Consider the following 520869-nt stretch of genomic DNA (forward strand, 5'->3'; position numbering starts at 1 on the left):
AATCTGAACCGACCAACCTACGATGGAGGGGAGGAAGGCCTTGACCACCAGCCAAACTGCTTGCAATTCTAGAAGGTTGATATGAAGAACCTGCTTTTCCAAAGAGCAGAGCCCCCTGATCTCCAGATCTTCTAGATGAGCTCCCCACCCCAGGATGGCAGCATCGCTCACTACCATAGTCACAGCTTGAGGAGTAAAGTCCCTCCCAATTGTCAAGTTTGCATTGTTCCCCCACCAAGCCACATCCAGTGCAGCACTGGGGGATATCATAACGGAATCAGACAGGTCTCCTGCATACTTTAGCCACTGCCTGCTGAGGCAACACTGCAGAATCCTCATGTTCCAATGTGCATGAATTACTCAGAGAATGTTGGAAGCCTACAGACCTAGGAATCACGCGACTGAAATGTTCACGTCGGACTGGAATCATCTGGATGTCTGTTATCTTCTGTATAAGAGGAAAGGTGTGGTGAAGGGTGGTGTTCAGTACCGACCTAATGAACTGGAATCGTTGGTAGGGTCACAGGTGTGATTTGGGCTCATTGATCGAAAAGCTCAGGTCAAACGACAGACATCATCGACAACAGGTGGCACAACACCATCTCTGGCAAGTTGGCTTTGAGGAGCCAGTAGTCCCGGTATGGGAAGATCTGCACACCAGACTGTCTGAGATAGGCTGCAACTCCTGCCACCAACTACGTGAAGGCTCAGGGTGTCAATGTAAATAAAAAGGGTAGTACTGAAAACTAGTAATGCATATAACTGACCACAAAGCGCAAGTACTTCCAATGGGATACTTCTGATGGAACACTTCCGATGGGACTGAAGGATAGGGATGTGGAAGCAAGCATCCTGCAAGTCCAGTGACACCACTCTGTCTCCAAGTTCTAACACCAATAGAACTTGAGCTTGGGACAGCATCTTGAACTTCTCTTTTTTGAGGAAGAAATTTAGGCTCCTGAGATCTAGAATGGGGCACAGGCCCCCATTCTTCTTGGGCACTAGAAAGTAACATGCGTTGCAACTTTGGCCTATTTCTAGGTCTGGTGTTAAGTCCACCACTCCTTTTAGAATGAGAGCTGCCACTTCTTGCTATAGAGTAGTCAAATGGTCGGAAGGGGGTGGGGAAAGACATAGGAGGTGAGATGGAAGGCGGAACTTGAAGTAAGGGAAGGGTGTAGCCCTGTTTTGTTTTTTATAATTTAAAGGACCGACTGGTCTGAAGTAATGGCCTTCCAGGCTCAAAGAAAATGGGACACCCAGCCTCCAACAGGCTTCGTGTGGGGTTGGAGCGAAAAACTAGGCCTGCTTTCCTTGAAACTCAGGGTAATAAGAGGAAGAGGAGGGTTGTCAGATGGATCCACAGCCTCGTCTCCTGGAACAACTCCTGTATTGACGAACAAGGCAATTAGGTTGTTGCTGGGGAGACTGCTATTGCCTGGAATGGAAGGATCCTCTACCAAAGCCATGAAAGCGGCAAAAGGACGAAAAGTCCTTAGCTGTTGGTGGTAACCAAAGGATCAGTGAACATGCCGTGGACCTTGATGCTTTGAACCTTTGCACTGTCAAATCTGTCTTATCGCCAAAGAAAGCGGTACAAAAGGGGGTGGTGATGGACAGAGCATCAGAAGACGGTTGAAATGCCAGAAACAGGTCCTAGGAAGCTTGTTTCCGGTCCAGGGAAGGCATGGCTTGGCAGTTCGGGCTGGACTGTTCCCATGAGGCACAGGGTCAGACTGATTTGCATATGGCCATGTCTGAACTGGGGTGGCAGAGTGGGCTAAAGAACGGTGACGGATCAAACCCAGATCTGTTGATTGGGTGTGAGTGCTTGATTGGTTCTGATGCTCCGTCCATCACCACCCCCTTTTGTACCGCTTTGTTCGCCATAAGTTGGCAGGGTATGCTCAGACGTGAGTCCCTTGCTCACTGGATTTAAGCAAGCCTGGCTGAAATGCCAGAAACCGGTCCTAGGAAGCTTGTTTCCGTTCCAGGGAAGGCATGGCTTGGCAGTTCGGGCTGGACTGTTACCATGAGGCACAGGGTCAGACTGATTTGCATATGGCCATGTCTGAACTGGGGTGGCAGAGTGGGCTAAAGAACGGTGATGGATCAAACCCAGATCTGTTGACTGGGTGTGAGTGTTTGATTGGTTCTGAAGCTCCGTCCATCACCACCCCCTTTTGTACCGCTTTATCACCGAAGAGGCACACTCCGTTGAAGGGAAGATCCATCAGATTGAACTGGATGTCAGAAGAGAAATTAGATGTCCAAAGCCAAGCATGGCAACAAATGGAGACAGAGGTGCTCATGGCCTGAGCGACACAGCCAGCCATGTCAGGACCTGACTTAATAATGTGGTCAGAAGCATTTTATCCATCTATGATGACCTGCTGGAAATAGTCTTTTATTCCTGGAGGGATATGCGGCAGCATCATGGGCCATGCCTCTCAATGCATGGTTATATGTGGCTAGCAGATGATTGACATTTAACAACTTCAAGGAGGAATGTCAAGTGCCCCAAGCATGGAGATGCAGATTATGCAGGCTCGCGTGCAGCACTCTATTGTACTGCTGCAAAGTAAGACCCTTCCAAAGTGGCAAGACTGATTTGCATATAGCTGGGCCTGAACTGCGGTGGCAAAGTGAGCTAAAGAATGATTATGGATTCAACTCAGATCTGTGACTGGGGGCGAGTGTCTGAAAAGTTTCAGCGCTCTGTCCATCTTCTCCTTGTGTTTGCTTTGTTGCCCTAAATTGGCAGGGTATGCCCAGACATGGGTCCCTTGCTCACTTTACCACTGGATTCAAGCTAGCCTGGCTGATGAAGGGTGTTACCCAGAAACCGGTCCCAGGATGCTTGCTTCCGGTTCAAGGAAGACCTGGCTTGGCAGTTCGGGCTGGACTGTTCCCATGCGGCACACGGTCAAGACTGATTTGCATTTAGCCGAGTCTCAACTGAGGTGGCGAAGTGAGCTAAAGAATGATGATGATTCAACCAGGATCTGTGACTGGGGGTGAGTGTCTGAAATGTTTCAGCGCTCCATCCATCATCTCCTTGTATTTGCTTTGTTCGCCATACGTTGGCAGGGTATGCCCAGACGTGGGAATCTTGCCCACTTTGCCACTGGATTCAAGCTAGCCTGGCTGATGAAGGGTATTATCCAGAATCCAGTCCCAGGATGCTTGCTTCCGGTTCAAGTAAGACCTGGCTTGGCAGTTTGGGCTGGACTGTTCCCATGCGGCGCAGGGTCAAGACTGATTTGCAAAGATGGGTCTGAACTGAGGTGGTGAAGTGAGCTAATGAATTATGATGCATTCAACCCAGATCTGTGACTGGGGGGCGAATGTCTGAAACGTTTCAGTGCTTCATCCATCATCTCCTTGTATTAGCTTTGTTCGCCATACGTTGGCAGGGTATGCCCAGACGTGGGAACCTTGCTCACTTTGCCACTGGATTCAAGCTAGCCTGGCTGATGAAGGGTGTTACCCGGAAACCAGTCCCAGGATGCTTGCTTCCAGTTCAAGGAAGACCTGGCTTGGCAGTTCGGGCTGGACTGTTCCCATGCGGCACAGGGTTAAGACTGATTTGTATATAGCTGGGTCTGAACTGAGGTGGCAAAGTGAGCTAAAAAATGATGATGGATTCTACCCAGATCTGTAACTGGGGTGAGTGTGTGAAAAGTTTCAGCGGTCCGTCCATCATCTCCTCGTGTTTGCTTTGTTAGCCCTATGTTGGCAGGGTATGCCCAGATATGGGTCCCTTGCTCACTTTGCCACTGGATTCAAGCTAGCCTGGCTGATGAAGGGTGTTACCCAGAAACCGGTCCCAGTATGCTTGCTTCCGGTTCAAGGAAGACCTGGCTTGGCAGTTCAGGCTGGACTGTTCCCATGCGGCACAGGGTCAAGACTGATTTGCATATAGTGGGGTCTGAACTGAGGTGGTGACGTGAGCTAAAGAATGATGATGGATTAAACCCAGATCTGTGACTGGGGGTGAGTGTCTGAAACATTTCAGCGCTCCGTCCACCATCTCCTTGTGTTTGATTTGTTAGCCCTAAGTTGGCAGGGTACGCCCAGACGTAGGTCCCTTGCTCACTTTGCCACTGGATTCAAGCTAGCCTGGCTGATGAAGGGTGTTACCCAGAAACTGGTCCCAGGATGCTTGCTTCCGGTTCAAGGAAGACCTGGCTTGGCAGTTCGGGCTGGACTGTTCCCATGCGGCACAGGGTCAAGACTGATTTGCATTTATCCAGGTCTGAACTGAGGTGGCAAAGTGAGCTAAAGAATGATGATGGATTCAACCCAGATCTGTGACGGGGGGTGAGTGTCTGAAACGTTTCAGCGCTCCGTCCACCATCTCCTTGTGTTTGATTTGTTAGCCCTAAGTTGGCAGGGTATGCCCAGACGTAGGTCCCTTGCTCATTTTGCCACTGAATTCAAGCTAGCCAGGCTGATGAAGGGTGTTACCCGGAAACCGGTGCCAGGATGCTTGCTTCCAGTTCAAGGAACACCTGGCTTGTCAGTTCGGGCTGGACTGTTCCCATGCGGCACATGGTCAAGACTGATTTGCATATAGCTGGGTCTGAACTGAGGTGGGGAAATGAGCAAAAGAATGATGGATTTAACCCAGATCTGTGACTGGGGGTGAGTGTCTGAAAAGTTTCAGGGCTCTGTCCATCATCTCCTTGTGTTCGTTTTCTCCCTTTGTACTTGGCTTTGGGGGCTAATAATCCATGAATTTTCTCAATAAGCTCATCGATTTCATCAAGGGTACAGTTTTCAGGTGCATGCCTGGGAATTTTCTTTGTACTTTGTGCTCCAGGGGTTTTAACTGATGCCTTCCTCTTTACCATAACTAACGATGTTTTAAGATTTCTCTATAACAAAATACGTTAATTTAACGTTTCAATAACTACACTATTAGGGGGAAACACTACACACAATATGGCTCTAGCACTTGGTGGTCCTACTTCTCTGTAGAAAGCACGCTTTGAGGATCACGAGGCCTAGGCCCTTTTCCCACCAACTACTACAAGATAGCAACGGTCTTACAGTCAGAACCAAGGGAGGTTGCCCTACCTCTTCCTGTCCCTGATGGGCACAGGACGGGGCTGCCCTTGGCCCGGGCTTTACCCATGCGCGCACGGCAGGAAAGCAAAGAGCGCTTTATAGCGCTGATCGTCCTGCCCCCTGTGCAATGTCAGCGCCTCTTAGCGTGAGGATTCCTGGAGTTTTCAGCCCCTCAGCAAGATTGGTGGCAACAAGGAAAAGAAAACAACGGGCATCCCGCGCGGCAGTAAAGTGAATAGCGCTGATGGTCCTACCCTGTGTGCGATGTCTGCGCCTCCTGGCACGAGGTTTCCTGGGGCTTGCAGTCGCCGCAACAAGAGTGGAAGCAACAAGGAAAACAACCAGTGGTTATTTGATGCCATGCTTGGATGTGTGCCTCCAGATGTTTCAGAGATATTCAGGCATCCTTGATGGACATGCTGTTTTCCAGTACATGGCTCATAGGAGAAAATACAGACTTCGCCCTGGATCGCTTTAAGGATAGCTAGGCCACAGACTGTTCACTTGAGCTGCTCTCTTCTGCCCATCAATTCCACTACAATGTACCTACATGCTTTGGGGGCTATTCTCGGGGCTTCTACTACAGATACAGAAAGCAATCCTAACCTCTCCAGCAACCTACACAACTCTTTCATGGCCCCAAACCCAGACAGATGCGGGCAGACTTCATGGACACCTGAAGATTCAGGAGTCCCCCTCTTCTTCTTTGCCAGCTGCAGCTGCCACAAATTTGCTTTAGTTCCCTTTCCAAAGATCTCTGGGTCTAGTAGAAGGCAGAATTAGATTTTGTCTAACGGGCTAGCTCAATTACCTCAAAATAATGGGTCCTGCCACTTTTGTAATTTGGTTACACCCTCCTCTTTTTGCACACACCCCTCATGAGCCCCAGTTTGTGGTTATGTGTAAGGGAAACAAACATGCCCTACACTGACTAAAGATGTTTAGACACTTCTTTCCAGAAGGGTGATTGAGTTCTCGAGACTGAGAATGGCAAGGGGTGCTACTCTAGATACTTCTGAGTACTCAAAGACAAGGGACTGAGACCAAGCTTAGAACTCATGTTTCTGAAAGCCTTTCTTTGGATGGACAAGTTCAAGGTACTGACTTTGTTCAAAGTCTTGTTTGCCCTGGATCCTATAGTTTGGATTGTGTCCTTGGGTTTTGCAGAATGCCTAAATCCATGTGCCTGTCCTACAGTCCCCCAGTTTTCTTGTGGTTTATTGTGGGGTCAGAACACTGCCAACTAACGATCTGGGCCTTACTCTTCAATTCTGGACGCTGGGTGTTCACAAAGGTGATGTCGGTGATTACGGCTCATCTTCTAATGTCAGGAGTACACATATTCCTTACCTCGACGATTGACTGCTGAAGGCAGGTTCACCTCAGTCATCTGTGAAGCATCTGTAGACAATAGCTTTCTGGGTTCCCCATCAATAAGTCAAAATCACATATTTAGATTGTGCACAGGATTCTCTTTATTGCAGCTATCCTTAACATGGTGGCTTTAAAGACATTTCCCTCTTTGCAATGAGCCTGGGAAATTCAGACTATGATCCTGATGTTTCAGATTTGTACCCTAGTTCAGGCCCCAAGGGCTTTGAGGCTTTATGGTATCCTGCCCGTGTGCATCCTGCTGGTGTCCCATTCCCAGTGACATGTGCGGACTCTGCAGTGGAACCATAGCCTCATATGGGGTCAACCCAGGAGGTGGTTCTCTAAAAACCTGTGTCTCGGACAAGGAATCTAGAGTCGTTCAGTTGTGGGTGATTGGTGCCAACTGCTAGAGACAGTTTTCCTCCAGGGGCTCATGGCGGAAATGGACACATCTCTGGCCTCAAGGTGTGTGTGTGTTGGGGGGGGGGGGGTTCTAGAAGATGAAGATGCAGTGCTTAGTGGTCTAGAGTCTCCAGTGGTGCAGAAATACAATATGAATCTCTGGAGCTGCATGCCATTCAGCTGGCCCACAAAGCCTTTGTGCCTTCCATAAGGGTCTGTTATGATGGCCAACACATCATGTGGTACTGCAACTGACTGAGTGGCATGGGGTCTTGTGCGCTCTGTTTAGAAGTGCAGAGGCTCTGGCGAAGGCAAGACTGTAATGGGATAGCCTTGACAGTGGATCACCTGGCAGGTTTTCTCAACAAAAGTGCAGACAATCTCCGCAGGCATCATTTTGCTGCTCACAACTGGCACGTAGTGGTGGTTTGAGACATCTTTGCCCAGTGGGTGTGGCTTGTGGAAATCTTTCTGCTTTCACAGAGAACATTTAGTGTCACACCTTTTGTGAACTAAAGTTCCCCCTCACCTGCAAACTTCAACCAAGACTCACTCATAAATTAGTTCAACCTTCACTGGGATTCCTGTTTCCTTCCTCGGTTCTCAAGTAAGGTATGTAGGCCAATAGCAATTTGATGGTCCAGCATCAGTATTGGAGGGGGGTGGGGGGCAAATTGTCCATCTGCTCTTTGTCATCCTTGATGAGGGTAACATGTTTGAGTCTCTGCAGTAGTACTGGCCTTGCGGCATAGGAAGCACTGCGGAGTTTTCCAAGGCCATAGGTTGTGCATCAGTGATCTCACAGTGTAGCCTAGGCTAAGAACTAGCTCTGGAGTTGGGATCGGATCTGGAGCCTCTGACACAGAGACTGGTTCTGAACCATCACTGCCTGAGGCAAGGGTGTGGAGGAACAGCTTGTTGCCTGTAAGAAATTGGGCATAGGTTGAGCACGGTCAGTAAGTGCTAAGGAAGGTCCCAACCAGATGCCAGACGGCTCCAAGATGCACAGAGGCGTACTAGAGAGACCCAGAACCGGCCAGAATAGCTTCTGCCTTGCATCCTTGCAGGCCACAATCTGCTTCAGAGTAGCTGATGGCATGGGGAATTCAGGGTGCATCAGGTCCAATATCAAAATCAAATGACAGAACGAAGAGGGGTCTTCTGTATGCCGACTGCTTTTACTTGTAATGGAAACAGTAAGGAGTAAAATCCTTCTTTGATTTTTTTTTTGTGTGATACATCAGGACTTGTCTTTCGACTTTATCCAGTACTTATCCAAGGACAGGGACATTGACTGAACCATGGGCTGCTACAGAGACTGATCCCACTTCTTGTGTTCAGTGAAATACCTCTTCATGCTCCTAGATGGCCTTCAGATGCATCAGGGCGCATTTACCACAGAACTTGTCATGCTTGAGGGCCCAGCACCAAAGACAGACATCATGTGTCTGTGACTTACATCTGCTAACTGCAGGCTCGGCACGGTTACATTCTTACCACCTTAGAGGAAGACATATTTCTTACATACTACTGTGTTTTAAATTTGGAAGTGGGTAAAGATTGAGGACAAAGTTGGGGGTAGAGCATCAAAGAGCACAGAAAATAAGGAACTGATCACTTTGCAAATGCGACTCCAATATGTAACACTGCATCCTTTCCTCCAGACACAGGACGGATTAACAGTAGACCTCAGTGATGACTGTGAGAAGGATTTGGACCACTTGAAACCTTGGTGGCATTCAAAACCAGCTGGACCATGGTTGCTAGAGAGTTTCAGTAATGATTGAAAATACTAATGCTTGAGTGTACACATAGATAGCTGTCCCAGCAAGACAGCTGAGCTGCCAAACATATCTAAAAGAAAAGATTGAGTGGTGCACAGGTACTGATGGGTTACTAAGAACTCTAGAAGATTTCAGCAGCTCACACATATGGTTCACACATCTTGTTCATTCAATTAAGATAGCCAGTTGCCCCTCTTTGAAGCGAATACCCATACGTAAACCATAGTAGTAATCTAGAACTTACCCAGCAAAATACTTCCAGTCTTCGAAGTCTGACATGGTCAGATCCCACAGACTCAACATAATCTCCTACGCAGCCGATACTCAACTGATCCTCTCGCTCACTGAGAACCCCTCCAACATCACAACGTCAAAACCAACTTCTGCAATGTAGCCAAATGGATGAGAGATAACTGCCTCCAACTCCACTCCGACAAAACCGAAGTACTGATCTTAGGGAAGAAAACCACTGCATGGGAACACAGCTGGTGGCGTCCAGAACTCAGCCCTACACCCACACGACCGACCATACACACAACCTCTTTATCATCCTAGACAGCCACCTGACCATGAAATGACAAGTCAATGCAGACAGCTCCTCCTGCTTCCACACACTTCGCATGCTCTGCAGAATCTTCAGATGGATCCCAAACACCACCAGAAAGACCGTCACTTGGGCCCTCGTCAACAGCCGCCTCAACTACAGCAACCCCCTCTACACTGGCATCTCTACCCAGCTCCTCCGAAGACTCCAGACCATACAGAACACTGCAGCCAGACTCATCCTGGACCTCCCCAAATGAACCTGCATCATCCCCCACCTGAAAGAGATCCACTGGCTTTCCATCCAGAAGAGATACCAGTTCAAGATTCTCACATATGCCTACAAAGTCCTCCATGACCTAGGACCCATCTACATCAACCATCGACTGAACTTCCACCAACCCTCTAGACACCTGCGCTCCTCTTTACTCGCCCTCAGACACACCCCCTGCATCCATCGCAGCCGCATCGGTGTCTGCTTCTCATACATCGCTACCAAGACCTGGAACGACCTTCCCCTTCAGCTCATTTAAACCACTGACTGACTTCAGAAAGAGACTGAAGACCTGGCACTTCGGTGAAGATACAGTGCCCAGATACCCCTAGGGGTGTCAGTGCTGCGCTTTACAAACGCTATTTGATTGATTGACAAGTCTCAGCTTTCGTACGTTTTATATGATCATAAAGAACAAATTACTTACCTTCGGTAACGATGTATCTGTAAGAGACATATATAATTATAGATTCCTTACCTTTAAAATGACCCCAAGGCATCAGACTGGATCCGGAGATTTTTTCTTTAGCAGTACCCCTGCACGTTGGTAGGTGGCGTTGTTAGAGTCTACGTCTGTCATTGGCGTCGTGGTCACCGGAATGACGTCACAGTGTCTACTTTGCCGCCCCTGTGCGCTGACATCCGTGCTAAGCACAGAGCCATAAAAGACACTGACCACTGGTGCACATAACTAGGGCCCTGCAAGGGAGTCCCTGTCCCTAGAAGTCAGTTTGCAGAACGGAGTGGATGGGTGGGGCAGTAAGGAATCTATAACAACATATATTCTCTTACAGATACATCGTTACTGAAGGTAAGTAACTTGTTCATCTGAAAAAGCCTGTAGTTATAGATTCCTTACCTTTAGAATAGATACCCCAGCAATGCCAACCCTGGAGGTGGGTCTGCTAACCAAGTTCACACCAGAAAGTCCTGGAGAACAGAACAGCCAAAGTAGCCATCTCTCTGGACTTGGCTGTCCAGGCAATAATGTTTGGTGAACGTGTGCAGAGAAGCCTACATGGCCACCTGACAGATGTCAAGGAGTGGGCCTCCACGCCCCAAGGCAGTAGTAGCTGCTGTCGACCTGGTGGAGTGGGCACGCAGTCCCACTGGGGCTTCCTTCTTTGCCAAGGAGTATCAGATTTTAATGCGCAGGACAACCCATTGAGAGATGGTGCGCATTTGCACAGTCCGACCTTTCTTGGCCCCCACATATCCAACAAAGAGTTGATCGTCCACCTGGAAATGTTTTGTGCGGTCAAGATAGAAAGACAGCACGTGTTTTGGATTCAGACGGTGGAGTCCCTCCTCCTCCTAGGAAGGGTGAGGCAGTGGGAAGAAGGAGGGCAATATGTCCTATATGGAAAGAGGTAACAATCTTTGGAACAAAAGAGGCCTTTGTGCGAAGGACTACTTTGTCTGGATGAACAGCAAGAAAAGGAGGTTTGATAGACAAAGCCTGAAGCTCACTCACTCTGCAAGCAGAGGTGATGGCAACAAGGAAGGCTGTCTTCAGAGTGAGGAGCCCAAGAGGACAGTTGTGAGGAGGCTCAAAGGGAGTACACATAAGATAGGTTAAGACCAGGTTCAAGTCCCACTGAGGCATTATGAATGGAGGAGGAGGAAATAGGGGAGTAATGCCCTTTAGAAATCTATTCACAATAGGGGACTTGAAAAGAGAAGGCTGATCAGGGAGACAAAGAAAGGCAGATATGGCTGAAAGGTAGCCTTTAAGAGTGCCCAGGGCAGAGCCCTGCTGGGCCAAAGAAAGTATATATAGGAGAACCTCCGAAAGAGGGGCAGAAAGGGGATCCACAGCCTTTGCTGTGCACCATGCCACAAACTTATTCCATCTGCAGGCGTATACCGTTTTAGTGGAGGGACACCTGGCTGCCAAGATTACATTAGACTTCAGGAGGAAGTTCAAAAGCTGTCAACTGTCACCGCTCAATCTCCACGCAAGGAGGTGGAGGCTGGACAGATTCGGGTGGAGGAACCTCCACTGCTGCTGCGTCAGAAGATCCTCCGAAGAGGTAGTCTGACCAGAGGACCGATTACCATGCTCAAGTGCACTGGGTACCAGACTCTTCGTGCCCAGTCCGGAGCCACAAGAATGATTTGGGCTTGTCGCGCTTGATCTTCAGCACTCTTGGTACAGGCGGAAAGGCGCACAAGAGGCAGCAGTTCCACTCGCGACGAAAAGTGTCGCCTTGGAAATTCCAACTGGCAGAATTGCACGTTCTCTTTGGTGGCGAACAGATCTAACCAAGGCTCTCCCCACCGCTGAAAGAGACCTTGCACCACCTCCAAATGAAGACACCATTCGTGATCCACCAGGCACCAGCGGCTGAGTTTGTCCGCCATGGCGTTCCAAGAACCTACCAGGTGTTGAACCACTAGTGACATGCCCTGATGTCCCAGCCATGTCCAGAGATGAAGTGCTTATTGACATAGGGTCCACGACCCCACCCTGCCATGCTTGTAGCAGTACCACATGGCGGTGGTGTTGTCCGTGAGCACCTGCACCACCTTCCCTTTGAGAGAGGGAAGGAATGCCTTCAGTGCCAGATAAATCTCCCGGAGCTCCAGCAGGTTGATATGGAGCCCGGACTACGCTGGGGATCAGACGCCTCTGATCTCCGCCTCTCCCAGATAGCCATCCCAGGAGTGACACATCTGTCACCACTGTAAGGTCTGGTTGGGGAAGGGAGAGGGATCAGACTCTGACCCAAGCTTGGTTCGCCAGCCGCCACTGCAGTTGACGCTTAGTCTCCTCCGATATCAGGATGTAGTAGAAACGATTCCCCAGATGCTGCACCCACTGGAACTTCAGCTTCTTGGATTCCCTATCTGGAGGAGCAGTAGGGAACGCGCCCTAAGAGGACAAGGCTTAGACCACCAAGCTCTTGAGATTCGGGTGTTGGGAGAGGAAAAGTGAGTCGCCGGGGGTGTCGGGCAATCATCCTGTCCACAGGAGCCCCTGTGCTGGGCTTGGACCAAGTGCCCAGAATGACGTCAGTGAGGGCTTCCTTTAAAGGCAGAAGGGACTCCTTTGCCAGTTGAAGCACCTCTGTCAGGAGGTTAGTCCTGACTAGCACTGTGGGAAGCTCAAGGCCCAAGGACACAGCCGCCCTATGCAACACCACTGAGTATGAAGCTCCCTCCTCCGTAGCTACAGCGGGGACGGGGGGAAGAGAGCATGCCAAAGTCTGGGGATGTATCCAAACCACTGGCATCACCTAGTTCCTCTCGCCAGTCCTGCTCTTCAAGCTGGTAAGCCAAAGGGTCCACAGTCCCCCTCCCAGTCCTCCTCACCCTCCTCTGGTTGCCACTCAGGCCTGAAAGGAACACCAGGAATGAACAGAGACACAAACGTACCTTCTGGCGCGGATACGGACGTCGGTCCGGTGCCGTGTCGAAGTCAGGGGCGAGGCTGAGGTCGGCGCCAGGGGCACCGTTAATGGAATGGGCGCCTGGGAAGGTACCGGGAAGTAGACCGGCATCGATCCGGATGCGGATCTGGATCCTCGGAGGCCCTCTAGCACTGGAGCTGCCGGCATCGAAGGCAAAGGGCCCCCAGCTGAGTCCGCAGGGCCCGAAGGTGCACCGGCAGAGTCGGGCTGCCCAAAGATGCCGTGAAGCTCTCCATAGAAAGCTTGAAGCTGGGCAGGGGACAGGCTCCAGGAAAAGGAGGGAAGCACTGAGCCATTCCAGAAGCAGTCTCAGAAGACTGAGCCGGAGAGCGACAATGCTCTGGGTCCCGCATCACGAAGGCCGATGAGAAGGCAAAGAGCAACGGTGCTTCTTCGTCTTCTTGTGCTTCGACTTACCCGAGGAGAGCAAAGGCTTGGATGACGAATGGTGATGGTGGCTCCGCGGCCGCCCCCGAGACCTTCCTCTCGACCGGGACCTTGAGCAACGTGGAGCTGACTGCAGGGCTCCAAAAGCTTTTCGGACCGCTTCCGCAGAGACTTCAGGTTCATGGCCTGACAGTCGCAACACAACTTCTGAGACGTGGGCACACCCCAGGCACCAGAGGCACACGAGGTGCAGATCCGTAACAGACATCAGCTTGTGACAGGAGCCACAAGGCTTGAATCCGGTCCAATGAAGGGACATCCCTCGTGCATTAGGAGGTGAAGACTTGAAAAAGACGTAAACAAAAGTCGAAAAAGTTTAGTCAAAATATGACTGCGTGGCAAGCTCTCTCCAGATCTGCACTAGACTGGCGCGGAAAAAGAAAGAACTGACGTCAGCATGCAGGGGCGGCGTCTAAGTAGACACTGCAATGTCACCCTGTCAACCACGATGCCAACGACTGACGTTGAGTCGACTGACGCCACCTACCGACGTACAGGGTTACTGCTAACAAAAAAATCTCCGGATCCAGGCTGACGCCTGAGGTTAATGCTAAAGGTAAGGAATCTATTTCTACTGTCTCTTTCAGATATCATGGGTACATGTGGGGAACATGTGCGCTACATGGCTAACAGTCATAGGATTTTGTATTTCCTCACAGGGGTTAGGAAAACCACTCTGACTCTTGTTGTGCAAGAAGAACATGATGGGAGTATCCGAAATCCACATCTTCTGCTTACAGGAATAATTGTTGTTTAAAACTGGGTGATGAAGGAAGGTAGGATTTAATTAAACCTTAGCAGCCTTAGGAGGGAGGCTAAGTAAGTGTCTTCAAATCTAATTTACTTCAAGACAAGTGACTTCTTGATATGCTAGCTGAAGGTGAATGACCTTTCCCTAAATTGGAAATTATTCTTCTTTGACTGGGATCTTGACCTGTCAACCTTTCTGACTTTGTAGACATGGAAGAACAAAGGAGTAATGTAAAATGCTTAAAGGTTAGTGTCAAAACAATGAGATTGTAAAACCTTAGGCATGGCAATTTATGTCTCAAACTGACCAAGGATCCAATCTGTGATATGGGAAAACAAAAGGACCAAAATAATTAAAGATCTACAAATCCTTCTTGAGCATCATGGCTCTGGCGGGACGTCAAATACTCCTCTCAGCTCAAAGTAAATCTAATAGACACGCCTTTAGCCATTAAAAATGCAAAACCAGAAATGGTATATTGTATTCTGGTGCAACAAACTATACAATCCTGTTAATTTTATCCTAGAGTATATCACACCAAAGAAGAACTTCAAAAGCAAGAACTGATTTACAACAGAATAGGTCGTTGTTAAAAATGATGTTATTCAAGATTTTGACCCATCTGTCTAGTGAGAAAGAAAGCAGCAACTAATGTTCTGTCCCAAACAACAAACTTAGTATGGACTGCTTGAGTGTTCGTTGTGGGACTCTGGGTCCAAAGTTTGAACCATTAAATCATAGCCAAGACTTTTTCAGTCCTATCCCTATGGTTTGGAGTATGAAATAGGCAATGTCTGAAAGCTATATTTTAGTAGGAAGCATGCCTTTCTTGGAACCTTACCGGAATTTTCTTCGGAATTATGGCTTTTGGATGCAACTGACTTAGAAGGCAGGCAGGGAAGCTCAGGCAGTCTAACATGGAGGGTGTTTTGAGTTAACCAACAGAGGCTGGGTAGTAGCTGGTACACTCTTTTGGGATTGATTGCCTGCACACATTTGACTAAGCACGTTCTCACTAGCCATCCCTTGTGGAAGTAAAGAACTAACCCAGGCAGTTACTTCTATGCACCTGCACATTTAGGGCCTTTAAGACAGCATTCGCTGGGTAACAGTTTTTCTACAATCCCTCAGGGGAGGGATAAAACTTTATTCTAGCTGTGAAGTTAAATGCATCCTAAAAAACTGAAAGCGAGGCAAGAGAGGTGGCGAGAGAGTGAGGTGGAGTAATGACAATAATAATGTAAAATATCTCTAAAGGCCCAGTAGACAGCAGACACAAATTATAAATATTCAGATACACATCTGTACTGATAAAGCAGTAGTCTGGTAGAGTTCCTGCAGCTGATACAAGATATACTGAGAGTGACATTCTTGAGAGACAAGTGAAAGCACCATACAAGGTTGTATGAAGGAACAACGCAGGGAAATACTTTGCATGCCTTTACAATGCATCTTTTACCCCGCGTTTTTTTAAGAACACATCTGGTTTTATAATGCATGCCATTACCAATATTATATATATATATAAAAAATGCTACTTACTCAGTAAGCATCTGTTCTTGGCATGTACAGCTGTAGATTTCATATGCTTTGCATACTCCTGCCATCTAGTGTTGGGTCTGGATGTTTGCAAGTTGTTTTTCTTCGAAGAAGTCTTTCCATTCACAAGGTAGGTGACTCCTCCTTTCGGTGATAGTGAGCTTGGGCATCGACTCCATTGCTAGATAGTTTTCCCGCAAAGGGTGAGAATGGAGTTAGTAAGTGTAGAATAAAGATGTCCACGCGTATGTATATGAGTAAGAAGCTGCAACACATACCAAGGGAGGCGGGTAGGCGCATGGGAATCTACAGCTCTATCTGCCAAGAACAGATGTCTACTGGGTATGTAGCATTTTCTGTTCGAGGCATGTGAGCTGTAGATCACATCCTTTGCATAGACTAATCAGCAGTAATCTCCCCTAGTGGTGGCTAACCTGTAGCTGTTGCAGTTGTTTGAAAGAGTGTTCTAAGAACTGCCTGGCCTACATTAGCTTGTTGTCTTGCTAACACATCTACATAAAGGTGCTTGATGAATGTGTGCGGTGTAGACCATGTTGCAGCTTTACAGATGTCAGGTATGGGGATGTTTCTTAAGAAAGTCATAGTAGCCCCTAGTTTGCGGGTGTAATGCTCCCTAGGGGGTATTGGTAAAGTCCTCTTTGCTTTTGCTTAGCATGTTTGGATACATGTATCAATCCAACGAGCAATACCAGATTTAGAAATGGGATTGCCTTTGTGTGGTGGAGCAAAAGCCACAAAGAGTTGTTTAGTTTGACGAAATTGTTTTGTCCTGTGTATGTAATACAACAAGGTTCGTCTAACATCTAAAGTGTGTAGAGTCTGTTCTGCCACTGAATCTGGTTGAGGAAAGAACACAGGCAACTCAACAGATTGATGTGAAAGGCAGATACCACTTTAGGGTAGAATTTGGGGTTAGTCCAAAGTACCACTTTGTTTTTGTGGAGTTGAAAAAATGGTTCCTCTATAGTTAGTGCCGGAAGCTCACCCACTCTCCTCAGTGATGTGATAGCAATGAGGAAAGCAACTTTCCAAGTGAGAAATTGCAGTTCACATTTATGCGAAGGCTTGAAGGGTGGACCCATTAATCTGGTAAGGACAATGTTAGGATTCCACACTGGAGCAGGTGGAAGTCTTGGTGAAATAACTCTTTTGAGTCCTTCCACAAAAGCCTTGGTACTCTGAAAAGGGACAGATGCTGTCTATTTTGAAGGTATGCTGCTATTGCAGCGAGATGTAAGCGTGTGGATGTGTAAACCAATCCTGACTGCTGCAAGTGTAGTAAGTAACAAATTATATTTTGAATGGAAGCATCTAACGGGTTGAAAAGGTTACTACAATATATAACAACCTGTTTCGATTTAGCTGCGTAGCAAGCCCTTGTAGTAGGCCTTCTGGCCTCTTTATTGATGTTCATACAGTCTGGTGGAAGGTTCAGATAACCAAACTCTATGATTTCAGGTGCCAGATCGCTAGGTTGAGTTCTTTGGGATCGTGATGTCTTATGTCTCCATGGCTCTGTGTGAGGAGACTGGGTGTGAGTTGCAGTTTTTGATGAGGAACAACTGAGAGCTCCAACAGGGTAGTGAACCAAGACTGGCCCATGTGGGAGCTACTCGGATCAGTGTGAGGGATGTTTGTCTGAGCTTCCGAACTAATAGTGGAAAGAGTGGGAGAGGCGGAAAAGCATGGGCAAATCTCCCTGACCAGTTCATCCATAGTGCATTGCCTTTGGACAATGGGTGTGGATACCTGGAGGGGAAGTTTGGGCATTTAGCGTTTTGGTGTGTGGCGAACAGATCTATCTGTGAAAAACCCCACATTTGAAAGAATAGGAGGAGAACTTGAGGGTGAAGTTCCCACTCGTGAATGTGTTGTCCCTGCCTGCTGAGAAGGTCTGCGACTTAATTGTTTCTACTACTGGGAGGTGTTCTGCCAGGAGAGCAATATTGTGATGTATGGCCCACCTCTAAATGGCTTTTGCAAGGCGTGACAGCTGGAGATTGCCCCCCCCCCCATTTCTGTATGCAATATATGGCTGTCATGTTGTCGGTGAGGACTAGGACAGCTTTGCCTTCAAGGTGTCTGGAAGGCTTGGAGCGCTACAAATACTGCTAGCAGCTCTAGATGATTTATATGAAGTTGCTTTTGACTCCATAAACATTGACCGGAGTGAGTTTGGAGACGAGCTCCCCAACCAGTGAGCGACGCGTCTGCTGTTAGCACGGTCTATGGAACTGGGTCGATGAAGGGCCGCCCTTTGGATAAGTTTTGTGGATTCCACCACTGCAGAGAGCGATGGGTGCGGCCGTCTACCAACAACAGATCTGACAACTGACCCCGAGACTGATTCCACTGTCGGGTTAAGCATTCTTGACGGGGACGCATTTGAAGTCTTGCATGGGGAACTATCATGATGCAAGACGCCATCATTTCCAGTAGCTGCATGTATACTCAAGCTGGTAATGAGTGGTCTGGCTGAAACTGAGATTAGAGCCTGAATATTGCAGATTCTGGCTGCACTGAGACGGGCTAGAGCTTCTTGAGTATTGAGAGTGTCTCCCAAATATGTTTGTGTTTTGGAGGGTTGGAGATGGGACTTCAACACATTCACTGTGAACCCCAGATTGTGCAGTAATTGCAGTGTTATTTGAGTGTGCTGAAGACACTTTGGGTAAGAGCTGGCTTTGATGAGCTAGTCATCCTAGTATGGGAAGACATGAATATGCTGTCTTCGCAGGTGAGCATCGACTACTGCCATGCATTTGGTGAATTCTTTGGGAGCAGTGGTGACTCCGAATGGAAGCACTTTGAACTGGTAGGGTTGTCCCGCTACCAGAAACATGAGATATTTGCGATGAGCGGGATGTATTGGAATATGGAAGTATGTGTCTTCAAGTCTAGAGTAGACATAAAGTGGCCTTGCTGTAGGAGTGGGAGCACTTGTTGAAGAGTGACCATATGAAAGTGATCCGAATGAATATATTGATTTACCTCTAATACAGGCCTGAGAGAACAGTCCTTTTTGGGTATGAGGAAGTATAGGGAAAACACACGATCCTTGATATTGTAATGGTACAGGCTCTATTGCTCCCTTTTGCAGGAGAGTGAACCTCCTGTTTGAGGTGTAGATGTTCTGGTGACATTTTGTGTGAACGTGGAGGAATGTTTGGGCGATTGTTGGTAAGCTCCAGGCAATAGCCAGATTAGATCATTCCTAGGACCAATCTGTCTGAAGTTATTGTATGCCAGACAGGGAGGAATTGAGAGGGACGTCCCCCCAACAGGTGTGGTATGATCGGGGAGAAGGGGAGGCAAGTTACTGTTTGTTGAGGGGGAGGTGCGGACCCTTACCTCTTCCCTTGCCATTGTTGCCTCTAAATCCGCCTAGAAAGTAACCTCTTGAAGAGGATGACTGACTGTTGCCTTTATACGATGTAGCGGTATTGTCTGTAGATATGGTTTTGGAGCCCCTCCTGTAGAAGGAGCGACGAAAAGAACCCCGATTGGATGGGGACTGTACGGCTCCCATAGATTTTTCCACGTCTGTGTCCACCTTCATCTTTTCTAAGGAAGTGTCTACAACAGGACTAAAGAGATGCTCTTGATCAAAAGGTAAGTTTAAGATAGAAGCCTGTACTTCGGGTTTAAACCCTGAAATTCTAAGCCATGCGTCCCGCCTTCTTAGCAAGACACTGGGGTTGATTGCACGAGCCGCAGTGTCAGCTGCATCTAAAGCGCATCTAATAGATGTGTTTGAAATTAGCTTTCCTTCCTGAACTAGGTTGTGTGCCTTAGACTTATGTTCATCAGGTATAAATTGGAACAATTATTCCAATTTGTCGTAGTGTGTTCTGTCGTATCTAGCTAAGAGAGTCTGAGTATTGCCAATACGCCAGTGATTAGCTCCCTGTGCAGCTACTCTTTTTCCTGAGGCATCTATTAGTTTAGATTCCTTGTCTGGAGGAGGGGCACCCACGGATATTTGTGAGTTTGCCCGTTTACAGGCATTAGAAACCACTAAGGAATCTAATGGTAATTGACCCTTGATGTAAACTGGATCTGATGGTGCAGATTTATACTTTTTATATACCCTTGGTGTAAGAATTCGTGTGAGAACCGAATCTTTAAAGATGTCGTCCGCATGTTTTAGCATACCCTTAGGCATGGGCACTGTGTGAGTGGATCTTTGGGGAGAGCTTAGTGTTTCTAAGAGAAAATCCTCCTAAAGTGACTATTTATGAAGCTGAACTCCATGATATTCAGCAGCCCTATTTATTAGTTCTATGTACCCTACATTATCATCCGGTGGAGAGGGTTTTGTAGGGTATAGATCTGAACCGTTATCTGTGTTTGGATATGTGTTATAATTGTTCCATGGATAAGGACTATTATCATCAACCCCATCCCCGTCATGCTGGTTGTCAGGTGTTTCTGGTCGTGGTGAATTTGTGGGTGTTATCAACAGATTTGGGTTAGGTGGGGAAGGAGGTGTTAGAGGAGGAGGAGGAGAGGAGTAAGTACAGACATGTTTTCTCTCAAGAGGAAAGTGGTAAGTGTCCTCCGTTTCTGGTTTGCGTTTTAATGGCAATTTTTGCTTGAATAGGTCAAGTTTTGGGATCGATGACCAGTTCCTTTTGTTTCTAGTATGGGTTTGAAGGCGGGACGTCGAAACGAGGCTCCTTTGCTGGAGTAGGAGCCATTTTATCTTCCGGTGCCAATAGTTTTGGAGCCCAGGTTTTCAGTGCCGAAGTATTCGGATTTGGAGATGGTTTCAGTTTCGGTACCGAAGGAGTTGACTCCGAAACATGTTTCGGCTTCGTGCCCGAATGTGGGCGACTTGATCCCGAGCCGGAAGGCTTTAATATTTGTTTCGGTACCGGGGCCCGAAGGCAGGGCGTTGGAAACGTGTTCTCGGTGCCGACCTTGGCCCGAAGGCAGAGGAGGGGCTGGGGCCTTTTTCTTGGGCACAGGTGGAGTTTGGTGCAAGGGAGGATCGGTACACACAGTACGCTGACCCTGCGGAATCTCTTCGTCCATGTCGGAGTCAGCTTCTGACACGGAAATGAGCTCCGCTTCTACCTCGGCTCCTTGCGCGTCATCAACGTCTTGTTTGGAATCTGCTCCGAAGAGATCCGGAATGGAACAGCTGTGTTGTTGTTGCATTTCGTAACGTCGAGCCATACGGTCAGGGAGCATCTTCTTTGATCGGAAAGATTTACACGCGACGCAGTCTTGTTCATTGTGCCCCGGGAAGAGGCACAAGTTGCACACTTTGTGCAAGTCGGTGCGTGGGTACTTGGCTTGGCACCCGGGGCAGAATTTAAATGGAGTCCGTTCCATCGACTGCGAGATGGCCCGACAAGGGTAGGCCTGACGGTCTTCCACGAAGTTTCCGATCGAGAGATTTTCCTAAACCGATACGATACGCGGAGGATGGGAACGCGATTGAATAACAATACCGTTGAGGGTAAGTGAACTGAGCACCGAGGGGAACCAGAGGAATGGTTTCAAACCGGAGCGCAGCAATACACGTCCAAACCCGATGGCGTAAAAAAACAATAACAATGAGGTTGATGCCCATGCGCACTATCACTGAAAGGAGAAGTCACCTACCTTATTACTGGAAAGACTTCTTAGAAGAAAAACAACTTGCAAACATCCGGACCCAACACTAGATGGCAGGAGTATGTAAGGCATGTGATCTACAGCTCACATGCCTCGATATATATATATATATATATATATATATATATATATATATATATATATATATATATATATATATATATATTAAAACCTTTCATTGTGGGAAGAGACCACACACACACCTCAACTAACCTTAAATGTTTCGTAAAGGCACAACGTGGTAAAAACCTTGTTGTAAAGGCTGTTTCCCCAATTCAGTAATCCAGAGTGAAACCACAGACTTCTCCAGACAGATTACAACCAAATCATTTTCCCCTATGGCGCTTTCTCCAAGCAGAGCGTAAACTGATTTAGATTGCAATTAGAATCTTTCCAAAATATTTAACAGGGCAACAGACTGCTTCTATCATTCGCAGATGACGAATTTGGTAGAAATACTATCAACTTCAACTGAAGCAAGACCAGCACACACGGATTTGAAAGGATCCTGATGAACTCTATTCAAGGATTTGGCACAGTGCCTGTTATAGCCTAGGAGAGTGCATGCAATGATGTAACACATGTGGTGACAGGAGAATGCTTTTCGAACCTGTGATTTTTACCCTGAATATACAAGGTCTAACAGTTATTTGACAAGGATAGCTTTCATGTCACGGAAGAAGGTTCAAAGCTGAAATGGAGAGGTCACTACGGTAACACTAGTTACTGGCTGACACATAAAATTCTACTTACTTAATCTGGTCTTCTGAGGAGCCCATCATAAAACCTGTGTCTCCAATATATGACACCAAAGAGAATCTCCTTTCCCCATTCATAGCTAATTGAGGCCGAGTCCAGTCCTTTAAGGGACAGTCAAAGGAAACTCGCAGTGACACTACAAATTCTATTATGATGGGCTAAAACAGCAGGTCACAGATTACCCCAAAACATACAAGGATGAAGAACAATCATCTGCTTGACAGACAAAAAAAACACAACCACAAAGAAGTAAGAGACTGAAAGTCATCAGGAAATGCCTAAGTACTGACCAGAGTGGCATCTGATAATCCACACTGGCTAGAAAAAAGGCGAAATAAACGTTAGACAGGTCAGCATGAATGGTTCTGGGGCTACACAGGAGCAACATGAATGAATGGTCCGTTGGCTTCAAACATTTTACATGCTATTTTACATGCTATTTGCATGGAATACTACCTAATGGCATCACAGTGGGAAATCTGAAGTTTGCAACCATTATATTCTCATATTATAGACCTCATTTGGAGATGCTGCAGGAAAAAAAACTGACAATCATGATTTTCGATAACACACATATACCACATTCCCACCAACATCAAGAAGGCCTGTGAAGAAAGAGCATTTTCCCTCTATTTTCAACTCTTGCTGAAGGCTGTTTGCTGCATCTCTATCACTAACACCAATGCACCAGTGTTACAAAGATCACAAAAATATAGGACTTTACATATATATTTTGTAAATAAAAACAAGAGACGTATTCTTTGTTTATTTACTGTGGCAGCCCAAATATAGAACCTTGCTGAATTACTACATTTGCCTGACATGACAAAAGCAGTGCATACTATGCTCTCTATACAACACTAACAAAGAAGAATGAGTTGCTACATTATGGGCACTTTCATTGCTTAAACATGTGAATTTAAATATATATTTTTCTGTATCGAAATAATACACTTCGGCTATTTCTAGGAGTAAATCATGTATCAGATAAGGAATCCGTTGTTCATTTAATATTATAGATTATCAGATGCAAGAAAAATCAAGCCTTGATTTCATGTTATCTTTTGTAAGAGGCCAAAGAAGGGAAAGATTTATAAATCCTAGGCATGTTCAAATTCAAAGAGAACAGTGACAAATAGTCTTATATAAAGGCATTCAAAGTCAAAGTGGAAAGAGTGATTTTGTGCTTTCAAAGCATTTGTATTTGTTGCTTAACGCACAAATAATGAAGGTGAGAGGGCTAGACCGTGACCTCTATGGCAGACGACAAGCAATGCTCCTATTTTTATACAAAAAGTGGTGAAGGAGAGGGGCTGTACATGATCGGTCCTTTACAAAGGTGATTTGCCTTTAAAGAAAGGTTTGCATCAAAAATGGTTCCTATCATACAGATGTCAGACTACAACACGGAACAACAGTAAAAGCCAGCACGTAAAGCCGAAGGAGCCCAATTTTGAGGTTAACAAGGAATTTTAGAATCCGAAACAGATTCCTACAATTACTTAAAAATGTGCAAAACATAACTGTCATTTCTAACTAACAAACAATAAATATTCTGAAAAGCTCTGGCAATTAATTTTCTATTTCAGAGATTTTTTGAAATGTATTCAACCACACATAAAACATACAAGTCCGCAAAGTTAAGAAAACAAACTTCTTCCTAGACAATTTTTGGGGAAGATTAAGCAAATCACAGATTTTGTTATTAGCTATCCGTAAAACAGTATTCACTGTTATTGATTTCTGCTTCCGTTGGAGAACACTTGATTAGAGTTCCCTATTAGACAAAATTGAAGGAATTCGATATGAACGGTTTCAAACTAAGCATTGCCTTTACAGTGATAGTTTTTTCAAATTACATTATATTTATCTACAATACAGGAAATATATTGATAATTTGAGCTAATTCAAAAAAACTTATTTGAGATCACAAAAATAATTTTTTAAATTAGTCAGTGGCCACCCTTTCAAGGAAACAGATTTTTGTGTTATCTGTGTTTGACAAAAGTCCTAGATTTCCAATTTGGGTGCCACAAACACACACATTGCTTCAACTTCTGACAAAACAAAATGAGGGACACTTAAGCCTGCCACTCATTTACATTTTTCTTAACTACATGGAATGTTGGCACAAAACAACAGCTGAGGTGAAAACATTTTCATGTTACACACAGATGCTGTCTGGGGTTTGAGACTAGAGACACTCTAGCATGTATTCAACCATACTAATTTAGATTTTGATAAACAGGCTTCTAAATAATAACTAATAAAATAAAATGTTTGTTTTATTTGTAAATTATGTACACAATACATCTGTAATATGGTGAAACAGCCATCATTTGAAACTTAGGCTGTTGACTATATATTCTGTGGATGACACATTTGCTTTGCTCATGATGTGCAAATAGGTTGGTATCAATGGGATTACATCATGAACTGTCAAAGTCAACTTGTCACCAGCATGAATGTCTTCAGCAAAAGATCTATTATTTTTGGGAGCATCTCACAATATTGGCTTAAAAACGCTGCTAATAGAATTTTATTCATACGTAAATGTTGCAACATAAAACTGAAGAAAGTGCGTATGTTCAAAATTATAGTTTTGGTCAAAGATACAAACTTAAATGTTTTTACAAGTCCATCAGCAAAACTATATAAGTATTTTGAGATTACAAAATACTATCTGCTTTTAAAGTAGATCTAACAATCATCACTCATTTTTAGGATGTACTACTAATTTAATGTCAAATGGTAAAAGATAATCCTTCTAAATTGGTTTAAGAAGTGAGATTTACAGACACTATGTCTAAAAAAGCAACAACAGTATTAGAAACTTGAATATTAGGTGACAGCTTGAATGTGTACACTTAAATACAAAGGCTGATCATCTGATTCTAATACACAGATATTTCAACAGGAATAGAAAAAAGGTTCCTCATGACCACAAAGCTAAGGACCTTCACAAGGTTGATGGTAAAAAAACAACAAAAAAACAATGACACTATCTTACTGTTAAGCGGGCCTGTCTGAATTTGTATTTTATAATGACTCATGGAGAAAAGGCAAATCAGAATTCTCAAAATAATCATTAGCATACGAGGGAGATATATGGTGACCAATAAAAATATATGTGGACAATTTTAATAACACTGAAAATATATTTTATGTTACTATGTAGCCTCATTTTAAAATTACTGTAAACTTGCATAAATTATTGGGAGCTTGGTCGACAATGAAAATGTTTATACTTCTTAAATTTACTGAATTTTAAAGAAACATAACAATTCACAAATGTTGTGTTTACAAGTATATTTCCAAGATCAGCCAACTTAGAAAATCCAACCATTGCACATCTTAAAGTCCCAAACCTATACTGTAGGATTTTCATCGGGAGGTTTTGTTTCTTGTTCATCTTCCTCCTCCTCATCACAGTCCTCCTCATCTGTTGGCTGATCAAGTTCCTCTTTTGTTATCATTTCGAAATCATTTCCATTTCCGCTACTGTGCTGGGAACCCTCATCCTCCCGCCTATCACTATCCGTGTCTGACTGCCTCTCTCCAGCTGAGCCATCTGTCCCAGATCCTTCTCCTTCTGCTGCTTCTAGCCTTTTCTCCTCCTCCTCTCTTTTCTCGGTGTCAGACTTTTCTTCACCATCAGGTTTCTGTTGGTTTTTGGTCTCTGGTTTCTCTTCTTTCTTTAGGTCGGTTTTCGGTCCTTTGTATTCATGGGTGTACAGGGGTCTGAATGAGTCAATGAATCCCACATCTGCAGTCAGATTTGGCAAGAACCAGAAGTGATGCCGTCCTCCAGTTACGAGCCAAATTATGAGGAAGAGTATACATCGAGCTAAAAGGAATGAAATCCAAAGGAAAAGGAAATATTAATTCCAATAATGAGTATTTATGTAAAACTTCTAACATGATCAGACATATTAAAGGCCAAAATAATTTGAAATCAAATAGGATTTACTCATTACACTGTCTCTTGTACTCCAAGTTCACTTTCTCTCTCCCTTTTGCCTTATAAAAGGGGCCTAGGCAGCAATGCAGTGGGTAACGTTTTGAACAGCAAAGAAATAAAGTTGGCTAGTCGAGCTCAAACCCCCATCTCCTCTTCCCCTACTCATATGGCAATCCTATAGTAGGTTGTCCAGAAGAAAGAGGGTTTTAGAACAATGAGGAGCGTAGTCACTACACTGAGTAGCTTCAATATGCTTTTTCATTCACGGTCACTTTTTTTTGATTGATGTACGTTCTGCAAAAACAGATCACAAGGGGGAAGCACTTTCCAGTCAGATTATCCTTACCTTACCACTACTTGGCCAACCGTAGCCCAGGCTTTACAACTTACAGTGCATAAACCCTTGAAGAAAAGTTCACGTTTGTATTTTTTGTCAAAGTGGCGGCTTTGCAGAGAGCATCCATAGAAAAACGTTTCACACTCAGGTTGCATTAACAGACTAAGCATGACTGTTCATGAAGTGTGAAGCTGCAGAACAGAATAGCATTTTAAAAGCCCCCGCCTCCAAAGAACTATAGTGGCCATGGGTGCTTCCAAGGGTAGAGTTACAGATGCAACACAAGTATTTTCATATTCCAAGTACAAGTGTAATGCCCTCCTGAATTCAGGGTTAAGAGTGAGTGTTCTTTCAGTATCTGAAGTGAGACTCAGAATGTCGGAAGGAATATTTCCAGGTTCAAATGGTACAGTGACAAACCTTTCATAAGACAAAGGTGAATTGAAGGACAATGTCTAATTAAAGCACTGTCTAAGGTTCTGCATGAGAGACCTAGTGCAATTCACTCTTCTTGTAGAAGTCACAGCATACAAAAAGTTGTCCTCATGTGTGCCCATTTAATATCAGTGATTGTCAAGTTCTCAAATGTTGTATAAGCACAATCAATTCACCCCAATCAGGAAGGAGCACTCCAACTTGGTTACACAAGATAAGGAAATCTCTGAAATAGGTTTTAACAACTGCACCTTACAGTAAAATTCACTCATCACAATTCTCATAGGACCTACATGGCTCCACCTACAAAGCAAGACTTCCATGAAATTAAAACAAGCATTGGCATAGCCAATAGGTCTCGCCTTTGGGACCTTATAAGTGTTTAGCCATGCAACAGTTGCATAACTAAATACTTATAAGGTCCCAAAAGCGAGCCCTATTGGCTATGCAAAGCGGCCGTGCGGCCGCGAAAGTGAAAGTGATCGCGATCACGATCAAACATCAAAGGGGCCGTGAGGCCCCGAAACCGAAAGTAATGGTGGTAAAGCGCGGGGCGTGCGCCCGCGCACATGCACTGTGGCTCTAGGCTGGCCTGGTAGCACTTTTTGGAGCCCTCTCAATAAGTCTCGCCAGACCAGCGCATGCGCTGGGTCAGGCGAGACCTAAAAAACTGTTAGTCCTGTCTACAGTAATACTGGTTGATAGCGTTTTTCCAAAGTCTAAACACAAACAGGTATTAGGTTTTATACTTGTTCCTGGTGCATTGCAGGTTCTGAGTAAGACCTTGTCACAGGCCAAAGTTTCGGGTGCCAGATGCTGAAACACAGTGATTGACAGCAGAAATAAAACACAAGTCTCTCTTCCTGGAACAGGGAATCCGTATACAGAATCACCATACATGCACATACTTTTAACTTCCCTCTGAACCCTGATCAAGCTTTAAGGCAGAATAAAAACAAATCATGTTAGAGTTACCAAAATCATGTGAACTCCTGGCTGCTGAATAATTTGTTTGGCAAGTTCACGGTTATTGGAAGGTATTTGGTGTTTTTACCTTGACATGATCAGATACCAATTTGCTTGTCAGTGGGGTCCATCTGTACTCTGATGAATCAGATGTTTTTAAAACATACTACTGTAGATTATCAACGGCAATGCTTAGCGGACAAGGAAGATTCCCACAAATGACTGGGAATCCAGAAGCAGAACAGGCGGAATAAAGGCCTTTTGAAGAAGGCCTTCCCAGCACATTATCCAGGTTATTTTGTTAAATGTATGTAAGAAGACAACACAATTTTACTTGGCTAGAAAACAAACTTGGGTTGAACAGCAAACCTCAGAATATTTCGGAGACTCCCTGATACACCTCAGCGAAGAAAGGACTATCAATTCTAAGCTCAAATGAGTAGCTACCACCATATGTCTCATAAAAATGTGTTGGGAAAAGCCAGGATAAGAATCACGAATCATTACTGTTGCTAGAATACGGAGGAATAGGTTTTGTGAATACTAGACTACAGCACATGATCAACCCTTCCATATATGGATGGAAGAGAAAAGGGTGAATGACAACCATTGTTTTGAAAGTCGAGGTCAAAGCTTGTGTGAATCCCTACACCCTGTTGGTCTACTGTAAAGAGTATAAATACAATATCTGGACATAAGCTTCTGCAGTATATTTTGTATGACAAAGCCATCTTAGAAAATGGTTAATGGAATGGAAAAGATCAGTTACAGGATATTGAAAAAGTCTGAAACCTGGTACAATTATAGAGTACTAAAGTTAAGACTTGTTCACCGATAAGATAGGAAAAAATAGATAGTATTTAAGAATTTGAGAAGATGACTAGCTTATCAATGTCCCAACAAACTTCCTTTTAAGAAGATGGCTAAGATTCCACAAATATCTCACCATAACTGTAAATTGCATCTCGAAAGGGATTACTTGCTTCAGGCAGCAGGAACCACACTGGACTGAGCGGGAAAATTGATACTTACCTGTCCAAAGCGGCACTCCATGTGTTCATTATTTCAAAGAAATATTACTAAAAAAACGAATCTTTCTTCAAGGTGCATCTATTAGTCCAAGCATATAATCATGAATAGCGGTTGAGGATTTATATATATTCTTGTTGGGAGTATTGAGACCAGCACTTCTCTTTCTAATGAAGAAGGCTTTACCTCTGAGTCTCAGATTACATTCTGAGACCAGGCAATAAAAGAGTTGCACTTGAATGAGGAATAAGAGGAGGGCTACTCCCGCTAATAATGTGCATTACGTAAGGACTACACGAGTGGCTTGGATTGACTGCTATCACAGTGTACTAGTTGTACCAACCTATAGCACTTTTAAAGATAGCTATTTATGAGGAGAGAGCATACTGATACCAAGTAACGTACCAACTACCTGGAGCCTACACACCTCACGCTCTTGATAGAGATAGAGTATTCCACGTATATGTTATATATTTTGCGATGCTTATCTCTTTACCTTAGAGGGACCGTTCCAGTGGTCCGGTTACTACTCCCTTACCTATGAAGCTTTGAACCCCTCACTCTGAGGTAAGATATATATTGCGTATATTGGCTGCTCGATTATATTGATAATTGTAAGGAGAATAGAGTTTCATATCACTGCTTGAGTATACTTGGTTGTATTTTTTATGTACTAGTCACAACTTCTTTTATTGTCCTCTCTCTAACAAGTTCGTTAGTGTTGGGTGGAATTGATGGTCCCTTGAAGAAGTTAAAAGACACCTCATTTTGACTTATGGACCCGTCATTTTTTGATGTAGCTACGAATGTGTGGCTTATGTTTGTCCTCTACATATATTTTTGTCTCCTTCTGTTTAGGCGGAGCCTTTTATTCTGAACCATACTTAGGTCCAGTTGGTATGTGGTTGACCTGTAATACCCCGTTATAAGGAAACTGAGGTATACGAATTCCTTACTGGTCCCACGGTCCTGAAGAAGTGTCGCTCAATCTTGAGCACCGTGACACGAAACATGTTGACCCTTGTCAACTATAGGCTACCCCGATACCTTGCATCACATAAGTAGCCTCCCTGGTTTTATTTAGTCCCAGCCCTATTTAACCTTATTAAAACTATTGAGGGGCCAGGGCCTATTTTAATTTCTCTTGAATCCCCACATTCTTAGGAGCTATTACCCTCCATAATCATTCACATGGTCTTCATACAAAACGGCGTACTCAGATCAAAAGACCTCCGAAAAAGAAGCCACCAGGCCCGTCGGACATTGCACCGCCGGTCCGACGAGGAGCACGCCCAATGATGAAGCATGACACCCTAACAGGTGTGTGAGGGCAACAAGATCTGAATTTGAAATTTCCCTTCTCAGATCATAGTAACTACTACTATACTTCCAAATTGGCCAATTAGAGGAACTGCTCTTACCTGTCTTTTCCTACGTAGACCACTGGGAGCATTAGAACAGGACCTCTCTAAATATCCAGCTCTCGTGTCCCCCCTCCTTGATTACACGCTTATGCACGGCTTCATTGCCGAGGGACATAATTACCTACACTATTGAATTATTCCCACATGTGACTCTGTACTATCTTTCACTCTAAGTCTCAAGTCTATACGAACTCTTGATTCCAAACGTTACGAATCCTCCAACACCTTACCATGGATAATCATGGGCTAAGTTTTTCTGACGACATGGTGTCGGAAATTCTACGAGCTCCCTCGCTACTACAGACTGACAGTAGCACGCCTTCCTGCAGCACTACCGAAGATTGGAACTCAATCACAAATCAGAAGAAATTACAAACCAAGATTGCACTTCACGGTGCAATGATGACAGAATACCTAAGGGCAAACATCGCCCCCAATGGCCTACTGGTCACCAACGCACCTAGGATCTTTCTGGAAGATATTGGATTCAGAAAAGAATGGTCCCTGGTGGCTTGGAAGTGCACCAGGGACTGGTTGATCCTGATTATTAACACTGCCAAACGTCTAGCGGACAAACTACTTATTGAAATTACCATCGCGGAAAACAACTTAAAAGCTTCCATTAACATCACCGCTTACAAGAGTAGATTGTCAGAAATCAATGCTGAAATAGATGATCACAAGAATCACCTGATGAGACAGAAAATCACGAAACTGCAGAAAGATATTAAGAAATTTGACAAGGAGAAAGTATATCCCTATACAAAGGAAGATTACCAAGCGCCCACTGGCGAAGACTCCTCGGACGGCAGTTCAGTAGAGAGCAGACCACGCTATAACTCCAATAGCAGTACATCAAGCAATGAAAGCCGTTCTAGCCTGAAGAAGAACTGGGGACAACCACCACCACCGATGTATGGATACCCAATGAATCCCTTCTATGGTCAACAACCACCATGGAATCCTATGTACCACATGCCTGCACCCATGTATCACTTTAATCAAAATCAACAGCCTTTTTTAGGGAGAGGCCGGGGCAGGGGAAGAGGCAGAAGACGAGACGGTCAATCGAAACAAGTCCAATGGCAGGACCAACCCGTTCCCCAACAACAAGAACGAATGGAACTGAGGAGCAGGAAGAACAACAAAACCTAGTGGTCAATCTATCAGAAAAAAACCTAACACCTACTGAAGTGAAAGTTCTCAACAGGGGACTAGGGTTTGTACCCACTCCACGTGTGGACCACTTTCTCCAACACAAAGAACTCCACAACTTCTTTAGGAAGATACGCCTAAGGGCCTACTTTCAAGACAGGACCCCCCAGGAATCCATGGATTCAGGCCTGCGTCCACCATCAACATTTACACCACACGATGGGATGGTTCCACCTGAGGTGTTAACTTTTGAACAAACAGTGTTGAAGGAGATGAATAACATTCCCACAAGGTCACACTATGACAACTTCCCTAAAGCCGAGAGAGAGGCCATAAAGACCCTCAATGAAGACCTCACCATTACAATCAAACCAGCAGACAAAGGCGGTGCGATTGTCTTAATGAACACCATAGATTACGACAACGAGTGTCTACGCCAACTCTCACAAGAGAAATACTACAAGAGAATAACATCTGACCCAACAGGGAAACTGATGACGAGGATTAAATCTATTGTGGAATCTGCAGAGACCCAGGGCTGGATTTCTAAAAACGAGGCAGCATTCCTTGTGAACTCACAACAACGCGTACCAGCGTTTTATACGCTTCCCAAGATTCACAAAGGCCAGAACCCACCCCCTGGACGACCTATAGTATCAGGGATCGGTTCAGTATTAGAGCCTCTCAGCAAATTTTGTGACCATTTTCTTCGTCCGCTGGTGAAGCGTATACCATCGTACCTACAGGACACCAGGGATGTTCTGAATCTAATATCTGAGTTCAACACTAACAGTCAAGTGGATCTTCTAATGACATTGGACGTAGAGGCACTCTATACTAATATACCTCAAACCGAAACCCTTAGAGTGATTGAAGATCTGCTTCTTAATGAAGACTGGACCTCTACTACACCAGTGTCGTTCATTATGGAGTGCGCAACAATAGCTATGTGTGAAAACTACTTCCAATTTAAAGACCAGTTCTTCCATCAAACCCAAGGTACTTGTATGGGCAGCACCTTTGCTCCAAGTCTGGCCTGTCTCTATGTAGCTAATTTCGAACACCTACACATGACAGATAACATCTTCAGTGACAACATAGTGCTGTGGAAACGCTACATAGATGACATTCTGATTTTTTGGAAAGGCGAAAGTGAGACGTGTGACAGATTCTTCACATGGGTTAATTCTCTGGACCCATATTTAAAATTCACTCGGTCTGTCTCACCCACAGAGATCCATTTCCTAGACCTGACCATAACCCTACAAGATGGAGAGTTGTCAACTAAGACTTTTAAAAAACCAACAGATCGTAATAGCTTACTACTATATGGAAGCTACCATCCTAAGGCCTTAAGAGATAACCTTCCCTTTGGACAGTTTCTCCGCCTCCGCAGAAATTGCGAAAAAACCAGTGAGTACAAAAAGGAAGCAGCTGCTCTCAGTGACCAACTCAAGGTTCGAGATTACCCTACATCTATTGTAAAAAGATCTTACAAGCGCGCACTAAACAACAACCGAGAATCTTTGTTGGAAGCTAAAATCAAATCAACCGAAGAGTCACTAATATGCGTGACAACATTCACACCAGAATCTAACACGATCCAGAAAATTATAAAAAAGAACTGGAAGATCTTAAATACGGGTAAAGTGGCCATAACCCCTCCAAGATTTGCCAACAAACGCACTAGTAATCTACGTGACATCATAGTACATACACGTCCCAAGACAGGAAGACTAACAAAACAAAGGACCCTGTGGGATATGAATCCCGTACGTGGACACTTCCCTTGCGGACAATGTGGAGTGTGTGATCTTACAAAGACAACTAAAGAACTCACTCTTGAAACAGGAAAAGTCTGGATTCAGAAAAACCATACAAACTGCAACTCCCATAACTGCGTCTATCTAATTACTTGCCCTTGTAAACTAAGATACGTCGGCATGACAACACGCCCAGTGAAGACAAGAATTATGGAACACCGCAGCAATATACGGTGTGGGAGATCCACGACTAAATTGAGCACACACTATCTCACTCATCCGCACGGACACAATGACCTACACTGGACCGTGATTGAAAGCAATCCCTCATGGTCACAAGAAAAACTCTTTGAAACTGAACAGAGGTGGATTTTTCGCTTATCAACACAGGAAAGGGGTCTTAACGACGAAATCCCATGGACAGAACTTATGTACTAATAGTCCCACCTACAGGGGTCTGCAAACACGACATCTCCATTACCAAGACTATGATGCATGGACTTCATTGGTAGAACACCACCCATTTTCTTGGATGTTTAATGAACCAACATATACATCATTATGTTCATGCACCCTGACTATCATCACAACACCACTTTGTGTGTTATTTACACATATATCCTATTTCATCTACATTTCTCACTCCGGATTGTTTTTGTAACACATTCTGATTAGATACGTTCCATGCAGGGCGACTGTTGATGATACAGGTTCCAAAAAACCCATTTCCCTATAAGGTCCTACATAACAGTCTCTAGTATCATCTGGGCTTAACACTGTGGAAGACTGAAGACCCACTTCCCTATTAGGTTTATTATACCAGTTACGAGCACCATCTGGGCTCACTGCTGACTTATTAGTTATTGAACACGTCTAGGTACCTAATTCTTTTCGGAGGTATTATATACCAGCGGAAAATATGGATCTACACCCTAATTAGTCTAGCAATATATTCTTCATCTTATGTATTCTCCATGCCCCATATCGATCAGCTCAGTCTAGCGTTCGATTTCCAAGGTCAGGCAATCCTCGTGTGACAATATGGCGCCTCTCGCAATCTCGCGAGACTACGCCATCGAATACTGTGGTAGACTTAAGACCCACTTCCCTATTAGGTTTATTATACCAGTTACGAGCACCAACTGGGCTCACTGCTGACTAATTAGTCATTGAACACATCTAAGTACCTGTTTCTTTTCGTAGGTATTATATACCAGCGGATAATATGGATTTACACTCTAATTAGTCTAGAAATATATCCTTCATATGTATTCTCCATGCCCCATATCGATCAGCTCAGTCTAGCGTTCGATTCCCAAGGTCAGGCAATCCTCGTGTGACAAAATGGCGCCTCCCGCAATCTCGCGGGACTACGCCACTGAATCGAGGATATATACAGGAAGTGAATCCAACACCGGTAATATCCAGGTGAGGAGTAGACACGTCCTGTTGTGGCCTGCCCCCGTCAACGTTCGGGTAAGTTACTGTTTACGTTTTCTGCCCGCAACTTCGGCGGCACTGATTCGTCACCGGAACGTGTACGGAGAGTGATACGAGCACTATGCACTCGCCGTTAAGGTCAGTTTGAATCGTTACGAGAAACACTGACAGCGGGTGATATGAGCACGACGAACCCACCTTTGGGGTTGTTTTGTCAGCCACACGCCACCCTTAAGGGACATCTATTCACTACGGCACCTATTCACCATGTTATTTATTATCACACACAAATAGACGTAGTCTGTCAATATCATGCACTATTAGAGGGGGATTTAACACACCGCTAAATACACCTCCCGCTAATAATGTGCATTACGTAAGGACTACACGAGTGGCTTGGATTGACTGCTATCACAGTGTACTAGTTGTACCAACCTATAGCACTTTTAAAGATAGCTATTTATGAGGAGAGAGCATACTGATACCAAGTAACGTACCAACTACCTGGAGCCTACACACCTCACGCTCTTGATAGAGATAGAGTATTCCACGTATATGTTATATATTTTGCGATGCTTATCTCTTTACCTTAGAGGGACCGTTCCAGTGGTCCGGTTACTACTCCCTTACCTATGAAGCTTTGAACCCCTCACTCTGAGGTAAGATATATATTGCGTATATTGGCTGCTCGATTATATTGATAATTGTAAGGAGAATAGAGTTTCATATCACTGCTTGAGTATACTTGGTTGTATTTTTTATGTACTAGTCACAACTTCTTTTATTGTCCTCTCTCTAACAAGTTCGTTAGTGTTGGGTGGAATTGATGGTCCCTTGAAGAAGTTAAAAGACACCTCATTTTGACTTATGGACCCGTCATTTTTTGATGTAGCTACGAATGTGTGGCTTATGTTTGTCCTCTACATATATTTTTGTCTCCTTCTGTTTAGGCGGAGCCTTTTATTCTGAACCATACTTAGGTCCAGTTGGTATGTGGTTGACCTGTAATACCCCGTTATAAGGAAACTGAGGTATACGAATTCCTTACTGGTCCCACGGTCCTGAAGAAGTGTCGCTCAATCTTGAGCACCGTGACACGAAACATGTTGACCCTTGTCAACTATAGGCTACCCCGATACCTTGCATCACATAAGTAGCCTCCCTGGTTTTATTTAGTCCCAGCCCTATTTAACCTTATTAAAACTATTGAGGGGCCAGGGCCTATTTTAATTTCTCTTGAATCCCCACATTCTTAGGAGCTATTACCCTCCATAATCATTCACATGGTCTTCATACAAAACGGCGTACTCAGATCAAAAGACCTCCGAAAAAGAAGCCACCAGGCCCGTCGGACATTGCACCGCCGGTCCGACGAGGAGCACGCCCAATGATGAAGCATGACACCCTAACAGGTGTGTGAGGGCAACAAGATCTGAATTTGAAATTTCCCTTCTCAGATCATAGTAACTACTACTATACTTCCAAATTGGCCAATTAGAGGAACTGCTCTTACCTGTCTTTTCCTACTCAGTACTCTCCTCATTCAGATCGTTTTTTAGAGGGGAACTATAAATGAGGCGACCCAGTAGTTTGTGGTCCTAAAATAGATACACCAAAAGGGCTCCGATGCACCCAAACCAATGTAGGCTTTTGCAGCATTGGGAGCCAGAAGCAGGCGAGCTGGAGGCACATACTCTCTAATAGTGCAGTAACAAGATCACAGACTTAAGAAAGTCAATGAAGGTAGTCTGTTTCTTTCGACTGAATGGCTATGGAATCATAAAGACTCAGGAATCCTTACAACCTGAAATTGCAGTTAGCTTCCCTACAATAGCACATGCTCATCGGAGATTCAAAGTGAGAAGCCCATCAACACTTCATATCCTAGGGTGTGTATAGTTAACTTCCATGTAATTTCTTTTCAGTCTTCCTCATGTTGTTTTCCTGAAAAGAATCAAACTGGACTGGTGCTCTTCAATTAGGGCAAGCCCTAGGGGTGTGTGTGTGTGTTGGGGGGTGGGCTTCGTTGTTCGTTGAAAGCAATTAGCAGAGTTGTTACACTTATTTTAGGTTAACTGGACTGGGACCAGGAGTGTGAGGTAAGTTGAAATGAAATGCTGCACACTGAACTATGGGAATTGCTGCTCCTGATCATGATTTGATCTAGTGCTATGAAAGGAAATGAGTATGTGAATGAACATACGTAAGTAGGGGCATGATCTGGTAAATTAAATCTGGGAATTAATTTTGAAAAGGCTTTATAAAATGCATTTTGCTAATCAATTTTGATAAGGATTAAATCATGCTATCAATTGAGATGTAAATACATTGTTATAAAGGATTTAGAAAAAGAATAAATCAGAGAAATGAATTGCCAAATTGTATTATGTGGGATAGATCAAATTGATTATTAACATAATAAAAGAAATACAAATTGAGTGTCAGTTTCTTTGTACTGTGATTGTCTTATTATCATTCTCCCGAACCTGAAAATACCTATTGGGGTTCCGTTGGTTATATTTATTGTGTCTAAAGTTGTTACAGTTGACAGATTTGTGAGTGAGCATAATACATTTGATTTGGATGTCTAATACACGAGTCGCTAAGTTGTTACACTTGCCAGGTTTGCAAGTGCAATACCATTGATTTGGACAACTAAACAGGTGGAACCTTCTGCTGGTTTCCGACTAAAGCTCTCCATTGTAGCACTGGGAAGACCCCTAGTGGATATGTTTTTAAAAGTGCTGGTAGCAAGTTCATAAACCTAAGAAGCCCGCTATCTTTTTTTGTTTCAACATACTTTATTAATGACCTTCATATCAAAGCTGATGCAATGAAAATTACAAATAGACAGTCTTTTTGTATTTATAATGGATACAACATATACGTTTAGTGAGGCTGCCATATTTTCCCCTTATTATTGAACAGGAAACGAAGAATAAATGGTCTCAGTAGACAACGTAAATATCAAATCATTGCAGTCATGGCAGATAAATGTACATCACAAAGTAGTTATATTTCCATTTATCGTAAAAAACAGGTTCAACCAAGTCCCCGCCCTCCCTAACCCACCCCCCCTGATCCTGGTCGTTCGGTGTCTACGGTGTCTATTGTAATCTAACGAGGGATGCCAACAGTGCCATACTAGGGGATCCGCAGTGGGACTGGAGTACAATGTACGAGTCTAAGTCCTGAAACCTACTATGAAAGAGTCACGCATGGGCTCTGTGTGTTATGAGGTTGGGGTACCCCGTGGGGGTAAAAGTCAAGTGATTCAAACTCATGCAGCATGGCCTCCCACTCCAGTGAAATGGGTTGTTTACGGAGCCCCCTCTCTTCTTCCCTCCGAAGGGCTGCACCTTCGGCCTTTCCCCATTGAATCATGTCATCTTGCCAGCTGGATACCGCTGGACATCTAGGGGATTTCGACCTTATGGTGAGAGCTCGTATCGCTAAGATGAGGGCTAGGTCCACAAAACTCAGTCGTACCTTCTGGACCTTCGAGCGTCTACGGAGGCCCATGAGGCAGGTCAGGGCGTCATCCGGTACAGGGAGCTGTGTGACTTCGCTCAGGGATTGCCGTACTCCCTCCCAGTAGTCCTGGAGACACGGGCAGGACCACAGCATATGGAGAAAGTCCGCCTCGTCCCCTTTATAGCGGGGGAAGCAATGTGAAGCGTCTGGGAAAATGCGGTGTATCCGCTTGGGGGTGAGATATGACCTATGAAGGATCATAGCCTGAATGAACTTTAAATTAGCATTACGGGAAACTCTTTTAGGGTGTTCTAGCATACCCTGCCAAGCTTTATCTGTGATTTCCGTGGTAGAGTCCTCAGACCATTGTCTTCAAAGTGAAGTAAGTGTGGTCGCTGCGTGTGCCCTTATACCCGTATATGGCCAGTGGACCAGGTGTCCCCCATTACCCATGTAGTATAAGAGGTGTACTAGGTTGTGCTGTGGAGGTTCGCTGCGCTGCGGGGCCCATGTGTTTTTTATGTAATGAGATACGGTGGCGTGTAATAAATATAGTCATGTCGGTGCTCCCGTAATCTGTAGAAAGGAGTCGTGGTCTAGCAGACCACCATCACCATAGAACGCCCCAACATCCTCCACTCCCGACTCTACCCAATCATGTATTCTGGTCTTCGTGAGTCTACCTTGTGGGGTTGGGATACCTAGGAGGGGGATATCAGTCGAGTAGGGGACCATCGAGGAGGTATAAGATAACGCCTTCTTCCAGCAGGACAGTCTTTAATAGGGGGGGGCATGCCATGGGAATTTTGGCTTTAGGTAAGAGTAGGGAGTGTAGCGCTCCCTGGTCTAGTTACCTAAGTGTGTACCCGATTTCTCCTAAGTTTCTCCTAGCGGTCCAGAAGGATAGCCATTGGAGTTGACCAGCATAATAGTAGACCTTGAAGTCAGGAACTCCCAGGGTACCACTGCCGGCCTCCAGTTGGAGTTTCCGTAGGCTTAGTCATCTGCGGCCCTTCCCCCAGATAAGCTCTACCAATATGGTATTCAATGTATTAAAAATAGATTGCGGGACCACTACCGGCACGTTCACAAAATAGTATAATAGGCGAGGGAGCATCGCCATCTTTGAAATCCCATCACCGACAATGGCAGGGATGACCAGAAGGCCACGCTAGCACGAAGGGCTGTTATGGCTCGCACTATATTACCTTCTATTTGGTCTGCCTGTGTTCTATAAACTTGGATACCTAAGTATTTAAAGGTAGTGGTGGCCACTGGCAAAGCATAGTCACCAAACCGCAGGTTATGAGGGTATTGTGTGTCTCTGAAAAAAAATGGCTACAGATTTTCCCGGGTTTATGGCCAGACTCGAGAGACGCTTGAAAGTGGTAAAAATATTGGGAAGGGGAGCATTCTCGGCCGTCAAGTCCCTTAGGTACAAAAGGATGTCATCAGCATAAATGGAAGTTATGTGGGTCGCACCATCGATAGGAATGCCAAGCCGTTACCCTGACCTCCTGAGCGCTATTGCCAGGGGTTCCAGTGCAAGAACGAATAATAATGGAGATAACGGACATCCCTGTCGCGTGCCCCTATGGATCGTATATTGGTCAGAAATGTGGCGCCCCATGCGGGCTCGGGCTGTGGGGGATGTGTATAGTAGGCGTACCCACTTAAGATATGTGTCTGGGAACCCAAACCGTTGGAGAGCCGCAAACAAAGTCCCATGAGAGAGAATCGAAGGCCTGTCGGAGATCTACTGCTATGCATCCCGCATTCTGATAAGCCTGTGGAGTGGCCATCATTACATAATGCAGTCGTCTGATGTTGAGAGACGCGCTACGGTTCGGCAGGAATCCGCACTGGTCAGTATGTATAAGTGTATTGAGGTAGGGCTGTATGTGATTGGCGAGGGCTTTACTTAAGATTTTATATTCAGTCGCTAGCAGGGAGAGGGGTCTATAATTGGACAATTCCAGGCCATCGCGCCCTGGCTTAGGTAGGGATGTGACCAGTGCTTGCATGGTGGAGTGTGGGAGATGGCCAGTTTCGAAGGCAGCTTTGTATACTGATTCCAGTGTGGGTACCAGGGCCTCCGAATATGTGTGGTAAAATTCAATAGGTAGCCCGTCTATCCCAGGCGCATTATTACGATTTAGTCCTTTTATCGCAACTCGAATTTCTGATTGGGTTATGGGGCCATCTATACCCTTTTGTATGTCGTCGGAAAGTATTGGAATAGGTAGATCCTGCAAGAATTCCGCAATGGAGGAGTGTTCCACAGACGTGGGTGCCGCATAAAGCATGTTAAGGTAATCATGGAAGGCTGTGTTTATTTCTCGTTGGGTATGGGCTATATGTCCATTAGGTGTGCGGATGTTAGTTATGACTGGTGTGTCAGGCCTATCCCGAACTATACGGGCTAGCAGTGTGCCAGACCTGCCTGCCTCAGTTTGTTTGCATTGCAGGAAAGCCCTATGATCAATTATTCGTAATGTTTCTAGAGTTTCAGCATGTTCAATACGGGCGGTCTGCAACTCCTCTTTTTTGTCATGGTCTGTCACTGCTTCCTGTTCTAGCGTAGTCATCCGGTTTTCGACCCCGAGTAATTTTTGGTGTGTTTCCTGTCGGGCCCCCACTAATTGTCCAATCGATGCTCCCCGTACCACCACCTTCAATGCGTCCCATTTGATCAAATTAGAAGAGGCCGTGTTCCAGTTTTCAGCTATATATGTAGTGATAGTGTTGGAAAGGGCTGTTCGAAATGGGATATTATCTAGTAGTTGCGGGTGTAGTTTCCAGGTGGGCACTGGAGTGGGCACCGTACCCCAGGTAAGTGTAAGCTCTAGGTGGTTGTGGTCTGAGAAGGTCTTAGCTAGGTATGTGAATTGGCTGGCCTGAATGACATGAGATCTAGAGCAGAGGATTCTGTCAATTCTCGTATGAAGACCATGTACTGGAGAATAAAATGAGTATTCCTTATGAGTAGGATGTAGACATCGCCACACATCTGAGAGCGCCCAGCCGTCAGCCCAGGTAGCAAACAGTTCAGTCAGTTTACTGGCATTCGTACCGTGAAGGGGAGGATGAGATCTGTCTAGGGTAATGTCCAATATAGCATTCTAATCTCCCCCCAGCGCCCAGGGGATACAATCCCAGTCTACCAGTGCAGCGCCTAGCCGGTGTAGGAAGTGGTCCTGTTCACAATTAGGGGCATAAACACTGCCTAGGATCACCAGGGAACCGTCTAGTGTGCCTTTGAGCAGTATGTACCTTGGAGTCTTCACAAAAAGCCCCGGCAGCAGCCAGAGCCTCTTCCTGGTCCTGACGTTGTTCCCGCGAAGGTCCTACATTCTCTTTACCCTGATTTGAGGTCTGAGATCGGCGAGATCCTGGGTGCGAGAGTTTGCCGGAGCCGTGCGAGAAGGATACTGAGTGGCTGCGCTGACTAGATCCAATGCACATAACTTCGAGCCATTCTTCAGCATCCGCGGAGCTCTCGAAGAAGTGAGTCTTTTTGTCATAAATAACCTTCAGCCGGGCAGGCTATAGGAGTGCATATTTGAGTTGCGCTTTTTGGAGTTTCTCCTTTACTGCTTGGTAGGATGACCTCTGCCTCTGAACCAGGATGGTGTAATCGGAGTACAATGAAATGAGGTGGCTTTCAAACTGGATCAGTGATATTTCCCTTGCTTTCTGTAACAGGTCCCTATAATTCAGGAGTCTCACTATTAATGGTCGAGGTGGTGCGCCCGGGCTGGGGGTCTAGTTGGTATTCTGTGGGCCCGTTCGACACAAAAGAAAGGGGAGAGTCCCTCAGGTGCCACATTGTCTCTGAACCATGCCTCCATGAAGTCTGCCGCCCTGGCACCCTCACTACGCTCCGGCAAACCAATGACGCAGATGTTGTTGCGTCTATTTCTGCCCTGCGCATCTTCCACCCTGTCCAGGAGGCCTGTCATCTGTTGCTGTAGTTGCCAGATTGTCGTGGAGTTCGCAGTGACTCGGGGGTCCAAGTCTGTGAGGGATTGTCCGTGGTCCTTGATGGTGTCGGACAATTTTCCGCGATCTGCTCTAAGTAAGGTAAGGCCCGTGGTGAGCGTACCAATCTGTAGTTCAAGTGCAGCCATGGAATCACAGATTTCCTTGAGAATTAGACCCAGTTTGTCGGGAGCGCCCTCCATGAGCTCCGAAGACACGGCCCTTGGTTGGGAAGGCCGCCTGGAGGGCTCCGCCGTGGCAGAGGAGGGGCCTGGTCCCCATTGGCCATCCAGCGTCCTAGCCTTGACCCTGCCCATGATGCGATTTTACAGCGTTGGGGTAAGGTAATCTCCTCCAGGTGGGCGACTGGAAGGGGGTGTTAGCTGTGCTCTGTGTGGCTATGGGGAGAGGTTCAAGCCCCCCGCCGGTGGATCGGAAGTATATGCCACTGCCAGGAGAGCGGGCAGTCAATTGAGAAGGTTCCACGGGGATGTCGACAAAGGTACACCCCCAGCTGAGTTACCGGCCAAGGGAACGCGCTATAGCTGGCAATGTCCAGCGCAGGTCTCAGATCCAGACACGGGCAGACACTAGCTCGAGAAGGGCCTCTGGCGCCGGTCGATCCAACCCAGTCGCTCTCTTCCCCCATGCGCACAGCCCGGGTGTGCAACGGGGATTCCCCTGTGTGCTCAAGCCGGCCCGAGTCCCAGCACTGGCGAAGTAGGCCCCAGCTCCGGGCGCACGCGTGAGTGCTCAGCAGCCAGCCCCGAAACAACACATGGTCCCAGTAGCCGTGAGGGGGGAAGAAACCATCAGTGTCAGTGGGGCGAAATCCAGGGCACACAGTCACTCCGAAGGGGGCCACCGGCCCACACGCGCGAGAGCGGGACTCAGAGGCGTCCCCCGTCACAGAACACGGGAGCGGAGTGTTCACTCCAACACGGGCCAGAGCAAGCGTCGCCACTCACCGACCAGATCCTGGCGGGTTCCTCTGGTGCACTGGTGTGATTTGCAGGCCGCGGGGTGCTCTAGGGGGTGATCAGGGCCCCAGGCCATGCTGCCACCCGCGATCGTCTTGCGGGAGACGCTGCGCGGCGCGTCTGCCCTCCCGCAGTGCCTCCACGATGTAGCTCGGGCCCTGTATGAGGCTGAGCGCCGTTTAAGGGCATTGTTATTTGCCCGTCACCGTGCTCGGCCCGGTCCCTCCGCTCGCACGATGACTGTGATCTGTGGGCGGGCCTCGCCCCACAGCGCGCAAGGCTGGTCGTGCCGCGCACATGCCCGCTCTGCACTTCAGGCCCAGGCACCCGCCCGAGCACCACGGCGGGCCGGCACAGCTTCCAACTCTGCTGCACCCCTGTCCGGCGGCCCCTCCCGGGCACTCAGCGAAGCAGGGGGCTCCGGTGTGTCAGTCTCGTGGTCTCCGGTAGTCTGGTGGCCGGGGAAGGTAGCACAGGATAAGTAAACCCCCCCCAAGGGTCTGGAGCTCTACCAGGACTCGACCGCCATCTTAGGCGGTTAGCCACGCCCCTCAAGAAGCCCGCTGTCTATAATGAAGCCAGAAGGTAAGATCTCAGTTTACATACTGGTTAATAAAGGTCAGATTCCAAAAATACCTCAAGTATTCATTCATACTGGCATTCAATTAAAAACACATTACGTTCCAAACACTTATTTATGAATGTGCGACATGAATGAGTTTGCTTTCTGACTATTGCAGAGCATGTAGGAAAGTCATGCGCTTATTAGATATGTTTTCTCCAGATGAGGCTACATCATGTTTAAAAAACAAGTATTGTCAATATCAATATATCAGGTTTATGCCCGAAAGTCTCAAGTAGGGGTGGGCGGAATTTTAACTCCGCCGGCAGAATTGGAAAAATTGAGTAATTACACGTTACTCTTGTAACACAGAATTACTTATAAATTCCGTTGCTCCATCAACTGAACTAATCAGCACTGGTTCGGATGCCTCTTTTTTAGGTCAAACCTGGGCAGCGCATCCACTGCTCTGTGAGGTATGCTGTATTTGAGTATGGATTTAAAGCTCCACCCACTCTCTGCCCATATTTTTCATTAGCTTGTGTCACTGGCCTTTGTAAATGCTGGCTTCTGATTCGTTAATAGGCTTGTTACTCCCTCCTTAGTAACGCCTTGTCTTCATTTGTAGCCTTCCATGAAGAGTGGCCCTTTTACTTCTGATGTTACACTGTATGTCTTATTTAGTCTGTAAGCATAATTTTCTTTTACGAGTTTCTCCTCCTGCAGGCACAACATGCTTTCATGCAACACTCAGCGCGCCATGGTCACTTTCAAAAGCATAAAACAAAATTACAGGAGTGAACCCGTTAACCCACTAGAGACTGGGTAAGTAACGTATCAAAACAACGTCTCAACCGGTAATCATTTGTAAGGACCATTAAATAATGTACTTGAATCTAGTTTACAGGGAAAGCAAAACAAGGGAGACCAAGGAAATTGGAAAGGGCAATATATTATTTGCAAGTAGTTTAAGCAGCACTACAATACAAATATATTGAAGTAATCACACAAACCCAAATGTGCACTGGTCGTGTTAGTGCTTAATTACTGTCACTAAATTGTAAGCAAACCTGGTTCTTCAATCGTGCAGTCTATAATGTAATAAAATGAAGAAATGGCACAATCGCACCCACACCGATTAACAAAGTATGGAGGACAATCAGTTAAATTAGTTCTCTTGGAGTATCTCCTTTAAGTACTGTACATCACAGTGGGGGGTTGGCACAACTAACATTTTAGAAAGAGAGCCTGTCGTCTCGTTGTCTTGTCCAGGAGGGGGTGAGGAGCCCTACCCCACCCTGGAAGAGACCAAGATGATACTAGAATACTGCATGCCCACCCCTGTGCCCACCCTGGTGGATCCTGTGACGGCTCCCCCCCCCCGTGACGACTCCTGTGCCCCCATGTGGTGGCTCCTGTCCCCCCCTGTGATGGCTCCTGTCTCCCCCCCACCCCCCCCCCCGTGGTGGATCCTGTCTCCGCCCTCGGTGGTTTCTGTCCCAGTCCTGGAATGGCTCCTGCAGCAAGGGTGAAGTTCTTGATGGGCCTCTTCTCAAAAAGGAACAGCTCAAAATTAATATGAAAAGGCGAGCAAGTGAGTAAGTGAAGGGATGGGTGGATGGTTGGATGAATTAGTAAAAGGGCGAATGAAAGATTGAATAGATGGATAATGAGAGAGTACGGATGGATTGATGAGTGAGTGGAAGGATGGATGAGAGAAAAGGTAGATGATGAGTGAGTGGGTGGATGGATGAGTGAAATGATGGATGGATTGATGAATTGATAAGTGCAAGGGTGAATGGATGGACGGATGAGTGAAAGGGTGGATGTGAAGATGGATGAGTGAGTGAAAGGGAGGGTAAGTGGACAAAAGGATGAATAGATGAGTGAAGGGATAAATGGATGAGAGAAAGGATGGACGAGTGATAGGGTCAATGGATGGATTCATGAGTGGATGAGTAGATGGATGGGTAGGTGGATGGAAGGAAGGATGGCTAAGTGACAGGGTCGATGGAGAGAGAAAGGGAGGATGGATGGATGACTGAAAGGGTGGATGGGTGGAAGGATGAGTGACTGGGTGGATGGATGAGTAAGTGAAAGGATGGCTGGATGGGTAAAAGGGTAAATGGCTGGATGGATGAGTGAATGGATGGATGGGTAGAAGAGTGGATGGATGAGTGTACAGATGGATAGGGTGAAAGGGTGGATGGATGGATGAGTGAAGGGATGGATGAGTGAAATGATAGATGGAAGGGTACATGATGGATAGGTTTGCAAATGGTTGAATATGTTTGGATATGGCTGGGCTTACTTATATACTATTGCGCGACCTCCTCTGATGTGTCTGTAAAACTTACCTATTGTCCTGAATTTTGACCTCCTGTCCTGAATTTGTGTCCTGAATTTTGACCCTTTGTCCTGAATTTTTACACTCGCCGTCCTGAATTTGCACCAATGTCAGTTGGTCACCCTATCAGGAATCCATAAAACATATTGAGTCACTGCATAACCAACATATCACCAACGGCTTCATTCCTGTACCTAAAGAATCTAGGAATGTGTCGTCACTGGTCACATGCTTGCACTCCATATTATTTTGCTGCCGGCAACTGTTAGGTTACCAGACTTTCGTGGTTTATTTTCAGTGCCTGTCAAGGGTTGTTGCAGTTCGCGGGGAGTCCTGTCTTTAGTGAGGCGGAAGGGGTTTGGGTTGAAACGATGGAGGTGAATCAAGCGAAACCCGAGCACTTGCTGATGTTGAAAAGTAACAGTGCTAGAAGTCACTGGAAAAAGGGAGAGATCTCGCTGAGTAGTCAAGCTTCTCACATTGGCAAGGGCTTTCAGAGATCACCCAGAGCTTATGTACTCGCACACGACCTGTCAAAAGCAGCTCTCTGCTAACTGATGAAACCGCCCGGGTTAAAAGTTCTGCTTTCTGGTAATGGACTCAGCAGGCTTAATGCATGTAATGGACTTGGGCGTTATAAGACTTGCTAATTGTTCAATAAGCACACTGCTTGCATTCGGACATGGCCTCAATAAAAACACACTGTTATTTCTGACAGCAAGGAATTGGGCAAGACATTCAACTTCACTGCATGTTTTCAGTGCAGCATAAAATGACATTTGCTCACAGTTTAAAAACTTAAAATTGTGAACGTTTTAAAAACATGTACCACATATTCCGAAATTGATGCGCGAAATTTCAGAGATGTGACTGAAATCACAGAATTTCGAATCACAAATTGGGTTCTGAGGGAGGAAATTTGTGGAGATTGCCTTGTTCAGTGTGTGGTCTTTTACCAGAGAATGAAGGCATGTGTGGCATTCTGTTGTAATTGGCATGGGATATAAAGAAAAGGAGTGCCTTCCAGCCCCAGTAATCATCCCATAGCTGCTTAGGACTATTGCGGGGCTGTCTCCAAGACCTCCAGACTGCAGCATTCTTAGAATACTGTGTTTTTCACACACTAGGAAGCACTACCTTCGAGGAGTGCGAAGTCAGGGTCCTCCCCTCTGAAAAACCAGTGTCCCGGCTTAAAGTGCGTTCTTTTTAGGTCTCCCCTGACCCAGCGCATGCGCTGGTCTGGCGAGACTTATTGAGAGGGCTCCAAAAAGTGCTACCAGGCCAGGCTAGAGCTACAGTGCATGTGCGCGGGCACGTGCGCCGCGCTTTATGTTCACTTTCGCGGCCGCTTGGCATAGCCAATAGGTCTCGCTTTTGGGATCTTATAAGTATTTAGTTATGCAACTGTTGCATGGCTAAACACTTATAAGGTCCCAAAGGCGAGACCTATTGGCTATGACAATGCTTGTTTCTTTTATTAACAGGATCCAGTTACTTGTAGCACTTGGATTTCAGGCTCTGGTCTGTAAAGGTCAGTCAGAAATAAAAACAAGGACAGTTTGACTGCTTACTTGAAGCACTAAGCTCAGTAGACTCAATAAAGACCAATAACACAATTAGTGGCGTTAGAAACAGGTCCTATGACATAACTGTAAGTAAGTAGACTTGTCTCCACGGCGGTACAGTTGCTCTGCAAAAACCTACACAGTAAGGACAGCACTGGTTGGTTTAATTTTTCTTAACAATCAGAGCAAAACGTGCAGTGACAAATAAGGAAACGAAATGTTTAACAAGTGCTCTTTCTGTCAACCCAGACAACACCACCAGTGGCAAATGCAATTCTTCGGGAACCTGTTTAATGCAGACTGGACTAATTTTTAGGTCTCGGCTCGAAGGCTGCGCTTGCGCAGTCTCGGTCCGAGATTTAATGACTTGGAGAAGAGGGGCTTGAACCTGCCCCTCTTCTCCCCTGTTCTCCATTGGCTGGCCTCTTCAATGCTGGCCAGCCATTGGAGAAGAGGTCCCGTCACTCCGATCAGGCCCCGCCCTTTTCGGATCGGGGGGCGTGTTTTTTGCAGAAAGTCTAATTATCTCCTCCAGCCAATGGCTGGAGGAGATAACAGCAAAACACGCCCCCGAATCCGAAAACGACGCTGCGTCATAAGGTCTCCCGTTGAAGAGCCGATATCTCGCGGTAGCAGGAAAAAAAAGCGAAATAGTGGTTTTACAGCTCGTTTTCCGAGGCTTTGAACTGCCGACGTCCATTACGGGAAGTGAGAAAACCACAGGACGTCGGCGCCAGCCTCAGCCAGCAAAGTTTTTTTTGTAGGAGGTGTTGGCTTGGGGGCAGGATGGGGTTCAAAAGTGCTTCAAAGGTACTTCTGCACCCTCATCATACTGTGAGATTAGTAGGTCTTGCCTACACAGCGCGCATGCGCTGCTTAGGAGACCTTTAGCCGTCGTGCAGCTCTTTTTCAAAGCACATACTCGTGCTTGTGGCGGCATACGCCTTGCGGGAGTGCGCAGCGGTGCGCCACAAGCACGAGTATGTGCTTTGAAAAAGAGCAGACTGCTCTCTCCAGCGCGCGCGTAGCACTAGCGGGTGCACCCCTCCGCCTCGCTCTCCTGCTGCAGCGCGAGGCGCGCGCGCGCTTGTTTTTAATGTTCTTCTTCTCCTTCAATGCCTAGCATTTTTCTTGCAGCAAATAGTGCTCTTCAGTTTATGTTGCTCTCGCAAAATTTCTTCGTATTCCGCATCATTCTATTAAAAATTCTTGCACCCATCTCCTCTTGTCTATCGTACTCAAACTTCTCCTTCCCTGGCCGAGCTTCAGTGGCTTCCATCACTATTCAGCGTAGATTCCATCATCTCTCTATTGTCGTCAATGTCTATACTCGCTTGCCCATCTTATCTACGCTCCAGGCTTTCTAAGTGTACCTTCTTGCTTTCTTCACACTGGCTCTCAATTCAGTCTTCCTGTCTTCCGAACACCTTGTGCAAATTTGCACGTTTCCATTTTTACACAAGGCTTCTGGAACATTTGTCTTAACGCTATTCGCTCGGGACATAACCTAACTCTTTTTAGGAAAGTTTAAAGGAACTCTTGCTCACTGTAGCAGCGTGAAAGTATCCTGTAACACCTCTTGAGATTAGACGCCTTTATTTCTGCCGTTTCATATAGCGCGGACTCGGCTTGAAGGTACTGGATCGCATTACACGAGGAGCAGGTACATTTCACAAGCACATATTCATTGTGGGTAGGCATACGGAGATGAAGTCATTTGTCCAGAATCACAGGGTGTTGAGTCGACACCGAGACTCGAACCTGGTTCACCAATTCCAAAGTCAGAAGCTCTGGCTTTGCTCCACACCCCTATTCAGTACTGTGCGATGCAAGGGCAGATTGCGCTCTCTCACGGCGCAATCATGTAAACAATTTTGTGGAAATGGCCAGCCTTGTTTAAGTGACTATGACCAGATACACAGGCAACAAGAGACCGCTCACATTTAATTTCTAGTCAATGGGCTGAACACCATGACTAGACATAGGATGGGGGAGGGGCTGGCTTTGAAGCTGGGGAACCAGGTTCAAGTCTCGGCAGGGACACTCAAACATCCTGTGATTCAGGGCTAATCACTTAATCTTCCCGAGCATAAAAATGAATGTTAGTCTGTAATGCAACTGGTGCTCATCTAAAGCGCTCGGATACCTTCGGTCCGAGTTCGCGCTATATAAAACGTCAAAACAAAACTGATTTCCCACGGTTATTCTTCATACTATACTTCATACTGCTGCACAAAAACACACATTGTGTAACCTGCATATGATCAGCAGGAGCACAGCAGTTCCCATACTGATTTCAAGTAAAAACACAGGCCCACATTTAACTCGCAGAAACCAATGTTTAGCAGTCCTTCCACTGACTTCCAAAGAAGCACAATATTTAGTCAAAAATTAACTGCACAACATGGTTAAACAAGCATTGGCATAGCCAATAGGTCTCGCCTTTGGGACCGTATAAGTGTTTAGCCATGCAACAGTTGATGTTGTTGCACCAGGGATATTGTGCTGCATAACTAAATACTTATAAGGTCCCAAAGGTGAGAACTGTTGGCTATTCCAATGCTTGTTTATCAAGTTGGCAGTATGCATGCGGAGGTCAGGATCAAGGTTTGGGGGAGGGTATGTGGCATCTGGTGTGCCAGCACCCTCTGGATGGTGTAGAGGGCGCCGCTTGCTGAAAGGAGAGGGCATGTTGCGGTGCGGACCTTCAAGGCCTAAATAAAAACTCTGACACCTAGTGTAGTTAAACTGGGGTGGGACGCAAGCAGTTTCTGATGACACGCCTGTTCCCTTATTTATTAACTTGGGGACACATGGTCATGAGGTGATACCACATATATATAGCACTGTGAGGGGGTCGCAACAGGGAGATCCCTTACAGGATAAATGAGGTTGAATAGTCCATTACTCCAGTTGCGGGGGGTGCTGGCGATCCTGACGTTTGCCGCCCCGATATGGCCACAGGTAAGAGCAGGGGGGGGGGGGCACTGCCCCAAAACCTGTACCACCCTTGGCAGACTGCCCCCGCCCCTCTCCTTTCTACGCCACTGTGCATCACTGGAGAAACAATGCAGCGTTATCTGGAGTCTGCAGTAATGGAAGGCAGGTTTTCTGCACAGAGTGACTCCGGTCAGCCTTGTGCGCACCGAACTCTACCCAGGTATGGCTGGAGAGCGTGACTCGGTGCATGGCAGGCAGGAGCTTCCGATCAGCTCAGCAGAAGCTACAGGTAGTCAGGCAACCGAATTGAATTGCAAGGAGAAGAGTGTCGCCACGCATGAGCAACTGCTTTCAGAGCTCCTGTGATCCATGCTGCTCCAGACGATCCGAAAACCACAAGGCAGTGTAACACGTTTTCCATGCAGACACTGCCATAGTAGCAAACTTAACAGGTACTGAACACCAGAACACAGCTCATGTACAAGACGTCAAGTAACTCTGTGGTGCAGGGCGTTAATAGACCCACCTGACAGCTTCAAATTCATTCACATTTATCTGCAGTAGCAGAATACATGTTAAATACGATACTGCATTACCTCATCGTCCCCTCCCTCACTTCCCTTTCATTACATGGAGGCATTCCTGCCTCACCAGACATACCACGTGATTTTTTAATTCATCAATAAAAACTACCCTTCCCCCTCCTGTTTAATTTTTGTCTTACCTTAAGACACGTGTTCCACAGTCTGGCTGTGTGCGGTGCTGATGTCGTTTATCTTCTATTTCTGGCATTGATGCTTTCGCTGGGGGTCGGCGAGGCGCGAGTGGTGCTTATCGGGCACTGCGGGCTTGCCTGCTTGCCTGTTGCAAGCCGGAAAACGGTGTTTACTGTCTTGCGGGGCTGTGCTTTCAGGTCGGCAGCCAGACAGGGGCTGCAGCGATTGTGGCTCCTCTGGTGACAGTTACTTTCACCTTAACAGTAAGAGCCTCGCATGAGGTCATTTGTACTTTCTTTTGCTGCACTTGTGTACATTGGGTATTGGTTGGTTCTTTTACAGCCATCCTAACTGATACTATGGCTGGTTGTTTTGTTTCTTTCCTTTGGATTGGTTCCTTGTGGTGTTTGCTGCCTATTTGCATATAGCTGGGTCTGAACTGAGGTGGCGAAGTCAGCTAAAGAATGATGATGGATTCAACCCAGATCTGTGACTGGGGGTGAGTGTCTGAAAAGTTTCAGTACTCCATCCATCATCTTTGTGTTAGCTTTGTTCGCCCTAAGTTGGCAGGGTATGCCCAGACGTGGGTTCCTTGCTCACTTTGCCACTGGATTCAAGTTAGCCTGGCTGAAGAGGGGTGTTACCCCGAAACCAGTCCAAGGATGCTTCTTTCTGGCTCAGGGTAGATCTATCTGGCTTGGCAGTTCGGGCTGGACTGTTCCCATGAGGCACAGAGTCAAGACTGATTTGCATATAGCGGAGTCTGAACTGAGGTGGTGAAGTGAGCTAAAGAACGATGATGGATTCAACCCAGATCTGTGACTGGGGGTGAGTGTCTGGAAAGTTTCAGCGCTCTATCATCTGCTTGTGTTTGCTATATTTTGTGCAGCAGCACTGACAAAACAGTCTTAGAGAAGTCCGTCCGTCATCTTTGTGTTTCCCATTGGAAAGGCGCAGCCTGTTTCTTGCTCATTGTTGTAATGATGGTGGGGAAGCTATCATCCAAGCGAAGGAATGTTTTGTCTTCTTCTGAGGAGGATGAGCCTATTCCTGCTTGCCAGAGCAGGTCCAGGGACCCAGCTGAGCCTTCGGTTTTGCTATCTGCCACTGAGGTCCAGGCTATGATTGAGGCGGCTGTGGCCAGGGTGTTGGATTGAAGAGCTAAACCCAGGCGCAGAGGCTCATGTCCTGAATATGTTGAATCCAGCCTTAACCCAAAATACCAGATCAATCACTAAGAGAACTCTCAAATATCTGAAGGCGCACTAAATGATAAAAGACCAGAGAACTCATAGTTCTATTTCACTAGCGCTTCACCATGTTACATTTTGAGCCTCACTGCTGAGACTTCTTTACTAAAGCTTCTTTTCTGTCGAGGACATTCGCTGTGCTTAGGATATCCCATGCGTAATGAAGTGGGCTGAGCATCTCTAGATGTTGATACACTATCTCAAGGTCGAGTTTTAAACTGCGTTTTCAACCTGGTAAATAAACCTTTTTTCAGGCCTTTATCTTTCTTTTGAATACATATGAGTAGAAAAAAACAAACAGTGAGGAACTGGTGGTCTAATGAAACAAAACTTGTAGGGAACAGAACTACCAACATCCCAAACACAAAGATGAACTTAACTACATGGGATTAAACCTATGTACAGCAGAGATCACAAAAAGTTGTCAGGATTTCCATCAACTGCCAAGAGAGGCCAGTGTCATCATCTGGTCATCCTTCAATCTTAGCCACTCTTCCTCAAATCCTTGAGGGAAATCGTGTAGCAATAAGATTGCAACTGAACAAACAAAGTCTAGTCGCAGAAGGAGAGAAGCAAAAGGTGGCTGATCAGTGTGATCACGAAAGATAGTAAATTATCTCTTGCTTGATGGAAATAGTATTAGTGCAGTGCAGGACAGTGAAATTTAAAAAGGAGTTGGAGAAGAGAGAAACAGCCTTTAATCACCATCTCTGTGCCAATCCTATTAAAAACATATTAAAGCAACTTTGAACAGATAGGTTGCTTCACAGTGGGTCAACTAGTTTCAGCCTAGATGGAACTGTGTCCGGCTTTCTTCAGGACCTATAGGTCCCGAGTAGCCCAGAGGGCGGGGTGCAGAGTATTTGAAAAGTTGGACATGTACTTTTAAGTTTTACTCTTAACTCCTAAAAGGTCTTGAGGTCCTTCCTGAATTGGGTCAGCAACAGGGATTGCCTGAGGTGGGGGGCAGTGTGTTCCAGGTCTTGGCTCCGAGGTAGGAGCAGGATCTTCCTCCGGTCTGGTCTTGTAAATCCTTGGGACGGTGGCCAGGGCAAAATGGGTGGAGCGGAGTTTTCTGGCCGGCAGGTGGAAATTGAGGCGGTGGTTCAGATATGCTGGTCCAACGTCTGAGAGCTTTGCAGGAATGTGTGAAGAGCTTAAAGGTGATTCTCGCGTTGATTGGGAGCCAGTGGAGTTGTCCGAGGAGGTGTGTTATGCGGCTGTGGCGGGTATGTCAAGGACCAGTCTGGCTGTGGCGTTTTGGTCGTTCTGTAGTTTCCTGAGCCGTTTCTGGGTGACGCTGACGTAGAGTGCATTGTCGTCAAGTCTGCTGGTGATAAGTGCGTGGGTGACCGTCTTTCTATATTCTGTGGGCATCCATTTGAAGGTGTTTTTAAGTAGGCAGAGTTTGTGGAAGTGGGATGAGGATATGGTGTTGATTTGGCGATTCATTATGAGTGAGGAGTACAGAATGATCCTGCAGCTGTGGTCTGTAGGGGCCGAAGGGGTTCCTAGTGCGGTGGGCCACCAGGAGTCGTCCCAGGCTGAGTGGGCAGGTCTCAGGATGAGTACTTCGGTCATGTCCGAGTAGAGCTTGAGGCAGGTTCTTTCATGCAGGTGGCAACGGCCTTCATTCCACTGTGAAAGTTGATTTTGGCAGCGTTGGTGAGGGAGAGGATCAGCTGGGTGTCAGAGGCGTAGGAGACAATGTTGAGTCCGTGGATTCTGATGATGACTGCGAGGGGGTCCATGAAGACGCTTAATAGGGTGGGGCTCAGGAAGGGGCCCTGGTGCACTCCGCTGTTGATCTCTGTAGCTTCTGAGAGGAACAGGGCAGTCTGACTTGCTGTGTTCGGCCAGTAAGGAAGGAGTGGATCCAGTTCAGTGCCTTGTCGAGGATGCTGGCATCGTAGAGTCTTGTGATTAGAGTGCGGTAGGGGGGCGGTGTAAAATGTGGCCGAGAGGTCCAGTAGGACGAGGGCTGCGGTTTCGCTCCGGTCGAAGAGGGAGCGCTTGTTGTCGGTGGCGGCGAGGAGTGTGGTCTCGTTGTTGTGGAAGCCGGATTGGATGGTGTCCATGACATGGTTCTTTTAGATGAACTCAGAGTTGGGGGTGATGGCCTTTTTGATGACCTTGGCAGGGAAGGGGAGGAGGGAGATAGGTCTGAAGTTCTTGAGGTCTGTCGGGTCGGTAGATGCTTCTTCAGCAGGGGGTTGATCTTGGCGTGTTTCCAGTCATCTAGAAAGATGGTGCTGCAAAGCTCAGGGCGATGTAGGCCACTGCTCTACGGAAGATGTGATACAGGCAAGGATCTGATGAGGCTCCAGAGAGGATGCTCTTCATGGTCTCGAGTGTGTAGTCTGTGGCGAGCGGAGTCTAGTTGAGCACGATCTGTTGGGGTGCGGCCTGGTTGCAAGAGGGTGTGGTGGGCGTTGTGGCAGGGTCTTGGGTGTCGAAACTGTTGTAGATCTGCTTGATCCTCTGGTGGAAGAAGGTGCAGTGTTTGCTGCGGAGGTCTTCGGAAGGTGGGACGTCTGTGGTTGCGCTGTTGGGCCTGGCAAACTCCTTGACGATGGCGAAGTGTTCTTTGCTGTTGTGTGCGTAGATGTTGATTCTATCCTGGAGGGCCGTTTTCTTTGTAGTTTTGAGGAGAGGGTGGTGTGTGTTGATGGAGGTTTTGAAGGTTGCGTGGGTTTCCGGGGTTTTATTGATCATCTATCTCTTCTCAAATCGTGTGCAGGTGCATCTGGATTCGTGGAGGGCGGAGTGAACCAGCTGGCTTTCTTGGAGTGTTGCTTGCCATGTGTCTTCTTGAGGGGTGCCAGAGTGTTGGCGCAGTTGGAGATGCATTGGTGAAGGTTGTGTGCTGCGGTGTTGGCGTCTGTTGGTGGTATGGTCATGCTGAGGAAGTCGACGAGAAGTTCTTCATGTTCTTGTGGACGATGGCGATGCCTCCTCCTGGCTGTTCGGTGCAGTCCTTGAGGGTGATTTTGTAGCCATCTGGGACAGCGGTGGCGATGGTCAGTCCAGAACAGGGGTTGGTTCAGGTTTCCGTGAAGAAGGCAATGTTGGGAGAGGTGGCATTGAGGAGATCCCAGATTTCTGGGGAGTGTATGTTGAGGGAGTGCGTGTTGAGAAGGATGCAGTTGAGCCAGTCGGCGCTGTTGGTTGGCTGGGCGGTGAGCGGAGCTGCCGTGTTGGCGTGGGTGAAGGTGTGGCTGCAGTTTTGGCAGGAGAAGGGGCTTTGGTCTCCTTCGGCAATGCGAGGTGGCAGGCGGCGTGACTTCCTAAGATGAGGGCGAGGAGGGTGCTGGCATTATAGCGGTGGAAGGTCCGAGAACCAGGGTCCCTGGCGCTGGGCTTGCCTTTGGCGCAGCTGCCATTAAACAGTGCTGTGGGGGGAGGGGGCTGGACAGCTGGAGGCGGGAATCACGGAGAGCGCGAAGGGTCACTGAAAGGGGTGGGGCATCCCAGCAGCAACGGCGACGAAGAAGCAAAAAACACAGGAAAAGGAAAGCAAAAAAGGCAGAGGCAGAAGAAAAATTAAGAGGCAGAGAAAAGCAGAAAGAGAGACAGAAGGGAAGGCAAGCAGCAGAGCAGTGACACTCTACCACTAGACCAACAAGGATGAAGCGCAGGCCAGAGCCTGCGGTTGGAGGAGGGCCTTGAACTCCTGACCAGAGGGTCAGCAGCAGTGATGGGGCATGATCAGTTACCAAGTGGAGCTGTGCAACAAAGGGAGCAGCCCACTTCAAGGTCAGTAGACTGAGTAGGATAACCTTGGGTTGCCCTATTACCTTTAATAAGTGCTAACTTTTGGGGAACATGTCTAAATGTCTAAACGTCATGTTTGGTATCTAAAGGTTTAACACTGTAAACCCTTTTCAATGGTAAAGTCAGATTTTAAGTCACACTTCAGAAAATGCAACTTTCAAAAGTTGGCCATACTCTTGTTCTAATCATTTGGTGCCTGGTGCCAGTGTTCTGGGTCACAGGACTGTGAATAGCTTTGCTGTTGGGGGTTTGTGTATTCCCCCCTGACAGGTAATACAAAAGGGAGCAGGTGTGTGCAGGATGGGCCATCCTGTCCCCCTTAAATTTCGAAGGGCTTACCTCCAGCACACACAAAGGATTTTGACACTAGCCTTTTGTTACCCCAGACATCTTGGAGCCTTGGTAGGAAAAGGAAAGAACTTTCCAGTATCAGATCTGGGGGCAGTATAGGGAATACTCCCCCCCCCCCTCACTTCAAAGGCTAGCACTAGGTGTAAATATTGGACCCTGAGAGCACCTCTTCAGTATACTCCAGGACCTGTGAAGACTTCGAAGGCCTGCCCTGCCTGGACCCCCTGAGGACTGCACAGAGTGCCTTGCTCCTTGAAGGAGATCTAGACCATCTCCTTGAACCCAGCACCACTAGAAAAGACTCAAAAGGCAAGGTTGGCTGGCCTCCTTTGTGAGCTAAAGAGACCTATCAAGCTCCAGCGACCTTGAACCTTGCACATGGCCTCCCCTGAAGTAAGTCTTTACATCCAAGTGGATGTTCTCCAGGTCCTGGGTCCTTGGAAGCAGTGACAGAGGTGCTGCTCCTGCCTAACCCTAAACCTGGGACTCACATTTTTCACCAAAACGTCCTGGAGAACCGCCAGAAGACTGGGACCTATCTGCCAGCCGATACACCCAAGGTGCATCGCTGGTCGGCCTGACTTCCCAGTAGCTCCGGTTATGTTCTTCTCTGCAAATCCTTTTTAGCACGACCTCTCAATGAAGGTATCCGGCCTCGCGGCGCCCTTTTCGGCTACAGCCTGCAGCTTCGTTCCGATATAGGTGTTAGACTTCGAAAAAGTTGTCCAAGTCAAATGATACAAGTCTTTGCTAGGGTTAACAGCGACCAGCTCCCCATTAGCGAGGACATCATCGGCCTGGATATCGCTTTTTCCTGTCATTGTCGACTGCTTCACTGAGACTTCATGCAAAGGCTCCCAACCAATGACTCCTCTTTGGACACAGCCTGCTGAACTATCCATCTCCTGGACTTCTCCTGCGGCCAGAGGACTGATCTGCAGCCTGCTCTCTGACAAGGAAGACTCAAACTGCTCCCTTTATCCCAGGCAGAGTGACAACAAGGGTCAGATGGCAGACCTCCTGTTCTGAGCTAAAGGAAGGAGAGGCATCCTTGTAACTGCCAAGCTGACCTGCTGCACTGGACCTCCCTGGAGTTGCAACTGGACCTGCCAGAGTCCTGCAGGCCTCTGCTGGAGTGAGTTTCCGATCCTCTGTTCCCCATCGCGGGTAGCATAAACGTTTGACTTTCCCCTGGTCTAGCACGACCAGATAACTGCGAGTGGCACTTTGTCTTTTTGGGCACTATACTTACCTAAATCTTTGAAACTGCATTTCTTTTGTTCTACTGATTGGATTTGTGTTGTTTTGGTATCAAATTGTTTATTATTATTTTTTGATCTATTTTTCTAAATTGGTTCGAGATTTTTATTGTGTTGTGTTTTCACTTTATTACTCTTGGTGTGGTGCATAAGTACTTACTCTAAGTTAAGCCAGCCTGCTTTTGTGCCAAGCTATCAGAGGGTCAAGCACAGGCCAATTTAATGACTTCTATGGTTCACCTCAAAAAGGATTGTTTATTGCTTGAGAAGTTGTAATTCCCCCTCAACCAATAACCTAATTCCAAAAGGAACTGAGAAAAATCTCCAAAATATAGCTATTTTTTTTCTTGGGGGGAAAATGGATGAAAAATGCTGTACAAGAAAACTCATTTTTTCCTACAACGACACCAACTCCACCACCCTGATCGACAACCTCGCCAACCTCTGACTCAGACAACTCGTCACAACACCCACCCACTCCGCAGGCCACACGCTTGACCCCATCTTCTCCGCAAGCCCCCACGTCCTCTTCAACCACACCACCGAGCTCCACTGGACCGACCACCGTTGCATCCACTTCACCTCCCAGAAACCCACCACGCACCACCGCACCCAACAGATGCTGCGCCGCTGCTGGAGCAAAGTCACCGAAAACCAGCTTTCCACCTCCCTAGCCCGGAGCACTCCCGCAGACCCGACAGACCCTGACGCCGCCGCTCGCAACCTCAGTCAATGGATCAACAACTGCGCCAACACCCTCGCCCCGCTCAAGAAGCTCTCCAAGAGCCACACCTGCAAGAAAGCCAGCTGGTTCAGTGAAGACCTCCAGGCCTCCAAGGAAACCTGCCGAAAGCTGGAAAAGAACTGGATCCGCTAACGTACACCGGAAAGCTACACAGCCCACAAGAACGCCACCCGCAGATACCACCACCTCATCAGATCTGCCAAAAGGGCTTCCTTCAAAGGGCTTCCTTCAAAGACCGCCTAGACAACAATGCACACAACAGCAAAGAGCTCTTCAACATCGTGAAGGAACTCTCCAACCTCAGCTCCAACACCAACGACATCCCACCCTCACAAGACCTGTGCGACTCGCTGGCCATCTTCTTCCATCACAAGATCGCAGACATCCACGACAGCTTCAACACCGTGACCACCCCAGCAACCACTGAGACCCCCGCTCCCACGACCACCACCTGCACCAACCGCCTGCTCTCCCTGACCAACATCAATGACGACGACACCATCAAGATCATGAACACCGTCCACTCCGGATCCCCGGCAGACCCCTGCCCACACCACATCTTTAACAAAGCCAGCAGCACCATTGCACCCCATCTCCGTAAAACCATCAACATCTCCTTCGAGACTGCGACCTTCCCGGAGAGCTGGAAGCACGCAGAGATCAACGCCTTACTCAAGAAACCCAAGGCGGACCCCAAGGACCTCAAGAACTTCCGATCCTGCTCCCTACTCCCGTTCCCGGTGAAGGTCATCGAAAAGGCCGTCAACAAACAACTGACCAGCTTCCTCAAGGAGAACAGCATCCTGGACCCGTCCCAGTCCGGGTTCCGCAGCAACCACAGCACCGAAACTGCCCTCATCGCCGCCACCGATGACATCAGGACCCTGCTAGACAACGGAGAAACCGCGGCCCTCATCCTCCTGGACCTGTCAGCCGCCTTTGACACGGTCTGCCACCGCACACTACGAACACACCTGTACGACGCCGGAATCCAAGAGACGGCCCTGGTGTGGACGACCTCCTTCCTCTCGGGCAGAACACAGAGCGTCCGCCTCCCCCCTTCCGCTCCGAAGCTACCGGGATCATCTGCGGCGTACCCCAAGGCTCATCCCTCAGCCCAACGCTGTTCAACGACTACATGGCACCGCTCGCCCACGTCACATGACGGCACGACCTCAACATCATCTCCTATGCCGACGAGACCCAGCTGATCCTCTCCCTCACCAAGGACCACCACAGCGCCAAAACCAACCTCCACGAAGGAATGAAGGCCGTCGGCGACTGGATGAGGAACAGCCGACTGAAGCTGAACTCAGACAAGGCGGAAGTCCTCATCCTCGGATCCACCCCCTTGGCCTGGGATGACTCCTGGTGGCCGACTGCACTAGGAACACCCCCAACACCGACCACGCACGTAACCTAGGGGTCATCCTCGACTCTACCCTCTCCATGACGAAGCAGGTCAATGCCGTCTCCTACTCCTGCTTCAACACCCTCCACATGCATCGCAGGATCTTCAAGTGGATCCCCACCGAAACTAGAAGGACGGTCACCCAGGCCCTCATCAGCAGTAGACGGGACTACGGAAACGCCCTCTACGCAGGAGCCTCGGCCAAACACCTGAAATGGCTCCAACGCATCCAGAACGCCTCCGCACGTCTGATCCTCGACATCCCTCACTGCAGGCACATCACACCCCACCTGAGAGACCTGCACTGGCTCCCTGTCAACAAAAGGATAACCTTCAAACTCCTCACCAACGCACACAAGGCACTCCACAACACCGGACCAGCGTACCTCAGCAGCCGACTCAGCCTCTACACCCCCACCCGCCAGCTCCGCAGACCCCGCCCTCGCCACCGTCCCCCGCATCCGAAGAGTGACCGCCGGCGGCAGATCATTCTCCCACCTCGCCTCCAAGACATGGAACACCCTCCCCATCCACCTACGCCAGACCGAGCCCTTCTGACCTTCAGAAGACTTCTCAAGACCTGGCTCTTCGAACAGTAGCAGCTCCCCCCCCTAGCGCCTTGAGACTCTCACAGGTATGTTGTGCGCTTTACAAATGCCATGATTGATTGATTGATTGATTAATTACAAGTGGCAATGGCCAAAGGTGTGCTATGCTAGGATCACCATCTTCTCAGCTTTCAAGAACAAGCAGAGTTGCATTAAAAAATAAAAAAAAGAATAACACTTTTAAGCCTTTTTCTAAGAGATGGACAGTTTTTCCTAATTTACGTGGTTTCAGCCTATTTGTGAAATCCATTGAGGACTCCCGGAAAGCTATACATTTCGTAAAGTACATATAATTCTGAATTCAGTAAGGGGTCATTTGTACAGATTTCTGTAGGCGTTCCCAAAGAAACTGTTGAAATAAAAAATTAAAATGAGCAGAAAGAAATCAGCCACATGTAACAACGTTATCTGTTATTTCTGGTCACGATGGCGGATTTACAAAAACTATATAAGTTTACGTTCGACAGACCATTTCGGTCGTGTGTGAATATATAAGGTTTGTAGGTTCTCCAGAATCATGCGTTACTCAAGGCCAACAACTGAATTGCACCTTACAATGATTTTTTATTGTGTACTTGCTATCTGTCAATTAATATGGGGATATTATAGAAAGAAAAATGGGTATGCAGGTAACCCATGTATTTCTGAAATATGTACAAGATACTGACTTTAGGGATAGTAGGTATTTGTACACTTCTGACTTTGTGCTTACCCATACTATCCTGTAAAATACACAGCATTTTACAAAAAGGTCTTCTTTCTAGTACACTGCTTACATTTGGGAGCCACAAATCCAATTGGTAATAATAAATGTTCTACTACTTTGTTCCTACATGTCTCCCAATAAACATGGTACCCCAATTGTGTGTCTGTGTCTTGTGCTTGTGACATTTAAGGCCCAAAATGTGACCTGGAGACAGTGCAACAAGCAAAATCAGTACTTTTTTGTGTGAAATGTGGGTAGATGCAGATTTTAGGCATTGCTTAGCCAGCACCAAAGAAACCTACCAAAACCGGACATTTCTGAAAACTAGACAAAAGGTGGAGTCCAACGTGGTGCCACAAGCGAGGACTCTCATTTAATTTGGTTTGATCCGTTCCTTTCACAAGCACTGGACCCAATCAGTGGAGTATTATTTTTATCAGTACAAGTGGGGGAAATGCTGGGTGGTAGTAATTCTGTAGATCCATGTGGATTCTGAAAGTTTACGTCACAGAAATGCTAAAAAAAATTAAAAAATAAAAAAATTGGTGATTTTAGGCATACGTGAGATTTGCAGGCCTCACGTAAGTAGATGATGTGGGGGGAAAACCCGCAACCTGCTCACTTTGGCGGTAGAAAGAGTGACGGGCCCTTTTTGGGGTAGGAGCATGGCTGTGAGAATGGTGAGACACCCACACACCTTTTTAGGTCTCGCCTGACCCAGCACATGCGCTGGTCTGGCGAGACTTTTTGTGAGGGCTCAAAAAAAATGCTACCGCCGGCCTAGAGCTACAGTGCATGTGCGCGCGATTACGAGCAGGGGCTTTCCTCATGCTCATTAAGCGCATCGCTCGCCGCACTTGATCGCAACGCGATCACTTTCGTGGCCATCAGCCTCCTAGCGCGATCACTGCTGCGCGCACAGAGCGCATCCTCGCTATCACGATCACTTCTGCTTTCAGGGCCGCGCGGCCGTTACTTGTACGGCAGCGCGACCAATGCTTGTTTTTTTCATTCACCGGCGTTCCATTAATGGTGGACTGGCGCCTGCACGCCTCCAAAAGCAAGCCATGAAGCTTAGTCTAAAGAATACGAGTCTGAGTCACAGCACCTTGCCTAAGACAACGCACGCCATTCAAGGCAACAATACCTCTTTTCTACCACGCCACCCTCCTCGCCGCCCTGGCATCGTATTTACCACCACCAGTGCCCACGCTGGCATGGCGGAACCCCTGCACACTGTCCTCGTCACCAAATACCCGCCCCTTTTCTGCGTTTATTCTGCGTGCCCAAGTGACGTGACCCCATCCTCACTCTCTTATCTGCCTCGAACCGGGGATAATTATTCGCTCTTCGTCACGTCCCATCAAGCCGGTAATGACGTTCTATCTGCCACTAAACTTTAGACGGCAGCGATGCCAATGTGGGGCTGCGGCTGTTGGCTTCTTTTAATGAGCCGTTTCTGTCGCCCGAATGGGAAATAACACAAATGCAGAACTGTACTTAATTATACTCCGGCATCTTCTAAAGGGGAACACGTCCCTCGCAGGGGCTCTCACAAGAGGAGAAATCAAGACAGGCCTCTCCTCACATCCACCGCTCCAGGAGATGTTCACTTTTCTTTCAGAAAAATGCTGAGGCCGCGCTTTCTTCCGCTGGCCTTCCACGCTCGGCACCGCAGGAAAGAACTGCTTTGTGCTGAAGCCTGCACTGGCCCTGGGGAGATCTGGATGTGGGTGGCGCGCACGGAGAAGATAGAGTTAACAACTACCTCCCCGCCTCCTCCCTCCACCCCAGCTACGGGTGAAAGGGTGAAAAGTACTTGTTGGCTACTGTCAAAGGCATAGCACTTCCCCTTGTATCTCGAAAGCTTTAACAAAGAACACAGTAATAGCTTTCCTCCTCTCATGGTTTCACAAGCTCAGTTTGTAGCACGTGCTACCCTGAATCGGATAGCACGGTGTGCTGTAAATACTGCACTGTTCGTGCAGTGTGCTTATGTTTCACGTGCTATAGCCTATAAGTACAAGCACTATTTGTATTGTAAGGTTCCCGTATTGTCTGAAACACACACTGTACACACCGCACTGGTTATACGGTGCACTGAGCGGCTCATTTGTGACCAAGTTACACAGTGCAGCAGCAGCACAGCAAGTCACCTTTATGTGCTGTGTTACAGGGAAAGGGCAGGTGTCCTGGGAAAGGCGCTGGTGTCCTTTCGGCTGCTTAGCGCCCGCGCAGGTAGCCCTGCACCATGGTGCAAGGATGCCTGTGTTGCATACTGGATTGTTTTTGTGCAGGAAGTGACACCTTCCTCCACAAAACCAATCCTGGCGTATTTCTCTTCCTATGTGTGCTGTACACATAGAACGAGGAAGAAACGAGGTGTAATAGACATATTTCTCCTCGATAAGCCTCCCTTGGGAAGGTGTAAGATGTTGGCGCATTCCCAGGTTTACAAGTTCTTGTAAATCTGAGAATCTGTCAAAAACCATGGAGCAACGCCTATGGAACCCCCTTCCAGGACAGAGTAACGCAACGATTTGCGCTGCATAGCGGTACGCTACTCCAGATGTTTGGAGCCACTCACAGCCACGCAATGTAGCTTTGCATGGCTTAAAAAATCTAACTTAGAGGTTTGCATCACGCATGTACCACGTTGCCTGGTGCAAAATTGAGCCTCTCATAAATGTGCCCCTATGTGTAGGTAAACACTTTGACCATGTGGTATTCAAATGATGTGCTCAGTGCAGCCAGACGAAGATCAACTGTAAAAAATGCTCCATCCTATTTGTGCCCCTTATTATCACACGTGTAAAATAGGCAGGAGTTATTTTGGATTATGATCTAAAAGGGTTATTTAACCCAGGAATGAGTGTAAAAGTGAGCACAGGGGATACGAGTAGGATTTCACACTAGCGTCCATTAGGAGATGCGCGTAAATTACACTCACTTCTGTGTTTACTTGGGCAAGTATCACCAAGTCCTACCTGGTGGTAAATTACATGGAAATTACAGAGGCTGGCGTGATAATACATGCAAGATGAGCACACTTCGTTTTTGGGAACGTTTTTCACATTTTCCATACTGTAAGATGCGTAAATTGGGCGCGAATAACACTCTTCTTCCAGCAGGTGTTTCAACTGCAATTTTCCTAGGTGTAAATAATCTCGTTTTTGTAGACAGACGCAAGCAACGTCCGCAAAATCTTCACACGGTTACTGTGGTTAATAAAGACAGACAGGAAAGAAGACCACAAGCCGTTCTAAAGTTCACAGACGTCCGAAAGCGATATTATTGCACTCCTAACTCTGCCTGCCTTTTGGTGCCACCCCATTCTGACCACTGCGGTCAATGGTCTCAAAGGTAATGAACCCAGCGACAAGAGCAAAACAAGCATTTGCAATGCAATAGGTCTCGCATTTTTGCTAGTTTGAGCTTTTGGCATTGTAAATGACAATGCCTTTTATTTATGTTTTTAAAACCAAAGCATAAATAAAAGGCATTGTCATTTAAAATGCCAATAGCTCAAACTCGCATAAATGCGAGACCTATTGCATTGCAGATGCTTGTTTTGTTTACTCAAGTGTCTGGTGGTATTTCTGTCAACCCTAGAGAGAGAGTGCTTTTTATGAGTGTCCATGCCCATGGAATATTCTTCGCCAGTGAGTGTTTTTAGGCAGTACATCTGCTACATTTCCACCTATTTTTTATTTTAAAATAGTGTTTTAACATTATGTATGTTGTTTAAAAGAAAAACAAATTCAATACAAATGTCTTTATTTAGACATTATAGGTTTTCTTTGGAATTTTTATTACAGTTTAAAAGCCATTCGGTATCCGACAAGTTGACAAATATATATTTTTTAAAATTATTTTTATTCGCATTTTTTTCCTTATCACAAAGCAAGAACAACCAAACAGACAGGTCAGCACTGGTCATCACACCCACTTTGCTGGTCTCCCACCACCCCCCCCTCCCCCTTCACACGAGGAGCCAGGGCAGTACTTGCTCCGCTGATTGCACCATCGTCCTTAGTGTTCATATCCGCCCATATTCCTGGACTAGCCATGCCTTCCGTATACCGCGCAGGAACCCCCTCTCAGTCACCCTTCTAAAGACCCCCCTCCAGGCCATGATATTTCCTCCACCGGGACCATACCCTGCTAAATTTCTTGGGACATCCCCGGGCCCTGTACGTAACCCTTTCTGCCGCCATGTATAGGTCGAAACCCCTCCTCCATTCCTCCAGTCGGGGCGTCGCGGGCGCTCCCCAGTATTTCGCCACGTCCCTCTTTGCTACCACTAGGGCCAGAACCAAGAAGGTCAGCAGTGGGCGGGTGAGATCTACATCGTTCGTCATACCCAGTAACACCAGTTTGGGATCTTCCTGCAGCGGAACCCCTAACACTTTGCCTAATTCCCCCAGGATCCCCCTCCAATACGTCTGAATCTGTGGGCACATCCATAGTATGTGATAGAAGTCCCCCCCTTCCCTTCCACATCTCAGACAGGACGTGTCCCCTATCTTTCCCATTTTGTACAATCTTAGTCTGTCAAAATAGTTCCTATGCAGGATATTAAATTGTATCAGCCGCAGCCGAGACTTAATCGCCACTTCTCGTGGATGCATGAGAACTGTGTTCCAATCCACATCGTCCATCTCACTCACCTCTGCCTCCCAGGTAACCCTAAGCGCCCCCAGAGTGTCGGGCATGTTGTTCATGAGGGTCCGATATGTGAGGGACACCGCTTTCTCTACCATGTGCTCCTGTAACAGGCGCCCCTCCAGGGGTGCGTATTCCGGGAGTGAGGCCGCCTGCAGCCCTCCCGCCCCCATGCATGCTTCAGCTGGGCATATTTGTAATATTGCGTGGGGAGTAGGCCAAAGTCCACCCTAAGTCCCGAGAATGACTTCAGTTCCCCCCTGACTAGCACGTCCCCCAATGTCGAAATCCCAATGGTGTCCCAATGTTTGAACCCTCTCAACTTATTCAGTTCCGGTAACCACGCGCAGTGCCATAGAGGCGTTTGTCTAGTAAGTTTCTGATCCCATCCAATCACCCGGTTCGCCCTCTTCCATATCTCCAGGGTTAGTCTAGTTGCCGGCAGTAGCCGTCCCGTACCTTTACCACCATAGAGGTAGTGATTGTATGAGTGTGCGCTCATGGCGAACCGTTCTAAAGCATACGTTGGGTGCATGGCTGGGACATGGAACCAGTCGTTAATGGACACTAGGTGTTCCGCCCAGTAGTAGGTTTCAACGTTAGGAAGTGAGATCCCCCCCGCTATATTGGTGTCGTTGTAGGGTCTTTAGCGCCACCCTGGGTTGCTTGCCTAGCCAAAGGAAGCTACGGACCTCCGAGTAAATCTCTCGGAAGACCCGTCTGGGAACTGGGTAATATTCATTTTGGAACGCGTACAGGAACCTGGGCAGCGTCATCATCTTAAACATGGCTGCGCGCCCCAGGATCGTAAGCGGCAGCCGTCGCCATCTGTTCCCGTCCTCTATGAAGTTGTTTAGAACCCTTCCCACGTTCCTGCTATAAGAGACGTTCCGGTCAAGCGTTAGAAATATTCCAAGGTATTGAAACCCTTCCGTCGTTGTCTGGAGCCTGTCCGGGAGACAGGGCCATTGCTCCTGCCCCTGTGGATCGTACAAGACCGACTTGTGCCAGTTAACCCTATATCCCGAGTGGGCACCGTAGCGCTCCAGCTCCGAAAAGATTATCGGAATCGTCGTGGCCGGGTGGGAAATATAGAGAAGGACATCATCTGCATAGAGGGATATTTTTTCCTTCATCTCGTCCCGTGGACCCTTCCGAAAACCCCTAATCCCTGGGTATTGCCGGACTAGTGCCGCCAGTACCTCTATTGTCAGTGTGAAAAGCAGGGGGGACAAGGGGCACCCCTGCCGTGTGCCCCTACAGATAGGGAAGTCCCCGGAAGTGCCCTGGGATCCGTATACAGTAGTCGCACCCATTGGCGGAAGACGGGTCCAAAGCCCATGCGCCCCAGGACCCCCTCCAGGAAGGGCCAATGCCTTCTCTGCGTCCAGTGAGAGAAACCAGTGGGGATCCCGCCGCCCGCTCACCTCCTGCAGCCAGTTATGCGATCTCCGGAGATTCAGTCTCGTTGTTCTGCTTGGGAGAAAGCCCGTCTGGTCCAGATGAACCAAGCCCGGGAGCACCTTCCGCAGCCTGAGGGCCAGCACCGTCGCCATTAGTTTCACTTCAGTGTTAAGTAGGGATATCGGGCGATAGGAGGTGCACTCCTCTGGCTGCCTCCCTTCTTTAAAGATCTGGATAGTCGTGGCCAATCGCAGGTCCGGTGATAGGCTCCCCTCTTTTCTCGCCCCCTCAAAGAGTGCCAGCAAATGGCGAGCCAGAAGATCCGCCGTTGTCTTAAAGAATTCCGCCGGGAACCCGTTCGGGCCCAGTGCTTTCCCCACCCGTAGCCTGGTCAGCGCCTGTTTGACCTCGTCTAACGTGAGGGGAGCCTCCAGTTCCTTGAGGTCCCCATCTGTGAGCACTGGTAGGTCCAAATCTGCCATGTACTTCAGTGCGTCATCTTGCGTGCCCAGGTCCCTTGCCGCATAGAATGCCCGAAAGTGCACCGCGAAGGCCTCCGAAATCTGAGTATCGGAACGCACCAAATTCCCCTGTGCATCTCTCACCTGCTCTATCCACCTCGCGTCTCTCTCCTTTCTACTTAACCACGCCAGCAGCTTGCCTGACTTATCTCCGACGTCATATAGGTGGTGTAGCGTTGCCATCGCCTGTTTTTTGGCTTCTCCCGTGGCGAGATCCCGATATTGCCGTTGGACGTCGAGTAACTGGCGGAGTGTCCCCCTTGCCTTATCAATGAGATAGACCCTCTCTAACTGTATTATGTGACGTTCCAGTGTCAGCAGTTCCCTCTGCATCTCCCTATTCTCCTCTGCAATCCTATCCTGGACCCTACCCCTCATAACTGCCTTCACGGATTCCCAGAAGGTCACTGGCGACGAGACTGAGCCCTCATTGTCGGCTAAGCAGACTTTAACATCCGCCCATATGCCCTTCAGTACCTTCGAGTTCTGCAGGTCCCACGCCGATACTCGCCAGTGCCCCTGTCCTCGAGGCCGGTCTCCTATCCTCACCACAAGGGGGGAGTGATCTGATAATCCCCTCGCTTTATACTCTGCTAAATCCCCCCTAGTCAGCATATGGCGAGCCATGAAGATATAATCCAGCCTGGAGTACACCTTGTGGGCACCAGAGAAAAATGAATAGTCTCGCCGTTCCGGGTGTAACCATCGCCATAGATCGGTCAGACCTATGGCCTCAATCATGTTGGCAAGGGCAGTCGGAGGTAGGTCTCTCCCCCTGTCTCCCGTCCTGTCAAGCGTCAGGATCTTCCCGTCTGCCCGCACTCCAGCCACCGATTGGGGCGAAGGGCCCAAGCCCCCGACTCAGGCACCGCGAGGGGGGAGATATCCGGGGTCCATCAATCAGGCTCTATGTTCTCCCGGGCCCGCTGCAGCCCGTGGTCCCGGAGTCCCCTGTGGCAGCTCCTCCTGTCAGCGGACTTCCCACCGACGGTTCTCCCATGTCTACCCGGGTCCTATGTAGAGTATCCCTGTTGCGGACCTCGTCCGTCCGTCGCGTGCACTTGCGCCGGGGGTAGGCGACGATCGCCACAGCCTCTCCCAGGCCAGCCTGCCTCCGGTTACCGGGGATATGCGAGGGTTGCGGCGGCCCTCCGTCCGTCCACACGATACGGGGAGGCGGTTCCTGGGATCTCTAAGCCACACTCCGCCCGGCTGTTCTGCCGTCCTCTAGCTCTCCTAAAGCTGCCGCCATCTTGCTGCCCCTCGGCCTCGCTCGCCTCCCGGGCATCGCCTCGCGTTCTCGGGGGTCGTCGCACTTCCCGCCTCTTCCCCCAGACTCTTTAGCAGTCACCGATCCGATGGCATGTCAATCTCTTCTTCTCCGGACCGCCAGACATGTTTGGAACGTCGGATTTGGAGCAGCTCAACCGGAGCCAGCGCGGAGCACGTCTCACTCGGCCATGTTGCTGGCCACGCCGCCAAGTTGACAAATATTAAGGGGTCTATTCACAAGGGTAAGTTACACTTGTGAGTACACATGTAGGTTTGCTAGTAAACTTGTAGTAAATTTACTACCATGGTCCAGTCCCAAAATCTGAGTGTAAAGTTACTACAAAGTTTCGCTTTACACGTCTCCACCCGCTGAAAAAGAGGAATGTGTCAAATTTACAAATGTAAAGTTACCACTGCCAAAAATTCAGCTATAGTAAGTCCAGCACCACAAATGGCCAACCACTGTAACACTCTCTAATAGAATATAATGGAGGTAGGGACTAAAAATAAAAATAAAAACATAGGAAATAATGTTAACTTAAAATATTTACAAATATGAATAGATATAATTTAATGTTAAAAATAATATAAGTTTGTATTAAAATATTATTAGTTTAAAAAAATATATATATCTTTATTAACATTTTGCATTACCAAGACATTTAAATGTTCTTGTGGACACACATACGGTGTATCAAAACTGAATAGACATATCATCTATAGTCTGATTACATCGTATAATATCTTCCAAACCAATCATATTCCAAAAACGCTCCATTGGCATACATGTCCCCTTGTCCCATTCCAGGCCCACGAATTATCCCATGTTATCTGCAATGCTAAGTTTTTTAGGCCGGCCAGTGTCTGTGTGTTCCCTTCCCCCAACACACTCCCGCCCTCAACTACAAACACCCCTCCCTCGCTAAGTCTGGTATATTCTCTTTCAGTATAACTGTTCATCTCATAGCCATACAGTCCGTATCAATTTGTTGCCCATTAAATCCTAATGGGCTGGCTCCCTCGTCTCCTGGATATCCAATGCCCCGTGCCCTGCCAGTGCAATCCCACTTTCTTCCTCATTTATTTCACTGTCCGCATTATCATTTGACAGTTCACTTAACATGGCCTGCCATGCACGCATGTCATCCTCCACCTTTTCATCCCTCCTAGTCTGTTTCATTCTGAGCAACTCGGCTGTCGCCCATTCCGTCATATCTCTTTTCCATTGCATCACTGTAACCACAAAACATATATTTTTAAATATACAGGAAATGTGCAGAAGATAACTATCATGGAATACTGTCTAGCCCTCTACCGCCTCTCACAAATCAATCTCACTTAAGTGGGTTATAGTATCACACAAGAGAGGAATAGATCAAAACTATATCTCTGTGGATTATTTTGGATGCACTATCTGTAGTTAAAATTTAGGAATCCCTGCACACAGGGTAAAGTACAAACTTCAGACATTTTCATAAACTATAGACACCGAGTATCCAAGTAGGTGTAGCTGGCTTTGTGTTGGTGTCTGGCCGCCTGGACGGCAGGGATGTGACATTTTGCAGTGTATATGCCCCGAACTCTGATCATTCTGCATTCTTTGTGCGGCTTTCTGGGAAGCTGGCGGCTTACTTAGCGGGCACGGTGTTTATTGGGGGGGACTTTAATTCTGTAACGGATGTGGAATTGGATCGATCCCACCCCCCGCTAGCTCAATCAGCGGTGCGTAGAGTGGCCAAGGTGAGACGGGATTGGCAGGAGGCGTGGGGTCTTGTGGATGCCTGGCGGGTACACCACCCGTTAGACAGGGACTACTCCTTTTATTCTGTGCCGCATGACTTACATGTTCGACTGGATGTCTTTTTGTGTACCCCAGGGGCCCTAGAGCTTACGCCCTATAGTGAGTACCTGGCAAAGACACTCTCGGACCACAACCCGTGCTTGATTACGATACTCTGGTCGCGGCAACGACCGGCGATCCCAACGTGGCGTTTGAACCCGGTGATGCTGGAGGATCCCGTGTTCAATGCGGAGTTGGGGGACGGCGTGGAGCGCTACTTCCTAAGCAACTCGGGGACGGCGACGAGTAGAGCGCAAGAGTGGGACGCGCTCAAAGCGGTGGTGAGAGGGATTTGCATCTCGTCGGTGGCTGGCACGCGCAAGGTGCTGCTACGGGATGTTGATCGGGCTGAGACGCGGCTGCGCAAGGCAGAGTTAGACGACCACGCGGCTGCGGGCGCTCGGGGGGAGCTGTTGGCGGCGCGGGAGGAGGTAGCCCTTCAGGTTGAGCGGCTTCGCTGCTATGACTATAAGGAATATATGGTGCGGGCACAAGCTGAACGGGACATGGTGGGGTCGCTTTTGGCCTGGCTGGCTGATCCAGCGGTTCGGGGCTCCCCGGTGGCGTCGCTGGCTGCGCCAACGGGGAACCTGGTTCACTCGCAAAAGGAGATTAATGACCAGTTCCTGGGTTATTATTCGTTGCTGTACCAGAGTAGGATGCGGGGTCTACCAGATGGACTAGACGATTACTTGGAAGCTGCGGGGTTGCCCCGCCTGGATCCGCAGCAGGGCTCTGCACTGGGGTCAGAAATCTCTCTCGGCGAAATCAGAACAGCGGTTAAACATATGGCGCGGAAGAAGACTCCTGGGGCTGATGGCCTTCCGGTGGAGTGCTATGCTGCGTACTTGGACGCTCTGGCACCGCGGCTACAGTCGGTATATAGGGAGGCGTGGGGTCTGGGACGGCTTCCGGTCACTATGAGAGAGGCGATCATAGTGCCATTGCTGAAGAAGGGCGGGGTTCCCACCTCCACGACGGCATACCGGCCGCTCTCTATGCTTTCGGTTGACTATAAAATCCTTAGTAAGATCTTGGCCACAAGACTTTTGGGTCACATGCGCTCCCTGGTACATTCGGACCAATCGGGGTTCATTCCGACTAGGAATACTGCGACGTGCATCCGGCGGTTGGTGAGGATAATGGGAGAGGAGGGGGAGGGTATATCGGACGCTGTGGTGCTGTCGGTGGACATCGAAAAGGCGTTCGACAGTGTGGAGTGGCCGTATCTGTTCCGGGTGCTGCGGGAGTTTGGCTTAGGTGATAATTTTGTGCGCTGGCCCGGGCTGTTGTATAGCTCCGCCACGGCTAAGGTTCGTACGGGACGTACTATATCGGCGGCCTGCCGGGTGGGGAGGGCACGCGTCAGGGTTGCTCTCTCTCCCCACTGTTGTTCGCACTGGCAGTGGAGCCCCTGGCGGCCCATGCCCGGCAGGGGCGGTACTATGGGGGCGTTCGGTTGCGAGGAGAGTTGCATCACATCTCGTTGTATGCGGATGACCTCCTGTTATATCTGGCCGATACGGGGGTTCCCCTCCGGGTGCCAAAACCCTGCTAGAGGAATTTGGTCGCTTGTCGGGGTTGCGGGCGAATTGGACTAAGACCTGACTGTTCCCTTTGTCCCCGGGAACGCAGCAGCCTTCGGAGTTGGCTGATCTGCGGTGGGAGCCTGTCTGCTTGCCGTACCTGGGCGTTCGTATATTCCACACCCCCAATGACCTTTTTGAGGGGAATGTGGGGGGCGCGCTGTGGGGGCTCAAGGGTAGTATGGCGTTCTGGCGCACCCTTCCTCTTTCGGTTGCTGGACGGGTAGCCCTGTTGAAGATGATCGCGCTGCCGCGGCTGCTCTATTATTTCCGTACTTTGCCGATATGGATCCCGGTCACCTTTTTCAAGACGCTCCGGACATTGATGACAGGGTTTATTTGGGGAGCTGGGAGGCGACGAGTGACGCTATCGACGCTGATGAGGCCGCGGGAGGAGGGAGGGTTGGCAGCCCCAGATTTTGAATGGTACTACTTGGCGGCACAGCTGCAGTGGCTGACACAGGCCGTGGCGCGTGAGCTCCGAATCCCAGGGGGCCCGCAAGATAGGGTCATCCCGCGACATGTTTTGTCATTCATTGTGCTTCGGCAGAGGCTCAGACTGGACCAACTTACCCTCGAGGAACGCACACTCCGGCTGTGCTGGATCCGTAGTCAGAAAAGGGCAGGCTTCGCGGTGCCGTATGCCCCGGAGATACCCCTGGGCATGTGCACGGCCCTCCCGCATGGCGGGGATTGATCGGCGCTGGCTCACTGGGAAGAGTGTGGGGTCCACATGATTGGGGACTTATACAGGGATGGCGTCTTGTTGTCATTCCAGGACTTGCAGGGGGCGTATGACCTGCCGAGGGGGGACTATCTTTTGCACTCCGCCTTGGTGTCTGGGATCCAGAAACAATGGAAGATGGGGCTGTCAGAGCCCCCAACTTCTCAGGGATGTCAGTACGTCACTATGGCGGCGGGTACAGTCAAGGCCATCACTTGTCTCTACAGGCGGCTGTCCACGGAGAGGTTGGCACCCATGGATGCCTTGCGGGGTAAATGGGAGGGGGATCTTGGTAGGCCCATTCCCGAGACGACGTGGGCGCAGCTTTTGCGGCGGGCCTGGAAGGGCACGCGCAATGCTAGATTTCAATTGATCCAATTTTACACTCTCCATAGGGCTTACTTAAACCCGGTCAAAATCCTGTGGTATTTCGGAGGCTCCCAATCGCCGTGCCCACGGTGCGGGGTGGAGGGTGCTGATTTTGGTCATATGTTTTGGTCCTGCCGGGGACTGGGCTCGTATTGGGCGGACGTGGTGGTGTGCCTGAATCAGGTGACTGAGCGCGAGTTGGAAGCAGAGATGGGGACTTGCCTTTTGTTGTGGTTTCCGCACACTCCCAGTACCAAAATTACGAGCAAGTTTTGCGATTTGGGTCTGATACTGGCGAAGAGGGAGCTCACTCTGCCTTGGAAGGCCAGGCCCGGTCCGAGCTTTCGGAGATGGAGGGCGAGTTTCTTGTCCTGGGCGGGAAGCGAAGGGACGCTTCGGCTTCAGCTGGCCCGCCGAGCAGCTAACGATAAGGCGCTGGAAGTGGCGAGGACGTGGGGGATGTTGGTGGAAGAGGTGCGATCTTGGGAGACGATGACTGAGGAGGATAGGGATTCTGTAGACATGGACCGGAGGGTGGAATCTGGGACGGGGTCAACTGGGGCTACTGGGGAGTCCAGGCAGGGCGGGGCCACTTAGGTACACTCATGGAGGATTCGGCGTCTGCACTCTACATTGACAGCTGTTGAGGAGCCAGGGTGGGAACAGGGGGCGCAGAGGGAGGTCAATGCGGGGCCCCTTCTCTCATGAGAACACTGTCAGGGTTTTCCTGTTTGTCTGGCGTTGGGATATCTCAGACCATGGGGCCCGACAGGCAGAGGTTGATGAGGGGTTGCCGTGGGCACACTGACAGGGGGGGCTGGGGGTAGAGAGGGTGGTGGGTGGGGATCCTAAGGCGGGAACATAGCAGAGTTGATTTCTCCTAACGTGTACTTCGATGGTTGGATCCTTTTATGATGCTATTGTGTGTAGTATTGGTCTTTAGGATTATAGTTTTGAAAATTCAATAAAAATCTTTACAAAAAAAAAGTAGGTGTAGCAGGCTGGATCATGCAAGCTGTCCTGATGCTCCATGGCACACAAATATAAAACATTTTCAGAATCTAAAGACACAGAGAATGCAAGTAGTTGTGGTTTGCTTGGATCATACAAGCTATCCTTACGCACAATGGCACACAAATATAAACAAGCATTGGCATAGCCAATAGGTCTCGCTTTTGGGACCTTATAAGTATTAAGTTATGCAGCACAATATCCTTGGTGTACCAACATTAACTGTTGCATGGTTAAACACTTATAAGGTCCCAAAGGCGAGACCTATTGGCTATGCCAATGCTTGCAAAAGCTGTCACAATAGCCTCAATTAGTGTGATACGATGTGATGGAAAACTAATGCACAAGATACTGTGGTGATAAATCAACATAGCATCTTCTGAGAATGAGCTCAAACACATGTCAGCAAATCTACCAGCCTTGAGAGCTGCCTTCCAAACCTGAGCCCTTACTCTGTTGTAGGAAGCTAAGTATAGTCATGGGGATCTAGCTGCAGGGCTACGAGGGAGAGAAAAACCACACAGAGAAAGCCCAATAAACAAACGGGTTTCAGCGAGGTTAGCCTATGCTCGCTTTGTCAGCAATAACCATATCAGACGTCTCAACAGAAAATATGTGAGGTGTATAGTAAACTGACCCAAATAACAGAACCAATAAAGAAATTAAAATTCCCAAAACAATTACATGGATAAAATAATTTATTAAGAACAAATATACAATAATTAATCTAACAATAAAGTTTTTCAATGCAGGAGAGTGGTATGGGTGTGGTATGTAGCTGGTGGTGCATTTTGGAGCACTGGTGTGGCAGCGCACTGTAATTTACAGCCAGCACATCTCCTCTTGAAATGGCCACAAAATCTGCATGGACATGCAGTTTTACTGGTAAACTATATAGTGCAAAAACGATAATATGTGGAAATCGGGTTTCAGCGCATATTTAGCATTTGTGCATCACCAAGTAAAGTGCCTTGATTTGTTTTGTTACTATTTAAATCTTTGTTTTTCTCAGACTATACAAAATAACCTCCCACTGACTTCATAAACAAAAATATTCGCTGGTGCGATATTTATAACGACAAACTAAACCAATTTTGTGGCAGATATTGGAAACAAAATGGTGCAAGATTTCCAAAAAGGAAACATGTTAGTGTTAGCAAGCTGGACACTGATAGTCAGCATATATAATGTATGTTACACGAATCCCGACTCAAAAACATGCCAAGGGCTAACCCCGCTGCAAACCTATCCTAGCCCCTCCCATCTAGATGAAACCGGAAACACAGGTACAGACCGAGACAGGAGAGCTAATAACAGAGTGGAGCGATTTAAATAGGTGTCCTTTAAATCAGCAGATGTTCAAATGCAAGATTAGGGCACTATTCGGGACAGTGAACATTTCAGGCAATAAACACAATAGGCAGCGTGCAAAGGGGCGGCCATGTTGGAAGCGTGCAGTTGTAGTTGCTGCTACTGCTGTCTGTCTTTATGAGTGAACATAATGTACAGCTTAACAGCTACAGTGGTAAAGCCTCGGAAGGAATCTTGAAAAACGTGCTGCGGGCGCGGCGTGTTTTCTCAAGGCCTGGCGGGTGTGCTGCGAAAGATTAACGGTAAGATTAAGTAAAGGTAAGATTAACGGTTTTTCCAAAGAGCGAAAAGGATGTAAACATCACCCTGTTCAAATAGGATGCGGGAGGGGGAGTAGATTCTACACAGGGTAAAGCAGTTTAATGTGGCGAAATAGTAAAACAAAAATGCAAACAAGCAAATTTTGGTCATGAATATTCATGTCTATTATTCACTGTGTCGGACAGTCGTCATTACGAATGGAGCAACAGTACTACGTGTGGGACTCTGCCACGTGCACAGATTTCAAGGAAAATAAAGGGATGTTTCATGAATATTAATAAAAATTGCTCATATCATAGGTGCAAATCTATGATGTGAATCTATGATGCAAAAATTCACAATTTTATCAAGGGAAGCTTTGTAAAGCAGACACCAGGCATTTTATGGCTAACAGTGAAAGCGATCGAAAGTAATCGCGATTGTAACAAGAAGCCCGAGCAAAAAAAGTATGGGCGAGGAGAGAAGCGCGCGCGCGCTTGGGAGAACGGTTTGCTCTTTTTCAAAGCAGACACTCGTGCTTGTGGCGCGCCGCTGCTCACTCCAGCAAGCTGTATGCCGCCACAAGCACGAGTATGTGCTTGGAAAAAGAGCTGTATGACGGCTAAAGGTCTCCTATGCAGTGCATGCGCACTGCGTAGGCGAGACCTAAAAATTGTTTAAAAACAAATTTTTTTCACAATTAAGCAACAGAATCCATTGTAATTTGATATCATTGGCAATCGTCCTACGGCTATCCATCCCACATGCATCCACTTAAACTCTGTGCTCTACATGTGAGGATGGGCATACTGCCTAACGGAGGAAGGACTTAACATGAATAGATAAAGTGCCCTCCATTTGGCCGCTCAAAACATGGAAAACCTGTCAAACCCAAACCTTTTTTAAAACTATAAAGACCTGGGAAAACACAGCAAGGTTATGTTGCTAAAACAGACTGTGCCAGCTTTCCATACCAGAAATGGCATGCAAACATCAAATATATATATATTTTTTTAAAATATTTTTCTTTGGGTAAACACCAGAATTTGCTGTCCACAGTGAATGTCTTATTAACCTGCATTGCTACGCTACCCCTGATAAAAACAGTATCTATCCCAAATTGTGAATTATCACAGCGCCCAGCAGCAGAAGCAGCTGGAAATGTGGCTATGCCAACTGCTATTTGGAGTTGCTTCCTTTTTCAGAAATGTGTTATATGGTATGGCTGCAGTGTATTCCCCAGAAGAAGGAAACCTATCAATCTGACAAGTATCTGAAGACTAAATACCGAGGAGAATCTAAGAAGATGAGATTTGCAACACTTGACAAGTTTCCTTATCCATAAGGCCTTCTAACCATCAAATATTGGTAAAAAGCAGAATTTCCTCACATTACATAACAGTGGAAGAGGCTTTCAATGTCACTTAATACCAACATGCGCACCTTCAAGCCACATGATAAAAACAAGCATTTACAATGCAATGGTCTCGGCAATATTATAGGTAGAGCTATTGGTATTGCTCATTATTTTTTTTATCATTTTTGTATCCCTAAATAAATGGCATTGTCATTTCTATTGGCATTAGCTTTTTTTTTGCATATGTGATACCTATTGCATTAGCAGAGAGAGAGTGAGGTAGTGAGATAGAGAGAGAGAGTGAGGTTTTGAAATAGAGAGTGAGGTAGTGAGAGAGAGTGAGGTAGATAGAGAGTGAGGTAGTGAGATAGATAGAGAGTGAGGTAGATAGAGAGTGAGGTAGTGAGATAGAGAGAGTGAGGTAGTGAGATAGAGAGAGTGAGGTAGTGAAAGAGTGAGGTAGTGAGGGAGAGGGATGTTGTGAGGTAGTGATATATAAGCATAGAGTGATGTAGTGAGATAGAGAGAGAGGTAGTGAAAGAGAGAGTGAAAGTGAGTTAGTGAGATAGAAAGAGTGAGGTAGTGAGATAGAGAGTGATTGAGGTAGTGAGTGAGAGAGAGTGAAGTTGTGAGCTAGAGAGTGAGGTAGTGATGTTTTGAGAGAGAGAAGTTGTGAGATAGTGAGGTAGTGAGAGAGTGGAGTAGTGAGGTAGAGAGAGTTATGTAGTGAGAGAGGGTGAGGTAGTGAAACAGTGATGTAGTGAGGGAGAGTGATGTTGTGAGGTAGTGAGATGTAAGCAGAGTGGTACTGTTCCTATTTGGTATGTACGTATAATAACCTTGAAATCTGTGCACGTTAAAAGCGCTGTTAAAATTAAATAAATCTCTGTGAAAAGTGCACGGAAATAAACAACATATTACAAATACAGGCTAGCCTGCCATTACTCAGCATTATGGCAGTGGGTGGAGGGGGGGAGGTGTGCTGTGCAATGAATTGGAGCTAACATTAATGGCGGCAGCACAATCAAAATATAAAGTCTACGTAAGGCGCTAAATTTTCTATGCAGCACAATTAAAATTTAAAGTCTTCGTACTGTTCCTGTTTGGTATGTACGTATAATAACCTAGAAATCTGTGCACGTTATAAGTGCTGTTAAAATTAAATAAATCTCTGTGAAAAGTGCACGCAAAAAAACAACGACGAAATGCACTTGCACATATTTTATAGAATGCGTTGGTATTTAATGAAGGTGTGCATTCTGGTTTATTTAGAGTGCATTGTAAGGTATATGTAAAACCACGCATTAAACAGTAAACGGTACCGGGGCAACATTCCTTGGGGGGCGAAAAGCATTATAAAAAAACTGCCCCGGTCTTGGTAAGGCTCGCGCCAGACCTAGTGAGGTTTAGTAAACATGGTGTATATATAATATGTGTCAGGTAGGAGTTTACAAAGACAGCCATGTTCTTCTCAAACATAACCCACACTAATGAAACACATTACAAATAAAACAAGCCCAATTGCCCGAAACTCCGAGATATGTTAACACATTTGTAATTTCCAACTTCGAATGAGTACCGTAAAAACACGTGTCATTTACAAGTGCTCCGTCTGTCTATTCAAATGCGCCCTGAGCTGCAGAACGCACTAACGTAACACCGTGAAAAGGAAGGTCCATCAGGCATAGTGTTAGATCAGAGCGGAAGAGACAGTCCTGAAGCTTGCAAAAGGCAGCTCCCCTATTCGAGACAATGTGGCGAGCAACAGACAACAAATCACAAATTAGGAAACATCACCATTTATTCTATTCAAAGAACACTCAAAACACAGAAAAATGTTGGGGGATTTCACACTTAAGAAGAAACATGTTTGATGCTTATGAACGTCACGTTCTCCCAACACCCCTGACGCAACCGTTTCTGGAATGCCATGCTCCGGGAGGATGAACACACAGTGACAGCAACCGGTCAGCAGACGGCCTGGCACCCTCTGCCCCCACGCACACTCCCCGCTCGCGCCTCTTTGGGGCCGGGTCAGAGCGTGGCAGAGGTGGGTAGCTATGGCCCGCAACGAGGATGGCACTGAGATGGTCTCACACAGGGGCTGGTTCAACAGACAGCGCAGCGCGCGCACGTACACACGCACACTGCTGGGATTCGTGGACACTGCGGTGTGTGCACCCTGCATAAACCACGCACACAGACTCCAGGATATTAAATGACTGCATTTTAATGTGTATTAAAAAATGCGCAACGTAGGACGCAAAAGGGTTACGGAGTCTTTGTCGTTCAAGATTCTGGAAGTTATTTTTTTACATATTTGGGAGTGAGATAGATCAGGAGGGGGGGGGGTTTTCACGTTCACAAAGTATTTACCATCCGCCCCCCTCACTACGGACATGCGAAATGCGTGTGCCCGGCGCAGAGATCGCTCTTTTTAGGCACCCAAGAAAGGTGCCCTGCATTTAAATACGGAGGCACTTTCCCCAGTCAAAATCCACACAAATACCCGTCAATAGAAAACACACTTAACTACAAAAGAAAACCGAGTTTATTTCAATTGAACACACAATAACAAGCACACCGCTGCCTTTCTCCGAGGCGAAGCAGAAATGCCTCGGAGAAACGCAGCGGCGGTTTCGGATTCGGGGGCGTGTTTCTTTTTCTCTCCTCTTGCCATTGGCAGGAGGAGAGAAAAACACGCCCAAAAAGGGCGTGGCTAAAAAGTGGAAAGAACAGCACGGAACACGCCCCCGAATCTGAAAAAGACGGAGCCTATTTGGAGGGACGGCTCTCTCCTCCAATGGCTGGCCTCCGTTTAGGAAGCCAGCCAATGGAGGAGAGCCAAAAAGAGAGGCGGGCTAAATAGCCACTCTAAGAAACATTAAATCTCCGGACTTCCGGTTCTGCCTTCGGCAGACCGGATGGTCCCTCGACCTAAAAAGGTACCAGATATGTGGATTATTATACTACACAGAAGAGGAACAGGGCAATTAGTGTATGCTTTTTTAGCGTCTTTTCACACACTTTCAGCAAGAAGGATATCAGTATATTAGTGACCTGGGATTTTCAAACACCCTGTATAACCTACCAAAAGGAAACCTTTCTTTTAAACCTAGAGATCCGGGAGAGTTTAAGGAGGGTTCTACATGGATCACACAAGCCTTTTGCCTCTTAATGCCCTGCAACTGTTGAACTATGGCTTAACAGGCAATATTTCTTCACATCTTAGTAATGTACAATGCCAACATTTGCTGTCAACAGCAAATGTACTAATGGTCTGTTCGCCTCCATTTCTCCTAATAAAAACATAACAGTTAAGAGAAACAGGAAAAAAATAGTGATTATGAAAGTCCATTTCGCAAGGGTACTGTATTGAAACAGTAGCAGTTTTGTACCGTTCCTTCCTCATACCGTAAGAACTTCGACAAGTGTGGGCCGCAGTTTAAAAAACATAATCTGAAAAATCACGAGGCATAACACTGATTACTGGTAGCTCATTTTGTTGCTTTTACCACATAAATGAAAGGAAGGATTTTCTATCAAGTTTTACATGTACATTAGTTTTACATTAGCAGTACATTCGGAGTAAGACAATCTGGCATGCTCCGTGCAAGTGAATCCTCCCTGGATCTGCTCAGTATCTGGTGCAAGAAATCATTTTCTCGTAAATTAAAGCATTTCATTCTCTTAAACTTAGTTAGGAGACACAACCAAAAAACCATACCCTACATCAACCAGGTACACACAGGTATGCACTCATCATGTGTGTATTCCTGATCCATTTAACATGGACCAGATATTGCAGTATTTAAATTTGTGGGGTTTCTTGTTCCCAGTCACTGTCCTTCGAAGACGTGGGCCCATTACAGCACCAGAAGCACAGGGTTACTCAAGCTGCCAGAACAGTGCACGGACCAAGCCATTAACATGTAAGTAGAGCAGCAAATAAAGATGCTAACGGTCAAGAACTACCTCTATTGACAAACAGTTAGAGAATCATAGACAGGGCATAAGGCCTATTCACTCACTGGCTTAAAGTGAAAGGAGACAACGCTAAGTAAATTTGCTAATGTACGAATGATGTATTAATAATACTAGGTTAATACATTACCAACGAAATCGATTTTCTTGCACCATCCATTAAAAGCACTTCCAGCCTGAAACAGCTGTACATCTTGATAAATTGTGTATAATTTAATTATAGCAAGCACGCAAACCAAGCAGCTATTGCTACAAGCATTGCCAGCAAACAAGCTTACTTAAAGAACAAATGCTTACCAACAGCAAGGAGGAGAATGCTGGCTACAAAACATCCAGCACCAACACTAAGGTAGTAAACACCGACTCGCATTTCAGGAGGCCAGAGTGGGAAGAGTGTTGCAGCTATCACAGCAATCACTAAAATACAGAACCATGGAAGATTAGTGTGAGGCAAGAATGTGGCATAATACAAGCACTAACACATTAAATATTACCTTCATGTTTACACCTCTTTAAGTAACATTCTGTTTGCTCAACTAAATGCAGAACTTATAAAAACAGAATCAAAAAATGTTTACTACAAAGCACTTTCCACTCGGGTTTAGCATTATAATTAGGATGTGAATCATAGATGTTACTATTATCAAATTTATTCGGAGTCAATATATTTTCCTGAGATTGGTGAAGGGCTGAATAGACCCTGTCAGGAATCAATACTGTGATCTGAAGTCAGCAGTGAACATTTAGCCCTGCAGGACGTTAAACTAGTAGTCTCTAAATAATGCTATGCATTTTATCTCCACATAAGAACCATCTTAGAGAGTGCATCAGTCTGAAAGAGTTGGCATCACTACTTTAGGTTTTTTTACTCATTCATTATCAGTGTTCTTGATAATGAATGAGCATAGTTGTTTTAAGCAGCTAGCATGTCATTTTATCATAACAGTAAGGTTTAACCTTTTCTCTACCAGTGTGTTTTCCACAGCTATGTAGGGGAGCTGGAGGCGTTCAAGTGCATCTACCTCTTTGGTCTCTGTGCTTACACATACATTATATAGGGACAGTTTCAACACATCTAGGGCAATGCAACATTCAAAACTTACATCAATATGCCACTGAACCCTGAAGATATAATGAAAATCGAGATACTTTAATCTTTTAACAAATGTATACAGTTTTTTGCTGCTTCTCTCAAATGGACAAATAAACAAGTTAATTACCTTCGGTAACGCCTCAGCTGATAGAGACTATAACTGCAGAGCACTTACCATAGAATTATCCCCAAGCGTCAGAACCAGAAATTTTTCGTGAGCTGTACCCCTGCACAGCAGTAGGGGGCGTTGTTTAGCATTGTCCGCGACGAAAGTAACGTGTACGGTGCCTATATGGCACCATGCCAGCGCACTGCCGTCATTTTCTTATTCCAACTTTCCACGGCAGAAGCACTGAGCCACGAAGAACATGGACCACTGGTGTGGAAAAAATAGGGCCCGAAAGGTGTCCTATCTTGGCCCTAGAAATCTGTTTACACATCGAGGAGGATGGGTGGGTTGGCAAGGAATCCGCAGCAAGATAGTCTCTACCATAAAAGGCACTACCGAAAGTAATGTACAAGTTACTTACTTTCGGTAACGATGTATCTGGTAGAGACGCTTCTAGCTGCAGATTCCTTAACGTAGAATTATCCCCAGGCGTGAGACTGGACCCGGAAAACTTTCTTGCCCAGCATGTCTGTGCGCCGGGGGGCGGTGCCTCGTGACTCCGCCCCAACGTCCTCCGCGGGTGTGACGGCAGCAAGGTCACATAAGCCCCACCCAGGCGCACTGATGTCAGTTTGCGTCGGAGAACTTTTCCGCGCCACAATGCGGAGCCATCACAACAAAACTGAGGAGAGCATGGGAACATTGTGTTAAAAAAACCAGAGAAACAGAGAGAGAGAGAGAGAGAGAGAGAGAGAGACAAAAGGTGGGGAACAGCACCAGGTGGCACCGAGGCGCCAGGTGGCTACAACAGGAAAGCCAAAGCAGGAAAAGAGCAGACCACCTCGGAGGAACAACTGTGCAAGCCAGGTGGTAGCACCAGGCAGCACAAAAGTACCAGAAGACCACATCAGTAAAGTCACAGTAGGTAGAGCGGAAAGCACCCCTCCGCTAAACCACCGTGCCAGCCAAGGCGAGAGCCGGGCTGGAGGCACAAGCAGTGGAAAGCGCTGTAAGAGAAAGAGAGAGACTGCAACCATAGACCACACAGCAAAGGGCCACAAGCCCGGAATAGAGAGGCAACAGCAATCCACCCCCAGACTAAACAGTCAAAAAGGGCCAGAGCCTCTGAAAGGAGCAGGAGGTCAAGGACAGGCAAAAGAACCTTCAGCGTAGAAAACTGCAAGGGGATCAGAAATTGTAACAACAAAGGGAAAAGAGCAAAAGCAGGCCCCTACACTGGAGAGAACCCAGCTGGAGGGAAGTCCGACAGGCAGAAAACTAAAAGGACCCCCACAGAAGACAAGCCACCAAGAGGGAGGCGAGTGCAGAAAACCAAGCTGAGGGTCCTCGCAGAACGGGGAGGAAGGGTGGGTCGTGAAGGAATCTGCGGCTAGAATAGTCTCTACCAGATACATCATTACCGAAGGTAAGTAACTTGTACATCTGATAAGAGACTACTAGCCGCAGATTCCTTAACGTAGAATAGATTCCCTAGCCATACCCAGACGGGAGGAGGGCCTGCGAGAGAACCTCCCCACCAGGAGAGACTAGGGCCCCAGCGGGGGACATGGCACAAGAACAATAAGGAAAGGGCCAGGATATCCAAGCCCAACCAAGATAAAGAGAGCGCCCAACACCCCACAGGGGCAGACAGCGCCCCAAAGGCCTCAAGGAACGCAAGGGCCACCTCGAACCCAGTGAGAAGAGGTAGAACCAAAGGCAGGGCCCACCATAAGAAACACAGGCATACAGATAGAAAAGAGCTGAATACACCTCGGCTGCAAAAAGCGGGCAAGGCCGGAACGGCGCCACTGCCAACAGCACAGGTAGAAGAAGAAAAGCACCGTTGCGCGAAGCCACAGCGGAACCAGAGGCAGGGGTGCAAGGAAACACATCAAGATCACAACGGAGGAGAACAAGCAGGCCTGCATGGGCGTGCGCCACCAGTAACAGGCAACACCACGGAACAGCGCACCCCGGACAAGGCAGACGCCAGCCTAAGGCAGAGGCCAGTGAGGGCCAGGACACACACTGACCCATGAAGAAGTGGAGGAACCGGCAGAAAAGAAAAAGAGACGGAGGACGGCCTAAGCCTGCCACCAGAACACAGAGGCCAAGGAAAGCCAAACTCTCTGGAGCATCAGACAGAGGACGAAGCCAAAACACAAGACAAAAATGCAGAACCGCTACAACCCGATGACGCAGACAGCAAGCCAGCCCGGCCAAGCGATGTAGCGACAAGGGGAAGGACGGATCTAGCGCAAGCTGCTCCAAGACTATTGGCAAGAAGATCGCACCTGCGACATTCCGTGACGCCACGGAGAGCAAGGAACCCGGAAAGGGTGACCACCCCTCCACAGGACAGAGCTATGCAATAGCTACAAGTACCCCACATAGGGTAGGTAACGTCCCAAGAACCATGGGAACACCTCTTAGGAAAAAATTTCCGCAGCAGAGGACAAAACAAAGAACTGCAGAAAAAACCCGCAGACGGCTTACCAAACAGCCAGTAAAGAAGACACAGAAGGCCTAATCTCAGGGCCTACCAGGCTTACCAACAGCCAAAACCACAAGTCAACAGAGGGCCGGACCAGCAGCCAACAGCACCAAGGGCCCAACAAGAGGACCCCAAGGGCAAAGGAACCATACAGAACACACAACCCGTGCTACCCGTTACAAGGCCCTAGGAAAAACAACGGGAGAACACCTCCCAAAACACAGACCGACAGGTCACTGAGGGGGAGGAGGAGGACGACGAAGCTCCGCAAGAAACCTCTGAATGGCAGAATCCGCAGGGGCGTGGAACAACAGAATGCCATCAAAGGGAAGGTCAACCAGCCGTTCCCTAACGTCTCAGGGAAAACACTATCCCGTAGCCAGGCATGGCGACGAAGGGCCACCGAAGTAGCCATGGTATGACCAAGTACCTCCGAAACGTCCAGAGCCGAGCGAAGAATAAACGCCGCCAGCTCCCGGCCATCCAACACATGGTGCCGCAGATCAACGCAGGCACCCTCCTGAGAAGCAGAAGACATAAGGGACTCCACCGAATCCCACAAGCAAGAAGAGGCCCTGGCCAACACACAAAGAGTGTTAAGGGCCCGCAAAGCAGCACTGGAGGAGGCGAAGATGTTGCGCTCCCAGAAATCTAACCACGGGCCTCCCGTGACGGGGGAGACAACACTGATGGCAAGGAGGGACAGGCAGTCTGTAAAAGAGGGCCCTGGTAGAAGGGTGGAGGGAAAGACAGACAGGATCATGTGGAGCAGGACGGTGGCGGTGCAGAAGAGGCTGGGGCACCGGGTCCCCTGTGGCAGGACGCCCCAGGCCCATAAAAGAGAATTGTGGAGTGCAGCCTCGAAGGGAAGAAGCAGCTCCCGTCCACCAGAGCCCTGATGGAGAACTTCCAGCAGATGATCCGTGGGGAAATGGGCAGCTGGATCGCCCATGGGCAAGATTCCTGCAGCCGTGGAAACAGCCCGAGCGAAGACAGCACTCGCCTCCGTAGGGCCCCTCGGAGGGGAAAGCAGTCCTCCGTGGGAGACGGCTGCAAGCTTAGGCGGCCGTCTCCCAGCCCAACCGGAGGAAGGAAAGGTCAAGCTCGAAAAGGAGGAGGGTAGACTGATGAATGGGGAACCTGAGGCGCCTCCGGCGAAGACTGCGGGTGCGGTGACGGCGAAGAGCCGTCCTTAGAAGACGCCGGGAAAAAGGCCACGACGTGGCGACCCGTCTCCGGAGAAGATGAAACCAACAACCGCTGAACCGCTGGAGAAGAGGGGGCGTCTGAAGACGAATCAACGATCTGACGTCGGCCCGGTGCCGTAGAGTCCGCCACCGGCGTCAGGTCAACGTCGACTGGCACCGAAGGGGACGCAGGAATGACCTCCGCCACAATGAGCGGCGCAGGAGACCGAGGCGGGCCGGGGTGGCTAAGGAACGGCGCCGAAAAGGCGTTGACTCGACCTCCGACGAGGCAGCCGCCTGCATGGAGGGACGAGAGGGGTTCGGGGACACGCCCAGACCCCTAGCCGGCCCCTGCGGGGCCACCAGCCGCCGGCGCCTGAGCAGCGTCACCTCTGCCTCGGACAAGGCCGCTGCCAGCCCAGAGGACCGAGGGGGACTCGAGGACACGCCCGAGCACCGGCAACCTCCCACAACACCACAGGGTCCCCTGCGGGGTTTGCGGCAAGGCAGAGGTGCCGTGGTCCGAAGGAGGGAACACCAAAGGGCTGCACCCCGACGGCACCACATCCTCCGAACCTGGATCCGAACCTGTTGGCCCCGGCGCTGCCGGCGACATCGCAGGAGTCCCCTCAAGCAGCAAGGGATCTGCAGACGTCCCAAGAGGAGAAGAAGGAAGAACCAAAGAGGCCTGCAGGGCCGCCGCATAGGCCTCCATCTAGGCTCTGGTCGCCCCCGCGCCGGGGAACGGCGGATAGGGTGGCGACATGCTGGCTGCACCACCCGCGGAGAACCCATGCCCCCAACAGGCCAGGGACCTGGCCTCGGGGACAAACTGTAACACTTACCAACAGGTGAGCGACGCCCTTGCGGCCTGGGAGAAGGACGATGTCGGAGACGGAAGTGGCGGTTATTGAAGCCGTACGCGGGGGACGGACGCGGCGCCGACCTGGACATGCGTGATGAAAGGAGTTTCATCCGGCGCTCCCGCCGGGACTTCGGCGTCATTTGCTGACACGCCACACAATCTGTGGAGTCGTGGTGCTCCCCCAAACACCACTTGCAGATGGGGTGAGGATCCGTTGCCGACATCTGGCGTGCGCAAGACGAGCACGTCTTGAAGCCCGAAGGCATTTGCACACTGTTCTCAAGAAAGCACTCAAAGCGGAAAAAGAAGGCCTGAAACAGGCCAGGAACACAATCCGGATCCGCGTTGCACGCGGAAAAGAGGAAAACTGACGGAAGCGCGCCGGGGTGGGGCTTATGTGACCTCGCTGACGTCATGTCCGCAGAGGACGTCGGGCGGAGTCGCGAGGCACTGCCCCCCGGCGCGCAGAGATGCTGGGCAAGAATGTTTTCTGGGTCCAGTCTCACACCTGGGGATAATTCTATGTTAAGGAATCAGCGGCTAGTAGTCTATCAGATTAACTTGTTAATCTGATAGAGACTTTAAGATGCAGATTCCTTACAACAACTCTCGGAGGTTACAGTTGAGGAAGACTAACGAGTGAAAGGAAAAGTGGAGGAGTAGAAAGAGAACAAGCATTGAAGAGAAAGAGAGAGAGAGAGAGTCCGCGAGTGCTGCGTGCGCACGCAGTCTGCTCTTCGAAGCACATACTCGTGCTTGTGGCGCACCGCTGCGCACTCCCGCAAGCTGTATGCCGCCACAAGCACGAGTATGTGCTTCGAAAAAGAGCTGTGCGACGGCTAAAGGTCCTCCTATGCAGCGCATGCGTGCTGCGTAGGCGAAACCTAATAAAGGGCCTGATGTACAAAGCTTTTACTGAACACAAATACTCCAATTTGCTGAAAGAGAGTGTTTACAATCGGTAAAAAGCTTTTTTTAAAGTACTAAACCCATTTAGCAATTCTGAATTGTTTTTCAAAATTTTTAAATGAGTTGCACATCACTGTTCGAATGGGCGTGTTCGTACCTTGATATATCAACGGTTTTAAACTAATTCTGGTTGCAAACAATGGACCAGCTACCGAAACCCAAGCTGACATGGAAATCTATTTGCAAAGGGGAAGGTGTCCGCTTTGAATCCATCCTCCTTTTTGAACTGGTGTGCAAGTGGTCCAATGTCCTGCTTAACATTTTTTTTTTTTCAAGCTTTAAAAATCAATCACCGTGATGGTGATATGCTGTCCACTGCAGGCTAACATTCCTTTGGTTGTAGTTAATTACAAGGTGTCACAAATAGTGGCCTGCCAATTATTATTATTTAGGCTGGTTGTTGAGCAACCCCCTTGAATTCCGTATCTTGTAAACTGACCAGAAAGTACATAGGTTGGTTCGCAAAATCAAACTGCATTTCCAAAAAGTCAGTGTAAAATTTCTCCAAATGTAATCTTTGTATATCAAGCCCAAAGTCAATTAAGGAAAATAAAGCACATGTATAAGGGATACTTTTTCTTGGACTTGACTCATATTGGAAAAACAATTCTTTATTATTTGGATAAATGAAAGGTATCCCTACAAATAGCTTTTTTAATATTGAGTTATGCATCACTAGGGTAGGGGTGCTAGTAACTACGCTAAACTCATAATAGAGTTAGCCTTCAATTTAAGTCTTCATGGTGTTCACATACTACCACTTACCAAGTATAAGTCCCATCGCAAATGTCTTGAAATGGACTGGGTCATAAATCCACACATATACCTGAAATCATTTAAAAACATTTAAAAGTCAATCAACAACATTGGAGGAAAAAAGGTTAAACAATTTACCATCAAGCACAACTTAAAGTAAACAAAAAGTAACATTTAGGTGAATTCTGTAATGCTCATATCTTTTCTACTACAACTGATACAAAATGTCACTAAACAAAGTTAAACAAGCGTTGTTAAAGCCAGCCAATAGGACTATGCTATAAAAAGCTGAGCTATTTGGTTTGCCATTCCTTTTCGCCAAACACTTACGAACGTATGCTTCAAAATGCATGTGCATGAATGGCCGTCAAAATTTCAATGGGTCTTCTACTTGACAAAACCAAATTTCAAGATGGCTGCTGATGCGCACCAATTTTTTCTTACACCACACATGCTTTATGATTGTGCTCATGTGCTAGTGATGTGATGCATGGGAGGGATTTTCAGATTATCATTCTAACACGGAAGACAGTTATGTTAGAAAAGTAAATAGAAGTGAATATTGTGGAAAACAAGTGCACACGTGAAGCAGAAAAACGGTAGTCACTGGCCGGGTTGCACTTTGCAGTTGCCAGAACAGTGTAATTGAGAAGGGGATTAGGAACATGGGAGTGAAAAGTGTGCGAGTCGGTGAGACAGATGAAACAGCAGGGGGGACAGAAAGAAAACAAATGCACTCTTAAGGAGTGCTGAAAAAAACAAGCATTGACAAAGCCCTAGGTTTCGCATAGGCGAGATCTATTGGCTTTGTCAATGTTTTTTTTTAGACGTGTTGCACAGCAGCTCTTGCTGCTGTGCATGGTAATACAGTTAATAAAAAAATAATAACAATAATTCTCATCACATTTTTTTAGGTCGAGCCTGGGCAGCGCAAGCGCTCCTCTGCAAGGCATGCTGTATTGAGGTACGGCATAGAAGCTCCGCCCATTTCCTGCCCATCTTTTTAATTGGCTCCTATTACTGTCCTTGTGAAATTGTTGCTTTTCATTTGTGAATAGGCTTAGTAGTACCTCCTTGGTACCACCTTGTCTGCATCTGTAACCTCCCATAACGATGAGACATTTTACTTGTGTTTGTTACACGGTCTGCGTTATGTAGTCGGTGAGCACTATTTTCTTCAATGATCTAACCCCTATTCCACCCACGACATCGCAGCACGTAGCATTCTTTTATATTATTAGTATTTTTTTTATAGCACGGCACACCACAGTTGTGGCCACGCCTTTGGTTTAATTGTGGCACCAAATGTGGCTGCATGTTTTTTTAAACTATTAATTCACTTTTTGGTTGTTTTCAAGAGTCCCATGCTGGGCTTTTACATTAATATAGGCCACGCCCCTTTCTTTAGACAAGCCGTGTCTAAAGGAAGGTCCGCAGCTGCTATTGAAGTGAAGCCACAGCAAGGGGTGCTTTTACAAAAAAAAGCATTTGTTTGTCAACTTCGACTCCACTCTACTCCAAATCACCCAAGTCCAATTTACCCCACTCCACTCCAATTTGCCCCACTCCACTCCAAACTTCACTCCAATCTATCCAACTCATCTCCACTCCAATCTACCCCATTCCACCCCAATCCACTCCACCCCAATCTATCCTACCCCACTTCATCCTAATCTACCCTACTACAATCTATCCCACTCCAACCTACCCCATCTACTCCACTCTAATCTATCTCAATCTACTCCACCCCACTGCAATCTACCCCATCCTACCCCACCCCTCCCCAAACTATCCCACTCCATTCCACTCAATTCATCCAATCTACCCCAATCTACCCCTAATTTACCCCACTCTACTCTATCCCATTTTACTCCAATCTCTATTCCACTCCAATCTATCCAACTCCACTCCACACTACTCCAGCCTACCACACTACTCTATCCCTATCAAGCACACTCCAATCTACTCACTCTAATACTGCCAATCTACCCCACTCCACTCTACAATACGCATTAGATTCTGCAGACACCAGTCCAAGAGAAGTTAATACAAATCTGCTTAATGTACCCTTTGATGACCAGAATTTAATTGGCCCACAAGTAGATGAAATGGTGTTTTTTAAAAAAATTTTTAAGAAGACACAGAAACAGCTAAAGCAATGGGGCCCTGCAAACATATCAGTAACGGGGTTTCTTTCGTAGGGGTCAATACAGAGGTACAAACAGAGGACATTTCTCCCCTACCTCAAATAATACCAACAAATAGCAGGGTTCCTATCAAAGTCAATTTAATAGGGGAACTTCCTACAAAACAAATGATAGAAACAGAGGTAAACGCTGTGCAACCACTGCCTGAACCCCTACCCCTCCAAAACAATGACAACCTACACCTCCCCAACACATACAACACCAGTGGGGGGTGGGGGGGAGGAGGTTAAAACTTTATCAACATTGGCAACAGATCACCACAGACTAATGGGGGTTATCCAGAATACAAAATGCGTATTGTTTAGCACTACCCTCACAATTCCACCCAAAACAAACAAAAATGCCAAAAGATCATCATACACTCTCAAAGGAAAAGGTTCTTGCTCTCCTTCAAAAAGGAGCAATAGAAATATTACGAATACAACATCGGGGACACAGAGTATAATCCCTTTATTTTCTCAGTCTGAAAAAGGACAAAACATGAAGAAAAAGAACAAATAATGGATGGAAGGCTGAACAAATCGAACATTAATCCCCCTATTCACAGATCTGGGTTTAATCCATTGTTTTCTTGCTCACCACGACACCCTAGTTTTGACCCAGCCATATACAAATCAGTCTTGACCCTGCCTTCCTATGGGAACAGTCGAGCCCAAACTGCCAGGCCAGGTCCTCCCTGGTCTGGAAACAAGCATCCTGGGACCTGGCAGTGGCCTTTCGGGCTGGACTGTTTTTATGAGGAACAGGGTCAAGACTGATTTGCACATGGCTTGGTCCAAATTGGGGTAGCATGCTAAAGAAATGATGGATTTAACCCAGATCTGTGACTAGGGGTGAATGTTTGATTTGTTCTGCATCCCGTCCATCATCTGTTTTTTGCATTTGTCATCCTCCGTGGGAAGGGTATGCCCAGACGTGGGTCCTGTGCTTGCTACGTCACCGTATTCAAGCTAGCCTGGCTGATGAGCGGTGATACCCTGAAACAGGTCCCAGGATGCTTGTTTCTGAACCAAGTTGGACCTAGTTTGACAGCTTGGGCTGGACAGTTCTCATGGGGAGCAGGGTCAAGAAAGATTTGCATTTGGCTCTGTTTAAACTGGTATGGTGTGGCATGCAGAAAAAATGATGGATTTAACCCAGATCTGTGACTGGAGGTGAATGTTTGATTTGTTCAGCATTCCGTCTATCTTCTGTTCTTTTTGCATGTGTCACCCTTTTACCTGCAGCTTCTTATTTTCTACTCTCCTTACCAGTAGGAGGTGAGTCTCCTGTACCTTGAGAATTGGCTCTCTTTCTGGCAGTGTGGCTCACCAGTAAATCTGGTGTAACCTGCCCCTTAATATACTGAGGGTCCAGCAGACATGGCGTATGATTACCCTAGATTTAACAGGTTGTTTAAATATCTCCTGTGTGGATGCTGTTATACCTTTAAGCATAGGTAGTGTTTGCATTACTATGTGTGACCTATTAAATGTTTCTACAAGGAAATCGTCTGTGTAACAGTGTGTAAATTGACTTTATGATATGTAGCAGCCCTAGTAATGATGTCCTGATAAGCTGATGTATCATCTGGTGGGGAGGCCTTGCATGGATAAATACTTGAATTGTATCATCTAAAGGATCAGCATAATAAATATCCCATGGATCAGGGGATGCATTGGGATCACCCTGTGGATCCATAAGTAAGGGATATTATCCTCCTGATTTTTATGTTCACTGTGACGTGACTGATTTGGTGATTGATATGGTGAAGGCATTGCCTACTCTGAAGGAATGTGTTAGGTTGTTCAAGGTATAAAAGGAGAAGTTGGAATAGCAGGTGATTGTATAGAGAGGGAGGAGGAAAATAAATAGTGCTGTGCCTCTGTCCAGTTTTTTATTCTTTTGTTGGTGGGTTTGTTGAGGTCCAGCAATGTCCTCCTCAAAAGATTTGTTCCTCTTCTGTGGTGTTAGAGAACCAGGTGGTAGTGTTTTTGTGCCCACCTTCCCAGTATGAATGTTTATAAAGTATTATGTCCTTTATCTAGCATGTCCTGCAAGTGCTCAAGAATGGGCTTTATTTGTTTTTTCTGTGACCCTGTAGTATCTTTGTTGATTTTGACCCTGAAGATGTCGGCTTAGAAGAGCCCTACTTATTTGTTGTTTTTTGCATCTTTGTATGTGGTGCCGACTGCTTGTGTGTAATTTTGGACACTGAAGCTTTTGCGGCTGAACTAGGTCTCAGCTACGAAATGTTTTTCTGTTCCGATGTGTGTTTTTTCAGCTCAGAGATCTTTTACGGATCTGAGGAAGACTTCTTTGTCTCAGAGTCCTTATGTGAAGCTTGTTTCGGTGCTCAAAATGTATTTAAATGCTTTGAATTTTTCTACGCTTATCAAAGGCTTTCCAGGCGTAGTGTACTTTTGTTTGTTTACCTGTTGATGGAGACCACCATGGCCCGAAGGCAGTGGAGCTCCTAAAGCCGGTGTGGGTGTTTATGTAGGATTTTGGGTGGCTTTCACTAGGTGCTCACATGCCCTTGTATGGAGTCGGGCTCGGATTTCAAACTGCCTCCACTGCTAGCCAGCAGTATCTGTAGGCACCGTCTGTGCTTTCAATTCTTCCTGTTCTTGACTGGGGTCTGGCGACTGATCCCCGAAGATATCTGAAGCATCTTCTGTGCGTCGCTTGTGTTCCAGAGATAAACATAGATTACATACTATATGCAAGTCCTGTCTGGAATATTTAGTGTGGCGGTTAGAACAAAAACTGAAGGATGTATTTCTCATCCCTCGTGGACTTCTTCTTGTAGAATGAAGGCAAAGAAGTCGAGTAACGGCGGGCATTGTGAATACAGAGATATCACCAGTTCCGGTCTTCCGTATCTGCGATTTATCGGTTCAGAGAGAATACCGAAAGCCTAAAAAGACGTTGGTGTGGATTGAAGCTTCGGTCCCCGGGCAGCAATAATGACATCCGAACCGGATGGTGGAAAAAAACAATCTAACAAAGGATTAGAGGAACATGCTCAATACATACCAGAGGAGGGGTCACTATACCTTGTGACTCAAAGGTTTCTTTGAAGAAAAACAACTTGTAATTGGCTGAGCCCAATACAAGAATGCAGGATAATGCTAAGCATATGTATCTATGGCTAACACATGCTACAAATTTGACGTTCGCAGTGTCTATATAGGCCCAACCCAGGCGCACTGACATCAGTTACTTTTCACAACTTTCCATGCCAGAAGTGCACACCACAGGGTAAACAGGCCACTGGTGTGGAAAACTAGGGCTCTGAAAGGGGAAAGCCCTGTCCCTCAAAATCTGTTCGCAGAAAGGTGAGGATGGGTGGGGCAGTAAGGAATCTGTGGCTAGACAGAGTCTCTACAAGATAAGGTGTTACTGAAGGTAAGTAACTTGTTCATCTGATCAAGACTTCTAGTCGCAGATTCCTTACCTTAGAATAGATAACCAAGCATTATCTCTCTGAAGGGTCAGTTTGTAGACTAATTTCACATGAGGACGTCCTGTAGGGCTGTACAGGCAAAATGCCCATCCCTACGGGCCAGACTGTTCAGGCAGTACTGTTAAGTGAACGTGTGCAAGAAAACCCACGTTGCAGCCTGACAGATGTCCAGGACCTGAACTATGCGTGCTAACACAGTGGTGGCAGCTTAAACTCTGGTGGAATGAACGTTTAAACTCTCTGGGGTTTGCTTTTTAGCCAATGCATAGCAGATCTTTATACAGAGCACAATATATCAGGAGACGGTCCGCTTCTGCACGCCCCGAACTTTCTTCACTAAATGTCCCATGAAGAGTTGGTCATCCACCCGGAACTGTTATGAGCGGGCAAGGTAGAAAGTCAACACTCTATTTGTGTCCAGACTGTGAAGTTGCTCCACTTCCTTGGAGGAATGAGGCAGAGCATAAAAAGTAGGCAGTGTAACGATTTGGCCTACGTGAAATGGGAGTGACAACTTTCGGAAGAAAGGAAGCCCTCATACGAAGCACCAGTTTGTCAGAGTAGATGCTCAGGTAAGGAGGCTTGAATGGCAAGGCCTGAAGATCACTGGCCCTCTGGGATGATGTCATTGCAAACAGGAAGGACGCCTTGATGGTAAGGAGGATGTAAGAGCTAAAACCGAGTGCACATCAGGAACACGAGGGCCAGATTAGGGTCCCACAGAGGCATAACAAAAAGAAGGAAACATGTTGCAAACCTCTCAAAAACCTAGGTACAATATGGGGATTGGAAAAGGGAAGGTTGGTCAGGGAACCTCAGATATTGCAGAAAGATATCCCTTAACAGTGCACAGAGCAAAGCCTTGCTGGGCAAGGCAAAGAACAAACAGAAAAACTTGAGCTACGGGAGCTTATTTCTCTGCCCCCCATGCCACACATTTGCCCCAATGGCAGCTGTACACCGTCTTGATGGAGGGATGCCTGACTGCCAGAACAACATTGAAGACTTCGTCGGTAGGCCAAAAGCTGTCAACTGTCGTCGCTGAATCTCCACGCAAGAAGGCAGAGGGTTAACAGGTTCGTGTGGAGAACCTTCTCCTGCTGCGGCAACAGAAGATCCTTCCAATGGAGCAGCCTGATCGGAGGACCGATGGCCATGCTCAACAGATCGGAATACTAGACTCTCCGTGCCCAATCAAGCACCACAAGGATGACTTAGGCCGGTCGTTCCCGATCTTCTTGAGAACTCTGGGCCACAGTAGTATGGACAGAGAGGCGTACAGGAGGCCTGAGCTTCACTGGAGGCGAAAAGTGTCTCCGAGCGAGAGCCATCTTGGAAACTCCAGGGCCCACTGGAACTTTCGATCTCACTGCAGAGCCCACCTATGCCAACGGGCATGAGTCACCAGCAGGATGCAGGAAGCCATGAGGCCCAGATGCCTCAGTCTGTCTCACCGAAAACCAGGACAGAGGGTGAAAAATCGGTATCATAGTCTGAATATTGTGGACTTGCAGTTCTGGAGGATAGGCCCAAAACTGCACTATGTCCAGAACAGCTCAGAGGAAAGGGAGCGTCTGAGAGAGAATCAGGTATGGCTTCAGCACATTGATAGTGAACACCAGCAAATGCAGGGGGTCCGCCATAGTTTGGAGGTGGAAGAAGACAGCCTTGGGCGAGCACGCCTTCAACAGCCAGTCGTTAAGATACGGGGAGACTGGCACCCCGGATCTCCGCAGATAAACTGCAATCACTGCCATCAGCTTTGTGAACACCCGATGGGCGCTGGTGAGGCCAGGGGGGAGCACAGCAACCTGAAAGTGCTCGTGGCCCACCATGAAACGGCAGGTAACACATGTGGGCAGGCAGGAAAGGAATATGAAAATATGCGTCCTGCAAGTCCAATGCTACCATCAGGTTTTGTGGTTCTAGTGCCGATAGGACCTGAGCCTGAGTGAGCATTCTGAACTTCTCCTTCTTGAGAAAGACATTCAGAGAGCGCAGGTCTAAGATAGGACAAAGGCTTCAGTCCTTCTTGGGCACCTGAAAGTAGTTGGAATAACAACTACTTCTGGTTTCGGCACCCTCTCCATGACTCCTTTAACCAAAAGAGCAGTCACTTTCTGGCAGAGAAGAGATTTGTGGACCTCCATCAGCCTGTCATAAGTAGGTGGCATGAAGGCAGGGGAAGTCTCGAAGGGAAGGGAGAAGCAGTTACGGACAATCTCCCAAACCCACCTGTCTGAAGAAAGGGCGGAGGAAATAGTGAATCCTACCACCCACTGGACGCCGATGATGGTAAGTCAACAGACTAGGAGGACTTGGAGGCTGCGGCTGAAGGGGTGGGGTTAGTGGACTGACCTGACCGCTGGCCACCCCGCCCACAGGCCGGTGGAAGCCACGTCGCAGTGGCTGGATGGGTAAGGATGCAGCTGTACGCCCCTTCTGTGGCCACAAAAGGCGTATTGAGGGTGATGAGGGGCCATGGGAAGAATACAGGACCGGGACATAGCCTTGCTGTTATAAAAGCACTCCAGCACCGAATCCACCTTCTTTCCGAAACATCTCTACCGGTGGTATCTAGCTCACAGCGGATGGTGAACTTTGCTGTCTCTCTCCAGTCGGCACCAGCCAGAGAGAGTAAGGCCCAGGCCTCCTCCGGAACCGAAGGCAGCACATGTGCAACCGTAGGAGTAGCGGCCCAAAAGAAATGCAGCGTTCACCGACTGCAATGCCAAGCTGGTGGAAGAAAACATTTTCTTGCCAAAAGTTTCCAGTTTTTTGGATTCCTGGGGCAGTGGGGTTGCACCATGATTTACTTGTGAGGTGGAGGCTTGGACCACCAACCTCTTTGTGGTGGGGTGTTGGGGGAGAAAGTTTGGGTCCCCTGAAGCAGGGCAGTGGTGGAGGGCAATAGTCCTGTTCACAGGAGCACATGTGCTGGGCTTGGACCAAGTACCAAGGAGGAAGTCCGTAAGTGCCTCATTGAAAGGGATGAGGCAGATCTGATCGGGACACTCCTGGCTGAAGCACTTGTGTCAAGACATTAGTCTTGACTGCTACTGAGGGCAAACCAGTGCTTAATTTGTGCCGGTGCTTTCTGGTGCTTAGCACCGGCACTTATTCATCAGGGCCAGGTCTACAGTAAGCGTCTGCCACAATGCCATATGATGTCCAAGGTAAATATAATTACCTTACCGATTCACCGCAGACAGTGTTCTTCTCCCGAGTCTCCTTGAAGAGTATTGTGGCTGTGAGAGCCAATAAAAGATTCCAACCATAGATATCCATGATGCGAGTTTACCTTACGCCCTTTGTTCAGTGTGGTCGGTGGGCGTGACACTGATTGGGCTCAATTTGGTTCTACGACTGTGCGTGCGGCAGCGCATGCGTAGATTTTTTCCAAAATGACACACGCACCAGATGAGTCACCAGCAGTTCAACTCGACGTCGAGGGCAGGCAGCAGCAGGCCTATTAATAAAGGCAGTGCCGCCCACCAGTAACTGTAAGTAGCCAAACCAACGCTGCTTGCTAACAAACAGACTGACTTGGTATGAAGTGTGAGTGAACTGAGTCGGAAGCCTGCCATGAGCAATCATGCCTCCTGCGCAGGACACCGTGCTTAAGTACAATGCCACGGCCAGGGGGAGGCTGAAAGGTTAGGACTTTTAACTTAACCCCTGTCGTTGACTCATACAAAAATAATGTTTTTTCAGTGTGTTTCATCATCTCTTAACTTTACCTCATGTGCATTGCAAAATGGTGGTATGCTGCAGTTAGAAAGTTTATTTCTTTCCTACTGTCATCATCAAGCCTCGTGGTTGTTTCTGCATGCAGCAGTGCCGTGGTGGTCACTGGTTCCTGATGTCACACGGACCTGATGGGCGGTGGGCTATGCCATCTGTTTCTGCATGGCCTCTTTCACTAAGTTTGTGGTTGATGTTATTTAACTTTACTTCATTCATTGTGCACGTTTAGTTTCAACCCTTCAGTGATGTTCGCTGCAGGCCACGTATTGTCTGTGTTTGTTTTGCTGTATGTCTCGAGGCCCCAGAGGTCTGCTCTCTGCAGAATTAGCAGAGTGTGGCAATGTCACTATTTACGGAGTCTGAGACGCCTAATGAGGCAAAATTGGTTCAACTGCTCAAAACTGGGTATGGTTAACTGGGCATACATGCGAACATGTATGTATGTGCCCAAAACCTTCATGAGTCCCATTATTATTCACTGTTTATAAGATCGTTTTGATTCTGAAAAAGTAGGAGAGAGAGTTTTCGTACGGGTCAGTACCTGGGTTGTATTAGATTTCAAAGTGCATGTGTTTTAATATTTTTTTTATATAGCGCGTACTCAATCCAAAGGTACTGGAGCGCTTTTACACTAACACATTCATTTTTGGTTGTCGAGGCACAGGTAGATTAGGATTTGACCAGAATCCAAAGATGTTGCGCTGACGCAGAGACTTGAACCTGGTGCTCCCACCCCGACCCGGGGCCCCCCAGCTGTAAAGTCGTCCGCTCTGGCAGTTACCCACATCCTTTGTCCTCTACTCTAATTTTGGCGGCATAACGCTACTGCCCGCTGTTTATTGTTTTTCTGGAGCGCTGTTCGCGGACAGTCTTGGCGCTAGGAGCAGTGATGGCATTTAAAGAGCAACCATGCACTGCCCAGAGTTCATGATGTGGCAAGTAATAGCCAGTGCCAGAGGTAGGGGTCCAAAACTCTTAAAAACCTGTCGCTATAAAGGGCCCACCTAAGACGAGTAATAAACCCTCAGAGCTCAGGGGCCTTTCCATGAAGCAAGTAATAGGGCGATTGGACAGAAACACATGGCCAGTCCTATGGTTTGAGGCACCAAAGATTTTTAAATTACTCACGCTGCTTCACCCGCTGTAAAAGGAACAAGGCAGAGACATAGCCAGAGCAGCAAAGACTAGAGACTGGTGCAAGCTTCTCTAAGGATTAGCTTTTGAGCTTTTGGTAGTTATCCAGTGTTGCAGTGGGATGGGATTTCCACCATGCAGATCCTAGGCGCAAACTCATGTACAAGCTGCACTTGAGTAGTGGACCTTTAGTTCCGGTTTGAGACTTAACCAGTGCTTAATTTGAGCCGGTGGTTTCCACTGCTCGGCACCAGCACCTAATCATCAACACCAGCGCTCTTGATCAAAAGTATTGGAGCACTTTTCATGTGCACCAGTTAAGGACATATTCATTTTTTTATAGGCACAGGGAGATTAAGTTATTTGCCCAGAATCACAGGATGGTGAGCCTATGCCGAGACTCGAACCTGATTCTCCAGCTCCAAAGTCCGCAGCACTGGCTGTTACGCCACATTGTCTCCCCGCTTGTAGGGTTTCATAGTTACGAGTCAGTTCTGTTATAGGCGGCATTAATAGGAGCAATGGGCTGGTGCAACTACCTCTTAACGAGAGCCCCAGCACTTATTCTACCACAAATTAACCACTAGGTGCACCCACAACACTATTCCACCTTCAGCTCGGGGAAAAACACCACCTACCACCGTATACTACCTAGTGTTGCAGGATAGATTATTTCACACCATTACATCTGGCTTTCAGCAGTGCCAGTCTAGGATGTGGGTGAAGCCGATGGAGTAAGTAGGTGGAGCCAGTGGAAGAAGTGGGTGGAGTCGGGGAACTGGGTGTGGCCTCTTAAAAAAATTTGAGTACCTGCACTTAATATTTTACAAATTAAGCACCGGGGCAAACTAAGGTCAAGGACCTCAGCAGCCCTCCGCACCACAGTCGAAAATAAAGCTCCCTCCTCCGTTGTCACAGTAAGGGGCGAAGGCATACCAGCATCTGGAGAGGTGTACAGTTCACTGCCTTCACCCAGATCCTCACACCAGTTTACAGGGTCTTAATAAGCTGGTATTCCTCAGGGTCCAGCAATCCCTCCCATTCATCCCAGAGTCCCAGGTTGTTAGAATGAGGCTGAGGTCTGGATGGCACGGCGCCAGTCAGTGCCGGAGTCCGCAACAGATGCCGCCCTTCCAGCTCCGTGTCAGGAATGAGGATGGCGCAGGGAGAGTCAGCCTCTGACCAGAGCCGGAGAAGGTCCGGATGGTACGACCGGCGCCAGTCCAGATCTATCTGTGGATCCTGACTGGCGCCGGGGCCAGAGCCACCAACGTGGATCCAGAAGGGGCTCCTTTCGAATCTGCGAGGCCCAAAGGATCGCTGGCGGCAACAGGCAGCCCAAATATGAGGTGCATGGCCTCATAAAATTCTCAAAGCTGAGTTGGGGTCGCTCCGGCTCCCGGAATTTGGGGAGGCGCAGAGCCGACACAAACACTTGCTCAACAGTAAAGCCAGGCCTCGAGTGAAAATGCTCCCTTGTCTCATCAGCCGAGAAGTCAAAGCACGGTTCGACGACTTTTTGTGCTTGGACTTCCCCCAGTGGTTCGAAAACTAGGGGTGCGACAACAACCTTGGACTCTATGACCACTCCCGATACCTTCTCTCAACCGGGAACTCAATCGTCCCTGCTTCACATGTCAAGTCACTAGGACGTTGAGGGATCGCTCCCTCAAAGCCTTCGGGTGTATGGAGAAGCAGTCAGGATAGGCCTTTGGGTTGTGATCCTGCTCGAGGCACCAAAGGCAAACAAGGTGCGGGCCTGTCACAGACATCTAGCGATGACAGGAGCAGCATGGCTTGAAGCCGGGCTCCCTGCCACACCAGGAAGGTAACCTCAAAAGGAGTTCAAAAACGGTGAGGAAAAACCTAGTCAAAAAATGACTAAGGGGTAGCTCTTACATGATCTGCGGTCACTGGTGCAGAAAGAAAATAACGGAAGCGGTCGTGCCTGAGTGGCGCCTACATAAGCACTGCAAATGTCACTTCTGGTGAGGACACCACCAACAATGACACGCGGAGCCAGACAATGCCACCTATCGGTGCGCAGGGGTACTGCTCTTGAAAAATGTTCAGAGCCAGTCTGAAGCCTGGGGATAATTCTGAGGTAAGGAATCTGCGGGTAGAAGTCACTATCAGATGTAGGTGATCCTGCCCTTGTAGAAGGAAAGACCAAATCCGAACAACAGATCTGTGACTACAAAGCATGTGCTTTGGCTAAGCCATGAAAAGCTATAATATAGAATATTAGATAGGAGCAAACATTCAGTAAACTGTGGGATTCAGTACTCAACTATTTAAACAAAGATTATAGATGCCTTATGTGCTCAAAGAGATTGAGAGTATCCATGGATAAGGACAGCCATGTTTAGAAGCGGTAAGTAGGGTGGTCCTTGGGAATAAGGTGAATACTGAAACTCAGTAGGACGAAATGTGGTTTGGGAGGAGTGCAATGGGGTGGGTGAACTTTCTTTTGAAGTGGGTGTGATGAGGAGCGGGAGTTCAGGTTTGAGGAATGCTAGTTGGGTAAGCCAGCTTCATGTTGTAATAATATTGATTAAAAAGATCAATAGAAACAATTGAAACTGGTTTGCCCAAAACCCAAAAGGGCAAGCACTATAAGATGAACTCAACATAGTAAACCCCTCTTTGGTGCCATGGATAACAGTTAAATACATAGAACCAATTTATAGTAAAATCAGAGCTAGTAATAGCCTTTCAGTTGGTAACACGCATATTTTTGTCCTACTAAAGTGACAGAACTTGATTTACTTAATGTTTGCAATAATGACTCACACAAACAAAGTTTCTCGTACTGTGATGCTTTATCTGTCAGCAATATCGGACACAACAGACCCCCAGGATCATGCAATAAAATCCATGTATGTCACATGGAGACACCTGTTGTATTTTTCTGTGGTGTACCACTGGCCTCTTCACTGTTATTACCATTTGATTGAAATTTAAGTGCGAACATGTCATTAATTACTATCTCTCCAAGAGTTGCGTTGTTGACAAATCAATTCACTTACCTAGAACTACAGTTCTTCAGTGCTGGTGTTCCACTACAATTTTAACAAGCATTGGCAAAGCCAGCAGGTTTCACTTATGCAAAATCTTTTGGCTTTGTCAATGTTTTTTACATGTTGTACAGCAGCGCAATCTGGCTTAAAGAAAATAAATAAAATCATTATGAGAGGGCCAGCACGGAGCCTGGCAAAGTGCCTTTTTTCACTTTAAGCTATGTTGCACAGCAGCCCAGGCTGCAGTGCAGCAAGTAAAAAACACAGTGCAGGGGCTTGGGACACGAGGGAGGAGGGTGGGAAACACAACCGAGAGCAGGGGAGGGGGAGCAGCAGGCATTTGGAGTCATGAGAAAAACAGACTGCTACATTGGAAGAACAAAATTAAGTAAAATACAGAGAGATATTCCCTTTAAAGTACAAACTCTCCAAACCAAGCAAATGATCTTGTGTGTAGCTGCTGGTGGCAATCAGTCACCACAGCTAAAGCCTGAGAACGGGCAGCAGGAGTGGGTGGGGAGCAAAGGGACAGCGAGAAGAAGGCAGGTGCAGGTAGAGTGAAACAAACAACAGAAGTCAGGGGGAAGAAGGCACAGCAACAGGGGAAGGAGGTTTTGGCGGGTGAAGAAGAGGCGACGCCGGGCAGGGCTATAGCAGGAACAATGTGGGAAGCGCACCGGGGAGGACAGAGGACAGCCTGCAGATGAATGATTTTTTAAAAAGCACCGTCAGTAGCCAGTAGGAGGACACTGGCCACCAGCCAGTGACTGGAAGCTGCACTTCGGGCACGCTCCACGCAAAGGCATGTACATGCAAAGTACAGCAGGAAGACGTGCAAAGTGAAAGCAGACCACGTGCTGGCCAATCAGAAGCATGTAAATTAGAGCGCCGTTGGAATGAACGGATGGTAAGTAAAGAGAACTATTGGGCGGACTGTAAGCCCCTTTTAGGTTTAGTTTTTCTTTTAATTATAAAAGATTTCACAAGCACAGTGCAGGTGAAACCTAAAAAGCAGTATAATGCTAAACAGAGCTTGAAAGTGTGAACACATTGTCACTTTAGCAGCAAAACTGCCTAATTGGAATAGACCTAAACATTAACCAATGAGGAGAAATACGGCTGAACACCAAGCCCCCACACCCTTACTGGCCAGCATATCTCAGAATTCATACATACAGCAAAAGGATCTGTCTGGTAAGTGTTTCTCAGAGGGGGCAAGAAGGTCCACATGAGAATATATAAAAGATAAGAGCACTAGAGTACTGAATTTACAGAACTTGAGTAACAAGGCTGCTCTCCACCAATTGATCTTTAATAGACTTACATGTTTGAATTAGAATAAAGGAGCAGTTTATCATTATTGTGAATATGCAAGACCAAGGACAGCGGAAAAACACAAAACTGATCCTACTTTAATTGATGGCGAATGTTCCCCTGAAGCATTCTGTTGCTTCCAGGCAGTAGTGTTTGTTGCAAGAAAGTAGTGTGATTCTTCCAGGTAGCAGCTGTGCTGCTGCTAGTGGCACTCCGGCATAGTGGGCTGTCGATGTTGCCAAACTTCTTGTCAAATGACCCATCACAGTGCCCTTAAGAGGCTGACTTACTTTTGCAAGACAAAGTGATAGTGGTCTCTGCCCATCTTGGGATCCCTTTATTTGGAGAAGGGCTGACCATTCTGCGGATTCTCAAAGGCTTAATGCTCTCTGCACTACACTGTTTTAAGTCAGGAAAACGTTTTTAGAAGCATTTGCTTGCTGAAGTATAACTCAGCCACTACTTTCGGGATTAATCATTGGTCTGCAAGCAAAATTACCCCGTCTGTTATGACATTGCAGGAAAGTATCCTTGATGGTGCATGCCTGTGTCTCACACTCTCTTCTGGCAGATTAGAGTGCATAAACTTGAAGATGTCAGCGCTGTGCATTTGTTCAAAATGTCTCCTCGTCAGTTGCTTAAGAATAGTGCTCAGCTGCCAAGTTACTGGCAAACAGTGAACTGGAGGAACAGTCCGAAATAACCCTGGGCAGAGTACACAGATTGCTACTACGTGGAGTTCCACAGAGTTTAAAAAAACTCAGTGGAGCTCCACTCCACCCTCCCACACTTAAGAATAGTTAAAAAACCCCACTTACCAGCTCTGGCGTCTCGGGGTGCCCTCCTTCTCGCTGTGGTCTCTCCTCCTCGACGTCCTCTTCCTCGCCGGTTGCAAACCCCTTCATTGTACGTCTTGCGAGGACTACGCAGGCATAGTCCTTGCAAGACGTACAACGTAGGGGTTTGCGACCGGCGAGGAAGGGGACGGCGAGGAGGAGAGACCACGGCTAGGAGGAGGGCAGCCCGGAAACCAGAGTAGGTAAGTGGTGTTTTTTTAACGATTTTTTTAGCGTGGGAGCTTAGTCCTAAACAGCTCTTTAAAAAAAATCTTTAATGTCTAAGTCCATAACAACAACTGATCAGAGGTGTGTCTAAAGCAAGAGACAGCCAAGAGTTTACATCTGATGGAACAGTATTTTAATCCACTAGGAGTTAGGTGTAGTAAGTACAGAAAAAATGGAGGAGCATTTGTCACTATTGTTCTAGCCCCTCCTGGAGTGGCTGTATCCTGAGGTGTTAAAAAGGAATGATGGGGATGCAGAACCACATAATTCCTGAGAACAGTTACTGAAACCAGTTGATTTTGACATTTGACGTGCTATAGTGTGCAGTCGAAGAATCCATTTCTTTAAAGCCGTCTAGGTATGTGCGTGTCTGGGATAAGCAAGAACGAAACTAGTTACTTACCTGTAAGAATAGTTTTGCAGCCTTGACTCTTCTAGATTCACATACTGTGCATATTCCGCCACCTAGTGGTTGGAGTCGAAAAGGGCCTTTTTTAATGTTCTTTTTTCTGTTGGGAGGCTGTGAAACCTGATCCCCTGGTCAGGCTACAATCCCCTTTGTGTGTGTGCAAGCTCTCAGGTTATTTTTCCCCTTTTTAGGTCTCGCTGAGTCAGCGCGCATGCGTTGCTCGGAGAGACATTTAGTATGTGAGTTTTGAAAGTACTGCTGGCTGGCGACAAGCTTGCGTTCCCGCGAGCGTGCACGCGTGCAGCCGGCGGCTTTGCAATATGTACGGCCGCGAACACTCACTTTCACGCGCGCAGCCTACTTTCACTTTTCACGCGCGCACACCACTCCGCGCGCAGCCTACTTTCACTTTTCGCGCGCGCACCACTCGCGTTTCTTGTTTCAAGTCGGTAGTAATTCAGTAGGTCCGACTCAGAGAGAGATTGAAAATATATTTCAACAAAATGTCGCCCACTTCACAGTAGCTGCACAATCTTGAGCTGTTTTTGCCACTTACACTGCAGTGCCTACACCACTGGTTTTAAAAAGAGGGGATACCAATTGAAACGTCTCTAGGCTCTGACTGTGGGTGTTTTTGACATCCAATTTAACATTTTATCGAACTCGGAAGGATGACAGGTGAGCTGGCCCTGCATAATCCCAAGCTGTGAGCTTTCCATGCACAGTTCCACAATGGATCATTCGCTGGTGGTTTGCACCTGATATATTTGATGGCATATGGGTTTTAGGCAAATGTTGAAATGCTGTGGGTAAAATCCCAGCAGATTCCAGTTGCACCCTGGAAGTGTCTTCTGGTTTCTCATGGTGTCTACGTTCATTGCACTAAATGGTGCTGTCAATATTCGTGTACTATATAAACAGTTCACCTGGGACAATACTATTGCAACAACTATATATGTTTCCTTGCTTAAATAATTTGTCAACCTTTATGAACCATACCAATAATGGATTGTTGTCAAATTGCAATTGTTAATTGTTATTTATGTATAATTATGTATCTTGACATCGCATATATGTTGACTGATATTTTGCTCTGCCATGGTGAATTTATGATGAACTGTTAACTTTGACATCTGACCTCTTTACATATCTAGTTCTGCTCTCCCTATTTGATATTTGTATTGCTATGACCTCATATGCATTTTGAATGAACCTGTGTTATGATAACTCATGTATGACTAATGCCATTGGTGCCTCATGTGAAATATCCCTTGATCCTCACAGTGTGCTTCACGAACCTTGCTCCCATTGGGTTGGGGAGTTTTGAATTTGGTTTCTGACATCATGCAATTGGTGCTCTTCCCTTTGTTCTGTCTGGTTTTCCTCTTTTCAATTATTTGATAATTTGTCTTTTGATACTATGATTTATGTATTTTCTGGTATGTGGGTCACAAACGCTTTTTATATCATCAGCCTTCAGAAGGCCCCAGGCATGGGAGCCGAGAAGGAGCAAAACACGTGTTGGCTGTCTTTTCTACTAGCAGAACTCTCTTGGATCACGAGAGAAATAAACGTATTACAAGAAAGACGTTTTGACTACTCTGGAGCTTTCTATCCATTTTGGATTCAGAACAAACAAGCTGATTTAGCTGTCCAGCTCTGTCCTTCCTACAGTCCATGTCTGGTAATTTCAGTCTGTTTTTCTCTTTAATCAGTAGGGTTTACCTTTCATTCTTTCACGAGACATTTATAGCCTAAATTTCAAAACCATACAGCATCTCTGCATCCACTGCAAAACACTTGTAGCTGGTTACTTTTGAATCTCAAGAGAGTGCCTGCTAAGTGACATCACTGGCAGCCCCTGTTAAACAAGAGAGCAGGTCACCAGCGCGAGCCTGGCATCGGCTGCTGGGCTGTGGTTTCCTTAGTAGTACTGGGAGCTGTTTTTCGTCTGCAAATCACCTTTCTGCTTTCAATTTCAGGGGACAATAACAGCAGCACAGTCCACAAAGTAAAGGAGGAATAATGTCAGACAAGGTCTTATGTAGGTTGGCCTGTTACAGAATGTGTGGATTATGTAGGACAGAGGGACAGGCACTAGACTGTATGGATGGTGTTTCACTGTGGAACGTTTTTCTTCCATGTTTAAATGTCTGCAGAAAAGCTCTGACAAAATCTTCAACCCCAAGTCTTTTATGAATTTAAAATATTGTATTGAGAATTATGAGAATTATACCAGTATCACAAAGAGGAATGCACATAAGGACAAAGGAAACCAAAATCAGATTATCTGCCACACGCACCTCTGAATCTTTAAAAAACAAAAACATCTGAAGCTCCTGTTGCAGCAGTGATGGAGAGATTGCATTGTTGAGGGTTCCATAACACATATGTAACCATTAACCATACATGTGCGCATTTTAGCAGCGAAAAAAACCCATCACAGGTGTTAAATTTCACCTTTACCTTTTCAGTCACGTGAAAGTAACTTTAATTGTGATGGCTTGCCATATTACCCTTAAAAATGGGGGATATTACATATGCACATACTTGAGTTTAGAGGTGTACGCAATGTGGGAAAGGTATTGCAAATGTTGGCAAATACCCCAAAACACACCACTTTGTGTATGTGCACCACATTTGTCTGAAACAAATCCTATATAAACTCCCAAACCCTTGCATCAGAGTAACGGTTATGGTGAAATTCCATGTGTCGCATTCGTCATGAATGTCACAACATGGGATTTTACGATAACCGTAATACAGCGCAACACAATCTTTTTAATAAAAAAAGCAGCAGATACAGACTTTGGAATCACAATGTTGCCCGCAGACTTCACGTAGTGTGTGTTCAAGTCAGAGTTGCGCACATATTTGTAAGACTCAGGCATTGTGATGCACTCGAATATATAGTTCCCGTGGAGCTTTGTCGGCATTTGCAGCCATGCCTTGAATACAAACAAGCATTGGCATACCCTATAGGTCTCGCCTTTGAGGCCTTATAAGCGTTTAACCATGCAACAATTAATGTTGTTGCACCAAGGATATTGTGCTGCATTACTAAATACTTATAAGGTCCCAAAAGCGAGACCTATTGGCTATGCCAATGCTTGTTTGCCTTGTGATTGTGTGTGTCTGTTGAATAAGTATAACATTGATTGTTTATAGAGCTGAGAGTGCAGGGACACTTGTTGACTTTTAAAAGGTGATTATATATATATATATATATATATATATATATATATATATATATATATATATATATATATATATATATATATATTCACTTAAAAAACCATAGGTTTCACACATGTTATAGTTAGCTGGACATTTCACTCGTAAAAAACCAATGAAATTCCCCCGTTATAGTTAGTGCAGGCAACTATAACTCTCGCGACCGCAATCCTCTGCTGATGACGTCAGATATTACATCACTGATGACATATGTGTCTTTATGAAAAATAAATATTTGTAATATATGTATAGCTAAAGATACAGTATTAGCATCAACAGAGGATTGCGGTCGCGTGAGTTATAGTTGCCTGCACTAACTATAACGGGGGAATTTCATTGGTTTTTTACGAGTGAAATGTCCAGCTAACTATAACATGTGTGAAACCTATGGTTTTTTAAGTGAACTTGCAAGGTTTTTTAAATGCTAATTCCCAACTATAACGTGTGTGAAACCTATGGTTTTTTCAGTGAATTTGTACGGTTTTTTAAATGCAAATTTTTTTGGGAGAATTTTTGGAAACCTATGTATAAAATAATATATGTACTATATCCTGCATTATGGAAAGGTTTCTTTTTTTTAAATGCATTTTTTTCCGTGCGCGTACGGTAAGCTGACGCTACGCGCTCCGTACGTCATAAGTACGGTGCGCGTACGTAATAGGATACGCGTACGGTAAGCTGACGCTACGCGCTCCGCACGTCATAAGTACAGCGCGCTAACGCGATACGTACGTGACGTACGCGTACACGCGGAAGCAACGTCGCGGTTACGCAGGGGCGTGTAATGCGCATGCGCGAGTGCATCTTACGTACGCGCTCCGTAAGCGTCACGTTTGCGCATGCGTACTTGTTTACGAGCGCGTACCGTAAGCTTACGGAGCGCGCACGGTAGGTCATGTGATCCACAAAGAACACTTTTTATTGGTTGAAATTACTTTCAGTTCCAGAAACTTCCCACACCACACCCATTCCCCTCATTACTGCTTGAAAGAACACTTTTCATTGGTTGAAATTACTTTCAGTTCCAGAAACTTCCCACACCACACCCATTCCCCTCATTACTGCTTGAAAGAACACTTTTCATTGGTTGAAACTACTTTCAGTTCCTGAAACTTCCCAAACCACACCCATTCCCCTCATTACTGCTTGTGATTCTCTAGGAGAAGGAGCTGAATTGTCTTTGGGATACAATGGCAGAACAGCAGACCTCTTCTGAGAGTGAGGCTAGCAGCACCACCATCATCCAGAGAAGGAGGAAACAGAAGAATTCTTTTGTATGGGAGTATTTTACTTTTCCAGAGGGGGAGAAAAAGGTCAATGCTCCATTGGTCACTTGCACACTTTGTGACCGTGTTTTATCAAGAGGAAATCCAAGGAAAAAGTATTCCTTTGGAAATCACTCTATGAAGAGACACCTTAGGGATAAACATCCCAGGACCTTTGCTCGACATACTGGAGAAAACTCTTCAGTAAGTCACCAGAGCCCAGCCTCAGAAGCTCAGCCGAGTACATCATCGGCAGCTCAGCTGAGCCCTTCCTCTGAGGTGGGAGCATCACCTTCTTCTGCTCCTCTGGACGTTAACCCTTGATTTGGGAGGGTTGTAATGAGGTGTATAAAATGTTCTGGTCTTATTGTTTTTGGGGAGACCAGTGTTCCCCTTATTAACAATAAGTTAGACCAGCACGTTTGTAGACGCTCATAATATTCCCATTCTTTCTTTCCTCCATCCCTCTATGAACCCAACGGCTCTTTTAGGAGCCAACCTTACCTCACAAATTTTTTTTTTTTTTTAAGCTTTCCTTTTTTAAAATATTTTGTTTACCGTGCGCGCACGGTACGCGTAATTCCGCGAATTTCGCGGAATTTCTCCGTTTACGCCGTGCGCGTACGCTACGCGCATTCGGCAATTTTTAAAAAAAAAAATTAAATTAATTTTTTGCCCTTGGGGGGTCCTTCTGAGACCCCCTGAAAAGGCTAGGGGGTCAGGAACTGTCCAGCCTGCCCCCTTTTCACGTTATCCACCTTTGTTTTTCACCCCCTCAGACTGCGAGAGACAAAATGGCGGCCGACACTTCCTGATTTCGACCGATTCGAATGTTTACTTTGATCTAACAACCAATCAGAATCGCGCTCGGCACCGTGCGGGTACGGTAAGCGTACGGTAAGCTTACCGCAAGAGCACGGAGCCCGCCCACAGATATATATATTGATTTAAATGCTATTTTCTCAGGAAATACTAAACAGATTTACACAAGACCTGCAAAAGGCACATCCCTGACCTGAGGGCTACCTCTCTGCCAAATTTCAAGTAATTCTGTTCAGCCGTTCGGGCTGTAGCTGTGTCTAAAGGTCCTATGGAAAAATGCATGGGGAAAACGCGTTTTGGGACCCCCCTTTTTTCTCAGCCCCCGCTTGACGAATCACCCCGAAACTTTCAGGGTAGGAGCGGAGCGTAGCGCCCCATTAGTTTTGAAAAATTTGCGAGGATTCGTCAACCGACGCCAAAGTTATTCCAAATAGAATGTTGCGGATTTCCTATGGAAACACGGTCCTAACTATAACTATCTACTGGCGACCGCCAGTAGATTATATATATCTATCTATATCTATATCTATATCTATATCTATATATATATATATATATATATATAATCACAAAGGTTGCCCTGGTGAGGAGGTCACTCCTGAAGGGGTACTGCACACAGCCACCGGCAGCAGAAACGTTCAACCAGCCCTCCAAATCTCGTAGTGTCCAAGCAGCTATGGGCAGTACTACAGAGACCAGCATGCCCTGCTTTGCTGACGCCCTCATGGGCGGGACTATACATTTAAATAAATACATGTTCCACTTTAAACCGCTCTCCTTGTTTGATTGAAGAGAGCCAGTGAACAAGAGCATTCATTGCTTGAAACGCGTATGGCAGTCACACTACGAGATTTGGAGGGCTGGTTGAACGTTTCTGCTGCCGGTGGCTGTGTGCAGTACCCCTTCAGGAGTGACCTCCTCACCAGGGCAACCTTTGTGATTTTGTTTATGGCGGCAAGCCTAGCCGCGAGGAGGTCCCGCCGCTACTTTGCGGTTCCGTCGCGTCTGCATTGACAAGCGCTGCCAGGAGTGAAGGGGGCCTAGCTACTGGGCTCATATTGACAGGACCGTGAGCTGCCTCTTCATCTTTTCGTGCCCACTGGGGTTAATATTATTTTGTGTACTTTTCAATTTGGACAGCGATACCCAACCGGGTTTTAGATGGAACTTTTGTCCAAGCAGCTATGGGCAGTACTACAGAGACCAGCATGCCCTGCTTTGCTGACGCCCACATGGGCGGGACTATACATTTAAATAAATACATGTTCCACTTTAAACCGCTCTCCTTGTTTGATTGAAGAGAGCCAGTGAACAAGAGCATTCATTGCTTGAAACGCGTATGGCAGTCACACTACGAGATTTGGAGGGCTGGTTGAACGTTTCTGCTGCCGGTGGCTGTGTGCAGTACCCCTTCAGGAGTGACCTCCTCACCAGGGCAATCTTTGTGATTTTGTTTATGGCGGCAAGCCTAGCTGAGCGGAGGAGGTCCCGCCGCTACTTTGCGGTTCCGTCGCGTCTGCATTGACAAGCGCTGCCAGGAGTGAAGGGGGCCTAGCTACTGGGCTCATATTGACAGGACCGTGAGCGTTCTCTTCATCTTTTCGTGCCCACTGGGGTTAATATTATTTTGTGTACTTTTCAATTTGGACAGCGATACCCAACCGGGTTTTAGATGGAACTTTTGTCCAAGCAGCTATGGGCAGTACTACAGAGACCAGCATGCCCTGCTTTGCTGACGCCCACATGGGCAGGACTATACATTTGAATAAATACATGTTCCACTTTAAACCGCTCTCCTTGTTTGATTGAAGAGAGCCAGTGAACAAGAGCATTCATTGCTTGAAACGCGTATGGCAGTCACACTACGAGATTTGGAGGGCTGGTTGAACGTTTCTGCTGCCGGTGGCTGTGTGCAGTACCCCTTCAGGAGTGACCTCCTCACCAGGGCAACCTTTGTGATTTTGTTTATGGCGGCAAGCCTAGCCGCGAGGAGGTCCCGCCGCTACTTTGCGGTTCCGTCGCGTCTGCATTGACAAGCGCTGCCAGGAGTGAAGGGGGCCTAGCTACTGGGCTCATATTGACAGGACCGTGAGCTGCCTCTTCATCTTTTCGTGCCCACTGGGGTTAATATTATTTTGTGTACTTTTCAATTTGGACAGCGATACCCAACCGGGTTTTAGATGGAACTTTTGTCCAAGCAGCTGTGGGCAGTACTACAGAGACCAGCATGCCCTGCTTTGCTGACGCCCACATGGGCGGGACTATACATTTGAATAAATACATGTTCCACTTTAAACCGCTCTCCTTGTTTGATTGAAGAGAGCCAGTGAACAAGAGCATTCATTGCTTGAAACGCGTATGGCAGTCACACTACGAGATTTGGAGGGCTGGTTGAACGTTTCTGCTGCCAGTGGCTGTGTGCAGTACCCCTTCAGGAGTGACCTCCTCACCAGGGCAACCTTTGTGATTTTGTTTATGGCGGCAAGCCTAGCCGCGAGGAGGTCCCGCCGCTACTTTGCGGTTCCGTCGCGTCTGCATTGACAAGCGCTGCCAGGAGTGAAGGGGGCCTAGCTACTGGGCTCATATTGACAGGACCGTGAGCTGCCTCTTCATCTTTTCGTGCCCACTGGGGTTAATATTATTTTGTGTACTTTTCAATTTGGACAGCGATACCCAACCGGGTTTTAGATGGAACTTTTGTCCAAGCAGCTATGGGCAGTACTACAGAGACCAGCATGCCCTGCTTTGCTGACGCCCACATGGGCGGGACTATACATTTGAATAAATACATGTTCCACTTTAAACCGCTCTCCTTGTTTGATTGAAGAGAGCCAGTGAACAAGAGCATTCATTGCTTGAAACGCGTATGGCAGTCACACTACGAGATTTGGAGGGCTGGTTGAACGTTTCTGCTGCCGGTGGCTGTGTGCAGTACCCCTTCAGGAGTGACCTCCTCACCAGGGAGAGAGAGTGAGTGAGAGTGAGTGAGAGTGAGTGAGAGTGAGTGAGAGTGAGTGAGAGTGAGTGAGAGTGAGTGAGAGTGAGTGAGAGTGAGTGAGAGTGAGTGAGAGTGAGTGAGAGAGTGAGTGAGTGAGTGAGTGAGTGAGTGAGTGAGTGAGTGAGTGAGTGAGAGAGTGAGAGAGTGTGAGAGTGTGAGAGATAGACAGATAGATAGACAGATAGATAGACAGATAGACAGATAGACAGATAGACAGATAGACAGATAGACAGATAGATAGATAGATAGATAGATAGATAGATAGATAGATAGATAGATAGATAGATAGATAGATAGATAGATAGATAGATAGATAGATAGATAGATAGATAGATAGATAGATAGATAGATAGATAGATAGATAGATAGATAGATAGATAGATAGATAGATAGATAGATAGATAGATAGATAGATATCCTACTGGCGGTCGCCAGTAGGTAGTTATAGTTAGGACCCTGTTTCCGTAGGAAAACCGCAACATTCTATTTGGAATAACTTTGGCGCCGGTCGACGAATCCTCGCGAAATTTTCAAAATAGGTGGGGCGCTACGCTCCGCTCCTACCCTGAAAGTCTCGGGGGGATTCGTCAAGCGGGGGCTGAGAAAAAAGGGGGGTCCCAAAACGCGTTTTTCCCATGCATTTTTCCATAGGACCTTTAGACACAGCTACAGCCCGAACGGCTGAACAGAGTTACTTGAAATTTGGCAGAGAGGTAGTCCTCAGGTCAAGGAAGTGCCTTTTGTAGGTCTGGTGTAAATCTGTTCAGTAGTTCCTGAGAAAATAGCATTTAAATCAATATATATATCTGTGGCAGCTTACGGTGCGCTTACGGTAAGCTTACCGTACGCGTACGGTGCCGTGCGCGAGCGCGAATCTGATTGGCTGTTAGATCTTAGTAAACATTCGAATCGGTCGAAACCAGGAAGTGGCGGCCGCCATTTTCTCTCTCGCACTCTGAGAGGGGTTGAAAAACAAAGGCCAAAAACATGTAAAGGGGCTGTTTAGACAGCTCCTAAGCACCTTGCCATGTTGAGGGAGTCCCCAAAGATCCCCCAAGGCCAAAAAGGGAATTTTAATTTTTTCTACAATTTCGCCGATTACGCTTACCGTACGCGTATGGTAAAAATTATTAAAAAAAAAAAAAATTATCCATACTCTCCCCACCCCATGTGCGTGTAAATGGCATATCAGTGCTCCGAAAAATAAAAATATTACCTTTCACAACGAAGCGCATCATATGTCCTCCATCGTGCTTACATGGCCCATCTAGCGTAACGTGGGCACGCGGTGCGCGTAGCGCACCGCGTGCCCACCGTGCGTGCACGGCACTAACTGCGTAAAGTGGGCGCGCGGTGCGCAAAGCGCACCGCGTGCTCACTGTGCGCGCACCGTGCACGCACGGAACGAACTGCGTTAAGTGGGCGCGCACGCCACGAATGGCGTAAAGTAACTTAGCATTTAAAAAAACGTACAAATTCACTGAAAAAAACCATAGGTTTCACACACGTTATAGTTAGGAATTAGCATTTAAAAAACCTTGCAAATTCAGTGAAAAAACCATAGGTTTCACACATGTTATAGTTAGCTGGACATTTTACTGATAAAAAACCATTGAAATTCCCCCGTTATAGTTAGTGCAGGCAACTATAACTCACGCGACCGCAATCCTCTGCTGATGACATATGTGTCTTTATGAAAAAAAAATATTTGTAATATATGTATAGCTAAAATTTAATGGAAGAAGACATGGGCAAATAAGTGTCTAAATACAGTATTAGCATCAGCAGAGGATTGCGGTCGCGTGAGTTATAGTTGCCTGCACTAACTATAACGGGGGAATTTCAATGGTTTTTTATCAGTAAAATGTCCAGCTAACTATAACATGTGTGAAACCTATGGTTTTTTCACTGAATTTGCAAGGTTTTTTAAATGCTAATTCCTAACTATAACGTGTGTGAAACCTATGGTTTTTTCAGTGAATATATATATATATATATATATATATATATATATATATATATATATATATATATATATAAATCTACTGGCGGTCGCCAGTAGATAGTTATAGTTAGGACCGAGTTCCCATAGGAAATCTGAAAATTCTATTTTTAATAACTTTGGCGCCGGTTGACGAATCCTCGTGAAATTTTCAAAACTAATGGGGCGCTCCGCTCAGCTCCTACCCTGAAAGTCTTGGGGTAATTCATCAAGCGGGGGCCGAGAAAAAAGGGGGGTCCCAAAACGCGTTTTCCCCATGCATTTTCCCATAGGACCTTTAGTCGAAGGTACAGCCCGAACGGCTGAACAGATTTACATGAAATTTGGCAGAGAGGTAGTCCTCAGGTCAGGGAAGTGCCTTTTGCATATATGGAGTCAATCTGTTCAGTATTTCCAGAGAAAATTGCATTTAAAAGCACATACATATCTATAGCCGCGCACCGTGCGCGCACCCTAACGTGCGCGAGCGTAATTCTGATTGGTTGTTACATGTTAGTCAACGTTCGAATCGGTCGAAATCAGGAAGTGTCGGCCGCCATTTTGTTTGTTTTCAGTGCGAGAGTGGAAAAGGAAGGTGGCGAACGTGAAAAGGGTGCAGGGTAGAGAGTTCCTGACCCCCTAGCCTTTGTCAGGGGGTCCATGAAGGACCCCGAAGGCAGAAAAAAACATTAATTAATTATTATTTTTAAATCGCGGGGGTGCGCGCACCGTGAAAAACCATACAAAAAAAAAAAATTTTAATACGTAGTTTATTGAAAAATAAATATATAAAAAAAATAAATACACATACATAACTTAGCATTTTAAAAACCATACAAATTCACTGAAAAAAACATAGGTTTCACACACGTTATAGTTAGGAATTAGCATTTAAAAAACTTCGCAAATTCACTTCAAAAACCATAGGTTTCACACATGTTATAGTTAGGTGGATATTTCACTCGTAAAAAAACAATGAAATTCCCCCGTTATAGTTACTTCAGATAACTATAACTCGCGCAACCGCCACTCTATCACAAGGATGATGTCAAGAGTGATGTCAAGAGTGATGCCACTGACCATGTCAAGAGTGATGTAATATGTGACGTCATGAGCAGAGGATTGCGGGTGCGTGAGTTATAGTTATCTAAAGTAACTATAACGGGGGAATTTCATTGGTTTTTTACGAGTGAAATATCCACCTAATTATAACATGTGTGAAACCTATGGTTTTTTAAGTGAATTTGCAAGGTTTTTTAAATGCTAATTCCTAACTATAACGTGTGTGAAACCTATGTTTTTTTCAGTGAATATATATATATATATATATGTATGACTTCAACTCCTTTACACGCACTCGCTTTGCCGCTGCAGTTAGGAGCTCGGACCACAATTTTAAAATTCGTTTATTTTCTTGCTCACAAGCACAGCACAGCCAGCGTTTCGAGCCAACAGGCCCTTGATCACATGACGCAAATAGCAGTCTCAACTGGGTTTTTAACTGTTTTTTTAAAAGTGCATTTTTTTTCTTTGTTAAAGTGACAGGTGCTTAAACAAACATTGGTGGTATCGCATTTGAAATCAGGATGGACATAGAAAAGCTACTTAATACATGAACACAAGCGTAAAAGCATAAATTAGTGATCATGGTTGTAAAATCAGTCTGGCAATAAATATATAAATATATAAAACTGACATTGGCTTAACTACAGTAAATAAATAACACTTTAAGAACTACATAAAATGTTGTGTGACAAGTCCCATGTTAAAATATGGTTTGCATCTGGCATAGTGTTACATTTTATATCCTTGACCAATGAGTGTAGAGTGGGTATTTCCCCCAATGGACTTGGATATTTATAAATGGGACTGTGTTGGTAAATTACGCTGTGTGATTTAAATCATTCGCAAAGTACTTATGATTACTGTGGCCATGTCCTAATTTTGTATATTGGTCTTTTGCGATATCACTAAAATGATTGGTATGTGTAAGTTGTGACGTGTATATTGTTGGTTGCTTAAACCTGTGCTACCTTCTTTTAAACCCATAGGTGTGACTGTGATATGGACAGAGAGACAGTGGTCGTTGGTTACTTCTAGCAGCAATGTTAATTAGTATTCTTTTCAGATTTAGGTTAAGACTCTTATTGTTACGACTATTAAAGGCAAGTATAGAGATCCTCCGTTCCGTTGAGGCCCAAAGGTTGTTTGCTGTCTAGTTGCAAAATATACCTGGTTTCTAACATTCTTAAGGCTTTTTCTCTGTTGCCCCCTCTCTTATTGTGTGGCACGCAATCGATCAAAAAATATTTTAAGCCTTTAGGATCTCCCTGGTGTGACTCTTTGAAATGGCGTGCTACGGGGTACAAGTGATCTTTGTTTTTTATGGCTCTCATGTGCTGGAGTATCCTTTTGTGGCTTTGGAGAACCGTGCTCCCAACGTATTGAAGGCCACATGGACACTCCAGGATATAGATCACATATACGGTTTTAGATGTCAAATTTCTATGTATAGAAATTTCTTTGTCACTAAAAGGAGTGCTGTATGAGGTTTTGTTTACTCCATATTGACATGCTTTGCATGATGTGCATTTGAAAAAGCCTTTTCGCTGGTTTAACCAAGTGATTTTTTTGCTATCCCAAGGGTCATTGTTGACCAATTCGTCTTTCATGGAAGGCCATATATGTATATTTATCACATCAACAAAGGTGCCTGCTGAGGAAGAGGCCCGCAACAGGTGAGTGATGTCCTACATTCTTTATTGGAGGCAGCGATGCAAACAAAAGCAGACAGGCCCACAAAGTACAACAGTCCAACCCAACGCGTTTCGTGGTAAACACTTCATCAGGGGTACTGGGCATGAATGTCAAAGACATGGTGATTTTGGAGGCAACTTAAGTACCAAACTCCCTGCCACAGTGGGCGTGGCCACAACCGCGGCCTTCTGGTAGTTGTAGTGCCGCCGTACTGCTACAGTGAGCTACCGGTCCTTGACTTTCAAAATTGTGCAATTTCAAACTTCATGTGGAGGCGGTGCAATGTCTTAAAGTCGTGCACCAGCTGATTTTCCCCTCCCTACGCGGTCTGCCGCGGAAGAGAGCCCCGTGCCGTTTGCAGCAGCCCTGCTGTGTCGTCAACCGGCGGCACCGCGTAGGGAGTGGGTGCCATTTATGGAGGAAAATCAGCTGGTGCACGACAGCAAGCAAGACATTTGAAAGAGAGAGCAGGGAAACCTGCTCTCTCAAAATCCAAACGATTTTGCTTTTCCACACGGGGAGCTGCATGTCAGCAGCTCCCCATGTGGAAAAGCAATGCTGGCTCCCGAAGGACGCGGGGAGCTGGCTGGGACCGTGGGGGCGTTGGGGCTCCCCCCACGGTCCCCAACATTTTTTAATAAATCCCGGGGGATGGGCTCCCCGGGGATAATAAAATTTAGTGATAGGGGCTATTTTTTTTTTTTTTACGGTAAAATTAGGAGTCACGCATCCTAACGCGTTGGGTGCACGATTTCTCTCGCGTAGGGTGCGCGGTTCCTAGCGCGTTGGGTGCGCGGATCCCCCCAAAAATAATAATAATAATAAAGTATTGAAAATATAATTTAAAAAATATTTGAAAACATATATTAATTTTTTTTTTAATGTACAATCTTTTTTTTTTAAACAAATAATTTTTTACTTTTTAAAAGAATTAATTGTAAAAATAAGTTAAAAAAATGGTGATCAAAAAATATTTTAAAAAACAATTAAAGGACTTGACACACCGAAATAGAAAAATTTAGAAATCCAATGAAAATCATTAAACATCATAGCTTTAGAGATAAGTTATAGATAGGAATTAGCATTTAAAAAACCTTTGAAATTCACTGAAAAAACCATAGGTTTCATGCACGTTATAGTTAGGAATTGGCATTTAAAAAACCTTAGAAATTCACTGAAAAAAACATAGGTTTCAGGGGTATAGTTAGCTGGACATTTCCCTCGTACAAAACCCTAGAAATTCCCCTGTTATAGTTAGTTCAGCTAACTATAACTCGCGCCCCCACAATGCACTGCTGATGACCTCACATATTACATCATTCATGACATGGTCAGTGACATCACTCATGACATCACTGATGACATCACATGATCATTTGATGCTTCTTGTCACACCCTAATATAACCTTTCATACACTCACTCTAAATTACATACTGCAACTCTCAAAACCATAGACAATCCAACACCAATAAGTACATACCCCATCACTGACTCTTATATCTAAACACTCATCCACTCACTCATCTGTACAGTCACTCATACTTATGGTCATTCAGTACAGGACTATCATATGCACTCATACACCTATATAGACACTCCCACACCGCTATTCATCCATAGTTACTCACACATATACTCAGTCATCCAAGTAATTAATCACACTGCCATTTATTCACCTAGACAATTATACACGCACAAGCTCAAATACTCATACAAATAGTAGCAAATTGTTATGGTCTTATACAATCAATGATACAAACTTACAATCATCCATACAGCCACTCACACTATCACACACTCAGTTATAGTTATTTCTGTACTCCAACATACATATATACTGCCGTTCACATATGTAGTAAATTACACATGTACTAATGAAATATATATTCACTCACTAACACAACCATACATACACCCATACAGTCCATCACAGTTGCACTCTTAAAATCATGCACCCACTGAATCACCCACTCACACATCTATGCAGAGTCACACACACTCCACCCACTCAAACACTCAGGCGCCCATACAGATACTTAGACAACCAATCAATAACCCATATAGACACTCATGTAGCTGTTCACAAACCCATGCAGCTGCTTACACACCAACAGACAGACAGACACAGATACAGACATTCACACAGTTTAGTCACTAGTCCGCAGTTACATAGATTTAATCACTCACTTATAGAGTCAGTCATGCATCTACTAAATCATCCATTCACACACTTATACACCCACTCATTCTTCCATAGGCCTTTCCCTATATATATAAAACATATTTAAACTTTACAGAAACACACAGGCACTGGATGATGTCATCAGTGATGTCATTTGAGATGTCATCGGTGATGTCATCAGAGATGTCACTGACCATGTCATGAGTGATGTAATATATGACGTCATCAGCAGTGCATTGCGGGGGCGCGAGTTATAGTTAGCTGAACTAACTATAACAGGGGAATTTCTAGGGTTTTGTACGAGGGAAATGTCCAGCTAACTATAACACCCCTGAAACCTATGGTTTTTTCAGTGAATATATATATATATATATATATATATATATATATATATATATATATATACACACACACACACACACACACACACACACACACACACAAACACACACACAGATACTTGTATGTTTTACAAAAATGTTGCTGTATATAGAGTATGAAAAGCATAGTAACTTATGCGTTATGCTTTTTTTTACAATTTTATTTAATTGTTTATGAGCTACGTAGGTAGCTCGGTGTCACCTTTTTCAAACAGGTCACCTGTTGTTACAATTGGACAGATGTACCATATTTGCTATGGTTTAGTTCTTATACATTACGTATGTAATATTGAAAGAGGAGATGTATAACTTTTTGCTATTTGTTAGTCCTTGTAAGAACTTATGTACTATGTTTATTTAAGGACTATGTCCTGAGTCTCCTTTTTTTTTTTACTATAATCAATTTATCCATTATTAATTTTTACTCCTTCAAAGGGGTGGAGGGAGGGTCGTATGTAAATCTAGAAGAGTCTAGGCTGCAAAACTATTCTTACGGTAAGTAACTAGCTTTGTTTTGCAGCATAGACGTCTTCTAGATTCACATACTGTGCATAGATTGTGTAGCGGTATTTAGCGATTGTGGAGGAGGGAGCAAAGTGTAATCTCCACAGGAAAATAAAAAACAAAAATGGTGTAGTGTACCACTTTTGAGAGAATATGTGTTCTCCTGCTGTGTGTACATAGTAGGTATCCATATAGTTGTCCTTTTAGAAACGTATAGACATATATACACCGTTATGCATATTTGCCTTTGCGAGTGTGCTAAATATTTATAGACGTGACCAGGTAAAACCCCTTGGAATGTATATTGAAATAGTTATATTTTATAGGCCCATTCATCTTTCTGTACGCCAACGCCTGATTTGCTTCTTTTATTTTGTGAGTGCTATTTTGATATGGTCTTTACTAACCACTAGCTCTTGTTTGTATATTGACTGGGTTTTTTTGGGGGGGGGGGTTTTGGGACGCAACAGGCAGGATTTAATGCCTTGAGTAGATATGGCTTAAGTGTTTTTTGGGGTGCCTAGTGGCTTTATGTGTGTATGTATTCCTTGTTTGATTCTCGCTTTTGGTATCGACACAAAATGCTATGCGTATACTGCTGATGTGCTGAAGTCAGCTCTTACCTTTTCCTGTTTATGGTATTGCAGAACGTGGATGGTATCATATGATTACGTGTTCTGTCCATGTCCTTATGAGCAAATTGAGGGGAGAGGAAAGAAGGCTTTACCTTGTTATATGCAGAGTGCGTTTGTATAGTAAGACACTGCTGACTGAAATTGGGGCAGTTTAGTTTATACATATAAACATACCTAAAACTATACTATATATATATATATTTGTTGGGGGAACTCGGGCAAAACAGGATTGTGGATATCTGTATCTATTTTGGTGAAGTTCGGCTGTCTTTACCCATACGGACTCTCCCATCGAAAGAGGCTGGAAGGGACGCAGCCGACATCGCTGTGGCGATTCAGTGGAAAACCCAGAAGGAGTATTCGCCGAGCCAGCTCCTTGCTACGGAAACAGGAGGAGATGAGCTACACTCAAGAGGTCCTGCGGCTCAATAGACAACTTCGAGGAAGTCGGAGGATGCCGACGAGCTGTTTGATCTCCGTACGGGTAAGCTGGGATTACTCTACCTCACACACAGAAAATAGGAGCGGGTGATTGGGATAGTGTTAAGAAGAAAACGTGCCCAAAGGAACTTACCCCAACAAGTGGGCGCGCAAAGTGCGGAATCTATTGTTGCTATACAGCATAAAGAAATGTCAACATCAGCAGATGCGCTACGGGCTAGAGAAGCCGTAGCAGACGCTTTATTTTTAATTCTACCAGAAACTAATAGAGTGCAAAGTGGGCACAGTACAACTACAAGTATTAATAATGATGTTAAAAGCATGTTAAAAAATCTGGAAAAAATGCTTCGGACAGAATTAACCAAATGGTGGTAGAAGAAGAGTCTAGAAAAGTAGGAAGAAGTTGGTAGGGTACCTCGAGGCCTTACGAGTACTTATTGCACCATCGTTTGAAAAACGATACCTGTTAATGTTAAAAGAATGGGCCAACAACAACCTAGAAGCTTCTATGAACATGGTATCGATTTTAATAAAATACGCTGAAATCGATAGACAGGAAATTGTTAAAGAAATTGACAAATTAAATGAAATACTGGATGCTCACGACCAAAAAGAACTCATCAAAAAAGGCCGCGAGGATATTGACATAAGACTTACAAAAACACGAGGAAACTATTAAGGCTGGTAAAATCTGGAAGTTTGCTCGTGATGAAAACGATTACGAGACGAGGCGAGTATTCACATTTTCAAAGAAGTTTGATAATGCTAAGAGACAAGCCTTAGCCCCGAGAACACCAGCTAACAATACTACAGTCCAATTCAACAATGATCCATCCAGTTCAGAAATCAGTTCCTTAAGCAGCAATTATGAATCCAATGATAGTAGTTCTAATAATCAACTGACAAAATTATCCACTGACTACACACCGTCAGAGGAATTGGGGTATCTTATAGAAGATCGCCGCCAAACACTTCGCTCGTACAATCAAACGAGGAAAAACGGCGACGCAACAACAACCGTAGAAAACAAAGGCGCAAAATCCAAAGGCAGAGGAGCAGAGGCAAGAAGTGGCCCCAACAATAAGTGAATCTGAGATACCTGACAAAACAGTAATAAATCTTTCTAATGTCGAACTCACAAATGCGGAACACCAGCTTCTATCCTTGGGCCTTTCATTATGTCCAGGTAACAACTTTAAATACGCACAATCACGGGTGGATGTATTCAAATTCATTCGAAAATTGAAACTCATGAAACATTTCAAACTGAATAAAGCCAATGAAGTGATGATTACAAACAAACCCACCGGGACAACAGATAAACATCTACAAGTTTCAGACATTCACTTACTAAGATCTATGAATGCATTAGTACAAGAGGATGACATCACAACTAGTTCTACCCAACAAGATCCGTCGGAACTAGGGATGCAATGTAACTTTGGCGACCTAACTCCCTTCCGACCACCGTCAGTATTTATACCCATGATGCAATTGACATCTTCAGTGACTGTGTTGTGGATGATTTAAAACAACTAAACAGAACTGTGTTGCAAAAAGACAAACAAAGGAAATACAAAGAAAAACAATACTCTGCACTCATGCGCAAGTTACAAAATAATGGCAACATCATCATTAATAAATCTGACAAAGGGGGAAATATAGTGCTTTGTCCTCGTGAATTCTACATGCAGGAAGCGGAAAGGCACTTAGGCGACGCAAAATGCTACAGAAAGGCTGCATTCAGTGATCTCAAACGCATTAAGGAATCCATTTTTAAAGAACTCTCCCACTGGAAAAGAATGGGACTCCTCAGTAAAAATGAATTTTGCTTTTTAAAGAATGACTATCCTACTACTCCAGTATTGTATTTTATCCCTAAGGTGCACAAAAACACAACTCCAGTACCTGGGAGGCCTATAATATCGGCGCAAAAAGGATTATTGGGACCAATGTCCAAATATGTGGACTACTTCCTACATGAATATGTAGAGATATTACCATCTTATAAACGTGACACTGGCCATTTTTTATCCAAAATACAGGAAATAGCGTGGAAACAAGAATATGTCTTGTTAGTTATGGACATATGTTCACTCTATACAAGTATACAACATGTGGACGGAGTAGCAGCTATTAGACATTTTTTTTATCTAAGCACAATATTGAATATTATAAGCACAATGAAATGCTTTTGAGTATGATCAAATTATGCCTGAATAACAACTATTTTATTTTCAACAAAGAAGTGCATCAACAGCTACGTGGAGTGGCGATGGGGGCGTGCTTTTCTCTCAGCTATGTGTGTCTCCACGTAGGCTGGTGGGAGGAGCACGTCCTCAGAACCACCCACAAGGAACTGTTTGAAGCACATGTCAGACAGTGGTGGCGTTTTTATCGATGACGTGTGTGTCATTTAGGAGGGATCCATTGAATCTGCTTATGAATTTGTCGAGGCAATTAACAATAATGATCTCAATTTACGTTTTACAGCTGAAGCTAGTAAAGAACGAGTACAATTTCTAGTTGTCGAAATCTATATCAAACAGAATATCATTCATACTAAACTGCATAGAAAAAGCACTGCAGGAAATGTAGTACTACATGTCAGTAGCTCCCACCCTAGCCAACTGATAAAAAGTATCCCCTATGGGGAATTTTTAAGGATAAAACGCATATTCAATTCAGATGGAGACCTCAAAAACTGTCAGAATGAGGCATTCCAGAGATTTAGGAGTCGTGGATATAAGGAGAATGATCTAAAATTGGCCATGAGCAAAGCAAACCACCTCACTAATGAAGGAGACATATACAGGCCTATGAGTACAGACACTCCTGGCAGGGACAACAGGGACCAACCAAAACAAGGAGATACAGTGAGACTTATCACATCTTACAGTCAGCAAGAGAAGCAACTCAGGAAGATCATATATAAAAACTGGCCCATTGTTAAAAGATTTGACAATGTCACAATTGGTGCCAGAGTTACCCACGATTACTTTTAGACGGGCACCCTCTATGACGGATGCACTGGTAAAAACCAGTCCTGAGGTTGCTGCTACATCCAACTGGCTATCAAACAGAGCAGGCTTTTTTAAATGCAGTTCATGTAGAGCGTTTAAGTTTGGGAAAAATACAAATGAAGTGATAACAGCATTTGGCCCTAAACCCATGAAAATCACGAATCTGTTAACGTGTCGTACTGAGTTTGCAGTCTATGTATTAGAATGTTCATGCAAACTCAAGTACGCAGGCAGTACCAAACTACAAGTTTTTAACCGCATACTTCAGCATTTAAGGGCCATAGTGAACTCTGATCCTAGTTACCCGGTGGCCAGGCACTTCAAACATGTACATAACAACGATCTTAAAGAATTGAGTTACTTTGTAATCGATTCAGTGCCTAGATCGCCCAGAGGTGGAAACAGGGAGAAAAAACTCAGACAGCTAGAGTCTCAATACATATTAATACTCGACACAAAAATGCCGAATGGTCTTAACACAGGAGAGGATCTGCATAATTGTTTGTAACTGTATCATGTACAATGCACTGGATTCTTAATTGTACCTGCATGTAACCCATTTTATCGTTCCATATTTATGCCGTGGTTTTAGCCTAGTTTTAGACAAGCTTTTACTATTGGTTTTATCTGGATTCTCCAGTGTTACCCTTTGGTTTTACTTGTCTTTTACATGGCTGATGCCGGGGTTTGATTATAGGCGATTTTATAGTGAGTTTTAGGTCTCGCGCCTAGCGTTGCAGTGCGCAGTACTGCTCGCGCAACGCGAGACCTCTTGTACGGGGTTTAGAAAGCTACCCACAAGCTCGTCGTGCGTGTGGCTTTGCTTTCCCCGTCTGGCATTGGCTTGCGTGTGCTTTTTAATTAAAAAAAAACAGCACGCGATTGGGCAAAGGCGGGACAATGTCCCGCCTTTGAAACGCCCATTCCCGACGGTGGCTAGCACGAGCAGCAGCGCGCGCTCACCTCGCTGCCGCACTCCCTTCCCCCGCTCCTCTGTGGTGCGCGCGCACCACTGGTTTCGATGCCCGCGTCGGCTCCTCTGTGGTGCGCGCGCACCACTGGTTTCATTTATTTTGGTGCAAGACTGGCTCATGGGCACTAGAGTGCCTTACAACAGAACCAGGCTATTACGAACCACTGCTAGAGCGGTCCTGCTTTTGGACTAATGTAACTTTATTTTGATGGTAGTCTTTCTGGAAAGGCTTCAGGGCGCAGACCTTCAGATTGGCTTTACATGGTTTTTACGCTTTGCGCCACAGCACTATTTTTGCATCGTGTTAGCACACACTTTTGATGCGGTTTGATTTGTTGCAACTCCTGTTTGACACCACTGTGACACAATTTCTGCACAATGCTTACCCATTATTGCTATTATTGCTTAAGAAGTGTGAAAGTCACTTAAAAATGCTATTGACATGCTGCATATTCATGTGGAGAACACCTTTATTCAATGCTATCCATGCGCATAAATGGCAATAATTTATTTAAAATTTTTCACGTAGCGCATCATGCCACATTTTGGCCATTTCCAAGCACTGTAAATGCCAGACATCCCTATTACTCAATGTAATTTACAGACCTCAAAAGTATTGAAGGCTCAGGGCGCCTTATAAGCATTTAAAACTTGAGACCGCCAGATCACTGCATGTTTCAGGACTAAAGGTTCGACTCACTGATCCACCCTTGGTGGTTTATTAACCAATTCAGTGGTATTCAGATTAATACTCAGAAAGTATCAACAGATACTTTCGGTCTACTTAGGTCCGAGGCTGTCATTTAAAGTTTACAAACAGATCACTTAGGAGGGTGTTCCACCTGCTGAGCTACCTTAGCAACCATCTGAAACAGGCTTAGAATTTGGGGGTGTTGGTACGCCTCTTTCTAACATAAGGGATTCATATAATAGATAAACATTGTAAAAATGTTAAACTATCCTATTATGAACATGTATATGGTGATGAGTGAAATGCCAATAAATATATTAAATAAAAAAAAAAGTAAAATAAAGGAGGCATGCCAAAGGCGGGTGTGATGTAAGCTACTGTATAGCAGATTGGCTTACAAAGCTCACCAGCTTTCCCATAGGAAGGGAAGCGTGAGCAGCTCAGCTGTGCCAAGAGAGCAGAATCCGTCCCCAGGGCACAGGCAAAGTAAATACTATATAATAAATTGTTTGACTTAGACTCCCAGCGAACAGTAAATTAAATAGATCAATAAAATGACTTATACGAACTGCAGAAGTAAAATAAGATCAGCCATCTGGGCCATTTCATGCTCCCCATCCCTCTGTGGTGCCTCACATTTGTGTTTAGACTTTTGTAACTGGCCTCAACCTAACTAAGTGCCAACCATATGACATGCTAGCTTTGTACAGGATCAAAACATTCAGCTACTGCACACCACTATATGCCTGACACTTTATATTTATTTACATTAGCAGAATGTATGGGAAGATTGGAGTGGAAATTCATGTTTTTATTTTCCTTTTACATTTGTAAATGAATATTCGTACTTGGGTTTAGAATACATTTCCATTTTAAGTAATTCCTAGACATTTAGTTTATACTTATTCATATTTTTTCTGCCCTGTGATTGGAGTTTACATTGTTTTATAGCAAAATGTTCACAAATTTTTTAATATCATTCAGCAAACACTTGTTGAACTTCCTTGGCATTCTATCATAATCACATGAATTCATTCCACTCACAGTGGTTTACCGAGCCTCCATCTGGACACCATCCAGTGCACTACAAGAATACGGAGTTTTACATTTCGTCTTACAGAAATAGATTTACTATTCTTGCAGCTACGTACGTTGTCGATATACAAATCTTCAAGGAATATTTTTCAAGGTAACTGAAATGGAACGCTCATTCAGAGGAATGTCAAAGGTCTTGCTAAGTCATTTCCTGATGTGGTAATATTTCCTGTGATGTTATTGCAGGCTCGCCACATAATACAACAAGCATTTGAAATGCAATAGGTCTTGCATTATTAAAGATTGCGCTATTGGCATTGCTAATAATAATGCAACACCAATAGTTCAAACTTTAATAATGCGCGAACTATTGCATTGCAAATGCTTGTTTGTATATGTTTTTAGGTATCTGGCCAAGTCATTTCTCCTTATTGTGATATTGTAAATAGTGATTGCCTCATATGAGTTTATTTACATAATTTTTTGCACTAGCTATTTATGTCGGGCAATCGGTGACAATGTCAATCCATTTTCATGATTACCTATTACCATGCTCATATGTTGCACTAATTTGGATTGAAAAGGATAGCAATAAGGCACTAGCACTTTATGACATTTGGCAGATTGAACTTTTTGTATAGCATCTTACGGTCTTGTCTTAAAATTTACTAGCAGTTATGGTTTTTAAATAACTGGTGATTAATGAGGACTTGATTTTATTATTTAAGCACTAGCACTTTATTGTTCACTTTGTATTTTGCACATAATATTGCCCAATATAACATTCAATGTGATTTTCACATTGTATGAACTTGAATTGTTATAGTATTTCTTCTAGCTTCATGCTTTTAGAAAAGGCGGGCGAAGTACACGTTTTTTTCACGATTTGCACTCCTATTTATTGCTGATTGGCCCTTGGTACGTCATGTGATCAAGACAGTGTTTCACTGTCGAAACGCGTAATGCTGGGCACTTGCTGTCGAAGAAACTGCTGATATCTATGCAATAAACCGTACTGAAAATAGGAAAAAAACACGTTGTGGTCCGTACCTGTTTGTTGGGGGGAACTCGGGCAAAACAGGAGGACGGACACACACACACGGACACACACACACACGGACACACACACACACACACACACACGGACACATTCCCTTATGGAGAGTACTCAACCCACCTTGTATACCAAAGATGTTGACATGTATAGGCATGTATGTGTGCTGTGGGTATGCTTACAAATGTGCATTCTTGCTTTGGGGTCACCTCCGTGTTAATCCTTCTGTGGGTTTGGAGGTATTTTGGTGATAGGAGGATTGACCTGGGTTGTGGATGAAGGGTGTGTTCTTTCTGTATGCATGGGACATTAATGGCCCCAGGCTTAGGAATCTGGGTTATAGCCCTTAATGTGTACTGTGCACAGTGGGCTATTTGCAATAGGGCTACCATCTTTTAGTAGGCTAAGGCCTACTGTTAATGGTATTGAGCTCCCCTGTGATAAAGTGCAAGGGAGAGATACAGTAACATTTGAGTGTGCTGTGTGCAGACTATGTGCACTCTCTATAACTTAGTAAGGAAGCCTGAAAAAACTGCACCTTGCTTTGTTTTCATTTTGCCTTTATGCAAGTTAATAGCTGTTGTAAAAGAAAACCAACCTTGTAAGGGGATGTGTTATTTTTGCATTGTCAGGAAAACATTCTGTTGAGTAGGAGGCCCTATCTGGTGGACCAAATGTGAGGTATGGGCCTTTTCCTTGTTCCAGTTAACCGGTTTTGCTATATAGTACATATATGCATGTTTTAAGGTGCTGATTATTTTTATTTCACTGTGTATAGGTGTTTTATGTGGTGGATGGGTGTTAACCCCCCCACACTTTATTTGGCGAACTTAAGGGTCGCGGTCAACCCCAGTTGCCGGCCATATGGGATACCTTTGGAAGTCGCGGTCAACTCCTATAGAAGAGTTGCTGTCTCCTTTAAGGTGTCCAGAAAGTTTGCTGTCAACTCCAGTTGCCGGCCTTGTGTGCTAGATTTGGAAGTTGTGGTCAACTCCCCTTGAAGAGTTGCCGGCTCCCTTATGGTGTCAAGATCAATCTCCGTTGTAGGAGCCGATTCTCACCTTTTGGGTTTGCCACACCCATAATGTTTGTGAGATCAGTCTTTTCAGTGAAGCTGTCCCAAAGAATATTTATTTTATATTATTGTTTGGTTGTGTTGTGCTATGCTCAGCTATATGGTGGTGATATGTCCTTTGTGATTGAAGCTGACTCGCCTTTGTCGTTGGGCAAACTCAATGTTGTGTTGCAAGTACATGCTGTGTTGGTGAAAAAGATGCTGTGTAGCGTCTGAAGATATGTACTTGTATCTTGGGGTTTGTAAGTCTTGTGTGTGAGACTTATTTCTTTATTAGCAGTATCCCGTATGCGTAAAATTGTGTATATTGCTCTATGTGCAGCCCCATTTTCTTTTTAAAAAGGAAGAGGTACGAAGAAATGTACCTGGCGCCCACAGGGTTGTGAAGCATATTATAGCCTTATAGCCCGCCGTAGCGGGCTATACGGCTATTAAAGGCTCGCTCCCACGTTAAAGGCCAGAGCCGAAGGCGATGGACTTTAACAAGGGAGCGGGACTTTAATAGCCGGTATAGCCCTACTACGAAGGGCTATAAGGCTATTAGAACATTCTGCCACTAGAGGGCAGAATGTTCTTACAAATAAAACAAAGGCTTCTCAAAGCTCGAGGAGATTTAAATCCACTCGAGCTCCGAGAGGCCTTTGTAAAATATTAGAATGTTGCTCTGCGGGCCTTTACCGACCCGTAGAAGCAGGGAGCACTCCATTGTCTACAATGGAGCTCCCAACATTCCAGTGTTCTAATATTGGTGAATGGAGGAGAAAATTTGGTATGCGTTCCATATGTTGTGTGACTGGCTTCATAAAGAGACAATCTCTGTGCTCTTTAGGAATAATCGGTGATTGGCTCCTGCATTTACAACAGGTGTAATGTGATGTGTGTCACTGGTACCATTGCAACTGTATAATTTGTAGTGGCTCAATAGGTAATGCTGCACTTGTGCGTTTATGTATTAGTACTTGTAGTCTGATGTTCTGTCATCCTATTGCATGTTGCAAATTGTATGCAGCAAAAGATAGTTTTTAGCATAATTTGTTTATAAATTTGCTGTGGCTTATTGAACCAGTCACCTGTGTGCATGTATTAGTTTTATGCAAACCCTGTTTATTTATTGCAAATGTGAAATGATTGTCAGGCATCATGCTACCCAGTGACTGTGTTAACTGCTGCACTTGCACATGTTAGTGTGTTTTTTAGCATGCACTGTTGCTGCTTAAAAGCTAAATGCCCCTGCATTAAATTCTTTTATGGGGGGGGCTGTATTAATTTTAAATTGTAGCAATTTTAATCCTGGTTATCGTGCTTTTAGGCACATGGGTTGTGGATGCTATATGCTCTATAGCATAGCCTTGGGAATTGCCAACGAAACAACGTACGTGCTTATAGACGATAAGCTCAATTTCTTGTCCTGGAATTTGCAGAGCAAAGTTCTGTTCTCTTTTATGTTGCTGGAACCGTAAACCTGCCTTCCTGTGTCTCCTTAGAGGGCAGCTAAGGAGTGTGCTTGTTGGAGATAAGCACCAGATTTATAGGGTCTTTGTGTTTGATCTGTAGGCCATTTTATGATCCTTACAGTCTCTTGTGTCCGTCCTGGAAAGGAGTTGGGTGCGGGGACAGGGTTTATGACCATCCCGTCCGCTTTGCAGAAACCTTTTAAATGTGGACTGCATTTGGTGCCGCGCTAGAAGTGTTGTGCCCAGCTATTTAATGGCTGGGAAGGAAAGGGGGCTTGGTTTTGCAACCAGCCATAATGTTATCTGATGGCTTAGTGAATGTATTTTCTGTTGATATGTGTTAAATTTGGGGGTCTCTAGTTGGCACAGGTAGGTACTTGTGACAAATAGGGACCCTTGCCTCTAGTCAGGGTAAGGGGGTACACTCCTAAAATAACCCCTGCTCACCACCATGGTAGCTTGGCACGAGCAGACAGGCTTATCTCAGAGGCAGTGTGTAAAACATTTGTGACCACATACAGTAATCCAGTGACAACACTACAAATGGACACCACCCAGGTTTTATATAAAAAATAAGTATACTTTATATAGATTTCCCACAAGACCATAAACGACAAAAATACACAATACTATTACTTTAAGATGTACCTTACGATGCGTTGCGCTTCCATGACAAGCAATGTCGCAGCGATGGAAATGCGGCAAAGTTCTGGTGCAAAGAAATAAACACGTGAAGATCTTCCAGATGCGGCACGCTGCTCCGGGGATGCGGGAAGTTCTCGGTTCGATGCGTGGACTGCAGCGGCGACACCCTTGTTCAGAAGTGCGACGGCAACAGCTTCAGCTGCAACACTCTTCTCCCAGTTTGCGAGCAGCTTCCGCACAATGCGACAACTACAGCGGCGACATCCTTGTTCAGAAACGCGACAGCAGCAGCTCCGACGGCGGCACGCTTCTCTTGGGATGTGAGGCGCTTTCCTCGATGCGGTGCAATGCGACAGTTCCAGCCGCGACATCCTTGTTCAGACGTGCGACGGCAGCAACAGCGACGGCAACACGCTTCTTCCTCGTTGCGAGACCCTTCTCTTGATGCGGTGCAGTGCGACAACTCCAGCAGCAACACCCTTGTTAAGAAGTGCGACGGCAGGCAGCAGGGACGGCGACACGCTTCCTCTTCGTTGCGAGACGCTTCTCTCGATGCGGTGCAGTGCAGTGCGACAACTCCAGCGGTGACACCCTTGTTCAGAAGTGGGACGGCAGCAGCAGCGATGGCGACACGCTTCGGCTTCGTTGAGTCGCGCTTCCAGCTCCTTGCGACACGCAGTCCCTCAGAAGGCCCAAAACAGCAGCAGGCACTTCCAAAGAACTCTGGGGAGTTGGGGGTTATAGTCTGTTGTCCCTGAGACTTCAGCAGGAGGCAAGCTCTGTTCCAAGCCCTTGGAGATCCTTACAAGTTGAAATAAGCACACAAAGTCTCTTCTCCTTCCTTTGGCAGTCAGGCAAACCACTGCAGGCCAATCCCCTAAGCAGCACTTCAGCTTAGGGATAGTCTCTCCTCAGTTTCTTCAGGTTCCGCTCCTCAGTAAAGGTTTCTTCTTGTTCCAAAAGTGATCTAAATTCTTGGGATCAGGGTCCCACTACTTATACCCCAAAATCCTTTGTTCTCTGAGGGGAGAGGGGCCTTTGCCTTGTTCAAACCGGTTCTGGTTATTCCTGGAGCACTTTGTTTACCTGACTCCTCCTTTCCTTTCAGAGTGCAGGGCAGAAACATCAGACACCCCACAGGAGGTGGAGCCAGCATTATAGAGGGAAAGCACAGCCCTGGAGCACATTGTTGACATGATTCCTTCTCTCCTGTCACAGTGCAGGGCAGAGACATCAGACGCACCACAGGGGGTGGAGCCAGCACTGTGGGGGGCAGGCACTGTCCTATTCAGGTCCCAGGTGCAACTCCTCCTTCCCATCTAGATGCAGAGCTCTCTATTCACCACTGGGCGGACTCACCCTGTCTCCTGGAATCCCCCAGCCCTGTCACTCAAACTCCAGACAAGGAATACACAACCTAGCAGAGGCAGGTTTGAATAGTTAGACAAGAAAATACCTACTTTCTAAAAGGGGTATTTTCAAACACAGAATGTTAAAACCAACTTCACTAAAACATGTATTTTATCAGTTCAGGCATACTAAATTCGAATTTCTACCATGTTCCCTGAGTCAGTTAGGATTATAAGATGTAATAATCAAACTGCCCATTCTGGCCTATGGAGAACAGGTAGCCTTGCAATAGTGAACAACGAAAATGGCTGTAATTCACTATTAGGACATGCCACACACACCAGGGCATGCTTACAATGCACCCTGCCCTTGGGCCTACCATAGGGGTGTCTGATATGAAGAAAAGGGAAGGTTTAGGGACTGACAAGTGGGTGCACTTGCCCAGTCAGCATGACAGTACCAGACTGCACACAGGCTCTGCAATGGCAGACCTTAGACACATTTTACAAGGCTGCTTCTGTGGGTGGCACAACCAGTGCTGCAAGCCCACCAGCAGTATTTGGATTTACAAGCCCTGGGCACACTCAGTGCACTATACTAGGGTCTGACAAGTAAACCAAATCAGTCAATCATGGAATCACTAATCAATACATTCATTTACAGTAGGGAGAGCATATGCACTTTAGCACTGATCAGCAGTGGTAAAGTGCCCAGAGTCATAAAACAGCAAACAACAGGTTAGATAAAATACAGGAGGAAGGCAAAAAGTTCAGGGATGACCCTGCAAAAAGGGCCAAGTCCAACAATATGCTAAATATTTGGGAAGTAGAACCTCCCGTAGGTCTGCATATTGTTTAAGAGATTCCTAGAATCTCCTTTAAAGCCAAAAAAATAAAACTTTTTGGTAACCCTTGTAAACATAGCGCACTATTTGAGTCCTAAGCTATGTTAGGAACCAAGAGGAAGACAGGAATATTTCGTTTTCCAGAAATCCTGTGGTATATGGAAGCGCCACCTTACGTGCGTTGCCAACCTAATAGTAAAAACTATGAAAGTATGTTTAAATAATTTATACACTGTATACCAAGTGTGTAAACAGCACATTGACACACTTGCTGTAAGCACAGCCTGGTAGAAGTGCTTCTATTTTCCAACTTGGTAAAAAAAACACAACGGCTGTGCTGCACTATTTAAAATTTCACAGAAGTAAGTGGAGCAATATCAGGTTTCACAACCTCTCAACAGAACAAGCATTTGCAATGCAATAGGTCTCGCATTTATACGAGTTTGAGATATTGGCATTGTAAATGACAATGCTTTTTATTTAAGTTTGGTTTTTTAAAACATAAATAAAAGGCACTGTCATTTACAATGCCAATAGCTCAAACTCGTATAAATGCGAGACCTATTGCATTGCAAATGCTTGTTGTAGTTCTAGGTTTCTGTTGTAACCTCTAGGGGTGTGAGAAGTTGTGTTGAAGGGGTAAGCGGTTGAGGTAGGTGAAACCTGTCAGTGCTAAAGTCTTTTGCTAAACATTTTGGACCTGCCAATCGTGAGGATGTGACTTAATGGCTAGAGCGGGCGACTTTGAAGTTGGCGAACTGGGTTTGAGATTGGTGTCGGCGCAAACATCCTGTGATTCTGGGTAAATCAATTAATCTCCCCGTACCAAAAAAACGAATGTGTCCTACAACTGATGCTCATGTAAAGCGCCCTGATACCTTCGGGTCGAGTTCACGCTATATAAGAAAACTGCAAAAAAATAAACTCTCAAACATTTTTTCCGTGAGAAGTTGTCTTCCTTCAGAACTTGGCGTTGTTTACTCCGGGGTAGACTTTCTACAAAAGTGTTTATTTCGCATAATGGAGACTCCAACGGCATTATATGCTTCGTAGCCCAATTTTGTATTCAGGGAAAGGGTGGGTTCCGTGCCCTACCATGTATTCCTGTGGAGCACTTTTTTTCCAGTCAGAGGCACTTACAGAAGGTACATGCTCTGGCGTGAGAGGCAGCTGCCATCTCTAGTGAATATGGCACTTTATTTTAAAGCAAGCGCCTTATGCCTCGCCTCAGCTGTGGAAAGCGCTACATAAATAGGAACGCATTAGTGAAGGCTTGGAGCGAGGTGAGATCGTGTGCTGCGAATGAACGCGCACGCTTGGTATTGTCCGTTTGATGTCACCGCACCCCATACAGGCCCTTTTGACAAGTGAGAGTTCTTTGTCCTGAGGGCTGGGGTCTGGGAGGCCTTGAGGCTTCCCTCGGGAATCTCTGGGGGAGGGAAGCTTTCCCTGCTGCTGCTGCACACGCTGTCCCTCCCTTTTGTCCTCGAGCCTTGAAAGGAGATAGGAGTCTTGACTCAGCACCCGGGAAGGAGGCGTGAGGAGCATCTGGGGCCACCCTTGCCAACACATGTTTCATTCGTAGCGCACATGCAGACAGTACAGCTTAAAGACAAAGTTCTGAGCATCCAATATATAATTTTCTCCCGAAGTCAGAAGTAAATCGAGACCTTCAATATGACTAGGAAGGACCCGCGCAAGGCCAACACAACAAGCATAAATTGAGATTCCGCCCAACAATGTGGTGGGCGACTGTAAGCAAATCAGATGCAGACCGGTCCAAGTTTGATAGCCGTATACTTTTGGTGATCCTGGCGGTCGGGTGCCAGAATTGTCGGGCACTGTTACAGAAGATTTTTCCTGCGTTCGCAACGGACCGGCCATTAAGCTTGTACCGTTCTGCATCTGACTTGCATTGTCTCCCACCACTTTGTTGGGCAGAATTTCATTTTTTTCTCTCTTTCCTATTAAGTTTTGAAGCAATTAATTCTCTCTGCACTGTCTATTATTTAATAAGTGTTAAAGTAATTCTGTCCCTGACAGAACCAACATTACTTTACATTCTACTGTTTCTGTGTCTGTCATTTGTTCATGTTTTTGCCCTAGTCCTATTTCAGTAGCTGTGATTGTGTGTATAATAAGCTGTTGCAGCAAGACGATGCTCATAGGAACAAGGTGATATCCACATACGAGGGGAAATGTTGGGGCAGCCTCGAAAAATAACCATTGAGGTTCTAGGTTTTCTTTCAGGTTCTGTGGCGATATGACTCAGATAGCTTCAACTGAATTTTAAAAATACTCCCCTGGTGTACTTGGACTTTGTGGGTCTTGTTATGCCACAGTTGGTAGTGATCTCTTCCATTTACCATCAGCTTCCATACACACAAACCTCTGACTCTTTCTGGCTTAGTTTCTGCAAACCATACATATGTATGCCATGCCCGCAAATATAAATGAGGCCTAATAGCTCGTTATTTACAGCACGTTTACTAATAAACGCATGTTATCTACAATCCCAAAAATGCATTTTCATTAGAAAGTGCGGCTGAACCTTCACCACATACTCATTGCTCCAATAGATAATATATGTTAAGAACGCTGGAGCAGTGTATCACCATCTAGGTGCAGAGGACCCTGTATACACAAGGCTGCTGCTTTGTTACCTCACCTTTTATGGACTGGGTAGGGTTATTAGGCTATCCTTAAATGTGATGGATTGTCAAGTATATGCAGAAGCTAATTCCAGAGTGAGTTTATTTCAAGGTCCCCTTAACCCATGACTTGTGAAGTGGTGGTGGCATGAACCTGATATGCTCAGTTTGTAAGGTATGCGTTTGATACTAGGGTCTGGGCCATACAGGTTTGGGGGGGGGGGGGGTATTTTTGACACTCATTCACAATACACCCTGTGTTGTTCATGAAGTAGTTCATTACTGTGTGTGCGCACAGGCACACCCCATTTATTTGAATGCCTCAGTTTACTAGTAAGCAAAGAATGAGCAATCGAATGAGCTTTCCATGAAGGACTTTGCCGCTCCTCTTTCTTACAGAGATTTAAAGGTCAAGCAAAATAGCAGAAATATATACATCTAGTTGGCCTTTCTGCCTTTTGGGATTCCAAGGTGGCTGGAAAGTCTGAACCTCAAAGCCAGGTTGCTGAGCTGCTAAAGGGGCGATGAAAGTAATCCTGTAGAAGGCCACTCTTTGCTTGTACCCTTGTTCTTGTGTGAGCTTAATAGCTTATGAAAACTTTGTTGCTACCCTGAAAAGGCATTTTGGTCTCACACTGACCATTTGAAGTTCATACTCCGAGTGTCTTCCAAACTTCTTCCTTGATGACCAGCACACGCTCAGTCTAATCTTAAAATGCGTTATTCTTTTTACCTGGTTATTGTCTGTAAAAGTGGCTGTAAATATGACATGCCAGTTTATGCTGTTTAGAACCCGACTGGCTCCCGCTCGGCCAGCTGGCTGTGTCTTGTAATTCACAATGTGTTATGTGCTCCGGAAATCTGAGCGACCCGAAGAATTCACAGAACACGCCCAAACCTGTCACCTCTGGCCAGGCTTAAACTTTCCCAGGCTGTGCCAATCTGACAGTTTTGGCACTGCCCACGTTTGGGCCGCAGCTAATGACCGAGGTGAAGTGGGTGCTCTGTGCCCGGCGTGCAACTGACGGACAACACGCGGCGTCGAGCGCCTCGCCACATGTTCTGTGCCCAGAAGGCTCTGCTAATTTCCTGACGGGCTGGGAAGTTTGGCTGCAGATTAAAGGCATGACTTCATATTTCCCATATTCATTTAACAAGGGGGGAAAATGATGGCTTTTGCAGATATAAACATCCCGTCAGAAAGATAAACACTCGCGCCGGAGCTGCTTATGGTCCAGCCCACAGGGGTAGAACAAGGACGGGTTCACAAAACGTATTTCGTTAAGGATATGTGCGTTACGATTGTGAGGCAGTGAAACAAGCGCGCACTGAAGTTTACGAGGAGGGAGTGGGGGCGGGCACAGTGCAAATGGTGTGCACTTTGATGTCCTCCGTGGCCGCGCGGCTCACTGAGGACATCAAAGGAAGTGATCAGGCAGTGCTTTTCAGGCTGCCAAATGGTGTGCGCGCCCGGCGCACATGCACTGTAGTTGGCGGCCTGAAAAGCACTGTTTGCACTTCCAAAACTCGCTTACTATAAGTCTCGCCAGAGGCAGCGCTAAAGCGCTGTCTCAGGCGAGACCTAAAAAACAAAAAAAAACAAAGGACTTTCCGACTCCAACCACTAGATGGCGGAAATGCACAGTATGTGAATCTAGAAGACGTCTATGCTGCAAAACCTGTCTGTGTTGAGAGAGAGACCCAACCAGTGGAAAGCCATAGACCAGTCAGCCTCCAGAAAAGTATTCATGCTGCAAAACGTTATGTACAGGTGATGCTTGGTGCGGATCAGGATGTATAAATCAGCATCTCACAGTTGCAGAGATTTCATTAAGTTCTGCAGCATAAGTATGCTCAGCAACTTATTTAAGATACCCATTAAGGCTGGCAAAAGTCAATGATAGGTGACCACTTGATTTCTTGCAGGCGACGAAAAATGCCCTTGTTTTGCTGTGAATTGGGACTGAGTGCCACAAAATGGGTATGAGCTCCCCTCGTAAGGGCTCGATATTTGGGCTAGTTTCAGTAACAACATTTGGATCCAGAGGGGGCAGATGTTGTCGATATCCTGAATTTTCTTGCTTTCTTGGCCATGGAGGGTCTGGCCGATAGCTCTATAAACACTTTTAGGTCCACAATATCTGCTTGCCATACGCCGATAGGAGTCCATCAGGAACACCCATTGGTGAGGAAACTCTTGAGGCGTATCCGTTTATCCCTTACCCCAGAGCCTAGATTTCGGCACGTTGAGACGTAAACAAAGTACGCAATCTCTTCTTGTCATGGCAGTCCAATAACTACCTTTCGAGGAAGGAGTTATCAGCCAAGCTGGTTACTTTGTTACGCTTGATCTCATGTCGAAGAGTATCGTACACCAGCGCACTAAACATTACAGGTAGATTATTCACCCCAGATAGGTTACTTTCAGTATTTTTTGACATACTAAATGTAACACACATATGGTTTCTTACCCTTCTTGTCCAGATTACCCTAAACTGTGTGTAATGAGGTGCATTAAATGCTATGAGACAATGATGGCGGATATTCACCCCCATGGTGGGAGAAGACACTTGATCGCTCTCTGGAAACCATATAAGGCAGTTCTTCCTAACTATCGCTAGTTGGGTTCTAATGGCGATGCATGAAGCAGGAATTGACACTACGATTTTTGGGGCCCACTCTGTTCGAGGGGCCATGGCTTCGAAGTCGTTTTCGTTAGGGGCCCGCCTGGAGGATATCCTCAAAGCAGCAGACTGGTTTTCCAATTCTACCTTTAAATGGTTTTACTTCAAACCAGACCCTAACATGGCAACACAGGTTGTGGAGAAACTTTAAACTAGCATAATCATCGCCTGGGGTCCTGGCATAGAATGAAACATTTCCTAGCGATCGTAACAGAAAGTTTCAATTCTATTAAGGCCATGGAGGTGAGGATTAACCCCCACCCATTATTGTAGAAAACATCCTCCCTGATTTAAGGCAATCTTTGTGAAGGTGGGTACAGTTGTGATTCCTTGATTGTATCTCGTTGATATCAGATTGATGCCTACTGTGATGAAACTATATTGGTTTACTGCAATCTGTCATGACGTTACAGGTATGGAAACTCATTCGCATGTGTTTGTTTCTATTTAGGATCTAACGGGTCCAAACAAGAATGAGGGGGCTATTACTCAATTTCAGTCACAAGAAGAAAGAGGAGGTGGGAACATCGACGAGGGACTATCAAGGGATCCTGGAGTGCTGATTGGACAATGATTTACTATTTATTTGATGACTTTTTCACAAGGTGTTATGAGAAACGTAGGCTTTATTGTGTTTACCTGGCTGATGCAGTAAAAAAATTAAGAAATTACAACATAATCCTCGCATCTGTGCCCTTAATAGAATTGAAAGTTTCCTTTACGACAGCTAGGACATTTTTCACTATAGCAGACAATAGGAAGACACCCAAACTGAAGTGCCCAAAATAGCAAAGCCTACTGGTCTAACTGACTACAAGTGGCCAACTCCCACAAAGTAGCAACAAAAGTAAAAGCCACCCAATAAATAACATGCATTTGCAATACAATAGGTCGCGCATTACTGAAAGTTTGAGCTATTGGTGATACATTATTATTTGCAATGCTAATAGGTCAAACTTTCAGGAATGCAAGACCTATTGCATTCCAAATGCTTGTTTAACCCCTCGCATGCTGCACACATTTTCGCGCTGTGCGGGCTATTTAAATAGTGGGCAGGATTCGGACTGCTCCCAGCCGTCCTCCGCACATGCCCACCGTGATGTATGACGACCGGGGGCCGTCCGGAGCATGCAAGGGGTTAAACTTGATCTTACCTCTGAGATCCCAAGACGTTCTGCAACAGCAGGCCAGAGGCCTGTAGAAAAAAGCCTAATAGCTCCCGCCCCAGATAACGACATGGATGGACGCTACATTTGCGCTCTGAGGGAGGGAGGAGAGCTCACAAAATTATTTTATTGTAAGGGCTGTTTTATTTATTTCACCTTTTTGTATACATTATTTTACCAATGTCAGTTCTAGTTGATGGCAAAGTTTGCAACACCCCACTTTTTGGACTGTTATCAAATATACGATTTAGTTTTTACTCCTTCAGATTTTCAGACTTTGGGAAGCAGCCAAAGAGCAAGTTGTGCTGTAAAAATAAACAAAGGTGTACGCTTAAGGCAGATCACCCTGCAACTGCAGAGAGTGCATTTGAATGTACCCACCTTGGCAATGTAGTCCACCTTCACCCTCATGATGGTCCAGTAGCAGGGGTCTTTGCTCCTCTGCGGATCCCCATCCACCTGAAGCCGAAGTGCCGCAGTCCGCTAAGCAGGGAGAAGAGGAGGCTTTTGTTGTGAACGTCCTCCAAGCCAGCACGGGTAGTCGCTTTTCAGTGAAGGGTCAGGTCATGGTTTGATAATCCAAGGCATAGCGCTGCGAGTGACGCAGGTGTTTCTTAAGAGCCCGATACTAAGAATAAAGCAACTACAAAAGACAAACTGAGTAGCCATTTTGGAATGGGGGAGGGGAGCGTATGGTATCCTATACTTCAAGAGAAGGAATTCCCATGATTTTTTTTATAGTCCACAAAAACACCCTAATAAGAACTTGTAGCTTTCACTGATCAACAGACTGTGCTGTTAGAACAGTTACCACATCAATAGTTTCATGCTAGCACCTATGATGGGGGAGGGAGGGGGGGGGGGGGAAGGTGTGTGCGAGCGAGGAGTCAAGAGATGACCAGAGCTGGCCAACCAAAATAATCAATTGGAGATGTCCATTGGGAAGTTAACAAGCAAGAAAGGCGGGACAGGTGCACAATATTAACCAACCAGAGAAAAGGAAGTTTAAAAAGCAGGCCAACTAAGCAACTGAAAGCGGTGGGTGTGTCCAAAATCCCCGATAGCCCATATACTGAATACAGCATATCTCGCATAGAAAAAATGTGCTGCACAGGCTCAACGTAAAAAAGGGAGGAGAGGAAAAGGGTTGCATTCCAGGCCTCATTGATCCCAACCAAAAAGTGGCAAGGACAGAGAAAAGGACCATAACAAACACTAACTCCAGAAATGAAGAATACCAGGCCAGGAAGGAGTGTGTAGAAGGGCTTTTTTGGTGCATTGCCTTAACAGTGGAAGACATCAAAAATCAATCACAGTGCCCAGGCCACTCAATAACCAGAGAAAAAAAAAAACAACCAACACTGTAAGGGCAAAGGGATATAAAACTGTAAAAACAAGAAAGACCAAAAGAAAAGACCCCACAGAATTGCCAGGTAAAAGAGTTCGATACCCTAAAGTGAACTACCACCCACCCACCAGGAGGAAAAATGGTTGACACACAAGGTACAAAACCATAAGTGGTCACCTGCCCCTAGTCTGACGTCATGAACCAAGAACGGCAACAGAAGTAAGCCGAAACCTCATAAGAGTACTGCAGGTGCAGTACTCAATACTGCCTTTCGTAACGTACCACAATGCACTGCAATGGCCTTTGGGTAGAATCACTTAAACCTCTTGCAGAGAAAAACCAACTGTCTATACTAAAGTAAGGACCATCAGCAAAAAGAGGCTGGAAATGGAGTGAGGAAGTTCAAAATAGTAAGCAGTATGCTACAGGCTGATTGGTACTGGCATGGGGCATTCTACTACTACATTCAGCGGTAGGTCACACAAAAGCATCAGAGGTGCAAACCACTGGCTATAGAATCACCGAGCCTGATACAGTTCTCATTCACCGACAACAGCAGTCCATGGTGGAAGTACACAAGACCCTTACGTCTGAAGCATAGCCCAGAGAAGGCCAACACAAAGGACACGAGGACAGAGATATATCCATAAAGGGCAAAGCTAAATATCACAGAAAGGACCAATGAGAAGGAAGAAGTCAAGATACGTGATAATATGCCAGCCAAAGCTTACAGGAAGGGACTCCACCAAAACCAGGGCATCACCCCTAACAATATTAGGCAAAAAACATTGCCACAAATGCTGCCACAAACACCAAGAAACCCCACTCCATAACATACAAGGCTGCGTAAGCAATAGATCTGTGTAAATGGGAGCGTGAAGCTCAGAAGAAACCCCCTCCAAAAAATACTGAGAAACCCCAAAAGCAAACCACACCTCCTCTAGCACAAGGGAACATAGAAGGGTGGTGGTGAACGGGAATAAAGCTTTAGCATCGGGCTGAAGCCCTAAATAACCGTTGGGATGCCCGTGCAACCACTGAAATCTCTATACAAATGAAACTAACTGCTGCCTGTCCACAGCTCCCCAGGACCTGCGCAGTATCCGATCCAATGGGAGTCCCACAAGTCTGCGACAACATCCTGGGGGAAACGGGAGGCACCCTAGCAAGCACTACAGTATTGTGACACAGTTACCCATGGATGCTGCTAGTGAATACACTGTGTTGAGAACAGACCTAAGAAGCTGTTCAAGATCTGGAAGCAAAGTAACTATCTCTGCTATCTCCCAAAGAACAGAGTTGGAGCAGGCCGACAGATAAGTAGCATTAGAAAAGCACAAAGCCACTGCAACAATTGAGAACATTTTCTTGCATCAAGTTAATGCAATACCACATTCGATGGAGCAGATTAAGACCAAAGTGGAGAGATGATAGCAAACTGCGACCTAATGGGAATGACCATACAGCATATTAAGGATTCAGATTAGAAGATAGAAACCAGGGTGTTCAGCAGTAACAGCGCAGGCTTGCTGCTGACTAAAAATACATGTAATGGCTCCTTCAGAGCCAAGTTCAAGGGCAGCAAAAAGAGGAAGGTGTAGTCTGAAGAACCTCAGTTAACAAAATTGTCTTGACAGCTGTCAGGGTTAGCAGAAAATTCAAGACCTCTACAGCCTTGCACTGAAGGTCATGCAAGGAAGAAATGGCATCCAATAGGAGACCTGTAGCCCATTCAAGTTTGACTCCAGCCTTAGACACCCAGCCACAGGTGTCATAAAAGGCCCAATAATAATCTCTAACTCTGAAAAAGAAAATGTGAAAAACGCCTCCTTTACATCATCCATAACCTAACACACTCTCCCTAAAGCCAAACTGAATGAAGTTGCAGATACAGAAATGTGAGGACAGAACTCAAGAACTTGAGGTGCGAGATTACATCACCAGGAGGAGTCCACAAAGCTCTGCTTAATTCTGGCAGGCAGGGCAGCCAACACGTGAGGGGCCTGGTATGGCCCTGCACTGGCACCATCATCGACACCAATGACGTAAAAGCTGGCTAGACCTTAGGAGATACAGTCAATTGCTTTGGGCCAGGGAGGAACCGACCAGGTGATCAAAGTCAACCTGCACAAAGGCAGAAGCCAGTGGAAGAGGGCATAACATAACAACAAACAGATTGAAGCTGACAAACTGCTCTAAGCCAGCCGGTACCGGGGCAGTGGCTGCTAGCAAAGGGACATACATTTGGCCTGGAAACTCCTACGGGCATTAAAGCACAGGAGTCAAAGGTGGCCTGAGAATCATCAGCATGGCCTCGCTGAATACTGCCACTTCAGCAGGGTCAGCACCAGGTACCAGGAGTGGATCATGAAGTACTGGCATAGTGCCACAACAGAGTCTAGTACTGGTGCCCAACCTCTACCTAGCCAAGCAGCAGTCGCATCCAAAGAAGTTGGAGTTGAGGAGTGAGCTCAAACAGACTACCTACCCGAATGTTGAAAGAGATGTTAGATGATGTGAGGCAAGAGGAACATCTCTCTGCTGGATGGAAATAAAGTGTCTGAAGGAAAGTTATCTGAACTAAGATGACAAGTACTCAAGTTTATCTTGGGGCCCAGGATCCAGAATGAGACCAGAATTGACAGCACTCCACTGTCCTTTGGAGGAACACCTGAGTATACAGGGTCAAGGAGGCACAAAACACTAGAGGAAAGCAGAGACATTGCCAACCAAGGGTGTCAGCGACAAGACCAATTCCAGCACTGCAACTCTTGGAAATCCAAAGAAATCTTTAGCGCATATCCAATCCGCATCAAAGAGCACAGAAAAAAAAGAGACTAGTGCCAGAGCGCCTGATGGCACCAAATACAGCTCTGCAACAATCACATCCGAAAAGGAGTCTGGGAGCCTTGTTGCCCATTTACCAGAGCAGGAGAGCAATTGCAAACTTCCCAGATGCAGTCTAGCACAATGGGAGGTGAGGAATCTTCAGTAAAAATTACTTATTTATAGTGACTTACTCACCGATGAAAACCGCCACTTACGCCCGCAGCCTCCCTGTATCCCAGGAGGGACTGACCGCCTGAGGCCCGCGTTAACAGCTTGCAGCACCCGCTTCGCGGGTGCCGCTGCGCGGCGCTCAGGTGCGGGGTCGAGGCAGCAGGTCTACTCCCAGCATCCAGCACCAGGGAGGAAGAAACAACCGTGTAAGGCAATTGGGGGAGAGTGAAGCAGGGACCACAGAGACCAGGAGCCCCTGCGCCGCACAGGTGTGCACGGCCGCACCCCCAGCAAGCCACGCCCCCGGCCGTCCAAGCGCTGCAGAAAAGCGGATCCTCCCAGAACACAGTGGGACTTACTCACCGATGAAAACCGCCACTTACGCCCGCAGCCTCCCTGTATCCCAGGAGGGACTGACCGCCTGAGGCCCGCGTTAACAGCTTGCAGCACCCGCTTCGCGGGTGCCGCTGCGCGGCACTCAGGTGTGGGGTCGAGGCAGCAGGTCTACTCCCAGCATCCAGCACCAGGGAGGAAGAAACAACCGTGTAAGGCAATTGGGGGAGAGTGAAGCAGGGACCACAGAGACCAGGAGCCCCTGCGCCGCACAGGTGTGCACGGCCGCACCCCCAGCAAGCCACGCCCCCGGCCGCAACACCCCCTACAAACAAAGCGCGGTAACGCTTAGCGGGACGCGAGCGGGACGCCGAGCGAAGCCCGGGCAAAGGGCGGGCCCTCTGTGGCCCTCAGGGGCCAGAAGAGGCTGGGCAGGGCCAGCCCCCTAAAATTGCCCTCCCAATAATACACCGCTAATAGTCCCACGACAGTTAGCCGGACCACTGGCTATCCCCTCGACACAACCTATATCTGCCCGTTACCACCCAATATAGTACTCCCCGTAATGAGGAAAATTACCAAGAAAACAAGGATGCCTACCCTAAGATCGAGCACAAAAACTAAATCGGATCATCCATCCCCACTACCGACCTTTACTGCCATCGACAAAATGCTCAAACGGACTATAGGGGCGGTTTCCGATGCCATAGCGAACACCGAGAGAAGAATGTCCTTACCTCCTGTAACTATCATTCAAGATACTCAGGATTCATTGATTAACCTATCAGAAGCTACCAAAGACTTGGCAGAGGAGATGGATACTAGCCGGCCCATAACCCCACCATCCTTTGTGGACCTTCCTTGTGCCCAGCCACCCGCCGAAATCAGCAGGGACAGACATGGTGCACAAACAAGCACTCAAATAAATACTCATGATAAAGATATATTCTCTGCGGAAATAACGCCGCACAGGGAAGCCCACAAACAAGGGAGGAAAAAAGGTCATGTCAAACCCAGTAATCACAACTTGATCACGCCCATAAACCCATCTACACCGGGAATACCATGCTGGATAACCAACATGGTGGCGGATCTTAAACTAGACCTGGAGCACTCCATCTCGGTGCTGCTAAAACCCCTCATAGCAAAAATAGATAGACTGACTTCATTGGTCAATAACAAGGGGATTAGCCCGAAAACCTATCCTGTGCAGGAACGGGATTTGACAAAACTAAAGGACCCTACACCAAGAAGTTTACCAAGAGATAAGGCCTCTCTAGCAATCAATGGGGGGGATAAGCTAAATAATATCAGTGTCACGCAGAAAGGAGCCCAGGAAAAACAAAAGGTCGCCTCTACCCCGCAAGCAGGCAAAAATAAAAACCAAATATCCACGAGCAATAATAAACCTCCATCCGTACTTTTACAAACGTTAGAAAAACATAAGGCCCCAACCCACAAGGTGGTTTCTAAGTCCCCACGGCTTGCCATCGCGACAACCACTGACGATAAGACCACTGCAACACGCTTCAGGACAATCAATCTTCCGCCTGAGGCTCTGCCCCTTGTAGTTGTCCTAACAGGAATTCCCCCTTTAAAGGAGGGTCAACGGGAATCACAGATCGAACTAAAAAATAAATGCATACAGTGGCTGCAAATACATAGACCCTTGCCCCCTAATATCCACGGGGAAATCCTTGCAGTGAGAAGGGGTGAGTGGATTGGCAAAGGTATTAAGACCATCGCAGGGGATATCATTACGGTCAACTTTAGAGACAGGGCGGCTGTTAACTTCATCTGCAATGCCCCCCCCGAGTCATACTCATTCACAAATTCACCCGGTTCGCCTATCCTACTTTTACCCCTTCGCACCTCAAAGGCCCAGGCAGAATATTGGCCCTGACAGAACACCGCATCTGAGTTTCCAACCTGGCCCACCGCAATGGCAAAGGCCAAACCCTGTATTCCCAACTTATGACTCCTCCATTACACAGTACGCCCACTGGAACAGGTTTAGTACACTTGAAGGGGTGGACTGACTGAGATTGGGCCGATCATCTTCAAAAATCAAATATAGGAAGGAGCCAACTCTACCACCAACAGGGATAAAAGATGGAGGCGACCAGGGCCAAACTGACGCTCTGGATCCTGTGCACACCATAGGAGGCAGCAACACACCGTCGAATACTAACCGGGGAAAAGGGGAGGGGATAAATCCCACAATAGACAACTCCCTTTCTACTCATAGAAGAATCGCTACCCCCCACAGGCCGCAACTAAGCCGGGTCGCTGCACCCGCAACGGAAAATCAATTAAAGATTTTGCAAGGCGAGGGAAAAAGAACACCCAAGGTCATGACTCATGACAATCTACTAATAGCCACCTGGAACATCGCAGGGCTAGCGGCCAAGTTCGCATCTCAGGACTGGCGCAGCTATATAAGTAAATTCCATATTTTGTGCCTGCAAGAGACCTGGGCTACTGAACCGCACGCTTATAGCCTGGAAGGCTATAAAAGCTTTTTTGTCCCTGCAAAAAAAGCCACCTCGGGGAGAGCAAGTGGGGGGCTCGCGGTCTATGTCAATCTAGACATCAAGGGCACTTGGTCCAACACCAAATGGGCCACACCCAACCTCCAAGTACTAAGGTTCATCTCACCAAGTTTAAAATTCCTGCTTATGAACTGGTACAATGCACCGGCTATGACGGACAAGGGAATAGCCATAAATGAATTAGAAAACTGTTTGAGCTCTCTATCCAAGACACCAAATATTACGGATTTAATACTAATGGGAGATTTTAATTGTCACCTTTGTGAGAAACTAATACCTTTCAACAACGACTGGTCAAGATGCACGATCATGAAAGGCCCTCACTTTACCCATTCAACTGAGGGCTGGGCTTTAGAAAGACTCATGAAAAGGTACAACCTAATCCAAATCCTAGACCTTGTCACATTTAACGAGAAAGGAGAATTAACTCCAACATTCAAAGGAAGAGGTTGTTACTCTTACATTGATTTTGCACTAGTCTCTCCCAATCTAAAAAGAAGCATCAGTACAATCATCATAGAGGCCAGTAGTTTCAGTGACCACAATCCGGTGATCATTAAAATGGAAGGTTTTGTTTTTTCACTTCAAAAGAGACCTGCCATTACGGAAAGAGTAGTGGACCAGGGCAGAAGAATTAAATGGGCCAAAATTGATGCGGACAGTTTTCACAAAAAACTATTACTCGAAGCCCCAGCAGCAATTGATAAATGTCTTGACCCCTGTGTAACCGGAGCTGAGGTGGTGAAGGCATTTGAAGAAATCGCACAGGTTGTAAATAACTCCTTACACACCCCAGGAGCTAAGAACAAAATGCCCCTAAACCCCCGCTGGTTTGATTCAAATTGTACAAAGGCGCTGAAAAACCTGAAGGATAGCCTTCATGCCCAACCAAGGGACAAAACGAAGGTGGCACGGAACAGAGCTGAATACAAAAAAGCTCTGAAGGCTCGAAAGCAAAGCATACAAAACCAGGCCTGGGAAGACTTAAGGGACGCCGCAGAAAGAAAAGATTCTATTGCCTTCTGGAAAGTGATCAACGCCCCCTTCTTCCAGGACCAAGGGGCTCCTAAAATCATGAATACTATTCTGCCGGAACAATGGCAGAAACACTTCCAGGGCTTATACAACCATTCAAACAAGGAATCCCAGGAGGAGCTAGTGGAGGCCCACCAGCCCGTAAAGCTAAATTTTACCCTGAAGGAGGTCGAACTAGGAATAACCGGGCTCAGCAAAAATAAAGCTGCGGGCCCGGACGGAATTCCACCAGACCTATTCCTAAGTAGACCCGAACTATGGGTTCCGTTACTTATGAGGGTGCTTAACGAGGCAGGGGAGGTAGGCCTCCCCCAGTCCTGGTCAACGGCGACCATAGTCCCCCATCTATAAAAAAGGCAACCGTGATGACCCCCAATGCTATCGACCTATTTCCCTCATCGACGTGTCAGCCAAGGTCCTGGGGCGAGTCATCCTATCGAGATTGCAAGATTGGGCAGAGGAGCAACAAATCCTCTCAGAAATCCAATACGGCTTCAGGAAAGGCAGATCTACCACCGATCAATGCCTAAATTTATACCTCCCGATTGCAAAATATACCATCGCCGGGAGGGGGTCAATACACATGGGGTTTATGGACCTTTCAGCGGCCTTTGATCGCGTAAACAGGAGAAAGCTCTGGGCTATGCTAAAGGAGCTAGGTGTGGACCAATCTCTAGTCGACACTCTACAAAACCTACACCGGAACACCTCTGCAAGTGTAAGGTACAGTCAGGAAGGCAAAAAGACCGATCCCTTTACCTGCAATAGTGGAGTTAGACAGGGATGCATCCTTGCGCCCTTCCTTTTTTCTATTTACATTAACGCATTGGAAAAGGATCTCCTTAAGCTCCAAGTTGACTCACCCCAAATTGGTCATCGAGCAGTGCCCGTACTACTCTACGCCGATGACGCGGTCCTGCTCTCTAGAACACCTTTGGGACTGCAAAAATTAATTGACGGGTTTGTCAAATTCATGGAGAAACTGGACCTGGCAACAAACCTGGAAAAGTCCTATATTATGTCATCTGGGAAACCCACAAAAGGAACTTTCACCTACAATATCGGGTCACACAAAATAGATCAGGTCAAGTCTTTTACGTATTTGGGGGTGTTATTTGATCACGCCCTATCGTTCAAACCCCTGATTGAGAAGCATTCTACTAAACTGGCAGCTGCAGTTGGGGCAATCATGGGGTATGGGCAAAGATTAGGGAAATGGTCCCCCGAACAAATTCTGACCTTATACAGATCCATCTGTTGTGCGAAAGTAAGCTATGGGGCAGAAGTGTGGGGCTTTCTGGGCAAAAAAGCACAGCTGCTCCAGACTGAAGAAAACAAATTCTTACGAAGAATATTAAAAGTCCCACAGAGCGTTTCGGCCCACATTATACACGAAGAGGTAGGAGAACCCTTTTTAGAGGATAAAATTAAATCCAAACCCCTCCTGGCATGGGTGAAAGTATGGACCAACCCTGAGGCGGCCCTTACGAGACAAATTATCGAGGACTGCCTCAAAAGAGACAAAGGCCACGTAATCCCCTGGCTGAAATTTGTTAAGAAGTCGCTAACAGAGATTGGCTGCTCTCAATACTTCTCAGCCCCACACTCTCTGCCCCGGGAGAGTAAGACCCTGGTTAAAAAACTTTTTCTCACACATTTAAAGACATCAAGGGCAGAAAAAGAGAAGCACAAAATCACTAATCACTTGTACAACTACCTCACTGTGAAGCAAGGGATGGAACCTTATCTGAGGGTCATGTATAATGCGCAGGATCGCTACCTCATGACCCGCTTCAGATTTAACATGTTACACCATATCCTTGCAGTGCCATCTGGGTTCACCCACACAGTGGAAGAGAAGGGTACCTGCGGCTGCGATCTTAGATCTCCGCAGGATACCCTTCATTTTGTTTTACTGTGTCCTTTCTATACAATGCCAAGACGCAAGTTCCTGGTGGGAATCCTGAAAGAGCTAAAATTCAAACAGGCAAAATTGGCGCTGAGATTCTTACAGGAAGCGGAGGACGCTTACACCCTGTTTTGCACGATAAACTTTATTCGAATTGCAACAAGACTGAGGAACACCAGAGACATTGGCCCCTAAAAGTGATCTGAACATTTAAATCTCTACAAATCCCCTGGCCCTCTACCTGAGTACAGAAATTTTAATATTTATATCTTTTAAACTGAATATCACTTGCTGTGTTTTTAATTTGCGCATATTTTTATTGTATTTGTGCTTTTATGGTGTCTTTTTAAGAACCGAATAAAGATTATAAAAAAATTGAAAATTGACTACCCTTTTGTTGTAGTCTCAAAAAATTACTGAATGATTTACACAAAATCACCAAAAGGATGTATTCTGGTCCAAAATTCACTTTCAAGCTGTCTATGATGTAACTTCGAACAGCTGTTTTAATGCAGCAGAGAACAAACATTTAGAGTGTATTTTTATATGCACATTGAAATCTTTACACCCTCCTGTATCATTTAACTCCTTGAACCAATCTACAATAACAAAAGGGAAAAAAGCCTCAAACACTGTGATTGCAAAACCCATCTTCTACTGATGAACGAGTTACTTACCTTCGTTAACGATGTATCTGGTAGAGACATGGTCTAGCCGCAGATTCCTTAACTTAGAATATCCCCAGACTGGATCCGGAAAACTTTCCGCAGCAGCACCTCTGCGAGCCGGGGGCGGCGCCACATGGCTCCGTCCTGACGTCATCCACGGACATGACGTCTGCGAAGCCCTATATGCCCCTCCCGGTGTGCTGACGTCAGTTTTCGTCGGCGAAACTTTTCCGTGCCGCAACACGGAGCCATCACCAAAAAACTGTTAGAATATGGCAACAATGTGCGAAAATGATGAAAAGACAGAATGATGAAAAACCGCACCATAAATGAAAGTGCCAGGCACTGTATATTGGGAACTAGTAAAGGGAACGAGCAGAGCACCGCTCTGAGAAGCAACCCCGCAAAAGTGAAGGCCAACCACCCTGAGAGGTAAAGGAAGATGTAAACAACATCATGGCAGGAGACAGAAAGTCCGCAACCTTAATGTATAACCGTGAAGGACAACAAGTCCGGAACATAGGATCTAGGACAATTGACCACAAGACGTCACCAGAAAGAGACACTGTATCCCCAATAAGAGATTTAAAAAATGTGGCAGAGCCAACAAACCTCAAACCAATGGAGCATAGGGGTGGTAAGAGACCCCAAGGTGATAAAGAAAGGGAGAGCGGGGGGTGGGAAAAAACGCGAATAGAACCCACACTGTACAACTCAGGGCGTAGGGTTGGAAAGGATACATGACACATGAGCATACAGCCCAATTACGAAAATGGGCGGAGTAGAGCTATGAAAGAAGAATGAAACCTTCTGTTTGGGAGTGAAGCGAAAGCGTCCCCCTGCAGAAGGATCAAGCCACCCGAAGGGAGGCGAGCTGAGAAAGCCCAACCTGAAAAGGTCCTCGCAGAATGGGGAGGACGGGCGGGCGTTAAGGAATCTACGGCTAGACTATGTCTCTACCAGATACATCATTACCGAAGGTAAGTAACTTGTTCATCTAATAGAGATGTCTAGCCGCAGATTCCTTAACTTAGAATAGATACCAAAGCCCTACCCATAGAGGAGGCGGGTCTGCGACTAAGCCCCTCCAAGTTCTAGAGAGAACTTGGCTGTCAAGAAAGTGACTAAAACAGTGCCATCAATCATGTGATGAAGCACAGCGGGGACAGTAATGTGAGCGCAGCTAACTCCTAGACCATGAATCTTAGAAGAGAACGAAGAACAATGGAAGGCAAAGGTACCACAAGCCGACAAGAACAGCATGAAAACCCCTTTTGTGTATAACGGGTTGAGAGAGGGAAAGGCCAGAGCCAGAATGCGCGTGCTGGAGTAAGAGTTCACAACTTCAAAAAAGGAAGATGAAACAAGCCTAGGGCCTGAGGGATCCGCAGGATCAGAGGTGTCGATAGAAAGCAAAAAGTGATTATCGGTCGACCAGGCAAAGCAGTGGAAAAAACACTGTTGAACCTGCGCCTGCAAGATACAGGGGGCAACGAAGGCAAAAGGCTGACTCCTGGCCAGCAAGTGCCGGTATGGAACAAGAAAACGCATACTAAATATGCTGGAGTTAAAAGGAATCTGATGACACCGCCAGAAGAGGAACTGGAACTAGGGTGTGAAAGATCCACCAGATGTAATGTGTCACCTGTAAGCAAAACCCAGAGAGATGGCAACTGGTATGACAGAAAGCGCATACCGGCCCAGTATGTAGACTAGCAAAAGAAGCACTGTTCAAGCTGCATCAGCTAGACACATGTGACAACATTGGCAGGCGACCAATCCATGGCCAAAAGGCCGGTAGTAAAATAGAGAACACGCCAAGACATAGGCGGTCTGTTACAACTGGCTAAAAGGCCACCGGCGCACAGCCTAGCGTCAAAGTAGGAGCGACACTGTAAGACATCGAAGCATACCAGAAGGCACCTAGGCACATCAACTGGACGTTGGAACCACACTAAGAAAGGAAAGGTTTGGGCTATGCAGATGACATTGCTATTGTTACAGGCGACCCCATTGAAGCGATGGAACATATAGAGCAAGAAGCATTGGATTTCGGTCGAATTTCCGGGTATAAATTGAACTCCAGCAAAACTCAGATAGTAGTAAATAATAAAATCATTATGAACGATATGAGGATTGTTGATAAAGCAATATATTTAGGGGTAAGCATTAGTGCTAAAATTGAAAATATTGTTGATGATAATATTCAGCCCCTAATAATCCAGACTAAAAAAGAATTATCTCGGCTGCACAATTTACATTTAACTATTGGTGGAAGATCCAATGTGGTTAAAATGTTATTTTTTCCTAAATTTTTATATTTTTTTAGAACTATTTGTCTTGAATTTTCCCCATTAATTTTCAAAAACATCGACTATGTTTTCACATTTTGTTTGAGGATACAATAAACCACGTAGAGCATTTAGATGGATTACTTTACCTAGAGAACGTGGGGGATGGTCATTACCAAACTTTAAACTATATTATTGGGCCACAGTATTAAAGTATAGCAATAGCCTCTTAATGGAGAATTCAATGGGTCACAATACACCCACTCAGCAAGAACTTATTCTGGGTAACAATAGCATTGGTTGCCTGTGGCGCCATATGAACGATGATTATTTTAAAAAAGTAAAATTTAAAACTATTTCCAGCATTCTCAAAGTATGGAGTAGTACGAAAAAACTAGTCGGTTTAGGTCATTATTCATACTATACCCCCGTACTTCAGAATGCGGATCTCCCAGAAATATTTCAGGATATATATATACGGAGATGGGCTGAACTAGGTGTTAAACGACTCGGGTGTTTTTTTTCTGGTAGTGGAATAAAATCATTTAATGAATTAAAAACTGAGTTCCATCTGACAAATCGGGATTTTTTTAAATTTCTTCAGGTGAGGGACTTTTTATGTAGGAAAATGGGTGGCCGCATTAAATTTCATCCGTGTGATATTATAGATAAACTGAGACTAGTCAAAACTCCGAGCATTGGGGAAATATATGCAGGACTAAACGCTTTATTACCCGATGATATGAACAAACATTTGATGAAATGGCAGAGCAGGTTGGGAATTACATCTCAAACCCCTCGCGATGCCTATGATATGTCATTAACTCATTTAATGTCTATGAAACTTCAGGCACAATTCTTTAAAACATTTTTTTCACTTTACTACACTCCCGAAAAAATGGCAAAATGGGGGACGGGGAATGGAACGTTGTGTCCGCGATGTGCTCTTCCAGCAGCAGATATAACGCATATGTTTGCTTCATGCCCCGTTTTAACCAAAGTCCTTTCTGAAATCTCCGACTTTCTATCAAAGATTTTATACTGCAAGATTAACATTGGGAATACAGAAGTAGTGTTGGGCGTTTCTAACAACATTCGATCCAGCGAGCAACAGGGGCTGATTTTTGTTGGTATGGCCATCTTCAGGATGTGTGTTGCTTCAGCTTGGATAGATCCAATACCCCCCTTCATTCTCTGAATGGAGAGCTCGGCTATTGGCGACTTGCAGTCTGGAGGTTGCCATTTATAAGAATAAAGGGAGGGATAAGAGGAAGAGGGGCATGAAGATCTGGGCACCATTGATTGCTTTGACACAAGAAATTTGATTGTGGAAATTGGATATTGGTGTATACCTGCTCTCCGGGTGAGGGTGTGGGGGGGTGGGGGGCTAATGCAATGTTTTGAAAAAATAATAAAAATATTTAAAAAAACAAAACAAAAGGAAAGGCCTCCTGCAGTGCAGCGTGAGCAGTTCAGATGCGTATGACATGAAGAGGGCAACGGCCCAAAAGGGGAACCAGGCAGCCGAGCATCACATAGAAGTGGTGGCACAAGCAGACTGGGTCAGCGCATGAAGGAAAGAGCAACATCCCCCCATGCTCGGGAAGAACCACGGTCCCATGCAAGCTAGAGGCACAACAGTGGAAACAGTCAGGATCAATGTAAGTGCCCAGGACCAGAAGAAATACGCCCCATGAAAAATCACAGTATGATCCAAGCAGAAGTGTGGAAACACGTGTGCGGGGCAGCAGGGAATGTGGAAAGAACTGCTGTAGGAGAAGTGGTGAGAAAAGAGGCCACACACAGCAGAGATATAAATGATAAGCTAGTACCTTGGAGGACGAGCCCAATAAGGGCTGAGTGCCCAAGGTTGTACTAATAGAACTAAACATTGCCGCGCGGAGACGGTGTGAGCCGTAAAAACAAGGACAGAAGTACTAGACAAACGGCACCCGAAGCGCGACAGGAAGATGCTAATAAGGATTGCAGGACAAAAGACAGGGAGGGACTCCCCGAAGGATGTTGTTGTAAAGTTTATGCTTCAGATTGTCAGCTGTCTATCATGGCTGTGATGACATCTGAGGGTTCTGGAATGGATAAGAGAGCTTGGTGTGGGAGAGAATCTTGAGGAGTGGAGTAAGAGGCAGTTGGGTGGCTGAGCTGTTGTACCTTTATACTTATGAATAAAGAACCTATGGAAATCTACTTACTCTCATCTAATCTTTGATGGAAGAATCCACCTTTTAACACTGGCGACGACTGGGAAAAGCAGCTCAACTCCAGCCTGGAAAATCTCCGTTTTAACCAAATCTACATTTCTTTAAAAAAAGACAAAGAGGGAAGACTGGCTTGATACTGAAGTTTTATCTGAGATGCCGTACTGTGAGGTAAACTACAGATACAATCAAGTACTCTCCGTTCCAGGAGCTCTTTCAAGGTTTTCAAGTAAGACTTTCACTTTATTTGTAGCGCGCCCTCCAAGACTCACTTCGTAATCATCTCAAACTATTCTTGTCAGCTTTTGACTGGCTTTCAAGTAAGACTTTCACTTTATTTGAAGCGCGCTCTCCAAGACTGCCAAATATCTAAGTTTTTGTTTTCTTTTGTGTTACTACCGAACTTTCAACGGTTAAAGTTGGTTACTTTAAATTACCTTCTGTCTCACGCGCGTAAATGCTCCGTGAGTCTTGTGATGCGTGTGGAAGTCCCGTGAGCCCCTGATGCGCGTGGATCCCTCGTGAGTTACTGATGCGCGTTCATACTTTAGCATTCTCTTATGATGTCTCTTCATTCGATGCCCTGTAACCCTTTGAGGTTTGTGGTCTGACGACGTCTTCCCATTGTCACTGGAACGCAACGTTACGCTACCTAGGATTCTTCTATGACCTATGCGCATGCTCGCGCTCTCATTGCAGATTGGTTGGTGTCTTCTCCGTGGTTACTTAGCAACGCAGACGCTCAGTGTTTGTGTTTCATTTGCGTGCTCTACGTAATCCTTCACAGTGAATTTAGCGCATACTGTTGGAACACGTACATTGAATGATGAGCCGTCTCTTACAGCGCTGATACGCACAGCTTATATATTTACTGCGTGTCTTATGTACTGCGTGGCACAGAGACCCTCAACGCAATCTTCAAGCAAGAGATACTTGGAATAGAAGTGTCTCCAAGTTACACACCTGTGTGTGTCAACATCACGCTGATACGCACAGCTTAATTAGCGCTGATACGCACAGCTTATATATTTACTGCGTGTCTTATGTACTGCGTGGCACAGAGACCCTCAACACAATCTTCAAGCAAGAGATACTTGGAATAGAAGTGTCTCCAAGTTACACACCTGTGTGTGTCAACATCACGCTGATACGCACAGCTTAATTTAAGGTTGTAACTTTAAAGTGTGAAACGCGTTTCCTTGAACATTATTATTCATTCGCAGCGCTGATACACACAGCTTATATATTTACTGCCTGTCTTATATACTGGTTGCCACAGAGACTCTCAACACAATCTTCAAGCAAGAGATACTTGCAATAGGAGTTTCTCCAAGTTACGCACCTGTGTGTGTCAACATCACGCTGATACGCACAGCTTAGATTAAGGTTGTAATTTTAAAGTGTGAAACGTTTCGTTGGACATTATTGTTATTTGTTTTTCTTTTTCTCACTTTTCTTTCTTTTCTTTTCTTTATTTCTCCTCTTCATTGACATTCATCAAATCTCTGCTAATTATAACAGCTATATTTACCTTATTCACTCTTTTATATACATAAGCTCATACTGTCAATTTCTGATATGCAAAATGTAACTGCAGCCCCGTTTTTCTTACAGTCATCAGGGGATCCTCCCATAAAATGGTCAAAATGGAAAAAGGTTTTTGAACGGTATGCCCGTGTGTGTGGTACCTCTCTTAGCGTAGAGAGGAAAACTGCGTTACTTATGCATTGCCTGGGTTCAGAAGGTCAAGACGTTTTTGATCACCTTCCGGATGTTCCCAACAGTGCTGCAGCTAACCTAAATGAATTTGAATTATGCATTTACAAACTTGATGCCCACTATTTGCCTAAGGTCAGTACCATTTTAGAGCGTTACCATTTCGGTAGACGTATGCAGAAGGAAGGTGAGAGTATTGAGAATTATGTCACAGACCTTAGACGTTTAGCGTCAACGTGTAAGTTCGATACGCTAATTGAAGAGAGAATAAGAGACCAATTTATGTTGGGCTGTGTTTCAGAAAAGGTTCGTGACGAACTTTGGCTCAAAGATGAGCCGTCTCTAGATGAAGTTTTAGTCATAGCTAAAAGAATTGAGCACTCTCTTGAGTGTGTTAAGGAGATCAAGAAAGATCTCAGTAAAGATGTATCGGTGGTCAGTACTAACACAACTTCTAATTTGAGGCCTAAAGAGACCCAATCCAAAACTCCAGTAAAAGGAAAAAAAGAAAATAAATCTCGATTACAATTTGATAAAGGAAATAAATGTTACAGATGTAACAATGCTGGTCATTGGGCCAATGATAAATCCTGTCCCGCGTTAAATGCCATATGCACGTATTGTAAGAAAAGGGGACATTTTTTAATTGCTTGCAGAATTAAATCGTCCAAACAAAGTATTAATGAAATTGCGGTGGACAATTCGAGTGACCAACATGATTTTGAGTGTGGTCAGATTATTGTCCAGGTTGGTAGTGATGGACCTTTGGATTATATTCTTATTGAAGGTCATAAAACCAAAGTATTGTTTGACTCTGGTGCAAAAATTACCATTGTATCAAGCACATTTTTTGGTGATAATTTAAGGTCAAAAATCAATCTGTTAAAACCTGACATTCGCCCCACAGCCTATGGTGGGGACCCTATTGATTTGAGAGGTTACTTTATGGGTTTGGTTGAATATGAGGGTCGCCTTACGTCTGGGAAAGTATATGTCTCTAAGAAGGGCGACAGTATAATCAGTTGGTGGCATCAGAAAGATCTAGGAGTCATGTTGGATCCTAACAGCTCTCCTCCTATCTTACTCAAAAAGAGGGAAACTGTTGAATCTGTAGATCATCATTCCCTTCTGCAAACTCAACTGATGGAGGAATATCCACAAGTGTTTGGTGACAAACTTGGATGTTTGAAAGGGTATTGTCACAAAATAAAACTGTCTCCGGGGTCCGTCCCAGTGTCCAGTAAGGTACGTAATGTTCCTTTCACTGTTAGGGAGGAGATGTTGAAGGAGTTAGAGAAGCTCAAATCACAGGGGATTATTGAGGAGGTTGAAGGAACGTCATGGTTGGCTCCGGTTGTGGCCGCAAGGAAGGCTGATGGTTCTTTGAGATTGTGTGTGGACCTCAGACAACTCAACAAATGTGTTCTTGTTGATAAATATCCTCTTCCAAATATAACAGAGCTGTTAAGCATGGTGAGTGGTGCTAAAGTGTTTAGCACGATAGATTTAACATCTGCGTACCATCAAATTCTGCTTGATCAGTCCTCCAGAGATTTAACTGCATTCGTTACCCCGTTTGGTACCTTTAGATTTGTAAGACTTCCTTTTGGTCTTGTCTCTGCCGCTTCTGTTTTCCAAAGAGTCATGGAAAAGGTGTTAGTCAACGTTTCTGGGGTTTGCGTCTATCAGGACGATATTTTAGTCTATGCATGTGATGAATTAGAACATGGGAAAAGGGTCCGACAAGTGTTGGATAGACTTTCCGCTCACAATCTCACTATTAAGCGTGAGAAGTGCAAGTTCGGCCTTGATAAAATTGATTACTTGGGTCACACGGTAACAGCTGATGGTGTTGTCCCCAAGGCCGAATTGGTAAGCACTATTAAAGATCTAATTGCCCCCTCTTCAAAGGAAGAACTCATGCGCTTCCTGGGGATGGCGGAATATTACAACAAATTTATTAAGAATTTTGCAGAAGCTACTTTCAACATGAGAAATTTGCTTAAAAAAGGAGTAAAATTTGTCTGGAATGATTTGTGTGATAAGGAATTCATAGATATAAAGTACAAGTTACAGAATGCGCCTAATCTCCGTAATTTTGATCCAGCTAAATGTTCAATTATCTCGACTGATGCTAGTCTCAAGGGTCTTGGTGCTGTCTTATATCAAGGTGGCACGAATCCTGACAACACCATTATGTTTGTGTCAAGGAGTCTGAAGGGTGCAGAATCTAGGTACTCGGTCATTGAAAGAGAAGCCCTTGCTGTCTACTGGGCTATTAAGAAGTTTAAAAAATTTCTTTGGGGAACTTCGTTTGTAGTTAGGACGGATCACAAACCATTGTGTGAGGTACTAACGAGTAAGGGTATTGACTCAATTTCTCAGAGAATCTCCAGATGGAGTGTTGGGTTGCAAGGTTTTAATTTCTCAGTTAGGTATGTTCCAGGTTCAGAGAACTTGGTTGCCGACACACTTTCAAGATTGGTCCCTGTTACCCAATCTAGTGACAGTTTAGATTCTGAATTTAGTCATTCCCATGATTTTGTGTGTGAAATTGATTACAAAGTAATTTCTCAAGATTCCTGGCTAAACGCTTGTCATGAAGATCAAGTTATTCAAGAGGTTTTGAAACTTATCCATGAGGGTTGGCATTGTAAGGAAGAAGGAAGTCAAGCTGTTAAAGATTTTTGGTCAGTTAGGGAACAGTTGTCCTGTTGTGAGGGAATGTTATGGAGAGGTCACCGACTAGTTCCTCCTTTGTCTCTAAGGAAATCTCTTCTAGATCTAGCTCATGAGGCTCACTTAGGGATTTCTAAAACCAAAGAACGAGTGCGTTCTACTTACTGGTGGCCTGGGATGGACATTCAAATTGAGCGTTTGGTAAGGGAGTGTGTCCAATGTTCTCTAAGTGAGAAGAGTTTAAAGATCAGGACTCAGCCCATGGAAAAAAGGTCGCGCCCCAGTGGTCCTTGGAAGGACATAGCTCTAGATATTTTGGGACCAGTGCATGGTGATGGGTCGGATACTTTTGTTATTGTTGTCATGGATCTCTACTCTAGGTGGCCTGAAATTTCTTTCACTAGAAACACTAATACTAAAAGCGTTATCGATTTTCTGAAAGTGTTAATTTCAAGGGAAGGTATACCACAGACTTTGCTGACTGACAATGGTGTCCAGCTGGTGTCGAAGGAAATGGAAGACTTCCTTGTTAATTGTGGTATTGTTCACAAAAAATGTGCCTTATATCACCCTGAATCTAACGGCACTGTTGAAAGGTTTAATAGGGTCCTAAAAGACACTATTTCCCTGGCTAAACAGAATTGTCTTGACTGGAAGGAGGAGGTTTTTAGGAGAGTTGGTGTCTATCGCTTTGCGCCTCATACCATGACTGGAAGGTCTCCCTTTTCCTTGTTCAGGGGGAGGCAACCTGATACTTTTTTGGAACCACCGTGGGTTAATAAATGTATCTCGGCCAAGGGAGGTGTTCCGGATGTAAGCTCGTGGGAGGAAAGGGAGGATTATAAGTGTTTGAAAAGTAAAGAAAATTATGATGCGAGACATGCTGTTAGATCTACTAAAGTTTCTGTTGGTGATTTTGTCATGATCAAAAGACCTGGTTTCTGTGTTTCTGGTGCCAAATTCACGAAACCTTTAAAGGTAATTAAGGTCTTTGGCAATGCTGTGAGGACTTCTGACCACAGAGTGTGGAATTTAAATAGAGTCGCTGTATGTGGCAAGATGCGTCATGTGAGTGATCTTTCAAAAAATATTGATAGCAATGATGGCTCACGAACCTTAAGGAAATCTAACAGAATTTCTCATACTCCTTCATATTTGAACGACTATGTAGTAAAATGATTTAGTCATATTTATATGTTAATTGTATAGTGTTCTTTTCTTTCTTTGACTTTTCGTCCAAATGTTAGTGTGTAAAGGAGGGAGATGTGTTGTAAAGTTTATGCTTCAGATTGTCAGCTGTCTATCATGGCTGTGATGACATCTGAGGGTTCTGGAATGGATAAGAGAGCTTGGTGTGGGAGAGAATCTTGAGGAGTGGAGTAAGAGGCAGTTGGGTGGCTGAGCTGTTGTACCTTTATACTTATGAATAAAGAACCTATGGAAATCTACTTACTCTCATCTAATCTTTGATGGAAGAATCCACCTTTTAACAGATGTCCGCGAGGAATACTCCATAGGAGCGTACTAAGGCAAGGCAGTCACCCAGCACCAGCATATACCCCACATAGGGTAAGTGTCAACCCCTGATAAGGGGATGCTCTTGGGTAAATCACGCAGTCAGAGGACTGAACAGAAGAAGAAACCAGTCATACGGCTGAAATCTAACAAATCAGAGAAGGCTGAACAGCCGTGGACAGCAATCGGGGATTAACCCAGCCATACGGTTGAAATCTAACAAATCAGAGCAGGCTGAACAGTCGTGGACAGCAAACCGGGAACCTACTATACACGTTTGTGATAGAGGTGTAGGAAAATAAGGCACAGAACAGTGCAAAAGTTATGACAACCCGGACAAGAGCCAGGAGACTGCCAAATCTGCGTGGGTATCAAAAAGGTCCACACCATTAAACGGTAGATCCCTGAGGGCATCCCAAACATTATCTGGGAAGCAACTGTCGCGCAGCCATGCATGGCGGCGCAAAGCCACAGACCGAGCAAGAGCTCGTCCCACAGAGTCAGAAGCAACTGTGACCGCGGCTCCTCAGGAATAGAAGGGAGAAGGGTCTCGACCAGGTCCCAAAGGGTTGAGGATGAACGTGCGAACACACACGCAGTATTCAATGTGCGGATACTCGCACTGGTAGAGGCAAAAAGTTGGCGAGCACACACGTCCAGCCACCTAGACTCCCTAGTGGGAGGTAATAATGGCAAGGTGGATGAAGGCTAAGTTAAAGGCCGCTTGAACAGCAAGTTCCTGAGCCGTAGGGTGAGTGGACAGGCAGAGTGGATCACCCGAAGCAGGATGGTGTCTACGGGCAATAGCCCGATCAACAGAGTCGCCAGAAGAGGGCCCTGCCCATGTGCCACGCAAAATGTCAAATAAAGAGCTGCCAAATAGCAGCAAAGGCTCCACCTCAATAGGCTCCATATGGGGCTGATCCAGTAAGGAATAAGACAGAAAGGGTGGCCACAGGAGGCTGAAAACCAAGAATAGCAGCCGCCATGTGAATGGCACGTGCGTAAGCAGCACCAGCTTCAGTTGCCATCCGGCTAGGCGATAATAAGCCGTCGGTAGGAGACGGCTGAAGACTAAGCCGTCCACTGGAAAACAAAAGTGGAGGAGCCTGAGACTGACCCGAAGGCCAGGCAACACAAGGCACTTGCACCATGTGCCCCTGATCCGGGGGAATCCAGAGAAGTGTCAACCTCTTGACCAGGAGGCGTTAATGCCGGCACCGGCATCGATCGACGCCGTGTGGAGGTCGCAGCGACGTCCGAGGAGTCGGGAGGAGCAGCAACCTCGTGAGTGAGCTGGGACGGTGGCACCGGTGTCGATCGACGCTGGGTTGGAGTCATCTGGACGTCGACAACCTCCAGAGGAGACTCGACCTGGACGCCGTCCAACGTCGACCCCACTGCAAAATGTGCCCGTTTGGTCAAGCAAAGCGTCGAGCCGGGCGTCACGGACGTCGACGCAGGAGGCCGCTCAGGGCTATGCGAAGACTGACGGGGTGGGCTGGACGGGTGACTGGGAGGACCCACTGGGCCGTGACCCGTCGGCGTCGTATCATCTCCGGAACCGGAGTCGATGCACACACCCGGCGTCGAGGAAGAACCTGCCGGCGAGGACCCGACATGAGTGCCCTCCACCTGTTTGGGACCCGAAGGCGCTCCAGGGAGAAGTGGGGACCCAAAGTACGCCTGTAGTGCAATAGAATAAGCCTCCATTTGGGCACGCGTCTCTCTAGCCCCCGGAAAGGGAGGGTATGGAGAAAGCGACTGACGGGCGCCCTTACCTGGCAAAGAGCGAGAGGAGCGGGCGCCAGCAGTATGCGAATGGAAGGAGGACCTCCATGCTTGCCGCTTGTGCTTACCTGCCCTCGAAAGACGTTCGCGGGAACGACCTCTGGACTGAGCCTGATCCAGAAGGGAAGAGCGGCGATGCGAAGGTGCTGGATCGGACAGCCGTGCGGCCAGCGGTTTCATGCGGCGCTCTCTGAGGTTTGGGCTTCATCCTCAGACAGGCGTCGCACTCTTTGGAGTCGTGGTGCACGCCGAGGCACCACATACAGATGAAATGCGGGTCAGTGCCAGACAACTGACCCGCACAGGCTTCACAAACCTTAAAACCCGAAGGCAGTGCACACTGTTCCGGCGACACCGAAGTTGTCGAAAAGGCCTAAAAACCAGGCCAAGGAACTGCTGGTTTTCCAGGGTCCCCGTTGGGACACGGAAAAGGAGAAAACTGATGTCAGTGCGTCGGGGGGGGCATAAATGGCTCCGCTGAGGTCACGTCCGTGGATGACGTCAGGGCAGGGCTGTGCGGCGGCGCCCCCGGCGTGCAGAGGTGCTGCTGCGGAAAGTTAGGAACACACTGAACATCTGCAGGCACAAACAAAAGTTTCTCAAATACGGGTGAAACTTAAAACTCCATGACAGAAGTAAGCACTCAATGCTGCATCATTTAAACACAACTGTTTGCAATTGCCAAATGATAATTTCTTGAATATATATCCACTGAAGGATATGGTTTGCACTGCCAACAGCTTAGTTTGACTAAATTACAAGGAGCTTAAATAAAAGATACTTCACCTCATTGCCATCCATGAAAACCTGTTCTTCATGTGGTTCCAGTTTAAATTTTCGCTTAGTCTCCTTTTTCTTGGGCGTTCCTGGGGTTTCATCCTGAGACTAAAAACAAATATGAAGGGAGTAAAAAGCTATTTAAAAGAAAGAACATAACTCATAATTGTTTTATACAATAAAGAAAACAAGCAACTATGTATGAGGCTGCGCTCAATAATAAATAAAGAATAATAAAGAAAAGTATAATGTGAGAGAAACTGGAAAGCACGGACCAGTCAGAAAAATGGAACGTGTATCTATCTGTAGACAGAATGGAGAAGAACTCAAAATTAGTCATTCTCAACAGACAAGAGCACATTAACTGTTCTGCTTACTTGAATGCTATAATTAAAGTAGTAAGGTAAAATAAATAAAACTGTGGCGCAGATCATGTCAAAGAAGAAGAGAGACTGTGTATTATTTTATTGGCCCATGCTGGACAATGCAAACATTGACCCCGAGTCACAAGGATCTGGGTTTAATCCATCATTTCTTTGCTCACCACACCAGTTTGGACCCAGCCATATGCATATCAGTCTTGGCCCTGTTCCTAATAGGAACAGTCAAGCCCGAACTGCCAAGCCAGGTCCTCCCTGGACCGGAAACAAGCATCCTGGGACTGGTTTCAGGCCATCACCCTTTATCAGCCAGGCAAGTTTGAATCCAGTGGTGTATTGAGCAGGGAACCACGCCTGGTCATACCCTTCCCACTTAGTGCAACATATGCAAAAGAAACAATTGATGGACGGAATGCTGACAATGCAAACATTCACCCCAGTCACAAGGATCTGGGTTTAATCAATCATTCTTTTGCTCACCACACCACCCCAGTTTGGACCCAGCCATATGCAACTCAGTCTTGACCCTGTTCCTTATGGGAGCAGTCCAGCCCGAACCACCAAGCCAGGCGAAGTAAGTTAAAGAACAATGATGGATTCAACCCAGCTCTGTGACGGGGGGTGAGTGTCTGGAAATTTTCAGCGCTCCGTCCATCTCCTTGTGTTTGCTTTGTTTGCCCCAAGTTGGCAGGGTATGCCCAGAGGTGGGTCCCTTGCTCACTTTTCCACAGGATTCAAGCTAGCCTGGCTGATGAGGGCTGTTACCCCGGAACCGGTCCCAGGATGCTTGTTTCCGTTCCAGAGAAGACATGGCTTGGCAGTTCAGCCTGGACTGTTCCCATGAGGCACAGGGTCAAGACTGATTTGCATATAGCTGTGTCTGAACTGGGGTGGTGAAGTGAGCTAAAGAACGATCATGGATTCAACCCACATCTGTGACTGGGGTGAGTGTCTGGAAATAAATGTATTAATGGGCTAGAATATTGATTCACACCAATGCCCTGCAATGGATACCCAATCACTGTGAAGCCTTTTTAGGTCTCGCCTGACCCAGCGCTTGCGCTGGTCTGGCGAGACTTATTGAGAGGGCTCCAAAAAGTGCTACCAGGCCAGCCTAGAGCTACAGTGCATGTGCACGGGCGCGCGCGCTGCGTTTTACCGCAATTACTTTCACTTTCGCCTTGCCGCCGCTTTGATGTTGATCGCAATCGCGATCACTTTAACTTTCGTGGCCTCAAGGCCGCTTGGAATAGCCAATAGGTCTCGATTTTGGGACCTTATAAGTATTTAGTTACGCAACTGTTGCATGGCTAAACACTTATAAGGTCCCAAAGGCGAGACCTATTGGCTATGCCAATGCTTGTTTGTATTCAGATTTGTTGAAGCAAATTAAGCGGGCATATGTATTGTTCTGGAAAACCAGTTGATGCCGACATAAGCAGCCAATTGTTTAAAGTAACCCTTTTTTGTAACATTTCATGCGTTTTATTAAATCTAGAGGCTGATTCAACCTTGAAATTGTGTTCTCAATAGGATTCGACCTCTATTTTGTACCTTTATTTAAGGGAGATGATTGGATTGGGTGTGTGCTTGAAAAATAGATGGGATGCCCAAAAAGTCACGAAATAGAAGTTATACCCTAAGAAGATGGTCTCCAACTACCAATTGGATCTAGTCCTTTCTCAGCTACCAAAAAACGCATAAATCATTCCCATACACAGGTTTCAAATAGGACAAGGTCCTTGTAGGTACTCTCAGTTTCGTATGTAGCTTTGATTTTAGGATAGATCCCTCAAGCTACTGTATCTCCATTCTGATATCTGTAACACCAACTCCACTGTTCACACTGAAAGAACAGACAGTTTAGTGACTTTGTTGTAGATGTCTATGTGGAAATAGTACAGCTGAGTCTCGGGTACTGAAAGGGAAAAAAACATTTCTAAACTCGCGATTGTGACCAATTAATGGCCATCTCATTAAGACTCTTTTTGATCCATGCTAAGTGCTATATAATTACTCTTACTCCTACTCTTTTTGTTGGGCCTTCTGACATCTGCAGCTTCAACAACATTTTAGGAAATCTCATGGAATACTTCTTGGTTACAATTGAATTGTGGTTTGGGAGGTCGATGGATTTGCAAACAAAATTTCAAACCTGTATCAGAACTCTCAGAATGAGGACTGTACTACCTGAAGTTGTTCAACTGTCGGGAAATCCAGATGAATCTATTATGGTATTCCATCATGACTCTGTAGAATGCATTCATGCAATTATGCTTTCCTCAACTTGCCACTGTTTCACTATTACCACCAATATTGAATTTGCCAGGGATTGCCTCTCACAAATAGAGGGCTAGGTGAAGGCACCACATTTCCTTTCTTCAAAGTGGTTTACTAGAGGAGTGCTGACAAGCAAAGGTTACTCTACTCCTGACATGCCCCGAGGCAAACTCTAGTTGTAGAGTTCTGAGGTAGACTAAGCTCTCCAACTGATTTTCATGAACACTCGGCAACTGTTATTATCATGCAATTTAAATAGTTTTTTTCTTCTCCCATTGACTTCTACATTGCAACTACATGTCCAGAAGAGATTAGGAGACTGATGTAATATTGGGAGGCAAGTCTGTGAGAACAGGTTTTAGTGGGGTTTCTGTACTTTGGGGTGTGGGAGGAGGGAGTGATTTTTTTTTCATTGCTAAAATGTCTACTGTGCCTACATCTGGACGACTTCTGAATTTTCAAAGTCCCGCATCTTTCAGTATCTGTTTAGATGTCTGAGAAACTCCTAATAGCAGGACAAGAAGAAGTGAAGATGGAAGGTGCATTCAAACTCCAACGTGTACAAACTATGCTTTATTCTATTTTCACAACTCACTCTTACATTCTTTCTATTTTCATAGGGGAAAAGGACAGATTTGTGCACTTTCAGACATTTAACAGATTAGTTTTGTACCCATCTGTGCCATCACTTCATGTGATGTTACTGTTTTGTACACGGCTTTCAAGAAGGTAAGCATAAAAAGCTTTTAGAAGCCGGAGTATGCTCTTACGTTTGAAGGTGGTCCAAAATCTTAATTATGTTGTATTCCTCTATACAGGCTTGAGGATGTTATGCCTATTGCTGAGCCCAATTCTTTCACAAAAGCAGATGTTACATGCACAGAAAGCATTATTTATAGTGCCCACAAGCATCTGTGAACATTTGTTATTGCTTGTATATTTTTAATTATTAAGAGTATTGATAACTGAATGGCTAATTTAGAAGTGCTGCCTGGAAGTGTTTTTATCAATTTTAGTAAATTAAACTTAAAAGCGTTCATCAGTTTGGTGTGCATAACGTTCTGCAAATGCAATGAATAATTAAATTACCTTTTTACTTTCTTCTTTTTCAGTGTCCTTTTTCTTCTCTTTATCCTTCTTTGGCTTGTCATCCTTCACAACTTCTTTTTTACTTTTCTTTTCATCTTCTTTGCCACTGTCATTCTTTCCTTTCTCTTTCTCCTTTTCCTTCTTTGTGTCCTTTTCAGGCTTCATCTTCATCACTTTCAGAGCACGGTGAAAGAACTGCTTCTTCAAAAGCCTTAAATGGAGAAAATAGAAGAAATCAAAATGGCACTGTGTGAGAGGTATGTTGTAACACAGTATAACTCAAACCTATCATATGATACAAAGTTTAGAGCAGCAAATATCACTAAACTCATACATCCCTAATTTTAGTGAGGGAAAATATTCCGCTTGCTTTAAACACTAGCTCAATCCTAGCCAACCCTATCAGATATTTTTTTGGGGGGACTGCACTTTAATGTCACTTCCAACAACTTACTGATGATATTTTATTTTTTACCCCACAATGGTTTTAACAGAAGCTTTTTACAATTACTATTTTCCCTAATTATGATGATGCTCAGGTTCTTAGTAATTTACAAGATTACTCTTAACAGTAGTCAAATAAAAAGGAGATTACTTGAAAGTACTCCTTGCTTGTTGAATGCACCATAGTAACTCCAGACGTGGAAGACACACCTCTGCAAATATTACTTAAAGGCCCACCACTCGATCCCCAACTCAATTCACCACACTTTTGACCAAAGACAAGAAAGCTAAACCAGGAAATGTTTTGGGACAGGTCACCTTCACATCTAGCATGAACATTTCTTGTTCAAGAAATTGAAAAATAAAGAGCTTCAGAGTATGGGACAATCATGAAGAATCCCCACAGTTGTCTCCAACAGAAGTAGTTTAGGAATGGAGAGAAACCATAGTTCAATGAGCTATACAAGACACCAAATTTCTAACAAACCAGAACGTGAAACATAGCTTATATTTAAAACGCTTACACACTGGGAGCCAATGAATAGAGCAGAAAACATAAGATATACAATCAGTCTTTTTTTTTTTTTAAATCAGTAAACATGCACCAGCATTCTGAACAAAGTGAAGACTGGCCTATAATATAATGGAAGCCCACCCAATAATGCATTAGCAAAATTCAATTTCAGATTAATCAGAGACTACAATACCAACATAGGTCTGCCTCAACAACTAATTTCGGAATACCAGATAAAAATCAACGTATACATAGTCCATAAAAGGAAGAGTGGATGGTAGCCAAGAGGCACACATACTGGTCAATATGGTTTTACCACACTTGCTCCTATTGCCTGGGAGACCAGCATCCTCACAGGAATTTTTAATCAGGAATGAAGAAACCAATTCAAAACAAGATCAGTCAGCCAAGACCAGTTTATATCAGATAAGAGATATACAAGAAATGAACGCATCATTTTAAAAATCAAATTTTCACAATAAATCTCCTTACTCAGATATTACAATCTGATACAGCCAACTGTTAGAAATATCTACCAAAACTAATCAATACAGAGCAGCATGTAAATGTTGGTCAGCAGCACAGCCAGTAGACAATCTAGTACAATTTAACAACCTAAAATTACCAAATTGGTATATGCAAAACATAATTTACATAAAGCCAAAGATAAAAATAAACTCATCAAAGTCATAATCAGTAAGGGAATGTAAGACAACTAAGATCGGTTAAAATAAATTAAAGTCCTAAAAATGTATAATGTATTGTTAGTGTATTAACGCAGACAATTCTATACTTACCACGTATTTCATACTTTCTTTAATACAAAAGAGGAAGTTACTGTCCAATTCAACAAAGCGATTGGATGGGGACTTACATCACCCAAAAGATAGATCAGAATTTTAACCTTGGAACCTCAGGAGGAGTGCATGCAGGTTTGCAGCCCTCCCTAAGGAAAGTCACCATAAAGTGCTGCATGCACACGGGTCTCAAACAGACCTCTACTCTCCCGACTAATCTGAAGGACAAGGAGACACTGTTTGCAGTTGTCCACACATCATAAAGGAAAGTGACCTACAAGGAACATTAACGTGGGAAGTCAATGGGCAGGTTCACCTAGTGGCACAGGTTAAAAGAAAATGGCCCCGTCCCTTAGATATGGATTTGCTGCCACCACGATAGGCCCAGCATAACATGGAGTGACGTGGCATCACATACAGTCACTCAAATTAAGTGTACAGCTGAGATGAAGACCCACTCATCAGAGAATGGCTCTGGTGAGAAACAGAAAAGCAGAAGGATGAACATCTGCAGTGGACTTTCCAGATTGTTAAGTACACAAGACAGGAAAAGGGGTAAGCAAGAAAAAACAAACAAGCAGAACTGCATAGCATTTCAAAGTTGTGCAGACGATGTTCGCCAAGGGCACTACAGCTCATTTGTTAAGAGACGTGGATGAGGTCTGATCATTGTCAGCATGCAACTGTCAACATACTGACTCCAGTAAAGTACAGTGTGTAGTGTAAATCAGCCACTCACAAAGAAAAAGAAGTAACAGAATATGTAACCTAGCTCTATGTACAGGTGATGAAGGCTATGAAATAGTCGTACAAGAGGAATGCTCACACAGAACACCCTGGAGTATAGGGGAACTTTCAAAGTATAAAACAATTCACACAACCATAATTCAAACATTTTTTTCTAATTTTCTAAAGTGCATTGGGTGAGAAATAAAACGCTTATTATATAATCCTAGTCACCCATCAGCCACAACGCCAGCTCAGATACCATCTTGCAGGACTTACCCACAAAAAACACACAAATTTCCCTGATCAGCTATGAGGTAGGAGGAGCAGAGGATGAACTATACCACTCAGCCAGGCCCAACCCAGTCAGCCGAGCCCCTCTTCAGCATAACGAGTCTCAATCAAAAACGTGTCCCAAAGAATTTTGGATACTGCCACTGAACAGCCAGGGTCACCAGCAATTTCAGAGGCTTGTCACTACCTTCAAACTCCTCTGAAACATGAACAGAGGAGAAATTTTGATTTTGGAAAACAGGGTGTTTTTGCCGTGGTATTTACCCTATAGACCCATAAGACTGCAAAAATACAGTTTTGTGGCAGCAAACCCACGGGATTAAATAAGTTGCAAATCAGAAGAAATCAAACAAATAACTTCCTTATCTTTGCTATTCATTGGGACGGGTTTACAAGAGAAAACAACCAAGGCCATACCTGTTGCAGTAGTCAACAACCGACTCTCTTGTCGTAAATAAGGCTTCTTCACCTTTTTTAGCTTTTGCCCATTTGGAGTCCATCAGACATTCCACTGCTTTCGAGGCTGAAAATACAAAAGGCACTGTATATAAAAAAGTTTAAGTATTGTGTTTATCTCACGGTATGCACAAACTAAGACATTTTGTTTTCATGCCAGCAAACTGAATTGCAGGTTCCTGATAAAGGGCTAAGAATTCCAGAGTAATATGCAAGGACCTGTGGGACTAGTCAGCAACTGAAACATTACAAGGGTCCTCTCTCTGCTTCTCTTAAATACTAAGAACGTGTACACAAATAGATACACATTCATGACTAAGCTGTATTCCTGCAACCCTAATAACTCCAAGCTACTTTATACAATAATTTCAAAAACTAGTAAACTAATTATATTTAGACAAGGAAAACAATTAACAAGTAGTCTTATCTGTTAGATGTGTGTCTGCAACAGGGTAGAAGAGACTCCAGAATCTGATAGCAGGCAGTTTTCAGAGCTCTAGAGAAAAAAACTAAATCAAGGTCTTGGAGGGGCAGACTACACTCATTGATCTAGTGAAGCTTTCCAGAGTAAAGAATGTCTTCTTGTAGGAGGTACCTCATTGATAATGAGAGGAAGAATTAACGGAAAAGTTCTGACTTTGGATATTAATGACATCCTCCTCTTTAAAATTAAGAAGGTTCCTTCTGTGAAAACTTGGTATTAATATGAAAGATAAATAGGCTTTTATCTTTGGTACTCCAAGAGAAACGTTTGAGAACTACTGCCCAACGCAACAGTAATACAGCTAAGTTACTGTTAAACTATCTTCGAGTGGCTTTGAGGTAAGCGAACAAATGTAAGCCCTTACCAATAGCTACAAAGTTATAGGAAGAAACAAAATAGACAAGGGTCTCCATAAGAGAGCGAGGTGAAAGTACGCCTTTAAGAAGTCTTCACATGGAGAAGCAACGAAACATAGATCTCTGGTCTAGAGGGAAACGGAAAGAAAATAAATAAATCCCCCGTTCAGCAAACTCCATTTTTAGGTCGAGCCTATAGCGGCAGCGCACATGCGCTGCTCGCTCTGCGAGGCATGCAGTAACGGGGTATGCAGTGGAAGCTCCGTCCACTCTCCGACCATGTTTTTAATTGGCTCGTGTCATTGTCTTTCGTAAATGCTGCCTTCTGATTGATTATGAGGCTTGTTAGTCCCTCTTCATTATGGCCATGTCGTCATTTGTACCCTCCCATGGCTACTGGCCCCTTTACTTCGAGTGTTACACGGTAGGGTACGTGTTATTTAGACTGTGAGCACTACTTTGTCCGTGCCTTCTCGCCCCCCTCCTACTCCTCTGCCCGCCCGCACTCCCGTAGTACGTGCTCCCCTCTCCCGTTGTCCGTGATGCAATGCAATAGGTCTCGCGTAAATGCGAGTCCTATTGCATTGCAAATGCTTGATGACTTAATGAGAGAGCACAAATATAATCACAGAAGCAACCAATACATTCTGAGGAAAAAAAGAAACTAGCACCATAAGTAATAGCCACTGCTTTGCTCTGCCCTAGTCATCTCTTATCAACTGACTATCCACACACCTGCACTGACTTCATGGCACTGTATGATGTAACTCTCAAACTCTCTCTTTCCTAACTCCCTTATTTTCGTCTGACTTCCCTTTTTCCCCCACAACTGAGAAGGATGTAAAGAAGTATCATATTATATCAACATATTGAAGTAGGAAAGCAGGGGCCAAACTATCTGCTTCAAGCCTCTCACCGTCACATTTGTGAGCCTTTTATAGGGTACAGACAAGTGGGAGGAAAACTGTGCTAAGATTCCAATATTCAGATTCAGGTAGGAGACAAAACTACCTAAAAACCATTCACAACTTTGATGCTCCCCAGCAGCCGTACCACCTATACTAGCCTTAATGTCCTATCACCCATGCCTCTGCCTTTTATATTTTGGTACAACAGAACACCTCAACAACTTAGTCACAACAGTTGCATTTACTCTCTCACTGTCTCAACTCACCTGCGGTTATCGTGTTATGAGAAGCAGAGGTTAGCAGTGTGACAGATAAAGTGTGAGAGGCAGGCGCACAGTTTAGGGTTTGCAGTTAGCTGACAGCTCTGCAGTACCATTTATGATATATCATATGTTATAGTTCACTTTGCTGATTACTGTACTGGTGGTCCATTCTTGGATATTTCCTTTAAAGTGTAGGTCCTGAGCAGGCATAGGTTAAAGCATTAGCGGTTGTTGCAATAAGGCACCCTTACTTAGAACTCTGATTTGGCAAGACAGAAAGGGTAAAGGTGGACTGCAGGGAGCCTGTTGGCACCAATACATGCCAGATGCCAAAGAATTTAGGGTTAGCCTCAATTGGGAAAGTGATCTTGCACATTATTCCATCCCCAAAAAAATGACTTCCAGTCGAGACAAAATTTGCTGGAACGTTTTTTATCAAGCTTTACCTTCAATAAGAGGTTTTCTAGCACTGTTTCCAACCTTCATGGACAAAGAGAAAATTAGGGCTATCTTTATAAAGCCATGTGTACCCACAGGGCATACATTTATTCAACTTTTTTTCTAATCCCAACTGGAAAATGTAGACCTCATGGAAGGCCTTCAGTATCCCGAGTGGGCTATCACTGTGTGGATACAGAAATGGAGCCATGCCTCATTTTTTGTGCATATGTCCACCCATTACAGGAGTGTATTAACAGGTTAAACTCTTCTTCAGGCTATTCAACATTTATACAGACGAGGCAAACGGATGGAGAATCAGGGACTTCTGGAAAGTGTCAAATGTTAGTGGGGGCTGCACCGAATATAATATTGCCATCTGTCATTACTATCTAAACTGTGTAATGCAAAAGTACCGAGAATAGCCAAACTTAATGGCCAAATGGCTTTTTTTCATGTGCATAAAAGAATACTTTTATCAAACTACTAGGCACAATGCGTCTAGAAGTAGGTTAAATGGATAAGATGGTTAGTGTGTATAGTCCAATTTGGGGATTTTGGTAATCAGGAAAACATTTGTGGAATGATACATTAGTGCATGTCGAATACAGTGTGTATTCTGGAACTAGAAATATTTTATTACCCGCTCCTTTTTTTCATCCCTCCCTCTAGATTGGACATCTGTTGAGATGTCGATAATAGAGGGACCAGAAGCAATTATCAATATATATATATATATATATATTTTTTTTTTAATTCTTTTATTGTTAAATCAAAACACCGTCACAGTTTATATTGAACATAAATTGTAAGGCATGGTAGTTAGTGATACATTATACACAGTCCCACAATAACCTGCAAAGTATATTTTACAGTGCACAATAGAACATTAAGTGGTCAGTTCCTCTAGGGGCGGATGTGCCGGTAACACGGGTGGCTCACATATGGAACCTCTATAGTCATTCCATTTCCCCCATATTTGTATCCATTTTCTAGGGCATCCTTCTTGTGACATATACTGTTTTTTCTCAAAACATGGATCAATCCATGTCTCCTTCCCATTCCCTCAGCGTCGGGGCTGTGTGGACTCCCCACTTCCTTGCAATGTTGCTTTTAGCGACCATCAAGCCTAGTGTCACCCAGGTTTTTTCTTTATTGCTCAAGTCAGTTGGTTCCCCTATATTTAAGAGACATCACTTGGCCTCCACTGTTATTGCCTGCCCCAGAACTTCCCCCATATATGAGGTAACTGCACTCCCATATTGCGCTATGTGAGGGCATTTCCACAGTATATGAAAAAAAGTGCCTTCTCTGCCACATCGTCTACAATTAATGTTATTTCCATACCCCATCCTGACCAGTAATATATATCCTGTGCAGTATTTTCAGCTGCACCAGTTTCAGCTTTGAGGATATCGCCCCCTCCCTCGGGGATGCCAGCGCCTCCATCCACTCCTCCTCATCAAGTTCTGTTAGGTCACTTTCCCACGTTACACGGAGCCGTGGGAGGGGATCAGGTGAATGATTTATAAGTTTTAGGTATGTCAGGGAGATCGCCTTTTTGGGCATATAGCCGTCCAGAAGCCTGTGCTCAAGGGGAGAGGCCTCAGGAGGAGTCTCCCCCTTTGGGATAACAGTGTATAGTCCGTGAAGGGTATTACTTCTCCTTTTTTCCACAGATCGCCCACTCGGGAGATCCCTATCATGTCCCACCTATCAAACCCCTTAGTCTTCCAGAGTTCTCCTAATCGTTCAGAGTCCCATAGCGGGGTAAACTGCGTTATGGTATTTGCCCATCCCATTTCTTTCTGGACCTGGTGCCAAACCTGTACAGAGTGTTTTGTAGGGCCTGTCAGGGGGAGTTTGACCAGTTTAGAATATAATGCTCGTGTATAATTACCCCCCGGGGAGGAGCCACCATCCATGGCATAGCCAGGATCCACAGGGGGCCGGTATATACAGTGGTTGATAGCTGCTAGTTGTGCTGCCCAGTAGTATTTCTTAATATTTGGCAAACCGATTACACCATCATACCAGCTACGCACCAATTTCGAGAACGCAATTCTCGACCGACCACTCCCCCAGAGCAGCGCTCGTTGTGCACTTTCCACCTGTTTGAAATATGATGTGGGAATCAGGGTAGGTGAATTTTGTAGGACGTATAAGAACCCAGGCAGAGACATCATTTTAAACAACGCGGCACTCCCCAATAGTGACAATGGAAGAGATTGCCAATGTACCACGTCAGACTTCAGTCACTGCAGCAGTGGTAAGAGGTTAGCATTGTAAAATAGTTTGGGATCTCTAGTAGTAATAATCCCCAAATACTTAACCCCCGTCACTATCTTAAGTTGATATTCCTTTGGTAGGACCGGCTGCCTGCCCTGAAGCACAAAAATTAATGACTTTGACCAGCTGATAGTATACCCGGTGAATGTACCGAAATTAGTATAGATATTAAGGACTCTATGCAGGGATCTATTTGGAGAATCCAGGTATAGCAAAATGTCTGCGTAAAGTGATATACGGTCCTCCCAATCATCATCCCAGTGCAGCCCTCTTATTACGGGGTCTCGACAGATCCAGCAGGCCAGGGGTTCTAATGTAAGAGCGAACAGCAGGGGGGGGACAAGGGGCTTCCCTGTCTAGTCCTCCTGTGGAGGTGGAATATAGCTTATTTTTTGTTATTGACCACCACCTGTGCGAGTGGGTCAGTGTATAAAAGTCAGACCCAGCTGATCAATTTAGGACCGAATCACAACCTCTCCACGTGTTACGCGACGGCATAAAGCCGGATTGGTCTGGATGAACCAGTTCTGGAAGAACGCGAGTCAATCGGGTGCCAAACAATTTAGCCAATATTTTGGCTTCAGCATTCAGAAGCGATATGGGTCGATACGATTGACAGCTGTCTCTTGGTTTCCCCTCCTTGGGTATCACTACCAGGGTGGCCAATCTTTGGCCCTGAGGAAGGGATCACTCCTCAAGACTTTCTTCGAACATTGCTCTGAGGTATGGGGCTATCTTATCAGGTCTTAATTTGTACAGTTCTATCGGGAGGCCGTTAGGTCCCATTGCTTTTCCGGTCTGGAGGGAACGAATAGCCTGTGCTATTTCCTCTGGGGTAATGTCCCCCTCCAACGAAGTTATGTCAGCATCCGCCAGAACCGGCAGATGAATCTCCGCCAGTAGTTCTTTAGTTTCCACCTCCTGTCTGCTGGACCTAGAAGTGAAGTATAGAACAAAATGGTCCCAGTACAATGGAAAGACAATGTAAAGGATACATCAACAAAACGTTCAAGTGTTGTTTAATCACACCGAACAACATTTTCATGTATTGAACTGGTACAATAGGTAAAGAAACTTTTTGAAGAAACAAAATTGGTGTGCCCAAGTGAACAGGGAGGGAAGGGGAAGGGACAGTGAATTAGTGTGAAATTGAGGGATGCGTGAGCAAAATATTATAAGCACTTGTTTACAAACAAATTGAGAGGCATGTCTAAATTAGTGCCACATATTTTAGACAGAAAATTAATTCTCAAGATACAATACAATCCAAATGAGTATCGCCATGTAAGATAAAGATCACAGTGCTGCATGCGCTGTTGAAGTTACTGGCAGTTGTAGTGTGTCGACGTTTCGACCCCTGGGTTCGTGTAGGTGTTCGTTGAAACCTTACAAGTGGGGTCTTCCTCAGGACGGAAGTGCGAGTGGGGGAAGGGGGGGGGCACCGTGTCTGCCACATGGGCAGTTTATCTGAGGCGCAGTCAGTCGTCTAAGAAAAGGTGGTAATTACCTCCCAGCGGAAGGATGTAGAGAGGTGGGCACTCTGCCAACAGAGAAAAACAGTCCCGAATTAATTTTCTTGGAAGCAGTCCAAAGGCAGCTAAAAAACAGCTGTGGTTGAAGAATCGCAGGCTGAAGCATCGAGGCTAAGTCTCAGCTTAATCAACATTGAGGAGTGAATCCTCTTTGTGTAGCCGCCATTCGGAGGTCCTTTCGCATCTCCGTCCTGAGGAAGACCCCACTTGTAAGGTTTCATTGTACTGGGACCATTTTGTTCTATACTGTCCTACACCCAGGTCCCAGAGATTTTTGGGTATACCCTTTCTATAAGGACCTAGAAGTGAAGACCAAGCCTTGTCTGCCATGTCTGGCGGATCAGTGAGCTTTTCCCCGTTTGCCGACCAAAGTTCCGTGACCAATCGGTTCGCTGCTTTCCTCCTGTCTAACCAGGCTAACATTTTCCCAGCCTTGTCCCCCAGATCGTATACGCTCCCCATCTTGTGGGTTGGGCACGGTTTTGGCAGCCTCTCTCGCCTCGGATCTATACTCCTCTTGTGTCAAGTGGAGAATATGTCGGGCTCCTCGGTCAGCTGACGTTGCGAGGCTCTCCTCCAATCTGAGAATTTCCTCCTCCAGTCGGAGAAGTCTAGCTTATCAGTCTTTTTTCATCCTGGTGATCTGAGATAGAGTGTGTCCCCTTTTCACTGTTTTAAAGGTTTTTCCAAAGGACCCAAGCTGAGGCAACTGTGCCGTCGTTTTCAGCGAAGTACTGTTCAATTTCTTGTTCTAACTTTGATTAAATTGCAGGGTTCCAAAGATGCCAGGGGCTAATAGGTGCAACCCGAGTGCAGTCACCCTTCCCATACTCCATGTGAAGCCGAACTGGGGAGTGGTTGCATATTCCCCTAGCTAGGGGTCTTACTTACTTGGTATAGCCAACTTGTGCCGCCAGGGTGAGGATGTAATCTAGGCAAGAAAAGCTCTTGTGGACCCCAGAGTAAACAATGTATTGTGTCTCTGTAGGGTGATATACCCTCCACATGTCGACCAGACACATGGCTTCCAGGAAATGCGGGAGGTGCAGATGTGAGGGCTGTATGTCTCTAGGGGGGTAGCAGTCCTGCATTCCAGAAACTACTGAGTTTAGGTCTCCTCCTATTACCAATCTACCAGTGGGAAACGTAAGTAGTACCCCGCCAATTCTTTACGGGTAATGTCCTGCAATCCTGGCGGCAAGTACAGTGACAGCGCTGCACCCTCCCACTGACCAGACACAGCCGCATATCGCCCCAAATTATCGGTGTAAACCTGCTCTATTGCCATTGGGAAGGCACATTTTTTCAGTATGCCAATGCCCTTGGAGCCTGTCGTGAACCCGGAGTGAGCCACTAGTTGGTAGCCACCTCTAGCTAGGGCCTTGAACATGTTTCCTATGAGATGCGTCTCCTGAAGTAACACCACCTCTGGGGCATGTCGTCTGTGGTAAATAAAATCTTCTTTACCGGACTGAATTTCATACGGAATCTTAAAATAAAGTAAAATAGCTCAAAATAACAAGAGGCAGAATCCGTGGTATAAGAGGTTTTCTAAATGGGCTTTATTCCATTCAAAATGGCCGACTCGAGTCGCGGCCTTCAGGTTCCGTCACCACGAGGGTTCAGGAAGTGAAGTACAATACTTTATTGACAGACATGCATTTTTATAATAAGTACATTACAATGAAACGAATGTAGAAGGCGTAACATTTGATAAGAAAAGTGACATAACAGGTGCGTAATCGAAACTAGGCGTAATAAGGAATAAAAGAAACATGATTGGTTAGGATTATCAGACATAGGTGGATCTATAAGATAATACTTGGCATAGATGCGCGCGCAGCAGCATGACGTGTGAGTAACGTGCAACTAGGGGGTGAAGGGGACTTGACATTTAGCTCTACATGTGGAGACGAGAAGTCTGGGGGGTCAAGTCAACCTAATCCCAAATCATATCTAACATCCTATGTTTAGAGAACTATGTTATCCACAAGGAAGGACTCTCGGACAGAATCTAGTCTATACTGACTGTGTGCGTGCAAAAACGCCTAAGTGTCTATATGAGATGCGAGGGGCAGAAAACTTTCCATGGCAGCAGGGCTATGAATCACTTGCAGGAGGACGGAAAGGCTGAGTCCTTTGCTTGTGAGCTAAAGGAAATGTTTACCTAAATCACTAGACAGGAATGCATCGGCTGAAGAGCAAAATAGATAATTCGAAGGTGAAATACAGCTTCTTGGCAGGCAGGCGAAAACTGGCCGAGGCAGGCACCGTTAGCTGCACAGGGAGTAGGACAAAGTTCATGGATACAGATGCGAGCTCAAGCTGAAGCTGTCAGAGACAGAGAGCAGGGAAAGGCTTTGAGGACAGAATCGGGCCTACTTGCCTGAACTGTAAAAATGTAGTAACTTAGCCATATAAAGTCGGTGGCCTTTCATACTTAGGAATCGAATATCCAGCCCATCGATGGCGGATCTGACAGAGAACATGTCGACGGTAGACACACATATGTTTGCGTCTTAGAAACTGGAACTGGAGGGAACATACATGTACTTGTAACATGCATATAGAACCGTTGGGGTCCAAGATAGGGGACATAACTGATCAGGAAAATCCACATTTCCACATTCCCTCCTTGTCCCCTACTTGCCCTTCAAGAGATATCAATCTTCATCATTCCATCGATTTGCTCATGGAGCATCATTTCTTCTTCCTTCTTCTTCCGGTATTTTGAACGAGAACTGTGATATGGAATGCATGATGTTGCACACAGACCACAAATCGCTGGTCCACATTGCAGGCATAAACAACAACTGAAAAGCATAAGAAGGCCAATACCTAGGAAGGATAGAACTCTCCATCCCCAGGCTGATATCACACTCCAAAACCACTCGGACCACGTCCAAGTGCCTGGATTCTCGTGTATCTGGCTTACAATCTTATGAAGGCGTGTTATAGCTTTATATACAGATGGCGAATTTTCTGGTATAAATATGCAGCAGCTGGATCCGATGACCCTGCAAGCTCCGCCCCTATCGGCCAGGATGACGTCAAGGACAAGACGATTCTGGAGAACAACAATTCTCATCACTGATTGTTCCTCTGTCAGATTGCCTAGGGCGGCTATAGTCTCGTTTACTACAGCTTCAAGAGTCTTGGTGAGTCTGCGTATCAGCTTACTATTTGATATGGTACCTATATAGGGAAAGATACCTTTATTGAAATCTGCATACTTGTCCCATGCCGTCTCAGTATAATCGACAACTGGGAGATCTCTTCGCTCTCTATTGTGTACTAAATGAACATTTCGATAATAATCAGGGGGAGCTAGGAAAACAGGTGGCAAAAGGAATGCTATGTAACAGGTACCATCCCAATCTAGAGGCAGACGCATATATGCAGTCTGACCACATATAAAGTAAGAATGGCGAGAAGCTCTAAATGAAGATTTACCTTGATCACGATATTCTACTGTAGTAACGCATTGGCTATGGCCCATATGTATGGAACCAACTTTTCTTACACATAATTCACCCTTAACTGGAAATACTGACATAGTGGGCAGAATTAGTTCAACTTCGGATTTGACATTCAAAATCATAAGATTAGGCGTAAAATTACCTAATTTATACACTTCATTTTCTAAATCAGTTCCTGTTCTACTGGGGTGACCCTCCTTATTAGGGTGACAGACTTTGAATAAAACTAGATTCAGATTTCCCCATATCCAATGTTGTTGATAAACTGCTGTGTCTGGGTCTATGGAATTTAATAAACTAAACCATGCTCCACAGGAGCCATTGTGTGTGAACGGATGTGGAAAGAAAGGCAGAACTCCTTTGTTATTCTGATAGGGAGGGAGTCGGCCACACACCCAACAATTGGTGGCATTACTAGTCTGATGGGAATGATGTAACATACTAATGAAGGTGTTGTTGCGCAGCGCAAGTCTATAGGACAACTCATGTGGGGGTAATTCACTAAAAGAATGTTCATCAGTTATATTGAAAGCACGTTTAGAAACAGGATAATACATATGCAACAATATACTTGCAGTAACTATTAAAAAACTCAAGGAAAACAAAATTAATAAAGTCACAATACAGTGGCTACGCAGTAATTTACAATAAGCATGTCGTTTCATTATGATTCTGGACTCTACATCATTCAGACCTAAGGGATACATGTCGGGACAGATTCAACCGCTTCACCTTGGAGAGGACTTAAACAATCAAATCGTCCGACAGTTTGGATCTGGACCTGAGTTTCTGCTTATAGAGTTCGGTGCTACTGGCCTCAGCCAAAGGTAGCTTTGAGTCAATGGGGGAAGACACACGGGGAGTACTGTTTGTGTCAGGAGGAAGTCCATGAAATTTCTTGATATGGCTGGAATGCACCCAGCCTTTTCTCCCTTCGATCTTCACAGCTGTTCTGGTTGTCAGCAGGACCAACTTAGGAAGCCTCCACCTTGGCTCCAGTTGGGTTTTCCGATCAAAATTCCTGACGAGAACATAATCGCCGGGAATTACATCATGAGGTTTCACCTCGGTGTTGTCGGGAAAAGCTGCGACTACCTGTGAACGACAAGATTGTAGTGCAGACATCAAGGAAGCCAGGTAATCTGTCAGCATATTACAGTCAACATCAGTTATTTTACGGGGTATAGGCGTCCCCCACATATTCGGTGGTCTACCAAAGATCACCTCATAAGGGGATAGCCCTGTTCGAGAGTGTGCTACCATCCTCATGTAAAATAGCGCAACTGGTAAAGCTACTATCCAGTCCACACCTTTTTCCTGACATATTTTAGACAATCTGATTTTTAAAAGTTGATTATGTCGTTCCACGAGACCTGCTGCCTCGGGGTGTCGGACACAGTGGAATTTCCACTGATATCCCAACAAAAACGAGACATGTCTCATTAATTCGGATGAGAAAGGCTGGCCGTTATCTGAATATACAACACGTGGTAAACCGTACCGTGGGAAGAATTCTCGAACTAGCTGCTTGGCAGTAGTCGGGGCAGTGTAGTCTGATACGGGATACGCCTCTGTCCAACGGGAGAGAGCGCAGACAACTACGAGAACATATTTGAATCCTCGACAACGTTCCATCTGAATATAATCCATCTGGAGGACTTCAAAAGGATGGTCAGGAGGCTGAAATCCACCCTGCTCTACGGGAACACTCTTTCCTGGATTAAACTGACAACATATCATACAGGTACGAACTTTTTGTTTAGCTGCTGCTCGTAAATGTTTGTTGAACCAAATGTGCTGAATGCTGTCTAGCATAGCCTTCTCTCCTAAATGTGCTGGACTGTGAACTGTAGCTATAATGGCTTGAACCATGGAATCAGGGAGAAACCATACAGATTTCTCCTTCGTCATCCATCCTTGATCTGTCTGGATCCCTCCTAGTTCAGTCCACTTCTTTATTTCTTCTGCTGTGGCATGTGTCTGTATGTCAATTACGTCAAGTGCGGGATCCTTAATTGTCATACACTGTGTTGGTGTCTGAACTATTGGCTTTGTCATGTCTAATGTGCGATTCTGAGCAGTCTGTTTAGCTGTTCTGTCAGCTAAATCATTGCCTTGAGAAATGGTATCAGTAACCTTCGTGTGTGCTTTACATTTCATAATCGATATAGCAGTGGGTAGATGTATTGCGTCTAACAAAGCATGAATGAGGGGTCCGTGCTGAATGTGGGCACCATGGGAAGTTAAATAACCTCTCTCTCGCCACAGCACGCCGAAGTCGTGTACAACTCCGAATGCATAACGTGAGTCAGTGTATACATTAACTTTCTTATTTGTGGCTTGAATACAGGCTTGTGTTAGAGCAATAAGTTCTGCTGCTTGGGCTGACAAAGTATCTATACAATTTGTCTCAATAACTTCAGCGTCTGTTGTGACTGCATACGCGGCCACTAAATCTCCTGTACTTGTTCTCATGCACGATCCGTCTACATACAACGTCAGGTCTGGATCTAACAATGGAACGTCTGTCAAGTCTTGTCTAGGTTTCGTCTTTATTTCAATGATTTCAACACAATCATGAGCTAGTGGGTCTGTTCCAATTACAGGTAATAGTGTAGCAGGATTCAATGTATTACACCGTCGGATCTCTATGTGTGGTTGAAACAATGTCCGTTCATAACCGGTAAGTCTTGCTATGGTCAAGTGTTGTGTTTGTGTTCGGTTCACAAGAACCTCTACTGCATGTGGTACTTGTACTGTCAATGGGTGTCCTAATACTATGGCATCGCTTTGTCTGATTGCTAAAGCTGTCGCTGCCACTGATTTCAGGCATGCAGGCAAAGCCTGAGCTACGGGATCTAATGTACTGGAAAAATAAGCACATGGCTTGCGTAATCCTGCTTGATCCTGAGTGAGTACTGACAAGGCAGTACCTTCGCGTTCTGTATCAAAGAGTGTAAAATGTTTGCTATAACATGGTGTTGCTAAAACAGGTGCTTGACATAAAGCTTCCTTTAGGCTTTCAAAAGCTTGTGTATGTTCCTGAGTCCAAGGGAGAACAGTCGATGTGGCTGCCTCCTGTGTGGTTAACTGAATGAGTGGTTTTGCTAGAAATGCGTACTGAGGGATCCACTGCCTACAATATGAAGTGAGGCCTATGAAAGCTCGCACCTCCTTTTGTGTCTGGGGTATTGACATGTTAGCAATTAACTGGATACGATCTGGTGTAAGCTGCCTTCCCTCCTTGGACAGCGAGTGACCAAGATAAATAACTCGCTGGACACAGAATTGCAGCTTAGAAGGAGACACCTTGTGCCCCTTGTCGGCTAGAAAATGTAAAACTGTCAGAGAAGCTTTTTCACATTCTGGCTCGCTTCTCGCTGTGATCAGCAGATCATCGACATATTGAAGCAGTGCAGTATTGACTGGCATGTGGATACTGTCAAGTTCTCGTTTCAGTGCTTGGCTGTAGATGCTGGGGCTTTCTGTGAATCCTTGGGGAGCGCGTGAGAATTTAAAGCTGCGCCCATTTAAACTGAATCCGAACAAATATTGGCTTTCCGGATCTATTGGGACGCTGAAAAAGGCATTCTTGAGATCGATTACAGTAAAGAATGTTGCTTCGGAATCAATTGCTGTCAACAATGATGATATATCAGGGACCACAGGGAATTGTGGTACAATGCACTTGTTTAGTTCACGCAAATCAATAACCAATCGGTACACTGGTGGGGCAGTAGGAATTACATACATTGGAGTCTGTTTCTACAACTACTCCCTGGGCAATCAGCTCATCAATGATTTTCAGCAAAGCCACTACAGCATCATGCGGTAACTTGTATTGTCGCATTCGTGGTAGTACCACTCCTGCTTTCAGTGTGACTCGATAGGGTGTAATGTTCATGCAGCCAACATCCGTAGGGCCTTGTGCCCATAGATGTACTGGTAAAGTCTGTAGTCGGGGATCCATGTCTCTAGACACATAGTGACCTTTGAAATCACGTAAAAACAACCTTACTCCTTCCGGAGAACAACATATTATGGCTCCTAGTGCTTTCAGAGTTTTAATTCCTAACAGGTTTTCTGGGCATGATTTAGTAAGCAATAAATCTGTAGTTCGTGTCAAAGGTCCTATCGTAAGTGGTAGAGGCTGTGATACTTCATTAACAATAGGTTTTCCTGAAAAACCAAGGGAAACATTTTGAGAGCCTGAGAGGGGTGCCCCTGGAACTTCACTACGTTTTATGGTTGTTCGACTTGCCCCTGTATCGAGTAAGAATTTTCTATCTTGACCTAATAATTCACTATGTACATAAGGTCCTTCTTGATCTACAGGAATCTCGATAAGCGGTAAGTCAACTTCCCTCTCTAGGCTTGTTCATGCGTAACGCTGATACTCAGGGTATTCATACTGTGCAGTCTGATACATTTGTCGTGTTGTGGTTTGTGTGGCAGTAGCAGGCAACGGTGGTGCAGCTGGCACAAACTGTATGGGTTGCTGTGAGGCTGGCATGGACTGTTGTTGAACTGGCATGGACTGTCCATGCTGCATAGTTCCTAGTTCATTCTGATCTTGTCTAACTAATCGTGGTCTCTCCTTTGCAATGCCTGTAGCTATATTACGTTTCAGGACTGGACAATCGTGTACATAATGGCCTAGTTGTTTACAGTAATTGCAGGTTCCTTTTACAGGAACTGCAGAATCACCAGAATGTGTCACACCCTTTTTGTGACCATCTGCTGGTACTGTCTGAGAAACTAGCATTTTCATTTTTGTATCCTTCATGCGTCTATGCTCGTGTTCTTGTTCATCCCTAATTCTATTGTGATGATACTGTAACATTTGTAGCATTTGTGACGGAGTGTTACTTTGCCAGGTACTCTCGAATTTCAATATTCTATTCTTCACTGGAGGCAATGCATTTTCCACTAATTTTGTCACAAATAAATGTGGATATGAGTCACTACTTGCTTTTATACCACTATTTATACCAAAACATTTTTCAAATCGAGCATAATAATCGCTTGTGTCTTCATCTTGCTTTTGTTTGCAGGCTGTGATTGCACCCCAATCTTCCTTTTTTGTAGTTAATAAACGTGGCAGTACCTGTACTAGTAAACCTGGTAACAGTTTAACTTTATCCCCGAGCCCTGAACCTGCAGTTCGGCCCCTTTCTTCCTCTGCTAATGCTGTCCAGTCTATCTTTTGGTCACCCACTTCCCACTCTTTTTCTTTCAGTTTTTCATAAATGCCAGCAGGCAAAAGCACCTTTAATATCGTCATAATATCAGGAAAGGTGTACTCTCCCATCAGTAACATGTCTTTAATTTCTCGGTGGAAACCCGCTGGGTCTTTGTCATGACTAGGTACTACTTTCTTCATTTCCAATAATTCCATTTTTGATATGGGTGTGTAAACAAATACACGGTGAAACTCATTGTCTTCGCCTTTTATTGGGTGCACTTCTCGTAAAGGATTTTGTCTATCCATATAGTACGGCGCTCTCTCTCTGCGGGGCAGCGAGAGAGAATCCGGACTTACAAAAAGGACATACTGCTTACGTGACACTAATATCTCTTTAATTAGCTTGTTACTAGAACCTCTCCATCTGTTCGTGAGTAGTTCCGTTAATATATCAGGTAAAGGACCAGGGTCAGCATGGTGGCTCTTATATAATATGAGGAGTTGCTGAATCATATAGATTCCAGCTAAACGTTGTTCATCTGTACTGAGATTAAAAAAACGTGTGTGCTACGGTCTCATCACCGTATTTTTCAGGACTGTCAATCCAGTGAACGGCTGATCTGGCTAATTCTTGCTCATCCATGGAATCGAGGAGGTGGTAACCCCTTCGTTCTCGTAGTATTTTATCTGCGGCTTGAAACGAATGTTCAGGAGACTTCAGATTTATTATAGGCGTCGGATACGTTCTGCTATTATTTGGGCATACTGAGTGTATGGGATCAGAAAAACATCTAGTATTTTCACAGGATCTTCCTCTGCCTACATAGGCTATGGTCTCTGACTGTCTTGCGGAATTCCCTGATTCGGACACTTCATCTTGCTCAAACTCGTCTGTTCCCAATCTCTCTTCATGAATACGCTCTATTTCTTTACGGATTTTTCGGCACATGGCTATTATACAATTTTGCTTATCGTGTCTCCCTTCTGATATATTCTGACTCCATCTTGTAAGAATAAGCATTGTATTCGGGTCTATCCCCGGACGGTCTTGATTTCTGATCACACAATTTATGAGGAAACGTAACAGTTCCCCCTGTATTTCTACTTTCTGGAATTCCATAGCTCTGTTAATACATCCTGGATCTCGTCCTGTTTGAACAAAATGATATATGTTATCTAGATGCGTAGTCATTCCTGGTAACCTTGCTAAATACTCTGCGGCTCGCCTGATACGTAATGATGCCAGGACCATTTCATCCTCTTTACCAACCACCGGGTCATATCTACAATTTACAAGGAGTTCCTTAAGCGTACGTTCACTTACGAATTTAGGTGTACGTGAATGTGCTGACTCTTGAAAGACAAGTTTATTTATTCTAGGTGGTGTAAAGGTAATGCTAGCACCTCCCGTGGCCCCATCTGGGGCGTCGGGTGTGAATGGGTTCGTTGAACGTGACACAGCAACTATGGGTGTCGATACCTCTGTAGAGTCGACTGCGGAGACAGATGCGGAAACAGATGTGCTTGCCGAAGCTTGTGTCGGGACTTGCTGTTGCACGGGGACAGATACCTGATCCTGACGTTGAACCCCTACACCAGACGGTCTATGTGGTGCGGCGTTAGCATACTCGGGAGCTGCGTCGTCTAGATATGAGGAAAGAAAAACATCTTCTGCGGTTCTGGGATGCCCTTTTGGATGTACCTTAATTGGAAATAATGGGGGTGGCAAGTCTTTTGGCATCTCTGGAGCAGCCTTAGGTAGTCCTTCGGCTAGAAGGGGATACATACCATTCATAAGAGCATTTCTTTGTCTATTTACTTGTTCTGATTTCACTCGGATACCTTCCTTAATTAATAGATTTTCTTGAACTTTATTTGAACTTTCTTTACTCCTCTCTTCTTGTCTACGTGCTTTTTCTGTACGTCTATGAGATTCTTTACGCCATAACTCAACAGCGTCTTTCTGTGACTGTCTGACCTTTCTTTTCCATAACTCTTCCTCTACTTTCATGATGCACTCTGCATCCCAGGTTCCCGCTGCGGGCCACCTTTGACTTTCCGGCAATCCCTTGGTATAATCTACCCATAGATCAAGAAACAATATGGCATCTAAGCCATGCTTATGGTACATGAAATGCCCTGGAGTGTCCCTAGGAGGAATAGGAACTGCTTCTTCAAGCACCCCTTTTCTGGTAGTAATCTGTCTTAACTTCGAGAAGAGCGGCATATTGACAACTGATCTGATACTTACTCTTGAACTCACTTAATACGAAAAAACAGAATAATGAACAGTGAACAATGAACACTCATTCATACCACAATATTTGAACACTTTAAACATTAAACATTAAACATTTTAACAACGACCGACAATGATGACAGTCTGCCTAACTAATCACCACGCTGAATTCTTGACAATAACTGCATACTTCGGAATACTTGATATACTGCTAAACAGTACATATACACTGCTAAACAGTGCAGACCGGATTTGTGTACCCAAATCCGTCTTGACCGGCACAACCTATGTGCGCGTCAACACGCCTCCCCGGCGATGGTACTCACCGAGTAGCTCCTTGAAACGGAAGGCCTCAGAGAATGGACAGGACTCGATGACTGCGGACAGCGGACCCTCTGGACATCGGGATTTCGAAATATCTGGTGGGCCTCTGTATACCTCGGATCTTGCTCTCTCAGCTAGGCTCTGGTCGGGATACTTCGCACTTCTCACCGCCTCGTCTGGGTTGATCGCAGCCTCAGTCGCCCCCGCTTGACCGGAGGGAGCTTACAGGAAATCCTGCTGGTACGCGTTTATGGTCCGTCCAGCTGTGGCAGGAGACCGGGCCTGCAACGCACCGCCGGCGCGTGAGATGAGAAAGTGTCCCTGTTCGGGCGCCATTATGTGGTAAATAAAATCTTCTTTACCGGACTGAATTTCATACGGAATCTTAAAATAAAGTAAAATAGCTCAAAATAACAAGAGGCAGAATCCGTGGTATAAGAGGTTTTCTAAATGGGCTTTATTCCATTCAAAATGGCCGACTCGAGTCGCGGCCTTCAGGTTCCGTCACCACGAGGGTTCAGGAAGTGAAGTACAATACTTTATTGACAGACATGCATTTTTATAATAAGTACATTACAATGAAACGAATGTAGAAGGCGTAACATTTGATAAGAAAAGTGACATAACAGGTGCGTAATCGAAACTAGGCGTAATAAGGAATAAAAGAAACATGATTGGTTAGGATTATCAGACATAGGTGGATCTATAAGATAATACTTGGCATAGATGCGCGCGCAGCAGCATGACGTGTGAGTAACGTGCAACTAGGGGGTGAAGGGGACTTGACATTTAGCTCTACATGTGGAGACGAGAAGTCTGGGGGGTCAAGTCAACCTAATCCCAAATCATATCTAACATCCTATGTTTAGAGAACTATGTTATCCACAAGGAAGGACTCTCGGACAGAATCTAGTCTATACTGACTGTGTGCGTGCAAAAACGCCTAAGTGTCTATATGAGATGCGAGGGGCAGAAAACTTTCCATGGCAGCAGGGCTATGAATCACTTGCAGGAGGACGGAAAGGCTGAGTCCTTTGCTTGTGAGCTAAAGGAAATGTTTACCTAAATCACTAGACAGGAATGCATCGGCTGAAGAGCAAAATAGATAATTCGAAGGTGAAATACAGCTTCTTGGCAGGCAGGCGAAAACTGGCCGAGGCAGGCACCGTTAGCTGCACAGGGAGTAGGACAAAGTTCATGGATACAGATGCGAGCTCAAGCTGAAGCTGTCAGAGACAGAGAGCAGGGAAAGGCTTTGAGGACAGAATCGGGCCTACTTGCCTGAACTGTAAAAATGTAGTAACTTAGCCATATAAAGTCGGTGGCCTTTCATACTTAGGAATCGAATATCCAGCCCATCGATGGCGGATCTGACAGAGAACATGTCGACGGTAGACACACATATGTTTGCGTCTTAGAAACTGGAACTGGAGGGAACATACATGTACTTGTAACATGCATATAGAACCGTTGGGGTCCAAGATAGGGGACATAACTGATCAGGAAAATCCACATTTCCACACGTCGAAGAAACTGTGAGACAATTCCTCTTAATTTTATCCTGCAAGCCGTTCACATTCCAGGATAACAACTTAATCCGTTTCTTAGTCGTAGTGCATATCTCCGGCTATCCTGCGCTAACGTGGGGACGCCCTGCCATGACCCCGGAACACCTTCCCGCAGATAATAGAATCGTGTGCAAACTGTCATGATCTCAGTCCCTAGTTCTCGGTCATTGCAATACCCATGCTTAGACTCGACAAATACAATTCTGTGACAAACTAAAAATACTCTTACAAGAACGAACCTCCCAACACCCCCCACCCTCCCTGCTCTCCCGCACTCTGGGCCCGAAACTGCCCAGGAACCCAATAGTGCAGAGTGCCTCTCGCCCTACCCAAAAAGAAAACCTTAACTAGAAACTGAATGGGGAAGAGGCAGTAGTCTCCCGCCCGATGGACCTCCCACCACTATTGTGTGCTCACCATTAACCATATATGGACATGCATCACATACAAATACAATCAAATTATGCAGAAAATGTTCACTCGGCCTGCTCAGCGCAGCGTCTCAGTCAATCCCGTGTCATTAGGGGTGAGGGCGACGTAGAAGTCCCTCTGTTAACAGCTTTGGGCGTGGCAAACCGGTTTCTGGTCAGTTCCAATGCCTAAGTCTTATCTGGCGTTGTGAATCTACGCTGGTCTCCAGCCCCTCAACCAGTCTTGTGCTGCTTCCGGCGAATCAAAAAACCAAGTCTTGCAATCCGCTTCTACTCGCAGTTTAGCCGGGAATAACATTGCATAACGAATGCCCTTGTCTCGCATCAGTTTTTTAACATCTAGGAAGGTGCGACGGTGTTGAACCGCAAAAGGGACAGTTCACGGTTGTCAATCCTTAGAGGAGGGTTAGCACTTTCTGTTTGTAGAATACTGTCCCGGTCCCTGAAGTTAAGGAGTTGTGCCAGGCTCGGCCTTGGAGGGACACCGGGCCTAGGCTTTCCCCCTGGCACTCGGTGTGCCCTTTCAACCGTAAAGAATTTCGACAGCGGTTTGGGACATAGGTGATTCATAATTAGGTCTTCCACAAACAGGTTCGCGGCGGGCCCCTCCGCTCGCTCAGGGACCCCAATAATTCTGACGTTACGTCTTGCCCGACCTTCATAGACATCCAGTTGGGCAACTTTTTTTGCGCCAATTGGAGATGCTTGATCTCTTTACCCATTCGGTGGGTGTCGCTACTTAGTTCCTTAGTCACACCTTCCATGGTTTTCACTTTTTCGTTAGTGTTTTTCAAATCGGTCCTGAGCAATTCCATTTTGATGGATATGGTGTCCATTCTGTGTTCCAGGGACGTACGCACCCCCGCTATGGCTGCCATTACGTCCACCAGTGTTGGTTCCCATGAGGATGGCGTCGACTATTTCTCCGTCCCTCCCTTGGTCGCCCCCACCTGTTCGCACCCTTTACTCATTGTGTATTTATCCAGCTTCATCTGGAGTGTAGACCTCTGTCCTTTTGGTCCTGACATGACGAGTGGCAGAAACAGAGTATTGCTCAACAGCACTATGCACTTGTGGTTCAAGTTTCACACTCAGCACACCGGGTCAAACATTCGAGAGGCTATCAGAGAGCCGTCATGCAAGGGTTGCCAATCGTAGGGTGCACTGGCCTCAGCGTTTCAGAGATGAATTAGCTTGTAAGCACACCTTCCTCCAATGAAGTATATGCCAGCCAGTGGCTACCAACCATGAGTCAGCGTCCCCAATGTGTGTGTGCTACTTCCCCTGTGGTTTTGGACCAGGGTAATCAGTGCCCCGAGTGCTACTTGACAAGAATGTAGCCAGGATGTATTGCCCCCAAAGTGAATTTTGCCATTGCGTTTTGGTGCGGCATACCCGCCTGTCAGTCCGGTCCACTGCCGTTGAGCCGATCGTTTATGCAGGTCCCAGTCCTCAAATCTGGAGATTACGATGCGTGCGGGCTCTCCGCCTTAAGCTGCGGCCTGAGTACTAGGCTGCGGCCCAGCCTGTCCGTTTCCGCCAGGGCCTCGTAGCAGTGGGCAGGTCGGGAGATGCGGGGCCGTGTGACGGACTGCTGAGGCGTCTCTGATCCCTGTGGCAGCCACCTCGGTAAGGATTCTGTTGGCGGGAGGGGGGCAACAGGAGAGACCCCACTGTGGCCCCCCACACCTGCAGGGGTCCAGATGCAGAACATTGGGCTTGGGCCTCCGGGGCACCGCCATTCTCCGATAACTGCGGCCGTCCCACACGGAGGTCTCACCCGGACGCACAGTCACTCAAGCCCGGGGATTCCGGGCCCGATCCTCACTCCGTTCCACTTCTGACCAGAGTCTCAGTGTGAGCCTTATGCAGCGCATGGCGTCACAGCAGACGTACCCCACACACCCCAATGATCATCTGGGGGGAGAAAACGGATATTTGGTGGATCTTAAGGTGGCTTCAGGCCATCGGCTTCAGGAGCTTCACCGCCTCGCAGACATCGCGTTCGACTGTCAAGTCACGCCCTCAAATATCAATATTTTTAATGAATGGAATTGTCAAATGTGCGATTAGAAAACTAGTTTTGGGAGCTCTAGGTTTCTTAGTTTCTCCTTTTTCTTTTGATCTTGCATTTGGAAGTAAGATTGCTGCGTCACAGAGTGTGTATGAAGGTGTTTAAGACTCTTTCCATGCTTAATGGTTGAAGATCTATGCATACACAATACAATGTGGATGTTTATATACTCTCACTTAGAGGACACATTGCTGTTTTGTACGGAATTTACTGATACTTACCTGGCTGGAGCTCCTCACAAATGTATTTTGTGATTGCACAGTGGTGTGAGAATGTTATGATATGCTGCATAGAGTTGGAATAATGGTGGATCTGTATTATGTAATTTCTAGACGTGAAGAAGTCGTCAGTGATGAAACGTGTTGGCTTGGAAAGAACAATATGGGCTATTAAAATGAAGAAATGGACGATAACTGAAACTGACTATTGTATTTATCAACTTGAGAGAGTGCTCAAGGGTCTTTTTGTTATTTTGTGAGATTTCCTAACTAAGAATGAATTGGTGGCTACTCACTCCTTTCGGAACGACCGGATTTATATGATAAGGAAACATACTGTTGACAACACTAGGGAAGTAAGTCCTCACATCAACCTAACCACCATATATTGCTTCAAACTAAGGGTCAATTAGTGATTATATATGTCTCAGCTTTTTTTTTATATATCATACAACAAATAATTGATTTTCAATTACTTTTTTATTTTCTGTATTTGAGGGTTCAATCAACCCAAGTCTCTGGTGGCATCATGGTATTACCTCCAAAGGTAAATTCCCAGTTTGATAGCATAGAACATATGTGAATGACTCTCTCAACCGATCAAACCAAGATTAAATTAAACCCACGGTTTACAGATTTCCTCTTTAGTTCTGGCACCATGTCTGCTTATGCCTGTGTGGTAGATTTATAAAAGTATATGTTATTTTTAGTACTTGTGGTCTAAATCAGTCATAGCATATTCCAGATTTTAGAAATTTAATTTTGACACTTTCCTGAAATTATGTGTATTCTGTAGACTACATCAATGAAAACAATCAGTATCCAGTGTTTCTTCTTTTTGGAGTATGTTTAAAGTTATTTGAGTACACTGGTTTTCTGGGGTGCTCTGTCATGCATTCACCTCTAGTTACTTATCTTCCTTTTGAGTTTCCTTACTAATCTCTTGATGAACAATGTGACTTTTGGCAATAATGAGACAATCAGATCCGGCAGTGATTTATATAAATATTTAGAAAATGTTTTTCTAATCATTTGTTGCACTATTGTAAAAGTTTTAATTATCCATCAAAATGCATTGCTTCCTATCTATTGGGACTAGTCAAGGTGAAGTTATTTATCATGAATCAACTGACTTCGAAAAAGTTAAAAACCTTTTTGTGCTTAAAAAGGCACACAACCACAGCTTCGCAGCAAGGGTATAGAGCAACACACTGCACTCATAATGAACTACTATTATGTATTAGGCGCACGTTCACTGAAGCATCTTGGCACTAGAACAGGAAAAAAGATAAACAACAAATCAGCCAAGCAAGTGGGTTTGGAGGGAACGTTTATGCAAATTAAAACAATTAACCATGCAAAGTTCCAGCCATTCCATAGCTTTAGATAATACAAAGAAAAGCCAGTTTTCTAAAATGATTTCAACAATTCAGAATACGTGTAGTAAAACATGGTACACCTTCCACATTCAAGGTAATGGGAGACCAATGAATTTGACTACCAGTTAAGATTTCGACCTCACTAGGATATCGTAGCCCTACCTGGTGTCAATACATCAATTCTACGTATCCTCAAAAGAGGCTGATTTGGTCATGTTAACTAACCTCTCCAAACCATTCAAAACCGTTGATCACCTTCCTGTACAGTTATCTAGCTTGCTTCCTTCCTGGGTATAAAGGATTCAGGAAATCATCTTCAACTTGCTTAGGTCAGTTGTTGAGTTCCCCACAAAACCCATCCTTTTTGCCTGTACTTTTTAGCATCTAGATTCAGCCACCTTATCAATGTACAGAGTAATGCCAACAACTTGCATGCCACTTAGGCTTTCTCAAGCCTTTTTAAATATACAGAACCACAAACATTATGTTCTTAATGCATTACCTGTTGACCACATATGTTGTATGGTACGAAACATGGAAATTAGGAATTTACTATTTCATTGTTTTGTCCAAAATGACCGAGTGCACTGAAGCATTGGAACTTTTTCGGACCCGAGCTGGTGCTTTTGATGTAGCTATTAATGGGGAGTGACTGTTAGGTGTCAGAAAGCATAGCTGTTCTTTACTTTGCAATATAAGTGAGCCCACACGCAAACATTGAAGAAGAATGCATGTGGAGTGGATGACAGCATCTTACCATTCCCAATACATTTCAAGAAGCAACTGTGTAAATTTGAGGAACTGCATTTGCTAAAGTGGCATTTTAAAGGAGTAGGTATGGGGTTCATATTTTTTAAATTTGGACCATGCATTCTAGGAGTTGTAGTGAACTCCAAAACATGATCTAGCTGCAACAGAATGGGGACACTATATTTGTTATTTTGGCACCAGGTACTAAGACACCAGAGCAACATGGATTGTGTTAAAATATGGCTTGCGATCAGGGATGAGACACAGCTAGCCGAGGTGGACAAGACAGTCAGGCAAGTGTATGCTGAGACTGCTATAACTGTCAAGATCTGGGGACTGTGATATACTAATACTAGTTCCTGGTGGCTGTGAAGGTTTGAGGTATGGAGTAGAAAGTTACATCAGGGTAGGCCTTAAGGAAAAACATACACAGATAAGTGATTTTATATATAGTAAGCCAAGTTCAAGTCTGGGGGATTTCACCATTGGACTGTACATTACTGTGAAAGGCTCTTCAGGCTAGGGAGCTATGGGACGAATGTTGGTCCAGTCTGGAGCAGACCTTTCTTAATACTGTATACAAAAAATAACCTTTTACATTATTTTGGAACTATTATGCTAAAGTGTGTGTGTGGGGGGGGCGAGTGAGTGTGTGTGTGTGTGTGTGTGTTGGCTGTATAGGTTTTATATATTGTTTTTCTATACAGACTATGTTACTGGAAGCAATTTATATAATTTTTCACTAAATCAAAAGAAGCTAGTTTGATCATAAGAGCCAGCATTAAGCTGTTTTTACTGGAAAACATGCATTCAGCCAAGTTGCAGATGGTGAGAGTTGTTTTGAAGAACAGAGGCAAAATATTAGTTGCACCAGGCAGGAAATGAAAGAACAGGTGGTGAAGGATGATAAGGTGGTGAAGAAGATTAAGCTTCCTGAAAAGAAAATGTGTTGGTTTGAAAACAGCTGAAGCTGAAACAGCTGTCTTCCGTACAAGCGAGGCGCATAGGGTGCAAAGAGAGAAACCTAGGAAGTTTATGCAGGGCAGCCTTTGAAATGTCAATTCAGGATGGACATTCTTGATGTAGGAGACAATATCTGCAGATACGGACTTCAAACAAACATTTTAATCGGACGTATTTCAGATAATAGTAGTCAATTCAATATTTTATTAAAGATTTGGAGCTCCTAAGAGGTCCACATAAAAGTACATGCATATTATTACAAATAATAAAACTTAACAGAACTCATTCCACAAACCAACATAAAAATATCAAAGGCTTGCATTAGCAAGGCTAGAAATCCTTTAGATAACATCAGTCAATATTGTCAATTATCCCAATACGCAAAATACTTACGATTTTCAACAATAAAACCATTTAGCTCACGGCAGAAACAGAGGCCCAAAACCTCTACTGTAGATAGATAGTGTTTGTTTTGGACCATATTAAACAATAGCAGGTACCTTTAAGTAAAAATAATATGAATAACCTCAGTACTTCGAGAAATATTTTTCAATGATTTGGACAGCAGCACATAGCCATTTCGACAGAAAACAGCATTTAAAATTAGCAGCATAAGGATTGAAGTAACAGAGCATATCCTAGAATGTGCAAAGGGCATACGTAGCTGCCAATTCGGATACTAAATAAAGTCCAAAATTCAGCTTCATCTAAAAGTTCAATTTAGAATTAGCAGCAAGAAGAAAGGAATAACAGAGCATATCCTAAAATGCGCAAAGGACAGTAAATAGCAGCCAGTTCATATGCAAAATTGAGTCTAAAGTTCAGCTTCAGCTAAAAAGCTTCAATTTGGAATTAGCAGCAAGGAAAAGGAATAACAAAGCATATCCTAACCTGTGCAAAAAGCAATTCAGTAGCAGCCAGTTCATGTGCAAAATACATCCAAAATCTCACTTCAATTAAGTTTTAAAGTTAACAACAAGAACGTAGTGGGAAATGAACGCAACATATCCCTAGTGTGAAAAATAGCAGTAAAAAGCAGCCAATCAATGTGCAAAATACAATTTGACAAAGGAGAAACTACTAATAATTCGTAAGAAGATGACAAACAAGGGGGTTAACCGCCCAATTAAAAGAATATGTAAAAGATTTCAAATATATACATAAACTCGTTAAAATAATTAAAACGTTTTACATACACTGCTCCATTTTTTTGGACAAAAAAGATAATCTCGGGCTGAAGCTACATTTTTAACACAATTTTGTAAAAACATCGGCCGAAGCCAAAGATGACGACTCGAAGCCAATGCTGGACAGGCAAACAAGACATGGTCCAGAGTCTGAATGCTCAACTTACACAAATTACAAGTTTTTCCATTTTTCAAATTCTAGGACCATTTCGCTGTTAAGTCGTTTAGAGGTAAGAGATTCATAAGACATAAAATGAGCAAACGTCGAGTTACGTGTTCTAAATTCCACAATAAGCATTTTTGTGAAATTCTCGGTAAGTTTGTCCTGGCTATTAGCTTTAGTCTCTCTTTATAGTTACAAAATTTAGTATCTCTATTAAAGCTGATTTTGCCACTTAAGGTGTTTAGGAGAGATGTAAATTCTAATGGTGGAAGGGTGATGACTGATTCTTCTTGTATACCAAAGATTTTTGTGCCACTGAGAAATCACAATAAAAAGAGTAATTACCTGCCTTAACATCGAAGATTTCATGACACATAAAACCTCTTAATGAATCTGGCTCGCTATTTTTGAGCGGATATCCCCAGCGTAAAACCCTGGATAAACCTTGGATATAAGAACTTATCAAGCCGAATTCCAGTCTAATTGCTGCCGTTGGAACCAACTTGTTAAAATTACATATTTTACGTAGTATCTGACCTTCAATCCTATCTAAAAAACTCCAGTCCTTAACAGGGATTGATTCAATCGCATAGAGCAGGGTTGGAGGAATTTTTGCCTTAAAAACCATCAGTAGATGTAAAAAAATGTCTTCTGCCCATAGCACTGTAAAAAATACGCAAACCATTAGCGTGAGATGTAGCTTTACTAGTGCTATGTTCAATATGAGGTTTGTTCTTCGTACTACCTGTTAAAAGTGTCCCTAACTAAAGGTATGAATCTACCACCTCCAACTTTTCAGGACCAATTTGCCACTTGAAGTTACATGATTTTCTACTTTTGTTACTTTTCATAATTAAGATTTTACTTTTTGAAACATTTATTTTCGAAAAATGGCCCACTGTATAATTCTGTAATATCGGCTTCCTATTCAACCCAATAGGGGTTAGGTCCATTACTATTATTTCATCTGCATATAAAAGACATGCAAAAGGCCGGCTACTTATCTTTGGTACATCTCCAGCTGCTTGAGCAAAGCAATTGGGTAAACCTGCTATATATAGAGAAAATAGCAGCGGTGCTAACAAGCAACCTTGTTTCAAACCATTTTCTGTAGGGATTACATCTGATAAACCTTGATTTCCACCCATTAGTTTCTGGCACCAAGTTTACGAATGTAGTGCAATAATTAAGGATAGCAGGGGTGAGGGCAATCCCATTTTGAGCAATTTTCTCCATAGTGAAGGTCGATCTACCTTATCGAAGGCTGTTGAAAAATCTATGAAAGTCATGTATACATTTGAGTTACGATAAATTGTGTATTTCACCTCAATTAGTTTCAACATGGAGATATTATCTAAAGTGGAATGATTTTTTCTAAAACCTGCTTGTTCTATGGGGAGAACTTTCTTCTCCGTCACCCATTCCGTAAGATGATCGAGGATACTACGTGCAAATACTTTCCCCGCCGCATCCAATAAGGCTATTTGCCGATAATTACCTGGGTGTGTTCTAGGGCCCTTTTTGTACAGAGGGATTAAAATACTTCCAGGCCAAGATGGTGGAGTCTTCCCCTGGGAGTAGCAAAGATTAAACAGTGCGCTAAATATGTGGCCCACAAAAGGGGCTCCTTTTTCATTACCGTCATGGGAATTTCATCAGGACCCATTGCTCCTGAAGATCTCATTTTTTTAATAGCTCCAGCCACTTCATTAATTGAATGTACATAATTGGATACAGGGGTTTTAAACTGATCGGGAGCCGCAATGGTTGATCTGAAAGAATTAAAAATTGCAGAATATAGTTCTAACAAATTAAGTTTCTATTCCTCTTTTTTATGGGAATAGGGAGAGATTTCACTCTAGTGCCACAGCAGTCGACAATTATTTCCCAATACCTTTTGGAATTATTTTTCGAGGCTGCCTCTTTTATTCAGGAACTGAGCCTTCACCAACTTATTTATTTCCCTATTTATAGTAAGCAATGTGTTGAAATATGAACTCCGTTTAACTGGAGCATGTATTAGTTTACAGGATTTAGCCAGGAGACCTATATTATGGGAAAAGGCTTCAAGTAAATCTGGTTGGGTAGAATCACATTCGACCGTTATTAAGTGCTATTGATCTTTTATTAGTGCCGTTAAGTAAACTCTTAATTTAGCGGTCGCTTGTGTATTCCAGTGAATTCTACCATTTGTTGCATTGAACCCTACTGTGTCGCCTTTGAAGTTCCAGGAGCTTACCTTAGCACAAGTGAATTCAAATTTAAAGCAAATCAACATATGGTCACTGAAAACATTTCCAAGGACTTCCATATTTGTAAGTTTACAGAATAAATCTGCAGAAACAATGAAATAATCTATGATAGATCTCCCAGTTGGCGCCTTATGAGTGTAATTTGCTGGAATATCCTTTTCTAGCCTCCCATTAGCAATTATGAGATCTAAACTTCTCAAACCTTTTGAGTAATAAGACTCCTATTTTGCTTGTCCCGCTTTTGTTCGGAATTTGGGCAATGGGGATATTTAGGGCTTCGTTTTTTTCAGTGTTAGAAAATACCCTTATACTATAAGATGAGATTTTAGAGTTCAAATCTCCAACTAATAGGGACCTGCAGTCTTCACTTTCCAGGGTAGAGGAGATGAAAAAGATTAGATCTTTTAATAGGTAAGAATAAGATGCGTCAGGAGGTAAATTTGCATTTATGATCAGCAAGGAATCCAAGTGATCCTGGCCATCCTTATGATCTAACTTAATTGCCTGCACATTTTTGGAATAGTATTGTTTTTGAAGTGGTTATACTTTGTTGGTGCTTACATAGGTGTTGGGGACTGGGCACTGATACACTCTATCGGGTGGTTAAAATGGGATACACCTGTCTTCCTTCAGTGTATAGACAATACAAATGTATGAACTCAGATGTTGGTATGTGTTAGAAATTTTTGTTATTAAATGTTTGTATATTTTTATGATAGATACGTGGTGCAACTTTGGTCCTGAGGATGGTCTCGGTGATTGAGCTTTCAGATAGGAGACCGAAACGTCGACGCTGTGACACTTCTTTGATGCAAATAATTTTCATTTGATGTTTGCGGAAATTACAATTGTTTAATGCCAATTGTTTTTGATATATGACCAACTGTGGATGGTACATATCTGTGAAAAAGTGTCATCAACTACTGCTTATGTGTTTTGGAGCGAGACAGTAGTTTTGTGTTGCCAGTGTTTAAATGAAAATCGCATGTTCCTTTACTTTTTTGTATCAAATTAATGAAATTTACAGAAACAAACAAAAATAATATTTTCAGATAAAATCAATATAAAAGATGAATTGTGATCTTTTTGTAATTTTCTTCCTTTTCTGATTTTTTTAAATGAAGTTCACTACGGTGACTATTTAATTAATTAATATAAGTTGAATAAATCCTCAAGGTTTACTATTGTTTTGACATGAATTAGGTTAGAGGCATGAGACATTTCTTTCTATGTCCAACTAAGGCTTGTACTTAGCAAAACAGCAATACCTCCTGTAGTGTGACCTCTATTCACAGGGAACACAGGCCAGCTCAGCACAATATAATCTTCAGTGGACCAGTTCTTTGTGATCCAAGTCTCTTGTATAAAAAATTATATCGGCATTCTGCTCTTTCAAGAATAAGAGTTTGTTTTTATTAGTGCTTAAGCCGGCTGCGTTCCAAGATATCACATTAATGTCCTTGCTAGGAACATTTCCCACATTTTAGGTCTAAGGGTCTATTTGAATTGAGAACGCCTGCAACCCAACTCCATTTCTTAACTTCCTCCTCTGCAGGAAGCACGTGCTGAATATTTTTATCTGTATGGAGCGAAACGCTCCTACCTTCTTTACTGAGAAAAACCTGCAAAATACTCTCTTTCTCTGAGAAAGGTTTGCCTCTTTCAGATGTTTCTAGATCGATGTTAGGCAGCTTATTTTGGGTCACTTTTTTTAATGGAAGTTCCACTTCTGATATTAAAACATCAATGCCACAACAATGTAGTTTATCGCTGTGTGCCATTATCAGGTGGGAGATAGCTTTGTTACTCTTGCACCCCTAAGATTGTTATATTTTTTAACCTCTACCACAGCGATGTCATTGCTTTCAATCATCTGGAGGCCTGAAATTTCAGCAAAGCAACCCAACAAAAAAGGTCCTATTCATATATGGTTCGTGGTAAAAAATAAACGAAAAATCCAAGCTATAAAGAGCAGGATGTGAGTTATTAACTAGGCTAGGTACCTCAAATATTATCATTAGAATTATAAATGACATTATTACCTAAAGAAGAAGCGAATAGAGAAGCGTTAGGGTTCAAAATACTCTGAACAATAGGGGGAACATTTATATCTAATGTCACTGCATCTTGGATAGATTTAATTGGTACACATGAGTTCAGAAAAGTGGAACAAGGGCACGGTAGATTGAACTCTGTCCATCTTCTTTCTTCAGAACATTTAAATCCAGATTTGGTGGTATATCATGGATAAGGTTAGGGTGAAGCGTAACCGTTTTGTCCTTTTTAGGTCTCATGAGCCAGCGCATACGCTGCTCTGGCGAGACATTTAGTGAGTGGGCTATAAAAAGCGGACCACAGCTTTTTGGGTGACATAGAGCATTCGGTTACGCGCACAATGACGAGCAGAGGCGCCATCTGGCTTTCCTCTCTCGTCATTGTGCATGCACATCGCATAGCTCGCAGCACCCTTACAGCGCGCGATCACTTTTGCGGCCGCTCACTTTCATTTTCTTCCCGCGGCCGCGTCACTTTCATTGGTTTAAAATGTTTACCTTTTTAAGCTTTCCCTCAACAATTCTACAGCCCCCCTTTTCTTTCGCTTTCCGACGCGAATTGATTTAAGTTCCATGTATTTTACAATAAAGTTATGTGCACAGTACAGGGTAGAAGGATTTTTGCAATTAAAAAAAACTAGTTTGTCAGTTGTGTGACTGAGCAATGTTCTGCGTGCCTTCCACGAGTCAGCGACTATGTTATGTTCCATACATTTTCCTCTCCAGAGTTCAAAACATGTCTTCCCCACCCGTTTTGCGTCACTCTCCTACATGCTAACCAGCTAAACACAGGCTTGTGTTTCTCTAATCCACGCACTCCTGCTTCCCCTCCAGTCCTGCCAGATGGTCATCCTGTTCTTTTCGTTAGTTTTCCAGCATAACTTTCCCTCCCCACACAAGCTGGAACGTTCCTGGCTTGCCAATACCCTGGCAGTGAACGCGTCACAGCTCTCCCACGCCCCAGGGAGCGGGACCACCGCTGGTCTTCCACCCCCTTGGAGCATCACAGCTCTCCCACGCCTAGGGAGGGGGCAGCCAGACCAGCATTGCTGGGCTTCCACCCCATTGGAGCGGCACTGCAACCACTCCTGGAAGCGAAACCATTAAAGCTCTAATTCCTCGCAGCTAGATCGTCACAATTTAGATCTCTCCAATGACCCCGCGGCTAACAACTAAACCCTCTCAGCTCTCCTATGCCTGGCGATAACAAAACCTAATTCCCTCACTCATTGTCAATAGACGGTTATATTTCTCCCATCCCTCTAATCAGTGTCACATTTCTCCCAGTCCTAACATCTACACTATCCTAGCTCTCTCAAAGCACAGCAACTAGACTGTTTTAGCTGTTCTACCCTGATAGGTCTTCACAGCAATATTTCCCTCCCTAGGGCCTCTAGGCTTTAATTGCTCTATCCACCGTCTCTATAGCTGCTAAACCTTAGCTGCTGCTTCTATTCTCCCCATGTGTAATCTATCTACAGAGTATCTATTTTAGTACTCACAGAAGAGAAACCGCCACATCAGTGTGCCTCTGTGTTATTTTATTTGTACATTCTTTTGGTAGCACTAGATTGTCCAATCAAGCTTTCATATAGGAGGGTTTTCTTATACTAATGTTGTATGTTACTGTGTGTGACACGGTATCTCTACCACGGCTGTTATGCAGGAGATTCTGAAATCGGAAAGCCTGCGCTCAACTCCTCTGATGTCGTCAGTAGAATGTTGATGTGAGGAGGCAAACCGTTTTGGAAAAAGAGAGCTTGAAGGAGAATTCATATGTGGAAGCAGGAGTGCAGACGTCAGGATGCAACACTAGATCTCAGGAAATCTGGGAGGAGCCTCTGATGTAACATTTAATTATGCAAAGCTGCACTTGGGCTGTGCAGAGTGAGGTACCAGTTCTTGAAACCCCACAGCGTGTATCACAGAGAGGGGACATTGCCCTGGTCTGCTCCCTGGTGTACCTTTAACTGGGTGCAACGAGCGTTGATACTACACTGAATGCGCTGTCCCATATGCAGAGGCCAATTAGCACCAGCCCTGAGTGCAGCATATTTAGTGAAAGACAGACCGGCTGTTTGAAGTTGCTGATCATCCTTTCACTGTGCATGCATGCGGTAGCTCGCCTTGCAAATAAAATGAGTTAGAGATCCACTTAAAGAGTTTCTAAAATAAAACAAGCATTAGCATAGCCAATAGGTCTCGCCTTTGGGACCCTATAAGTATTCAGTTATGCAGCACAATATCCTTACTGCAACAACATTAACTGTTGCATGGCTAAACACTTATAAGGTCCCAAAGGTGAGACCTATTGGCTATGCCAATGCTGGTTTTATATATCCTTTGACGTTTTTCCCTTTTTTCCTCCTTTTTCTTACAGGCGGTTACTTTTGCTCTTGATAGCTTTTTCCTTAATAGGAGAGCATACGACTAAGTCCTTCCTCTATAGGCTGCTTAGAAGGGTGTACACCAGTTTTTAGGAAGATAGGGAAAACCTTTTGAATTGTACTTGAATTTATATTTTCCGTCTTTGTTTGCAGGAGGGACGTAGGTACAACCACTGTAGCTAAAGACTCAGATTCAAAGAGCTGCTGTAGAGTAGAGGAATGTAACTTATCAAGTAGAACTTCGTTTTCTTTCTTTTAGGTTTTATTTTTTCTACTGAGAGAGGCTTACCAGCCTGGATGCCAAAGTCCCGCCCTTTAACATGTGGAAGAGAGGCTGTTTGAGTAGAATATAGCTTGTTGGAGTCTTCCTCCATAAGAAGGGGAGTGGAAGATCCCTTCCTTGGATTAGACATACTAAGGGGAAGTACACAAGCTTTGCCTAGCAATAATTTTTGTTGAGAGGCTATAAGTTTTGTCAGGGCCAAGACAGAGTCCAAAATAGAGTCAGAGTTACTTAGTGATTTCTCCATTAGGGATAAGATGGAAGCCAGCACTCTTTCCAGGCAAAGTAATGATTCCGACATCAGCATTTTTGACTCTGGATTATTAATTAAAGGAAGAAAGTTCGGGGATAGTTCAGGAGTTCATGAGCCCCATGAATCTAATAAGCTAGTTCCACGGGGTGTACTACTGAACAGCTGCATTTTAACAGGATGATCCTTGGAGGAAAGTGAAGTGACAGGAATAAGAATCCTGGACGATTCTAGATTATGAACGTGAGACATCTTATGAGACTGATCTAAATTAATGTCAGGTAGCGTGAAGTCTTCCATTATGTGTTCTCCCGCTTTTGGGACTAGTTGAGATACTCCTTCGGGTTCAAAGACTCAGTTTACAAGGGAGTGGATGGTTACATTTGCCAGCAAAGAGTCAGCCACCATAGATTCCGAGTGTTGACTATCTGTAGGCCATGATCCCTTGATTTTAGGCAGTAGTATGGAGGGTACTACTGGCAATGGTTTTCCGGGGATTACTTTAGCCTCTACATGATCTTCATGTTCTTTTTGGGAACACTCCAGCATCCCTACTGATTTTAAACTTGTTTCTTTTATTAGAAAAGCATGAAGGGATGGTATTGAAACTCTTCAAAAAGTTTATTTGCAGTGAGTTGTTCTTTAGAGGATTAGCTCTAGTTTTTTTGCAAGCTCTTGTGTACACCAATCTGCCAGAGCGTACTTTTTTGCGGTAATAACTTGGTTCTTATATTAAAAGTCCCTTCGCCAGGCCGGCCAGCACAGCCAGAGAGGTATAACTCCAATGCGCTAGTGTGCCTATGCGCCGCTTATGCAACACCGAGCGCCAAGTTTCCACTCTCCAATGCACAGCACGCAGTCTCGCAATCTCACGAGCACAGGCAAGAGATTGAATTACTGGCTGCCAGCACAAGGTTCTAGAGGCTCAGGAAGACGCAGGAAGGGAGCTGCGCTTGTCTCCAGTAGCCAGCGTGTTCATCTTCAAGGATCTTCAATCATCAGAAGTCACTATGGGTATACACGACAGGTACCCACTAACTCCTGCATGCCTCCAGTAGATCTTTTCTCCAAGGACAAATTGCAATTGTAGATACCAAAGTCTGATAGAATCTTAGCGCAGTTGCGGCAGAATTGTAGCGGGGTTAGACAGGATCCTAGGTCCTTATTTACTTGAGTGCTTGGCAGCTTAGTGGCCTGTGGTGCTTGGCAGCTTAGTGGCCTGTGGTGCTTGGCAGCTTAGTGGCCTTGAAATGCTTAAAATGCTTTAATAAAATTTTTAAAAAAGAACACAACAGGGCAAAAATAGTGCAGAAACCAAGGCTAAGCCACAAAAGGGGGGGGGGGGGGGGGGGGCAGGCTTTGCGATATGTCCTATGCCCCAAGCCCGTCAACCCCCCTCTACCACTTCACCTCACCGCTCCGCTTCAGGCCAACCATTCAGTCCACCTTCGCTGTCGCCACGCTGCCGCTCTGCAGGTCTACGCGGCACTGTCAGACCGCACTCATCGTTTGCTTCACTTTTAGGTACTGCCAAACTCCAGCCCTCAATCCGATCAGAGCTGCCCCACCGCACCTGCAAGCACTGTGCTCTGAGGACCACGGGCTGCCGCGGGCCACTCCCGCGTGGGGGGGGGGGCACAAGTGCGGGCTCAAGTCATCCATTTAACCAATTGGCAGCTAAAGCTCCGGGCTCTGTAGCTCTGTGGCTCCCTGCAGCTTAGCTGCTCTAAGCGCCAACAAGGACTTGCGGAACCTTTCTCTCTCTCGGCTCTCGAGCTCTGTGGCTCCCTGCAGCACAGCTGCTACAAACGCCGACAAGAACTTGCGAAGCCTGTCTCTCGACCTCGCCCGCTCAGCGTCCACGGTCACAATTACCGCACTGCTGCAATAGCAACAGCTTTTCCTCCGGGTGCCGCAGCCGCTTCGCTCACCCGGCACACGTGGTGCGGGACATGGGACACCCACAGGCTTAGCTGCCACAAACACTGTGTTGCCACAAACACTGGAAAGTGCCGAAACCGGAAACCGGATAATAGTAGTCCTATAACAGAGTTCTACAAATGTTTTTGTGCCCAACCCCAAACCCCCCAACTCCCAGAGTGAAATGTGTTTGAGTCGGCCCACCACCAAAACATTTGGGGTGAGGGCAGAGTAAAAGGGAGCTCGCTTATAACATCACCAGTATTTTTATATTCAAACTCACAGAAAGGCCAGTATTTTCCTCCTTTAAAATGAACTCAGAACACCATGATAAGAAGAAACCGCTTTAGAAGCATTTCACGGCTGTCTTAGCTTGCCCAAAGTAATCGGTGCCAGTAATGGCTAATTTAATGGTTGCCAGAGCAATCAGACAGCACTGCCAAAGCAAAAAGGTAGCGTCTTGCATTTCAATGGTATTATCCGAACTTTTTGGCTGTCCCAATGACTTTCAGCCAAGGCTGTTCTGCATTAGCAAGAAAGAAAAAAAAGTTTATTTGCCAAAACGAAACATCGCCCCAAAGCAAACAAGCCCCTTTAACAGGCATGCATGCATGATCACACATGTATGCCTGATGACGCAATAGAGAGTAAAGGGGCACAGGGAAGAAAAACACATGGAGATGAACGACAGGAGCAGCAGGTTCAGAGGGAGAAGCAATGGCGGATCTGGGTGTTGGATATGTAAACAAACATTTTTTAAAGCATGAGGCAGGGAAAGCAATGGACAAGCTTTGTTCGGAAGAGCAATATAGAGAAAGCAGGGAGTGGCAGGGATGTCACTGGCCAAGCAGCAGATGGAAAGAAAAGACCAAAAACAATACATGCACTCCCATGAAGTGCTGGAAGCAAAAGAAACAAGTGCTAGCAAAGCAATTTCAGGTGTATGTGTTCTTTGTTGTAGGAACTGTACATTGTCGTGTGTGTCAGGGTATGTTGCAGTGGTGGTATAAGAGGCAGTGTTGGTGTGCAGGAATCACCAGAGGTAAGGATTCGGCGAGTGGTAGGATAATCAAACAAAAAAAGCATGCCGCGGATTATGTGCCTCATTACACAGAATGTTCCTTTTATTGGTGTGGTTTGTGTTTTATTTTTAGCATCCAGGTCTGTTACTGTGTCAGCTTGCTGTGTGCGGCAAATGTCAGTTGCACCCGTGGCACAAGAAATGCTGGGGACATGTAATGGCAGAGAATACAAAGGGTCAGGTGAAGTATGGCACCACACCTCACTGGCACAGAGCAGAAATCAAAAAAGCATACTGAAAACAAGAATTACCAACTAAATCTGTTTTCACTTGTCTGACAACACCTCAAAATAACTTGCAGACGACACACCGAGTAAATGAAATGTAAGGCGTAATGTTATGAATTAATTTCGAAAGCACTTTGTGTACATCTTGGTGCGGAGATTAGGCAAACCACAGATAAACGCAGCACAATAAAGGAAGAGTGTAATGCTAGAGAGAGAAGTGAGAGGTAAAACGAGGAAGCAATAGAAAGCGCAAGCACAATAGTAGGGTATTATCAATAGTTATTTTCTGGTAGCATAAGCTGCTGCTCCTTTGGAGGCCCCTATAACTGAGGACAGTTGGGTTCGCCATTTTGAGGATATTTATAGTTTTCCTTCTTCTATCCCCAGTGGTGGCTCTGGTATCATCAGAGGGTTGGCTGCTTTATCCTTTTCTGTCGAGGAGGTAAGGAAGGGAATATTGGGGCTGTCCAAGAATAAGGCTTGGGCCCCGATGGTATCCCACCCGACCTCTACTCTTCCGATGTAGAAGTCTGGGTACCCATCCTTACGTCCAATATTAACACAGCAGCCATCGCAGCCCCTCTCCCCACCCTCAAGGTGTTGGGCTAAGTCTATCATTGTACCAGTTTTCAAGAAAGGTGACAGAGATAGTACTAACTGTTACAGGGCAATTTCTTTGCTTGATTTGGTGTAAAGGTAGTAGGGCATGTCCTTTTGGACAGACTTTCCACATAGGCAAATGAAAATAATGCTCTGGCCGATGTACAGTACGGATTTCGTCCGGGGTGCTCCAAGACTGATCAATGTTTGAATTTGTATCTGGTATTAAGCAAATATGTTATGTTACACAAAAGTTCGAAAGTGCACGTACACCAACAGGTCTCTTAGCGCTGAGTTATGAAGCCACCATTTGTGAAAGTCCGTGTCTAACTATATGCTTGGGTGAAAAGCTTTGTTTTCAGCTTTTATCTGAAGCACATGTAGTCTGTTTCTCGTCTCATTGTAATGGGCAGAGAATTCCAAAATTGTATGGAGAAACGTAACCCCCTGTCCATTTACGTCTGAATCTAGGGCCACCAATAGAGTCATATGCGCAGATCTAAGAGTGCGATTTGGGGAGTATCTATGAATCCTTGAGGAAATGTACTTGGGGCCTGTGCCGTGAAAAGCTTTAAATATGATGCACCCCTTCTTAAACATAGATCGCTGCTTAACTGGGAGCCAGTGACGCTCCTTCATCAGAGGCCTAACATTGCAGCGCCTAGGTTGTTGGTAGATGATTCTGGCAGCTTGGTTTTGTATCAGCTGTAGTCGATCGTTTTGGTTGCACGGAAGGCCTAGATAGATTGCATTAGCATAGTCAATTTTTGACAGGATCAGGGCGATAATAATTTCAATACTAGCCTCTCTGCTGAAGAATCTTCTAATTTTCCGTAACTGGATAAAACAGGAGGAAGTGACCGAACTTGTCCCATGGATAGGTCTCCGTCAATTTGTATGCCAAGGCTCGTTATCGTGCTCCTAGGAATAGGTGCAGAGCAGAGCCCCAGGGCCAAGAAGTCCAGTGGATGAGTTTATTGTTGGGGATAATAATCTTGTTTTTTTCAGGGTTGAGTTTTAATTGGTTTCGGTTCATCCAGTTTCTAATTAACAACATGGTGTTCCTTAGAGACTCCTTGGACTCAACTGAGTCATTGATAGTAAAGATCAGCTGCATATAATACGCATAGTTGTAGATTTTTACCTTCATTTGTTGAAGCGTACATCTTATGGGTCGAATGTAGATATTGAAAAGATAGGGAGACAGAGAGGAGCCCTGTGGTACTCCATAGTTCATGCTAACAATAGCAGAGATGTGGGGCAATAGTCAGATTGATTGCTTTCGATCCTTTAGAAAGGATTTCAACCAATTTAAGGCTGCACCTCTAAGACCTGCTGCCGCAATACGATCCATCAGGATGTCATGATCAACGGTATCGAATGCTGCGGATAGATCCAATAGGATCAAGGCCTGATTAGCCCTCATCAGCCTTTCCTTTTAGGTCACTCATAACGGATAGGATGACGGATTCAGTGGAATGGGAGGGTTGAAAATCTGCCTGGTGGGGGGGGGTCTAAGAAATTGGTTTCTTCTATGGAGGAGCTTAAGTGTTTGGTTACATGTGTCTCTAGGAGTTTGGCCGGGAAATGGAGAGGAGACATAGGCCTGTAATTATCCAACTTCTGGGGGTTTATGCCTTGTTTTTTTTTGTAGCGGAATAATCACTGCTTCTTTAAAGGCCGATAGCACAACACCCTTGAGTTAGGGATGAGTTCAATAGGGAGAGGATAGTCTCCGGAAAAGCTGTGAAGATGAGATTTTGTATATGAGGGTGGCAAACATCTTTGGGGGAGCCCAATTTTACTTTGTTAAGAAGTTCTATAAATCGTTCTTTGTTTAAGCAGGGAAAAGTGCCCATTGTATTAGGGTTTCTGCTTTCTGGTGATATTTGCATATCCTTGTGACTAGAATCTATAGATTAGTGTATTTTCCTAATTTTGTCTAGGAAGAAGACATTTAGGTCATTGCATCGTTTCTGTGAGGTAGTAATAGGGGGTTACTCGATCAGGGTTAGACAGATCTCTTACTATGTTGAAGATGTCTTTGGTTTTGTTATCTGAATTTAAGACTTTGTCAATGAAAAAAGTTATTTTAGCCTCTAGGATGGCTTTTTTTGTAGGCTTAGATTATATAGCTCTGTGGATTCTGGTGAGTACATTTTACGCCATTTCCTTTCGGCATGGCGTGTTCTGAGTTTAGCGATTTTTGAATCAGCGGAAAACCATTTGAACAGTTGTCTGTTCTGGCTCTATCCATCTTGCATTCATTGGTTTGTCGTCCACCTTTGATTGAGTCAACAGATCCAAACTCTGGCAGATTATGTTTTCCATGGTGGTAGACCGAGACATTGTCCTTTTTTAGGTATTTACACAGTGATGCTGTAGCTGCAGTTCATTACTCTAAATATTTAAAAGTCAGTCACCAGTTTTGGATACAAAGGGAGGTCTGGCAGGGTAGTTTTTTGGCCCCATTTCTTTGGAATCTTTACATAAAAAATTTGTGGCATGTTTTATAGGATTTAAAAGTAGATTGCCCACAGGTGGGACAGCGCTGCCGACTGTATTATATGCAGATGGAACTGTCCTCATGGCCCGGATCGCCACGGGCTTGCAGGCCCTACTGAATTAATTTGTTTGTTTTATAGAGGATTTGGATTTATCGATCAATGACAAAATGTCCTACATGATGGTCATGGGATCACGATCCACCAAATCTCAGACTTTTAATGTCGAGCCTGCCTTAGTACCAAAGACATGTGTATTTCCTTATCTGGGGGTGCTTTCTGATTCAGATATGAACTGGTGTCCCTAGAAGAAAAAAAAAAAAAGAGGATTTTATCAGAACGAATGGTGAGGTTTTTAATTTTGCCTCACAGCTGGGTAGTAGACCAGCTGGGGCCCGTCTACAGATCTACAGGGCCAAGTGTATCTCCAAAGTAACATATGGGAGTGAGCTCTGGGAATAAACTACTCAGGACGAGTCACAAATTGTTGAGAATACATTTTTGAGACAGTTTTGAACGTTCCACAAGGCACCTTATTGCCTTATTTATCCGATGGTACAGCTTTTCGCCCTCTTTCCCTCTGGCTGAAAATTTAGTCTAGCCTGAGAATCACCTGAGCAAAGAGATCCTAAAGGATTGTCTGGCCTTTGATCACATTTATTATATCCCCTGGTTTAAATATATTAGGGATTGCTTTCGGAATTTAGGCAGGGGTGACTTATTTAGTGTCCCTGACAAGATCTGTAGAAAGGATCTGATTTGGGTGAAAGATAACGTTTTTAGAAGGCGATAGCTGGAAAGGGAAGAATGTGTTCTCATGAAGACTAGTGCCTACTACGGAGCCCCATCTCTTCTGGATCCAAAGCAGATATGACAGTTTTTTATTAACTAGGTTCAAGGTGGATCATTTTGCTTTACTTTTAGCCTACCCTAGTGGGATGAATAGGAGCCATACTTCCTTGCCCTGTGGTTGTGACAGTAAGTCTCTACAGGATATGCTACATTTTATCATGTATTGTAGTTTGTTATCGAGCCCAGGAAGACTTACGTTCTTCCCATTTTTAAAAGGACTAATTTTACCAAGGCCCGCCCGGCCCTTACTTACAAATGCTTTCGGGAGATATTGTTCTCGTTTTTTTTTAAGTTGCTGATAGGCTGAGAAAGGGTTGTGCCACTAACACTAGCCATTGGTGCATTGATTTATATTGAGTATGTGCAAAATTTCTCCTTGGACATATTCTATTTTAATATATTAAATGTGTTCTTTTTATGTATTTTAACTTAATATTGTTTATTTTATGTGATTTTTTAATACATGTATATACTGTGATTTATTGTACTTTTATGGGTTTTTTCAAAAGCCAAATAAAGTTTTATTGACTGATTGATTGACTAATAGTAGAACTAGAGTTAATGAGACAGCATGACAGAGATAAAGTGTGAGTCCCTGAGCTGCACATAATCAACTGCGGGACAACTGTTTTTCAACATTCTTTACAGTTCATACAAATGTGATTGTTAAGTTTTAAATCAAATTTGAAACTTGAGAAATGATTTGTGAATGTATCCCAATGTCTTGCTGCTGTAAAGATTCCTATTTGATTATGTATGACATTCATTAGTCGCCCATGAATCCATAAATTAACATCTACCTGACATGTTGAGGCTTACACACATGCAATTAATCGGTCAGCGGAGGCACCCGATGATTTGCACTGCACTGAAATGTATATCTACAGAGAGAATGGAACCAAGCAGGCTTAGGACGTAATAGATTTGTTACAGCATGATTTTCAAATCTTGAGTGCCTACAGTAGGAAAACCTACATCCTGCTGTACCACCGGCAGTACTACTTTAATTCAAAGCAGAACAATCTGCTGCTGCACTGGATAAATTTACCCCCACTCTTTCTTCACCGGATGGGTCTACTCATTTGTTGGCTGCTTTCTCAGTGTCTCTGCCTGTAGCCCACACAAAGTAGCATTGGCGTGACCAAAAACCACAGAACAGTGCAGGAAAGAACAAACTCAACTGTTTGTTGTGCTTGTGTTCATGTCTAACTAGGCACCTTTCCGGCTCTCTTTCTGTCTTGGTTTTTTGGGGCAGTCCCCTGCCTGTACGAGTCTGCTTTATTTCCTTGTTTTTCCATCTTGTGACTTTAATTTTTTACTAAAAAGCTCAGCAACAGTGCAGAAATCCGCAAAATAGAATTAAAAAAAAATAGAACACTATGACACAGTCAGCACTGACCGAGTCATATCGCTTTTTTATTTGTTTTAACCATGTTGCACAGGATCTCAACTGCTGTGCAACATGTAAGAAAAACATAGACAAAGCCAACAGATTTCGCATAATTGAAACCTATTGGCTTTGCCTATACTTGTTCTCTGTTTGGGGCTCACTTCAGGCTCGCCAACGTTATCAACATGATAGGACTGCTCAGGTCCAGGAGTGATAGCAGCAACCATCTCTGGAGTAAACACCAAACACAGACACAGTCTCCTGTGTCAAAATTCATTGAATGGCTCCGCAAGAGCTAATTAGCTGACAGTAGACATGAATGCTAGATAGTATCAGCATAAAGGGTGTTTCCCTCATCTTACTGGGTAATTTTCGAATTATTTTTAAAACAATCTTGACAGCCAGAATTACATGGGCTGTGGTTGAAACCAAGAGCGAACGCACCTTTAACAGCCTGCCAAACGTACAGTTACATTTACGAGTGGAGAACAATGTTATTACTATGTAGAGCGTCTTGACTGAGACGTCCAAATTTTTCTTTGGCACATGCCTGTAAGAATGGGTCAGTTATCCTGCAGATCCATGAGGAGGGTGGTATACCGATGCCGAGAGGAGGTTCTCTTGTGTCTCAGCGCTCAACATAAATACATGCAGAAGAGAGAAGTCAAGAGCAAAATGTCCTCACTCGGATGCTGAAGACAACCATTGGTTATCCTTGTGGGCTGCCGTAAAATGTGAATGACACTAGCAGTAAAGTCAATGGCTGAAGATGGCTGCTCACTTAATGTGGTGTACTAATGCTGCCTTGTGGTCTGACCCAAAAAGTGAATAACTAAAAAAACAAGCAATATGGAGGTTGAATCAAAGCCCCTGCTTTGATAACACAAATCTGAAGAGAAAGCTAAATATTTCCATCTCAGACATACAAAGTTATCTAAGGTAGAGCAGTGGAAGAATACAATTCTCATCCACCTTAAAGGGTGGATAAATACCTATGCTCTAGGCCAGGTACAAACACAAGAAGAGGAAAGCCACTAAATAAGAAGCAAGCAAATGAGATAAACAAGAAAGCAACCACTGAAAGGCAGTAGGCTGAAGCAAAAACCACTGTAAGCAATGGTAATGCCCACAATAGGTATTCGACAATTGCTTTAAGCTGGCTGTAGAATAGACATAAAAGGCAGTGTGCATTTTACACAAACTCCTGTTCAAGCACGACACTGGCATCCAGGATCTTTACAAGCCACAGAGGCAACAGGAGCAGGCATGCTGTTAAAAATATTCCAAGCCACAGCTAGAGACAATCGAGAAGGGGAGGATCATGCTGGGTTAAGCCACATGTATTCCAAGACAGTACCTCTCCCCTGGGCAATTACAAAGGTTTCCTGGAGTCAGTCCTTCATAGCGCCCTGAAATTAAGGAGCCTTGCCCCTGCCCCACCCCCTTCCTCTCATCCGATGTGTCTGAGGCCATCTGAAGATCCGCTGCTCTGCAGTTGAGAGAGGAAATTGAGCCCCTGCACCTCAAACCTTTACCCTAGGCCAGCAGTTCTTATCCTGTAGACTGTGGTCCCCGGGGGTCTGCAGCGCCTACTCAAGAGGTCCGCAATTGCTCAGAAAGTTAAATAATATTAACAGATTAAGAACGTGTATGCAAATAAAGGAGCAAAATGTAAAATTGGGCATTTTAAAACGTTCCATAAATCTGAAATTGGAGGATAAAAATTAAGTTGATGTTCTCAGGCTGGTTTGTGCAAGAAATGTAAATCCCTCAAAACAGAACACAATATGGACAATGGGTGGCCTCAGTTTAATTTTGAAAATGCCCAACCTTCCAAATAAAGTTACATTTTGATTTTTATATTTGTTTATGAATTAAGTATTTTATCATTTGTGCACTCGTTAATTTGACAAATGCTTACTTTTGTATTTTTGTGTACTGTTTTGTAGTTCAGTTCATCAGAATTGTTTAAGCTGGGGTCCCTGGCTTCCAGTAATGACTCAGTGGGGGTCCCTGGAATCCAAAAATGATTCAGTGTGAGTCCCCGTTTTTTGGTAATGATATTTGGGGTCCACAGAAGTCAACATGTTAAGAACCTCTGTCTTAGACTATGGCTTCAAGGCCCCCAAAATGTTTTTCAGGTTTACCAGGTACATGCAAGAATGGCTCATATCTAGTAGTTATTTCTTTACATTCTGGAGCTTGTAGTCCTGATTTAATAGTGTAATAAACAAGGCTGCAAATGCCAGAATGAAACGAAATTACATGGGCTGGATAAGCTACTGGTGAATGAACCAGGCAAACTTGAGCTTATGGCCCAAGGTGTCTGTCCACTCTTGAGGAAAAAAGAACCTGTCCTCCCCAGTCCACCCACGCGCCAACCATTGTACAGAGGCCCAAGCAGTCTGTCTGCCGCTTTTTGATCTTTTAGGTAAAATGGAGCCACTGCTCTTTACTCTTATCTCTGTGGTATGGAACCAAGGCTCCCACGCAGTAACTAAATTGAGCCCCTGCAACTACCAGTCCTTGGGGGACCTTGGCAATAGCCCCCTTTGGATCTTTATGATAAGATTGACTCCCTACATCTCACCCACTTCCCAGGATAAGGATGTAAGGCCCTCATGAGGCAGGACACTGGGCAGATCTACATATGAACCTTGCTGCCATTCTGACTTGGCGGACACCATGAACCTACCCGCTTCAATACCACCGAACTCATCTCCAAGTGACCTGTGCCAGAAAGACAAACAACCAGGAAACAAGCTGGATTTGGGCATACATCAAGGTATTTTCTTTTTCACATTTTTAGGCAATGGTTCAGGGCGACTACCCTGAAATTATGGTACGAAGATCTATCAATGTTGCTTAAGGAATTATACCCCTTTGGAGACACTGCCAAGCCGCTTTGTTACCCACAGAGAGGGGTGAAACCCACAGTCTGAAGACTTCTGTTCTATTAGGACATTTTGCTTAGAGATCAGCAGCTTGAGAGACTTTTGTCTTAATTAAACACCCTAAATTAGCAAATAGTTCAAGCGGCTATTTTAGAAAGATAGATCCAGAACAGGATGTTTTCGTTGCTGTTAAGGCGGTCTCTGCTGACAAAACTCTGGGCCCAAAAGGTTCCATAGCAATTTTATTTTCAAATGACTTCTATTCTGTTTACTATATAACACCTATATTGAGGTGACTGAATGATTGCAGCTGGTCTGGCTGCTTTTATGTCTAAGACTAATGACACTGAAACTAGATGAGAAAAATATAAAGTCTAGTTAAAAATAGACATAAAATATTATTAAATATTGTTAAGCCTTAATGAGAGTTATTGTGACCCTTGTACACACAGGGCAAACACAGAAGTGATGCTAGGAAACTTATTTGATTAATTTGACAAAGAATACTCTGATGTCAATTGTTTTTCTCTCAACACATACAAGGCTTTAATCAGGAAAACTGCAAGTATTTCTAGTATACGATTAATAAGTTTGGTTTTAGAAAAAGTGCACTCCACTGCTCAAGACATTTTACTTGAAGACCCATGCAAAGTGCTAATGGGTTTATTCGGAAATCTGTTCTATTGTGCATTTTGTCTTCTAATAACAAGACAACATTAGAAGACTACAGTTTGTGTTGCGGCTAACCAATCAAACCTTCCATTACAATATCCTCAATGGCAGCGAATTGGTTTGGTGTTCGGTTCATACTTTAGCCCTCACCCACTTTTTGGCGTTTCCTCCCTCAGGTTACCCATTGATATATTGCCCTCTTGCAGTAACTTTCCGCCCTCTATGTGGGCTTCCAGGGCTACATGATAGCGTATCAAATGGGTTTTATTTTGGATAGCTACCAGCTAGCATATCGCACTCAGTGTTCTCGGTTATTACAGTTACTGTATTAATTCAGCTATGGAACCTCTAACTATATTTTTTCTGTGGTTGCAAATGTATTTGTCTTATAACTGCAAGAGCATCTATTTTAACCAGACATTTTGTTCCATTAAATATTGGTCTGGTCAGGTATTGCTAGATGCCCACAAAAAAACTACATCCTTACTTATACAAATAGGGTTGTAAACTTTGGCACACACACGCTTGTCTAGGGTTGTGACCTGTACAAATGTACAACACTTGAATGTATGCAGCTAATGCGGCCAGTCTATGAGCACCCTCATCACTGCTTATTATTTGTTTGCCAACCACTCAGTAAATGTTGCTAATTTCCTCTGCCCACTACCACTTTCAAGAATATACAGGAATCTCTGATGCATTTCACTTTGTGAAATGGACGATCCTATTTTTTATTTTATTTTTACATTTCTTTTTATTGAACAATCAGAGAAGTGGTCATTGCATACAAATAGCAGTATGAATATCTATGTTACATTATCCTCATCAGGCAGAAGTGTAATACATTATGATTTTGAACAACCCTGGGGTTAGCACATTCTACTTACATACATATATCATGGTGTTGGTGGTTCGTCAAGGGAGGGGACAAGTGGGAGTTCACACACATTCCCTCGATACTCATTCCATTTGGTCCAGAACACTATTCATTTTCAGGGACAGCCTCGAGCTACATAAACTGTTTTCTCATATATCATACACCAATCCATGTCATCTCTCCATGCGCTGAGTGTTGGTGGCATTGCCGCTCCCGAGAGGCGAGCAATGTTTCGCTTGGCAACCATCTGTCCCAGCGCTACCCAGGTTTTGCCCTTCGAATTTAAGTCCGTGGGCTCCCAAATATTCAGGAGACATCTTTTTATCTTAAGTCAAAGTTCCACCCCCATACCGTGCTCATACATTCATGGACTTTTTTCCAGGAATGTTGGATTAGTGGACACTCCCAGAGTATGTGCAAGAAAGTCCCCTCAAGACCACATTGCCTCCTGCACATCCCATCTGTGCTCCTGCCCATCAACACCTGTCTGCGCCCAGAAAAGTACACCCGATGTAGGATCTTTAACTGGATCAGCCGTAGCTTTGCGGAGATGGCTACTTCCTTAGGGGAAGAGAGTGCTTCCTGCCACTCCTCATCGTCTATTTCCAGACCGTCCCTCCCACATTCTTCCCTCAGCATTATAAGGGGATCCGGAGTGTGATGTATGAGCTTTTTATATGTAAGGGAAATACATTTTTCTGGCAGATATCCGTCTAGCAGTCTATCTTCAAGGGGAGAGGACTCCGGGAGTACTGCGCCTGCTGGGATGTTGGCCTGAAGGGAGTGTCGAACTTGTACATATCGGAAATATTCCGAATCAGCCATTTCATGTGTCTGCTGTAGTGAAGCAAATGTTACTATTCTGTGCGGTCCCCAAAGGTCTCCTATGCGTGAAAGCCCTATCAGATCCCACTTATCGAACCCCTTGGTACGGGCCCAGTGTGCCCAGGCACTCACAATCCCAGAGCGGGGTTGCAAGCATAAGTTTGTTGGCCCAGCCCAAGTTGCGACTTTCCGCATGCCAAATTTAAACCAAGTGTTTTGTAGATCCCATGAGGGGATATTTGCTGGGCTTGGAGTACAATGCCCTCGTGAAATCGCCTCCAGGTAGAATCCACTTGTCCATGCAATATGCGGGGTCATCACCACTGCGGTATGTACATTGGTTGATGGCTGAGAGGTGTGCCGCCCAATAATATTTTGTAATATCGGGGAGAGCAATTCCCCCATCATACCAACCAAGTGTCAGTTTGTGGAGCGAGATACGTGGCTTTCCGTCCCACAGTAAGTCTCTTTGTGTAGTTTCAATATCTTTAAAAAACTTTGGTGGGACCAGGTCTGGGTAATTGTGGAGGGCATATAGGAAACGTGGCAGTGCCATCATTTTTAAAGAGTGCTGCCCGTCCCAGGAGAGACAACGGGAGCGTTTTCCAGGTAGCGGTGTCTCGTTTGAGTCTCTGCAAGGGTGGGAGGAGGTTGCGCTCGGAGTGGGTCCTGGCATCAGTAGAAATGAAGATGCCGAGGTATTTAAATCCTTCTGTGACTGTCTGAAATCAGGCAGTCCTTTGGCATTGAGGGAGGATTACCATGTAGGACGTATAACAGTGATTTGCTCCAATTGATTTTGTAACCAGAGTTTCTCCCGAAGCTAGTGAATATGTCTAGAACTACCCGTAATGACTTTTGGGGGGAGGTGAGATATAGGAGGATGTTGTCTGCGTATAGGGAGATACGGTCCTCCCATCCTTCAGTCCATTTAAATCCCCGTGTAGAAGATTCTCTCCGTATCCAGGCCGCGAGCAGCGCGAGGGATAGTACGAAGAGAAGTGGTGAGAGCAGACAGCCTGCCTCGTACCTCTACCAAGCGCGAACACTTCCGAGGTTTTGTTGTTTACGATCACTTGAGCCAATGGTTCCGTGTATAAGAGTCACACCCAACCGATGAAATTAGGGCCAAAGCACAAATTTTTAAGGACCCCATCAGGTATGCCCATTCCAGTGTGTCGAACGCCATTGTTGCGTCTAAAGAAGCTATTATTGCATCTTCCTGGATAGTGGAGCAGCACCCCAGCACTCCGTGAAGTCGACGTAAATTAAGCAGTGTTGCGGCGTGGCATAAATCCCGATTGGTCCGGGTGGACAAGTTTATCTAATACTGGCCTGAGTCTAGTTGCTAAAAGCTTCGCGAGTATCTTGGGCTCTGCATTCAATAAAGAAATCGGTATGTACGAGGCACATTCGTCTTTAGGTTTCCCTGCCTTAGGAATGGCAACCAGCGTAGCAATACGTTGGTCTTGTGGTAGCACTCCCACCTCTCTACTGTCTTCAAACATACTTTTCAAAAAAGGCGCCATTCTGTCGGGCTTGAGCTTGTACAGCTCAATAGGTAGACCATTTGGGCCCAAGGCTTATCTGGCCGGAGATCCCCGATGGCCGTCGCCAGCTTGTCGCCGGTGAGTGCACTCTCCAATGCCTCTCGATCGGGGTCCGAAAGAGTGGGCAGTCGGATGTCTGCCAGTAAGTTGGAAGAATCCTCCTCCGGTAGGTCGGAGCCCCGTCGATAAACTCGCTCGAAGTGTTCCGCAAACTCACAAACTATGTCATGAGGTTCCGTAAGAACCGCACCGGAACTGCTTTTTAGCTCCGACACTAGTCTCTGTGTCTGTTCTCGTTTGTCTAGCCAGGCTATCAGTTTACCAGCTTTGTCCCCCTGATTGTATATGCGTCCGTCCCAGTCTCTTGCAAGGGTTTTGGCAGCATTGGTCGCTATTGCTTTGTATTCAGCCGCCTTTATTTGCATTTGGTGAAGAGCAGCTTGATCTTCGCCGTCTTTTGCTACCTCCTCAAGACTAAGGAGGTCACCTTCGATAGCGACTAGTTGTTTTTCCCTTTCCTTACGCAGCCCTGCTATTGTCGAAAGGGTGTGCCCCCTGATTACTCATTTAAACGCTTCCCATAGGGTGGTAGGGGAAGACACAGTACCTTCGTTTTCCTGGAAATAGTGCTCAATTTCTTGGGTAATGGCGGTTTTGGCCTCCGGGCTGCGTAGGTGCCAAGGATTGATAGGTGCAATACAGCAGGCTCTCCTCTCCCCGATCGTGAGGTGAACCCACAGGGGGGAGTGATCAGGGATGCCTTGTGCCAGGTGTTTGATGTCCTGAGTAATCGTGTTTAAGTGAAGAGGCATGAGAATATAGTCTAATCTGGAGAGGGTGTGGTGCGGTCCCGAGAAAAATGTGTACTGCTGGAGGTTTGGGTAGCGCCGCCTCCATAGGTCTGTGAGGCCAAAAGCTTCGATGAAGTTAGAGAGCCAGCTTTGTCCAGTACTGATGTCTCTTAGCGGGTGCCGGTCTAGCATGCCCGATACAAATGAGTTGAAGTCCCCCCCAATTACGAGTCGACCCTCTGGAAGGGAGAGTAGGAGCGTACCAAGATCTTTGTATGATTGCGTTTGGAGACCTGGTGGTATATAAACTGTTAACAATGTGAGTGTAAGCCCTTCCCATTGTTCCGAGACCGCCGTGAAGCGCCCCAGAGGGTCAGTCCAAGTGTGGTTAATACTTAGTGGGAGGGTACGCCTGATTTATTTATTTATAGTTTTATAGAGCGCAAACCAGACCCGTGAGGGTATCAGAGCGCTTTACAGGATTGAGGGGGAGGAAAACAAAGCATAAGGATGGGAGGGATCAGATTGGGAGAGATAGGGATACATTATACAGGAGGAGCACGCAGTCTAAGGTCCAAGCTACATGTGGGAGAAAATTGAAGCATGCAGATAAAAAAAATACAAGAAGGTTTCCATATCCACGAGGTGCACCCCGTCTGAGGTCGAAGCTATTGTGGGATAAAAAATTAGAGCGGGTAGTTATAATATACAAGAGGGCGCGCAGTCTCAGCTCTTGGGGGGGGGGGGGGGGGGGGAAGATGCCCAGGAGTCCAGAAAAATGTGTCATCCGTGGAGGCCGTGGATAATGCTGAGGTGGAGGGTGGAACAAGTCTATGAGGTGATTGTAAAGTATTCATTAGATGAGGTATTTTCCCATTAAGAAAGTTTTGGTCTCCTTCTTAAAGTGTGCCAAGGACGGAGCGGCCCCAGAGAAGGCTCGATTGTAGGGTTTTTTCTTCCGGAAGCGTCCTGGCTGCAGCAGCAGGTTTTTGGCAGATCGGGAGTTTCTGGCCTGTCCAGATAAAACGAGTTTTTGTGCAAGAAATGTAGGTGAATTCGCGTACAGAGCTTTGTGAGTTATACAAGCCAGTTTAAATTGTATTCTGGCCTCCAGGGGAAGCCAGTTCAGAGCTTTGAGGTGGGGAGAGATGTGGTCAAATTCTTTTGAACCCGTTATGAGTCTGGCGGCGGTGTTGAGGCAGGCTTTCAATGGGGTCAGAGAGTTCTTGTGTAGCCCTGCAAGAGTAGAGCATCCATATTCAAATCTGGAAAGGACTAGGGCCTGGGTTGCCATTTTAAGGGCGGACACATCGCGTTTATATGGCCATGCATATTCAAGCTGCCGTCAAGGGTTATTCCCAGGGATTTCGCCTCAAGGGAAGAGATTTTTATGTAGACCTGTGTATAGTCGGCGTACATAAGGTAGGAGATGTTAGCGGCACGAAGCACCTCGGTGAGAGGTTCAAGGTAAAGGTTGAAAAGGGTGGGGGAGAGGGTTGATCCTTGGGGGACCCCAACAGAAACCGGAGAGGGGGCGGACAGATCACCGCTGAGGAGGATACCCACCCCCCTGGACCCACAGAGGTGAAGCCGGCGTGTGCAACCATTTTGTACCCCGATCTACTTCGTGTCTTACAGTTACTTCCGATTAAGTGTGTCTCCTGGGAGGTGACGCTTTATGTGTTGGAGGACAATACTTCTTTTTATCTCATCTCCCAACCCGTTGACGTTCCAACTCAAAAGTTTTAAGCTTTCATCCCACTTCGTACTGATTGTGACAATATACAGTGCTATACAACCTGCGAGATTTGCAACACCACCAGATCGTAGTACTTAGTTTCTTGCATGACCTGAGCGCCTCCCCTCCGTTTCCGACCACCCAACTCCAAACAATAAAAATAAAAAAGACATTCAACCCAGGAACCCCCCCCCCAAACACCGGCCCCCCCCTCCCTGCTACCCTGCCACGTAGGTTTGAAACTACCCACATCCCCAACTAGCAGAGTGCCTATCACCCTAGAAACCAGTCAACAGTGACAAGAGGCAATGAGCTAGCACCAACTCCGGCCGCCAGAAGCCTACCCCCGTACTCTTCGAGGCTTGACAGTTTGGAGACTCCGATATATGTGGGACCTATGTCACATAGCATGTCCCCCGCCCCTGTTCCTGCAAGAAGCATAATTTACATTTGTGACGTAAGGCCTGTTTGATAGTCCGGCATAAAGAATCTATGACATTCAGTGTCTCTGGCTGTAGGTCTATCCCCAGCTGTGCCGGGAGATGCTAAGTTTGAAGGCACCACAGTCTTACCGGCCAACGCCTCATGGGACACCCCCCCACTCATGTGATTAGCAAGCAAAATTGTACATTACAGTTTGCCGAGGCAATCTCGTCCCTTCCCGATAAGGAGGCCGGAAGCTGTCAGTCTCTCTGGGTCGCCAACCGGCCCGGGCTGCTGGATCTCGATCTCCAGGAACGCTGGCTTCATCTATCTGTGTCCGATTTTCCATCTGTTGATCCCGGTGATCATGCTTGGGTCTCTCTCCAGCTGTCCCTCGCCGCTGCTGCCCCCCCCCAACGCGGCTTTCCCATCCAGCCAGTCCTGTACCTCCGGGGGGGGGGGGGGGGGAGTGAAGAAGAGCGCTTTGCCGTCCGCTATGACTTTTAGCTTCGCCAGGAAGAACATCATATATTTGATCCTCTTTGTTGAAGGGCTGCCTTGACTCCATCAAATGCGCGTCTGTCTTGGTGGACTTTAAGCGTAAAATCCGTGAAGAACCGTATAAGGCAGGTCTCCCTGAACTCGAGCTGCCTGCAATATTGCGTCTCGGTCCCTATAGTTGAGGATTTTTGCGATTATAGTCCTAGGGGCTGCTCCCGGTTTGGGGATAGGCACCCGGTGCGCTCTCTCGATGGTGAATAGCGAGGAGAGCAGCCTCGGTTTTAGGTGGTTGCGGATTAGATCTTCAAAGAAAAGGTCAACACTCGGCCCCTTCGCGCCTTCCTGGACTCCAACCACTCTAATGTTGTTGCGACGGGCCCTCCCTCCTTGATCCCTAGAGTCATTTGACGTTGTTGGTGAACTAGTGTGTTGACCCAGTGCTCCAGTTTCTTCGTGGAGGTTTGGAGTTGCAGGACATTCGCTTCATTAGTTTTGACTTTGTCCGCAGTTTTATTCATATCAGCTCACAGCAAGTTCATTTCAATGGAGACTTTATCGATTTTTGTTTCGAGAGTGGTCCCCAGCCCCTGGATGGCCGCCATTATGGGAGGTGAGAGATGGTTCAGTGGGATCTGCCTGGTCCCCAGTGGCGCCCTCGTCTTGTGAGGCAGACTTCAAGACAGTGTATTTGTTACGTTTATTGGCTTGCACAGACGTGGTACCCTTTGGCTTCATTATGGGTAGTTGTGTATACAGTCTACACCACAAGGGGATTAGAGTTCTTCCCGTGAGTTTGCGTCTCACCCCCGAGAGACTGCAGTTCGTGTGCGCAATAACCCCTCACGACAGCTGTCCACGGCAGGTGTCAAGAAGCGCGCACAAGGTATGATCTGGGGCCTTCCCACCGGTTCCCAGTGGCCTCCTCACCACCCCGCCCGGCGCCGGTCCTTGTCTCCGCTTCTGGTGTCTGTCGGCTTTCCTTCTTTTGGGCCGACAGTAAGGCCAAGGGCACTGTGGAAGAGTTCAGTCAAACAGCGTGTGCCACACTCGCGGGCCTTGACGAGGATAAACTATAGCTGGTGCCTGACGCTCAGGCCCAGCGTACCAGAGTAAAGGAAAGACGGTGACCTCCTGCCTCCAGTATGTCTCCCCCCTCCACACACTGCTGTACAAGACGCGGGCAACACACTCGCCCAGGGTATTCCGAGTAATGTCCCAGTCTCTGGCTCGGGGCAGTCACCACGCGAGGAGCCGAGAGTCCTTCACCGCAACACCCCAATGCCAACGCCGCAGCGCGTCTCTGGTGTTCCCGCCTGCCTCGCTCCACTCCGCCTCGAGACGCAGCGGTGTGCCAGGCCAGGGGGGTCCAGAAAAACCTACGCTCACCTGTTGGCGGTGAGAAGTTGCGGAGGCCGCAGCGCTGCAAGGTCAATGGCATTCACCCCAGCCCAGCGGTCACAGTCGCAGGGACGGCTTCCCAGAAGTCTGGGGTCCGCGTTCTCCTTGCCCAGCCAATTCCGCTAAGATTTGGTCCGGCCTCCCGGATTGATGACGGATGGCCCCCCGAGTGTCACAGTTGGAGCCGGGGAGAGTGGGGGCCCTTCACAGGGGCAGCCCAGGTCCTCCAGCAGTTGTCCGGGTCGCTGCGCAGAGCGCGCACACCAGCGGCTGAAGGCATCTCTCCCAAGCCGCTTTCGCCGGGTTCCTGCAGCAGCGCCTCAGATGCAGGATGGCCTCAAGGCGACGGTTAGGGACCAAATTTCGCAGCGATCCGGTCCCAAACTGCTTTATGGACCCTGTGAACGTTCAGGGTCCCCTCTTGCAGGATATTGGACGGATTTATTAGGGGATTTAGGGCTCGGCTCCGGCAGAGCTCGTTCTTCAGGCAGCCATCGCTGCTGGCGCCAAGCCACGCCCCTATTTTTAATAACTGCAACAACGTGGACGGACCCACTAATGAATCCTTTACATCAACAGACTCAGTGCCATGCACTGGAGCACAAAAATCCAGTGGATTTGGAAGAAGAACCCTCACCCACCAACGTAGTTGATGGCAAGCTTCATCATCGGGGTATTAGCTGGGATGGCGAGTGCAACCCAGCTGTGCTTGAAGACCTGAGTTAAAGCGGAGCAGGTTTTGATTTGTCAGTGTGGTGTGTGCTCAAAAAGTGGTGAGGTTAAAAATGTCTCTAGGATGCCCAACCGGAAAAATATTTATTCATAGGGTCCTAGGACACGATTAAAAATAAGGCGGGGATATAGTGAATATGAAAAATAGGTCTTCAATATCCCCTAAATACTGGTCGACATGTTTCAGCCTCCCAAATAGTAATGAGACTTTCTTCAGGACCAAAGAATGTGAACTGTGATGTGGCTACAAAAGAAAACAAGTTACTTACCTGTAACTGTAGTTCTCCAGTATTGGACCTTTCATAGATTCACATGCCTGAATCATTCCCCGTCGTCGAGACGGGAGTCTCCGGTACATAAAAAAGCTTTGCTTAGTATCATAGCAAACAGAAAAAAGGCCTAGGCCCATTTTCCTTTGCAACCCATAACCTTCGTTATGTAAAAAAGGACTAAACCAGTCCCTGAGCCAGAGCCTCTCACCCTCTAGAACACTCCTGAGAGAACCTTCTGCCCTCAGATTTTCGTGCACTTGTGCAATAACACTCTTTGTGCTAAATCCGAGGTGAGCCTCTCAGGGGAGGAGGGTGGGTTGCATGTGAATCTATGAAAGGTCCAATACTGGAGAACTACAGTTACAGGTAAGTAACTTGTTTTCTTACTCCAGTATTGGAGCCTTTCATAGATTCACATGCCTGAATCAGAATAGCGAGCAGTAAATAAATGCACATTTTTTGTTACCTAGAAAGTGAATCCAGGAAACATATACAGTGTGATAAAAATGGTATCTGTAAACCAAATTCCACCTCTCAAAATTTCTTTGCAAATGGGAATACAATAAACAACCATAAAATGTGCCAACGTACATAACAAAGGAAGGAGGGATGGTAAAGAAGGCTCACCGTTACTGGATAAGGTTCCTCAGCACCGCTTCTCCCACTGCCACATCTCTCTCTGTGGCTGCATCCAAGCAGTAATGCCTGGTGAAGGTGTGTGTACTCGTCCAGGTCGCCGCCCTGCAGATATCCTGGATCGGTACTCCTGCAAATAGAGCAGTAGAGGTGGAGACTGCTCTTGTAGAATGAGCACGGACTCGTGCATTCAAAGGTCGGCCAGCTGCCTGATGACAATACCCTATGGCACTTGATATCCATCTGGCAATTCCTCTCTTTGACAAAGGGAAACCCTTTCTGGGTGCGCTGTAGGCCACAAAAAGCTGTGAAGACTTGCGGAAAGGCTTAGTTTTCAGCAAATAGAATTTCAAACAACGCTGGACATCCAGCGAGTGGAGAGCTCTTTCCGCCGCTGTTGATGGTTGTGGAAAAAATCTTTTGAGAATTAAAGGTTCGTTCAAATGAAAGTCAGTTGGAACCTTAGGGATGAATCTTGGATTAGTCCTGAGTATTATCCTGTCCTCCTTGAACTGCAAGAAAGGCTCTTGGATCGTGAGAGCCTGAATTTCTCCCACTCTCCTGGCTGAAGTGAGTGCAATGAGAAGCGCAACTTTCCAGGAAAAAAATTTCAGTTCCGCCCTGTGAATTGGTTCAAAGGGCTGTTTCATCAACTGGGAAAGAACGACATTCAATTGCCAGAGAGGTGGTGGTGGTTTTATTGGAGGAAAAACTCGGAACAGACCTTTCATAAACTGCTTGATGACTCTAGCAGACCACAGAGATGGACCAGAGGCCGTTCTTCTAAAGCGTGAAATTGCAGCTAGATGTACTTTTATAGACGCATGCGCCAAACCAGACTTAGCCAAAAGCAAGAGGTATGGAATAATCTCGTGAGCTTCTGAAAGCAGCGGATGAATGTTAGACCTTTTGCACCATAAACAGAACCTTTTCCATTTCATCCGATATGTCTTGTTTGTACTATCCGCTCTAGCTCTAGATAGAATCTCTCTGCACTCCGTAGGGATATTCAGATGTTGAAATTCACGGTATTCAGGAGCCAGGCTGCTAACTGCAGAGATTTCGGATCCGGATGCAGCACTTCCCCCTGGAACATTGTCAGCAGAGACGGTATCGGCTGCAGGCAAATCGGGCGCTCCTCTGACAGTAGAAGAAGCTCTGCAAACCAATGCTGTCTGGGCCACCACGGAGCTATCAGGATTAACCTGCATGGTTCTTTCTTGATCTTCATAAGAACCCGCGGCAGGAGGGGAATTGGAGGAAAGGCGTAGGCAAAGATGCCTGACCATGCCATCAAAAACGCATTCCCCCAAGATCCCCGTTGGGGAAGCCAGCTTGCGAAGAACCGGCATTTTCTGTTCTCCCTTGTCGCAAAAAGATCTACTATTGGAGTTCCCCATTTCTGGAAGATGTTGTCCAAAATCCCGTTGTCGATTTCCCAATCGTGACAGACAGACTTTAGTCTGCTTAGAGTATCCGCTTTGGTGTTCTGGTCCCCTGGAAGATGTTCCGCTGTAATGGATACTTCGTGTCGTAGAGCCCATTCCCATATCCACTGGGCTTCCCGAGACAGGGAGAGAGATCTTGTGCCTCCCTGTTTGTTCAAATAGTGCATTGCTGTTGTGTTGTCTGTACCAACACGGCTGCACCTTGAATCCTTGGCAGGAACGCTAACAATGCTAAGCGGACGGCTCTGAGCTCCAAAAGGTTGATATGCAATTGTTGTTCGTCCGCTTTCCAACGACCGCTGACCTGCAGATCCTGAAGGAATGCTCCCCATCCTTCCAAGGATGCATCTGTTGTAATGACCAATGGAGCTGGCTGAGTCAGGAAAGAAAGACCCTGTGAGATGTTTCGTTTTCGGGTCCACCATGTCGCCGCGTGGACCATGATCGGCGTCACTTTGATTATATCCTCGAAGGATCCTGTCGCTTGATGCCACTGAAGATCCAATTGCTCTTGTAACGGACGCATCCGTAGTCTGCAGCAAGGTACGAGGGGAATGCAAGATGACATCGTTCCCAGCAAAGACTTGTACCTGCGTACTGAAAGAGACTTTCTTTTTATAAACGCCTGGGATAGAGATATTATTCCGCGCTGTCTCTCCTCGGAGGGGAACGCTCTGTTTACCTCCGTATCCAGAATCGCTCCCAAGAAAGTTATATTTCTTGAAGGTTGTAGAGTCGACTTCTCCTCGTTTAGAGTGAGGCCTAAACTGGCAAATAGTTCTATGCAAGCCTCTGTTGACAACTGGGCTGACGCTTTCGATGGAGCCTTGACTAGCCAGTCGTCGAGGTAAGGAAACACTTGGTGTTTCTGTCTCCTTAGTACCGCTGCCACTGGAGCCAGACATTTTGTAAAAATCCTCGGGGCCGATTTCAGACCAAAAGGAAGCACCCTGAATTGGTAATGATCTTCGGCCACCACGAACCGAAGGTACTGCCTGTGTGAAGGATGGATTGGAATATGGAAATATGCATCCCGTAAATCCAGTTTGGTCATATAATCCTCTGGGTTTAACAGCAGCAGAATATCCTGGAGGGAAATCATTCTGAAGGTCTGATCCTTGAGGTAAGTATTTAGGGATCTGAGATCCAAAATGGGGCGCCATTGAAGAATGTTTTTCTTGATCAGAAAAAACCGGGAATAAAATCCCCTTCCTTTCTGGGAATTCGGTACCGGTTCTATTGCTCCCTTTCGGAGCATTGTCCGAATTTCTTGACGCATCTGATGCAAATACTTGACCTCTTGAAATCTTGGAGGTGAACAAGGGGGGCTTTCCAGAAAGTCTAGAGTATGACCGAATTGAATTATCTGGAGGACCCATTGGTCCGTCGTTATCTGCTGCCAATTTTGATGATGATAGGAAATTCTTCCACCCAGGGGAATATGTGACATATGAGGAGTAAGTGTCACCAGAATGTCATTGTCTTCGGGTGGTGTCTTTCCCTTGACGACCTCCTCGACCTCTAGGAGTAGATTTTGTGAAACCTCCTCTTTGTGAATATTGTTGTTGACGATATGGTTGAGATGATGTGGAGTAGGAAGAATAACGGCCTTGTTGATAACCCCCTCTATAAGAGGGCTGGCCCCTACCACGTGAGCCACGAAAAGGAACTTTCCTATACTGCAATGTTCCCAGAGATTTCGCTGTTTCCGTATCCTTTTTTATACTCTGTAAGGCCTCATCCACATGTTTTCCGAACAGATCTTCCCCATTGAACGGAAGATCCAAGATCTTATTCTGGACTTCAGGCCTAAAAGATGTTGCTCTCAACCATCCTTGTCTGCGCAAAACCGCCGCTCCTCCCAGAGATCTGAAGGCCGTGGTCGCAATGTCCATTGCACAATCTATGACTTCAGCCGAAGTCCTTTCACCCTCCTGGAGGATTTTTCTAGCCTCTTGTCTGTCCGCTTCAGGTATGCTATCAATGTATGGTGATAGGTCGCACCACATCTGCCTATCATACCTGCCCAGGATGGCTAGTGCATTTGCTGCCTTGACCAGAAGAGCAGACATGGACGAAAACCTTTTTCCTGCATTATCCAAGCGCCTACCCTCTCTATCCGGTGGCGTGGAAATTGGAGCAGAGGGATTCCTCGACTTTTGCTGCGCCGCTTGAGTTATAACCGAGTCCGGTTTGGGGTGACCTAATAAACAAGCCGGAGCATCGGAAGGCGCTTTGTATTTTTTGTCCAGCCTAGCCAGCACTGGAGTAACCGTTGCCGGCGTCTCCATCACTTTGAGACCTTCCTCCCATAGATGACTCACAATTGGAAGAGATCTAACAGTCTTGCGAAACGGTTCTTTAAAATCATATAAAAAGCATTCTGCTTTATCTGATGACATACTGAGCGCAAATCTCTGCGCGGCTCTTTCCATCAGATTATGGAACCCTCCAATGTCCTCCGGAGGGGAATCCACAGGTCTTGGTGACGGAGATGAAGGGGACGGAATCAAATACTCATCCCATTCCTTACTAGGATCTGTTATCTCCCCTTCCTCCTGCTCTTCATCCTCAGAAGTGTCCAGAGCCGGCTGTGGCAAAGGTGTTAGTGGCCGCGGAACCGGTATCTCCTGTCTTCGCAGTGGTGTACATGGCACAGAGTGCGCCGGAGCCACTGGCATCCTTTGGGTAGACTGAGGCAAAGTATGCCTCTTCTTGTAATCATCCAACATGAACTGCAAATCCGTCAGAAGAGAAGCTGGAACACTCACCATCTCTTCCTGTTCATGTTGTCGGGGGGGGTCCTGATAACCCCCATACTCATCCTCCCAGTCATCCTCCTGACATTTAACGTGCAACTGAGAGGGGCTACTTGCATAGCCAAACGGGCCCTCATTATCCTCTTCCTGCGAATCTTCTTCCTCCAATAAATGGGATGGAACCAGAGGCGTTACCTTACTAGGAGACGTAATATCCGGGGTAATCCTTCTTTTCCTGTCAAAACCCCGCTTTTCCGGGGTTTTTTCCCTCGTCGACGAGCCCGTCGACGAGATTGCCATTTTAACCGCCGTCGACATCGTCGTCGTCGATGCCGTCGTCGACGCTTGCGGTAGAAAATCTGAGGGCAGAAGGTTCTCTCAGGAGTGTTCTAGAGGGTGAGAGGCTCTGATTGGCTCAGGGACTGGTTTAGTCCTTTTTTACATAACGAAGGTTATGGGTTGCAAAGGAAAATGGGCCTAGGCCTTTTTTCTGTTTGCTATGATACTAAGCAAAGCTTTTTTATGTACCGGAGACTCCCGTCTCGACGACGGGGAATGATTCAGGCATGTGAATCTATGAAAGGCTCCAATACTGGAGTAAGTGGAAATATCCACTTGAGTTTGTGAGTATTTTTTCAGCAGACACGCTAAGGTGTGCTGTGCATGTGGTGGTGTAACCGTACTTACGGACCCACCGGCTGGTTAAAATCCGTAAGAGAAAAACACACAACGTAAAGGACATACACAACATGTAAAGAAGCATAACCAGGACTCTTAGTTTGGCTTCATTATCCTTACGCTTGTGATGTGCTCACTGAAATATTATGGTGCACTCTGAGTCGGAATTTCAGATGTGTTTGCATTCAAGCAATCTTTGTTCATGTGTGTAAATGAACAATAAAGATCTCGGTGTAAAAAACCACATAGCGCTAATGACTGATGCCCTTTACTACTGTTGTGCAATGCTCGAGTAGTGTATGAGTGCAAAAGAGGAGCAGTAGTCCAATTAAAAACGACGGTTGTGGACTGAAAAAATAATACAAAATACACACTTGTTGATCAGCCGATATCGTGTTAGGTACCTGATGTCTGACATAGGGTTACATGTCACACAATACTGGGATGTTGATGTCTTCCGCGTGTAAGGAGGTGAACTGTAATTTTATTTGCGTGTATAGTGCGAGGCATCAAATGCAGCCACACAAGATGGGGGCATATTTGAAAGTAACCATACCAGAAAATGGTTATGTGCAAAATCATGTATAGTCATTTTTGGGAACTTATGCCGAAAAGGAAAAAGGAAAAATACCCACACTTTTTAAGTCAGGTAAGGTTCTGATTGTTACTACCTAGTTTCTTTTAGAAGAGGCTACTTGTGGATTATCCAAATTGCGAACAAAGATAGTTTTATGTTGTTCACAGGGTGGCCCCCAAGTGATCATGTGTAGATGTCACAGATACACATGGAAAATGACTCATGAATGCATATACAGTTGCCCCCAATGTTACTTAGTGCTTAGAAACCAGTGGAAGATGGGTTAATCTTTTGGCCCTAGGTTTTATGGATATGAGATCTATTGTGGTTTGTTAAGTGAGTTCCATGGGATGTTGTCGCTCAATCCGTTTTTGTGTGTTGATAAACGGTAAACCCAACGTTGTTCTTTGTCAAGGAGGCGACTCTGTGGGGGGGGCGTGGCAACCGCCGACGTGAATGGCCGCTCGGTAGTTTCACTCCGTAGCCCCACTCCTGCATTATCCGGAATATCTTCACCTCTACTGCCCGATTCCTGCCCTGGTGTTGCCAGGGTACTCCTGGGGAGCCCGGCTACCCCCGTAAGATTTTTGGGTCCATCGAAAACACCACCCCGCGAGAGCTCCGGAGACCACGACCTTGCGGGTGCCCGTGCCCACGAGAGTGAGGTGTGGTGCGGATCGGGCGCCACGCGAGACCGCGGCTGAGGCCTGAAGTGACGGGGACTCGCGGCGGTGAACAGAGGGCCTCCTCCTTGAAGCTGGCGCTGCCGAATCCCTGCTGTGGCTACAGCGACCATCCCAGCAGCCGGGTGAGTGACGGGGGGTCCAAGTGACTGGTGAGGCGGCCCCCGTCAGGAGCGGGAGTGTGTGCGGTTGCTGCTATGGGTGTGTGGACCTGAGACGGCCCTGAGGATTATATGAGGTCGTGGCAGCAGACCCGCAGATCAGTGACGACGCCCTGGAGGTGCACGCTGGGGGCCCCCTGAACTACCAGGTACTGTGTGCAGTGTGGCCCAAAGAGAGAGGTGACTTGCAGTTGGTCAGCTAACAGAAATGGGACCTGTCTGAAGGTTGTACATAGATGTGGCCCTCCCCGTCTTACCGATAGTAGTGGGCACTAACGAGCCAACACGAGATGATTGGACGTGGCCCTCGGACTGCACGGTGATCCTCCGCTGCCCAGCCGCTGGGGGCCTCATAGATATGCTTTCCTCAAGCCCCTACAGGTGACAAGTTTGACTCCTGGACAGTGTGCTACCCGGCATATGTAATTATTGGGCTAGTGTCAGGCTGGAAAGTCCTGGTGTGGTTGCCTGAATCGGACCGTTCACCGTTAGAACGCTTAGACCTAGTGGCTACAACTACGGGGCCCCGGAGTGTGGGGAATAATTCTGACTCACCCTATGTGTGACATCTTGACCCCTGGAGCAGTGAGCACGGCGGTGGAGCGGCGGCTTTGGCGCGCCTGAAGTGCCTGGTGTGGAGACTCTTGCCTGAGGGGCCCCTGAGCCTGTTGTCCGCCTGCAGGCTATGTGTTATTGGTGACACGTACGATGACCAAGAAGTGATCCCTCCGACTGGGAGATTTGTACTGCCTGCCCTTGTGCTGCCCTAGCGCGGCAGCCTCGAACGGATACCCCTCTGTGTAGAGTGCCTCCTACAAAAACCGACAGGCCGGGTGAAGGATTTCACCTCAGGTGGCGGGGAGTAGTGGGGGCGCCTTGAGCAGTTGTGAGGTCGCAGTGGCAATAGACAATGGCGCCCGGCCGCAATGATCGGACGACGACCCAGACCAAGCTAGAGAAGTTCGCCTGGCAGAAACAGCAGACCGACGATCGTTTGGAGGCGGGGACACCGGCGGACGCCAAGGAACCATCAAATAAGGATTTACTTGAAGCTATAACAGCGATAAGGACCTCCCTTGAGGTGCGGATAGACACGGTGGCCACCGATGAGGCATTGGTCGAAGAGAACATGAAGAAAATCACAGAAAGGGTTGGAACTGTAGAGAACACTGCCAATGAACTGGCTACTGACACTGCCCTGCTCAAAAAACAAATTACTGTCCTCCGTTCCTCCCATGAGGCGATGGCCCTACAGCTGGACGACTACGAAGGTAGAATGCGGTGGAACAATGTTCGCATTATTGGCGTGCCGGAATGCGCGGAGGGGCAACGGCAGACCTTTTTGTGAAGGAACTGGTCCTTAAACATCTACAACCCAGAGGACTCTCCCAATCCTTTACGATTGAAAGAGCTCATCGAGTGCCTGGAGGCCGCCCGAGGCCGGGTGCGTCCCCTCAACCATTGCTGGCGCGGGTGTTTAATTTTCGAGACCGCGATGTTATCTTACAGACAGCAAGAGCGGCCCCGCCACTTACCCTGGAGAACAGTAGGATCATGTTCTTTTCAGACTTCACATTGCGTGTGCAGAAACAGCACAGGAATTTCCTTGAGGTGAAACGGGCCCTCCGTGATCAAGAAATCAAGTATGCAATGATGTTTCCCGCCAAGCTTCGTGTGGAAACGAATGAGAAGTCATGGTTCTTCTCTCAACCTGAAGAGGCTTGGGACTGGCTGGAGGGATGACGCACGGTCGAAAAGAAAGGTAAAAAGACACTCTCAGCAGATGACGACAACGATGACTGGCACCAGCAGATATGATCTCCTCCACACTCGGACTCTGACTCCCAGGGACTTACGGGAGGGTGCTGATTTGAAGGCTGGTAAGGATGGGTGAGATTGTACTGTCTTCTTGACGCCCTCACGAACTCTGTAGAAAATGGTCTTAGCGTCATGGACACTAACATGGGTTCGTATAAATCTAATGCTTGGGGGGATACTGGTGCAGTTACCTGAAGCCTATGTCACGTTGGTTGTCTACTCTATGGGGATAGCCCTAAGTCAGGATGGAGTTGTTTACGTTGCTGATTACTATGCTTGTTCAACATGTTGGGCTGTTATGTGACGCCATGGTTTGCTCCTGTAATGTGTCGCTGCACTGTTATTGCCATTGTGAGTCCCACGGGTTATCCAACGACGATCATACAGGAACTCGGTCTCATGCATTGCTCCTGGGGTGGGGATCGGGTTGGGGGGTGGAGAAAGGGCTGTTCAGAGTTATGTAAATTGGGAGTGGGGTTACTTGTGTTCCCTGAAATGGATGGGCGACAGGCACTCTGCATGTTGGGGTTGGCGGGCGGTTCTGGTCCCGTTAAGCAGGGAGGGGGGTACATTGACTGGGATGGGGGTAATCTGGAGTTTACTTTGTGGGGGGGGGTGTTCTTGGGGGGTGTTTTGCAGCAACTTTACATGATTGTTTATGTATGCACGTTTGGGTTCATTGCTTAAAGGCAGCACGACGAATTGTCATTTTATATATGAGCATCTTTCTAGGTACAGTTGGTCAAGTCAAGGGTTTCATATCCTACAGCGCCGAAGTGCGATGGAGCACAGTGGGAGCTGCACAGAAAGTCACCGTAGTGGGATCTACCCGACATAGACACTCCGTACAATCCATTTTATCGTTACTAAAGACATATGGCGAGAGGTCAGGGGCTTAGACTCATGACATGGAACGTCAATGGGTTAGGGGACAAAATTAAGCGAGGGATAGTGCTACAATATCTACACCGTCAGGGGGATATGGTGTTCCAGGAAACCCATCTGATAGGTAACTCTTGTATGGCTCTTAAAAGAAAGGGTTATCATATGGTAGTGCATTCGGGCTTCACCACGGGGTCCAGAGGGGTAGGAATCCTCCTTTGGAAGGGCTGCCCCTATGTGATACAAAATACATGGGTTGACCGACAGGGCAGATATGCAGCTTGCACGGGCATGTGGGAGGGCAGAGTCCTCAATGTTATCTCGGTCTATGCCCCTCCGGGTCTTCAACGCATGACACTAGCAGATGTAGGAGTGCTCTTACTGAACCTACCTGTGGGCACACCAGTGGTGGGGGGCGACTTTAACCTTACGATGGATGGCCAAACGGACCGATCTCCGCCCAGACGTGACTCAACACATGGTTCACAATTACATGACTTTACTACTGCACTGGGGATGGTAGATATCTGGAGGTGGTCACATCCCCATGACACACTCTACACATTCCAATCCGGTGTCCATGACAGCCTATCACGACTAGATTACCTGTTCACCCATGCACAACACATACAGGACTTTACTGATGCCACCTGCCTTGCGCGGGGAGTGTCGGATCATTCCCCGGTCACGGCAGTCTTCGGAGCTCACCGTGCCATACAACTGGGTCCCATCACGATCCAGCCCTGGGTGTTTAGGATCCCGCACATCGGAGACAACTTATGGAAGAACACAGATTACTATTTTGAGGAGAACTTGGGGTCTGTTAAGTCAGCAATCACGCTCTTGGGCGCATATGGGGCGGTGATAAAGGGAAGGGTACTATCAATGATGGTAGGCCACAGGGCAGAGCGCAACCGAAGGGTGAGCGAATTGGAAATGGAGATCCTTGATCTTGAGCGGGCCGTATGACAGTACTCTGATCAGGATACTCAACATATCCTCAGTATCAAGAGGCAAGATTATAGGCAGTTGCTTTTGGAGGACGCCAACAGGTGTGCTCTCGCAACCCGGCATAGAATTTACGAACAGGGCGAGCGAACTGGGAAACTTTTGGCATGGCTGGAACGTAAAGAACAGTCAGCGAGATGGGTGCACGCAATTAAAGGGCCCGATGACTTTCTGATTACCGACCCCCAGGGTATTGCGGAGACGTTCGCGACGTACTATGAACGAATATACGCACTCCCACAGCACTCACAGGCGAAATGGGCGACAGATCTCCTAGCTACTACTGAGATAACAAGTATTTCCCAACAGGATAGAGAGGTTTTAGATGCTGATATCTCGGTCGAGGAGGTCCAGAAAGCTATTCAAGACATCCGTGCAGGGAAGGCGATGGGCGCTAATGGGCTTCCGATTGAACTGCTGAAGCCCATGGCTTTGACGTTCGCCACCCACTTACTGAATCTATGCAATGAATGTTATGAGATTGGCCTCCTACCGGCGGATATCCACGCTGCCACCGTTGTGGCCATTCACAAGCCTGGAAAACCAGTGGACGAGTGCACATCGTACCGACCCATCTCTCTGATAACTGTGGAGGCCAAAATCTTGGCCAAGCTGTTAGCTAACTGTCTGCTCCCTTTTCTAGCTGACTTGATTCACCCGGACCAATCGGGATTTATGCCATGTCGGAACACGGTGTGTAATTTACGTCAAGTCCACGGTGCACTGGGCAGGGTTGAGACAATAGAGGAAGATGCAATCTTGCTCGCGCTTGATGCAAAAATGGCATTTGACTCCGTGGCATGGGACTACTTGTTTGCAGTTTTGACTTGCATAGGGATCGGGTCCAAGCTGATTGGGTGGATCAGACTTTTATATACGCTTCCCACTGCCCATGTCTCAGTGAACAACCATCGTTCAGACTCTTTTCCCCTTTGTCGGGGTACGAGACAGGGCTGCCTATTGACGCCGCTCCTCTTTGCCCTGGTCCTTGAACCTTTAGCTGTATGGATCAGGGGGGACGAACATGAGGACCGCATATCTTTATATGCAGATGACATTCTACTTTATCTTGCCTCACCGGTGCGCTCACTCCACCGTGTTCTCCATATTTTTCACATATTTAGGGACCATTCTGGTTACCAGATAAACTGGTCCAAATCTCAGATGTATTCCCTCTGGGGTGACCCTCCGCAAAGTCCTCGTGAATATACCATTCCAGTAGCGACCTGGGGTTTCCGGTACCTTGGCATCTTTAGAACGATTGACGCAGCAGTGTTCTATGAACAGAATCTACTAGGACCGTTACAGAGGTTTAAATCTGATGTCATTCACTGGAAAGCATTACCCCTTACCATTCTGGGACGAGCGTCTTTATTTAAGATGCTTGCTCTGCCACGTTTTTTTTACGCCCTGCAGAATTCTCCCATACCGGTCTCTGAAAACAATTTTTTGCAGATTGAGGCAGCAGTTAGAGACCTACTGTGGGAAAATAGGCCGCCTCGGATAGCTATAAGTAAGCTCACTATGGGCTGGTACGATGGGGGTATCGGGCTGCCGTACATGCGTCTGTTACTCAATAAATGGGTGTTTGGGCCCCACGACTACCCCAGTTTCCGCACCGATCTGTGGTTAATGGGGAAGGGAGGCTACTCCAGAGCGTTATACACAAACCACAAGAAACTACGGTTGACTGGCCCCACGGCCCGAACTGTTGAAGTATGGCAAGATGTCCAGCGGCGGTTGGGATGGCGAGGGCGCCTCACGAAGGCCATCCCCCTGTGGGAACCCGATATCCTGGGACGTCTGAGTGCCAGTGCAGGGTTTGACAAGTGGGACACGATCGGAATTTCCACTGTGGATGATATGTGGATCAAGGGCAAGACAGCGTCCTTCGCGGATCTTCAACTAAAATATCAACTGGCATCGTCAGAGAACTTTCGCTATCTTCAAATCAGCCATGCCACAGACTGTGCCCTCCCTAAAGACACCCCAGTTCCAGACTCCTCCCCTCTCGAGGATTGATTACTTCTGGATCCAATGGACCGTAAAGCCATCTCCCTCACGTATAAGAAATTGATCAACAACCGAGCCGACCCAATGCTGAGGCTGCGTTCTAGTTGGGAGGTAGATCTGGGGGCAGTGGCTGATGAGGACTGGGTGGAGGCACTTCCTTACCCCGAGAGGTGGCAATCCCGATGCGACTCAGGCTAGTCCAGTTTAAGATTCTCCATCGGGTGTACTTTGATGCTAAATTATTATTTAAACTAGGTAGGAGACCAGATGCACTCTGTCTTGGACACTGCAATCGAACTGGGACGTTCATACATATCCTGTGGGAATGCCCCCATATACACCAATACTGGACAGAAGTTACCCAACAACTGACAAGGCCCTGTGACAAACCCATACACCCATCTCCTCTATTGTGCCTCCTCAACATCTGGGAGGCAACTGATCACACCCAAGCTGAACAATCGTGGGCCACCATGGGTTGGAGCATAGCGAAACAAAATATTGCCCAGAAGTGGGGGGTAGACACTGTGCCACATTTACAGGATTGGGCTAAGGACATGGACCATGCTATGGTAGCGGAGAAAACTGTATATAAGAGTAGAGGTTGCCCGCAGAAATGGGCTCAAAAGTGGGGACGCTGGAATAAATACAGGGGGGACATTTGTATTTCGCCCACGCTGGAACTTAGACGGGAGAGACTAGCAATACTGGAGGAGGCAGGTGCAGACATGATGTCCTGAGAATCCAAGCCACTGAGATCATTGTGTGTAAGTGGTGATCCCAGACCCGAAGGTGTAAGTGTAACCCTCATTTTATTGTTCAGCCTGTTCCTCTGCATACTTTTAGGTGCTCCCGATGGATTGCAAGTCACATTGTAATGCTAAAATGCTTGCATCTCCAGCTGAGATTTGTATGTAATGTCATTATTGCTGCAGTTTTGTATTTTAATAAAAACTGTTTAAAAAAAAAAAAAAAAAAAAGGAGGAGACTCCGTAGGTTGGTGGTACCCTTATCCAATTGTTCAATCACGACCCCTCTCATGTTGTTCGTTGTGTGGCCAAGTTCCAGGAAATTATCAGGCTCCTATTTTTAGCCATTTAACTGCTCAGTTGTGTCTCCGTAAAAGAACTTATGCTTTTTTAGATCCCACTTTATTTACAACAGCACCATGCTGTGCTTATTCCTCCCACTCTTTTTAGGCACGAAGGGGATTCATGACTAACAACTACTTGTCAAGACTCAACAGAAATTTACACCTCAAAGGCACTGAATAGTTTAAAAGTCACCCCTTATTTAATAGGCTTCTGAATTTAATAGTATACATTCTTCCCCTGCATGAATTCCTTTCTCTCATCCTGTCTGCACTACCTGAGCTGCCACTGGATGGTGGAGACGAAGTAAAAGATGCTGACAAGGATTTACCTCTACACTAACTTTGTTATGCATTATGTTAAGCACACAGTTAACGACTAATACCTTACTACTTATTTGGTACAGTTTCACTCCAGCTTTTATGCATTGTTTCTATAACATTACCTTTTGTGTTCCTATCTCTTGTTTTTAACCGGACTCTGTCTGTAGTTATAGGCCAGTAGGAGTTATCCTACTATCTTTGATGGCTATTTGAAGGATTTATCTGAGAAATATGTATGTGAAATTGTTTTACATTCATTTTGTTTGAGCAGGTTTGGCTGTTCTTTTTAGTTTGCCAAGTGTGTTATTTTTTAATAGAAGCAAGCTAGCAGGAATTTTTACAGAAACTAAGAGCCCATATGTGCATCTTTTGTTCTATTATATGTAAGGAATCTGCCTTTTCAGCAGTACTGTACTGCTGATTTTTAGATTCTGTACACTGGGGCACTGCTGTCCTGGGTCCAGTGTATGTGCTCTGAACCCGAAACATGGAGAACTTGGCTAATCCCCGATTGGCGTATTTAACTTTTCTATAAAAACCATAGTATACAGTGCAGTAAAACACCCAAGTCATGAAAGGTTAACTGTCCCCTATGGACTGTGATGCTTATTGTGCTATCCACTAGTATGACAAAAAAAAACATGGCCTACCCTGTGTAGCTTGACTGTTGCAGTGTAAAGACTGCAGTATGCCCTGTCAAAAAAACAAATTTGACAGGAGAAAACATCCTTTTAAATATTAACTCATCTCTATGAAGGCCTTGTAGCCCACAAGGCAGGGTGGATGGCATTTAAAAGTGAGGCATGCAGAAAACTAATGTTACCATGTCCCTACAGTGACTAGGCCCAAAAAGCTGTTTCACTATGGCAGACCTAGAAAAAGGAATAGTAACTTTCAAGAAAGTTACCCTGCCGGAGGTTCCAAGAAACTAATTTGCATTAACTCTACTGCAACTCCCAGCCTGTGCTCAGCTTAGTATAGAACAAGAAGTGAAATTCATCCCATGAGCAAATAATAGGCTGACCCGAATTGGCCGAGATGACTCCTCTGAACACAATAAAATAGTGGAAGCTGTGGGCATCCTGTGACACCATACCGTCAATTCCCGCTTGACAGGCATGTTGAGCCAAATGAAACATTTGGGGGAAAATTGGAAGGGGGAGAACACACGCAAAGACAAATCTTTTGTATCCTGTATGGTTGCTGGAGGTCCCTGCATGTTTCCTACCATGATTCTGTCTAGGTTTGTTGTGGGTATAGTGCCTGCCTCAATTTGGATTTTAGGGCAAGACATCTGAGTACACTGGTGATTACCCTATTACTCACTGACAGACAGACACACACATATCCCCCCGCACCAATAGCCCAGGTTTAGTGTGCACGAAGACTTTCGCCATCTTGGAAATGCCCTGACCACATGGCTTTTTAGGCCTGCTTGCAGTAAGGCAAACAGACTAATGAAAATGGGGGTAGGGTTGGCCCCAGGAACTTTTACTTCAGTGGTTGGGGAGTGCCTAGGAGTTTCCCCTACCCACTAGCTGTGGCCAGGTATAAATATGGTACCCCCAGGCACCCTCTTCAGAACTTTTTCTGGACCTGTGGATGATAAGCAGAGGGCTAGACCTACTGTCTGTGACCTGAGAGGAGCCCTGCATGACTGTACCTGCCTAGACTTCTACTCAGGACAAATAAATTGACTCCAAGGGACAGGAAGCAGACCTCCCATGTGGCTACAGTGAGACAAAAAGCTGTAAGAGCCATTTTTCTTAAGTAGCCAGCTGGCCCCTGGTAACTGGAATTAGATTGGACCCTGCAGTTAGCCTCAGCCTGACAACCTATGCACCTCTAGGTGCCTCCCCTGTGGTTGGGGTGGGGGATCCCAGAGGAGGGGGATTATAAGTGTATTCCTGTGGATTGGGACTTAAAGAATATGGCAGAAGGTAAATACTTTGACCGGGATGAACCTGGTTAATTTAATCAGTACCACGCTCCATCTCAGTCAGCTTGAAATTGGACTTAGGTCCCCATCTACCGCCTAGTCTCACACGACTGAGAAACAATCAGTAACATAAATAACTGTGCTGGACGCTACACGTGGGAAAATCAACAGATGTCTTAGTACTGCCCTCACACACTTGGTAGAGTCATGCTTCATCATTGGGCCGCATCATACACCCAGGTGCAGACCAACAACTTGGATGGAGCGCAGTTTTTTAGGTCGAGGACGTCCGGTCTGCCGAAAGGCAGAACCGGAAGTCGGAGATTTAATGACTTGGAGAAGAGGGGCTTGAACCAGCCCCTCTTCTCCCCTGTTCTCCATTGGCTGGCCTCTTGAATGCTGGCCAGCCATTGGAGAAGAGGTCAGTCATTCAGATTAGGCCCCGTCCTTTTCGGATCGGGGGGCGTGTTTTTTGCAAGAAGTCTCAAGGAGGAGACAACAGCAAAACACGCCCCCGAATCCGAAAAGGACGCTGCGTTTCTCCGAGGCATTTCTGCTCTGCCTCGGAGAAAGGCGGTGGTGTCTTTCATGTGTGGGACCTTCACTCTGGAACAAACTCCCTTTGGAGGGGAGGTATATTTCGTCTACCTCCCCCTCCCCTTAGATCCCGAGGAAACTGAAAACATGGGGTTTTAAGCAAGAGTGATGTTACTTCTCAGCTACATCCCATTGGAGGCGCAGAGCGCCTGGACGCTCCTTGGAGTAACAGAGCGCTTTAAGAAATGCCTTTTACATTACAAAAAGCAACAACTGTTGTCTGTGCGGTATGGCTCGTGCTGAGACCCAGGCTGGTAGAGTTAGATAAGAAACCGGGGGTTACATTCTTGTGAGCGGGGCAAGGCGTTAAACTTCACCACCTTCCTAAAGTTTGACTTTTTTATTGGCTTTTTGTGAAGGTTAAAACGTCATTGCGGTTATGTGAACCCTAAGCACCATGTCAGTGGAAGCCTGGTCTTCGACTGACTCTGCCCCATCCCTTTTGCCTTTCACAGAACATGTACCCATTGCCCTGTTTCCAGCCTCTGCCCCTTTATCACGCACTCTCTGCCTCCAGCCCCCGGGTACCAGCAGCTCCCGGACTCTATACGGCCCTGCCTTGCATCTAGATTAACCCTATATACATCCCCATAAACCCTATATGCATACCCCACTTTGAGCGTTCCCTGTCGTGGCGGCCGCTGAGGAACCCCTCCCCAATGTTTAATCTAAAACGAGCATCACTCACCGACGCCACCTCTGAATGAACCAGGCGCTAGGGAGAAGCGCTTCAGCTCAAAGCGCATTGAATGAACCAGGCGCTAGGGAGAAGCGCTTCAGCTCAAAGCGTATTGAATGAACCAGGCGCTAGGGAGAAGCGCTTCAGCACAAAGCGCATTGAATGAACCAGGCGCTAGGGAGAAGCGCTTCAGCTCAAAGCGCATTGAATGAACCAGTCATTAATTGTTTGACTTTTATATTTAGGGCGGGGGAAATGAGGGTGTGTGTGTGGAGGGTGATGAGGTGTTGGGGGTCGCTAGCACCCACTACACTAATCAGAACTTTTAATATCAGGGTTACATTAAAGGCTCTGCTCGTGTATATGGGATATAAAAAACGCTCGTGATTACTTGTCAGGCCTTTGGCGTTTGTTTGGCCGCTAAAATCCGGATTTAATGATCATTTTCTTATTTGAGTGACATTATAAAATATTGGCAGCTCCCAAAAGGGTGAGATTCACGCGTTTTTAATACCGGTCCCGGCTGGTGAAAATGTCAGTGTTCTGTAACTTTCATGTGTAAATCTTAATTAATGAGGTGGCAGTGGGCGCGGGAGGGGCTTGCAGCCCCAGAGTAAGAGGTGGGGGGTGGGGAGGACTGCCCATTGTCCCCTCAAATACCTCTTACTCGGGCACTGATCTGACTTCAAAGCCTCGGGTGGAGGGGAGCGTGCTTCATGCGTCTTTTAATAAAGAGATTTTGTGAGCCGAGGGTCACACCTGACGTCTGTCCGCATCCAAGCAAGTGCCTTCTAATGAGGGTCCACTGGAGGTTAATCCGCCTTCAGGGGTCACTGGCTGTCCCGGTCCTTCCCCCTCTCTTAGGCTGTCTAATTTGTGACTCGGAGCAGGGCTTGCACAGCCACCATTCCACGGGATGTGACGCCACAAGTCTCCCTTAACCCTAAGGTCAGGTCAGAGAGGCTTGGCCGCGCGCCATGGAGTGCCCACGCGCTACGGGCTGGGATTATGGCCCGAACATTTGTTTCTGTTCAGGAAAGAGATGGGCGGCAGGGCCCCCCTACGTTGTCCATCACGTAAAAGACACATTTGGACATTTATAAGCGCTTGACGTATTATTTCGCCCGAACCCCAGACACTTGTGTATCATCAACCTTACACCATTTCACTCCTATCAGTCGAAATATTCTGAACAAGCATTTACAATGCAATGGTCTCGGCATTGGTAAAGTTAGAGCTATTGGCATTGCTCATGACATTATTTTTGTTTATGTTTTTAAAACATTTAAAGAAACGTCATTGTCATGAGCAATGCCAATAGCTCTAACTTTACCAATGCCGAGACCGTTGCATTGTAAATGCTTGTTAGTATATACGATGAAGAGAAGTGGTGAGGGTAAAGTATAGTAAAGAAGACAGACAATAATCAAGCACAAAAGTGTAACTCAAATCCAAAAAGGAAAACAAATTTTCTCCTGGAAGAAGGGACCAAGAGAGGTGCAGAAATAGATATAAAACTGTCTCGAGGTTAACCCACAAATTTTATTATTGTCAACCTCTGGCAGGATTAAAATCAACAAAATGGGGTATTCAGGGAAGGTAACGACCCTTCAATCCCCACTGCAAAAACCCCATTTTGTTGATTTTAATCCTGCCAGAGGTTGACAATAATAAAATTTGTGGGTTAACCTCGAGACAGTTTTATATCTATTTCTGCACCTCTCTTGGTCCCTTCTTCCAGGAGAAAATTTGTTTTCCTTTTTGGATTTGAGTTACACTTTTGTGCTTGATTTTTGTCTGTCTTCTTTACTATACTTTACCCTCACCACTTCTCTTCATCGTATATACTAAAAAACTGCGCTCCATCCAAGGTGTTGGACTGCACCTGGGTGTATGATGCGGCCCAATGATGAAGCATGACACTACCAAGTGTGTGAGGGCAGTACTAAGACATCTGTTGATTTTCCCACGTGTAGCGTCCAGCACAGTTATTTATGTTACTGATTTTTCTCTGTCGTGTGAGACTAAGTATTAGTGAGGGAGTCAGAGAAAGCTTAATCCCTTGTCTCTCCTATCTTGTGTTTTTTCCCCACCTACCGCCCCCATAACTATTATTGGGACATAGGTCTTTTTGGCACTATTTCTTCATAAAAATTCATATATCCAGCTCCCCTTTTTGGATTTTTGTGATTTTAGTGTTATTTTGTTAATTACATTTTACTCTTTGTTTTTAATTCATTTTGGGATTTCTAATATTTTTTTTACTTTATTACTGTTTTGGTGCTGCATAAATACTTTACGTATTGCCCTAGGTTACGTCTGTTTGCTCTGTGCCATGACTACCAGGGCGTTGATCTCAGGTTAACTGAGCGACTTTGAGGGTTCACCCTGACGTCTCCCAACCCAAATAATAATCCAATTTCTTACAACAGAGATTCTTAACCTTTTGACTCCTGGGGACCCCCTATTAACCATTAATGTAACCCGGGGACCACTCCCCCGAATCATTATTCGAATTCCGTGACCCCGAACCGAGTCATGACTGCTAGACGAAGGCCCCAATATAAGGATTGTTAATGATTTGAACAACCTCAAAAAAATACACACAAAAATGCAGAAGAAAAAAAACATTCAAACAAATACAGAAGTTATGACATTTTATTTAATTCACAAACACAAATAAATCATTCAAAAATGTTATTTTAATACGAAGGTTGGAAATTTTCTAAATTCCATTGAATATTATTTAATTTTCTAAATAGTCGCTGACCTACTGAGGAGCCTTCGCGGAACCCCTGAGGTCCCCAACCACAGGTTAGGAACCACTGTCTTACAACATTGATCAATATTTTTCACCCATAAAAAATGATAATATTTTAGTGGATGAAACAGATGTTGGCTGGATTTATCAGAGGTACAAACTGGACAAAAATAAAGGTGTGCTCTACATGTAACTGTGAATTGGCTAAGACAATTGTATCATATAGACCAATGGTGTTTTCTACAGAGTGGGATTGGCCATCGGATTCCTTCTCTGATAAGCCTGTCTTTCATAAGTGGGAGGATGGAAGGGGAAAGTGTTTAAACAGCAACTCCACTCGAGATGTTTGGCATTAATATAGATTAATGATTTTAGAATCGGAAAGGAAGTTTGGCCTTAAAGGTTTTCACACAAGAGATTACGGCCGCTGACAGAACTCTTTCTTTGGCCATTCAGAACTGAATTGCCGACAACATTGTGAAGATAAATGGGGAGAAGATGGAGGTCTGATCGTCAGCGGAAATAACCCTCACTGAAATATTGGGTTGTTGCCCACCCAGTTGATACCTATGCCTTCTCCTACTGGCGGAACAAACAAATCTTGGCATCGCTTACGATTAGGAACTCTTTCAAAGCCCGGCCTCAAAATTTCAGTATGCATGCTTCTTGAAACTTTGTCTACCTCAGAAATCCTTGCCGTTTAATGCGGTTCTCCAAAAGATAGGGGCGGTAGCACCTGCATAGCTTTTTCGCCAGGACCACTGGATGCCACAAGTCGCAGCTGGCAGAGGACAAGAACCAGACGCATCAATGATCACAGAGTACATATTTAGGCTTGATTGAAGAGTCTGCAAATCCGCTCATGTGTTTGCTGTGCAACATGCTCTGCAATGGTTTCCTGTTGAACAGAGGATCTAGTTCTAGGTACTTCCCTCAATCAAAGTGACTTCTATAAATAGTGTGTCTGTCAGAAATCCTTGTTGTTAATGTTTCTGCCAAGTTTTTCCTGTTCAACTAGCAGGCCCTGCTCCAAAATCCATGTTACAAGGACAATAAGCTAAGGCAGTGATTTCCAACTTCAAAGTGTCAACTTTGGAATGAGGCACCATTGTCACTTCGGCTTATGACCTACCGCAGAATATTCTGGAGAGAAGTAAACACTTATTTTGTTAGTTGTTTGTCTCTCTCTAATGTGCTTTGCTATTTGTTAGTTTCTTTGATGCATGCTACTAGAATGGCTCCTTGCACGTTGATGTCTTTCTAGTGGTATTGAGCCTAAGTGGTCTTTCGCTAACCAACAACAGTTTATGCCTTAAGGACATATATCAAGACCAAGCTATTAGCATGCATAACTGCAAATAACAATAGCAGACACTACTTTAGACACGCTCCATCATCAATAAGAGCACACGGTGGGTTAAATTAGACACATTATAGTAAGATAACCCATTACATATGCAGCCGGCACTAAGCTAGTATCCCCTTTTATGGCAATACTGTAGAAGTACAAACATTACAGAAGTAGTTCATATTTAAAAACATTTCAAAATAAATCTAAATAGAAATTCTGGCCCTACGGCTGTATCAATTGGGATCTAAGGAGAAAATGTGCACATTTACAGGGGATATTCTATACCATCTACTGAAAAGTAATGTACCTATAAAATAATCCACTCTGTGGCCCATCATGTTGGTAGACTTGGTTGGGCAGTTGAATCGCAGGTATTTAGCAACAGCTTTCTCATCTTTGGTTGGTTCACCAACTTCCTATAAACACAAAAAGGTAAGGAACCAATTAGTTTCACAACTTCAAACCATACTTTCAGATTTAAGACAGTGAAAATAAAATACCATATGCTGTATGTTTAAATAAGTCCTAAACAGAAAGGCAGATAACTGTAGTAAATAAATAAATGTGCCTTTTATGTCACTGATGGATTAAGACACTCATTAAGTCATCTGACACGTATTCTGTTGCTCATCTTTGCACTCATGCATCTAATCACTGACTCATACCTGCATTCACCTTCTGACACAACCATAATAAAAACACACACAAACTCAAGAATACATGCCAAGATAAATTAAAAGAATACAACAAAAAGAAAACATGCTGCTTTCTAAATACGACGGGCAAATGCCAACAACAAAGCAGGTGTCAGTCTTGCAGAGGTATTGTAAATTGTCTATTGTCATTTTAAAGTTCCAACATGGCCGCCACATTTACAATTAACTTGTTGCCAGTCTTGTTAAAAGAATGATACACTATAGACAATATTCCATAACGGTTTAGAGGAAGTGACCACGCTGGATGAGGCACACTGCAGAGAAAATGAGAGGCATTCAAGTAACTTGTTCCCACTGCCTAGAAAGCTGCATGTATCCTCCTAGGAAACATTAAAATAAAATAAGAGGAAGAGCAAAGAAATAAAAGGGGGACTGTATTAGGAGAAACTGAAAAACTAAAGCACCAGTCAACCAGCCCGGACTCTGAAGTGCACTCATTTTTAGGTGGATGCACATGTGATCAGAAAATGCCATCATTCACACAGCAAAAGAGTCAATGACTGATGTTGCCTGCACCTTTACCCCATGCAGAGCAGTGCCATGGGCAGAAGTAGTGTAAATGACACAGAGAGACCAATGGCAGAACAGAGCGGACCCAAAAACCCTCTGAAGGTCTATATGGATGGATATTTAATTTATTATTTTTAACAGCTAAGAAGAGATTCAGGAAAGACTCATTACAGTGCAAATCTTCTATCCCTAGTGCTTGGAAGACGTGGTAAACAGCACTAAAGTCGTTCCCCACAAAGGTAGTATGACATTTCAGGTAAGAAAAATCTCAGCTATAGGCTTTAGTATAGCAAAATAACAATCCAGCGGTAAATGCTTATTAACTTTAACTTATGGCAAATAGTTCAGTCCTAAGGTATCCGAAATATTTTTTCCTAGTTATCCAATCAGGCCTCTAGCTGTTACCATTGGTTTGTCACCATAACCAGCCGAGTCCTCATATACTAAGCATCAGCCTTCCTACAAGGAAGCCATCAGTCATAAAATTACATAATATACAAAATTACAGTTGGAAATGAAAAACAAAGGGTCTAACAAGAATACAAACAGTGAAAATCTTCTATACTACGGTTTGTCAGAGGATGTAACCAACACTAAAACCCTTACCTACTACAGTAGTCTGTGAGATTCCATGAAACAAAATACCTAACTGTTGTTGGCTTTAATGTTGAGCACAAAAAAATCTGCTCTTAAATGTCTATTGACTATACCATATGTTAATCACAATCAACATGTCACGTCTACTGCCATTAAAGCAACATTTCATTATAAGCAATCAGACCTATAACCTTTAGCATTTGGCACCATAACCAACTCAGACCTATTGTGCTGCTCATAAGACTTCAGACAAAGCAATCATGAGGTATACCGTATTTAAATTACAAGTATGTACAAAATACAGTTGTCAAAACAAACCTTCACTAACACAGCCTAATACTTATAAGGATTACCAAAGTGCAAACTGACGATCCTCATAGTTTGTTTGGGGGAGTCACCAACACCAAAATCCTTGCCCACTATAGTAACCTGCAAGATTCCATGTAACAAAATACTTGTCTATGGGATATAACACAGTGTAACAAACCACACTTAAAAAGTCTATTGCCTACTTATTTACCTTTCCATTACGAACCAATCACACCTGACAAATCTGACGTAACTTTTTCCAGTAAACCGATAAGGCCTCTTGCCTTTACTAATGGATTAACGCTTTACAATACTACACTACTTGCAAGAATCATCAAAGTGAAATTTTACTCCCAGGGTTGTGTCAGAGTGGGTGGCCAAAACCAAAGGTCTGAGATTAAATGTAGCAAAATGCATCTTTACTGCCTGTAACATGAGATTACAGTTGGTAATGCAAAAATACTATTCTCTCCTAACTGAGTTTCTCCCAGGGAAAATCTTCTATACCCCTTTTATACCAAATCCTTATCTACTAGGGTAATCCTGAAAATTCCATGCAACAAAAAACCTTTAGGCTTCAATGCCTTAAATGATAATTGACTTACAGCAGCTTTTGACACGCTATCCCCGGTGACTTTGACAGCTCGCCTGAGGGAGATCGGGGTTGAGGGATCGGCTCTGAGCCTTCTGGCTTCTTTTTTGGATCTGAGAGAACAGAGGGTCAAACTAGGTGAATTCCTATCTCCATCCCTGCCTGTGCAATGTGGGGTCCCCCAGGGGTCGGCCCTTAGCCCTACCCTTTTTAATATCTATGTGGCCCCACTTGCCAAATTAATAAGATCCTATGGGATGGAGGTGGTCTCCTATGCAGACGATACCCAGATCATGGTGTCTCCCTCTCACCCAGACGACTCCTCTGCACTCAGCTTTAGAAACTGCATGGAGGCAGTTTCTAAATGGATGATCTGTAACTCCCTTAAGTTGAATGGAGAGAAAACGGAGGTTCTTGTCTTTGGTGGTGGGAGTGACCTTTGGTCTGATAAGTGGTGGCCCCCCTCCTTGGGATTGTGTCCCTCTCCCTCTCACTCAGCCCGTAATCTGGGGGCCCTGATTGATCCCTCACTCTCTATGAACTTACAAGTAAATAGAACGGTGTCGACCTGCTGGGGAATTATCAAAACCTTAAGAAAAATAAAATACTACCTTGTTCCCTCTGCACGCAAACAAGTAGTATTAGCCCTGGTGTCCTCACGCCTTGACTATTGTAATGCTCTATACTTGGGTCTAGACAAGGGCCTGGTGCAGCAACTGCAAACTGTGCAGAATGCGGCTGCCAAATTTGTCACGGATGCCCCAAGGCTTTCCTCTGCCACTGCTGTTAGGAAGAACCTACACTGGCTTCCTATCTCGGCCAGGGTCACCTTTAAGATCCTCAGCCTGACATTTGGGACAATGCTAGGGCAAGGAGCGAGAGGAATCAATGATCTCTTAGTTCCCTATGTCCCCGCCAGAAATCTTCGGTCCTCTGATAAGAATCTGTTATCGGTACCTCGTTTCAGGAGAACTAGGTGGGGAGTAAGGGCTTTCTCCTATCTGGCGCCCAAGCTCTGGAATGCTCTCCCTATGGAAATTAGAGCTCAACCATCAGTCCCATTGTTCAGAAAAGCACTAAAGACCTGGCTTTTTGTTATGGCATATCCGTGAGCTGGCCTCTGTGTTTTGATCGTATTGGTAGGCGCCTTGATGCCTTTGGGCGATACAAATTGTCTTTCATTCATTCATTCAACATATGCTTTTCACTATGAACATGCTGGGCCTACTGTCATAATGTTTCATAATAAGTAATCGGGCCCATAGAAAAAAAAAAAGAAAAAAAACAATGACCTAGGCACACATAATAGTAAGTTAAGCAGTATGTAAGTATAAACACGAACTACAGTAGAATAGCCAACAAATGAGAGAAATATCTTCGGATGCGTTGAGAAATGTTCAGTCTTTTAATTTTTCTTTAGGAGCCGATGATCAGAAGAAAACCAGCCGACACGTGTTTCGGCGCAATGGAAAATAGTTCTGCGACTTCCTCAGGGCTGAATATAGAAGAATAATGTCTTGGTCGTCGCTCAGCCGGTGATAATTCCAACCCGGCTGGGCTTAAAAAATTCTGGTGAACTTCGGTCGTTCTAAGGAATCAGACGTGCGGTAAACTACGAACATCCAGCACGTAATGATTCAGTATTCGATCGGTTGACTATAATGTTAAGGTCATGTACATAAAAAACGTCAATGTGGACGAGCGGAGTAAAGGTAGCCAGCGTAGCTGGGCGCCGTGAGGGAGTTCTACTGGCGGAACGGATAATTCCTCGGACGTGGATGGTCTTATGGCGAGTGTGCCAAGGAACCCTCACGACGTATCACTGTGTTCCGGCTACCTTTACCCCGCTCGTCCACATTGACATTTTATATGTTCGTGACCTTAACATTATAGTCAACCGATCGAATACTGAATCATTACATGCTGGATGTTCATATTTACCGCACGTCTGATTTCTTAGAACGACCGAAGTTCACCTGAATTTTTTAAGCCCAGCCGGGTTGGAATTATCACCGGCTGAGCGACAACCAAGACATTCTTCTTCCATATTCAGCCCTGAGAAAGTCGCGGAACTATTTTCCATTGCGACGAAACACGTGTCGGCTGGTTTTCTTCTGGTCATTGGTTCCTAAAGAAAAATTCAAAGACTGAACATTTCTCAACACATCCAAAGATATTTCTCTCATTGGCTGGCTATTATACTTTAGTTCGTGTTTATACTTACATACTGCTTAACTTACTTTTATGTGTGCCTAGGTCATTGTTTTTTGTTGCACTGCGAGGGTCTCACCCACACTTAATTGGGGGGTTATAGGGCTTATCCCCTCGCCTAGTTGCACCATACTGATTTTGTATCCCTTCAGATATTTGCGTCTATTAAGCAGAGCGCCTAGTAATTTCCCTGACCACTAAAAACCCTTCTTTAGAGTGTTTCCCCTTAATCGGGCCCATAGGCTTCATCAGTGTCTTGTCACCATAACCAAGACTGCTGTATAAACCTTTCACAAGGCAACCATCAGGCATACACTCAGAAAAGTACACATATATGCAAAATTACAGAAGCAAAATACTTCTCTCCTAAGAAAGCCTAACAGGGATTGTTGTAGCATATATATTTGATCTCCATGGTGTGTTCAGGTGGCTCACCAAAACCCTTGCCTCCTATTGTAATCTGTAAAATTACATGTAACAAATTGCCTGCCTACAGGCTTTAGCACAGCATAATAACAATCCATCATTAAAAGTCTACTGCCTTTTTAACTCCAGCCCAACTCAATCACTGGAACAAAGACCTCCCGGCCTTCTGTTGGCGGGGATGTGGACAGACTGGCTCACTAGTGCACCTACTTTGGCATTGCTTCAAGTTAGTAAGATACTGGGATTTGATACTCCAAGAAATACATGAAGCCTTTGACACATACATCCCACGTTTCCCTGCTTACTTCTTGCTAGGTCTCCCCAATTGTCTGACCTTTCCCCTGCGATCCATAAGAGGGAGACAGATAGGATTAGCTCTGAACGCCGCACGTCTAGAGCTGTTGGCCCACTGGGGCACTGAGAAGGTCCCGGACCATACTGCTTGGCTTAGGCAGCTGTGGGAGGTATTGGGAATGGAGCGGCTATCTGTGGTGGCAGACAACAAAGCAGACGTATTCACTGAACTGTGGGCTCCATTTATCATTCTCCTCAGCAAGGAGTTCAGAGAAGTGACTTGCCCCAAGTTCTTCAAACTTTTACGACTCACTGACACTGCCCAACACTCTAAGCCCCAAAAGAACTGATAAAGAGCGAACAGGAGTCCCTTTTGGAGCAATGATAAAGGACTACTAAAGGGTGCGGAGAAGATGTCTTCTAGCGGGTTCTTCATGCATCTTTTCCTCTTTTTTCTTCTTTTAGTTTCCTATGGTTCTTTGCCTATGTCATTAAGCTCGGTTAAATGATGTTTTCTCTCCCCCTACGTTTCACAAGGAACAGCTCAAAGGGACAGAGATAACGCAAATTCTTGGATATGTAGCCCATGGTAGCCCACTGTCTCCACTGCCTGCCCTGGGTTGTTGGCATTCAGCGGTGTCAATCTCATAAGACTGCTAATAACATTGTTGGCTACTGATTATAGATCTTACGGAATATTTTGCTGCTGTGCTAACGTATGAACAAATAAAAGGAGTTATTTAATAAAAGTCTATTGCCTTTACCACATGCCTTCACAATAAGTAGATAAGTCCTAACAGCATTGTCATAGTGTTTCATAGTAAACCGATCAAACCTATGAAAATTGGCAAGGTTTATCACAAGGAACTGATTTAGCCTACACCCTTTACCATTGGCCTTACATGTCACCGAATATCAGCCAATTCAAGTTCACATAAACTGGCAACCATCATACATAAAGTTATAAAATTACAAATATGCTGAAAAATATAGTTCACAAAATAATGTACAAACCCGCTCAACTGGGCCTTAAAAGTATCATCACATTAAAAATCTCCAGGATTTAAGAGTGAGTGGCCGATGCCAAAACCCTGATCTACTACGTTAAAATGTGAGACTACATGTAATAAAATACCAGTCTGTAACAACTGTGATATAATGTGATAACAACCAACTGGCTTTTACAAATGCTTTTCACAATAAATAAGCTAGACCAACTGCCTTTCTCATAACGTTTCATAATAAGCAGACCAGACGTATGGCATCCAGCATAACATTTTGCAGTGCTCCAATAAGGCCTACTGCTTGTCACCCTAACCAATTCAGACATACAGTATTGAGCCTAAACCTTTCCATGAGGCAACAGGCGTAACATTAGAAAGGTTTACAAATTACCGTTGGCTAAGCAAAATAAAATCTCTTCTAAGAGGGCCCAACGAAGATTCCGATAGAGCAAACTTTCTATAAGCATGGTTATCCAAGCCCTTGCCTACTACAGTAATCTGTGAGATTCCATGTAACAAAATACTTACCTGCAGGCTTTAAGAAAGAATAGTAACAATTCACACTTAAATGCCTATTGACATTAAACATTTGCTTTTTACAATAAATATGTCATGCCTAGCGCCTTTATCATAGATAGCATTTGATAATAAACAGATCAGGCTTACAGCCATGATCACAGGCTTGCCACCATAACCAGTTCAGTCTCGTTTTAGACAGTATAATTTTTGCCACAAGCGAAAACGTGCAACACAAGAAGTCGTTTTATTGGAAGCACATAAATGTGGTCCAACAGGTGGATGGAGCTTAAGCCCGTCTCAGTAATACTCAAAGCTTTTAGTTGACCACGTAAGGTCAGCAACAGCAGCCAGGTTAAACCAGACCTAAATATTCAAGTAGAGTAGTGTTCCCTAGCATCCCACACTACTCAAAAACACAAAACAGCCCACTGAAATCTAAAGTGAATGAAAGAAGGGGAGGATGCTGGGGCTTCAATACATTCCTTAGGACTGCCCTCTTCCCATCTGTGCTGCCACCAGGAAAAAAACACTTTAAATTATCTGGTTATCTAAAACACTTTAACAGAATTACAATGCCATGTGGGTACCCTGAAAGTTCAAGCAAAGACAGCCATACTGCTACTGGCTAAAGCACTTTTTCTGTGGAAGAACACAACTTCTGCACAATCGAAACATGTAGTCCTGGCTACCAACATTTGAGCCGACCTAATGCCCTTCTCCTGAAAGCTCCTCTTTAGGTTGCTCATATTACGTCTGGCGACAGTTGCACTATTAAGCACACCTAAATAAGTGGACATTTTATTCAACTAATACAAACCTATTTATTGGTGCTCACTGGGCATGAGCACTCATGGGTGGCCATCTTGAAATGGGTAAAAACGTATTTTATGATTGGCTGATAGCACAGCTGGTACAAAAATGTTTAAAAATAAAAGGAAAAGGAATTGGGAGATGGGAATGGGGCAACAAGCAGGGAAGGGTGAGGAAAACAAGGAGCAGGAGTCAGGGGGCTATTTATTGAAAAAAAGTGGGAGGTGGAGGGAGAAGCAACAGACAAACTAGGGGAAGAGGAAGCAAAATACTAAGCAGGAGCACATGCGCTACCACAGAGTGCCTAAAGGGGAAAAGTAGTTGCCCGAATGCTAGCAACGTCAGCAGTGGAAGTATACAAGTCAAGCAACCTGTTCACTACAAAGCCCAAAATGCTCCTGGGCAGGATAAAGAGAAATAAGGAAGAAAATCTTTGAAGAGGAGACGGTTTGAGTAGACAAAAAGTAATCCTATAAGGAGCTTGGGGCTGCCACAAAGACCAGTTTCGAAATATTGGAAACAAGAAGTCTGACCAACACCTTTAGCTTTCTGTAGCCTAGCCTTAAAATCAATACGTTTTGGTAGTTCATGTACAAAAACGAAATGCAAACGTTTCATGTTTCGAGACAGAAAATAGAAAGCCGTTTTTGCCTGTTTTAGGGAATTCATTATTGTGATACCTCCAGATGGTCCCAAATGTAGGTGCATAAAATACAACTTCTCATACATTTCAATAAAGCTAAACCGATGTTGCTAATAATGACCTCTCATGTGTTGGAGACAGTGAATGAAGTTGAAAAGCACAAAGCGCAACCATGTGAAGGAGACGGACTGAAATATCGCATGTGACGCTAATCTAATGAGTAATTTGCTAAATGTGTACTGATAGAGCAATCTATACAAATGTAATCATTGACTAGGAAAAACAAAATGCTTGCTAATGTACATGGAATACCAAGAATATGCTACTGTATTATGCTTGGAGAAATGCCTAAAGCAGGACGGTGAGGTGGAACATGGAGCTTGCTGCAGCAACAGTGTATCGTATACATATTACTACATAGACCAGTGGTTCCCAAACTGTGCGCTGCGCCACCCCGGTGCACCATCAAAGCTACCCAGGGGCACCAAGAACTGACGCACTTTACGAAACAATTATGTGCTGGTGATGCCAATTGATCTTATGACCCAAAAAGAAATCAAGTTTTAAAACTGTAAATTGATATAATTGATCTTTTTGTTCATTCCTCTGTTACTGGATCTCGTTAAATTGCACAACAGTCACATCATTAAAACATACAGATACCAAAACTAGGGGTGGGCAGAATTTGCTTAATCATGCTACACAAAGCTCCGCGAAACGGTAAAAAACCTCCGCGAGCACGCAGAGTTCCACGAACACGCGGAATTGCATGTTCCGCCATTTGCGATGCTTTTTTCCTGTTCGCGAACGCTGTTTGCGTGCTCGGGGGTAAAAATCTTGCGAACACGCATTCTGAAAGCACGAACAAGCAAAAAATTCAGCGAAGCCATGGAATTTTTGGCAATTCCGCGGAACGCAAAATTACCCAAATTCCACAAGCGGAACGGAATTTACCGCCCAGGCCTAACCAAAACCCTAATTTGGGATTTTCATCGAGGACTACGCTGGTCACCGACAGTATTTCACAGACTCTGTCGCCACCTACTGGAAAGGGATTGAATAATTTTCAAGTAAAACCACTTCTTTCTGTGCAATATAAATGACATGGTGATTTATTACCTAGTGTACTCGGTTTTTACAATGCTCGACATGTGGGCTACCTGCTGGCTGGTGGGGATACTGCTTACATAGATTTAATAGCGAGCGTTGCCCACTGGTACTGTGTAAGCAGCTTTATGTTGATCATTGCGCAAGCACAATCCTGCGCACACGTTGCTGTTTGCCTTCTTTTGCACATAGGTGTGGATCTGCTTTTCTCACCTCAGAAAATGTGTGTCATGGTCTAGCCACTATTCTTAGGGTCTGCTGGGGTCTATTGTTTTGGTGATTTTCCCCTCCATTTTTCTTTCAGATTGGCCAATTTATACCGCAGCACTCTGGCTCCAAGCAGAGCATGTAAAGCGACTGCCTGATACAGATGTTTACTCTTATAATCTCGGATATTTGTATTTGGAGAGTACACATCCCGTGCACCTCACACTGTTGGTGGCACACAGAATGGAGAAGACTTTCTGGAACAGCCTGGCTTCTCTAGAGAGCTGCACCAATCCGGAAAAAGAGTTACATTGCTTCACTATTGAGGTTTACTAAACAAATTTAATCTAACTTCAATTCGTATTAAATAGGTGCACCCAAATGCTGAAGATTATTGTTTCTCACTTTCTCAATGAAAGTTTTTTTTTTGTATTAAACAATTGTTACATCCCTTTATCAGCTTCGTTCCAAGTACTGCAGAGGCCAAGCTTACATCCCACCTGCGCCAAAAAAAGTAACATAATGGGGAGCCACGGCCAGGCCAATAGGTCAAGGAAACCTGGGTCAAAAGAGTTTGGGAACCACGGACTTAGATACAGACTACCTCAAAACCACTGTGTACAAATTATTTATACATGTAAAGTAACTCAATGTTTTGCCTTGTCAATACAGTGAACAATAAAGTACCTCTGTACTATAGTAACATTAAAGAGCTGTGGAATGTATCATAATTAAGGCTCCAGTTTTATGTGTTTACCGATTTTTACAGCAAAATATGGACAGAAAATCTAATTCTCTTTTTTTTTTTTAAATGGTGAATAAATCTGAAAACATGTTTTCTTTTGTACAGTTCTCACTAATGTCAAGCATGGATAAATACAGACGTAAATGTCAACAACAAAAAATACCATAAAACCAGGAGCCCTAAGCATAATACACCACACAGAGGATCTGAAAGTTCCAGGCTGCCAAAGAAAACAACTGCTTTGGTGTAGAGACCCAGGGATTACATACAACTCAGCAAGATGCTCTTAAATTCCCGTGTGGGATTGGTCTGAGTTAAAGACTAAATAATTTATAATAGAAAGTATAAACCTAACTTACTCAACTGAAGTTAGAAACACAAATCTAGACATAAAGGAAAAATATAGAGGGTGTATTGTGTGCTCTAGGAAGAATCGGAGATCTATGGTTTAAACAGAGCTTTCTCTGTTGTGTTAAGTAACAAACAGCACACTGGAATAGTATTGAATGAAATCACAACCCTCGTCAAAAAGTCTATACTTTCTCATGTAATTTTTGTTTTTATTTAGATTTCAGGCAGCCATAAGACTTTTTCAATGTATTACAGTGAAGCGGTGGATAATGGGGTTATGGGTATTCTAAAGAAAGACCTGTTCATAGCTCCAGATTCCATATTAACAGTCAAACAGATGGGTATTGAGCACCCTCTAGAATTTAAGGCAGTTGTGTTTAAGCAGATATGCAGAGGAAGAGCTTTTTAGAAAGCAAATCTACCCTCTTAACAAACGGGTCGCAACAGAAGCAACTTTCGAGGGAACAACCTAGCTGGTAAGCTAGGACGACAAAGGCAATATGACAATGAAATAAGCATTGGCATAGCCAATAGGTCTCGCCTTTGGGACCTTATAAGTGTTTAGCCATGCAGCACATTATCCATTACATTAGCCATTAAAGTTTGTGGTACATTAATGATGGTAGACATAATTACTATGCTGTCGAAAACAATAATAAATGAATATGTATAGTTTTTGTTTTGTCAGAAATTGATGAATATCTTGATTAATTGCCAGAAGGCATCGAACCAGGGGTTAAGTATGGGCAGATTTGCTTCAGTAGTTTTCAACCTCGTGCTGCATGGAAGTCACAGACATAACCATTGATCACCAATTACTCGCCTGTTAGACTTCCAAGTATTGCCACAACATCTATAGCACACAGAAGCAACCTGTGCAGCCCTTTGCAAAGCACTTGAGCAAGCACATTCCATGCCTTTTGCAGCATAGAGGTAGTACAAATTCATTTGAATAATGGCGAGTGCCACCAGAGAGCGAGAGAGGGGGGGGGGGGTTATTTTGGACAATTAATAGAGGCGTGATCACTGGATGTTCAGCCACGTGCTGCGAAAAGTGTAAAATGGCAGGTTCACGTTTAGGTATCTGTGACGTACACTGGTATATGTAGGAGCATAGAAGAGCACGAGTGTTGCCAGAGCTTGCAGACGAGTGAGTGGAAATCTCCATCTCCACTTATAGCCCTTTATAGCAGTTTGTAAATGTTGTCATTTTTTGGTAGGTAAAGCAACGTTTTCATACGTGCATTATTCGATGCACCCAGGATCACATGGCATGGCAAAACTTGGCAGTGAGAATAAAAAGCAGTGTTTATTTTACAGTTGACTAGTTATTGGGTCATGTCTTTTTCATATCTGGGCTATTAAAGATTAAACCACAGCAAGATCCCACACTAAGCTGGTGCGGTGCAACGCCTAGAGGTGCTGCCTTTTGTTTTCGGTTACCCATACTCCTTGCCACAATGCTTCATAATCAGTTGCTTTACACTTGCGGTGCGTGTGCCAGGAAGCGTGGTTGAACAGAGAGGGTAAGCTACTCAAAATACACACGAGTGGCAACCTGGTTGGGTGGAAATGAACATGCTGACCGATTTGGAAGAACGGTATTTTCACTTGGCAAAACTGCAGCATGAAACCACTTCCGGCAGTAAGTCCAAGAGCTGCAGTTGTCGTGCTCTCGTCATCGCTTTTATTCCTTCTCCTCCCCCCCCCCCAAACATCTGCACCTTCTTCTGGAATGATCCACAACACAAAAACGGCTCGAACTCGCCAGCCTCGCAACAGCGCCTGGAAGCCGAGTCACTTGTCAAAAATGCGCTGTGCAAAAATCAATATGTCAAATATAAACTTCCACTATGTGTTTATCGAAGTTTTGTTACGTAGAGTGCGCATTTCTGCAGTAGGTTGTATACATTCAACTTTGTCTGCGAGTTGGGACGCTGGGGCCTACTCACAAAGACATATTTAAGTACACATGGTGTTACGTCTCTAATAGTCTTACATACTCTTGCACAGGTTTGCAAATTGGCCCCAACCATCTACAATGGGAATATTCATATACAGTTAGTACAAACACAAAGGAATGTGCCCCCTTTCCACTGTTACTACTGGTGAGTTGGACGGGTTGGAGCAGCGTCACATGGGCAGGTAGGAGTACATAAAGGCGTACTCTTGCAGTACCGCTTCCCTTACTCCTAAATGCTTTTTTGAATTGACCCAGTGAATTTAGAGCCAGAATGCCATTTTTCCAAGGTTGGTGAATCGAGTACCATTAAATTGGGTAATAGTAACATGATAGTTACAGCTCCTAGAAATGACAAAGATGTAGCGTTGAGCGCTATATTACAAACAAGCAGTGACATGAAATGTCATCAGTTTGTAAAGTGCTGGGTTCTCTTCTGACAAAAATTTTTTTGACAAACACCTAGCGTGCTGCTAATAGAGAACCGTAGAGAGTGTATAATTTCGATTTCTCTTCTTTTTAAACACCGCCATCGATAAATAAAGAATTCTGGTTCACCAGAATTAATACAGCGCCTTTATGTGGCCCCAGATGAGGGAATTTCACCCAAGGCTTAGATTCCAGACATGGCAGGAGGGGAAATTGTGTTTGGGCTTTTGATGGGGTGGTCTCCTAAGGCCGCGAGAAATGTATTTTTGCTTAATTATATGGAAGAGAGGGAAAGTTATGTGAAAGGTCAAATTTGCATTTATCACTATATTTTTTCATTAAAACGGCGTCTTGTGGTGTTCGCTCCCTTTTTGTGCAAAATAATGTGCAAAAACCCGAAGCCATCAACAGGTGTTTGCGTTCAGGTTTGGGAACGCTTACATTCGGTTTCAAAACAAAAGCGGTCTTGAAAAATCACAGCCTTTCTTGTGACAGCAAGTCTTGAACAAACGCGGTGCGCGCGCACTACAAGGAATGCAAGGTATGCAGCTGGTATCCCGCCACGCTGCTGCTCGCTCCCGAGCTCCCTAGGCAAGGGCAGAGAGAAGGCGGGACATGCGCCAGCCTTTGGTCAATTGCGTGCTGTCTTTCTTAGAAAGACGAACGCAAAGGCCAATAGGTGTGAGGTGGTCTTGAATTGAAAGTCCTTATTAGAAGCCTCTCAGAGCAGCACATGCGCGCTAGCTCAGGCGAGACCTAAAAATGGCACCAGGCCACTTTGTTAGACCGCTATAGGATCTTGAATTCAGCAGACAGGAAGTGAAGTGATCCAACCTTTTCTAGCAGAACATTAAGTGAAGTGTGTGGTTTCTGCCAAATACCATAAGCAGCAGTCTAGCAAGGAAGGTACGGCGAGTTGGTGCCAGTGCAATATTGTGTAGAGTAAGTAGGAGGGGGGAAAAACATCAAAGGAATCTTGTCTATTGTATTGTTCTCAGTAATAAAGTCTCCTTATAACCTATAGGCAATTCTAATCAACTGTAGCAAAGCTAATAGAATAAAGAGAAGGGGAAGCAGAGAGAAAGAACATACAGGAGAGAAAGAGGAGCGAACACGAGCTGGTGTACGTACACCTGTACAGTTTACAGGGACCTGACAACTGTTTGATGTGTTCTCTCTACAACCACTCCCATAGAAAGCGTACATAATATATTTTAAGTGAAAAGAAGAATGTTAAATCTACATATCTGAAGTCAGAGCTTTCTGCTTTGATTTTATAGGGATTTATTACACTGTTTATAAAACGAGTGTTGTAGTCACAGGAAGCGTTAGCATAGCATTTCTGCTATGAGCAACAGAACCACGACAAGGTCCTTCCTGGGTCTGTTGAACAAATGTGTTGAAGGAAGGCTCATCCATATCAAGAACTTCATGGCAGAGCAGGTAATACTATAACATTAACATATCACCTCTGTTTTACCCCACCCCATACCTGATTTCAGAACACGGTCAACGTATCCAGCTATCTTTTTTGAGATACCATATTAAAAAGTAGCCTCTTTTTAAGAACCTTAGTGTCTCAAGTTAACTGTAATAAATGGCAATTCTTACCATTATTGAATAAAAAAGGGTGGCTTCTTCAAACATGGCAACACCTGTACTTCCAATAGCCAAGAGGAGGAAGGTCCATGACATTGTTCAGGGCCACGTCTCAAATAACCCACATACAACACGGGTCTAGTATTACAATAGACGTGTAATAACGGTTGATGCTTTGCCTCCAGTACATAACTATCCTCAAAAATGTTCTTGCTAAATTTAAGGGATGTGATCTCTTAAAATCACAAAGTGACACTCATACAGAATTGGCAGAATTTCAACTTGTACAAGGTCCGATATATGTTCTGCCTCTGTTGTGAGGACCTTGTTATGTTTGTGTAAATATATTATATCCATATCTTGCTAACAAACGTCAACTGCTGAGTGCCAAAGGATAAATGACAGAACCAGCTTGTATCCTTGACTAGATGCCCTATGGTGAAGTGAGAACCCAGCATGTTGCATCAGCCTATTTAACGCTCAATTAAGGGACAGGAGACTGTCTGTTATATTAATTATGTGTACTTAATCTGGTACAAGTTATTACCCTTTTAGCTGCTCCAGAGAAGAATTTTAATCAAGCTAGTGCGTTGTTTAGCTGAACAAGTAAAGCCTAAAAATCTCACCTCGTGGGGCACTTCATATCTCAACCCTGAGACGGAAACATCCGGCTAACTAAGTTAGTAAGAGATCATGAACGTTGTGTTACACAGTGTTAAGCAATCACACAGGATTTTTAATTTAAGGATAGTTTAATTTCAGAGTCAGCAATATTATTCTCCCTTTGGGTCAGTATTTTAAAAAGACACAAGCATTTATAACAGTCAATAAATCGTACAGTTAGTAAATAAGTATACATTTAAAAACAATATGTCGGTGCAGAAGACAAACAGGTTCACAAGTTATAGGACGATGGTAGTAACATGCACCCATTACACAGAAGGCAAAATAGAAAGTGAAGGAAGGAGATATTCCAATACTTTAATTACAGTCCAAGCCTCCAAACAGACATCAATTAGCCAGTGTCAGACCCCGTTTGAGGGGCCATGGGCAAGACAAGCGCTACTGGGTCCCAACCATGGCTGCTGAGTTTGTTTGTTACTCTAGTACTGGAGTACAGTTTACTTTGGCTCTGCAACCTGGGCCAAGTACAAACCTTTGTGCACTTGACTCTCAGGGTAATATGGGGTCGCATTCACAGGTTTCTCGAGGGGTGGTGGAGGGGGGTAGCAGTGTGGGGCGTATAAGCTCGGAACTCAATCATCCAACAACTACAATAACTTCATTGTCCAGCCAAGTGTGTGACATTTTAGAAAATAAATGTTTCAATCTCACAGTAGTATTTCCTACTATACAATTTAATCCAGTATATAGTGTAGTGATCCTGGGCAAACCTCTCTTGGCACTACACAAATTGTATATTTGAGTGCCCCAACAATGATCAATAGCTTGCTCAAGGCTTACCCCTGATGAAGTAATTCAGTCTGTTTGTCCTAAACACTGCAACAGTCGGCTGCAGTCACTCAGCAGCTGCCAAGGATGCTGGGCAACAGCACATATCGGTCAGTTCACACCCGCCCAGATTAGTCTGGTGTTAGTCAGGGATCCTTTCACCACCGTACAACCTTTGATTCAAGTAACAGTGGCCCAGTCCTGGCCAGTGAAGTTGTAGAGGCAAATGCAGCCACTTACCAGGCTGATGCGAACACCACAGCAGTTACAGCCCCAACTAAGTTAAGGCACACATCACTGTAGTTGTAGCACTGGCTGGGCGAACCCCATAGCAGTTGCAGCCAGGACTTGGCCAATGTGTGGGAGATTGCAGAAAGTGAACTTCAAGTGATGTCCCTTGATGACAATAGACTGACTGTCAGACTGACATCAGCCCTGGTCACACAGAAGTCCTACGAGTACACTGTGGAGCACTTACTTCCATGGTCATGAAGAACTTCGAACTGAAACAAAGTGGGGTGCCTGGGTGCTATTTTATACAGATTTCTCGACAGGGGATGATAATCCACAGTCTCAAACTACAGAACTGTTTTGGGGTAGTTCACTTTCAAGTGACTTTCTCACATGGCTCGACAGACAGCATTTGTGTAGAGTGAAGCATTTGTGTAGAGCTAGTATTACTGGGGCGGTCTAATAACTGGAGCACAATGAAGTGTGAGGTTTCTGCACCTGAATATCAACAGCCTCTCTGAAGCAATAATCAGGGGTAAGGCCCAGGTTGACCCAGAAATATACTCACCCTGAACAAACAAAAGCTGTAGACTCAACCTTCAGCCCTTTCATCCACCATAAGGCTGTGTTCAGGAAGAAATAATCAGCACCCCTTTATCACAAAGTTTTTGTTGAGATTTCTAAATGTAGCCAAGTGTACACCCTCCTCCCTTTGGTGTCTGGCCAGTCACAGGAATGCAGACAATACCCTTTCACTAACTGAAGTAGCTGTCCTCTTCCCCAATCTTGTCCAATCTAAAAACAGAGAGGCATCCAAAATGGATGCGACTGGCTTCAGAACTCAAGACTCATATGCCCACAGAATCCTACCACTGCAAACATGCACTCAACATGGACACTGTATGTCAGCGCAGGTATTTACATAACAGTAGAACTTTCCATGAGTGGGCCATCCTCTCATTAACTCAAATAAAAAAAAATAACAGTCACACTTTTAATCTAAAAAACTGCATGCTGCCACTACCAATCAGTGTATTAACCAAGGTCAGGGACAGTAGCCTTCTATCCACAATGAGAGTGCGTTTGGTGCACCCCACCAGGTCACATGACAGGAGTTGGACCTCGCACAGCCAGTGGCAGGCCTATGCCCATATGCTAGATTAATGTGCCACCAGATACCATATATACAAGCAATCGGGCACTCGGGGTGGGTGAACACTCCTGTATAACATGCAAACGACATTCTTGTCCAAACACCCAGTAAATCGGATCATTATTGCTTTAATGTAGCTAACCAAGTTCTACTACATAGGACCAGTGACTGAGCCAGGACAAACTAGTCCACATAGGTTGAAGGGCTGCCAACTGAGCGTGCTCACCACCACTGCACTCATCAACCTTGAAGATCATCTGCTGAATAAACCCCTTGGTTCATAGCAGCTTGTGATACTATTAAAGTACCACATTTTTAACCTGCAACTTAAGAGTTTACCATTTAAATACTGCCTTCAAAAATACTGAATAGTTTGTAGCTCTGACATTTTTTTCACTTAAATGAAAAGGTTGAGGTTTTGGCTTTGTGTCTTAAAAAATATATCTTTTTAAAATTCCTCTCAAGCATCGTGTGAATTTTTTGTGACAACAGGCATAAACTGAATAATCCCACAGTGGTAATGTCTTAATGCAGCTGCAGCTGATGGTGTTCATTTAATTATGAAATATTGTGCAAATGAGGGAAGCATAATGATAGTAAAAACCATTTTATACGTAAACAGGAACTATTTTCTATCCCCTGCTTCTTTACTTAGATTCTGGGTCTGCCCTAGGAAGTCCTAGCAGCAATGACCACTTTTGTGACCTACTAGGTGTGGGCATGTTGGCCAAGATGCAAGTCTTCCTTTTACACTGCCACCGGCATAATGATTGGAAAATGCAGGATAATATTATTTGAAATGTGACCACAACTAGGATTAGAACATCACGCAAATCTTTGGGTTTAAAGAACTTTAGGCATACAATTTTATTAATGCAATATTTGCTCGTTCTTTCAAAAGATAGTTTTGGCATTAGGAAAATTCAATCACCTAACGTACCAAAATGCGGTGTCAAGAACCTATTATGTCTGCTTTAACACATTCTAAGACTAATTTCAGAATTCTTGAAGAACATATATAGTTCATCTTTCTAAGGTACACGAGGGTTTTCGTATTTTTCACTGTTCAGAAGCCATAATAGATTTTCGGTAGTACCTTAGCCTCAGTCTCCAGTGATGTAAAGCACAGAATGTAAACATTAAAAAAAAAATCATAACTAGCATTTTCTCTAAAGTCCAATATCAGAATGAGTCCAGAATAAATTACAGGAAAAGCCATTACAAATGGAAGCTGGTGTTATTTTTTCATATTTTTTTTTTATCTTTTACTGTACATATATGCCACACAAAAAAGAGAGAAAGAAAATGATGAAGTGGCTGGTAATAAGTTCGTAATAAAATATTTATATTCAAAGAAAACATTTCCATACAGGTAATTTATCAGATCAATACATCTGCTTCCAAACAGACAGGTGTACTTAGAACTGGTACCAAATTGTAATGCACATCATAAGAATATATGATTCTTTAATGGCAGAAAGAAAACATACTGTTGACCAACAGCATTTTTCCGGATTTGGAGTGTTCAGTCACAGTGCAAAATAGCCACCAGTTGGAGTGGTGAGGGGGGGGGAGAAGAACAACATGAATGACAGTTCAATCCAATCCACTAATTTATGAAAACACTTGAACCAAAAACCCATGTATGTATGAATGAATGAATATTTTATGATTTTAGATAACACCCTACCAGACAGCGCAGCTGCCCAGGATTCTAAAAACATGTAGGGGCCATTCAGAAAGATGACCAAGGAATGCATTCTGCCCAGCAATTACCATTGGCTTTGTGGTTTGTAACTCACATTTTTTGGCTTTCTTTTTGCTGGCTTTATTTGCTTTAGGGTGTCCTGTTGCCCAATCCTGGTGTACCATATTCTTTCACAAACTCACTTTCTGTAACAGGCCTTTAAATCTTGTTCTTATCTTGTCATGTTTGCTGGGCATTCAAAGACAGACATCAAATGTCAAGCTGTGTCTTCTGACGGAGCTTGGGGTTTACTTCACGGACTTCAAAGTGAGAGCAGTTATAGGAAACAGGAATGAAGATTACTCTCCTCATGGAACCCGCTTGTACCGCACACATGCTTTAGTTTACGAGGCTGCAACATAACCCTTAAATAGCACTTCATGTAGTAATCAGATGACAGGTGTTTATTTTAGCTAGATAGGTAAATGGGTAAGGCTTTTAACACATAGATCCTTTTCTTATTTGCAGTTAATAAATTGCAATCCTTATAATACATCACAGCGAGCTAGGAAGGACATGCGACTCCTACTCCTTGAAACCCTCACTATTTTATGCAACAAACATCTTGTCAATTGATTTACATACTTACATGATTTATTGTCAATGCACAATATGTATGTTATGTAAAGCACTGTCACCCTGCGCTGGGATGAGTAGCGCTATAAAAGAAATAAAATAGTGGTATTTACATTGTTATTTATGTCAGTGCTGGGACAGACTAACACACTTGACATTGTTACAGTGCATGCATTTCTCTTACAAATAGGGACTGAACAAAGTCAAAAGCATGCCTCTCTTGAGGACCGGAGAAGTGATAACAAGCTGCAAGTATTTCTCCCCTTCTTTCCCTTTTACACCCAAGAGCGAGTCAAGAGGCCGCACCCAGCCAGGATCAGATTGGGGGGAAAAAAGGAGGCCTGATGGCCCCTTAACTTCGGCCTTTATCTCTGGCCCAGTGGAGGTGGGAAAAGAAAACACCCCTCCCCGCCTGCATGTTGCTGCTTAGAATGAAAGCAAACAGTAGTGCAGGTGCTGCTAATGGAACACGGTGTCTGAAATTACACCGGGACAAGTACAGCATAGAAAAAGTTGGTCTTCACAAACGTCAAAATCATTGCTCTTCCAAGCACTTCAAGCCACCTCTTTCTTCCCTAGCCTTTGAACACGCACTTCAATGAGTTTACTTTATTTTCAACAGCAAGTGCAGTGACACCAGGAGAATAAGAACTCATATAAACATTAAACCTATGCTAATGCTTCAGTTTACTTTTTAAACAGACAAAAAGAACACAATTCCTTCACTTGCACTGGGAAACCACACATTTCATAACACAAGAATATACATTTTGACCCTAGCGTCATATTAAAATACAAGGTATGCTCTTTCATGGCTACTGTTTACTAACCTGACCATGTTATGAGTGATGTAATATGTGAGGTCATAAGCACTGCACTTTGAGGGCACAAGTTATCGTTAGTTCAGGTAACTATAACTGCTGAATTTCTATGGTTTTTGTGCGTGTAGCTTTATAAATCAGTGAGTGGGTGTGTCAGTGGCTATATGGGTCTATGAGTGGGTGTGTGTGTGTGTGTGTGTATGTATGTATGTATGTATAGGTCTGCAACTGGGTGTGCGTTTGTTTGGGTCTATTAGTGTGTGTGTGTCTATGGGTGTTTGAGTAGTTTTGAGGGTGTCAGTAGTTTTATTAGTGGGTGTTTGAGTGGCTATGTGGGTGGAGTAGCTATGTGGGTCTGGGAGTGGCTGTATGGGGTCTACGAGTGGCTGTATGGGGTCTACGAGTGGCCGTATGGGGTCTACGAGTGGCCGTATGGGGTCTACGAGTGGCCGTATGGGGTCTACGAGTGGCCGTATGGGGTCTACGAGTGGCCGTATGGGGTCTACGAGTGGCCGTATGGGGTCTACGAGTGGCCGTATGGGGTCTACGAGTGGCCGTATGGGGTCTACGAGTGGCCGTATGGGGTCTACGAGAGGCCGTATGGGGTCTACGAGAGGCCGTATGGGGTCTACGAGAGGCCGTATGGGGTCTACGAGAGGCCGTATGGGGTCTATGAGAGGCCGTATGGGGTCTATGAGAGGCTGTATGGGGTCTATGAGAGGCTGTATGGGGTCTATGAGAGGCTGTATGGGTCTAAGTGGGTGGGTGAGCGGCTGCATGGGTATGTGAGTGGCTTTGTGGGCATGAGAGTGGATGTGAGTGACTGTATAGGTGTTAGTAGGTATGTAGGTCTGTGAGAGGCCGTATGGGGTCTATGAGAGGCCGTATGGGGTCTATGAGAGGCCGTATGGGGTCTATGAGAGGCCGTATGGGGTCTATGAGAGGCCGTATGGGGTCTATGAGAGGCCGTATGGGGTCTATGAGAGGCCGTATGGGGTCTATGAGAGGCCGTATGGGGTCTATGAGAGGCCGTATGGGGTCTATGAGTGGCCGTATGGGGTCTATGAGTGGCCGTATGGGGTCTATGAGTGGCCGTATGGGGTCTATGAGTGGCCGTATGGGGTCTATGAGTGGCCGTATGGGGTCTATGAGTGGCCGTATGGGGTCTATGAGTGGCCGTATGGGGTCTATGAGTGGCCGTATGGGGTCTATGAGTGGCTGTATGGGGTCTATGAGTGGCTGTATGGGTCTAAGTGGGTGGGTGAGCGGCTGCATGGGTATGTGAGTGGCTTCGTGGGCATGAGAGTGGATGTGAGTGACTGTATAGGTGTTAGTAGGTATGTAGGTCTGTGATTGGATGTGAAAGTGGCTGTACAGTGTATGTGATTGGGTGTGTGAGTGGCTTTGCGAGTGGATGTGTGAGTGACTATATAGGTGTGTGAGTGGTTGTGTGGGTCTGGGAGTGGATATGAGAGTGGCTGTATGATTGGGTGTGAGTGGCTTTGTGGGTCTGAGTGAATGTGAGTGGTTGTGAGTGGCGGTGTCGAACTGTCGGTGACAGTAGTTGTGCGAGTGACTAGGCGAGAACGGACCCTCACCTGCCCCTTTATTCAACAAGAGTCCACAGTTTGGCACAAAATGTCTACCCAACTGAGAGTACTCACTAATTGTTAATTATTAAGTGCTAACACACAATGGGTAAATGTCTAGTGCATATTCTACACTACAACTGCACAATGGAACAGGAGGCAATGTCTCCAATGACCTTATGTGCATTGAATTTCGGCAATATGATTGCTCCTCATGCGTTTTCTTCCAGAAATCTGAGAAAATATGAATCCTCCAATACAGAAGACGTTGAGACTACAGAGAGGTGAAGCACCATCAAACAAGAGTATTTTCTCTTAACTATATGAAGTATGTGCTTCTTTGTTTGGTGGAGCTGTCCTCATATTCCTCAGCCACAAAAACTTGTCACCAAAATTGGCAGAAAATGTGCTCGGGGGAGGGCTTTTTGCTAAACTATCCAGCAACCTTAGAAGAGACGGGAAGGGGCAAGATGGCAGCCGGTCACTCGGCTGAGTAAGCGCTCGCTGCCTACTCTCCGTGTCTCTCCCCCCCCCCCGATGCGGTAATTAAGCTGTACATGGACAAAGGAAGGAGCCCGACTAGGAGGAAGAGAAAAGATCGCAACTTGCTAGCTGGCGTTACCTGGGCATGCTGTGGGCGTTCTTTACCTTGCGGCGCTCCCCGCTAACCGGCATACCGCGATCGCTGTGATCCCGATTTCAGCTTAGCGATCCTCGGACTGCTCTGCTGCGGTTTCTGACGCTGTGGGAGCACGCTCTCGGTCCGGCACGGAACGGGATGCCGCCGAAGAGTGCAAGAGCGGGGAAGACCCGTGCTGCTGGGGGAAATACACCGCAATCCTCCAAAGCCAAGGGAAATGACCAAATCAACCAAAACGATCCAAACACACAACAAAGTGGATCGACTACAAAAGACATTCAAAGTACGAACTCTGGGGCATCAAAGAAAATGACACCTGCAATTTTCCTGGCGCCAAAGCGAAAGGGAAAGCAAAATCAGAATATTAACAATGCTGAAGGTGGGGAGGCTTTGGAGATCTCTGTGGAGAAATCAGTGGAAACGGAGGTGAGAGTAATGCTGAATGGGGCCACAGTGCTAAGGTCTGAGGGTGTCTCTGATGGTTCAACAAATAGACAGACAAATGAGGACTTGGCAAATCTGAATAAATCCCCCCCCCCTCAAAAATTGGTGCAGTGACAGCCGGTCGGGATGGACTATCCCGGGAACAGAGAGGAAACTCTAACGGGAGGATAGAGACTGAGGCAAGCAATATACAAGAGCCAGATATAGAGGGTCCCTTTTTCTCACTGTCAGATCACTCGAGTTCTTCGGGAGATGAATCCGTACAGATATCTGAGGATCCTCTTAATTTATCAAACAGACGCTGGAGTGAAACTAGTAGTATATGCTTAGAGGAAGAAACTCTGAGAGGTAGGGATAAAATATACACTACCGGGACTATACGCAAGAGAACAACCCCACAGCTATTATCTAGCGATCAAGTAGATCAAGCAGACTCCAGCCAGAATTCTATAGGAGGGGACGGTGAGCAATCGGGAGGGATCTTCCGGACCCTCATTTACGAGACGATGATGGCCCACAGGGAAGAAAGCCGGGCAGAAAGTTTAAAAACACAAGGTGCTTGCAGGAAGTTGCAGAATTCTGTCAGACGGATGACTAAAACCTGCTCTGAAATTGGGGAAAGAATAACAGAAGCAGAGACTCGTATTTCCACTTTAGAGGATGAAATGGTGGCACAGAGGACGACTACTGAGGCACTAACAACTCATAGGGATGACTTATTATGGAAGATTGAGGACATGGAAAACCACTTGCGCCGGAATAATCTACGAATTCTGGGCATACCTGAAGGGGTTGAGGGAGTAGACCCCCGAAAATTTGTTGGCAAACTTTTCACCGAGGCATTTCCTGAGTTAACCCTATGGTCCTGGGAAACCGAGATACAACGGGCACATAGATTCCCGTTTCAAGTAAAACAAAATCAGGCCAATGCTAGACTCAGAGCTATATTGATATGTCTCTCTAACTATTTGGCCAGGCAGGCAGTATTTGATCTAGCTAGGCCAGACAGACAGAGGAAAGCAGCAGGTGTGGAATTTTTCGTTCGCCCAGATTTTTGCCCCACTACTGTGGAGAAACGATGGCAATTTAGACAGCTAATTGCCCCTTTTCAAGAGAAGGGGGCACAAGCATTTCTGCTAGCCCCTGCTAAACTAAAAATTATTTATAAAGATAAAACGCGATTTTTCTCTTCTGAATTGAAGGCGAAGGAGTACTTGCAAGAGATTAAGCATTAGGGATAGAATATACTCACATGAAAGGCAAGGAACTATAATCTATAAACTATGTGTGCCACCTTTTGAAGAAAACTGAGTGTGAATAAGGACTTCATCCCCCTTTTTTTTCTCTGTATATATATATATATATATATATATATATAAATATATATATATATATATATATATATATATATATATATATATATATTGACGTTTCCTTTTTTTTACTGCACTACTTATGAGTGAGACAGAGGTAGATTGCATCGGGGGGGCAATGGGGGGTAGGGGTGGTAGCGAGGCTATCCATCACAGTAGACCTTGAGGTCTATTAGCCTACATGCTGGGGAAGGGGGGGGGGTTTGCTTTCCGCTGGCAGGGGAAGCAGGAAAGGGAAGGAGGGTGGTGTTCTAGTGTCGGGGAAGGGGGAGGCTGCCAGAGGGGGGGGGGGGGGTGTGGGGGTTAAAATGGGAATAAAAGTCAGTAATCGATCTAAGATCTATGAGGGAAAGATAGAAAGAGGGAGAGGCAACCGAGAAGGGCAGGAAAGGTTATATAATGATCCAAAGCAGGCTGATGGCAGGACCAACAGTGTGCACATTTAATGTGCGTGGCCTTAATGATAAGGGGAAGCGTCAAAGGGTGGCGTATGAAATAAAGAATATGTCGCCTGATATAGTTTGTATCCAAGAGACACATATTCCTTGGAGCAAACAAAAATGTTTGAGAGAGTTTGGTCTGGAAATGCAGGTGTGTACTACACAAGGGACCACCACTCGTGGGGTTGCTATACTTTCTAAAAAGGGTCTTTTAAAAACAACTAAAAGTGCTGCAGATAAATATGGGCGATGGGCCATGATTGAATGCATTGTGGCTAATAAAATGTATGCAATATGTTCTGTTTACGGTTCTAATCATGATGAGGAACAAGTAATTCAATATCTTAATATGGAATTAGCTAATTGGGCAACTCCAGTGATTCTGTCTGGCGATTTTAACATTCAATTTGAAGATATCATTAAAGGACCCGGAGGTGATAAATATATTGGCAAAAAACCCAGAGTTTATAAAGCTCTACAACAGCTTCTTCAAGAACATGGCTTAGTTGATGTATGGCCTAGGCTAAAACACCCCGAACCAGGATATACGCATTACTCATGCCCCCATCAAAAGTTTACTAGAATAGATTATTTTTTTTATAACCAAAGCGCTCCTAAAAGACGCACAAATATCGATTTATCCCCGTATAACTTCGGATCATAACCCAATTATGCTCAAACTTGCAATATCTGGTTTAATGCGACCTAGAAGCACATTCTCTTTTGATAAGAAACTAATGTTAAATGAAGAGTTTGTCGCTCACATTCGTAAATGGGTGATAGATTTTCTGGCTATTAATCGAGGTTCCACTAAATTAGTTATGGTTTGGGATGCGATAAAAGCTGGACTTAGGGGAGAGATAATCGGTTTTGGTCTACGCATTCAGAAACAACTTAGACAACATCAGATATAATTATATGAGGAGTTACGCCGTTTAGAATGTAGATTAATCGAAGCAGTACGGGATAAGGCCAACATCGCACAGGCACAAACTGAGGTGGCCTGGGGTAAATCTAAGATTAATGAGGAATGGGCTAAAGATATTGCCCAAAAATACCATCTCTTCAGGAAAGATTGTTATGAGTTTGGGGAAACTACTGGCAGATGCCTAGCGAAGAAGATCAGGTGCAAGGAGGTTAAAAATACTATAGAGACAATCGAGGACTCATCAGGGAACATAATAGAAACACCAGAGGGCATTTTAGAAGTATTTAGAGCATTCTATGAAAAACTGTATTCTGAGGAAGATCATAGTAGAGATGATCAGGAGTTATATAAGGATCCATACAGGATAACTTTGGATGAAGATGATAAGAGGGCATTAGAGGAGCCAATATCAATGCAGGAGTTGGTAGACGCTGTGGGCTCATTGGCTATGGGAAAAGCTGCCAGGCCAGATAGACTCCCATTAGAAATATATAAGTTATTACTATCTGAAATTCAGGCAGATATGCTTGAGGTGTGTCGAGAGGCACAAAAAAGCACTGTTCCACTATCCTGGGATGAAGCAAGTATTATTGTATTTTTAAAGAAAGAAAAACCTCCTACACTCCCAGGATCGTTCAGACCAATATCTTTAATAAACTGCGATTGTAAAATTTACGCAAAAATTTTAGCGACACGTCTATCGCATGTAATTAAGACCCTGGTTTCAGTTCACCAACACGGGTTCATATCAGGCAGAGACACGGTCAATCATATAAGCAGAGTAACAACATTACTGGATATTGCTAATACACGTAAGATGCCATGTGGGGTGATATTATTAGACGCAGAAAAAACGTTTGACCGTGTCTCATGGGAATTTCTATGGACCACACTTAGGCTACATGGTGTTGGCACAGGGTTTATCCAGGCCATTAAGACTATGTACAGATCTCCAAAGGCATTAATATGTACACTAGGGCTAGAATTAAAACCATTAATTATATCAAGGGGCACTCGCCAAGGATGCCCGTGCTCCCCTCTGTTATTTGCGATGTATATCAATCCGTTCTTAAACCTACTAGAGCATAGATTAAACGCTCAGCTGTCAGGCCCAAGGCTGGAGCGGGTTGATATACTCGGGTTTGCAGATGATATTGCAATAATTACACCAGACCCGGCATCTACATTGGAACAGACGGAGCAATTGGCAGTAATATTTGGGAGGAGTGCGGGTTATAAATTGAACTTAACTAAGACACAGGTAATCTGTACTGAACAAACACGATTTAGGGATCAGAGAGTTTTAGAGGAGGCCGTATATTTGGGAATACGCCTGAATGCTTGTTTAGATACGATGGTTAAGGTTAAATGTAATTGGGAACCTCTTCTTAATAAAATTAAAAGAGATTTGGATAGGATGGAAAACTTACATCTGTCATTACTGGGAAGATGCAATGTTATCAAAATGAATGTTCTTCCAAAGGTTTTATATTTTTTCAGGGCAGTACCACTGGAAATCACAAAACAACAAATACAGAGACTACAATCTATTTGCAATAGTTTTTTATGGGCACAGGGGAAACCCCGACGAGCACTAAAATTTATGACCCTACCACGGGATAAAGGGGGGTGGGCAGTACCCAATTTTCAATTTTATTATTGGGCATGTTTATTACAATACATTGGAATTTTATTGGTGGGAACTAGTGGTGAAACTTTAGGGGATGTGCCTCATATATATCAGCTATTATTAGGTGCTAGGACAGAGCGAACATTTTTTAAAATTCTAGAGCCAAGTTATTATAAGAAGACCCGCTTTAAAGTCCTCCGGGCAGCTTATAAGGCCTGGCGCCAAATAAAGAGGCAGCTAAATATGGGTAAAATAAACTATTATACACCCACGGATGAAGCTGCACTACTTCCATCTGTCTTCTTAGATGACATTATGAATAAATGGAGAATTAAGGGTATTATAACTTTGGGCCAGCTGGTAGACAGTAGTGGTGTCAAAACGTATGATACATTGATGACTAACTATGACCTTCCTAAAGCGGATTTTTTTAAATATTTGCAGATACGAGACTTCTTGTGCAGAAGGAGGGATATCTCACGTTTGGCTGAGAAAAACAATCTTTTCGAAATTGTGATGGCCCGGGGTAAAATTGGGGATATATATCAGGCACTTATTGATACACAAAAGGATGATGTTGGGGCACAGAACGATAAATGGAAATTGAGAGTGGTCGCAGAAGGGAGTATTCTGCAAGAATCTATTTATTTAGCTGAAAAACTTTTAATATCCTCAAATCTGAAAACCCAGCAATATAAAACCATGTTTAATCTATATTATACACCTGCTAAATTGGCACGCTGGGGTGGAGTAAATGAGGACAAATGTACTCGATGTGGGGGGGGAACAGGCGGATATAGTTCACATGTTTGCTACATGTCCAGAGCTGAGATTATTGATAAATAGGATACAGATATTTTTAACTGAAGTCACAGGAGTACATATTGAGATAACCCCATTAGTTATGATGCTGGGGGTCATAGAGCATAAAACACCTACACATGGAATGTATATATATATATATAGATATTTTATCTATATTGCAGTTACAGTAGCAAGGTTATGTATAGCTTCACTGTGGCGTCAGAAAGAACCCCCTACATTTGAGATGTGGAGAGGCAGATTATTTGCAATTTGTAAACTTGAGACTAGTTTATATGCCATTAAAAGCCAACGGAAACGTAAACTCGGTGAGGAGATATGGGGGGCTCTAACGGAATATCTTTCACCAACAACATAAGATCTCAATTAAGCCCTGTCGGGCTGGTAGCGACTATGATTTTGCAATGTTTTTTGTTTCCTGTCATGAGGTACATGTTGTGTATTTTCTTATGATTTGCCTTATTCTCGTGTATCAACTTACTGACTTAATAAAAAAAAATAAAAAAGGAGACGGGAAGACCTTTGCATACTATGGTAGATGGTGCGGAGCCCAATGGGAGGAGCTTGCAAGTGATTTTGCATATTTTAATTCTCGTAGCAATTTACAGGAAGAACCATGCACTCTGCTCTCGCCAGGAGATGACAAGAAAGAACCTACTCGCCACGGTCACTACAGATTGTGCTCCTCCATCAAGGATTTCAGATTGTTTTTAGGTCTTGACGAGACCACACGTGCAATCTCAGAGACATGCGTTTAATCTGTGGGCTTTAGCCCGCCCACAGGCTTCTCAATTGCGTGCTCTATCGTCTATCTCATATTCTTTGCCTTTTGTCCCCGGCATGCATGGTCATGACTCTTCTTGTGTTTAGCCCTACCCCCAGAGCATGGACCAAGTACTCGTTTTAGGAACTACTTCTCTCTTTAATTTTTTTGCTCTCTACACAGTGATCGTGCTTTTACCAGCTCCATCCCCTCCCACTCACCCTCATGCCCCGTCCACAATTCACCCTGTCAGTGCTTTTCCATTTGTTGCCGATATCAGTTTCCCCCACATCCTCCCTCCCAACTTTGCTTGCTCCCTCGCACATCCGGGTGCTTGCCCGATCTACAAATCACCCCCTCCCCGACCTTGTCACTTCTTTAAACCCCTTCCTTGTAGCCTATTTTGTTCAAGCGAGTGGTGGCGTTCTGCCTTTTAATAACCTGTTAGCGTATAGCTGACGTGCTGATTGGAGCATTTGTGCACAGCTGCTCTAACGTGGCACACGTATAGTCTCCGTTTATTTTCCGCACATGTGGGTACTAGGTGTGTGTGTGTTTACTCCTTATGTGGTCTTTTGACAATCGTGTTTATAGCTGGAAAAATCAGGCCTCAAGCCAATCAAGAATGCGCCATTACAGAGTATGTCAGAGCTTCTAAAGTACCCGTGTCTTCTGCTGCAATTGCATAGCCACGTTTCTCCTGTGCAAAACGACTGAACTGTACGTGTCTCACCTTGTTGCTTCTCATTTCATAGGGTGGGACTCAGTTTCTTCAAATTTCTCCCGTTTTGACACTTTCTTACTTTTTCCACATTTATCGGTGAAGTTATTCCATGCGCCATTGTTGCTTAACATGAGTTCTCTTCAAAGGAGCCGGGCTAAGTATTTATGTCATCAAGGTCTGCCTGCCCCTAAGTGTCTAGTGGAAAAGGAGACTTTATTTGTTTGCCGTTGCAATGTTTTTCCTCATGTTCACTACAGTAAACCAGCCTGGCACGGATTCTTTCTGTTTTTTTGTGCAGGGTTATATAGCGCCAACACCACCCAAAGGCAGAGGAGTGCTTTGCATTACCACCAGTTACTTGTTTTGTGCAGTTTTAAATAGCACCAACACCACCCAAAGGTATTGGAGCGCTTTACATTAGCACCAGTTCCTTTACACAAGGACACATTCATTTTTGTAGGCATGGAGAGATTAAGTGATTTGCCCAGAATAAAGGATGTTAAGCCGACACTGATACTCTAACCCGATTTCCCAGCTCCGTAGTCAGCAGCTGTGGCCCATACGCTATATCCTCTCCCAAAAGGATGTCACAACCTCTCCCTAGCCTCAGCACCACATTTTGGGATTACAGTCAAATCACTTAATCGCCCCATGGCAGCCTGCATTTGCTGTTAGCTGCCCGTCCACCTCCCGCCCGGAGCTGCTTGTCCACTGAACTCCGTTGCACAGATCCCCTCACCCCCTGACTTTCACTTTTTTTTTGTCCAGCTTTATTTTGGGCCACTACCACCCAAAGATATTGGAGTGCTTTACATTAACAACAGTAAGTTATCACAAGGATACCGTAAACTTAAGCAAATCACTTTATCTCCCTGTGGCAGCCCGCATTTGCTGTTGATTGCCTGTCAACCTCCCTCCCGCATGTTGCTGCTTGCCCACGCAGAACTCACATTGCACAGATCCCCCACTTCCCCCAGATTGCCAGACTGCTTTTCACATTTGTTTTCTAGTTAAGTTTTATGAAGTGCCAACACCACCGAAGGTATTGGGGAGCTTTACATAAACACAAGTTACTTTACACAAGGACACATTCATTTTTGTAGGCATGGGAAGATTAAATGATTTGCCCAGAAACCAGGATGTTATGCCGACGTCGAAACTCAAACCCGGTTTCCTAGCTCCATAGACAGTAGCTCTGACCCTTATGCCAAATCATATCCCAAGAGGATGCCACACAGTCTCCCTAGTCACTGCTCCACATTTTGTGATTACTGGCAAATCACTTAATTTCCGCGTGGCAGCCTGCATTTACTGTTGGGTGCCCGTCCACCTCCGGCCCGTCACTGCTTGCCCCCACGGAACTCTGTTACACAGATCCCCTCCTCAGACTGCTTTTCACAATTTTTTATGCAGTTTTGTGTAGTGCCAGCACCACCCAAAGGTATTAAAGCACTTTACATTACCTCTAGTTTCTTTTTTTGTGCATTTTTATAGTGCCAACATCACCCGAAGGTACTGGAGCACTTTACATTAACACCAGTTACTTTACATAGGACACATTCATTTTTGTGGGCCCTGAGACACCAAAACTCAAACCTGGTTTACCAGCTCCATAACCAGCAGCTCAGGCCCTTACACCACATTCTCACCCGAAAGGACGTCATTTTTTTGAAGAACAGGATGTTGGTATGTGTGGGGGTTCTCTACTGGCAGGGATGTGGAATTTCTATAGCTGGACGCCCAGGACATACTGTTTGGGGTCAAGGGCCACAAGTTTTATGTGTATTTTGTCCTTGGGACAAGTAGGCCCAACCTCCTGCAACACAAACCCTTTGGCTGCCAGTTTGCAGTACCACAATATGGCTCAGGGAAAGGCACTGTCTGCAGTTAAGGTAATATTTGTGACCATATGTTAATGCAGTTCAAACTTGTATTATTAAATGAAAACCTTTATTATTAGAGTGAGCACACTAAGTAAATGTTGTAAGCTCTGACTGCACTACCGACAGTGGTTCCAGTATAAAAAGGTGTACACGTGTTTTCAAAGTTTAGTAATATAGGGCTATGTATAATGCTACCAGAATGCTCTCTGATTTGATGCAAATATTTGCAGAAGCTCGACAGTAAGATTGATATTTCTTTCCTTTAAAAATAAAATGAAAGCAGGAAAAAAAGCATTCTGCTAAACTACTGTAAAATTTCAGGTACCATTTCTTTGCAGCATTATTTAGTAACATGCGTTGATGAAGCTAGTATTTCACAGCAATATTCATAATGGAAAATCAGTGTAACCAGTTTCAATAAGATTATGGGGGGAAAAATAAACAAGCATTGGAAAAGCCAGCAGGTCTGAAATTGGTGTTCGGGTTTTTTGTTTTGTCAATGTGCGACTTGTTTTGGCATGGTTTTTGTAAAATCTCATTGCTGTGGGGACTGCCGGGCACTCACAATTATAACAGACAATTGCAAAAGCAAAAATGGATTTTGGTCTAAAAAAAAATACCACACACTGCCACACTAGTTCCTGGCACTGAACAAAACGACTTTGTGTGCCGATATGCTCCTTGTGAAAGAGCAGAATACGGTCACTCACAGTGAAGCCAGCCGATAGAGACAGAATTTTAATAAACGCAAAAGGTCATTTATATATTTATGTGGCTTATAGAGCGCCTGAATCACCCCCGAGGGGCATCGCCGCTTTAGTAGTGCATAGCGGTCAGCATCGGGTAGATGAGGGGGATTACAGAGTCATCGAACGAGATTGAAAAAGCGCGGTTGTGAGAAGTCGTCGAAATTGGAGATAATTGGAGCATTCACGAAGGTGAAGTGGAAGTTGATTCCAATATTTAGGGGGCAAGGTAGTAAAATGCCTTCCCCCCCCAGTGCGTGATTTCTTAATGCGGGGAACAACAAGAAGAGATTTTGATCCAGACCGGAGTGTTCTGGAGGGCTGATGATGTGAGAGACTATCACTAAAATAACTGGGAGCTTTGCCGTGAAGTGCCTTGTGTACTAAACAGCAGATTTTAAAGCTGATCCGTTTCCGAACAGGCAACCAATGGAGTCCCTGAAGTAGATGTAAGGAAGCGGTTCTGGCTGGGCAATTGGACACCAGACGTGCGGCAGTGTTTTGAACCACCTGAAGTTAATTGAGTGTTGCTTCAGAGGCTGCAATCAGGAGGGCATTACAGAAGTCCAGGCGACTTGCCACAAGGGCCTGTAGCAAAGTTTTCCTGACTATTAGAGGGAGAAAAGGAAAAGCCTTTCTAAAAAGACTTAAAGTAAAGAAGCAAGTGCCCACTGTGGTTGAAACTTTTGTTTCCCTCGGTGGTTTCAAATCTAAATGCACGCCTAGATTTTTCACCACTGCCTTGGGAGTAGGAGCGGGACCCAAATTGGAGGGCCACCATTCTGGGGACCAAAATAAGGGTGCCTCTCCAAAGAGTATGATTTCCGTTTTACTGGCATTCAACTGGAGAGAGTGGTTTCTCACCCATTCCGAAATTGCATTCATACCTTCAGAGAGGGCCAACTGGGTGTTAGCAGAATTTCTGTCAAATACAATTAGCAGCTGGGTGTCATCCGCATAGGAAACAGGGGTGAAGCCCAGGGTCCTCAGTAGATCTGCCAGGGGGGCCACATAAATGTTAAACAACGTGGGGCTCAGGCAAGAATCCTGGGGCACACCTTTAGTCAGCTTTGATGTAGAGGATTGGAAAGAACCTAGTGACAGTTTGGGTGAGGTTGTTTAGAAAATTAGCCAGGCACAGATAGGCTTGATTTTGAATACCGACATTTCTTAGTCTGGATAGAAGAATAGTATGAGATATTGTGTCAAATGCTGCTGACAATTCCAGCAGCACTAACAGTACCGCTTGCTCCTTACTAGGAAATGTTGGAGATTGTCTGTGACTGCAACTAAAGCGGTCTCTGTACTAAATTTGGGGCGAAAACCCGACTGGGAGGAATCTAGACCCCCAGTTGATTCCATGAAATCAGAAAGATAATGGTTCACATGCTTCTCCAGGAGTTTGGCCAAATAAGGCAACAAGGAGATAGGGCGGTAATTAGATAGATCTTCCTGAGAAGTGTTGGGTTTTTCCGAATTGGTATTATTTGGGCAACTTTCCATTCAGTAGGTAGTATGCCTGAGGTCAACGAGGAATTAAGGATAGGTCATGGTCAACGCCAGATTAGGGGCCCAATTAATAAAGAAATTCTCAAAAGTGCACCCATGGAATATGTCCTAGCATTAAGTGCAGCTATGTGGCTTTTGTGAATTCCCAATAATTTACAGAAGTAGGACAAAAAATAGTACTCCTAAAAAATATTTGTGAACTGCATTTTAGCATGAGCAAATATGCATGTGTAGATTTGCCAATGCGAAAATCTGAGTGTTAGCAAGGTCACTATCCCTCCAACCATGTTTTTCCCTACTCTGGAAGAAGGTTTACGTCTGCCATTGTCAGCAGTAAATTTCCAACATTTCTCAGTATGGTAAAAGATTAGAGAACAGTTGTTGAAAACCCTTAAAACATGCAAGTTCGTAGGTTTGCACAGACTCAAAAGGGCATTCTAACCCTGGAACTATTGCTTACCACTACCTTCAGCCCCATTATGTGGATCTGCGGAAATGTGGCAACATAAGAGGATTGCAAGTATTCAAACACTACTGTGGTATGAGCTCTGGCATAACTGAGTAACAACAATGATGTTGCTGTAAATAATTAAAATGATTATATTCTGAAAATATGAGATTTCGAGAAATTCTGAAATCATCACATTGAGAGTTCAAAATTACAAAGGTAAAAAAAAAAGGGAGGAGTCCTGAGTGACAACATATGCATTTTCTTTTCCTTTGGCGCTGTCAATATTTTGACAGCTGCAAACCTTCTTCACACACTCTACCATAAAATCATAATTTCATTTGGCACAAATGTGATCACAACTCTGTGCGCTCTGCAGAGAGGCCAAGGATTAGATGAGCATGTCGTGTGACCACCATGTGACAGGCACTGTGACAAACTCCCACAACCTTCAGCTTCAAATCTAGAGCTTTCAAACGTGCCCATCATGAAAGTCCTTTAATACCCTGAACTCACCCAGACACTGAGGATGCGCTGAGTCTGCTGTTCTCACCCTCCCCCCAGAGTAGTAACTCGTTGGAGTCCGTCAACTATGGGCTTCAGCTGCCTCGGTACCCAGCTGCCACTGGGCAATAAAAAACTGAATTGTTAACTCCTGGGTGGCAGAGGCAGTGCAAGCAGCTGTTGTACGAGCCGCACTCCCTGTGCTGAATCTGAGCCGGTTTGGCAAACACTAAACTTATTAAATAAGGCCTAGTCTCACAGGCCGTTGTAAAGTAAACATTTATACTCATCATGCCTTTGCTTGTGTGCATGCTTAACAGAAAAAAAAAAACACGTATCTTTGACACAAACTTTTTTTTTTGCTAACGAAGGAAAGGAAATCAAAATCTGTCAAGGTTGCCCGAGCTCGTAAATTAGGCGTGGAAGCAGGTTTGACTTTCTATTTTGGCATTGTCCTCTCGCGGTGTGAATTAAACAAATGAATAACTGTGCAAACAGAGAAGTGGGGAAATGTCAGGGAGAAAGTGGAACTAACATGCCTCGCGCTGGCGCGCTATGGATAGAACAGGTGTGACGACAGAACAGTGAAGGAACAGCTCCCAGACAGCACAGGAAGAAGGTTTTAAGAAAATGCACGCTTGCCAGGCTTTCGGGGAATAAGTTAATACTGTGTCACAAAAAGCCTCAAAGTAGCTAGAACGGGATTGCTGGCAACGGGTTGTGTTTTTACAGAACGAGTTACTACTCTGGGGAGTTGAGAGGTTTGATTTTTTTTTTTTTATTTATAAAGAAGCATTACAGCATCTACAGTTTTCTTGACTCTATAGCTAAAAGAAGCAGAAAAAAACACGCGGGGCAGCGCGGCGACCGCGAATGCGCTAATTAGAAACATAATACCAAACAGATGGCACCGCTGCTCGCTCCCGCAAGCTGTAGGCTGTGAGCAGATACATTTACTGGGAAAGGTGGGACATGGACCTGCCTTTACCCCAATTGCATGCTGTCTTTTTTAGAAAGATGCACGCAAAGCCCAAATGAAATAATGCTATAAAAAAAGCTACACGAGCTGGCGAAAAGTCCAGAGTGATTACATGAGGCCCTCTCCTAGAGCAACGCATGCGCGCTGCCTAGGCTCGACCTAAAAACTTAGAAATTCACTGAAAAAAACTAAATTTACAGGGACGTTATAGTTGGGAAACAGTATTTAAAAAAACTTAGGAATTCACTGAATAAAACAAAGGTTAGAGGGACTTTATAGCTAGGCTCAAGTTTCACTCATACAAAACTAGAGAAATTCAGCAGTTATAGTTAACTGAGCTAACTATAACTCGCGCCCCCACAATGCACAGCTTATGACCTCACATATTACATTACTCATGATATATCAAATGACATCACTGATGACATCATCCACAGAATCTGATGCACCCACTCACATCCCAATATAACCTTTCAAACACCCACTCCAACTTCTACACTAGCATTCTCAAAACGAACGACACACCCATACCAGTACTTACACACCCACTTACTGATTCATAGGTCTACAAACACATCTACTCAGTTACCCATAAAGCCACTCATACACCAACTCACTCACTAATACATCCACTGATATTTCTACTCATACAGCCACTCACACAGTCCCTCACTCAAAGCTACTCGCAGCCCTACTGACTCACCTGTAGTGTCAATCACACAGCAGTTTACTCACCTACACATTTATACAGACACCCATTTATTCATACAGATACTAACACATACCCACTCACCTATACAGTCACTGAGGCAAGCACACACTCACCCATACGGCCACACTCAGTCACACATACAGTCACTCATACTCCAACACTCACTTATACTGCCTTTCACATATGCAGTTACTCACCCATATACCACTGACACATCAATTCACTCACGACACAGCCATACATACATTCACTCATCCATACAGCCACTTACACACTCCCTAACCCAGAAAGCCACTTACTCATCCATGCACTCATCCATACAGGTATTTACACCCCCCACCAACCCACACAGACATTGAGACACCCATACACGTACTCAAACAACCAATCACTCACTAATACAGAAACTCACGTCCACCCACACACCTATACAACCCCTTAGAAAACAACTGACAGACAGATACAGACATTCACACAACAAGTCACTCACACATACATTCACTGAGACACTTAATTATTCACTTATACAGATACTCAAGCACCCATTGAATCATCCAATCAGGGACCCATACACCCACTGATTCACCAATACACCTTAAAAAACACTCAGTCACAGGATGATGACATCAGTGATGTCATTTGAGATGTCACTGACCATGTCACATAACATGTGAGGTCATAAGCAGTGCATTGCGGGGGCGCCAATTATAGTTAGCTCAGCGGCAGCGTGGAATTGGATTGTCACGCTGCCGCTTCTGAATTACTGCTGCACTTTTAAATATTGTCGGAGCACTTTGCTCCTTTTTAAAATTGGACTTGTTGTGTTGTTTTTTCATAAATCGGATTTGGTGGTAACCATTTTTAAATTCATCCTTCTTACTCCCCCCATGTTCGCTTTGCCTGCACTTTAATAGAAATTAACACGACTCACCACTTGGGTGAAATTCGCACCGCCTCACTCCCGACCGCCATCTTGAGTGTGGGCTTAGAGACGCTCCCAAGACGCCTCTGGGGGTAGCACTCTAGTCTTCCCGAGTGCTCTTTGGCAAATACTATTTAAAGGACTAGAATGCAAGCGCGCAGCGGCGCGCCGGAGGAGCGCCAGAGGAAAGCCCGTCTGCGCCCGTCCGGGCCCAGGGGCCAGTACCCCTAGTCTGCCTTATATTTACTCTATGGATACCCTTCGGGCTCTAAGGACAGGTAATACGGGGCTAGACACTACAACACTAGCCACGCTTCGAGAAGAAGCTTTGCTGCAGGTAGAAGGTGAACCTAGACGATCCAGGAGTTCGCCACACCCCCTTAGGTCCCGAGGGCTAAAAATTGCGACGCTGAACACACGCTCTTTGCAAAAACACCATCTGGAGGTTTTTTCACTCCTTGTCGATGGCGAGATTGATATCCTTGCCCTCACGGAGACCTGGCTAGGCACTTCATCTACGCCGGACATACTGGCTGCTTTGCCTCCCGAATTTGATGCGCTATGGTATAATCGCCTCAATGACTGTAGGGGGGGGGGGTCGCCATTTTATTTAAAAAAAAGTCTCAAGGTGACACAGGTCGTAGCTGAAAACTGACTGTGCGGAGCTCCTGGGGATACAAATCTCACTTAAATCCTCCTGTATTATGTTGCTGGTAGTGTACCGCCCACCACAGAGCTCGCCAGATTTTAAGGACGCCTTCCTGGAGCTCTTGACGGATTTGGGCTCCAGATATAAATCCCTTATGGTGGTAGGGGACTTCAACTACCAATGGGATAAGGTACCTAGAGACCTCACAGAGGTAGAGTTCGAAAATAATCTTTCCTCGCTTAACTTACAGCAACTAGTAGTAGGACCAACGCATGTGAAGGACCATACACTAGACTTAATTTGGTCTTCCATATCCCGGACAGAAATAACTGAGGTCAATCCCTGCATATGGTCAGACCATTTCCTGATCAAGTGCTGGGATCCAGGAGACCCCTCACCTGCAGTGTCCAGTCAATTGTGGAGAAAGGTCCGGTCTTGGAAGAAGATAGAGGCAGACTCTCTACTTTCCACGCTGCTTTCCACTTCACTTCCTAAGATGAGGGAGAAGAGCCTAGACTCCGATACTACAGCCCTTATGGCCTGGATCTGTGCTGCTCTGGACAAACTGGCCCCTGAGCGGCTGGAGAAGACCAGAGCAAAAGGAAAGGGAGCACCGTGGTTTGATGCCTCACTCAGGGAAAAGAAACAAGCCCTCCGTAAGGTGGAAAGAAGGTGGAGACTCAGCTATAGCCCAGCGGAGTCAGAAACCTATAAATTGCTTCTCTCAAAATACAAGGTGGATATCCTGGTGAGGAAGTCAGCCTTCTATGAGAATAGAATTAGAGGGGCCACGAACAAACAAAGGGAGACCTTCGCGATCCTAAGGGAATTGACGCAGCTGGATGGGAAGATTCCTGCTAGTGACCAACCAGACTGTGACACCTTTCAGAGGTTCTTTCTTCAGAAAGTACAGGACATTATTAGGGACATCACGGAGATCCCAGCTGAACCTCTGCTGTCATCTTGCCCTGCTAGTCAGGAGACGATAGGGATGTTGAACAGTTTCCCATGTATTGACGAGGAGAGCTTGGCTGAGCTTGTCGGCCTAGTCAAGTCAGGCTCCAGCACGGATCCATGCCCCCCGAGAATCTTTCAAATGGCCCTGCCTGGTATTCAAACTCAGCTGTTGAGCCTACTGAACGATTCATTAGAGACGGGCTATCTCCCAGTCCAGCTGAAGGAAGCTAGGGTTTCTCCACTCTTAAAGAAAGCAGGAACAGACACCAAGACTTTAAAGAACTATAGGCCTATCTCGCAACTGCCATTCCTGGGCAAAATCCTGGAAAAACATGTTCTGAACACACTGGCTAGCTACCTGGAGGAACATGGTTTACTCCATGCCAGGCAGGCGGGCTTTCGGCCCCAACACAGCACAGAACTAGTAATGGCCACTGTCACTGATGAGCTGAGAATCAGGGCGGACAATAAACAGCCTTGTGCCCTGATTCTACTGGACTTGTCAGCGGCATTCGATAAGGTCAGCCATACCATCTTGCTGGACCGTATCGCAAAGCTGGGAATAACAGGACAAGCGCTCAAGTGGCTTGAATCTTTCCTGACGGGTCGAACCCAGAGGGTGCAGCTGAGAGACCAGTTATCTGAGGCAAGTGATGTGACCTGGGGCGTACCCCAGGGGTCCGCACTTTCTCCCTTGCTCTTTAACATTTACCTACAACCTTTGGTGGAGGAGTTAATGCATAGGAATTGTCAAATTTTCAACTATGCTGACGATACCCAGCTATTGGTCCAGCTGGAAGATACAAGGGAAGCACAGGAATCGGTAAGGAATTTGCTCCGATTCACTGTAAATTGGATGACCAATAACCTTCTGAAAGTGAACGCTGAAAAAACAGAGGTGCTGGTCATCACAAACCGAGTCAATCCCTGGTGCGATCTGTTCTGGCCCCCAGAACTAGGTATAACACCTATACCTGGTAGGGTGGTCAAAAGCGTAGGGCTAAAGGTTGATGTAGACCTTTCCATGGCCCCTCAAGTCTCGGCGGTGGTGGGGTCTTGCACGGGGGTGCTGAGGCAACTGCGAAAGTTAGCACCTATTCTATCAGCCCCCACTCTGTAGTCCATCGTGTCCGCCACAGTCATCTCGAGGCTGGATTATGGAAATGCTTTATATCTTGGCCTGCCGCAGAAGTTGTTGAGGGAACTGCAGGTGGTGCAGAACGATGCGGCCAGGCTGATCTTTCCCTACCTAGGAACTCGCATGCAACCCCACTTCTCCGGATGCTGCACTGGCTGCCTGTTAAGTTTAGAGTGCAGTTTAAGTGTCTTTGCATGGCTCACAAGGCAATCTTCGGCAAAGCCCCAGAATACATTAAACAGCGCCTGAGGAAGTACATTCCAGGCAGAACCTTGCGTTCGGACAAGGCCTCCAATCTGATCCAACCCAGATTTAAGTTAAAATCTAAAGGGGGCAGGGCTCTTTCTGTACTTCTCCCACAATTGTGGAATGAGCTACCGGCCAGCCTGAAGGAAGACTCACAGCTACTGTCCTTCAGGAAGAACTTGAAGACTCATCTGTTTAAAAAGTCAACATCTTCGCCCTAATTGGGGCGGACGGCGGAGTGATCTAGGAGACAGCAGGTTATGTTCCTTTTCTGTGTGAGCGCTTAGAGACCGGCGATGATAGGCGCTATACAAAAACACTATAACATAACTGCTGAATTTCTTTGGTTTTGTACAAGAAAAACATGAGTCTAACTAGAACGTCCCTGTAACCTTTGGGGTGTGTGTATATATATATATATATATACACACATATACACACACACATTTTTCCTGAAGTAACATTTTTATTACAATGAAAATTTATTTTTCTCATCCAAAACTACCCAGCTTTACCTTTCTCAGCCTTAGCCTGCCTTTACGTGCTCATTAGCACCAAATTCATGCTAAAAAGATTGCTACAAAATGCAACTGGCAAAATAAATGCCAAACCAAAACACAAAAAAGGCATTGCACATTCATGCAGCAGATGCAACATGTGTAAATCACTGTATGCAAAATATTACAAGTGAATAAAACAAGGAGAACTATAGGCTCGAAAAATCAGAAAAATTGTACTAGTCCTGCAGGTCTAGTCCCTTGGAAAATCCCCTCGACCTCACTGCAACCTACTTGACCTCCGTCTCTGAAAACGGAGCAAAAGTGACAAGATAACAAGATTTAAAGGTATCTTTATTGCTCATTCCAGTTAGTTTGTCTTCCTACTTGCCAGAAAGGGCGAGTAGGACCTAAAAATAGCTCGTCCTCATCAATTCTCCCTAGCAAATGCGAGCGGGCGAGTGGATTTGTCGAGCCCTATAGGGTGTAGGAGTCAAATGTCATCCATACTGGTATGCAATATATTTAAAAGTTGTTTGTTCTGAGAAGCAATGACTCAGGTTTCGAAACGTTGTATAGTGTTTGGAGTGGGGTTCGCTAATACAAATATATTTCTAAACAAAGACAACATTTTTTAATCAACATTTGCATAATGAAACACTGCAAAAAACCCAAAATAAACAAAACTGTATCTTGCAGTTTGCATGCAGGCATTTGATGACAACAGTTCATAACTGACTGTGTTATATTAGGATTGTACATGATGAACTGCAAGTAACAAAAGGATCTGTGACAAAAGCAGAAACCCAGTAAGCGATCCATATAAAATACATTGATGATGTATGTCATCATTATTCAATGCCTCACATGAAAGTCCATAAACATTGCAGATTCAATCTCTTGGTTACAGTTTAAAGCAAGAGACAGTCTGCGTTGCATCCTCACATGGCCCTGCATGAACTACCTGCATACAAGAGGCAATCAGGCAAAGAAAGCCCAGATTCCACCATTGTAAGAATGACTATAAAAAGTGAAGCGATCCTAGGCATGTTGACGGGACCTCACTTAATGGCAAGGCCTGTCGGTTATCAAGGACCAATATGGCAAGCCAAGGTTCAATCAAGGGATGTGTTTTTTCCCTCGTTCACAGACAGAGCAAGCTGAAAAGATGTCAATTCCTAATGAGGAGAGTCTAAATCCCTCTCAAAAGAGGACAGCAGACAGCCGTCCTACTATCAAAAAGAGATGTGCAACTACCCTTTCTAAATTGGACGGCCATGACATGTCAAAATGGATGAAGTAGCCTTTAATATACAAAATAACGGCATAACAGAACAAGGACTGACAACGATTACAATTATTTCAAAGAAATGTTGATGCATGATAATAAGAGAAGACAAATAACTGAAAGGAAGAGTAAATTACAATCATATTGAATATACATATCAAACAAATGGCATTCTTTGATAAAGAGAATGATAAACAATACGAAAAGGTCTTAAATGTCACCATGGACAAAGAAGTAAATATAATATAGAGAGTCGCAAGAAATGCAAAGAAATATTTCAAATAGACTAAATATTGAATTTTTACAATATCTACCACACTCGCACCCTATAATTTCATTCAATGCAATCTCCTGGGGTTAGATGCAACAACAATCACCCAAACTACACAAAATGAAAAATGCCACAGACTAGTTCAATTGCGTGACAAAAACTAATTGCAACCTTAACGGGACTCATACTTGCTAACATTTGGTTATGGCATTTATTGGAAAGCGAATGCGCATTTTAGGAGACAACGGTTGATTGCTGGGCATGGATACTGTAATGAAGGTGCCTACACTTGATTGCAGGGTTATCTGAGAGGTAAGAGTCATAATATAGGATATCATTGCACTTCGCGGCAGAGATAGCATCTAACAGTAGTGGGACTATTCAGCTGAGCTGGCCGCGTAAAGGGATAATACAGTGACAATTCAGCTATGCTACTGCGTCTATAAAGGACAGTGACTTTTCAGCGTGGTTGCTAAACAAAGTGGAATAGCGCAGGTATTACTCAGAATGGCCATTCCTGCCCGATATACACAGTGGGCAGAACCGATACGTTGTTTCCATTTAAAGTTTTGCCATCACACCCCCATTTACGTGTGTCATTTGGCAATTGACTCCAAAACTTTTGAGGAAACCAGAGTATGTGTCACAAACACAGGGCAACGTTTGGACTCGTGAGGTATCTGTCTGCATTTCAAAATCTGATGATGTGGCAGATAGACCAGTGATATATGCCAGTGACATGAACAGGACACACTGTTCTTAAGAGACAACATTACAAAGTGCACATTGGAGGCTGATATGAGAGGATAACGGCATCATGCGAGAGGACAGCTATCTCCACCTCCCATCCAAGGAATGCAGCTGTGACTGTAGGCAGAATTGAGGTGGGGGCACAAGAGTTAGGATGGGGGTTTAAACAAACCGAAGTGCAGGTGAAGAGCGTGGGTCTGCAGGGTACAACGCCCCCCATAAGTCACACTGCGGCACACAGCTTGGAGGGGCATTCCAGCAGGAGGACCCCTGATGCGAGGTGGGTAGGTGGTCGTCACTCGCAAAGCAGCTGCCATTATGTTAGACGATTCTCTCTCCCTTGCGCTTAGAGGGCTTTCCCTTGCATCCCTCCACCAGTGAACATGCATGAGGGGAGGAGCGGCCTCTGTTTACCTGGCTCCGTTTCTTCTGTCTGCGCCGCTCCGCCATCTTTCTCAACGTTTGTCTGGAGCGTGACGTGGAGCCGACACGGAGAGGAGGGCGGCCGCAAGTCTCGCGAGAGGTGTGCTGCCCAGCATTCGTGAATAGCGGCAAAGTCTCCGGGTAGAGAGGTGGCTGTGTGACGTCATCCAAGACCATGGTGACACCATGGCGGTGCTTTCCAGGATCCCTTCTCCCCCATCGCCTCCAATGAAGTTAGCTCCAGATCTCAAAAGGGCCCAGCCCCCATAGCAGGACTAATAGGGCTGCCCATATTTAATTCTACTGGACGAGAACACCCTAGCCCTGAATATCGTACTAGTTTGCGATCAGCATCCTCTAACGCACTGATATCAGAGTAGTGCCCGGGGGCAGCATTACATGTGTCCCCTGGTCAACAGAGGTTTACTCGTCTCAGCACGAACAATACAATGTTATAAAAACAGGGAGGTATTCATTTAAAAGTTTATTAGTGTTAAATAAAAAAGGAAGTAACTAGGGAATCCTTCACTGCTCAACGTTTTAAGAACGTCTTCATTTTTAAAGACATCTTGCAGCATAAGTCTAAAAATATGTTAGTCTCTTCAAAAATCGGAAAGTTTATTTAATTAACATGCAGAACCTTTACCTTAGTTCATAAGATTAAATCAGTGTCCTCTTATTTGTGATGATAATGAAAAAGGAGGGACATTGAAATAAAAACAATTGCCTAGGATCACACAATTCAATAAGGTCGGGAAGACAGGATTAATCCCAGGCTCTCTGGTTTCACATTGTGCAATTCAGCCACTAGAAGTATATGCTTAGCTTCCTCTATACCCACCTTACTGTTAACTCTCGACCGCCACCCTGCAGACATCAGTGCGGCCCTCAGTCCCATCACAGACCAAATTTATTGGCCCCTGGAAAAATATTTGGGAGTACCCATGCTCTAATGCATACATGCCAACGATCCGAATTCACACGGGAGACTACAGATTTTAAGGCTAGTCTCCCGCCTCCCAATTCCTTCATGCAAATACCTGATTCCTCGCGGGCTTCAGCTGACAGGGCCTGGTATTGTGTAACTTGGAGTATATACTGCTAGTAACCCGCTCCTGCAGGCCAGTGCACAACACTTGCATCACACTATCTCTGCCTGCCATAGTGCTTTCTCCATGTTTCTGACAGGTAAGAAAAAAAACATACATTTGCGATTTTAATATCCGATCCTGCAGCAGCAGGCTTGTAAAGCCCATACATGACATTAACCTGATTCAAGCCCTAATAGAAGTCAATAAATGAAATACATTCCCCAGATTTATTTTTAGAAATCTCCAACTTTTCTCTTCTAAAATGTTGGCATGTATGCTAACGTTTGAAATTGATCCAATTCTATTATTATTTTGCAGGGTCAACTTGGAGACAGAGGCCTTTGTTAAATTAAGTATTAAGGCAAAATGAGAGTAGGACTGTGGGAATCATTTGAAAGGAATGCTAGCGGAATCACGTAGCCCTAATTTAGAGGGTATATGCCATACACGGAGCTCTGGATTATACGTCTTTATTCCTCAGCATACAATCACATCCTGCTTCTTATCACATCATAACCGCTAGTTACCACACCTTAACACCTCCTAGAAAGTTACGCAATTCCTTGTTGAGTCCGCCCTTAATCGCAAGGCTCCTAGTGCACATAGTCTCACAACACTACATCTCACACCCTGTTATATAGAAAGTACAAACAATAGTCATATCATATTTCTTCAATAAGGCGTTGAGGCGCTTGTACTAGTCGGCCACATCAAGTGGTATGAGATGGTAGACATGCATCCTGATTATGCACTGATGGCACAGGTTTTGTTGCTTGATCTGGACTGTCAGGCGGGGTCGCCTCATTCATAATTGCAGGAGCTGACGATATTTGAGATAGGTGCTTAAAAAAGTGTGACAAGTCCCTTGTGATGGACTTTCTGGGACGATGCACATCACCATATATCCTTTGCACATTACAGCCCTCAGAGGATTGACATCAAACAGAGTGTGACTTTTCCGCTTTTGTTTCTGCTTGACCAGGACCCAGTCACCTTCATCGAAGGCTGTTTCCTGAGCTCATCAACGATGATCGGTATATATTTTCATCTGGCATTTACGAGAAGTGTCCATGACACAAACCTTATCGGCATTCAAGGATTGGTCTACTGTCCGCTGTGGCAGTTTGGTTCCGATGGCTCTCCCAAATAGCAAGGTGGCAGGACTCTGACTAATTGTGGAGTGAAGAGTTTAATGATAGGCACGGAGGGCTTGACACAGGGCCTGGTTTAACTTGATTCCTTCAGTCGATGCTCATTGAATTACCAGTTTGAGGGTACCCTTGAATCATTCTACAACACTATCAGCTTGGGGCCACAGAGGTGTGCTCTTCTGATGCTTGACATTTAGTCTGACCAGAAATTCCTTGAATTCTTTGCTATTGAACGGCAGACCATTGCCAGATTGTAAAAGGGCGGGGATACCTCATGCTGCAGAGATGTCATCCAGCCGCTCAATGACCATGTCATGGGTACTTGACAACAACTCTTCTGCTGAAGGAAAACTTTAATAGTCATCAACGACTACTATGAGATGATGTTTGTTTTCTAAAGGTCCAATGAAATCAACTGCAATTCTTTCCCACACATGTGCAGGAAGGTCATACAGAGTTCTTCACTTTGGGAGAAAGGCAGTTACAAAGATGGCAATCTTTTAGTACCCTCTCCACTTGTTCATCTACATGCAGGAATTACAATGGATCTCTTAGGGCACTTTTGATAGCTACAATGCCACAATGTCCTTCATTGTCTAGTTCAATGACTTGCTGCTTAAGGCCATCAGGTATGACAATTCGTGAGCCTCTCAATACAACACCTTCCTTAGTAACAGACAGTTCATCCTATATACATTCTTGAATTTTTTAAATTCAACTTCTTCATCAAAAAGTCGAGCATACTTCTTCCAAGACTGAGTAGAAATAATGTCTTTGAGGATAAGCATTTGCTTATCAGCATTAGTTGCAGCAACAATCTGTTCAATGGATAGGGCTGCTGGCGTGCTGGACCTCACACTGATGTTAATGTACTCCTCAGCTGAGTTGGATGTCGAACTGTGCTGCTTTAACAGTACTCGTAACAAGTAATCAGCAGGGTTCTGGTCTTTACCCGGCTTGAGTACAATTGTGTAGACATACTCTTGCAGTCTCAACCCCCACCTCTCAATGCGAGGGGGCATCTTGGCTTTCGGTGTTTCCAAAAGTAGTTAGTGAGCAGCACTTTGTGATCTGTGATGATAGTGAAACTTTTTCCGTATTGAAACACATGAAAATGTTCTCAGTCCCACACTGCAGCCAGGCTCTCCTTCTCTGGCTGAGAATAGGAAAGTTCTGTGTCAGACGCTTCAACTGTCATACAATGTGTCTTGGATGCATTTGGATGACTATTATGTTGATCAACAAATGCCCTCAACCCCAACTGGCTCGCATCGACTGTGATCTCAGTATGTAACTTGAGGTCAAAGTAGGCCATCTTGGTTGCATTTTCAGTCATGTGTTTTATTCCTTTGAAGCTTTGGTCACATTCAGCAGATCACTGGAAAGTGACATCTCATTTTGTCAAGTTTCTCAGTGGGGCGCCCAAAGTAGCAAAGTCATGAATGTACCTTGAGCAATAACTGGCCATGCTTAAGAAGGATCGTAGCATGGTGACATCTTGTGGGGGCAGGTAGCTGACAGTGCTCACATTTTATCTGGGTCAGGAGTCATTCCCCCATCAGAGAATATGTGGCCAAAGAATTTCAGTTTAGGCTAGTGAACACATACTTTGCTGCATTTAGAGTGAAACCTGCATCAGCAAGTAACTGGCACTTTTGCATGTGTGTATGTCATGCTCCTTTTGCATTGCACCAAATACCAGTATGCCATAAATTATAAAGCATGTATGACAGGTTGAATTATTTAACGTATAACATCCTGAAATATTTCTGCAGCTGAAGACACTCCAAACAAGGTTGTAACATAGGCCCCCGCAGCCCCCGTGTTGCTGGGGGGGAGGGGGGGGGGCAAGCTCCATGGGCCCCCTCAGCATGCAGTGCAGTCATTGACAGACAGCAAGATCCAATGGGACATAGTTTTAAAGTTATTTTCCAGTCCCTACTCCCCTCATAATAAACTAAATGGTCGCTGTGCGCTCGGTGCACAGCTTAGTGGTCTTTAGTCAGGGTAGGGCAGGGCTGGGCTAGAATTGTCATGAGCAGTGTAAGCTTCACGTGAGGCATCCAGGGCACTGAGACTGTGAGGCCATGATTAAAATTGGTAGCCGCAGTCTTCTGCCGCCCACCTGTGCCTGCCACCGAAGCTGCAGGTGACTATTAAGTAAGTGGTTGTAATTTGTCTCCTTTGACGCACTTCTCCCCTAGCAACTTTTTGTGCAGTAATTAAACCAGATTGTTACACTGGTCCCCCCTTCGACATGTGTGCCCCTTTTGTGTGCGGATAACTGAGCTGGATCCACTGACAGTATCAAAGTTTGCCCCCTCCTCCTTTCCCGACCTCCCCTCTTTTCCCACCCTTCCTGTTGTACTCTCTGTGTCACCAAACAATTGGGCCTTTGGATTGTGGCGTCTAGAAAAAATGGATACTGTCGAAATGACTACACACACTCACACACACCATTTAATCTAGCCAAAACTGTTTATGGAACACCAGACATGGCAAGATTCCTCCCTCACCAGCCACGGAGCAACTGACTCAGGGAGAATCCCGCACACCAAACATTCAGGGAGTAAAGAGGCAATTAACTCGTGAAGCAGAGTAAGGCAATTCACTTGTGGAGCAGAGTACTACACCCCCTTCCCTTTTACCCAACAACAAACCCCACATAAACATAAAAATGGAAAACAAGAGGGGAAGGATAAACAAAATGAGAAATTAGGTAAGGAATCTCGACAAATTTCCGGGAAAAGTAATACATTGAAAACGCAATGAGGAATACATTTTCCATGCAACAGAGAGGGAAAACTCCCACAACAAAGAGCACCCTTTCCAAAACACCCTCCCTTAGTTTGTACATAATCTTCCAAATACCTTGGGGGCCTAGGCAGTCTGGAGGAGCAAAATACACCTGCACTATTATTGGCAATAAAGTCTGGAGCAGAACAGTCATCCAAACCAAGAGGATGAGCATCTCCTGACCCACATTCTCCGGGAACACTCCTGGTGTGGGCTCTCCTGCTAGTCAGCTCATCAGCAGACATCAGCATGAAACTGTTCCAGCCGTTTTGAACACTGGACACCTTTATTCAACAGCCCTCCAGCTTTCCGATATAATGCCACTCTTCGTTTGTTCCATTTGTTACCATTGGTGAAGATCACATTGTTGTCAAATACTTGTTTAACACTGAAAGGACCCCAAAACTTAGACAATCCTTTTCAAACTCTGCCATGCTTAATCTTGACCAAGTCCCCCACACAAACGCCCTTGTCATTCGCTCCGTTGACCTTCACAGCAATCTTCTCATGACATGAACCTGTGAGCCACGCATGATTTAACTTCGTGCCTGGCTTCCTCCCGCGCATTGCCTCGAAAGGAGAAACACCAGTAACACCATGTGAAGTGATACGATGAGCACACACCATATCATTCACCATTGCTCTAACATCCTTCCCGCTTTGAAGAGCCATGAAAAGGGTCTCTTTGACCAAACGATTGGCCCGCTCAACCATGCCATCGGCCTGGGAATTGTAAAGTGCTGTGCAATGGTGAGTGATGCCACACTTGACCAGGAACGATCTCATTTCAAGTGAGACAAGTTGCATACCATTGAGAGTGACGAGAATATGAGGCAGACCCTCCTCCATGAACCCTTCCTTCAAAAGCTCCACAACATGTAGGATGGGGTGGTCACATCCTGCATGAATTTGACCACCTACCACTTTGAGTGTACATCCACCAACACCATGGCATTCTTCATACTCTCCTCCAACATCTGCATGTGTCCTAAAAAAATCGAAGCAAACAGTGTTCCAAGGTGCATCAGGGTCCGCAATATGTTCTCGTGCTGTAGGCACCCTGGTCTTATGTCTCTTTTCGCTCTCCTTACACACTGTATATTCCACCACCCAGGACGTAATCTGCTCATCCATACAGTGTCATCAAAAGTTCTCCCTCAATCTTTTCTTTGTCATGGTTTGACCTAAGTGGCCCTCATGGTCTAACCTAATGATTTTGCCACTCAATCCCTCAGGTGGTACACACATCGTTTCTCATCAAAACATTAGAGTCATTCAGAGATAATTCCTCCAGAACATTGACAAAAGGTCTCACAGAAGGGGAAACCTTGCTCTCCCTGTGCTCTCCATGTATCACCATTCCTTAATCCCTCTTCAAGACCTCATCCCGATCCATGCTTACACGCAATTCGTAGGCAGCGAATGAGCCTCTGCCACTCTCTTCACCATCACCTAATGAAGCCACATCTCCTTCCTGATTCCCTGTAGACCCAAAGTGATCTTTTCCAACAGAGTGCTCCAACGATAAACGGGACAGGCATTCAGCTTGATCATTCCTTCATCCTTGAATGTGAGCAACATTATAGTGGTACTCTTGCAGTCTGGAAGCCAATCTAGCCAGTCTAGCAGAACCCTTTCCAGCACCCCCTGGACTCAGAACCTTTACTAAGGGTTTGTGATCTGTGCGAATGCAAAACTTTATGCCCCATAAAAAGGTCTTAAAATGCTCTATAGACCAGGCAGCCGCTAGAGCTTCTTGCTCCAAGACAGAATAGTTTGTTTTGCATTTTGTCAATGAGCGCGAGTTGAAAGCCACCGTTTTTTTAGCAACTGCACACAGCTGGGACAAAACAGCCCCCAACCCATGCATGCCAGTATCAACAGTTCAAAATATCTTAAGTAGTGTGTCAAAAGGATCGAGGATTCTTGCCTCACAAATATCTCTCCTTGCAAGATCAAAGGCCCTCTGTTGAGCACAGCCCCACATGAAAGTTCACCTCTTTCTGAAAAAAAATTGTAGACCTGCCGTCTTGTTAGCAAAGTTGGGTACAAATTTAGCATAGTATTCAATCAAGGCCATAAATGACTGTAATTGGTCTTTATCACATGGTATGTCTGCAGACTTGATCGCTTCCAACAGATCAATTTGTGGTCAGAAGCCCAGCCCTGAAATGGTGTGTCCTAAGTATTCAATCTCCTCTACAAGGAACTTGCATTTCTCCTTCCTTAAAGTAAGCCCCGCCTTCTCAAGCCTGCCGAACACCAACCTCAAAATGTTGTTATGTTATTGAATAGACTCACCAATGACAAGAATGTCATCTAGGATGAACTTTACATTTTCCACACCCCAGAAAAGCTCCGCCATAATCATTTGAAATACACTAGCAGCCAAGGATAGCCCAAACAGCATTCTCATAAACCAAAAACTACCCTCCATGGTGATAAAAGCAGTAAGATCCCTGGAATCCTATGCAGCCTTATCTGTGATAAGCATTTTTAGGTCGAGTTTCAAAAAGTACTATCCCCCCCTTAAGCAACAACAACAACGCATTTATATAGGGGAGAGGAAATGTGTCAGCTACAACATGCTGGTTCGAACTGTGGAAGTCAACACAAAGGCTGAGCTTCCCATCACACTTCTTGGTAAAAACTACTGGGGAAACCCATTCAGACGCTTCCACAGGCTCTATGACACCATCTTTCAACATATTTTCAAGCATTTCTTTGACCTCACCTTTCACCACCACAGGAACTCTCCTTAATTTGTGTTTGGCTGGAATGGTACCCTTTTCCAACACAATTCTAGTGTGTACCCTCTCATTCCCCCAACTTCTCACTGAACACATCTTGCATTTCACAACACTTCATCAGTGGAAATATCTGTCACAGACAACACTTGCCAATGTGCATGTGGGTCAATAACAATATGCAAGTCAAATTGATGACCCCACCCCAAGATGGGTAGACCATCTTCAGCCACATAAACTTTTCCCACAATTTGTCGTTCTTTAAACACAATGGAGGACGAAAAGTATCCCAAGACTTCTATTTTATGATTAACATCCTTGGGAAGAAGAGTAACATGAGGCCTCTCTCTTTCCCACATCTTCTTAAGTTCGATGGTGTATAAGAGCCAGAGTCCACCATCAGTTCCACTGGATTGTCCAAAATCTGGAAAGATGCCTTAGGTGAATCCTTCTAAACGTTTCTTCTGATAAGGGAGAGGCAGGGCCCGTTATAGTTCTTATTTCATTATGTTAGTTCCTTCAGAGAGAAGACCATTAGGCACCTTTTCCTAAAAATCATGGGAGGGTTCCACAGGGTGGGGGTGGGGGCACAGGGTTGCGTTTGGGGATAAGATTGGAGTTGGGGCTGGGCACGAGGTGGGGAGCAGTTGGAAAACATTTCAAAAAATAAGTCCTCAATATCACTCTTGCATATGAAAATAGCACTGCAGGCAGCTCCACATAGTATTCATTTCAAGCTATTTAGATGAGGGGGTCCAATGCCCTAACCTTTTGTCCTGGAACGTAAATGGTCTTAGGGCAAAGCATAGGCAGAGGCTAGGTTTGAGATATTTAGAAGAAATCCAAGCCCATGTTATTCTTCTGCAGGAAACTCACTTAGTTGCTAGTGAGGTAGGGCTCTCCTCTCTAAATATAGTTGGATAGAACATTTTCTGGTCTCTGAGCAGACTGAGCACTGTAAGGGTGTAGCAATTGTGATCTGGAAGTGGGCACAGTGTGTTATAAAATCCTGAAAGCAAAAGACACACAGTTGATGGACAGAATGCTGAACAAATCAAAACATTCACCCCCAGTCAAGAGATCTGGGTTAAATCCATCAATCTTTTGCTCACCATGCCACCCCAGTTTAAACTTGGCCATATGCAAATCAGCCTTGACCCTGTGCCTCATGGGAACAGTCCAGCCCGAACTGCCAAGCCAGGTCCTACTGGACCGGAAAGCAGCATCCTAGGACTGGTTTCGGGCTTTCAGCCCTCATCAGCCAGGATAGCTTGATTCCAGTGGCACAGTGAGCCCTGACCCACGTCTGGGCATACCCGGCGCACTTAGGGCGAGAAAGCAAAAGACACACAATTGATGGACAGAATGCTGAACAAATCAAAACATTCACCCTCAGTCAAAAGATCTTGGTTAAATCCATCATTCTTTTGCTCACCATGCCACCCCAGTTTAGACATGGCCATATGCAAATCAGCCTTGACCCTGTGCCTCATGGGAACAGTCCAGCCCAAACTGCCAAGCCAGGTCCTCCCTGGACCAGAAACAAGCATCCTAGGACCGGTTTCGGGCTTTCAGCCCTCATCAGCCAGGATAGCTTGATTCCAGTGGCACAGTGAGCCCGGAACACACGTCTGAGCATACCTGGCGCACTTAGGGCAAGAAAGCAAAAGACACACTATTGATGGTCGGAATGCTGAACAAATCAAAAAATTCACCCCCAGTCAAGAGATCTGGGTTAAATTCATCATTATTTACTCACCATGCCACCCCAGTTTAGACCTGGCCATATACAAATCAGCCTTGAACCTGTGCCTCATGGGAACAGTCCCGCCCGATCTGCCATGCCAGGTCCTCCCTGGACCGGAAACAAGCATCCTAGGACCGGTTTCGGACTTTCAGCCCTCATCAGCCAGGATAGCTTGATTCCAGTGGCACAGTGAGCCCGGGACCCACGTCTGGGCATACCCTGCGCACTTAGGGCGAGAAAGCAAAAGACACACAATTGATGGACGGAATGCTGAACAAATCAAAACATTCACCCCAGTCAAGAGATCTAGGTTAAATCCATCATTCTTTTGCTCACCATGCCACCCCAGTTTAGACCTGGCCATAAGCAAATCAGCCTTGACCCTGTGCCTCATGGGAACCTCAAAGACTGACAACTCCTGGTGGTGGATTATTGCAACTTTGGGCTCCGGGGGTGCCAATTTAGTATGTACCGTCTTTTGTGGGCCTAACATTGACGACCCTCGTCATCTATCTAATCTGGAATGGAATCTAATGGAGGTTACATCCTCAATACTTATCGGGGGACATCAACGTCCTCCTCGATCCAACTCTGGATAGGCCTACTCCAAAGAATTATGCCCATGCCCCTGTGTGCGGCAGGCCCTTAAAAATATGTTGTACAACCTGGTGCTGCTCGATGTGTGGAGACACGGGATGGGAGCTAGTCAAGGCTTTATGTTCCATAGCAAAATATACGGTCACTTTTCCAGGTTAGATTATCTCTTTGCAGATAGAATCTTGGCAGTTGGCATAATGGCAGTTAGTATTCTACCCGGCCATATCTCTGACCATGCTGCGGTTACTATGTCCTTAAAAGGCTGTGGTGACCTGCCTAGGCCAAGGTGGACGTTAAAAAGGGAAATCCTCTCTGATTTAGAGGTTGGCGGGGCGTTAAAGTAAGCAAGTACGGCCTATTTTCTTGACAATGTGGTGTCTGCTTCCCCAGATGTTGTTTGGGAGGCCTTTAAGGCGTATATTAGAGGGGTGCTACAAAATCTGGGTCATTTTAAAATGAAGACTAAGAGATTAGGCTTGAAAAGAATGGAAGATAGAGTGGGATCTTTAGAGGCTGATCTTCTGCGGCTTATCCCACGGTCAAATATAGGAAAGGAGCAGCTGCAAAGGCAATTGGAAGAGGCGAGGCACAACTACAGGATTAAATTAGATCAGAAGTGTAGGGAACAATGGCAAGCTGGCTGTATGAAGAATTTTGAGTATGGGGAGAAAGCATGGGCATTACTAGCATGGAAAGCCAGGGCAAATAGATCAAGGAATTCTATAAGGCAGTTAGTAGTTAACGCCAGGGGAGATGTTTCTGAGAAGATGGAAGAAATGCAAGCTTGCCTCAAATCCCTGTTCTCCAAGGTATATGCGGAGGAGGTTTGCCCTGACCAAGACTCACTTAAAGCCTGGCTGAGGAAAGTGCAATTCCCAAGATTGATAACGGATGCCAGAGAGGGGCTTGATGCCCCCCCATTACTAAGGAAGAGATACCTTCATGTCTATGTCAGAGTAGGAACTGTAAGACCGCTGGCCCTAATGCCCTGCCAGTTGAAGTATACAAACTTCTAATAGAAGAACTGGTTCCAGTCCTGGAGAGCCCGTTAACCTCAATATATCAGCAGGGAGGGCAGATTCCTAAAACGTGGAAAGAGGACATAATAGTTCTGGTCCTAAAACCCTCTAAAGAACCTAGCAAAGCCGATTCATATCGCCCGATCTCCCTGCTGAATGCCGATTATAAAATCTTTGTGAGCATTTTGATGGGGAGATTGGCAGGGCTTGCCCCACAGCTGCTCCATTCAAACCAGTAGGGGTTTATCCCAAGAGACAGATTCAGGAGCTGACGCAACAACTTATTGGTACAATAGATCTCGCCACAACCTGCTTGATTCCCTTAGCCGTGATCGCAATAGACGCAGCCAAGGCATTTGATCGGGTGTGTTGGCTGTACCTCTGGGAGGTTCTGAGAGTCATGAGATTTGGCCCGGGTTTTATATATATCCTCCAGATGTTATAGGAGAACGTGTCAGCCAAGATCCTCCTTAATGGTGTATTGACTCCTAGTTTTAGTATATCAAGAGGTACGCCACAGGGACCCCCTGTCACCCCTCTTGTTTGATATGCCCTTGACACAACTCCTAAGAGCGGATGAACAGGTCGCTCCCTTTAGTTCCCCATTCCATAGCAGCAAGGTTGCGTTATATGCAGGTGATCTGTTGATCTATACGTCAGATCCCACTACAACTATCCTGAGAGCAGAATTTGGTGCTTTCTCTGGGTATTCAGAGAATACCTCCAAAACTGAAGTGATGTGTTGGAATGTTGAAGGATGGAGTGGAAGGACCAGCTCAGACATTAGGTATCTTTGCATCTCAATTATAAATGAGGTGGATGAAATCCCCCAGCGTAAACTGCAAAGAGTAGCCAGGGAGATAGATCAACTACTTGTCAGGTGGAAAAACTTGCTGCTATCAATTTATGGCAGTGTGAATTTAATAAGGATGGTAATCCGGAGGGGCGTGGCTGGCAGCCCAGATGGTGGTCGTTTAAGCGACGTGCTCCAGGCCGGGGCAGCTGATCCGTGCAAAATCCGACATTCCCTGCTACATCCGAATACTGGGAGAGACACAGGGACTAACTGCCCACACGTGGAATGCAGAATCGGTTGCTCCGAGAGGCCGGGATGACCAGGAGACCAAGTTTCGAGTTGCGATGGATTCCGGTGAGGCAATGGGCCTAAGAAGTGAGAGTGGCCTATAACGCAGCAGCCTTACCTGGGACTTGGCCGAGTTGGAGGAGCCGGCGCACAAACGCGAGACCCCGAACCTGGGCCCAGCAGCCGGTGCCTGAGCTCGTCCCCTAAGAAACCCCAATGACTTCCATCGCCTGTTGTGAGTTGGGGTGCCCGTGGCTCTGCGATACAATCGAGGGGCGCATTAACTGGACAGTGTAGACGGGCCGTTTGCCATCTGCGTGGCCATCTCTTCCCCTCAATTTGCCTCGCCTAATCCGCCGACAGCGGTACTGTCTCCGGGGGGGTCGCTCAGACCACCAAATTGGCGGAATCTACCCGTATTGCTGAACCCCCACCCACCAACAGTGAACGTTACTCTCAGGTAGCGACTTTGAATACGTTGCTACCGTGTGGGGCTCCTGAAACTGTGTCTGAAGCGAGGACCTGTCGAGAGCACATTATCGTGGACCAAGTCGATCGTTACCCAAATCGGCCTGCGCTACCCCTGGAGGATCTGTGAGGCTGGCGGAGGCCCGAAGTACTAGTTGCGGCGATACCACGGAGGTCCTCGAGGCCACCTCTCTTTCCCTGCTTGCCCCTCTTGCTGAGCATAAAGTTGCAGGTTAGTGGGGGCCCTCCATTGGTGATCGCTGAATGAGCTGGAAGCTCTTACTGAGATGGGTGCCCTGGCGAAGACATAGCGTGGTGCGTCAGGTCCCCCCATATCGGGCCCTGGAACCCATGTGGAGCCTGCTGGTGGGGTCTACAGAGGATCGCAACAATTGAGCCCTGGCTTGGATATTTCCTACGCAGTGGAGGCGAATATCGTTACTGTCTCCAGAAGGTGGAAATCCCATGGAAACCCCCTTCCCTGCCTGTGTTGGTGTTCCTTATGAAGGAAAGCTTTACAGCCACAACTGGGCGCCGGCATAAATACCCTCATCTCTGCAGACTGTGAATAGCTTTATTTTGCATTGGATTCACTGTCTGAGACTGGGCGGGACGCATCGCCGAGTCCCGGCTGAGGCCCAGGGTGGTAATATCCGAGGAGGAGGCAGATTGGGGCACTAAGCAGTGTGGGACCGGAGGCATGGACGAGTACAGGTGAGATCCGCTTGTGGAAGGGTCAGTGCGATGTTCTTGAGGCAAGACAACGGATTTTTAGGATGCATATAACCGAGGTGGTGCCCAAAAGAAAGTAAGGAAGCTGGGCATAGAAAATTTGGACGCACTGTAACGCCCTCCCCAGTGGCTAACACAGGGTGAAGCGACACCCCTGAGGCATCAAACAATAGTGGCATCCCTGCTGCATGTAGCAGGCGTCGGACATTGGTGGGCTATCGCAACGATCCACATCAACATGAGCTCAATTGCAAACTATAAATTTGGAATGAGACGCTGATCCCTTATCATTGTGTTAAAAAAGAAGCCCTGACCTCACTTGAACATAATCTGAGCAAATAGTAGACGTAGAGATTGGATTGAGCCATCATATAGTCAAGTACCACTTAATCACCCAGCTAATTTGTAATCATGGGCAGAGGAAAGACAAGAACAGCCTCCAGACCCGGGAGGGCTGGGTCGCACTCGCTGCCCTTAGAGCACTCATCTGGACGTTCACATCAGGCAGAAGATGGGGCTGTATCCAATCCCCCAGTGGATAAACTGGACATGATCTTGAAAGAGATACAAGATTTGTGATCCGCGATTGAAAATCAATTGGGCACGATCTCAGTGGAACTCAACTTGCTCAAGGACGATCATAGAAAATTAGCTGACAAAGTTAAGTCCACAGAACAATTTTTAGAAACGATAGTACCACAGGTGAAAAATCACGATGAACAATTAAGCCAAATACACCAGCAAATCGAATTCCTACAGGCTCCTCCGGATAATGTAGGAGGTCGGGCTCGGCGTGATAACCTTAGAATCGTTGGCCTCCCGGAAGGATCAGAGGGCCCTAACCCGACAACCTACATAGAGGACTGGTTGAAAACTAGTGTGGCCCCTGCGGGTCTGTCAGCGCATTTTACTGTTCAGCGAGCCCACTGAGTCCCCACACATCGACCAATACCTGGTGCAAACCCACGCCCAATATTGGCCAGGATTCTGAACTACAGAAATCGAGACCATTTATTACAGGCGGCAAGAGACAATGGCCCGCTACAAGTGGATAACGCTAAAATCTCAATATTCCCCGACTACACACTAGCTGTGCAGCATAAAGGCTTTTCATTCATGGAAGCTAAAGCTCGGGTCCGAGCAGCGGGCCTCATATTTGCATTGCTTTTTCCAGCAAAATTGAAAATCATATATTACCAGCGTTCTTTATTTTTCGACACGCTGGACAGTGCTTGGGACTGGCTGGACAGGAACTTCCCAGATACACTGCCTGCCAGACGTTTGGAATCAACGCAGCTGAAATCACAACGCGCCCCCCTAAGACACAGGAGGGATCTCCTCACACAGAGTACAGGCTCCAGTCCTCCGCCTCGTCAGCAGTTAATGGAAAATAGGCAGGAGGCCCTCCGATCCGCCACAGCCGTCCGTGTCTCTCCTCCACCTATTAGCACAAGTCCTTCGACGAGGTAAATTCGGACTCGGGCAGAAGTGTTGCACTGTTCCCATCAGAGTCCACGCAGCTCAGCAACGATCCTTGGGGTGACATGATTGTGTATAACATGGAACATTGTCTTCAATCAGACTGCGATGTGCAGGCCTTACACGTAGGCCATAACACTGACCTCAAAGTCATGTTAGCTAGTATATACATTACTATGCAATATAGATACAATGGTTTTAACAAACGAATGGGATGGATTGGTAAGTTCCCTGGCCTGTTCTGGGCACTCCCATTCGTTGAGCACTGTTTTAGTTACGAATGGTATACGCAGCCTCCCCCGCAGATGACAACAACGGTTTAGAGTGTATTATGTTGACTTTTCTTACACAGTTTGGTCGAGCGAAGTTAGATCGTTGGACCGAGTATTGGGATAAAGTTGTATTGTTTGTATTATTGCCGCAGCACAGTCCGATGTTGAGGTGGGGGGGTGGAGTCTGGGGGGGTCGGGATGGGATTTTTTTTTATAAATGTGCCCTGATGATGTCGATTGCAAAATCTTATACTATCATATCCTTGAATGTCCGGGAATGGGAACGATTCACAAGCGTCATAGAATAGACGCACAACTACACCGCCGTAATGCCCAAATAATGTATCTCCAGGAGACACATCTACTACCATCAGAAACTATGAAGTTACAGAGACGCTGGAGGAATCAATTTTATGCAACTGTGCGGACTGGGCAGAAAACCTAAAAGAGGCCAGGATAAAGTATGCAGAATTGTTAGAACGTTTAAGGACGATCGACTTGAACGCATACACACTTCGCACGCACGCTGACGCTGATAGAGCTAGCACATTGTTAGCATGATTGATTAAACACCAAAAAAACCCCACTCCCATACTGGTGATAAATAATGCCCAACACACATTGATCACTTCCCAAGCCGAAATAAATAAAACCTTTCAGGAACACTACACAAATCTGTACACTGCTCCCTCCCTAGACATGACAGAAGCAACTACTTGTTTCCTTGACGATGTTGAACGTCCCACTATTTCAGATTCAAGCATCGAGGATTTGGCAGCTCCGATCACTGCAGCAGAGATCCGTACGGCTATATAGGCATTAGCCCGTAATAAGACACCGGGCTCAGATGGGCTCCCTATTGAATTTTATTAAACTTTTGCAGCAACATTAATTCCCAAATTATTACAACTTTACACTACCTCACTTACTGAAGGCTCACTGCCTCCTACTACTAGAGAAGCATTAGTCATGTCCCTGTTGAAACCTGATAAGGCCCCGACTGAACTTACGTCCTATAGGCCCCTATCAATCCTTAATACTGAGTACAAAATACTTAGTAAAATCTTAGCACCTAGATTACTCCCCTTACTTCCCAAGTTAGTACACACGGACCAATGTGGGTTTATACCCAAATGCGGCACCTCACTAAATAGTCGGCTACATGCCTTGATACGTGCAGCTTTGGCATCAGCGCCGCTAGCTGGAGGTTTATCACTAGATGTATGCCAAGCTTTGATACCCTGAGTTGGCCTTATATGCTGGCCGTGTTGGCCAAATCTGGGCTACTCCCAGAATACTGCAATAGGGTAAAATTGCTGTACACCAACCCTACAGCCTGTGCCAAGACTAGAACAACTATCTCACCCACATATCATGTCTATCGTGGAACACACCAGGAATGCCCCCTGTCGCCCTTATTGTTTGTACTAGCATTAGAGCCCCTAGCACAACACCTGCGCCATATATTATGGCCCCATACGGTATTCCAATAGATGAGACAATCCATTCTGTATCACTCTACGCAGATGACAAGCTGCTGTATTTTAACGATTTGAACAAAGACATGCAAGCGATAGCTGCCGTGTTTTCACAGTTCAGGGAAATATCCGGATTATATCATAACGCCTCAAAATCGGTGGCGTATTCCTTTGCGATACTTATAATATATCCTATTTGCAACTTGGCCAGATGCAGTTCAAATTAGAACCCACAACTTTCAAATATCTAGGAATACACATCAACAGGACCAGTGTGGACACTATTGATGGGAATATGGTTAGAACTATTAATGTGCTTCGTTCCTAGATCTCGTTTTGGAATACTTTGCCATTAACGGTGGCGGGCCGTTTGGCTGTGTCTAAAATGGTCGTGCTGTCCAGACTCCTTTATCAAATTGTAAACCTCCCTGTTGTTCTCCCGGCATGGATTTTTAAAACACTAGATACCTTGTTATCATCTTTACTTTGGGGAATGGGTAGGCATAGGCTAGTTTTGGCCAAGATGCAGTTTCCGAGTACCGCGGGCGGTATGGGGTTTCCAGATTTTAAGGGCTATTGTACAGTTGGGCAACTAATATGGCTAGCATATTGGTTGGCGGCCGTAACTTATTTGAAATAGGATATTCTCCTGACCATTTGCGGCGCAGAACTCTACAAGCTCTGTTATGTCCTGGTGTTGAGAAGATGCGACATCCCCCCTTTCTCCTGCATATAGCAATACATTATTGGAAACAGGCACAAAAATATGCAAAATTACCTTTCCCATATGCCCCGAATATCCCACTCTGTGGGCTACCCACCAGACGTGGAAAATTGTCAATGGCTCAGCTAAGGAGTTGGACACAGAGACGGTCGGTGACCTATTCTTAGATGGTAACCTGATGCCCCATAATGAATTTGTGCACACTAATGCAGTACCAGAAACCTTATTCCTCACGCATGCAGCAATTACACAATTCATTCGGAAATATTGGTTGGTAGATAAGAAAGAACCTCTCACCTTTCAATTGTTGAAGACCATTTACATAATGGGACATGGATGCCACCTTGTTAGGTGGCTATACCGAGGGTTGAGGGAACATCTGAGTACTCCCCTACTGCCTCTTAGGCAAAAATGGGAAACTGTACTAGTAAGGGAATTGGAGGATAGAGAATAGGCCTTAGTGTTGGTACACCCTGGGCGGGTCTCCCGCAATTTCCGACTGAAAACAATACAGCTATTAATATTACACAGGGCTTAGCTCACCCCGATGGTAATACAGAAAATGTACCCCACTGCCTCTTCTGGCTGCCCAAGATGTTCTAATCATAATGCTGACTTTATTCACATGTTATGGTCCTGTCCTGTATTTGGGAGGTTTTGGTCGGAGTTTACTCGGATCCTATAATTACTAACGGCCTGCTCACCTTGGGATACTATAGAGGCCTGGCTTCTGGGCCTATTCCCTCTCCCCAAGAAGGTGACGTTACTACGCCGCTTTGTGGGATTAGCCCTGATGCTTGCTAAAAGATTGATCACACAGCGCTGGAAATCCCGCACAGCACCACGAGAAGGCAAATGGAGTGAGGAAGTTATTCGATGGGCTGTGGCAGAAGGGGAAGCGCTTCAACATGAGGAATATAGAGGGCTGAGAAAAAGACCAATCTCCCTAGACTGGCCACAACTGGTAGAGCACTTCAAAGCGGAAACGGAGGAGGTGTTGGAGGATCCCCGGGATACATTGGATGACCATATAGATAATGCCTGATTCCCAATATTACAGTAACTCTGACTCTTATAGTTGTCTCCGTCTCCCCCTTCCCTCTCCTCCACCTTCCCTCCCCCTCCCCTTACCCTTCCCCCCTTTATCATACGTGATTACCCCGTAGTACTATACACCTGCAAGGGGGTAATTAAACAACAGCAGCAAAAGTTTTTTGGGGGGTTATATAGTGGGAGGGGTGTTGTGGGAGGTTATAAAATTAAAGTTTAACACACTGCTATTGATTATTGAAATGCAAATGGTCCGTGAATGCATAACTAACGTGGATTCAAATTGATGCATGACACTGAAAATCCAGAAAATGCTGTAAGTGTATGGAACCATGGGACGATATGTACACTGAGATATAAAAAAATGTTTTAAAAAAGTATTTTGAAATGTACAATGGGCATGAAGCATCCAAAAAGCTCAATAAAGTTTGTGTAAAAAAAAGAAAAGATGGTAATCCTCCCTAAACTCACATATCTATTCAACTGTATCCCTCTTGCGTTTCCAAAATCTAGCATTGATTAAATTCAGGGAAAATAGTCAGTTTCATTTGGGATGATAGGGGGGCCAGGTTGGCCTGGAAAAAGCTTAGACGTAGGCTTGTTAAGGGAGGCCTGGCCCTCCCCGATTTAAATATGTACTGCGCAGCGTTACAATTTAAAAATGTGTGGATGTTGTTAGGGAAACCCAATAACGCTACTTGGGGGAAGCTCCTGAGAGAAATGGTTAGAGAATTGAACGATGAGGGATTCTTGTATAAGTTTGGTGCCCCCAGATGTTTCAAGAAAGTGTGCTTGAAAGTCTCGAGGTCCTCATTGAATTTACCATATAGGATCAGGAAAATGCTTATCTTAGGTCACTCTTCTGACTTTGCCCCAATATGAGATTCCCCTGGTACCACGTTATGTATGAAAGGCATCCTGAGGCTCCCATTAAGGTGGGCTGGCATTAGTACCTGGGCTGATTTGATGACAACTGAAGGACTGCTCCTGTGCGAAGTCCTAAAAGCGAAAGTTGGAGAAAGCTTGTCCAGGTTTAAATTTGTGCAGCTGTACTCCTGGTTTGCAGCCTCGAAGCAGGAGACAGGGGATTTTGAGCTTTCCCTTCAGGATGTTAGACCTAAGAGTAAGGAGGTAGCAGCTTGGTATTGGAGACTCTTGACTGCTGAAGAAAAGAATCTAATACCCTTGTATTCAGTGTGGAGAGGTGTATTTCAAGAGATGGATCTGTCAAGGGCTCTCAATGGCGCGAGAAAACTCCTCAGGATCAGAGCGACAAACAATATGGTCCACCTCTTGATATCTCCAATTCCGAATACCAGGAAAGGCACAGAGGTTTAGAGTGATCAAGTGAAGGAAAGGGTATGAGGAAGGGAACAGCAGGGAAAAGGAAAAACAACCTGAAAAGGAAATTAAACAAGATTAGCAAATGAAAGAACACCTACTCTCATAAATTCTCACTAAAGTGTATCAGATTTAGCTGAGACTTAATAGAGGAACCGCCTTCGCCACCTCTGCGTAATCTACACTCTTGTGATTACCAAGCTTAGATTCCCTGCCTGAACCTGTGGATGTAAAACATAAATGATTCTGCAAGCTAATACTACATGGTCTACAAAAACTCATCAAGATAATCACAAAATTCCTTCATACATACCCAAACAAGAAAAGAAAGAAAAAGTTTATTTAAATCTTTTGAAAGAGTTCCTCATCAGATTGTAAAAGAAAAGTATTTCACAACCAATGCTGCCACAATTGATATAATATTCTTTGGCTCATCATCGCCACTCGTTCAGTGTTTTCCTGTGTCCCCTGCTTTTTTGGGCCCGCCTATGGCGAACTCCTGAGCTATCAAAGTACACAGAGGGACTCAGAGAAGTGATAAACACTCCGGGCTCACGCAGAGTTGGCTGGCTGTGCAATATCAAAAAGCTTCTTCTACAGTTAGGATTTAGAGAAGCTTGGGAGTCTGGCAAACCACTAAATAAGATTGATCTCAAAAGAGCCTATTGGTCATGGATTGACACCCAAGAGATCAGTAAACCTAACCAAGGCAGACTAACAGAAGCCTTCTATTTACACAAACAAATTGTCAGCCTTACCGTATCTTGACCTCATCCAGAAACCAAGAGACAGAACTCTTTATATTCAATTTAGATTAGGCAGTTTACCTACCCGAGAGTATACTAACAAATGGAAGCCTTCCCCACAGACCATGGCACCTTGTCCGAGCTGTAGTGAGAAAGTTGAAAGCATGGCACATTTTATGATTGAGTGCCCGGCCTATAAAAATCCAAGAAGCAGATGGCTAAGTCCAGTTTGCAGACAGCTCGACACATTGAACTATCGTGAAGCCCTCAGGATTTTGCAATCCGATACCAGCTCGGTACTGGTTTGTGGTGTGGCGAAATTCCTCGGGTGGTCTTGGATAATTAGGGCCAAGAATCTTCACCTCGATACGATTTCTTAGCTTTATAAAAAAAAAAGAAAAAATCTTTTTATTTTTTTAGCTTGTTCACTATCAAATCAAAAGCCTTGGGACACATATGGAAATTTAATTCTTTTTTATCTGAATGTAAATATCCTGTATCAAATGGACTTATTTAATTTTTTAATATTCTCTCCCAATCGATAAATTGCATTTTTTTATGTATGTATGTTGTTGCTTTTAGATATAGTATTTATCGAAATAAAGCTTTGATGATGATATAATATTGTTTGGCTCATCATCGCCACTCGTTCAGTGTTTTCCTTGACTTTGTTAAGCAATTAATTTTCATTGCATTTCTTCCAGCAGCAAAAAATATTCAAAAGGACAGAAAAATAAAGACAGCCCATTTGCTTTACTTCAAGCACTGAATGTAGGAGTCTGTAGACCAAAGTCTTATTTCACCTTAACAGCTTTCATAAAAGAAAAGATTTCTGTTTTGCCTTTTTAATTTTGTTCCATGTTCCTCAGAATAAAGTAAGCTCCAACAGAAAGGAAGAATGTATGTCTTTTTTGAACTCATGTGACCGTTGGTTCAATTCTGCAGCTCCTACTTTTTCCAGTTGGCTGATAAGGAATACATTTAAGTTTGAAGAAATTGAAGAAATGGAGAGAAATAAGAACACAGCTGCTGACTTCATTTATAAGCCCAGGTTCACTTTGATCTGCAAGAGCAGCACTTGCAGATTCTTCAAATACGGTCTTCATCTTTCCAAAAGACAGTTTTTCCAAATAACTGCTGCAATATCCAAAGGAGAGCCAAACAGTCTCTCCCAAAGTACCATCCTCTGCAATCACATCACAAATGAATTATGCACGCCAAACGGCGTACAGGCTCCTCCTATAAATCCCTCATGATCCTTCAGAACTCCTCATGTCCTCCCTAGGCATTATGTAACTTGTAGTCCATGCAAACTTAGTTTACACAGGCAAGAACACACAGTTACCTCAATGTTAACCTTCACATGGAAGTAGTTTATATTGGTAACATTTGAAGGCTCTAAGATGTTTGAATCCTGATAGGATCTTCTACCAGTCTGGAGTATCTCTTTGAAGCTTTTATATTCAGTTCTCTAACCAGATAATTTGAAGCGGAACCATTTCTGCACCATTAACCAGCTTTATTGGACGCCATCCAAAATTGCTAAGTTTGCCTCCTCACTTCCTCCCAAGTGTAGACGGTGCGGCTGTGTGGAAGCTAATGATGTTTTTTTTTTTCCTGTGTCCCAGGTTAAAGGACTTTTGGAGTGGAATAGAGTTTATCTTGAGAGATATCTTTGGGGTGGTCCAAGTGGCTGACTGATGCTAAATCAGTTATAGTGGCTAGGTTTTCCATATCTTCTGCAGCACCTTTATTGGTAACACCACTTTGAATTCTGGGATATGAAGTCTCACTGTTCCCAATACAGGTGTAAATTCAGCACTTACACTCACTAAACAGACAAAACTAGCTGAAGGTGTTACACACTACACAGGCAGCTAAGCTTAGATTCGTACATTTATCTGCAATAGTACTGAGTGTGCCCTCTGCATACACTGAAAAAGATAAAAAGCCCTCCTTTCAGATAGGAACAGCTGATGATGAGTTGTTGACATTGGCGTAAAAAAAGCCCCAGCGGTGCGGGGGGCCCGAGCTCCAGGGGCCCCCTCTGGCCCTGGCAGGTCCGTGACCTGAGAGTTATGGACTGGGTTCAGAGCATGTGAGGGGGGAACCCTGCATGTACTTTGTAGGGGGCCCCCTCGAGTTTCATTACGCCACTGACTCCAAAACTCAACCTTTTTTATCTCAATAAACGAACTTGTGTAAAAAAAGTAATGATGTATCTGCAGTTTCTTCCAACTCAAGTTGATGGTATCCCTTGTTCAGGTCAAGACGGGAGAAGACTTTGGCACCGTACAGTTGCATGATCATGTCAGTTATGTATGGACCAAGATGTCTTTCTCTCTCAATTGCTTTGTTGGCCTGGCGTATATTAACACGGATGCGCACTGCACTTCCACTGTCCTTTTTTATCACCACCACTATGGGCGAAACCCATGGCGTTGGCCCGGTGAGGGAAACGACCTTTGCAACTAGTTCCGGAGTCACGCAAGCCAAACAACGACTTGCCCAAACAACGACTCAGCCTTAACCATGCATGTGCGTGGTTAAGGCTTATTCGGTCTCATGTTCGGGCAGGGCGGAGTTTGGAGGAGCGTCGCAGAGGAACAGGTAAGAGGGGTTAATTTTCAGGGGGTTGGGGTTTTGGTGTTAGTTTTTAGGGTTTGGTGTTTAGTTTTTAGGGGTATAGGTGATCATGTTTGTTTAGTAGGTGTGGGAGGGATTAGTTTGTAGGGAGATGAGATAGTTTTTAAGGGGCGTTGGTGATTGTATTTATTTTTAAGGTGGGGGAATTCGTTTTTAGGGGGTTGAGTTAGTTTTTAGGGGTGGGGGTTTGGGATTAGTTTTTATGGGGCTATGTTTGTTTATATGGTGTGGGGGGAATTAGTTTTTAAGGGGTTGAGTTCGTTTTTAGGAGGTGGGGGTGATCGTGATTATTTTTAGGGTGGGGGGAATTTGTTTTAATGGGATTGAGTTAGTTTTCAGGGGGAGGGGGTTTGGAATTAGTTTTTAGGGGGTATGGGTGAAGGTGTTTGTTTATAGGGTGTAGGAGAATTCGTTTTTATGGGGCAGGAGGGTTTGGGGGGATCGGGCTAGTAGTTGAAAAGCATTTTTTTTAACGTGCATTCCTTTTACATTATTAACCGGGGTAAAGGAATGCATAGTAAAAAAAATCGTCGGTTAGACGAGGTCGTGGTAGCGCTCTTGTTGTTAGGGAAGTCATGGTTGTGTAACTTGTTCCATCATACAACCCCCAGTGGAGCACTCAATAATGTAATACTTCAACAGCGTTTCTAGTTCTTTCTCAACAGCATCTTACAAGTAGAAAGCGACCCCTGGGTGCTACATGAACAACATCCTCATTGATGTGAAGTCACACTTTTATTGTCTTAAGCCTGTCCTGGCAACGAAATAACGACAGAAACTGACTCACAACCTCAGACTGAAAGTGGAGGCTGTAATTGAGAGATATCAGTGCCATGCCAGCAGCGGTGACAAAACTGAGTAGGCATGGACTGGACAAGGCAACTTGAAGAACGTGAATTGTCGCTTGCACTGATGCTGTTTTGTATCTCATTAGCGCTATAAATGACCCTTGGCTCTACAATGGCTTAGAGGCAGCCCACGTGTATACTTTTGTGTTTGACGGGCTGAGACGTGGCACAGGAGTCAGGCTGTTGAACGTTTTGATTGGCACAATGTTAATCGATGTACCAATGTCTATGATAAAGGTAATGTAGCAACCGATGACCTTTATAGTAATCTTGGGGCAATGTCGAAAGCAATTCTGTTGTTTCATGTGGTGGATCGCTTTTGTCTATTGTTCTTCGTTGCAAGTAGCCAAACATACATAGGCCTGTTGTTCCTTGGTCTATGCCATCATCGCACATCCATCTTCTGCAAACGCGCTCGACAATGACAATGACGAGCCTCTGTAGGATGAACTTGATGACGATCTACTTTGGCTGGTTTCTACTTGTCATAACTGATGCAGCTTTATGGCTTTTGTGGGTGTGGCGAGAATGCTTCTGGAACCTTCTGGCATCCATTTTCTCTTCTTGTTGTTATGAAGTGGTTTTCTGTACCATAACCTTTGCAGGTTTGTCCTATAGCTGGACATTTGTCTTAATGGGAGAATTTAAACCCACATCGTAAACACAGCTTTTTCTTCATTGGAGTCGTCAACTTGTATGCCTCTACCTTGTACTTATGTTTGCTGTTCATGGCCCACACTGATTGATTTTTCGGGTTTCCAGTCTCCATATCAGCGGTTTGTTGATCTGCTCTTTCCTGGGCTGTTGCGGCTATTAAGACTTACTCATCCGTCGTTTCACCAACTTGCTGTCTTACTTGATTGAAAATGTAACCCTTATAGTCAAGATTGGGCATCAAAATGAACTTTGCTTCTAACGCTTCCTTGATTTGATAGTGTGCTATTGCATCAGCTTGTGATATTTTCTTTATCACTTATTTCACTCCATCACAATTCTTTAAGTACTTAATTATTTTCTCACTGTATGTTTCTTCCAGTGCATCTATGAAATAATCAAAACTCTCAATCCATGCAGTCCACCTGGCGCCAATGTTCTGCTTCTTAGCGATGTCTAATGGTGGTGGTTTCAGAAACACAGCTGCATCGTACTTCATGCTCTTTTCTACTGCCGTCGAGGGTATATGCTGTTCAGACGATGGTGGCTGTTCTTCAAGGCTGGTACCTTGTGCAAGCACTGGTTGTGTGCTTGTACGACGGTCGTCACACCCGATCAGAGGTCATAAAGCTCCATCTTCTTTCTTGACGATAAGTAACGATTATGTCTATTGTGCTTGTTCATCACTGCCTTTATCTTTTTGTATCGTACCAGGTTGTGGCTGCCTTTAGCATTTTGCTATGTATCAATGATGGCTCTGTGTTATGCTGTGGTGCAAAATCTCTTCGTTTGGCCATACCAGGGTTTTCTAGCAGGGTTTTCGAATGCGCTCCTCCGCAGGGCCTTCAACTTCTTCGAGGGCCGTAAATGGGCTAGAGCAGTGCTTCGACTACACACACACCAATGTCGAACTGCTTCTCATCGACTTGGGCTCATGTGGAACACATGAGCAGTTTGCTGTAGCATTGCAAACTCTCAGGGAGGGCAGTCTCATTTCTTAGGGGCAGAGATCCCATCCTCATCACCAGTTGTAGTGTCTTCCCGGCGCCAGGAGGATGCAAATGAATAGGCCACACACGAAGCTCTGGATTGTACTTCTTTATTCCTCAGCATACAATCGCATACTGCTTCTCATTATGTCATAACCGTTAATAACCACACCTTAAAACCTTCCAGCAAGTTACGTAATTCCTTGTTGAGACTGCCCAGAACTGCAAGGATCCTAGCGCACATAGTCTCACAACACTACTACCACCACACAGTTCTGGCTTGTTAGCCAACTTCACGTTGCATGTTAGGACTTGTAAGTGCTAAATAAAGCCTTCATGGAAAGGATTGTTGTCTAGAAAGCTAGTATCGGCTGAAAGGGTTGCACATGATCCTTGGCCAAGTAGAAGTCACTAAACGTGCATAATATTTGCTAGGGCGTAGGGACCACACAATCATCCCAGCTGTACTGTGTTGGTTATATGGACAACCCTTGGTCTTTTGGTGTCTATATGCAGACCATAACAAAGTATGATGCTTGGCAGTGACAAACAATTCCACAAGCAACCTCAGCATACGTCTACTTGGTGTGTCCCTGGAGAGTATCTTGCCTGCGCCCTCTGACTCTGAACCGCAATCTCCAAAGTCCACATACTTGAACATTGTCTGCACCAGCACAAACAGTGGCTTGGTTAGAAGAAAATCTACATCCTCCTTGGGTAGCCAATGACTGTCATGGCTGTAATGATGACAAACAGCAAAGGAGGAGCAGCATTGCTGCCAAGTTTCCCAGTTTATGCATTACTAGGTGCTCAATTCCAGTTTTTTTCTTTTTATTCTTGAGACTACACGTCCCACAATGCAAAGGAAAAAAGTAGAACTGGACCCGGTAGTCACACCCGAAGTTGGCAGGGTTGCAACAGGCTTGTGTGGATGTTAGCATTGCTACCCGACAGTTTTATTACCGGCCTGGCTGTTGTTTTAAAGCTAAAATAGGTTTAAAAAAATGAACATCTTTAAAATCTGGATTTCTCCCATTTGAAATATAAAATGTAATTAACAAATACAAGAGGAAAACATGTCTAAAGAATGTTAATACCGTATAGACAAGGCCCCTGGAATTATGCGTCAGAGGAGCACTAAATTATGTGCCAGGATTGACTAAGTTATGCGTCAAGAAAAGGCAAAATGTAACGTGAAGCGTGCTTTGTATAACAAGACTTTAATCTGTAACCACGTTATTGCAAGTTTAACCTGTAACTTATAAAATAATAAAAAATAAAAAAAAGAAAAGGCAAATTATGGGAGCTAAAGCAGCACATTTTTTGTTACTTTATACCTTTATCATTATTTCACACAATAACACTGTTGACGCTTTGGATCCACCTCCTCATCACCAATTTGCAAATACAGTAATAAGCAACTGAAAGACGAACAGTTAACCTTTGCATAGGGCCATCCACTGCGATGCAACACCGGTTCCCATAATTTTAGTATTCTTAAACTAAACAAAATGTTTTTGTTAAAATCTGCAGACTATGATACAGATTAAGGGATTAAGTGGAAATGCAGCATACACATAATTGTGCATAAAACGCTGGGTCCATAGGATTGTATAATTCCAGTGGCCCAGCGTATAAACCAATGGTAAATGTTTTTGAAGCCGATAGAGCCAGAATTGTTGTTTAAAAAAAGATTGTAGAAGGTTTTCCTGAAACCGTTATTATAGTATCAGCTCCTGCCCCCTGCAGTACCCCAAAACACACACTAGAAACATGGCCGGACCGGGAACAGAAACCAGCCCTGGCACATCCTCTCGACCAGCCCCGGGGGAGGTGGGATGCTACTGTGAAGCACCACTGCCGCTTTTGTTACAGTTTTGCAGTGCAGCAGTGCTGCAAAATCGGCCCCCACTGGTCTAAAACCGGCCCCCACCCTTCCGGCCCACCAGGAAAGCACACGGTGCTCGCTACGGCGAGTCCGGCCCTGACTAGAAAGCTAGCAACTCTTGCAAATGTGTTGATCTAACAGATACATGCAGGATTTGAGATGTAGGAAATTGAGGCGTGGAAATACTTGTGGGAAAGCCCAATACAAAGTTCTCTGAATGAGTAATCTCTCCTGCTAGGTCCTGTACATTGGTGTCCTTATCTATGTTGGTGTCCTCATCCACAGACGATAAGACTCGCAGAACTCTGTTGAGCATTTATAAATCTGAATAGATTCTTGGTATTGCTCTCCGAGCTGTCACAGGGTGTACTTATATGCCCTTTATATTTGTTTTCAGGTAGAGGTAAGTAAGGGTCACTCTATCTTGTGTGAGTGTTTTGATCTTGCTACCTGAATGTCTCCTTGACACATGTGGGGCAGACTGAATATCCTAGTGTCCATGTATGCTTTAGAATGTCTCTTATTAGGAGAGTTTTTCTAAGGAATCTCTTTCGAGCCAGAGGGTTTACAGATGATGACTGATCTATTCATGTCTGTCTCTTCCACCCAAACAGCAGTTTCGCTGGTGAGTTACCACTCGTGCTGCGTGAAGTGTCGCAATAGATTCTCAGTGTTTGACCCCGAAACGTAGAAATGGGCTCGGTGGCCATTTTCACAATTTATATGTCCCTTTTCACCATGTCCATTAAATGTTCTGCTTCACTGTTGGGCTGTGGCAGTGGAGGTGTGATTTTTTGGTGGTGAAAGCTCACTTACTCAGGAAGGTCTCTGAATTCTTTCCAATTGCAAGAGGTGGGGTGGGCAAATATGTGGCATGCCAAAGATGGATATTCCATATATTGAGAAAATAGGGTTCAATGCAGTAGTGACCACCTCTGCAACAGTAATAGGTAGGAAAGCAACTTCAGGGATTCTGAGATACTCACTCAGGACTACCATCAATTGATGACCACTGGTGATGGGGCCAAAGATTTCAAATGAATATATCTCCACAGGCAATTGAGATATTTGGAGTGGATCAAGGGGAAGAGCCTTTTCTCTGACTGCCATCTGTGGCAGGTCCCAGTCCTTTTCTCAAATAGTGGACCAAGGAAAGAAAATCACACCTTTTGTTATAGAACTCACTTCATGGCAACTATGCCAGTGTTCCATTTCTGCCAGGGCAGCCATTTGTTACCTAGAGATGGTTTAAGACATTGGCAAAGTGGGACATTGCCCAAGACCCACACCTTCCAAGGGGCATCCTGGGAAACTGAACTTTCTATTTGATCTCTGTCAGTTTTACCTCTCTAGCTAAACCTCTGTGCCTATTATTACCTCTAACTCTGTCTCTCAAAATCAATGCCATCTTAAGGATTTGTAGGGTGTCGGGCAAGGCATATTTCTAAAGTTTCTGTGTGAACCTGGTGAAATGTGATATATCATTTAGTATTGTAAGGTATGGTCAGGCTGCTCCTGGTATATGTGATGATTTTGGATTGTGCTTCGGCATCATGTTCTCATTGAGTAAAAATGACGCCTAGCCCCTTTGGCTGGCATTCACTATGATTTCGGTGCACAAGGATAGGTCAAAATAAGGCACATTGATGGTTTCTACTGTGCATGATCTGATGTCTTCAAAGCTGCTTGTCAAGATTGTGACCAGTGAAATTATGTCCCTTTATGGTCATATGTCTCTGTGAAGTACTGAAGGATGGAAAATTATGTATGTGCCTTCTGTAATATTTGGGCATACCCAGAAAAGAGTGAGTGGACAATATTTTGAAGAAGGCTAGTGGTAGCATCCACCTTTTTATATCCAGTTTCATGCCTTCTGAAAAGAATATACATCCATTGAATATCAGTGCCAAGTGACAGAAATCATATTTCCTCGGTGACTGCTTCGTAAACTTTCACAAGGGCATCATTGTGTTCTTGCTGGGATATTGCCTTTTTAATTTAAGCATTTGAGTACATCTTGAACCAATTTTTTTATTTCCATTTGAAAAACTTAAATTGCTGGTGATATTAAAAAACTGGATTGTTTATTGCAACATACCCATAAGGGTGTCAAAAGTAGTAATGTAACACATAATTTGATCACAAGAGGGAATGAGATGCTGAGTGTCGCAATAAAGTAAGTATCAATGACACCCTTTTTGCTGCCCGGCAGGCTCCATAAGGTGTTTAGCCTCATTGGTTTACATGTGGTGTTTGTAATTTCCATAGTGAGGCATTAGAAGGAGGAGGAGTTTAATGAACTAACTATTTTGCATTTTAGGGATTCGATAAGGATTAGGCTAACCTCCCAAAATTGTTTCTGCTTTACACAATTTTGAATAAGGGCCCCCGTTTTTTTTGCAGCTCTATATAAGATGATGCAGGGAAGCAATTGCAGCCTGTCTATCCCCGAAATCGCCCCAGCTCTCAGCCCAATTCTAGAAATGTATGCAACATGCAGTAAAGTTGTTGGAGGCTTCCTATGTTTAATGTGTTTTAACCCCAGCCAGTGCTTAAATTGTTAAAAGAAATAAGTACCAGGGCCCTCATCAGCAGGTCACAGCAGTTAGCACCAACTAATGCCCCTGTCAGCGCAGCCATCACAGTACCTACTCAACAACTAATCATCACGCTGCTACACGTGTTACAACTTAGACTGGTTGAGGCCCCCAAATCTATACGAATGCCTTGTGTTGCAGGTGTTAGTTGTTTTTAATGTATATTGAATTAATAAAACACTTTTTTTTATGCTTATCTCTAAATCACACAAACAGCGCCACCATGTTGCAGCTGTCACAAGTGCCGGTGTTCACAATTAAGTGCTGGTGCCAAGCACTGGAAACCACCAGCTCAATTTAAGCACTGGACCTCACCACAACGAGGCTCCAATTAAACCGACCAATTATATCTTAGTAACCTAGGGAGATCAATTTGGAGCAAGTCTAATTAATAATCATAGTAGATTATTTCAGATGAAATCCCCTATTGATCTACAGGACCTGAGTAAGACCAATGAAAACATTACTCGGACTGGTAAATACTCTAGCTACTCTCGATGTTAGCGGTTTAAGTACTATGAAAGTGTGGCACTTACTAAGCAACTATGCCATATTCAGTAAAGCTACGTTACATTTACAAAATAGTCCCTGACAGGGGAGATTCACACAGAAAACAGTGAATATAGGCCTGAAATCAGTGCTATATTAAAGCTGCCTAGCCGGACAGAAAATTTAATAATGTATCAAATCACATAAAACACAAGAATAAAGTGGGACACAATCCTGCGTCCAACGCAACATGTATAACAAAGACACACATGAACAGAAATTCACAAATTCAGAAAAAGGCTCAGGCAGGACAAAAAATACTTGTAACTTGTATAAAGAAATGCAACAAGCAAACAATATGTAGAGACACCGTTACACATCAGTAATTAATTCAATTGCGTTTACGGTGCATATAAGGTCGACGACGTTTCGATCACGTAGAATCAATATTGGGATCATCATCAGGACGTAAAAACTACATGCCTGAGGGAATTTTAGCCTGAAAGACAATAGTGAAAGGTAGAGGGGTCAAAAGAAAAATGAGTAGATCAAAAAGACTTTAGAAAAAATGTTCTGTAACAAAGTGCTAGTGAAAGACAAAGGTGGTACAACTCTTCCATCCAGACGTCGTGTACTAGGTGTTGATACAATACACATGTTGGGTGAAAATTGGTAAGAAACAACAATCTCAAGGTGTAGCAATGGATCAAGACCTTAAAGTGTTACGGCATGAGTGCTACAGGTGAAATGGCAGACTTGCATACAAGTGCTATAATGGCGTGAGTTGGGATGGGCTAAGTTGTTTTTAGCATAGCTTACCAAGCATAATAGCAGGGGACAAGCAATGAGGCAATTACAATAGTGCCAGGAAGGTATTACTGCGGTCACACAGAGGTATGTTAGATCACTCGAGCGTCTTGGCACTGGTAAAAAGAAACTAATTTCAGGAATAGCCACCAAGTGTATGGTCTAAAACCAATACGGGCATGCGTTAACTCTTACCATAGCAAAGGGGGTAGGGTGGGATTGGGGCAATTCCCAATTGAGGGTACTGGTATGGAGAGGCGCGGTAACCTAGTAAGAAGAGAGAAGGCGCACAGACAGTGAGAGCGCAGAGGGGGTAGGCACGTGAAGGATAAAAACGCCAGCTGCTGAAGGGTTTACCTAATTACATGAATAGCGGCAACCAATTAGTTGCCGCTATTTTGTAATTGTAACGTACTACTACCCAAGGTCCCTGACCATTACAATTGGGTTTCCTTGTTAATTAAACACATATTCAGTAAAGCTAAGCACAAGGTTACCCATTGAGAGCTAGCACTTGGTGTACTTTCAGCTACTAGGAGGTTTTTTTGCCATCAGCTGGTGGTTCTGAGACTGGGAGTAGTGAGATCCACAGACCTGCATGCAAGATACTAATAAAATAAATAAATAAATCCATATTTGTAAAGCACGAACATCAAGGTGCTGGGGGCTGTCGTGGAGATTAAGTGAGCTATTGCCCAGAGTCACATGATTCTGAGCTGCCACTGGCGACAGGGATTGAACCGTTTGCCACTCTGGCCGCAGCACCAGACCTCTCCCTCCCTGGATAAATAACTCCAGAGCACTACCACTTTATAAGCTTCTTTGCACTGAACTGATACAACCAATAAGCACTGTCACTTTGCCTAGTGAATTTATTTTTGTGTAAACTGTCGGAGAAGATTAATGGTCCCCTGCGATATAATTTATTCTTCCTATGGTAGCTCTTATATTTATACATGATCCTGAGTAATGAGAACATGATTAAAATTAATTTTATTGTTTGTCTTAACTAGGTTATTTTTTTTCTCAGCTTATTTATTTCGCACCTTGTAGCTCGTTTTAAATAACTTTACGATAAACTAAACTTCAATGAGGGCACAAATGGAAGGTGCACTAGCGTACACAGACCTACAAATCAAGAGCGCAGCATTAATGTGGTGTAAAGGGAATAAGTCACTGGGTTGAGAGGAGGTGATTCTTCTTAGGTTTCATTAACAGCTTGATCTTTGATTTTGTTTTGGACTTTTAGTTTTAGAGATTGTAGTATTGTAATGTTTTGTGGAATCTGTGGTCCATGAGTATTCACTGTGTGGGGTGCATTACAGAAAATTGCATTGAGGGATACTCTGAATCGGTTGGTTGGTGTGCATGTTGGGTTCTTGAGGAGCAGATGTGTCAAGTGAGCTGTCACTGGAAATTGGTGTTTGTAAGAGAGAGGGAAAAAGACAGACAGGAATGGTTTGCAGTCTTTTTATTGTGTTATGAAGGTGATCCAGCTTCAGTTTGATGTCAAGCAGTTCATTTTAGGGAAGGGATAAGAGCTCCACGACATCAGGAGTTTTAAATGTTTTATTCCCGCAATGAGGCAGCAAATCCCCTGAAACGGACCACGGAGTTTATAAGATCAGTAGATATCCTTTGTCAGCAGTTGCCTCAATAATTACTTGTCAAAACTGGCCTGCCAGCCGTCAGGCTAAAATAATGCACTAAAGTAGTCTTTGTGAGCTAGTGATGTGTGTGACCATATGCATGCATTTTGACATAAGCAGGACGTCATGCAGCAACTGGGCTAATTAGTTCTATATCAATGCACTGATTTTGCCTCCAATTTCTATCATAGATAGGATCTTCATACCGCCGATATCAAATTTGAGCACTAGTTCTATGATGTCCAAGTTGTCAGTCATTAGGGTGTTTCGGATGGGGTATACCCTATTGTTAGAAATGAGGTCTATAGTTGGCAGTGGTTTGCACCCTGTCCAAGTAGGGACCCTCACTGTAGTCAGGATAAGGAAATCCCACAGCTATATTAAACCCTGCTCTCCCCCTTGGTAGCTTGGCACGAGCAGTCAAGCTTATCTCAGAGGCAATGTGTAAAACATTTGTATAAACACACACAGTAACACAGTGAAAACACTACAAAATGAGTCCACACCAGTTTAGAAAAATAGCCAGTATTTATCGGAATAAAACAAGACAAAAATTCAACATACACAAGTAAAGGTATAATTTTTCAAAGGTTCAATAAGTCTTAATCCATAGAAATCAAAGGGTGCAGGTGTTTTAGCACAAAGTACCTGAGATGCGTCAAAAACACAGACGATGCAGGCCGTAGGGGAGGTGAGGCACCTGTAAACACAGTGATGAATCGGTTTCTTTCTGCTCAGAGGAGGTGATGCGTTGATTCCGTACTGCCAGAGAAGGTGATGTGTTGGTTCCTTACTGCAGAGGAGGTGATGCGTTGTTTCTTTACTGCTAGGCAGGGGAGGTGATGCCCCCATTTTTTGCTGACAGGGGAGATGCGTCAATTCCCTGCTGAAAGGAGAGGTGATGAGTCCATTCCTTGCTGGTAGGGGAGGTGATACATCGGGGTCCAGCACAGCAGCCTCGGTTTCCTACTGCGGTGCAGTGTCAATGAAGAATTGGCACCCAGGTACAATAGGTCGAAAATTTAGACACGCTGCCTTGATGCAGCAGCAGCAAAGCAGGCGCTGCATCATTTCCACAGCCTTAAACAGGGGATGCGTCAGAGTCAGAGCGGGTTCCACGGATGTCAGTGACATGAGGATCAGGACTCACGCTGCAGCAATTTTTCAGGCGTACTGCAGGCACTGCGTCAATTCTTCGACCACACAGCGGCAATGCGGCCATCTTGGGCTGCGGTGCTTTGATAAAACAGGTGCTGGGAGGCTAAGCATGGATTTTCCTCTTAGATCACCAGATTCTACTTCCAAGGGCCCAGGAACTGGATTTGGCACCACTTGGCAAGTCAAGACTCTCAGCAGGTAGGTGAAGTCTTTGATGTCCCTGAGACATCTTAACAGGAGGCAAGCACACACAAGCCCTTGGAGAACCTGGGAAGAAGGATACAGAAAGCAAAGTCCAGTCCTTTCACTCCCAGGACAGAAGCAGCAAGCAGTAGGCCAGCACAATCAACAGGAATAGTGGCAGTCCCTCCTATGGCACCTAGCTCTTCTTCCTGGCAGAATGTCCTTTAGTCCGGAAGTGTTCTGAAGTTATGGTGTCTCAGCTCCAGTACTTATTCCAGTTTCTGCCTTTGAAGGTCGGCAAACTTCAAAGGAAAGTCTTTGTAGTGCACACAACCCTGCCTTTCCCTGACCTGGCTTCATAAACACTATAGGGCTGTTGAGACAGCTTTGTGTGAGAGCAAGAACTGCCCTTTTCAGGTGTTAGTTACAACTCCTCCCACCACTCTAGCTCAGGAAGGTCTATCAGCCTGGTGGTGGCCCATCAGGGTATGCAAGGCACACATCAGCTATCTTTGTGTCACTGTCTAGAGTGAATGTCAGCCAGCCCAGACATGGATTCTATAGATAGGTAGAGGCACAGAATGGATAAGCAAGAAAATGGCCACTTTCTAAAAGTGGCATTTTCAAACATGCAATTTAAAAACCATCATCACCAAAAGATGTACTTTGAAATTGTGAGTACAGAGATCCCAAACTCCAAATCTCTATCAGCTCTCAATGGGAAATTACACTTAAAAGATAAATCAAGGCAATCCCCATGTTACCCTTTGGGAGAGATAGGCCGTGCAAAAGTGAAAAACGAAATGAGCAGTAGTTCACTATTAGGAGATGTAAAACACAACAGTACATGTACTATCATTTAAATACACTGCACACTGCCCATGGGGCTTCCTTGGGCCTACATTAGGGCTGACTTATATGTAAAAAACGGGAACATTTGGGACTGGCAAGTTGATGCACTTGCCAGGTCGAAACGGCAGTTCAAAACTGCACACACAGACACTACAGTGGCAGGCCTGAGACACGTTTACAGGGCTACTTATGTGGGTGGCACAATCCATGCTGCAGGCCCACCAGTAGCATTTGATTTACAGGCCCTGGGCACACCTGGTGCACTTTACTAGGGACTTACTAGAAAATCAATATGCCAAACATGGTTAAACCAGTAGCCAATACCATTTACATAGGGAGCACTTGCACTTTAGCACTGGTCAGCAGTGGTAAAGTGCACACAGTCCTAAAACTAGCAAAAGCGACGTCAGAGAAATACAGGAGGAAGGCAAAAAGTTTGGGGATAACCCTGCAAAAAGGGCCAGGTCCAGTACCTAGCTTTTCTTATCATAGTGTGCTTTGTCACTTACACACTGGCCACCATAGAGGGGCTCTAGCAAAGTTGAGGCTGCCAACGGACAGAGGAAGACTGGGGCACCTACATTTTGATAACTATTACATCCGACCAGCTACATTGGCTATGTCATTGGGTGTCTGGAAGCCATTTGGAGGACTCTGCAACTATGGATCCTGCTTACCGATTGTCACAAATCGCATGCCTTTACCCCAATTAAGAACACATCTCCCTCTAACTCTCAGCTTTTGTGCATGACTGGTTGTTTTAGAAGGACTCTACCTATCACAACTAAGGATGTTCCATATGCCTCAGCTGTCCCGCTGCTGGGCTGGTGAGTGATGCATCTTCCCAGATACAGCTTAATCTCAATGCTTGGGAAGCCACCTGCATTAATATGCTTGGTGATCTCATTCAAGAGAGGCATCTTCTGTCCTTTGATAACCTTATGAATCTATTAAATATACATAGAGGGCAATTATTGGCATACACAGCATACCCTAACTCCCTACATACCTACTGAACCATAGTGTCTATGGAACCGCAAACACACATTGTCATGCAATACCTATTTACCATGGTTAGTGGGTGCAGACTGATTAGTTAATTGGCCAGTGCCATGGAGAAGCACGCTCGCACACCACTGACCGCATTGAAGGATTGGTAGGAGTTGGCAGTGGGTAGGGAATTTATTGACAAGGAATGGGACAGGATAGTAGCATATCACTCAGAAGTGTCTAGGAATGCTAGGTTCCAATTAATGCAGTTAAACATCTTGCATAGGACCCATCTGTCACCGCCTAAAATAAATGAGTATTTTCCAGAGGCAAACGCATGTTGCCCACGCTGTAATACTGTGGCACCGACCTGATGCATATGTTTTGGTCATGTCCTTCTTTACCCCACTATTGGATAGCACTCACATCACAAATTGCACAACTCGCAGGGCACATCAACCTAAACAAAGAAGTAATGCACCCTAGGCGTATTTTGCTGTTCCAAGAAATATAAACTAACAACAAAACTTCTTAATCTGGCACTTATTCTGGTGAAAAGCACCCTTTTACACTGTTGGAAGGCCAGTGACCCCTCCTACTATTAATAAATGGCATCAGGAAAAGCTGCTGTGGTGAAAGCCTGAGAGCAAAGCATTTGGAAGGAAAGAGGCCTGTGGTCTTTGCAAGCGGATATTATCGCAGGGTTGGGATGTGCTGCTGATTGAACTCCAGTCTATCACTAAAGATGAAGATGATGAATTACAAACTTAGCTACAACTCAGACCCCACTGGGTGTGGGAATGCAACTGTCATTCGGTATGTAACTGACTTTAGCATCAATACTGTTACGAAATTCAATCAGCACTTTTGGCCAGGGAGCTACCCTATGCACTGCGAATGCCTGACACTTTTGATCTTCATGCTGTCTCAGACTACCTTCACTCGCACAGTTAGATGATGTCTTGGCTGGTCACGTCTCACTCGTTGACCCCTACTGTTTGTTGCACTGAACTGGATGTATTGTCTTTGATGAACCTTTTGTCTCAAAACTGTCAGGGGATTTCCTTACACTGTCTAGTTCAGTGTTATTGTTAATATTTCTGTTCTCCATAACTGAGCATATACATGTTAGTTGAACAATGTAATGTGCCTATCCTACTCAAAAGTGTAGACTTACATGTCCCCACTATCTAAAAGGAGTGCGGAGTCAGTAAAAACATCATATACAACCATACCTTTACAACTAGACTTTACAACTGTAATAGAAATTCTACATAGTGGAGTCCTGCGCAATGAGGACAGAGATCTTCCTATGGTAAAGTATAGGGAAATTTGAAAAGTTAGGTAAAGCTTTAAAAAGTTGTAAGTTGAATGTTAATACATTTTCTAAAAGTATTTTAAATATAGATTACTTTTTGGAAAATGCTACAGCACTATTAACTAAATCTACATTGTAGATGTAACTAATTTAAGTTTAGTACATTCATTATTTTAAAGATGTATTTAAAAATAGCACATCCTTTAGTAAAATGTTTATATTTATTGATTAAATATTAAAAGTTACTAGAAGTTATATACACAATTATTTAATGTACTTTTTCTTTCACATGTTACATTTATTTTAAAATTTAAATGAGGTTATTATAATATTTCCAATAAAATAATATTTATTATAATTGTTACACTAACTGTTAGCGGCCATGGGTGTTGCTGGACATATTAAAGCTCTGAACTAAGGTACAGTAATGACTGTTTTGGGTCCTTTGTGGATTTAGTGACTATAAAAGTGCAGTTTATAACAGTTCTACTTTTTGGTGGGTGGGTGCATGTCCCTCCCCAACCTCCACCAACTGCCCCATAACCCCTCCTTATTACCCTCAAAACTCAATACTTTTGTATTAAGCATTCCTCATTTTCACAACACTCTCCTCTTCCCCCCATGTTTACTTTATATACCTACATCTGTGAAGATCTCCTCAGTCAGGGTAGAGATCTCCACACATGGAAGATGGGAGAGGCGGAGACATAGATTAGTGAATAGCATTTGTAGAACATTAACAGTGCTAATGTAGCATGCAAAATGCAGTTTCTGAAATGCACCTTTGTTCTTCTAGTCAACATTTTTACAGGGTTAAAAGTATCTTATCAGGCTCTCGTCTGAAACTTTATACATGTCAATGTCCAATTCAAAAAGTTAAAAAACAGTAGTATGGACTGTTGGGCAAAGGTGGGTCTTTCACCCTAATGAGGGCATGTATTTAATAGGGCACAATGAAAGATTTTTCATAGTATACGATGAGATCAGCCTCTAGATCAGTGTATGTCTAAAGCCATATAGAAGAAGTGCAGCCAATGACTCACACAAGTTTACACGAGAAGGAAGTCAAAAGTGATCTTTGCCATGAAAATATTCTGCAGGACAGTATCAATAGTTTTCAAACACGAAATCTAGACCTTCATTAAAATAATATATGTATTAAAGAAATAGGGGGAGATAAGTGGTATTTCCCAGATGGCGACTCATCGTCCTAGTACATATATATCGGAAAAAACTGGAGCTCTACTCCGCAGTGTGTGCTAAACCTCCTACAGGGAGAACAAGCGCAAGGCTTTTTTGTATAACCTCACCCACCAGGGTTACCCCTTGGTAGCATGCTTCATCATAGGGTTCTTCCCATTCCACTGCGGAACTGGTGTGCTGCTACCTGTGAGATATACGGGAGCATTGAAAGGTATACACCAAATGATGGTAAATAGGAGTTGGAGGGGTTTTATTGGGAATTAAAAATACCTGTTGGGTAGAAAGCTATGCTTTATTCCATTCTTAACCGGCTCTGATTAAAAAGGGAGGAAATGTAGAAGGTATGTGTGGTTTTAATGACCCTCCTTTCTACATGGTCTACATGTTTAAAGCCACCTTTCCTTGTGGCTTTCATCACGACTAAGGATTACACTCCCTGATTACACTCCTAGTCAGACTATTCAAAAACAACAAAGTGTAGCGACTTCACACACTCTGCATACACAAAAACACTTTTCACCTACTTAGTACAATATATAAAAGCAAGAAATTTGCTCCAAAGGGAGTCACACTTGTATCAAGGTCTCGCCTCGTCAAATACACCAGAGAGCGCATCAACGTTCAGGCCCTGGTGATGCGCTCTCGGGTTAATTTCCCGAGACGAGACCTTGATGCAAGTTGGACTACAGGCTGCCTTGCCATCGGAGGACGTATGGAGCAAAATTCTTGCTTTTTATATGTATTACAGAACATAATACTAAGTAGGAGAAAAGTGTATTTGAGCATGCAGAGTGTTTAAAGGGGTAACCTTGCTGGGTGAGGGTTATACAAAAAAAGTCTTGCACTTTTTTTGTCTAAGAGGCACAACAGATTGGGTTGCTGGTGTTATGATGGTGTGTGTTTTCCATTTAGAATGTTGCTTGTTATTAATTCTCATCAATGCTGTTTTTGAGCACAGGCTGGACAAGTATTTTTTGACTTGGATGTGTGAGATACAGAGCTTTGTTTGTGGTGTCAATGCTCAAAACAACCGCTGACTGATTCGTTTTGAAATTGGCTAGGGTAGACTTGCTTGGCTCAACCAATTACACTACTAGGACAACACTTGTAATATAAGACTACGACGGAACAATATGGCAGCCATCATATTCTGTTTGCCATTCTGTAAACACCGCTAATCTTAGTTTTTTGGCATAACATTATGGCTGTCACCATACTTGGTTTCTTTGTCATAGAATTGTTTATTACCAGCACTCGTAATTTTCAGATAACAATCATGTAAATTTGTATATTGATTTAATTGTGTTAACAATAGAGAGGTCGGGCAATGAAGTTCATGGATAGTTAAGTATGATATAAATGAAAAAAAAGAATGTTGTTGGATAAGTTCATCTGTAAGTTTTTTATGGTACATAAAAGGAATGATCTTCTTTATACATACATCAGTGCTACATACTCTGAATATGAGACTCTTGAATATTAGCACATCAGTAATTATTGATAATGGGTAAAAATTTCATGTTTTGAATTTAAATTGTTAGAATTGAGCATTTTATTAGCATAGTGTACATTAATTGGTTAATTAGGTATCACCTGTGTCTCCTGTGCCATAGATAACTAACTAGCTAGCCCCTATATGATAGGTTATCGAGTGTGTCACTGTATTGATATAATTCAATACAGTGGCATTACAACTGCCTAAGAGACAATGTGGATTAAAAAAATGTAGGAGGCTAAGCTGCTATAACGTAAATAATAGACCATAAAGGTTACAAAGTGCAGGTGATTATTTATTTTTTCTGTACAATGCCTAATGGTTTTTAATGATCTCATATTTTCGAAATAATGAAATGTGTGTATTCTCGCTTTTTGTTCTTGCCAATTCTTTCCTTTTTCTTTATTTGTGATAGGTATGTGATATTTCTGTATACATTTGGAGTCATTTGTTTGTAATTAGAGAAGGTTACTTAATGTACAATAATTTGTAGTATTCTTTCATCAGTGTATTCAAATATCCTGGTTACACCATTTGGGGTAAAATGGTTACACATGTTTTGTGTCTCTATTTTACATTGCCTTTCTCAAGGTATGGATATGTAGTTTTAACTTTGCATTAATATATATTTTCTTGTAGTTTTTACAGCCCAGAGGAAGCTCTCTGGTGAAGTCTGTAATGTCCTGCTGAATATTTTTTATTGAACAAGCTAATAAAGTTTGTATGGATAACAGTCTATTTGGGAAGGATTGTCTTTCTTGAATGACATATTGGACAATCACAGTAGAATTGACCTTAAATTATTTTGGTTGGTGCTTCTCTGGTTTGTGTTGTTTTAAATTATATGGCTGTGATTGGGGATCTCTTTGTATGGTGCAGGAGATTAAGCACTAGACCCTTCTCATTTTCCAGAACCTTTAATGTCCATTTAACACACACATTTGAAAACCTCCTCTACTATCTCTCACACTACAAAAGTACTTATTTTTTTCTGTGTGAGTGGTGTTTTGTAATAGTGCCCCTGAAGGTTGGAGACTGCCATAGGCAACAATGTCTGACTCTAGCTCATGGATGTTAATTCCCCAAATTGTCAGGCGTAGTTGAACTGACATCACACTCAGTTTAACTCCCATTGACATAAGAGGGTTGCCCTCTTGCCTCAAGCTTTGGCTTTGTACATCCTCCTATTTGTTGCTAAGGGACAAGGCTTATGGCAAGGTGGAGAAAATGTAGAAAGTAAATAGGGATCTTAATGATCTTCTTAGTTGCTTCTCCTGACTCTGTCCTAATGACCCTGGAGGCAAGGGTTATCCAGAGCACTGCTAGGGGTTACCAGACAGTAAACCATTGGGTGCATATGCTAACTGGTGACCCATAATTGTTCGGCACGCTTTGGCTATTCCATAGGATGGTCAATGTATTTCAGACTTGAGGCCATCATTCATAGTAGTATCCATATTCTCCCCCCCCAGTGATTCATATGAAAAACAAATGTAGTGTCCTGCTAGAAGAAGGGCAGCTGGCAAGATTTTAAACAAGGGCAAACTCAATTCCAAAATGTGCTTTTCCTTTGGAATGTCTTCCACTAAAATTGTAGTCAATGCGACAAGATAGCCAGTGAAGTTGTATGTACAGACAGGTACTTAATTTAGCAGATGTTCCATGGACAGCTTATAACCCTGGAGCGAGCTGCATGGCAACTCTTACCTCATTGTTTGGCTGACTTTTTTAATTGTCTTCAAGAAGATGTTGCTCTTTTCTAAAAAATAGTTTTAACTGAGACCGTTGATATTAACATATACATAGAGTTATGTGCCTTATTTGCATGTGACTTTGTATCATGAAAAACAAGACAAATGCATTTTGTAATGTGCGCCAACATCTTTTCTCTTTTTATTGGTCTCTGTTAAGGCTGAGTATTAGTCCATTTGCCTAACTTGTTTCTAGAAAGAGTTTTGAAATAATGTGATATTGATTTAGCATGTAATATGTGTTTTTTGTAAGTGGGTTTATTGAACATGGTGTACTACTATATATATGGTATACTAATACATCTCCAGAAAGACAACTATGAACAAAGTATTTTTCTTTTCTGTCCAAAAGGATATTGGAGGAGATATTGCCAAATGGTTAAACTGCAGACTGTGAGAGCTGGAAAACATTACCTAAAATGTCTTCCACTCTTAACAAAACTGGAATAATCTTAGGCAAACCATAGTGCTTCATTCGAACAAAATGTCCTTGACTCTCAAATACAGGTGTCTAGTATTAGTTCAATTCAGATTGTAAACTTTAGAAAACACACAATCCCTTTTCACTTGTATATGTTGTAAAAGACTGTAATGTTGCACCACATATAATAATATTTATATAGTGTGTATTACGCTGTGAACAGTCTCGAGGCTCACATATGGCAGCATCTTCATATCAGTTTGTACAGAGCGGGTGCTCCTGTAAGGCAAGGTGGCTTCACCTGGTGGTGCCAAATAATGAGGAATACGGTCAATCCAGTAGAAATATGGTATTTTGGCAGAAGTGTTGCCTGTCCTTCAATCTTTGTAATATTGTATTTGTACATATTTACAGCTTGACTTAGAGTTCGGCGGACGGATATTCCATCCCAAATATGATAAATTTCCTTTATTACCAATGCCATAGGATATAATCAATGTAATAAGGTGGACAGGATATCTGTCATATTTGTGACGGAGTAGCCCATATGCTGAAGTCTACATTCGGCCATTATTTTAAAAGAAATGTCCCCCAATGCCATAGCGTACTAAATTGAAACATTTTCTAATGTTAAAGAAACTGATTATTTTATTTACATGTCAGTTCTTTTGGTGGCTTAGATCGTATTTTGGCCCTTAGGTCAATGCCAAACCCATGAAAAAGCTCTGCCTCATTTTCTCACTATGAATTTGTGAATTTGTTGTTTGGTCATCTCTGTGGAGATACACTGAGGAGATAGAGAACAATAAGAGGGAAAATACAGATTTGCAATTAAGAAAACACTCAAAGAGGAGATACAGTGCTAATGGAAGTGTTAATGGAAGTATTGGACCCTTTATCCTAAAGGTATACACTTATAGCAAGATGCATGTATTTTTTATCTAGTAGCTTAAGTCAGTTTTGTTGATTTTAGTATTTGGAATACAGACAATTCAACCTTTGTAGGAAGACATAACGGGACAATAAAAAGGAGGCAGTACATTAAAGTAAGCAGAACAAGTCGTTTTGAAGAGATACAAAGATACAAATCTATGTATAAAATTTCTTTCAGTTTTTTAATCTGAAAACGAAAAGTGCTGGAAAGTTCCTTATACTGTGCCCACACATCAAACAAATACACGTGTTCTTCACCAAATCACATCATAGTTAAACACTCAGTATATGACTTGTGCATTTATAGAAACACATTTTACTCATCTAACTACTTTTTATTGAAACATATTTTTTCTTATTACAGTTTTGTGTGTGTGTGTGTGTGTTAATTCAATCTTTCAAATTCAACCCACCATTTCTTTCTCAATGACCAGATTTCAACATGTAGCAAATATTTCCATTGTTAACATTTTACATATATTTTATATTTGTTTTATTTTATGTGTTTTATATTTCGCATGTGTGCTGCCTTGCAGCTACTTTGAAGTGCTGGATCCAGAATTTAGCCCACCCATCAGCTCTTTAGAAAGTTCATTTGAAAGTCGGCTTGGGAGGCAGTCAAGTCGCATTGATTATCCTTTGCTTGTGAGGTTATGACTTCACTTTGTTTACAAAGATCTGGCTCTTGGGTACCAGGACTCCCAAGCATACTATTTACATCAGTGCCATTTATTGGAGAGGTCAGTTCTGCCGGTTGATCAGTGGCTTTGCCTGAGGAGGATTGAAGTGGTAGGGGAAGAGGAAGGTTCATCATGTAGAACACATTACCCAAACGCCGGGATACCTTTGAAGAAAGAAAACATATCTATATTTTTATTATTTCACAACAAAATGTAGTTCTATGATTCAATAACTGTACAACGACTTCAACAATAATTGTTTACAGTCTCATCATTTGATTCCAAGTTTTACAACTTTTCAGGTATCCCCAATATCATCTCAGAAATGTAATTCAGCAGAGCTAGCCCTGGAGTTTTGCAGCACTAGCCCGAAAATTCTCAAAGGCTTTCCAATGCATTTCCCCCTTTTTACAACATGCACACGTGTATTGATACACACAGACACACGCAGACCCCCCCAATTTTCACCTAGTATAAATCTCATGTATAATCAAACTTTATTCGGCCACAAAGACCATAAAAGCATGATAAAATCACAATTAAAACCATCATTCTTAAATGAATACTAGAGATTCGATCTCACTAAAAGTGAAAACATTATAAAATAAACCGCATGTTACCTTGTGAAGAACATATAAAATGTGCACTGTCATTGCATAAAAAAACGTGCTGCTTTGATTTTTTTTTAAAGGTAGAGTTCTTGGTGTTAAAACTGAGGGGTGGCACTCCAAAGCATTATCTTTTGAAAAACAGAACAAAATAAACAGTGCATTTTGTTTACTAAGTAACAACACAAAGAAGGCTGCTAATAAGGGGCTTATATATTTCTCAGTAGCTGCCCCTGACATGGTGGCAACAATCAAGCTGCGATTAAATGGTCTCCTTGGATGAAAGAATATTGATGCCCCTTTATCTTCTGCCATCTCAGACATTTGTGTAGGTGTGACAGGTAATGGGACTGGTCCTAGTCTTTAATGTTTACGCTTAAAATGTTCTCTAGAATCATTAGAGGCAGAACTGGTTTGCAAAATAGCTAGTACAAAGCAATTCAGTGGCACTTTTTAAAAGTTGTATGAAGTGCTGTGTCTTTTAGTGGACATAGTCTAAGATAAACATTGAGAAAGCCAATAGCTCTGGCTATAAGTTGCAAAAGCATACAAACAGAGGGATGCACAAATATGCATAGCCTGCTTATGCCATGTATTTATACTCTCTGCCTTTGTAAGAGTCTTGTATATCTTTTCTGTATTTTGAATCCAAAGAAGCTCACCTAGGTGCATCAAGTAAGGAGTTGCAGGTAAACTGAGGGTCGAGAGAGCAGTCTCTGTGAAAGATTGAGAGTGTGGTTTGCAGTCAGAGCGTGTGGATTGTTATCATGACATGCATGTTATTCAACTTTAGGTTGCTATAAAGCAATTCATCGTGGGAAGTAGATAAGGGTGTGCCCTGTTTTTAATGATACAACAATTGTTCATTGACAGTTCGGATTGCCTTTATTTCAGATTAATCTGGATGTAAATCGGCTGGTAAAAAAAATATGTGTATGTGTGTGTGCGTAAATACACACACACACATATTGCACAGTGGCGGTTGCCACTGTTTATAGTTAGAACCTAGTTATCATTGGAAATGGATTATTTTGCTAATAACTTCGCCACTGTTTGACAAATCTTCACAAAACTTTCCCCAAAAAGTTCATCCACCTCTGCTCTTCCCTGGAAAGTTTTGGGGTTGTCCGTCAAGTGGGGGCAAAGAAAAAGGAAAGGGAGGGGTCAAAACGCAATTTCCCCATTAAATTTCCACTGGGATATTCGAACAGCACTACAGCCAAAATGGCTGAATTGATTCATAACACATTTGGCAGAAAGCTAGATCTTCACACAGAAAGTGTGCTTAATGTCATTTTGGTGTAAATCTGTTCAGTATTTTATGAGAAATGAAGGTTCAAAACGTATAGGTAGGTGGATGGTTGGGTTCACAGGAAGCTTGCGGGAGTCCAGCAGGTACACAGCTTTAAAAAAATAGAGCGATCTGGTTGGCAGAGAGGGCTTTTTTCCTGTTGGTCGACTTGCACTGTGGGAGTGAGAAGCTCCCGCGAGTCCTCCCTAAGATCACATTCTTATTGGCTGCTGCAACCTGAACAAAAAAAGGTTGCTGCTGCTATTGACGGACTCGGGGACTCACTCCCTGAGTCCTGAAAATAAACATAAAATTACGTATAAGGAGGGAGCTTAGGTGTAATCTGACACCCTGGACCTTGTGGGAGAAGTCTCAAAACGACCTACCCGAGGTCAAATAAACCTGTTTGAGGCGCCGTGTTCCAGCAGAAGTCTTGTGAAAGCCAGCAGTGGCTCCTAGATTCTGCTGGAGTCCCACTGGAACTAGCATGGCCCATGGCTCCTGTGAAAGTTCCGCCAAATCAGGAATACAATTTTAAAAAAGGGGGGTGTTGGTCTCATTGAGATTGGGACAGGGTTAACCACCCATGGGGGGTTGGTGCAGGGCCTGGATGCAGTCCATGACCTGCAGCCAACTCCATGCCACACACCTCCCACAGTGGGTGTGGGCACAGGGCCTGCGGCCAATCCCGTGCTGCGCACAGCTGAAGAATTTGCGTGGTGGGGTGGTTGGCTGACCTATGGTGGATAGACGAAGGGCCTGGTCTGCATGGCCAGGCCTTGAGGCCAACTCCATACCACCCATGGCCAAAGGCCATGAATAACGAGGGCTTGCAAAGTTAGGGATCTTAATAAAATCTTACTTTGTTAAAAACAAAAAGACATAGTTAGGTATGGAAATAATTTCTTACTTCACCCTAAGAAAACAAAGGTTAAAGTGAAGCTATAGTTAGGTGAAAATTTCAGTTACAACTTAGCATTTTAAACTTATTAGAGTTTAGGGGTTTCTACGGAATAGATGTGACTTTTTTCAGAGTCTGCTTCTTTTAAAAAAAAAAAGCTGTATGTGGGACATTTACCCTCTCTTTAAAATCACAATAAAAATGTATATATATATAACTATAATATATATGAACACATATTGGGTGTTTTTTATGTTGAGGGATAGGATTAAAGGTTTCTTGGGGGACTGGGGGCTACATCTATTTAGAAATTTGAAAAGAAGATGAAAAAACTTAAGGATTTAGAAGTAAATATTAAAAGTAACAAGCATTTGCAAAGTCAATATGTCTCGCCTATGCAAGAGCTATTGACCGTTTGATTTAGCCATGTTGTACACCAGCGTGCCTGCTGTTCAGCAAGGCTGAAAGCTAGTAGCATAGAGGCGAGTGTCGTGGAGTGTCATAGAGTGGAGTGGAGTGGAGTAGAGTGGAGTATTGTGTAGTGGCATATAGTGGAGTGTTGTGAAATGTTATGAAATGGTGCAGCGTGGAGTAGCTTAGAATTTCATGGAGTGTTTTGTGGAGGGAGCAGAGTGTCGTAGAGTGGAAGGGCGTAGAGTGGAGAGGCGTAAAGTGTCATGGAGTGGAGCAGAATGTCGTAAAGTGGAGTGTCATAGTGTATCATAGAGTTTTGTAGAGTAGAGTGGAGTGGCTTAGTGTGGAGTAAAGTGGCATGGAGTGGCATAGAGGGGGTTGCATATAGGGGAGTAGAGTGTTGTAGAGTAGAGTGGAGTGGCATAGAGTGGGGTAGAGTGTCGTAGAGTGGAGTGGAATAGAGTGGAGGGGCATAGAGTGTCGTGGAATAGAATGGCATGGAGTGGTGTAGAGTGTCGTGGAGTGGAGTGGCATATAGTGCCGTAGAATGGAGTAGCATAGAGTGTCATAGAGTGGAGTGGCATAGAGTGGAATAGAGTGTTGTAGAGTGGAGTGGCACAGAGTGGAGTAGAGTGTCGTAGAGTAGTGTGTCATAGGCACATATCTAGAGTAGAGTGGAGTAGTGTGTTGTAGAGTAGAGTGGAGTAAAGTGGCGTGGAGTGGCATAGAGGGAGTTGCATTAGGTGTTGTAGAGTGGCAGAGAGTGAAGTAATGTCATAGAGTGGAGTAGATGTTTTAGTGTGTCATAGAGTTTCGTAGAGTGAAGTGACAGAGTGGAGTGGCATAGAGCGAAGTAGAATGGAGTGGAGCAGAGGGGCGCAGAGTGTTGAATAGTGGTGAGAAGTGTCATATAGTGCAGGGGCATAGAGTGTAGGGGTATATAATGGAGTGTTGTGGACTGGAGTAAAGTGTCATAGAGTGGAGTGCCGTGGAGTGGAGTGCCTTGGAGGGGAGTAATGTGTCATAGACTGGAGTGTCCTAGAGTGGATTGGAGTATTGTAAAGTGGATTAGAAAGTTGTGGCGTAGAGTGGAGGGGCGGACACTGGAGCTGCATGTCGTAGAGTAGAGTGGTGAGTCGTAGAGAGGTGTGTTATACAGTGTCGTAGAGTAGAGGGGTGTAGATTGGTATGTCGAGAGTGGAGTAGCATGTCATAGAGCAGCATAGAGTGGAGTGGTGTATCATAGAGTCGAGGGCCGTAGAATGGAGTGGCATGGAGTTGAGTGAAGTGACGTGGCATATTGTAGAGTGGAGTGGTGTATCTCAGAGTGGCATAGGGTGGAGTAGAGTAGAGGGGCATGGAGTAGAGTAGATAATGGAGTAGAGTGGTGTAGAGTGGAGGGACATAGAGTAGAGAGTAAAGTAGAGTATCATAGAGTGGAGCGAAGAGACATAGAGTGGTGTAGAGTTGAGTTGCGTAGTACGGTGTATGCCTGGTATGGTGGCGCACTGCATTACAGACGACAGATTTTCTGTTGAAATTACCATTACATTTGCACTTGTAGTTTTGAGACTTGTAGTTCTATATTTGTGACTTGAAAATCAAGTTTAAAAGTGAGAGAGTGCACAGAATAAACACTAATGTAAATGCTACTCACAGAGGTGTGACACCTGCTGTCACTAGTGAATGTTTCAGCCAGAAACAGTTTGCATGCTGGCTGTGTAAAAAGCATACTTCCAATGGGATCAGCAAAACATGTAAGAATGCAAAGTGGTGTTGACTTAAAAGCAGGGCGTGGTTGAAGGTGTCACACATGACATGGCAGTGGCTTCTCTGCAGACATTCTGCATATTTTCATAGAGCAGCAGCACTGACATCCATCATTTCAGTATGTAGCCCTGTGTTACTTTTTTGTTTATTTTTTTAACTTTTTGACTAGGACATCAGGCATCTGTTTCTTGGACTTTTCAGTAGTTTTCCACTCTCACACGCCAAAGCATATTTAAATACACAATATTAAACACACTGAATTCCATATGTTTGTTTTTTGTTCTGTGAGTTTCGCCCAGGTAAACTTTGACAAGTACTACCTGCTGAAATCTGTATGATAATTATCACATAAATAAGACCTGTGTTCCTTGCTCAAACTTCAGTTTGCACTACGATAGGAATTCAACTCTAAACTTGTAATCAGAGCAACAAAATAAAACCAGATGTCTGTAGCTCTTACAGTTTTTGAGTAATGACCTTTCACAGGCACATCTATACTCCAAAAGTATTTACCATGCCTGTTTGTGATCATAAGGCAAAACATTAGACTGAAATTTCAGGTTTACTTTTGTGTCCATTTCGCTCCCTTTATGGGACTGATTGGAAGTCAGCAGGAGCAGTAACCTTTAAGAGGGTTTGTACTTCAGCCAATTGCAGTTGGCCCTATGTAATGCCAGTGGCAGCCGACACATTTATACAGTGGTGGGTGGGTGGAGAGGGTGTGGGGGGAGAGTACAGGGGGCGGTGGGAATAATACATTAAAAAAAAATAAAAACGTGCCTGATTCTGCTTCTGCCGCCTCGCGCCTCGGTGCTCCTTTTCTTCCTGGTCCCAGCAGCCCCAGGGACAGCATCAGAGACTTCCTGTGCAATCCCATCACTGCTCTCATGTAGCATGAGAGCAGTACGGGGCTTGGCCTGAGCGGGCTTGTTTAATGCTCACTCAGGCAATACAGCTGGGTTGGAGAAACCTAAGTGCGCCTAGGACAGCCGGCCAAACTGACATGCGCACTTAAAAGTGCACCAACCACTCCTCCTCCCTTCCATGGCCCGGCCACAACCTGCACACGCAGGCTCAGTCAGTAGCTGAAAAATAAAACCATAATAATTATTATTTTTTTTTCAGCTGCTGGTTCTGTGCCAGTGGGGCGACGCTCCTTTGCCATTGCGGAGGAGCCGCCGCTGGTTAATGCACCCAGGATTACGGGTGCAAGAACACTGGATGATTTGAACAGGTGCCGAAACACACCTAGGAAAATCCTATGCAGGACTGGGCAGCGGCACCTGTCTCAACCATCGCCACCTTGGGAGCATGGAATTGGAATGCTCCCCCATCTGTCCCAAAGCCTGCCCTGTCCTCAGACACCAATGATATGGGACCTGATTCACAAAGAGTATGAGTACACTGTGAGATATTTGCCCCAGTGAAATTGCTCCTATGCCCTGATCATTTTCTTAAAGAATTCGTGGAGTACTCGTTGAAAAGTACCACCATTGTAGTTTTCCAGGAGGATTGACATGTTTAAGATATACAGATGTGTTACACAAACGTAGGTGCCATTTTTAGCTTTTAGCTTTTATTTCGTTTCTCCACAAAAGGATTCTAAGCCAGTCTTTGGCTCCTGGCACTTATTATTTATTTTTGTATTTATTTCTATAATTTGTATTAATTTAAGACACAGAAAATGACAGTAGGTTATAAAATAAACATGGTATAGTGAGTGTACAAGCAACAACTGTATAGATTTCTTCTAATCACCATGAATATTACTATGGGAAATATAGAGATAACAAATTAATTCCTGGAGCAATACAACTATGTCAAACACACACAAGGTGATGAGAGTAATGCTTTCAATAGGCCTAACCACCCACTGGCTATAACTCAATGTAGCATTCCAACCCATTATTCTTTTGGCCATCATGCCACCTCATATTAGCCCCAGCCATATGAAAATCAGCCTCAACCCTGCTCCAAAGGGAACATTCCAGCCTAACCTGCCACACCAGGTCCTGTCTGAACTGGAACACAAGCAAACCAAGACTGGTCCTAGGTTGCTTGTGTTCCACTTTGGTAATAACCTGGCCTGGCAGTTCGGGCCGGACTGTTCCCATGAGGAGCAGGGTCAAGGCTGATTTGCATATGGCTGGGTTCAAACTGGGGTGGCATGGTAAGCAAAGGAACAATGGTTTGGTATGCTACCTGGAGCGATTGTCAGTGGTTAGACAAGTTGCAAACATTCTTCTCATAACTTTTTGTGTGTTTCCAATAAAACTATATGCATATTGTTTCACTTTCTCATGATAGCTTCCGTATTTTGGTATCCAGGAGTGAATCAACTTTTAAGATGGCCATTTTAGTGCTAACTAGGATATGTTTACAGTGTAAGGGATTGATTTTGTGCATGGAGAGATACTAGATTAAATTACCAACTAGCAGAATCAAATTTTCTATTTCCAACCACAGTTGGTGGTAATCTCCTTTCTGATTCAGCTACAAAGTGCCTTGTTTACAAGGAAGGCTGATTGATAAGTCCAAAAATTATCTAACTCAACTCCGCCCAGCTATGTTGGCAGTCTTAGTTTCTTTAGGGAAATTTTATATTGTTTGTTCTTCCACAGAAATGTAGTAAATATTCCGTCTAGTTTACTCAGGCAGTCATTTGATAGAGTAAGTGGATCATACTTAACAGATAGTTGACAAGAAGTGTTATCATTTTTAATATTTCAAGCTTTTCCCACCATGATAAAAATGTTGGCGACCAGCTTTCTGAAAGATTTGTGATTTTTTTAATTGTCAAGATTTCTTTATGTCTAATGGTATCTAGGAGGCTGTTCGTGAATTCTATACCTACATATTTCATGTGTTTGTGTTGCCATGCTAGACTCGAATTACTCAAAATCTCCTTTGTACCTAGTTTATTTAATAATTTTACTTCTGATTTGTCTGTTAAGAGTATAACCAGAGACCTTTGAGAACTCTTTCTTCGTACTCAGTAAGGCTTCTTTCCCACTTAATAAAGGCACCAGACAAGGCTGTCCTCTCTCTCCTTCCCTATTCTAACAGTCCTGAAACCTCTTTTGCACAACATTAGATCAAATGAAAGTATCACTGGCATTAGATTTAAGGATAGGACAGTTAAACCTGCTGCGAATGCAGACAATATCCGAGTTATTGATTTCTTTTGTTAACAAAGTAAGCACTGGTTGGTTACTTGGAGACTTTGTGAACATTTATTTTTGCCCTTTTTTCTTTGCATGGCAAATGTCTTTGTATAACAAGTATTTCTTTTACCCCAATTCTTTTTTGAAAATGGTAAATGTTAGTGCATTGTTTCACACTTTCTGCACTTGCACCTACAGGCACAGGGCTAGGAAATCATAGTTATAACATTTTTATTGTGTTCTGTGTAAATGCTACTGAAATAAGGGAATCGCAGTAGTATTCATACTTGGGTACTATCTTCTCACACTTGAGTTATGATGCTGCAAAAATCATTTGAGCCTTTGCTTACCTCTAATTAGTAATCTCTTTATTTTCCCTATGTAAACATTTGGTGTGACTTCAACATTTTATCAATGTCCTGTGAGGATAAAAATGTATCATTTAAGAGCTTTACTTCAGAAGAGGCTCATAATTCTGTTCATAATCCCATATTCTCTTGTTGACTCTTTCAACACAGAAGCTTGGGACAAACATGTGGAGCTGCATGCTTAACATGTGAATAAGAAACATAAAGGCATGCCACCTACATATTTCCACTTAAAGTGCTACAGACCTTTTAGACTTTTAGGAGGGCCGACTGCTTCTGCACTCTTCTGTAAGGCCTGATTCAGAGTTGGATTCTAGGTTTAGTCCAGATGGATGGATTTCTTGCCAGTAGATATGGTGCATCGAGGTACCGGTGGTTCGCAATTTCCTGGCATGTCTCCTCTCCAATGGAATCAGACCGCGCTGATCCGTCAAGCACACACAAAGACTTCAAATCCTCTTCAGCTACCAGCAGAGTTGGGCAATGGCCATGGTTGCACTCCATACATACATCAGGACGCTGTCTATACTTCGCACAGACGCCAGTACTCAGAACCTGATCCTGGGGTCACCTGGGAGCTAGTCTGAACATTGGCTCCCAGTCACCATTCTATGATGACCAGAGCAATGCGAGGCACAGCGGCAGTGTTGTGAGTCTTGGCAATCCTTTTTCTTGAGGAGCTTCACAAACCACAGAACTCCAAAATGGAGGTTGTATGAGAAAGGGGGATAGACTAGGGCCCAGTAACTTGTTCTGAAATAGAATAACTTTACCATTTTCTAAAAGACCTGAACCTATCCAAATAGGTGCCCTCATTAGATGCACCCGGATGACAATAGGACCTCTATAAAGGTAGCTCATGCCTGCCAGTGAATATCATTGTGACTAGAGACTGGGTTATCCCTTAGTGAAGGACCTACCAGATCAATGCACTAGATCAAAAAATGTCTACCCGAACCCATGAAAGTGCTTGAGCCTTTCTTTGGTACAGTAGATGGACTTCATCTTCCCACAACACTTCCCTATTCGGTGAATTGGCTATGTCGAACCAAGTGGTCAGCAACAATGCAATACTTGAAACAGTGAAACTTTGATGTCTAGGTATGTTAATCCACATGTTAGGGTCACTTTACTTAAGAGGCCTTAGTTCATGAGTAGCATTAAGTTTGGAAATATTACCACCTTTAAATTACACATAAATACATGCTCTATTTTTGATTGGCGAATAGCGTTATTTTATTTGCAAGCATTCCTTTCCACTGTTTTGTTGATGGTAAAAAGACAATTACATACCTGGGATCTGACCTTTAATGCTGGCCCCAGTTTTAGTCCCATTGTATCTAAAAGATGCTCCTCTGTGAGTAAAGGCAAGGTTTCCCCATCAATAGCATGGTCTTTGAATACCTGTTTTAAACACAGTTACAGCAATAATGTTTAAGCGAGCTTTAAAGGACAGTTCTATTGTGTAAAGCATTTAATAGACAATATATAATACAGCTTTTCTTGTTTAGTACATCACTCCTTTTGCTGAAGCCAAACATAGACCATGTAAAGTGTTGGCATTCATGGTCCATAAAATATCAACCACTGATTACAAAATAAAGTGTCGCCTGCAAGTCAATGTATCTGTATTTTACTTCCTGGTCCTCGGTGAATGGAGGGGGGGGTCTATCACCATTAGGTTTCCTGCTCAAATGAACATAGCATTATTCAGTTATAAAAGACCAGGGTTTGAAAGCTGAAGGGAGTGAATTTCTTGATCCTCTTCCACATCCATATTTTGCACTCTTTCTTCACCATGACTGATGCACCAGCTGCAATGCACTTTGTTCTTCTAAGCGCACCACATAAAAAGTTTAATTGACAGCATGACTAACCAGTCAAGACATTGACAGACATTGTGGTTTACGCAAACCACCTAACAACCATGCTTTACAACCGTGTACCAGCATATAGGGCCAAATGTATGACCGTTTTTAGCGGTCAGAAATGGAGAATAGGGCCGTTTGCGACAGCTAAAACGGCTTTTAGCATGTACCATGCCTATTTTGCAAGTCGGTAACCTTTTGGCGACTCGCCAATTAGCATTTGTGAGTCAGTATTAGGAAGGGGTGTGCCAAGGGCGTTCCTTTCTAATAGTGAGTCGCAGGGCCATGCATGCATGTTTGGCGACTGGTATGCGGTCGCAAAACATTAATATTTGATCACTTCAGTGAAGGAGGTGCTGACACCAGCAGGCCACTATCCCTGTGAGTGCAGGCCATTCTCAATGGGTCGCAAATTGCAACCTGCCTCATGAATATTGATGAGGCAGGTCACATGCAACCCAATTGGGAATCAACAACAGTATTTAACAAACTGTAATACATTGCAGTTTACGATTTCCTAATAGCAAATCTCAAAAATGTGCTAATAGGAAATCGCAAACCCGCGATTTTATACATCTGGCCCATAATGCAGTCATGATTTAGCTGAAATCTATCTTACTTGTAGTTGTTTGTCGAGGATGGGAGTCTTTGGAAGACACTTGGTGCAAGGCAGGGTGGGGGCAGAAAAAGCTAGGGAAGGGGAAGCGAAGGTGTCCTATGCCTTGCCTTATTTCTGCTTCAAAGTCACTTTATACTGTGTATTTACTCATATCCCCATTAAAGCTAAATGCTACCTATATTCCATAAAATAGTATTACTGTTTGCTATTTCATTTATGTGCATTCACAATATAACATTTTCTTATGGATTGATAATGTATCAATAACTCATACGTTATATAATTTAGGAAGTGATTTACAAAAGGCTTATTGGCTTTGGATGAATGGCCCAGGCAATTCACACACTTTGATTTACACACCATCGATCATAGGAGATCACAGGGTGAAGATTTCTCAGAATAATGGTAAGAATATTATGTAAACCCTGTTTGTGACATTCTTAAAGAAATGAGCTTCAGATAATACAAAATGAGCATCAAAGGTAAAAAGTATCTGCCAAGGCAGCACTTTCTATCTGTCTATCTGTGTCTTTTGAGCGCATCTAAAAAAAGAGAGGAAGATTGGCCTTTGCTTACGGGCAGGGTGATGGACTGAAAATGTATAAACGATGAGCAGGTAGGAGTGTGAGCTTGTGAGACTAAAATGTTCCCTGCATTGTGTACTGTCCCCTACTCCAAATGCCCAACTGAGAGTATCTAGTATCATGGCTTTTGGATTGTTGGCCCGGCATCAAGGACATCTAGCATGTGCGCAAAGATCCTGGCCAGTCCCTTGATGTGAGTTTAGTCTTGGACATTTACTGGACCAGGAAGGGGGACACCAAGCGTGCGCTCCATAGTGACAGAGGACCACTGTCGCTAACACATGTTCAAATGTGTAGTGCGGTGGTGGAAGAATATTTTGTTTTTAATGATCTTGGTATGACCAGATATTTGTCTATGTGGGCCTACTGGCCCATCTATGTAAGGTTCTACTGCTACAGGTCAACTGGATCCCTGCACTGATATCCCTGAGCACATGTGTGCAGAATGTTCATTTTTCTTTGTGCTCTGCTTTGGGTACTCCAAGCTGGAGATGGCCCTGCTGTGACGAGCATCACTCTAGACAAAGTCTGAGACTGGAAGACAACCAGGGAAGGACAAATAAAATAAGATCCGACTCAAACCAGTTTTGAAAGTGCAGACAGAGAATACACATTTACTGCCTGCTGTACCTATATTGGAATGGGAGCTGTTGACCCACCTGTTTTGTCACTTTCAACTCTGCTGGAGGAGTAGACTACTGGCATGGTAAAGAGCAGTGCACCTCTGTGTTGTGAGTCCTTCTGACAGAGACTCATGGAAGTGTGACTGACATCCTCCAAGCTCTGAGCTGGCCACTGGTGCAGAAGCGAATGATTTGCTGCAATGTCAACGTGTGCCACAGTATCTTGGACCATCCACACTGCTATTGTAGCCATGGTACTTGCCCGACAAGTCACTGAAGCAGCTGCACCACTGATGAAGAGACCTGTGTAAGCCATAGCCCTTTCTTCATGGGATTACACTCCTAAAAGTGAAGCTGCTGCCTCGAAGCACTTGCCACTGTGTGTCTATTGGACCAAGCTGCTGTAATTGCACTAACACACCTTGAAGCCACTCATCTGAAACTAGACACACACTGCTGAAAACTCATTCATTCCAGGAGGAATGAAATGCAGGTCAATCTGCTGCTGACACTGTGTTCTCAGTAGAGGGGTGCTCACTGAAGACAGCTGCATGCCTACCATTGCTTCCAGACACTGCTTCTTAGCCCACGTCTGCTAGGAAGTAATGGAGCAGCTGATTGAAGCACCTACTGTCAGTTCATCTTCCCTCTCCGCGAAGGAACCGGACTAAAAAGTGGGAGGCAAGACTGAGGCCTAACCGGGACCTTAACAGTGGGTGAAGCAAACACTGGGAGACAGAGTCCCTGCTAGTGCATACCAGACCAAGGGGTGGAGGGCTGCACCTAAACTGGGATACTATAGACTAAAGGAGATTGAAGGGCACAGAGGAGATATCCTTGCTAGGAAGCAGTAGTCCAGCACCAGAGACACTGAGTATCTGATATTTGTGTAGTGTGTAGTATTGAGTTATACTATGTATTAGAATACTTCTCTTTTTACAAAGATAACCACTGGGCTGGACATTTACGTTATTACACTGTTGGGTGTCTGTTGAGTGTCTGTTGAGTGCTGAGCCTGTTGTGCCCCCATACTAACCTACCTGAGAAGCCTCTGGCTGCTCACCATTGCTACCAATGAGAGTCAAGTGCTGAAGGGATTGCACTTGGCACGGTTTGAAGAGCCATAGCAGGATGCAGTCCCGGGACATCAGAGGCAAATTACCCTAGCATTTACGGCTGAGGCTTAGTGGGCCCTTCTTGCCCCATGGCATCCGAAGCAGGTTCTGACAGTGTCATTTAGTAAGCGCCTCTTTTTAACAAGATTTGTTATGACTAAATAGGTGGGGTTTAGGGAGGAATAAGGTGGGGTTTAGTTAGCGCTAAGGAGGGGTATAGGGCCAAAAATGCACTCACCCACAAAAAAATAAACACATTCCATTGAACAAACTGCACTTCTAATATTACGATGACCAAAAATGTCTCAGAACAGTAGTAAATGTACTCCACCTCCAGTCTGGAGTAAGTTCAGACGAGTGCCACACAAGGCTATCCACTGGTACTGCAACACCCTCCCATTTAAAATAATGCAGGCAAGGACTTAAAATACCACCCATAGGAACTAATGCTAAAATAAATGAATTTATTTTGAAATTTAAAAATATATCTAAATGCAATGTAATGTTAAAAGATTATATGTAAATGAAGAATAAATGTTGTTTTATAAATTATTGTGATAACACTAATTAAATATTATTAAAAATAAATGTTACTTTATTTTTTTGTAAACGTTACATTCATGTCCATACCTTCTATACATAACTTTTTACTACATAATAAATATAAGCATTTTACTTTGGGAGGGATATTGTTTTAAATTAATTAAATATTTAATTCAAAATTAAGTTAATAGTGCAGTAGTATTTTTATTTTGTTCTACATTTAAAGTAAATGTATACAATTAATTTACATTAATAACATAAATAAATTGTTCTTTTTTCATATTTTAATAAACTTTTTAAAATTTCAATATACTTGCAGTAAACATACCCTCTTTGATTAGCCAAAGTAGTAAATTTATTATAAAGTGTAAGAGCAAATGTATAGATTTACTCACATGTAAATGTACCTTTCCCCCATAGTGTTGATTTGTAATGTCTGTGCATCCTTCTGGGAAAAGTAATCCAGTAACCCACTAAACTAAAACATTTCCTGATATTCACTGGCATAATCTGTTAGGTGGAAATACACATTATATCTAGTAAGCTGTGATGGATAGATAGGAAACAGCCCTTCAGTTTCTCCTGCTCAAGCTGGTATGTTGGTCTATTCCTCTGCCTGCCGGAGGGCTGAGGAGAATATTCAGGACTGTGCTAAAACGTAAAAACATACCAGGGGAACGGTTTTACGTACAAATTAGGTATTATTTTCCTTTTGTATTGACAATAACAGAGGTTAAGGGCCTTTGCTGATGGCCTGTACTGAAGGCTTTAACTGTTGTTAAATGCATTTCCCATAGTTAGGGGCCAGTGGAAATGGAGAGTGTTTTTTAAGCTGAAAGGGCAATTAACTGCTCCTAATGCCCTGTAACGTGTAGGCAGTACAACTATTTACCCCAACTCACCGTAAGCTCATTCAATACAAGTAGACACACCTCCTCACAGGCCCTGTATTATTCATGCCCTTCCATAACCTTTCATTGAAAGGCTCCATGCAATTATTTTGATCAAAGCAATTATTTTTGATCCATTCGGAAGATTCATCTCCTAGTAATTATTAATATTGGGATGCTATGTTTTTGTTACTTTATTTTACTGTAGGATTGATAATTTTGATTTAATCAACTGCAAATTTTGTGTTCCTTAAAACTCTAGAGGGTATGTTACTTTGACTGAGTTGTGTGTCTATTAATACATTTTCAGGTATGTCTACAATATGTTTACATATAACCACATATATATTTTTAATTATGTACAGAAGATACCTCCTGTTGCCCTTTCCTAGTTTTAGCATACACCTTTTGATCTTTTTCCTTTAATTTTACCATTCCTTTTTATGTATTTATGTGGTCTGATTTATTTAATTAATGGAGTCCCCCTACCCATTATTTTTTATTTTTTCCCTACTTTTATTTTAGATTTATTGAGAATGCACTGTTCTCTATGTTCTAGATCCCAATGTTTTTACTCCCCTTCTTTACCCCTGAGGATTATGTCTTGCAGGGTTAATATTCCAAAAATGAACATCATTAATTGAACTAAGAATCGAGGGAAATATTATTATTTACTGCTACCATTCTAAGAAGTGTGATTAACTGAGTCACTTTTATCATTCTGTACAGAGTACTAATTACTTTTACAAGTATTTCATTTGTGATAGTTTGCAATATTAATTTCTGTTATATTAATTTTGTCTTTGTTTACTTATTTTTGGTCATTATTTCTGGTACATTATAATCTTTAAAAAAACGACATTGTATTTTTTTATTTTCATTTTTCTACTGTTTGTCCTCTAAGTTTGGTTTACATTATTGCAGGTGTCGTATCACAGCGCCGCAAGGAATACACAGGATACGGTATGGCTCATATGACCTTTATTATCTTTCCTCTTCGTGTGCCCACGTCTGCTCTGCTCCCCTGCTTCCTGCTTTCTGCCCTTCCCCACACCCTGACCGGATGTGGTGTCCGGTGACCTCCCTGCCCTTTGCCCAGTTCAGGGTCCTAGTGTCCATTCCCAGGACACTACATCTCCCCCCTTTGTCACAAAATCAAAATGCGCAAGTTGGTGAATGATACTTTGATAACATAGATAGAACATCGAATGGGTGCATCACATTTCTTCTATTAGTCTTTTCGGTCTATTTGTTGTTCTTCTTGGCCGTTGCCCTATGTCCTGGCCCCTTGCTGTCTCCCGGTCACCTTCTGTTTCTGTGTCATGGCGTTCCCGCTCTGCTGTTTCTTCTGTGCTTGGTGTTTGCTCCTCTTTCACTTCCTCTTTCAGCCCTTTGAAGTGTGAGCTGTTTCGCGTGATCCTTTGCCGTCCTGACTCTGCCGTTATCATCGTTCCCTTCACTTTAGTTATTGTCAGTGGATCATGTGAAAACGTGCTGTCAGACTTCCGGTGCTGTCGCTGTCGCACTATCACGGCAACTCCCTCTTGTAGATGTGACGTGGTGGCATTTCGTCTGCTGTCCGCATACTCTTTCATTCTTTCTTTTGCCTCCTTGTCTCTGTCTGCTATGCTCTCATGCCCGGATGTTGTTGTTGTCTCTACTTGCGGGAGTCTTGTCCTGCTTGTCCTCCCCAATACTAACTCCGCGGGGCATTTTCCTGTGGAGCCATGTGGTGTGTTCCTGTAGTCGCGTAGCACTTGGCAGAGTGCTTGGCCTAGCGAAATCTGTGACAGTTTCGCTCTCTGAACCGCCTTCTTAATGTTCCCCATGAACCTTTCGACCATGCCATTTGCCTGGGGCCACAGCGGCGTTATTTTCTTATGTTGAATTCCGAGGTATGTCTTCTTTGTATGCCCTGTCCTTGTATGTTAAAGTCTCTGTAAATTTTCCCATGTTTTCCACCGGCTTCATTGAACCCCAGGTGAACACATCTACTGTCGATGGTCGTAGTGTTGGCTTGACTCTCATCTTCATGTACTCAGATATGCACATGATGTTGCATGTCGCTCCACTATCAAGCACAAACTTCGCTATGTGGTTCCCGACCTCGATGTCCACAGCGGCAGTCTTCTTTATTGTCTGCTTCTCTACCAGCTGGATGTGTACTTGCTGTCTTTCTTCTTTGGGCACATCAGACATTAGATAGAGCCGAGCTTCTCTCTCAGGTGCTGTAGTGCCGTCCGACTCGTCGGACGAGCTTCTCTCCGCTGTTTCTATGTGTCTGGCATATCTAGTGCTGGTCATCCTTGTTCCGGCTGTACGTCCCCTTTCACTTCTGAACTGTCTGCTCATGCACGTACTTGCGAAGTGATTGTCTCTGTTGCATTTTCTGCACTTCTGGCCCATGGCTGGGCAGGCGCCGACATGGGGAAACTCAAGACCGCACCTGTAGCATGTGTTGTTGGTCTTCCTGGGAGGTGGTCGCTCTCGGTGTTCCTTTTTTCTGACATTTCCGGTGACATGATGTGCCAGTGCCATTCCTTTGTCTTGGCCCATTTGGATTTGCTTGGCGTGCTCCGTGGCCTGTGCTTCTGTGCGGGCCATCATCAAAATTTTTTCAAGTGTCGTAGGTTCTTTCAGAATGCGTGCTCGGAACTCCACCGACTGACATCCTTCAATGAGACGCAGACGTATCGCTTGGTCGTTGTCAAACTTTTCAAATTCGCAGTGTGTGACCAGTTTCCGCAGCCGTGTCGCAAAATCATCCATACTCTCTTCTGGCCTTTGGCACGCCGTGTTGAACGTGTATCTCTCGAAATCAATGTTGCGTTGGGGGTCAAATTTCTCCGTGAGGCATGCTAGTGCGCCTTTGTAATCTGTTGTTTTGTCGCTGGGAAACGTCAGGAGTAAATCCTCTATGTCGTCTCCCCCAAGATTCACGAGCAGATCCAGTTTCTTGCCCTCCACGACGTCCGTTGCCCGCATGTAGCGTTCAAATTTCCTTATCCATTTCTCCCATCTGATGCCCGCTTGAGGTTCCGATGTGTTGAATGGTATTGGCCTGCGGAAGACAGCTTGTGTGCTCTTTTTGTCGTCGTCACTCATCTTTTTTTTTTTTTTTTTTTTTCTGCTTCCTTGTTTATTTCTTTATGTCACCTTTTTCCTTCTTTTATTTGTCCTTTGCTTCTCTATTTCCAGTATTTGTCGTTGTTTTGTTGTTATTTCCCTTTAATTCTGTCTTTTTGCCTTTTTTTTTTCTTGCCTGACCTTTCAAAATGGCCGCCGTGTATTCCTGGCTGCCTATTGGTCCTTTTTGCCTGACCTCAAAATGGCCGCCGTACTCTCGCGTTGTTTTGGGCTTGTTTTGCACTTGCCTGGCCTTTCAAAATGGCCGCCGTGTATTCCTGGCTCCTTATTGGTCCTCTCGCCTGACTTCAAGATGGCCGCCGTGATCTCGCGAGAGTTCGTTAAACTCAGGCGCGCGAGATCCTTATCTCCCCAGTTCACCGCTAGCCGGCCTCGCGTGATGCTCCTTCCCTGCTTTCCCTCTTACTTCGTTGTCACTACCGGGGTGGGCTCCCGCACCGACGTTTGTTCGTCCTTTTCTCCTCTTCTTCTTGGCGCTCCGGACCTCCGGACCAGGGTGGGCTCCTGGCTCCGATCTTAGCGACACCGGGTGGGCTCCGACAGTCGCAGCGACGATCTTCTTCGAGATCCCTCCTTCGATCGCCAGATGTCGTATCGCAGCGCCGCAAGGAATACACAGGATACGGTATGGCTCATATGACCTTTATTATCTTTCCTCTTCGTGTGCCCACATCTGCTCTGCTCCCCTGCTTCCTGCTTTCTGCCCTTCCCCACACCCTGACCGGATGTGGTGTCCGGTGACCTCCCTGCCCTTTGCCCAGTTCAGGGTCCTAGTGTCCATTCCCAGGACACTACAGCAGGGAGACCCATGTGCCACCCCTCCTTCCATTGGTGCTCAGTTCCTACCCCCTCTGTATCAAACTCTTTTGTCCACACCTCTCTTTGTCACTCCCTTCATCGATCTCTTCTCTACCGAAAACCATTTTCATCTTTCTTTACCTTCCGGTATTTACTGTATACAACGATCCTGGTGCTTGCTCTCCCTTCCCCAGAAGACAACGTTTTACTCCAGTTTTTAGTCTTGGATACAGTAGATACAGCAGTGAGACTGCTTACACAAGTAGATTTTCATTAGTGCCTTGTGCTGGGTGGACTCTAGAAACTGTAAAAGGATAAAGTCATCATGTAGTTTTGTGAAGGGGACTTCCAAATGGTGCAGCTCTTCAACAATCTATTGCATGGCAAATGCTAGAGATTCCAGAAGAAGGTATTTCAACACTCTCATCCATGGGGGACTAGGCATTAGTGGGACTCAGGGCCTCATTAGGATGGTGGTCGGATGATTCGGACCATGGCGGTCGCAATGTCTATATTTTGTATTGCGGCCGGTGCTGCGCTCTGCAGCACAAGCCGCAGTACAAAAAATGGGCATTACACATATCCATGCACTACGTGGCAGGCACCATGCGGTGCCTGCCGCATGGTGCAGTGATATGTAGGGGGGTAGGTGCCCCCCTAAACCTAAAACTGAGGGCCAGGGGGATAGGTGGGGCCCGCTGCGGCCAGCCTTTTCATGGCAGGTAAACCGTCATGAAACGCCTGGCGGGGAGGGACATCATAATCCCTATGGCCGTGCCGGGCAGGCACTGTCACCATTGTAGAGATCGATGTTCTCTCCAACGGTCCCGTCGGATCCGTGGCTGTCGATCTCTACGACCGCCATCCATACGCCCACCATCCTAATGTGGCAGACGGAAAACAATATTGTGATGGCGGTGAGACTGCCACCGATGGGCTGTCGGTGGCAGCCCCACCGTAATCGTAATCGGACCCTCAGTTATTTGCTCCATCTTGCATATCACTCATAGGCGTCTCTTCTGTTGGCTGGTTGTCTGATTGTAGCAATAGTGCCCATTCTGTGCCAGGCGCGTAGCTAGGGGGGGCGGTGGGGGCGGACCGCCCCAGGCGGCACTACATTTAGGGCGGCTGCCTGCGGCGGCCTTTATAATTTATTTAGTGAGTGGGACACACACAGTACTAAAATAAATTATAATAAAGTCCCTGTAAAGTCCTCCGCGGCCCGGCCGCAACGGCGCGCGCGGCCGGGCGGCCCAGTTTGAGTGCAAGCAGCGCGCTGCGCACTGCGCGCGCTGCTGCTGCACTTGCAATTTGAAATAACACATTGCCACAGCCACATGACATCACATGATGATGACTGACTCACTGACCGTTATCTCTGCCCGCAGGCGCGGTGCCGCGTATACGTTGCTTGCTGACTGGCCCATCCCCCAGCCTGCTCCAGGGCCGTCAATCTGGAGAGCACACGCCAGCGCTACCAATGACGGCCCTGGCTACATTTTTGCCCGGCCCTCGCGTCGCGATGAGAACGTAGCGGAGCGGTGACGCGTCACGCACTTCACCGCTACGCACTCTAGTCTCGTGACGACCTTGTGGCCTGGGGCACGGGCAGTCTCTGCTGCGCACCGTCACCGCCGTGGATAAATCCTTTTAGACAGTGCAGCAGTAGTAGTAGGTAAGAGACTGTTTCTTTTCTTTTTTAAAAATATGCACGCAGGCCCAGCAGGACACGTACTTGTGCGCTTCATTTAAACAGTTTAGGGGGTTGAATCCATCATCATTCTTTAGCTCACTTTGTCACCCCAGTTCAGACCCAGCTATTTGCAAATCCGTCTTGACCCTGTGCCCCATGGGAAACTTGAAGTTTCCTGACTCATACCTATTCTCACTAATTGGCGAATAATAAAGTTCGTATTGGAACTACATGGCGGGTCTCATCACTGCATACTTCCTTATTGTTCGTGCAAACTGCAATAGTGTCGTCGGGCCCTTCTTGTTCAGAGAGCCGAGCACGCACATCTGACATATACTTCTCAAATTTGGCCAGTTCAGTTGGTGCAGTGCAAGAGAACAAAGCAGATACTGCTTCTTTGCATGTCCCGACCCCTTTAGAGAGATGCATCGGTCATAACAACTTCCGACGTAGCGGTAGCAGGCCAGGACAACAAAACACCAAATGCAGCTGAGACTCCTTTCTGTACTTGCAGATTCTGCACCTGCTTATGGGGCCCAAGGATTTCCACCCGGGATTTAGTTATTTTATTGGAAGGGGCACACGCCTAACCCATTGAGTATCTTTTAGGCACTTCATCCCCAGTGTTTGCTTCAGATACGGCTGTATTCTGCGCTCCTTGTATGATGTAATCAATTCGGAATGGCCTCCCCTGGATGTATAGTTTTGAAAATCTGCTTCCCGTGATAATTGCTGGACTTGTTTGTTAAGTGAATCTGTGCCAGAATCTTTTCTAAAGTCATGCACAAACTTAAATCTGCGTGGACTGGAAGAGGGAATGAAGGAGGAGAGCTGATTGAGGCATTTAAATGTAGAGGAAGATAGTCGAAGGGGGCATATTTCAGGGAAAATGTGACGATACATCATAAACTTTTTTGGCTGAGGCTCAAAATTAACACAAGTATGGCCTTCATAGAAGAATGGGTAAATAACCTTCCATCAAGAGGTGTAGGTGCTAAACCTCCGAGGTCAGTTGGTGCCAGACACAGGGAGCAAACACACTGTAAGAGAAGCAAAAAGTTTGAAGCCTAAGTAATGTCTACTCTGTTGCAATAGGAAAGATAACAGATAAGACCAAAAGCGTCATTATGAATGCCCTGGCCCTGCATTCGGTAAGTTTTCATTCCCGGGGTTAGCATTACCAGGGATCCCGTTAACTCCATGGTTGTGGAGTTAGCGGGTATTCTGAGTGGAACCCTGAGGTTTTGGGTATTACCAGATGAATCAGTAATTATGGATCAGATTTACCTGATTTGCAAAGGAGCCTTTCCGCCAACAGAATGCCGTCCATCTCTTTCATTAACCCTCCCAATGTGTGGAGATAGCTCCACCATAATAGATGGCGGGGCGGATGTCAAATCTAAAGTGGCAGACTTGCAGCCATCTTTGTCGGAGTTACCTGTGTAAAAAGGTGGTGGTCTTTCACTGGATAGTTAGTATGATGTTCACATACTGGGAAACGTCTCACCCTGAATGAAATGGAGATCAGATGTGTAAGCACTAATAATGTACTGTATCTTTGTGAGTACAATTCCTCTGTCCACATTTGCTTGTAGAATTTTCACTAGCAGTGATGGATAGTGATGGGCAGAGATACCGGTGCCAACATAAATTCCTATACTTCCTATTTGGTCTTTATTGGATGTCTTTATGTATCTATGTTGTTTCTCCGAACACTGGTCAATATTGTAAGACTAACATGTGCAAATAAAATGGCACCTTATTCAATTTAAGTAAGTGAATGGTGCAGTCCGTGGCGGCTTTTTAGACAACACCCATTTGCTCAGCTGACCTACAGTTTGTATAGGTAGAATATTATAGAATTTAAAGTTTGGCTGACCAGATTGAGAACATTTAGCAAGTATAATTTGAACCACAAGTTTTAGATATAAAACTAACAGAACTATTTGAGAGATTAATTATGAAACACCCTCATATACACTTCTTAATACCTCTCTCATTCAAAGGGTCTCAATGCCACCTAATAAAGATCTAAGATGCCAGGAATACCCTCAGCGATCATTGCAGAATCTGATTTTATGCTATAGAGGTGAGGAAAATGTGGCAGATTAAGGTAATTCGATAAGGCAACAGAGGGTGTTCCATGAAATTGTATGTTGCATGGGAAACCCCACCATGGAGCGAAGAATCGCTTTGGTTGAATATCCACCAATGTTCATCTTTGCTGGTGGAAAGTGTACCAGCAAATGTGGACACCAACATTTTACCCTCAAAGATGGGGTGCATTGTCAGTGCTCATATATCTATTCTCCCCCTGCAATCAAGTTGGTGAGTTTACAACATCTGAGCACTCTACAGATCAGTCAAAGAAAGACCGCCATCTTATGTGTGGCCTGCTTTCATAGATAGAACGCTAACAGAAATTGTGGCGTGTCTGCCACTTCAGATATGCCGCTTGAACAACAACCATTTCTGGCGGAAATACCTCCAAACATTGGCAGGGTTGATGGCAGAGATGGAGGGCATCCTACAGGCGGTACATCCACCAACTGGATCACTCTAAGTATAGGGGGGTATGTCGCTGCAGGGGCTATCAGCAGACCTGTTTTAAGCTGCAGATTTTCCATAACCATTACCATCCTCTAAAACAGGTCTTACTCCCTTATTAAGAAACTACGGATTACACAGAAGGGTCCTACAATAAAAATAAAAACCACCAACATACTTCAAAAGTAAAAGCTACCAACATATGTAAACAATAATAAAACATAGGAAACAAGGAGAGCGTATTAAACCTATTAACATATTGCACATCTCAGAGCTTAAGAGGGAAAATCATTACTACTTAAGACCTTTTCTTACTAAACAATTTTTCAGAAATTACCTGTGCAAATTCTGAACACCCTGGAAGGTTGAAAATGAAGTTGTGTACATCATCGACAGTCCACTTACGAATGTCTTCAACAGAAGTAGTGTCGTCTCCATTGAGATACAAACCATGTGCTCCTTTAAGGAAAAAAGAGCATTATTTGGTGAAAGTCAGACATATAAAATTTAAAATACACTATATTACTTATGCTATATTGGGATATTTTCTCTGTACAGTACAGTGAAGATTTGTGGATTAATATTAAGTTTTCTGAGATCTTGTCTAATAGGGGCGTGGAAGGCTCCTTACCCAGAACACCCTCCAAAATCAGACATGGATGCTCATGCAACCATAAATATTAGTAGTGTATGGCAGTGACTCTTGCTTTCTTTGCTTAAGTACGAGGAACACAAATTCTCCCTTCAGAAGGGAAGGGGTAGCACATAAAAACACGTAAGTTTAGCAGTGATGCAATCTTGGTGCAGACCAATAAATAAATCAAATCATTTGATGAGCTTAAACTTAAAAATTGGAAATATGACTTAGAATAAATGTGAATGAACAAAATAGGATATCTGGGCCTTCATTCCAAGTGTGACGTATGGATACCGGGAATTTTCGTAACTTTGAAGTGTCAGAGGGTAGCATAAGCATTACAGCATCCTGGGTGTGTGATCCTGAGGGACCACTCAGAAATGAGGATTTGCAAGGTGAATGTGTAGTTTCATCCCATATTGCTCTGAGATATCTCTTTTTTCCATAGATTTTCACCCATAGGCTCCACCTACTTTTAGCAGGTGGATTCTCAGGGTTACATACTACGTTTATTACCATTTTATTTTTCGCTCCCTGCAGGAAACAGAGTGCGAGGGCCCTCGCACTCCGGCCCAGCGCCTTGAAACCCTCCCGGGTATGTAGTGCGCTTTACAAATTATGTGATTGATTGATTGATTGATCACTGCTGCCAATGATAAGCAGCAGTGAGGAGTGCCCACTTAAGTTTGCATTACGCATGTCGGTTTGGTCAGCTATCTTGCTACGGTCTAACCAACATGCGCAATTCAAACTTCCCAACCCAGCAGTCTTGGACAGCTGGGTTGGAGAGCAGGCATAGACCTACAGTGCTTTCAGGAGCGTAGAGCATGCCCGCTTCAGCCAATCAAGATGCTTCACTCATACTGCTTAACAGCAGGAGCACAGCATCTTGATTGGATGGGAGAGTTGGCTGTGGACTTCACGCTCCGAGGACGTGCTGCAGAACAATAAGGACGCTCTGTAGAACATCAAGCGGCAGTGTAAGGTAGGTGATTTTTTTAAGTGTATATTTATATTATTGTGTATTGTGTATGTTATGTGTATTTTCTATCTGTTTTGCAAGGTAGGTGATTTTTTTAAGTGTATATTTATATTATTGTGTATTGTGTATGTTATGTGTATTTTCTATCTGTTTTGCACCCCTCAGTGGGGTCAGTGCTTATCTGATTGCTTAAATACCTGAATCCTACTGTGCAAGCATGTGATGTAGCATGAATTTTTAAATTCATAATACATGACATGATGCCGAAAAAAAACCACAAATTTGAAATTACATGGTGCACATGTTAGACAGAGAAACACACATGAAAGAAACAAGTGTAGTAGAAGCACCGTAAAAGCGTGCTTTTAAATGTAATATAGAGAGACATATGCAACACTAATACATATAACACAAATAACATTAATATATGAAAAAGTGGTCTTTCGACAGCTTGAGGCCTATGTCGAGTCATCTGGTGCTCTCCACCCAGCTCAATCCGGTTTTAGGGCTTCATATAGCACAGAGACCACACTGGTGGAAATGACTGAGGCGATCAGGGAGTGCCTGGACGCAGGTGGCAGGGCGGCCTTGATTTTGCTTGACCTCTCTGCCGCCTTCGATATGGTGCCCCACCAACAACTTCTTGCCCGGCTTTCAAACATTGGCATTATCGGCCCCGCCTGGGATTGGATGAAATCCTTTCTGGAGAAGCGCACTCAGCAGGTCTGGATGCCACCTTTTTCATCGGCCGCCAGGAAAATGTCTACAGGAGTTCCACAGGGTTCTACTCTGAGTCCCCTGCTCTTTAATATCTATCTGACTCCTTTGATTTTTCTGGCAGAGGAGCTGGGTGCAAAAATAATAGCGTACGCTGATGACACCCAGCTCCTATTTACTTGGAAGGACTCCGACTTGTCATCAGAAACTGCCCAGAAATGTCTCTCGTCTGTTTTTAAGTGGCTCGCACATGCCCAACTGAAGTGCAACGAGGACAAGTCGGAGGTCCTTCTGTACGGTCAGTTTCCTCCTGCCTTTAGAGAAACCCTGTGGCCGCCAGACTACCCACGACCCAATTCAGTGGGTGATCCAGCAAAGAACTTGGGGGTCTGGTTTGGGGAAGACTTTAGGTTTTCCGTGCAGATTAAGAAACTTACCGGGGTATGCTTTGGTACTCTTAAATCACTAAGAAGGTTCCTCCCCATGCTACCTAGGTCAGCCAAAGATATGGTCGCCCGTGCCCTTATTCTCTCCCGCATTGACTATGCCAATGCCCTGTGCATTGGCATCCCTGGATACCGGTTAAAAAAATTGCAAACTATACAGAATGCCGCGGCCAGACTTCTGTTTAACATCTCAGGAGTGCAATTTAAAGCTCTCACTCTGGCTCACAGAGCCCTGCATGGTTTATGACCGTCGTATATCAGGAAGCGCTTTGCTTTCTATGCTCCCAGCATATCTTTGCGCTCAGCCACCCAACGACGGATGGCGATCCTCCGATTTCGTAGGACGCGTCTGGGGGGTCAGTCCCTCTCCGTTTAAGCAGCAGTGGCATGGAACTCCCTTCCCTCGGAACTACGGTATATTCAGGATCTCAGACTCTTTAAAAAACAACTTAAAACTTTCCTTTTTAATCAGCCCATCTAAATTCTCTGCTCCACTTTGTCACGGTCAATTTGCGCGCCAGGACACTCATGAGTATTTGTGCGCGTTATAAATACATTATAACATAACATATAAAATGGGCAAGATTTGATGTTCTAAGTGAAGCGGCCTAATGGTATTGAATGCTTTTTATAGCGATTATACCAGCTGGAAAAAAAAGGGGCTACGTCTTATAGCAAAAAGATAGAAGCTTGAAATTTTGTAGACTATTAGAGATGTTATAGTTTATGAATATGTTGAAATGATTTTTGTTGGATTAATTTAGAAAAATGTGCATTTAAATAAAATAGTGAAAATGTGCAGCAATAGGGTATTCCTAACATTAGCTAATTCCATGTAATAATGATTTGTGAACATTTGATATTTTCTTTATGATTTTCTATGATTTTATTTCATTAATGATGGTTTAAAGCTTATTCTATGCAAATATGTGTAGTCAACCTAAAGGCGTTATTGAAATTGCTTTCTCTAGTGCTGTACTTTTCCCCTGCTCTAATACAATAGTTCATTCTGTGTAGCAAATTAGTGCACCTTTTATGCTGCACATGGACATTCTTGGACTCTTACAGTGTGTTCCGTAAAATTTCTCATGGGAAGGGAAGAAAATGGAACTTCTACTGTCTTATAAGTTGCGACTATGTTTCTTTTCCCCAGTTGATAGCTTATGCGGATTCATGAGGTTGTCATTTCTCCTGACTAGTATGGGTAATTATTCTGATGTTACAATAGTTAGGTGACTTAATGCACATGGTGAACACATGATGATCTTTTGATGGTGGTGTGATGCCATGCCACTCGACTTTTGGTAAAGACTGTATAGAAGAAGAAACTCCAAAGAAGAGCCAACGCCACATTTACTTCCCTTTGTGAGAGGCCGCTATACCTTTTCTTGCTCGCCGTGAGCAGGATGCTATGCTGATTGATTTTTGAGTTTCATAAACCATCCTCTTTGGTTTTGCACTATTTGTCGATTCTACATTCGGTAGCTGATGGACTGAGACTTTCCTTGCTGAACCAATTTTCACTTTTTGTTTTAGTTCAATGCTAATGGACTCGCCCTAAAAGAACTTTACTTTTCCACATTCTCCTTTGCTTGGTAGGATTTGAGCTGTTTGACCAACGAACTATCCTTCTGCCTCAAGGGGAAGTAGGACTTAGTAACTCTGTATATTCCATAAAAGTTCTTGCCTAAATGTTGGGCACCTTAATGCAAATGGTGATCTTTTTTGACTGAAATTCTTAAGTAATTGCTCTGTGCAATGGATTTCAATGCCCTGATAACAATAACCAAATTAATCTAAATTTGTCTGAGTCTATTATTGAGTCCTGTTGATCTCTTCCCTTTAGACTGTGAGATTTGCATTGATGATTTAATGTGTTGTGTGGATGTAGTTTGTAAGTTGGCTGCCAATTAATGGTTCTCATTGAGCAGCTAACTAAGTGTCTGGACACCCTAATTTCCACACCTCCTATTGACGGAGAAAGATTCATCTGAGGATCATTGCCTCTGTGGTAGATGGATATTGAAGAAAGTTTTACTCTAATTGTAAAGGGCCCAGTATGGTTAGGACGAATACCTGAGAGAGGGTAAAGAGAAAATGTACTGCACGCTTTACGCTCCAACACATTCTTGCTTGGTTCCTGGTTCCTTTCCCTGCTTTCATTCATTTTTGATTGGTTTGCGTTTGGTTTACCCAAATTCTTGCTTTCTAACCTGCTGTCTTATTTACTTGTAGTTTTAGTTCCTGGTCTGCTCTCCCACTTGCAGGCTGGATGTTGTTTATGCAAACAAATAGAATATTTCTATCACAGATCTGTAGGGAGCTACATAGATGGCACATTGGACCTGAAAGTGCATTTAATGCTGATAGAGGTACATGAAAGTGGACGATAAGCATGCATAAAGAAGATGAGATGGAAGTCAACTAAATGAAACTTGCTAAGGTTAATTACAGATAGTACATATTCAATACGTATCCAAGATCACTTAGACGATAATGATTCACTGCAAGGGGGGGGTCATCATCTAGTATGGATCACCATTTCAATAATGTGTTTTTGCTACTGGTCTTTGAGTTCAGAGACATGATTGTTTGAAGCTGGTTATGGAGTTGGTTTCAGTGCAGAAGAGGGAGGAGGTGGAATGATTGAGCCTGGATGTAGTACCGGGTGGTGTAGGTGCTGTTAATAGATTGTAGCACGCAGAGTGTACACCTTGCATTTACGTAATATAGAACAAATCCAGCATAGCAGGAGATGTGCAAGCCTCTCACACACACAAATACATACAGACACGCACGCACACACATACACACATAGGATATGTAGACGACATACAAGTTTCTGACACAGTGTGACCAGCAGCATTTCAATCTCTTCTCACCCATATAGCAGTTACAGACCATAGGCAGCAGCATCACAAGCTTCTACTAGTACACAACAAATTAAGAGCACACAAATAGCTGTGCAAGTTTTCCTACACACATAAAATGGTTCAGCATGGAGAACCACGACGCACGTTCTATGGGATCACTGAACAGGTACAACTTCAGTGGAAGCTTTATTCACATAAGGTGCATGTTCCAGATGGTCAGCAGTGGTGCAGTATCTGGTACAGTGTGGAGCACAGCAGAGATCATTCCTTTCACATGCAGTGCAGGTTCAGCTCAGGCACCACCAGATAGTGCAAAACTTCCCTCGCATACATGATACATTGACAGGAGAGACAGCTGCAATGCCACTTTCCATACAAAACTGTTATAGCAGCCCTCACACTCACAGGGCAGGTAAAGCACGATGGAGCAGGTCAGTGTCCCCCACATACAGCAAAGAATCAGCAATATCACAAAAACAGGCAGCAGCATTTTAAGTTTAAAGGTAAAGGTGACCTACAAATACTTCTTTTGGTTTTGAATAGCTATTAGGCATCAAAACTAGAAAAGAAAAAGAATAATCAGGAATAAGGAAAGGCAACCTATACAATTATAATATGAGCACAAGTATGCAATTATTTTATTTAATGGATGCATTCCTATTGTTAACGTCTTTCGCGTATCAAAGCTGAATTGCACCAGAGGCCATTACTTGTCATTCTCTTCTCATATGATTGATTAAGGGGAGGGGGCTTCACATTTCATTCTTCTTATGTGATTAAAAGCTTCTCCTCTTTTGGCAGTCACAATAAATCAATATATAACGATTCACTCATACCTAATAGGCATATATACACATATATGCTAAGTGGCACATTGCTTGCTCATTTATATATACTGAAAAAAACAAAGTATACAGGGACCTTATAGTTAGGCTCAGATTTCACTCGTACACAAGCACTAAAATTCAACAGTTATAGTTATCTCAAGTAACTAGAACTTGTGCCCTTAGGTAATTATACTTGCACCCCCGCCATGCACAGTTTTCTCATGTCAAAGAAGATTTCATGACTGATGAACTATGCGGGGTAATTAGCAGTGCATGGTGAGGGAGCGGGTATAGTTACCTTAGGAAATAAGTTATAGTTACTTGAGATAACTATAACTGTAACTGCTGAATTTCTGTGGTTTTTTGTGTGGGTGTGTGAGTGCTTGCATGGATGAGTGAGTGGCTGTGTTTAGGGACAGTATGGGTGAGTGATTGGCTGTGTAATTGGCTGTATGGGTGGGTGAGTGGATGCATGAGTGACTGTATGGGTAACTGAGTGGGTGTCTGAATGGCTGTATGAATAGGTGAATGGATGTATAAGTGACTGTATAGGTGAGTGGGTACCTGTTTGAATGGGTGTTTGGTTAAGTGAGTTGGTGTGCAAGTGGCTTTATTCGAGAGTGAGTGTCGATGAGAATGGCTGCATGGGAGAGTGAGCATATGTGAGAGTGCTTGTATAGATGTATGAATGGGTATGTAAGTGGTGTGTGTGAGTGCTTTTATGGGTGAGTGAGTGGATGTGTGAGTGGCTGTATGGGTGAATAAGTGGGTGTGTGTGTAGTTGTATGGTAAGTGTGCGGCTGTGTTTGTGGCTGTATTGGGAAGTGTTAGAAATGGGAGTCTCTAGTTGGCAGAGGTAGGTACCTTTGTCCAAATAGAGACCCTTGCTTCTAGTCAGGGTAAGGGGGATACACACTTTAGATATCCACTGCTCATCAGACTGGGTAGCTTGGCACGAGCAGGCAGACTTATCCCAAAGGCATTGTGTAAAGTATTTGTACTCAAAACACACAGTAATACAGTGATAATACCACAAATGGACAACACACCAATTTAGCAAAATGAAGTTTCTTTATCTAAATTCAACAAGACCAAAACAACAAAAATCCAACATACATGTAATAAGAATATGACTTTAAAAAGGTTTCAAACAACTGGGTCCATAGAAAACTATGGATACGTGATTTCTCTCAAAGTACCTGTAGCTGCGACTAAATTCACATAGCCAAACAGCCGCACAGATTAGAAGGGTCGAAAAACAAAGAGATGCATCAGTTCCTGCGACCATGGGGAGGCGCTGCGACCGTTCTGGTCTGTAGGGGAAAGTGATGCATCAATTTCGAGATGGTGCTGGTCTGTGGGTGATGCATTGGGAAAACTTGTCGCACAGGTATGATGCGTGGAAATCCGGGATGCATCGGAGATCGATGTGACGGCTTCAAAGCGGCGCTGCACTGGTTTCTTTAGCCGCGTCTCTGAATGCGTCGGTTCTTGCAGCGGCATCAGGCGCAGGGTCGGTTGTGGCAGCGGTGATGCGTGGCGATTCTTTTTGCACCGCGGTGCTGCATTGGAAAAACTGCCGCAAGAAGAGCGATGCATCGATTTTCTTGTAGTTGCGTTGCTTTTACAGCTCCCAACAGCAGGAACAACCTCCAGAGGCCCAACACAGTAACATACACTTCTTGGCAGGTCAGAACTCCCACCAAGGAAGTTCAGGGGAGCTGGGGCTGAAGTCTTTGGGTCCCTGAGACTTCAGAACAGGAGGCAAGCTCTACTCAAGCCCTTGGATATCTTCCTCAAGTAGGGGGACACAGCACACAGCAAAGTCCTTCTCCTTTCTTTGGCAGAAACAGCTACTGCAGGCCAACCCCAGACAGTACACAACAAAGGGGCAGTACTTCTCTTCCAGTCTCTTCAGCTCTTCTCCTTGGCAAAGGTTCCTCTTGATTCCAGAAGTAGTCTAAAGTTCTGGGGTTTTAGGACTAATACTTATACCCCAAAATGTCTTTGATCTCTTTGTGCAAGGACCTCTGAGCCCAGTCCAAACCAGTTCTGTCCTCACTGGTGTAGTACAACTGTGGGGGGTGGAGACAGCATTGTGCAAGGGAGACAGACCCTATTCATGTGCACGGAAATCTCCTCCCACTACTCTAAATTCAGCCAGGGTCTATTCAGCCCAGCTCTGAGTCATCCAGGAAGGGCCAGTGTTAGAAATGGGGGTCTCTAGTTGGCAGAGGTAGATACGTTTGATCAAATAGGGATCCTTCCTTCTAGTCAGGGTAAGGGGGATACACACTGTAGATAACCCCTGCTCACCCCCTTGGTAGCTTGGCATGAGCAGACAGGCTTATCCCAAAGGCAATGTGCAAAGTATTTGTACCAACACTCACAGTAACACAGTGAAAACACCACAAACGGATACCACACCAGTTAAGAAAAATAAAATATCTTTATCTAAACTAAACAAGACCAAAATGACAAAAATCCAACATACAGATACTCAGTAGAATGTCTTTAAAAAGGTTGTTGCAAAAATATATTTGTAGATGGTAAATGCAACACTTTAGTCTCAAAGTACCTGGGATGTGTAACGCAAAACAAACAAAAGGGGCGCATAGAAGGCTATGCGTCAATTCTTCTTGCGCTCCGGTTCTGATGCGACAAGATGGTGCCTTGATGTGTGCGACGATCCGGTGCGATGTGACAAAATGGCGTCTCTGTTGCGTTGCGACAACGTGGAGGCGATGCGTGCACGCCCAACGGCCATGAGGTGAACTTGGTGGTTTTCTGAGCTGCGACAGGCCCTGCGACACGCTTCTCCGGTCATGCGATGACACCCTCGGTGACTGCAACATGCTTCTCCGGTGTTGCGGCGGCAATCAGCGATGGCATGCTTCTTCAGCGATGCGACGGACCTGCGACACGCTTCTCCGGTGGTGCGACGGCACCCTCTGTGGCGGCAGCACGCTTCTCCGGTGATGCGCCGGCGAACAGCGGCAGCGGCGACACGCTTCCTCGATGATGCGACAGCGGCTGCTGCGGCGGTGTCACGCTTCTCTCACGTTGTGTCTTGCTTCCAGCTCCCAACAGCAAAAAGGCCTCACACACAGTTACAGGCCCTCCTAGAAGACTGGAACTCCCAGCAAGGAAGTTCAGGGAAGCTTGAGGTGAAGTCCTTTTGTGCCTGGGACTTCAGAAACAGGAGGCCAGCTCTTCTCAGGCCCTTGGAGACTTTTCTTCAGATGGCCACAGCACACAGCAAAGTCCTTCTTCAAGCAGGGGACACAGCACACAGCAAAGTCCCTTGGTCCTCTCCTCAGTAGAAACAACAAACTGCAGGCCAACCCCAGACACACAGCAAGGGCAGTACTTCTCCTCAGTCTCTTCAGCTGATCTTCTTTGGCAGGGATTTCCCTTGATCACGAAGTAGTCTAAAGTTCAGGGGTTTCAGCTCTCATATTTATACCCCAAAAGTCTTTGTTCTCTATGTGTGAGGGGTCTTGGATCCAGTCCAAACCAGTTCTGGGGGCACTCTGCCAGTGTACATCTTCTTCCTTTGTGAGTGTGGGCCAGGGACATCAGACACACCACAGGAAATGGAGCCAGCATTGTGGAAGGCAGGCACAGCCCTAGTCAGGTCCAGGTGCTACTCCTCCCACCACTCCAAATGCAGATAAGTCTATTCAGCCTAGTGCTGACTCACCCAGACTCCTGGAGCCATCCCTGACCCCATCACTCTCAAACCAGACAGTCAATCCACAAACAGGCAAAGGCACACAGAAAGGTTGAACAAGAAAATAGCCACTTTCTAAAAGTGTTATTTTCAAACATAGAATTTAAAAACAATCCTTCCTAAAAGATGTGTTATTAAATTCTGAGTTCAGGGATACCGGACTCTAATTTTCCATCTTGCTCAGCGAAGAAATAGGAAGTACAGCGTCGGTACTCGGAGCATTTTTCTTATACTCTAGGTGGTCAATGCAATCCGGAGAGAGAAGGGTTAAGAACTAAAATTGGCCCTGGATAAACAGCATTGCTCCAAGTTACTACATCTGACAAGACAATGGCCGTGACCTTAAAATTACTCTGATTTAATGAGTGTTTTTCAGTATTACACGTTTTAAACATCTGATGGACCGAAACAAGGATAGTTTAAGATCATGCGGTGGGTTATCTCATGCCGCCCTCTTGTACCATAGGTTCTAATAACTAACCGGTCCGAAATGGAGACCCAGCAAGCTCAAATCACTCTGGGGGGCTTACCCCTGTTACTCCGCAACAACTGCTAATGCCGTCTCTCGTACTAAGTACTCTTTATTTCTTAGTCCTTGCCAGACCTATTCTGGCAAGGAGCTCTGTGTCTAGAAATATCTGTAATCTAAGCACACTTTGCATTTTGGCGCCAAGTCCCAAGTACCAACCTTTGATGCACCGTACCCTCCCTCAATGATGATTTTGGACTTTATTACTTTCTACTTCTTAGCCCATGCCAGGCCGAGTTTGCCAAGATGACTAACCCTAGAAATATATGTAAATCAAGCATCTAAATACGAACTTTAACTATGCCCTGACTCTCTCGTCTACACATCTGCAAGGTTATTTTTGCGTAAATAGATCTGGCTAACTGCTCCTAAGACCAGTATAACCCCACATGGGCATTGAGTAATGAAATCGTTGCCACTGCCCCCAGGTCACCTGGCTAAGGCTGTTAGCAATTAGCGCACAAGGCACTTTATCCCCCACCCAACATCCTCTGCGGTATGAGGCTCCGATAGAGGAGGTTTGGGCTAGCCTTCAGGCATATTTGAGGCTTATAATCTACTAACCACATGTTTTAATAGTTTTTATTTTGTAGTCTGAACAAGTAGTCTTTTAGCGATGAACTACTATAACACTATTGTAATTTGTTGTACCCTCTTTTTTTTAGCTTGAAATTGTGTAAATTGGAGATTGTTTGTAATGGTTTTAATTAAGTGCACAATAAAACTTTACTTTACCTTACCTTACCTATCTTGCTCCTATGGGAAGATATGCAGGTAAACATGTTACACCAAATTCCCCATTCTGTCCTATGGGCAAGATAGTCTTTCAATAGTGAAAAAACGAAATTGGCAGTATTTCACTATCAGGACATGTTACCCACACTAGTATATGTCCTACCTTTCACATACATTGCACCCTTCCCAGGGGGTTACCTTGGGCCTACCATAAGGGTGTCCAATGTGTAAGAAAAGAGAAGGGTAAGGCCTGGCAAGTGGGTGCACTGGCCAGGTCGACATGGCAGTTAACAAACTGCGCACAGGCACTGCGGTGGCAGGTCTGAGACTTCTTTTAGGGCTACTCATGTGGGTGGCACAATCAGTGCTTCAAGCCCACTAGTAGCATTTGAATTACCAGCCCTGACACACTCAGTGCACTTTACTAGGGACCTACTGGTAAAGCAAATAAGCCAATCATGGATAACTAATCATAATAACAATTTACACAGGGCACACTAGCACTTTGGTACTGATCAGAAGTGACATAGTGCCCAAAGCATCTAAACCAGCAAAACAAAATCCAGCACAGTGTCAAAAATACAGGAGGTAGAGGTAAAAAGTCTGGGGAAACTACACCAAGGATGCCAGGTCTAACAGCCAGGCTCACCTCAACCCCCCCCAGTGGCTGTCTACAGTGAATGCACATCCCCAGCCTCTGTGACTCCAAAACCAAAGAGTCAATACACAAACAGGCAGAGGCACACAGAATGGTTAAACAAGCAAATGCCAACTTTCTAAAAGTGGTACAAAAGGGGGGTGGTGATGGACGGAGCATCAGAACCAATCAAACACTCACTCCCAGTCAACAGATCTGGGTTTGATCCATCACCGTTCTTTAGCCCACTCTGCCACCCCAGCTCAGACATGGCCATGTGCAAATCAGTCTGACCCTGTGCCTCATGGGAACAGTCCAGCCCGAACTGCCAAGCCATGCCTTCCCTGGACCGGAAACAAGCTTCCTAGGACCGGTTTCTGGCATTTCAGCCGTCTTCAGCCAGGCTTGCTTGAATCCAGTGGCAAAGTGAGCAAGGGACTCACGTCTGAGCATACCCTGCCAACTTATGGCAAACAAAGCGGTACAAAAGGGGGTGGTGATGGACGGAGCATCAGAACCAATGAAACACTCACACCCAGTCAACAGATCTGGGTTTGATCCATCACCGTTCTTTAGCCCACTCTGCCACCCCAGTTCAGACATGGCCATATGCAAATCAGTCTGACCCTGTGCCTCATGGGAACAGTCCAGCCCGAACTGCCAAGCCATGCCTTCCCTGGACCGGAAACAAGCTTCTTAGGACCGGTTGCTGGCATGTCAGCCGTCTTCAGCCAGGCTTGCTTGAATCCAGTGGCAAAGTGAGCAAGGGACTCACGTCTGAGCATACCCTGCCAACTTATGGCAATCAAAGCGGTACAAAAGGGGGTGGTGATGGACGGAGCATCAGAACTAACCAAACACTCACACCCAGTCAACAGATCTGGGTTTGATCCATCACCGTTCTTTAGCCCACTCTGCCACCCCAGTTCAGACATGGCCATATGCAAATCAGTCTGACCCTGTATCTCATGGGAACAGTCCAGCCCGAACTGCCAAGCCAAGCCATGCCTTCCCTGGACCGGAAACAAGCTTCCTAGGACCGGTTTCTGGCATTTCAGCCGTCTTCAGCCAGGCTTGCTTGAATCCAGTGGCAAAGTGAGCAAGGGACTCACGTCTGAGAATACCCTGCCAACTTATGGCAAACAAAGCGGTACAAAAGGGGGTGGTGATGGACGGAGCATCAGAACCAATCAAACACTCACACCCAGTCAACAGATCTGGGTTTGATCCATCACCGTTCTTTAGCCCACTCTGCCACCCCAGTTCAGACATGGCCATATGCAAATCAGTCTGAACCTGTGCCTCATGGGAACAGTCCAGCCCGAACTTCCAAGCCATGCCTTCCCTGGACCGGAAACAAGCTTCTTAGGACCGGTTGCTGGCATATCAGCCGTCTTCAGCCAGGCTTGCTTGAATCCAGTGGCAAAGTGAGCAAGGGACTCACGTCTGAGCATACCCTGCCAACTTATGGCAATCAAAGCGGTACAAAAGGGGGTGGTGATGGACGGAGCATCAGAACTAACCAAACACTCACACCCAGTCAACAGATCTGGGTTTGATCCATCACCGTTCTTTAGCCCACTCTGCTACCCCAGTTCAGACATGGCCATATGCAAATCAGTCTGACCCTGTGCCTCATGGGAACAGTCCAGCCCGAACTGCCAAGCCAAGCCATGCCTTCCCTGGACCGGAAACAAGCTTCCTAGGACCGGTTTCTGGCATTTCAGCCGTCTTCAGCCAGGCTTGCTTGAATCCAGTGGCAAAGTGAGCAAGGGACTCACGTCTGAGCATACCCTGCCAACTTATGGCAAACAAAGCGGTACAAAAGGGGGTGGTGATGGACGGAGCATCAGAACCAATCAAACACTCACACCCAGTCAACAGATCTGGGTTTGATCCATCCCCGTTCTTTAGCCCACTCTGCCACCCCAGTTCAGACATGGCCATATGCAAATCAGTCTGAACCTGTGCCTCATGGGAACAGTCCAGCCCGAACTGCCAAGCCATGCCTTCCCTGGACCGGAAACAAGCTTCCTTGGACCGGTTTCTGGCATTGTGAGTGTTTGATTGGTTCTGATGCTCCCTCCATCACCACCCCCTTTTGTACTGCTTTGTTTGCCATAAGTTGGCAGGGTATGCTCAGACGTGAGTCCCTTGCTCACTTTGCCACTGGATTCAAGCAAGCCTGGCTGAAGACGGCTGAAATGCCAGAAACCGGTCCTAGGAAGATTGTTTCCGGTCCAGGGAAGGCATGGCTTGGCAGTTCGGGCTGGACTGTCCCCATGAGGCACAGGGTCAGACTGATTTGCATATGGCCATGTCTGAACTGGGGTGGCAGAGTGGGCTAAAGAACGGTGATGGATCATACCCAGATCTGTTGACTGGGTGTGAGTGTTTGATTGGTTCTGATGCTCCCTCCATCACCACCCCCTTTTGTACTGCTTTGTTTGCCATAAGTTGGCAGGGTATGCTCAGACGTGAGTCCCTTGCTCACTTTGCCACTGGATTCAAGCAAGCCTGGCTGAAGACGGCTGAAATGCCAGAAACCGGTCCTAGGAAGCTTGTTTCCGGTCCAGGGAAGGCATGGCTTGGCAGTTCGGGCTGGACTGTTCCCATGATGCACAGGGTCAGACTGATTTGCATATGGCCATGTCTGAACTGGGGTGGCAGAGTGGCTAAAGAACGGTGATGGATCAAACCCAGATCTGTTGACTGGGTGTGAGTGTTTGATTGGTTCTGATGATCCCTCCATCACCACCCCCTTTTGTACTGCTTTGTTCGCCATAAGTTGGCAGGGTATGCTCAGACGTGAGTCCCTTGCTCACTTTGCCACTGGATTCAAGCAAGCCTGGCTGAAGACGGCTGAAATGCCAGAAACCGGTCCTAGGAAGCTTGTTTCCGGTCCAGGGAAGGCATGGCTTGGCAGTTCGGGCAGGACTGTTCCCATGAGGCACAGGGTCAGACTGATTTGCATATGGCCATGTCTGAACTGGGGTGGCAGAGTGGGCTAAAGAATGGTGATGGATAAAACCCAGATCTGTTGACTGGGTGTGAGTGTTTGATTGGTTCTGATGCTCCCTCCATCACCACCCCCTTTTGTACTACTTTCTAAAAGTGGCATTTTCAAACACACGAGTTCAGAGAGCCTAAACTTTATTTGTGTAACTTGTCCCCGTGGGAAGTTATATTCATAAGATGTTATAAATAAACTCCCATTCTATCCTATGGGACAGGATAGCTTTTCAGTAGTGAAAAAAAAAATAGCAGTATTTCACTATCAGGACATGTCACACACACCAGTACATATCCTACCATTCACATACACTGCACCTTGCCCAGGGAGGTACTTTGGGCCTACCATAGGGGTGCCATACATGTAGAAAAAGGGAAGATTAGGGCCTGGCAAGTGGGTGCACTTACCAAGTCGACATGGCAGTTAACAACTGCTCACAGACACTGCAGTGGCAGGCTTGAGTTACCTTTTCAGAGCTACTCATGTGGGTGGCACAATCAGTGCTGCAGGTTCACTAGTAGCATTTGATTTACTTGCCCTGGCACACATCAGTGCACTTTACTAAGGGCTTACCAGTAACTCAAATATGCCAATCAGGGAGAACCAATTGTAACAAAAATACACACAGGGCACACTTGTACTTTGACACTGATCAGCAGTTGCAAAGTGCCCAATGCATTTAAGCCAGCAAAAACGAAATTCAGCACAGCATCAAAAATACAGGAGGTAGAGGCAAAAACTCAGGGCAACCACGCTTAAGATGCCAAGTCTAACATGTGTCCCCTCCATCTGAAAGATGGGGAGAACTACCCACCTTCTTGGGAGTTCTCATCACTGAGGCGGAAGAATCTGGACAGGCCATCAGCATTGGCGTGTTCCATACCAGGGCCGTCTTCCACCGTAAAGTCCATTCCCTGTAGGGAGATGGACCACCTCAACAGTTTTGGGTTCTCAACCCTCATTTGCATCAACCATCTGAGGGGCCTGTGGTCTGTCTGAACCCAGAAGTGAGTCCCAAACAAGTAAGGCCTTAGCTTCTTCAGTGGCCAGACCACAGGTAAAGCTTCTCTTTCAATTGCACTCCACCTTCCCTGTGAGTTAGCCTTCTACTAATGAAGGCCACGGGTTGGTCCAAGCCCTCGTCATTCAATTGTGAGAGTACTGTTCCCACACCATGCTCTGAAGCATCTGTCTGCACAACAATTTCTTGGGAGAAGTTGGGTGCCTTGAGCACCGGCACCGTGCACATGGCAGATTTCAAGGCATCAAAAGCGATCTGACAGGCATCGGTCCAGACCACTTTCCTTGGCTGCTTCCTTGAAGTCAGCTCTGTCAAGGGGGCAATATGGTGCCATATCCATTGACAAACTGTCTGTAGTACCCAGTGAGTCTGGGTCTTGGGGGGCTCCCAAGCCAGAATGGTGTTGATCTTAGCTTGTAGGGGTGCCACCTGGCTGCTTCTTACCTGGTGTCCCAGATACACCACAGATCCCTGCCCTATCATGCACTTACTGGCCTTGATAGTGAGGCCCGCCTTCTGCAGAGCCTTCAATGCATCACAGAGGTGTCGCAAGTGTTCCTCCCAGCTGGAGCTGAACACAGCAATGCCATCCCAGTAAGCGGCGCTGAATTCTTCAAGCCCGGACAGTCCTGGTTGACCAGTCTCTGGAATGTGGCAGAGGCATTCTTCAACCTAAAAGGCATGACGCAGAACTAGTAGCGCCCCTCTGGCGTTGAAAATGCAGACCTCTCTCTTGCCCCATCAGTCAAGGCAATCTATCAGTACCCAGATATTAGATCAAACGTACTAAGGTACCGGGCAGCTCCCAGCAGGTCAATGAGCTCATCAGCTCTGGGGATGGGGTGCACATCAGTCCTAGTGATGGCATTGAGCTCACAGTGGTCCATGCAGAACCAGAGTTCAGGAGTGGCACCTAGTGCAGCAGCATTCGGAACCAAGACCACAGGGCTAGCCTAGGGGCTGCTGGAGGGCTCTATCACCCCTAACACCAACTTCTTGGAAACATCTTCCTTGATGCTGGCCCTGGCTTTGTCAGTTACTCTGTAAGTTTTATGTTTTACAGGTAAACTGTCCTCAGTGTCCACATCATGGGCACACCAATTGGTGATTCCTGGAGTCAGGGAGAACAGGGAGGCAAACTGTCCCAACACCTGGTCACAGACCCTCTGTTGCTCTGGGGTCAGGGTAGGAGAGAAGTTCACTCCATCCACTGACCCATCATGTTGGTTGGCTTACAGGGGGTCAGGAAGACCCTCAGTTTCTTCCTCCATTCCATCAGCTGTAGCCAGGAACATTGTCACTTCAGACCTCTCAAAGTGAGGTTTGAGGCGCTTCACGTGCAAGACCCTCAAAGGGTTCCTAGGAGTCTGCAAGTTAACCAGGTAGGTTACATCACTCTTGCGCTCCACCACTTCAAATGGACCAGTCCACTTGCCTTGGAGCGCACATGACTCCACTGGTGCCATCACCCACACTTTTTGGCTAGGCTGAAACTCAACCAGAGTGGTATTATGGGTCATACCATCGTTTCATCTCCTCCTGGCTGGCTTCCAGGTTCATCTAAGTGAGTTTACTGAAGCGTTGAGTCTGGTTTCTGAAAGCCAGCATGTAGCTGAACACATCTTGGGGGTCTTACCAGTAGGTTTATCCCAGCCCTCCTTCACCAGACTCAAATGTCCTCTCACAGGGTGCCCATACAGCAATTCAAAGGGACTGAACCCTAAGGATATCTGCGGTACCTCCTTGTAGGCGAACAACTGGCATGGTAGAAAGACGTCCCACTTACATATCATGGGTTCTGCAAGACCCTTTATCATGCCTTTCAGAGTTCGGTTGAATCTCTTAACCAACCCATTCCCTTGGGGATGGTAAGGAGTGGTGAATTTGTACATTACAAAGTACTCTTCCCACAGTGACTTCATATACCTGGAAATGAAGTTTGTGTCGCGGTCAGAGACCATCTCTCTGGGGAACCCCATACGGATAAAGATCCCCATCGATGCACGGCTCACCACAGGGGCCGTGATTGACCTGAGAGGGACAGCTTGCGGGTACCGGGTGGCATGGTCCACCGAGACCAAGATAAACTTGTTGCCTCAGGCTGTCTTGGGTTCCAGTGGCCCCACAATGTCGATGCCCACCCGCTCGAAACGGATGCTCACCACAGGAAAGGGTTGGAATGGAGCCTAACACTTCCCTCCTGTCTTGCCACTTGTCTGGCAAGTCTAACAAGACCCTACAATGTGTGCCAAATGTTCCTCTTCAGTTGGGGCCAGTAAAAGTGGGTGACAAGCCTGTGATAGGTCTTGTCACACCCCAAATGTCCTGCTAAAGGCAGGTCATGAGCCAGACCCAGTAGGAAGGTCCTTTAGCACATGGGTACCACTAGCACACAGGCTCAGCAACCTTAGGCTCACTATAAAGGAGACCATTCTCCCAATAAATCAAATGTGATCCGGACGGACCACTTGCTGCCTGGTCTGCAGCCTGCTGCTGCAAATCAACAAGAATAGGGCATTCCATCTGCACCTTGTAGAACTCCTCCCTGGAGGGACCTCCTTCCTGCTGCCAATGGGTCAGCTCAGGCAGGTCGCCCAGTTCGGCCACTTGCTCCCCTGTAAGTTCCAGGTCATCCCCCTCAGGTTCTGCCTCCTCCTGGACCGTGGGAACTTTGGGGGCTGGTTTCTCAGGCCGCTTGCCCTTCGTCTTTCTGGCAGGCACCTGGCCACTCTTTCGTGCTCCGGGTCCTCTTGATCACCCCTACTGGCTGCCATTGACCGAGTGGTAACACAGGCCCACTCAGGCAGTCCCAACATCTTTAAATTATCCTGGCGTTCTACCTCCCTCCAAGGTGCGCTCTCCAGGTCATTGCCAAGCAGACAGTCAACAGGCATGGATGGACTAACAGCAACCTTCATGGAACCTGAGATCCCCCCCACTCAAAGGGAACCTGCGCCACCTTACACAGGCACTCAGAGTTGTCTGCAGCAAATACAGGATGAAGTACATTGGAGATGATCTGCTCTTCAGACACCCATTGACACCTGCCAGATGTCACACTGGCTCCTGTGTCTCTCAGAGCCTCCACCCTCCTCCCATTGATTGTCACCCACTGCAGCATACATTTTAGTGTTATCTGGAAGGCAGGTTTCCTGGACCATCTCTCTGTCTCCTAATGAGACAAGGGTCATTACACCTGGCTCCCCAACCTTACTAGGAACCAACTCCTCCCCCAGCACCACACTAACAATCCCCAGTGACGGTGCACCAGTGGGTGCTGGTGGTGCCTTGGGGCACTTGGGATCATTCTGCATGTGACCCTCCTGACCACATGCATAAAACTTATGTGGACCCCAGTTGTCTGGTCTACCTTTCGGAGGCCATGGCTTCTTAGAACTGGGGGGCTGGAAATCTTTACCCTGGGAACTATTTTGGGGCCCTTTAGAGAACTCCTTTTGGTTACCTTGGTCCTCCCCACTCTTCTGCTGGGGACCCTGCCCACCTTTGGCTGGGTTTCCCACATACCCCTTGTGGACCCTGGTACTCGTCCAGCGGTCCACCTCCTGAGCAAGCCTCCTGGGGCCAGTCAGCTTACTATCCATCAGATTCTGGTGCAGCTCTGGAACACAAAGACTACTCAAGTGCTCCCAACCGATCAGATTGTACAACCCCTGGTAATCACTTACCTTGCTGCCCTTTATCCAACCATCCAGTGCTCTGCAATACATGTTCACACACTCAACCCAAGTATTAAATTCAAGTTTCTTGAAGGACCTACACCTTTCCCTGTACTGCTCAGGTGTGAGCCCATACCTGAGGCATACAGCCTTCTTTATATTGGGATAGGTCAGAGCATTCGCCTCCTCCAAAGGTGTCAGGGTGTTCCTCCCATTGCCTCAAAGTGTCTCCACAGGCCACCCCCTAATTCTTCTCAGGAACCTCATTCATTCGCAGTGCTGCCTCATAAGACGCAAACCATGCATAAATGTCCTCACCCTTCTGGAAATTCTATACTAGGTCCTTGGGAATGTAAACCTTCATTACCCCTTTTCATTGGCCACCATTTGTACTGGAGTCCGCCTGTTTGGCCTTGAGGACCAGTTCTCTCATGCTCAATTCATTTAATTTCTTTTCCTTTAAGGTGTGAGCATTCTTGCTCTCTGCCTTTAACCTCATGGACTCCAATTCATGATCCCTGGCCCTTCACCTTTCCTCCATTTCCTCTACAGCCCAATTCCTGGAAGAGTGATTGCTGCCAGCCCTTGAGGCTGCTCTCCCAACAGGCAAATCCTGAGATCTGAACGCACCATCTGTTGCACCCCAACCAACATCTGCATCATCTGTCTCCTCAGCTTTCCTGACCTCCCACCAGGCCCCTAAGGCCTTCTATAGCTCCTCTTTCCTAGTGGTGCTCTTCATGGGACATCCAAAGTTCTTGCAAAATTGCTTGAGTTGCTCTCCTTTGTAACTACTTAACATTTCAATATCAAACTCTAATTCTGCAGCCTCACTTGCTGATTTACCATACAGATACATGGTGCTTGGATACTTCAAGGGTTAATCAAACATAGAACAAAAATAAAACACAGTATGGGGTTGCATAGTGGTCCACACTAAACTAGTGATGTACACCAATCAATGTGGGTCAAGTACAAATACAGGTTCAAATCCTCACCGCTGACCACCAATGTTAGAAATGGGGGTCTCTAGTTGGCAGAGGTAGGTACCTTTGTCCAAATAGGAACCCTTGCTTCTAGTCAGGGTAAGGGGATGCACACTTTAGATAATCCCTGCTCACCCCCTGGGTAGCTTGGCAAGAGCAGACAGACTTATCCCAAAGGCAATGTGCAAAGTATTTGTACTCAAAACACAGAGTAATACAGTGATAACACCACAAATAGACACCACACCAGTTTAGAAAAATAAAGTATCTTTATCTAAACTCAGCAAGACCAAAACAATAAAAATCCAACATACATGTAAATGAATATGACTTTAAAAAGGTTTCAAACAACTGGGTCCATAGAAAACTATGGATGTGTGATTTCTCTCAAAGTACCTGTAGTTGTGACAAAGTCACAAGGACCCACAGCCGCAGAGATGTGAAGCGTCGAACAACAAAGAGATGCATCAGTTCCTGAGACCATGGGGAGGCGATGCGACTGTTCTGCTGCATGCAGGTGAAGTGATGCATCAAATACGGCCTGTAGGGGAAAGTGATGCATCGATTTTGAGACAGTTCTGGTCCGCGGGTGATGTGTCGGGAAAACTTAACGCACAGGTATGATGCGTGGAAATCTGGGATGCGTCTGTGATCAATGCGGCGACGTCGAGTGGCACTGTGTTGGTTTCTTCAGCCGCAATCCCTTGATGCATTGGTTCTTGTAGCGGTGACAGGTGCGGCGTCATTTTTGGCAGCAGCGATGCGTGGCGATTCTTCTTGCACCGTGGTGCTGCATCAGGAAGACCGCCGCAAGAATAGCGATGTGTCGATTTTCTTGTAGTGGCGTTGCTTTTCCAGCCCCCAAGAGCATGAACAATTTCCAGAGGCCCAACACAGTCACAGGCACATCTTGATAGGTCAGAACTCCCAGCAGGGAAGTTCAGGGGAGCTGGGGGTGATGTCTTCGTGTCTCTGAGACTTCAGAACAGGAGGCAAGCTCTACTCAAGCCCTTGGATATCTTCCTCAAGCAGGGGGACAAAGCATACAGCAAAGTCCTTCTCCTTTCCTTGGCAGAAACAGCTACTGCAGGCCAACCCCAGACAGTACACAACAAAGGGGCATTACTCATCCTCCAGTTTCTCCAGCTGTTCTCCTTGGCAAAAGTTTCTTTTGATTTCAGAAGTAGTCTAAAGTTCTTGGGTTTTAGGTCTAATACTTATACCCCAAAATGTATTTGATCTCTTTGTGCAAGGGTCTCTGAGCCCAGTCCAAACCAGTTCTGTCCTCAATGGTGTGGTATGACCAAGGTGATGGAGACAGCATTGCGCGAGGGAGACAGGCCCTATTCAGGTGCAAGGAAATCTCCTCACACTACTCTAAATTCAGCCAGTGTCTATTCAGACCAGCTCTGAGTCATCCAGGAAGGGCCAGGCACACCTTAACCCCCAGTGAATGTCTACAGTGAATGCACATCCCCAGCCATTGTCACTCCAAAACCAGAAAGTCAATACACAAACAGAGAGAGGCACACAGAATGGTTTAAACAAGAAAATGCCTATTTTCTAAAAGTGGCATTTTCAAAAACACACTTTAAATACCATCTTTACTAAAAGATGTGTTATTAAATTCTGAGTTCAGAGAGCCTAAACTTTATTTGTCTAACCTGCCCCAATGGGAAGTTATAATTCTAAGATGTTATAAATAAACTCCCATTCTATTTCATGGGGCAAGAACGTCTTTTAATAGTGAAAAACAAAATTGACAGTATTTCACTATCAGGACATGTCACACACACCAGTACATGTTCTACCTTTCACATACACTGCACCCTCCCCGGAGGGTACCTTGGGCCTACCATAGGGGTGCCTTACATGTAGAAAAAGGGAAGGTTAGGACCTGGCAAGTGGGTGCACTTGCCATGTCGACATGGCAGTTAACAACTGCCCACAGATACTGCAGTGGCAGGCCCAAGTTACGTTTTCAGAGCTACTCATGTGGGTGGCACAATCAGTGCTGCAGGCCCACTAGTGGTATTTGATGTACAGGCCCTTGCACACTTCAGTGCACTTTACTAGGGGCTTACCAGTAAATCAAATATGCCAATCAGAGAGAACCAATTGTAAAAACAATTTACACAGGGAGCACTTGCACTTTGACCCTGATCAGCAGTGGCAAAGTGCCCAAAGCATCTAAGCCAGCAAAAACAAAATCCAGCACAGCATCAAAAATACAGGAAGTAGAGACAAAAAAAGTCAGGGTAAACCACGCCACAGATGCCAAGTCTAACAGGAAATGAATGGTTGTGTGAGTAGCTGTATGAGTGAGTGAGTGGTTGTGTGAGTGGCTGTAAGAGTGAGTGAGTGGGTGTGTGAGTGGCTCTATGGATGAGTGAGTGGTTGTGTTACATGGGTCTTTAAATGGGTATGTGAGTGGGTGTCTAGGAATGTGAGTGGGTGTAAGCAAGGTTGTATTGGGGTTTTAGTAGATGTGTGTGTGCTTCTAGGGATGATTTCATTAGTGATTTCATCAGTGATGGCATTTAAGATGTCATCAGTGATGTCACTGACCAGCTCATGGGTGATATAATATGCAAAGTCATAAGTAGTGCATTGTGGAGGAATAAGTTATAGTTAGCTCAGCTTTTTTTGTACAAGTAAAAGCTGAGCCTAACTATAACGTCCCTATAACCTTTGTTTTTTTCACTGAATTTCTAAGGTTCTTTTAATGTTGTTTCCTAATGAAACATCTGTGTAACCTTTGTTTTTTAAGTGAATATCTAAGGTTTTTTAAATTATATTTCTTAAATTTAAGCATTAACCTTTGTCAGTGAGTGTGTGAGTGAGAGCATGAGTGCCTCAGTAAGTAAAAGTGGGTATTAGAGTGTCTGAGTTGGTCTCTCAAGAGTTTGTGAATGGAGGTGGTGATTACCGGGGCGCAGGGGCCCGTGAGGCTCCCCCATTTCTTTGTATTTAGTCCCGGGGAGGTAGTGGTCCCTGGGACTCGGGGGCCTTTGCAGCCCCTGTAGTCAATTTATTTATAGCCCCAGGGAGGTGGTGGTCCCCGGGGCATGAGGGGGCTGTGAGGGCCCTCATTTCTTTGAATTTAGCCCTGGGGAGGTGGTGGTCCCCGGGGCTCTGGGGTGATCAGAGCCCCCTCCTTAAAAAAAAAAAGCATGCATGCCCCTGGGACCTGTCCTACCAGGGGTCTATAACGTACACAAGTGCTGGAGATCACTCTTTTTTACACTTTTGCCACGGATTTGTGGCTCCATCATGTTCCCGCAGTAATTTTATTTTTACGTGATTTTTGGCCCTGTCGGAGTACAGCGGGACCCTAGGACCACAGGAGGACCCCAGGACCACAGTTATGGGGTTAGTCCAAAGATGGCTGTCAGCACTTCCTGATTGAAGTGTTGGCAGCCAATCAGATTTCAGCACGGGGACTGTCAGATCCTCGGAGGATCCACACCATTATATAAACAAATGTGATTTCTTTTTTTAATATCTCCCAAAATACTGAATGGATTTCCACCAAATAACAAAAAGAGTTGTTTCTGGACCAAGAGCTACCTTTCTTCCAAATTTGGTGTAATTCTGTCCAGTGGTTCAGGCTGTAGACATGACTAAAATCCCTATAGGAATTAACATTGGAAAAACACTTTTTTGGACCTCCCCTTTTTCTCGATTCCCGCTCGACAGATTGCTCCAAAACGTTCCATGAACAACAAGAATCACCGGGGCACTTTTTGGGGGAAACTTTTATGAAGGTTTGTCAAATGGCGTCAAAAATATAAGCTAGTCAAAAAAACGCTTTTCCAATGGAAACATGGTCCTCACTATAAGTACCTACTGGCGGTACATATATATATATATATATATATATATATATATATATATATATATATATATATATATATATATATATATATATATATATATATATATATATATATATATATATATATATATATATATATCATGAATTACTGCTGTGACACCCCTTGTCCCTTGTTGTCCAAAGACAGGAAAGACTGCATAGTGTAGTGACCTAATGGATGAAACTGTCTTTAGCCTACAATAAGCCAATAAATATATGGTGAAAAACAAAAATTCCAATTTTGAAACACCAAAAGCAGCTGATGAATGTGCTTCTGACATTTGAATATTTGACATACCTGATACTGTAGGCAGGAGATTGTTGTTGGCTGCTGAGAAACCATAAGGTGCCGATGGCAATGGAAGTGTAGGAGGGTACGGAAATTTTTCATCGAACATTGAGCAAGTATTATTTTGATCTTTATCGTTCCCATTTCTACAACTGTTGCTTTCCTGGGGTACATCATGAGGACCACAACTTTTTGGCAGCCCTTGTTCAAAGTCTTTGCCACCCTCACCCACTGGGGTTGATAAATCGATGGCCATTTTGATATGGTCCGATTTTCCAAAGGTGTCTACATCAGTCTCTCTTGTATCTGCCTTTTCGTCGTCTGCAGTGGGATTGGCCGAAGATCGCTCCATGTTCTTATCCTCTGCTTGGCTCTTGGAGACATTGATGTTCCCATCTAAAGACTTCTGATTCCCAGGTCTCCTCCCCGTCCGGCGACCCCGCTCCCTTTGCAGAATGCCGATGGGTGGGTAGGGACCGTTGGCCATCAGCATTGCACCGCCATGGATGTCGTCAAGTGTGCTGTGATGGACATACATGTCATTTGAATGATGACCTTCTGCCAGTCGATGCCTGCCTCGGAAAGTGACTGGGTTAACTTGCATACCCGGATAGATGAATGATGTTTCTAAGTCAAGTAGTCCTTTCCGGTGTGCTTTTTCTATTTCTTTCTGTTGATACATCACATTCATTTCCATTTCCATTCTGAAGTTTAAAAAACAAAGAAGAAATTATTCCACTAAGACCAACTGACTGATAAAAGGACTACTGAGTTATATTTTGCAACCAGTCAGGAAGATCAACTGATCGACTGTAAATAGTGTCTGTTCCACATACTACTTGGATAAAATATTTCACAAAAAATAAATGTAATTTCATGTGTTTAGGAGGATGGTGTAGTTGAGTGGTGTTGATAGCACCCCTGCGGCATTTAATCATATTGCAACTTTTTCTCGTTCTGGGAGATTTTGTAATAAATATATTTTCAATTATAATCTACATCTGTTGACTTGAGATTGCATTTCTTTCTGATGGTTAACAACAGTATACTCTCCAGGTTTCGTCTTGCATCACCAAGTGAGCGGACCAAACATAGACGAAAGACTAATGGGATAGTTTTTCTTGTGCATGGGTCCTATGAACCTGTCCAGTAGTGTAAGTTGTGAGGTGAAAACACCTCAATACAGTGCTAATGTCTCAGAAATTTCATATAGGAATAATTAATCTTGCCTTTAGTATCATAAGCTTTTATTTTAGAACTGTTTATATTTTTTCTTTATGAAATGAAGGGATCTGGTACTGGCAGCAATGTTGCTGAAGAAAGAGCAACCCAAAAATGGACACTCTAACCTGGTAGGATGGTATGATTACGGATTGGACAATTCCAAATAGCAATATTGGGAGGAAGAAAGTGTGCCATTTGTTTTTCAGTAAGGCAATTATTTTTAATCATCATCTCCGACTTCTGAATTTCTGTTTTCTAAATACACCAAAATGTCTAGGCATATATACAGGTAGCATCTGTTGTAGTTATTAAAGCCCTAGGAAATAAAAGCTGCAAGCTTGCTCTCTATTTAGTATTTGAGATACCAGGTAGTCAGCAGCCCTGGGGAAGTATGTCAATTTAGGGAACTTAGTGGAGAGGCGGATTAATTAACGTGGACCTCGTAGCAAGTAAACGAACAAACAAGAAGCCAAAATTTAAGCCCTGGGTTATGATCCGCGAGACGCCCATACGATGTGACATCCCTATCTCAATAAATTGTGCCAGTGAGATTCCACTGATTGTTCGATAGAGATTCATTCGTGGGGGGTTTCTGCTGTTCTACAGGGATTTCCCCACCAGACTGGTGTCTTTAGGGAGAGATATCCTTATATACCCAATCTGATGAGGCCCAAAGCAAGCTGGGCTGAAACGCGTCGACTGTTTGAATCGAAGAAGCCCTTGACAAAACAAAATTATTTGTATAATTGATATATAAAGTACTAAAAAATTGTTCAGAGGTATACAAGTGTATTTTCCTCTTAGTACTATTGAGTGGGGCTATCTAAAGTAATGGAATGCTCGTATTAAAAAGGAGTAGGCATCCATAGTTATTAATAGGGGAATAAGGAATACAGGATAAATTCCTTGTTCATTTGTATTTAGTTTGTTTTGATTTTCTTGATTTGTCTTCTCTGTATGTCATATTTGTATGTATATTTGAACATATGATGTGTTGACACTTTGCGAATATTGATACATAAAAAGATTTTGTCTAAAGCTGTGTTCTGGCAATGATATTGATTAATGATTAATTCAAAGAGAAACAACCATGTCTTGAAGGAATAATTTAATAATTTATGGTGTCCTTCTTATTATAAAACAGCATTGATTTATTCCAACGCATAACGTTTTTTTGTATATCTGTTTACCCAGATGCAGTTGGATTAACTGGGTTACCCCCTTTATATATTGTGTTATTTTGTAATTTAGGTAGCTGCAGCACTCGGTATGCTTCAGAGGCCTGATGGTCTAGTCCCCTCCCATATTACTTAAATTCCAAGTCATGGTAAATGGTGTTAAGGTTTTTTGCATGGCTCAGAGTGTGCACAATTGAGCAAGATTATGTATGATAAAGCTCAGTACAATGACCTCTAACACAGCGGTGATGGGATAATTAAGGTCCCTATTCACCGCACTTACGTTTTTATTTCCATCTAGTCACCACATTAGAATAAAAAGTTGTCAGGTGCACTATTATGGCTTTTTAAACTCACATTACCCTCTGGGCCATCACTTAGTTTAGAAGTGCATCCCTATCTTTAGGTGTATGCCCGCCCTCCACCAAACGCGGTTTTTTGAGGGCGAGGACTGGCAGATGATGAAGCATGACACCAGGTGGTGTGTGATGCCAGTCCGTCAATTTTTGTAATGTGCCCACTTTAGCACTTTTCACTTCACATATACTCGGTCATACTCTAGAAGCGGTCTTCACTGTGTTATAAAAAGCTCAGTACAAGACATGATTCAAATCTATTAGAGGAATTTATATGTATACAGCCCAAAATGGAATAGCTTTGCACTCGCATTGATCAGGGCTTTGAATGGAAACTAACGTACAGAAACAGCATTTCATAGGTGATGCTAACAGCCCCAGAACTTCCATGCATTGAAGTAGTGTTATGGCAGTGACAACCCTTTACGGTAAGAGGAAAAATTGTGTTTAATATGCGTATATCAACTTAGAACACATTTGACATGATTTTGTACACTCCCTGACCTTCTCTAAATGCTGGCCTCTCAATTCCTATGTTCTGATGGACAATTCTAACTGAAGATTCCTCACCTTGTGAATCTCTAGATTCACCAGACTGGGGGGCATATGTGCGAGGAAGTGGCTTAACGCCTCTCTCCACCACTTCTGAAACACAGGGCTGCACCATATTTACAAGGATATGGTGCAGCCTTGCGTTTCTCCCTGCGCTGGTGCTACACTTAGCAGTGTAGCGCCAACAAAAGGGTGTCTGTGTGCAGGGGAAAGATTGTTCATGTACAGGAAGGTCCCCCTTCCTGCACATAAACAATCTTTAAATTCAATGTTGTCACTTCTATGTGTGCTGCTTAATGCAGCGACATGGAAGTCATAAAATTGCATTTTTTTTAAAGATTGGGAACCTTCCTGTACATAAACAATCCATGGCATTTTGTTTTTTCCATGGTGCTGCACAAGGCAGCACACATGGGAAAAGGAAAAACAAGGAGAAATAATGCATTTCTCCTCGTTTCGCCAACTTAAGACCAGGTTTTCCCTGGTCTTAATTTTGGCGCTAACTCCTATGTACGCTGCCCTTGTACATAGGGGGCAGCATCAAAATCAATGGGTGTTGCGGTGGAACGCCCACCACAACACACTCTGCCCACCTCTTTCACGCTAAGCATAGCATAAAAGGGGGTATTTTTTACAAGGCAGTGTTAAGCCCCTATCGCCACCATAACGTTGTTAAAAGTGACGTTGTGGTGGCGATAGGGGCTTGTTCATATGCCCCAGGATCTGTAAAACATCTAAAAACAGCTCCTGTGTGATGGGAGGTGGCACCACCGGCCTACATCCCACCTTGACATGACAACACAGGCCCTTTGATGCTTATCCAAAGCTCTGCTCCTACAGCAATGTCTTCCACCCAAACAACAGGTTATACGAGGCACCACGGAAGGCACAAGCAGATGTTGGTCACAGACTGCCATGATGTCTGCCTTCGGTGTCGTGGCACCATTCCAAGTCCTGCAACAACTGTTTCCCGATGAATCAGGAAACGGTAGGCCAAACTCTATGAGGTTCTGGTCCCTTTTCAAGTTGCAAGGCTTTCCTGGTCCCATTCCAGCTTGCCATTTTCAGGTAAGTCCTGGACAAATTCGAAGAATAAGTCCTAGCCAAACACAAATTGTCCAAGCAAACGAGGCTTCTTGCCTCTGTGCCGCTCCCAAGAGAGGTCCCACAATATGCACCTGAAGGGGCTCTGGGCCATCCTTTTCCACAGACTCCGCTGCTTGCTCCGGTGCCGGTCCTGGCTCTTGTGGGCTCCAGTTCCCAATTTCACACCACCTCCATGCACAAATTAGGAGCTGACATCAGCTAGAGTATGTCCCATGTCATGCTGTGAGACTGCCAAGGCACAGCAATGAGTTGAGGATGACTCTTTCCCTGCCCCTTTGCATCTAAAGCAATATTGTAGGAGGATGGAGGCCATCTTTGACTCTGACTCCAATGCTTGTCAAGGACTGGAGCATGGTCCTCATAATGAAAATAACGAAGAGGAGGCTGTCAACTTACTCCTACTCATTCCGCTCTTTGGGCGTATACAGTGACCTGCAAAATGCCTGAGGCATAGACGCACCACCATGAACAGAACTGGATTTGCCCGTAGTGGTCCCAACTGAAGAAAGGGCCTCTTTGAGCTACAGAAGTTTTGGATCTGCAGTTACCCACTGCTTGGGCAGGTCTGCAATTCTTTTCTCTAAATGCACAGCCAGGTCAGGACTCATGTGTGCCTTGCTTTGCCAGAAATGCTAGAATAAACCTGCATCTCACTGAAACGATCTACCATTGATGAAACCCTTCTGGGGTTGATGTGTGCCCGTTCAGCGCAACCATCGCCCAGCAGTTCAGACTGCACTGTTTTGGGAGAAGGTTCAACACTGATTGGCATTTGGCTAGTCCCTGTACGTAATGGGACAGAAAATAAAGAAAAAAACAATGCACTGGACTGTGTCCCAGAGTGATTATTAGTGGCTCAGGCAATGGTTAATTTGTGAAAAAATAAGTGCTGGGGCTTTCATCAGGAGGCAGCCTGCACTAGCCCATTGCTCCTATTAGCACCGCCGATAACAGAACCAACTACTAACCATGTAACCCTACAAGCGGGGAGAGGATGTGGCGTAATGGCCAGAGCAGCCGACCTTGGAGCGGGGGAACAAGGTTCGAATCTCGGCAGCGGCTTTAAATCCTGTGATTCTGAGCAAATCACTTAGGGGCATATTATCAAGACAGGCGATAAAATTATCGCCGCTAAAACGGCGATAATGGGCTTGATAATATGCTCTATGAAATTCCAATTGAAGCTCAGGTTAGATGTCTTTCACATCTAACATGGGCTTCAATTGGAATTCCATTCCATAGAGCATATTATCAAGCCCATTATAATTATAATGTTATCGCCTGTCTTGATAATATGCCCCTTAATCTCCCTGTGCCTCCAAAACTGATGCTCATAAAAAGCACTCCAATACCTTTGGGTTGAGTTTGCGCTATAAGCACTGATTTTGACGATTGAGTGCCGGTTGGAAACCACTGGCTCAAATTAAACACTGGGCTCAAGTTAATAAAAGCTATGTGTAATGTGTGGGTGCAGAGTTCCTTGTGCCAAAGGATTGAAACTAAATGTTATTAATGTGGCCAAACAAGGAAACTATCTGGGGTTGTTTGTATTCTTGTTCAGAGGGACATGCCCTTGCAGGTTGGATTGGAGTATTCCTTTAAAGGTCAGGTTCAAGATGGATTTGTGTATGGTTGGTCCTTGTCTGTAGTGGCACAGACAAGCAAAAACGTAATGGACTTAAATAATAAGTAGTGGTGGAAGTCTATTTAAGCATAGCTCCCATCAGTTTTTGAGCTTCAGTAGATGCATTTTATGTAGTGATCTTCTTCGACCATTGCTAATTTTCTTCCACAATTTTATTTGTAAAAAATCCCTGTGCATTCTATATGTGTTTTGCTTTTCGTGAGTTCATGTCCGCATTTTTCTTAGGTTTGAAAAATCAGTTTTAATCAACTTTTCTTCCATTGGATACTTTTTGTCTATTTGCATTTTTTCTACAGACTCTCTGAAGCCCATCAGTCTAAATGTAATTGCTTAATTGAAAGCATTATGCACTCCCCTTAAACTATCTGGCTTTCCTAAAAAAAATATGCTTCCTGTTGCAAAGTAATTTAGAATATTTCACCAATTTATTCTAATTTATTTGTTTTCTGCAATTATTTTAGTTACATGAATTCCAAATCACAAACACTAGCTATCCACAGAAAAATTGTAGCAAATACATTTTCAGTTTAAATTTAAAACTGTTAATCAAGCTTTATTTTGAACCACTTTTTATCGCAGTTCGTTCCGTTTTCCATCTCGCCTGGTGCTTACATTTACGTCTCTTCATGTGGTAAAATGATCCAACATTGTTATATAAAACATTTACCTGGCTATATTTTGCTTTTGAACAAGCTCCTGTCTTCTGGCCAAAGCGTCCATTGATTCTGGTTGGAGAAACCCGTAGCCTTAAAAAAACAGATTTTTTCAATATTTCAATATTTCATTGTCATGATTTTTCTCGATATTCAGTCAGAGGGTTTGATGCCTTTTCTCTCATTGCTATGGCAGTCAGTGGTTATTGGGCGATATCTGTGGTAGTTACTCTAATATAATTATGGTGTGCAGGGCATTGTTCTTTAATTGGAAAACAAACTATGTTCCTTTGTTTGTACGCTCGACTCTCCAAAGGTATCAAGGATGATCAGCCAAGGCTTATTCTGGGAGTGGCTAACCGGTTCTAAACCAACATGCAGTTTGGCACACATATCACAATTTATAAACTTTATGTCTGATCAGAGTTAATACTTTTAAAAGAAGTATGTGCAAGGTAGGTAAAGTAGGGCATTTAAAATTATTCACAATACAAAAAACAGAGGGCCCGATTCACAGAACTAACTTAAGACAAAATCCTAAACTTACTACCATTTTCGTATTCACAGAAGGCACTTACTCATTTTGGTATTCACAGAAGACACTTACTCACTTCGGTATTCACAGAAGTTAGGAATCCTAACTTTAGGACTCCTAAATGCCTTCTGTGAACACCGAAAGTCTTAAAATTAGGATTTTTCTCAGTTTAGGAGTCCTAAAGTTAGGACTCCTAACTTTACTATTACTAAACTGAGAAAAGTCCTAATTTTAAGGCTTTTGGTATTCACAGAAGGCATTTAGGAGTCCTAAAGTTAGGACTCCTAACTTCACTACTACTAAATTGAGAAAAATCCTAATTGTAAGACTTTCGGTATTCACAGAAGGCATTCAGGAGTCCTAAAGTTAGGAGTCCTAACTATACTACTACTAAACTGAGAAAAATCCTAATTTTAAGGCTTTCGGTATTCACAGAAGGCATTTAGGAGTCCTAAAGTTAGGAGTCCTAACTATACTACTACTAAACTGAGAAAAATCCTAATTTTAAGGCTTTCGGTATTCACAGAAGGCATTTAGGAGTCCTAAAGTTAGGAGTCCTAACTTTACTAATACTAAATTGAGAAAAATCCTAATTTTAAGACTTTCGGTATTCACAGAAGGCATTTAGGAGTCCTCAAGTTAGGACTCCTAACTTCTGTGAATACCGAAATGAGTAAGTGCCTTCTGTGAATACCAAAATGAGTAAGTGCCTTCTGTGAATACCAAAATGAGTAAGTGCCTTCTGTGAATACCGAAATGGTAGTAAGTTTAGGATTTTGTCTTAAGTTAGTTTTGTGAATCGGGCCCAGAGAGTCTCATAGCATGTTGGGTTAAAATGTAGGGAGGGGTAGTGCAATCCCTACACCTCTTCCAGCTCAAATCTGTTGTTTATCTTTTTACTGAATCAGGGAACTGCACTGGAAAGAGAGGGAGTGAACACTAGTAAGGGGGTTCCCCTCACTCATGCCAAAGCCCTGCTTTATCTTAAAAAGACAGGGAGTGTGATTAGACTTCCATGCTCATTCTGGGACATGCTGCGACTTAATCCGCCCTGGTCTCCTACTTTCATCCATTATACGACAAATGGGCAGTGGAAGGATGAGAGGCAGAACGAAGGATTGCGGGCTCTGCCTATGTGACTATTGTCTCATTCGCACACACAACCACATATACACTTGTACACATACACATTTACTCTCAAAACTAACAGTAAGAAAATAATTTCCAACAAACTCCTTTCAATTTAGGAAAACGATACATTTATAGAAAAAAAATTGATAAGGCCCTAGCTGCCAGCAACGCAAACATATGAAAGTCCCCCCTAGGGGAACAAATGTACACAGCTTGAGGCCAGCTGCTCCATTTGCGAGAGGGCTCGCTCAGGTACAAAATACCCTAGAAAGTCCAATTCAGGCAGGGAGAGGTTGTAGCTAGAGGCATCTCCTACAAGACAGCGGGGATTGGCTTAAGGTCATTACACTATTACAATGGATGAGGCTCAGTTTCAATCACACTGTTGATTCTGTTCTGTGTGCTTGTGCCTCACACATCATACAAGGTAGCTCTTACCAGGTCCTGTGTACATTCGGTTGGATAACATGTTCACATGTCCTGGAACGGAAGTCCCCAGATGGGAAGCCATGTGCATCTGTCTGGCATCCGTTGGAGCAATGATTTCAGTGGATGGCAGTAAGTCCCTAAATGAATGACATGTAAGAGATCACATGCTGTTACTGGTGGTCTACTTCAATACACTTTCAAAGCTCTTACCGGCTGTGGTGTGTTGCGTGTCAGGGTTGTGAGTTTTATCTATGGTGATTTGTGGTGGACTTGACTAACAAAACCTTGTAGGACAAGTGGTGCATCATATGGGAGCAGCCACAGAAGGCAAACAAATGCAACAATAAAGTTCAAAACACCAGCACAGTGAGGATGGTTCTGGGCTGAAGGAGAAGCACAGAAGAATTTGAGGAAATCTGTAAAAATGTTATGCAGGTGAAAGATATGAGGGCCATGTGGAGCCCATCATAAGCTAAGGGGGAGGCCTTGGGAAGCCAGGAGTGATCTAAGCTGAGCTGCTGGTTAGGCAAAATGGCTGCCAAGGATGCAGGGCGGCTGATGAGGAGAAATATGAGGCCTATTGACATTCTGGCATCAGTTACGGTGATCTAAAATATATGACAACATCAGCTTCAATTATCTGGCACTGTAAACTCCTAGACCATATGGCAGAGTCCCCTACACATTATTGGTCCATTTGCACTTTCCATTATGTGGAACTATCAATTTGACATTGTGTGACACTGGTAAATTGGCCACTGTTCATAGACACATATGTATATACATACTCACTGTGTCAAAGCACTGTTTGCATTTCCTTTACTACATCAACTCTGGCATACAAATGTACATGGACAATGTAATTGCAGTCGCTGGTGCTGGTACTGTGCAAAGAACATTTTAGGTTTGATTTTTGGGTAAGAATATTAAATCGGAGTTTTTTTTTATTTCTTCCTATATGAACATTTTTAAATTATGTGATTAATTTGCACTTGAAGTGATCTTCTGATGCAGTCCCAAATGCACTTCTTGTGATGCTATCATGGTCGAACTTTGTGTGATATCACTCCTCTGATGTCATCAAGCAGACACGCAGTAACACTCGTTATTATTCTTTTGTCATCACAGATTGTGTTCATCGCTTCCTTTGTTGACATTCAGGTTGAAGACTGTGAGATCTGATGTGATGGGTCTCTCAGAACACTTATTGCTACTTCTGTTGTTTTGGTGAAATAATGCAGCTGTCCTTTTAAAGCCATCTCTTGAATGGCTCTGGCACACAAAAATAAAAAAAGCTATAAAAGAATCGTGAAAAATGACCAGAGTGAAGCTTGAGTTGCCTGTGAGGTCTCTTAGACCCTGAGGCCGAAGCTCAAGTTCTCTATGATGACTCTTGGAGCTCTGTGGTGGAATACTACCCACCATAGAAAGTTGTATTGTATACAATGGCATGTGGTGTATACGCCACCAGGGTTGGAGTTCGAGAGGAACATCAACAACATAGGTTTCCTTAACCCCTATCCCTCCTCCATCAGTCACCCAAAAAACAAAAGCAATGTTGGCAACATGCAACCCTCACCCCCCTCCATGTGGCCATTCCTTCATAACTCCTCCAACAGAAATTGACAATAAATAAAGGAAACCTGGCACCCCAACCTCTGTTACGCTCTCCGCCACACAAATATGAAGAAAAAACCAATACCCGCATCCTGCCACACCCATCTCCCTCTGTGCTTACAAAATCTGAAAGGAAGACCTGGCTTCCTGTCATGTTCCCCCACCATCATCAGGGCTGGACTGGCTGTAGCGGCCATGGGGCATTCCCCCTGGATGCTGGTAGGGTGGGGGGCAGTTTTGGAGCGGTAGGGTCTAGTTTTGTTACTGGGTGTCAGTTGTGCAGCAGAGCTGTAGTATCAGCCTCCAATAACAGAAGCAGGAGTGCTGGGGCCTGTTACGCTAAATAGCAGTGCTTCACATTTGCACCCTCGCCCACCCCCGGACCCCCTCCCTATCCCACGGGCCGGTCAGATAAAATTGCCAGGCCTGATTTATGTTCTCAGTTCGGCCCTGACCATCATCCTGGATCTTCCATGCCCCACCAACCAGAAGACTGTGTTTTCACCTGTCACTCCGACAACAGACACCGTACTGACATTGGCGCTGTTGGAGCAGATACCAGGATGGAGAGAAATCCCCTCTCTGCCATTGGTCAGCACTGACCCATGGCGGGTTAGGGTGGTGGCTGTGGGTGGCGTCTGCCATTCTTCCGCTTCCTTCAAGTCTGAAGAAGGAGAGAACTTGCAAGGAAGATGTCACACCATCAGTCACCAATCAATCTCCTCATGTGTGTCTCTGAAGCCAGGGCTTTAAGTGGGCCGGGTCTCGCTGGTGCTGAGCACTGGCAGTTTTTTAAAGGGGGCCTTGAAATGGGTCTCTCAGGCTCTGTTTTCTGCCCTGGTACATGCGGTCGGTGTTTTTCAGGACTGCAGTGACAGCAGGCACATCGATGTGCGCATGCTCACACTGCTCACTCCTCACTAGTGGAGAAGTTACGGCTCACGTCATGCCAGGTGAGCATTGTAGGGGAAGGGAAATCCTATAAAGAGAGTCATTTTCTCTCAGGATTTCCCTTCTCTTTTTTAATCTCGGGAGCAGCAACATTGTCGAGGTGCCCCCAGGGCTTTAAGTGGAAGCTTTTTCAATATTATATACAATCCATTGTTGCTGCTTATTTATCATATGCAACCAACAAACATTGACAAAGCCAATAGTCCTGCCTTGTTGTAGGTATGATGTTACTTGCTGTATCATATGTCTGGATGCAATGACAGAAACAGCTAAATACGAGCAAGGCGGCACACTATTCTAAGCATAGATTTTTAGCTTACGTGTTTTTAAGCCACACTCTTAATTACATTAGGCATGCCCCTTTGACAGACCCTCCCCCCAGTTTTTTATCCCACTTAAAGCCCTGTCTGAAGCCCTAGGCGGGGCAACTCCTGACCATATTTACAACTATGAAATGGTAGCAGTGGAAAAAAAAACCTTTTTATTTTCTTATATTTCAATGCTCCTATGCCCCAGCAATGAACACACATTTCACATCCACTCCAGTTGGTGATGCTACCAGTGAAAACTATACACAATGTAGAGAATACGTGGTTCACTTGGGGCCTCTGGAATATCATTGATATAGCAATTAAGAACTGTTGCAAAAACAACAAAAAAACGTGGTTGCAATTTGGAAAAGGCCTCTTTCAAATGAAGTTGCTGCATCTTTAATCCAGTTTTTTTAGGCCATGCTTGATAGTCTATTGGAGTTCTGCAAAAGCTTTTCTACAAATATTTAGGCAGAGAAAGTAACAGCCACGTGATGTTCTAAAGGTTTTTACCAGGTTTGTTATCCTCATTGGATCACCTCTAGACTGTTTTTCTATTTCCAACAATTGGCAGAAAGTTCAACACGATGGAGCTAGAGTATATTTTCAACTATGCTAAGTGAGGGTTTGACAAAAAAAAGTTATCTGAAAGTGAAAAAACTATGACTGAAAGACATTAACCTATAGTTTGCATACATTTTTGACTTTCTAGTGATTTACAACAATCCCAAAGGCCGTATATGATATTCCTGGATAATCATACATTTCCATACATACTCCACATATTGTTCTTCAAAGCGATCCTTGGTTACGCCCTGCAGAGGTGCCTTGGTCCCCCAGACAGAGCAGTAATACCAACTTCACACTTGGAGCAGTGAAAAGAGATGAGATTTAGTGAATCTAGCCCACACTTACTTAACAAATTTAACGTTTCAATTTATACACTCCAAAGATATCCAATAAACTTGCTGCCTGAGGAATCGAGATGCAAATCACATCTGGCAGTTGACCCATGTGGACATAGAGCAGGGCCACTGGAATTAGGTGGCAAAGGATGACCAAATTATGAGGCAGGGTTTACTAAATTATGTATCAGGAAAATGTCAATTATGTGGCATAATGCAGCACATTTTTTGATAGTATCAAGTCACTATTTTGTTATTTTTACACGTTTACATTGTCTGGACAAAGGTTTCATCCATCATATTAGTACCAGTTTAACACCCAAATAGAGCAATATGCAACTGAAACGTCAACAGTCAACCTTTGCAAAGTGCCTTCCACTGCACAGCAACTCACATTGCTGCATTTTTTTAGTAAAACCAAAGGGGTTTAAGTAACATGTCATCTGTTTGAGATAGAAACATTTTTTTGTTAAAATCTGCAAATTCTGCAGCCTATGATGGATTAAGTGGGAAATATGACAAATCTATAATTATGCGGAAAACACAGCAGCCGCAGAATTACACAATTCCAGTGGCTCTGACATAAAGCTCTCAAGGCATGCTGTTTGTACTGTTTGGTGAGGAACCATGAGAAAAGTGTAAGCATGCTTTCTGAAGGTACATTGGAAGGTTCCCCTGGAAATTCTTATAGTCTTAGTACAATGTTAGACACAGATATTTGTGAATGCCCATATAAAAGCACACTGGGACTAATCAGGGCATCATTCTGATTATGAATACAATTACTAAAGGCTTGTTATAATATGGAAAAGATGAACAATACATTCTTAGAAATATTTGTGCATATGCAACAAGAGTAAAGCTAATAGCTATTGGAATCAATAATCAAGGGCCCTGGGCCTGGGCCAGGGCCATAAGGGAACAACGGGCACCAAAGTAAAATAATCACACAATACTCGTACGCATTTACTGATGCGGACTACTTTCATGAACAAGTTCAGCAGATTTGTGAGTTTATGCAGCATATGTTTTTGTCCCCATGGCAAAATGCATTTATTGTGGAGAAATTCCTTCATCCACACCCAGAGTATTGGTTGTTCCTTTTCCACCTGAGCAGCACATTTTCTGCTACTTTTAGACAATGTTATTAGAGGTGCCTTCCTGGGTGGGAAATAGCAAATTCAAATGGTGAATCAAACAACCGACTAGGGTCCTGAAGAAGGTGTTATGAATGCCTGATTGCCGAAACGTTTGTCAACTCCATTCGCAATTGAGTGACTTAGTGTGAAATTGTTTTGGTCAACGTATAAAGCCTTTTCGCTTTGATTTTTGTCTATTAATTTTCCCTCTGTTTACATGTTTTGACAAAAACTCCCCCTTTGAAATACATGCGCTTGACGCAGGAAGATGGCCGCCTGACAAGTGAGCTCCGTCGCGGGATGGACCCTTAACAGAAAAATCCCTACCTCACGTCTGCTTTGGAGTCCTCTTCTTGTGCCCTGCGACTGCCGAAGAGTGGGGGGCACGACTTGTGTGTGCTTCCGGCGATGTGATGGCGAAGTCTCCCCGGTGTTAGCTGCTCGGATGATGGAGTGATGTGGAGCTGCGCGTCCGGCGGGGCTCGCCTGACGTATTTACACAGGCTGCTTCTCCTTCCTTCTTAAGCCGCGCCTCTGCCACGAAGACCGCCTGCCCCCATGAGGCCGCGCCTTTGCTTCTATTGAAGAGCGCTCGCCTCCTCATGAGGCCGCGCCTTCGCTGCTGACGACGGGCGCCCGCCTCCTCATGAGGCCGCGCCTTCGTTGCTGACGACGGGCGCCCGCCTCCTCATGAGGCCGCGCCTTCGTTGCTCCTGTCGACTGTTTGCCTTCTCATGAGGTCGCGCCTTTCTCAACCTGCCTGCAATACTTCTCTTCAGGAATGTCACCTGACAGGAGTTAGATTTTTTGGACGTGTCGCCGCTCAGCCACTGGTAGGATAACTTCCTTCTATACTCCTGTTGTGGCACACATGTCATTCGCCTCAGTCAGCCAATGAGCATATTATCAGGTCAGCAAGCAATCTGCGCTTCATCACGCTAAACTGTTCTTCAAAGCTGGGGGAACAAACTTTTTGCTGCAGTTACAGTTTCGCGCCTTTTTGACTTTGGTTACAATTAACGCTTCATGGCCTCCTTTAGCGCAACAAGAGAGTGCTTTCTTCTAACGCCATTATAGCGCTCATGTCAACTCCTTCAGTCAGGCTGTGCCTTCTCTGCTTTGATTATGACTACTTTGCATTCTACAGCCCTGTTCATATTGCTGTGCATGAAGCTGTGCTTATTGTTATTATCATAAACGCGCGTATGATGTTTCATTTTATCTTACCTCTATTTGCATACCTGTGAATATAGCGACAGTTGTTATCATATTTACAAGTGTAGGCAGTGGGGGTCATTAAGCAATGATACACTGTTACATTTTACTGTCTAGAAACGCGTTATAAGTTTCTTTTTGCTTATTAATGCTGTACATATACAGTCATCAGGTGTTTCTTTTGCATGCCTTGGTGTTGTTCTGCAACTACATATAAGCATTCTTTGGCAGCAAGACGGCTTTACGTCCTTTCAAAGTTTTTATTAATCATTCTCCTCAAATGCCTGCCTCTAAACTAGGAAACAAGGTGTCTAAACCACTTCTTTTTGCAGAAGCTCTCAAGCAATCCACCAGTATGCCTACAAAAGGCAATGCCTCCTCTCCTTCTGCCTCACCTCAGGCGTCGACCTCTAATGGTGGGCAGGCGTCGGCGGCAGCTTTGCAACGTATTCTGCACGAAATATCTGAGGTCAGTCGTCGGTTAGATGACATGCACCTCACAATCACTTCACTAGCTGAAGAGACTAAATCTATTAAGACAGAACTCACCACCTTTCATACGAAGTTTGAATCCCTTGATTCTAGGGTTTTGGCAGTGGAGAATCGATTGGAATCTCTTCCAAATCAAGATCGGGACCTTTTACTCTTCCAAAGTAAACTCATTGACTTGGAAGACAGAAGTAGGAGGGACAACATTCGTTTTTTTGGCTTTCCAGAGCGCATTGAAGGGCAGAATTCCAGTGTATTTCTGTGTCGTATACTCCCAAAGCTAACTGGTATTTCTTTCAATCCACCCCTGGAGATACAACGTGCTCATAGAATTGGTCCTCCACGGGATGATCCTGCCGCACGTCCACGACCGATTATTGCCTGTCTTCTTCGTCATGAACAAACAAGACAAATACTATCTGCGGCTCGGCTGCAAGGCTCCTTTTCCTTTGAAGGTCATCGCATTTTTATGGCAGCTGATTTCTCCAAGGAAACTAATGAGCGGCGGAAAGCCTTTCTCTCCATGCGGCCTCAACTGCGTCAGCTAGGTATCAAATATGGCCTATTCGATCCAGCACGCTTTCGCGTTACCAAAGATGGAGTCTCTAAGGACTTTTTCGACCCCGAACATCTTCAACAGTTCCTGGACCGTCTTCATCCTCAAGAAATGGAGGTTCTTACTACACCCTCACAGCAAGCTCAGTCCCAGTCACCCTCTAAGTCTTCCACTACATTGTCAGATCGCAATAGACGCCCTCCTAGCAGCCACCGACCAAGGGGAAGGGATCTTGAACGTCCTCATCGCTCACAAGAAGATAGGAAAGCTGCAATTCAATCGGTCTCGGTTGCTACGTTTTCACAAGATCCACAGAGAGACAAGTCACGGTCTCCTCTTAAAACTCCTTCGGATGCGGACTGAATAATCCTTTCACCTCTAGAAGTTGTTGCCCTTAATACTATGGGCAGTTAGCTGTAGATTCTCTTGTCTTGAGTCTTATTTTTTACTGTTAATTAATTACCATATTTTTCACATGTTTTGCTGTTCTTATAATATCTGCTTGTTCCCTTTTTTTTTACCTCTCTCTTTCTAGCTTTTCATCTTATTTTCTTTTCTCCTTCAGCCTGCTTCCTGTTATTCCTCTGCCTAATAATAATTCTACTCTTTCTTCTTCTTACATTCATTGCTTCTCCTGTTACAATTTATTGCCTTAAATATTTCCCCAACAATTTTGTATTTACTGGGGCGTCTCGGCGCTTAATGGTTTAATTACAGTTCTATTATTCTACTTGCATGATTCTATGTTGGTTTATTTAAACACGCATTGTATGCCTTATGATGTTAGGTTACTTTACATTTAATTATCACTGGATTCTCAACCTCTATTGTGCCTTACCTACCTTTTTATTGCACCTAGGTTCTTTTCCATAATGTTATTCTGGGCTTTCCTTTTATATCATTGTTACTCTCCTAATCTTTTCTCTTTTCTGTGGGGTCCTTTCCCGTGGCGGTGCCCTAGTGCGCCCAGGCCCGCGGGTAACAGTCTTCGGTCTCGTGTTCTCTCTTTGCTTTTACTCAATATTTTCTAGTTTTCTTTAATATTATATCACCTCTCTAAATCTTATCTCCCTTTTTCTTCCTTTTTCATTATTCTTCTTATCGCTTTTTTCATGAATTCCATTTAAATCGTAGTTTCGTTTCTATTTATTTTATCCTTGTTTCCCTTTCTTTTTGTCATTTCTTTCCTTTTTTCCTTTGTTTGGTTTAACACGTTGTTTTGTGCTTCATTCTACGGTTTCTGATATTTACGTTGCTCTAATATGGCAAAAACACACTCTCTTAATGCAATAACTTGGAATGTACATGGTCTCACCCATTACATAAAACGGAAAAAAGTTCTCTCCTATCTTCAGACTAAGCATGCAGATGTAGCCTTGCTTCAGGAGACCCATTTGGATGCTCTAGAATCAGACAAACTTTGTAGGGATTGGGTGGGTAAAGTTATACATAGCAGCATTCAACAAGATGAATCAACGGACGCAGGCCCCCTCCGCAAATGTGGAGTTGCAATTCTTCTTCGCAAGTCCCTTCCGGTCACTGTTTCTAAAACATGGTCAGATGTAAATGGCCGCTATGTTTTTGCTAAACTTAAAATTGGTGATTCTCACGTTTGTGTAGGGTCTGTATATGCCCCTACAGGTACCAAGAAAACATTTTTTCTTCAACTATCCCGATTGTTGCTCGAAATTAACGCATCGCAATATTTGATTGGTGGTGACTGGAACGTGACGCAAGATTCTATTCTAGATAAAACTGGTCCATTAGATAGGGGTAATGCGTCAGATAGAGCTTTGCTAGGCGATATTATCTCAGATATCGGGTTGGTTGACCATTGGCGTATCAGTCACCCAACGGATAAGGAATATACTTTCTTTTCGTCGACTCATGGTACGTTTTCTCGCCTTGACTACTTCCTTATCTCACAGAGCGCAGTTAAGCTGGTCACAGATTCCTGCATCCTGGAAGCGGCATTGTCTGACCACTCTCCGGTTCTCCTTTCCCTAGACCTGGGACTTTCAAGCCCTGGACGTAAGCCCTGGCGAATGAACATTCAGCGCCACAGAACTCCTGTTGGTAAATCCCAACTGCAGTCACACCTTCAAACTTATCTTTCTAATAATCAGGGATCCGTGACTTCCAGCAGGACTCTTTGGGCTGCAGCTAAGGCTACTTTAAGGGGACAATTAATGCGTGATGCAGCACTCGCTAATAAGCAAAATGCGAGGAAGCAAGTGGAGCTCGAACATGACATACAAACCTATTCTCGCCTATATATCACCTCTCCGTCCCTACAAAATCGGAAATTGCTTGAACAAGCCCGAATGGCCTTAAACAGTCTTTTTACATCCAAGGCAGAATACGCCTTACAAAAAATGAAAGGTCGACATTATGAGCAGGGAGAAAAGGCGGGAAGGTTATTAGCCGCACAGTTGCGTCAAAGGGAGGCATCTATGGCCATTCCGGCCATTAGATCTCCGCAAGGACACTTGTGCACAAAACCTCAAGACATTGTCAACGAGTTCGCCTCCTTTTATGAATCCCTCTATACCTCTGATAATCGAATGGATTCGGATAAGATGACGGCATTCCTTGCGAAAGTGCATCTTCCTTCTCTTTCAGCGGATGGTAAGGCCATCCTTGAGGGTGAAATAACTAGGGATGAGGTTTCCAGTGCGATAGCTGCTCTGCCCTATCACAAGGCCCCTGGTGAGGATGGGTTTCCTCCTGAATTCTATCGTTGGGCGGGGCTCAATATTATTGACACTCTACATGCTGCATTCCAGGAGGCAGATTCTGCATCTTCACTGGGTTCCCTTTCTAACAAAGCTATCATTGTCGTGCTACCAAAGCCAGGCAAAGATCCCCAGCTTTGCAGTAGTTATCGTCCCATTTCTCTGTTGAACTCTGATATTAAAATTCTGGCCAGTATCCTTGCGTCTCGTTTGCGTAAAGTCTTACCTTCTTTGATACACCATTCTCAAGTAGGCTTTGTACCGGGACGCTCTTCCCGGAATCATCTGCGTTCCCTGTCCCATGCACTGTGGTCGGCTCAACATCTCACAGATGATGCGTTAGCCCTTTCACTTGACGCAGAGAAAGCGTTTGATCGCATCGAATGGAACTACCTTTTCACGGTCATGGAAAAATTTGGCTTAGGCACAAAATTTATTGATAAAGTGCGTTTACTTTACGATCATCCTTCTGCTCAAGTGAACTGTGGTGGATTTCTATCTGATACCTTTACAATCAAGAGAGGGACACGCCAAGGTTGCCCATTATCCCCCCTTCTGTTTCTTTTAGCTATGGAACCCTTAGCTGCTACCATCCGTCAATCTGATGACGTTTCCGGTATTCCCCTCCCTATTGGACATTCTAAAATATACCTGTACGCTGATGACATTTTACTCACCCTTACTCGTCTTCCTCGGTCGATCCCTTCTCTTCTTCAAATTATTAATGATTTCTCTTCCTTTTCAGGTTATAAGATTAATTGGGACAAAAGTGAGGCCCTACCTATTTCTAATGGTACCACAAAAGCTGCCATCTTTGGTTTTCCTTTTCGTTGGCAGGCCTCACGCCTCAAATACTTGGGTGTCCTAGTTAATAAAGGGTTACAGGACATGGTTACAGATAACCTATCTCCTCTTATCTCCCAAATGCGTCGGGATTTTGACAAATGGAAGGCTCTGGGTCTTTCTCTCTGGGGTAGGGCTCAGGCTGTTAAAATGGTTACTCTTCCGAGATTTATTTACATTCTAGGCATGCTTCCCCTACAGATTCCCTTATCCTTACTCCGATCAGTAGATGCCCAGATTAAAACCTTCATCTGGGGTAATGCCAAGCCACGTCTTGCCATGACTAAGCTGAAGGCTCATCAGTTATCTGGTGGCATTGGTCTCCCATCCATTGAACACTACTCCTTGGCGTTACATATCTCCCAACTCTCATATTTTCTACCTGGTATTAAAGACTTGCCACAATGGGTCCAAATAGAACGACATCTTCTATCCTCGGAATCGAATCTTACTCCTTTGTATGGTAGTGGCACTAGCCGTCTTGATCCGAAAAATCCGATTTTATCTGCCATGCATAAATCCTGGCAGAGAAGTCATAGGTTGTTGGGTTCGAATCCAAGAATTCATATTAAAGCCCCCCTATGGAATAATTCGGGCATTCGCATCAATGGTCGTATGTTATCCTGGCCTGAATGGCGTGCTGCAGGTATCCTCTATCCGGATCAGCTTCTGCATGATGGGGATTTTAAGCCATTCTCTCAGCTAAGAGTAGAATTTGATCTTCCCCTACACCATTCTTCTAAATACCTCCAACTTCAGCAATGTCTGAAGATCCATATGGGGTCACCGCCATGGATATTACAAGATTCCCCTATTTTATCCTATTTGCATGTTTGGGGGAAATTTAAAGGTGTTACCTCCGGCATATATAAAATTTTATCGTCCCACCTCTTCTCTAAACCCCTTTCACATGATCTTCAGCGTAAATGGCAAGCTCGCCTCTCAATTTCCTTCTCTGACACTGAATGGGATCTGATTCTGGAGAATTTGAACAAGGGAGCCCGTGAATCAAGGCTTAAATTTTGTCTTTTTAAAATATTACATGATTGGCACTGGTCTCCAGTCAAATTGCACAAAGCTGGCCTTCTTTCCCATTCCAATTGCTGGAGATGCTCCAATTCAGGTTGCGATATTACTCATATCATTTGTGATTGCCCTAGTATTCGATCTTATTGGGCTTACATCGGCACTACTTTGAATTCCACTATGCCCCTAAAATTGCCACTTACACCAACTAATATCCTCCTGCATGATGTCCGCCACTCCCCAAAGCTCTCGAAGCCACAACTCCGTCTTTTTCATATCTCACTGGCCACTGCTAAAATATGTATCCTGCGTCATTGGAAATCATCTTTGCCTCCCTCTCAGGAAGATTGGTTGGTAGCGATGATACAGACTGCCTCACATGAACGCACAATCTATAACCTTCAGGATCAAGCTGACACCTTTCTCCGTATTTGGTCTCCATTTCTTAAATCAAATTCTGCTAACTCCCCTGCTTCTACTTCTATCCAAGCACATTAATCAGCTTTTACCCTCCCTTGTCCTTTGTTTATTTCTTTTTGTTTTCTTGTCTTCTGTAGTCTCTGTTTTATTTGCCACAGTGTTCATCTGTTTTTATCTAATCATTTTACCTTTGTTTTATCTATTTATTTATATTTCCTGCTCTTCTATTGTCTAAGCTCCTTCCCTTTTTCCTCCCCCTTATAGGTTATGTCTTTATAATACATCATTTTATATTTTGACATAATTATTACTTCAATTAGTATTTATATATTTAAATGCATATTTATATCATATTTATCTAATATTTATTCATCAGTATCTTTTTGCATTATTTCTCTCAATATGGATCCATCTTCTCTTCATTTTCTATTGTTTATGCTTTGATGTATTTGTTTTTTAAAAACTTTAATAAAAAATTTCAACACAAAGAAATACATGCGCTTGTTAGTATATGATGAAATCTCATAGTTATGGTACTATTTTAGCGTACTTTTTGGCAAGATTAACACTTTTTGTCATTGTACAGAAACGTGCTCAATGAGGACATGCTTTTTAGCCCCCTCTCTATGGAGTTACATGCCTTTCTCTGTTCAACTCTAACAAAACACTTGACTTTTCAGGCAATCAATGAACCCCTAGCGCTAAGAGGACTCCTCCCCTGCCCTACACTGCACTGATTTTGAGTGTGTATCAGATACAGTTGGATTCAGATACATTGGATCAGAATCTGTGTATATGAAAAATAGGTGCATTTTCAGTACACCTATTTAGAGTGATTGAACATATCTACTGGTAGATGAAAATATGCACAGCAGGAAGGTATGCAACATGAGTAGTGTGTCCCCACTTGCTTGATGAGAGGGAATATATGTTTGGTATCTTATTAATTCCGTCTCTGGCACGTATTAAAAAGGAAGCCAAAACCTTCCTAATGGGAAAATTCCTCCCTTAATTCTTGCATTGCACTCACCCTCAGCGACCTTGTTTTTATTCTGTTACTACTACACCTTGGACTGTCCGGATGCTATCCACCCTGCACCTTCTGGCACTCCACACTTATATTCTTGGACCTTCGTTACATTACGACTTGTAAAATGCTTGTACTTGTTTTAGATCCCAAATGTTCCACCCACCCACCTACGTCTTATTTGTATACAACCTGCTAACCCTGTGAAGCGCTCTGATACCCTAACGGGTCATGTCCGCGCTCTATAAAACACAAATAACTGAATAAATAAAAATTAAGCAGAGTTTAAAAAAATATGACTGAGATAAGATAGCTTCCTTGGTTTCTTGACTGGGGCTTTCAGGTCTCTGGTTTACGACTTCGCAGGTCCCACTCAGCGATATATCCTGTGGGTGGTACATTCTTTTTCATTGAGTTGGGCAACGGAAGCTACTATTATGGCAGTGGGATCTGAGAGAAGACATTGAAAAATGTGAGTAATGAGTGGTATAGGACTTCAGTTAGAGTGGCTAGGGGTCCCAGATTTGCCAGGACTGTCCTGGTTTTTCACCATCTGTCCAGGCAAAATTCAACAATTTTAACACACACTTCTTAGTTTTCCAGAAAGGGTGGTCTTGAACACAGAGGGAGGGAATTTGTCACATGATCCAGTGCAGGATTCATTGGCAGCCTTTACCAAAAACTAATTTAATTACCACAGCTGAAAATGTGGGTAAGGTTTCACTCAGTTACCCTCATTGCATCGTTGTATGTGTCTTGTATGTTGCCAATTCATGTATTCTCTGTCTTTTATTCTCTGTCCCTGGGACGATGCAAACGTGTAGTCCTACTTTTATGTTTGGTGTTTGTAGATAGAATTTTTTTTAAAGGAGCTACTGCTTCACGTTTATTTCCACCATACAAAATGCTCAAATTTGCCATACCTCTTTGAGCATGTGCACAAGTGCGAGAACATCGTAAGTGATGTGTGTGTATGTGAAAATCCCTGGTTTGTTCTGTTTTCAATTCCAGTTATTTTTTGATGGTCATTTTGCGAAAGGCATTAGATATATCTAAATCTCCCAATTAATAATAAAAAATAAAAACGAATGGACAATGCGTTCTGATAATATAATACAACTTGACACCTACATATTGAGTGATGACACCCCAAGGAGGGTGTTTATTAATTGAAATATAATATGCTACGAATGCATGTGGCGGTAAGGATTTTAAAAACATTTTCAACTGTAAATGAGACTGGTACCTTTGGGATATGCATTGTAAATAGGGTGCCCCCCCCCCCCCCCACCCCATTACCACAGAGATTGCCGTTGTGTCCAGCGGTAACTCTACAAACTTAGTAGCTCTACGATACTGAAACTTCTCTAACGTAGAGACTTAGGGCGTGCATGTCTTGTCTAATGCCGCCCTCTTGCGGTCATACTTAAATACAGCGTTTTACACATTTCCCATGTCTCTTGAGTTGTTTGTACTTCAAAAGTTACAATGACATCTTATTAATGTATTTTCTCGAAGGTGTATTAAATAAAGTCGCGTGTCTTTAGCATACAAATCAAAGTACATCTAAAAAAGAGTATAAGAAAACCTGAATAGGTCTTGGAAGCCCAGCAGCAACAAACGTGTTTTCAAATGTCATCTCTATAGAGCGTCTTTTACTTTTGTTACTTATATTTTGTTACACGTTTTTAAAGCGCCTATCGTAAACCAAATTCTCTGTGGGCACTGGGAGCCAAAGAAAGATGTACATCACAAGAACGAAAACAGTAGAACGGCCAGTTATTAGTAGAAATGCCAGTTATTGAACAGAAAAGCGTTGCGGTTGTTCCAAAGCGCCTGCGTTTTAAGCTCTATTGATGTCAGTCCGCCAAGACTCCCTTATAGTTCTAAAATGGCTAATATATGTTCCACGTTTCATAATAAACTAGCTTAAAGGACTGCCAGTTCATCAAGACCGATCCCTCTGATAGTGCCCACGGGGGAGTAGATGGAGATTCGTTGGTTCAATTAAGTTGGTGCAGTTCCTTTGACCTATTTATTGAATTGTAATTGCATTTATATAGCGCTTACTACCCCTGACAAGGCGTTGAAGCGCTTTTTCGACTAGTAGCGTGCTTTTTCGGCGAGTAGCACGCTATTTCAGAACCTTTAAAGGATTAGTGGTGAATGGTGAACAGACATAATATCGAATTTTCAATATCAAATTGCCAAAATATCGAGTTTTTTATCTACAATGGACAGAATATCAAATTGCCAAAATATAGTGGTGCAGAATATCGAAATTCAGGTAAGAAATATCGATTGTCTTAGTATCAACAGTCATAATATCGTTGTTAAAATGTTCACATTTTTATAGTGTTTTAAGTGTTAGTATATGTGTTAAAAGTATGTATTATTTTTGTAATGTATGTTTTAATTTTTTTAAAGTAATGAATTTTATGTTATTTAATTTTTGCATAATTTAATTCCGTAGCGGGTTGTGGGTTTATAGGGGAATAGGGTGGGAAGTAATTTAATTATAGTAAATTAAATATTAATTTTTAGGAATTACTAATTATTTTTAATTTAATTTTGCGTTTTATTTCTGTAGCGGGTTGTGGGTTTAAAGGGGAATAGGGTAGGAAGAAATGTAATTGTAATTAAGTAATTATTTAATTTTAGTTATTGGTATTGATCATTAATTTATTGTTAATTAATTATTAATTCGTAATTAATTTGTATTAATTGGTAATTAATTTGTATTAATTGATTAATTGATAATTATTTTAATTGTATTAATTTACTATTCGGAGTGGGTTGTGGGTTTATAGGGGAGTAGGGTGGGAAGTGATTTAATTGTAATTAAATAATTATTTGAAATATTTGTGTGTATTGCTAATTGATTTACTGTTAATTAAATATCAATTGGTAAACATTTTGTATTACTTATTAATTTTTGGTATTGGAAAATAATGTGTGGTTAAATAATTATTAATAGGTAATTAATTTTTAATAAGTAACATTTATTGGTATTTATAATTAATTAATTATTAAATAATTTGTCATTGGGAATTAATTTTTAATACATTTTTATTGGTATTGATAATTAATTTATATATATTTAATTATTAAATCATTACTTTCCCTACTGTTGCACTCCCTGGAGTGGGAATAGTACTTTTTCCCCTGCCCTATCCAACATTTTCCCTAATGTTGCACTCTCTGGAGTGGGAATAGTAATTTTTACCCCTACGCTATCCAACGCTTTCCCTACTGTTGCACTCACTGGAGTGTGAATAATAATTTTTACCCCTACACTATCCAACACTTTCCCTACTGTTGCACTCACTGGAGTGGGAATATTCTTTTTTACCCCTACGCTATCCAACGCTTTCCCTACTGTTGCACTCACTGGAGTGGGAATAGTAATTTTTACCCTCCCGCTATCCAACACTAAAAATATTGAATATGTTTTTTAATAATTTTAACTTAACATATATATGTATTAAAAAATAAAAAATGCATGTTTATTTTTTTTAATTTACATTAATTATTTATTAATTATAAGGTTATTTAAGTATTTTTAAGTATGTTTTACTTCATTATATTTATTATTTCATGATTTTACATTACTTTTAAGACATTTAAAAAATTCGATATTTTAACAAACTATATTATTTACAATGATATTTTGGATTCAATATTTTTGTACTTACCTGTTTGTAGATTGGAAGTCGATATTCTGTCATTCTATATTTTGTCATCGATATTTTGGCAGGCCGATATTTTGCTCCTCGATATTCTGTCAGTGATCCGTGGTGAATTAATATAGTGAAAATATGAAAGTAATTAGAGTGGTGGATATTTTAGTCAGTTTTTTGGATTGAGAATGACAGTGGAGGGATAGAGAAGGTAAAAAGGTTTGCATTTAAATAGCACTTGGTACCCCTGATGGGGTGTTGAAGTGCTTTTTCGGCGAGTAGCACGCTACGCTGGAACCCATACAGTGTTAGTGGTGAATTAGTAAGTAAGCAGTACAGTCATAACAAGTGACGTGAATTATTCAGGCTTGCATGATTATTTTACATTTCATGATATTAATGGCCGTTCGAGTAGCAGCAGTGTTGCAGTAGAAGTCATTTACTACTAATACCCTGCAAACAGTGATCGTCATTTGCATTAATGTAGCACGTATCTAGCACTAGCGTGGCCTCGCAGCACTTGTAATCCCCTCGTACGAACTGATTGCAGGCTGGATGGAGCATGCTATCACGTTTGGAGAGGGTCTGGTTGATAGGTCCCCTCGAAGGAGATGTCTGATGGTGTGTGTGAGGCTCCTAGGAGTGCTTGTGACAGATGACTGTGTACATTTGACTGATGATTGTGCACAAGCCTCTGTAAAACAAGCATTTACAATGCAATGGTCTCGGCAATATTACAGGTAGAGCTATTGGTATTGCTCATTGTTTTTTTTATCATTTTTGTATCCCTAAATAAATGGCATTGTCATTTCTATTGGCATTAGTTTTTGTTTTGCATATGTGATACCTATTGCATTAGCAGAGAGTGAGTGAGGTAGTGAGATAGAGAGAGAAAGGGAGGTATTGAAATAGAGAGTGAGATAGTGAGAGAGAGTGAGGTAGATAGAGAGTGAGGTAGTGAAAGAGTGAGTTAGTGAGTGAGGTATTTTCTGACGTAGTGAGATAGAAACAGTGAGTGATGTTGTGAGATAGCGAAAGATTGAGGTAGGGAAAGAGAGAGTGAGGTATTAAGATAGAAACAGAGAGTGATGTAGTGAAGTAGTGAGATAGAGTGAGGTAGTGAAAGAGTGAGTGTAAGTGACTTAGTGTATTTGAGAGAGAGAGTGAGGTAGTGAGATAGAGTGAATTAGTGAGTTAGAAAGAGAGAGTGAATTTGCGAGGTAGTGAGAGAGTGATGTAGTGAAGTTTTGAGAGAGTGTGTTGTGATATAGTGAGGTAGTGAGAGTGAGATAGAAATAGATAGTGATGTAGTGATAGAGAGTGAGGTAGTGAGATAGAGAGAGAGTGAAGTTTCTAAGTAGTGTGTTAGAGTGAGAGATAGTTACTGTGGTAGTGATATTGTGTTGCTGTGAGAAAGAGAGAGTTGAGTAGTGAGTTAGAGAGTGAGGTAGAGAGTTAGTGAGAGAGAGTGTAGTATAGTGAGAGATAGTGAGGTAGTGAGAGATAGTGAGGTAGTGAGAGAGAGAGTTAGGGAGAGAGAGTGACGTAGTGAGAGAGCCAACCCCACACACATACAGAACCACCCACACAGAGCCACACACATACAAAGTGTATCCCCAGACATACATACAGAGCCACACCTACAGAGTCAGCCAGACACAGATAGAGAGCTATCCACACAAATATTCAGAGCTACAGACATCCACATACAGAGCCACTGACTTACACATACAGAGCTAGCTAGAGACATAGTCACCTAACACATACCGAGCTAGCCACATAAAGATACTGAGCCATCTATACACACACAGAGGCACCTATGCACTTATTGAGCTACACATACACTGAGCCACACACACGCACAGCTACACACATAGAACCACACAGACATACACAGACTTACACATACTGAGCCACACACACACACAGAGCCACCAACACATACAGAGCCACACACACAGAGTGCCACAAACACATATATCCAGCCTAAACTTAGGTACACACAGACAGAGCTACTTCTAAATAGCGACACTTAGCCATAAAGCAATCTACACAGACACATGTGTACACACAGATGTATATACATTCACATAGTGCAATATAGAGTGACAAATATAAAGCTACACTTTTACACACACACAGAGCTATAGACTCACATACAGAGCATTTACAATGCAATGGTCTCGGCATTGTTAAAGTTAGAGCTATTGGCATTGCTCATGACATTATTTTTGTTTATGTTTTTGTTTGTAAAACATTTAAAGAAACGGCATTGTTATTTACAATGTCAATATCTTAATCTCTCTCAAATGTGAGACCTATTGCATTTGCACGCACACACAGAGCCACACACACAAAGCCACCCACACACACAGAGCCACCCAGACAGAGCCACCTACACAGAGCTATTCACATAGAGCAACCCACACACAAATAGAGCCACCCACACACAGCCACCTACACACACACAGAGTTACCCACACACAGACAGAGCCACCCACGCATAGAGCCACCTACAAAAAAAGCCACCCACACAGAGCCACACACACAGAGGCACACACATACACACACACACACACACACACACACACACACAGAGACCTCTGCAGCAAACACATTAACCCACTGATCCGACGAACCAGGATTTGATTCTGTACCCTGTAGAATACACATGGAACAACACAGCAGGCTCACTATACTGTTTTAGAAGGAAAGGAAGCTGTGTATACACATTCGACTCTGCAGAAAAAGCATGAACCTGCTGAGATACAGCTGTGTGAGTGTGACCAGGGTGCAATTATGTGACCCTGACACTCATCCCTGCAAGGGTGAGTTATTTTGCCCGCTTATCTTGTTAACAAGGACGTTCCACACTGGCCAGTGTGAGACAAAGGGAAAAGGTGACCAGGGCCAGTCCGGGAGGGTACACAGGTCACCCTTTCCAAATAATAACTCACACCGCGTGGCCTTGTTTGTCCCAGTCATATGACCGCAAAGAAGGAATAATGCGACAATCAGGGTGAGTCATAAGAAGCCGAGCACGGGCTGCTGAAGGACCAAAGGGAGGAAGTGAGGCTGCCGGAAGATTCTGGGACATCTTTAATACAGACTAAACGTATGGCTCGCCATGACCTGACCCCCACTGAACACCCGTCTGCTGAACCCCACGCCAATTTCTTTGTGGCAGAGTTTTACAACAAAAAGATGTATAAGTGTCTGCCAGGCTGGTTTTCATGACTCTCTTGTGACTTCTTAACGTTTTTGCAACACCTTGTGAACATGGGTTCTCGGAGTAAAGCTTTCCCTACATGGTGACGCTCATCCATCCTGTAGGACTCCTTGCTCCCTTGCCTCCTATTCCTCAGTGTAATGTATACATTACAGTAACAAAGCAGCATAGCGTATCAGATCCGAGCAGTACCATATGGCATCTAGTTATACGTCTCGGCCTATCATGGCATTATAACAAATCGTAGCCTAGTATCACCAACCAGCGCTGGCGTTGCCCAGGATCACACTGCGCGATCGAGTAAAACATCACATAAAACACTACTAGCACAACACAATTTGAAGTGGATTATGTCTCCGAGCCCTCTTCCCCCACACCCCAGAGTGAAGGGGGTGCATCCCCCCCTCTGTGTCCAAACCTTCCCAGTACATACCTTCTCTGTGGGGGTGGGGAAGGCGGGGGAGAGCCGACACCGCTGGAAGTTAAAAGAGTGGGTCCCGAGAGAGAAAGAGGAGCGGTAGTGGAGGGGGCAGAGGGTGGTAAAACGAGATAAGAGCAGGGAGAGAACGAGATGCAGAAAGGGAGACGGGGCGGGGTGCGAGGAAAGGGTATGAGAAGAGAGAAGATAAGAGAAAGTAAGATGAAGAGAGAGAGATTGGTGAGGGAAGTCTAACTGCTGGGGGCGGAAGGGGGGGCAGGCACGAAAGAAGAGGAAGCGCATGTGAAAGATAGGAGGGAGTTTGAGGGAAAGAGTGACCCAAAGGAAGAGAGAGGAGATAGCTGGGTGGTGGAAGAGAAACGTGTGAGGTGAAGGGCAGCAGGAGGAAGTGAGGGGTCACAAGGAAGGAGGGAGGGAGTGATACAGAGGGAGGAAGTGACACAGCAGGACTGGAGGGGCAGAGAGGAACTGATAAGGAGAGCGCAGAGCAAAGGAGATGAGAAAAGAAGAAATGTGGCGCCAAGGAGGGAGCTCGAGAGATGAACAGAGAGGGCGCGTGGCCGCAATGGGAGGGAAGGAAAGGGGGGGGGAGGTGAGCGTGTGAGGGAAGGGGAACAGAGTGGAGGGAGAGAGGAGCTCAGAGCGTGGATGCTACCAGTTTCAGCCGCCCCCCTCTCCTGCTCTGACCGTACAAATAACACACCCTGAAGAGCTAATAACCTTTTAACCCACGGAGCTGGACACAGGGCACCTCCGAGAAAGTGAGTAGTTGGCGGGGTGATCTTGACAACTCTGGGTCGCCGTACAAGCAGGAGAGCATATGGGAAGGAACGACTTAGCCCCGACCCCACCCAGGAGGATGAAGAGAGCAGCAGCCCGGCACAGGTGAGAGGCGCTGCGCAAGTTCGGCTCCCAGAGCCTGCAGGGGGCTCTCAGCTCTCAACAACAAAGGAGGCAGCAGGGGGAGGGAGTCGCCATGAAAACCACCGCCTTTCTCCGAGGCAAAGCAGAAATGGCTTGGAGAAACGCAGTGGCGTTTTCGGATTCGGGGGCGTGTTTCTTTTTCTCTCCTCTTGCCATTGGCTGGAGGAGAGAAAAACACGCCTAAAAAGGGCGTGGCTAAAAAGTGGAAAGAAGAGCACGGAACACGCCCCTGAATCTGAAAAAGACGGAGCCTATTTGGAGGGATGGCTCTCTCGTCCAATGGCTGGCCTCCGTTTAGGAAGCCAGCCAATGGAGGAGAGGCAAAAAGAGAGGCGGGCTAAATAGCCACTCTAAGAAACATAGGATCTCCGGACTTCCGGTTCTGCCTTCGGCAGACCGGACGGTCCCTCGACCTAAAAAAGGGGGGTGACAAAGTGCACTCCTGTTTCTTCCAAATTGTTTCACCATTCAATTTATCCATTGTTTTAACTTTTCGGCGTGCAGCCCAGGAACGTGGTCTGCCCTCCACGTTTTTGCAAATACCATGGAAAAAAGAAGGGAAGTTTCACTCCAAACCGGATGCACAGCACATTCCATATTCCATTATGAAAATACCACAAATTCATCCACGTTTTGTACATTTTATTCCACGTGTTTCAAAGTTTTATAATGCTCATTTCCTTTTATCATGTTACATGTGAGGCCCATCCAGGCCTTTTTCTGCAGCATGACACATACATAGTTCATCCTTGGTGAATTTACAAACTAATGTTGGTTTTCTTAAACTTGTAGTGAACCCCTGAAGAAGGCTTATGGAAAAGCCGGAATGCATTGGGTAAAAAAGATCAACCACAAAGGATGAACTATGTATGTGTCATGCTGCAGAAAAGGCCTGGATGGGCATATCTGCCGCATTAGAAGCTTGTCATACATAAGCGCCTGACATGTAACATGCTTAAAGGAAATAAGCATTATAAAACTTTGAAACACGTGGAATAAAATGTACAAAACGTGGATGAATTTGTGGTATTTTCATTACGGAATATGGATTGTGCTGTGCGTACGGTTTGGAGTAAAACTTCGCTCCTTTTTTCCATGGCACAAGCCTACGTCTCATCCTAGCACATGGGCCACTTACATACTTATCATGCAAATCAACCGGTGTGCTAAATACATACCAGTAGATGATATAAGGGACAATAATAATAACAGCTATTATCATTGTTGCTGTTGTTGTTATTGTTATTATTATTATTATTATTGATGTTATTGTTTTTCAAGACGCAAAGATTAAGCATTGTTGTCCTCTGATAAGGGTGTTTAGAGTGGTTAATAACGGTGGCTGCTGAGGGCATTATTACATAAGAATAATAACATTAATACCTAATATTGTTATCATTATTATTATTTAGAACTCAAATAATTAAGTATTGCTTGCCTCTCAACAGGGTGCTAAGAGTTGTTAATAAACGTGGCTGCTGAAGGTATTATCGCATGATAATCATAATAATATTCATAATAATAATAACAACAATAGTTACATTTATTATTATTATTATTATTATTATTATTGTTGTTATTGTTAATATTGTTGTTATTTAGGACTCTAATAAGTATTGCTTCCCTCTCATAAGGGTGCTAAGAGTTGTTAATAACGGTGGCTCCTGAAGCCATTAGCCAATAATAATAATAGTAGTTATTATTAGTATTATTATTATTGCTCTTATTTTGGACTCAAATAATTAAGTATTGCTTTCCTCTGATAAGGGTGTGAAGAGTTGCTAGTAACTGTGGCTCCTGATGGCAATATCACATAACGATAATAATAACAATAACTATTATTATTATTATTGACGCAGGGGAGGAGTGGTGGGCACACTGAAGTGCGCATGATGCTTTGGCCGGCCGTCTCATGCTGGCCAAACAGTCATGCGCACTTAGCATGTTCTCCACCCAGGCTGCATTACAGCCAGGGTGGAGAACATACCCAGGCCCCCAGTCCCCGTCTGAGCGCCAAACTACAGAGCTCAGACCAATCACTACTCTGTATTACTGTGTTGTGATTGGCTCAGGAGAGCCTGGCTCTTCCTGTTCGACAGACGAGGAGGAGAGATGACGTGGGACAGAGCAGCGGAGAGGTAGGTTTTTTTCTTTTTTACACCTCTTTACCCCTCCCCCCGCCACCCCAGTTCCGTGCCAGCTGCCACTGCCTGATATCAAAACAAACATTCTCTGCGGCAAGCACGCATGCATGCAGTCTCCCTACCTTGCAAAACACATATATAGCGTGTATGTACAATTTAAAAACTGCCCCAATTTGCAGAATGTAGTCCACTTTTTTAGCTATCTGATTCGTTAATGGAAGCCACTCTAATTTTGGGGCTTGGGATTATTTTCTGTCCCAGTCTGACCTTAAAGCTAGTCTACTTGTTCCCATTTGCTTCTTGTCTCTGCTACAGACTTCAGAGTCAAACTGAATAAAGCTAGCAGTTTTTAAAATGAGCAAGCTAAAATCACAAAGATGTCGGAATTGGAATCTTAACGTGAGCGTGGATGATTACAAACCTACTTCCTGTCTCATGACACCCGTTGTGTTATATGCAGGGCACACGGCGAGGGTACATGCGGGTAGAAGTCTTCTAACCACTCTTTTCACAGGGTGGACGCCATCTACCCTGCTAAGAGGTTGGGCCCCACAAAAATATGCTAAACTTGTCCTGGTTTAATTTTCACACACTGGGGCTCATTCAGCAGTGCCTGCAGGTTGTCTACTTTCCTTTTGAGCAACATGCAGGCAGGGAGGGGCGTAGCAGATTCCAGCTAGGCCCATTACAAAGGCTGAAGTTAAGGGGCCATCAAGCCTCCTTTTTTTGGAGTATTCTGGCCAGGACCGAACTGGCTGTAGCGGGCACTGGGCGTTTCCACGGTGGGCCGTCAGGGTGGGGCTGGTTTTGGACCCCTGGAAGGTCAATTTTGTTTCCGGGGGCCGGTTTTGCAGCGGTAAGACAGAAATGGTGCTAGCAACCTCCCCCTCCCACCCTCGGGGCAGGCCGAGCTGTTTGCAGGGCCGGTTCTGGTTCCCAGTCCGGCCGTGATCCTGGCCGGGAGGTATGGGGAGCATCACACCTAAATGTAAAGGAGGGGAAACAAAGGCATAAAGCTTATCACTCACAAGTTCTTAAGAGAGGCATGCTTTTGACTTTTCTTAGTCCCTGTATATAAGAGATATACATGCACTGTAAGAATGTCAGATGTGTTGTTCTGTCCCTATATTTACACGAATAACAATTTAAATACCACTATTTTGTTTTCTTTCTTTTAAAGCGCTGTAGATTGACAATAAATTATGTGTGTGTGTAAGTCAATGTGCAGTATGTGTTATATAAGACAGTGAGGGTTACAAGATTTAGGAGCCACCTGTCCTTCAGAGCTCACTGTGCTATATAAGAAGGATTTCAATTTATGAACTGCAAGTAACATAAGGATATCTGTCTTGAAGAAGTAACCACCTTTCCCATTTAAATAAAATAAAAATCTGCCATCTGTTACAGGAGACATATTTACCCTCTATGCTACTCTGATTCAAAACTGGGACTAGACAATACACAGATCTCTCCAGCAAATCTGTTAACCTTCAGAGTTATCTTCCAATTCTTTTTATTCCCTGAAATTTAGCTGGCACACAAAGATCTCTGAAGCACGTGACTGAACCCCATAAGATATTTTAAAATATAGACTTTGCAATACAACAAGCAGAAAAACATGTACTGCCATGTTTCTTCTTGTTGCCAATTTCTTTGTGGCAGAGTTAAAAAAAATAAATGCATAGATTGAGGCCCAGATTTTGCATCACTTTTTTGGCACAACCCGACGCATAATCTAGTTTGTTAAATATTGCAATGCACTCAAATGTACTCATGATAGACCTGTTAAACATATGTGTGAGGTCCTAAGATCTGATGTCACTTCTTGTGATGTCACTTCCTGTGAGGTCATGGCTTGTGATTCCACTTCCTGTGATACAATGTGCGATATCATGTGCTGTGATGTTACACACTGTCATGTCATGTGCCATTATGTCACTTGCATACTGCCAAACTTGGTTTGACCTCTTACTTCTTCTGTCAGGATGTGTACTCTGCTCATATGCTGTGCCCAGTGAATAGATTGCTTCCCAGTTATTGCAACTTTTATTTTGTTTGCATGCTAGAGGCCCTGGTTTTTTGGGTTGAATAATTTACATATGACATTCGACTAGGGGCGGCTAGTGACATAAAACTTTAGTGGGGCGGGTTTGGGCATGGCGCGATGCCAAAAAAATTCACCCAGGTGGGGATGCAGCCATCAATGTTGACAGCACTCTCCCTGATAGATAAAAGGGAAGGAATGGGGTTGACCTCCAGTACAAACCCAACCAATTCTGGAGCAGCTCCAGGATTGGTTGGAGTAGGCTACTCCATTCTGAGGCTGGGGGCCTGGGCCTGCAACCCCCAGCTGTTTTACAGAGCTGGGATTGTAGTGTCTAAAGTGCACATGTTGGATAGACCAGCTGTCTACAGCCGGCCAATCTGACATGCGCAGTGAGCACTGGCAGGGGCAGCAGTCACTCTGCAATCTGAGGAAACTGCCCCGCACACACCCTCACATTTGCGCCTGAGCAGTGCGGGCCAGCGGCACACAGAATAATAAAATGGTAATGAGCATTTTATTATTCTGTACCTGTACACTTCCAGCCTAGCGGGGCAACGCTCCTCCACCCGCGTAGAGGAACCGCCACTGCTTGATTTCACTAAAGCTAATTTTGAAATATCTCATCATCATACCACATAAAGAGTTACATTTGAGCTTTCACAGGACAGTCGTTAAAGTCAGGTTACATTTTTTAAAGTAATACCATATTTACTAGTTTGAGAATAATAAAATCTTACCTCTCCACAAAGCGAGCGTCGAAGGGCGAAGGGATGGCGGGCATTCTCTGCGGTCCAGGTCCCATGACCTGAGGGTTCACGGTCATCATCTGGTTTCTCATGAGCATTTCTTGACGTTGGCGCATCTCTGAATCAACACAAATTAGGTCAGTTCACTGGTTTACAAGATCAGCAGAAAAGGAATGATGGAAACTGCCCTTTCGATAATATAATGATATTTTCCATTTTACTTGGTGCTATTTAAATATGCTTATAATCCGAAACCTAAGGGAAAACAGCTGTGTCATGCAAAATATAATAGTTTCTGAAGAAAAAAATCCAGAGCAAAAATATCACAACCCCTTAGATGGATTTATCTAGTAAAACCAAGGTGTGTTTGTTTTTAATAATGAGCAAAGTCTTTCTTCTATTCCTTTTGTTCTATTGCAAACATTTAAAACCTATGACTAATTCTGTTTACGGCCCAATTAGAATTGAATAGTTCAACATAGTCGAGTGACAAATGTCATCTCCTTTATTGTAAAATTGTTGGAAGAATTAAATTTCCTCGAAGGCAGCACAATGCACATGTATTTTATGTGTAATATTTAATTCTTTTAGAAAAGTAAGATTCATGTCTGTGGTCTAAATGTTTTATGTACTTAGGTAAACCGGGCAGAAGCATTTTCAAATCACATAAACATATTTTATCATGAAATATTTATTAAACTTTCCCACTGTATAGAATAGGTCAACAGATAGCGACTCTTAGTGCTATCAAGTCAGCCCATTTCCTCCATGCCCATCATGGTCTCTGTACCACCCACGCAGTGTCATGCTTCACCCTTGCGTCTTCTCGGCCCTACTATTCCCACATATGTTTTTTAGAGTTGCTTCTTCATAATATGTCCTTTAAATTCTGCTGTTCCTGTCTGGTGAGCTCATGGATCTCTCTAGTATTAGCCTGTCCTTTTCAGGACTGTTCTCCCATGTTTCCTCATAGAACCACTTTCTGCATTAATTTAATTTACTCTGTTTTTCTACCACTTCTGCAGTGTGTCTATAATATAATATAATATAATATAATATAATATAATATAATATAATATAATATAATATAATATAATATAAGATAAGATTTTATAATATAATACAATATAATATAATATAATATAATACATTATATAATATGATATAATATATTATAATATAATATAATATGATATCATATCATATAATATAACATAATATAAAAGGGGTAAAGTACCCCCGGCACACTTTATAACAATATTGCAAGTCACAGTGAAGTTCCATGACCATATAGAGGAGCGAGGCTGAACGCAAGCTCCTTTTTAAGGTTATGGAATGCTGGGATTATGCAGGTTCCAGGGATCTACACCTCATGGCCTGTGAAAGAGCCAGCACAAACCTGGTTGAGACATTATAGACTATGTTTCATTTTCAGTTCCATTAATACAAAATATTGACGATGAGCAGATTGTGCTACCTCCTGAGGAATCCACAGGAGTTTGAAATGCACAGAGAACTAAATCCAAAAAACACCTTCAATCCTTTTTTGCACAATTTTTAAAGAATGTTTGCAAGCTCAAGAAAAGAAAATATTGAGCGAATAATGAGCACTTGGAATGTTGTTTCATGTTTTGCATTGTGCTGTAAGTTGATGGACTTTGCCTCCCTGCTTCAACACTAAGGGGCTCATTACGATGTCGGTCGGAAAACCTCCGACCGACAGTTGGAATCTCCTAGACCGTCTTGGAACCCATCCGCCGAATCGGTCGGAAACAATTCTGACCGACCGTTTATGATACAGGGGAACCGTTCAGTCATTCCAAATCGGTTTCGACCTGCATTCGGAGAGTCCAAGTCGGTCTGACCTGATTCGTCCATCTCTAAGGACCACGTTTCAGACCAACCGATTACAACACGAAAGAGCTGTCGGAAACTGACTTTGGGGGCCCCTAGCAGGCCTCCCTTCATCCTTAGTCCTCCGGTTGGGGGTCGTGGGGGTACTCAAGGGACCCCCACCCGTAAAACCATGCACAGTGTTCGGGGCTCCATGGGGTGCCTGTCACAGGGAGCAAGGTTTGCTGCAGACACCCATTTTCCCCATTGGAGCCTGTGTTGTCGATTGGAACACAGGCTCCCAATCAAGTCAATGGGAGTCCTTCCGAACGGTGTTCGGAAGCATCATAATCGGTCGGTTGGAACTGCTGACTGCGAGTCGATTGAAAGTGAATCTGACAAGGAGTCGGGCAGTTTGGTTTTCGACCGACATCATAATGACCCCCCTAAAATTTGATGTGGTAAATGTTCCATGGGAATGCATTTATTGAAGAGTGCATGGTTTTTAGGTCAGGAAAGAGTGAGGAGCAGATTCTCTACAATGTAAGGTAAGACAGACTGAAATAAAAGATTTTTTTTCAAACTCTTTTTATTGAGGTTTTTCTATTTTAATACATCTTGACAGAGTCATCATAACATTTATATTGCAATTGTTACTACTTAGCTTGGACGCACTAGTTATGTGGTACTTGCTATGGAACGCGGGGTAGATACAGATCGGGGCCAGGAACTGTGGGCACTTTATCACATGGGTGGGTGGAGAATGTGCAAACTATACAGTCCGCGCAGAGTGCTTTTAGGAGAACGCAGCTCCAGTATGTTGCCATCAGGTGTGTACACCTCTTGAACAGTGAATGCAGGGTAGGGTAACATCATGCAACGGCACAAGCGTAGGTGACCAAGGTTTCAGGGAGAGCGTGGCAGTGGATTGGGGGGTGACAGGGACCCACTACGGTGGAGACTGTAACCAATGGCTAAGATAGTTGTTGGCTGGTGTCAGGGGCTGTGTGAGGAGGGGGCCGAAGGCACCCGCTCAGCAGGGAGGGGGAGGCCTTATGTCAATTTAGTGTGTTAATCATTGGGGGTTGCAGTTAGACATGCCTGATGGGTTAGAGGGGGCCTAAGCCTCCAGCGTCTCCTCACAAAAATGTGTGAGCATGGTGTCTCACGCTGCTACTGTGGGTCACTTGGAGAGGCAGCAAGCCTCTTCATGGTGGAGAGTTGTGCTTTCAGCTTGTCCCCAACGTTTGCCATTGTATCAGGAGCAGCGACTGGATAGCCCTCCAATGTAGCATGAGGATGCGCTTACCAAGCAATGGGTCCGAACCATGTGTTTCTTTTCTTGCTTACAGATCCCATGCATTCAAGTGTTGGAGTTCTGTGACAGATGCCAGTGTTTCTTGGACTACTCTCTGGTACGAGGTTAAGGTGGGCACTCCCACAGCATGTGGCAGAGGTCTGTGACATGAGAGTGGCATATTGGATATGTGAGGCTGGCCATGGGGAACATGCGATTTAATTTTGTCGGAGTTAGATAGACCCATTGTAAGACTGTGTATGGGATGCTCTTAAATCGTGCTTTTCAAGACACAACTTGGAACGGCTCAAGCGTTAATGCCCATTTCGAGTTGTGCAGCGGTCGCCGAATATCATCCTCCCACTTTTGTCTTAGGGTTTACAGAGAGACCCCTGTATGTTCTTTGATAGCTTTGTACAACCATGTGACCAGGTGTCGCCCAGTGCCCATACTGTGCAGGGTATGTATGACTGCATATGAGGGTGGCTCTTAGGCCTATGTGTGGCACCTTCGACGGCACATTGCCAATAGTTGGTCGTACAGGAATAATTAGCCAGATGGGGTATCATGGTCTTGACATAATTGGTCAAATGCCATCAGATGTTCATCTTGGAATATGTCTCTTATTGTTTCAATTCATCTGTTGTGCCAGGTGTTCAGGTCCTCCGATGGGAAGGCATCTGGAAACCGAGTTAGCCCTTGGAGGAGCACCTCGGGTGTATGGCAGGACATGTCATGCCAGTTGGAATACTTGGGCCAGGTATTTGCAGGCTACCCTGGCATGCAGTAGCCATGACCAGTGGAGTTTTACGGATGGCAGCAAGAGTGGATGGAGAACAGTAACCGACAAAGGTCCTTTGTCCGTGGTCATTTACAGTGCCTCCTGCCCGCCAGTGTGACGCTCACTGGAGCTGGTCCGCCAAATAGTTTGATTCAAAAGACGGAAACAGCGTTTACATTGCATGGGATACATTGCATGCCAATACAACTTGGTTGTTACAACGACTGCGATGTTACATCGCAAACCATTACATCTCAAGTTGTTACAACAACTTGCTGTAGGGGGCAGAAGGTGTTGGATTTACAATCCAACACCTTCCCTGCTGTTGCACAAACTGGAGTAGGAATATAAATTATACTATTCCTAAGTCCAGCGCGCCCCCCTACAGCAAGTCATTGTAATAACTTGTGATGTAATGGTTCGCGATGTAACAACGCAGTCTTTGTAACAACCGTGTTGTAATGGCATGCGATGTATCACATGCGTAGTAAAGTGATATATTCTCTTATACTTGGAGTTTACGGAGAGCTACTCAGTGACACTTACGTCCCATAGCAACTCCCCTAGCATGATGAGCATGTAAGAATGACCTAGGCTGGTAGACCGATTGTCGAATGTTAACGAAGTAATATAAGAGGCGGGGAAGGACCACCATTTTAGAAAGGGTGATTTTTCGAGTTAGGTCTAGAGGCAGTCGGTTCCAGAACTAAGTCTGGGATTTAAGGGACACAAGCTCCTGTTTTAGGTTCCCCTCAAAGAGATTGGCATGTGAGTGTTAGAGCTGTAGTCTTATGTATCGGGCCATTTGCCCCACCCAGTTTAGAGCAGTGCCACCTAACTATCTTTCTGAGGGTGGCTCATCCTGACAGAAAGGAATGACGTAAGACTTTGTCCAATTGACTCACAGGCCTTCCACTCTCTCAAACTCCGGTAGTGTGTACCCTTTCGGTGCCAACATGAATTTTGCAGAGGTATTTCAGTACATCATCGGTGTATGATGACAATGCATGAATCCTCCCCCTAACGGGATCCCCAGTGTACTCCTTATACCCTGAGACAGATGGCGAGGGGTTCCATGGTAATGGCAAAGAGGATGGGGAGAGGGGACATCCCTGGCGAGTGCCATGGCTGATCTGGAAGGGCGCGGAGATTAAGTCACTAACTCACACCTGGGATCCTGGATAAGTGTAGAGCAACTTTGCATGTGTGAGCAGTCGCTCACCGATGCCTATCTTGGTAATGATTTTGAACTCTCAGGACAGTGTGTCAAACTCCTTCTCCAGGTCAAGGATCAAGGCTGCGACGTGTGGGAACAGCAATAACACCTGATCCATCACATGGAAGAAACATCTGAGATAGTTGGAGGTGTTGCAACCGGGGACAAATCCATTTTGGTCCGGGTGCACGATGTTGGGCTGTACCTGAATGCATCCTTCTACAAGTATTTCCCTAGAATCTTATAATCAGCCCCCAAAATGGCTGTACGGTGGTAGGATGATAGATGTTTGGGATCCTAGGGAGGGGAAGGTTTGCTACGAACGAGCTAATCCCTGTTGGGTGCACCATTGGCTGTACCCAATATAGATCGGAGTAAAGTTGTAGAAAGCTGGAAGAATACTGTTTTGGGTTCGCAGCGGAGGACCGCGGTCCAGGACAATCTCTGTGATTGAGGATGCGGTGACATCCTGATGTGCCAGACATGACAGAAGGCGGCCTGGTTTATCGCCCATGGAGTGTACCTGAGTGGCATATGTCGCAAAGTTGTAGAAGCAGAGGCACTCTAGAAGAGTGGTGTGGCAGGTTTTGGCCTCTGTTGTCTTCCTGGGCATCCGCCGTTCTAGTTCTGTTAGTGTTGCCTTTGTCTGAGTAAGGTCTTGCTTGAGTTCCCGGCGAACCCCGCTACATTTTGGATGCATACCCCATGTGTGACTACCTTAAACAAGCCCCACTTCATAGCATGTGTGGTGGCATGTTTTTCTGTGAAGTAGTGGCTTATGTGTGCCAGGTGATAGTCCCAGAAACTGGGGTCATCGAGTATTTCATGTGGAAGACACCAGGTGGGGACAGGGGTGGGTGGTGCACTCCAATCCTTGTCTATGATGTGTACTGCATGAGCAGATATGATGCAACCTAAATAGTCTAATAAGCTGCAGGAGGATATAGGCAGAGCAGAGGACGTGATGAATGCGCACATGGAAATCTTGGGGGGCTCAGTGGTACAAATATTGCTTGAGAGTGGAATGATGGGTCCTCCAGGCGTCTAGCAGTGACCAGTGTTTGGTTCAATGAGCAAATTGTGCTGAGTGATTAGGTGCTTGAGGGAGTGGTGGATGGGACTTGTTGACATGGACATCTAGCACACTATTGTAGTCCCCACCTAGAATCAATGGGATGTGTGGACATCATGCTAGGACCCCAGAGAGTGAGGGACAGAAGCTGGACTGGTCTGTGTTAGGTGCATATATGCACCCCAGTTGCACCTGGGTACCCTCAAGGTGCTCCTCCACAAAAACATATTAACGTATGAAGTTAAGGGTTAGGAAGCGTTGCTGTGGGTACGGGTACCGTTGCCCTCCCCAGGTCGACTGTTCCCTGTCTCCAGTCCACTCTAAGTGTCTAGTGTATGGTCATGGTTGATTGCGGCGAAAGGGAGATAAATGTTGGAACATTGTAACAAAGCTGTAACAGTGATCGGGACAGCAGCAACAGGTTGGAGACAGTGTCACTTGGTGGGTCAGATGAAAGCACCGGGAAAAGAGGGGTGCTCCGGAGGGGCAATGTGAGATCGAAGTTCAATAGTGGCCTGGTGTCCTGCTAGAGGGCCATGGGCCCTGAGGCCATATCGGTAGGAGCAGCAGCTGGTGAGGGCGGGCCCTGGAGGGTGCATGGTTCACAGGGGTCACGGGGTCCACAGTCTCCGGCTGAAGAGGCAGGTTTTTGTAGAGTGCCCGAGGCAGGGTTGTGGGCATAAACCCTGGACATCCTTAATGATAGGAGGGTCAGAGTAAATCAACAGCCATTTGCGGTGTGACTTGGGGTCCTGCGCTACGTTCTGGAGATGGGGGAAGTCCTCCCCGAGATGATAATCACTGGCGGTGGAGGCGGCATCCAAGTCCAAAGGTGGCACAGGCTGGCAGAATGACAAGGCCCGTTCAATGGCTTACTGCTGACCCTCCTGTAGCTCCTGATGAGAGGGTGCTCTTGAAGGACTAGATGGGCCATTAGGCCTTCGATCTTGGCATCCACGCCTCGGTTGACTCTTTGGCTCTGTTCCTGCACCACGTGGGGAGGACTTGCCCAGCTCTGTGTGATGCCCTAAGTGGAGGAAGAGTCTGCAAAGAAATAGGTGCCTTGGTAATGGATAACTTGGGCTGGAAATAACCGCGAATGTTGAAAATGCAGGTCTCTGAGCCAATGTTTCGCTACAAGAAAGGATGAACGTTGTCACTGAACTGCCATCGTGAAGTCTTGGAACATGGACACCATGCTTTTTCTCTATTTCCAGTGGGCCTGCCCATTGAGCTGCCTGTAGGATTGCTTCTCTGTCTTTATAATGAGTCTTTGCTATGACTGGACGAAGGGATGAGCCCGGTGGAGGTCGGCGTGCAGGAACACACAATGGGCTAGTTTAATGGAGAAGTACGGAGATCCATCTGAATCGAGGGTGAATGACTGTATCCATTTCTCCAGGAGGATTATCATTGAGCTGAAGTTTATGGATCCTTCCGGGAGCCCCACCATGCAAATGTTATTGCGGCGCATCCGGTGTTCTGCATTTTCTGCCCGGTTTTTAATCTTTTTGAGACATTCAGTGAGGTCGCGGGTACACTTGTCTTGTGCTTCTGGTTGGTGTGTCACATTCTGGCAGTGTGCGTTCTGTGTCCGTTACTCTGGAGGCTTGCTTCTGCTGATCATGGTGGTGTAGGCCAAGCTCCGCACGTACCTCCTCACTTTTTGTCTCCATGGGCATCCTGGAGGTTTCAATCACTTGCAAAATGGTGTCCAACTTGTTTTGGGCCTCCTGGGGCTGATGTTGAGAGCAAGTGGTTGTGGTGCGGTCGGTCTGTGCATTTAGTGGACAGGGAAGGTGGACTGGAGGGTCCTCTTGTCTGTCCTTGATGCCCCATCGTCGGCTGCAGGCACCTTGGTGTCGGAGGAATGGAAGGGTTCTTGCTCGTGCTCTGGGTGCACCAGAGGCCTCGCTCCATGCTGCTGGGGGCTGTGACCTGTGCGGGTGGGAGCCTCATGGAGGATGGCATGCTCCTGTGCTCCACACAGCACTTCACTATTGTCGCTAGGGAACCTAGAGCTCTGAGGGCCTTGTCTTCTTTCTTCTCTGGGAGCAATGTGGGGGCAGCCGACGGGGCAAGCCACTGGACTGTTCGCCTCCTCGCTCTGGTGTTGCTGTGTCGCGTGGCCCCACCGACGTGGCAATGTCAAAGTGTGGGTCAAGTGGCCCACTGGCCCTCCGTCTATGTTTTGCAGTATTAGGCCCCCCTCACTCACCTGGCTTAGACCGCGGCCTCTCTGCGGTGAGGGTACTGGTTCAGGTCCCCGCGCTGTAAATTTAGGTGACTACAATTAGTGAAGAGTGTGGGGTCGGAAAAGGGGCATCCAGTCCTGTGTCCTGTGGGTTGAAAGGCCTGGCTCTCCTTCAGGATGCCTCCCTTGGTGCCCCCAGCCTACTCAGATCACGGAGATGACTGCGCAGGACCGGGTCACGGATATGCACCACGTGACCGGGCAATGGTGCGATGCAGGCTGCTGGAGCGTGAACACTGGAAGCCAGGTGGGTCTGCTTAAGGTGTCTCACCTGTACTAGGCTGATGATTGCGCAGGCTCCTCACGCGCTTCTCTGCAGGTGAGGTAGGTGCTGCTCCCCCACGCTCCACGGTGTCCAGACTCTGGCCAGCAGGAGAATGCTGAAAAGGGGGTGGTATGGGAGGGAGGCCACATGTCCAAACTGGGGGGGGCCGCAAGGGTAGAAGCAGCGTGTCCCCCACTCAAGAAATTCTCCCCCACATCTCCCTTCTGTGCAGGCAGGAGAGGGAGGGACGCGTCACCAGGCTACAAGGCGCTGCTCCCCGGGTTCGGCTCGAGTATCCCTCTCACCACTTGTTCTGGGTTGTGCTCTGATGTGTATCGCAGTCAGGCCTGGGGCTCTGGGTAGCGCAGCCATCTGTGGGCAACAGCTTCACCCAGCCCAATCAGGGGAACAGATGAAGGCCTTGGGTGCACTGAGCCAGCGAGGTGCTGAGGATGGCCGGCCGCAGTGAACTGGACGCGATATTCGCGCTACCCCTTCATGGAGGGCATCAGCTGCTGTCCAGGTGCTCCAGGCACACCTCCCCTAGATGCAAGGGAGGTGCACTGAATTCGCAGGATGAATGCGGGTTCCGTTGAACTCAAGTGCGGAGCTTCACCAAGTGAGGTCTGCCATCTTGCGTGGTCAGCCATGCCTCCCCTCGAATAGAAGATTTATTTACTTCTCTCAGTATATTGTTTCATCTCTAGAACAAGCTGAGATGGTGGCCCCACAAACAATGTTTGCACTACTATTTTGAAATGAGGCCCACTGCGTCTATCACTTGTAAGGAACATTTGTGACGTAGAGCTTCATTTATACTTTGCTGGGCGCGTCACCACTCCGCTGAGGTGGCAGTAATCTTGCCTTCATCACTGTTGCTTAACATCAGTGTTACAGTTCCCCACTATGTCAGTGGGAATTTTTCACCAAAAGTGCTTATGTTAACACTGCAGGAGCACTTTTGACAAATATGTTCAATGCCAACTTGTCCGCCATATCGCAGCAGCGTGGCAAGCCGGTCGGCAATTTTATTTTACTTTTCAAAGACAAACCCCCGAAGTGGAGGATTGTTTTTGAAAACAAAAAAAATTGTGTCCCTAACGTCCTAACAGTTTTCTCCCCCCACATGGGGGGCTTTGGGTTTTTTTCTTGCCAAAAGCTTCCGTGGTGTGCATTGAGGTCCCCTGGTCATCAGAAACCCAGCCCCAAATAGGGAGGACCTTCCAGTGACATGGAGCTGACAGTTCCACTAGACACCCCAACTTTCAGATTTCATTACTTCATACACTAATAGACGAAATAAACTTTTAGAATTTTCAAATTAAATCAAGTTTTAATTTTGAGGCAGGATCCATAAAATAAATTAATACAAATAATACACAACATCATGCAATATAGTAGAAACTTCATGACTCTTTAAAACTTTTCTCAAAGGTATTCTGCTTACCTCCTGCTGACATGCAGCTTGCTAATCGAAATAAATGTTTTTCTTCCATAGCGCCTTATACCTCTGGCTATAGAGTGTTCGGTAGCTGGTAATCTCGCGAGATCCTCTTACAAGGCGGAAATGCAGGCGGTTGGCCTTTTCCAATTTAGACTACAGGTAAACATGTTGTCAGAGACTGTCTGTGGAGGATAAACACACTTTATATTTTGGAAATGTTCATGTCCCACAAAAAGCAGTAAACGAGTTGCAGCTTCTGTAAATTTGAATACCATGCAAGGTTCAGGCAGGACGACATTGATGCAAGACCCAAATATCTAATTCGTTTTTAAAATAATTTTAATTATTACCACATCCAGTAAATACTGAAACTGTGGGTGAGGTATTTACCCACTGAAGAAATTACGTCATATTACAAATGTTGACGCTGGAAAAGAGTCATAACATGAGGATTCGGTATTTATCTCAGATAAGTTCACATTATTTGCCTTTTTGTTGGGCCTTTTCCCCATACATTTTACTGTATTTTACTTGTGAAATTCCATCAAGGGAAAACAATAGGGGGGCATATCATCAAGGGCCGGCGTTAATTATGTTAAGCGCACTTAGCGCTAGGATAATTATCGCCGGCTAACGTGGATTTTTATCGCTGAGATAGCATGCTATTAGCAACGCTTATCTCAAAAGCGATAAAAATCCTAGCGCTAACTGCCAAACGTGAGATTATCGCTGGAAACCCAGCGATAATCTCACAAAGTTTGGCGATAGCTTGATGATAGGGCAAGGCAAACGTAGCCATGATATCCACCTTCCATAGGATATCATGGCTAAGTCAGTCCTGAAGCAGGCGTAAGGAAAGTAGCGATAACAGGGGTTATCGCTACTTTTCTTGCCACTATGCTTCATAGCGTGGGGCTTGATGATAGGAGAAATGTCGCTTAGCGACATTTCTCCAGTCTTGTCAGGGCAGGAACGCCCACTTTGCATCTCATTAGAGATGCAAAGCTGGGCGTTCAGAATTCAGGCGCTAATGCAAAGTTTCACGCGATAGCGTGACCTTGCTGATTAGGCGATAAAATTATCGCCGCTTTTCGCCTGAAAACGGATGTAAAAGCGGCGGCAATTTTTTATCGCCCCGTTGCTGATATGCCCCAGGGTGTATTAATTATCACTCAACTAAGAATTTTGACCCCTTCACATAATGCTGTTTGCACAGGGATCGGAATTGTTTCCTTCAATCACAATCAGAAGTTTAGTAAAGAGCAGTAGCGGTTCCTCGAGGGAGTGCTGCAGGGCGGTGGGGCAGGGGAGGGGAGGGTGGGGGTAGTAAACTCTGGCATATGGCCAAACAGAAGTAAGTAAAGAAATAAATAAATAAAATGAATTACATTGCGCACGTTGCAAAGCCAAATGGCGATGCAGCGTGCGCAATGTAATTTGTTTTATTTATTTATTTCTTTACTTACCTCCGTTCGGCGGTGTGCCGGGGTTTACTACCCCCCACCCTGCCCCTCCCCCGCCCCGCCCCACCCCACTCCCCCGCCCCGCCCCACCCCACTCCCCCGCCCCACCCCACCGCCCTGCAGCACTCTCTCGAGGAGCCGTAACTGGTAAAGAGTTAAGGTGTATTTCAAAACAAGTCTTGAACCCCATGTCGGACCTGACCGATCACAGGTGGCCTAGACATTGCAGGCATTTCAGGTCTGCTGACACCTTTTAAGTAATATTAAATTCACCAGTTAGGATAAGGAGGAATTCATGTGCACGGGGTTATGTCCCATGCAACAGAACTCTGCTAAAAAACAAAAAAGGCAGCACTAAAGGAGTGCTGAAAAATTTAGGGGCATATTTACAAGCCCCTAACGCCACCGGAACCTCCCTTTTTCTGACGCCCCGTTGGCGTTGCACCATTCCCCATATTTACAAGGTGGCGCTAAGCCACTTAACATGGCTTAATACCATCTTGTAAATATGCCGCTTTCAGAGCAGTCCGCTGCAGCAAAGGGGCAGGCAATGGGTGTTGCAGTCGGCGTTCCACCGCAACACCCATTGCTTTTTGACACTGGCCCAGATTTACAAGGCTGGGGCAGTGCCGAAAACTAAGGCCAGGTAATACCTGGTCGTAGAATGGCGATACAAAGATATATGAATAATTTCTCATCTTTTTATGCTCTTTCTATGTGTACGTCAGTCTGCAGCACACATAGAAAAAGCAAATCGCCATTATTGATTGTTTATGCGCAGGAAGGTGTCCCTTACTGTGCATAAACAATCGCCCCTTCAGAGCAGGCACGCTTGCTGCATGGTGGCAGGGTGCCTGCACTGGCGCTAGGAAGCTCATTTAGTGCCGGCTCTAGGGGAAACAAAGCGGTGTGCCATATTTTTGTAAATACAGAGCATCCCTGTATTTTGAGTATGTCAGAGCGCGGCATTGCCAAATTTGGCATAACACTGCGCTCCGACATGTTCTTGTAAATATCCCCCTTAGTATCACTGAATGGCCTTGTTGCAGTGCCTGTAACAGCAAATAGTGCCAGAACAACAATGTCAATGGCAGATTCAAAATCTGAGGGGGCACAATTGACATAGTCGGTGCAGAGGGGTCAATGCATACAACACTGCCAGTCCACACTAATGCCAGATCATCCCCTGTTCTGGCCCTTTCATACTGAATTCTCTAATAGCGAAAGAGCATTGTGGGACTGGCTATGTCTGCGTATGCATGGGCTCTGTAGACATGGTGTGGAATGTAAAAGGTCGCTGCTGAGAGAATGTAATGATGCATGGAATGTTTCCGGGCAGTAAATTATTAATAAGATGAAGCCCTAATAGGAAAGGGGCTGACATGGAATAAAGAAGCTATGTGGTTTCAGCCTATGTGTCAAGACCTTTCCCTTTAACTACAACTATGACCCTTTAACCATAATTTTTAATATCTCCAGCACCAAACATTTTGTGTAGGCAAATATTGTAAACAGGCCCATCTCTCTGTCCTCCAGCATAACAAATTCTTTTGTATGGGGGTAGGGACCTCAATCGTGAAAATAGCAATACCTACCCAGAAAGAGGGGGCCCTGGCTGAGTCTAATGGTTTAGTGGACTAATGCGTCCACTGTAGGGGCCTGTATTCAACCTCATGTTATGTTATGTTATGGTATTTATATTTGTAAAGTGCAACAGTTACCCTAGGGTGTCCTGGCGCTAACTTTTACTTATCAAATTACAGGATAACATAAGATCTACAAAGAAAAAAGCCATGTTTTTAGTACCTTTCTAAACGACATTAAGTCCGAGGCGGCTCTAATGCGAAACGGGAGCTCATCCCAAGCCCTAGAAGTACAGGTAGCAAAACTTCTCCCTCCCCAATTAGCTTTCTTAGTAAGAGGTACTGATACCATTTTTGTTCCTAGAGAGTTTGATTAGGAACATACCATTTAAATCGATGTTTAAGTTTACCTGATCCCCAAAAGTAAGCTTATCATCCACCAATACTCCCAAATTATTTGCTTTCTTGATGGGTCTTGGAAGAGTGCCCAGCTCCGCCGGCCACCACCCAGGGGCCCAGAAGTTGGCATTGTTTCCAAAAATGATGACCTCGGTTTTGCTAGAATTTAATTTCAAACAATTCTGTGTCATCCACATCTTAACTGATTTCATGCCGACCTGAACCCTCCACTACTTCATGTCCTGGAAACAGAGACACCACTGCATTTATATAGCGCTTCGGCGAGTAGCACGCTACTCTGTAACCCATAAAGGATTAGTCTTGAGTTAGTATAGTGAAATATGAAAGTAATTTCAGTGGTGGAAAGGTTAGTCAGTTATTGTATTGAGAAGGGTTGGGGAGGGGTAGAAGAGGGAAAAAAGGTTAGCATTTATAAGGCGCTGGTTACCCCTAATGGGGTGTTGAAGCACTTTCTTGGCGAGTAGCACGCTACTCCGGAACATATAAGGATCAGTGGTGAATTAGTATAGTGACATATGAAAGTAATTTGAGTGGTGGATATTAGTCAGTTATTTGGATTGAGAAGGATAGCGGAGGGATAGAAGAGGGAAACAATTTTTGCATTCATGTAGCGCTTGTAACCCGTAATGGGGTGTTGAAGCACTTCTTTTTTTAGCGTGTAGCACGGTACTCCGGAACCCATTAAAGGATTAGTGTTGAATTAGTATAGTGAAATATGAAAGTAATTTGTGGTGAGTGGTGGATGTTAGTAAGATGATAGCCGAATGATCTAATCAACAAGGCAAGGGAGGAAACATACACATTAAAAAGTGTTGGACTGAGGGACGACCCCTGAGGTACCCCATAGGATAAAGAAAAAGGATTAGAGAAGTATTTGTCCAAGGCCACTATTTGAATCCTATCTGTCCAAAAAGATTTCATAGCTTCCAGGCCTTATCCTGAATCCCACATGCTGACAAACGGTCCATCAAAAGATAGTGATGGACTATATTGAAGGCCATGGTCACAGGTTCAAATCCTGGTGGGTCCAATCAGCATTTCATCTTTCTGAGGTCGATAAAATGAGTACCATTGAGTTGGGTAACAATAAACATCTGTCATTTAGTGCCAAGATACCCTTGGGTGAACGTGCGCTTTACAACTACACGTTATGTTAATAAGACAGACAGCTCAAACTAGTGATTACTGAAGAAAAGAAATATACATTTTTAACTATTCACGAAAAGGAAGAAACCTTAGTGGAACTAACAGACATGGAAAGAGTATTCCAGGTTTTTGGCGTAAGCACAATAATGGTACAACCACAACATCTGGTTTGATGGGTTTGGGGGACCCTGAGGAGGATTAAGAGCATAAAGATTTAAATAAGGAATTAGTACCGCGTAAGGACCAGGGCAGGGGGGTTGGAGATGTGTTCTAGCCCCTCCAGGGATCCAGCTGCGGTATTTAGTACAAGATACCCAAGTTCAAATTCCGGCCTCAGCTCTAGACTCAACATTATGTGATTCTGAGGAAGTCGCTTAATCTCCTTGTGTCTAAATGTATGTAAAATGTACTTTTGTAATCCCCACATGGTGGACACGATCTTGTGGATCATCTCCTAATCCCTCATGTAATGTATAGCACTGCGTTGCTTCACAGCTAGGTTTGCGCTATGTAAATGATAATACATACATAAACAATTGCTAGATATAGCTAGGAGAAGCAGAATGGATTGGCCAATAGCAAAAGAGTACAGCTTTGTGTTGACAGCTTTTGAGCACTACCAACCAATGAAAATGTAATAGATGAGGGGGAAATGCCAGCACTTTTGTTAGGTTTAAGAACTAAAAGAGTGGATAAAATGTGTATATTTTGTAGAAACATCGTGAGATGATGGAGACCCAAGAAAAGTTTGTTCTTGTTGTCCAGTTGGGAATCAACTAATGACTGTACTACTGTTTTCCAAAAACTGGACAGTAGTAGAATAGTTTTCCAAACCACCATCAGAAGTAAAAACCAGGTTATTGTAGTGATCCTTGAATCTTACCTACATTTCTATGGTGGCTCCAAAGATATGCGCAGAGGGGGTGGGGGACAAGGAGAGTTTACATTGTTTTACCACCAGGCACCAGAGAAATTGCCAAAAAACAAAACTTATGTTTTGTTGTAATTTAAAACTTGTGAGCTGGCGTCCATCCAATTAGCAATGTGTGTCATGCAGTTCTTGAACTGAAGTTGGAGAGAGGCGGTGTCACTCTATAGAATCAAAATAATTTGGATGTCATCGGCAACAGCATAAACTCTTAGGGCCCATTTCACAAAAGTATTCTGAGACAAAATCCTAACTTTACGACTTTCGTTATTCACAAAAGGCATTTAGTAGAAGTAAAGTTAGGATTCCTAACTTTACTACTATTAAACGGAGACAAAATCTTAATTTTACGACTTTAGGTATTCACAAAAGGCATTTAGTAGAAGTAAAGTTAGGATTCCTAACTTGACTACTACTAAACTGAGACAAAATCCTAACTTTACGACTTTCTGTATTCACAAAAGGCATTTAGTAGTAGTAAAGTTAGAAATCCTAACTTTACTACTACTAAACTGAGAAAAATCCTAACTTTATGACTTTTGGTATTCACAAAAGGCATTTAGTGGTAGTAAAGTTAGGATTCCTAACTTTACTTCTACTAAAGTAAGACAAAATCCTAACTTTACGACTTTCGGTATTCACAAAAGGCATTTAGTAGTGGTAAAGTTAGGATTCCTAACTTTACTTCTACTAAAGTGAGACAAAATCCTAACTTTACGACTTTCGGTATTCACAAAAGGCATTTAGTAGTGGTAAAGTTAGGAATCCTAACTTTACCACTACTAAACTGAGAAAAATCCTAACTTTACGACTTTCGGTATTCACAAAAGGCATTTAGTAGTAGTAAAGTTAGGACTCCTAACTTGACTACTACTAAACTGAGACAAAATCCTAACTTTACGACTTTCGTTATTCACAAAAGGCATTTAGTAGAAGTAAAGTAAAGGCATTTAGTAGAAGTAAAGTTAGGATTACTAACTTTACTTCTACTAAACTGAGACAAAATCCTAACTTTATGACTTTCGGTATTCACAAAAGGCATTTAGTAGTAGTAAAGTTAGGAATCCTAACTTTACTACTACTAAACTGAGAAAAATCCTAACTTTACGACGTTTGGTATTCACAAAAGCCATTTAGTGGTAGTAAAGTTAGGAATCTTAACTTTTCTACTTCTAAATGCCTTCTGTGAATACCAAAAGTAGTACGTTTAGGATTTTGTCTCAGATTAGTTCTGTGAATCGGCCCCACTGGCTGTAAGCATTTATAAATAAAGCAAGTGGCACCCAATTGCAACTAAATAGTGTGGCCCGGATTTAAAAAAATGTTGCTGTGATTTTCTTTTGTAGCACTCCTGAATTGCAAAGGTAAGTTGAGAGTAAGTCAGGAGAACTCCTAGAATTCAGGATTAAGTCAGGAGGAACACAAGAGTAAGTCCCACTGATTCATAGAAGAATCTTTGTGAATAGGCCCTATCGTTGTGTACAAAGACAGCCATGCATTTCTTCAGTTTCTGCTCCAACCCAAGGAGTGCACTCTGTTTAAGCTTGTTAATGAAGTTGGTGATCATATATGTTGACACCCTTGTGGTAAGGTTGAGTGTCTAGGTTGAATAGATAGGAATCTAAAACGAAGGTAAAAGTGGGAGGAAAACTCTTTCTAGCAGTACGAAAAGTTGAAACATAGTGCATGAGCTGTTCCAGTGCTATGAAGGAGGTAAAACTAACTGTAAATCAGCAAGGTTTTGGGATATGATTGCCCAGGAATATAAAAATAAGGATGTTCTACGTTTGATGAAATCATTGAAAAAAAGTTTGTTACAAACGTATACGATGGCTTTTTAAACGTAAGGAACAATTTTTAAAAATATTTTAATATTCATGCTTTGAATAGCTCCACTCGCCTTACTGACATCTTCACAGGAACACAAACCTTGGTGGAGAGAGGTATCGCCCATAAATGGGAATCCAATGGCTATCAAGAGGTTGGGGATTTCTTTAGAACCGAGGTCTGGCAGTAGTATCAGTAGTATTAGCACTAGTAGTAGTACCAGTATTAGTAATAGTGTCTGTAGTAGCTGTAGTAGTAGTATCAATAGTAGTAGTAGTAGTAGTAGTAGTAGCAGCAGCAGTAGTAGTAGTACCAGTATTAGTAATAGTGTCTGTAGTAGCTGTAGTAGTAGTATCAATAGTAGTAGTAGTAGCAGCAGCAGTAGTAGTAGTACTTGTACTATTGGTTTTATTGTCAACCTTTTCCCCCTTGGCATCAGCGGTCACCGCTTTAAAACCTCCTGGTGCCCATTCACATTTGGGAGCCTTGTGCAGGAAGAGGACCTTGCAATGAGCAAAGACGCTGAGTTTGCATTTTCAGCTCAGCCTTCATTTCATAGCCAAGCTGCAGGTGCTTGCCCACTGAGCCATTGTCTAGTAGCTCCCTGAAGCCGTGTGCGCATGGTGCGAGGGGCCAGCTGCTTCCGCCCACAGGAGCGGCATGGATGTGCACCAGCAGTCAGTAGATGTCAGTGCTTAGATCTGCATTGCCATCTCAACCTGAAGGGCGTGCGTACAGTTCTGTATTCCACCACAGACATTGCTGTCCCAGCCTGCACTGCGCCTTCCCTGCACTACGTCAGGACTGCGGCAGAGGAATGGGAGTTGCACATCCCACCGTATCTGGATGTGACGCACCGGCATCGCATTTCTCTGCCCCATATTTACAAGGACAGGAAAAGCCACCCTGTGTGGCTTTTCCTGTCCTTGTAAATACGGCCCCTTTACATGCAGCACTTTGCGTGAAAGGGGCGTTTCATGGGTGTTGCTGTGGGTGTTCCCACGCAACACCCATGGAACCTGACACATTTCCAGATTTACGAGGATTCGTAAACCTGGAAATGCGTCAGTATGCTACACCACCATAGGAGTGGCGTAGCGTGGCGCATCAAGGAGAAATGCTTTAATTTCTCCTTGATTTTTTCCTCTTTCAATGCGTGCTGCCTTCTACAGCATGCATTGAAAGACAAAAATGCCTTTAGTGATTGTTTTTGTGCAGGAAGCCCTTCCTGCACAAAATCAATCTCCCCATGACGCAGGCATCCTTGCACCATGGTGCAAGGGTGCCTGCGCCGGTGCATGGCTGCTGTTTATGCGCCAGCGCTGGGGAGAGCACAGGAATACCACATATCATTGTAAATATGTTGCATTCCTGTGCTCTGAAAGTGCCGCAGCTTGGCGCAGCCAAAGGCTTGCGGTGCCACGCTGCGGTACCTTCTGTGTAAATCTGCCCGTGGTGTTTTTTCCTTTCACTTTGGGTTTATCGTAGTATTTAAACATGTTTCTCTGGTTACGATCCTGGGAATATTGCGTTAAAATGATACTGAACTCCTACTGTTTCTGCTATATCCTTCTCTCTGTGACTTCCACTCACCTCTACAAGTATTGCTTTTGTACTGATGCAATTGGATGTACTGCCCGAACAAGATGAAAGCATGTCTACATTTACTATGTCTTTTGATGCCTTATGTACCGTGTACGCCTTTCACCAGAGGTTCTTATTGTTGTTGTTACCAAACAATAAAAACACATTAAAAAAAGAAAACAAAGGTGAGACTAAACTCTAGGCCTACAGTTCCCCGTTAATCAGAGCACAAGATGGGGGTACACGCAGGAACACGGCGTCCACCCACTATTTTAACAGGGTGGACGCCGTCCCCCCTGCAAAGAACTTGGGGGCATATTATCAAGGAAGGCGTTAAAATTTATCGCCGGTTTATCGGCAGAAAACTGCCGCTAAAGCGGCAATAATGGGCTTGATAATATGCCGCAGAGAATTGCCATAGAAGCCCAGGTTGACACCAGAACATGGGCTTCTATGGGAATTCTCCAGGGCATATTATCAAGCCCATTATCGCCACTTTAGCGGCAGTTTTTTGCCGCTAAACCGGCGATAATTTTAACGCCGTCCTTGATAATATGCGCCTTGGGCCTCACAGAAATGCACTGAACTTGTCCTGGTGTAATTTTCAAACACCGGGACAAGTTCAGCAATGCCTGTACGTTGTCTTCTTTAGATTTCCAGCAGCAACGTGCAGGCAAGGAAGGGGGCTTTTTTCACTTCCAGCTGGGCCGAAGTTAAGGGGCCATCAGGCCTCCTTTTGTCTGAATATCCTGACTGGAGGAGGGCTTGAACCTCACACTTAAATATAAATGCCACGGAGGGAAAACAAAGGCACACAGCCTGTTATCTCTTCACAAGTACTAAGAGATCCATGCTTTTGACTTTGTTCAGTCCCTGTATATAAGAGATGCATGCACTGTAAGAATGTCAGATGTATTGTTCTGCCCAAGTATTTACACAAACAATTTCAATAGGACTGTTTTTTTTTTAATAGCACTACGCAACCCAATGCAGGGCGTCAGAGCTGTTTACGTAACGTACACATTATACATTGACAATAAATCATGGACCTGTGTAAATCAATGTACAAGATGAGTTACATGAGACAGGTTACAAGGTGTTGGAGTCACATGTCCTTCATAGCTCACTGTGCTATATTACAATTTATGAACTGCAGGTAACAAAAGGATCTCTGTGTTAAAAGCAGTAACCCACTTTACTATCTACATAAAATAAAAATCTGTCATCTACATATTACGTGATGTCCTTTGCAGGAGACGCATGAACCCGCTATGCTACTTTGATTCAAATCTGGGACTTCACAAAACAAAGATCTCTCCAACAAACGCATTCATCTCCAGAGTTATCTCACCATTATGAATATTGCCTGAGATTTACTGGGCACCTTTACGGCACATGACTTAACCCATAAAATATTTTAAAATGCTGACTTTGCAACAAATTAAGCAGAACAGATATACTGCCATACTTCTCCATGTTGCCAATTTCTTTGTGATAGTGTTTAAAAAATAAATATATTAGTTGAGGCCCAGATTTTGCGTCGGGGTTGCGCAATTTTTTTGGCACAACCCTGACACCAAATCTCATTTGTTAAGTCTCATAATGTGCTGAAATTGACTAATTTTATACCTGATAAACATGTATGAGGTCTTGATATCTGATGTCACTTCTTGTGATGTCACATCCAGTGAGGTCACTTCCTGTTATGTCACGCGTAATGTCACGCGTCATGACATCATGCACTGTGATGGCACGTGTCATGATTTCACTTAGATACTGCCTAACCTGGTTAGTCCCCCCACTTCTGTTTTTTAGGACTTGTGCCCTGCCGTTAATAAATGAAACTGAGGGTTCTGGTAGGTGCTGCGGGACCTCTTTTTTTACAAACCTTGCTCATCGGATGGCGCCCAGACTTTAAGCATTCCATTAAACTGTTGTCCTATTTATTACGTTCAGCTGTGCTGTATGTCGTTCTTCTTCTGCTGTGAGCTCATAAAGTCATATAAAAGCTTGCTCTGCTCTATTTTCATTCAACCCCAAACATTTTCTTCTTTTTCTTTACACACACTTGAAAGAAAGCCCAACAAACATCTCTTTGTGTCTTCTGTGCTTTCTCACATCAGTTCCTATTGGTTAAACATTGAGGTGGAGATGTTTGACCTTTGCCCTTCCCCGTACAACAATGTGGAAATATTCACCTGGTAGTTACAGTATTACATTAGTACTTAATTTGAGCCAGTGGTATCCTGTGCTCGACACCAGTGCTGAAGTGTCAACATCACTCTTGTTTCAGTCTGCCACATGGCAGCGCTGTCTGGCTACTTTGGAGCTGACCACAACAACAGTTAATTATTAATTTAATATACATTAAAATTGACCATTACCTGTCGCCCAAGCCATTCTTATAGCTTTGGGGGCCTGAAATAGTCAGAATTTTCACACTTGTAGGAGTGTGATGGTTAGCATTTGTGTTGCTATTATCATTGGCAGCGCTGGGAGGGGCAATGTGTGGTACAAGCTGCAGTGGCCTCCTGACGAGAGCCCTGGCCCTTATGTTTGTTTACAAATTAAGCACTGATTTACACACAGCATTAGTTAGATGTGATGTAACAGCCAGAGCTGCCGACGTTGGAACTGGGGAACCAGGTTTGTGTCTATGCATTGGCTCAAGATCCGGTGATTCTGAGCGAATCACTTCATTTCCCCGTGACTACCATAAATGATTGTGTCCTTGTGTAATGGAACGGGTGCTCATGTAAAGCGCTCCAATACCTTTGGGTCGAGTTTGTGCTATTTAAAACTGCAAAAAAAAAAAAAATTTAAAATGTGGTATTACCACTTCACTTTTCTAAAGGACCTCAAATCACACTCAAATCATTCTATCAAAACAATTGCACATGGAAATGTACCAAGACGGGGGTTTATAGCTAATCTATACAAAATACCAGTAAGAGTCCAGCACTTAATTTGTAAAATAATAAGAGCCAAGGCCCTGACCAGGAGGCCACTGCAGCTTGCACCACCCATCACCCCTGTCATCGCTGCCAAAACAACTACTAACCATTTCTCTCACCTGCAAGTGTTACAGTTCAGATTATTCCAGGTCCCCAAAGCAAAAGAAATGGCTGAGGAGGCAGGTAGTAGTAATTTTTTATGTATATTGTATTTAGAAACAACCCTTCTTCTGCTCATCTCTAAATTAGATGAGCAGCTCCACCATGTGGCAGAAAGTCATAGGTGCGTGTTGACAATTAAGTGCTGGTGCTGAGCACCGGAAACCACCGGCTCAAATGAAGCACTGAGTGGGAAGGATCTTCCTAACTTCTTGTTTCATCAGACCTGACGTGCTCATACCGACTGCTCGGACTGGGGGCATCTGCGCCCTGGGACCCTCCTGATCCCCAGCACAAATCCTGGCTGTAGAGCACATTAGAAGGGATGAAGCCAAGCTAATCTTTGAATTTAGAGTCTTACCCTCAGCAAACCTGCCTTTCCAGCCACCAGACTGCGCGCCACTGCGAATCCAGCCCCTAAGCATGCCAGGAAAAGCATGACAGATGCTATAATGGGCACAATATGTTTCTGCCTGGCATAGAAAATTCATTTGTTGAATTAAGAGCGTAAGAGTCTTTTCGGATTTACCAGAAAATGTTAGATATCAACGTTCTACAATAATACGAAATGATAAAAAATTATTTGTATACGGATATCCCAGTGGTTAGATCAGATACCAGATGAATATTGTAATTAGAATCTTAGACAATATTTGTAATATTTTTCTATTTTTAATGTGACATGTACTTGTCTTACATTGACTTTCCAGATACACCTTATGCCAGATCTTCATTTGCCCCCCTTGAAACCAGCACCTTCAACATACATTTGCATAACAGGAATGCCAGTAATCTTCATATATACGCCTGTCACATGGAGAGGATTCAAAAATCCCTTTCGCATGTAAGTGTGACTTACGTCAGCATATGGCTTCATTTTTTTCCATTCACGTGCAATATTATGCCAGGAGGGTGTATTATTTCACATAAGTAAATTTCCCTCAAGGGGTAGGGAGTGAGCTTTCCCTGAGGAGGGATGTCCTGGGAAGTTTAGGGACACCCAGGGCACGAGTCGGGGGTCCACGTGGGTGGACGGCGTCCACCCACTTTTTTCACAGGGTGAACGCCGTCCACCCTGCCAAGAATTTGGGCCCCCCTGAATAATGTGCTGAACTCGTCCCGGTGTAATTTCCAAACACCGGGACACCTTCAGCTGCGCCTGCACGTTGTCTGCTTTCCATTTCCAACAAGCAACAACGTGCAGGTGGGCACGGGGCTTTCTTATTTAGGACTCCTGCTGGGCCAAAAACAAAGGCCGAATTTGAGGGGTCATCAGGCCTCCTTTTGTTCAAGTCTCTTGGCTGGGAGCAGTCAGGACCCTCACACCTGATGCATATGAAGCGGAGGGGAAACAAAGGCTCACACCTTGTTAGCCCTTCACACATACTTAAGAGAGGCAGATTTTAACTTTGTTCAGTCCCTCTTTATGGGATATGCATGCACTGTAAGAATATCAGATGTGTTGGTCTTTCCCAGTATTTACACAAAGCAAATTGCATTTATAAAGAGCTTACTACACCTGAGGAGGCGTTAAAATAATTTAAGTACCACTATTTTTTCTTGTATAGCCCTACTCATTCCAATGCATGGTGTCAGAGCGCTTTACATCAACACATGCATATTACATGTACATAAATTATATAAGTTTGGAAATGAATGTACAGGATGAGTTACATAAAACTCGGGGGTTGCAGGGTGTAGAAGTCACATATCATCTTCCATAGCTCACTGTGCTATTATCCTCGCAATGCGCTCAAATGTACACATGATAGACCTGCTAAACATATTTGTGAGGGCTTTAGATATGATGTCAAGCATGCCGTGATGTCATGCGCCGTGAAGTCATGCCCGCTGTGATGTCGCGCGCCGTGGTCACTTGCATACTGCCTAACTAGTCACCCACCCAAACTCCGGAGTGTGGGGGTATTTTCAAACTCCTGTATGACCCTTGCCACCCTGGACATGGCGCCAGATCTTCAAAGGCAGGAGTAAAACCATTTCCGGAGTAGGGAGTAATACTAACAAAATTGGTTGGGGTCTGGGGAAAGCAGTCACTCAAGGGGGAAAAATCTTTCCTCCGTAGAGAAAAAAAATGATACAGTTCCACAAGGGTGAGTGAGTTTATTTCATAAGGGGTAACTGTACAACCCGTATACCTTACACCTACCCATGCTCAAATGGCTAAGCATTGTTGCCACTGGGAGCTCAAGCCTGTTTTCCAGAGGTACGCCAGGAAACCTCTGACTGTCTCAGCTTTGCAGGTGCACCTATGGAAGCTCTCTGAATGCCTGAAAATTGTAAATATGCACCCCTTGGTGGTAATAAACCTGATGGTACAGAATTATGACTTTTTTTGAGAATCAAGCCCACGGTGTCTCCCAGGTAGAAGCCACCATTGACTTTGACGTGGCTCCTATAAACACATACATGTGACAATGTCTGTCATATTTGGAGAGTCCTTTCCCTTGTGACTATGGGGCATATTATCAAGCGCGGCGTTAAAATTATCGCCGCTTTAGCGGCAGAAAACTGCCGCTAAAACGGCGATAATGGGCTTGATAATATGCCGCAGAGAATTTCAATAGAAGCCGAGGTTCACCCCAGAACATGGGCTTCTATGGGAATTCTCAAGGGCATATTATCAAGCCCATTATCGCCGCTTTAGCGGCAGTTTTCTGCCGCTAAAGCGGCGATAATTTTAACGCCCTGTCTTGATAATATGCCCCCATGTAACACTGCTGTATATTCTGTGAAACTGAGAAAATACCGCAGTTTGAATAGCGACGCATCACCATTCACTAACAAGGATAGAGAAAATAAAGCAAGGTGCAAAGCAACTTTTATCAAGGGTTAACGAAAACAAATCTGCTATTCTGTGCTATTCTATACTGCTATTCTGTTTACATCTCCAACTGTATTTTGTTTACTCTTTTTTACCATTACTATATATTTTTATTTACTCTCTATGTACCTCATGCTATTGCTGCTGTGCTTGCTTTGTGAAGCACTAAGGGGCAGATTTACAAGAAAGTGACGCATCTGTCACTTTCCCTGCACCACCCTTAGAAACCTTTGCGCCACCATAGATGCGCTGTATTTACAATACGGCGCACTATGGCGCAAGGATTGACAGATGCGTCAGAAATTCTGACGCATCTGTTGGCGGAAAAGTCACGCATTTGATGGAGTCGTGTCGCAAGCACGACACAACTCCAGCAATGCGTGTTGATGCCTATTCCCACTACACAGCGTCACTACTTACGCCTGCTTGAAGCAGGCGTAAGGTTTTGACGCAGTGACGTCCTAAAAGTGGCGCAGTGAAATCTTCTAGATTTCACTGAGTCACTTTTATGAGGCCTTCCTGCGAGGGAATGCCCACCCTGCATACATTATACCTGACGCAGGTATAATGTGACGCAGGGCTTTACAACGTGACGCATCTTTCTAGATGCGTCATGTTGTAAATAGGCTGCATTGTTTGCGCCGCTGTTGCGTCAAAAAAGTGACGCAACTGCAGCGCAAAAGTCATGCAAGGGGCTTGTAAATCTGCCCCTAAGTTGTCATGAACGTAAGCCAGCCGCTGCCCATGCAGGTAAGAGAGGTGGGGAGGTGGGGCCGGGTTGGGGGGCGAGGGAGGATTTGACAGACTACCACGCGGGAAAACTAAATGAATAATTATTTTTCCCTCGTCGTCGTCTGTCGAAATCCACTCCACCCGGCCTCACCGCTCTTACCTGAAGTCCCTCCCCTCCCTCAACAATGGTAATAATTAGCATATAGTACTGTGCTCATCTGCACATATGGATTGTGGCATGGTATTTTTCAAATGTGTTTATTTTAGCAGAATGCATTTAATCAAAACCAGGATGCAAGGGTTTAAATTTGGGCAATATGTGAAAAGTGCACTGAAGAGAAACCCCTCCTAGTTTGAAAGGAGGCAGAGGTTCACATACAGGTGGGCGCAGTAAATAACTCCACCCATCTGAAGGGGGATGCCCTAAGGGACCCTAGGACCCCCTCGCAATGAGCTAACTCTATGTCAGCCTCTTCACAGTCTTTTCCCCTCTTTCTCAATATTTATCCATCAATCATTCTCTCATACTTTGTCTTTTTCTCAATTTCTTTTATGATACATCCATCACATCCATACATCCAATCATCCAGCCAGCCAGCCAGCCATCCATCCATCGATGCCTCCCTCCATCCGTCCATTTATCCAACCATCCGTCCATCCATCCGTCCGTCCGTCCATCCATCCGTCCGTCCGACCGTCCGTCCGTCCGTCTGTCCGTCTGTCCGTCCATCCATCCAGCCATCCAGCCATCTACCCATTCATCCATCCATCCATCCAGCCAGCCATCCATCTTACCTTCTTCTTAGTTTTCATTCCTTATTATATCTTTTCCATCCAATTGGTCATCCTTCTCTACATTCATCCTTTCTCCATTCCTCCACCATCTGTGGTCTGGTGGCTCAGTGGACTAATGCATCCACTGCAGGGGCCTGTGTTTGACCTCATGATCACAGGTTCAAATCCCAACAGGTCAACTCAGCCTTTCATCCATCTGAGGATGATAAAATTAAATAAACTTACCTTCCTAGGTCCTGTGTCATCTCTGCAGACAGCCTGCCTTTCCTCCCTTAAGGCAATCACAGTGTTGTGATTGGTTGGGACGGCACCCAGCCAGGTGCCTATGGGGAGGCCATTTTCTCTGTGTAGGCTGCAATACAGCCTACATGGAGAAAGGGCAGAGTGCGCATGACTGGTTTTGGCGGCCCCAGAGGGCCAACCAAACAGTCAGCGCCCTCAGCAGTGGGCAAGCCACTCCTCCCCTGCCCTAGAGCAGACCCGCCTGCCCCCAACCAAACCCTTCTGCTTTCTCGCAGTGCGAGAAACATAAAATGGTAGTTATTACCATTTTATGTTTCTGCTTCTCGCACTGCGATAACGCAGTGGGGCGACGCTTCTCAGCCCTAGTGGAGGAGCCGTCCCTGACTTCAAGAGGTTGTTTTGTCCTTCTTGGAGATCAGAGTCTCAGATCAAAGGAAAAAGAAGCCATAAGTAACAACGTAATTGTTTCATGTTACACCCCCATCCCCCCGCTCGAGCTGCTCAATTGGGAGGGAGGGATTTAATGACGCTCCTGCGCGCCATATGTTCTTTCTGTACTTTCCTCTTCCTGCCCTTTCTGTCTACAGAAAACAGGAGTCTGCTGAGAGATGCAGGTTTGGGCAAGGCATCAATCTAATGCTGCTGCAAGGGTCTAAGGATGTGTGAAGGAACCGCGGCTACACACGGCTTTCTGGTGGAACTACCTCTGTGCTGTAGAGAATCTCAAATTATGTGACAATCAGGTGTTTCCTTTAGTTTTGATTCTTTTTGTTTGATCGTGTTAATTACGTTTTCATATTTGTAGTATAGGTATATCAGTCACATGTATAATAATCGCAACCAGTATATATTTAAAACAGTCAAGTCAATTACAGCTGACAATTGCAATATAAACATAACTCGTGAAAATAACATGCAGTGAACAAAGCCCCATACAGGGAGACTAAATCAACCCCATCCGCCCCATATGCATATCAATGAGATACCGGAAACACAAAAAACGTGTCGTACATAAATACATTACACGTACATTGATCCCAATGGCTACAGGCGGCTTGCTGCTTTTTCAGGGCTGTTGATCAAACCACTCTATAGGAAAACAACAATAAACGAACAATAAACAAATAAAGAGAAAGAAAAGATAAACAAGCATTTGCAATGCAATAGGTCTCGCATTTATAAGAGTTTGAGCTATTGGCATTGTAAAATTAAAATGCCTTTTATTTATGTTTTGGTTTTAAAACAAAAAAAGCCATTGTCATTTACAATGTCAGTAGCATAAACTCGCATAAAAGCAGTGTGTGGAGTGCAGCAGTGTGCGGCGTGCAGCAGTGTGCGGCGTGCAGCAGTGTGCGGTGTGCAGCAGTGTGCGGCATGCAGCAGTGTGAGGTGTGCAGCAGTGTGTGGCGTGCAGCAGTGTGCGGCGTGCAGCAGTGTTTCGTGTAGCAGTGTGAGGCATGCAGCACTGTGTGGCGTGCAGCGGCGTGCAGCAGTGTGCAGCGTGCAGCAGTGTGTGGCGTGCAGCAGTGTCGTGCAGCATGCAGCAGTGTGTAATGCAGCAGTGTGCAGCAGTGTGTGGCATGCAGCAGTGTGCGGTGTGCAGCAGTGTGTGGCGTGCAGCAGTGTGTGGCGTGCAGCAGTGTTTCGTGTAGCATTGTGCGGCGTGCAGCAGTGTGTGGCGTGCAGCAGTGTGTGGCGTGCAGCAGTGTGGCATGCAGCAGTGTTTCGTGTAGCAGTGTGCGGCGTGCAGCAGTGAGCGGAGTGCAGCAGTGAGCGGAGTGCAGCAGTGAGCGGAGTGCAGCAGTGTGTGGCGTGCATCAGTGTGTGGCGTGCAGCAGTATGGCGTGCAGCAGTGTGTGGCTTGCAGCAGTGTGTGACGAGCAGCAGTGTGTGGCATGCAGCAGTGTGTGGTGTGCAGCAGTGTGTGGCGTGCAGCAGTGTTTCGTGTAGCAGTGTGAGGCATGCAGCACTGTGTGGCGTGCAGCGGCGTGCAGCAGTGTGCGGCGTGCAGCAGTGTGCTGTGTGCAGCAGGGTTGTGCAGCATGCAGCAGTGAGTAATGCAGCAGTGTGCAGCAGTGTGTGGCGTGCAGCAGTGTGCGGCGTGCAGCAGTGTGTGGCGTGCAGCAGTGTGTGGCGTGCAGCAGTGTTTCGTGTAGCATTGTGCGGCGTGCAGCAGTGTGCGGCGTGCAGCAGTGTGTGGCGTGCAGCAGTGTGTGGCGTGCAGCAGTGTGTGGCATGCAGCAGTGTGCGGCGTGCAGCAGTGTGTGGCGTACAGCAGTGTGTGGCGTGCAGCGGCATGCAGCAGTGTGTGCGTGCAGCAGTGTGTGGCATGCAGCAGTGTGTGGCGTGTAGCAGTGTGCAGTGTGCAGCAGTGTGTGGCGTGCAGCAGTGTGCGGCGTGCAGCAGTGTGTGGCGTGCAGCAGTGTTTCGTGTAGCAGTGTGAGGCATGCAGAACTGTGTGGCGTGCAGCGGCGTGCAGCAGTGTGCAGCGTGCAGCAGCGTGCAGTAGTGTGTGGCGGGCAGCAGTGTTGTGCAGCATGCAGCAGTGTGTGGCGTGCAGCAGTGTCGTGCAGCATGCAGCAGTGTGTAATGCAGCAGTGTGCAGCAGTGTGTGGCGTGCAGCAGTGTGCGGCGTGCAGCAGTGTGTGGCGGGCAGCAGTGTTTTGTGTAGCATTGTGCGGCGTGCAGCAGTGTGTGGCGTGCAGCAGTGTGTGGCGTGCAGCAGTGTGTGGCGTGCAGCAGTGTGGCGTGCAGCAGTGTTTCGTGTTGCAGTGTGCGGCGTGCAGCAGTGTGCGGAGTGCAGCAGTGTGCGGCGTGCAGCAGTGTGTGGCGTGCAGCAGTGTGTGGCATGCAGAAGTGTGTGGCGTGCAGCAGTATGGAGTGCAGCAGTGTGTGGCGTGCAGCAGTGTGTGGCGTGCAGCAGTGTGTGGCGTGCAGCAGTGTGTGGCGTGCAGCAGTGTGTGGAGTGCAGCAGTGTTTCGTGTAGCAGTGTGAGGCATGCAGCACTGTGTGGCGAGCAGCGGTATGCAGCAGTGTGCGGCATGCAGCAGTGTGCTGCGTGCAGCAATGTGCTGTGTGCAGCAGTGTCATGCAGCATGCAGCAGTGAGTAATGCAGCAGTGCGCAGCAGTGTGTGGCGTGTAGCAGTGTGCGGCGTGCAGCAGTGTGTGCCGTGCAGCAGTGTGTGGCGTGCAGCAGTGTTTCGTGTAGCAGTGTGCGGCGTGCAGCAGTGTGTGCCGTGCAGCAGTGTGTGGCGTGCAGCAGTGTTTCGTGTAGCAGTGTGCGGTGTGCAGCAGTGTGCGGCGTGCAGCAGTGTGTGGCGTGCAGCAGTGTGCGGCGTGCAGCAGTGTGCGGCGTGCAGCAGTGTGTGGCGTGCAGCAGTGTGTGGCATGCAGCAGTGTGTGGCGTGTAGCAGTGTGCAGCATGCAGCAGTGTGCAGAGTGCAGCAGCGTGCAGCAGTGTGCGGCGTGCAGCAGTGCGGCGTGCAGCAGTGTGCGGCGTGCAGCAGTGTGCGGCATGCAGCAGTGCGGCGTGCAGCAGTGCGGCGTGCAGCAGTGTGCGACGTGCAGCAGTGTGAGGCATGCAGCAGTGTGCAGCGTGCAGCAGTGTGCAGCGTGCAGCAGTGTGAGGCGTGCAGATTGGACTGAAAGGTGTAGAAATAAAATCAACTGAAGGCACCTGAATCACCTTTATTCCAAGGTTGCCTTTGTTAAAGATTAAAAAGCATGTGCACGCATGGGGTAATAATGGTCCTGGAGTTCTACAAATGGTTAAGTGCTAAACCCTTGTGCTTGTTACCCATTTAGTTTTATTTCGTAACATTTTTTTAGCTTAAAATAAAAAAAAACAGGATGTTAAAATGCCTACACTGCATAGCGAGAGTGGAGTGTCTGACAAGTGTGGTAAATCGATAATTATGCAGGCAGTGACTCATTGTCTATGTGGCCCTGGGTATTACCATACTAGATGCAGAGACTTGAATTCGGGTGGGAGCGGGAAGCCACCTGTGTCTCTCTTGAGCGCCCTGCGGGAGACAGGCAGGCATGGGCCAGACCAGTGATGACGATGTCACTTGTACTCCAGCTGAGACATGTCGCTGTTTCCTCTGGAGAAAGTGCTTTAGACAGGTCACCACGTGGCCCGGGGCAGAGGCACGCCTGGGCCCTGTGACCTCCCCGGAAGAGCACCGGATGCCATTCCTGGATTCTCCCCTCTTTGATGATGAGGTGACATTTGCATCTGAATGGGGCTGGCGCTGCGGGGCCGGTATTTGATGTCCCAGAGAGAGGGGGGGGGGGTCGCAAGGGACCCTGGCGGACCAGCTAGATAGCAAGGTGTTGGCGCGCATGCTCCTGCGCCCCCAGGAGGGCGGCTCCGACTCCTCATTATCAGATGGCCCAAGGGGGGGGTCCCTTTATCCGAAGGCCGCTTTGATCTCCCCAGGAGGACTGCTGGGTTTACAAAGTGAACAATTAAGGAGACCTACTATCATCACAGAAGCCTCTGGTTTGTAAAACAAACCTCCTTGCCCCCCCCCGTGAGGTGAAATGTCCGGATGAAGAAAGCACAGGTCGGCCTGGAAGGAAATTGGAGGGGGCGTCGCTTTTATTGTCTTAGCTGCTTACGTCCTGAACATTTACTCAAGGCCCCTACAAACACTGCAGGGAAAGGAAACTTGTCGAAACAAGCATAATAATGTAAGTTATTCCCTGGAGATATCCTGTGCCAGTTAAGGGCCTTCCCTGATAGTCAATCATGCGAGAAGCAGTGTAGGCTTAACTGTGAAGCGGTTCTTCCTGGCAGGTTTCGAGGCGTTGTTTGTCTGCTGGCATCCTTGGAATGCAGGTGGGGGTTTCCAGCAGCGTTCCCTCACGTTCATATAGGGAAGTTTCAGTCCGCTGCCGGTGCACAAATGTGATATATTACAGCTGACTTTCCCAGTGGTGCCACAGAAAATGTGCAGAAAGCAAATACGACACAGGACTCTAAAACTGAAAAGGCAGTGACTGTGACTTTCTTTGCACTGGACAAATGTTTTATCAAACCCAAATTACGAAACGTTAATGGTAAATTACTAATGCACACGTGTAAGTGTGTTCGGTGACGAGCTTGGTTTTTGTTCATATTAAGAACCAAGTGGCGCACATCTTAATGAAAAAATAAAAACCAGGCAAGCATAGTGTCAGGGAGCAGAGGCTGCTAAAAGAGAAGACAAGCACGCACTGAAGTTGACGAGGAGGGAGTGGGAGGGGGGAGTGGAGGCGGGCACAGTGGTGCGGCCGCAGTTGTAAAAGGCAGGGAGAGGGTGAGATTGAGAAAGGGAAAGATAGGGATCAAAGGAAACAATAACAAGCAGGAAGGGGGTGGCAAATGGTGTGCACTTTGATGTCCTCAGTGGTTGCATGGCTCACTGAGGACATCAAAGGGGCCGCAAAGTGATCAGGCAGTGCTTTTCAGGCTGCCAAATGGTGCGCGCGCCCAGCACACATGCACTGTATTTGGAGGCCTGAAAAGCACTGTTTGAACTTCCAGATCCCCCTTTTACAAAAGCTCTCGCGAGAGCAGCGCTAAAGCGCTGTCTCAGGCGAGACCTAAAAAAGGAAAGGAAAAGAAGGGAGGGCAGGAGACGCATAGAAATACCATAGACACTGATAAGCAGCCATAAGAGTGCCCGTGGGCAGATCCCGATGTGCCCAAATGAGTCGTGGGCTGCAGCACCAAGAGCCAGTATGCAAGAATTGCTGACAAAGATTTCTGAGCCTGCCACGGAATAGGCATATTGCCATATGTATGTGCCTCGTATTCACATATCCCCGGGGGTGTCTGAGGGGCCCTCCAAAGCTACAGCCACCTGTAGTGCCCTCAAATGTTCACTCCAGGCAGACGATATAGGGTATTTACGCGACCCCAGCGTGTCCTCTTTTACTAGGGAAACAGCTTCAGCTTTAGACCAGTTTAACATCAACTGTGTCCGAGCTTTAATTGGTAAGGGGGTCTACAGCCCTCCAGCGCCGCGCAATGAGCCTCTTGGCCAACGCCAGCCCTCGATCTAGGAAGCACGATGTTACCCTGTTCTTCTTGTCTCTGGGAAATATCTCCACAATACAAGCCTCCCACGTGTACGGTAGAGCCCTGTCAGTGCTTATATGTAGAAACCGGTTTACGTCTTGCCAGTATTCACGCAGTGGGGGGCACGACCAAAGCCTATGCAGGAAATCTGCCGTCCCCACTGTAAAGCACGGACAGCAAGAGTCCATTCTATCGAAGTATCTGTTAATAATCTTGTCTGGGGTTAAATAGGCCCTGTGAATTATATAGAATTGGATTCATTTGAACCTCGTGCTTTTGGCGATATTTTTAGGGATCTCCAATAGCGTGTCCCACTCTTTAGGTGAGTACAGTCTTGCCAAGTCAGCCTCCCATTTACCACTAAGTGGTGTGAGATCAATGAAAGTGTGTTCACGAATTGCTTCTGCAAACCATTTGGTGAGATGCCGCCCCATCCCCATCACATGTATGTATTGAATTAAGAGATGTGTCGGGAATTCTTGCAACATACTACCCCACTGTCGCCCCAGCGTCGCCATGCAGGATGCATGACTCAAAAACTGCCCCGGCTGTATATTCTCCTCCTCAATCAAGGAAAGAAAAGGCCATAATGCACCTGCTTCATAGAGGTCTCCTAGTGTGTATATATCGGCATCCCGCCACTCCGCGAGGTCCACCATACGAACCCTGCCCCCCTCCCTCAGCATCCCCAACAACGGAAGCGTAGGTGCATAAGGTATGACATGCTTTGTGAGATGTAAGGGTCTGCGGAAACATTTCTGGGCTATAGGTACAAGTAAGGTGAGAAGAGTGTGTGGTCTGGTGCATGCATGAAAAATAAAGAGAATCTTCTCCAGTGTCTAAGGAAAAGCACCTTCCGCCTTATCCGTGAGGTGCAACTCTGCTACCCATTTCGCAATCCATTGAATCTGCGACGCCAGATAATAGTGCTCGAAGTTGAGTAAGGCCAATCCTCCACGCGCAATTGGCAGGTACAATTTAACTAAAGCCACCCTACAGCGTATATTGAACCATATGAGGTCTCTCATCATGCTCTCTAGTGGTCGAAAAAACGACACTGGCAGATATAATGGGAGGTTAGCAAAATAATACAATAGTCTGGGCAGCATTACTATTTTAATCAGCGCCACCCGACCTGCGACCGAGAGACTGAGTGTCTACCAAAAGTCCATCTGGGAGCGTAGAGCAGTAATTGTCCTAGTTAGGTTCCCATCAAGGAGGTCTCGGTCAGTATGGTAAATCCGAATTCCCAAGTATCGTAAAATAACCGGTGGCTACCAGGGCACCATCAACGACCAACTGAGGGGCTTCCTCATGGGTAGTGAAGGGGAACAGGCAAGACTTTCCCCAGTTCACGCCCAATCCCGAAACAATGACGAACTGCCTAAGTAAATTCGGTATGACCGAGGGGATCGCTCGTAATTCCCTAATATAATGCAGAATGGCATCTGCATAAAGAGATACAGCGTGCGTTTCTTCACCCAATGGTAGACCCCATTGTGCAGCTGTGTTGCGCAATGCCATAGCCAAGGGCTCCATGACCAGGGAGAAGATCAATGGGGAAAGGGGGCCTCCTTGTCTAGCCCCTCGTCCTATCGGTATGGGCACAGAGAACAGGGTTCCAAGTCGAACGCACACTGAAGGGGTATCTTACAGTAATTTGACAAGATCGAGGATATATGGCCCAAATCCGAAACATCGCAACACCTCAAACATGTAAGGCCACTCCACTGTATCGAAGGCCTTCTCCAGATCTAAGACCATGGAGCCCACCGCAGGCCACATCGTCACCACACTGCGCATCACCCAGAAAAGCCTGCAAATGTTCAGGGTGGTGTTACGGGCCTTCACAAAACCATTTTGATCTGGATGAACCAGGTGCGGGGTGAGGAGCGCCAGCTGACCCACCAAAACCCGTGCCAAAATCTTATAGTCCCCATGCAGTAGTGTCAAAGGAAGGTAGGCGCCCGTTTGCGTGGGGTCCCTGACCGGTTTCAGGAGTGTGATCAATGTCACCTCGGTCAGGGAGCCCGGGAGAGGGGCACCCTTCAGAGTCTCGGTATATACCTTAAGGAGATGGGGACCCAGAAAGTCACCGATCGCCTTGTAAAATTTGTGGGGGAAGCCGTCTGGGCCAGGAACTTTTCCAGTGGGCAGGGCACGCTTTGTACCCTTTACCTCCTCCAACAAAATCGGAGTCTCCAGCTCCGTGCGTTGCTCGGTAGTGAGGGTGGGGAATAGGAGACCATCCAGAAAGGAACCCATAGCCGTGTCAGAGGTGACCACAGCCGACGAGTATAGTTTTGTTAAGTGCGTGGTCAGTACGCCACGTATTTCATGTTGCGTGTATTTTATGTTGCCTTCCGGCGATCGGAGTGCAGTGATGGGCCCGTGATCGTGTCTTGTTTAATCAGCCAGGCTAGTAAAGGCCCAGATCTGTCGGCCTTAGCATGCACTGATGCTGAGTGTGCCGTGAAATGTAAGCACCGTTGGCGTTCAAGAAGCTCCGCATGCTTCCTGCGTGGGTTGTATGATCTTACAACGCATTCCGTTGCAACGCATGCCTTTACCACGCATGCGTTACAACGAGAATGCCATTAGTACGCATAACCTTTACCACGGAAATGCCTTTACCACGCATGCTTTTACAACGTTTTTCGTTGTTAAACCATGCATGTTAATGGCATGTTCTTGCTAAAGGTTATCTCCGATCCCTTCACCATTTCCATATACTGCTCCGATTCCCACCCACAAACCCTTTTATTAAATACCCCTCCCTTTAACCCTAATATTTTACCCCTTCTCTACACAACACCCTCATCCCTTATTTTTTTTTTAAATACTAATTTCCCCCTTACCTCTCCAAGCTCTCCTCTCCAAGCTCTTCCGATGTCATGTCGCACGTTATAAAGAGGAACCGGAAGTGTATTTTCGGTTCCTCTAACGATGCCAATTTCCTCCAAATCGCGACTTCAACTGGTGAGTTTTTTTGGGGGGGAGACCCTCCCAACCACCCTTTTTTCCGCCCGTTTATTTATTTTTTGGGGAGGAGGAGCCCCCCCCAAGACCCCTTACCTTTACCACTTATGCCTTTACTACGTATCTCGTAGTAAAGGTATGCGTGGTAAAGGCTATTCGTGGTAACCACGCATGCGTTGTAATGCATGCGTGGTTACTGTTATGCGTGTAAACGGCCGCGTTGTAGTGGTCGTTTCCCCCTGCGTGCTTCCCAGAGCCGAGTCGGTTCTGGCGTACTCGCCACTACCTGGGATTCTATTTCCTTTAGTTTTGATGGGGGGCCTTGTGCATAAAGAAGGTCACTTTGGATAAACACAGTGTTTCAGTCTGAAGTCAGTTCAGTGAGAGGAGGACTGCAGGCATATGGGTTTGCGAAACTCATGCAATACAGTAAAATTATGGTGAAAATACGCACAATTACATATCATTACACAAAACGTGAATCAACACTTTTGCGCAGCATTTTTGTGCAAAATGTGTCCTTGTGTCACTTTTTAGCATGCCAACTAACCCTGGGCGTAGTTAGCAAAAAAGCGCTACGCATAGCTACGTAAAGTGCACTTCGCACTACGCGAGCTATGCGTAGCACTTCGTGAACTGCGTAGTACCCTGTTCGCACTGTGCAAGATGCCGTTTTCAATGATTGCACAGTGCGGACAAGCATCCGGCACTGTGCAATCATTGAAAACGGCATCTTGCACAGTGCGAGCTGTAGCTTTCTGCCGCTCGAGTAGATTTTTACTCGAGCGGCAGCTTTCCCAACGCGGACTGGTAGTTTCTCATCGCAAGCGGTCGCGAGTATACGCGACCACTCGCAATGAGAAACCTGACCTCCCCGCATTGAGAATCTCGTCGGAAGGTTTATTTTCCGCGCTCGCGATCGACAACTTGATGTTGCTGATTGCGAACGAGGAAAAAGTCTCCCCGGGATGTCATTTTGCTTGCTCGCGGTCGCCAACTTGACGTTGAGGACCGCGAGCAAGCAAAAAATGACCGCCGCACTACGCTACGCTAAGCGTAGCGTAGTGCTTTGCCCAGGGTTAATGCCAATGCATTTCAGCAAAAGCACAGTGAACAACAGCAGCTCCCATTCTATTATCCTTGTGCATTTCTGGTACATTTTTACAATGCATTACGTCAGTTGCTGTACATTTTTACTGTGAAAAGATGCGCAATTATGCAAAGGGGCATAATTGTGTAATTTCTGGAATTTCATGTAACAAGCATAATGCAAAAATTTGCAAATTACGCTGGTGTAATTTATATTTTCCCTGGCCGACAAAGAAGTTGGTGCCTGAGTTGCTTGTTGTGCAGCACACAATGATGCCGCGCCCTCTGTAATGTACTCCAGAAAAGCCTTGCCATAGTCGAATCTAGACTTTGACTTCTAAGTTGAAGTAATTGCTTCAGTTGTTCCTCATTACTAAACAACTTAAAAACAATGGGGCCGATTCACAAAGGCACTTATGAGTATGCAAAGTAGTACTCCTCTAGTAACACTTAATTTACTCCTAAATGCCTTTGTGAATTGCCACTAAAACATCTAAAAGGCGAATAAAATGGGAATATCCAGGGAATTTTAATATATAGGTAAAGCAAACAGAAAGCACTGTGCCCTCAGTGCACTTTAGTAATAGGGTGTTGGAAATTGGCATGTGTGAGTAGGTGAAGTAGTACTTCTGTAGTATTATTAAATGCCTTTGTAAATTGGCCCTTTTTATTGTCTAATGCCAACACTGCCTTCATAAAAGCACACAGGGCGATGTTGGCATTGTTTTAGGAACAGATTTCCATTGATTTATGTGGCCTTTTCCTGCTCCCATCGAGCTTCTTCCTACCTGAATATCTCAATCTGGTTTTTTGAAGTATCAGTAATTCTTTAAAATCCTCAAATTCAGGCCAATCTTCATTTGCAAATATTTCATGCTCAAAGATTTGGGGCCTTAATTAGATAAGGACACAAACAAGACACCAGTCTAAAAATGGCAGCAGTCTTGCCCATTTTCCTCAATGTCCCACTGCTCTATAAGGATGGCGGAAGACCGACTGCCCCTATAAGGAGCCTCCGCTGACTTTACATCAGGTGCATCATGCATTAAGGTTCACGAGCACAAAAATTAAGGTGAGACAAACTCCATAATTTGTGAAACTGTCAACATCAGGAAAGTCCCTCCTGTGGTGCCTTCCAGTCTTTCCTCGAACAAGCTTCCTCAAAATAGGGCATCAGAACTCCAGCTAGCCAGGGACACTCCACATAAGGGTACTGGCAATGTAACCCCAATTTGGGAGTCCACCTCCAGGCACCTACATTTACTGAAAGGAATGCTGCCAGATGCATCCACTTAATGGAGCTTTTCCCCTCAACATTGCTACTCTGGAGGGAAAAATGCCTGCCACCTTCTTTCGGTTGAGCCTGAGGCCAGTGCACAAGCGCTGCTCTGGCGATCTGTTGTAGGTAGAGTATGGAGGAGATGCCCGCCCATATTTTTCAGTGGCTAGTGTCTTTGTCCTTCGTAAATGCTGGAGATTGATTCCTTAATATGCTTGTTAGTTCCTCCTTAGTACAGCCATGTCATCATTTGTATCCTCCCATGGCTACTGGCCCCTTTACTTGGTTGTTACACGATGTGTGTACTTTTCCTTTATTGAGAGTATGTCAGCTGCTTGTTTGCAATGCCATAGGTCTTGCATTTAAATGTGAGACCTATTGCATTGCAAATATTTTTTGAGTGGGGTTTACCTTTGGTTGTTTGCATTTTTCCTTTGGTTCTCACTAGGTTGCTACTGGTTGCATATTTCCAGCCTTTTGGTGTACACTTGCCCACCTTGGTTGTACGAATGCTTGATTTGTGTGTAACATTCTTGCGTTGTATACATGCTCCCTTTGGCCATGGTGCCTGTGCTTGCTACATTTAGCTGCGCGTGCATTTGTCTCTTAGAGTACTTGCTTGTATTATAGTCACCCGGGTTTTGTGCGCTGCCTTCGATGACGTGTGATGGACTGCCTTGTGTTTCATTTCCCCGGCTGTATTTGTTGCTTACAGTCTGATTCAGACTGCAGGAAAAAGTTAAACGTTCCCTATGGCATATTGTTCTCAGATGCTCGAGGAAATTGTGCACTGCAGCGCCCCTTGCTGGTTCTCAGTGAATACTGCACCCCTGGAGAGCCCGCTCCGGCAACCGGAGATTTCTAATTGGTTCTCGACTTGTCCTATCGCCACCAATGGCAGGGGCACAGCTCCAACATTCTGAGTGCCATGCTGGCACCTGGACTCCCACAAATACCACCACAAATGCCACCACCACCAATACCATCACCACCAATACCACCACCACCAACACAACCACCTATACCACCACCAATTCCACCACCAACAATACCACCACCACCAATATCACCACCAATACCACCGCCAATACCAATACCACCACCACCAATACCACCAATACCACTACCACCAATACCACCACCAACAATACCATCAACACCACCACCAGTACCACCACCACCACCAATACCATCAATACCACCACCACCAATACCACCAACATCACCAGTACCACCACCAGAACCACCACCACCAATACCACCAACACCACCAATACCACCACCAGTGCCACCACCAATACCACCAATACCACCACCTCCAATACCACCAACACCACCACCACCAATACCACCACCAATACCACCATCAATACCACCAACACCATCACAAATACCACCAATACCACCACCACCAATACCACAACCAATACCACCACCACCAATACCACCACCACCAATACCAATACCACCACCAATACCACCACTACCAATACCACCACCACCAATACCCCCACTGTGGTAAATAAAATTCATTACCGGGACTTAATTTGATACAGAAACATAATATAATAGCTCAGTAAAATGAGAGGCAGAATCCGTGGTAGTAGAGGTTCGGAATGGGCTTTATTCCAATGATCGATTATAATCGGTTGCTCCAAGTTCCATCACCACGGAGGTTCAGGAAGTGAAGTACATACTTTATTGACACGAAGTGATTTTTATAGAACATACATTACAATGAAACGAATGCAGTAGGCGTAACAATTGATAAGGAAAATGACGATTCACATGCGTAACCGAAAATGGGTGTAATAAGGAGTAAAAAGGAACATAATTGGTTATGATGTCATATATAGGTGGATCTATAAGATAATACTTGGCATAGATGCGCGCGCAGCAGCATGACGTGTGATTGACGTGCAACTAGGGGTGAAGGGGACTTGACATTTAGCTCTACATGTGGAGACGAAAAGTCTGGGGGGTCAAGTCAACCTAATCCCAAATCATATCTAACATCCTATGTTTAAAGAACTATGTTATCCACAAAAGAAGGACTCTCGGATAGAATCTATTCTATACTGACTGTGCGTGCGTGTACAAGCGTCTAAGTGTCTACACTAAATGCGAGGGGGTAGGAATATTCCATGGTAACAGGACTATGAATTACTTGCATAAAGACAGAGAAGCCGGGCCTTTTGCTCGGTAGCTGGAAGAATGTTTACTTAAACTACTAGACAGGAATGCATTGGATAGGGGCGAAGCAGATAACTCGAAGGTGAAATACAGTTCTTGGCAGAGAATAGGCTGATGTCAGGCTTCGTGAGCCGCGCAGAGAATGAGACAAAGTTCATGGTCACAGATGCAGGCTCAGACTGGAGTTTTCAGAAGCAGAAGGCAAGAGGAGTTTGATGACAGAATCAGGGCCTACTTGCCTGGACTGTAAAATGGCATAAGTGAACCATATAAAACCGGTGGCCTTTCATACTTAGGAATGGAATATCCGGCCTATTCATGGCGGATCTGACAGAGGACATGTTGACGGTGGACGCACATGCGTTTGCGTCTTCATAACTGGAACTGGAGGGAACATACATGTACTTGTAACATGCACATAGAACCGTTGGGGTCCAAGATAGGGGACATAACTGACCAGAAAAATCCATATTTCCACATTCCCTCCTTGTCCCCTACTTGCCCGTTAAGAGATATCAATCTTCATCAATCCATTGATCTGTTCATATAACATCATTTGTTCTTCTTTCTTCTTCCGTGACGAATGAGATCTTGGTGGTGGAATACACGATGTGGCACACAGGCCACAGATCGCTGGTCCACATTGTAGACATAGACAGCAACTGAATAGTATGAGAAGGCCAATACCTAGGAAGGATAGAACTCTCCATCCCCAGGCTGATATCACACTCCAAAACCAACCGGACCAAGTCCAAGTGCCTGGGTTCTGGTGTATCTGGCTTACAATCTTATGAAGGCGAGTTATGGCTTTATATACAGATGGCGAATTTTCTGGTATGAATACGCAGCAGCTTGATCCGATGACCCTACAAGCTCCGCCCCTATCAGCCAGGATGACGTCAAGGACAAGACGATTTTGAAGCACAACAATCCGCATAGCAGACTGCTCTTCTGTTAAATTGCCTAAGGCGGAAATAGTTTCATTCACCACTGCTTCAAGGGTTCTAGTTAGTCTACGTATCAGCTTACTATTAGTAACAGTACCTATATAGGGAAAGATGCCTTTATTAAAATCTACATACTTGTCCCATGCTGTCTCAGTATAATCGACAATTGGGAGATCTCTCCGCTCTCTGTTGTGTACTAAATGAATATTTCTATAATAATCAGGAGGAGCTAGGAAAACAGGTGGCAAAAGGAATGCAATGTAGCAGGTACCATCCCAATCTAGAGGTAGACGCATATATGCAGTCTGACCACATATAAAGTAGGAGTGGCGATAAGCTCTAAATGAAGATTTGCCTTGATCACTGAATTCTACCATAGTAGTGCATTTACTATGGCCCATATGTATGGAACCAACCTTTCTTACACACAATTCACCCTTCGCTGGGAATACTGACATTGTTGGTAAAACTAGTTCAACTTCGGATTCGACATTTAGAACCATGAGATTAGGTGTAAAGTTACCTAATCCATATACTTCATTTTCTAGATCAGTTCCTGTTCCTTTGGGGCGACCCTCCTTGTCAGGGTAACAGACTTTGAATAAAACTAGGTTCAGATTTCCCCATACCCACTGGTCTTGATAAACTGCTGTGTCTGAGTCTATGGAATTCATTAAACTAAACCATGCTCCACAGGAGCCATTATGTGTAAACGGATGTGGGAAGAAAGGCAGAACTCCTTCATAATTCTGATAGGGAGGGAGCCGGCCACACACCCAACAATTAGTAGCATTACTAGTCTGATGGGAATGATGTAACATACTAATAAAAGTGTTATTGCGCAGCGCAAGTCTATAGGACAATTCGTGCGGGGGTAGGTCACTAAAAGAATGTTCAGCAGTAACATTGTAAACGTTTCTGGCAATAGGGTAATATATGTGCAACAATATACTTGCAGTAATTATTAAAAGACTTAAGAAAAACAATGTTAATAATGTCACTATGCAGTGACTACGCAGTGATTTACAATACGCCTGTCGTTTCAACATTTTTCGCGATTCTCTATGATTCAGGTCTAAGAAATACATGTCGGAGACAGATTCAACCGCTTCACCTTGGAGAGGACTTAAACAATCAAATCGTCCGACGGTCTAGGCCTTAGTTTTAGTTTATAGAGTTCCTTGCTGTTGGTCTCAGCCAAAGGTAGTTTTGAGTCAATGGGTGAAGACACACGAGGTGGGCTATTTACATCTGCAGGAAGTCCATGAAATTTCTTGATATGACTCGAATGAATCCATCCCTTTCTGCCTTCAATCTTCACGGCTGTTCTTGTGGTCAGCAGGACCAACTGGGGTGTCTTCCACCTGGGCTCCAGCTGAGTCTTTCGGTCGAAATTTCTCACAAGCACAAGGTCCCCCGGAACTACGTCATGGGGTTTCACCTCAGTGTTGTCGGGAAAGGCTGCAGCTACCTGTGAACGACAAGATTGTAGTGCAGACATCAAGGAAGCCAAGTAATCTGTCAGCATATTACAGTCAATATCAGTTATTTTGCGTGGTATAGGCGTCCCCCACATATTTGGTGGTCTGCCGAAGATCACCTCATACGGGGATAGCCCTGTTCGAGAGTGTGCTACCATTCTCATGTAAAAGAGTGCAACTGGTAACGCTACTACCCAGTCGACACCTTTCTCTCTGCATATTTTGGACAATCTGATTTTCAGTATCTGATTATGTCTTTCTACGAGACCTGCTGCTTCGGGGTGTCGGACACAGTGGAATTTCCACTGATAACCTAACAGAAGTGAAACATGTTTCATTAATTCGGATGAGAACGGCTGGCCGTTATCTGAGTGAACAACACGTGGTAAACCGTATCGTGGGAAGAATTCTCGAACTAACTGTTTGGCAGTAGTCGGGGCAGTGTAATCTGAAACCGGGTATGCCTCCGTCCAACGGGACAGAGCGCAGACAACTACGAGAACATATTTGAATCCTCGACATCGTTCCATCTGGATATAATCCATCTGGAGTACTTCAAAAGGGTGATTAGGAGTATGAAATCCACCCTGTTCTACGGGAACGCTTTTTCCTGGGTTGAACTGGCAACAGATCATACAGGTACGGACCTTTTGTTTGGCTGCTGCTCGCAAATGTTTATTGAACCAAATGCGTTGAATGCTGTCTAGCATAGCTTTTTCTCCTAGATGTGCTGGACTATGTATAGTGTTAATTATAACTTGGACCATTGAATCAGGAAGGAACCACACAGACTTTTCCTTCATCATCCATCCTTGGTCCGTTTGGATCCCTCCTAATTCAGTCCAATTCTTTATTTCGTCTGGTGTAGCATGTGTCTGTATGTCAATTACGTCAAGAGTAGGATCTTTAACTGTCATACAATGTGTCGGCATCGGGACTATTGTCTTTGTCATGTCGGATGTTTGAGTTTGAGCAGTCTGTTTAGCTGTTCTGTCGGCTAGATCATTGCCTTGAGAAATGATATCAGTAACCTTCGTATGAGCCTTACATTTCATAATTGATATTGCAGTGGGTAGATGTATTGCATCTAATAAGGCATGAATGAGGGGTCCGTGCTGAATGTGGGCACCGTGGGAAGTTAAATAACCTCTCTCTCGCCATAGCACGCCGAAGTCATGTACAACTCCGAATGCATAACGTGAATCAGTGTATATGTTGACTTTTTTATTTGTGGCTTGAATACAGGCTTGTGTCAGAGCGATAAGCTCTGCGGCTTGAGCTGACAAGATATTTATGCGATCAGTTTCAATTATTTCAGTGTCTGTTGTGACTGCGTAAGCAGCCACCAACTCTCCTGTATTTGTTCTCATACATGAACCATCTACATACAATGTCAGGTCTGGGTCTGACAATGGGACATCGGTCAAGTCTTGTCTAGGTTTCGTCGTTATTGTAATAACTTCAATACAGTCATGGGCTAGTGGGTCTGTTCCGGTTACCGGCAAAAGTGTGGCAGGATTCAATGTGTTACAGCGTCTGATTTCTATATGTGGCTGAAACAATGTAAGTTCGTACCCTGTAAGTCGCGCTATAGTCAAGTGTTGTGTTTGCGTTCTATTTACAAGAACCTCTACTGCATGTGGTACTTGAACTGTCAATGGATGTCCTAACACTATGGCATCGCTTTGTCTGATTGCTAAAGCTGTCGCTGCCACTGATTTTAGGCATGCAGGCAAAGCCTGGGCTACGGGATCTAATGTACTAGAAAAATAAGCACATGGTTTGTGTGCTCCTGCTTGTTCCTGTGTGAGTACTGACAAGGCAGTACCTTCGCGTTCTGTAACAAAGAGTGTAAACTGTTTTCTGTAACATGGCGTTGCTAAAACAGGTGCTTGACATAAAGCTTTCTTTAGGCTTTCAAAAGCTTGTGTATGTTCCTGAGTCCAAGGGAGAACAGTCGATGTGGCTGCCTCCTGTGTTGTCAACTGAATGAGTGGTTTTGCTAGAAATGCGTACTGAGGGATCCACTGCCTGCAATATGACGTGAGGCCTATGAAAGCCCGCACCTCCTTTTGTGTCTTGGGTATTGGCATGTTAGCTATTAACTGAATGCGGTCGGGTGTAAGCTGCCTTCCCTCCTTGGACAGCGAGTGTCCAAGATAAATAACTCGCTGGACACAGAATTGCAGCTTAGAAGGGGACACCTTGTGCCCCTTTTCGGCTAGAAATTGTAAAACTGTCAGTGATGCTTTTTCACATTCCGGTTCGCTTCTCGCGGTGATCAGCAGATCATCGACGTATTGAAGCAGAGCAGTGTTAACTGGCATGTGGATACTGTCGAGTTCTCGTTTCAGTGCTTGGCTATAGATGCTGGGGCTTTCTGTAAATCCTTGAGGTGCGCGTGAGAATTTAAAGCTACGCCCATTTAAACTAAATCCGAACAAATATTGGCTTTCCGGATCTATTGGGACGCTGAAAAAGGCATTCTTGAGATCGATTACAGTAAAGAATGTTGCTTCGGAATCAATAGCTGTCAGTAATGACGAGATATCTGGGACCACAGGAAATTGTGGCACAATGCATTTGTTTAATTCGCGCAGATCAATAACCAATCGATATACTGGCGGGGCCTTTGGATCTGTTCGTTTGAGAATCGGAATTATCGGTGAATTACATACATTGGAGTCTGTTTCTACAACTACTCCTTGGGCAATGAGCTCGTCAATGATTTTCAGTAAAGCCACTACAGCATCTGGTGGTAACTTGTATTGTCGCATTCGTGGTAGCACCACTCCTGCCTTTAATGTGACTCGATATGGTGTAATATTCATGCATCCAACATCAGTAGGGCCTTGTGCCCATAGATGTGTAGGTAAAGTCTGCAGTCGGGGATCCATGTCTCTAGACACATAGTGACCTTTAAAATCACGTAAAAACAACCTTACTCCTTCCGGAGAACAACATATTATAGCTCCTAGAGCTTTCAGTGTTTTTATTCCTAACAGATTTTCTGGACATGATTTAGTAAGCAATAAATCTGTAGTTCGGGTCAAAGGTCCTATCGTAAGTGGGAGAGGCTGTGACACTTCATTAACAATAGGTTTTCCTGAAAAACCAAGGGAAATATTCTGAGAGCCTGAGAGGGGTGCCCCTGGAACTTCACTACGTTTTATTGTTGTTCGACTTGCCCCTGTATCGAGTAAAAATTTTCTATCTTGGCCTAATAATTCACTATGTATATAAGGTCCTTCTTGATCTACAGGGATCTCGATAAGGGGTAAGTCAACTTCCCTCTCTAGGCTTGTTCATGCGTATCGTTGATAATCAGGATAGTCGTACTGTGCGGTCTGGTACAGTTGTCGTGTCGTGGTTTGTGTGGCAGCAACAGGCAGCGCTGGTGCAGCTGGCACAAACTGTATAGACTGTTGTGAAGCTGGCATGGACTGTGCATGCTGCGGAGCTCCTTGTTCATTCTGGTCCTGTCTAGGTGGCCGTGGTCTTTCTTGTGTTTTACCTATGCTGATATTATGTTTCAAAACTGGACAATCGTGTACGTAATGACCTGGTTTTTTACAATAATTGCATGTCCCTTTTACAGGTCCTGCTGAATCACCGGAATGTGTCATACCCTTTTTATGTCCTTCAGCTGGAACTGTCTGAGAAACTAGCATTTTCATTTTCGTGTCTTTCATGCGTCTGTGTTCATGTTCTTGTTCCTCTCTAATTCTATTGTGATGGTACTGTAACATTTGTAACATTTGTGATGGAGTGTTACCTTGCCAGGTACTCTCGAATTTTAATACTCTATTCTTTACTTGGGGCAGGGCATTTTCTACTAATTTTGTTACAAACAGATGCGGGTATGATTCGCTACTTGCTTTTAGGCCACTATTTATACCAAAACATTTTTCAAATCGGGCATAGTAATCACTAGTGTCTTCATCTTGCTTCTGCTTACAGGCTGAAATTGTACCCCAATCTTCCTTTTTCGTAGTTAATAAACGTGGCAGTACCTGTACTAATAAACCTGGTAGTGCTTTAGTTTTATCCCCAAGTCCTGCTCCTGCAGTTCGGGCCTTTTCTTCTGCTTCTAATACTGACCATTCTATCTTTTGGTCTCCTACCTCCCACTCCTTTTCCCTGAGTTTCTCATAAATGCCAGCAGGCATCAATACCTTTAATATTGTCATAATGTCGGGATAGGTATACTCTCCCATGAGTAACATGTCTTTAATTTCTCGGTGAAAACCCGCTGGATCTTTGTCATGACTGGGTACCACTTTCTTCATTTCTAACAATTCTATTTTCGATATGGGCGTATATACAAATACGCGCTTAAACTCGTTGTCCTCGCCTTTTATTGGGTGCACTTCTCGTAAGGGATTCTGTCTATCCATGTGATACGTCGTTCTTTCCTTGATGGGCAATGAGACACGGTCTGAACATACAAAAAGAATATACTGCTTTCTTGACTCTAGAATTTCTTTAATTAATTTAGTACCTGAACCTCTCCATCTATTCATAAGCAATTCAGTCAATATGTCAGGTAAGGGACCAGGGTCCGAATGCTGACTCTGATATAGTATAATGAGTTGTTGAATCATATAAATCCCAGCTAACCGCTGTTCATCTGGGATGAGATTCAAAAATGTGCGTGCTACTGTATCATCACTATATTTTCCGGGACTGTCCACCCAATGGACAGCTGCCCTAGCTAAATCTTGTTCATCCATAGAATCGAGGAAATGATAACCCCTTCGTTCTCGGAGTAGTTTGTCGGCGGCTTGGAACGAATGCTCGTTAGACCTGATGTTAATTATAGGTATTCGGAAATTCCTGTTATTATCTGGACATATCGGACGTATCGGGTCAATAGGGCATCTATTACTATTACAAGATCTTCCTTTACCTACATAGGCTATGGTGTCTGACTGTCCTGCGGGCAGTCCAGACCCTTCCTCCTCGCTTTGTTCGAACTCGTCTACCGCTAATCTTTCTTCGTGTAGGCGTTCTATTTCTTTACGGATCTTTCGGCACATGGCTATTATACAATTTTGTTTATCATGTCTACCTTCTGATATATTCTGGCTCCATCTGGTAAGAATTTGCATTGCTTCCGGGTCTACCCCCGGTCGGTCTTCATTTCTGATCACACAATTTATGAGGAAACGTAACAGTTCCCCCTGTATCTCCACTTTCTGGTATTCCATAGCTCTGTTAATACTTTCTGAATCTCGCCCTGTTTGGACAAAATGATATATTTTATCTAGATGCGCAGTCATTCCTGGTAACTTTCCTAAATATACTGCGGCTCGTCTGATACGCAATGATGCCATGATCATTTCGTCCTCTTTGCCGGGCACAGGGTCATATCTACAATCTATAAGAAGTTCCTTAAGCGTACGGGCATTTATGAGTTTGGGGGTACGTGAATGTGCTGACTCTTGAAAAGTAAGTTTATTTATTCTGGGTGGCGTAGAAAAAATATTGGTAACACCTCCCGTAGCCCCATCTGGGGTGCCGGGTGTGAAAGGATTCGTTGAACGTGACACAGCGACTATAGGTGTGGACACAGCTATAGAAGTAGCTGTAGGAACCGATGCAGAAACAGATGTGCTTGCCGGAACTTGTGACACGATCTGTTGCTGTAGGGATACTGGTACTGGGTCTTGGCGTTGAACCTCCCTGGTATGCGGTCTATGTGGGGCGGAATTAGCATACTCGGGGGCTGCGTCATCTAAATATGAGGAAAGAAAAACATCTTCTGCGGTTCTAGGATGCCCCTTAGGAAGTACCTTTATTGGGAATAATGGGGGTGGCAAGTCTTTCGGTATCTCTGGAGTAGCCTTAGGTAATCCTTCGGCCAGAAGGGGATACATACCATTCATAAGGGCATTTCTTTGTCTGTCTACTTGTTCTGTCTTCACTCGGATACCTTCCTCAATTAATAGATTTTCTCGAACTTTATTTGAACTCTCTTTATTCTTTTCTTCCTGTCGGAGTGCTTTTTCTGTGCGTCTATGAGATTCTTTACGCCATAACTCAACGGCGTCTTTCTGTGACTGTCTGACTTTCCTTTTCCATAACTCTTCCTCTACTTTCATGATGCACTCTGCATCCCAGGTCCCCGCTGCGGGCCACCTCTGACTTTCTGGTAATTCCTTGGTGTAGTCTACCCATAAATCAAGGAATAATATAGCGTCTAAGCCATGTTTATGATACATGAAGTACCCTGGAGTGTCCCTAGGAGGAATAGGAACGGCTTCTTCGAGTACCCCTTTTCTTGTAGTGATCTGTCTTAGTTTCGAAAAGAGCGGCATATTGAGAACTGATCTGATACTTAATCTTGAACACACTTAGTACAAAAGCACAATAATGAACAACCATTCATACCACAATATGCAGGACGTTTAACACATTAAACATTAAACATTAAACATTTTTTTCAACCTTTAAAATAACCAACAATGATGATCGTCTGCATAACTAATCACCAAGCATAATTCTTGACAATAACTAGATACTTCGGAATACTTGATATACTGCTAAACAGTACATATACACTGCTAAAACAGTGCAGACCGGATTTGTGTACCCAAACCCGTCTTGACCGGCACAACCTATGTGCACGTCAGAAATGCCTCCCCAGTAATGGTACTCACCGGGTAGCTTCGGAAACGGAAGGCCTCGGCAACTGAACTTGAACCGGACTGGACTCGACTCGACTCGTCGGAAACTGGACTCGACTTCGAACTTCGGGAACTGGTGGGCCTCTGATTATACTTCGCACTTCTCACCGCCTCGTCTGGGTGTTGATCGCAGCCTCAGTCGCCCCCGCTTGACCGGAGGGAGATACAGGAAATCCTGCTGGTACGCGTTATTGTCCGTCCAGCTGTGGCAGGAGACCGGGCCTGCAACTCACCGCCGGCGCGTGAGATGAGAAAGTGTCCCTGTTCGGGCGCCATTCATGTGGTAAATAAAATTCATTACCGGGACTTAATTTGATACAGAAACATAATATAATAGCTCAGTAAAATGAGAGGCAGAATCCGTGGTAGTAGAGGTTCGGAATGGGCTTTATTCCAATGATCGATTATAATCGGTTGCTCCAAGTTCCATCACCACGGAGGTTCAGGAAGTGAAGTACATACTTTATTGACACGAAGTGATTTTTATAGAACATACATTACAATGAAACGAATGCAGTAGGCGTAACAATTGATAAGGAAAATGACGATTCACATGCGTAACCGAAAATGGGTGTAATAAGGAGTAAAAAGGAACATAATTGGTTATGATGTCATATATAGGTGGATCTATAAGATAATACTTGGCATAGATGCGCGCGCAGCAGCATGACGTGTGATTGACGTGCAACTAGGGGTGAAGGGGACTTGACATTTAGCTCTACATGTGGAGACGAAAAGTCTGGGGGGTCAAGTCAACCTAATCCCAAATCATATCTAACATCCTATGTTTAAAGAACTATGTTATCCACAAAAGAAGGACTCTCGGATAGAATCTATTCTATACTGACTGTGCGTGCGTGTACAAGCGTCTAAGTGTCTACACTAAATGCGAGGGGGTAGGAATATTCCATGGTAACAGGACTATGAATTACTTGCATAAAGACAGAGAAGCCGGGCCTTTTGCTCGGTAGCTGGAAGAATGTTTACTTAAACTACTAGACAGGAATGCATTGGATAGGGGCGAAGCAGATAACTCGAAGGTGAAATACAGTTCTTGGCAGAGAATAGGCTGATGTCAGGCTTCGTGAGCCGCGCAGAGAATGAGACAAAGTTCATGGTCACAGATGCAGGCTCAGACTGGAGTTTTCAGAAGCAGAAGGCAAGAGGAGTTTGATGACAGAATCAGGGCCTACTTGCCTGGACTGTAAAATGGCATAAGTGAACCATATAAAACCGGTGGCCTTTCATACTTAGGAATGGAATATCCGGCCTATTCATGGCGGATCTGACAGAGGACATGTTGACGGTGGACGCACATGCGTTTGCGTCTTCATAACTGGAACTGGAGGGAACATACATGTACTTGTAACATGCACATAGAACCGTTGGGGTCCAAGATAGGGGACATAACTGACCAGAAAAATCCATATTTCCACACCACCACCAATACACCACCAATACCACCAATGCCACCACGAATCCCACCACCACCACCACCAATACCACAACCCATACCACGTCCAATACCACCACCACCAATACCACAACCACCAATACCACCACCACCAATACTGCCATCACCAATACCACCAATGCCATCACAAATACCACCACCACCAATACCACCACCACCACCAATACCACCAAAACCAATACCACCAATACCAATACCACCACCACCGATACCCCCACCACCAATACCACCACCAGCACCACCACCAATACCACAACCAATACCACCACCAATACCACCACCACTAATACCAGCACCACCAATACCACCACCACCACCACAAATACCAATACCACCACGCCTCTCGCTCACTAGTAATAGCAGGGGCACTGTACAAGGCTGGAGCTGCAGCCAAGATCATCCCTCCCTCCCTCTATGCCTGCCATAAAGCACAGCCCGCCCTGCACCAGGATGTGAAGCCAGGGCCCTACTACAGCTGGAGTTTTTTTTTTATTAGGCCAAAGATAGCAATGACATTACGCAATGCCACACTGCACACTCAAATCACGGAGAGGGCAGGAAATAGCCCCCCTCCCGCTCTTCCTCCTGAGCCGCAAAAGTGTAATCACAGAGTGAAAGGTGTTGGATTGCTTTGTTAATTTTTAGAGCTCAGATCATATGTAACTCTCACTTCACACTTGGTGTCTGTGTAATTTACAACACTTACACATCTTCTTCACTGCACTATTTATCACTACTTTGAAGACGTTGCAGGCCGGTCTCTTTCTCTGATATTTATAATCTAACAAGCGGTCGAGAAGGTCCTTTATTGCAATGCAAAAGACCTTGCATTTGCGAGAGTTTAAGCTATTAGTATTGTAAATGACAATGCCTTTTATTTATGTTTTAAAACCCAAAACATAAATAAAAGGCATTGTCATTTAAGCTCAAACTTGGGTGAATGTGAGACCTATTGCATTGCAAATGCTTGTTTTGTACAGCAAACACAACAAGATGATGGACGGAGTGCTGAAACTTTTCAACCACTCATCCCCTGGCCTGGCAGTTCAGGATGAATATATACCATAATATTGCATGCGTTTACAACGCATGCGATTACAACGCGGTCCTTAAAACGACTGTGTTGTTACATCGCAGTAGATTACAACGCAAGTCGTTACAACAACTTGCTCTAGATGGCGCGGTGGACTTAGGAATAGTATAATTTACTATTCGAACTCCAGTGTGTGCAGCAGTAGGGAAGGTGTTGGAATAGTAAATTACACTATTCCTTAGTTTAGAGCACCATCTAGAGCAAGTTGTTGTAACGACTTGTGTTGTAATGCACTGCAATGTAACAACCGTGTTGTAAAGGTAACACGATCTAATGACTGCGTTGTTAAGGTTATTTCCCTTCAGGATGGACTGTTGCCACGGAGAGCAGGGTCAAGACTGATTTGCACATGGATGGGTTTAAACTGGAATGAATGGCATGGGTAACAAAAAAACGATGGATTTAGGCCCCAATCTCTGTACTGGGGGTGAATGTTTGACATTGATCAACATTCTGTCCATCAATTGTTCTTTTTGCTTGTTTTTTTATACAGCGGGTCTTCCTCCATCAGTGTGGTGGGGGGTGACACCTTCGTTACACTGGGGACTGAAAATTTGCAATTTTAGAGGCAGATATAATCACATAAGAGCTTGTATTCATGTTAAAGAGCACCTGGCTTTGAGCCAAATTATTTTCTCTGGAGGGCCAATTACATTATTTTATTTCCAAAGATAATTTTGTCACTTACATCAATGTACCCAAAGTTGGACATCCATACGTTTGTTGAAAGTTGCCTGAGTTTTATGTAACACTGAAGAAGATGGGTCTGTAACAAGCTCTACCATGTCACTTCCTCTGGGAAATCCCTATGCTGGCTTAAAGTGGTGGTAGAGTCCAAATCAAATATCTGTCCCTGAACCCCAATGTCTTGTAAGACCTCGATAAAACCGAACTGGCCAAGTTGTTTCAGACGTATTGTCCAGCTCGTGCTCTGCGCTCGACGTCCTTGCTGTCCCAGAATCAAAAAAATCTCCTAGGATTGGCAGAACATTTTGGTTTTGGCTCCCACATTATGGAATAAATTGCCATTACCAGGGCACGAGTCGGGGGTACACGCGTGTGGACGGCGTCCACCCGCTTTTTTCACAGGGTGAACGCCGTCCACCCTGCCAAGAATTTGAGCGCCACTAAATAATGTGCTGAACTCGTCCCGGTGTAATTTCAAAACACCGAGACACTTTCAGCAGCGCCTGCACGTTGTCTGCTTTCCATCTGCAACAAGCAACAACATGTGGGTGGGCACAGGGCTTTCATATTTAAGACTCCTGCTGGGCCCATAACAAAGGCCGAATTTGAGGGGTTATCAGGCCTCCTTTTGTTCAAGTCTCTTGGCTGGGAGCAGTCAGGACCCTCACACCTAATGCATATGAAGCGGAGGGGAAACAAAGGCTCACACCTTGTTAGCCCTTCACACATACTTAAGAGAGGCAGCTTTTCACTTTGTTCAGTCCCTGTTTAGGAGATGTGCATGCTCTGTAAGAATATCAGATGTGTTGGTCTTTCCCAGTATTTACACAAAGCAAATTGCATTTATAAAGAGCTTACTACACCTGAGGAGGCGTTAAAATAATTTAAGTCTCACTATTTTTTCTTGTATAACCCCACTCATTCCAATGTAGGGTGTCAAAGCGCTTTACATCAACACGTGCATATTACATGTAGATAAATTATATAAGTTTGTAAATGAATGTACAGGATGTGTTACATAAAACTGGGGGATTGCAAGGTGTAGAAGTCACATCTCATCTTCCACTGCTCACTGTGCTATTATCCTCGCAGTGCGCTCAAACGTACACATGATATACCTGCTAAACATATATGTGAAGGCTTTAGATCTGATGTCACTTCTTGTGATGCCACTTCCTGTAAAGCTGTGGCTTGTGATGCCACTTCCTGTAAAGCTGTGGCTTGTGATGCCACTTCCTGTAAAGCTGTGGCTTGTGATGCCACTTTCTATGATGTAAATTCCTGTGATGCCATGTGTGATGTCGTGCGCCGTGATGTCGTGCGCTGTGATGTCATGCGCCATGATGTCACGTGCCGTGATGTCACTTGCATACTGCCTAACTAGGTTAGTCCCCCTACTTCTTTTTTGAGGACTTGTGCCCTGACCACTACCCAGTTTTCAGGATGGTGTCTTTTACAGGAAGTCCTTCAAAACTAACCTATTTTTTTTAACTATCACTGGTTCTCTGTCCCACTTTTCCTGCTTCTTCTTATTTGTGGGTGAACCTCAGCGCCAAGGGGCCCTCAGGTGCATGTGTGCGCTATAAATACATCTAATCAGCCAAACCATTGTCTTTCATTCTGTTCATTCACCATGTCCTGAAACTTTACAAATTTATGTCAAGTCGAGAAGTCGGACAGTCCACGTTACCACATATTTTTGCGCATTTATTTACACGGTCTTTCAACCAACCTTTTTCAGGTGGTAACTACACACGTCACATCTGCGAATAAAGGCAGTATTCCCCCTAGCTAAAAATCTGTGAAAATAGTAAAAATACTTAAGAGTGGCAATACCTATTTTTACAATTTCCGCATAAACCTTTCTTTGTTTGAAACCATAACTTTAGGGTGCTGAAGTGTGTTTACTTTTCTTGACAATGTAGGCCAGAAAGAGGACGCTAAAAACTTGCAGTCTTTCTTGATTTTTCCACAAAAATCTACAACATTTTTTTCTCCCTACAGTGTCAGGCCATCTTGTCTTGGCACGTCTGTTTTTTCTCGCCTCTAATTTAGGCTGAGAGTTTTTATTGATGTTCTGAAAACCTTCTTCAATCCATCACATGAAAATTCGACAGAGATTGAAAATCAGGGCTTTTACGGCGTTTTCAAAGAATAGTGCCCCGATCACATGAGCCCAAAAGGCCTGGGCTGATTAAACACCCCAAGCAGGTTAGAACTGTGTTACCTTACATCAACTTTAGCTGGCTATCACTTTGGTTAGTGTTCAACCAGCAAATTAGACATTAAGATGTTAGAAATTATTGAACCCTGTCCCCAACTGAAGACATTGAGATATCCAATTCGAGAAAGTAAGTCTCTTTGCATAGTTTCTGCTTAATATCGCTTTTGAATTCTGAGATTTTTTTTCATACTTTACTTAAAGGTACACCAGTGCCAATCCTGAAAACTAGCTGTCAAAGTGAGCACGTCACAGAATAAGGCTCCAAATTGTACAGTATTATAACACATATGACAGAAACAGGAGAATTAATATGAACTCATAATTCAAAGAAAGGCCACGCACTTAATCTACCGGGTGGTGCAATTCAGTCAGGTTGACAGAATCAAAGGTAAATATATGAATATTACCAGCCGAAAAGCATTATATGTAAATTAGCCTTATACATTTTCCTTCTGACTATAATGAATACCAAACAGGGTTTTACCATCTGTGACGTCGACAAGCCCCGCCCTAATGCAACCCGAAAATATAACTACAATGAATGGTCCTCGATTTGCTCAATTTATGCTGTTTCTGACAGGCAGTTTTTCAAATGTCACTTACTGTGGTGTTGACGCTGTCCAGCCCCTCTGGTGCGCCACAAGAAGGGCGCGCGAAACTCCCTCAGCTGTGTCTTGTCGGTCACAGTTTGAAATCCCTTGGATCAGGTGGTTGGCGTTTTAGATCGGATTAGATCGAGGGGTTAAGAGATTACCTCACACACAGGGATTAACGTGCGGAACTGTAACTAACATTGACTTTTCTCTAAATACAAAACTATTTAATCCCCGGTCTCAACGAGCAGACCCTTTCACAGGCCTAGCGTGGGTGCTGGCCCCCTGGAGGCAGTAGGCCCCACACTCAAAATTCAGAACTGGGGTTTTACAAGGCCTACTCGGGGCCACTGGAATTATGCAGCAGGGGAGGGTCACATTAGGCGGCAGGGTCGAGTAAATTATGTGGCTATGCAGCGAGCGCAAGGTAAATAGTTGTATTTATTTATTTACTTACCTTCCGTCGTAAATCCGAGTACACTACCCCCCACCCTTCCCCTCCCCGCCTCACCGTCCCGCAGCACTCCCTCTGCGAGCCGCCACTGCTTGCAGGTGCTGCTGTTTGTTAACTAAATACCTGATTTAGAGTGCGGTGGGTGGTGTATACCGTCTGAACGTGAATGATGTCCCGTTCACCTAATTGCAATTGAAATAGGCTATAATGCACTTGTAATACAGCAGAAGACATATACACCACATTTGTGACAGAGTATCCATTCTACCATACTCTAGATAAGGCCCTATGTTTTTGTTAGAATAATACATCACACAATCTATTTAGCCTCTATATACACTGTTGAATTATTTAAAAAAGAAATTCATTTGGAGGGAAAAAAAAATAAGTGTTATTGTCTCGTATCTGAGCGGATTAGAACTTGAACGACTAGGCTCACCCTGGAATGGGATGAGTGCATATATCATGATGAATGTGTGATCTTAAATTCCGTGAGATCAGTCTCACGTTGCACCAATAACAGTCAATAGGCCTCATTCAGGGGAAGGTAATGGGACATTGCAAAAAAGTTCCCCCAATAATTTAGGCCCTCATTATGAGTGGCAGAATTTCATCCAGAGCAATAACTCAGTGAAATTCCACTGCCTGTAATAGTGAGTGTCTCTGGGCCTGGAATTATCATTTCTGCAAACTCCAGACATGATGATTGTGAGCCTGGAGACCCCAGACCTTGTTTAATGCTGCAGGGAGAGGCACTGCCCCCGTCTGCTCCACTCTGCAGCAGCACAAGGGGAGCAGACGTGTTCTCCTCGTGAAGGGTAAGGTCTACCCTAACTTCCTTTCCTCGTCCTTTTCCAATCCCAGTCCTTCTGCTGACACTTTCGCCTTGACTTTACTCGGTATAGCTGGATCTATGTGTTTAATGGGCATTCCAGGGATAAAAGTCATAAATAACAGTTTTGCATCGGAAAAACTGTCCAGAATTGGAAATTACGGCTGTCGTGTATGAAGCAAGAGATTATGACCCTGCGGCAACCGAGTGTTTACTACCCCCGGACTCTGGACACCATTTGTGTTGATGGGAGAGGAGGACAGGAAGTGGAGCAGAAAGACCCTGGACACCAATTGTGGTGATGGGAGAGGAGGACAGGAAGTGGAGCAGAGGGACCCTGGACACCAATTGTGGTGATGGAAGAGGAGGACAGGAAGTGGAGCAGAAGGACCCTGGACACCACTTATGGTGATGGGAAGGAGGACAGGAAGTGGAACAGAAGGACAAGAAGTGGAGTAGAAGGACAATGGGAACTACTTCTGATGATGGGAGAGGAGGCCAGGATTTGGGGCAGCAGGACACTGGACACCACTTCTGGTGATGGTAGAAGAGAACAGAAAGTGGAGCAGAAGGACACTGGACACCACTTCTGGTGATGGGAAGGAGGGCATGAAGTGGAGAAGAAGGACACTGGACATCACTTCTGGTAATGGGAGAGGAGAACAGGAAGTGGAGCAGAAGGACACTGGAGGACAGGAAGTGGAGTAGAAAGACATTGGGCTCTACATCTGGTGATGGAAAGGATGCCAGGAAGTGGAGCAGAAGAACACTGGACACCACTTCTGGTGATGGTAGAAGAGAACAGGAAGTGGAGCAGAAGGACACTGGACACCACTTCTGGTGATGGGAAAGAAGGCAGGAAGTTGAAAAGAAGGACACTGAACATCATTTATGGTAATGGGAGAGGAGAACAGGAAGTGGAGCAGAAGGACACTGGAGGACAGGAAATGGAGTAGAAGGACATAGAGCTCTACTTCTGGTGATGGGAAAGGATCCCAGGAAGTGGAGCAGAAGGACACTGGACAGCACTTCTGGTGATGGGAAGGGGTACAGGAAGTGGAGCAGAAGGACACTGGACACCACTTCTGGTGATGGGAGAAGAGGACAGGAAGTGGAGCAGATGAACACTGGACACCACTTCTTGTGATGAGAAGGAGGACAGAAGGTGGAGCAGAAGGGCACCGGATACCACTTCTGGTGATGGGAAGGAGGACAGGAAGTGGAGCAGAAGGACACTGGAGGACAGGAAGTGGAGCAGAAGGACACTGGACAACACTTCTGGTGATGGGAGAGGAGGACAGGAGGTGGAGCAGAAGGGCACTGCACACCACTTCTGGTGATGGGAAGGGGGACAGGAAGTGGAGCAGACAGTGAGGGGATGAGGAACAGAACTCCCCTAGAACAAGGCACAGTGAAATAGTAAAAGGCAGAGTAAATCATCTCCTCCAAACATTTTTCCTGTAGATGTTGTCCAGTGCTAGTCTTTACATTTGCAGCCTCTTTAAATTTTCTCTCATTCTGAATAGGCCAAGACATGTTTCTCACTCTGTGGCTAGAGGGCCAAGTGCTTTTTAAATGATGTAGGAGATCTGGTATTGTAATCTATGTCCCTTGTGCATGTCGATTCTAAGGGCCTCATTACGAGTTTAGGTGTTATTTAACACACCTGCTAAAAAATGATGGCACAGGGTACGTTATTTATTGGGTGCGATAAAGAACACGTAATTACAAGTCAGTGGGGAATTACATGTCGATTTTGATGTTTAATGCACCACAATACATATGAAACAGTAAATACTGTATGCTTTTTCCCTGTTACGTTTCCGCAGGTTCGACCTGCCAAAATTGAATGAAGGTTAGGTTATTTAATGCATCAGATAATTCTCAGATGCGTTAAATAACTTCAAACTCTCAATTATGATCTATAAGCAAACAGGAGTTTACGCATGGGTCGCAATTAACCGACCCACTCGTTATCAGGCCCTTTGTCTAAGATGTGATAATTCCAATACTGTCTGGTAGGGGTAATCATAGTGCAGATTGTGTGGCACCTTTCGCTGTTCCACGCCACTCTCTTGTCTCCTGGGCAAAATACATGGCCTCGCTGCATCAGAAAGTAAGCCACGAATCCACCTCCTTTATCACCATACTATGTATGTACTAGATACCGCACTGTATCATACGGATGCTTACTCATTGCACTCCTTTGCACCCTAAGGGTCTTCATCCCCCACAATACACTGCATCCTAGGGACATTAACCACCTGCATTGTATTCTATAAATTGCAACCCACTGCACTACACACTAGGGACACCAGATCACTTTATTGTACTACACCCTAAGGTAACTTACCCTTCCCTGCATCACAGGGACCTAAACTCATTGATCTGTGCTTATTTCAGGGCATCTGTATCACCACACGCACTGCATACTATAAGCACTGCCCTGCCTCACTGCACAGCTTCCTGGGGACAAAACTCACCACACTTGAATCTTTTCACTTCAACACACTGCACTGCATCATAGCGAAACCAACCAGTCGCAGTGCACTGCATCCTAATGCCATTATCCAACCGCACTCTTCTGGGGTCCCTGACCCTTTGCTTCGCATTCATCGTGGAGACCCCAACTCGCCACATTGTGTTACATCATACGCGCTATAGCATTGGCCAATGGAATTATGCAACTCTGCTGCATTTTTCACATAATAATGCATTGTGCACTGCTGTCACATAATCTAGTGTCTGCTACATGATTTGATGGTTTTAGCAAAATTGTCCAGTGGCAGACCTTTTGCTTAGGTCAACTAATGACCATTAAGTTGCTGATTGCTTTAGTAAAGTGTTAGACTGAAAATAACGAGATGACTCCTATGCCATACAGTATTAATGTGTAGCAAAATTATCAAATGCATCATAATACTGACACAAAATGTGCTGCACTGTGCCAGATCATTTGGCTTGTCTTGTTGTGCCTTTCTGTCCATCCTGCCAGATAATTTTGCCTTCTATTACAGCATAACTCCAGTGGTCCTGACTATAACCTACTGCACCACACTGCATCTGTAAGGCACTAACCCACCATAAAGTCACCAGCTTCTGCCCTACATTACAGGGCACTTTTCAAGGCATTTTATGAACATCATTTGAGTACACTTTACTTCATTCTTGGAGCCTTAAACCACAACATGGCCTTCATTCTGAAGGCATAAGATACCGCACTGCACCTTAGAGATATAAACCCGTCTCACTGCACTGTATCCATGGGTCACATTTCCATTACACTGCACTGCATCATAGAACCACCCACCTACAACACTGCACTGCAGGGGAGGTACACTAGTGCATTGCACTGTGATTTGACAGTTTTAACCCACTGCATGACCCATGTAGTACTGACTCATAGTGCCACCCACCCAAAACATCTACAGCATCCTTTGGGCCATAGCCTGTTACAATGCACTGCATCCAAGGGGCTTTTGCCAACTATGCCCTACAGCATCTCAGGTTCACTGCACCACACTGCACTTAATCCAAGGTGCACTAACGCATTCTACTGCAATGCTTCTCAGTTGCATTAATGCCTCACAATGCACTGCAGCCTAGAGGCACTAACACATCAGAGTGCATTGCATTTTACTGATACATCCCCTGCATATTGCACTGAATTCTAGAGGCACTCATCCATAACACTGCACAACACAATAGGAACACTAGTACACCACAATACACTGAATTGTAGGAATACTACCCCCACATCACACATTACCATAGCGGCTGATATTCATCACACTGCCTGTAATCTTTGGAGCAGTAACTGAGCAAACATTACTGCATCTTAAGGGACACTATTCCATGACCAGGTACCATAGGGATGCTAATCACTACATTTCACTGGACGCTAGGAAAAGTAACCACATAGCAATCTGGTAACATCACGCCACCACTAACCTACCACACTGCCCCTTAGAGGCACTGGCATGTCACACTGCATTACATATGAGGAGCATCTGCCCATCATAATGTGCTGCATCCTATGGGTACCAACCTGAAGCCTATGGGCACTACCCTGGTACTGCATACCAGGATCTGAAACCACCAGAGTGCTCTGAATCACACACAGCCCATCAAACTGTACTGTTTATCAGGGAAGTGAATTTATCCCTACACCATAATGTATCCTAAAATCATTAAATTGGTATATTCTACTGCATCCTAGGGACACTCAGCCACCACACTGTACTACAACCTAATAAGGTTAACCTACTGCATTTCTGTTAGCCCTGGCATCCTTGAAGTTCTTTCCCCTGCCTATTTGCCTCTGCCTCGTGTATTTTTGACTGTACGCTGGACTTCATTTTTACTGGTTTTATAACTTTAGGCACCTTATCACTGCCGTTTAGTGCTAGAGTGCAAGTGCTCCCTGGGTATATTGTAATTATGATTGGTTATCCAGGATTCTCATATTTGATTTACTGGTAAGTTCCTAGTAAAGTGCACTGTATGTACCCAGGGCCTGTAACTCAAACAGGGCCGGACTGGCTGTAGTGGGCACCGGGCGTTTCCCCAGTGGGCCGCCAGGGTGGGGGCTGGTTTTGGGCCCCCTGGGGCCGTGTTTGTTACCGGAGGCCGGCAATATCGGCCCCCTCAAACAAAATCGGCCACAACTGGACCTAGCGAACTGCTCGCCCGCATCTCCCTCCTTCCCCACAGGGGGAACGGCTGAGCAGTTTGCCAGGGCTGGTTTCAGTTCGCAGTCCGGCCCTGAACTCAATTGCTACTAGTGGGCCAGCAGCACTGATTGTGCCACCCACATGAGTAGCCCTGCAAACCTGTCACAGCCATGCCACTATAGTGTCTGTGTGTGCAGTATTGAACTGCCATGTCGACCTCGCAAGTGCACCCACTTGCCAGGTCCAAACCTTCCCTTTTACTACATGTAAGGCACCCCTAAGGTAGGCCCCATGTACACCCATGGGCAGGGTGCTGTGTATGTGAAAGGTAGGACCTGTATTGGTGTGTTTTACATGTCCTGATAGTGAAATACTGCTAATTTCGTTTTTCACTATTCTCTCCTACAGGTTATCATTGAAGCTGCCTTCTAACACTTTACAAGTGTAGCCAGTCTGAGCTCCATCGCGGGCAGCCTCAACTCTTGACTTTGTCCCTGTCCTGCACAACTTACAGTAATCCTAAAGCGATATTTGCTTCTGAGTGCTATTTTAACACTTATTCTTTTAAAATTCATATCTTGACTTTTACTCACTGAATTTTTGTTGTTTTAGTCTTGGTTTGTTCAGAATATAATAATCTATTTTTCTAAACTAGTGTTTAGTTTTTTGGTGGTGTTTTCACTATGTTATTGTTTGATGTGTTGCACAAATACTTTACACATTGCCTCTTAAGTTAAGCCTGCCTGCTCTGTGCCAAGCTACCAGAGGGTGAGCACAGGTTAATGTTTGCTGTGAATATGACTTACCCTGACTAGGATTGTGGTTACTGTTTGTACAGGGTGCATACTCTACCAGCCAGAAGCCCAATTTCTAACAAGGTGTATCAGATATACACAACTAATCACACATCCTTAAAAAATATAAACATGTGCATGATTGTCTTCTAAAGCGTATCAGTGGGCAAGCTACTGGGAACTTGCAACACAATTAGTTAGGTCCTGTCTGCCAGTTGCATTCATTTCAAACATTTGCACTGCCCTGTGTGTGCACCCTACCTCTTGCACACAGCAAAGTTCTAAAACAAGAGATAATACATAAAACCAGCACATGTCCCGAAAATGCATTGCCACCTTTTCTACTTCTGGATTCTTTACTTGTAATGGTTGTGTCTAAAAAACAAAACTGATTTATTCTAAATCTTCGATCATTTTTTGTCATTAGTATTTTTTTCAAAAGCCATGCCTCCAGCGCTTGGCAAAGCTGGTCTAGTTAATCTCTGCTTTTATCCTAAAACTGCCTGGAGTTTTCCTTTTTAAGTGAGTGTGAGAGATGAAGGAGTTGTTTTTCTTTAAAAATAAAAAACCTGCATTGAACATTTTAATCTCTGGAAGTTCTGCAGTAATCTGCCTAATCAAGGCTCCCAAATTAAAAATCGAAGTATCACTCCGGTGCTTATATTTGACAGAAGAGATGCTCGCCAGGCCCAGCTAATAAGTAAAGGGGATAGAGGATTTGGGTGTTTGAAAATCCCTTTTTTAAAATAAGCCCGTTCTCCTAATCAGGTAATGGCTTCATTTCCTAGGAGTGGAGCCCGTCTTAAAGAGTCAGGGCCAGGCAAAGCATTTAAACCCAGAGTAATCCTCCGCGCACAGACACCGCTGATTATTAGAGGCGTGTGGTCCTCCTGCCCATGCACTGCCAGTGTCAGTGCTTCATGTTAACGCACATCCGGTGGAGGAATACAGCGAGAACTACACTCTACAAAACAGGGATTGTAAAACAACAGGAATATTAATGATAATCGGAAATCATCATCTTCATCATCATCATCACAATAAAATTAATAAGAAAAAAGAACAACTACCTTTATATGGCACATAGTAACATTATTTTGGCCACTTCCAAGCATTATAAATCTGGTAAACAGTGGTTAGTTTTGTCAATCTAAAAGTCCTGCAGATCTAGAACACTCAGGAATTATTAATAGCATCAACCCATGATTTAGGCAGGGTGCTAAAGGCTTTGGGAACGAGGAATAATACAAGAACCTAAATCGATGGTTGGACTCTTAGAAGCTTGTCTGTAAGCTTTCCAAAGATGCAAACGACAGTTGATATTTCGGAAGTTGAAGCACTTTTGTTGGTCATTGTCTTTTTACTTGTATTCACCCCAGGCGCGGCATGTGCAGGTAAGAGCGGTGAGGCGGTGGAGCCTTGGGGGTCGACAAACAACAACGAGGAAAAATGGTTCCTCGTCGTCATATGTCGACTTCCCCCACCCGGCCCCACCATCCCACCGCTCTTACCTACATGGGCCACGGATGACTCACCCAAAGGATGGTGTGGTGGGGCTGACCATTTGCAGAGAGCTGCCTGCTGAACATCATTGGACAAGAGGCTCTTTGGTCAACTATTGCTGTGAAGGGCTGAAGGCTGAGCAAGTTGAGTGTTAGGTGGTCATGAAGGGGTGGGCGAGTGGCCTGGCCAACCCATACTGTATGTCGGATGCAGGGTTTGTTGTGACACCAGATCTTGCAGACAACCTCCACTGTGTATGTTCGAAGTCCGTGCATAGTGCAGCCGGGTCACTTGTGGAGGGGTGGTTGCTGACCCTGGCCTATGTATGAGGGTTAGGTGCAAAGCCTTGTCTGAGCCTGGGTACAAAGTGTTGATGAAGATTGGATGCATAGTCTGGCCGTAGGCCAGTCTATGATGTAATCAGTTACGTCATTTAACATATCATAAGTGATGTGATATGTGAGGTCATAAGCAGTTCATGATGGGGTGCAAGTTTCTGTACTTCACTAAACTACATCCGGCATATTTCAGTGATTCTGTATATTTGTTTATGTTAGCTTGTGTCTCCTTCCAAAACCTAACTGTAACGTCACTTTAACCGTTGTTTTTTCAGTGAATTCCTTGGGTATATGTTACTATTTTAAAATAAGGGAGCTGTTAAGTGACTGAGAAAATGAATAGGCTGAGCAAACAGAAACTATAATTTTGGAAGCACACGCTATTCAATTTAATTACGGTTGTTTCGTGTGAAAAACAAAATGAAAGATGTGCATAGGAGATTTCTTTTTTTCTTTTGTCAGTGTAGATTTATTTCTTCAGATGACCTTCTTTTAGCCAACACGTGTTTCATCGTAAATTGGGAAACAACCCAGCAACTTCATCAGGGCTGGTCTATCTCAAATTAACAGCGGTCAGACCTCCTGACTGTATGTATCAGCTTAGGAGGTCGTACATTTTCTGAGACGTGAGTATATTGATGTCCAAAGTATAAAGGATCGCCACAATATCAAGTTATATCCCTGGGAGATATTCCCTCTTAATTATGGTGTTGAAAACAAACTCTAGTAGGTATGGTAGTGACAGTGTAAATTGCCCCTCGTTCCTCGAGTACGCTGCTTCTACTGCTGAGCAGACAGATGCTAAAACGCGATGCTGTACATATACAGACATCTTTCTTTAACTATCTTTAGTCCCTTAAAAATACATTATGCTTCAAATTACTAAAAATCCATCTCTCCCCTCACATTTACAACCCACTGGTTTCATACCTGCATTAACATCTCATTGCTCATTTACTTCAGTCTGCTCCTCAAGAAAGGTTTTTAATTCAACTGTTCCTATTCCAACACAATTGCATCCAGGAGTGCCGGCTTTTGCGGTATATTAAAAAAGGGTAGCACTCTAGCTGTTCACTAGAATTCTGTGGTGAGGCTGGAGTTGATTTCTAGAAAGTTAACTGACAGACTGCTGCTGGTGTTGGAAGTAAGTTCCTCATTTGACCTATCTTGAGCACTAACCATCATTTTCATTACAAAAAGACCCCTCATTTTGCTCCTTTACTGTAGTCTCCTCTGTAGGAAATGCATTCAGTTTTGCTGCTTTGATTCCATCACTGTGCTTTAGTTCCCTATTAGAATTGTGTGGTGAAGCTGCAGTATATTACTAGGGAATCAACTGTCAGGCTGCTCCTAGTGTGGAAAGTACTTGTTTCGCTCAGCATATTAGACTTTTTTTCTTGACATTGATGAAGATATTTGAGAATTTATAGAAAATGAGCCCTCAATTTAGCTTTCTAGAGCACTGTAGGAAAGTGGAATATTATGTGGTATGGCTGGGTGGCCTTACCATGTAATATTTTCACAATATCCCGAAGATGGTCCTTGGATTCATGCTAATAAATCCTCAGCACAGACCTGGTAGAGTGGCAAAGAGCAGTCAGGCTTTATTAGAGGAACATGTGTTATGCATTTCAGAGCACCAACATGGATGATAATCAGTGCTTAATTTGAGCCGGTACCAGCACTTAATTGTCATTACCACACTTATGACACTGCTTATCTAATTTAGAGATGAGCAGGACAACGGTTGTTAATGAATACAATATACATTAAAACATACTAAAACCTGCCTCCCCAGCCATTCCATTTCCATTCCGTTTGTCCTAGCTGCAGCAGGAAAGAGTGGGTTGGTCAGCTAGAGAACAGGGAATCATAAGATCACCTACAAATAATTTATAGTGTGACTAAAATCTGTTAACACCCTTTATAAGTGCTCCTTTTGGTGTCCCTCTCAACCTGCCATTCACTACAATGTATTCTAATGATGGCCCTATCCCGTAATGGCCACCACAACATCTTGTCCATGTTGTAGTCAACCAATCGACGGGGGCCCATTTGTCTCCCTCTCAACATGCCCCTTGGACTCAGGGTATGCCCATCATGCCCCCTTATGTTTTTTTAATTTTATTTTCAGAATGCAGGGACCATGACCCTGAGTCCCGTAATAGCTGCCACAACAGATTATTCACATGGTGGCCATCCAATCAGTATTAACTAGCAGTGGCGGCTCCTCTATAGGGGCGTGGGGGCATCGCCCACTGCTTTCTCGCAGTGCGAGAAGGCAGAGACATAAAATGGTAAAACTACCATTTTATGTTTCTGCTTCTCGCACTGCGAGAAAGTAGAAGTGCCTGGAGTGCCTGGTTGTGAGCGGGCAGGGACGGTCCTGCTCGAGCGCAGGGGGGAGTGGCTTTACCCACTGTTGTGGGTACCGACTGTTTGGTCGGCCCCAGGGCTGACCAACCCAGTCATGCGCACTCTCCCTTTTTTTCTCTATAGAGAAAATGGCCCGGCTGGGGCGCTCTCTGCTGCGTCTCACCAATCACAACGCTGCCATTGCAGTGTTGTGATTGGCTTGGGGCCAGCCGGGGAAGGAGGCTGCCTGCTGGCTGCTTTCTGTTCCGGACCTGGCTGCACCATCACACCGGCCAGGAGCGGAGGCGGCGGTAAGGTAGGTTTTATTTTTTCTATTGTTGTTCCACACCAGTGACCCCCACCCCTCCCGCGAGCATGGTCAGCGCGTGCTACCCACGTATAATAAGTTAATGGATGTGAATGCAACAAATACTATGATTTGCCAAATCGGTCCTCGTTTAAATGACCACAGAAGGACGAAAACAGGGTTTAAACTGGCTGCACAAGACTAACTTGCCAGCAGCTTTAGCCGACTGAGTTACCTTACCAACTTTGATAGCAGCTGTGTGGTGTCAGATAGACAAACAAACCAGGGTAAGTAATGGCTGCATCCTGCTAAGATGGTCCAAAGCTTGCAGTAAGAAAAGCAGGATCGCAGCCACAGAGGGTTCCGGTGTCTAAGGAGGGACGGGGTCAAGTGGCCAGAAGAGATGCGGAAATGAATGTGCGGTTCTCACGCTGCCGCCTGGTCCATCACATTCCTGTCCACAGACACCGACCGAGCTGTGCTTGTGACAACAGCATCGCATCGGGTGGCCTCTGACGTAGAGCAGCTCGGAAAGTTAAGGGAAGGGAATCTTTCATCAGCGCCAAACTAACAAACAGGCATGGATTGGCAAGGGCTGGTGAGTCTGGCCGGCTACAGAGGGACTCTGGAGTGACTCACGGGAATGCCACTCACTTCGGAGGCGGAGGCCTGCTTGTCACCGGCCGCGGCTGCTTGGCTATGGTGGAGGATTGGCCACACCAACGCAGCTTTCTTCAGTCTGAGATAACATGAGTGTTCTCTTTTCTTTATTATTACTTTGATTCAGCGGACCTTAGCTATCCCCTCCTTCCGCCAGTGCTTAATTTGTAAAATATTAAGTGCCAGGGCTCTGACCAGGAGGCCACTGCAGCTTGCACCAACCATGACCCCTGTCACCCCTGCCAAAACAACCACTAACCATCTCTCTCGCATGTAAATGCGACAGTTCAGATTATTCTAGGTCCCCAAAGCTAAAGGAATGGCTGGGGTGGCATCTATTAGCAATTTTTTAATGTATATTGTTTTCCTAAACAACTGTTAATCTGCTGATCTCTAAATTACATGAGCAGCGCCACCTTGTGGCAGACTGCCACAAGTGTGGTGTTGACAATTAGGTCCTGGTACCGAGCACCGGAAATCAATTAAGTGCCGGTGCTCGGCACCGGAAAGCTCCGGCTCAAATTAGGCACTGCGTTCCGACTACCCTCGCAATGTCATTACCATTTGGACTGCGTACCGCTGCGTCCTGCAGTAGTCGCTGCTTAATCCTGCATTAGAGTTGCCTGCCAGGGCCTAAATGAGATCTCCCCCTCCCTCCACCCCAATGCATGGTCCCGTCTTCCACCGCATGTCTTAAGAAAACTGCCTGGTCTCCCCACGCCGTCTCATTTTCCTTTAATGTACTTACCCACCCTACCCTCCAGCTAATCTGTTCTCTCACTGGCGACATTAAATTAATCTTGGCCTTCTGACTGCAGCCCGGAGCTGAAATATTGACAAAGCCAGAAACTGGAAGCAGACGGAGCACCTGGCTGTCTGCGAGTCCTTCCCCAGAAATGTAATTTGACATCATTAAGCCTGTTTTTAAAAATAAAACGCTTGGAATTTTTGGGTGTGTGAGTGGCAATTTGCATATGGCTTATGCGATTTTCTAGCGCTACGATATTTCTCTGTGTGCCTACTTGAGATGCGTGTTTCTTTAGTAGAATGATGCCTCTGCCTTGACACCAACCGATGCAGTGTTTCAACCGCTCAGTTGTTTAGTGTGGAAGTGGCGTGACCAGGGCTCGTGTCGGGGTACCACGTGGGTGGACGGAGTCCCCCCACTTATTTTACTGGTAGCTCGATAACTGGAGCAAATGGAGCCACACATTCACTCTTTGGCCTCTCTGGGGCGAGATCATAGCTCATTTAGAACGCTGCTCACGCGCTGGCTTTTCTGATGCAATCGCATCTAAGGGGTGAGCGAGGGGAGGCAATGAGTCTGATGGTGCAAGCCGCCTTTCGTGATGTCACTTCCTGTCGAGACGTCAGCGTCCCCACACTTCTGTTTTTTAGGACTTGTGCTCTGGGCGTAACACCCTGAGCAGTAGTGGTGGACAAGCCAATAACTTGCAGGGAGACCGGAGCCAAGGGTCCGGCTCGGATCTTAAAGCCCGTGCACGAGCCAAGCCCTAATAATGTTTGCTATGTAAATCACCAAACAAGCATCAGGTAAAATGTGATAAAGTCGCTTCGAATTCAAAAATGTGCACTTCTACAACATGTGAAGCTTTAGCATCAATGCATCACATTATAGCACTGAGAAGTAGCGACTAAAAGTAATAGTTTTTAAACATCAACGATTACTAAAAGTAATCGCTTTTAAACATAAACAATTAGTGCACTAAGAGGCAAGACAATTGTCACGTAAACCCTACCCTGTACGTGCCCAGATCATTATAAAGCAGCCATATAGTCTATTAAATCAAGCACAAAAGGTTTTTTGTACCACGGATATTCTGAACTCACATATTTGTTAATTTTGTGATGCACGATAATGAAGAATAAAGAGTTTTGGTGAAATAAAATATTTGCCCAAGATCATACAATTTAAGCGGTGAAGCAGCGATTTACCAGGTTTTCGTGTTTCACTTTGTACAAATCAGCTAGGAAACAACCATCTTTTTGTCTTTTCTTATGTTAAGGATTTGTTTTGCCTCTGTGCATTTTTTGCAGTTTTTAAGTGAACTCGACCCTAAGGCTATATTGGAGCATTTCCCATGAGTTCCAGTTACATTGCAAAAGGTCGCATTCACTGCTTACAGGCACAAGGAGATTAGGCAATTTGCCCACAATCACAGGATTGTGTGCTCATTAATGTTCGTCAGTGGAAGTAAATGAGGTATGTTTGTGAATGCTGAAAAGGGTCGAAAAATCCTGCAAATGCAACAGAAGACATATGGAAGTAGGTTTCTGATTTTCTACCATGACTTTGTGAACAGGCTCATAGTGTGTAACCATGTCTCCAAAGGTGAAAGGTTATGGTATTAAAAACGTAACAATACCTCGGTGACAGCCCTAGTTCCGCAGAATATTATTGGATGCCATTACACGGCTCTAGAGTCTTAAGTTTTTTACTTTTCCTGAAGTACGAAAAGTTGAGTTTCACTTGCATTTATTTTTCAAATGGGTGTTTTTCTAATAGCTGAGTTTCAGAAACTATAGGTACGAGCGTGTGGTTTGCCTTGAAGGCTACATTGCACATATCATTTACCTGTCATGTCAGCAAGATGTCCACATTCAGCCCCGTGTGCAGCATTTGAGCTCCACACTGCCTTTGAAATCTTTGTGAAGTTTAGTGTGTGAGCCATTACTCCATACTTTTGTGGGTGACAGCTGATTTTGGAATCTGATCTGTCATGTCATACGTAATTCAGAAAGTATTATTTGTGTGTCTGAGTTTGGCAGCAAGAAGAAAACCTTTGGTAAGAATGCCTCTAAATCTACACTTAAAATTTTTTTTTTTTTTTTTAAATCTAGGATTTGTGAAATGTGTCTATTGGCCGGGGATCAATTAGTGCTTCACCGCCACCATCACGGATCCACACTTGCTAGCCACAGCTCTAGTCACATTTCTCAGTGCTCACCATGGCTTTTCAAGATTCAGCCTTATACACACCTGCTATCAGCCCACTCTTAGCATTCAGAAGAGGGAGAACCACCCTTATGCACACTGCATTCAAAGAACCCGCTTTTAGCCTTCACAAGAGTCATCCTCACCCTCAGGCCTTTAGGAAGGGTTTGTGAGGCCAAGATCGAAAACTTCACCAGGGGCCCAATTCCTGGTTCTTATAACAACATATTGGTGAAAATGACCGGGGAAGAGTGCATTATCAGTCATACTGGTCTGGAAGCATTGGTGAAAACTGTGAAGGATCTAACAAACTTCACCAAAAAAAAGTGAACTATTGCACAGTAGCACAAACTTCAATAACACACACAGAAGATGGCTAGCACAGAAGTGAACTACACAAACGCCTCACATTTTCATGTGCTCATCTCTACTTTTAATATTCTTTGGTCAGAAAGCTCCCTTGCATTGCACCTTTTTCACCAGTACAAGATCCTCTAAACCTTTCCCCTTGAAGTCCTCAGTCTTTCACAATTTAATACCTGGTTAATACTATTGGTGGAGGAGCACAGCCATTGCTCACTTGAGGCACAAAGCAGCCTCAAATGCCAGTTCACAGCATTCTGAATTCCAACAAGCAAGCCGTGGTGAGCACTGTAAGGTGCTTGAGGACAGTGTGAAGCTGGCACTGGTGGGAAGAGATGAGCTGGCTCTCATGGGCAGCATGTGAAGGTGGCATTGGTGGATAGTGTGAGGTGCCAGAAACAGTGAACACTGTAAAAGTTAGCACAGGTGAGCTCTCTCTTCCACAATCTATCTTGCTGTCTGTTACCATACTTTTTTCTGCCACACTGTCAACATCTTTGTGTGGTCCTCTGTGTAATAACCTCCCCCAAAAAATACAACACCCAGCAATTTCTTAAATGATAAATAATTCAATCGTATTGCTTTATTAACCTTCATGCTTCCTCAAGTTTGCTTGAAAATGCATAATTTGTCCACTCTTTTTTCAAAATTTTCTCGGGGGGAGAACCCCCACGAACCCCCCATAGGTTGTTCGAGCTCGCTCGCTACGCTCGCCGTAGTGCAGTACAGTCTAATCAATTTTACGCCTCACCACTTTCAAATGACACCAGCCGCCACTGTTATTTAGTCCCATTTAGATGACCAATCAAGGCAAATCCAGAAACCAGCGGTCTGGATATACCTAACGTTTTAACCCCTACATGCCCAACAAGGCTTAATATGAGCCAGTGGCTTCCGGTGCTTGGCACTTAATTCTCAACATAGTCATTAATGACAGTCTACCACATAGTGGCACTGTCTGTGTAATTTGGACATGAGCACAGCAACAGTGTTTAATAATGCAACATACATTAAAAATGAATTATACCTGAGGCCCACTCCATTCTTGAAGGTTTGGGTGGGTGGAATAGTATGAATTGTCACCCTGGTAGGAGGAAAATAGTTAATAGTTGTGTTGGTACTGTCATTGGCAGAGCTGTTGGGAGCAATTGACGATGCAAGCTACAGTTGCCTTCTGAGAAGGGCCCTGACACTTATTTTGTTTTTGCAAATTAAGCTCTGATTCCCAACCTGAGCCCAAAAAGAAAGCTTTCTGAGTAAAGTCCTTTTTACCAAATTTGGTGTAAATCCGTTCAGCTGTTTTTTTTGTATCGAAGAGCAAAGTTGGGAATCAATTTTTCGGGACTCCCCTGGTTTTTTTGGCCACCACTTGACAGATTGGCCATAACATGAAGTAGCCAGGCGGGATGAACTTTCGACCCTAAGGATTTATATGAAATTTAGCAATCTGCTGACTCAGTGAGCTAAGTTTTGGCATGACAACTTTCACGAAGAGCCGTGCAGGGGGAGAAAAGAGAGGGAGGGAAAAAATGTTTCCCCACTTTAACTCCCACAGGAAAGTTTACTCTCACCTAGAGCTTGAATAGCTAAACAGATTTACACCAAATTTGGTATGAAAGTAGAACTTATTCAGAAACTTTGCTTTTGTTGGTGTAAATCAATTGAGTAATTTTTAGACCTGTTTTATGAGGATCCAGCCTTAGGATTTGAAAAAGGTACTGATCTGGATTTAAAGGATTAACACTTTTGTATCTAACTCGTGAGACATGACTTGCGAATCCTGTCAAATCACATTTTTCTTTTTCTTTTACAAATGTGACTGGCTGGATTAGGGCCGAAAATACACTTATCCACCATCTTGACACTTGTGTGTTGGCCCCTAACCCCTGAGTTTTGCACCAGGAAAAATGTATTCCACAGCCACGGGAGACCTAACCAAGGGTGACCAAACTCAGGGCAGTGGTCCGAGGTACCCAGACACATGGAAAATGTAAGTTATACAAAAAAACACCAAAAACGGTGTGAAACTCACAGGTCAGAGCCAACGTGTGAGCGGCCATTTCAGACACAGGATTCAACTACCATTTTCTGCCAGGTCACTAGGTGAGGTGCTTCTGACTTGCAAGTTTCAAGCAGTGTAAAATAAAGTACAAGAAAAACTGAGCATTAAATTTAGTGTCTGGCTTTGCTTGGATGGCAGAAGACCCTGCACAGCGAGAGTAGGGCATCTGCAACAGGCTGGCACAGGGCTTGGTGCAGGGTGCCAGGCTCTCCATCCAATCTCCACCGTGCACAGCCTTTGGCCAAAGGCTGTGTGCAACTGAGTTTGAAGTCACATTCTTGTTGCCCATGGCAGAAGGCAGTCCACTGCAGGGGTGGATGTCCATGGCAAGTTGGATGTAGGACGTAGCCACAGGCCAAGTCTGATACCAACTACTGCTGGGCACTGCTGAAGGTGGTGTGCAGTGGGAACTGCATGCTGGGGGGGTTGGTGCACAGCTCCCACTGCTCATGGCCAGCGGATTAGGCGTGGTCCAGCATGCAATCACCCACCAAAGGCAGTCCACTGCATGTGTTGGAAATTAAGTGTATCATAAAATAAAGCCAACAAAATTCACTGAAAAAATGACAGTTAAAAGTTGAGTTGTGGTGCTGACTCAAACATGTAGAACCACTTAAAGTCATCAGTGATGGTTAGGAACGCACACAACACACACTATTGTATTGTAATTACTATTTGTAGAGCGCATTATCACCTACAGGTCTCTAAGCGCTATGTGAGAGAGCACCTATCCGAGCAAGTGGGGAGAAGTCAGCTGTTAGATGGTGCTCCAGATTTCTGAAAAAAAGAACTGTCTTCAACTTCTTCCTAAATGGGAGGAGGGCCTGTTCCTTACGTACATTCTCTGGCAGGTTATTCCAGATTTGGGGGATGGATGTTGAGAAGGCTCTACCTCCAATGGAAGACAGGCTGAAGCGAGGGCAGACCAGTAGGCTGGCCTCCGCAGACCGAAGCACCCTACTAGGAATGTAGTTAGCTAAGCGGTCTTTGATATATCTCGGGGCTTGGTCATAAATGGCTTTGTGTGCAATACACTATAACAATGCCAAGCACAAAACTGATGTTTACCAATGCAACATGTACACAAAAACAGCTGACAGGAGAACAACATGGAGGATAGTGCGAGAAATAAAGTTAGTGAAAGACTTCTATCACATATTTTGTTTAGGTTATTCTAATCTAAAGTGCAATAGTCTAAGTACACAAAGGGCCTGAATTAGAGTTTGGCAGACTGGGTAATTCTTCACAAAGTGACGGATATTACAAGTGCCATTGTTTATTTGTTTATTTTATCAAGTGCACAGTTAATAAAAACCTTGGCATCAAGTGCCAATGTTTAAAAAAGTTTCTTAAAAATATCAAAAAGAATAGTTATAGAAAGGGGCAGCACATTAAAGTGCGAAAGTGTTAAGAGTTTAGGAGGTTACAGTTAAAAACCTAACACCAAGTGCCAATGGTGAAAACAAATTCATGAAGGTAATATGAAAAAGAATGGTTATAGAAAAAAGAGACGACGCATTAAAGTGCGAAAGAGTTAAGAGCTTATGAGGGTACATGTTCTTTCTGTAGGTCCCAGCTACAGTCCCTTGACTGCTCCTGGCAGCTGCTGTTCGCTGTTACATCAGGGACTTGTTCAATCTGTAGTGCCGCACTCTGTGCTAGTGAGGACTTCCTGTGCGCTTGACATTTTCTGGTTGACTCTAGCCAGGTATTTCGTAAGACAGCAGCTGAGCTGTATGTCCATCCCATTAAAGTGGGCTACAATTGCTGGCCTGCAGCTGCAAAGGCCTCTCTGGTTCCAGGTTGGCTTTAGCATGCTTTTTCGATCTTCCGTGTTGGCTTTACAAATGCATATCTGATGGACCAGTGTCTCAGGGGCTAACCCACAAAAACGTCACAGCCCGCCATCTTTGCACGCTTCCATGGGGGCAGATGTAAGTATTGACGGCAAGCATGATTGGAAATGATGCACTTGTAATACAGCGGATGGGATTTTTTTTAACAGGTTTCATAAACCTTTTAAAAAAAATTTCATATGAAAATTACGCCTATATTTTCGCATCACGTTTGATACATACATATTATACATTTCTATCTCAGTTATTTACGTGTGCAGTAGTTTGGTTAGGGCATTTTGTGCCTAATGTAGGAATCATGTCTGCCTGAGCTACTGATCATGTTGCAGTGTGTTTTGTTGTGACTTGCGGTGTGCGTCCTTCCTGTATGGTCCGGTCTGAAAACTACTGGTACGCAGGGCCGGACTGGGAACAGAAACTGGCCCTGGTAAACTGATCGTCCGGACCTCCTGGGAGGGGACGGGGAGGGGGGTGCGGTCGAGCTGTTTGCTAAGGCCGGTTTCGACCGATTTTGTTACAGAGGGCCGGTATTGCCAACCCTCGGTAACAAAAATGGCCCCCCCAGGGACCGAAAACCGGCCCCCATCCTGGCGGCCCACCGGGGACACACCCGGTGCCCGCTACGGCCAGTCCGGCCCTGCTGGTATGCTAGCGTAACTGTTAACTATAGATCTAACTTGGATTAACTGTAGGGGGTTATGGGTTATGTTCAGGCGGGAGTATTTGACTTGCAGATTGTTATAAGGTGAGTTTATATATTTCTAGGTTTGTGGGGAGCTTGTGGCAGCTTCTACTGGTCTTTCCTGTATATTCAGTGTCTGTGTGGGTCGCAATGCGATGTTCCTGATTTGGGGCTGGCTGGTCTCTCTGTGTGCGTCTTCATACAGCGGATGGGATATGTGTCAGATTTGTGACAGAGTCGCCTGTCCGACAAACTCTGAATCAGGCCCAAAGTTTGCAAAACAACTTGTAACATGATTTGTATGAATGATTCTATTAGCAGACAGAAAGTCATTAAAAACTTTGATCTGCAAATACAAATATAAAATTACAGTGGGTAGTTGAAGAGATAAATATGATTTTAGATGTGAGGTGGTAAGATACTGCGGTTCTGATTAATAACGCGTATCATCCAAAATAGAATTCAGGAAATGTGTCTAACATGCTGAAGAAATAATGTGAATATGACTGAATATGTCACTTGATTAACTATTGGACAGAAGCTCTTCGGTGGTGGTATGAGTTAAAATGAAAAAAGAAAATTGCCTGAAGAATTTGAAGAATACAGTAGGTTTGCTTAGTGGTGGAAGATTCAAAATTGCATCTGGCCATAACTTTTCATATTATTCAGCAACATTTGACAGTTTCTTTGAGATTGGCCACATTCTCTGTGACAAACAAATAGAACTATTAGAGCTCTCCCTAGTGCGAGACGCTAGGGCTGCGAGCGTTCTCTTCTGGAATCTACTTGCTGGCATATGTATGGTGGAAAGTGCGTTTTAAACTTGTAAATAGATCGTTTTTTATAACTTTTACCTGGGGGCTTTAAATTGAATAGCTAGCTGGGGAATTGAGTTAGGCACACTGACACTTCTCCAAAAACGCTGATCTTCCTCTTTCTGCCTCCCCCAGCCGTCTTCTGTTATTTGCTGCTGGAGGCGGTGGGCGCCATTTTAGGTAGGGCTGGGGGTGCGCTCTAGTCGCGCTGCCCTCCCGCCCTCCCAGGCTATTTAGAGTGGTTCTGTGAAGCCCTCGTTGCCTATTAGAGCTCTCCCTAGTGCGAGACGCTAGGGCTGCGAGCGTTCTCTTCTGGAATCAACTTGCTGGCATATGTATGGTGGAAAGTGCGTTTTAAACTTGTAAATAGATCGTTTTTTATAACTTTTACCTGGGGGCTTTAAATTGAATAGCTAGCTGGGGAATTGAGTTAGGCACACTGACACTTCTCCAAAAACGCTGATCTTCCTCTCTCTGCCTCCCCCAGCCGTCTTCTGTTATTTGCTGCTGGAGGCGGTGGGCGCCATTTTAGGTAGGGCTGGGGGTGCGCTCTAGTCGCGCTGCCCTTCCACCCTCCTCACACCCTATATAATGTGCATCCCGGCCAGACGGCGCAGCGGGCTGGCGCAGCGGGCGAGCCGGATGCGCGCCGAAGCAGCGCCAAAGCCAAGCCCGTCTGCGCCCGTCCGCGACCGGACACGGCCTAGGGCCCCTACCCCTGGCCCCAATCATAAGTGGAGTTGGAGTAGGAGTGACTTAGTAAGTTTTTCCTCGATTGTGTGCCCTCTAGGTCACCACAGTGTAAGGGTAGGGGAGGATGAAGGATGTAGCCACTGTCAATTCCGCTTCAGCTTAGCCCTACCAGACACCAGGGCAAGCAATCCCTTGCTGTCCTGCGGCCTCATTAATGTTAGGTCGCTTAGCTGCCACAAACATGACATATATGACCTTCTCACTGATAAACACTATGATCTGTTGTTTATCACTGAAACATGGCTAGACGCCAATTCTGATCCTGATATCATCCAGGCTTTACCTGATGATTATCAGATGGTGCGCCTGGACAGACCGATAGGCAGAGGGGGCGGGATTGCGATCGCCTTTAAACAACGATGGCCTTGCAAACTTGAACTAGTTGACCTGGTGGGATGTGAAGCGGGTGTCTTCTCCATAACAATCGATGGGAGCATGACTGTAAAGGGCCTGCTAATTTATCGCCCACCGGGACCTATGGCCAGTTTTAAAGGAAATCTCCTAGAGTGGGTCACAGAAACAGCGATTAGGAGAGACAAGTTTCTGCTGTTGGGAGATTTAAATATCCACCTGCAAGACGCCCTAGATAAAGGGGCGGTGGAGTTCCGGGAAGAACTTCACACCCTACAGCTAGAGCTAAAAGGTCAGCTGCCTACACACAATCATGGGCACCTGTTAGACCCAATATTCGCCAACTGGGAGGGTGTTTTAGCCGCTCCCCCGGTGCCCCTGCCCTGGACAGATAATTTCTTTGTTCCGTTTACTATTCACTTGCCAAAGCATAAAGCTAGCGCCCCCACCCCTCTTAACTATCCTCGACGTAAGTGGGCAAGATTCTCCCTGCAAGAGTTTAATAAGGCTCTCACTGTGCAAGGGCCCCCAGGAGGGATTGACGTGACAACAGCAAATAAATTGCTCATTGACCGTATCACGGCTGCTCTGGACCACACAGCCCCACTGGGCCGGTCAACTAAAGCTGTCCAAAGACAAAGAACTGCCCCCTGGTTCAGCGAGGCGTTGCGTTGTGCCAAAAGGGACTGCAAACGAGCAGAAAGACAGTGGAGAATGAGCTATGATGATCGGATGAAGGAGGCCTACCTCACTAAGAGACGATTCTATCATAATAAAATTCGGATAGAAAAAGCCACCTACTATGCAGATAAAATCTCTGGGGCAGATAATTCGGCCAGAGAATTGTTTAGTATATATAAATCTCTATCCACCCCAAAAACCGTTACTGGAGATGAAGATTACTCAGTAACAGCTTGTAATCGTATTGCCAACTACTTTGGAGACAAAGTGCGTAAGATTTACTCTGCTTTTCCCGACACGCCACCCTTAGCGGAAGAACCTGCAGACTTAGCAGGAGCTGAAGTCGATCTAGATCTGCTACTTCACTTCACCACTCCTCCCCCGGAGGATCTTGTCAAAATTTGCAGATCCGTCAGATCTGGCTCCCCACGTGATCCTGCTTCCCCAAAAAGGTTGTATGACAGCCTAGAGACACTAGAACCCTATATCAGGCACTTGCTAGATGTCTCCTTTCATTCCAGTTCTTTACCTGAGGACTGGAAACAGGCTGTGGTGCTTCCTCTTCGGAAGAAGCCCAATATCGGCTTCGACAAGATGGATAACCTACGCCCCATCTCTCTCCTGCCTTATTTCTCGAAGGTAGCAGAGAAGGTGGTAAATAAGCAGTTAATGAAATATGTGGAGGACAGTAACCTCCTTCATCCGACTCAATTCGGGTTTCGGCCACGCCATTCCACGGAGTCCGCCCTTCTCAGGGCTTCCGAAACCCTCAGGCAGGGCGCTGACGAGGGTCAAACTATGGCTCTCATCCTTTTAGATCTGAGCGCGGCGTTCGACACTGTGGCACATTCCATCTTGCTACAGTGTCTGAGCAAAGGTGGGGTGAGAGGGGCACCGTTGAAATGGATTTATTCATTTCTTGTTGGCCGTGGCTTCCAGGTAAGGCAGGGGGACTACTACTCTGAGCGAATCGCTCTGGACCAGGGGGTGCCGCAGGGCTCGTCCCTGAGCCCAACACTTTTTAACCTTTATGTAGCCCCGATTGCCTCCTTGGTAGAGAGCTACGGCCTCCGAATGGTATCCTATGCCGACGACACGCAGCTGGTCATCTCCCTATCGCGCGCACCCGATCTTTCGGCGGGCACCTTTAGAGCCTGTATGCAAGATCTAGCTGCCTGGATGTCCGCTAATTGCCTGAAGCTTAACGGAAATAAGACCGAGGTGCTTGTCGTAGGGGGAGATCGCTCGGCGTGGACGTCGGCATGGTGGCCTCCTTGCTTAGGTTCAACACCTATTCCGTGTCTGAAAGCGAAGAATTTAGGCATCTGGTTCGACTCCGACTTAACCTTCGGCCCTCAGATCAACCGGGTGGTCGGATCATGCTTTGGGACCCTCAAAAGTCTCAGGAAGGCACTGAAGTTTCTACCGGTAAAGGCCCGTCAAACCCTTGTGCACGCATTGGTCACCTCTAAGATGGACTATGGCAACCTCCTCTATCTAGGGACTCTGAAAAAGAATTTGAGCCGTCTACAGGTCCTACAGAATGCCGCTGCTAGGCTGGTACACAGACTACCCAGAAGAGCCGCATCATTGATGGCCCTTCGGTCCTTGCACTGGCTCCCAATCAGAAGTAGGGTTGATTTCAAAGCACTCTGCATGTGCCATCGGATCATCAACGGGAGGTCCCCTCTCCCTTTGAAAGGACTGCTGTTGCCTTATGAACCGCCCCGCTCCCTCAGATCTTCTGGCTCAGGACGCCTTGTTGTCCCCAAGGTATCAAGAGCACGGATGGGCGGAAGATCCTTCAGGTACCTTGCAGCCGTCAGATGGAATACATTACCCTTAACACTGCGTCTCGAACCTTCTGAACTAATCTTTAGAGCTAAGCTCAAAACTGCACTATTTGAACAGTAAGTATGAACATCTGTAGGTTCCAGTTAGCAGCCGCTCCTTAGCGCGGGGACACGCCGCTGTGCGTCACCAAGCGCTTTACAAAACTCCCTAAATAGAAATAGAAATGGAGAAGGCCGAGCTTAAGATGTGAAATTGTCATATCTTGGATAGTGCACCAATTTATGTGGTGTTAATGGTGGTAAAATCATGTTAGCTCAGCATTTAATGGAGCTGCCGATATGGCATTCTACGGAAGGCACTGGTTGTTTGCCAAGTGGCCGCCATGTTTGATGGGCCCACTTGGCAAAGAAATGTGTTCGTAAATAACGCAGCAGCTTAACAGGGTGACAGGATGGGATGTACCAATGGAAATAAGAAAATTTCTCCTGGGGCTGATACCCAGGAAACCTAAATGTAAGACCAGCATATATAGGATAGCTATACATTGGAAATCCCCGGCGGGGCCAGCAATAGATAAGTGGAGGGCTGACCTCAAGGAGTGGGCAACGGCAGAAGAAGAACACATGAGGAAAACTGGGAGGGATGAGAAATTTCCGGAGGTGCTCCAGGCCATGGGGCTGATGATTTAAGAAGTAATAGGACTAACCCCACATACACAACAAGACGCAACTCAAGAGGACAGGCAGGATCCAAATGGCACCCAGGGGGACTGCGAACAAGCTAAAAGTACACAAATAGAGGCTGAATGATTAGACTGGTATATGAGCTGTAGCAGAACAAATGATTATCAAGAAGACACCTATTGTATCCAATTGAATAGTTGCTAGATGATGCTGATAAGGGGAAGGGGGTAGGAAGGAGGGGAGGGGATGGGAGTTTAGATACATGATCTTTGAAGTGATAGACTACAATGCTTAACTTTACTGTAAATAAGCAGGGAAACAACGAAAAGTAAGCTGTACTATGTGTTACTATATATCTGCTAAGTCGTTGTAGTCTGTACAGAGAACAATGTTTTTATTATGAGAAAATAATAAAGAAATATATATATATATATATATATATTATCTACTGGCGGTCGCCAGTAGATAGTTATAGTTAGGACCGTGTTTCCATAGGAAATCCGCAACATTCTATTTGGAATAACTTTGGCGCCGATTGACGAATCCTCGCGAATTTTTCAAAATAGGTGGGGCGCACCGCTCTGCTCCTACCCTGAAAGTCTCGGGGGGATTCGTCAAGCGGGGGCTGAGAAAAACGGGGGGTCCCAAAAAGCGTTTTCCCCATGCATTTTTCCATAGGGACCTTTAGTCCAAGGTACAGCCCGAAAGGCTGAACAGAATTATTTGAAATTTGGGAAAGAGAAAGTCCTCAGGTCAGGGATGTGCCTTTTGCAGGTCTGGTGTCAATCTGTTCAGTAGTTCCTGAGAAAATCAAAAGTAAAATCATATATATATGTGGGCGGAGCCTAACCACACATCTCATCCTGAGATCTGATTGGCTGTCAGCACTTCATCCAAGAAGTGTTGGCAGCCATCTTGGGACCAATATACATGATAGCACCTCATTAAAAAGCATTGCAGTTAATAGAAGGTTTTAAGACTTTAGTTACATTATAAATCATTTGTTGATGGTACCATACTCATTTTAGGAATTGTGGTATGTTCTAAGGTGATTTCACCATGTGAAAAAGCCTTCTGCTGGGATATCATGATTGAGAGAAAAATACTTTCTCATGCTTTTCCCACAGAGGTTTGGAAGGTGATCTATAAGCTAAACTGAGAGCTTATTTTCTGTAAATTCACATTATCTTTCTCAGTCATGTGAGAATGAAGTCTGACATTCTTAGTAAAACATGTACATCCAACAAGGGCAGAGACTGTCAGTTGATTCCTTTGTGTTCTACTGCAGCTTCCCAGAGTGTTCCAAAGAACAACTAGAGCGCTAACAGTCCTACTTATGATAAACGTATGGCACACCTGAAGCCATCTTGCTTGGACTAAAGTGGTATCTCTTAAAACATTTAATTTAAAAAGGAACAAAATGAGGGGGTTCATTTTTCCATAAAAAGTATGATTAGTGCTGCAGAAAGAAAAATTAGGGCACATTTTGAGTGACTTCTCAAATCCTTTTCTATTTCATTAAAAAATTCTGACATGCAGACTGAAACATGCACTTTCAATACCAGCAGCAGTTTTCCCTGGTGAGCAGTAGCTTTACTACAGTGATCTAATGAGCAAAAAGAGTGCTAACATTCTGAATTTATGGCAAATGTGTGACACATCTGAATGCCTTCTTGATGGAATCAAAGTAAAAAACTGAGAGTATTTCCTACTGAGGAGACTGCAGTAAATGTGGAAATTAGGAAACTTCATAACAAATAAGTCTCCCAAGATGGCCACCAGAGACAAAAGAGCCCAAATGTAGCCCAAATATCACCCAGATGTAGCCCAAGTATAGCACAATGACAGAATGTCCCAGAGTGTTCTTAAAAACAACTAGAGCACTTACTGTCTTCATAATGACAAAAGTATGGCACACCTGAAGCCATCTTGATTGGAATAAACTGGTAACACTTAAAACATTTAATTTAAAAAGGAACACAATGTGGGGGTTCATTTTGCCATAGAAATTATGATTAATGCTGAAGAAAGAAAATGAGGGCACATTTTGAGTGACTTCTCAAATCCTCTTCTATTTCATTAAAAAATTCTGACATGCAGACTGAAACATGCACTTTTAATACCAGGAGCAGACTTCCATGGTGAACAGTAGTTTTACTACAGTGATCTAATGAGCAACTAGAGTGCTAACTTTCAGAATTTATGGCAAATGTGTGACATATCTGAATACCTTCATGATGGAATAGAAGTAAAAAACTGAAAGCATTTCCTACTGAGGAGACTGCAGTACATGAGGAAATTAGGAAACTTCATAACAAATAAATCTCCCAAGATGGCCACCGGAGACAAAAGAGCCCAAATGTAGCCCAAAATCACCCAGATGTAGCCCAAATATAGCCCAATGACAGAAGTGTGCAAAACACTTATTATTTTGTGTTTTGGCAGTGTTATATAGTGCAGACTTGTCAGGTATTGGAGTGCTTTACATGAGCATTGGTCACATCACACAAGAACACATTCATTTTGGTTGTAGACATGGGGAGACTTAGTGATTTGACCAGAATCACAGAATGTCGAGCTGAAGCAGAAACTCCAACCTGGATCCCCAGTTGCAAAGTCTGCAGTTCTGGAAGTAACACCACATCCTCTCCCCTAAGTGCAACATTTAATCAAGTGGTCAACTGGATAAAAAAACATAAAGATAACAAATAATTTAAAAGTGCTTTGTCGCTATTTGAAAACTCAGAAAAGATGTCCTTATTTTAGTCTTTTAGAGCACTAACTATAATTTTGATGCCAATAAAACCCTCTCATATATGTAATTTCTAAAGGAAATGCTCTAGGTATTACAGTTTTGATTACATCAAGATGTCGTCAGGCGTTCCACACTTTTGTAATAAATATAGAATGTTAGCAATCTAGTTGTTCATTAGGATACTGTTGAGAGGCAGAGGCCAGGGGCAACGACTCTGAAAATTGAAGGCAGGTAGGAGGGTGCAAAGGCAACAATTTAACCACACTGAGCAGGCAGGAAGGGCCGTGGCAGCACAACAGACTATGGAGGGCAGTGGAAAGGGGGGCAGGGGCAACAAACCAACAATACATGACTTGCAAGAGAGGCTGTGGCAATGTAATAGACCATTGTGGGCAGAAGGAAGAGGCAATGGTAGTACAACCACACATGCCAACAGACCCGATTCAGCCAGGAAACGTCCAATGTTTTTAAGCTCAAATGGGCTTTATTTGATCTGTCTCCTGTCTACAATCTCCTCTTTTTCAATGTAACTCAAAGGGGAAAATCAATACCCCAGTTTTTTTTCAAAATCTCCCTCTTACCAAGTTCAAAATGTTCGCAAGTATGGTACATTGGATCATGGAAGGAAATGGGGTAGGGACATGGACTTGGATAACAGAGGACAGGAGGGACATGGAGAGGTGCACCAAACTGACCCTGCAGGGCAGGCATCAGGGTTTGCAGCAGCACAATACACCACACAGGGCATGCGGGACGGGAGTGCAGCACAACAATCCATAGAAAGCAAGAGGGAGGGGACAGGACCATGCACATGGACAACAGAGAACAGAGGGGCAAGAGGCAATGGTAGCTAGCTGACCATAATGGACATACAGGAGAGAAAGCTGCAGCATAACAGACCATAAAGGGCAGGAGGGACGGATCAGGGGCATTACAATGGAACAGACAAGCCAGGAGGGAGGGAGTAGGGGTCTGCACATGTAAACAGAGGGCTGGGGGAAAGGGGGCAGGGCAGGAGCAGCAAGATAGCCATGGAGGTCAGGCATGATGGGCACTAGAAGCAAGACACACCATGAAGAGCAACAGTGAGACTGTGATGGCATACACACAGACCATGGAGGGAAGGTGGGAGGGGGTCAGGGGCAGCTAACTGACCACACAGGGAAGGTGGGAGGGGCCATGGCAGCACAGAAGACCATGCATGGCAAGTGGGAGGGTTAGTGGCAGCACAATGGCTATGATGGGCAAGAAGGAGGGTGCAGGGGCATGCACAAAGGACGATGGAGGATAGAAGGGAGGGTCAGGACCTGTGCACAGACAAGAAAGTTCAGGGGAAGGGGCCTCACAACAGACCGCACGGGGCAGGCAGGAGGAGCAGTTGCAGCACAACAGACCAGGGAGGGCAGAAGGGTGTGGCAGTACAATGGACCATGTAGGACAGGAGGAAGAGGATAGGGGCATGGCATGTGGACAGGCAGGGTGGAGGTGGCAGGGACAGGTTACAGTCATCTGACAATGCTAGGCAGGTGGGAGGGGAGTGGCAGCTCAACAGAACACTCAGAGTAGATAGGAGTGGCAGGTCCATGGAACATGGTGGGCAAAATGGATGGAGCAGGGGCATGCACAAAGACATCGGAGGGCAGGGGGAAGGAGAATAGGGGCAGCAAGCTAAGCCCAGAGTTTAAGCAGGAGGTCAATGATGGGGCATAGAATTGGGCAATGGAGGGCAGGAGGAGTGGACTGGTACATCATACTAAATTGAGGGCAGTGGCAGCACATCAGACCATGCATGGCAGGAGGGAGGAGGCTAGTCCATGGATTCACACAACAGAGGATAGGGAGGAGGGGGCAGCAAGCTAACTGTTCAGAGAAGGCGGGTATTAGGAACTTTATTGTTTTTAAAACGTGTGTCTGTGCGAACTACTTAAAATATGAACAAGTATGCAGCATAATCTCACTTTTATTCAGGAAGAAGAGGACGTTTGTGACTGTGACTCCGGGCTCACTTGGCAGAAACACCCCCTGACCCTCCACCCCCTATCGAAAAATGTAATGCCCGTGAAAAGGGTAGGTGAACACAGTGTTGTATAGAACATAGTCCTGAGAGCACGATTGAAAATGAAAACTAGATATAGTGTATGGTATAAACTATGCACCAAAAAGTGTGATATAAGATGAACCGGGCGTGAAATATAATATGCAATACATTGTGCGCAATGACAGATTCATTGGAGAGCGCGAGATAGCACAGGCACTAGCGTGTGCTATGCGATATGCGCCTTGGAGTGTAATATGCACAGGGCAGTGTTGTGTAACCTAACTAGTCTCTAAAGTTGTAATATAAAATATGTGCTGGGGAGTGTAACGTTGCATATGCACTGTGACAAAGATATGGATCACAGATTGTAATATGTATGGCATAGCACTGTGCGTTATAACATAGGCATCGAGGAAGGCACGTTAGATGGGGCAATATAACCCGTGCGAAGACAAGTGTGGCATGACATATTCACGGGGTGGTGTTACAGTGCACATGGGCTAGAGAGTGTCATAGCATATGCACTAGCTGGTGGAATACAACACAGAGGTGTGTGGCACTCGGCAGGCAATGGTGGGTGTAACACAGCATTGGGCTCTGCCAGGAGCGCGCTGTGACTCTCAAGTGATGTTCGTCCCCTTTCCAGAGAGTAAAATCAAAAGTATTACACATCCGGCAGTGGATGTGTGGTTTATTAACCGTGAGGGGGGTTTCTTGCATGGTTTTGGTCGAATTTTTGTCGAATCCCCTTTGAATGGCTTGGTGTGCATGTGTATTAAATGTGCCCGTCAATAGCTACCCATGTTTGTATAAATAAACGACAAGGGTGTCTACCGGGATTAGGCACGGTAGGGCATCAGACATGTCAGAGCTTTACTAGTGGTGTAAATACATTCCACGTGGATTCATCGTATGCATAGTCGCATTTTAATGAATATCACGCAAATCGTCATGGTGATAGGTACGTACAGTTTGTCCAGCATGTCCTAGGTGTGTCTATAAATATATATATTTTTAAAATAATAAAAAAACAGTGGCCGGCCCTGGGGATTGGGGTCAAAAAAATATAATTAGGAGACAGGCCCTGGGGGATGGGGTCATCAGGGCCAATAAATTAGAATAAGAAGGGGAACCACACAGCCCCCCTTCTTAAAAAATTAAAATAAATAAAAGACTGGTATCGTGCCGGAGGCCACGCCCCCTCCTTGCAGCACTCTGCAAACGCGCCCCCTGGCGACTTGTAAGTTGGGGAATTAATTCCTCTTCAATACTGAGGGTCCCTGAGGGCCAACTAGCCCAACAGGCATCTCCAGTATGCGCCAGGGAGCTGCGCTGCAGACAGGTGTTCTGAGGCCAAGCCCCTTTTTACACCTCTCTGCAACGCAGCTCTGTGGCGCTTACTGGAGGTACCTAGTGGTCTAGTTTGACCCTAGGGACCCTTAGGATTCAAGAGGACTTAATCTCTCAACTTAGAACAGCCACAGGGCGCGTTTACACAGTGGTGAAGGGAGGGGACGGGCCTGAGGTGACGTGTGCAAACACGCACTATGGCACGTTTTAAATTGGGGTTATAATTTCCCTTCAATACTGAGGGCCCCTGGGGGCTAACTAGCCCACCACGTGCTTCCAGTAAGCGCCACTGAGCTGCATTGCAGAGAGGTGGTCCAGGCCGTGCCACTTTTTACACCTCTCTGCAATGCAGCTCTGTGGCACTTACTGGAGGTACCTAGTGGGCTAGTTGGACCCTAGGGACCCTCAGGATTCAAATGAACTTAATCTCCCAACTAAAAACGGACACAGGGCGTGTTTACACAGTGGTGAAGGGAGGGGACGGGGACTGAGTTAACGTGTGCAAAAACGCCCTGTGGCCTGTTTTAAGAGGTAGTTTTAATCCCCCTGCCCTATTATATACAAGGGGCTTACAGAGGAGGTCATGCTAATCACAGGGGGACCCCAACGCATAATGTTCCCTAGTGTATGTAGGTGTTTTCACTGTATTCTAAGTGTCTTTTAACATAGCACTGGCTCTAGGACTGGTTAGTCAGACTCAGTTACCACCAGTATCCGTCTGAAAAAGTTGAGGGTACAGGATGATTTTGCAACAAGGATTCTTTCTGCTCTTCTTTTTGTTCTTTCTGCACGTTATCCTTCTTCCTGCACTTTTCTTCGTCTTTGAGGACTTCTGTTGCTTCTTTCTGCACTTCCTTTTTTTCTTTCTGTGCATTTTTTCTTCTTTCTTCATATGTCCTATCTCTGTAGGCATAGTTAGAAATTAGCATTTAAAAAACCTTTGAAATTCACAGAAAAAAACAAAGGTTTCAGGCACGTTATAGTTAGGAATTAGCATTTAAAAAACCTCAGAAATTCACTGAAAAAATCATAGGTTTCAGGGGTGTTATAGTTAGCTGGACTTTTCACTTGTACAAAACCATTGAAATTCCCCCGTTATAGTTAGTTCAGCTAACTATAACTCGCGCGCCCGCAATGCACTGCTGATGACGTCACATATTACATCACTCATGACATGGTCAGTGACATCACTCATGACATCACTGATTACATCTCAAATGACATCACTAATGACATCACTGATGACATCATCCGTGTGATAGAGTGGCAGACCTCCTCTCCCCCTAATACACACATTCAAAAATAGAGACTAAAATTTTCAAAACAATGGACATACCAATACCAGTTACAACAACCTCTTCAGTAATTCTAAGATCCACATACACATCCACTCATTCACCAACAGTCCTATACAGTCACTCATACATGTACTCACTCATCATATGTACTCATACACCTATACATCCTGTTACACAATGCCACTCATCCATAGAGTTACTCACACACATAGTCACTCATGCTAATAAAGAATCAAACATACATTTACTTGCAAATACAGTTATACACACACCACCACACTTACTTCTACGGAAACTTACACATACTTAGTCTTTTAAACAATCACTTATAGAAACACATACTTATTCATACAGGAACTCTTTCAATCTCTCACTCTCACATATACTCACTTATATACACCAATAGTCACATATACTAGTTTAAAACATATGTAGTTACTCATAAAGACACTATTGAGACAGTCATTCACTCACTAACACACCCCTACACACACTCATCCACCCATACAGTCCTGCACACATGCTGTCTTCAACACATACAAACAGTGAGTCACTCATTCATGCACCTATGCACTACGTAATACCCCCCACCGAACCATGCAGACACTCAGACTGATACTCAAAAAACCAACTAATAACCTATATAGACACCCATGTCGCTACTCACCAACCCATGCAGCCACTTATACACAAAGTGAGAGACTGATACAGATATTGACATATTTAAACATTACTCACTAAGCCATGTATTCACTATGATACACTTAATCAGTCAGTTACACAATCAATTTTTGAAAAACAAATCATCCATTTAGACACTTATATACCCATTTATTCTTCCATCGACCTTGAGATATACATATATAAAACATATTTAATTTTCAGAAAAACACACATTCACTGGATGATGTCATCAGTGATGTCATTTGAGATGTCATGAGTGATGTCATGAGTGATGTCACTGACCATGTCATGAGTGATGTAATATGTGACGTCATCAGCAGTGCATTGCGGGCGCGCGAGTTATAGTTAGCTGAACTAACTATAACGGGGGAATTTCAATGGTTTTGTACAAGTGAAAAGTCCAGCTAACTATAACACCCCTGAAACCTATGGTTTTTTCAGTGAATATATATATATATATATATATATATATATATATATATATATATATATATATATATATATATATATATATATATATATATATATATATATATATATATAAGAACAAACTCCCAAAGCAAAAGAAAATTACAATTGGCCAACAAGAAAGTAGTTTACTCCCTGCCCTTGGAGGCGGGGGTAGGGGGCTTTAACTGTGTAATTTCTTTACCAGAACTGACCACCACTAGGATCTCATGGTCCCTTGTTGCACGGTCCACCAGTTCATATGTTTCTTCCAGTAGAGCTCACTAATGATTCACTGATGGAAACCCAGCAGATTCTCCACCTCTAAATGGTTACTGGAAACTGTGAGATAGATGACACTTTGCATCTGCCATTCTATGGTGGGTACACAGCTCTACCAAACTGTAAATGCCGAAGCTAAAACCAGAAATCAAAGAGTTTCTAGGGTAAAATAAAGCTTAAGCGTCGAACCCCAACATAGTATGGCAATCCCTTAAAACTTACATCCGAGGTCTTCGAATTGCTCATGTAGCTAAAAAGTGAGAGAGAAATTAAGATGAGATGTTGAACTAAAATAAATAAAGAACTTACAATTGTAAATCGAAAAATGTAGACATTTGGCACCAAATAGTGAGACTTGCATACACAGTTAACAGATATACTACAATATATACTGAAATTAACAGCCGCGACCCGCGCAGGTAAGAGCGGTGGTGCGGTGGGGCCGGGTGGGAAGGATTTCAACTGACGACAATGAGGATTTTTTTAAATTTTTTTATTTACTTGTGGTCATCTGTCAAATCCCCCTTAAACCCCACCGCTGCACGGGCCATGGATGGAAATCAAATATATTGGATAATGGTCAAAAGTGTGGAAGAAAGGTGTAGAAATTAACAAGGAATTTCAGAAAAGCTACTGGTGACTTTGCAGCTCAAAGGAGTCTGATGAATTGAAAAGATGAATTTATGCTCTCCGATAAGAACATTTGTGAGAGGAAGGAGTAACCAAAGTATCATCGGTGTGCTGCAATCCATTGAGACAGATAAATATCTGAAACTAAAGGTTATACTCTCATCCATTAAGTCAATTCAGGACATTTAATTTGCAAAATACATGCAGAGGGTCCGCATGAGCCAGCATAAGTTAGAAAGCTTCATTCAGACTGGCCCCACAAAATACTTGTGAATTTTATCACTTATATCAATGTGAACATGTTTTTGGCAGAGGCTTGTAAGCTCTTGCTGTGAAAAGAGGCAGATTTTAGTGCATCCAGGCATTTCAAAGAGAACCGACGAAAGGAAGTTTGAACATAATATATTGAGAAATTTAAGACAAAAGGTGTGGCTGCTAACTTGCACCATCATGCATGAAAGTAATTATAAAAAATTCAATAGGTTTGTGGGTCAGAAGCAGAGATATTACAACTTTAATTATAATAAATAATATTATACAAGAAAATAATGCATGGATTTTAATCCATGGAAATGGAGGGAAGGTGAAGACTAAACTATAAGACAATGTGATGAAAGGGTCACAAGGGTGGAAGGTGGAAGGAGTATGTTGATTTCAGGGTTTCTTCATGTTTCTTTGGTAGTAGGTTACAGTAGATGCTGATGCACCCCTGTTCGATAAGTCCAAGTGCCACAGGCCCTAAGAAGCAGTGGGGGGCGCCCGGATGATAGTATAGATTTAAGAGAGTGTAGGTGGAGGAGTAGGTCATCTTTGACCTGGTTAGATCTGGTTGAGTGGATGAGCATTCGGCGGGAGGAGTTTAGAGGGTGTAACTGAGGTTAGCTAAAAGAGAAAAAAATGGAATCCTCAAGTTGAAACTGCAGTCTCAGTTGGTTAATCTATCAGTACATATAATGCAGCTTGGAGGTAGTAATTGTTTATGACAAGTATTTATAGCCAACCTGGGATTTTGAGCATATTGGCTTGCAATCACTTGATTTAAATTTTTTATCTTTGTCAGTGGGAGAACAAAGTCACCTAAATATTCCTGTTACATGCCAGAAAATTCTGTATTGTTTGTATACAATTTACAGTAACAATTGTTTAGCACAAGCAATGAACCCCAAAAGCCCCAGTTTTGATGGCATACCAGCTGATTTATGGAAAACATGAGCATGTAAAGTTCATCTCCATTCCATATGCTCTGGCAAGAGCCTGACATCCTGGCCGGAGACATATATTATTTGTTTGTAAAGGCCAGAGAAAGATCCCAGTCTTCCCACCTTCTATTATCCAATCTCTTTGCTGAACTATGATTTCAAAATCCTTGAGGGAATTTTGGTGAACTACTTGCAAGAGGTCATGGGGAACATTTTACAAAAATGTCAACGGGGACCTATTTGCTTGGTTGACACTTAGGGCTTGATTGCGATGTCGGTAGGAGTCACTTCTGACGACACCGTTGAGGTCTACGGACTGACCGACCTCCAGTCGGTGGTCCCGATATCGCAATTACAATGCGACCACACGTGGTGCGGTCGTATACTCCCATTTCTCAATCGGAGCTTGTGCTGGGGCCATAAACCGGCCGTAGCACAAGCGCCCATTGAGAAATGGGAGTTTGTGTACATCCCTGCACCCTGTGGCAGGGTGCAGGGGTTTACAGGGGGGCACCAAAGGTGCCCCCTTGGCCCCAACTGGAGGTTGCAGGGAGAAGGGGGCCCTGCTAAGTGCCCCCAAAGTCGCTTTCCGATAGGCTTTCCATGTCGGAAAGCCTGGCATGGAAGGCCTGTTGGAAACCAACATTGTAATCCTGACGGCGGAAACGCCGTCATATGGGATTACGTTGCAATCTTTGACTGGGAGCCCGTCGGAATCCAGCTGGAATTACTGCCCGGTTTCACTTTGGACCTCCTAGATTGTAATTAGGTGGTCGAAATTGAAACCATGATGAGGCTCGGAAATCCTCCGACCTCAGGTCGGAGGCTTTCCCGAGTCTCAACATATTCGGGCATTATGTGTAGAGTATCGCTGCACATAATACTTGTGTAGATAAGTCTATCCCTTCTCCTGTCCCCTCTTAGCACTTTTAATCAGCACAAAAAGGTTTTCTACCTGGTGCAGTGGGATTAATTTTGGCATGTATTAGAGGGTTTACCAGTTTAAAAATGTTATCAATATTGTTTTGCCTGTGTATTCCGATCCTACAGGTAGACCCATTATAAATTGAGATCCTAAGCGATCTTTTCACATGCACAGAGGTACACGCCAATAGTCCCCATTGTCACCACTATGATTTGCCTTGTATATCGAATCATTTGTAATCAATTTTCAATGCAACCATAAATTCCACCATTCTTATTGGATGATATCCAGATGAAAGTTCAGATGTACGCGGACAATTTATTAACTCTAAGTAATGGAACATCTTATGTAACATCATACAGGATCTCTTGGTTTTCTGACAGATCTCGGGATTCAGCATGAATAGGACACTTTACCCGCATTTTTTACTCCGCATACCATTACCCCGCATTTTTTACTCCGCATTAACTTTTACAAAGCAGGGCTTTACAACGCAATCCGTTACAATGCCTTCCCCATTCCAACGCAATTACTATTCTAACTCCGGGGGGGGGGGTTACTTTGGGGAATGCGTAGTAACAGTTTTGCGGTGTAAAGCCCTGCGTTATAAAAGTTAATGCAGAGTAAAAAATGCAGGGTATTAGCATGCGGAGTAAAGCATGAGGAGTAAAGGATGTTTCCCTTTCAGGATACATGAAAAGAAGACTGAAATTATGTACTGGCATATAGACCAACAGGTGCAAATCTGGAATAATCTAGTTAACCCTCAATTGCGAGATCTCAGGATAATCATAACTAAAAAATGTATGATTTATTGAAAATAAATTATTATTCTGAAATACAAAACTATCAGATCATTGACAAAATCTTCCCTTCACTTTACTTTGTAAATATGACAATTTCTCCACAGTGAATATATTGGTTTCAAAAACTTCTAATATATGTTCTTACTAATTATTTCCATAAACTAGAATCATCACGACTAGCCATCTTTATCTGGAACAACAAAAACCTGAGCATCTCTTGAAACAAAATTCTCATGATCTACAACAAACTGCTCTACTAGCTAGCCTGCGCAACCTCCCAAATATATTATTATACAAACAGATTACAGCTGGTTCAGTGTTGCCCCTGATCGATGTCCAAGCGTCGATGTCAGACATTGGGCTGCTCTGATTTCTCCCGTATATCCATGGGGTTTCCTAATGAAATGTAATCAACCTAAATTCATTAAAAAAATAAGGTTGAAATCAACACATGACATAGCACATATATGGCGGGATGTACAAAACTATAAAATTTTCTTCTGATACACACATTTACCCACATACGGTCAATGCACAATTCCTCACCTTGCAATCTCATACTAATAGCCCAATTCGAATTTGGTTAGTGCCCCTAAGTGACTCTGTGGATGGCCATGGAAACATGAAGTCTTAAGAAGAGCTATCACTTATTTTTTTTATTTTTTTTTATTGAACCACAGTATCAATGAAAAAACCATTTGGTACATTAGTTCACAACATGTTAGACAAAGTAAAAGAAAAGAAAACACAAGACATAAACTCCAAAGAGATACTACCCTCCGATGTGGTCAATCATGGCTTTCCAAATGGTAAGACCAAATGTACGCCTTCTGGGTCTTTCAACAGAGTATTGACTTACTTCCAAATTAAAGATATTATAAAACTTAGCTCGCCACATTTCAAAGGAGGGTGCCTCCGCCTGCAGCCAAGAGGCAGCTATACAAAGTCGTGCCACTGCTGTCGCGATAAAAATGAAATAACGAAATTTAAACAGGGATTGACCATCATTTAATTCCTCCCCTATACCTAATAACATCATACTGGCTGAGATTCGGACAGGGTTTCCAATGACTGCTGACAAAAATCTTTCGATATGTCCCAAAAACTGACAAAGCTTAGAACATGCAAAAAATATATGTAAAATGTCAGCATTGTCTGTTCTACAGCGAAAACATTTCCCGTCATTTAAACTATTCCCTGTCCTACCCCATTTCATCATTACAGCAGGAGTACAGTAGAGGTTAAAAACCGTTTTATAATGTTGCGCCCGCAGTTACGCAGCAAGACAAACTTTCCAGGCGGTTTTAATGGAACTTTCAACGGAGCCCCAATTAGCTCCCAAAGCCTCTTTCCACCTAACATTAACTTTAACAAGGTCATCGGCCCTACTTGTTAACAGTATTTGATACAAAGACACTATCCTTTCCTTACGACTGATAGCATCAACTATTCTGTAAGGGGTTAAAGCTGAGGCATGCTTACTTAGAAAATCGTGGATCTGTAAGAACTTAAAAAACTGGGTGTTCGGTATTTTATATTTATCCCTTAGATTAGAAAAAGGAACACACACCCCGTCTGATGAATGAAAGTCCCCCAGCCGTATAATACCTTTCATTCTCCATTCCAAAACAATATGATCCCAAAATATAGATGGCAGTATTAGGTCCGCTGACATTGGTGTATAAAAGGATACCCTAGGAGTGTGAAAAACATTTCTGACAGTATTCCATACCCCAAAAGCAGCCCCAAGAATTTTAAAGCGAGTCCTTTTATAGTAACTACCATCAAGCCTACGAAACAAAGAATTATAAGTTTCAGGGCCAAGAACCATCTGGAAGATAGAAGGTGCCTCCGCCGGGTTACTGATTTCTTTCCCAGACAATAAAATACGCATATTAGCCAACAGACAAGCTAAATGATAAAACAGGAAATCTGGTACAGCCCAGCCGCCCCTGTCCAAAGGAAGAGTCATAAATCGAGCTGCTCTTCGAGGTTTCCCAGGAGCCAAGAGATACCTAGCGCAGAGTCATTGAAGATGTTGGATCTGAGATTTAGATATCCTAAGGGCACTGCTCTAAAAAAATACATCACCCTAGGTAAAACCACAATTTTCAAAAGATTAGATCTCCCAAATAAGAAAAGGTGCAGGCTCTCCCAGCTCTCCAATGCTGCCTTGGTCTTGCACAGAATAAGGTCCCAGTTAACCTGAACTAATTCGTTTAGGCATGGTCTGATTTTAATGCCCAAATAAGTAGCTTCCTCAACTACTCTATCGTCACTAACCCGAGTACGGTCTGTACAGACAATTTGGGTTTTGGGTGTATTTAATTTATAGCCTGACACAGCTCCAAATTTACCAGCTGAATTTTCGATTTCAGGCAGGGCCGAATCCGGGTCAGCTGTTAACACTGTGATGTCATCAGCATAAGCCAATACTGAGAAATGCTCATGATGCACCATAAAGTGTAGAATATGGTGACTTAGCTCCAACATATTTATAAAAGGGTTAATATATAGAGCGAACAGGAGCGGAGAGCACGGACACCCCTGTCGCGTACCTCTGGATATCAAGATATCCTTAGACCTATATCCCATTGTACAAATCTAGGCAGTGGGCGACTGATACAGAACCTTCAAAGCCCGGACAAACCCCTGGCCAAATCCCATGCGTTGAAGAACCCCCCCATAGGAAGTTTCAGGCCACGAGGTCAAACGCCTTCTCTGCATTGAGTAGGACAAGCCCCAGAGTCCTAGACTCGGCCTGCGCGATGTCAAGGAGGGTCACGACTCGACCTATATGATTAACCGTCCCCCACCCTGGAATAAAGCCATGTTGACTTATCGAAACCAGGGGAAACACATCCTTCGCCAGCCTATTAGCTAGCATTTTTGCGTAGAGCTTGCCATCACAGTTAACCAGCGAGATTGGGCGGTATAACCCGGGAAGATCCGCAGGCTTGTCCTTCTTCTTAAAAATAATTATATTAGCCTCCCTCCAGGTTCGAGGGGCAACACCCAAAAGGGGTGCCTGAAACATAGCAAGCATGTCTTCCTTAAGGTCCTGAAAAAAGACTTTATACACTTCCATGGGAAGTTTGTCAGGACCAGCGGCCTTACCACCAACCATAGTGCTCAGGGCTTGTTCTAACTCGTCGCTAGTAAAAGGGCTGTCCAGAATCTCAATGTCCTCATATCCCAACTGTTTCCATGGCAAGGAGGGAAGTCCTAAATCTAGAGGGAGATCAGCAGGCCCTTGCTCTGTGTACAGATCCGAATAGAAGGCGTGAAAAACCTTCAAGATCTCTTGTGGATCATGCACTGTTAAGCCTCCACTGTTTTTAATGGCTTGAATTCTTTGCTGGGCATCTCTGGATCTGATCTTCTGGGCGAGACACCTGCCCGTAGCTTACCCATATTCATAACATTGTTTCTTATAGACCTGGTATTTATATGCAATATCTTGGGACCATGTTTGATTTATATTCGATTTACATTGTGCAAGCTTATCTAGAGCCTCAGTTAAATCAATACCCGCCGCTATATCACAGGACAGCCTTTCTTCAGCAAGTTTGAGTTGGCTATATAATTCCAAAATGGCACACTTAGCTTGTTTTTGTAAAAAGAGACCGTAACTCAACACTTCGCCTCTAAAACAGGCTTTGAACGCGTCCCAGACCATATCACATGAAGCAGATTGTCTGTTTATTTGAAAATAATCTTTTATCCAGCCCTTCATGTGGTTAACACATGTAGGGTCCAGTAAAAGTTTCCTGTCCATGGTAAAAACTTTAGAAGACTTAAGGGTCGCCACTTTAGGAATACTGATTACCACTGGAGCATGATCAGACGTAACCCTAGGATAAACCTGTATCGTAGAGTCAGATGCCCACGCTACAGATGTTAAAAAGTAATCTAATCGTACCAACTTGTTATGGGGGAAGAAAAAAAAGTGAATCCTGGATCTTGAGTATGTAAAGTAGCCCAGACATTTACTATAATGGAATCATATAGTGAAAGCAGTGCAGCAGGTGAAATCAGTTTTGATTTGGAGAGACCACAATATCCATTTATCTCAACAATTCATTCCTCTAAATATTGGGTGGTGAAAGGGGTTTCTTGGGAGATTTTTGTTTCTGACAGGTATTGTTAGATGGTTGACATGAAGCAGAAGGCACCCAGTAAGTTAGGTTTATTTTTTGCCTTTTCTGGAGTACTAGAATTAAGAAATAGTGTAGAGACTAAGAGGAGGGTAGATTTCTGAACCTTTAAGTCCCTTAAACAAGTAGTTATTTTCTCAAATTCGACACCTCTGTCCCATCCTGCCATAGTCTACCAATATCTCTGTTTCAAGTTACCAACAGCAGAAAATAAAAAATAAAAATCCCTTAAAGTATTTGGTGCGACACCCCGGGCTTGCACTGCCTTATGCCTCCTCTGCTTCATGTCAAAAACTGCAAAGAATTGCCCTGCGTGCTTTCTTCATGGACGTGAGGGGACAAGAATACTAAAATCAGGTAGGTAATTTATTATACAAAGGAAGTTATTGGGGCATTACTGCTTGCCTTAAAATAAGTGTTGTTCTTGCTCATCCTGGTTTCTGTCCTAACCCACACAAAGGAAATGTTTCAGTCAATAAGAGTTCTCATACTCAATGGTTAGGGTTATCTTGCAGATGAGTCTTTTAGTCCTTCAGGGCCAGTGGGCCATATAACCTGTGGGGAGGGAGCATATCTCTTGTATGCATATTTCCAGCCCTGCGACACTTCCAGTCTATCACCCCTTGTTTGTTAGTGTGTTCCCCCTTCTTTTCCCTCCATAAATCAATGTGTCTGTATGAAAAGAGAGAGGAGAACCTGTAAGCACCTTTCCAGTCCCACAACACCACAAAGACTGACTGAGAGGGCTGCCTATATATTACCCTACACTCATAGTCCCCAGGTCCTCACCCTTTTATCTAATTTCTCTCATCCATGTTAGACCTTTGGTTTGTAGTGTCTTTCCTCCCTTCTGCTGATTGACTTTGATATGGTATGAGGTGGTTATATCACAACAGGACATCTAGCTTCTTGTGGCTAGTAAGGTAGATAATGTTGCCTGCACAGGGAAGCTGAAGTATATGGATCTTGTTTCAGGTAAGTGAATGTGGGCAAAAATTGAAAAACTGATTTCATATTCAACCACTTTACCCCGCCTGACCTAGTGCGCCTGTTTGTTACACAGTAAAGTAGCTTTAGAATTGTAGAATGTTATTGTTCAGTTTCTAAGAATAAAAGAATAATAGAACATGTCATACAAAAACAATCTATAAATATTCACAATTTTGATTTACAAATTGACAGCATTTTCAGAGCTTTATTAAAATAGAAACAACTATAAATAGTTTATCAATTACCCCCTTCCCACAACAAATAACATTTTTTTTTATCTTCAGTACAAATAAAAACACAATTTAGGTATTAATGTACATATTTGGAGTGCACCTTAATTTAAGGGATAAAAACATTTGTAACAGGTGTTTATCTCAGCTACGAGATCCCTGCCTCCTCCCCCTATTGCTTGATAATACCATCAAGAAAGAGGAGATTTGTAGCTGTGTGGGATGAGTGCTCGTGTTTGAAATTTCAGTGTATCTATGTGAGAACATCGACAACAAAAAGATTGTTGTGAAAAAGATACAGAGAAGTAAATATTGAAAGTATATATATTCTCATGGTACATAAATGTGGAGTTAAGAATAGTAAATATACGCTTACCTATGTACATTTACCTTCACACAATTTTGGAAGTTGATTTTTAGGTCCTGATATTTTTGTGCGTCAATATTTTTTCAATATTCTAGTAGTATACCATTCTGCGTGCAACTGTGCCACTGCCGGTCCTGCCTCCATTTGCCTATTAGCCTCTACCAGATCCCTCCCTCAGTCTGCCCGTGGAGGAGCTGTGCTCTGCATTTAGACTCAGGTGACAAATATCGGGGGTACTGCTCTTGCTGAAGTGGAAGAAGTATGTGTGTTGTTTTAGTGCACGGGTGAAGGACCGAATAGCCACCAGGGCTCTAGGTGAATTCAGCAAAGGGAATTTCACTAAATTCACTGTGGCATGCATTCTGCCCATTGTTAACCATTGTCTTTGTAGTTTTTAACTCACATTTGCTTGCTTTTGAATTGCTGGTTTTATTTGATTTAGGATGTTCAGTATGTCTTTGTCCCTCTGGTGGACCATAGTCTGTTTACCACCCCTCTGACTTGCTGCTTGTATACTTCCACGAGTGCTCACTTTCAGTAAACAGGCCTTTGAATTTTGTGCTTAGCTTGTCACATTTGCTGTGCATTCAAAGACAGAGGTCACGTGTCAGGCTCTGTCTTCTGAGGGAGCTTGGTGTTTACTTTTCTTTCTCTCATTTCAAAGTGAGATGATTTATGTGGCAATTTGGGTGAGTGAAAGGAAAGGCCTGTTTCAAGACCATAATACAATTGAAATGTCTGTAAATGAACTGTGCAGATATTTCAGAATATATTCAGAATTGGGAAAGCACAAATGAAGCCCATTTCTTTGTACTTCTGAAGTGTGTTATAAACAAATATTTGAATACGATCTAAACAAATCAGTTTACTAGGTGATGCCATTTCCACACATTATCAATTGTGTGCTGTATAATTTCATTAGTAAAACTATATATCTGTGCAAATGTAATGGTCATTTCAATTGAAAATGGGTAGTCTATAATGGCAGCATTATCGTTTGTGCGCTGTATAATTTTATCAGTAAAACTGTGTGTCTGCACAGATGTAACGGTCATCTCAATTGAAAATGTGGTGTGTGTGTTTAAGAAGAATAGCAAATTCATGTTTGTAGACTTAAAATCTGTATTTCAATAATATATTTAAAGTTGAATTTGAGTGACCCTGCATGTGAAGTGGGGAGCACTAATTGCTGATGTCATTTTCGCAGTGACATAGGGTACTTGCTGATGTCTATAGTGATTTCCTGAATAAGGTTCATAGTCTATTTTGCAATATATTTTATTACATTAGCATCACTCCTAGTATCAAATATGATTTCTGTGCACAATTATATTAAGATAAAGTTTTCCAGCATTACATTTTTCCCTCTGTACAATGCAGATGTTGAAATATATTTTTATCAGCACACCCTTGATCTTCATTTATGATCTACAGTGCCCATTTTGAGTGCTAAAGTGGGCCACTGAATAGCTCTTCAAAGTGTATAGCAGGTCATCAGGCCCAGTGGCATGTTATGTGCGTAGTAAAACTGAGGCATGTTGAGACACTGTAGGGCTCCTTCTATGAAGCCTGCAGGGCTGGGACAGAATCAGTCATGCTGAACACTATCTATCAAAAATTGGTGGTTCTGGTTCACTGTCTGTTACATGCTTAGTGGGATCACTTGAGTACCTCATGCCATGGAGTACCTGTGAGTGAATAGGAAAAGGGCCTTCAAAGAATAGTAGTACAAGTGTCCAGTCAGTCACATGTTGCATGAATCTGGAAGATATATGTAGTCAGTGACTTGTCAGGATGACATCTCAAGACTGCTAAGATCAGTGAGACACAATTAGGGTTATATGAGATCTTGAAACTTGAAGGTTGATGGACCTTAAAAACAGTTAATCATTATTTGAGTCAGCATCTCCAGGCAGCCGGTGTGGCTGGGGAAGGTCAGTCACATATTACTCAAATGCTTCAAGGGTGCAGGGGACACAGTTGATTATATAGTGGGTTAGTGCATCTGGAAGGAGCCAGGATTTGGTTGCAGCCAGTCACAAACTCTACTGGAAGTTACTGACACTTGACCAGGCCAGGTTAGAGGCAGTGCACATCAAGTCGAAGAGGTTGTTCGCCTAGGCTGGGCTAACCACCCTTGATTATCCAAGGTCAAATGGCTGTTGTGGGGTCAGCTGAGTATGTGGGCCATAGGCAGAGCATGCTTTAGAACTGGTGGCGCCCGGTGCAGGAATCATTTTTGGCACCCCCCACACCCCATGATCGCCTCCTCCGATTCTCTCACTACCACCGGAAAAAAGTGCCCTCATCTCTCCAATCATAAGTTATTGCTAATCACAGCACCCCCCTGAGGTTGGCGCCCCCTCCACAGGTCAGCGCCCAGCGCAACCTCACCAGTCGCTCTGCCCTAAAGCCGGCCCTGACCCTAGGTCCAGAGCTTGGGGTAAAGGGCTGTGCTGGTTTACCCAGATGAGTAGGTAATACCTCTAGACTACTGGTAGAGCTGGGGTACAGTCTGCTGGAG

At 44.8% G+C, this 520869-nt stretch overlaps 2 protein-coding genes across 3 annotated transcripts; both read right to left on the reverse strand.

Annotated features, from left to right (window-relative positions):
- Positions 1-22760: 22760 nt before the first annotated feature.
- SEC62 (SEC62 preprotein translocation factor) lies at positions 22761-292438 on the reverse strand. The gene is made up of 8 exons (XM_085635139.1): positions 292385-292438; positions 248417-248525; positions 171964-172069; positions 168772-168982; positions 165032-165130; positions 89014-89074; positions 81826-81945; positions 22761-25852 (listed from the first exon to the last, which is right to left on the reverse strand). Exons 1-8 carry the CDS (start codon positions 292418-292420, stop codon positions 25374-25376), a joined length of 1221 nt encoding a protein of 406 aa, XP_085491265.1. The 5' UTR covers positions 292421-292438; the 3' UTR covers positions 22761-25373.
- Positions 292439-335969: 43531 nt separating this feature from the next.
- Positions 335970-475813, reverse strand: SAMD7 (sterile alpha motif domain containing 7). Of its 2 annotated transcripts, XM_085633733.1 has the most exons (10): positions 475787-475813; positions 447510-447568; positions 429807-429985; positions 419633-419759; positions 393208-393335; positions 391118-391196; positions 384398-385092; positions 359747-359868; positions 346276-346386; positions 335970-336630 (listed from the first exon to the last, which is right to left on the reverse strand). In XM_085633733.1, exons 3-10 carry the CDS (start codon positions 429853-429855, stop codon positions 336361-336363), a joined length of 1581 nt encoding a protein of 526 aa, XP_085489859.1. In that variant the 5' UTR covers positions 429856-429985; positions 447510-447568; positions 475787-475813; the 3' UTR covers positions 335970-336360. The 2 variants fall into 2 exon arrangements, with proteins under 2 accessions (XP_085489859.1, XP_085489860.1); XM_085633734.1 differs by lacking the exons at positions 447510-447568; positions 475787-475813 and adding an exon at positions 475286-475362.
- Positions 475814-520869: the final 45056 nt, after the last annotated feature.

Source organism: Triturus cristatus, chromosome 11 (assembly GCF_964204655.1).
Source record: "Triturus cristatus chromosome 11, aTriCri1.1, whole genome shotgun sequence".
Lineage (NCBI taxonomy): Eukaryota > Metazoa > Chordata > Amphibia > Caudata > Salamandridae > Triturus > Triturus cristatus.

Excerpts from the sequence above, each read along its gene's own strand:
- SEC62 (XM_085635139.1), bottom strand. The coding sequence starts at position 292,420 with ATGGCGGAGCGGCGCAGACAGAAGAAACGGAGCCAG. Across the intron at positions 89,075-165,031 it reads TTTTCATGGATGGCAATGAG|GTATATGTGTGGATTTATGA; the intron begins GTGAAGTATCTT and ends AAATGATTTCAG. Across the intron at positions 25,853-81,825 it reads CATTCTCCTCCTTGCTGTTG|CTCGATGTATACTCTTCCTC; the intron begins GTAAGCATTTGT and ends CATTCCTTTTAG.
- SAMD7 (XM_085633733.1), bottom strand. The coding sequence starts at position 429,855 with ATGGAAGAAAAACATTTATTTCGATTAGCAAGCTGCATGTCAGCAGGA. Across the intron at positions 391,197-393,207 it reads CCGAATGTACACAGGACCTG|GCTACGGGTTTCTCCAACCA; the intron begins GTAAGAGCTACC and ends TGTTTTTTTAAG. Across the intron at positions 359,869-384,397 it reads TCTCCTGCCTACAGTATCAG|GAGCACATGGTTTGTATCTC; the intron begins GTATGTCAAATA and ends TTTTCCTTAAAG.